General features: G+C 43.6%; 4 protein-coding genes and 1 pseudogene across 16 annotated transcripts; 1 reads left to right on the top strand and 4 right to left on the bottom strand.

Annotated features, from left to right (window-relative positions):
* Positions 1-42,459: 42,459 nt before the first annotated feature.
* CHCHD6 (coiled-coil-helix-coiled-coil-helix domain containing 6) lies at positions 42,460-386,078 on the bottom strand. 5 transcript variants are annotated; one of them, XR_008844998.1, is made up of 10 exons: positions 385,886-386,076; positions 378,806-378,935; positions 378,661-378,727; positions 377,964-378,108; positions 299,636-299,656; positions 279,358-279,441; positions 227,786-227,856; positions 160,894-161,029; positions 107,662-107,740; positions 42,460-43,865 (listed from the first exon to the last, which is right to left on the bottom strand). XR_008844998.1 is itself a non-coding variant. In XM_056524876.1 (9 exons), exons 1-9 carry the CDS (start codon positions 385,967-385,969, stop codon positions 43,842-43,844), a joined length of 762 nt encoding a protein of 253 aa, XP_056380851.1. In that variant the 5' UTR covers positions 385,970-386,074; the 3' UTR covers positions 42,460-43,841. The 5 variants fall into 5 exon arrangements, 4 of the variants coding, with proteins under 4 accessions (XP_056380851.1, XP_056380850.1, XP_056380848.1 ...); XM_056524876.1 differs by lacking the exon at positions 107,662-107,740 and having other exon boundaries at positions 385,886-386,074; XM_056524875.1 differs by lacking the exons at positions 42,460-43,865; positions 107,662-107,740 and adding an exon at positions 160,502-160,648 and having other exon boundaries at positions 378,661-378,706; positions 385,886-386,078.
* Positions 386,079-393,744: 7,666 nt separating this feature from the next.
* On the bottom strand, positions 393,745-396,986 carry LOC130276048 (protein spinster homolog 1-like). Its single transcript, XM_056524872.1, has 2 exons — positions 396,890-396,986; positions 393,745-395,337 (listed from the first exon to the last, which is right to left on the bottom strand). The coding sequence occupies exon 2, from the start codon at positions 395,310-395,312 to the stop codon at positions 393,798-393,800; it is 1,515 nt and encodes a 504-aa protein (XP_056380847.1). The 5' UTR covers positions 395,313-395,337; positions 396,890-396,986; the 3' UTR covers positions 393,745-393,797.
* A 20,207-nt stretch (positions 396,987-417,193) lies between these two features.
* On the bottom strand, positions 417,194-470,451 carry TPRA1 (transmembrane protein adipocyte associated 1). 8 transcript variants are annotated; one of them, XR_008844996.1, is made up of 13 exons: positions 458,428-458,559; positions 456,412-456,590; positions 451,508-451,714; positions 445,789-445,921; positions 436,935-437,021; positions 436,764-436,836; positions 435,778-435,857; positions 431,194-431,304; positions 430,128-430,188; positions 429,282-429,384; positions 426,107-426,187; positions 423,287-424,010; positions 417,194-417,631 (listed from the first exon to the last, which is right to left on the bottom strand). XR_008844996.1 is itself a non-coding variant. In XM_056524865.1 (12 exons), exons 1-12 carry the CDS (start codon positions 458,500-458,502, stop codon positions 423,779-423,781), a joined length of 1,422 nt encoding a protein of 473 aa, XP_056380840.1. In that variant the 5' UTR covers positions 458,503-458,559; the 3' UTR covers positions 422,988-423,778. The 8 variants fall into 8 exon arrangements, 7 of the variants coding, with proteins under 7 accessions (XP_056380840.1, XP_056380845.1, XP_056380843.1 ...); XM_056524865.1 differs by lacking the exon at positions 417,194-417,631 and having other exon boundaries at positions 422,988-424,010; XM_056524870.1 differs by lacking the exons at positions 417,194-417,631; positions 458,428-458,559 and adding an exon at positions 470,328-470,451 and having other exon boundaries at positions 422,990-424,010; positions 451,508-451,692.
* On the bottom strand, positions 453,641-453,800 carry LOC130277868 (U2 spliceosomal RNA; annotated as a pseudogene).
* MCM2 (minichromosome maintenance complex component 2) lies at positions 458,529-485,388 on the top strand. 2 transcript variants are annotated; one of them, XM_056524862.1, is made up of 16 exons: positions 458,529-458,762; positions 473,703-473,893; positions 473,996-474,165; positions 475,912-476,175; positions 476,382-476,601; positions 476,704-476,911; positions 477,009-477,143; positions 477,290-477,481; positions 477,572-477,665; positions 477,989-478,239; positions 478,385-478,511; positions 478,604-478,716; positions 478,961-479,203; positions 483,741-483,923; positions 484,082-484,237; positions 484,809-485,388. In XM_056524862.1, the coding sequence occupies exons 1-16, from the start codon at positions 458,610-458,612 to the stop codon at positions 484,917-484,919; spliced, it is 2,811 nt and encodes a 936-aa protein (XP_056380837.1). In that variant the 5' UTR covers positions 458,529-458,609; the 3' UTR covers positions 484,920-485,388. The 2 variants fall into 2 exon arrangements, with proteins under 2 accessions (XP_056380837.1, XP_056380838.1); XM_056524863.1 differs by lacking the exon at positions 458,529-458,762 and adding an exon at positions 470,350-470,483 and having other exon boundaries at positions 484,809-485,387.
* The last annotated feature ends 2,259 nt before the right edge of the window (positions 485,389-487,647 follow it).

Below are 487,647 nucleotides of genomic sequence, written 5' to 3'. Positions count from 1 at the left end.
AAAAGTGAACATTGGACTAATCTGGCACAATTTTTTTCATCCACTTCTATTAGAAAGTTGAAAGAACAAATATGTTGGGAGCTTGAAATTGTGAGTTGTTACTATGGCTGGAATTAAAATGCAGCCCTGGCCTAAGATGACCAGTTATACATTCCCCAATTCTTACACAGTTCTGTCCTGCTGACCAAACAAAAGTGAGTCAGATGACAGCATCTCCTGTTATACTGCACCACTGTCCAAACCAGGGAAACCGGCAGCTGTACGGTGTGTAGAGTGTATCCTGCCTTGTTCTAGAATAAAAAAAAAAAACACAATATAATGTGGCACTGGCCTGTACTAGTGACTACTTAGGTTTCTTGAATGAGAGGTAGTTCAGCAGAGTGCATTGTGAAATAAAATGCATGGGTCACGTGAGTGCAAGGGCTTCTTAGGGAACACCTACTGGTTCTCCAAGCATTTCTTAAGTGCACAAATTCTATATTGCTTTGTACGTTGCAGATTTTATGCTGTTCTCTAAAGCTTTTTATGGCCACTGCTATTTGGAATAGCGGCTAAAACAAGAAAAAAAATGTAATAAAAGATTTAACATTCAAGACAGAGACTTTTTGGCTTTGTGGAGTAAACAGGGGAAGAGATGCGTTACCTATTGACCACTAAAATGCGTCAAGCAGTAAGGTGCCAGGAAAAATTATGGTCAACTTTAACCCTTTATAAAACAGACAAAAATAAACCCTACACGTTCTCATTATAAGAAATTCACTTTGACTAATAAATTATATATATATATATATATATATATATATATATATATATATATATATAAACTTTTCGTAGTGTGTATTATAGTTGTGGCATCAGAATCACCCCCCTCCTTTATTCTACATATTTTGCTACTGGAAAATTAGATATATTAAGTATATATCTCCTTGAGCTACGGATGGGCTTATCATTGAGTCTTTATGCCAAATAATGTGGAGGAATAACCTGTAGTGCTATACACGATAAATGAGGTTTAGCCAGCTGCCCCCCATGGGACATGGTTCTATGGGCCTCTGTCCTGTTACTGGGTCACCTTGGGCTGTCCTCTTTAATCCCCTGCTGGGACCACGGCTGAGCCTGTTCTGCTCATGTGAGATGGATGAACTGTCTCTCCTTCGAGTCACCTGCAGCTGTAGAAGTGAACACTGTGTCCTTCCGCTCCTCATTGTGTCCTCCCACCATCTGGGACCATGAGACACAGTGTAACCCTGACAGTGTAATGTGCCTTAGAATGAAGGAAACTTCTACCATGTACCTCACATTAGACCAGAAGTAAAGAAAGATTTAACACTATCTTTTAAAAATTGCAACCTCTTAAGGATATAAATGTACATGAAATGTACGTCCTGGTACGTAACGTACTAGGTCATACCTTTAAATCCTGTACATGAACCGAGAGCTGGAGGTCTCCCTACCTGCCTATTGTCGCAGTCTTCTCCAAGATTTGCCTTCTGGCAGACAATAGAAGTAGACTGCAGATGCATTCTGCTTAACTCACCCCTGTGTCTTTAGCCAAGGCCAGGACCAGTGTGAACGACACCGAATAGGTACCAAAGAAGGAAGATGTCCAGCGCAGCAATTCTTGAAAACTGTGCTGATTTATTGTTTAAGCCTTATGGTATCACAGAGATGACTCACATAGACGGTAATGGGTTTCAGCCTGGAAGACTGGCCTTACTCATACTCATGAGTAAGTGGTCACACCCTCCTCGACCAGCTACTTATTCCTTATGCTGTGCATACCCTTAAGGGTACGTTCACACGTACGGGATCCTGCGCAGATTTGAAACAGAGAATTTCATGTGCAGGATTTTCTGCTGCAGATTTTAATGTAAACTAAATGACTGAGCACAGCTTCTAATCCGCAGTTACAAATCCTGCGCATCAAATCTGCACAGGATTCTGTACGTGTGAACGTACCCTTAAGGGGTTTTCATAGTATTGTATATAACTATGGTGACACGTATGTCTGCAGCAGAGCTGTATACAGAAAACTATGAGATTTTTACGCAAAACTGTTTGCAAAGTTGCTTATTTTTTTATTCATTTGAGCATTTCAGTCAGTACTTTTAGTCAAAACCATAAAAAAAACCTTAATGTAAAGGTTTGCACCTTTTTCTGCATTTTGGACTAGCTCCTGGTTTTGGCACAAAATCCTATCCAAATACAACATCCCACCTAAGACTCCCATTGTTCTTGAAAATAATTTACGGGTAGTGAATTTGTATTGCTCCATATTATTCTTCAAAAAAGAGAGCCCACCTATACATTAGGCTGTAGTTCTTTTATTGTCACTGAAAGAACTAAAAGAGACAACATGGATCCTTTGCCAGCAATACAAAAATTTCTAAGAAAAAAAGGAAATTAAAAATTACTGATGCTTGGGAGAATCTTTCGTTAGTTGCGCTCGAGTAAACTCCTCTCCCCTCATGTTGTTATTTTCCTTTGATTCTACTATATCCTTCCCTTAACAGATTTCACTCACCACTGATTCTCATAAATAGGAAAGTACACCGACCAGGTGACGATGATGATATCTTGCAGGGGCTGCAAACTTTCAACATTTCAAAGGGAAAATCTTTAAAAGAAGCAATAAAATCATGTAGAACTTTTTACATATTTTTTTTTAAATAGAAGGTTTGAGTTTAAAATATAAAAGTAAGACCCCAACATTTCTTAAACCATTTTTGATGTTGCTACCATGCCAGATTAAATCCAGACACATTCACAGTTGCAAGCATGAAATGGAGGGGGAGAGGATAGGGACACAAATTTAAAGAGAAATTCTGGTATTTAAAGGGAACCAATCATCAGATTTTACCCTATATAACGCTTGGCAAAGCGTTATATAAGGTAAAATCTTTATTTTCACCATTCCCGGGGGACACTCCTGCCCCCAGGGATGGTGAAGATATGAAGTTATCAACTAGTCACCGCCGCCGCCGTAAGTAGTCCCCTGGGCGAGGAGCTCTTCTCACCTACTCCCGTTCTTCGGCCGGGAGCAACGCCCCCTCTGCTTGATTGATGGGCCGCGTCATCGCTCTACTCCGTCTGTTCAGTGAGCGGAACAATGACGTGGCCCATCAATCAAGCGGAGGGGGCGTCGCTCCCGGCCGGAGAACGGGAGTAGGTGAGAAGAGCTCCCCGCCCAGGTGACTACTTACGGCGGCGGCGGTGACTAGTTTATAACTTCATATCTTCACCATCCCTGGGGGCAGGAGCGTCCCTCGGGAATGGTGAAAATAAACATTTTACCCTTTATAACGCTTTGCCAAGCGTTATATAGGGTAAAATCTGATGATTGGTTCCCTTTAACTTATCCTCTATCTACAGGATAGGGGATAAGTGTCTGAACGCAGGGGGGTCAAACTTCAGGGACCACCCACAATCTCCTGTCCGGCGCTCCGGCCCTACTCAAGTACACAGCAGGGTCGAACAGCACACAGAGCAGTGGTCAACAACTCCCAATCATGCATCTCTATGGGAAAGCCTGGGATACATGAGAGCAGTATCTCCGACTCTCCTATGCTCTGTGCAGTGGTCGACACTGCTCCCTGCTCCGTGCATGAGCGGAGCCGGACCCCGCCATGAGACACTTATCCCCTATCCAGTGGATAGCAGATAAGAAGTTAAATACCGGAGTTCCCCATTCATTTTTTATTATATTTATTATATATATATATATATATATATATATATACTGTGAGGCAGGTTTTAGGGCAATGAAAGGGTGTTTTCCCAAGACCTTTATTCTAGGTGAGCTAGCAGAGATGCTCATCAGGTGCCTAATTAATGAGGCCCGCTGAAAATTGGGAAGTCTGTATATAAAGAAAGGAAACATAATAGTCTGGGCTCACCCCAGAAGACAGCAAGGTGGCTGTAAAGGGGGAGGCAGGGGTTCTTGCGAGGAGAACACAGCCAGGCACTGTGAGTGACCCACACCAGTGAAGTGGACAGACAAGGGGTCTTAGTACACACAGCAAGAGGCTGCAAACGCTGTGTGTGAACAGTGAGTAAAGGTTGCAGGAAACTTGTGTTTTAAGTTTGTGGAGACTATCTTACCAGTGGATACAGAGGGAAGTTACTAATGTGTAGTTAGTGGCTGGACAGCCTAGGATTTTGTTTGTTCCTGTGTTAAGTTTTTGTTTATCCTGCAACCTATCTAATAAAGCCAGTGAGAAGCCAGACTTGCATATAGAACTGTTGTTCGCCTGCTGAATGAAGTAGAAACATGTCCTGTGGCTGTGTCAAGGATGAACGCAGAGCTAACCCCAGAGGGAAATCCCTACAATTGGTGGAGGATGCGGGCAGCGCGTTGCTAGGAGTAACCAGCAGTCGAGTTGCAGTGAAGTTGTTGCTGGGAGCAACCAACCAAATATGTTGCAAGTGGGACAAGGCCAGCTGTGGAGTACAAGAGCAGGACTGAGCACGTGGTGAAGGGGTTGCTAGGGGCAATGGATCACATCAAGTGAGTGGGTGCTCTTTCTCAAGTGAGGAGACAGGTGGAGAGGCCAACTGCAGAGTGCAAAGCAAGTCTTGAGACTGCGTATAAAGGTGTTGCTAGGGGCAATGGAAAATGTAGTTGGCAAGCAGCTGACATTTCGTCAAAGGAATGTGTTGTGTTTGCAAGGTTTGAAGTGCTGCAAGATGGACATCCTAATAAGTGCTTTGTTGCGGAGAGGCCTAAAAAGTTTATTGTGAACTGGATCCAAAGATCTTACGAAACAATGAGAAAATCAAGACAGAGATCCTGATTCGAGTGGGCGTAAGCCAAGCTGCAAGACTGCAGTGTGCACTGCGGCCTAACGGTGATGCTGGATATAAAGTTGCAGAGCTACTTGAAGAGCATGTGGTGCAATGTTCTGCAGTAGAGAAGCTGGAGAGAGGTGTCCAGCACCAGCCCTTAACTGACTGGATGGCAAGAGATTCTGGTAAGACTGTTCTGGGGTTATGGGGACAGTGTATAGAGACTATGAGACTGTACATAATAATTATGGGTCTGTGCATAAAAATGCTGTGGGGTTTACTGTGTGAACTCCCAAGGTGGCTCCAACCTATGTCCAGTTGAAAAATCATGTGAGGGTGGGGGGCCCCTCATGAAGTCTGATGAGACTGTTCACACTCTGCAGGTTGGCCAAAAAAAGTCTGGTGAACAGAAAATGTTGCATGCAGGACTGGTAGAAAAGTTTACAAAATACACTTTGCATGAGTTAGGTCATAGTGCTATGAACTGTAAGTTTTGAACATCTGCAATGTGATACAGTTTTTTGTGTTTTTGTGAAAAATGCATGCCTATGTTTTCTGAAGTAATGTGTACTGCCGCCAACTCAGACAGGACAAAAGAAAACCTGTGTGAGCTGACAGAAGAGACTAAAAATGTTGTTCCTTTGTTAGAGTTTAGGGCCACAAAGCAGAGTATGCATTGTGTGCCTAGTGGAGTTAGAAAGTAGTGTGAATGGGAAGACTGTTGGGTGACTAGAGCGGGTACACCTGATATTCCCACAACACCTGATAGGCCCACAACTCCTGACTTGCACCACACACTAGTTGAGAGTAACTCAGCACAGGCTGAGGACGGGGAGTGTCAGCAGTCACTAGATATATGTCAGATAGGGGTCTGCCAGACTGCTGGGAGAGCTGAAGAACAGACCACAAGTCAAGTCCAGGAGGATCCAGAGACTCAAGTGACAAGTGTGCCTCTGACTGAAAGAGTATTCCGTAAAACCAGAAACGGAACAGGTGCCGGAACATGGCTTCCATCCGCCAGATAAAGATGAGCCCAAAGGGAGGCTAAAATGTTACGGTGATCTGGAAGAGGTGATGTTGACCGAAAAGAAGCTACAGTGATGGCTGTAGATAATGCAGAAGTACTAGAGAGAGTATATGTGGGACCGCGTGCTGCGCTTACTGTCACAGACAGAGTCCTGAGTGAAGGAGATGTGACGTCTGGACCAGAGATGGAGCATGACAAAGATGGTCCAACCACTGAACCAGATGTTGTTGCAGACCCTCTACCGGGCAGTGGAGAGACGGTGGTGAAGTGAAAGAGAAGTCTGTGAGTAAGCAGAGAGACAGCGAGAAACTGCCGGGAACTACATTGAGGCCCAAGGGGCCAAGATCCTTGCAAAGGGTAAGGCAACTTCTAAAGGAGGAGAAAAGCCATATGGGAAGTCCTCTGAAGCGGAGACTGAGGTAAAACCATATGGGAAGTCCTCTGAAGCTGAGATTGAGGTGGAACCATATGAGAAGTCCTGTGATGCTGCGGAGATATTGACCTTTGATGGTGAAAATCCTGAGGCAGAGAAGTTCTCTGAGGCAGAAGCTAAATCAAAGATAACTGCAGAAGCTGCAAGTAAAGTCAGTAACACATCTAAAGGTGCGGTGAAGAGAGGCCTAAAGAAGCCAAGAGTTCTCAGCCTGCAGATGAGCTTGTGAAGGTTGGTAATGAGAAAGCAGAGTCCTTAAAAAGAGGTCACTGTGATAGAAGACAGGGTCATAGTAGAAACCCTGAGAGGCGATGGATTAGTTCCAGAAAACACCGGAAGAAAGTCTGCAGAAGTAGAATTAGGAGATAAGTCCAGCTCAAGGAGAAGATGGACAGGTGCATTAAAGGGAAGTCTCCTGAAATTGTGGAGAATGTCTTAGAAGTCCTATAAATGGGTGGTACAGGCTTGGTTGGCTGCCAGCAAAGTTTGGGTGATACCGTTGACAGAAGAAGACAAATGCCCGGAGGATCTGCCTTGTCTGTACTAAGTGTACAGAGCACTATGCAGACCAACATGGAAGATTTGACGCTAAACACGTGAGCCTTCTATAAAGCATTCATCAGAGATGACCGAGAGCCTTATTGTTGGTGGCTTGCAAAAGTGCGAATGAGAGAAGTGGGTGCCTGCAAAAAGATGTATAAAGAGTTGGCTGAAGAAGTAAGCCAAGAGTCCCGAAACCAGCTGGGAAGAGTTTGAGGAAAAGTTAAGGCAGTTGGACTCTGACTTTTGATTACAAGTGCTCATTTCCAGTGGTCTGAGCAGAGTGTGTGTGTGTGTGGGGGGGGGGGGGGGGGTGCATATGTGAATGGGTGTTTCCACAAGACCTTTATTCTAGGTGAGCTAGCAGAGATGCTAAACAGGTGCCTAATTAATGAGGCCAGCAGAAGTGTGGGAAGTCTGCATATAAGGAAAGGAAACATAATAGTCTGGGCTCTCCCCAGAACACCGCAAGGTGAAGTGGACAGACAAGGGGTCTTAGTACACACAGCAAGGGGCTGTGAGTGAACAGTGAGTAAAGGTTGCAGGAAACTTGTGTTTTAAGCTGGTAGAGACTTACCAGTGGATATAGAGGGAAGTTACTAATGTGTAGTTAGTGGCTGTATGGCCTAGGATTTAGTTTTTTCCTGTGTTATGCTTTTCTTTATCCTGCAACCTATCTAATGAAGCTGGCGAGGAGCCAAACTTGCATACAGAACTGTTGTTCGCCTGCTGATGAAGTAGAAAAATGTCCTGTGGCTGTGTCATGGACGATCCCAGAGCTAACCCCAGAGTCAAATCCCTACTATATATATATATATATATATATATATATATATATATATATATACACACTGCACAAAAAAATAAAGGGAACACTTAAACAACACAATGTAACTCCAAGTCATTCACACTTCTGTGAAATCACACTGTCCACTCAGGAAGCAACACGGATTGACAATCAATTTCACACGCTGTTGTGCAAATGGAACAGACAACAGGCGGAAATTATAGGCAATTAGCAAGACACCCCCAATAAAGGAGTGGTTCTGCAGGTGGTGACCACAGACAACTTCTCAGTTCCTATGTTTCCTGACTGATGTTTTGGTCACTTTTGAATGCTGGCGGTGCTTTCACTCTAGTGGTAGCATGAGACGGAGTCTACAACCCACCCACACAAGTAGCTCAGGTAGTGCAGCTCATCCAGGATGGCACATCAATGCGAGCTGTGGCAAGAAGGTTTGCTGTGTCTGTCAGCGTAGTGTCCAAAGCATGGAGGGGCTACCAGGAGACAGGCCAGTACATCAGGAGACGTGGAGGAGACCGTGGGAGGGCAACAACCCAGCAGCAGGACCGCTACCTCCGCCTTTGTGCAAGGAGGAGCAGGAGGAGTACTGCCAGAGTCCTGCAAAATGACCTCCAGCAGGCCACAAATGTGCATGTGTCCACTCAAACGGTCAGAAACAGACTCCATGAGGGTGGAATGAAGGCTTGGTGTCCACAGGTGGGGGTTGTGCTTACAGCCCAACACCATGCAGGACATTTGTCATTTGCCTGAGAACACCAAGATCAGCAAATTCGTCTTAAGAGATGAAAGTAGGTTCACACTGAGCACATGTGACAGGCGTGACAGAGTCTGAAGACGCCATGGAGAATGTTCTGCTGCCTGCAACATCTTCCAGCATGACATATTTGGTGGTGGGTCAGTAATGGTGTGGGGTGGCATTTCTTTGGGGGCCGCACAGCCCTTCATGTGCTTGCCAGAGGTAGCGTGACTGCCATTACGTACCGAGATGAGACCCTCAGACCCCTTTTGAGACCATATGCTGGTGCGGTTGGCCCTGGGTTCCTCCTAATGCAAGACAATGCTAGGCCTCATGTGGCTGGGGTGTGTTAAGGCATTGATGCTATGGACTGGCCCACCCTTTCCCCAGACCTGAATGCGATTGAGCACATCTGGGACATCATGTCTCGCTCCATCCACCAACGCCACATTGCACCACAGACTTCCAGGAGTTGGCGGATGCTTTAGTCCAGGTCTGCCACCTCATCAGGAGCATGCCCAGGCATTGTAGGGAGCTCATACAGGCACATGGAGGCCACACACACTACTGAGCCTCATTTTGACTTGTTTTAAGGACATTAAATCAAAGTTGGATAAGCCTGTAGTGTGGTTTTCCACTTTGATTTTGAATGTGACTCCATATCCAGACCTCCATGGGTTTATAAATTTAATTTCCATTGATAATTATTGTGTGATTTTGCTGTCAACACATTCAACTATGTAAAGACAAAAGTATTTCATACCATTAATTCATTCATTCAGATCTCAGATGTGTTATCTTAGTGTTCCCTTAATTTTTTTGAGCAGTGTGTATATATATATATATATATATATATATATATATATGTATGTATATATATATATATATATATATATATATATATATATATATATATATATATACATATATGCAATGCTGAAATAGAGACACCCCTATTTCCTCTTATTCATTTGTAAACAGGTTTTACAAACTGGGACAACCAGTGTATTCTGACGTTTTCATTTTTTTTATTTTATTTTTTTTATATTTTAGCACGTTTGTTGATAACTTTGGCCCATTATTAAGAGATGTTTGCCTGCTAACCATATATTCTGCTGTTTTAGCATGTTACTTTACACCATGTTCCTTGAGGTTTAATTTGAGCCAAAAATGTGTCACAGGAATTTGTAAATGAATCGGTTTTTACAATTTTGTCTGATCCACAACACTTTTTTTAGTGAACCCCCCTACAAAAACATAGAAAGCTTGTACAAGAGTCACAATTCCTGTTCCTCTACTTCATAAATGTTGGCATTTAAACATGCTCCATATATTGGCTCAACAGAGGACGAAACTTTGGTGCAGCAGCCTTGGCAAATCTAGGCTAAAGCACGCAAAGTTGCTAAACTGATTTGACCAATCCATCCTAATAACATAATTCAATACACGTGAAACGGGTTAGTCATTTCTAGTCTGGGAAATCTGCACTTTACTTTATAAATTATCAGGTAGCGTCAGGTTACTGTGTCCTTTTATATTATACTGAAGAACATAGAATTATTGGGTGTCTAGAATAGGCAGGGTGCTTGTCGAAGAGCCAGTAACTACAGGACATCTGTAAATCTGTGAAATGACCAAGGCAGATGGATACTTAGACAGATATAAAAGAAAGACATAGATATGAGAGATACATATGAGAGAGACATAGATCTGAAAGGTAAATCTGAAATAAATAGTTATGAAATACAGAGATATAAAGGATAGATATATTATAGATGGAGTGACAGATATATAGTTTGTGTTTGTCATGTTCAGGTCACCATAGATCGGTCATCCTTGTGTCCACACTCAGAACCTTCCTTATCTCTGTACAGCCGCTGTCTTCATATGTTTTTTCTTTTTTTTTTTTGCGTTTTATGAAATTGAATCCACAGAGCAGGTTCCCCTGCCAGGCGTCCCCAATTATAGCTGCCTCCTGCTATATCATTGAGCTTGTTAGCTGAGCAGGCCGGGGAAAGCTATTGAACACTGATTCACACTGGCTGGATGTGGAGCCTTGAATCTCTCGCTCAGGAACCGGCGTGGGTCTCGTTTGATGTATCAGAGAAGCGTACACAGAGAAAGAAGCTGTGTTCTACATATCAGCCGCTCTCACTACCGCCGTTAACCCCTCTGCTGCTAGGCGCTCCAACAGCCTTGTATCAAAAACATGTAAAGTGGCCTCCATCAAACTCCTGACAAGGTTATAAAGGTTATTCTATAGGTTATGAGACTTACAAATAAATACAGGTGTAGCAGTGGGCAGTTTGTCTATAGATACACCTGCTATCTACTAAAGCAGGGGCTACTTTTGGGAAACACCACTGCTTTGTGTGCGCAGTATAGTAAATAAGGCTTACAATGCCCAGTAATTTCCAGACCTTAGGGCTACGTTTGTCCGATGCAGCAAAGCTCAGCATGCAATTTGATATAAATCCCTGTTAAATCTCGTTTTACAAAGAACTGTAGGTAAAATGCCAACACTAATTTAGAAGGTTCTCAATGCCCACATGGTGAGGTTTAGGAGTTACGGGCAGGATTGCTCTGCATGGAACTATTATATTATCATTAGAGAGTGAGGATTTCCACACTAAGTTATGGTTAAAAGGACTTTTACTGTAATTCTATGCGTGCCCATAGGTGACAGCATTATGGCAATATTCTCATCCACAGGAGGCAGGTTTTTTTTAACTGCTCATAGGGGGCAGTAACATAGTAACATAGTTCATAAGGTTCAAAAAAGACCAGAGTCCATCAAGTTCAACCTATATCCCTAATGAGTCCCAACCGAATTGATCCAGAGGAAGGCAAAAAATCCTCACACTCGAGGTAAAAATTCCTTCCCGTCTCCAAATATGGCATCAGAATAAATCCCTGGATCAACCATCTGTTCCTATAGATCTAGAATACATAACCTGTAATGTTATTATTCTCCAAAAATGCATCCAGACCCCTTTTAAATTCTTTTACAGAGTTAACCATGACCACCTCCTCAGGCAGAGAATTCCACAGTCTCACTGCTCTTACAGTAAAGAACCCCCGTCTGTGCTGGTGTAGAAACCTTCTTTCCTCTAAACATAGAGGATGCCCCCTTGTTATTGTAATGGCTGGTGATGGAGAAGTGGATCCGCTGGACCTGTGTGGATGATGCCATCCGCCGTACCGGGGAGCAGAGTGTAAGGTGCCACTGCTTTTCACCAGAGCCTGCTGCAAAGCGGGATGGACTTGCTGCAGCAGGTGGCACCCAGGTCGCTACCCCTGATACGACTTGTCCACACAGGCTGCCGAGGTATAGTATGGAACAAGGAAAAGGCAAGCTCGTAGTTGGGACAGGCAATGGGTCAGGGCTTGTGTCACAGGAGCGTGGTCAGGGACGAAGCAAGGTGGTCAGAGGCTGGCGGCACAGGAGCAAGGTCAGGAATGTAGCAAGAAGGTACAGTACAGGTATATTCAGAACACACAGGAAAACGCTTTCTCTAGGTTCTAGGAGACACAAAGATCAGGCAGGGGTCAAGGAGAAGTCAGTCCGCTTTATAGGGTCAGCACCCAGGAATTACCAATTACTGGCGCGCTGGCCCTTTAAATCTTAGAGAGCCGGCGCGTGCACACTAGAGGGCGGGTGCGCGCGCACCGGCAACCAGAGAGCAACAGAGCGTGGAGAGGTGAGTAGGGGTCAGAGACAGGGGATGCGGACCGCAGCACCAGAGGGGGACAGAGGTGAGCGCCTACCGGTGGGACACCGGACCGCAGGCAGGCACATTACAGGAGGAGAGCGTCTGCGGCCAAGACACCAGCCCGCAGTAGTGGAACATACAGAAGACGAGCACCTGCATCCGGACCGCAGGAGCGCTCGTTATTGTTATAGATACAGTCCTGGGTATAAATAGATCATGCAAGAGATCTCTGTAAGGTCCCCTGATATATTTATACATAGTTATTAGGTCGCCCCTAAGCCTTCTTTTTTCTAAACTAAATAACCCTAATTCTGATAATCTTTCTGGGTACTGTAGTCTTCCCATTCCCCATATTACTCTGGTTGCCAGTCTTTGAACTATCTCCAGCTCCACTATATGTTTCTTGTACACTGGTGCCAAGTACTGTACACAGTATTCTATGTGTGGTCTGACTAATGATTTGTACAGCATTAGAATTATTTTCTTGTCGTGGGCAACTATGCCCCTATTGATGCAACCCATGATTTTATTTGCCTTGGCAGCAGCTGCCCGACACTGGTCACTACAGCTAAATTTACTGTTAACTAAGACTCGCGAGTCCTTTTCCACATCAGTCATCCAAAGTGTTCTCCCATTTAATACATAATCCCAACCCAGATTTTTCCTCCCCCTGTGCAGTACCTTACATTTATCAGTGTTGAACCTCATGTGTCACTTCCCAGCCCAAACCTCAAACCTATCCAGATCCATGTGTAACAGTGCACTGTCCTCTATAGTGTTTACCAATTTACAGAGTTTAGTATAATCTGCAAAGATTCTCCCCCAGCCCAATCCTCCTAATTTTATGCACCACCCTTTTATGTGGAACCGTAGCAAATGCTTTGGAAAAATCCACATATACGACATCCAGCGATTGCCCCTGGTCCAGTCTGGAGCTCACCTCCTCATAAAAGCTGATCAGGTTAGTTTGACAGGACCGATTCCTCATAAAGCAATATTGATATGGAGTCATACATTTATTTTTATCAAGATACTCCAAAATAGCATCCCTTAGAAAACCCTCAAACTATTTACATACAACGGAGGTTAAACTAAAAGGCCTATAATTCCTGGGGTCACCTTTTGACCCATTTCTAAATATTAGCACCACATTTGCCATGCACCAGTCCTGGGGAACAGTCCCTGTTACTATAGAGTCCCTGGATATTAAAAATAGGGGTCTGACTATTACATTATTTAATTCCATTAGAACACGGGGGTGACTGCCATCTGGACCTGTCGATTTGTCTATTTAGATTTTTTGCATGCAGCACTGTGGAGAAGAATTTGTTTAATATTTTTGCTTTTTCCTGATCTCCGTTTATAATTTCTTCTTCATCATTTTTTAAAGGGCCAACACTTTCATTTTTAACATGTTTACTATTTATATAGTTAAAGAACATTTTGGGGTTAGTTTTACTCTCTTTGACAATAAGTCTTTCTGTCTCTATTCTTGCAGCTTTTGTCTGTTTTTTTACATATTTTACATTTTTCTCTATAGCTTTTTATTGCTTCTTCACTGCCGTCCTGTTTTAGTAATTTAAATTCTTTATTTTTGTCATTTATTGCCCCCTTAATATTTTTATTTATCCATATTGGTTTTCTTTTATTTCGGACCCTTTTATTCCCATAAGGTATATACCGTATATATACCGTATAAGCCGACCCGAATATAAGCCGAGGCCCCTAATTTCACCCCAAAAACCCAGGAAACGTTATTGACTCGACTATAAGCCTAGGGTGGGAAATACATCATCCCCCCATGTCATCATCCCCCCGTCATCATCCAGACCCCTTTCATTAACACCCCCGTCATCATCACCCTGTCATCATCCCCCCCTTCATCATCACCGCCTGTCATCATCTCCCCCTTCATCATTACCGTCATCATCCTCCCCCTTCATCATCACCACCTGTCATCATCCCCCTGTCATCATCCCACATCCCCCCTTCATCATCACCGCCTGTCATCATCCCAGTCATCATCCCACCCCCCCTTCATCATCACCACCTGTCATCATCCCCCCCCTTCATCATCACCGCCTGTCAACCAGTGGTCTTCAACCTGCGGACCTCCAGATGTGGCAAAACTACAACTCCCAGCATGCCCGGACAGCCATCAGCTGTCCGGGCATGCTGGGAGTTGTAGTTTTGGTAGTTTTGAAACATCTGGAGGTCCGCAGGTTGAAGACCACTGCAGCCTTCGTCATCATCCAGACCCCCCCCCCCCCTTTAGTTTTCTACTCACCTCCGCTCTTTGGGAAGGAAGGGTGAGCTGTTCCGGGCCATCTATGCTGCAGGGACCGTCCGGTGGAGAGGGTTAGTTGTTCCGGGCTGTCCATCTTCACCGGGGGGGGGCCCTCTTCTCAGCTCCTGGCCAGCCCCGAACTAGTGACATTGCCTTGACGACGACGCACAGGGACGTCGTCCTTGCGCATGAACGTCCTTGTGCGTCGTCGTCAAGGCTACGTCACTAGTCCGGGCCGGAGCGGAGAAGAGGGCACCCCCGGTGAAGAGGGACAGCCCGGAATGACTAACCTTCCCCACCGGACGGTCCCTGCAGCATAGATGGCCCGAACCAGCTCACCATTCCTTCCCACCGAGGGGAGGTGAGTAGAAAACTAAAAGGGGGGGGGGGGTCTGGATGATGACAAAGGCTGAAGTTGGACCTCCAGATGTTTCAAAACTACCAAAACTACAACTCCCAGCATGCCCGGACAACTGATGGCTGTCAGGGCATGCTGGGAGTTGTAGTTTTGCAACATCTGGAGGTCCACAGGTTGAAGACCACTGAGAAGGGATTGACAGGCGGAGAGTTCACTCGCGTTTAAGCCGAGGGGGGTGTTTTCAGCACGAAAAATCGTGCTGAAAAACTCAGCTTATACTCGAGTATATACGGAACATCTTACAGTGAGAATTTAAGATATTTTTAAAAGTCTCCCATTTAGTGTCAGTATTCTTGTTTTTGAGGACATTATCCCATTTTATATTGTTAAGGGCTTCTCTGAGTTGATCAAACTTTGCCTTCCTAAAGTTCATTGTTTTTGTGGCCCCTCGAGAGATTCCCTTATTGAAGAATTATATTATGATCACTATTTCCTAGGTGTCCTTCTATTTGCACATTAGTTACTCTGTCAAGTCTGTTGGTTAATATTAACCCCTTAAGGACGGAGGGTTTTTCAGTTTTTGCATTTTCGTTTTTTCCTCATCACCTTCTAAAAATAATAACACTTTCAATTTTGCACCTAAAAATCCATATGATGGCTTGGATGCCGCAAGACTTCAGGTCCTCTCGAGCCCCTGGTCCGTCCTCTCGCGATTGCTGCGTGTGACGCGGTGGCCACGTCACGTGACCCCCTTCTTCAGGGCAGACGCCAGTGGACACCGTGAATATACTTGAGTCCCGAGTGCATGGGCATGTGATCCATGCGCCGGGTTATCTTATGGGGGCGTCTTGTATCATGCATACAATAGATTAGTAAAGTCTGAGCTCTTGCGCTATTTCCAATTATTAGGTACATACTTCTGCAGTTCTCGCGATCTCCTGCACTATGATGTACTTTTACATGGGGCACAATGATTGGTTGCCCTGGAAATAAAATGGAGGTCCACTTCCCCCTTTGATTACGCCCCGGAAGAAGCAAACTAAGTGAAACGTTGGGTGATGCTGGAGGTCCCACTGTGTTCCCACTAGGTGATACTTGTATATACCCTTATTGCTGTATTCTATGTATTAACTATAACTTAGCTACTTGAAGTATTGTAGGGCATATCCTTTATATGTGTTCTGGTGCATGTTTTGTTCAGCCCACACATTATGTGATATATATGTTTCATAGACCTCCTGTTCTGTATCAGATTAGTCTCTGTTTACAACTTACCTGACATTTTTTTGTGGTTTTTAAATGTTATGTCTCTGATGCATTTATGCTTAATAAAAGTCAATTGTTTGATCTATTGTGAAATACTTATACTGGTCATACTTTATGACACGGTCACCATTGGAGGAATAAATGAGTTACTTGAGTTAAGTAAAACAAATACATTTATTATAAGCTTATAGATATCATAGCAGGCAGAATAAAACAAGAAATAACAGTCCTTGCATAAGTGTTACAATAAGTAAAATAGGAAGTGTAGTCATGTCCTTAGAATTGTCTCACCAACAGGTTTGTGTGAGCTGGATCCATCTTGGGAGTTCTAAGGTAGACATCTTCAGCATCCTACATCAGCCTTGTACGGTCTGGTCAGGCTTGGTCCTGCCTTCCTTCCTCCTTGGTTAGCTTGGCTTCCTTCATTAGTCTTGCTTCCTTCATTAATGATGCTGCCCCCTTGTGTTCTTTACATATGTGGGCGTGTTTATCCTGAGTCTTCTATCCATAAATATACCTATATAGTATATATCTCCTCCTAGTGGGTTGGCTTGATTGTATCTTTAACTTATGGGTGTATACATTAGGTCATGGTTAACTTGTAATCTGATTGGACATTTCTCACGCTTCATATATGGTAGTCCTTTAAGTCCTCTACGTTACTATGTGACCATTCTCCAAATAGTATATACTGAAATACCTTTTGCCTCAGCGATTCTATCTATAGGTTCAGCTGTCCAAGGTTTAACTCTTCTAAATGTCAAGTCAGCCATCTTGGATTGTATAAACTTATTTCACAGAGTATACATTGTATATTAAAAAATACATATCCTAAGATTTCCTATCTTATAAGTTTTTACATCTATATACGCCTATTTTTCTCTTGTTGCTATAAATCAAGGATAGCCACATGTTTCCGACAATACACAGTCTATATATGGAGACCATATAGTGGCTGAATGATACAGCCTGGAGGTGGCTGAAGCATGAGGAGACAATAGGGCCTCACTATCTCTAACAATAAGAGATACATTTTGAAATTTCAATTGAAGATGTATGGTACCTAGTGCTACCATAAACATATATAGGTAATGTCCTAGGCCCAGCAGCATCACTAAACCATGTAGTTGCTATATGACACATACAGGAGCAGGCAGCAGCATGAGTGCACAAGAGGGGTTCACAACCCCTAACAATAAAAGGGGAATGTTGAAATCTCTATTGAAGATGCATGTTAGCTAGTGCTACCATCCAAAATTTAAGGCCCAAGCCCAGCAGCATCACTAAACCATGTAGTTGCTGAATGACACAGACAGGAGCAGTCAGCAGCAGGAGTACACAAAAGGGTTTCATAACCCCTAAGATTGAGAGATAAACGTTGAAATCTCAATGAAGCATGTATGTAAGCTAATGCTAACATCCAAAAATGTAAGGCCCAAGCCCAGCAGCATCAGTAAGCCAAGAAGATCCGGAAACACAGTCAGGAGCAGGCATCAGCAGTACACAAGAGGGTTTCATAACCAATAAGATTGAAAGATCAATGTTGAAATCTCTATCGAAGAGGTATGTTACCTCGTGCTATCATCAAAGAATTTAAAGCCCAAGCTCAGCAGCATCACTAAGCACAGTAGTTCCTGAAAAACACAGCCTGGAGCAGGCATCAGCATGAGTTTACAAGAGGGCTTCACAACCCCTAACATTACAATGTTAATGTTGAAATATGTATAGAAGATGCATGTTAGTTAGTGCTAACATCAAACATTTTTAGGCACAGGCCCAGCAGCATCACTAAACCATATAGTTGCTGAAACACACAGCCTGGATCAGGCAGCAACAGAAGTACACAAGGGGCCTAATAACCTGTAACATGAAAAGGTAAATATTGAAATCTGTATAGAAGATGTATGTTAGCTACTGCGAACATCAAAAAAATGTAGGCACAGGCCCAGCAGCATCAGTAAGCCAAGTAGTTCCTGAAACATACAGCCTGGATCATGCGGCAGGATGCGTACATAAGAGGGCTTCTCAACCCCTAACATTAAAAGATCAATGTTGAAATCTCTATTGAGCATGTATGTTTGCTAGTGCTATCATAAAAAGATTGTAGTTAATATCCAAGACAGTCCCAGCAGCATCAGAAAACAATATATTGGCTGAATAACACAGCCTGGAGGTGGGGAAAGCATAAGGAGCCCATATAGTGTCTGAACGGTACAGCCTGGAGGTGGCCGAAGCATGAGGAGACCATATAGTGGCTGAATGGCACAGCCTGGAGTTGGCTGAAGCATAAGGAGACAAAATAGTGGCTGAATGAAACAGCCTGGAAGTGGCAGCAGCAGGAGTCCTGAAAGTGACCCGGTGAGTGGTGCGGTGGGTGGCAATACCAGTACCCGGTGATGAAGGTGGCTGGAATGTTTGTAAATGGGGAGCAGTACCTTAAATCTGTTTGGCACTATCTATATTTGTGAAGTGTTGGTGTAGCACCATGGTCAATGTACTCTGATACATCTGGCATTGGTGGGTGGAAATCCTGGCTGATCCATGCCGGATTCATCTTCACAAAGGTTAGTCACTCCATATTTTTCTTGGACAGATGAGTTTCTGTAGACTCAGGCTGCTGCTGATGGAGCTGGTGCTGCTCCTGCCACCCCACCCCTCCCCAGCAGCCATGGCAGTGGAAGGTGAGCACAGAGGGCCCCCCGAGTAAGACCTACTAGTGGACGGACGATGGCGCCGTTAGGCATCAGCCAACTGACTACAAAGAATCTCTGTAGTAGGTCAGTTTGTCCTCCCTCTCAGTGGGTGTAAAAAAGGCCCCCATTTTGTGCCGGTAGCAAGGGTCTAATAAGGTGGAGAGCCAGAGGTCACCCCGCTGCCGAATGTTGACAATTCAACGGTCAAGATACAAGCAACTGAGCATGCATCATGCCATTTGTGCAAGTGACTCAGAGGACTCCCTGCCTCCATCTCCACTGCATACTGCCACGGTGTTATCTGGGTACTCTGTCTCGCCTTCCTCATAACCCTCTAGTTGATCCTGCTCCTCCTCTCCTGTCAGATGACTAGAAACACCGCCCATCTCATGAAACCTAAACTGTGCTTCACTGTGCCCCTCCTCCTCCAGCTCAGCCCCCACAGGGCTCATGTGGCCCTGAGATGTAGGCACAACGTCTCTATTGCCCTGACCTGCCAAGGTTTACAACACTTGTTGTAGCAAATAAAGCAGTGGAATGACGTTGTTCATCCAGTTATCCTGGCGACTTACTAATAATGTGGCTTCCTAAAAGGGCCTGAGCAATCGGCAGGTGTTACGTATGAGCTGCTACTGGTTGACATTGAAGTTACACAGGAGAGTACCCCCTATCCGCTTGGATCATCAAGAAATCGGTGATGGCTTTTCTCTGTTCGTACAGTCGGTCCAACATATGGAGATTGGAATTCCAACATGTGGCAACGTCACAAATCAGACCATGTTGGCTGATACCATTCTGACGCTGCAGTTCAAGGAGGGTGTGCTTTGTGGTGTACGAGTGGCTGAATTGCATACAAAGTTTTCTTTCCATTGCTAAGATGTTTGGCAAATGGGGGGGAACACTTCTGCAGCTGCTTGACAACCAGATTTAACACGTGTGCCATGCAGGCCGCATTTCTCACCCTTCATTGTCGCAGCACGGCCAAGATGTTCTTCCCATTGTCAGTCACCATTGTTACCATTTCCAGTTTTTGTGGAGTAAACCATGCTCTGATTTCTTTATGAATGACTTTTAGCAGTTCCTTCCCTGTGTGACTCTGTTCGCCAAGGCAAACCTTGTGAAGAGCAGTGTGACACCGCCGTGCCCTGCACACATGGTATGCTGAAGAGCCACTGACTTGTCTGGGCAGTGGAGGCTGAGGACACGGTGGAGGATGAGGAGGCAGAGTCGCACACTATCACAGGACCAACGGGCTGACAGCGTGGAGGAGGAAGCGGCGTGACCTGTCCAAGTTGAGGTTGTGGCTGTGCAGGAACCACATTCACCCAGTGAGCCGTAAAGGACATGTATTGTCCCTGACCGTAGTTACAGCTCCAGATATCGGTGCTGCCATGCACACCGACAGGCTCAAGGACTGGACCACTTTCTCTTCCACAAAATGGTGCAGGGCTGGTACTGCCTTCTTCGCAAAGAAATGACGGCTCGGTACTCTCCACCTCGGCTCGGCACAAGCCATCAGTTTTCTGAAAGGTACAGAGTCAACCACTTGAAAAGGGAGGGACTGAGAGCACCAGCAACTTAGACAGGAGCACATTCAGCTTTTGCACCGTTGGATGAGTGGGCGCATACTGTTGTCTCTTGGACATGGCTTCGCGGATGGATTGTTGGCAGAATGGCTGACTAAAAGTGGGAGGAGCAGGAGCATCTTGAGCGAAAGAAGGAGGGTATGACACAGCTCGTGCCACCGGGTGATGCAGCAGGCTGGACCACTACATTGGAGCCACGGTTCTCCCAGGCCGCTTTATGGTGGCGAAGCATATGTTGACGCAGGGCCGTGGTGCCAACATTGGGACCCTGGCCACGTTTCCTCTTCTGCCAACATATCTTGCATGTGGCTATGTGAACCTCCTCCGGATGCTCGATGAAAAACTGCCACACCGATGAGTAGCTGATTTTCCCACCAACAGTTTGCACTAATTGACTGCTACTGCCGCCGTCTCCAGGAACCCCTGTTTCACTACCTCCCGGGAAGGTAGGCTTCCGCGAAGCAGATGGTCTCCCCCGGGCACATTTGGCTCGAGAATTTCAACTTCTGCAACCACGCTGACTGCCAACCTTGCTACCGCCTTGCTGGCTCAGCTGCTGCCTCACGTGCAACCTGCAACTTTCTTCTCCTGATGATGATGAAGCCCCTTCAGCATCCGGCTCCCAATTGCGATCGGCTTCATCATCATCATCAAGTGTGTGCACGTCACTGATGTCCTCCTCAGGTTCCTCAACAGTGTCTGCTTCAGGAGCCTGAACGCTCACAACACCACCTCCCACGTCACTCTCCTCATCACTACTTGCTTGCCTAGCGGAGGAAGCGGCGGATGTCTCCTCCACTGCTTGGCTGGGCAGTAGTTGCTGACTGTCCTCTAGATCGTCCTCACTAAATAGTGGAGCTGAACCCACAGCATAAGATACTTCTGTAGGAGAGGGAACAGCATAGGACAGAGGAAATGGGAGGACAGGGACTGCTCCCGGGCCATGCCAACCTAGGGTTGTGTCTGAGGAACCTACCGACTGTTGACTGGGGGTGTCAGATGTCACTTTTGATGAAGTGGATGACCGTGTTAACCAATCGACGACGGCAGATGGGTTGCTGTTAGAGACACGACCGCAAGCTGATAACGGGAGCTCATGCCTCTCGCTGCGACTCCTGCTGCCACTCGTCCCTAGTCTGCTGCGACCTCTGCCTGAAGGATTTAGGCCACTCCTCTGTGCACGTCCTGGCACTTCTCTGCCTGACATACTTAGTGCGTATATGAGGGGAGTACAATACGGTTCACTACGCTTAAAATAGTATTTGTCTAGAACAGCAGCAGGTGTGCACTTTTGGCTGTCCTTTCACAGTACAATGAACTTAAGAATGAGCCTAAAAAATCTGTAATTTTTTTTAAAACAACAGCCGGTGATTACTTTTGGCTGTCCTTTCACAGTATATAGGCCCTTGACAGATTAACAGGTACAAAATAGTACACTACTTAGATGTAGGTTTGTAGTATGCACTGATTAGGGCAGAAAAATGCTCTACAGTACACTTAAAAAAGGATCTCAGTACAACACCAGCTGATGAGTAATTTTGCCTGGACTTTCACAGTATGTAGGAACTTGACAGATTAACAGGTACAAAATAGTACACTACTTAGATGTACGTATGCAGTATGCACTTATGCGAGCAGAAAAATGCTCTACAGTACCCTTAAAAAAATACATATTTTTGTAAAACACCAGCAGTACACAACAGTGCTGCAGCCAAAAAAAGCTGTGTACTAAACATGAAATTGCACTCTGTCAAAGACTATTAGGAATGGACTGCTGGGTATTATACCATCTACAGACTAGTTTAACCAGTAAATGATTTTTTGTGGAACAAAGACACTGAATTGCGCTGAAAAATTATTCCTGCGTCCTAAGGTTTATGAAGTTGAGGCAGCTTGTTGAAATGAAATGTGCAACACACAGCTATCTGCCCCTCTCTGTAATACTACGCTGAAGAAAGTGACTGGGAGGTTAATTCCTGCAGCTGCAGTAAAAATCCTTTTCAGTGAAAAAAACAATGCTCTCCGTCCACGAGAATGCTGATGTGACTAGGAGGATGTTAAACGCTGCTGGACTGCGCTTTTTTCTGCTGTGACACACACACACAGGCTGTCAGTCCTATCTCTGTGCAGTGTAATGAATGAAGTGGCTGGCCACAATATGGCTGCCGATTATATAGGGCTGTGACATCACAGGGGGGACTGGCTGCTGAAAGGCTGCATCCTGCATGTGATTCAGGATCATACCACCTACTTTCCTTCCCGCCTTCCCAGCATCTCTTGCCCCATGTACTGACATGTGGATCCACCATTTTAGATGCCCTGGAGCCTGGAATGCTGTAAAATGGAGTTTAATGAAGCGATTTTCCTGAAATTCATAACAAATTTGAGTTCGTCAGCTTCAACCGCTCACTCACTGACCGCTGGGGGTCCACCACTGTACACTGCATGCTGACTGATTGACTGACTATATACAGTCAGCCAATTAGTCAGAATGCAGCAGCGCTCCTCTGCCACACATACCTTAGGGGTCGGCGGCCACTGCCTCTTTAAATCTGCAGTGGCCGGTGGGAGGTCAAACTACCATACCCCCACCTCCCCTCCTTATCACCCGCCCACTTGCCGGTAAAAAAAAAAAAAAAAAAAAAAACCCAGTTCACACTGATCCTGCCCTGACTTCCTCCTGCCACCGGCACCGCTCTGAGCTGTATGCACACGCGTATACAGTTCAGAGCAGGCCATGACCTCTGCGTCTGCGGCGACACAGGTGCCAATGACGTCACTCATCGGCGCCTGCCCTGTGGAGAAGATAGGACGCGACCGGCTGTTGAAGATCACTGCATGGGACTTGGTGTGTATCTTTTTTTTGGTATTTTTCTGTACGCGGGGGTGGAGGGGGGGGGGGGTTGTATGGGAACCACACACATCATGTTACACCAGTGTGCCTCCAGCTGTTGCAAAGCTACAACTCCCAGCATGCCCTGACAGACTTTGGGCATGCTGGGAGTTGTAGTTTGGCAACAGCTGGAGGCACACTGGTTGGGAAACACTGTCCTAGCCTATTCAGCATACACATTATGTTACACCAGTGTTTCCCAACCAGTGTGCCTCCAGCTGTTGCAAAACTACAACTCCTAGCATGCCCTGACAGCCTTTGGGCATCCTATGAAGCCAGCGAAGTCGGCCCAGTTCTCCATGAACCCAAACCCCTCCTTCCTACACCAGCTTCTAAGCCACTTGTTTACCTCCCTGATCTCCCACTGCCTCTCTGGTGTGGCTCGTGGTACAGGTAATACTTCAGAAAATATTACCTTGGAGGTCCTTGCCTCATAGGGGGCAGTATTATAGTAGTTATATTTTTGTACATAAGGGGGCAGTATTATAGTAGTTATATTTTTGTACATAAGGAGGCAGTATTACAGTAGTTTTATTCTTGTACATAAGGGGCAGTATTATAAAAGTTATATTCTTGTGCATAGGGGCAGAATTATAGTAGTTATATTCTTGTGCATCGTGGCAGTGTTATTCTAGTTTAAATCTTGCTTATTAGGGCAGTATTATAATAGTTATATTCATACTGTATAAATACAGTGCCTTGCAGGAATATAGTTCGGGTGACGTGGACTCCAACGCTATATACCTTTTTATTTTCTAGCCCAAGTTCCCGAGATATAAAGGAAAATTTTATTATGTAAATATGTTGTTTAGACCACTCCGGGTGTTCCCAAAGCCCCAAGCTGCACTGTCCGGCCGGCCCGCTTCTGCCTTCATAACACCCTCTATGTCTTCTTTCCTGAAGCACATAGGCAGTACTTGCTGGAAGATTTCTTACATGCACACAGGCGGCTACAGTCTGGGCTGGAAGTCGGTAAAATCCTTCAGAATATATGGCCTGTGTGCTTATTCACCCTCATTGGAATTTCTAGATATTCTAGTCCACTAAGCTAGAACCATTCTGGTACGTGTGGATGTAGCAAGATGCTCACCTTAGTTTGTAAGAGCTCAACTACAGCTAAATCATTGTGCAAAGTGACAACCATGTTGGTGTGGCATAAATATGTTCAGAACTGTTATCACTTCCCTTCCCTTGCTCCTTATAGTTTATATATAGTATGTTATTGCAAACAAGAAAAACTGTTTTGCAACTGGTATTAGAGGGGATATACAAGTTTGTTTTCAGGAGCCGTAGGTAACAGAGGTAGAAGCTTGCAGGGTACTCTAGCATGGATCATGCAGTAGTAGGTAAAAAAAAAAAAATTGGAAAAGAAGAAAACAGTGTGGCACTCACCAGTCTGTGTGTGAACATAAAAAACGTTATATTCAAATATGTGAAGGGAAAAATCACCTGCTACTGTATATGGATCTCCAATAAAGATTGCCATCTCTACATGAAAACCAGGTGAGTGTCGCACGGTTTTCTTCTTTTACTTAAGTTTAGATTATGTCTTCATATAGAGGACATAATATGTATATCTTCATGACAATAGTATGGCTGAAGATGATGCCCATTTGTTCTATCCAATTTTGTACAGTGATTTGCCTGTTTTCTGGTACAGACCCCATTCAAGAATTTCTGCCTGCCAGACTCCGGCTGTTAAATGCATCTTGCTGATTGAATTCACAAGCATTTTAGTCCAGGCACACATGTGTTTAGTATAGGGGCTTCTAGTCATTGCGCTCGGTCACAGCAGGTCACAAAGGTACAAATTAATAAGAAAGTAGCATTCAGCAGGGTTTAATGTGTTCGGCCCTTCTTAAAATAATTGCATTGATCTCAGGGCCCATTGATGGAGTGGTCTGTGGGGATTTGATCCTGGGAAGAAATTGATTCCTAGTCGGAAGTTTTCAGTGAGTCACCGGTCTGAGAGCACAGTTTGGAAATACACAGCTCAGGGGCACATGGCAGTGGATAGATGGGATCTGGAGAGTAAATGATTGTCACTGGCCCACATAACAGGATGTCAATAACCTTCACATGTCCTGTCTAACTAGCCACAGACCTACATTTTATAGAAACCAAAGGATGAAGGATAAATCACGTGTCCACGATGGATGGGCACAGTTATTAGCAACCTTAGTGTAGGTACATCCCCAAATTACAATGAACAGCATTTTAATAATATAGTAGTGGTGTTCATTTAATATAGTAGATAATATATGAAGAATTTGAGTCTCAAAGCAATGACATAATGATACTAGGGGAGACAGGCCAATAACACCCTGACAAATGGTATGACAGGGCAACAACACATACAGCTCGGGAATAGAACAACCCGTTCGCATAAGGTTTTTGCATCCTGTTGAGTGGACAGACTGACAAATTTATCATTATAACAGGACACAAGAGGACATTTCCTTTTTCACCTTTCTATCAGAGAGAATCTGTTACCCGCACTAACTTGTTGGTACAGGAATATAGTTAGGGTGACGTGGATTCCAACGCTATATACCTTTTTATTTTCTAGCCCCAGTTCCCGAGATATTGAGGAAAATGTTAATTTTGTAAATATGTTGTTTAGAGCACTCCGGGTGTTCCCAAAGCCCCAAGCTGCACTGTCCGGCCGGCCCGCTTCTGCCTTCATAACACCCTCTATGTCTTCTGTCCCAAAGCACATAGGCAGTACGTGCTGGAAGATTTCTTACATGCACACAGGCGGCTACAGTCTGGGCGGGAAGTCAGTAAAATCCTTCAGAATATATGGCCTGTGTGCTTTAGGAGAAAAAGACATGAATGTTTATGAAGAAGGCATTACCAAGGTAGAAGCTGGCCATTGGCAGTGCACCTCGGAGCTTAGGAAAGTCCTGAGTGCTGCAAACAACTCAATTATATAATGAAATCTTCCCCAATATCTGGGGATTTGGGCACAGAAAAGAAAAAGGTAGACAGCATTGGAATCAGCACCATCCACACTATAAATCTGTACTAGCAGGTTAGCACAGGTGATGCTGGTGACATATTTCCTTTAAAAACAGGATCCAGATGGATTGCGTTTATAGTCAAACATAAGTCAATGGCACATGGGGTACAGGACAAAGACGCACTAACACTTGGGGTACAAGACAGTGACACACTAAGACACATGGGGTAGAGGACAGTGACACACTGACACATGGGATACAGGACAGTGACACACTGACACCTGGGATACAGGACAGTGACACACTGACACATGGGATACAGGACAGTGACACTGACACATGGATTGAGGACAGTGACACACTGACACTTGAGGTACAGGACAGTGACGCACTGACACTTGGGGTACAGGACAGTGACACACTGACACTTGGGGTACAGGAAAGTGATGCACTGACACTTGAGGTACAGGACAGTGACGCACTGACACATGGATTGAGGACAGTGACACACTGACACTTGGGGTACAGGACAGTGACGCACTGACACTTGGGGTACAGGACAGTGACGCACTGACACATGGATTGAGGACAGTGACACTGACACTTGAGGTACAGGACAGTGACGCACTGACACATGGATTGAGGACAGTGCGTTTATAGTCAAACATAAGTCAATGGCACATGGGGTATAGGACAAAGACGCACTAACACTTGGGGTACAAGACAGTGACACACTAAGACACATGGGGTAGAGGACAGTGACACACTGACACATGGGATACAGGACAGTGACACACTGACACCTGGGATACAGGACAGTGACACACTGACACATGGGATACAGGACAGTGACACTGACACATGGATTGAGGACAGTGACACACTGACACTTGAGGTACAGGACAGTGACGCACTGACACTTGGGGTACAGGACAGTGACACACTGACACTTGGGGTACAGGAAAGTGATGCACTGACACTTGAGGTACAGGACAGTGACGCACTGACACATGGATTGAGGACAGTGACACACTGACACTTGAGGTACAGGACAGTGACACACTGACACTTGGGGTACAGGACAGTGACGCACTGACACTTGGGGTACAGGACAGTGACGCACTGACACATGGATTGAGGACAGTGACACTGACACTTGAGGTACAGGACAGTGACGCACTGACACATGGATTGAGGACAGTGACAGACTGGCACTTGAGGTACAGGACAGTGACACACTGGCACTTGGGGTACAAGACAGTGACAGACTGACACTTGGGGTACAGGACAGTGACAGACTGACACTTAGGGTACAGGACAGTGACAGACAGGCATTGTCAAGTGAATAGATAACCCTATATTCAGCAGCCAATGGAAAATCTAAAGTCTCGACCATTCCCAAGGATAGACTTATGCAAATTGTTTCAATTTTTTTTTTTTTAAATCACTTTGTTATTTTGTTTGCTTTTTCCGTGTTATCTATGCATTTAGCACCCTGATGTTAGGTTAGAGTAAGGAGGTTAGAAATCAGAGAACATAAGTATTTGGAAGATCTAAGATATTACTGGTACCCCCTCCCTCCTAATCCAACCATCCAAAGTAAAGAGAGAAACTAAAAGAAAAGTGTTAGGACACCCAGTGTAAGGAGCCTTTTCCCTAGAAAAGGTCAGACATGGGGCTGAAGTTTTGGACATTCTCACACACCCTGAAGAAAGTCAACCCCAGGATGTGTCATAACTACAAGGGGAAAGCCTTCCAGAATCAATAGCCGCCCAGTCGCTGGGAAGTAGTCTCCCCTTTAATGAAGCACTGTCCTTATTTCCCCTGTGTGCTCTTGTAGCAGCTATTTGGAGGTGAAGATTAATGGCGGAGGTGCGAAACAGGATGAGCGCAACTCTGCTCTAATTACCAGCTGTCGTCTATGTCCTTATAAATACCGGTAAACCCTGGCAGACATATGAAGGGTTAAGGCCGCAATGCTTGCTCTGCACAGTGTACAGGACACATGGGCAGTTTTACAATACGAGGTATGAAGATTGATGTACTGGTGAGGCTTAATGCCAGAGATGGCACAGTACATGGCCAGACTACGGTCATAGACGTACAGATAATTCTTCCAGCCGATAAACAGCAGTTGTGTCGATAACCTGTGCATCAATATGACAGCATACTGCTTCTAATCAATGGAGATGGGTTATATTTTTTGTCAAGTGTATGGATTTTCCCACCTGGTAGAAATACAAGTGTTCTGTTCTAGCAAGTTCTACTAATGCAGCTTCCTATTTCCAGACCCACAGTTTCTCTGTCTGCTTTCCTGACCTATCTGCTTTATTCACCAAGAAATAACAGTTCTGGAACACTTTATTGTGCCATTCTTCTGCTACTGTTCCTGGAATCTGCCCTCTATGATGCAGTTTTAAAAGCATTTTTTTTTCACTTCTGATTTTTTCATTAGAAGTCATGTGCTTTTTGAATATGTGATTCAAGGTTTTCTACTGACGAATGTGAGTACAAAACTTTATAAAACAAGACACACACATACACCTGTGTTTTATTAAAGCTCTCCTGTCATCAAACCATATTTTCTAAACTAACTCAGATTATATTCCCTAACTACTCCTAACACCCCTCCTGCCCTTAAAAAAAATTCAGAGCTTTAAAAAGCTGTGTATCATACCTGTCCCCTTGCTCACATGGTGTGAGTTCCCGGCAGGAGAAAGTGGGCGTTCCCCAGCAGGCACAACGTCACTGAAGCCTGCGAGAGCTATGCCTCACAATGCCCCTCACGCAATTCCTGAGTTTGGTCTCCAGCCAGGCCGGGAGGAGACCAAACTAACTGTTTGTCTTGCGCAGGGAACAGAACAGAGCCACCTAGTGGCCATGTTTCAATCACATTAAAAACATATAAAAGGTAGAGAATTTTATCAGAAAGTAAATAGCAAAGTGTCTTATAATTCCAAAAGGAACAATATATTAAAAGTTTAGTTTAGTGACAAGTACTCTTTAGGCTTATTTTTTTGTATAAGGGCTCATTCACATGAGAAGATTTTCTTTCAAACTCACAGTTTGTTTCTTGCTGTGAGTTTGAAGGGGGGGGGGGGGGGACAACAAACTAGGAGAAAAAAAACACAATAGCTTTAGCATGATGCATTTGGGAAAAACTGCCAGACCCAAAAATGCTACTCAAGGGAGGAAAAAATGCCACAAAAACACAGCATTATAGGTTTGGTGTTTTCTATTACCCTGTCGACTCCCAGGTAACATGGAAAAGGACTTGGGAGTCTTGTTAACAGTAAATTAAGCTGTAGTGACCAGTGCCAGGCAGCTGCTGCCAAGGCAAATAAAATCATGGGGTACATCAATAGGGGCATAGATGCCCACGACAAGGAAATAATTCTACCACTGTAAAAATCACTAGTCAGACCACACATAGAATACTGTGTACAGTACTGGGCACCAGTGTACAAGAAAGATACAGTGGAGCTGGAGAGGGTTCAAAGACGGGCAACCAGAGTAATACAGGGAATGGGAGGACTACAGTACCCAGAAAGATTATCAGAATTAGGGTTATTTAGTTAGGGGAAACTTAGGGGAGACCTAATAACTATGTATAAATATATCAAGGGACAGTACAGAGATCTCTCCCATGATCTATTTATACCCAGGACTGTATCTATAACAAGGGGGCATCCTCTACATTTAGAGGATAGAAGGTTTCTACACCAGCACAGACTTACTGTAAGAGCAGTGAGACTGTGGAATTCTCTCCCAGAGGAGGTGGTCATGGGGAACTATGTAAAAGAGTTCAAAAGGGGTCTGGATGAATTTTTGGAGAATAATAACATGACAGGTTATGGATATTAGACTTATAGGGACAGAACGTTGATCCAGGGATTTATTCTGACTGCCATATTTGGAGTCGGGAAGAATTTTTACCTCTAGTATGAGGGTTTTTTGCCTTCCTCTGGATCAACTCAGTAGGGACTCATTAGGGTTATAGGTTGAACTTTATGGACTCTGGCCTTTTTTCAACCTTATGAACTATGTAACTATGTAATATCTGGCTGCATATTTTTTAGAATTAATTTTTTCAGATGTATGTGAAACCACCCTAAATTTAACAACTGGGTGTTACTATTCTACTATTCCCCTGGTCATCAGGGTGTGTCACTTCAGATTGTGTAGGGACATGCCATTCATACATTTCCAGGAGGAATTATAGGATCCATCAGGAGAGAGGGCAGGTCCTTGCTGATGTCCCATATAAAACGATAATTTAGGGAATGTTCCTCGCTTTACTTTTTTCAGATCGACTTTGGAGAAATGCAGGTCCCCATGGGGTCAGTTGGCTACCGTAAAGCAAATTCTGTGCACTTGTCCATTTGTCATTAATGAGGACCTGTAGCCAACCCCCCTTCAATGAATTGGATTTTGATCCATCATTAAAGGGGTATTCCAGGATCTTTTTTTTATTTGACTATGCTACAGGGGCTGTAAAGTTAGTGTAGTTCATAATAATATAGTGTCTGTACCTGTGTGTGATGGGGGTCTCACAATTCTTCTGTGATTATCGCCCCAATATTTATTTTTAACAGCATACAGCATTCATCACTGACATCACTAGTCATATGATCAGAGGGAGCCAGTCCTGCTTCAACTTTGCAACAGCTGTAGGCCCCCTTTTTAGAAAACACTGCTTCAATGGGTGGGGTGACTGATGTGTGGGAGGAAGGAAAGTGATCTCAAACCTTTAAGCATGGAACTGTGGGATATGTAGTTTAGAGAAAAAAAGGCAGCAGGAAATACCCAGTTCTGGCAAGTACTAAAATCACCTTATGGTGGATAACCCCTTTAAATAGCGTAGGTTGCCCTGATCACACACGTTTTTAAAGTTTCTTAATAGACCCTTCCGCTCCTGAGATAACTTGTCTGTTAATTCCGGGAATCAGTCACATGGGCGTGATCTTAATTTTAATACCTTAACCCCTTAAGGACCCAGCCAATTTTCACTGTAGGACCCGGCCATTTTTTTAACATCTGACCACTTTCACTTTAAGCATTAATAACTCTGGGATGCTTTTACCTTTCATTCTGATTCCGAGATAGTTTTTTCGTGACATATTCTACTTTATGTTAGTGGTAAAATTTTGTCGATACTTGCATAGTTTCTTGGTAAAAGATTCCCAAATTTAATAAAAAAATTTAAAATTTAGCTTTTTTTTTTACTTTGAAGCTCTCTGGTTATAAGGAAAATGTATATTCCAAATAAATTATATATTGATTTATATATACAACATGTCTACTTTATGTCTGCATCATGAAATTGACATGTTTTTACTTTTGGAAGACATCAGAGGGCTTCAAAGTATAGCAGCAATTTTCAAATTTTTCACAAAATTTTCAAAATTGAAATTTTTCAGGGACCAGTTCAGTTTTGAAGTGGATTTGAAGGGTCTTATTAGAAATGCCCCACAAATGACCCCATTATAAAAACTGCACCCCTCAAAGTATCCAAAATGACATTCAAAAGGTTTTTTAACCCTTTAGGTGTTTCACAGGAATAGCAGCAAATTGATGGAGAAAATTCAAAATCTTCATTTTTTACACTCGCATGTTCTTGTAAACCCAGTTTTTTAGTTTTTACAAGGGGTAAAAGGAGAGAAATCTTCCTAAAATGTGTAACCCAATTTCTCTCGAGTAAGGAAATACCTCATATGTGTATGTCAAGTGTTCGTCGGGCACAGTAGAGGGCTCAGAAGGGAAGGAGCGACAATGGGATTTTGGAGAGTGAGTTTTTCTGAAATGGTTTTTGGGGGGCATGTCACATTTAGGAAGCCCCTATGGTGCCAGAACAAAAAAAAAAAAAACACATGGCATACTATTTTGGAAACTACACCCCTCAAGGCACGTAACAAGGGGTCCAATGATTTTTTTTTTCCACTAAAATGCTAGTTTTCCCCAGAATCTTTGGAACAGTGGGCTGTGCAAATGAAAAATTTCCTTTTTCATTTTCACGGAACACTGTTCCAAAAATCTGTCAGACACCTGTGGGGGGTAAATGCTCACTGTACCCCTTATTACATTACGTGAGGGATGTAGTTTCCAAAATGGGGTCACATGTGGGGGGAGGGTCCATTGTTCTGGCTCTATGGGGGCTTTGTAAACACACGTGGCCTTCAATTCCGGACAAATTTTCTCTTCAAAATCCCAATGGCGCTCCTTCTCTTCTGAGCATTGTAGTGCGCCAGAGCACTTTACATCCACATATGGGGTATTTATATACTCAGTAGAAATGGGGTTACAAATTTTGGGGGGCTTTAGTCCTATTTTTCCTTGTGAAAATGAAAATTTTTGGCTAATACCAGCATTTTCCCATCCAACTTTAATGAAAATTCGTCAAACACCTGTGGGGTGTTAAGGCTCACTATACCCCTTGTTACATTTTGTGAGGGGTGTAGTTTCCAAAATGGGGTCACATGTGGGTATTTCTTTTTTTGCGTTTATGGCAGAACCGCTGTAAAATCAGCCACCCCTGTGCAAATCACCAATTTAGGCCTTAAATGTACATGGTGCGCTCTCACTCCTGAACCTTGTTTTGTGCCCACAGAGCATTTTAAGCCCACATCTGGGGTATTTCCGTACTCAGGAGAAATTGCGTTACAAATTTTGGGGGTCTTTTAACACTTGTGAAAATAAAAAGTATGGGGCAACACCAGCATGTCAGTGTAAATTTTTTTATTTTTTTACACTAACAGGCTGGTGTAGCCCCCAACTTTTCCTTTTCATAAGGGGTAAAAGGAGAAAAAGCCCCCCAAAATTTGTAGTGCAATTTCTTCCGAGTACGGAAATACCCCATATGTGGCCCTAAACTGTTTCCTTGAAATACAACAGGGCTCCGAAGTGAGAGAGCGCCATGCGCATTTAAGGACTAAATTAGGGATTGCATAGGGGTTGACATAGGGGTATTCTACGCCAGTGATTCCCAAACAGGGTGTCTCCAGCTGTTGCTAAACTCCCAGCATGCCTGGACAGTCAGTGGCTGTCCGGAAATGCTGGGAGTTGTTGTTTTGCAACAGCTGGAGGCTCCGTTTTGGAAACACTGTTGTACAATACGTTTTTCATTTTTATTGGGGGGGGGGGGGGGGCAGTGTAAGGGGGTGTTTTTGTAGTGTTTTACCCTTTATTATGTGTTATTGTAGTGTAGTGTAATGTTTTTAGGGTACATTCACACTGTCAGAGGTTTACAGTGAGCTTCCCGCTAGAAATTTGTGCTGCGGCGAAAAATTTGTCGCGGCTCATACTTGAAGCAGGAAACTTACTGTAAACCTGCCCGTGTGAATGTACCCTGTACGTTCACATGGGGGGCAAACCTCCAGCTGTTTCAAAACTACAACTCCCAGCATGTACTGACAGACCGTGCATGCTGGGAGTTGTAGTTTTGCAACAGCTGGAGGCACACTGGTGAAAACCTTCAGTTAGGTTCTGTTACCTAACTCAGTATTTTCCAACCAGTGTGCCTATAGCTGTTGCAAAACTACAACTCCCAGCATGTACTGATCACTGAAGGGCATGCTGGGAGATGTAGTTATGCAACAGCTAGAGGTACGCAACTACAACTCTCAGCATGCCGAGACAGCTGTTTCGGCATGGTGGGATTTGCAGTTTTGCAACATCTGGAGGGCCACAGTTAGAGACCACTGCACTGTGATCTCCAAACTGTGGACCTCCAGATGTTGCAAAACTACAAATCCCATGCTAGGAGTTGTAGGAGTTGTAGTTTTGCAAGTGTGCAGTGGTCTGTGCAGTGGTCTCTAAACTGTAGACCTTCAGCTGTTGCAAAACTGCAAATCCCAGCATGCCCAAACAGCTGTCTGGGCATGCTGGGAGTTGTAGTTTTGCAACATCTGGATGGCTACAGTCTAGAGACCACTATAGTGGTCTCAGACTGTAGCCCTCTAGATGTTGCTAGGCAACTTACCGGCTTCTGTCGGATCCAGGGAACCATCCTCTTCTGCCACACGACATCGCCGCCCACGCCGATCACCGCAGCCGATCGCATCCTGCAGCCTCCACCGACGGGTAAGTGGATCTTCGGCGTTCGGTCCCCTTCGGTTCCCCGTTCTGCCCCGCCTATTGTGGGTGGGCAAAACGGGGAAAACGAAAGTAAACCCCCTCGCCCCCGATCTGCTATTGGTGGTCGCGTCTAGACCACCAATAGCAGGGATAGGAGGGGTCGCGATCCCCCTTATATTCCGGGTCACCATAGACCCGTATGACCCACAATCGGCGCAAATCGCAAGTGTGAATTCACTTGCGATTTGCGCCGATCGCCGACATGGGGGGGGGGGTCCCCCTGGGCATTTGCACGTGATAGCTATCAGCAGTCACCCCAGTCCGGTCCACGCCCGGCGGGGACCGAAATTCCCACGGGCGTACAGGTACGCCCTGGGTCCTTAACCCCTTAAGGACTCAGGGTTTTTCTGTTTTTGCACTTTCGTTTTTTCCTCCTTACCTTTTAAAAATCATAACCCTTTCAATTTTCCACCTAAAAATCCATATTATGGCTTATTTTTTGCGTCGCCAATTCTACTTTGCAGTGACATTAGTCATTTTACCCAAAAATGCACGGCGAAACGGAAAAAAAAATCATTGTGCGACAAAATCGAAAAAAAAACGCCATTTTGTAACTTTTGGGGGCTTCCGTTTCTACGCAGTGCATATTTCGGTAAAAATTACACCTTATCATTATTCTCTAGGTCCATATGGTTAAAATGATCCCCTACTTATATAGGTTTGATTTTGTCGCACTTCTGGAAAAAATCATAACTACATGCAGGAAAATTTATATGTTTAAAAATGTCATCTTCTGACCCCTATAACTTTTTTATTTTTCCACGTACGGGGCGGTATGAGGACTCATTTTTTGCGCCGTGATCTGAAGTTTTTATTGGTATGATTTTTGTTTTGATCTGACTTTTTGATCACTTTTTATTCATTTTTTAATGTTATAAAAAGTTACCAAAATACGCTTTTTTGGACTTTGGAATTTTTTTTGCGCGTACGCCATTGACGGTACGGCTTAATTAATGATATATTTTAATAGTTCGGACATTTACGCACGCGGCGATACCACATATGTTTATTTTTATTTTTTTTTACACTGTTTTATTTTTTTTATGGGAAAAGGGGGGTGATTCAAACTTTTATTAGGGAAGGGGTTAAATGACCTTTATTAACACTTTTTTTTTACTTTTTTTTTGCAGTGTTATAGGTCCCATAGGGACCTATAACACTGCACACACTGATCTCCTATGCTGATCACTGGCGTGCATTAACACGCCTGTGATCAGCATTATCGGCGCTTGACTGCTCCTGCCTGGATCTCAGGCACGGAGCAGTCATTCGTCGATCGGACACCGAGGAGGCAGGTAAGAGCCCTCCCGGTGTCCGATCAGCTGTTCGGGACGCCGCGATTTCACCGCGGCGGTCCCGAACAGCCCGACTGAGCAGCCGGGATACTTTCAGTTTCACTTTAGAAGCGGCGGTCAGCTTTGACTGCCGCTTCTAAAGGGTTAATACCGCACATCGCCGCGATCGGCGATGTGTGGTATTAGCCGCGGGTCCCGGCCGTTGATTTGCGCCGGGACCCACACGATATGATGCGGGATCGCGGCGCGATCCCGCTTCATATCGCGGGAGCCGGCGCAGGACGTAAATATACGTCCTGCGTCGTTAAGGGGTTAAAGGGGTACTCCGGTGAAAACCTTTTTTCTTTTAAATCAACTGGTGGCAGAAAGTTAAACATATTTGTAAATTACTTCTATTAAAAAATCTTAATCCTTCCAGTACTTATTAGCTACTGAGTGCTATAAAGGAAATTCCTTTCTTTTTGGAACACTGATGACATCACGAGCACAGTGCTCTCTGCTGACATCTCTGTCCATTTTAGCAACCATGCATAGCAGATGTATGCTAAGGGCAGCATGGTGGCTCAGTGGTTAGCACTGCTGCCTTGCAGTGCTGGGGACTTGGGTTCAAAACCCACTAAGGACAACAAAAAATAAAGTGTTATTGTTATAATAACGTCAGCAGAGAGAACTGTGCTCGTGATGTCATTAGAGAGCATTCCAAAATGAAAAGAATTTCCTCTGTAGTATTCAGCAGCTAATAAGTACAGGAAGGATTAAGATTTTTTAATAGAAGTAATTTACAAATATGTTTAACTTTCTGCCACAAGTTGATTTAAAAGAAAAAAGGTTTTCACCGGAGTACCCCTTTAAGACCCAGGCACAGAAGGCGTATCCATACGCCCTAGGTCCTGTACGGGTACTGCAATGGTAAATTTTTTTGATTATATGGCATCTTCTTCGTAAGTTTAGTTTTTTTGCAATATACATGTGTTATATGTTTTGGCAGCATGTATGTGTTTTTCTTACCTGTTTGTTGGGCAGGAAGTTCTGTAGTTCAGAGGGTTTTCTTTCACGGTTGTCCACAGTTCTGAGTCTGTTGTGGACAAGATGTCATAGCTTTTTTTTTTTTTCTCTGTCTGCATGAGAGGAATAAGCCACGCCCCCTCATCTCATCCAGCTGAGTACACAGCTCCTCACCTCCCCTCCCCCCTGCTCTGTATTCTAAGGACGCAGGTCTGCACAGGAGAAGGACCTCACAGAGAAGATAAGTGTAATCTGAAGGGGAGGATGAGAAGGTGCAGGGGCTGGGGATGTGTTATCTGAAGGGGAGGATGACGGTGCACGGGCTGGGGATGTATGGACTGCCGGGGAATAAATCTCATACTGGGAATGATCTCTATGAGGGAGATTTATCAAAACCTGTGCAGAGGAAAACTTGCCCAATTGCCCATAGCAACCAATCCGATTGCTTCTTTCATTTTCACAGGCCTTCATAAAAATGAAAGAAGCAAGCTGATTGGTTGCCATGGGCAACTGGGCAAGTTTTCCTCTGCACAGGTTTTGATAAATCTCCCCCTATATGTGAAGGGGGAGGGGGGGACTCCTGAATGACACATATTGGGAGTTGTAGTCCCTGTTGTGTGTATGTATGCTAGTGTTTACAAACCAGTGTGCCTACAGCTGTTGCAAAACTACAACTCCCAGCATGCCCTGACAGACTTTGGGCATGCTGGGAGTTGTAGATTTGCAACAGCTGGAGGCACACTGGTTGGGAAACACTGTTCTAGCCTATTCAGCATACACATCATGTTACACCAGTGTTTCCCAACCAGTGTGCCTCTAGCTGTTGCAAAACTACAACTCCTAGCATTCCTAAAGGCTGTCAGGGCATGATGGGAGTTGTAGTTTTGCAACACCTGGAGGCACCCTGGTTGGGAAACACTGGTGTATGCCCTACAGAGGTGTGGTGAACTTCAACCCCCAGGAGACTACAGAAGCAGCATGCTGATGTTATACCACAGACTGAAGACTCCTGAATGACACATGCTGGGAGTTGTAGTCCCTTTTGTGTGTGTATGACACTGTATCCCAACCAAGGCTGATTATATTAGTGTGCTGTGTATAAGGGGGCTGACCCGGGAAAATAGTAGGATGGGTTAAGGGCAGAACAAACAAACAAACAAAAAGGAGCCGCCCCAAACCAGCAAGGCATGTGGCATGCTGGGATTTGTAGTTTTCAGCACAGCAAGAAACAGGAAATAGAAGCAAAGATAGGAAAACAAAGTGGGGGATAAAAAGACAACAAAGAACAGAAATAGAGTCGCCTAAACAACAAGAATAGAAATGAAACGAAACAAAACAAATAGGGTAAGTCAAAAACGGAAAAACACGTTGACCACCGGAGTACCCCTTTAAGGACTAAAGCCCTTTTGTTTTTTCCTCCTCGCCCTTTAATATCCATAACTCTTATTTTTCCATCTACACACCCATATAAGGGCTTATTTTTTGCGGGACTAATTGTACTTTGTAATATCTTCATTAATTTTTCCATAACCTATGCTCCAAAAACAAAAAATAAATTATCTGTGAGGTGAAATTGGTGAACCAATTTGTATAGTTTGCATCATGTTTTACTACCGTATTTATCGGCCTATAACACGCACCCTCATTTTACCAAGGATATTTGGGTAAAAAAAGTTTTTTACCCAAATATCCTTGGTAAAATGAGGGTGCGTGTGTGTGCATGCGTATACCCCGATACACCCCCAAGAAAGGCAGGGGGAGAGAGGCAGTCGCTGCCCGCTTCTCTCCCCCTGCCTTTCCTGGGGTCTAGAGCCCTGTTGCCGCCGCTTCTCTCCCGCTGGCTATCTGCGCCGCTGCCCGTTCTCTCCCCCTGACAATTGGTGCCGGCGCCGATAGCCAGGGGGAGAGAAGGGGCAGCGGCACCCATTGCCGGCGCCGCTGCCCCGTTGCCTCCCCCATCCCCGGTTGTATAATTACCTGTTGCCGGGGTCGGGTCCGTGCTGCTTCAGGCCTTCGGTGTGCGTCCCATGCGTCGTTGCTATGCACTGCACGGTGCGGCGCAATGACGAGTGACGTCATTGCGTCTCGCAGCGCATAGCAACTACGCAGGGGACGTACACCAGAGGCCTGAAGCAGCGCGGACCCGACCCCGGCAACAGGTAATTATACAACCGGGAATGGGGGATGCAACGGGGCAGCGGCGCCGGCAATGGGTGCCGCTGCCCCATTGCCGGCGCCGCATCTCTCCCCCTGGCTATCGGCGCCGGCAATGGGGCGCCAGCACCGATAGTCAGGGGGAAAGAACAGGCAGCGGCACAGATAGCCAGGGGGAGAGAAGGGCCGGCAGCAGGGCTCTAGACCCCAGGACAGGCGGGGGCAGAGAAGCCGGCAGCGGTGGCGGTCTCTGCACCTGCAAAGCCGCTGCAGTTCATTGATTTAAAGCGCCCGCTTTAAATCATTGAACTGCAGCGGCTTATCGGCGTATAACACGCAGGTAAGCTTTATGCTAAAAATTTTTGCCTAAAAAGTGCGTGTTATACGCCGATAAATACGGTAATTTAAAAAAAATAAAGTTAAACATTTTTTATTAAATTGCTGTATTCTGACCCCTATAACTTTTTTTACATTTTTTTTTTGGGTTTACCAGGCTCTAATAGGGCTAATTTTTGTGCTGTTTTTTGTAGTTTTTATTGGTTCTATTGTGGTATTTTTCTGGGGTATGATTTGATAATAAAAAACGCAATTCTGGAGTTTGTTATTTTTTATGTTTACACCGTTAACTATACAGCATAAATAATGTTATATTGCAATAGTTTGGACAATTACTTTATTTATTTATTATGTTTACATATTTTTCTATGGAATTTGGGAAAACGGGGGTGATTTTTAATATGGAATGGGTTAATGTAAGTGGGTTAAACCTTTATTTTACATTTTCTTATTTAAAATAATTAGATTCCTCATACAGATCAATGGGGTTCCATAGAACTATACTGATCTGTGTGCTCTGCACTCGATTAATAAAGCTTGGTCCAGCCAGGCTCTATCAATTACAGAACCAAGGACTGAACTGCAGGAGAGGTAAGCTACCTCAGGAGTGGATGTGCAGCCTTGTCTGTCTTTCTACAATTATGTCACACAGGGGGAGATTTATCAAAACCTGTCCATAGGAAAAGTTGCTGACTTGACCATAGTAACCAATCAGACCGCATCTTTAATTTTTCATTTAAAAATGAAAGAAGCGATTTGATTGGTTGCTATGGCCAAGTCAGCAACTTTTCCTCTGGACTGGTTTTGATAAATCTCTGCTACTGTATTTTCTATCCCCCTCATTTATTTTGTTTTAGCTGGCCAGCAATCTGCCCCACACACTCAGCCCAGGCCTATTTATTCAGCAGGAAACTGTTTTTTTTAGCAGTCTTCCAGTGAACTTTACCATCTGTTCATAGTGGTGTGGTGCTGTGCGGCAGCCATTGTTGCCATGGCACTGTGTTAGTAGGGTGACCAGGTTCAGGGCCAGTGGCTAAGTCAATGGGTCAGAATAGGGCTGCTTGGCCACTGGTGTTGCGGTGGTGGCTGCCCAGCGCTACACCATTTTAAGTTATGGACCCGCTCTACCCACTTTACGCCCATCTGACCGATTCCCTGAATTGTCAGGTAAACTATAAACCCTCATATCTAAGGAATGGAAAGACATATAAAGGAACTGTAAAAAGGTGGGGACCCTAAACTGGTTAATGATAATGGATTGGCCACAGGTCTTTTATGGGAGTTATGAATAGAACTCCCTGGTGTCATGTGGTAGACTCCGGCACCATATTTCTTATAATTCTACGATCCCCTCTATGTAAATTGTTTTTAATGTTGAAAGTCTTAGAAAATAACTTAAAAAAAGTATATGTCCTCTAGGATTGCTGCAAGAACACACACACATTAGATTATGTTATTATCACCTTTATTCAGCTTTGACAGGTCTACAAAAATGGCAAAGATGGTAAAAGGCATTGTATTGGCTTTCAGAGAAATATATGGCCCATAACATATATAAAAAAAAGCCCTCATCACCGTCATGCAGCTGGCAGCCATAATGTGGCCTAAGTCACTACTGATGAAACTGCGCGTAGGTAAAGAAAGCTTTATAAACAGACACTACTACAATCCTACATCTTTGGCACATGCAAAACCCATTAGAAATTGACTAAGCATCCTACACCTTATTCTACTGATCTGCATGGACAAGACTATGTGATACTATAGTAAATATAGGACGGCAGCATTAGCCTGATATGGCTGTGATATGTAGGTGTTATCTACAGTCTAGGACTACCAACAACACCAGGAAGCAAATGTAGGTACCAAGGTACTACCTACTGCATGAAGCAAGAACATAATAAGGCAATATTAATGGAGAAGGGGAGTAAAATAGTAAGTGGCCCCTTTAAAATTATTGGCATTACATTAATTCAGATGAACTGGCAGGGTCTGGTTTTTGCATTATACAGAAATATATGGATGGCAGACACATATGATACATGGCACTATTTCTGCAGCTATGGACGGTCAGTGTCGAACACAGATTGTGTAATTATAGGGCGAGAAGTTGGCAAATAATAATGGGACATGACAGAAGGTAGAGATTCCTGCATCTAATTCTGGGAAATGATAAGGGGTATGGGCTGCAGAAAGACAAAACCAAATCCACCTGCAAAGGATGGGCAAGGTCCGCAGCTAAGTTGGGAGTTTTTGGTCTAGTTCAGTGGTGTCCAAATGGTGGCAGTCCAGATGTTGCAAAACTACAACACCCAGCATGCCCGGACAGCCAACGGCTGTCCGGGCATGCTGGGTGTTGTAGTTTTGCAACATCTGGAGGGCCACAGTTTGGACATCACTGGTCTAGTTCCACTGAAGCCCCATGACCTGGGTTCTTTAGCACATAAAAAAAATGTCCCCCATTTCATACTCCCAGCCCTCTTCAGTTTACATTTTTAACATCCGTTCCTAGGAAAGATGGGTGACAACCAATAACGTTGCCACAAGGACTCCCACCCAGCTTTCCAAGAGTCTGATTACTGAGTAATATGGAATGTAAAATGACCTAGTTAGGCAGAACTGTCAATTCAGGACACTAGGAAAGCTAGGTGAAAATCAGGTACAAAAGTGGCCATACTGGTTGCCACTAGAAAAATGAAAAAACAGGATGACTACAGACTTAGGCGCCTTTCACCCTACCGTTATCCTGCTGTAAAAACCTCCGTCATAAACTCCCATCAGAAAGCCCATTAAACAGCCGACAAAAAATCCCATTCATGTCAATGGGATTTTTTGATCATCCTTTCTAGATCAGTTATTTTTGAGGGGGCAAATACCGGTGCAACGGACATTAAAATTTTAACATTGAAGTCTATGGGTGACGGACGTTCACAAATGACATCCATATATGTATGTTATTTTTATGTTCCGTTATTGCAACTGAGCATGCTCAGTACAGCATGACAACCAGGAAGTCACCTGGAAATAAAATAACGGATATAAAATAACAGACTTTAACGGATGGCACATGTCCGTTATTTTGACAGAATGTCCGTCAAAATTGGTCATCAGTTATCATCCGTTGTATTCAGTTATTTCGTCAATTTTTTCATGACCCGTTATTGCTGAATAATGAGTGTCAGAATGCAGGAACATACCGGTAGTGTGAAAGGGGCTATATATTTACTGGGGATAGTTTTAAAGGAATACTGTCAGCAAGTTCACCCACACTAAACCCAATACACTGGGTTATAGTGTGGGTGAACAGGAGTTCATACAGGGGTCACTTACTTTTTTTGGTCCATCAGCCGCCAAGTTATGCCCCTGTAAAATTCCTTCCTTCAGTGTATGATTAGCGCTTTCAAGGCGGGACCCCCGCCGGCCATCTGCTTCGGCCTCCCGCACTGAAGTTTCTATGCCTGCCCCCGTTATTTGAATAATCATTATCTTCAAATCCACGTCCTAGTGACGTGGGGTCACATATCCCCTGAGCGCAGCGCTCTGTTTGCAGAGCGCATGCGCATGATGCTGTGTGTACGTTGATACTGAAGTCTTGCTTCTCCCGACTTCCGAGTGTAGTGAGGGACCGGTGCATTCGCAGTGCCACTGCGCAGAGCGAGAGCAGTACGCAGAGTTCTCACATCATCAGGACGTGAGAGCTGGGTAAAATCTCTATGCGCATGCGCTCTGAAAACAGAGCGCTGCGTTCAGGACGTGGACTTGAAGATAATGAATATTCAAACAACGGGGTCAGGCATAGAAACTTCAGTGCGGGAGGCCGAAGCAGACAGCCGTCCGGGGTCCCGCCTTGAAAACGCTAATCATACACTGAAGAAAGGAATAACGGGCATAACTCGGCAGCTGATGGACCAAAAAAAGTAAGTGACCCCTGTATGAACTCCTGTTCACCCACACTATAACCCAGTGTAGTCTGTTTAGTGTGGGTGAACTTGCTGACAGTTTTCCTTTAAATTTCATAGAACACTCCAGGCAAAACTGGCACACTGTGTTATGCCTACTGTAGGGCCTGAGGGGATAATTCATGACACAATGTAAATCCTGGTTCTGACCCCTGAGGCCCTACACCAGGCATAACACTGTATCAATTTTGGATTTCGGTGTTGTGGCTCAATGCTCTTGAAATCTATATTGTAATATGTGGCAGCCATTTTTCAGGATAAATGAGTTTAAAGAGAACCTGTAAAAATTTGGTCTAATCCGCAGGGATAATTTTATAGAGCAAGAGGGGCTGAGCAGAATAATTTCAGGAAAAAATTATAAATTTCAGGATGACTTGACATTTATTTATATATAGCTGTGATCAAAATAAGTAGGCCCGCCCACATGACTACTTAGCCTAGAAAGAGCAGAGGTTTACATAATAATAAATATAAATGACAAGTTATTCTGGAATTTTTCGCGCAAACGTACATATCAACCTGCTCTATAACATAATGTCTGCAGATTAGATAGCATTTTCAGTGTGACAGGTTCCCTTTAAAGGAACATTCCAGATAAACCTAATACGATACACTGTACCTAGTGCAGGGTCTCTATTTGGTGTTCTGTGAATCCATGTGTCAGGTTCTGCCTCAGGTACCTTAGATTAAAGTTGGCTGAACCCACCAATATATATGTCTGATGGACGAGTCTTAGAATTCATATTCTGCAATAGAATCTTACTGTTTTACCATCTATAAAATCTACATTAACTCTTCATTTGCCTGTAGTCAGTCTTCAGCTCCTAAGATATAAGGACGGTCAGCTCCTTCCTTCCTTTGCACAATAGGCGAATTAGCCGTGATTGAAGAGCAGGTTCTGTAAGAGATGGCAGAGAGTTTAGTCAGACTCGTAACATTTCCACGTTAACAAGAGCGTAATTACCGCAGCAAAGTCATCTCTCCGAATCGCTAATTTAGAAACTTTTCTCGGATGCTGATATATATAATCAGTGCTGTGGATATACAGAGCAATTCACCAGAGAGCCGCATTCAGTGACTTCTTGACAGGAGCGAGTTTCTTACATTTGCCATGACAACTGGCCAGCCTGTTACTATATCGCTATCAGATCAGCTTTATCCAATGGACAAACACAACAATGAGTCCAAAAATACAATGAAGATACAAGGAACAGCAGCTTTACTGATAGAAAGACATTTAACCTGCCTGGCCTGCTCACAGGAAAGCAAAATACAGAAAAGAGCTGCACTGAGACTGTTTTTCCTATGCTGCCCAGTGTGGCTGGGTCCACAAAGTAACAGAAGCCACTTTTAGCATCTACAGGGTGTCCCTAAAGTCTGGACACATGGGCAAAATGCATATTTTCAATTCATTTTTCAACATTTTATATAATTTATTTCCACCGTTTGTGATGCAACATTCCATGAACTTTGCAAGATTTATGCCAAATTGATGCAGTAGCTCAGCATTTCTGTAAATTTAAAGGGGTACTCCGCCCCTAGACATTTTATCCCCTATCCAAAGGGGACCCCCGCGAACTCCCTGCTTCACCCGGTGTTCATTTAGAGCGTCAGGTGCAGCGCCGCAGACTCGTGATGTCATAGCTGCGCCCCACTTGTGACGTTACACAACCACGCCCCCTCAATACAAGTCCATTAAAGGGGGCATGAAGGCAGTCACGCCCCCTCCCATAGACTTGCATTGAGGGGGCATGGTCATGATCAGGGCATGACCGTGACGTTACAAGCCTCCAACCCGCATCGCCAGTCATCCGGCACGGAGCGAAGTTTGCTCTGTGCACTGGATGTCTGGTGTGCGATCAGACATCTTATCGCCTATCCTTTGGATAGGGGATAAGATGTCTAGGGGCGGAGTACCACTTTAAGCACAATCATTGATGATGCGTCCCTTCAGGTGATCAATAGCTGTGATTTTCATTGACTGCTCTTTCCTTTTGTGTTCCTTGCTCTCAGTATTGTTAGTAATATTTTCTATGTGTTCTGACTTTAGGGACACCCTGTAAGCACCCAGCTCTAGCTTCCTGTCGGTGGCAGATGGACATCAGTAGTATAAGAAGGAAGGGTGTGCCCTCCCATGTCCAGCCCCCCTACTTCCATTATTCCCAGAGCTGCCAGCTATCTGTAAATTCCGGGATATTCAATAAAAATAGGAAATTTCTATGAATTTTTGAGGCTGTTTGTACCTTAAAGGGATACTCCCGTGGAAACCTTTTTTTTTTTTAATCAACTGGTGCCAGAAAGTTAAACAGATTTGTAAATTACTTCTATTAAAAAATCTTAATCCTTCCAATACATTTTATGGGCTGTATACTACAGAGGAAATGCTTTACTTTTTGGATTTCTCTGACGTCAAGACCACAGTGTTCTCTGCTGACCTCTGCTGTCCATTTTAGGAACTGTCCAGATAGTTCTGCTATAGATAGTTCCAAAAATGGACAGCAGAGGTCAGCAGAGAACACTGTGGTCTTGACATCAGAAAAATAAAGAAAGAAAAGCATTTCTTCTGTAGTATATAGCCCATAAAAAGTACTGGAAGGATTAAGATTTTTAATAGAAGTAATTTACAAATCTGTTTAACTTTCCGGCACCAGTTGATTTAAAAAAAAACGTTTTCCACGGGAGTACCCCTTTAACCGATCATTGTGATTGGAATAACCATCATTTTACAGCTCAGAGTTAATGCTGATAATGTTTTATAGCAGTATATTGAGCTGTACACATGCATACCTTATAATTTCTATGATTCATTTTGGTTTTACAATTTGTCTATAAAAAACCTTGGATGTCTGTGATTTTTGAATAAACTGTCCAGAAAAAAAGATAAATTCAGAATGGAATTGTCATTGCACCATAAAGAAAACTCATCTTTGTAAAGTGGGTTAAACATTTAAACTATTTTTACTGATACCAGTTTTCACATAAGATACATTTTCCAGGAATGTCTTTATTTTTAGACAAATATAACAAATAAATATTATACATACAGTACATGTTTGCATTGTCCGACATATTGCACGTAAAAACCAGGGGAGACTCATTAAGAGTGCAGAGATAGAAGTCATACCTTGGCACCAGTGCCTTAAAGGGGTATTCCCATCTCATAAAGTTATATCCTAGCCACAGGATAGGGGATAACATGCTGACTGGTGGGGTGCCGACCATTGGGACCCCCACTTATCACAAGAACAGGGACAGAATTGTCCTCAGAATTATTGATGCAAACAGCACGTGCATGGCCACCAAACATTTTTCCGTGTTCAGCGATTGGCAATGGTCGGCGGTTCCATACAGAATGAATGGAGGCTGGCCATGCACACATGGTGCACACCATTCATTCTAGGGAATAAATATAGATAAGCCCCTGGATGTAGCCAAGGTAAGGACCGTTTAGACCTCTGGTTGCATTCCGAAAACATGAAAACCAGAAACAAGGTTTATGGTACAAAGCCACTTAATAGCCTTAGTGCAGAATGCCTGAACCATCCTGAGGTTCTGCCAGCTGTAGAGGAATTTGTAATATTAGAGGAATTTACAAATCTCTCCAAACAAATTACTGATTCGCTTCGTTCTACAACAAACAGATGAAGCGTTCCACATGGTGGCTCCGGCCTGTTCCACATCACCTGAGAGAGGCTGCTTTATCTGATGCAAGTCAGGAGACTGAACCCATGAATATTAATAAACTTCAGTCTAAAGACCCACCAATAGGGCATGTGCCAGACAACTAAGGATTTTCATACCCCTTTATAAACAAAAGCCAATAATATGAAGTTATTGTTTCCAGTATAATATAAGCAGTAGTCACCATCTGTGATGAAACTCCAACTCCCATTATGTCTGGACTGCTAAACATTTGGTTTTGAAATAGAATTAACAGGTATAAAGGTATGTTCTGTTATTAGTTACCTCTTGTCCAATTACATGTTATAGCTGTTTGACTGCAATAGGTCCTATTATATGGGCTTACTTTAGTTGGGAGTCTGTTACAGCTCGTTCACATTGCTGTTGGACTACGCTATTTAGAGTTTCGTGGGCAATCCCATCAGAACGACGGGAGATTAGCAGAGAAAAAAACTGTGCATGCATTATTTTGTTCTCCGCTAAATTTCGGTAAAATTACTGACAGACCCCATGCAAGTGAATGGGGCTGTTTGAACCCGGCAAAAGCTGTTTGCACCCAACCTGTTTAAGGGTCCATTTGGCTTGAAAAAAAAGAGCCGATCGGACCCTTAACAGGTTGGATGCAAATGGCAATGTGAACCTAGCCTTAGCTGTTCTATAACTACCCTATGGCGAAAAAAAATATCCCTGTATACATTACATACTGCACATTACCAGCTATTTATACCATGTACAGACTGCACATTACCGGCTATTTATACCATGTACAGACTGCACATTACAGGTTATGTATACCATGTACAGACCGCACATTACAGGCTATGTATACCATGTACAGAGCGCACATTACAGGCTATGTATACCATGTACAGACTGCACATTACAGGCTATGTATACCATGTACAGACTGCACATTACAGGCTATGTATACCATGTACAGACTGCACATTACAGGCTATGTATACCATGTACAGACTGCACATTACAGGCTATGTATACCATGTACAGACTGCACATTACAGGCTATGTATACCATGTACAGACCGCACATTACAGGCTATGTATACCATGTACAGACTGCACATTACAGGCTATGTATACCATGTACAGACTGCACATTACAGGCTATGTATACCATGTACAGACTGCACATTACAGGCTATATATACACACCATGTACAGACTGAACATTACAGGCTATATATACCATGTACAGACTGCACATTACAGGCTATATATACCATGTAAAGACTGCACATTACAGGCTATGTATACCATATACAGACTGCACATTACAGGCAATTTATGCCATGTACAGACTGCACATTACAGGCTATGTATACCATGTACAGACTGCACATTACAGGCTATGTATACCATGTACAGACTGCACATTACAGGCTATATATACCATGTACAGACTGCACATTACAGGCTATATATACCATGTACAGACTGCACATTACAGGCTATATACCATGTACAGACTGCACATTACAGGCTATTTATACCATGTACAGACAGCACATTACTGGCTATGTATACCATGTACAGACTGAACATTACAGGCTATGTATACCATGTACAGACTGAACATTACAGGCTATATATACCATGTACAGAACGCACATTACAGGCTATATATACCATGTACAGACTGCACATTACAGGCTATATATACCATGTACAGACTGCACATTACAGGCTATATATACCATGTACAGACTGCACATTACAGGCTATTTATACCATATACAGACTGCACATTACAGGCTATGTATACCATGTACAGACTGCACATTACAGGCTATGTATACCATGTACAGACAGCACATTACAGGCTATGTATACCATGTACAGACAGCACATTACAGGCTATATATACCATGTACAGACTGCACATTACAGGCTATTTATACCATGTACAGACAGCACATTACAGGCTATGTATACCATGTACAGACTGAACATTACAGGCTATATATACGATGTACAGACAGCACATTACAGGCTATATATACCATGTACAGACTGCACATTACAGGCTATATATACCATGTACAGAACGCACATTACAGACTATGTATATTATGTACAGACAGCACATTACAGGCTATATATACCATGTACAGACTGAACATTACAGGCTATATACCATGTACAGACTGCACATTACAGGCTATGTATACCATATACAGATTGCACATTACAGGCTATATATACCATGTACAGACTGAACATTACAGGCTATATATACCATGTACAGACTGCACATTACAGGCTATATACCATGTACAGACTGCACATTACAGGCTATATATACCATGTGCATTCTACTGCACATTACAGGCTATATACCATGTACAGACTGCACATTACAGGCTATATATACCATGTACAGAATGCACATTACAGGCTATATACACCATGTACAGACCACACATTACAGGCTATGTATACCATGTACAGACTGCACATTACAGGCTATATATACCATGTACAGACTGCACATTACAGGCTATATACCATGAACAGACCCCACATTACAGGCTATGTATACCATGTACAGAACGCACATTACAGGCTATGTATACTTTGTACAGACTGCACAGAGTTTGCTTCAGGTCTGTAACCATGGCAACTATACACACAAAACCCTAGATTATCATAAAGATTATTTGCAAAATGGTTCTAATTTTTATTTTCTACAGCTAAGAACAATAAAATGTGATTATAAATTCAATGTTATGCTAACATTCAACCACAGTCTTTATAGTGCACACTTCTTACTGTTATAAAGAGACGAAGATGTTCTAACAACTAAGGCCCCATTCACATCATGTCTTTAACCTTCTGTAAGAGGTATATGTCTGGAAGACTCCTGTTATACAAAAGGCTGCAAGGTACATTGTATAAGGATACCGAGGGATGGGTTGCCTGCGCCCAGAAGGTGACTGATAGTGTTCATAAATGTTAAGCAATATCATTGGAGCTTCTTGAGGTATCTGTTACACAGAAGTCTGTAATGGATGCTATAATTTTTCACCCACCATCCATATACTAGTATGGTGCCAACTTACTGGATACATTTCTTAAGTTCCTCAAAGCACCATGAAATAATGGCAGGTCATGAAAGCGTTAAGGATCAGGAGTAAAGCCCTCTCCACATGTGGCGTCTGCTTTTAGCAGCTGACAGCAGCGGTCACTGACTGTCTTTTTACTATCTAGCTGCCCCTGACAATGGTGACAATGGCATCTAGATGGATGGCAATCGTGCATCAGGCACTTCGGCCCACCCCGAGTGATACAATCAAATGACTGAACAGTGAAATATAAATAAAAAAATATGAATCCGCCATAATAAATTCTAATCAAGCTCCCTTTCAAATTGTTCAAATAAAAAAGAAAACTAAAAATGAGAGACATATGTGTAACATATTGTTGTGTACGGAACTATGTCCAGACTATTAAAATATAACGTTACTTCATCCTGCATGGTGAACGCTGTTAACCAAAAAAAAAAAAAAATTTAAAAAAACATTATATATATCTCCAATGCCAAAACTGCAGTTTTTTTGGTTGCCTTGCATGCCAGAAAACATGATATAAAGAGCGATCAAAAATTCTACCCTGAAATATTACCAATAAAAACTATAGATCATGTGGGGAAAAACCTCATTACATAGCCCAATAGATAAATCAAAAAGAGGTTACAATAAAATAATCCACAGCCATCAGTGTTGCGGAGCTCCATTACACATGTTGATAATGGGGCTAGATGGAGGGTGTGACACCCTTTAGGCGGAAAAAGATACCAGGGTATGGAATTGCATAGTCTACTACTCTATTCCATTGTGGTAGCCCTTGGGGGGTGTATGGTAGTGGTGGTAGGGTATCGGTATATGAGGGGTTAATGTTAACCCTATAGTTTGTGACGCCAGGCTGAGGGCTAGTATGCTGAGGTAATGCTCCAGCCTATCGCCCCCCCTTCCCAGTAACGATAGGTGCATGAAATGACTGAAGGTCCACAAGGAGATTGAACTTGAACAACTTTACTTAAGTGCTGGCGATACATCCAAGGCACAGTTACAGTCTCATACAAACAGTCCTTATATCGCTCAGTGACTAACAGTTGTTGCGGACCTTGAGCTATTTAGAAAGTCTCTGAATTTAGGGTAGATATTTGCAGATCCGTCCGGATTTAGGGGTTATATTAGGTCCGGTGATGCTGCAGAGTGTCTGGGGATTGATACACTCTCTATTCTGAATTACTCAGCCGTTGCCGCAAGGCTCGGGCCTAACTCACTGCGATAGTTGCTGCGCAGATCCTTCTCATTTGACAGCCCAGGAAAAAGAGAGAAAAAACATGGCCACCGCTCCCTTATATGGGCAGGGGCGGGGTGAATCCGATTGGTCAGAACATCTGTCATTCACCATTACACAGAGTAATGGGATTGCATACGTCACCGGGCCTCCAAAGGTCCTTAAGCAGAATACCATAGAGTTTACCTAGTCACGTGACCCGCAGGTCCTGCAACGCTATGGAACTGGTAACCAACCATTTATTTACATATATTACTATATTTACATCACCCTTACATAAATTACTAGGCTATTAGTTGGAATAGAGGCGACAAGGGGTAGGCTACACAACAGGGATCCCTACGTCCTAGGGACTCACACATACATAGGTACCGTATAAGATGCGGTACCGGGACACCACACCATAATCTATTTCTTGCAGTATACAAACATATACTTGTCAGGTCAATGATAAAATTATACCATTAGACAACAGACCCCTACAGACATGTTTATTGTGCATGTCAGGAGCTTTCCTGACATACAGGCTAGACATATGGGAAAAATTTTGTTATGTGTATGGTGCTTAAAGAGGATACGCCCTTCCGTTCCTGAGATATGAGAGTTTATATTTTCTGACAATTCAGGGAATCAGTCAGATGGCCGTGAAGTTAATGTGATGTCCCAGTACGGGATATAGTCCCGTACAGTACTTAGGCCGTGTCAGGTTGAGTCCCTCTGTGTCCTGGGGGCTCTCTTGTAGTGTCTCCCCCATAGTAATATATATTATGTATAGTGTTATATGTGTTATGGATAAAAGACCTTTGAGTTAGTCACATGATAATGTGTTCACATGATGTGTTTGTTACCCTGAGAGCACCAGCTAACCAGGTGACCTGCAGCTTGACCTATGGGCTTCTGGCTCAGCCCCCTTTTATAAGAGGGGCAGCCAGCCATTACAATCTTGCTCTTAGATCCTGAGGCACAGTAAATCCAGATGTCTCAGAGCTAGTGTCCAGCACATCTGGAGGCCTCAAGCCTAACCTACAGCCACATGCCAGTAAGTCAAGTCGTCTATGTCTGCTGTCACTACCTACAGTCAAGTCAAGTCTATTATAGTCAGCATGGCTGTCCTAAAGCCTGTCAAAGTAACTACAAGTCCCAGCAAGCTGCAAGGTCCTCTCTGTGTTACTGGCCACCTCTCTGGGATCCTGGCATAGCTGTAAAGACTATTTCCATCTGTCTACCTCAGTAAAGCGACCGTTAACCCTAACCTAGTCTTGGACTATTACCCTTCCTAACCCAGGGATAGCAGTGCTACCATTCGGGTGCTTACCGGGAAAAGCTCGCCCTGGCGTCACAAACACTTAGGGATTAATAACACCTGCCCCAGGGCTACAACATCTGCCCCATACACCTCATCGCACCCCCATGGTACACCACAATAATTTTAACAACATGAATGAATATTATATGATGGGCGGGATTATACAGTCAGGGGGTGTGACTGTTCTACACTGAGGGGTGTATATACATAATACACACCCCATGCCTGTATAATCCCACCATCACACTCCCATTATTAAAATAAAGTTCACATCCATCTTACTGATTTCCTGAATTGTCAGACAAACTATAAACGTTCTTATCTCAGAAATAGGAGGGTGTATCAAGAAACAGAGATTGTTTTCTAATGATAATGCAATCTTTTTTTTTTTTTTTAGTTCGCCACTGGTCCTCTTTTTAAGATGAGTGTATTTTAAAGCATATAATACAGGTTGCAGCCATGTTGCCTGCTGCTGTATTACTGTTGGTGAGCTGATCACTGGCTGCTCCTCTGTGTACCTAAGCTCCCAGGCCTTACTAGACTCTTACCTTTGTAAGGGAGGCTGCTGCACCACAGAAAAAAAACCTCAGCCTAGCGATAATTAAAAAAACAAAGTTTAAGCCGCGGAGGCAGGCAGTGATAAAGTCATTGGTCATAGGACTTGTCTAGTAAATTTTAAAGGGTTGCTATTGATCAGACCCAAACTACATAATAGACATCAGTAAGGATCGCTGTTTATTATGTGTGTTAAGAATACTAACACATGACCACTATAAGACCATAAGCCCTAAACTCCACTAAGGCTCAGTTCACATCTACATTGCGGCTCCATTGCAGAATCTGTTCCCTGCTGCAGGGTTTTCATACAATGTTCTGGTTTTACTAACTCCCTAGAGCACCCCTGACCCCAAATATCTTCAGGACGACTCGTAACATAGGTGGAAATTGCACCCCTAGCACATGTCACAAACATATACTGGCTGAATTACCGACTGTTCCTCTGCCAAGAAAAAAAAATATTAATAATAAATACATTTTAGAAAAGATTACATAAAAATATCAACGCTATGCTTGTGTCCTGGCCTAAAAAAACAAAAAACATTTCTAGTCTGAAGGACATAGTTTGCCTGTGGATATAGGAGTTATTGTTCTAACATGACAAGATGCCTAAATCATCCGGAATGTTTGTCACTTTTTTGTTATTTTTTGTCGGTTGTGAATGGATCAGTAGGAATCAGCTTGGCGTATTTCTCTTCCTTTAAATGCCCTTGTAATTGTTTTTTGTTCTGGTGTTATTAATACCTGCAGGTAGCTATTTACGTTTAAAAGCTGCGCCGCAAAACACACAACAGCTGCACACAAGGCCTTGGTTATGCTGCCGGCTAGCAGAGAAAATCATGCTTTGGAGTCCAGAATTAAACTGCTTATGCAGCAGATCTATCTAGTGCATTATATTAGTCAAGCCATGGGCATAGATTTACCAATCTGCCTGGAACGAAAACAGTCTAGTTTTGCCCATAAGAACCAATCACAGCCCAGCTTTTGTATCTTAAGAAGCTCTAATAAAATGAAAACAGAGCTGTGATTGGTTGTTGAGGGCAAAACCAAACAGTTTTATTCCAAGCAGATTCATAAATCTGGGCCAATGTGTGGAAAAGTATAAGGGGTACATTAGAGAGGTGGATATACAAAGTTCTCTAGTATAGAAGAATACCATGCTTACATATGACCAACAGAGGCAGAATAAGGGTATCTTCACATATATTTAAAAGGGTATTCCAGATATTAACATTTGAATTATTCCGAGGTGCATTGGCATAGTTAAGACGGGCCTGTATATGCTTTCTTGAGCAGAGGAACCTTGCGAACACTGCAGCTCTTCACAGCATAGTGTGTAACCAATCTTGTGCTTGGTGAATATGGTCCCGGCTGCCTTGAGATCATTGGCAAGATCCTCTGGTGTATTTCAGGACTTCTTATTCACCATGCTCATGATCATTTAAACTTCACAAGGTGAGATTGTGCATGCAGTCCCCCGACCCATGGAAGACTAGAAATGATTCTGAGTTTGAGTTGAGTTGCTTGGTAATGGTCTTGTAGCCCATTCCAGGCTGTTTAAGTCTACAATCTTGTTCCTGACATACTTGGACAGCTCTTTGGTTTTGACCATAGAGGAGAGATTGGAACCTGATTCTGTGGACAGGTGTCTTTTACACAGGTAACAAGCTGAGATTAGGAGCACTCTTTTTAAGGGTAAGGTCACACACAGCACATTTTCTAAAACTCACCCGTATGCACGGTGCAGCAGCATCCTATTAAATTTCCATGCCGCATTTCGCTTGGAAACTTTGTCATGTGAACATGGTTTAAGAGAATGCTCCTAATCTCAGCTTGTTACCTGTTTAAAAGGGGTTATCCAGGAAAAACCTTTTTTTTTTATAAATCAACTGGCTCCAGAAAGTTAAACAGATTTGTAAATTACTTCTATTAAAAAAATCTTAATCCTTTCAGTACCTATGAGCTGCTGAAGTTGAGTTGTTCTTTTCCTGTCTAAGTGCTCTCTGATGACACCTGTCTCGGGAGCTGTCCAGAGTAGAAGCAAATCCCCATAGCAAACCTCTCCTACTCTGTGCAGTTCCTGAGAAAAGCAGAGATGTCAGCAGAGAGCACTATTGCCAGACAGAAAAGGACAACTCAACTTCAGCATCTGATAATTATTGGAAGGATTAAGATTTTTTAATAGAAGTAATTTACAAATCTGTTTAAATTTCTGGAGCCAGTTGATATATATATATATATATATATATAAAGTTTTTTTCCTGGAATACCCCTTTTACCACCTGCCAAATTTTGATTTGTGGCTTATGTTTTCTTCCTCCTCCCCTTCTAAGATCCAGAAAGTTGTATTAGGGCTTATTTTTTGTGGAACAAGGTGTACTTTACATTGGTACACTTTATCATTTAATATATTACAAAGCAACCCAAATTATACGTTCGTTGAAATTGAAAATAATATAAAATTGCACCATTTGGGGGGGGGGGGGGGGGTAATAATATTTTTGAAGTTCACAACTTGGGTCAATACGATTCCAAAGATTCTAAACTTGGATAATTTATATTTTGTACTATGGTAAAAAAAAAAAAAAAAAAATCTATTCATTGCCATTTTCTGACTCCTTTCACTATTTTTCCACCTACAGAGCTGTGTTAGGATAAATTTTTCACACCATGAGCTGTAATTTTTAACTGTACCACTTTTGTGTAGTTCTGGCTTTGTTATCACTTTTTATTACCTGGGATGTAATGTGACAAAATCAGAAATTTTGACATACTGGAATTTTTTTTAGTCATCAGAGGATGGCTTAGATAGATCAATCTAATGCTATTGCATCACATTGATCTATGTTATCAGCGCTCTATTGCTAAAGCCTACCTAAGGCTAAAAGACACCTAGGCACAGGCAAGGCTTTGGGCATTCCCAGCAACCTATCGGCACCTTGCGATGTCCAATTGGACAACTAGACACCAGTGATGATCGGGATTTTATATTTAATTGCCACGTTTGCTATTAATCACAACGATCTCCAATGTCCGTCATTACCATCAGACATCAGCTGCTGATAGCAGCGGGTTATCTGCCGATGTGATAAAGTTTACTGCAAGATGGCAGTAAACTGCGAGACATGAGTTACGCATGCACGATGGAGTCCCTGTTATTGCTTTCTGCGGGATTCTATGCAGTTTTAGGCTATATCCTATAACATCTTGACATTATATCACAGTATATAAAAGCATACTGCATATAACTATATAAAAATACCGGTCATCCTATAGTACCAGCTGTGACTCAAGGGAACTATAAATCGCAGCATGTGCACTTTACATGCAGATGAACCAGAGAACTACGAAATGACTAGGATATTGCCAAAAACTTGGACAGCATCTCCAACGCGCACGTATAACTAGTGTCTCACAGTTTACTGCCATTTCATAGAAAATCTTATTACACTGGTTATGGCGTAGACCTAATTCCTAAGCCCATATTTCCTCACCCGTCCTATGATGTACAGGTATGCCATGGGTCGGAAAGACACCTGGGAGCCAGAAATCTTGCTGATTGATAAGGGATCAATTACTTATTTCATCACTCATTTGAAAAAAAAAATGTCTTTCTTTCTTTCCTTTCTTTTTTTTGTTGTTGTTGTTCTTTCACTGTTCAAATAAACCTACCATAAAAATGATAGACTGATCATTTATTATAATCAGCAGGGATCAAATAATATATTTTACTGTGTTATTTGGGGAGAGCATTGCTATAAAATTAATTGTAAAACACAGGTGTATATACACACCCTCATCAGAATTCTGTCCCTGACATTACTTTTTCAATGAAACGTGTACTTATAGATACATCAGCCCTGCCCCAAATAATTTGTATAACATACAAGGGCCAAATAAGCCCTCCACACCATTACCACAACTGCAGAATTCAAAAGGACCCTCATACAGTGACCATATAGTGGTTAAATCAAATGACCCACAGGTAACATCTATTCTGATCAGAGTCATTTCTTCCATTTTCATATTCCCTTTACAAAAATATGATTACTACAATATGGCCTTAATGCTCTTATACACAAGAATAATTCTAATACATCTAAAGACTTGACAAAGTGAATTGCCCAAAAGGCCATATGCACAGAGCTTATACAGAGGCACATGGAGCCCCCACAGTTTTTTATTATAAACCAGTTGGCAATCCATGAGCCTACATCATGAGAGAGAACCTCTGTAGACATGAAGTCATGAGCAAAAAGCTCCAGATGACTCTGGTGGTACTGTTTGGGTCCACAGATTTCTATTGTCATTGTGGTATGGGTGTACACTCCTGGCCTACTTCGGCCCTCATACAGCATAGAACTAGTATGACAGATTAGAGCTCCTGTACGAGTATCGATACAAGGAGAAAGACACATCTCTCTGGATTCATCTATAATAGCGGAATAAGTACCTGCAAGTGAAAAGCTCCCACAGTGTAAATAATAGTGAATGGCTGGCACCCAGCAGAGAGAACGGAGATGTAAGAAGTCGTGTTTATACTACAACAAAGGACATGCAAGCGGAGAGATTCTTCCTGCATTCTGAGCAGGGTCTCTTCCTTACGTGAGGGTTTATTAACAAGGTATTTAGACAAGGTCAGTGATTTAGGTACTCCGCAATGAGAAGAATACATTTACATTGAGGGCGATCAACTAGTTGGCAAATCAGACTGACCTCCTATTGAAGGCGGAATTGTAAATTTAACGCTGCTGGTAATTTAGAATAAAAAAAAAAAACTGGAACGGAACTTTCAAGCAACTGTGAGTCTGGCCTGATTTTCGCAATAGAAAGCTTTGAATAGGCAGCGAGAGGAACGCCTGGTGACATTTAATAAAAGAGGCTTTGTTCTTTAAGACGTGAGTACCGTACACTTAGCTTCTGCACAACAGGCTGCCATGTGTCACTCTCCGTGTAACAAGACGTTTTAAACTAAGAACACAAAAAAATTAGATTCGGACTCCATTGTCTTGCCGCCATACACCATGGTTTTCAGTAGGGGCCGAACTGCTGAGAGGCACAAAAAGTGGGGAAATGATTCAAAGAAGGAGAGCACTCTCGTCTATCCTCGGCAATGATTTAAGTGTTGTTACTCTTAATTGCCTGGCCCCTGCGCATGGGGGGGGGGGGGGGGGGGGAATAGACTCCGGAGACCCTGTTAATTCTTATTGAAGAGAAAAGCACTGACGTGGCAGCAGGAGGGATATTATAAACAGAAAGTAGCAAACGTGTAACTAAATCCATCAGCTATATGGAAGCAAAATCTTAAATACTCTAAAAAGACTCTGTTCTCATGAGATGCATAGGCCTATTGTGATCATTTTGTAATGTCGTCTTCTGTTTACTGGGCAGACAGCATATTGCTGGGATATAAAGGCAATAATGCTGCATGACTCTCTTAGAAACAAAAACTTTTTCCATAGAAAAATACTGTTATATACTATAAGACACTGAATTATAAAACGCATCCAAGCTCAGCTGGAAGAAAAAGGCCTGTCAACTCAATGATGCAACTTGTTTTGGCTCCAAATTTTTAGAATGGTAAGTTCTGGGGCTCATGTACACATTCATATACAGTTTCATACTAAGATATTTGTGGTATGGTCCATCATATGTCATAATGAGAGATTTTGTGTTGCCTGCATGAGTGCCTTAAAGTCCGAAAACTACAATATATGTGATATGGTGAATATTATTACTCACAATTAGAGCTGTAAATGTTCCTACAGCCATCAACCATAGAGACCAACCAATTCATACCTTAAAAAACTAATTTCCTTATGGTCATAGAAGGTTGACACTGGATAGTCCATCTTACATTGAGAGCCCCCACAGGTCATTTATGGGACCCCTACCACTACTAATGTTCCTGGCTCTGATAGACAAGTGGAAGCACATGCTGAAGCCACATATGTATTCTATAAAGCAGTTGTCTCATCTCAATGTCACAGAGAGGGGTCCCCAGGCCTTATGTTTCTTTTCATTCAGTCAGGCCCCATACTGATTTCTATTAATCCTCAAACTTCCTTGCATTCCTTATTCTTAGTTTTGACATTTCTCTCCAAGACTAGAATTACACATGCTGTTTTCATGGCAGTTTTTCATGCAGTTTTTTGTTCCAAAGCCAGGAATGAAAAGAAAGCTTTAAAGGAACGACTGATACTTCTGCTTTCTTTTGTATCCAGCCATGTGTTTGGCTTAAAATACACACTAAAAACTGCATGGTTTATTGAACAAAATAGTGGTAAATTGCCCTTAAAGGGAATCTGTCACCTGTGTTATGCTACCCAAACCAAGCAACATGAAACAGGTGCTTAGAGCAGGTCACGAAACATTATGATCTACTCTGAAAAATTCGGGCATTCAAGAGATATCATAGTTTAAAAATATAGCTGGGAGTGAGATAAGAAGTCACAGAGGGAAAGGGGACACCACGGCTGCTCTCCGCCTGGCTGGCCTTTAATAACACACCTATCCCTATCTGTGTTCAGGCAGCATAAAACAGTCGTTCACTTGTCCCTTGAAGGCTGCAACATTTATACAGCTTGGTAAACCTGGTAAACAGGGATGCCATCAGAAATTTCAGGGCCCCGCTATCTCCTGCATGGAGTTCGGCAGTCGGCTGGAAGGGGGGCATGCTGTACCCTGCACGGAGCGCCGGCCGACACGCCCCTCCATGTACATGGAGAGGGTGTGCCGGCCGCGGCTTCCTGCCGGGTAAAGACGTCAGCTTCCAGCAAATTCCTGGGGCCTGTGCAGGAGATCGCAGGGGGGTGTCCCAACGCTTGGACCCCCCCTGCGATCTAAAACGTATCCCCTATCCTTGGATAAGGGATACATTTTTTTTTAACCAGACTACTCCTTTAACAGAGGTGCCTACCCAAACTATATGGAAGCAACTATTAACAGAGGGGCCTACCCAAACTATATAGGGGGCTCCGTATAGTTTAGGTAGGCCCCTCTATTAATAGTTGCCCCCATAGTTGTGGTAGGCCCGTCTGTTAATAGTTGCCCCCATAGTTATGGTAGGCCTGGGCCCCTCTCAGTGAGGCCTACAACTATATGGGGGGAAAACTATTAGCAAAGGGGGGCCTACAACTATATTGGCCGGGGCACAACTTGCCACTTTCTGCTGCTAATTGTTGCCCCCAATGCTGTATCAATGCCATGCGGCTGTGGGCAGGGGTGTAGGTAGAAACTACAGGGCCCCGATGTAAAAAATTACCTCAGCCCCCCCCCCAGGGCCCGGTCATTTTATAATAAGCAGACCCTTTTTTTGGTGGGGTGGGGGCCCGACTGCTGAGACCCCCACCGATCACCTCGGTTGAAGTGGTTTTCCAGCTGTTGGAAGGCTAAAACTCTTATAATGTCTGGAGAGCCTCAGGCATTATGGGAGTTGTAGTTTTGTAACAGCTGGAGAGACACAGATTGGACACAGTTTTACTCATCATCATTTATTAGTGACTACATAAGTGACTACAGCTCTGATGGGACAGTCAGGAGAATACACAATGATATCAGTGACCTGAGTGACATCTTCTGACTTGAGTGATATCTTCTCTCAGAGAACAGGTCTTCCTCCAGCTCCTTCTCTGCAGACTCTGACATCCAGACATCATTGGCTCCTCACTTTGTCAGCAGATCCTCATCCTCTACATGAAGACAGTAATCATTATAACCTTGCCAGTGTACCCTAAATAAAATACTGCCCCACACTGTACCCTGAATATAATGCTGCCACACACTGTACCCACTAAATATAATCCTGCCCCACACTGTACCCTGAATATAATACTGCCACACACTGTACCCTGAATATAATACTGCCCCACACTGTACCCTGAATACTGCTATACACTGTACCCACTAAATATAATCCTGCCACACACTCACTGTACCCTGAATATAATGCTGCCCTACACTGTATCCACTGAATATAATCCTGCCACAAACTGTACACTGAATATAATATTGCCACACACTGTACCTACTGAATATAATCCTGCCACACACTTTACCCTGAATGTAATGCTGCCCCACACTGTATCTACTGAATATAATCTTGCCACACACTCTACCCTGAATATAATACTGCCACACATGCATACACATCATATATACATATACACCCCTCTTATCCTCTGTGTCCATATCACCCCCATAACCCCCCCCGCCAAACCTCTCCTCATCACTACTATAACCCCCCCACACCTCTCCTCATCACCTCCATAACCTCCCCTGCACCTCTCATCAGCTCCATCACCCCCCTGCACCTCTCATCAACCCCTCCTGCAACTCTCATCACCCCTATAACCCCCCCTGCACCTCTCATCACCTCCATAACCCCCTGCACCTCTTATCACCCCATAACCCCCCAGCACCTCTCATCACCCCCCCTGCACCTATCACCCCCATAACCTCTCATTACCCCCATATTCCCCCACACCTCCATACCCCCCCCCCCCCGCACCTCTTATTACCCCCATAACCCCCCCTGCACCTCTTATCACCCCCATAACCCCCCCTGAACCTCTTACCACCCCATAACCCCCCACACCTCTCATCACCTCCAACCCCCCCCGCACCTCTTATTATCTTTAAAAAAAAACAACACCTCTTATTACCCCCATAACCCCCACACCTCTTATGACTCGATAACACCCCACCGCACCTCTTATCACCGCTTAACACCCCCCGCACCACTTATCACCCCCAAAACACCCTCCCCCCACACCTCCATAACACCCCCCCTGTACCTCTCATCACCATTGTAGTCTCCTAACCACCAAACAACCCCCCCTCCCACGCAAATTCACCTACCCTGCCAGGGATCAGTGCAACAGTGTGAAGCAGCGGAGGCTGTTGCTGCTCCTGTCACTGCACAGGGAGGATAGTCTCTGCTGGAGATCACGCGGGGACGTAGGCAGGGACAGGTCAGGTGATTGGAGTAGACATGCTTGCCTGGGGCACGTCTCTACTCCCATCAGCCCCTGGCCTGTCCGGCCCTGCCATGATTCTTAAGGGGCCCACGCCCTAGAAAGAGGTAATTAAATAGAAATGTGCAGGCCCCCCCCGGACTATGAGGCCCGGTAATAGTCCGAGCGGGAACCCAGCGGTCAGTGAGTGACAGTCGCAGTCACTCACTCACAAGCCAATAAAAAGGGGGGGGGGGGGGAAAAAGGTCCAGGGACGTCCGGGCCCCCTGAAGCTGCCCTGATGGCGGCCCTGCAGACAACAGTACAAAGTAACCGTGGCATATGTTAGAAGGTATAGTTTTATCATTACAGTGTATGTGTTATGAGTCGTCTGTTAATCATACAATGTATATTGTCTAAAAGTAACGCGTCCTTCATGCTCGGCCTGCGTTACAATGTACTCGCTTGTGACACTCATTCTATATTTATAGATACAAGACACAGACAAAACAAACAGACAAACAAACCCGGTGATAACGTTTCAATTATGTATAAAACTGGAGCCTCTTGACCTCTCATAAGTGAAATGCGAGATAAGTTTCATTTAGAGGTCATTCTCTGCCTATTTGTCTTTCTGCCTGCACAGGGTGATTGAGGTCCGGAAGCTGCTTATGACTGATCCATAATGGAGGAACTTTCATTAGAAAAACCCTCTATACATCTCAGCTTAATGATATCTGTATCACCTTCTGCAGTGAGTAGGCTGAGATTATTCAGGTTATTTGCTATACATCTGTAAACTGGGACCACCAACTGTGGAAGTCATAAGGGCCATACTAGTGGTGGGGTAACCATTTCCAACTGGTATTGGTATTGTGGTACTACTTTCTATGCAAGCCCCAATCTACTAGATCAGCATTTGTTATGGAGGCCTGCTCAGCCCATGGAAAAGTACCCTTAATGCTCCTTCTAAATTATTTTGGTATTGGCACCTGCTCTGCCGTTCCAAAAGTATAGATTGTCTACCATTGAAATGCAAGTGGATTCTTCATATAATAATATAATATGGACATGTTCACTGTTATTATATAAAAAAGAAAACGCCAGCTTAAAGTAAAGTTGTACTGATCCTGTTGGCATACAGACATGGCCGTAAATGTTAGCACTCCTGAATTTTTTCAAGAAAATTAAGTATTTCTCACAGAAAAGGACTGCAGTAACAAGTTTCGCTATACACATGCTTATTCCCTTTTGTGTTTGTTGGAACTAAACCAAAAAAGGGAGGGAAAAAAAAAGCAAATTGGACATAATGTTATACCAAACTTTAAAAATGGGCTGGACAAAATTATTGGCACCCTTTCAAAATTGTGGAAAAATAAGATTGTTTCAAACATGTGATGCTCCTTTAAACTCACCTGGGGAATGTAACAGGTGTGGGCAATATAAAAATCACACCTGAAAGCGGATAAAAAGGAGAGAAGTTCACTTAGTCTTTGCATTGTGTGTCTGTGTGCCACAGTAAGCATGTGCAATAGAAAGAGGAGAAGAGAACTGTCTGAGGACTTGAAAACCCAAATTATGGAAAAAGATCAACAATCTCAAGGTTACAAAGATATTCAAGCTGTCCTGTTTTGGGGTTGTTTTGCTGCCTCTGGGTGCCTTGAATGTGTGCAAGGCATCATGAAATCTGAGGATTACCAACGGATTTTGGGTCGCACTGTACATCCCAGTGTCAGAAAGCTGGGTTTGCATCCAAGATCTTGGGTCTTCCAGCAGGACAATGACCTCATACACATCAAAAAGCACCCACAAATGGATGGCAACAAAGCGCTGGAGAGTTCTGAAGTGGCAGCAATGAGTCCAGATCTAAATCCCATTGGAAACCTGTGGAGAGATCTTAAAATTGCTGTTGGGTAAAGGCGCCCTTCCAATAAGAGAGACCTGGAGCAGTTTGCAAAGGAAGAGTGGTCCAACAGAGGTGTAAGAAGCTTATTGATGGTTATAGGAAGCGACTGATTTTAGTTATTTTTTGTAAAAGGGTGTGCCACCAAATATTAAGTTAAGGGTGCCAATAATTTTGTCCAGACCATTTTTGGAGTTTGGTCTGACATTATGTCCAATTTGCTTTTTTTCCTCCCTTTTTGGGTTTAGTTCCAATACACACAAAGGGAATAAACATGTGTATAGCAAAACATGTGTTACTGCAATCCTTTTCTGTGAGAAATACTTCATTTCTTGAACAATTTCAGGGGTGCCAACATTTACGGTCATGACTGTACACAGCACAGTGTGTCTTGGCCAAACTTGCTGTAACATCTCTGCCAGTGATCTGTGACTGATAGTGAGGGAGATGGAATATGAATGAGAAACTTTAAAGGTGACTAACAGATAGAAATGAAGAGATACACACCCGGCCTAAATGAAAAAGCCTTGCACGTTGCCAGGCAGCTTTATTCAATCCTATAAGTAAATGAGATTTACAGTTTCGAGAACAACAAGTCAGGCGGGGTGCTGTGCAAACATTAATTTTGAAGCCTTCTTGATAAACAGTCCAGTATGATCCATGGCTCTGACTGTCCCTAGATGGCTTACTTCACACCTTGGTACCCCAGCTGGCTTTGCTCAATCCAATTAAATGGGATTTTGTCACTAATAACCACATGTGAAGAGGTGCTACTTTCTGGCAGCATGGACACTTGATTGGCGATTGTGGAACTATTGATCATGGTGTACGCACCCAATAAGCCACAACAACATGTCAAAATTAAAGGACTGCTAACAAAATGTTGTATAAAAAGTTGTACAAACTGATTAATGAGTCATATACACAGAATGGAAAACATAATAGGTTTAGGGTTACATTGTTGGTTATGAACCTGTGGGAAAACTACAACTCCCAGTCTGTGGCTGCCAGTGCATTCTGAGAGTTGAAGTTTTGCCACAGGTGAAGAAGACCAATGGTCATGAATCCATCTCATGATGAAGATTAGAACAAAGATATATTAACATACTGCGGTTAGTTATGTAGTTCTAGAAACATTTGTATAGCAGATATATATTGATTTCTTCCAAAAGGTAAGAAGTTAGCTAATTCCTTCCTCATTAATATCACTAGAAAAACAACTTGCAATCCCTGGTAATGTTATATAGACTATAATAGATGGTGAAGTCTCCAGTCTGTCTGACACATACCTAATGGTCCAATAAACATACAGTATGGTTACTAATAAAAAGGATTTTTAAGGCTTTACAGGCTGAGATTCGGTGAAGTGCCTCTCTGTATAAAGAGAAGGATAGGAGGATGAAAGGCTCATTCATTTCCTAGGTTTCCTTGGTAGCCATATACAATAAAAAGAACCTCTGGGTGACTAGATAGAGATATGTACCTCTTGACAGCTAACGTCACTGACAATGGGAACTATCAGACAAGACACTTTATACTGCAGAAACTAAAGGTAGGAGAAGTCTGATGCACAAAGAGCTAAAGCTTCTCGGCAATTTAAGTATTGTCTAAATAGTAAGTTGCATGTATTATGCAATTCTGTCAAACCTATGGAATCCAATTGTAACTTGACAGATGTTAGGCCAGGAGCCGCAATACAAAAGTTATCTCTGACGTGTAGCATAAATGTGACACCGACTTATTAGTCCTGGTCTCTTTTTTTTACTTTTATTCGCTTTATCTTTGTGGCATTGAGAGAAACAGCACCTTAGCAGACTGCACTCTGCATATGACTGCGGTGCTTGCTGTTTCCATTAAATAATTATAAGCCATTATAAAAGGCTTCCAGGTTCAGTGATGTCATGCTGCAAATGGCTAAGGACTGTTATTTTTTCAGTACATGCGTAGAACCATTGGATGATGAGAACAAGTAGAGTTTATTACTTTTGGCAAAACAAATCTAATGACTCATTGTTTCCGAAAATGGCATATTACAGAAAAAAAGCAGTTACTTGGCACACACTTTCCAGTTCTGCAGTAAACAGATTTATATTTCCGGAAATAATAAAAAATAATGAGGATCAATCCCAGAGCAAATTATAATGCAGATTCTGATGTGTTTAATGAGGAAGCTTGTGGTACATAGTGACAGAAACACGCTCTCATGAACCCAATACCTGCACCTTAGATGAGGTCATTGCTGTACAAGAGAGTGGGGGCAACAGCAAACGCACACCTTTTGTCGGTATATTAACAATGAATTGTCCCAGTATGACTATATATATATATATATATATATACACACACACACACACACACATATATACCTAAGAGTGGAATGCTGCTGCAAAAGAAGGCCCCTGCTCTGGAGAACTCTGTGCCATCATGTATTATATAGAATGCCATACATGTAAATGGCTGGCATATAATACTACATTTTTCCTTTAGTTGTACATTTTCCCATGGCAGCCAATCCACAGAGCTTTCCTTATGGGTAAAAGCTTAACAATGTAGGTTCCAGCTACTGGACATGCTGCTGGAGACAAGTCATACCAATTGGTTGAACAACAGTTGAGCGAAGAATCATTTTGCCAAAGTAGCCAAACTGTTTAACCCCTTAAGGACCAGGCCATTTTACACCTTAAGGACCAGAGAGTTTTTTGCAATTCTGACCACTGTCACTTTAAACATTAATAACTCTGGAATGCTTTTAGTTATCATTCTGATTCTGAGATAGTTTTTTTCGTGACATATTCTACTTTAACGTAGTGGTAAAATTTTATGGTAACTTGCATCCTTTCTTGGTGAAAAATCCCAAAATTTGATGAAAAAAATGAAAATTTTGCATTTTTCTAACTTTGAAGCTATCTGCTTGTAAGGAAAATGGATATTCAAAATAAAACATTTTTGGGTTCACATATACAATATGTCTACTTTATGTTTGCATCATAAAATTTATGAGTTTTTACTTTTGGAAGACACCAGAGGGCTTCAAAGTTCTGCAGCAATTTGGAAATTTTTCACAAAATTTTCAAACTCGCTATTTTTCATGGACCAATTCAGGTTTGAAGTGGATTTGAAGGGTCTTCATATTAGAAATACCCCATAAATGACCCCATTATAAAAACTACACCCCCCCCAAAGTATTCAAAATGACATTCAATAAGTGTATTAACCCTTTAGGTGTTTCACAGGAATAGCAGAAAAGTGAAGGAGAAAATTCACAATCTTCATTTTTTACACTCTCATGTTCTTGTAGACCCAATTTTTGAATTTTTGCAATTGGTAGAAAGGAGAAAATTTTTGCTTGTATTTGAAACCCAATTTCTCTCGAGTAAGCACATACCTCATATGTCTATGTTAATTGTTCGGCGGGCGCAGTAGAGGGCTCAGAAGGGAAGGAGCGACAAATGGTTTTTGGGGGGCATGTCACTTTAGGAAGCCCCTATGGTGCCAGGACAGCAAAAAAAAAAACCACATGGCATACCATTTTGGAAACTAGACCCCTCGGGGAACGTAACAAGGGGTAAAGTGAACCTTAATACCCCACAGGTGATTCACGACTTTTGCATATGTAAAAAAACAAAAAAAAATGTTTTACCTAAAATGCTTGGTTTCCCAAAAATGTTACATTTTTAAAAAGGATAATAGCAGAAAATACCCCCCAAAATTTGAAGCCCAATTTCTCCCGATTCAGAAAACACCCCATATGGGGGTGAAAAGTGCTCTGCTGGCGCACTACAGGTCTCAGAAGAGAAGAAGTCACATTTGGCTTTTTGAAAGCAAATTTTGCTCTGGGGGCATGCCGCATTTAGGAAGCAAAAAAAAAAAAACCACATGGCATACTATTTTGGAAACTAGACACCTCGGGGAACGTAACAAGGGGTAATGTGAACCTTAATACGCCACAGGTGATTCACAACTTTTGCATATGTAAAAAAAAAATAATAATTTTTACCGAAAATGCTTGGTTTCCCAAAAATTTTACATTTTTAAAAAGGGTAATAGCAGAAAATACCCCCCATAATTTGTAACACAATTTCTCCCGAGTACGGCGATACCCCATATGTGGCCCTAAACTGTTGCCTTGAAATACGACAGGGCTCCAAAGTGAGAGCTCCATGCGCATTTGAGGCCTAAATTAGGGACTTGCATAGGGGTGGACATAGGGGTATTCTACGCCAGTGATTCCCAAACAGGGTGCCTCCAGCTGTTGTAAAAGTCCCAGCATGCCTGGACAGTCAGTTACTGTCTGGTAATACTGGGAGTAGTTGTTTTGCAACAGCTGGAGGCTCCGTTTTGGAAACAGTGGCGTACCAGACGCTTTTCATTTTTATTGGGGAGGGGGGCTGTGTAGGGGAATGTGTATATGTAGTGTTTTTTACTTTTTATTTTATTTAGTGGTAGTGTAGTGTAGTGTTTTTAGGGTACAGTCGCACGGGCTGGGGGTTCACAGTAGTTTCTCGCTGGCAGTTTGAGCTGCAGCAGAAAATTTGCCGCAGCTCAAACTTGCAGCCGGATACTTACTGTAATCCTCCGCCCATGTGAGTCTACCCTGTATGTTCATATTGGGGGGGGGGGGGGGGGGGGGGGACATCCAGCTGTTGCAAAACTACAACTCCCAGCATGTAGGGTCTATAAGTGCATGCTGGGAGTTGTAGTTTTGCAACAGCTGGAGGCACACTGGTTGTGAAACACCGAGTTTGGCAACAAACTCAGTGTTTTGCAACCAGTGTGCCTTCAGCTGTTGCAAAAGCTACAACCCCCAGCATGTACGGACAGCGGAAGGGCATGCTGGGTGTTGTAGTTATGCAACAGCGGGAGGCATACTACTTTGGCTGGGGATGCTGGGGATTGTAGTTATGCAACAGCTGGAGACACACTGGTTTGCTACTTAACTCAGTGTGCCTTCAGCTGTTGCAAAACTTCAACTCTCAGCAGTCACCGACAGCCAACGGGCATGCTGGGAGTTGTAGTTATGCAACCAGCAGATGCACCACTACAACTCCCAGCATGCACTTTAGCTGTTTGTGCAAGCTGGGAGTTGTAGTTACACAACAGCTGAAGGTACACTTTTCCATAGAAAGAATGTGCCTCCAGCTGTTGCAAAACCATAAGTCCCAGCATGCCCATAAGGGAATGCTGGGAGTTGTGGTGGTCTGCCTCCTCCTGTTGCATAACTACAGCTCCCAGCATGCCCTTTTTGCATGCTGGGAGCTGTTGCTAAGCAACAGCAGGAGGCTGTCACTCACCTCCTGCTGCTGCTTGATCGACGCTGCAGGTCAGTCCCACCGCCGTCGCTCCTGGGGCCCCGATCCCAACATTAACGCCGGGGATCAGGGTCCCCAGCACCAGGGGTGCACGTCCCGCACCCGCTCACGTCCTCCGGAAGAGGGGCGGAGCGGGTGCGGGAGTGACACCCGCAGCAGGCGCCCTGATTGGTCGGCTGGGAATCCGGCCGACGAATCAGGGCGATCGTGAGGTGGCACCAGTGCCACCTCATCCCTGCAGGCTCTGGCTGTTCGGGGCCGTCTCTGACGGCCCCGATCAGCCAGTAATTCCGGGTCACCGGTTCACTGGAGACCCGATTGACCCGGAATCGCCGCAGATCGCTGGACTGAATTATCCAGCGATCTGCGGCCATCGCCGACATGGGGGGGCATAATGACCCCCCTGGGCGATATGCCGTGATGCCTGCTGAACGATTTCAGCAGGCATGGGGCACCGGCTCCCCTCCGGCTAGCGGCGGGGGGCCGGGAATGGACAGGACGTACTCCTACGTCCTCGGTCCTTAAGGACTCGGAAACGGGGGCGTAGGAGTACGTCCATTGTCCTTAAGGGGTTAATACAGGTATTTAAACTGGCTACACATATCAATGATAACAGGTATAGGATAAATGGTCTTTTCATCCTGAGAACATTCTTAATTTTAACCCCTTAAGGACCAGGCCATTTTATACCTTAAGGACCGGAGCGTTTTTTGCAATTCTGACCACTGTCACTTTAAACATTAATAACTCTGGAATGCTTTTAGTTATCATTCTGATTCCGAGATTGTTTTTTCATGACATATTCTACTTTAACTTAGTGGTAAAATTTTATGGTAACTTGCATCCTTTCTTGGTGAAAAATCCCAAAATTTGATGAAAAAAATGAAAATTTGGCATTTTTCTAACTTTGAAGCTCTCTGCTTGTAAGGAAAATGGATATTCAAAATATATTTTTTTTGGGTTCAAATATACAATATGTCTACTTTATGTTTGCATCATAAAATGTATGAGTTTTTACATTTGGAAGACACCAGAGGGCTTCAAAGTTCAGCAGCAATTTTGAAATTTTTCACAAAATTTTCAAACTCACTATTTTTCAGGGACCAATTCAGTTTTGAAGTGGATTTGAAGGGTCTTCATATTAAAAAATACCCCATAAAAGACCCCATTATAAAAACTACACCCCCCAAAGTATTCAAAATGACATTCAGTAAGTGTATTAACCCTTTAGGTGTTTCACAGGAATAGCAGCAAAGCGAAGGAGAAAATTCACAATCTTCATTTTTTACACTCGCATGTTCTTGTAGACCCAATTTTTGAATTTTTGCAAGGGGTAAAAAGGAGAACATTTTTACTTGTATTTGAAACCCAATTTCTCTCGAGTAAGCACATACCTCATATGTCTATGTTAATTGTTCGGCGGGCACAGTAGAGGGCTCAGAAAGGAAGGAGCGACAAATGGTTTTTGGGGGGCATGCCGCATTTAGGAAGCCCCTATGGTGCCAGGACAGCAAAAAAAAACACATGGCAAACCATTTTGGAAACTAGACCCCTCAGGGAACGTAACAAGGGGTAAAGTGAACCTTAATACCCTACAGGTGATTCACGACTTTTGCATATGTAAAAAAAATATATATATTTTTTACCTAAAATGCTTGGTTGCCCAAAAATTTAACATTTTTAAAAAGGGTAATAGCAGAAAATACCCCCCAAAATTTGAAGCCCAATTTCTCCCGATTCAGAAAACACCCCATATGGGGGTGAAAAGTGCTCTGCTGGCGCACTACAGGTCTCAGAAGAGAAGGAGTCACATTTGGCTTTTTGAAAGCAAATTTTGCTCTGGGGGCATGCCGCATTTAGGAAGCCCCTATGGTGCCAGAACAGCAAAAAAAAACCACATTGCATACCATTTTGGAAACTAGACCCCTCGGGGAACGTAACAAGGGGTAACGTGAACCTTAATGCCCTACAGGTGTTTCACGACTTTTGCATATGTAAAAAAAAAATTTTTTTTTTACCTAAAATGCTTGTTTTCCCAAAATGTTTACATTTTTAAAAAGGGTAATAGCGTAAAATACCCCCCAAAATTTGAAGCCCAATTTCTTCCGATTCAGAAAACACCCCATATGGGGGTGAAAAGTGCTCTGCTGGCGCACTACATGTCTCAGAAGAGAAGGAGTAACATTTGGCTTTTTGAAAGCAAATTTTGCTCTGGGGGCATGCCGCATTTAGGAAGCCCCTATGGTGCCAGAACAGCAAAAAAAAAAAACACATGGCATACCATTTTGCAAACTAGACCCCTCGGGGAACGTAACAAGGGGTAATGTGAACCTTAATACCCTACAGGTGTTTCACGACTTTTGCATATGTAAAAAAAATATATATTTTTTTTACCTAAAATGCTTGGTTTCCCAAAATTTTTACAATTTTAAAAAGGGTAATAGCAGAAAATACTCCCCAAAATTTGAAGCCCAATTTCTCCCGATTCAGAAAACACCCCATATGGGGGTGAAAAGTGCTCTGCTGGCGCACTACAGGTCTCAGAAGAGAAGGAGTCACATTTGGCTTTTTGAAAGAGAATTTTGCTCTGGGGGCATGCCGCATTTAGGAAGCCCCTATGGTGCCAGGACAGCAAAAAAAAAAAAACACATGGCATACCATTTTGGAAACTAGACCCCTCGGGGAACGTAACAAGGGGTAAATTGAACCTTAATACCCTACAGGTGTTTCACGACTTTTGCATATGTAAAAAAATATATATTTTTTTTACCTAAAATGCTTGTTTTCCCAAAAATTTTACATTTTTTAAAAGGGTAATAGCAGAAAATACCCCCCAAAATTTTTAGGCAATTTCTCCCGAGTACGGCGATACCCCATATGTGGCCCTAAACTGTTGCCTTGAAATATGACAGGGCTCCAAAGTGAGAGAGCGCCATGCGCATTTGAGGCCTAAATTAGGGACTTGCATAGGGGTGGACATAGGGGTATTCTACACCAGTGATTCCCAAACAGGGTGCCTCCAGCTGTTGTAAAACTCCCAGCATGCCTAGACAGTCAACGGCTATCTGGCAATACTGGGAGTAGTTGTTTTGCAACAGCTGGAGGCTCCGTTTTGGAAACAGTGGCGTACCAGACGTTTTTCATTTTTATTGGGGAGGGGGGGTTGTATAGGGGTATGTGTATATGTAGTGTTTTTTACTTTTTATTTTATTTTGTGTTAGTGTAGTGTAGTGTAGTGTTTTTAGGGTACAGTCACATGGGCGGGGGTTCACAGTAGTTTCTCGCTGGCAGTTTGAGCTGCGGCAGAAAATTTGACGCAGCTCAAACTTGCAGCCGGATACTTACTGTAATCCTCCGCCCATGTGAGTGTACCCTGTACGTTCACATTGGGGGGGACATCCAGCTGTTGCAAAACTACAACTCCCAGCATGTACGGTCTATCAGTGCATGCTGGGAGTTGTAGTTTTGCAACCGCTGGAGGCTCCGTTTTGGAAACAGTGGCGTACCAGACGTTTTTCATTTTTATTGGGGAGGGGGGCTGTGTAGGGGTATGTGTATATGTAGTGTTTTTTACTTTTTATTTTATTTTGTGTTAGTGTAGTGTTTTTAGGGTACAGTCGCACGGGCGGGGGTTCACAGTAGTTTCTCGCTGGCAGTTTGAGCTGCAGCAGAAATTTTACCGCACCTCAAACTTGCAGCCGGATACTTACTGTAATCCTCCGCCCATGTGAGTGTACCCTGTACATTCACATTGGGGGGGGGGGGGGAACATCCAGCTGTTGCAAAACTACAACTCCCAGCATGTACGGTCTATCAGTGCATGTTGGGAATTGTAGTTTTGCAACAGCTGGAGGCACACTGGTTGTGAAACACCGAGTTTGGTAACAAACTCAGTGTTTTGCAACCAGTGTGCCTTCAGCTGTTGCAAAAGCTACAACCCCCAGCATGTACGGACAGCGGAAGGGCATGCTGGGTGTTGTAGTTATGCAACAGCTGGAGGCATACTACTTTGGCTGGGGATGCTGGGGATTGTAGTTATGCAACAGCTGGAGACACACTGGTTTGCTACTTAACTCAGTGTGCCTTCAGCTGTTGCAAAGCTACAACTCTCAGCAGTCACCGACAGCCAACGGGCATGCTGGGAGTTGACGTTATGCAACCACCAGATGCACCACTACAACTCCCAGCATGCACTTTAGCTGATTGTGCAAGCTGGGAGTTGTAGTTCTACAACAGCTGAAGGTACACTTTTCCATAGAAAGAATGTGCCTCCAGCTGTTGCAAAACTACAAGTCCCAGCATGCCCATAAGGGAATGCTGGGAGTTGTGGTGGTCTGCCTCCTGCTGTTGCATAACTACAGCTCCCAGCATGCCCTTTTTGCATGCTGGGAGCTGTTGCTAAGCAACAGCAGGAGGCTGTCACTCACCTCCAACGATCCAGCCGCACAGGTCAGTCCCTCGTCGTCGCCGCTGCTCCTGGGGCCCCGATCCCAACATTAATGCTGGGGATCGGGGTCCCCAGCACCTGGGGTGCACGTCCCGCACCCGCTCACGTCCTCCGGAAGAGGGGCGGAGCGGGTTGCGGGAGTGACACCCGCAGCAGGCTCCCTGATTGGTCGGCCGGTAATCCGGCCGACGAATCAGGGCGATCGTGAGGTGGCACCAGTGCCACCTCACCCCTGCTGGGTCTGGCTGTTCGGGCCGTCTCTGACTGCCCCGATCAGCCAATAATTCCGGGTCACCGCGTCACTGGAGACCCGATTGACCCGGAATCCGCCGCAGATCGCTGGACTGAATTGTCCAGCGATCTGCGGCCATCGCCGACATGGGGGGTCATAATGACCCCCCTGGGCGATATGCCCCGATGCCTGCTGAACGATTTCAGCAGGCATCGGGCACCGGCTCCGCTCCAGATGGTTGCGGGGGGCCGGTAAAACACATGACGTTCTCATACGTCATGTGTCCTTAAGGACTCGTAAATGGAGACGTATGAGAACGTCATGTGTCCTTAAGGGGTTAATCTGATGTGTATGGGCACCTTAACTCTCCACTACATTTAAAGGCAGCAGCACACTGCATAAACATTGCTGAATGCGCTATATTTGTTATGCATCTGGATACTAATAACCTGCAGGCATCATATGTCAAAGGACTAAGGCTATGTTTACACAACACAATTTCCGCACAGAGTTTCCACAGCAGAGTCCCATGCACGGAATGCATTTCCGTCTATTGAGATGTTGCAGTTTGCAGAATGTCCGCACAGAGAGTTTCTGTGCAGATATTCTGCCATGTGAACCCGGCCTTAGAGGGAGTAGAAGTGGGAGAGTCACTGGTAGAGAGGGATCTGGGTGTACTTCTAGATCATAGACCAGAGAACAGCGTACAATGTCAGGCAGCTGCTTCTAAGGCCAGAAGGATTTTGTCATGTATTAAAACAAGCATGGATTATAAAGCATTGGTGTGGCCTTACCGGGAATATGCTGTTCAGTTTTGGGCACCATTTGATAAAAATCATGTTTTGGAGCATGAAGAAAAAAAGGTTTAATCTCTAGTGAATATATGGAACAGTCTACCTCAAAATCTGGTCACAATAAAAACAGTTGTGGGCTTCAAAATAGGGTAAGACAAATTCTAAAAGCAAAATAACCTTAATGTATATGTATGTAATGTCCCAGTACAGGACATGGTCCTGCACTACACTCATGTCCTATCAGGTTGAGTCCCTCAGTGACCTGGGGGCTCTCCTGCAGGGTCTCCCCTGCTTTTACTTTAATGTTATTTATTGTACTATATGTATAGTCAGTATACTAACGTATAGACAGTATTAAGGACCTTTGGAGGACTAATGTAATTGTCTAAAGGACCTTTGAGATGTCACATGTTATGTTATCACATGTTTCCCAGAGGGCACAAGATTAACACATGACCTGCAGCTTGACCTATGGGCGTCCTTTATTAGGAAGGGAGGTGCTGCAATCTGCCTCTTTTGGCTCTTCCTACTGGGGTACAGTCAAGACCAGATGTCTCAGTGCTAGTGTCCAGCTACCTGGAAGGCCTCAAATCTACAGTCACTTCCAGTAAGTCAAGTCTATGTCTGCTGTCACTACCTATAGTGTAGTCAAGGCTAAAGTCAATGATCTTAAGTCCGTTACAAGTATAATTGGTCCCAGCAAGCTGCAAGGTCCTTCTGTGTTCCTGGCCACCTCTCTGGGATTCTGGCCGAGCTGTAGAGACTATAACAACTGTCTAACCTCAGTAAAGGTTCCGTTAAACCATAACCTGGTTGTGGACTTTTATTTCACTGCCTAGCCATTGGGATAGCGGTGATATCGTTTGGGTGGTTCCCGATACCCAAAAACCACTCTGGCGGCACAAACATTAGGGGTTAATAACACCTTGCCCCTGGGGTTAACTTCATGTGGCTCACCACATGTAGAAATAGAGAATCACATCCTTCTCTTCTTCCACCCATGCCCCTACCCTTTATTCATCTTCTCCCTACCTTGGTTGAACTTGATGGACACGTGTCTTTTTTCCAAGAATACTAACTATGAGGGGCATTTACTAATCTTTTACTATGTAGTCTGGTTTTTACCCTGTTTTTTTCTACTTCATTTTTGACTATGTGCGACAAATTTACTAAATTGTTGCACAGCGTTAATAAATTTGGCACACATAGGCAAAAGTGGGAAATTTACTTCATGGAGTAGAAAAAATAGTCTGTTCCTTTTTCCTGCTGTCTGAATAGGTTTGGCTGCAAGGTTTCCTTCTGGATCTTTTGTTTTTGATTTTTTTTTTTTTATAGGTTTTTTCACCACATCTAAATAATTCAATAACTAAATTGTAGTCATGGCTAAGAATAGTGGTAAACGGCGTTTAGTGTGAGTGTGTGTGTGTGTGTTTATTACATTTTTTTAACACAGTTTTTTCTCCCTAAATGTACTTACACTTTTTATTTTTTGTTACTTCTTCTACAGATCCGTGTATCCTGTGGACTCCTTAGGATTCGGTGGACTACTTCGACGACCAGCGTTTTTCTTTGCTTGATGTTAATAAAATGGTTAACGAGGGCTTGTGGGGGAGTGTTTTTTTGTAATAAATTTTTTTTTAAACCTGTTGTGTTTTTTTTTTTTTACTTTACTGGACAGGCTTAGTAGTGGAAGCTGTCTTACAGACAGAGTCCATTACTAAGCCGGGCTTAGAGTTAGCCACAAAAACAGCTAGCGCTAACCCCCAATTATTACTCCGGTACCCAACGCCACAGGGGTGCCGGGATGAGCCGATAACAACAGGCCCGGAGCGTCAAAAATGGCGCTCCTGGGCCTAGGCGGTAACAGGCTGGCATTATGGTCCTCGCCCACCCTGGTAACAATGGTCCTCGCCCACCCTGGTAACGTCAGGCTGTTACTGTTTGGTTGGTGTTTGGCTGAGAATAAAAAATAGGGGGGACCCTATGTGTTTTTTTTTTTTAAATATTTAATTATTTATTTTAAAAAAAAAAATGCATAGGGTCCCCCCTATTTTTATTCTCAGCCAAATACCAACCAAACAGTAACAGCCTGACGTTACCAGGGTGGGCGAGGACCATTGTTACTGGCCCTCCCCAGCCTAAATAACGCCAGCCTGTTACAGCCTAGGCCCAGGAGCGCCATTTTTGACGCTCCGAGCCTGTTGGTACCAGCTCTTCGCGGCACCCCTGTGGCGTTGGGTACCGGGGTAATAATTGGGGGTTAGCGCTAGCTGTTTTTGTGGCTAACGCTAAGCCCAGCTTAGTAATGGACTCCGTCTATAAGACAGCTTCCACTACTAAACCTGTCAAGTAAAGTAAGGAAAAAACACAACAGGTTTTAAAAAAATTTTATTACAAAAACACTCCCCCACAAGCCCTCGTTAACCATTTTATTAAAATCAAACAAAGAAAAATGCTGGTCATCGAAGTAGTCCACCGAATCCGAAGGAGTCCACAGGATACACGCATCTCCCGCCCCGCATGACTACAACTGCCAGCATGCCCTTACAGTAAGGACATGCTGGGAGTTGTAGTTGTGTGGTGCAGGAGATGTGTGGGCAAGTGACAAGCTTGTCCCCTGCCCCAAGCTGCAGGACTACAACTCCCAGCATGCCCTTACAGTAAGGTGGAGCAGAGGCCGGGCATAGTGTTTCCCAACCTGGGAGTTGTAGTTTTGCAACATCTGGAGGCACCCTGGTTGGGAAACACTGTTTTAGGGCTTGGGCAACTTACCGGCTTCCGTAGGATCCAGCGCCGCCCGACATTGCCGCGCGACAGTGCCGCCCGACGATCTCCGTCACCGATCATCGCTGGAGCCTCGGAAGGGTAAGTGAACGTCTTCGCCGGTCCCCTTCAGCTGTTTAGTTTAGCAACAGCTGGAGGACTACAGTTTACAGACCACAAACCAGTGGTCTGCAAACTGTGGCCCTCCAGCTGTTGCAAAACTACAACACCCAGCATGCCCTGACAGCCAAAGCCTTTGGCTGTCAGGGCAGGAGCCCGGGCTGACATTACAGTGCAGCTGCCCGGGCTCTTCATACTGCCTCCCCGGTACCCTCACTTATGGGGACATTGATATCCCCCCCCATGTGTCCCGCCCGCACCGCTCAGCTCCCGCTGCTACAAGACTACAACTCCCAGCGTGTCCTCACTGTAAGGGCATGCTGGGACTTGTAGTCTTGCAACAGTTAGCAGACAGATGGGAGTTGTGTGGTGCTGGCAGGTGAGAGGGGTGGGATGTAAATCACTGCAGTGTCCCTGTAGCGAATTGAGGGTAGCGGGGAGAAAGTATGTCGGAGCCCGGGCGGCAGCAGCTTTTCCTGCTCCATGTTGGAGCTGGAGTAAATTTAGTCAATTTTTACGGCCGTTGCGACAGTTTATTGCGCAGCTGCGACTGTCGCAGTTAATAAATACCTGACCACTGCAAGTCAAAAATGAAAACTAGCGTAAATCAAGCGGGAATTTTTTTTTTACTTTCCAGCTCTTGCAATTGCGACAATTTAGCGCCAAAAATAGTCAGAAAAAAATAACTAAACCCCTTAGTAAATGCCCCTCTATGTATTTTGGGCAAAAAACTGCTTGTGAACATAACCTAACAATGTGCCAGATTCATCAAAGTGGCTTGGATTTTGATAAATTTGGTACATGTTTAGAATTGCCTAGTCTAAGTTTTGACCAACCATTAGTGGTTTTAAAGGGGTTTTCTGAGCCAAAAAGGATTTATGGCCTATCCTTAGGATAGGCCATAAATTGCTGTTCGGCTGGATATTGACACCCAGCAGACCCTGAGGATTAGCTGTTTGACACAGCTGTGGTGCCCACATTACACAGTAAACAGGGCCAGAAGCCATTGACTCCATTCTTTGTGTAGTGGTACAACCATGGTACTTCATCTCAGCTGTCATTCACTTGAACTGGTGCTATGCTGCAGTAACCAGGCCTGGCCACTACTTCGTAAATGGAGCCAACTGCCTCCGGCTCTGTTCTCTGTGTAGTTCAAGCGTTACAGCTAAGCTTAACAGCTGATGGGGGGATTGTTGGCACCCTGATGATCCAGAGGCTACGCCATCAGTCTTTTCAGCCTGGAAACTGCCTCAGTGTGGGGCATCTTGGCACATGGAGTTGTATCATAACTCACAACCTTTACTCCAAAGCCATGTCCCTTTGTTGCACACAGCGTAAAAAAGGTCTAAAACACATGTAGTGCACAGTATGTGAGCTAGTTTTTTTTTTTGGCCCAAATTATGCCAGAACTCTGGTGCATTTCCAATAGTTAATCCGCCTTACTGTGCTATAAATAATTCAGGACATTGCATGACAAAAGTGATACCTAAGGGGATGGTGCATTACATAGGGATTCTCCGGTCATATCACCCCAAGCCCAGCACCATGCATAACATTGTATGTTTGTGTGGGGTGTTTCTTTAAGACTCATTAAGAAAAAAAGATTTGCAATCCTAAAACTGAGCAACATAGACGATCGTATCCAGAGCTGAAAGATCAAACCACACTGCTCAATTTTCAGAAACTCTGCTATTTTATGAACTGGTGCTTGGTGAACACTGATAAAGACACATCTGCTCTGCCTTCCTTCCACTGTCCACCGCGCTGCGGTGCTATAATGGATATGACGATGCCTTTGGGAGCATTTGTCATAAAACTGACAAATTCTGACATGACTTTGGCACTCGGATAGTTGCAGATTTATGCCAAGGAATGGAGAATACGCCATTCTTCAGCGGGCGATGGGTACATTTTTCAGCAGGGCGTCCCTAATTAAAGGAGGAAGAAAAAGACGTTCGCAGATTGATAGCTTTTGTGGGACGGCTTTTCACGCTCAATTTACGGGAGTATAAATCGTTCCTGGAACTTAAGAGAGGGAAGAAGAGAGAAGGATTTGGAATGTTGTCTAAAATGAGAAAAGACTTTGAAAGTTTTGCTCCCCTCAGCCGAGCTGTTTGGAACATCAAGGGCTCCAGTGTGATCACAGAACGGGTGTCAGTGGGAGCCATTCAACCATGAGATGAAGACACAAGCAGAATTCTAGGTTGAGCAGTCAAAGACGGAAACAGAGAGTCTGGCTTACAGAGAACCGAGACAGGATCTAGAGCACTACTGTCAAAAAGAATATAAAAGCCCAACAAAGCTGCCACTGTCCAAACTTTTACGGAAGTTTGAGAAAGAAAAAAGTAAACTCTCTCTATATATGAACTGACTGCAGACTAATACGGGCAAAGCCAGAGGTCAAAAAAGAAAGAGGCAGTGTAGAGATAATTCTGTGAATATTATGTCAAAACAAAATAATATTAAAGGGGCACTCCGCTGTAAACATCTTATCCCCTATCCAAAAGGATAGGGAATAAGATGTTAGATCGCAGGGGTCCCGCTGCTGGGGATCCTCGCAATCTCTGCTGCGGCACCCCAGTCAATCGGTGCACGGAGCGAACTCCGATGACTAGCAATGCCGGCCGCCACGTCTCCTCCATTCACCTGCAAGCTTCAGTGTTCCGCACGGGACGCTGCCGGCCCGGAGATCGCAGGGGTCCTTTGGGTAGGGGATAAGATGTTTACAGCGGAGTACCCCTTTAAAGTGCTTTACTCAGGATTGGAAAAACACTAGGCACAGAAGAATATGCAGATGGCACTACTGTTGCAAATAACAGAGATAAGGAGAAAATAGGCAAGAAACCACGTATAAGTAGGGCAACATGTATACACAGTTCAGCAAAGTTCACACAAAAAAATTCTTAGAAGAAAAATGGGCACTCCCCCTTTAAAACGTAGGCCTTATGTCTGCATCTAAAAATCACTCTCATGGCAAGGGAACAAAACAGATGCGGCAGCTGTTTTGTTTCCTTGCCATGAGAGCAATTTTTAGATGAAGAAATAAAGGCTACATTTTAAAGGGTGAGTGCCAATTTTTTCTACTAAGTATTTTTCAGGATTAGAAGAATCTCTGCTCTGTTTGAGAAACAGTGCCATGCTTGAACTCCGTTTGCATGTGTTACTGCAGCATAGATCCACTAAAATAAATGAAACTCAGTTGTCCTATCACATACAAGGACAGGTAGGTGCTGTTTTTAGAAGAAAGCTATGTTTTCCTAATGCTGAATACCACCCTAAAAGTGGAGCTCTGTTTAAAACAAAAAAAAAAAAATAGAATCTTGTGTGACTTCTGACCTATGTACCTATGATAAGTGAAGTTACTGCTGTCCCTTTATGTTTCTGAATGTTAAAATATCAGGCACAATGTGTCTGGGCTGTCGCATAGTATCAATTCAATAATGTACTGAGTGACAACCACTTTTCTTCTTAGCCCTGTGTATTCTGTTGCTGTCACTGAATATCGCCCAGACGGCTTCCTGTTCCCTGTAGACGATACTGTATAAGCCAACCAGTCATCTCAGCCAGCCCTGCAATGAGCTGGAGTTTGCACACTGCCCGTGACATGCTGCTGCACAGGGTGCTATCTGTAGCCTATCCTGACAAAGTAGGTGTTGCGAAACGTATGTTGAGGTGTCTGGCTGGGGTCCCCACCTGGATCACGGTAGGGTGGCCACTATAGGTAATTTACTGTGATCATGACTCTGCATCACTTAGTGCATTTCTATGTTTACAATATTGCACATGGATATTAGGGATCGACCTATATAGATTTTTTAGGGCCAATACTGATACTCTGTGGACTTTAAGGCCGATAGCCGATAACTTATACCGATATTCCGGTATAAGTTATCGGCTATTTCAGCACACCCCCCTGACCACACCTCTCCCGCCCGCCGCCGCCCGCTTCTCTCCCCCTGCCGATCTTTAGTCCAACCACCGCCCCGCGACCGCCACCACTGCCCCATTGCCTCCCCCCCATCCCCGGTTTTATAATTACCTGTTCCCGGGGTCCGTGCTACTTCTGGCTCCAGCGGCGTCCTGAGCTGTCACTGTGCGCACTGACGGTGACGTCGTGTTGACGACGTCACTCGTCATTACGCAGCGCACAGCATAAAGCAGGACGCAGCAGGGGACAGAAGTAGCGTGGACCCCGGGCCCTGGGAACAGGTAATTATAAAACCGGGGATGGGGGAGGGCGGGCGGTGTGGTGGAGGGGGGGGTAGATGCGGTGCTGTGGAGGGGGGGGGCGTGGCGGGGCGGTGCGGCAGGCAGGGCATTATCAGATTATGGGCAAGGTAATTGCAGATACCAATAACGTCCAAAATCGTGATTATCAGCTGATAATATCAGCCAAACCGATAATCAGTTGATCCCTAATAGATATACACTTGAAAGATGTATCACAGGTCAATGGGGATACAGGTACACAACATAGCAGTAGTGCAATGTATCATAGCTAGTAGGGTGTAATACAATTGCTAGGGATTGGTGGTTATGCAGATGATAATGTGGTCCTAACTTTTGTTCATGCACCGTACATTGTCTGGATAATTGTTTACACATGTGGAGGATCAATGCTTATTTTGGGGTTAGCATTTTTTAGGATTGTACTGTACTTGACTGTATTATATTGATGTTTAATAAATGACTATTTTTGGATAAAACTAATATATGGTGTCAACTGGTAACAATTTGTAGGTGTATAGTTTGATGCTGGTTTTTGTTACCTTAGGCTGCTTTCAGACTATGAGCATTCATCCGTTATTAAATGTCCGTTTTCTCTGTAAAAACGGACGTTTAATAACGGATGAAATAAAGGTGCTAACGGCTGAATAAATATTCATCCGTTACCCTTATCCCTCATGTATGGCCAAACACCTCTGCCTACAGACTCCCACAGCCGGGACTACTACTGCTCCCATCATGGAACAGACTTGTTTCCATGATGGGAGTAGTAATTCCCTGGCTGCAGGAGTCTGCAGACAGCTGGGGAGGCTACATTAGTGCTTGTACTACTACCCCCATCATGGAACAGACTCTGTTCCATGATGGGGGTTGTAGTACATGGGCTGAGGGATTGATCGCACCGGGTTTCACTTCTGAGACCCGATGGGATCAAAAGTTATTATGCAGGGGAGCAGGCGGCATGCTCCGCAACCCTGCGATGTATCAGTGTGTTTTAACTTTCATTTTTGAATCCCCCGCGGGAAGCCCTGAATGGCCGACCAGGGCTCTCAGCGAGAGATTGAAAAATGAACTTTGAGAGTAGCAGGGGCCAAAGAGCACTGTGGGGGGCAAGATATATAGCGCTGTAGGGGGGGGCAGACATATAGCACTGCAGAAGTCTGCTGATGTCACCTCTTCTGAGCATGCTCAGAAGTAATAACGGATATTATAAACTGTGTGCAAACGGATGACAAAGGCTCATCCGTTTGCCATAGACTTCAATGTTAAAAAATAACGGCCGTTAATTTACCCGTTTCTTGTGACGGAAGAAAAATTAGTGCATGTGCAGTTATTTCTTCCGTCACAACTAACGGCCGTTATTCATGACGGACTATAACGGGTCATAAAGGATAATCAAAAAATCCCATAGACTTTAATGGGATTCTTAAACGGCCGTTTACCAGGGCTTATCTAACGGACGTTTGTAACGGATGAATTTTTATAGTGTGAAAGCAGCCTTATTTGGGAATTTTTGGTCCAAAGAAACATTGTAGGTTATAACCCCTTGATAAAGCTGGGAGAAGCACATGGCTGTGCACTTCACTACCTGCTTTGCTGCTCGATCCCACTCATTGCAATCTATCCTGTCTCCTGCAATGAGGTGGATTGAGTGGGGAGCTTGTAGAGTGAAGTGTAATAAGTAGTGCTAAGCCCCCCACCAATTACTGGACATAGCTGGAAGAAGTTCATGGTTGTGCACTTCACTCCCTGGCTCACTGTTTGATCTGACTTATTGCAGGAGGCAGGCTCTCTAGACTTATAATAGTGCCAGTCTCCAGCAAAGACTTGGATAGAGTGATGAGAGAGTAAAGTGCACGGTCCTGTGCTTCACCCAGCTATATCTAGTGATTTGTGGGGGTCCCAGTAACTTTTGATATGTTTGTGTGACAGGTAAACAGTTTAAAAAAAATGAAAGTTATAATTTAAGATCTCGAGTCCATGATCACGTGTTCTGCATACATCCATATTACACCAATTATACAAATCTATAAACACATTAGCGATAAAAAATCAGATGCTGTATGTCATAATATGGACTTGTGGTCATGGCTCGAAAGGCCGAACGAGCAAGTATACGAAAAAGGAGAACAAGAGTACTTACCGTCCTGAGCCTTGGAACCCCGGTAGACCTAGTACAGAATTTAAGAAATACAAACAGCGGATGAGGTGTGCCCAATAACCGCGACCGAGGGCACGCCTATAGAGGGCATGCCCTATGTATGGATTATGATAGAAAAAAGGGAGGGTTGGGTGGGTGACGCCCACGAGTCATACGCCCCTACCTGAGGGAGAGGGGAGTTTATATACCCCACGCCACTCCCACAAATGCAGCCAATTAGGCTTTTTACTTGTGGTCATGGCTCGAAAGGCCGAACGAGCAAGTATACGAAAAAGGAGAACAAGAGTACTTACCGTCCTGAGCCTTGGAACCCCGGTAGACCTAGTACAGAATTTAAGAAATACAAACAGCGGATGAGGTGTGCCCAATAACCGCGACCGAGGGCACGCCTATAGAGGGCAAAGAGTCAAGAGTAGGGTGTAACTCTATTTTATTTGTATCACAACGCCAACACTTTAAACACATTAGCCATTTCGGTAGAGGGATCCGGAATGTACCGGTCAAAACAGCTGGAGTTCCAGCGGCCTAGCTTCTTAATGATGTGAGCTGGGACATCATGTTTGGAGGCTGCGGAGGCCGCTCCGATCCTGAATGAGTGTCCTGAGATGACAGCGGGATCATGACCTAGCATGGTGACTAGGGAGCGGACGTATCTGGTAAACTGGGAGGAAGACAGAGCATGCCCAGCCACCGGGAGGAGCGGACTGTCCGCTGCTTGCCCGGACAGCATTGAGAGGAGGTCGGTGAGAGACGAGACTGGGCACCACTGATGTGAGGTGGGGAAATATCTGATGGATGCTCCCCATCTGCAGGTTTTGGTGGACGGAAGGGTGAAAGTGAAACCTAGCCTGTTGGATGATAGCTGGCTCAGGGTCGGCCCGGGTGCTCGGCAGCCAGTGCGAGTGAACTCCCCCGGTCTAAGGAAGCCGTAAAAAGCAAGGTGTATGGCAGCTTTGATGACCGTGCTGAGGTGAAAGCCAAAAGGGTGCGTGTCCAGTAAGGAAGACATGGCCCGGAAAAGATCCCCCGTGACCGGAGCGCGAGAAAGAGATTTGGGGTGTGACAAGACTGAAATGCCCTTGAGTGCTGCTTTGATCGGATGAGCAGAGAGTAGAGAAGAGGCGTGAGGGTGCGAGAGTGACCTGTGGTGTTGAAGACCTGTTAAGTGAAGTTTGATGGTGTTCTGGGATAAGTGTAAAGAAGAATGGCAAAAACCAACAAAAGCTAGGGCAGAGTGTAAAGTGATTGTGGGGGAAAGCCCTAAGCCCTGCATGAAGGAGGAGAAAACCGCCAAAGCGGTATCATAAGCCCGGATCGTGCTGGGAGCTAAAGACTTCTTGATTAGAGTGTTGGCAATGGAGACGTATCTGGCTAGTCCGTTAGCAGTTGTTGGAACGGAGGCACCGGGACTCCGACCCGGTCTGCGTCTGGTTGTACCTGAAAAAACACACCGAATTTAGCCCGAGAGAGTGCATCAGCCGCCAAGTTCTTCCTACCTTCTATGTGCTCAATCAAAAAATGGAAATTGTGCTGGAGAGACAACAGAATGAACCTCCTGACAAAGCGCATTATGTGGGGGGACCTAGAGCGTCCTCTGTTGAGAATGTCGACCGTAGCGGAATTATCGCACAGAAATCGAACTGTGGAGTTAGCCCAGGAGTTTCCCCAGACAGCAGCGGCGGCTACGATGGGAAATGTTTCAAACAGGGCTGAAGTTACTGTGAAGTCAGGAATGTTGCGGATCTCAGCTGGCCAGGGGCCGGCTAACCATTTGTTCCCGAAAATGGCTGCGAAGCCAACCGATGAGGCATCGGACACTATAGTCGGGGACCCGTCTGATAAAGGGGGAACGAAGAAAGAGACACCGTTCCAGCTCTCCAAGAAGTGATCCCACATGAGTAGGTCAGCCATCGCCTCATTGTTGATGTGGATGACCTGCCTCTGACCCGATACTGAAGGGAGAAGGTCCAAAAGTCTGGATATGAAGGCTCTCCCCTGCGGGATGATCCTCATAGCGAAAGCCATCATGCCCAGGAGGCTCTGGAGTTCGACCCTGGTTACTGTGCGACTCCTGGATAGGTTGTGTATCATCTCCCGGGTTCTGACTAGTTTCTCCTGGGGAAGCCTAGCCTGCATGTTTACAGTGTCTAGGATGACGCCCAAGAACACCAGTTGCCTGACGGGGCCCTCCGTCTTGTGAGGTGCCACTGGGACCCCGATTTCCTTGAACAGAGACAGTAGTGAAGTGAGGTTGAGAGGAGCGAGACTAGGATGTTCGAGTAGTAAGAAGTCATCCAGGTAATGTATGACGTGCTGGCAGTCAGCCACGTTCTGGAGTGCCCAATGCAGTGCTGTGGCTAGTTGGTCAAAGAGCCAGGGGCTGCTCTTTGCCCCGAATGTGAGCTTAACTGCGAAATAATACTTGTCCAGCCACCTGACACCGTGCCATTGCCAGAGGTCTTGTCTGATCGGGAGTAGTTTGAAAGCGTCCGTTATGTCCGCTTTGGACAACCAAGTGTTTCTCCCTGACTGTAGGATGATCTGTATGGCTCGGTCAATAGTAGCATATTTCATGGAGAACTCGTCGGAGGGGATTAAAGCATTGATGCTGGGAATGATGGAGGAATAAGGCGCTGAGAGGTCATAGATTAATCTTCTTTTATTGGAAAATTTGCCTGTGGCAAGCCCCAGAGGGCTGACTCTCCAACATGGAAAAGGGGGCACATCAAAGGGACCTATCATGAAACCTTTTGCCAGTTCCTGCTGGATTAGCCCGGACACGATCTCTGGCTCAGAAAGGGCTGACGACAGGTTACCACATTCATGCGTGCTTTGCGGCAAAGCGACCAAACCTGTGTGGAACCCATCGCAGAAACCCGCCACCAGCCATCTCACCCAGTCGGGCTCAGGATGACCAGCTAGGACCTGGGCGAGGACCTGGACCTGTACCACGCCTAGTCATGCCTGAGGGCCCTTCTGGGAGCAGATAGAGCTGGGGTGAGCCCTGAAACAAATGAAACACACATGTAGTAGTCTGCAATTGCTGTACACGCAGGAGGAAAGATTGAAGTTATTGCAGATCTGGGTCTTGCCCAGGTACCTCACTGGTCTACCGAGCCTATCTAGGGCGGCCACGTTCCTTGGAGCTGGAGGGGTGAAGGCGTTCAGGCTCCTACTGGTGCTGGGTTCCCCTGGGTTGCTGACCTGCGGGCACCAGCTGGAGGAATGCGTGGTCACCCCGCATGCGGTGCAGGAGGGGGCTTTCAGACCCGCGAAATGTTCGCAGTATAGCTCCGTGTCTATGGACCCCCAGTTGGTGACGTAGCCGAACTGCGCGTATGCGGCTGCTGCTTTTGCTGAAAAAGACTTATGGTACTCGTAGAACGTGGTACCCCCGTACTTGTACGCCATCTGCACAACCCTGTGTAAGTACAGGTCCAACTCCTCCCTGCGGCCAGGGCTGACTGAACAGAGTAAGTCCCTGAATAGTCCAAATGCCAGCACAAACTCAGTGACACTCAACTTCCTGCTGAGCCTAGCGTCCTTGCTTTTGAACGTGACCGCCAGCTCCCCGCAGGCAACGGTTTTGGTATCATGTACGTCCGTGGTGGCAATTAGCAGAGAGGCGAGGTTGACCTCTTTTCCCTCAAGGATGTCCTTTTTTATGGCTGCCGGGATGAAATGTGCGGGCGTGATGATCGGTGGAGGATGTGGCATACCTGAAGGCGTGGCCTGAGAGGTAGAAGCCGTGGGCGACGCTGCGGTCGGGACTGCTACGTCGCTCCTGGAGAGTTCCATTAGGTCTAGCCTAGCCTTGAAACCTGACACCGTCGTAAGCACCTCAGTCATCATCGTGTGAAGCTGAGACAAGGAGGCGCTTGAAACTTGATCCTGGGCCGCAGCCTGGCTACCCCGGGGGGCTTGGTCAGCATTCAGCAAGTTGAATAACTCGCCCTTCCTAGCTGAGGCCGGAAAGGGGACACCCCTCCTTCTCAACTCTTCCATTAGCCTGGGGATGGTCCAGGACCTGTACGAGGGCAAGCTGCCTCGGTCCGAGGCCCTGGCAGGAGTCTCAGGAACCGAGAGTGCCTCCTCGATATCCGCTGGCTGAGACATGCTGCTGGCAACCTGTCCGGGCCATAGAAGGGTGCCGGCAAGAATAAGAGGAAAAGAGAACAATAAAAAATGACTAGTGAAAAAAGAAAATATATATATATATATATATACCCTCCCTATATATGTATATATACTCTCTGTACACAGGTTTTTTTTTTTTTTTTTTTCGTTCTCCTGGCTACAGGAGGGAACTGACCTGCTGAATTTCCTGAAAAGCTTCCAACACCGGGAGTACTGACCGCACGGTAATGGCTTCCGGCTGTGGATATTTTAAAGGAAAAGATTAATTACACATGAATGTGACCGACCGAAAAGGCGTGATGGAGGAAAGTGTGATACTGAAACTGAGGCTAAATGTATGCTGTTGCGCTGAAGAAGAGTCAGAACAGCATACGCAGAGGACCCCACTGAAGATGAGTCAGACGCAGGTGATCCTCTGCCTATGAGTGATGTCGAGTCGTTCTGAAGAAGAGTCAGAAATAACCATGTCGTCAAGCCCCAACTGAAATTGAGTCAGGCTGGGGCCGATTGACGTGAGTGTGGTGACGCACGTGGCTCTGAAGACGTGTCAGTAGCAGCGTCCTAACCGGTGGCGGGAGTGCTCGTGACTGCGTAAATGTACGGGATGAGTATGGAGTGATAGACGGGGGGAGAACATACGGTTCCCCTCTCTAATATTGATTCTGTAAGTACCTCAACTGAAAGCTGTATGAGATGTATACGGGAATACGGACACAATCCGACCACCTGGTACCCTGTGGAGCAAGCAAAACGTGATGAGGCAGGAAGCACCCTGACTGACCGTGACTGCCAACGTTGACGAGCCACCGGCCGTCAAGCTAAATATATGTATACAGTGACATCAAGCAAACAAGTTCCGTGCCGTAGTGGTGACAAGCAGCTCCCAACCCCGCTCCCTTGACACCCCCTCCCCCTGGCAACCAGGACCTGCTGGGCCTGGCGACTCCTGCCATGTGCCCACCTTGTATGTGAAAACGGGGGGGGGGGGGGGGGAGGGGGGGGTGCTGGAGCAGTGGTGGGAAAGAGTCGCTGCTCCCTGGAGAAATCCGGCGTGATTAGTAGGGCCTACGTGCCACTGGAGGGAAGCTGTGGCCTCCGTGCGTGGCTCTAACTGAAACCGAATCGACCCCCCCCCCCCCAGCCGAGCGGCGAAGGGGAGCGGGACTGTATTGCGGGTCCTGGGAAACCCCTCCCCTATGGCCGGGGCCGTTTGTGTGGAGGCCGTCAGCGGCAGCGTCCTACGGCTGAGCAGCGGCAGCGCCGCGGCGCCGGACGACGCCGTCACAGAACCCCGCCCCCCCCCGGGCCAGTAGCCCCGCCCAGCCAGCGCACGAGGCAGGAGATGGCGTGGAAGCGGGGCACCAGGCCCGGACGGAGCGGCCGGGCCGACGAGCGGCGGCGGCGCGGCTGAACCAGGGAGGTCCCCCACCCACACCCGGAAGCGCAACACCGGGGAGAACGCCGTAGTGCAGGGCCCAACAACCCGTTCCCCCCCCCCCGGCCAGCCGAGCGAGTGCTGACAGCCGGCAGGAGAGGACGGGCCGCGCGACCCGCAGGAGCAGCGCTCCCCCAGAGCGGCAGCGAGCAGGTGGCAGGCGGGTAACCGGTACAGGGGCCTGGGCCTGCGGCAGGAGTGATACTTACCGACCTGAAACACGAAACACGAAATAACTGCAACCCACTGCAAACAACTGACACCTCCGAGACGTACGCCCTAACACAGTATCCTGCAAGAGAAATACCGCCCACGAGTCATACGCCCCTACCTGAGGGAGAGGGGAGTTTATATACCCCACGCCACTCCCACAAATGCAGCCAATTAGGCTTTTTACATGTGCCACCCTACACTTCTCCAATAATAATATTCTGTAAGAAAGTTGCCATTCACGCAATTCTTTAAAAAACATTCTACAAAGTCAGTCCAAAGTAAAGCCACACTTTAATTAGATACGGAGGTAAATTTCTATCAGATCGATATTAGAGCATCATTGTTTTTATGGACAGCGGCAATTTTCAATGAGAGTTTCAGAGAAGGACTGTTTTATATTCAGTTTATGTTCATATTATGTTTAGATACATTTTAAATAAGACACATTGACACAAGCGGCTGTGCGCTAAAGCGGCAGCGTTCCTCTGCAGTTACCAGATAAGAATCATCATTAAGCTCCTTTTCTTAAGTAATAAAAACTGATAAATTGTTAATGTGCACAACAAAGCCAGAAAATATCAACTCATCTTTAAAGGTATTTAAACGGGTTTTATCATATTCATTCACTTTTTTCTTTTACCTGCTGCTAAACATCATGGGGGAGATTTATCAAAACCTGTGCAGAGGAAAAGTTGACCAGTTGCCCATAGCAACCAATCAGATAGCTTCTTTCATTTTTCACAGGCCTCTTTATAAATGAAAGAAGCAATCTAATTGGTTGCTATAGGCAACTGGTCAACTTTTTCTCTGCAGAGATTTTGATAAATTACCCTCCATGTCCTTACTTACAATGCGTGCAAGGAGAGAATGCAGAGCAGCCAAGCAAATGGGAGTAGTGACGCAGCAGGAGAGGAGTGTGTTGGTCTTGTGAGGGACAGTGACTTGTCTATTTATGGGGAGATGTTAGTTAGGACAGGATTGCAGGGACGTGCACAGACATTTTGGGGGGCAGGGGCTTAAGTAGAAAGGAAGGGCACTTCTAATTTAAAAATGTTCGTAAAAACTTAAAGGGGAACTCCGGTGGAAAAAAGTTTTCAAATCAACTGGCTCCAGAAAATTAAACAGATTTGCAAATTACTTCTATTTAAAAAGTACTTATGAGCTGCTGAAGTTGAGTTGTTCTTTTCTGACTAATGCTCTCTGATGACACCTGCCAGACAGAAAAGAACAACTCAACTGATAATTATTGGAAGGATTAAAGGGGTAGTCCAGTGGTGAAAAACTTATCCCCTATCCTAAGGATATGGGATAAGTTTGAGATCGCGGGGGGTCCGACCGATGGGGCCCCCTGCGATCTCTCTGTACGGGGCCCCGGCTCTCCGCCGAGATAGCGGGTGTCGACCCCCGCACGAGGCGGCGGCCGACATGCCCCCTCAATACATCTCTATGGCAGAGCCGGAGATTGCCGAAGGCAGCGCTTCGGCTCTGCCATAGAGTTGTATTGAGGGGGCGTGTCGGCCGCCGCCTCGTGCGGAGGTCGACACGCCCCCTTCCCGCGGGCTGTCGGGGCTCCGTACAGGAGATCGCAGGGGGCCCCAGCGGTCGGACCCCCCGCGATCTGCAACTTATCCCCTATCCTTAGGATAGGGGATAAGTTGCCCACCACTGAATCACCACTGGACTACTCCTTTAAGATTTTTTAATAGAAGTAATTTACAAAACTGTTTAACTTTCTGGAGCCACTTGATATAAAAAAAACAAAGTTTTTTCCTGGAATACCCCTTTAATGGCTGTGTAAACTACAGATATAAATTTGTGAAGTTCTTTCCAGTCTGACAACAGTGCTCTCTGCTGACACCTCTGTCCATGTCAGGAACCGTCCAAAGCAGGAAAGGTTTTCTATGGGGATTTGCTTCTAATCTGGACAGTTCCTGACATGGACAGAGGTGTCAGCAGAAAGCACTGTTGTCAGGCTTGAAAGAACTTCACAAATTTCTCTGTAGTATCCAGCAGCTGATAAGTAATGGAAGGCTTCAGATTTTTTAATAGAAGTAATTTACAAATCTGAAACAATCAAAGAACACGTAGGTGCACTCACCGCAAAGCAGAGACTGTCGGGTCAGGAAGTCTGATGGCGGGATGCCGGGTCAGGGAATAGGCGCTGGTGAAGTGTGACGGTTGGAGGCTATGCCGGCAGTTTCGCACATAAGTGCGTGCTTCTTCCGGCCTTTGAGGCCGGAAGAAGCACGCACTTACGTGAGAAACTGCCGGCGTAGCCTCACTTCACCACTTCACTCACTAAGCCACACTTCACCAGCGCCTATGCCGTGACCCGGCATCCCGCCATCGGACTTCCAGACCCGACAGTCTCTGCTTTGCGGTGAGTGCACCTACGTTTTCTTTGGTTGTTTCGTGTTTGATGCTTTACACTTGTGTACGTGCACCCCGCAGGAGGCTTCGATGACAGGTCACCGAGGACACTACTGCACGCTAGGGATGTAAGAAAAAATCGATTCTCGCGATAATCGCGATTTTTTCATTTGCCGATACTGAATCGATTCAAAATATTCTTGAATCGATTCTTTTAGGGATGTGGAATTTTTATCTCCTGATGCCCGGAACAGCATGTCCTGGGCATCAGGAGATAAAAGTTCCACATTTGTGGAGCCGGGCAGGCCGGATCTGACACGGCGTCGCTCTGGGTGTATGGAGCGGGCTCCGACTCGTGCCCGCTCCGTACTATGCAAAAATCAGCCGGGGGCCGCCGCTAATAGCCAGCATGCGGCGATCGCCGCGGCTGGCTATTAAAGGAGTACTCCGGTGCACACTTTTCTCATGTTATCCCGTCCGGGCTGCAAAATAAAAGAAAACGCACTTTATCTTACCTGCCAATGAGCCCCCGGAGCTCCGGTACAGGTGTTCGGTCCCCGGGCTGTACTCTTCTTACTTCCTGTTAGCCCGGCACTTCACACGGAGCTTCAGCCTATCACTGGCCGCAGCGATGTCCCGCCTCTGCTGGTGATAGGCTGAAGCTCCATGTGATGTGCCGGGCTAACAGGAAGTAAGAAGAATACAGCCCGGGGACCCAACACCTGTACCGGAGCTCCGGGGGCTCATTGGCAGGTAAGATAAAGTGCGTTTTCTTTTATTTTGCAGCCCGGACGGGATAACATGAGAAAAGTGAGCACCGGAGTACTAGATCGCCGCTGTCAAAGCTGACAGCGGCGTCTATTGGGATCTATGAATGCTCCCAGGTGGGCGATGTATCGGGATATATCGCGATGTATCGTCACCTAGACGGTATCGTGATATATCGGGATATATCGAATCGCCACACTGGTATCGCGATTCGAATCGAATCGCCAAATTCTTGGCGATTCACACCCCTACTGCACGCAGTATAAGGTGATATAGCCCATTGAGTGCTCTCCCCATTTTCTGCCTTGTTTTGTGGTAATTTACAAATCTGTTTTACTTTCTGTCACTTGTTGATTTGAAAACTTTTGTTTTCCACTTGTTTCCACTCGAGTTCCCCTTTAACATAAGTTAACACAACACAATTCCTGAGGTAAGTGACCTCCGGCAGTCAGGTCAGCTGAATGGGACCTGCATCACTCTACGGAGGTCCCAGCCAGTGTGGGCATTATAGAGCAGGGGCTCAATCCCCCTTTTAAATCTATGTGTGCACGTCCCTGCAGGACTGCATGTGACCGTGTGTAAATGTGAGGAGGGGAATATAGTACTGTATATAGTATAATAAGAGGGGGGCAGCAGCATAGCTGATCTTCAGAAGCATAGAGTATTTCACAAAATAACGGTATTGATCTTGTGGGGGACCTGTCCACTTGCGATAACATTAGCAGGGACAGGGCAGAATTGGATGAGCAATGACATACTGTAATGAGGGGGACATAAACATTACTAGAAGCACAGAGTATTTCAGGAATGTGCCTAATGAACTTCCCAAGCATATTAACATGTTTGTGAGGAGAGGTCAGTGTCATGATGTTAGAACTGCAGTGGAGACAAAAGGAAGGTCACATATTAAAGGGTACCTCTCATCAAATAAACTTTTGATATATTTTAGATTAATGAATGTTGAATAACTTTCCAATAGCATGTTAATGAAAAATATGCTTCTTTCTATTGTATTTTTCCCGATCAGTCCTGTCAGCAAGCATTTCTGACTCATGCTGGAGTCCTAAACACTCAGAGCTGCCAGCCTGCTTTGTTCACAGCCAAACAGGCTGTGAACAAAGCAGGCTGGCAGCTCTGAGTGTTCTCCTTTGTGAACGAAGCAGACTGGCAGCTCGTAGTGTTTAGGACTCCAGCATGAGTCTGAAATGCTTGCTGCCAGGACTGGTAGGGAGACCCCTAGTGGTCATTTCTTCAAAGTGGAAAATTAAATAGAAAGAAGCATATTTTTTAATAACATGCAATTGTAAAGTTATTCTGCATACATTAATCTATAATATATCAAAAGTTTTTTTGATGAGAGGTACCCTTTAAAGGAACGGGGGCTCCAGCAGTGCAGAGTATTTCAGAGGATATGCCCTGTCCACTCCCAAATCCATTAGTGGGGAAAGGGCTGCATGTAATAGGTCAGTGTAGTCAAGTGAGGTTATGAATGGAGAAAAAGTTACTGAGAGCAGCGTAGCGGATTGTGCAGGGTTATAAAGATACAAATCTCCTGTCAAACCGGTACGGAAAAGAATGTGTCAGATGAACCTCTACATTAAACAAGGTTAATACATTCAACTTGTTTTAGATCAGTTTACACAATTAAAAGGAAATTTCAGAAGAGTAACAGCCTATTTGTCATTAGAATGAAGATGTAGCTGTCAAATCACAAGCTGCAATTGTAATTCCCCAGGTCCAATACTGAACGCCTGCTGAGCTTGTAATATCTCTCAGGTCTGCTTTCCCGCAAATGAATCCTGTAAGAAGACAGTTTTGGCTAATCAGCTGAATTCTGAAACAAGAGTGATATGGAACCTTAAAGGGAAATGCCAGGCAAACAGATTCCGCCTAATGACAATTATTCCTCTCAACATTATGGAGAAACTTATTTGCATATACTCCAAAAAACTTAAAACGGAACATCTGCCTGGAAGTGACTGCTCGGTGCTAAGTAACGTACTGAACTGCTCATTAGTCTTCATTGCAACTGCAGAGATAACCAGTGATCCGGCTGTCTTGTGAGAGAATTAGGATCTGTCTTGGGCCATGTTTTCATTGACATTGTTCAAATCTGTTATGCAATGTCTGTTATTGACACATAACAAAGGTCACTCATAAAGGATATGAAATTGATGTTAACCAAAGTTAAAATGGTAAAAGATTTATTTTCTTTTAAACTGGCATATAAAACAACAGACTGTTAACATCCGTTTATCTCTGTTAACCCCTTAAGGACCAAGCCCATTTTGACCTTAAGCAACAGAGTGTTTTTTACATATCTGACCTCTGTCACTTTATGCATTAATAGCTCTGGGAAGCTTTAACTTATGAATTTGATTCCGAGATAGTTTTTTCGGGACACACCCTTTATGTTAGTGGTACATTTTCGTCGATACTTGCATCATTTCTTGGTGAAAAATTCAAACATTTCATGAAAAATTTGTAAATTTTGCATTTTTTGAAGCACTCTGCTTGTAAGGAAAATGGACATTGCAAATAAATGATACATTGATTCACATATGTTGACATGTTTTCATAAAGTTGACATGTTTTTACTTTTTGAAGACATTAGAGGGCTTTAAAATTTAGCAGCAATTTTCAAATTTTTCCCAAGAATTCCAAAATCAGAATGTAATAAGGGGTGCAGTGAGCATTTAACCCCCACTGGCATTTGACAGATCTTTGAGACAGTGGGCTGTGCAAATGAAAAATAAAATTTTTCATTTTCATGGACCAGTGTTTAAAAAATCTGTCAGACACCTGTGGGGTGTAAATGCTCACTTCACCCCTTGTTACATTCCGTGAGGGGTGTCTTTTCCAAAATGGGGGGGGGTCCACTGTTCTGGCAGCACGGGGGCTTTGTAAACACACATGGCTTTCAATTCCAAACAAATTCTCTCTCCAAAAGAGCATTGTAGTGCGCCCGCAGAGCACTTTACGTTCACATATGTGGTATTTCCTTACTCAGAAGAAATGGTGTTAGAAATTTTGGGGGGATTTTTTCCTATTTCCCCTTGTTAAAATGAAAATTTGGGGTAAAAGCAGCATTTTAGTGGAAAAAAAAACAAATTTTAAATTTTCATGTCCAAATTTAACAAAAATTTGTCAAACACCTGTGGGGTGTTAAGGCTCCCTATACCCCTTGTTACGTAAGGGGTGTAGATTCCAAAATGCAGCCACCCCTGTGCAAATCACCAATTTAGGCCTCAAATGGACATAGTGCGCGCTCACTCCTGAGCCCTGTTGTGCGCCCGCAGAGCATTTTACGTCCACATATAGGGTACTTCAATATTCAAGAGAAATTGCGTTACAAATATTGGGGTCTTTTTTTCCTTTTACCTCTTGTGAAAATGAAATGTATAGGGCAACACCAGCATGTTAGTGTAAAAAATAAAAAAAAATGTACACTAACATGGTGGTGTAGACCCAAACGTTTCCTTTTCATAAGGGGTAAAAGGAGAAAATGCTCTCCAAAATTTGTAATGCAATTGCTCCCGAATACGGAAATACCCCATATGTCACCCTAAACTGTTGCCTTGTAATACGACAGTGAGAGAGCGCATTTGAGGCCTAAATTAGGGATGTGCATAGGGGTGGACCCAGATGCAAGCACAGCATTTGCTTCCAGCACAAAAAATATCCAACAGCAGTGATTCCCAACCAGGGTGCCTCCACCTGTTGCTAAACTCCCAGCATGCCTGGACAGTCACTGACTGCGAGCTGTTCTTTTGCAACAGCTGGAGGCTCCATTTTGGAAACAGTGCCGTACGAGACATTTTTCATTTTTATTGGAGGGGGGGGGGGCAGTGTAAAGGTGAATATGTAGTGTTTTACCCTTTATTTTGTGTAGTGCTATGTTTTAAGGGTACATTCACACAGGAGGGGGTTAACAGTAAGTTTCCCGCTGGGAATTTGTGCTGCGGCGGAAAATTTGCTGCAGCTCAAACTTGCAGCTGGAAATTCACTGTACACTGTACCCTGTACATTCACATGGGGGGAAAACCTCCAGCTGTTGCAAAACTACAACCCTCAGCATGCACTGTCAGACCGTGCATGCTGGGAGTTGTACTTTTGCAACTGCTGGAGGCACACTGGTTGGAAAACCTTGAGTTATGTTCTGTTACCTAACTTAGTATTTTTCAACCAGTGTGCCTCCAGCTGTTGCAAAACTATATCTCCCAGCATGCACTGATAGCCAAAGGGCATGCTGGGAGTTGTAGTTATTCAAAAGCTGGAGGCATGCAACTACAACTCCCAGCATGCCCAGACAGCCGTTTGCTGTTCGTGCATGCTGGGAGTTGTAGTTTTGAAAGGCCACGGTTTAGAGACCACTGCACAGTGATCTCCAAACTGTGGCCCTCCAGCTGTTGCCAAACTACAAATCCCAGGCATTGGCACGTGATGCCTGTTGAACGATTTCAGCAGGCATCCCGTTCCGTTCACCGCCCAGTTACCGGAAGTGAACGGAAACGCTGAGGGCATACAGGTAAGCCCTTGATCCTCAAGTCCCAGGACGCGTTGGTGTGCCTGTATGCCCTCGGTCCTGGTGGGCAATCTGTAATCAGTGTCACCTACACTAATCTGTCACATACTGGTACAGACAGGTAGTGCAGGTGACACTGATGACAATGATACTTACCTGGTCTTGTTTAGTGCTGTGGTTCTTTCGCAATCTTCCTCCTTATCTTCCGTTCCGGGGCCAACTTGGAGCAAACAGCAGCAGTGATGTCACTAAGCTCCACCCATGCCCCAAGTCGGCCCCAGAACAGAAGATACGGAGGAAGACTGAGGGAGAACCGGAGCACGGATCGGGATCAGGTAAGTATTGTTGTCATCAGTGTCACCTGTTGTTGCAGTTGACACTGAAGACAGATTTCCTAATGTCCTTTCCTTAATGTCATTTTATATTTTTCTAGCAATAACGATATAAAAATAACGCAATGTCTAAAAAATGTTTTTGATTATCTCCCTTATAGGGGAGACTAGATGGATTAAAGATGCGCTAGAGTGGCTTGGGCTGTTTTAGGGTCTATTCACACGTACAGTATTTTGCGCAGATTTGATGCGCAGGATTTGAAGCTGTGTTCAGTCATTTAGTTTACATTGAAACTGGAACAGAAAATCCTGTGGATCAAATCTGCGCAGAATACTGTGTGTGTGAATAGACCATTAAGGATAATTTTATATTGGCTTAATTTTAAGTAAAAAAAAGTGCACCAAAAAGTTGAAGCCATACCTCCGTCTTTTAAGCCATGCCCCATAGTCAAGCCAATTACAAATCTCAATTCTTTTGTCTAAATTGTTTCAAAAGGCTGTCCAATAACCAATAAATATTGCCAAAATTCTGGAGCACCTACTATAAATTATCTCCCCCAATGTGTCTGAAATGACCTGTAAAACTACAACAAAGCAACTTATTCCTGAGTTTTAAGCCTATGATCTCAGGCACAATACGGTCTCGATCAGTTTTACAAAAATTTATAATTTTTATTTTATTTTTTAAACCATTATAACAACACAAAAAACGAATATTGGAGAAGTTTTTCTAGTTCCTCTGCTGGGATACGATTCTTTTCCTCATCAGGATCCCTGTATAATGCTCATGTAAATGAGACCTACGTTGAATTAATTAGCATTAAGAGTTTAATTAGGGGATTGTTACAGAAAGGTTAGACTTTAATTTATTGAATTATTTCATTATTACTGCTATTAGGCTGTAACCTTAGGGCTGCAAAGTAGGACTTCCCTGCTGATGTGTATAATGTTCACCTAAATGATATAAAAGAGGACCTGTCATTGATTTCTGAGTTATAATCAATGTTGGCTTATAATATGTACTCTTGGGGTAATTCATTTAAATGAGGTGTCTTACGGCTCTTTTAGACAGGCCTACTGGCTGCCAATAGTGAGCACCCATCTCCATTTGTTGAGCCTTCACAAGGCTTGATCAATACTGGATCATTCGTACAGCCATGACTATTGGCCACACATCAAGTGTTTACACAGGGTGTTTCAAGGAAAGTTCATTCACCCGATAATCGGCCTCTTTACTTTTTTGAGTTGTTTTCCAATATTGGGGTAAGTCCATAGGGGAAGCTTGCAGGCTTGTGCTGGGAGGCTTTTGGGCAGTCACATCTTCTTTTGTGAGACCACATGCTAAGCCAATCAGATTTAAGCACAGAAACAGATTAGCAATACGTATACTATGGGGTCCGGACAGGGGTAAAGCCCCCAATGAATATTAATTTGAATGATAACATAGCTCTTAGCTCTCTCCTCTGTTCCCCCATACACATGCACTCTCAGTTTAGATGAGTGTGCATATGTCCTAAATAAGGAGGAAGCACCTGCCAAGCTCCTCTGGAGTCTGGTTATCTCCATGAGAAGAAAAGGATCAGACAGCTGAAATCAAACATATCCAATTCTTTTTTCCCCCTGTTCTCCAAGAATAGTCAGAAGACCCCCTCACAATCCCCAGTTACATCAGATGTTGAGCTGGGTTAAACTGACATTAATCTAATACGTGTTGTTATCTTTAATCACTGTAGGCAAAATATATTAATAAAATATCTTGGTTTTACTATTTATCTATTTATGTTACTTATATAGTACAAACATATTTATGCTGGCATCACACACAGGCCTCTTTGGATAAACACTACAGTTTTTGCTTCAGAGAAAGGAAAGAGCTAATATCTCTTGTTCTGCTTTATTCACTTCAGGCACTGGGTCAAAAAAACTGCAACAAAAAGTGAAGTGGCCGATTTCCAAAAACATTGTGTTTGACACAAGCCTAATGGTATGTTCTACGTCAGTGATTCCCAACCGGGGTGCCGCGGCACACTGTTAAAATTTTTTTTTTTTTTTTTTTTTTAAACTTCCCGCCCCGGCAACGCAGGAGGGAAGTTTGTGTGCACTGTATGCGCTTTTCTGTGCGTGCGTGCATGTGTGCATCCCCCAGCATCCCCCTCCCCCTCCCCCTGCGGCCCAGTGAGTTAGTGCCCTACCAGAGAGGGGAAGAACGCAGAAGTTGCGCCATGCCGGTGTATTGACCCTTGCCCCAGGGTCCCCCTCCCCCTGCGGTGCAGTGAATGAGTGCCCTGCCGGAGCCCTGGTTCGGTGCCCTACCGGAGAAGGAAGGTCAAGGGAAGAAAATGGCTTGCTTAAGGCACTGTACCATGTCATGTCCACAGCCCCCCCCCCCCTTCACATCACTCATGTCTCATGTCCTCTACACCCCTGTCTCCCATGTACACTCCTCTACACCCCTCTGCCACCCAGGTACACTCTTCTATACCCACCTGTCACTCCTCTACACCCCTTTGTCACCCATGTACACCCCTCTGCCACCCATGTACACTCCTCTGTCAACCATGTACACCCCTCTGCCACTCCTCTACACCCCTTATGCCACCCATGTACACCACTCTGCCACCCATGTACTCTCCTACACCCCTCTGCCACCAATGTACACCCCTTTACACCCATCTGCCACCCATGTACACCCCTTTACACCCATCTGCCACCCATGTACACCCCTCTGCCACCCATGTACACTCTTCTACATCCATCTATCATCCATGTACACCCCTCTGTTAGCCATGTACACTCCTCTACACCCCTCTGCCACCCATGTACACTCCTCTACACCCCTCTGCCACCCATGTACACTCCTCTACACCCCTCTGCCACGAATGTACACTCCTCTACACCCCTCTGTCACCCATGCACACTTCTCTACACCCCTCTGCCACCCATGTACACTCCTCTACACCCCTCTGCCACCAATGTACACTCCTCTACACCCCTCTGTCACCCATGCACACTTCTCTACACCCCTCTGCCACCCATGTACACTCGTCTACACCCACCTGTCACCCATGTACACCCCTCTGCCACCAATGTACATCCCTCTGCCACTCATGTACACCCCTTTACACCTCTCTGCCACCCATGTACACTCCTTTACACCCCTCTGCCACTCATGTACACTCCTCTACATCCCTCTGCCACCCATGTACACTCCTCTACACCCCTGTGCCACCCATGTACACCCACCTGTCCCTCCTCTACCACCCATGTACACTTCTCTGTAACCCATGTACACTCCTCTGTCACCCGTGTACACCCATCTGCCACCCATGTACACGCCTCTACACCCCCTGCCACCAATGTACACCCCTTTACACCTCTCTGCTACCCATGTACACTCCTAAACCCCTCTGCCACCCATGTACACTCCTCTACACCCCTCTGCCACCCATGTACACTCCTCTACACCCCTCTGCCACCCAAAGACGGGCAACCAGAGTAATACGGGGAATGGGAGGATTACAGAAAGTACCCAGAAAGATCAGAATTAGGGTTATTTAGTTTAGAAAAAGAAGGCTTAGGGGCGACCTAATAACTATGTATAAATATATCAGGGGACCTTACAGAGATCTCTCCCATGATCTATTTATACCCAGGACTGTATCTATGACAAGGGGGCATCTTCTACGTTTAGAGGAAAGACGGTTTCTACACCAGCACAGACAGGGGTTCTTTACTGTAAGAGCAGTGAGACTGTGGAATTCTCTCCCAGAGGAGGTGGTCATGGTGAAAAATAATTTAAAAGGGGTCTGGGTGCACTTTTGGAGAGTAAGAACATTGCTGGTAATGTATATTAGATTTATAGGGATAGAACGTTGATCCAGGGATTTATTCTGACTGCCTTCCTCTGGATCAACTCAGTAGGGACTCATTAGGGTTATAGGTTGAACTTGATGGACTCTGGTATTTTTTCAACCTTATGAACTATGTTACTATGTACACCCCTTTACACCCATCTGCCATCCATGTACACGCCTCTACACCCCTCTGCCACCCATGTACACTCTTCTACACCCATCTGTCACTCCTCTACACCCCTCTGTCACCCATGTACACCCCTCTGTTACCCATGTACACTCCTCTACATCCCTCTGCCACCCATGTACACTACTCTGTCACCCCTGTACACCCCTCTGCCACCCATGTACACCCCTTTACACCCATCTGCCACCCATGTACACACTTCTACACCCCTCTGCCACCAATGTACTCTCTTCTACACCCATGTACACACCTCTGTTACCCATGTACACTTCTCTACACCCCTCTGCCACCTATGTACACTCCTCTACACCCCTCTGCCACCCATGTACACTCCTCTACACCCCTCTGCCACCCATGTACACCCCTTTACACCCATCTGCCATCTATGTACACGCCTCTACACCCCTCTGCCACCCATGTACACTCTTCTACACCCCTCTGTCACCCGTGTACACCCCTCTACCACCCCCTACAACCCTCTGTCACCCAATTACACCCATCTTTCACCCGTGTACACTCCTCTACACACCTGTCTCCCATGTACACCTTTCCGCACCCCTCTGTTACCCCTTTACACCTATACGCCCATATTCCTCTTCACTTGTAAAAGGGGAATCTGGAGGCTAATGTTGGTTAAGTGTGGAGCCTAATAGATTTGTTTTGCAGGTTTAAAGGTGAAGAGTTGTGGCTGGAAGAAATGGTCAGTACGGTCCGGACCAGACTGAGAAGAACAGGGAACAACGCTGACATCACTTGTGAGTTGCTGTATAAATTAGCACTTTAAACTACATACCACTGATAAATAGATATTGTATATTGTGCATTGTGGCCTTTTGCCTTTAACATTTTTTTAAATTAATTTTTTTTTTTTTTTTGCTCGTCAACTTTGGTAGGGGTGCCCCGCAATTTTTTTTTCGCGGGGTGCCCTGAGACGAAAAAGGTTGGGAAACACTGTTCTAAAGTCAGGAATGGATCTAAGATGAGAAGTCTCAGAGGGAGATTTATCAAAACCTGTCCAGATGAAAAGTTGCTGAGTTGCCCATTGCAACCAATCAGATTGCTTCTTTAATTTTTCAGAGGCCTTTTCAAAAATGAAAGAAGCAATCTGATTGGTTGCTATGGGCAACTCAGCAACTTTAGTCTGGATAGGTTTTGATAAATCTCCTCCTTCAGTCTCTCTTTTATACACAACCTTCATTTACCATTTGTACAGCATCAAAAAACCTGAACATGTGAACACACCCATGGTAGGCTTGCACTGCTGATTTGGGTGTAAATCTGTGTCGATTCCTGCACCAAAATTCGTTCTGCATGAAAAGACATTTCTCATAGACCTCAAAGGGAAATTAGCTAATTAGCATTAGCTGCCACGTATAGAAGTCAATGGGTAGCCAAAGCAGCTGTATATTTTGTTACTCCTTGACTTTAATGGGTGGGAAAATATGCAGCAACAAAAACACAGCAAAATATGGTACATGTGATCCTACTTAAAGAAACATTTGACAAGTCAAAAGTTTTGATTGGTTGGGGTCATAGTGCAGAGAACACCATGATCATTAGAACGAGAGGGGAGAAGCACTCGATAGAGTAAAAATTAAATGCCACACACAACTTTCTTGCTTTTCTCATTTGCTTTTAGTGAATATCTTGCATAAATTCACAATTTCTTAAGCCGGTATTGCAATAAAATGGACAATACAAAATATAACAGAATGAAAATGTATCACCCAAGGTGCACCTTCGCAGACACGCTAGACACTCTCCAAGCTGTTGAAAATATTCAGCCCATGCCCGAGCTCCCTTTAGCTTTCACGAAGGGGAACAGAGTGGAGCTTGCGCCGACACTTACGAAGTTTCGGAGACCACGCCTCCTTCTCCATACTTGAAAAAGGAGGCGTGGTCTCTGAAACATCGTAAGTGTCTGCGCAAGCTCCACTCTGTTATGCGTCGAGCTCACCTGTTTTCCTTGATCTCTGTTCAGTTGCACTAGATGGAATAATTGTAAATGTTTAGAGCCCTTCTAGTACAACTGCACAGAGACTGCAGAAAGCAGGGTAGTGAAGGGCACTGAGACCCAGACCGATCAAAATTTCGACATGTGTGGTATGGGGTGTGAGATGCAGGGCTGATGGAATTACCCTGGGGCAGATGGCATTAACCCCTTGTATTCGTGACGCCAGGGCGTGGTTTATCCTCAATACCACCTGAAGGTATACCGCTGGATCCAGAGCAAGGCACAGGGGCAATAATGACTCCAACGACAAGTTACGGACAACGGTAGCTTTACTGAGGTTAGACAGGTAGAAAAGTCTATACAGTTCAGCCAGGGCCCATGGAGGTGACCAGTGACTCAGAGACCTTAAGGGATTGCTGGGACTTGTAGTAGATGGGGTCAATTTAATGCAGGCCACGTTGACTTGACAATTGGTGACTGAGACTGACTGATGACTGACAATACTGAGACTGTGGCTTACTTGTAGCTGTTTGTGGCTGCAGACTGGACTTGAGGCCTCCTATGACTCTGGACACTCTCTATGACTCGACTTGACCTCAGCAAAGACTTGTATGGAAAGAGAGAGAGCTAGGTCCACCCAGGGCTTATATAAAGACTAGCAGGGAGCCCATAGGACATCACTTGGATCACCTGGTCACTGGTATCTCCTGGGCAACAATCACATGACAAGTCACATGGTAAACAGTCTTAAAATGACAACGCTTTCAGAACACATTACATGGTATAATACAGTAGAAACATATTTACATGGGGGGGGGGGGGAAAGCAAGGGGGCCCAGGGTACACTGTAGGGAGGCTGCCTAACAGGGCAGCAAGAGTACGGGGTGACTCCTCCCGTACTGGGCCACCACACATTTCTTTGACAAGTCAGATGTTTCTTTTAAATAACAGAGACACTATAAATCCGTGTCAAAATCCAAAAAATGGTTGAACTGCTTTTATTAGGATTATCAAGATGTACAGATAATTGTGTAAGTTAATTAAAGAAATTCTATATTATTCTATAAACCGTACTAGACTATCGAGCTAAGTGCCAAGTCTGCATGAGAGACATGATGTATAGCTAAGGCTGGCTAGTCGCCCCCGCATCACATGCCCAATACGGATGTAAATCTGAAGTAGCATTTCCGTCAGGTCTGATTCATATACAGATTGTTTACCACCACAATAGCTGAGACTTATCTGCTGCTGGTGAGTTACTGCCCATGACATCACCGCCTTAGAAAAGAATTTATAAAGTAACGTTCATAATAACTTAACTTCAAACGCCCAATCCAGTCAACGCTATGGCAACCAATATAGTCACATTGTTGTGAGGAGTATGCATTGAAATCAGGTTCAGGGGTGACATGAGTGGCGCAGACGAACCTGTGTGAAATATATGGCGCCATATAACAATAATGTTGTGCTATAAAGTTTAAACGTCTGAGAACCGGATCGTAATTTTCTACGGTGATTCCTTGAGCTGGAGGGTTAGTTGTGGTTAAAGTTGGATGATTTATGGAGGCAAATGGGCCGCTCACTCGTCTTCCAGTCAAATGTTTATTAATGCACGACCTGAAGGGACCCGTTAAAGCAAAATTTTCGGTATGTTGTGATCTGATATGTCGTGTGATCAGGAAGTTTCAGATACCATTCTCAGCCTTTCAAATGCAAATGAGGAGCACGTTTCAAAGGAAGTTCAGATTAATGAAGAGAATGAGATTAAATATTATGTCAGCTTTATTGTAGCCATAAATATAAAGTAGCTGTATTATAAGGGCACTATAGCTTCCATTAATAGTACTGGTGGGTAGTTATAGTATTTCCACTAAAATTCACTACTAACTCCTGGAAACTTCGGGGGAGATTTATCAAAACCTGTCTAGGGGAGAGTTGCTGAGTTGCCCATAGCAACCAATCAGATCGCTTCTTTAATTTTTCAGAGGCCTTTTCAAAAATTACAGAACCGATCTGATTAGTTGCTATGGGCAACTCAACAACTTTTCCTCTGTACAGGTTTTCATAAATCTCCACCTTCGTCTTTTGTCAAGTTATTACAATTTCTATTGAGATTTTTTTGGAGAAAGCTTGGAGACTAAATAGTGTACATTGTATAGAGAGACAACACAAACTGTACATAGATAATTAACAGGCAGAGAAAGGGAAGCAATCCTATCTGTACCTGCATCACTTATATGGAGAGGCAGTGACAGTACTATCTGTGCCTGTATCATTTACAGGAAGAGACAAAGAGAGAGTGCTATCTGTGGCTACATCATTTACAGAAGAGGCAGGAAGCAGTGCTACCTGCCTACTTCATTTACAGGAAGAGACAGAGAAAGGCAGTACTATCTGTACCTACATCATTTACAGATACAGACAGGAAGGCAGTAGGGATATCCCAATACATTTTCATGAGTACCTGCACTGGTACTCATGAAAGGTTTAACCTAATAGGGGGATTCCCTACTTAGCTATCTTTTGAGGGCTTCTACCCAAAAGGGGAGGATTCCCGACCTACCAGGGGCTTCTACCTAATAGGGGGGATTCTGTACCTACTGTAACTACTGGGGGCATATCTTAATTATAAGTGTCAGTGATGTCCTCATGTTTTACTTTCGCTCAAGCCTTCACAAAGTCTAGAGCCACCTCTGCTGTACCAGGACATAAAAAAAAGTATCCATAATTGATATCAATGAGTATCAGTATTCATACAAAAAAATTGTATTGGGACATTCCTAAAAGGCAGTATTATTCTTACTTATATACTTTTAAAGTAGAGACAGGGGGCAGTATAATTTGCACCTAGACAATTTAGGCCCCAATTCACACTATAAAAATTCATCCGTAATGAACGTCCGTCATAAAAATCTTGAAAATTTTGTGACGGGCGATAGTAACGGGAGAAATAGAGCATGCACAATTTCTCCCGTTTATTCGCCCATCACAAAATAACGGTCGTTATTAATAACGGGCGATAATGGGTTAAAACGGCTATTAGAAAAATCCCATAGACTATAATGGGATTTTCTAACGGCCGTTTAACGACCGATTTCCTGGGTTTTTAGAACGGCCGTTTATAACTGAGGTATTTTTATAGTGTGAAAGCAGCCTTACAGGATTAGGTAGGGAGGCGGTATGATCTATGACAATTGACTATGTGTTTATATTTGTCATGAATGATGATGATGTATTTGTAACCTTTATTTCAAAATGCAACTACACCTTTTTCAGAGTTTTCAACTTAAAGGGGTACTCACAATACAGGGGCCAGAGGATTGTGACGTCACGGCCCCGCCCCCTCAATGCAAGTCTATGGGAGGGGGAGTCCAGCCCCTGTATTGCCCATCATTAGGCACCGAGCAAACTGCACACCATGCAGCAGATGACTGGGGAGCTGCAGGAGAGACCACGGGAGTTCCCAGCTGTGTGACCCCTGCAATCAGACTTTGGATAGGGGAAAAGATGTCTAGGGGCAGTGTATCCCTTTAAGACTTCAGACAGAAGTAGTAAATTTTAGAATTGGGACAAAATTCTGGTACTGCAAATCATGTGAAATTGGGTCAAACACAAATCGGGATTTTACTACCAGGGTCTATGGATCCTCCTGGCAACAAAACATCAGACACACAGAAGACAGCAGGTATAGCACACAGTCTTTAATTATAGAACGATTACAGTGAGGCAAGTAATTGTGCTTAATATCAACTGTGATAAGCTGGCAGATAGTCTAACCAGCTTTCTATTATTATTTGTCTGAAGATCCCACTTCCGAAGCCCACAGAACCAGCTCTGACGTCCACAGAGCTCGCAATCTACATGCACTGTGTAATTTGTTGCTTGGCAGATGAAGACTATCAGCAAATAAATAAAATAAGATATTAATTAGATAAAGACTGTTAATGGTTCGCACCAGCGGATAGGAGATCGCAGATGGCTAAACATTTGGCTCAAGAAAACGACAGAAGATTATAGTTTCCGAACTTCTTAGACAGTGAAATAGCAAATGGTAATGCACGGCTGAATCTGTCTGATAAAAAATCTCAGAAGATCTGCAGAAGCCGAGTAGAGGTTGTTAATAAAGTTAAATGATACTTACTTTTCCTGACAAGATAGATTTAAATTTAACAAAAGGCTGGCTCCCATTTGCTCTCTGGCTGTTAATATACTGCAACTTCCTAAATGATGTACAGAAAGAAACGCTTGTTATTTTTGCCCTTAGAATGAATTGTTGTCTTATCTACAAAAAAAAAAAAAAAACTATCTGATGGCTGGCCATGTAAGGCTAGGTTCACACTGCACTTTTGTATTTATTTCTCCATATTTCTATATTTTCTATTTAATGTATCTGTAAAACGGACAGCAATACTGCATTGTAAACACACCCCAATACACGGTTGGGCTAGATTCACAATGAAAAAAGAGACCCTCTTTAGCTGTGGCTCCCCGCTTTGCCTCAGGAGAGGTACCATGTGTGGAAAGGGGCTGTCCTCAAGACAATATCACAAGGATGAAAGGATAATAATTAAGAGGTTTCTGGACAAAATGTCATGAATAGCCTATCCTCTAAAGAGGCCACCACTAGCTGACTGGTGGGGTGCCAAGAGAAGACTTCCCTGCTGCTCAGCACTGCCACAGCACATAGATGTCTACAACGTACAGAGTGGTAAGGCTAGGCTCCGTTCATTGTGTAGTGGCTGTGAAGTGTTACTGCAGCTAAGCTCCCATTGACATAAATGGGGGCTGAGTAATATGGCACAACCACTACACATTGTAGGATGTAGCTTTTAGCTCTGTACATTGTGGGCGCCACAGCTCATACTAACAGCTGATATGAGGGTGTGCCGGTATCCTTCCAATTTAGCTATCGGTAACCTATTCTGAGCAGCAGTCCAGCTTAGACAATTTACATCAATGATAAATGTATAAAAACATTCCCTCATGGCAATGCTTTAAAGCACAAGTCCAAAGTTTAGGGCATGTGCACCCTTCAGTTCCAGGGTGCGAAGACTCAGGTCAAGCTGGGAAGTACAGTTGCCAAGGCTACTGTACAGCGAAGTTCTGTGCATGAGTCAGGTTCAACAGAAAAATGCTCAGGTGCGGAACTTTGCTGAGGAGTGTACCAGTTGCCTTGACACCGGTACCTCCCCAACGTAGCACTGAAACTTAAGATGATCAGCTAAATGAATGATCAGCTAAATACATTTTCTTAGGAATGTTCACTCCCACTACTACCAGTGTAAAAGGGCCAGTGATTAGACGAGGAACGAGATAAATGCTTATTCGTCAGCTGATGATATTGTCTGTGCAGGCCATTAAAACCCTTGCTAGTCAGCTACATATGAGTGTAAATTGGGGATGTAGGGCAAACAATCATGTAAGTGAACGGTGGCACAAACAATCCAGCGTCCATTTGTGAGGTGCAACCCACACGATCCCTATGTATGTAAAAGGCTTCTTAAATTAGAACTGGTATACTACATTAGCGCTCATATCAGACAGAGCAAGCCCATCTAAAAGGACCCTTATTTATTGAGTTAAATCCCATATTATACTCCAAAGTACCAAAGTACTCCACATTGTATACAATTCTTTCTTAAAGCAAACGTGTCCGCATAAATAAGCATATAGCTAGAAAGGGCTTCTCAGAATGCTTTTCTATCTCCGTAATCCTTTTCAGTGCTGAGACATAAGCCTTCTTGTTTAGTTTTTTAATAAAATTAAGCTCTGCATTCCAGAGGGTTTTCTCCAGTATGACAAGAGCCCAGGCAAGTGCAGCCTACGTTCTCTTTATCACTGACCAATGACCCACTTGCATTCACCTACTGTGTTTGATTGACAGTACTTACCTGCAGATGCCTCCTAGGCGTCTGAGCCTTATTTGAATAAGAACAAAAAGGCTTACATATTGGCTGGAAAGGATTATGAAGATAAAAAATAAAGGTAAGCCTAGAATCCTGATAACTATCCCCGTATAGCCATATGCTTATTTTTACCCATGTTTTCCTGCTGACTGGTTCGCTTCAAAAATGGAAATCTATGGGTGACAGACGATATTGTGTGGCATTCATAAACAAAAGATGATGGGATGCCTGTGATAAATACCTCACGGTGGCATATGTCTCCTGCAAGCTATTAGGGCACCTGTTTCATGGATATGCCATGAAAAGAGCATATGTCACATCTGTTAACTCAATGCCATTATAACTCGTGAGTGATGTATGCCACTGTAATGCTGGGTTCACCCTGCGTCTGTGTTCACAGGTAACATATACATTTTATATTCTTGAAAAGGGATTAAGGGTAGGGTCACACGTGCTGTATTTTGCTGCATATTTGCTTTAGAGTATTTTCCTACCCATTAAAGTCAATGGGTAGCAAAATACTAGGGATGTCCCCATACTGATACTAGTATCGGGACCAATACTGGACATTTGCATGAGTACTTGCAGGTATCACAGAGGTGCGGTAGGCCTTTTGCATTCTCCGTGCGGATCAACTCCTAGAGGACACAGGGCGTAAATCTACGACCTGCACCCGCTCATGAGCTATAGAGCATAGCCAGAACCAGTGGCTAATGCTGTACATCAACGGTCTGGGTGATTTGCAGCATTAATCCTTTAGATGCCACGATCAAAGTTGATCGCAGCATCTAAAAGTCCTGAAAAAACTGCAGGTTAGCTCACGGATGCTGCTCAGGATCACCGCAGTGAAATTGCAACAGCAATACTGCATCCAATCAGCTGAGAGGACGGCCGGAGGGCCTTTACTGTGCTCCGTGCCGTCCGTTTGTCGTTCCTATACTGCCAGGCAGTAGTAAAGGAGTGCCAATAACACTGATCAATGCTGTAGAAAAGTAGTAAGAAATGTGATTTAACCCCTTCCCTAAAAAAAGTCTGAATCACCTTCTTTTACAAATAAAATAATGTAAACAAAAATAAACATATGTGGTATCGCTGTGTGCGTAAATGTCCAAACTATTAAACTATACCTTTAATTAAACTGCACAGTCAATGGGTTAAAACATTTAAAAAAATACCAAAAGTCCAGAATTGTGTATTTTTTGTCACTTCATGTACCATAAAATTAAAATAAATAATAAAAAGTAATCAAAAGTCCCATCAAAATAAAAATAGCACCGATAAAAACCACAGATGACGGCACAAAAAAATCAGCCCTCATATGTCCCCGTGTACGGAAAAAGAAAAAAAGTTAGAGGTCAAAAGGGGTCAGGAGCGGCACCCTTTCCTCTAATAGAAACTGAAAACACCCCCTCCCCCCCCCCCCCACCAAAAAAAACTGTCAAATGGCATTTTAAAAAAAAGTATCGGTCACTGGTATCGGGTGAGTACTTTAAAAAAGTATCAGTACTTGTACTCAGTCTACAAAAAATGGTATCAAGACATCCCTACAAAATACAGTGGGGATCAAAAGTTTGGGCACCCCAGGTAAAAAAATTTGTAATAATGTGCATAAAGAAGCCAAGGAAAGATGGAAAAATCTCCAAAAGGCATCAAATTACAGATTAGACATTCTTATATATCAACAAAAGTTAGATTTTATTTCCATCATTTACACTTTGAAAATAACAGAAAACAAAAAAATGGCGTCTGCAAAAGTTTGGGCACCCTGCAGAGTTAATATCTTGTACTGTCCCCTTTGGCAAGTATAACAGCTTGTAAACACTTTTTGGAGCCAGCCAAGAGTCATTCAATTCTTGTTTGAGGTATCTTTGCCCATTCTTCCTTACAAAAGTCTTCCAGTTCTTTGAGATTTCTGGGCTGTCTGTCACACACTGCTCTTTTAAGGTCTATCCAAAGATTTTCAATTATGTTGAGCTCAGGAGATTGTGAAGGTCATGGCAAAACCTTCAGTTTACGCCTCTTGATGTAATCCCCGTGGATTTCGAGGTGTGTTTAGGATCATTATCCATTTGTAGAAGCCATCCTCTCTTTAACTTCAGCTTTTTCACAGATGGCATCAAGTTAGCATCCAAAATTTGCTGAAATTTTATTGAATCAATTTTTCCTTCTACTCGTGAGATGTTCCCTGTGCCACTGGCTGCAATACAACCCCAAAGCATGATTGATCCACGCCCATGCTTAACAGTTGGACAGAGGTTCTTTTCATTAAATTCTGTTCCCCTTCTTCTCCAAACGTACCTTTGCTCATTCCGGCCAAAACGTTCAATTTTAACCTCATTGGTCCACAGAACTTGTTTCCAAATTGCATCAGGCTTGTCTATATGTTCATTTGCAAAGTTCAAGTGCTGATTTTTGTGGTGAGGATTTAGAAGAGGTTTTCTTCTGATGACTCTTCCATGAAAACCATATTTGTACAAGTATCTCTTTATAGTGGAATAGTGTATCACAACTACAGTGTCTGCCAGATCTTTCTGGAGGGATTGAGCAGTCAAACGTCGGTTTTGAATTGTTTTTCTCACAATCCTGCGAGCTGTTCTGTCTGATATTTTTCTTGGTCTTCCAGATCTTCTTTAACTTCTACTGTTCCTGATAACTGCCATTTCTTAATTACATTAAGAACAGAGGATAATGACATATGAAAATGTTTTGCTATCTTCTTATAGCCTTCTCCAGCTTTGTGAGCGTCAACTATTTTCAATTTCAGATTTCTAGACAACTGCTTAGAAGAACCCATGGTGCTGATTGTTGGGGCAAGGTCAGATGAGTCTGGGCATTTAAAACCTTTGAGATTGACATCACCTGGTCTTCCCAGATGATGATTGAGAACAATCCATGACACTGGCAGGTCTCAGCATTGCAAAGGGGGCAGTACAAGATATTAACTCTGCAGGGTGCCCAAACTTGCAGACACCAATTTTTGTTTTCTGTTACGGTACTTTTAAAGTGTAACTGATGGAAATAAAATCTAACTTTTGTTGACATATTATAAGAATGTCTAATCTGTAATTTGATGCCTTTTGGAGATCTTTCCATGTTTCCTTGGCTTCTTTATGCACTTTAATACAAATTTTTACCTGGGGTGCCCAAACTATACGCACCTGATTTTGCTACCCATTGACTTCAATGGGTAGAAAAATACACAGCAGCAAATATGCAGCAAATATTGCAAGCAAGACCCTACCCTACAACATATATGTGAATAGATACTTTATGGGTACTCTGGCGGAAAAACAATTTTATTTTTATTTTTTAAATCAACTGGTGCCAGAAAGTTAAACATATTTGTAAATTACTTGTATTAAAAAATCTTAATCCTTCCAGTACTTATTAGCTGCTGAATGCTACAGAGGAAATTCCTTTATTTTTGGAACACTGATGACATCACAACCACAGTGCTCTCTGCTGACATCTCTGTCCATTTTAGCAATCGTGCATAGCAGATGTATGCTAAGGGCAGCATGGTGGCTTAGTGGTTAGCACTGCTGCCTTGCAGTTCTGGGGCCTTGGGTTCAAATTCCACTAAGGACAACAATAAATAAAGAATTATTATTATTATTATAATAACGTCCGCAGAGAGCAGTGTGTTTGTGATGTCATCAGAGAGCATTCCAAAAAGAAAAGAATTTCCTCTGTAGTATTCAGCAGCTAATAAATACAGGAAGGATTAAGATTTTTTAATAGGAGTAATTTACAAATATGTTTAACTTTCTGGCAGCAATTGATTTAAAAAAATTGTTTTTCCACCGGAGTACCCCTTTAAAACTGACTATGCTGTATGCCATACAGCAGAATCTTTTTCTCAATGACTTACAGTATAAAAAAAAAAACATAACAGATTGTCTTTTTCTCTGTACTCAATAACAGTCAACTACAGCAAAATTAAATGTAGTTAAATGACAACCAGTGAAACAGAGACAGAAAACGCAGTGTGAACCTAGCCTTTATTCACACAGGCATGATTTGCACTTGTGCAGTGCTGCACCGTGGCTCTCTGAGCTATGGGAAGAACAGGGTGGGGGCCAGCTGGGAAGCTACCATTGACTTTAATGAGCAGAGTTTTTATGCGTCAGCAAAGGGAATTGTGGGAAAGCTTATGCAACATTGCATGACATACAGCATAACCACAGTTCAGAGAAACCAGTGATCATATTGTTAGAGTGATCTGTTTTTTCCTTAAAAATAGCAAATTTGTACATAGTGGGAAAACCCTTTAAGTATAAAGTCACACATAGTGCATCAGCAGCGTATTTCACACTGTTGTAAATACACTGTGAAGCGTGAAATATGCTGCAGATTCTGATATGAGCAGACATACAGGCCTACCCTGCCGCAGCCCTGTGTGTGCAGTAAAGTTTGGTGGTGGCCCGCCTCCAAACCTTACTGCACACAGAGGGCTGTGGTGGGGTAGCTGTGTATCTGCTCATAGCAGAATTTGCAACAGATTTCCTGCTGCGCAGCAGATTTCCCACAGCATCTAATATGCTACGGATGCACCACATGTGACCCTGGCCTTAAGGGTATGTTCACATGTACATATTCAGGTCAATGAGTAGGAAAATCGGCAGCAGAAATAAGCAGCAAAATTTGTTTGCATGTTTTCCACAGCAGATTTTGCTACCCACTAAAGTCAAAGGGTAGCAAAATAAGCTGTGAAATGCTGTGAACGTACCCTAAGGGTGCGTTCACATGCTATTTGTTTTTGCGGGTTTTCCGCTGCGTATTTGAAAGTGGGCGGGCTCTTCTCGGCTGTCCATAGCAGATTTTCCGCGGCGGATTTTTCGCAGCGTAAATTCCTCCATGGAAAATCTGCTGTGGACAGACGAGAAGAGCCCGCCCACTTTCAAATACGCAGCGGAAAACCCGCAAAAACAAATAGCGTGTGAACGCACCCTAATAGCGTTCTTTATGTTCTCATGGATGGCAGATGATGAATTGTAATTTACAAAAACTTTTGCCGACTCTATGATGATACATCTCACTGTCTCATAAAGAAACCAGACCAATGTAACTTCTCACAAAATTTTATGGAGAACTAGGCCCAATATTTTACCAAACTAAAATGGCTGCTCAGCAAAAAAAATAAAAATAAAAATAAAAATAAAAAAAGAAAGCTTCTTACAGAAATGATAAGGCAGTAGCTTTAAGATTATAGGTTGGACTTACAAAATCATTGCCGTACATAAAAGCAAAGCAAAAATAAGAAAATAAAAGAAAGCCAACGGCAGCAATTCCACATTTATTGCAGTGCACTACAATGTAGGAGAACGCCAACTACTTTTACCTCTCCTGGAGAATCCAATTTCTACAATTATTTTAGGTTGCTATTTTATTTTTCTTTACTGCATAAAAGAGCATTGTGTGCTCCCAGGGGCCGCGTGGTAAAGGTTGGTTGCGTCAGTATTAAGCACACAGTAAAAATGTGTAGTGAGCAGGGGGGAGCTGCTTCCTTCCTATGTGCTGGATAGATTAAAATAAAAAGTTATTTACAAACTTGACCCCCTGCAGATGATCGCAGCTACTATGCAAGTGCAGCTGCACAAATCATTCGGCTAGATGAGGACAATCAGTATTTTCAGAATAAGAACGGAGCAGAATAAAAAAAAAGTATTTATAATTTTTTTTTTCTTCTAGTCTTGAACAGTTTCTGATCAAAAACCCAGGGGGCTAGGTTTGAGGGGAAAAAAACAAAAACAAAAGAAAGAAAACTTCTAATCTTAACAGAATCTCCAGCCGTAAATGCAACTCTCCTGATGAGATCTGGAAAGAATAAAGAAATAAGCAGGTATACTCACAGCTGGAGCGGCCGCTCACATTCACTTATAACGTTCCCATAATATTAATCATTTCACTTTATGAAACACTAATAACCCACAAAGAGGTCTGCAAAAGAACAACACGCACAATGGAACGGTTAAAAAAAAGGTAAATGTCGTCTACAGGTGGAACCTAAGGACACTTAGTGACCTATATGTGTGGCCATGACGTTTAACCGTTTTCTTCCAAACACAGCATTACACCTATCCAAAGACTACTATGTCTACATTACAGTCATCCTAGTCTTCATGCAACATCAGACAATATCAGGGCTATGAACAAAAGAGGCACTGTCTATGGAAGTAGGCCATGTTTTTCCTATTTCGTTTAACGTCTGTGAAGATCTATCTTTCAGCTACAATCTATGAAAATGATGCAACCTCACTACAGACTATAGTACTGTTTATCCCGAGCGTCAAATCTCATGAATAGAATGCAAGACCTACAGACACTGAAACAGGTCATGCAGCATAGAGAACAATTGGGATGTACAGTCTGCCGATCGTGCACCCTGGAAATGGCAAATCCAAAGAGCATTGTAATGGCATTAGGTGTTGTCGCCCATCATTGGTGGTAGTCCTAAATAACTGATCCCTGGATTTAGGGATCATTATGAAAGGCCATATTAACCCTTGGTGAAATGATTTGTAAGTCATTTTGTCACTCGGTATACCATGTGTACGTTTCAGTTACAACTCAGAAGTGCTGACTACGGCTGCTCACTTCTCATGGGCCAGGAGCTGAGAGAGTGCCATTTGGCTTCTAAGTTTCCTTCCTCTTTTGGGTTCTGTCAAATTATCTACATTTGGAGCATCAGGTACCAAAGGTGCACAAAGCAATGCAGGCTATGGAACAAAGTGAACTGAACCTGGAGGGGCTGTTGTTTGATCACCTAAATGTGGTAATAAAACTAATAGTTTTCACTTGTCACAGATCAACGCTTTAAGTTGTTCAGAAGTCCCTAGGCAGCAGCCCACACCTCCCAACATCTGCCAAGCTATCGTAAGATATTAGACAAGACATCCATGATAATTACATAGGTGTCCTTAAAACACGCTCCTGATTCTAGCAGTGGTTATGAGGGAATACTAAGTTATTTAGGGAACACGGCTATTAATATATTGTAGTGCATCTATAACTGACAGTATGCCGCCTCCGTCATATGAAAGGCTTTGTGGTTACTTAATAGCTAAAGCTATAAAGTTGTATTGAAAGGCAACTCTGGTGACATGGCAAAATGTTCCACCTCTTCAAAGCCAAATTTTCATCCATAATGAGCAGTGTTATAAATTGTTAAATGTTATAATGTTCTATGTAAAAGGCAGTCATATGGTAGTTATAATCATGTACATAGGGGCAGTAGTACAGTTATAGTCTTCTACATACAGGACAGTATTATAGTAGATATATTCTTGTACATAGTATTATTGCAGTTAAATTGTTGTACATAGGAAGCAGTATTATAGTAGTTATATTCTTATACACTGAGGCAGTATTATACTTGTTATATTTATGCCCATAGAAAGCAGTATATATATATATATATATATATATATCTACAGGGCAATGTTATAATATTTATCTTCTTGTACATAAGGGTCATTATTATAGCAGTTATATTCCTATAATATAATAACTATTATTATAGAAGTTATCGTTTTGTCAGTGATTTCAGTATTATAGTTTGTACATGGGTCAGCTTTTCCATAAGAGGAAGCATAATCATTATTCAAATTCTTTTTTCCATAGACATTAGTATTACAGTAGTTATATTCTTTTATACAGAGACAGTATTATAGAAGTTATATTTCTTTAGGAGGGAAATGGATAGATCAGCTCACCAGCTAGACGTCCCGTCCACAGTGCTGCAGGTGTGTGGCAACACCGACATCCAAGGACAAAGAGTATTCCAGCGTGGAAATGGTCAAAGTCCCATTTATTGAGAATAAAATCAGAACAAAATGATGACGCATTTCAGGCGTGTAACGCCCTTAGTCTTGTATGGCTAAGGGCGTTACACGCCTGAAACGCGTCATCATTTTTATCACCTACCTGTGTTGCTGATTTTATTCTCAATAAATGGGACTTTGATAATTTCCACGCAGGCATACTTTCTCTATTTCTACATATATGAGAAGTATTACAGTAGTTATATTCTTGTACACAGGGACAGTAATATACGGTAGTTACATTTCTTCATATGAGGTCAAAATTACAGTAAGTGGAAAAAAAGTTAAATGTCCCAATTCCTTCTCTCGCTGCACTTGAAAGCTCATCCAAAGTTTATTACTCAGCAGGGGGGCAACAATGTGCAGGGGAGAAGGATCCACTCAGAGTAAACTGTATGCAATCCATGCTCCATCTGGAAGCTTACTGGGAGGGACATTTACAATATAAAAGTTATTTTCTGGATTCTGAAAAGTGCTGGTTTTTCTGCTCACATGCTGCAGATTGGTTATTATTCCCTTCATTTGCCCATCAGCCTATTCACTGTTTTCTGTGTTGTTCCCTGAGGACTCTTAACATTGTGAATTCAAAGTTTAACATATTTCTCTGGTACTAGACACTGCAAGTAGAGCAATGGGAGAACATGGGATTTCTTGTGGTTGTTTAAACTGTGCTTGATGCCCTTATAATCCTGGCAGGCTGCATCATGGACCAGATGGGGAGAGGTAATGGAAAGTGACAGCACGGCTCTGGGCAGGGAGCATGAAGGACACAAGCAGCAATGTTTTACCTAATGGCAAGTGGGGAGGAACAGGAAGTCACAGCGAACTCTGTGCACAATAACAAGACAAAAGGTAACAGCAATGAGTTGTAGTAGAACATTTGAAGAGTCAGAAAGTTGCTACTAGAGTAACAAGAAGCTACATCTCTATATTTACTGTAAAGGATATTTTCCTTCCTTATTACTTTCCCTAAAGTCAAAACTTAAAGGGGTACTCCGCCGCTAGACATCTTATCCACTATCCACAGTGCAGCGATCTTGGCTGCTGCACCCCAGACATCCAATGCACGGATCAAACTTCGCTCCATGCCGGATGACTGGCGATGTGGGGCGGAGGCTCGTGACGTCACGGCCATGCCCCCTCAATGCAAGTTTATAGGAGGGGGCGTGATGGGTTACACCACCTCCCATAAACTTGCATTGAGGGGGCACGGCCGTGACGTCACGAGAGGGGCATGGCCATGATATCACGAGCCTCCGCCACTGCACTCGACACTCTAAACGAATGCCGGGTGCAACAGGGAGACTGCTGGGGTCCCCAGCTGCGGGACCCCCATGATCAGACATCTTAACCCCTATCTTATGGATAGGGGATAAGATGTCTAGGGGCGGAGTACCCCTTTAATGTATCTTTTTTCCTTTCCTCCTTCTCCAGCCCTGGTTCTTTTTAATTCAGGTGTCACCAGCTTGTGGCTGTGTTGACACTATAGTCAGAAGATCCATTCAGAGCCTGCATAAGCAGTTCAGCCAAAGTTGGCCGGAAAATAGCACAGCAGGCTACGTCATCCTTCAAATGAAAATGGTAGAAATCGGGGTCCATCATAAGAAATCGGGGTCCAGATCTGGCATTGGCTTTATTGTTTTTATTGTAACAGAAACCATAATGGCGTTTTTTTGCTTATATAACGCAGCACACGCTGTTAGAGAATAACGTGAAAGTACTTGTGCACGCCTTCTGCTTACCTATTTTAGCTAATATGGTAGGTGTGGCATAAGCTCCATTTTGAAAGAAAATTCATCACTGAAATGGTTCTCCAATTGTGCTTAAATTTCGCATAAATCCTCTGGCTTAAGCAACAGCATATTCAGGGGGCACAGTGTGTGGCAGTATTATATTCAGAGAGGGGAGTCTGGCAGTACCATAATAAAGGGGAACACTGTGTGTAAGTATGTGGATCTTTTGTTACTAGTATGAGGATGTATGAGTATGAGCACAAAAAGGTCAGAGCATCAACTTCAAGCTACAAGATGCAAATTAAAGAAATCCTAGACTGGACCAGATTGAGAAGAAAAGGAACAACATATATAGATCAATATATATAGATCTGGGAGACAGGTCGCGTGATCCAAGTCTTGATTTCATATTTTAATTTGCTGCCATTTCTTAAAACGCGCATTATGTACCATACTTGTATGTGTATTATTTTATTTTATTTTTATTCATATGTTTTCTTTCCTTCTGTATGGAAAACTTTAGGAAATCTTAATAAATAGTTCTATAAAAAAGAAAAGGAACAACGATAGAGAAGATGGTCACCTGTGGGTCACTGATGTCACTGTCTAATTTGCCTGTCCATATCCACTGAGTGTTGTGTTCACTTGAAAGGTCTGTGCTGATGAGTGAGACAACAACTCCCAGCATATCCTTATCTATGCCCAGTCCATATTTGAAGCTTCAGTTTTACATGGTAAAACATCTATAGTGCAATAACCTGACTTGGCAATTGGTAGATTTGATTATAAGAGTAGAACTTATTTTCTGTGATCTGCTACACTGCGCACACCAAGGAGGGAACCGGTGGGTAAAAATGTAAACCCCACCCCTTTAAATGTTTCTTTACTGGATTATTTTATGCATTTTTACAATAAAACAAGTACAAAATTGAGCACTTAACTGAGCACTGTAATGGGTTACTATATAGACATCATATAGTGGTATGAAAGGGGTACTCCGTCCCTAGACATCTTATCCCCTATCCAAAGGATAGGGATTAAGATGTCTGATCACAGGGGTCCCGCTGCTGGAGACCCCCAACTATCTCCCTGCTGCAGACGGCATTTGTTTCAAGCATCGGGTGCAGCGTCGGAAGCCCGTGACGTCATGGCCATGCCCGCTCATGACATCATGGCCACGCCCTTTCAATGCAAGTCTATAGGAGGGGGCGTGATGGAAGTCACGCCCCTCCCATAGACTTGCATTGAGGGGGCGTGACCATGACGTCCTGAGTGGGGCATGGCCGTGACATCACAAGTCTCCGCCCCGCATCGGCAGTCATCCAGCATTGATGTCTGGAGTGCTGCAGTCGAGATCTTGGGGGACCCCCGCGTTCAGACATCTTATCCCTTATCCTTTGGATAGGGGATAAGATGTATAGGGACGGAGTACCCCTTTAACTAAAGGACAAATGTGTTTTTTATGCCTATTGTATTTATTGGTTACTAGCTGATCTCTGCATGAATTTGTACTAAAAGTCACTTTAGAGTATCAGCTGAGTACTTTTGCTTAAAAGGAAACTGACCGCGGGTTCTCCCATACTAAACCTAATACACATTAGTGTATAATACACATTAGGGTTATAGTGCAGGTGAACTGGATTAAAATCCTTACCCTGATCCTTGGTCCTGTTCCGGGGATACCGATTGTATTGGTGGCATTGCTAATCTGGAATTGTCCGGCTTCGCGCAATGAAGGTGCCTAAGGGGGCCCCAAAGCACATCTGCCCCATAAAAGACCAGTATTATAATTGGCATATGGGGCCCTGTTGCAGATTTTGCTACAAACATCCCCTGTGCACTGATATTCCCGTCCACCTGATCTATATTTATGGGGCCCTTCACCCATGTGAGCGCGAGGTGGGCATGCATATCAGTGCTGAGGGGATGGAGGCAGGGATGCTGGGTATGCCGGGCCATTTCCAAATTAGCAATACCGGACAATATAACAGGTATCTTGCATGACTTGATGTGTTTTAGACAAAAAAGGTTTACTAGAAAATGTGAGGCTTTGCTGAAAGGACATAACATTATGCGCCAAAAATACAGCAAAATTTAGGCACACAATTTCGGCATGAGTAAGCCAACTAATAGATGGTCAAAAGGAGGAGCAAGATATTGAAAAAGTATGATGACTGTCTAGTCTAACTTTACAAGGTCTAAAAATTAGACAGTTTATATTCATCTTTGGCAGACTAGAAGGGCCGAATGGTTCTTATCTGCTGACATATTCTATGTCTATGTTTCTATTTACCTTATTGTTCATGGCATATGACTGACTATAAATGCAGATCTTGTTGTAGATGTAGCATGGTGCATTTCATATTACTGTCTGTTCTGTAGCATTCACTTTCACTAACCCTGTCCATCCTGTGCTTCCTAGTTCATGAAAAGAATGGTAGAACTAACAGTTAAGACCAACACTTTCAACAGTCTTTTCTGTAAAAGGCAATGCTGTATACTTGTATAGAGCTGTATGCCCTTCAGGGTCTATGTTAAGTAGAGTACCAGCCCCCATGTGTTTCGGCAGTTACCAGGCACCTGTTACCCAGAACATTGTGGATCAGCTTAATAGAAAGTAAAGTGTTCATAACTGGATGGCTTATGGTCTTATGTTTGCAGGTAATGTTAGGAAATGTTAATGTTAGCAGGTAATAATTAGATTTTTTAGAAACTGCTCTTTACGAAGTATCGCTGCATCTATTTTAGCCTCCCTAAGGAAAAGGCGAGTGAAGCCCAGAATCCATGCGATTATGATTAGTAATGTAATGATGGATCAGCCTCATTGATCTGAGTCATTGCTGTAATTAGTATCTTCCTAGAATAATGTTTTCACATGCCTGATTATGAATAGCACATTGACCCGCTTATCTGAAGAGCCCATCCTTTCATCCCAGCGATTACCAGACCTGGCGTGGTCCATCATCCCCAAAGTGGCCTGCCTGCACAAATGAGAGGAAGATAAGGCTGAGATGACAGGGGTATACATGTCCTGTACATTGCTGACCTGATAAAAGGGAGATGCCCTTGCTGTAGAGACTATTACCTACTCTCCTAAAACCACTGAAAGCAGGAAAAGGACTCAACACTGATATTAAGTAATATATATATATATATATATATATATATATATATAGATATCTCAACTGGCTCCAGAAAGTTAAACAGATTTGTAAATTACCTCTATTGAAAAATCTTCATCCTTTCAGTACTTATGAGCTTCTGAAATTGAGTTCTTCTTTTCTGTCTACGTGCTCTCTGATGACACGTGTCTCGGGAACTGCCCAGTTTAGAAGCAAATCCTCATAGCAAACCTATTCTACTCTGTGCAGTTCCCAAGACAGACAGAGATGTCAGCAGAGAGCACTGTTGCCAGACAGAAAACAACAACTCAACTTCAGCAGCTGATAATTATTGGAAGGATTAAGATTTTTTAATAGAAGTAATTTACAAATCTGTTTAACTTTCTGGAACCAGTTGATATTAAAAAAAAGTTTTTACCTGGAATACCCCTTTAAAGTGTCCATACTCTGGTTTTCCAGTGTCTCTCATTTCCTTACATAGAAAAGAACTACAAATGCATGGCTAAGGCTTCTTTGGAAAAGAAGACCAGGCACATAACCACACCTATCCCACACAACCTGGCTCACCAGAGGTGCAACCACCTAGACCACCTCTTCCCAGAGGAAATGCAGCCATACATATACATATACTTACTCTCTTTTAAAATAAAAGGCCAATACACCATGATCTATTTTGGAAATAACCCAGATAGACAATGGGGGAGATTTATCAAAACCTTTCCAGAGGGTAACTTGCTGAGTTGCCCATAGCAACCAATCAGATCGCTTCTTTTATTTTTCAGAGACCTTTTCAAAAATGAAAGAAGCAATCTGATTGGTTGCTATAGTTTTTTCTCTGGGCAGGTTTTGATAAATCTCCCCCAATGTCTTTTGTTCTTGACTCTTAATTACCCTTTGCTCAGTGTGTAAGAGGCACACATCCCCATGTGGGCACGAGAGACACCCTATTGTCATTTTAATAAATTGATTTGGTCAGTGCATCAGTACCTGTGAAATTATCTTGCATTACAATGCAGTATAGACTTATGGGCATGAGTACAAGATAGTCAGCGCTTGGCACTTTCCTACCACACTTTATTTTCATCTAAAGTGACAACTGAGATGAAAGCAAACTGAAAATAATTAATCAGCTATGTAAATATCAGGAGTCTTCCTGCGCTTAGTCCCGTATGTTACACTTCTGCTTACAGTCACTCATGGCTGGCACGGTAATGGGCATGGGACCAAATTCCTCATCGCTTCTTGCTTCAAGCACTAGGTAAAAAATACATTGCTGGCTGCATTGGCGTCTGTGTCAGGTAGACAATGGCCAAGAGACATTATCTTGTGACAGCTTTTCAGAAGTGTGTGTGAAATGAGTTGGCACTTAGCATCCACTCTCTAAAACATAGGTGTTCCCATCAGGCCGGGTGCAGAAAAAAAAAATTATAAAAAAAAAATAAAAAAAAGTGGCAGCCATTGTCAGGGACTGCCAAACTAATTGGCAGTCTCAGCAGAGCGACAGAAAGGGAGCTGAAAAAACCCAGAGACTGCATTACCCTTTATCACCTAGTAAGCTTACGGCTGCCAGCTCCTCTCAATGCCGGTGCTTTGTGGGTAAGTGGAACACTTGAGACTTGCGATGTGGCAGGCAGGTAACGTACAAAAGCAGTTATTACTGGAAATGAGACACAGAGGAATTGCAGGAAACTAATGACAGAATGGGGGAGTGGGGTATTTGATAATAACAGGATCCTAATATACACTACACCTCAGGGACGGTTTTCATGCCACCAACACTACAAGTGGCAAGGTTGGGAATTTGGGCTCTGTGTTAGGAGACAGGCAAAGCAGCTGAAAAGAGTTGTGTCAGATTAGACACACATACCGACTCCTGTCTGTTGGTTGTGTTTGGTATTGCGGCTCAATTGGCAGACAAGATTAACTCTCAGGCCACATGATCTCACATGTCCCTGAAGCCCCTTCCGTTTTAACATCTGTACAGATCATGTTCTGTTGTGTTTCATTCAGCAAGATTTAAAGGCACATTTATAAAAAAAAAACACAAAAAAAAACAAAAAAACTTTTTTTTTAAGTTTTCAAAAACATTCTGTTGTTGGGGTTAAGCTTGTACAAGCTATGGGAAAACACTTTTTATTTTATTTTAATAGGGTTATCCACCATAAGGTGATTTTAGTACGTAACTGGCAGACAGTAATGGACATGCTTAGGAAGGATCTGCGCTGGTCTTGGGGCTAAATGGCTGTCATGAGATTACCATGATACTGTGGCTAGCTTTTTGTGAACTGGTATTTCCTGTTTGCGTTTCCTTCTTTGCCTACATCAGCCACCCCACCCATTGAAACATAAATGAGCTGCATCCATTCAAAAGCCCTGTGTTTTTTTATTCAGGGTGCCTACAGCTGTTGCAAAAATACAATTCGTTGCAGATTGATCTCTCCCACCAAGCGATCACTCCACCTAATGAAGCAGACAGGCTCCCTGTCATCAGCTGACTAGTGATGTCAGGTCTTGACCACATTACAACCTGGGAAAAATCTGTATGCTGTTAACCCCTTAAGGACGGACCTATTTTTTTTTTACCTTAAAGGAGAACTCCGGAATAGGAAAATTACTGTCCATACTGCCGGCAGTAAAAAAAAAAAATAAACCGGTTCATACCTTCCTTCGCTGCTCCGATGCCTCCGGTAACCGGCTCCGGCCTCCGCCGCGATCCTCTTCCTGGTTGCCGATGGTCGGCGAGTCATACAGCGCTCAGCCAATCACCTGCCGCAGCAAAGTCCCGAACGGCCGGCAATAGGCTGAGCGGAAGTGTGACGTTTACCGGAGGCATCGGGGGAGCGAAGGAAGGTATGTACCTGTTTATTTTTTTTTTACTGCCGGCAGTATGGATGATAATTTTCCTATTCCGGAGTTCGCCTTTAATGACCAGGCTCTTTCTTTTTTTTTTATTTGACTGGGTCTCTAAATGGTATTAACTTTTTTCTGGTATTAACGCTTTTTCTGAGCAGAGCGATTCTGAGAGTGTTTTTTCGTGACATATTGTACTTTATATAAGTGGTGCATTTTTGTTGACACATGCAGCATTATTTGTGAAAAACCCCAAAATATTGTGAAAAACTGGTACATTTCGGGCGTTTTTTAAAATAATTTTTTTATGGTGTTCACTGTGCGATAAAAGTGGTTATATTTATTATGTGGGTCAGTACGATTATGTAGCTTTCTATGTTCTTTTTCCTTTTCTGAGCAAAATTATTTTCCTGCCATTAATTTTCCAACAGCCGTAACTTTTTTTTATTTTTCGTCCGACGCCATTGAATGATGGCTTATTTTTTGCAGGATGAGCTGTACTTTTTATTGGTATAATTTTTGCTATACCTGCTACCTTTTGATCTTTTTTATTCCGCTATTTGTACCAAAATTGGCACACTTTGTGCTTTTTTGTTGTTGTTTTTTTTAACGGTGATCACCGTGCGGGATAATTTACATTATAGTTTTTTAGTACACGTCATTATGAACGAGGCAATACCTATTGTATATGATTTGTGTATGATATATGATTTGTGTTTTTGATCTTTTTTGATGACAATACAGGGTTTTATTGGGAAAGGGGCAATTTTTTTTTTACACTTTATACATGTATTGAACAACCTTTTATTATTTTATTTTTCACTTTTTACAGGTTATACTATGCTGCAATACATTTGCAATGCAGCACAGTATGATATACCTGATGAGCAGCACATTTTGGATGGATCTCACAGGCTTCCATAGCAGGTGGGAAGGGGTTAAAAATAAATATTGGGGTGAAAATCACATAAGAATTGTGAGAACACAGGTACAGACACTATATTATGAACTACACTAACTTTACAGACCCTGTAGCATAGTCAAATAAAAAAATAAAAAATCCTGGAATACCCCTTCAAGTATACCTTTTTAGATGCAGTTTTGAATGTTTCTGGAATATAAAACATGACATAATTCAACAGCATCATAATATAAGGCAAAATTTATGACAAGGGTACTGGCAGGACTACTGACTATTATAGAGAAGTCAAAAGGCATGAGAGCTCCTCTAAGCCCTAAGGCACAGGGCAAATAGCCGGATTCTACCTTTTTCTCTGCAGAACAAGTGGCCTACAGTGCACATCCTCATCTGTAGCTTTTTCAGCAAGCAAAAGAGCTGCTTGCGCCTGCTAAACAAAGTCATATAGTAAAACTACAGCTAAAAAGTTGGCATCGATGAGCTGAAAACAACCCCTCTGCCAGCTTATCGGGCCAGATGGAAAATGTGGGTGCAGTGGAGCCTACAGAGCAAAGCAGCTGCCAGATCTCTTCCTACATGGCCACCTATGAGTATGGTTGGATTTAACCCTATCAACAGTTGGTGAAAACTGATGTATAAACGAATATGTTTAGGTTTATAAACAGAAGCATTAAGAGCACTAAAGACAAATGGCCTGATTTACTAAGAGTGGAATGCAGTTTTCTGTGTGGGTTTTCATTCCCAACAGGTATTTTTCCACGATATTTACTACAGTTTACCTACGTTTTGCTCTGGGGTTTTCCAGAGCTCAAATCCATCACATTTCAATGGAAACATTAATAAATATGTTGAAAATTTTGAGGACACACCCTTTTCAGGGTTTCTAAGTACAATAGAGAGTTTGCAGAGATTCTTGAATTTTTTGGTCATACATTCTGGCGCAGATTCAATTTGTGGAACAATGCTTCAAATTCTGGCACACTGTGCCACATTTTAGCGCACAACCCGACAAAGCAGGTCAGGTTTACAATAGTAAATCAGTGCCAAAAGGTTGTCAATGCAGTCATTGCTCCATTTACAAACCGGAAGACCATTATTTTAAAGTAAAGGGTCACTTTCTGACTAACACTCCAATCACATGTAAATCTGCATCCAAAATTCTGTAGGCTAACCCAAATCCATTACCAATGTACCTGTAACAATTTAAAGTCTATGAACACATTAGCTCTGAATGTTTTTATTATTTGTAGCTTAATTAAGCAAGTTTCTGCTGTTTGCAGCAGCCAGGGGTGGTTGGGAACGCAGGGAAGTTCCACAATATGCGTAACACCTACTGACTTTAATAGGGGGTTATGCGAATGGCATAGCCCTGGGGGCTACTCTGTTTACTTAAAGCGTTAATGTCATTAGTAAGAAAATTATAGTTTATAGTTACATGCATTAAGACCTATATGCATAATAATATGCATGTGTTAATATGTATAATACCTTTTGATCTATGCATTCCTGTAATGACTCTGATTTCTCTGAGGCTGGGGGTGTTTCATCTGGAGTGTGATGATCTCCACTCCTTCCCCCTCCCCTGTCATGAGGTCTGCACAAACATGTTTGCATTTGCAAAGCATACTGCCTAAATGCATGCCCATATAACTCTAATGCATATAACTCTAATGAAGCTATGCATGCTCTATATAACTCTAATGCACCTTTGCATGTTCTATATTACTCTAATGCAGTTATGCATGCTCTATATAACTATAATGCAGCCATGTGAAACTATATGGTGCAATGACAGAAGAAAAATCTGCATTTTGAGCCAAAAAATAAAGATTTTTACATTTTCACAGCTTTGTAACCAAAGGGCATACTTTTTATAACCCTAAAGCAGCCATGTGAAACCTAAATGGTGCACATACACAAGAAATAAGTTCATAAAATGACCAAAGAGAAACCATTTTGCATATAAATAATAGTTTAGCACGGTGTATTGCTTGTAACTGTGCATGTAAATGCTTCTCTTCTTAAAGACTGCAGGCTGTCTGGATCTTGTCTGTGCTCTGAGGAACAGCATGGAGATAACTGCACCTCCTTCCCCCTAGCCTCAGATATTTTGGTCCTGAAAATGCTGCATTTTCTGGGTTTCTTTGCTAAATTAAAAAGACCGAGACCTCTAGTGGCCATTTTTTTTAAACCCTCTTTTCACATCTTTAGCAATCAGATTTTTTTTAATGAAGTATATCAGGAAAATGCTTCGTTTTTAAGGAAGTATTAAATGGAAAAAAGTTGTTTCTAACGACAGTAACGCTTTAACTTTGGGAGTTACATAGAGGACATCACATACGCTGTAGATAGGAAGAGTACCACATAAAAGGCAGGTCAAAGGGAAGAATAATATGGTCTGTGTAAAAGGAAAGCAGAGCAGCTACAGCAAACTCCTGAGCCACAGACCTCACATTCACCATGTATTACAGGGAATGCATATCTACATGGCTGCAAACTGCATACTACAGTACTGCATACTAGCGGAAGACCATCATAAACTTAAAGGGGTTATCCACCATAAGGTGATTTTAGTACGCACCTGGTAGACAGTAATGGACATGCTTAGGAAGGATCTGCGCTTGTCTTGGGGCTAAATGGTTATGCTGTGAGATTACAATAACACTGTGGCTAGCTTTTTGTTAACTGGTATTTCCTGTTTGACTTTTCTTTTTTTAGACTACAAATCCCACAATTCCATTTTTCTTCCTCCCACACATCATCCACCCCACCCATTGAAACATAAATGAGCTGCCTCCATCAAAAGCCTACAGCTGTTGCATTAGTTGCAGACTGATCCCTCCACCCATTGAAGCAGAAAGGCTCCCTGTCATCAGCTGACTAGTGAGTCAGGTCTCGGCCGCATTGCAACCTGGGAAAAATCTGAGACAACAGTCATTTTGTATGCTGTTAAAAATAAATATTGGAGTGAAAATCACATAGGAATTATGAGAAAACCATCACACACAGGTACAGACACTATATTATGAACTACACTAACTTTACAGCCCCTGTAGCATAGTCAAATAAAAAAGATTTCTGGAATACCCCTTTAAGTGCAGCTCTGGATGTGACCAGTGTAGGATGTAGCTATATGTTTCATTTCAGCCAGCCTCTTCCTAATCGGAAAAGAGTGGTAACAGAGCAAAAGATATCATTCAGCAGCAAAAATCAAAGGATGTCAACTTTAGTCTCTCTTTAAATATTATATCCCCAGCTTTCAAGTCCTAGCAGCAGTGTCTTCCATCTTGTCGTGTGCGCATCACAAAAGGTCTCCTAATTTATGAAGGATGGAGAAATGAAGACAAAAAAAAAAGAAGAGTAGCAAAGTCACAAATTTAAAGTAGTATAAAAGTATACAGCGCTGCTGGCAACGTTACAGTCAGCCGGGCTGAGTTACGAGCTGCTCCTTATAATATTCGCAACTCCAGACACCTTATAGATGCTCCATAAAAATACTTTACATGCAAATGCATCTGAAGCTTAAGTAACCAGAGGACACAATTAAGTTGGAAAATCCAGAGAAGGAGGGGAGAGGCAAATGTATTGTACAACAATGCAGACCATAGAAAATACAGAGCACTCACCCGGTTATTTGCTTGAATAACTTGATGCTTTATTTCTTATTTGGACACATTCATGCAGGGGAGCGGACAGGAGTGGTGGTGTGGGGGGTGAGTGGTCAGCATAGTGTATCGCGCGGCGTGGCACTTCGTCATGTGCCACACTGCGCGATACGGTCTGTTGCCCCCCACACCACACCACGGCTCCTGTCCACTCCCCTGCGCGAATGTATTTGAATAAGAAATAAAGCATCAAGTTATTCAAGCAAGTAACTGGGTGAGTGCTCCGTATTTTCTACTGTCTGCATTGTTGAAGATTAATTACCAAAAATGTGGGGCAGTCTGAGAGCGACTACACCTCTGGGTGGTCAACAAACCGTATTGCGCGACGTGGCACTTCTTTAGGCCCAAAGGGGCCTGACTAAGTGCCACGCCGCGCAATATGGTCCGTTGCCCCCCCACACCATGGCTCCTGTCCGCTACTCTGCACAAATGTATCCAAATAAGAAATAAAGCATCAAGATATTCAAGCAAGTAACCGGGTGAATGCTCCTTATTTTCTACTGTCTGCATTGTTGAAGATTACCTGCCTTTCAAGTGAGCACCCAATAAGGTTATGTAGTACTGGATGCGCAGCCAGATAGGACACTGTGGGTTCGAAAATCGTAGCTACAGCAGTGCCGAGGTATCTGTTTGGTCAAGTTCAAATGTATTGTAGTGTTAATGGTTCAGGATTGGACAGCTCAGACATACTGCACCCTCTCAGGTAGGGAAAAAGGGTCCATAACTTCTAATGTGCTCAATAGTATTAAACAGTAGTGTCTAGCATGAAACATACATGGACGGCAACGTCTCTCCTGGATATTGATGAGTTTCCGCTCTCTTGTATCTCTCGCTTGTTCATTTGCTTCTGTGTGCAGTGAAGATTTGTAGACTGTTTCAGCAGCTTCCCGTTTTGCTTAACTAACATGACATCTGTTATATATTAGCACGCCCCCTGGCGCCTTCCACACAAGATTAATTGCTCTCCGCACATAGAAGGTGAGGCAATACAGGTAATTGGAGCATTGCTGATAATGCTAGGGATCTAGGACACCCACAGGATATCTCTGCAGGGCCCATGCTCCACTCTCCAGGATTTCTGCAGCTGCAGATTGAAAGTCAAGCTGGTCACATCAGTGCCATTGACATTTTCATAAGCTCCGTCTGGACAAGGTGTTTTTTTTTCTCATTTTTTTAAGTAATTGTTTCTACATGAACAACCTTTGTCTTTCACGATTGAATGCAATAGCCATGCATAACTTTATGATAATTATTGTACAAGTCATTTAAATTATTCTTTATATTCTTTAAATTCAGTTTTTGTTTTATCAGTCCGTTAACATTCCATATACAGTTTCAAACACTCTCCTGTCACTTTTTATCAGCACAAATCTCTCCCTTTAGAGTTTGCTACAATGATTCATTCAGGTAAAATGTTGGTGTCCTGAATGTGTAGATGAGTGTTTCTCAATCTCAGCAAGAACAAAAAGTTCCAACAGTACCCCATAGGAAGCGGTGAGTTATAAAGGATGACAAAATATGGGTATGTTCACACTATAGTCACTTGCTCCGTTTGGAGGCTACGTGAACAGTTGCCGCATGCTGTGCCATTCTTTCTGTCAAAACGACAGATTCCTCTTCTTAATCTGATGGTTCCTATAACAAGTTATTGGGTCACACGGGAAACACCGCTGTCTGTTATGTGAAGGATCCCAGCACAGAATCATGGCTTCTGCAAGTTTTCTTTATGTTTGACCAGTTTATAATGGACATGTCCCAAGCTGATCCTCACAACAAAGTGACTGATCCATATAGGAGGTAGCGGATGAAGACATGCACATACAGCAGCAGGAAGGACAGGTGAAGCACAGTAGATAGAAGATTTCCTAAGCTAGTATGGCTGAGACATCGCTGCCTTAGAAACTAGCAATGAAACACTATTGTAACCTACAGCAGGCTTACATTAATCTTTCCCGGCCAGCGCACCCCACAGGTTTAGAACCAATGGTTTGGATCAATGTGGAGTGTCTAGACTTAATATAATTAAAGCAAACCATCAGCTGTGAGGGCCATCAGACCTACAGTCATGTATACAGATGCAAAAATGCATCCGTATTGTGCTGGTGTAAAACTGGCCTTATGCTGCTAATAAATTTAGCGCACTGAAAATTGTCTAGGTTACATGCAACTGTAGCAAAACCACAGCTGTGAGAACTAGAAGGTCTGCAAAAGTTTTTTAGACTGCGGAGAACGTTTCTACATACTGACATCAAACAGAGTTCTCGAAAAGGTTTATTATAAAGAGGAAGAAATCTATTAGCAAGAAATTACAAATCATCCCAAAATAGGAAAGACAAACATAACAAACAAACATATTAAAATGCTGGTCGGATCAGAAGCAGTTTAGGAAAATTTGAGGACGTCTGGTTGGTGGTCTCAGCTCACTTTGCCCTGCCGGCAATTTCTCCCAGGGTACCCCTGTGGGGTAACCCACATTTGGAGGTGGCTGGCTTTTGGACCTCACATGGAGTCAAATTTGCTATCCACCTGTTTGAGGAGGATTCATTTCCTTCCTTCTCTGTTATGCAAACTCGCTTCAGTCTCCCTCGGAGTGCCTATTTTAGGTATCTTCAATTGAGACATACGATACAGGCACAGTTTGGCTCCTTGGATGTGGCTCCTGACTTTTCTGATGTTGAGCTGTTGCTAGGTACTTCTGACCTTGCCAAACCACTTACGCAGGCGTATGCCTTGCTACAATCTGTGGAGCCGGATCTCTTTGCCTTGGCTTATCCAAAATGGGCAAAGGAAGAGCAGTGGAAGGAGGTTGTGCTGTCCTATTATCCTAGTGTTGTTAGTGCTCGTGATCTCATTATCCAGTTTAGTCTTATTCTTCGCTTGTATTATACGCCTGTCCGCTTGCTTCGTATTGGGGTTTAATATTCTGATATTTGTTTCCGGTGTAATGTTCATAGAGGTTCACGTTGGATGCTGTGTGGGACTGCCCATGTGTGGTTCCCTTCTAGAGGGAAGTGTTGCAATTTTTGACTGATCACCTGGAGTTTCCATAAGTTTATGCCCCAGAAGTGTGTCTCCTGGGTGTTATTAATGGGCTGGTGTCTAGTTCGCACTTTTTTTCTGTGCTCGTAAAGTGATAATTATCTCTCATGATCTCTCCTGCTGGGTGGCTTTGGTTAAAAAGTATGTTCGGGCCTTATATATATAAGTCGTGGTTGTCCAAACAAGTTTGATAAAGTTTGAATGCCCTGGTTTCTTTTGGAGACCTCAGCTGATCCCCCAGTGTGGTCCGGGTCACAGACTTAGCAGGCCTATTACCTACTGTTGTCATGGAGGGGTAGGTGGTGGGAGTCCCCAGTGTTGTGTGTCTGTGTGTTTGGTTGTGTGTATGTATTGTTGGACCTGTTTTAACATGGTAATCCAAAAGAAGCAAACAGACCGCACACTATATTAGAGAGCACACCAATAATTTATAAGAATTCCATAATTTTATTAAGTACAAAAAAGAGAAAAGCACACATAAATGTAATACATGTACAAAATAGTGGACAAAGCTCTAAAACCAATTAAAAATGCTCATTGGGAGCCACAACACAGTCCTAGCAAGGGGTAATGAACCCCCTAAACTAGTAAGCCACCGTCCTGTAATGTGGAGTAAATGTAAATAACATGTACCATCCGTGTCACAATGAGTTAACAACACTATATGCAGGTAGGAAGGTATGATGTAATTATACAGTCTAGCAAAATCAATTCATAAATAACGGCTAGATATATACACCAATACATAACCCTGACCATACATGCATCCTACCAGTATATACAACCTGTGTGTAAACATATGGAAGCGACCGGAATGGAAAAGATCAGACGAATGGAACAGGACGGTGCCACGGAGCCCCACGCGTTCTGTCGCTACAAGGCGACTTCCTCATGGAGGTGCACGGGTTGGGACTATTCATGAGACACATTGTATGAGTGTTATGGGACTGACCTGCGACAATCTATTATACTGTCCTTGTTTTTCTGTGTCCCTATTCACCTGTACCCTTCCCTTGTTTTTGCATTCTGGTAGCTCCTGTGGGGCTCCTAGTTGTATTGTTTTATTTTCTTGTGAAAATTGCATAAACAAAACTTTAAAAAATTTAAGAAAATTTGAGGATGACATTGGCAGCATGACAGCTTAAAGGGGTTATCCAACATAAGGTGACTTTAGTTTTTAAGTGTCATACAGTAATGGACATGCTTACCAAGGATCAGTGCTTGTGTTGGTGGCAAATGGCCATGTCCTGTGTCCCCCATCACGATGCTGCCCACACATCAGTAGCCCCTCCGATTGCAGCACAGCCACGCTCCCTTTGAACACATGACATGCCCGAAATCACTTGGCACACAAGCTGTAGATCTGTGTGATGATGCATGCATGCACATATGTGCCGGTAACATCATCAGGGGGCTGGCTTCACACACAACAGACGAAGCAGCCAAGCCCTGACTTGCGATGTATTATCTCGGGCCGCACAGCAAGCAAGCTTGGAAAAGTCTGAGACAACACTCTTGGGGAAGTTAGTGGAGAAAAAAAAAAAGTGCACGCACTATTTTATTTTCTCTGCTAAATTATTGCAAAACTACCAGATCACTGACAGACCCCATGCAAGTGAATAGGGTGCATCGGGACCCAGCAGTAGCCATTTGTAAGCACCCGTTTCTGGGTCCGTTTGGCTCGAGAAAAAAAAAAAAGGGAGCTGTTACAGAGTCAAATGCAATGTTAAGTCTATTAGTAACTATATGCAATACTACTAGACTAAAGACATCCAGCACTCGGACGACTCCGGTGGTTCAGGTCTGCTCAAAGTAGGAGCGTTAAGTCCTTTACTTTGCGGTGAGTGGAGGCTGTCTTTAGTCTAGCAGTACTGCATATCTTTGAAGTCTGTTTCATCTATACTTCCTACCCTCGCCGCTGGACTGCATGTTAGTGACGGCACCCCTACCTTGTGAAGCGTGAGTCCATATTTAATTGAAATCTCATTTGGGAGAGTGGGTAGTGCCATCCTGAATACCACTGTGGCCACATATCAATTAGTAACTAGAATAACATGCCCCTGTCTTATATTCAAATAACCAAAAATCCCGGAATACCCCTTTAATGGTTAGTACTCAGTGGCCCTGGTTTACTAAGAGTGGAAAGTAGTTTTCTTTGTGGGTTTTTCCAGAGTATTTGCTAATTTTTCCCTACTTTTTATTTAATTATTTTAAACAACTGCACTGAGCTGTCGGGTTTCCGAGAGAGCGAATCCACCACATTTTATGTGGGAACATTAGTAAATATGGTATTGGATTTTTCGCAACTGCCGAGGACCCACCCTTTTTTTTGTTTTCCATGCCCTTCACCTTGGAGGCCACACCCCCTTTCCACACACCCTTTTCAGGTTTTCTGAGTAAAATAGAGAGTTGGACAGTATTTTATTTTTTGGTCGTAATTTCTGGCGCAGACACAATTTGTGGCACAATGCCCCAAATTATGGCGCACAACCTGACAAAACAGGTCGGGTTCACAATAGTAAATCAGGGCCAGTGTGTGTGAAATGATATTGGGTGGATTATTTGTGCATAGATCATCACCAGCTAAATCAGTGTTTCGCAACAAGGGTGCCTCCAGCTGTTGCAAAACTACAACCCCCAGCATGCCCGGACAGCCGTCGGCTGTCCGGGCATGCTGGGAGTTGTAGTTTTGCAACAGCTGGAGTCACTCTAGTTGGGAAACATTAATCTAAATAAATGTATACTAAATAAATTGAATATTTATGAGGTCCAAAATAAAATTTCTCATTGTTCCAAAGTATCCAGGAGAAAACTGAGCAGATTTGCATCTGTGAGGCTGGTACAGTAAGCAGAGTTCCTGATAAATAGCGGCAATTAGTGTCATTATAAAGCAGCGCCTGTTCTCCGTTACACTAGAGGTGAGCCTCACAATGCAAACACAGAGTACCCGGGCTCTGCGCTGGGCCTGCATACTGAAAGCAATTTGTCTTGGGTAATCCCATTGTGGTACAGGGAGAGAGTAATAAAGATATATGGGTCAAGGGAAGATATACTGCTGCGAGAGCCACAATAACATTAAGAGACACAAAGTAAAGCCTGCTAATTGGCATTGGCAAGGTTCAGGTCGTCCTCAATCAGATCCCTCCACACTTTACAGGATCCATCATGGCCTTCAGATTTAACGCTTTGCTTGCTGGTAGGAGGAGGTTCAGCTCAGTTTAAAAAAAAAAATGGCAAATGTGTATTTTGAGATTAATAATACAGCACAGATGTAGGAAAGGTTCACTCACTTCATATCTCTAGTTATAAAAGGATGAGCTTGCTCTTTATTGTCTCTACGAATATATTTAGCAGGACATGTGGAAAAGGGGAGGGAAACGTAATAACTGAGCAAATTTTAAGCCCAATGTTTAAAAGTAATCTGAAAATCTGCACTATACAAGCTGGAAATAGTGTAATACTGCCCCCCCCCCCATCTACAACAAGAATCCCTGCTATTCTATTTCTGTACAAAACTATAACTACTAGGAAACTGCTTCCTATGTATAAGAATATACCTACTTTAATACTTCACAGCTATGTACAAAAATATATCTACTTATAATACTGCTCCCTATTTACAAAAATATAATTACAATTAAACTGCCCCTGTGTACAAGAATATAACTACTATAATACTCTCCGCTATGTTCAAAAAGATACCTGCTATAATACTACCTCTTATGTACAAGAATAGAACTACTATAATACTGCCTCCTATGTACAAGAATATAACTACTATAATACTGCCTCCTATGTGCAAGAATATAACTATTATAATACTACCTCATATGTACAAGAATATAACTACTATAATACTGCCTCCTATGTACAAGAATATATCTACTGTAATACTGCCTCATATGTACAGGAATATAACTACTATAATACTGCCTCCTATGTACAAGAATATATCTACTGTAATACTGCCTCATATGTACAAGAATATAACTACTATAATACTGCCCGCTATGTACAAGAATATAACTACTATAATACTATAACTACTATAATATTATATCTACTTATAATACTGCTCCCATTTACAAAAATATAATTACTATTAAACTGCCCCTGTGTACAAGAATATAACTACTATAATACTCTGCGCTATGTACAAAAAGATACCTACTATAATACTACCTCATATGTACAAGAATATAACTACTATAATACTCTCCGCTATGTACAAAAAGATACCTACTATAATACTACCTCTTATGTACAAGAATATAACTACTATAATACTGCCCGCTATGTACAAGAATATAACTACTATAATACTGCCCGCTATGTACAAGAATATAACTACTAAATTAAAGCGTACCTGACAGATCCCACAAAAAAAAAAAAATTGTTATGTTACGCGTATCTAATCCTGATCATGTGCGTGTACTTTTTATGCATCCATCACGGATATTTTACAAAAAAATAGCATTTTACAGCTGCTCAATGTCTTTTTAATCTTTCAAAATGTCCCTCTCTTGCCTAAACTGTGATGACTCCTCCCTTTGCCTCACTCTGCTGATTCACTGTTCTTGGGAGCCCGGCAGCCCTGCTCTGTAACCCTTTCCTCTCTGGATTTATGATATGCACACACACACACGCACAATGATTATTGAAGATTGCCTGTACTCTACCAAAGACAATATGGTGAGTGTATGACTTCGATCTTCCTAAATTAGTGCCAAGGTTTAGTGCTAAAAGTGAACAGAGTCCTGCGTCCAGCTCGCCCTCTACCGCCCTCTCATTTGGAGGGGGGATGTGTTGGCCATACCACTGTATGCGAGTTACATTAATAATAATCATTTCAACCTCAGTTACACGTTCCATTCTGATCCGCTTGTGGTAGCCTTTCTTGATTTAGAAATGAAAGGTGTTACAAATAGTGTCATTTCGGTGGCCACTTATTGGAAACCCATGTCAGGAAAACGATCTTACAGGCAAGCAGTAATCATCCCCCACATACAACCCGATCCATTCCGGTTGAAGAATTTACTCGTATCAGGAGAAATTGCAGTGACTCATGTGTCTATGAGACTCAAATACATGAGGCTTCATGCAGACTCATGGACAGAGGCTATTCGTCCCATGCATTGATTAAAGGGGTACTCCGCTGCTGAGCGTTTAAAACAAACAGTTCCGAATGCTGGAGTCGGCAACGGGAGCTAGTGATGTCACAGCCCCGCCCCTCAAGATGCCACGCCCTGCCCCTTCAATGCAAGTCTATGGGAGGGGTGTGCCAGCTGTCACGCCCCCTCCCATAGACTTTCAATGAGGGGGTGGGGCGTGACATCATGAGGGGGCAGGGCTATGAAGTCACAAGCTCCCGGCGTCGGCTCCAGTGTTCGTAACAGTTTGTTCCAAACACTGAGTACCCCTTCAAGGCCAAGAAGATCGTGGATAAAAAGAAACGGGGTGATTTGATCCCCCTCAAGCCTAAAACAACTAAAAAAAACTTTCACACATAAACCTGTAGTGGCCATCACATAATCACCTCAGTTCAATCACATCAAACAGATTATTTACAGACATCTTCATCTCCCATACGGCAAGACCATACTCTTTCCCAAATATTTGCAGGTGGTTGTCATAATGTCCCCAAAAAGGCAAAAACATTGGGGGACCTTTTGTCACCTTGTATGGTACTCTCTGAATAATGCAATAAGGACACCAATTGGTTATGTCACAAGGGCTCAGCAGAAGTGGCCAACATCATAAAAAACTAAAAGCTAGCATTTAGTTATTATAAAACAACCCAGAGCAATGAAGATAGGGAAATCTAAAAGACTAGGCAGAACGAGGCCAAGCAAGTTAGAAGAACTTTTAAAGCGCAGGCAGAAGAAAAACTTAATTAGTGATATCGCAAAAGGTCTCTATGGTAAGGTATGTCTTTTTGCTGATGACACAAAGATATGTAACAGGGTTGATGTTCCTGGAGGGATACGCCAAATGGAAAAGGATTCAGGCACACTAGAAGAATGGTCAGAACTCTAGCAACTGAAATTTTATGTGGATAAGTGCAAGATAATGCACCTTGGGGGGGGGGGGGTATCTGAGGAAAGGGATTTAGGAGTAATTATTTCAGAAGACTTAAAGGTAGGAAGACAATGTAATAGAGCAGTAGGAAACGCTAGCAGAATGCTTGGATGTATAGGGAGAGGTATAAGCAGTAGAAAGAGAGAAGTGCTCATTCCGCTGTACAGAACACTGGTGAGGCCTCACTTGGAGTATTGTGCACAGTACTGGAGGCCGTATCTCCAAAAGGATATAGATACTCTAGAGAGAGTTCGGAGAAGAGCAACTAAACTAGTACATGGATTGCAGGATAAAACTTACCAGGAAAGGTTAAAGGACCTTAAAGGGGTTCTCCCTTGTTTATACTGTTTTTTGTTATTATGTTTGTGTGTTATGTGTGTATAAGTATGTGTTTTTTTATGTGTGTTGTGATTATGTATATATGTATTTTCTTACCTTTTGTGAAGATCCGGAAGCTGGCCCCTTTTTCTTCCAGCGGCTTGCTGTGTAACCTCCGCCATGTTGTGTTCGGTAAGTGGGATGTCGGGGGGGTGTGTTCTTGCTTCTGTCCTTTCTATCGTCTGACGTCCGAGGCAAATCTTTTCTTCCCGTTTCTTCCATGGCTCAGCGACGAATCTGCGGCCTCTTCCGGCACATGCGCAGATAGTTTTTTTTTTTTTTTTTTTACCAATAAAGTTTTTTTTGTCTAATTGACAAACTGTCTGCGCATGCGCAAGTATGCAAGTGCTACGCTAACAGCGTAGCGAACGTTAGGTCTACGCTAATAGCGTAGCTTCGCGCAAGCGCAGACAGTTTGTCAATTAGACAAAAAAAAACTTTATTGGTAAAAAAAAAAAAACTACTTGCGCATGCGCCGGAAGAGGCCGCAGATTCGTCGCTGAGCCACGGAAGAAACAGGAAGAAAAGATTCGCCTCGGACGTCAGAAGATAGGAAGGACAGAAGCAAGAACACACCCCCCGACATCCCACTTACCGAACACAACATGGCGGAGGTTACACAGCAAGCCGCTGGAAGAAAAAGGGGCCAGCTTCCGGATCTTCACAAAAGGTAAGAAAATACATATATACATAATCACAACACACACAAAAAAATACATACTTATACACACATTACACACAAACATAATAACAAAAAACTGTATAAACAAGGGAGAACCCCTTTAACATGTATAGCTTGGAAGAAAGAAGAGACATAGGGGATATGACAGAGACTTTTTAAGGAGGAGAGCATATTTAAAAAAAGAAAAACGACCACAAGAGGACATAGTGTTAAATTAGAGAGGCAAAGGTTTAAAAGTAATATCAGGAAGTATTACTTTACTGAGAGAGTAGTGGATGCATGGAATAGCCTTCCTGCAGAAGTGGTCGCTGCAAATACAGTGAAGGAGTTTAAGCATGCATGGGATAAGCATAAGGCTATCCCTTATATAAGATAGGGCCAGGGACTATTGATAGGATTCAGATTATTGGGCAGACTAGAGGGGCCAAATGGTTCTTATCTGCCGACACATTCTATGTTTCTAAATGTGGCAGCACAATTTGCCGAACGTGTAATCATGTTAAAGTTTGTGACACCTTTTCCAATGCAACAGGCAATAAAAGTTAAAATATGAAGCAGTAAATGAATTGCAATTCTTGTAACCTGGGATATGTAATTGAGTGAATACAATGCCAGCTAAAGTATGTAGGGTGTACTTCCCGCAAAATGAAAGTTACATAGTTACATAGTTAGTACGGTTGAAAAAAGACATATGTCCATCAAGTTCAACCAGGGAATTAAGGGGTAGGGATGTGGCGCGATATTGGGGAAGGGATGAGATTTTATATTTCTTCATAAGCATTAATCTTATTTTGTTCCAGGAATGTATCTAATCCTGTTTTAAAGCTGTTAATTGTTCCTGCTGTGACCAGTTCCTGAGGTAGACCGTTCCATAAATTCACAGTCCTCACGGTAAAGAAGGCGTGTCGCCCCTTGAGACTAAACTTTTTCTTCTCCAGACGGAGGGAGTGCCCCCTCGTCCTTTGGGGGGGTTTAACCTGGAACAGTTTTTCTCCATATTTTTTGTATGGGCCATTAATATACTTATATACGTTTATCATATCCCCCCTTAAACGTCTCTTCTCAAGACTAAACAATTGTAACTCCTTTAATCGCTCCTCATAGCTAAGATGTTCCATGCCCCACATTAGTTTAGTCGCGCGTCTCTGCACCCTTTCCAACTCCGCAGTGTCCCTTTTATGGACAGGTGACCAAAACTGAACAGCATATTCCAGGTGAGGCCGTACCAATGCTTTATAAAGGGGGAGTATTATGTCCCTGTCCCTTGAGTCCATGCCTCTTTTGATACATGACAATATCCTGCCGGCTTTGGAAGCAGCAGCCTGACATTGCATGCTATTCTGTAGTCTGTGATCTACAAGTACACCCAGATCCTTCTCTACCAGTGACTCTGACAGTTTAATCCCCCCTAAGACATACGACGCATGCAGGTTATTAGTACCCAGATGCATAACTTTACATTTATCCACATTGAACCTCATTTGCCAAGTGGATGCCCAGACACTTAGTCTATCCAAGTCATCTTGTAACTTATACACATCCTCTATAGACTGTACCGTGCTACAAAGCTTGGTGTCATCTGCAAAGATAGAAACAGAGCTGTTAATACCATCCTCTATATCATTGATAAATAAATTAAACAACAGCGGTCCCAGTACTGAACCTTGGGGTACACCACTAATAACCGGGGACCAATCAGAGTACGAATCATTGACCACCACTCTCTGGGTACGATCCATGAGCCAGTGTTCAATCCAGTTACAAACTAAAATTTCCAAACCCAAAGACCTTAACTTACCTGTCAGACGTCTATGAGGGACAGTATCAAACGCTTTAGCAAAATCCAGAAACACTATATCCACAGCCATTCCTCTGTCAAGGCTTCTACTCACCTCTTCATAAAAGCAAATTAGATTGGTTTGACAACTTCTATCCTTAGTAAACCCATGCTGGCTATCACTTATAATACAATTATCCCCTATGTATTCCTGTATGTAATCCCTTATAAGTCCTTCAAACAATTTACCCACAATGCACGTTAAACTTACCGGTCTATAGTTTCCTGGGGAAGACCTAGAGCCCTTTTTGAAGATTGGCACCACATTCGCCTTGCGCCAGTCCCTTGGCACAATACCAGACACCAGAGAATCTCTAAATATCATGAACAGGGGTACAGATATTACTGAACTTACCTCTCTAAGAACTCTTGGGTGTAGTCCATCCGGTCCTGGGGATTTGCTTACATTTATATCACTTAACTTACCTTGTACCATCTCTACATTAAGCCAGTTCAGTACATTACATGATGTGTTACCAGCACTGACCTGGCCAATGTCAGCTCCTTTTTCCATAGTGTATACAGAACTAAAGAACCCATTCAGTAGCTCCGCCTTCTCTTGATCGCCTGTGACAACCTCCCCATTATCATTATTAAGGGGTCCTACATGCTCTGTCCTTGGTTTTTTTGCATTTATATATCTAAAAAAATATTTAGGATTAGTTTTGCTTTCTTTGGCCACCTGTCTCTCATTTAGAATTTTTGCTGTTTTTATTACATTTTTACAGATTTTATTAAGCTCCTTGTACTGTTTAAATGTTATAGCTGACCCATCAGATTTGTATTTTTTGAACGCAATTTTTTTGTTGTTTATTGCTCTTTTAACATCATGTGTCAGCCATGTAGGATTTAGTTTTAATCGTTTATATTTGTTCCCCTTTGGTATATATTTAGATGTATAGTTATTTAGAGTTGATTTAAAGATGTCCCACTTACCTTACCCACTTAAAGTTAGGGCATTAGAACATCTCAATGACATTACATGCAATGCTTTGCATAATAGGTCATCTGCTTATTTGCACTTCAGAAATGTGCATAATGGGAATACATCCTTTTTTCTTATTTATTGCATTGAGCAGGTAATTCTGGGACCACGGAAAGGTTGTTTGTGCAGAAAATTGTTAGAACGCAAAGCATGCTGGCAGTTCACACTAGGCACTCGTTCACCGCAAGGTTTGAACCTTAGGCACTTTTCCATTACTGGGTATAGTTATGCTCCCTGTTCCGACATTGCGGTTTTTCTGTACTTTACAATTCAGTTGTAGGTTGTAAATTTGATACATTTATTCTTAGCAGCTTGTTGGCTATGTATCTATTTATATTTGTATCATTGCAATGCATTACTATATTTTGTGTCACGAAAAAGAGGAAGAGGATCACTGTATAAAGTGCTCACCCAAAGGAAATAATGATAATCAATATGTCTTTATTGTACAAAAAACACACATAACATAAGTGCTGGGACAACTGAGGACATCAAAAAGCAATTAAAAGGCCCTTAAAAGAGCACAAGCACAAAATGGGGAGGGGCCATGAACCCCCTAACCCCAAGTCCTGTCCTGCAACAGTGAAAGATGATAATACAGAGAATGCTGCTACTCCAAAGTGCACAGTGCCTATATTTCACAAAGCAAAGGTGACCCAATACAAAAAATAATGATAAATAGACAAGTATAAATGATAAAGATAGCAAACCGCAGACGGAGGAGCAGCTGAATATAAAAGTGCAGGACAGGACAGCTGGACCCCACGCGTTCAGTCACTCCATGGTGACCCCTGTGGACCCGGCTGTCCTGTCCTGCACTTATATATTTAGTTGCTCATGGCCCCTCCCCATGTTGTGCTTGTGCTCTTTTATGGGCCTTTTAATTGCTTTAAGATGTCCTTAGTTGTCTCAGCACTTATGTGTGTTTTTTTTTTTTTTTTTACAATAAAGGCACATTGATTATCATTATTCCCTTTGGGTGTGCACTTTATACAGTCATACTCTTCCTCTTTTTCGTGACATGATATTTCTTTGCTGCCAATAGCACCCTGGTATTATTATTGGATAGGTTGAGACCCCCTCAATTCTCTTTTGTAGTTACTATATTTTGTATCACCGGTGTGTGTTTTATCACTATGTTTTAGCATTTGTACACTCAAACCTGTCCCAGGTGTTCAGCTTATAATCTGTAATTGATTGGTTGGGGAACTTTCTCCTCCCACTGTGCATACTATAGAGCAGAACGCCTGCCTTAGCATGGGCATCACTGACGAAGGGTGCGCATGCACCCAAAACGCATCTGATGATATGCTAACAGTCGCTGTACCTGTTTTTATTGTGGATCTTTGAATAAAGCTGAATGTCTTCTGACATTGCTGGCTCATTGCTTCTTCTTAGTGCTTAAAGTACAGTGTTTTTATGCATACATTTTCCTATGCATTACAAGTTTCTATGTCATTCAATTTATTATCCTCAGACAGTCCGTAATGCTGTAGAAGGACTTGTAGTTTTAAAATAGTTGGAGGTACAGTGTTTGGATAACTCTTTTTTGCAGCAGTCTTGCCTTCAGCTGTGTGTCTACAGCTTTTGCAATACTACAATTCCCAGCATGCCCAGACATCCATTGACTGTCCAGGCATGCTTGGAGTTGTAGTTTTCAGCAGCTGGAGGCACATGCTGTGTTACAGCAGTGTTGCTGCAGGCTGTGTTCCTCCTGCAGCCTTGTCGATCAGCCACCTCATGTCCATGACCCTTGGACACAGTCATGCTGCTGTGGGAGGCATCAGTGTCCCAGGAGGTATGGGGAGCCCTAGTGGTGGGACTTTCAAAGAAATATATTGGAAAAACTATTCTTTTTCCAAGATGTACAACATATAAAAAGTTTGTATATCTACAGTGCCCATTTAAAGACTGTTCCCCCAATTTACTTAATACTACTACTACCTATGTACAAGAATACATGCACAATAATATTGCTACTTATGTACAAGAATATAACTCCTATAATAATGCCTTATATGTACAAGAATATAACTACCATAATACTGCCTATGTACAAGAATATAACTACCATAATACTGCCTCCTATGTACAAGAATATAACTACCATAATACTGCTCCTATGTACAAGAATATAATTACTATAATACTGCCCACTATGTACAAGAATATAATTACTATAATACTGCCCCTATGTACAAGAATATAACTACCATAATACTGCCCCTATGTATAAGAATATAACTACTTTATTGCTGCTCCCTATGTACAACTGAACAAAAATAATCTTGTTCCCTATGAACACGAATATATGAACAAAAATACTGCCTCTAATGTACAAGAATATATGAACAATAATACTACTCCCTGTGGACAAGAATACTATGTTTTATTGTTATAGGAGACATAAGACACTTACCCCACCTTCCTTTCAAAACATGTGTATGGAGAGAAATGCTTTTGAACAACAACTACACTGCCCCAAAAACACTAAGAAAGAACACTAAGATAACACATCCTAGATCTGAATGAATGAACTAATCATATGAAATACTTTCGTCTTTACATTTGAATGTGCTGACAACAAAATCACACAAAAATGATCAATAGAAATCAAATTTATCAACCCATGGAGGTCTGAATATGGAGTCACACTCAAAATCAAAGTGGAAAACCACACTACAGGCTTATCCAACTTTATGTAATGTCCTTAAAACAAGTCAAAATGAGGCTCAGTAGTGTGTGTGCGTGTGTGTGTGTGTGTGTGTGTGTGTGTGTGTGTGTGTGTGGCCTCCACGTGCCTGTATGACCTCCCTACAATGCCTGAACATGCTCCTGATGAGGTGGCAGACCTGGACTAAAGCATCCGCCAACTCCTGGACAGTCTGTGATGCAACGTGGCATTGGTGGATGGAGCGAGACATGATGTCCCAGATGTGCTCAATCGGATTCAGGTCTGGGGAATGGGCAGACCAGTCCATAGCAGCAACTCCAGCCACATGAGTTCTAGCATTGTCATGCATTAGGAGGAACCCAGGGCCAACCGCACTAGCATATGGTCTCACAAGGGGTCTGAGGATCTCAGTACCTAATGGCATTCAGGCTCTCTCTGGCAAGCACGTGGAGGGCTGTGCGGCCCCCCAAAGAAACGCTACCCCACACCATTACTGACTTCTCGCCAAACTGGTCATGCTAGACAATGTTGCAGGCAGCAGAACATTCTCCACGGCGACTCCAGACTCTGTCACATCTGTCACATGCGCTCAGTGTGAACCTACTTTCATCTGCGAAGAGCACAGGGCGCCAGTGGCGAATTTGCTAATCTTGGTGTTCTCTGGCAAATGTCAAATGTCCTACATGGTGTTGTAAGCACAACCTCCATCTGTGGACGTCGGGCCTTCATGGAGTCTTTTTTTGACCGTTTCAGTGGAGGTCATTTTGCAGGGATTTGGCAGTGCTCCTCCTTGCACAAAGGCGGAGGTAGCAGTCTTGCTGCTGAATTGTTACCCTCCTACAGCCTCCTCCAAATCTCCTGGTGTACTGGCCTGTCTCCTGGTGGCATCTCCATGCTCTGGACAGTACGCTGACAAACCTACTTGCCACAGCTCGCATTGATGTGCCATCCTGGATGAGCTGCACTACCTGAGCCACTTGTGTGGGTTGTAGACTCCGTCTTGTACTACCAGTAGAGTGAAAGCACCGCCAGCTTTCAAAACGTGACCAAAACATCAGCCAGGAAGCATAGGAACTGAGAAGTGGTCTGTGGTCACCACCTGCAGAACCACTCCTTATTGTGGTGTCTTGCTAATTGCCTATAATTTCCACCTGTTGTCTGTTCCATTTGCACAACAGCATGTGGAATTGATTGTCAATAAGTGTTGCTTCCTGAGTGGACAGTGTGATTTCACAGAAGTGTGATTGCCTCGGAGTTACATTGTGTTGTTTAAGTGCTCCTTTTTTTTGTTGAGCAGTGTACAAATGTAGCTTGCTGCTAAAATCAGCATGGCAGCACAACATCTAGGTAACAGCACCTTTTGGCACAGGGCAGGTGCAATGTTGACAACAGTATATGTGCAGCGATGCATACATGCTATGCTGTTCACTAGACTGGATATTGAGGGACAAAGCACACAGTACTGCAGCCCAGAGGTAGCAGCAATGCTATTGGCCCAGCATATGTGTTTAGTGGCCCAGTGTTGAGTGGAGATGCTGTACGCATGGTCAGTCACTCACTGGATATACTGGGCCAGGCACTTGAATGCATATGAATTGCTGTGTACTCAGTACATGAGAACAGTACAGCAACTGTTATGTAGGCTTCATCAGTGTATAGGGAGACTGTCTTTTGACAGGAGTCCCTGCTCCTGTATCAGCTTGGCAGTGGCTACATGGGCATGGTGAGCATTATTCTGCCTTACAGCAAAGATTTGTCAGTAAATCAATACAGATTCTACGTGTAGCTTGTCCCTTAATAGACTATTTATTAAGTCTCTCATATACTAGAATTAGGACACTTTGCTCTGGACTGGATTTTGCTTATTGAGAAGGAATTTTCTGTAATAATCAAACCTGAATGATGCAAATGACACATTGAATAGAAATGAATATTTTTAATCAACACGTCTGCTCTGGAATACTTTCTGTGTGAATAAAGTTGTCCAACAACAGAAATATAAAAAAGCCCTCAAAATATGATAAAGTAACTTAATTACTGATGATCGCACATGCGGCAAAGATTACAGCTTCACGCATTTTTGGGACAAAATGCGTGAACTTTACATTTAGTATTGAAACATTTTGCAAGTTTTCCACAACTTGCTCAAAGTCTATCACTTTCACTGTTGCCAGGGAGGTGTACTTGTTGTTACATATTTCACAATTAGGGAGTTGTGAACCCAAATTCAGCAACCTTTGATGTCTTAAAGAGAAATAGTTATCTTTCCTAACATGTCTGTTATAATGAATACAATAATTCTCCATGAAATAACACTGCTGGGGCATCCTATTTTATTACCCTTCATTGTGCTGTTCCTCAGTAATTCCTCCTGGAAATTAGTGTATATATATTATCTTTGTCAAAGGGAGAAATCCCTACCTACCTCTTAAACGGCCCAATGAGCGCTGACGGTAGCAGACTGTATAGGGACACAACTTATTCACAAGAAGAATGGTAACGCCTAGCTGTCACTTTATTTATACATTTCCAGAAGATTAAAATCTGAGCAATGGCACAAAGAACAGATCTTAAGATTGTGACTTGATTGAAAATACAAGTGTTTATTATTAGACAAAGTAAACTGATCAAATTAAACTGTACTATTTGCAGCAGGTGTCCTGTTATACTTACTTTTACTAATAAGGGATCCCCTCGATCAGGATTCTAGTTTATTACCAACATGGAGAAAAGCAACAAACAGTGCTTCTCTTATTTAGAGAACTGACACATCCATGACTCTACACTGAGCGCACTTATGTACCATGCAATGCTACATTTCACCTGTGGTGGTGCTGCTGGCAAAAGTAATACTTGCTACCAGGTTTCCCAACAAACTACTGCCAATAGCTGGGGGTCTCCATCACCAAGGGAAGCCTTCCTGGGACTTGGGAAATCAAACTTTACCCCAGAAGATCTGGAAGGTCGCCATTTTCAACTGTGACTGTATCTCCAAGGTGCCAGGATTGTGCACCAGACAGCAGCAACCCTGCGCAGGTGGGGAGATGATATACTGTATCGCGTTACTTGAACTGGGGACTGAACTCCTACACCAGAGCAGGCCACATGACATGAGATTGCGATTGTTCTATGAGGGTGAACTATAAGTTAGGAGGGGGGCACCATTTATCTGCGAGGGAGTGCTGTTAGGAGGCACCATTTTTTTTTAGGAGGAAGCACTATTTTGCTATAAAGGGACAGTATTTTACAATGAAGGGGAACTATTTTCCTAAAAAGGGAAATTTTTGGTTTAAGGGGGCACTGTTTTGCTATTAGGGGCCCAAAGGTGGGCATTTTTATTGTGTGGAGGCACAAAGTTGGTAATGTTGAATGTTTTAGGGTTCACAAATGTTTTATTTTTTTATTTTAAATACCCCTTTTCTGATCCCCAAAACAGGAACTGAAATCCCTTCCATACAAGATGTGCATCCACACAATAAAGCTACCTTTATTATTTCATACAATATTACTTTGTGGGCACTATCTAGTGTGCCATTATAACAAACTATGGATATTTGGCTTCGGGAGAATCCGGCTTGCGGTGCTGATCGGCCAGACCAGTATATTGACTAAAAGAGGATTTATTGACCAGAATGCAATGCGTTTCGCTGCGCATGCACAGCTTCCTGATGCCTGAGGAAGCTTCGCATGCGCAGCGAAACGCGTTGCATTCTGGTCAATAAATCCTCTTTTAGTCAACCTACTGGTATGTTCGATCAGCGCCGCGAGACGGATTCTCCCGAAGCCAAATATCCATTGTCGCACATGTTCCGGAGGGCAGCAGACGACCTATTTCATACACCTTTTCCATTGTTGTGTATGTGACTACACAACCACCCAGGGTGAGTAGTTAATTTATATGCCAATCTCACTCTTTGGGTTTAAAACAATATTATTCTATGGAGCGCTTACTTCCTTATCTCTATTATAACAAACTGTCAGGACTCTAGAAAGATTTTCGCAATTTCTTTATGTCAAAAAGAACTAACTAGACCCGATACACCTTTAACAAAGACTCAGTGAGGAGTAATAGATAGGAGAGATCCAACAATAAAGAAGGCACAGTCCTGTGACATCCTTCTGTTTGTTAGGGCAAACCTGTTTTTTTTTAACCTCATATGTGGAACAATAAATCTTTCATATATTGAAGTTTAAGTATTATGAAGATCTGAGGTCAGGGACAGTTAAAATGCAATTGTCAGCAAAAATATGCTTGTGAAGCTCCACACCCCGTGCTCGGTTTCTTTATACTTACAAATTTTAGCTTTATAAGCCCTTGAGGGAGTCAGGCCGACAGTCAGAGCCCCAGGTCCGCTCTGCTCCGGGCAGCACCGCCTCTTTCTGCCTACGTCGGATAGTTGATTGACAGGCAGGGTGTGCGGTCAGCAGAGCTACACAGGGCCGCTGCAGCCCCGTAAGTCCTGCCTGTCTATCAATTACGCCACATGGGCAGAAAGAGGCGGTGCGGCCCGGAGCAAAGCGGACCCTGGATCCCCACGTTCCTGAACTGTCACTCGGCAGAAAAAGTCCCACCCACAAATCGCCCAGTGCAACAGAGCTCAATGCTTGAGAGTGAGCTACATTGCTATTTGGGAATACACCTTTAACACTTCAGCATTGTATGTAGATATATTTACAATATACAGTGGTCCCTCAAGTTACAATATTAATTGGTTCCAGGATGACCATTGTATGTTGAAACCATTGTATGTTGAGACCAGAACTCTATGGAAACCTGGTAATTGGTTCTAAAGGCACCAAAATGTCATCCAAAAATAGAAAAAAGTGAGGATTAAACAAAAATAAATAGATAACAAATACAGATAAAGCAAATCCTTACATATAAAAGTAAGAAAGATCTGCTGGGAGCTGTAATCACTGTCTAGGTCAGTGTTTCCCAAGCAGGGAGCCTCCAGCTGTTGCAAAACTACAACTCCCAGCATGCCCGGACAGCCAAAGGCTGTCCGGGCATGCTGGGAGTTGTAGTTTTGCAACAGCTGGGGGCACCCTGCTTGGAAAACACTTGTCTATGTAGAGGACAGGAGCTTCTTCAGGGTCCTGTACAGAACACGCAAGGTCCTAAAAAAGTAACATGGAGTCGCCCTCAACTGGTGTCCAAAGGAGCAGGTAACCCTGGTACAGGTAAAGTATGCAGAACATGTTGTACCTCCCTCTCCCTCTGTAGGGGGCACTACCAGACATCAGTCAGTGCATACGCTTCAGTAATACAGGTGTTTTACCAGTAAATTGCCGATTCTGATTGGTCGGTTCTTCCGGCCATTGACACGTTTCACAGATCTGGACTGTCTGTAGCATTTTATGTTGAGTCTGGTTTCAACTTACAATGGTCCAGAAAAGACCATTGTATGTTGAAACTATTGTATGTTGAGGCCATTGTAAGTTGAGGGATCACTGTACTGCATAGATCATTACTGTATGCCCCTAAGGTCTCCTATTAGATATAGCAGTTTGTTCCCAATATCTAAGTAGACAAATTTTTTGGTTAACATTTAACCTGTAATTGAAACTTCATTAATAAAATGTAAAACATCCTGCCAATAACTTTCCATAACACTTATATAAGGTCTGCGTGTCTCGAGCATTAATGCATATATATATATATATATATATATATATATATATATATATATATATATATTCTAGACTGTAGCCCCCAATAAATGTATTACAAACACCTTATACACAGGAACACATATTCTAGAAACCTTTTGTAATAACTTTTTAGCTTTGCACGCTCTCTACAGCTGATGATAATACAACCTGTCCACTTGACAAATTTTTTGTTCTTGTAAAAAGAAATAATTTTGCATTTTCAAGCTACTGATGACAAAAAAAGTTTTACTCTCTTGGTCATTTTCCAATAGGCATGTTGCCTACCAAAATCTGACGACTGCTCTAACCTTTTGTTATATTATAAAAGGTGAACTTTTTATAAATGCCCCTCATTCCATACATCCCCTTGGTTTTAGTCCATACTAACCCAATGCAGGAGTCTAAAAACGTCATATTTAGAAGGAGAAACATATAGAAAAGACTGTTTTGAGAATCTAGTATATTGAATTGCATTTCATTTCCACAGGACATCTTTATGATTCATAAATTTTACAATTTCCAAATAGTTAAAAAAGTTGGACTATCAGAACATATAACATTTTATTAGGGATACCTATGCTTCCCTGTCCTTCATATTTTAAAATTACCTAAGCTGCCATGCGCACATGAGGAGCAGCATATTTCTGCCAATAATATTTCTTGTTTATAAATTTTTTAGCAGATTTGTGCCGAAATCTGTAGGCTCCATCTATAATTTTCAGTTATTGCTGAGTGATTAGGTTGAGCTTAGCCACTACAATGTCAGCCATAAACTGTGCACACATAAGAGGTGACCATACTCTTGTATGACTAAGGCACAACCTAAGAAGCAGCAGCAGCAGCAGCAGCATGGAGGACATTATAGAATCTAAGCTTTGAATCCAGCCCTGGGGTAAGATCTAATAATTATAGTAAACTTTTGCAGTCTCTGTTTCTCTCTCTAAACTCACTCTCCCTCCCTTCCATTTCCCTTCTTACAACTGCTCCCCATAGACTTTTTGTTAGCAGTATGTGTACAGATTTTTAAGTGAGCTACTAGTCTGTCATGTAAACACAGAAATAAGTTTGTTTCTTTTAACTTTTTCAAAAAGGAATGAAGTTCAGTAAGAGAGGGAAATGAGGAGCTTGATAAGAGGATAAAGAAGGATTTTATTCTGGTATGATAATAAACAGTTTCTTACATTCACCTGATTTAAGAAAAGTTTGTTGAAATGACAGTGACCATTTAAAGAGTACCTTTCATCAATTTTTTTTATATGTCATAGATTATTCAATATTAAACTGGTTTCTAATTGATTTTGATTAAAAATTGTTGACTTTTTTATATGTATTTTGTGTTGGAAAATCTGACCACCAGGGGTCTCCCTAGGAGTCCCTGGTTGCAAGCATTCGGACTCACGCTGGCCTGGCATTGAGTCCAAAATCGCAGACCACTGTGCTCACTCGCATACCCTGCAGGGCTCTATACACTGAGGACAAGCGGCGCTCCGTACACTGAGGACAAGCGGCGCTCCGTACACTGAGGACAAGCGGCGCTCCGTACACTGAGGACAAGCGGCGCTCCGTACACTGAGGACAAGCGGCGCTCCGTACACTGAGGACAAGCGGCGCTCCGTACACTGAGGACAAGCGGCGCTCCGTACACTGAGGACAAGCGGCGCTCCGTACACTGAGGACAAGCGGCGCTCCGTACACTGAGGACAAGCGGCGCTCCGTACACTGAGGACAAGCGGCGCTCCGTACACTGAGGACAAGCGGCGCTCCGTACACTGAGGACAAGCGGCGCTCCGTACACTGAGGACAAGCGGCGCTCCGTACACTGAGGACAAGCGGCGCTCCGTACACTGAGGACAAGCGGCGCCCTGTACACTGAGGATAAGCGGGGCCCTGTACACTGAGGATAAGCGGGGCCCTGTACACTGAGGATAAGCGGGGCCCTGTACACTGAGGATAAGCGGGGCCCTGTACACTGAGGACAAGCGGCGCTCTGTACACTGAGGATAAGCGGGCCCTGTACACTGAGGATAAGCGGAGCTCTGTACACTGAGGACAAGCGGCGCGCTGTACACTGAGGATAAGCGGGGCCCTGTACACTGAGGATAAGCATGGCTCTGCAAATGCGGTCTCACTTGTTACCACCCCCCTCTGCTCTCCTCAGCGAAGTGAGTGTTAGTAGTAGTTAGGGAACAGAGCCTGAGTTCGTTTAGAAACGTTTACTTAGTGACAGGTACTCTTTAACCTATGAATTTCTTGTGTATCCTAACGGGGGAGTTTACCAATACATACAAACAATATGGTAATGTATTGAACGGAGTACATTATTTTAACTAAATCATCTATTTTAGGAACAATCAGAACTCCCAGAAAGTTAAATGTACCTTGTACCCAAATAACCAGGATTTGGGTATCAACCGTTGGTCACGACTCTTCTTTCTTAGAAGGGCATTTAAGAAGGGACTGTACCCCCATGTCAGGCCCCAGGGTAACAAAGAATCTTCTCCTGGTGGATTGACCCAGTCCATATAATATCCAATCAACTGAATGGCCAGCATGTCATAGTGCATAAAAATAAAATAGCGATGCCCACAGATTCCCCTAGAAATATCAACCGTCTGACAAGAAGTGTCAACAGCTGGAGCAGCAGCGATCAGCTGATCACTGGGCCAAAGTCTTGATGAGACATTACTTTTAAAACATATAAATTATCTGCCATAGGTAAGGAGGGACGAGTACAGTAAAATTCCCTGGGTAGGGACATGAACATTTTTGTTCCTCAATGTACCAGAGATGTATTTTATAAATGGATGTTACAGTCATCATAATTAAAAGACAACCAGTGACCTTCCCTGTAAACAGCAAATAGGAAGGGAAGAAAAGTAAGTTTCATTCCCACAGGGCGTCTGCGAGCTGCGCTGCCACTAACAGAAGCTGACAATTTTATCATCTCATTTTATCTGAGCTTCTGTGGGGAACGTTGCTGGCAGCTGGTCTCACACAAGACTTTAATCAGGAATACAGCTTCTCTGGACATGCTAATGGAAATGAGAGATCCTCTGCCTCAGACATCAGGCTCAATAAGCACAGATGACTTCTAGTACATGCTGGCAAGACCCCTCCAGGGACACGAAGCCCCATCCCTGCGGCATCACTACATGCTGTTTAACCATTTATGGGCCATCCGCTAGACTAACAGGCATCTTACACGTGGATTATGACGAGCAAGAAGCAACGCAATGTCAATTTGTCATCATTTACATTAAATTTCTCTTTTTTAAAGGTTATTTGTAGGATTGCAAGACATGGACAGGAAGAGATAAAGCGCCTTTGGCAGGTCAACCCCACTTTTCTTCCCCAAGTAGCCTCTGGTATTATATCTTTTTTTTAAAAAACTGTAATTTAGCGCTGGGTCTTGGGTTTTTGCAACTTCGTCTTTACACCAGCATCAATGTGTGACCCGATAGTCCAGCTACTATCAGACATTTATATAACAAAGTTATGTTTTTGTTCAGATTTCAGTCACTAATATATATATATCTAATATAATCTGAAAAACTCTATAAATGACCCATTATAAAAACTGCACCCCTCAAAGTATTCAAAATGACATACAGAAAGTTTGTTAACCCTTTAGGTGTTTCACAGGAATAGCAGCAAAGTGAAGGAGAAAATTCAAAATCTTCATTTTTTACACTTGCATGTTCTTGTAGAGCCATTTTTTTTTAATTTTTACAAGGGGCAAAAGGAGAGAAATCCCCCCCTTAAAATTTGTAACCCCATTTCTCTCGAGTAAGGAAATACCTCATACGTGGATGTAAATTGCTCCATGGGTGCACTAGAGGGCTCAGAAGGGAAGGAGCGACAATGGGATTTTTGAGTGAATTTTGATGAAATGTTTTTTGGGGGGCATGTCGCATTTAGGGAGCCCCTATGGTGCCAGAACAGCAAAAGAAAACAAACACATGGCATACTATTTTGGAAAGTACACCCCTAAAGGAACGTAACAAGGGGTACAGCAGTAAGCCTTAACACCCCACAGGTGTTTGACGACTTTTCGTAAAGTTGGATGTGTAAATGCAAAAAAAAATTTTTTTTCACTAAAATGCAGTTTTTCCCCCAAATGTTACATTTTTACAAGGGGTAATAGAGGAAATGGGGATACAAATTTTGGGAAGCATTTTCTCCTGAGTATGGAAATACCCCATGTGTGGACGTCAAGTGCTCTGCTGCCGCACTACAATGCTCAGAAGAGTAGGAGTGCCATTGGGCTTTTGGAGAGAGAATTTGGTTGGAATGGAAGTTGGGGGCCATGAGCCTTTACAAAGACCCAAAAGACAAAATAAAATTTTTCATTTTCACGGACCAACGTTCCAAAAATCTGTCAGACTCCTGTGGGGCGTAAATGCTTAATGGGGTCACATGGGGGGGGGGTCCATTGTTCTGGCACCATGGGGGCTTTGTAAACACACATAGCCTTCAATTCCAAAACAAATTTTCTCTAAAAGCCCACTGTCGCTCCTTCTCTTCTGAGCATTGTAGTTCACGCCCGCAGAGCACTTTACATCCACATATGGGGTATGTTCTTACTCAGAAGAAATGGGGCTGCAAATTTTGGGGGGCGTTTTCCTATTTTCTCTTGTGAAAATCAAAATTTAGGGTAACACAAGCATTTTAGTTAAAAAAAAAAAAATTCTTCATTTTTCCATCCAACTTTAACGAAAATTCGTCAAACACCTGTACCCTTTGTTATGTTCCGTGAGGGGTGTAATTTCAAAAATGGGGTCACACGAGGTATTTATTTTTTTGCGTTTATGTCAGAACCGCTGTAAAATCAGCCACCCCTGTGTAAATCACCAATTTAGGCATCAAATGTACATGAAAGACAAAAAGAATCCCAACTGACACAGGTAAAATTACCGGTATATATGGCATTCATAGCTACATGGTGTCTATATTGATCCTAAATAGTAGTGGAAAAACTCAAAAAAATTGGATATAATACACAAAGAAACAGAGTTCACAAAATATCGCTTAAAATGAGATATAAACTCTATTAAATTTAAATTCATAAAAAACATAAGGACAGCAGTCTCAAAATCTGGACAAAAATGAGGGCCACAGTGAATCGGCCGGGCAACCAAACAGAAAGCTTTGTATAGAATGAAATTATATCTGAGAGCACTTGTTAATGCACCTTTTATTTGGGGGGGGGGGGGGGGGAAGGACAGATTATGCACCTTATTAATAGGTTATTAATGAGGATTGGAACAAAGTGCTCAGTGCTTACCCATATTTGCTGCTCTGTAACCCAACGCCGTTTTGTAACCTTTTTCAAGGTGCTGTTGCTGTCTAAATGCCTCCAAAACACTCTTATTTAAATCCATGATCCGGAAATTGTAGCACTGTGTGCGCGGTCACTGCACGGCGCCGCTGTGACGTCCGTGCACGCTAACTCCTGCCCCACTTCCGGCTCCTTCGCCAGACTGCTAAGGACCAGCGAATTAAGTCACCGGGCATGCGCACCCGGTTCCAGATACAGGCGAGACAGGGAGCTAGGCAACAGACGCCACGCCGGCACACTGGAGCGCCCACACTATTGCTTGTAAATGGTAAGTGGGATCCTGTTATTGTGAACTATGCAGACATTTTAAATTGACAGTGCTCCCAACTAGTACAAGTTACAAGCGATTTATACATGATGATATGAATGTTACAAATATGTTCAAGAATATTTATCCAATGCCTAAATTTCTATACAAATCATGAATTCATATATGCATACATAAATAATAATTTTATAAACAAAAGCAAAAATTGTAATTCTATATTTTTTTGCTACACTGGTAAATACATGTATTTTGTTTATAAATTCCTTTTAATTTTTATTTATGTATGCATATATGAATTATATTCATGATTTGTATAGAAATTTAGGCATTGGATAAATATTCTTGAACATATTTGTAATGTTCATGTAATCATGTATAAACCGCTTGTAACTTGTACTATCTGGGAGCAACATCACTTTAAAATTTCTGCATAGTTCACAATAACAGGATCTCACTAACCATTTACAAGCAATAGTGTGGGCGCTCCAGTGCACCGGAGTGGCGTCCGTTGCCTAGCTTCCCGTCTCGCCCATATCTGGAACCGGGTGCGCATGTCCAGTGACATAATTAACCGGTCCTGCGCAGTCTGGCGAAGGAGCCGGTAGTGGGGCAGGAGTTCGTGGGCACGGACGGCACGGTGGCGCCATGCAGCGACCGCGCACGCAGTGCTACAATTTCCGGATCAGGGATATAAACAAGAGTATTATGGAGGCATTTAGACAGAAACAGCCCCTTGAAAAAGGTTACGAAACGGCGTATAGTAGTGTATAGTGGTCTCCAAACTGCAGCCCTCCAGATGTTGCTAGGCAACTCACCGGCTTCCATAGTCTGCAGCACGCCGCACTAGGGAGCCAGCCACACGTCATCGCCGCCTGCTGCCACCGATGGTAAGTGGACCTCCGGCGCCGGTCACCGTTGGTTCCCCCGTTCTGCCCGGACTACTGTGGGTAGGCAGAACGGGGAACCGAACTTTAACCCCCCCTCGGCCCACAATCTGCTATTGGTCGGTCGCTTCTGACCGACCAATAGGAGGGGTGGCACCTAACTTCTATCCCTTCAGGGGTACCGGAGACCCATATGACCCAAAATGACTGCAGATCGCCGGTCTGAATTGACTGGCGATTTGCGGCGATCGCCGACATGGGGGCTCTCAGGACCCCCCTGGGTGATGTGCCGGGATGCCTGCTGAATGATTTCAGCAGGCAACCCAGTTCAGTCCCCGACCGGCTAGCAGCGGAGACCGAAATTCCAAAGGCCTGCCGCAGGATACGCCTACCGTCCTTAAGGGGTTAAAGGAGCACCAAATGCTTGAAACAATCTTATTTTTCCACAATTTTGAAAGGGTGCCAATAATTTAGCCCACCCCATTTTTGGAGTTTGGTGTGACATTATGTCCAATTTGCTTTTTTTCCTCCCTTTTATGGTTTAGTTCCAATACACACAAAGGGAATAAACATGTGTATAGCAAAATGTGTTACTGCAATCCTTTTCTGTGAGAAACACTTCATTTTCTAGAAAAATGTCAGGAGTGCCAACAATTACGGCCATGACTGTGTGTATATATATATATATATATATATATATATATATATATATATATACACACACACACATACATATATTCTCATTTTTTTTTCTCTTCACTTTCCACTCTCCCACTTCATTTCTATTGGATTCAGTTTTTCTATTAATCAGTTAATTTACTAAAGAAAAAGCTAATTCGGCAGATTTTTCACGCACAAATCCTTTTTTATTTACGACAATGGTTGACAGATTGGACAACAGTCATCATCATTTTTTCAATATCTAACCATTAACTTTAATGGGTGCGAAAAAAAAACAGATCATGACTGATCATGATGGATCCATTCTTTCCCGACTGACATAAATGTATGGTGGTGCATTGATTTTATTTTTTTCCCAGTAAAAAAAAAAAAAAAAAAAAAGATGATTTAATAACTGATATAAAGGGATGTCATTCTGTCCCCCAATCCATTTTGATTAGTGATATAAAAAAAAAAACGTAAACTGTGTGATCCTGACATTACTGACCAATAATCAGTATTACCGCTTTTACTAGTTCTTTAAGGAGCAATGCCTTATTCAAGAATTCGAGAATCAACAAATTCTATTTGGATGCTTGAATTTCTGAAGTTTTTGATCCTCTGCACCATTCACGTTCACAGTATAAGATTCACCGTGCAGTGATTTTATATCTTTCAGAGCAAGTCTCTTTGAATAAGGGAAGCAGCATTGTAGTTGTCTGCTGTATAGAAAGGGCAGGAAAGGAGAAGAAAAATTATATTCACTCAATTGCACATGAAAACAACTCAAAACAGAGTGATGTCTCCAACCGATCCACTCAAGGTGGAATTGATCTGATGCTTATTGTATCTGAGGAACAAGTCAGCGACCAGAATAAGTCAGGTGACCTCTTCTCGTACGCAGGAAATGTTTGCAGTATAATCTTAGCGTTTATTTTGCTGCAGACTGTATACCGATACCGTAAAAGCAGTATCATCAGATGTAATGGTGAAAGAATGTATTTAAAGTGGACCTCCAGTCATTTCAGTAAATAATGGCTCTATAACCTGTGTTTTTCTTGTGCTTTTGTTCACAGCTGTTAGCTTTACTGCCTTTCGCAGAATCTATTCAATAGCAGATATCTTGGTACTGTCCTGCCCGGACCTTTCTCCTTAATGACATCCCACACCATAGAACACAATTGTCCTGCATTATTGCAGAGTAGTAGGGCTGGGCGGTATACCGGTTCATACCGAATACCGACATTTTTGGGCTGCACGACATGAATTTTTCCCATACCGCAATATCGGTTTGGGCCCTCCCCCTTGGGAATGAATTATCAGCGCAGCGCAGAGCTGTCCCCACATTGGGGAACTAATCATATGTGACCCGCCAGCGCTGTTCAACTCCCCCCACCAAATCATCTGACCCACCAGCGCTGTTCTGCTCCCCCCCAATTAATTATCAGCCCAGCGGGGTACTACTCACATATGTCACCCGCAAACACTGCTCCCCTCCTCTTTGTTGGGGGCCGCCGGAGCTGGAACTCACCGTACGCCAGTGATTTCCAACTTGCGGACCCCCAGATGTTACAAAACTACAACTCCCAGCATGCCCGGACAGCCGTTGGCAGTCCGGGCATGCTGGGAGTTGTAGTTTTGCAACAGCTGGAGGTCCGCAGGTTTGAGACCAATGCTGTACCCTGTATCCCTATGCCCGGGCTGCAAAAGATAAAGAAAATAAACTTTAACTTACCTACGTCGGCCTTACGCTGGGGACTGGAACGTCGGACAGCCGTCAACCTATCACCAGCCGGAGCAATGTCCCGCCCAGGCCAGTGATAGGCTGAGCCCACTGTCATGTAAGAAGCCGGCTCGTGAAATATCAGGTTTGGTCATAAATAGTTGTATTTACTAGACTTCCTTAAAATGTTTAAAATATAAATAATTCAGTAGTATAATACAATATGATACAAAACTAGTTTTGAAAATAATTTGACCTATGTTATTGTTTTTTGGATACATTCAAGAACAAAAAATCCAGACAGTTAAATTCCATCTGCTTACATGTAGCGTGTAGACTGGTTTTTCTCTAGATTTGGTGTAAAAAAAACGTTTTCTGAGGATGCGATGTTATGGATAAGGGATGACAAGCTGATTGGTAGGGGTCTGACCATCGAGACCCCACTAATCCTGAGAAAGGAGGCCAACTCTCCCCCAAACAAATAAAGTAGAGGTGTGCATGCACAGACAGCACTCCATTCATTCTCTATGGGGCTTTCTAACATTTCTAGATTAACTAGATAACTCTACATCTAGGGATAACCTATCTAACACTCCTTCATGAAGGTTTTGTAGCAAAAGAAGTGAATAAAAAAATATGTCTATGACTGCCAGCTAATCCGGCACAAGTTAAAAGCTATGGACAATTTAGTTCTTAATATTTCTTCATTATTTATTTGTTTACTAAATGAAAAATTGTGCACCTTTCTAAACAGTTTTAATTAAAGATTTCCCGTGAAAGTCATTCCTTTGGCTTTCTCTCAGAGAGACAAGGAAAATCTGCATGCTTCCTTCTGTTAGTTTCAGAGATAACAGCTGGGGGGGGAAGAAGTTGCACACTAACTGGAAGAGCATACATGAAGGTCTTCTCAGACTGTAGAGAGAAAGGAAAGCATACAAAAAGGCAGACGGCTTTTTGCCTTTGCACTACAATACTAATTCAAATTAGTCAAAAACATTTAGAAAAAATTTTTTTCCCCAATTTTAAGCTGTCCATAACCAGAAAAACTGTTAAAACGAAATTGTTACAGATTGAAATGTTCATATTGGAGTTGAGAAACACAACCTAATATCCCACTATGCAGACAGGAATACAATGACAATCTCCATAATCCTTACCTTCTGAGCCTCCCTCACGCAGGCACGATATTCTTTGGCAAGGTCGCTGCAGTTGAGAAGCTCTTGGCGGTTTGCTGTGTAACATTTGAGAATATTGGACTGAAGATTCATGCAAACCGGGTCATAACTTCTTTTCCTACAGAGAACAGGAAAAGACCTTAGCAAACAAACTAACAACATCGAAAGGTAGAAAGAAAACAAGATACAAAATTCATCAGCACCATGGACAGCTCCCTGAAATAATCCTATGTCTCTCTCTATTCCATGGCACGGTGCAATCTATTACAGGAAAATTGCAACAGATTGTCTAAGACTCTGGATTGAGACAGAAATGTAATGTGTAGGAAATAAATTATCAAAAAAGACATACAAACAATTATAACTATAACAATTGTAACAAAATGCAGTCACCAGGGAGTATACTTAATCTACACTAATCAAGACACTTAGACCTAGAACATTTTCTGTTAAATTATTCTAGAAAATGGATTAAGATGGGTTCAAAGTAGATTATGCCATTTATAACACACATTAATAATTGTTGAGCCTTGATGTTCCCTATTCCCCCCAAAAAAAATCAAAATAACACACACACACAAAAAAAAATCACAATCACATAAAACAGGCTTACTAAAATGCTCATTAACCTACGCAACTTTTATTCTGCTCTATTTACTACCTTTTTACCTCACTTTTCTTACTTCAGATTGCCCCTGACTTGCCCAAAGATGCTTACTGAATAGGTATATTACCCATCCCAGTCAACACTGTGGTTGCAAGATAATTTTTATTTGTCTTATGAGATCTTATATGTGCTAGGCTGTAATATGAAGGACAAATGATACTGAATAACTTATAAGAGCAATCAATATTACCCAATCACAACCCAGTCAATACAAAAAATATAATATACTATACTTACCCTCCTCCTTTTCCTGCTGCCACTATTATGAAACTCCATTCCCACTGCACATCACTTCCTTGTGTCAGCACAGGGACCTGCCTCCTGAGCCAATCATTGGCTGAGACAGGACACCTCTGCAGCCACTGATTGGCTAAGCAGACACTTGTGCGGACACTCACAAAAGGAAGTATTGTGCAGCAGGACAAGGCTCTGTGACAATAGCAGTAGAAAGGGAGAAAGGAAGGAAAGTATAGGGTTTTCTTCAATTAATAGCAGCCCCGGCCTAATCAACAATAAAAAATAACCACTACAATACACCTTTAGGGTCTGTTCACAAGGGGGGTGGGGAAGGGGTGTGGCCTCACTGTGCAGGTCTCTGCCCCCTCCCTCAGTATGCTGTCTTCTCACATCTCCCCAAGCATTAGCAAAACTACAACTCCCAGCTTGTCCTCACTGACAGTAGTGGGACACAAGCTAACAGTGGGAGGATTTTTCCTCCAGCTATGAGCCCTGCGTTCAGCTGTCAATCAATGAAGTGTGTCCATGACATAGGTGATGACGCATGGACACAGCAGGACTAGTATGTGTCCAAGCATCCGGGGGGGGGGCAGTTGTTTGACTGGCTTTTTCAGTATGAAATACTGAACATTTTTTAATGAAAGCAATTGCAAAACCTATTGGTTTTGCCTGCTTTACAACATATCAAAAGTTTTTGTATCTGACAGTACCCATTTAACCAAAAAAACTTACACAGCCCATGGGCAAAAGTGGTTAAGGTTCTAGAATAAAATTTGCCATGTTTTCTAATATTATGCAAACTTTAAAAGAAAAAGGGGATGGTTGTCACTTGTCATGTAGGATAAGGAGTCAGTCAACAGGTACAGAAAATATTTGGATGCAAATCCTGAAACAGATATGAGGTTCTATTGGATGAATATGTCATAAGGTAAAGGGCCTCAATAAGGAGAGTTTCTAGGGATTTACAATATGAATATCATTTATTTAAAGAAATGCATCTCAGATTAAAATTCGCTCTAAATGTAAGTCATGTTTTTCCTTCTCTAATTTCTCTTTAAAACTCTGCCACGCGAATAAATTGCTGGTTTTGTGTCTGTTTTAAACCTCATTTTCCTCACAATGTGTATTGCCAGCACACTGTGTAAATAAATCATGGTTCTCCTGCGGTTCTGTACTGCGAGAGAGAAATAGATTTGATTGTTCATTTATTTCCTTTCTCAATTTATCAGCCCAGACTCTGAGCTAAGTGCGAACTGGCAAACTGGGATCTGGAAGAATTTACAAGGGTTTCTTTTTCATTTACAGAAAGAAAAATAAGATAGATAAAATGCCGGAGAGTACGGATATTTGGGCCATAGCTTTGTTTCCATAGTCGAGCGCCTCTACCTTTTGAAGAAAGCCAGTTTACCACCGCAAAAATTACCTCTATCAATTTACTGCAAAAACAAATCCACACGGCTGAGGTGTTATATAGGCTTCAAGAGTATGCATGCTTGCCACTGAAAAACAATATTTTTTTTATATATTCTTTTTCTTTAGTGTCATAGTTCAGCGCACATGGGTGTGCATCCACAGTGCATTTCATGCTGTGGATGTGCTAACGACAGTCACAGAGGGACCGCAGAGCGATATGACAGTTTTTTTGTAGGAGTTTTTTTTTAGTAACACCATTTTGGGGTATGTTATTGATTAGCTTTTATTAAAGGAGTAGCATAGTGAAAGATAACTTATCCCCTATCCAAAGGATGCTGGAAGGGAGCGTGCAGTGCCCTGCATGGAGCGGTAGCAGACACGCCCCTTCCATGTATCCCATAGAGATACATGGAGGGGGGCGCGTCGGCCGCGGCTTCTTGTGGTGGTCAGACTGCAGCAGCCCATTCAGGAATTTGCAGCGGGTCCCAGCGGTCGGACCCGTGCAATCTTTAAACTTATCCCCTATTCTTTGGATAGGGGATAAGTTATCTTTCACTAAACTACTCCTTTAATAAAAGCTAATCAATAACATACCCCAGCATGTACCCCAAAATGGTGTCCGACCACTGGGACCCCCTGCCATCTATCACTATCCCCTTTGGATAGTGATAAGTTATAAGGGATAAGTTATTTTTCACTGCGCATCTCCTTTAATGTTTATTTGGGGTAAAAAGGCTAAAACAACTGTCATTCTGCAATTTTACTTTTTTCTGTTTATCATGTAGTAAAATAACTATTAATTATTTTTTTTTTTATATATAAATAAACAAATCAATAGTATATTTACATTGACAGTACAGAACTTTCCAGGCCCCCTGCTGCCACAGTAAAGCATCTCCCCTCCCCCCCATTCAAAAGATCATGTTAAGGGACACCAATGGACTGAGGGAGCCCGCTTCCCCTTAGGCTTCTTTCACACTGCCATTGTGACATGGCCTAACGGACAATTTCTGATGGGGCACAACGGCAGTGTGAAAGGGGCCTTAGAAGGTTGCATTTTCTGGGGGTGCATCTGAACAGGTCCTCATAATGGTGTAAAAGCACTGGATCTCAAAGGTATCACAAAAAGTGCAAATATTCTTGACTAACAATCTCTTACTGTTCTGTGTATATGGTTACTAAGCAGAGATCCATGTGTTTCCATGGTTCTGCACTACCAAAACAACCTGTGTAGCATTATCTTAGTCATGTGTTACTTAACTGCCTCCTCTTCTAGGTAACCTACAGACAAGTAGATAACCATATGAGATCACTATATAAATTCCTCAGCATTGAGTCTGAGAAGAGGTGGACTGCGTGTACAATCTCATCCAAACCGTTGGGGTCCCAGAGGTTAAACCATAATTGCTTAAAGGGATTCTCTGGAGAAAAAAAACCAATGTTTTTAAATCAACCGGTGCCATAAAATGATATAGATTTAAAATTTTATTTTAGATAAATTTAAAAATCTTAATCCTTTCAGTACTTATCAGCTGCTGTATACTACAGAGAAAGTTGTGTAGTTCTTTCCATCCCTGACCACAGTGCTCTCTGCTGACACCTCTGTCCAAGTCAGGAACTGTCCAGAGCATGAGCAAATCGCCATAGCAAACCTCTCCTGCTCTGGAAAGTTGTTGACACGGACAGAGGTGTTAGTAGAGAGCACTGTGGTCAGACTAAAAAGAACTACACAGCTTCCTTAGAGCATACAGCAGCTGATAAGTACCAGAAGGATTACGATTTTTACATATAAGTATTTTACAAATCTGTATCACTTTCTGGCACCAGTTGATTTGAAAAAATCCCTATGAAGTAACCCTTTAATGGAAAGGTAATAAATGCTATTCGTTCGAACACCTAATTTCACAGACACAGGCAAAGATTATAGCTAAATTATATCTTCCTGCAACCACCACTAGGGGAAGAGTATGAGCATACTGCTTTATTGTGGAGATCAATGGATAGACAGTATGCAGTAAGCTCCCTGCTTTGCACTCTCTGTAATATAGCAACACTTAAGGTGGAAGTCATCTTTAAGTGCTCACTGTTTATCGCTAGCTACTTACTGTAAGCTCTTAAAAGCCTCATTTTTTGTACTAAGACAGGTAAACTGAACTTTGACCCTCAAGCAATCTCAAGATTTTTCTCATTGTTTATCTTATTCAGTCGAGAAAATTTGCAGCAAAATCTTGAGGAGTTTCCAACAACACAGACCCAGCGAGACTCCAGTGAAGACACGTCCAGGAGCGCATCCTCTTCTAAATGAAATCTCATCAACATATCCTTCTCTTATTATTACAGTCAACATCAATCAGGTAATTCTGCCTTGGTGTGGAATGCCGGTGTTGTGTGTTCTCCTTAGAAGCGGCATCTGCAGCAGGGTGAATATGTGAGGCAAGCTTTTTATTACTGGAAGCAGAAAGCATGCTCTCAGTGAATTAGTCATTCATCTTAGTCAGAGCCAATCTTGGGATTCCAGGAAGATGTATCATTAACTCACAAGTGGCTGTTGAGCGCCAAGGAGAATGGAGGAAACAATGCAGACTCATAGAAGGATTTAGAGGCACGAACTATAGTGGGAATGTCAAAATGCTGCTAGGATGAGCTTGGGGAGCCACTCGGAGCTCTTACACGTTGATGTACAAAAGAGCAATGTTTATTGTAATTATTCCAATAAAGTATCTCTTATGGTGTAATCCGCCATGAATACAATCAAGTTAAAACACAAAATAAACAATGTGACTTTAAAATACATGTAATACTTTGAGTGTAAATCCAACTATGATCATTCCGCAGATCAAGTTGACATTACAGTTACATCACGACGGCTATTCACATCCATTCTGTTAGTATCCCTCTTTGAAGCTAGGATACTATAAGGAGGCGTATTGTTTACACATAAAGTAGTACAGTAATCTGCAATATGGGATCTGTACTTGATGGCAGATTTCCAGTTATTGCTTAGGGTTACAGAAAAATCCAAATTTATTCTGTGAGGGGTCATTGGAGGACCATTCCATGCGCTGTTAATTTTTTCCCCACTTTTACATAAAGAAAGCCTACTTTCAACTAAGGCTGCGTTCACAGCACGATTTCGCCATCCGATTTGAGTAAACGATTTTATAACTTAAAATCGTATGAAATTGTATATAAAGTCGGATCCATTGACCTCCATGAAAAAAATCGGATCCATTACACAAATCCGATTTGATCCGCATCAGATTTCACACGATTTTTGTTCAGGTCTGAAATAGTGGTCAAACTCGATTTCAGACCCGAACAAAAATCGTGTGAAATCAGATGCGGATCAAATCGGATGAGTGTAATTGATCCCATTTTTTAATGGAGGACAATGGATCCGACTTTATATACGATTTTATGTTAAAAAATCGTGTACTCAAGTCGGATGGAGAAATTGTGATGTGAACGCAGCCTTAGTAAAACTTTCTAATATACATTTTCAAGGTCTCTCCTTGCATTCAGTGCATACAACATTTTTTTGTTACAGTACTGATATAGTCCTGCTGAGGTTCATTCGTCTGCACTGCAGTGCTCCATTTTACCTGCACGGTTACATTTTAGGCTATGGATATACCTGTATCCATAGTCCTTCTGTCAGGGTGCTGTCAAGACTTCTGTTCCTTTTGACAGCAAAAATAAGAGATGCACATTTGCATTGTCCCGGTACCGTATCCTATCCGGTACCTGTGTATATAGGTCCCCTTAGCCAGAGTCCCTAGGATGTCGGAGTCCTTATTGTTTAGTTCACCCCTAGTCACCTCTCATCCAGATAGTAATTATCCAGTAACCATTTGGGATTTATATCTATAGGATTGTATAAATGTAAATAAATAGTTAATTACCTGTCCATAGCGTAGCAGGACCTGCGGGTCACTTGATCAGGTGAACTCTATGGTTTTGTGCTTCAGGACCTTTGGAGGCCCTGTGACGTATATCTCCCATCACTCCTTGTAACGGTGAGTGACAGTTAATTGGACCAGTAAAAGCGGCCCTGCCCCTGCCCATATAAGGGAGCGGCGGCCATTGATCTTCCTCTTTGCTCCTGCGCTCCTGACGAGAAAGGACCTGTACAGCTATCTCCCGCAGTGAGTTAGGCCTGAGCCTTGCGGCAAAGGCTGATCGATTCTAAATTGAGAGTGTGTCAATCCCTAAGCACTCTGCATGATCACCGGACCTTATCTATCCCCTAAATCCGGACGGATCTGCAAATATTACCCTAAATTCAGAGACTGTATCTAAAAGTCAAGGTCCACAACAACTGTCAGTCATTGCACTATATAGAGACTGTATTCCTGAGACTGTTATTGTGCATTGGATGTACCGCAAGCCTTTCAGTAAAGTTTGTTCAAGTTCAAGTACCTTGTGGATCTTCAGTCATTTTGTATATGCACCTATCGTTACTGGGAAGGGCGGCGATAGGCCGGAGAATTACCTCAGCATACTAGCCCTCATCCTGGCGTCACAAACTATAGGGTTAACATTAACCCCTCATTTAACGAAACACCACCCCAACTACCATACACCTCCAAGGGCTACCACACACACAGTGCTATTCTTGCCTTTAGACGGACATAAATGTTAGAGTGTGTTCACACAAATTTATTGTATTCCAAGACACAAATACATTGGCGCACAAAAGTCAAAATGGCACGTCAACAGAGGGGCACAACCCCATGCTTTCAATGCCCTAAATGTGGCCAGCTAGTGACTACAATAGCGTCCTTTTCGGAACGTATGGGAGTTTTGCCTCTGACTCAAAAATGCTGCAATCCACGCTTCTCAGTCAGAGGCCAAACTCTGAGGTCCTCAAAAATTACCGGAACGTAGCCATTAGTGGACAATGTCTGAGCCAATAAAATCAATAGTGCCCATGTCTCTTTGGGTACAGATATGTTGGCATACCATTTTGCCAATGTATCTGTGCTCAGGAAGGTAGAAACTTGATGTGAACACATCCTTAAACAAATAAAACACAGATCAAATAAAGTCAACAGGATGTAACAATTATTATTGGGGCCCATCATTCAGTGAATCATGGCTTCTGTTATAAGCCAAAGCATAGATGTAAACAAAGCAGACCAGGGAGAAATGTGTACAGTTTGTGTATTTCGTTCACAGAAAAGAACATTGTACCAAACCTGCAGCTATGAAAAATGAAAAGATCTGACAGCAAGCAGGGATCTTGAAACAGAAAACAGCTAAATAATGTCACAGAGACTACAGACCATGATATAACACATCTTTCTGACCATGAAACTTTGCAATAGGAAGCACTATGATTCAGCAATTACCTTTAGCCCTCGATTTATGTGCATGTTTGTTTGTTTTTTTGAGCCAAGAAATTAATCAAAAACTATTCTAAAATTTAATGGAATCTGCCTCCTAATAGTGCGTCTCTCTAGTATTTGTCTTCACTACTTATCTCCAGTAATGTCTCATTTACCATCTTATCTCCCCTGGCCACAGCCTATCTCTCCTTGTTAGCCTGTAATCAGTGAAGATATAGCATATCTCCTGCAGATTGATTCTTTAATTATTTAGATATTTAGCAAGGATCCTTCTTCTGCGGAGCGCGGCGGCTCATCGGCCACAACCTGTACCTTCCATTTTTCCTACAGTTCCCTCTACGGCTTATTTGCTTTGTTATAAATGGAAAAGTAGAAACTATATGTAAAATTCAGAAAAAAGAATAAACAGATAAGGGACTTGAATGAATAGTGACTCCATAATATGGAGAGCTATTATAGGGTCACTTTTGCTCCAAAAAATTTCAACTCTGGTGTGGTGCCTAATCGTGCCCACCCCTTACGGTAGGAAACGTGAACTCTCCAATGCACTTATATTGCTTTTTTCCATATTAGTAATATATAGGTTGATATAGTATCTGTTGTCTGAAAGCCCTACAGAACAATGATTATCATAAGCAAGTCATGTTACTCCTGCCTCTTCAGTGACCTACTGTAAATTCTTCTCCCAAATGTCAATGGATGAAATATGGTATTTATATGTTTCTTTAAAGGGGAAATGCCCTGTAAATAGACTCGAGAACCCATTTGTACTTGGCTCGACTGTGTATCAAACTGAACACCGGAGCAGGTAGATGTTTTGTCAAGTATAATCAGCTCTTAAATCCAAAAAGCTGAACCCGATACAGCTTCCAGAATTCAATGAGACACTATCTTGTCTGGATGTGGAAACAGGACTTTCATCTCATTAATCTTGTTACCGATTCAGGACAGTCCCCAGGGCAGAAGGAATCGAAGAGAGTTCTTCTCCTCTCAACCTGATTGTGTCACTTTTCACAAGAGAATGTGGGGAAGGGGGGTTACCCGCAGAAAACAGATGGCATGCTATAGCGGTGGTAAAGAGGAGTGTAGTAAAGCATCTCCGAGGACCACTGAGAAAATGATGCTGCTCTCCACAATCCTGAGTGTGCGAATGTCATTACACAGGAGCAGAGCACGGAGAGGAACAAATCAGTATATACAGGGATACATATATCAAGAGATCACAAAAACTGGGGTGGGGGCATTTTTAATGCTTAGATTTTGAAGCAAAAATATTGTAAAAGGGAAATAAAAAAGGAGCCAGAAAGAGGAGATAAAATGAGAAAACAAAGGGGCAAGGGGGGGGGGGGGAGTCAGAGAGGGGCAGAGAGATCTACATACACACACATACAAGGAAATAGTGCCTGAATAGGTGTTATATTACCAAATACAGACATTTAATACTTGCCCTGTTGACAGGCAAGAGGTACGGTCATCAAACTTGTATTACATGTCTGGTTAATAGGATGTAACAGTATTTTGTTGGAAAACCTATTTACCACACTATGGATTATAATGCTATTATGATTCACTGAAGAGTTCAAGAGAAATTCTAAGAAAAACAGACACACTGAGTGAATAAATAAAACTATAAAAACTAAACCTGTCGCTTGGCTCGCTGAGAATGAGTAGCACGGCGTAGGAGCTCCTGCAGGGCCGGCAGCTACTGAGGCATCTTACACTGCTATGGGAGGCAGAAAAAGCAACAAAGCCCGCAAGTCAGCTAGCCCTTCTCCTAAAGATCTGCCCAGAGGTATCGCGGCTTACTTTAATGCCTCATCAGACCTGATATCCGCAGCGCTGCACGTCCAGGGCACGGCAGCCATTAGACCCTGCACACCACCTCTCTTCCGGCCGCGGCCGACACCTCACAGCCACCGCTCTCAATGGAGGGAGCTCAGCTGTCGAAGCATGCTCCTGTTGAAGACCGGACTAGCCCGCCTGCCGCCTCCAATCCTCTCCCACAGAGGGAACCCCACAGCTTGTCTGACTCTGATCTCCTCACAGCACGCCACAGCTGTGTACAGGTATGAATCCTCCCTGCCTTTACCATCTCAGCACGGGAGTGGAGGCCCCTCTGCAGCTCAGGGGACTACTCTGGAGGTGTCCTCCTCTCCTGCTCCTCGCCTCTCCTGCACCTCGCCACCACCGCCTGCAGACCCACCACTTCATACTGGGGACTTGATGAGGGCTGCTGATTCTATGGCTCCCCCCACTCCTCCTCGAGCCAGCCACCTAAGCCCACTGTACCTGTCACTCTGCATGTCCCTCTCTCCTCACAGTCACTCCATATACAGCCCAAAAACGCAACTTCATATGCGGCTGCAGCAGCAACGCCGCTCTCTGAGAAGAGACCTAGTGAGACCTCTTCCCTTCACCATAACCCCTCTCTACCTGAATCTATAAACCAGCGTACAGCTACATATGCTTCTAATGTCACTTCTCTAGCTCCAGTCCAAGGCCCCCGGCCCAAGATTTGACCAACTACGCATACGCCATGCCTTGTCCAGCACTAGATTCCAGTTTGCCTACACCTAAGGCGGCTACAAATACTCTCAAAAGTTTTCCTGAACTCCAAGCCCTACTATCTACTAAATCAAATCTACAGACTCTTTTTTCAGACCTCCAGATGGCCTCGAGACAAGATCTTGAAGATGTGTTGCAACAAAAAAATCGGGTTCACGATCTGAAAGAATTTCGCACCTTAGTTGCTGCCCAACTCCTCTCTCTCAATGACAGTACAAAATCTCTCTCTATCCATCAATCCGCAATGGTGGACCAGCTAGACGACGGATAACAGAATATGCGGAACAATATTAGACTCAAAGAACTCCCCGAATCAATACCTCCTCGGGACCTTGCCAGTATCTTGCAAAAAAAATTTCAATTAAATCATTCAGAAGCCTCCTGACTCTCCTCTGGAATTGGAGAGGGTGCATCGGGCTCTGAAAGCAAAAAGCCCTGACCCGACTAAACCGCGAGATATCATCTGTAGAGTATATCACTTCTTAGTGAAATATGAAATTATGGGCAAAGCCAGAAACCTGAAACATTTTGCTTACAATGGATCCCCAACCTACCTTTACCCTGACCTCTCCCTGAGAACCCTCAAACTGAGAGTGGATCTCAAACCACTTCTCATGCTGCATAACACACAAATCAACTACAGATGGGGGTTTCCCCTTCTCCTTAACGGCGAGGCATGGCTGGACGACTGGGACCCTTAGACGCCCTGAGGACTTCCTGGCCTTCCTAGCAACGTTCAAACTCCCACAAGTTCCTCTCCCCAAATAGGATGGACTGTTCCTGCCTACAACCTGGCCATGGGCCATGCCATCTACCCGGCGCCCACAGCGCAGTGCCAAACCCAATTCTTCGACTCAAATTCCACAAACCTCGGTCCAGCACCACAAGACCTGACACTTGAATTTAGTACCTGCATACTCCTTATTTGTGACACATTCCTCTAGTCCTGCTGACGGGAGTGCTTTCCTCCACACTCCGAACCGGGACCATGTAAACTGCTGTATTCTTCTCTGGTGGTATATTATGATTAGTTCTTTACCATATCCTTCAGAATGTTTATTTTAGTCCGATAAATGCAGAAATAGCGTTCGGCACAGCACTGCTAATTGTGGCTTTTGGCAAGTTCATATGCACCTGTGTTGAGAGTGGCAACTGCAGTAAATCCGACCTGGGGTGCTCAATTTATTTGAAAACAGTCCATATGAATGCAGCAATGAAAGAAGGTAAATGGCACTCACCAGTGTCGTAGTAAAACAAACTTGTTTATTCCATAAAGTGCAGCATAATGACAGACAGGGCAAGGGAGGACTTGGACGCCGTCCACGTAGCGGTGATAGCTATTTCGTGTGCGAGGCACACTTCCTCAGGCCACTCCCCTACTACCGCCGGAACTCAGGTTAAATACCTGTGCTCCGGTGCAGGTGGGCGTATCTCTTAACTTACAACTGTGCAAAGGGACATAGAAAAAGAAACCCAAAGTGAAACACAGACAAGTTAAAAACAAATACACCTTTGCGGAGAACCAGAAGGGGATGCAGGTAAAACCTTTTAAATAAAAATTGCTAGGTCTACCTTATCGTTCAGCCCTAAAGTGCCTTGTGCCTTAGTGCGCAAAATCCATCTTGTTTCGCTCTGCAGTAATGTTTTTCTCCTATCACCGCCGTCTTTGGTGTTAACTCTTTCTATTCCGAAGAATTCCAATACTTTGGAATCCCCATTGTGTTCTTCTAATACATGATTAATTAATCTTGTAGAGCCCTTTTGCGTTTTTAAAGAATGGATGTGTTCTCGGAATTGTGTGTGCATGGGGCGCATGGTACATCCAATGTAAAAACGCCCACAAGAACACACGACTCCGTAAACTACATAATCTGTACGGCAGCAGATAAAATCCTTTACTTCAAAATCGCAGCCCCCTAAGGAAAAATTCCTCCCTTTTTTTAGGAAGCTACACCAATTACAACTTCCACAGCGGTGATTACCTACTAATGTGGATTTGTTTAACCAGTTGCGATTTTGTGAAACAAATCTGCTGTGTGTTAACATATCTCCAATATTTTTTGCTTTTTTAAAAGTGACAAATGGTTTTTCAATTGTAACATCTGATAAAAGGGGATCTTTTTGAACCAGAGGCCAATGACGAAAAATGGCTTTTTTAATGATGTTAGCTAGAGGGCTATACTTGAATACAAATGAGAAACATGTAGATTTTTTTGTAACATTAGATGCTGATTTTTTTCCAGTTTTTTCTACTGCTTTCTTTAACAGGGTATCTCTTTTCTGTATTGATGCTCTTTTTAGAGCTTTTTCCAAAACTTCCGGCGGATAACCCCTTTGCTGCAACCTATCAGATAATTCTGAGGCTTGTTTCAAAAAAGATTCTTCTGTACTGTTTATGCGGCGCAGTCTTAGGAATTGTCCGTAAGGTACTGCGGTTTTTACATGTTGTGGATGATAACTTTTATAATGCAGCAAGGAGTTACCCGCCGTTGGCTTCCGGAAACCCTCTGTAAGGAGGATTCTGCCCTCAGGAATTACAAGGACGTCAAGAAATTCAAGTTTTTCTTTACTGGTTTTCGACGTGAACTTTAAATTCATATTGTTTGAAGTATTAAGGAAAGTGACAAAATCTGCGAATTCTTCCTCTGTTCCCGACCATATAAGAAACACGTCGTCTACGAAACGACTGTAACTTTTAATTTTGCTTATGAATTTATTGGACGTGGAAAAAATATACTCTTTTTCGAAAATCGCTACAAACAGATTAGCGAGGGTGCACGCCACAGGGGTGCCCATGGCCACCCCGCTAATCTGTCTGTACCACGTCTCATTGAATTGAAAAGCATTATTGGTCAAAATGAACAGAAGAGAATCGCAGATAAAGTCAATGAAGGTTGGACTTTTATTGGACTTCCTTAACAGGTCTTTAATACATTGTACACTTAATGACTGGGGGATGTTAGTATACAAGCTCTCTATGTCGATAGAGGCCATTATATACCCATCCTCCCATGTCATTCCCTTTAGGTCGAGCAAGAACTCATTAGTATCTTTTACTAGAGTTGGTATTTCCTTCAATAATGGATGCAGAACCCAGTCGATATATTTTGACAAAGGCTCACTGACCGATCCCCTCCCGGAGACAATTGGTCGTCCGGGAGGGTTATCTGTGGTCTTGTGAACCTTTGGCAGGAAATACCAACAAGGAAACTTAACCTGCTCCGGTAATAATCTTTTTGCAATTTTTTTAGATAACACCCCTTTCTCTACGTAATTTCTTAGCAGGGATTGGAGTTTGGACAGATATTTGTGTGTCGGGTTTGTAGCAAGGCGTTCATAATTAGATGTATTATGCAACTGACGAGTGGCTTCCTCTATATAGTATTTTTCAGTAAGGAGGACAATGTTGCCCCCCTTATCTGATTTTTTAAAAACTATATTTTTCATAGATCTTAGTTTTTTCAGTGCATTGATTTCCTCTGTTGTTAAATTCGGGGGATCCTCTGGGTATTTTAAAGCTTTTACCTCTCTCAGCACTTCGTGCTGGAAGAGGTCCAGGCTGCTACCTGGGAGCAAGGGTGGACAAAAGGAGGATTTTATTCCTCCAGTGAAAACTGACTCTGATTCAGTGTCAGAATATAAAGAACTAGTGTCTCCGCCTAATAATTCTGTGAGAGTAATTAAACATTCTGTGTCTTCTCTATTCTCACTATCAAAAGGGCTGAAACCCAGGGATCCTATAGATACAGGCTTATCCCCTTCTACCTTGCTGTCACACACATATTTATTCTGTACGAAAAATCTTTTAACATTTAAATTACGTATGCATCTAAACAAATCAAGTTCGAATTCAACTTCATCAAATTTTTCCGGAAAACAGAAGTTTAAACCTCTAGCAAGAACGGTTTTCATAGCATCGTCCAGTACAATATCTGTCAAATTGATAATCATCCTGTCTTTCACAGGTGGAGGTAAATTATCTTCCTCCTTTATTGTCTCCAAGACACTTTCTTTCTTTTCCATCCTCCTTGCGTTTTGTTCCCTTTTTCTTGAATGTCCCCTCCTAGTTGATCTCCTCCTAAAGGGATGTTCCCCTGAGTTAATGTTCCTGTCGTAGATTTGTTAGGAATTATGACATGATGTTGTTCTTCTGAGCCGCTGGAGTCGGACTCCGTGGTCCAGAAGTCAGTTGATCGTTTAATAGTATTCTCATTTGTTACGTTTTGTTTCTGATTTTTTTGAGTTTTGCGTGGGTTCCTTTTTCCTGGATTCTTCCTCCGGTTGCTATTAATAGCCACAAAGGCTTTACCCGTTTCGAAGTCAATCTTATCTCTAAGATATTTATCTCGTTTTTGATCTTTTATGGTACTTTGTAATTTTAATAATTTTTGTTCTAATTTTTGTTGGAAAATTAATCTTTGTGCTTCTGGCATTCTGGTTCCAAGCTCTACTTTAGCTCTGCCCAAAGCTTCAGTTACTTGTGCATATTCTGTTTCATTCCGCTCCCGTATGAGTCTTAACATGTTAAGGGAGTAATTCAGATGTACTTCTTCCCATTTTTTTAAAAACACCATATCATCCAAAAACTGCGAGGGCTCTTTGAAATTTCTCAAACCTCTTGGAACTCTATTACATTCTTCATATGACTTTAAAGACCGCACGGTCCAAAAGAGCCGCATCTCTTTTTCGGCAAGTTGGCACACTTTATGTTCCAGATTTTTTGTGCTTAAAGTCTGTAAAACATCTCTGGTCTCGCAAAGGGTAAAAAACGTGCCGGCGTCCTCCCTCCCTGCCAGGACTGCACTTTCCGTAGGATAAGTATCCATACTGCTGGTTGCATTTAAGTCCATATTCACACCTGCGGTATTTCCACCGCTGCACAATCGGTGTGTGGGTTAAACAGGTGATTTCTTCACCACTGCAGGCGTGCTCAGAACAAAAGACAAGACAATCAATACGATAAATGCAGAAATAGCGTTCGGCACAGCACTGCTAATTGTGGCTTTTGGCAAGTTCATATGCACCTGTGTTGAGAGTGGCAACTGCAGTAAATCCGAACTGGGGTGCTCAATTTATTTGAAAACAGTCCATATGAATGCAGCAATGAAAGAAGGTAAATGGCACTCACCAGTGTCGTAGTAAAACAAACTTGTTTATTCCATAAAGTGCAGCATAATGACAGACAGGGCAAGGGAGGACTTGGACGCCGTCCACGTAGCGGTGATAGCTATTTCGTGTGCGAGGCACACTTCCTCAGACCACTCCCCTACTACCGCCGGAACTCAGGTTAAATACCTGTGCTCCGGTGCAGGTGGGCGTATCTCTTAACTTACAACTGTGCAAAGGGACATAGAAAAAGAAACCCAAAGTGAAACACAGACAAGTTAAAAACAAATACACCTTTGCGGAGAACCAGAAGGGGATGCAGGTAAAACCTTTTAAATAAAAATTGCTAGGACTACCTTATCGTTCAGCCCTAAAGTGCCTTGTGCCTTAGTGCGCAAAATCCATCTTGTTTCGCTCTGGAGTAATGTTTTTCTCCTATCACCGCCGTCTTTGGTGTTAACTCTTTCTATTCCGAAGAATTCCAATACTTTGGAATCCCCATTGTGTTCTTCTAATACATGATTAATTAATCTTGTAGAGCCCTTTTGCGTTTTTAAAGAATGGATGTGTTCTCGGAATCGTGTGTGCATGGGGCGCACGGTACATCCAATGTAAAAACGCCCACAAGAACACACGACTCCGTAAACTACATAATCTGTACGGCAGCAGATAAAATCCTTTACTTCAAAATCGCAGCCCCCTAAGGAAAAATTCCTCCCTTTTTTTAGGAAGCTACACCAATTACAACTTCCACAGCGGTGATTACCTACTAATGTGGATTTGTTTAACCAGTTGCGATTTTGTGAAACAAATCTGCTGTGTGTTAACATATCTCCAATATTTTTTGCTTTTTTAAAAGTGACAAATGGTTTTTCAATTGTAACATCTGATAAAAGGGGATCTTTTTGAACCAGAGGCCAATGACGAAAAATGGCTTTTTTAATGATGTTAGCTAGAGGGCTATACTTGAATACAAATGAGAAACATGTAGATTTTTTTGTAACATTAGATGCTGATTTTTTTCCAGTTTTTTCTACTGCTTTCTTTAACAGGGTATCTCTTTTCTGTATTGATGCTCTTTTTAGAGCTTTTTCCAAACTCAACTCACTGGTGTCTTTTAGAGATTCCCCTAATTGCTACACATCTGCATTATTGCCTTACAATCCTTTTGTTAATGCCTCCCACTTAGTTAACCCCTCGTGGACCGAGCCCATTTTGACCCTAAGGACCAGAGCATTTTTTTTGCAATTCTGACCACTGTCACGTTAAGTATTAATAGCTCTGGGATGCTTGTACTTACGAATTTAATTCAGAGATTGTTTTTTTTGTGACATATTCTACTTTATGTTAGTGGTAAATTTTCATAGATACTTGCATAATTTCTTAGTGAAAAATTCCAAAATGTCATGATTTGAAAATGTAGCTTTTTTATAACTTTGAATCTCTCTGCTTGTAAGGAAAATAGACATACCAAATAAATCATATATTGATTCACATATACAATATGTCTACTTTATGTTGACATCATAAAGTTGACATGTTTTTACTTCTTGAAGACATTAGAGGGCTTCAAAGTATAGCAGCAATTTCCCAATTTCTGAAGTAAATTTCAAAATCTGAATTTTTCAGGGACCAGTTCAGTTTTGAAGTGAATTTGAGTGTCTTTATGTTAGAAATACCCCATAATGTACCCCATTATGAAAACTGCACCCCTCAAAGTATTCAAAATTACATTAAGAAAGTTTGTTTACCCTTTAGGTGTTTCACAGGAATAGCAGCAAAGTGGAGGCGAAAATTCAAAATTTTCATTTTTTTACACTAACATGTTCTTGTAGACCCATATTTTTTTTATTTTTACAACGGGTAAAAGGAGAAAAAGCCCTCCAAAATATATAACCCAATTTCTCTTGAGTAAGGAAATATCTAATATGTGGATGTAAAGTGCTTTGTGGGCACACTAGAGGGCTCAGATTAGAAGGAGCGACAATGGTATTTAGGAGAGCGAATTTTGCTGAAATGGTTTTTGGGGGCATGTTGCATTTAGGAAGCCCCTATAGTGCCAGAATAGTGAAAAAAAACACCACAAGGTATACTATTTGGGAAACTACACCCCTCATGGAATGTAACAAGTGGTACAGTGAGCCTTAAAACCCCACACGTGTTTGACGACTTTGCGTTGAAGTTGGACGTGAAAATGAAAATTTTTATTTTATTTACTAAAATGCTGATGTTACCCCAAATTTTTTATTTTCACAAGGGGTAATAGGTGAAAATGTCCCCCAAAATTTGATACCCCATTTCTCTCGGGTAAGGAAATACCTCATATGTAGATGTAAAGTGATCTGCGGGTGCGCTAGAGGGCTAAAAAGGGAGGGAGCGACATTGTGCTTTTGGAAAGCGAATTTTGCTGAAATGGTTTTTGCGGGGCATGTCTCATTTAGGAGGCCCCCATGGTGCCAGAACAGCGAAAAACACCCCACATGGCACACTATTTGGGAAACTACACCCCTCAAGGTACATAACAAGGGGTACAGTGAGCCTTAACACCCTACTGGCGTTTGACAGATCTTTATAACAGTGGGCTGTGCAAATGAAAAATTAAATTTTTCCTTTTCACGGACCACTGTTTCAAAGTCACCTGTGGGGTGTTAACGCTCACTATATCCCTTGTTACATTCCGTGAGGGGTGCAATTTCCAAAATGGGGTCACATGTGGGCATTTATATTTTTTGCGTTTATGTCAGAACCGCTGTAACCAGCAGCCACCCCTGTGCAAATCACCAGTTTAGGCCTCAAATGTACATGGTGCGCTCTCACTCCTGAGCCCTGTTGTGCGCCCGCAGAGCATTTTACGCCCACATATGGGGTATTTCTGTACTTGGGAGAAACTGTGTTACAAATTTTGTGGGTCTTTATTTCCTTTTACCTCTTATGAAAATGAAAAGTATGGGGCAACATCAGCATGTTAGTGTGAAAAATTAAATTTTTTTTACACTAAAAGGCTGGTGTAGACCCTAACATTACTTTTTGATAAGAGGTAAAAGCCCCTCAAAATTTGTAGCGCAATTTCTCCTGAGTACGGAGAAAGCCCATATGTGGTCCTAAACTGTTTACTTGAAATAAGACAGGGCTCAGAAGTGAGAGAGCGCCATGCGCAGTTGAGGCCTAAATTAGGGATTTTTAAAGGGGTGTACCCGGATGCACACTGAGTTAGGAAACAGACAATGTTTCCCAACCAGTGTGTCTCCAGTTGTTGCAATACTACAACTCCCAGTATGCCCAGACAGCCGAAGGACATGTTGGGAGTTGTAGTTATGCAACAACTGGAGGAGAACAATTTGGAGACCACTGTGTAGTGGTCTCCAAACTGTAGCCCTCCAGATGTTGCAAGACTTAAACTCCAAGCATGCCCAGACTGCCCAGGCATTCTGGGAGTTTTAGTTTGGCAACATCTGAAGGGCCAGGTGTTGCCAAACTACAACTCCCAGTATGCCGGGACAGTCTCGGCATGCTTTGAATTGACATCTGGATCGCTACAGTTTGGACACCACTGTATAATGGTCTCCAAACAGTGCCCTTCCAGATGTTGCAAAACTACAGCTCCAAGAATGCTGAGACTGTCCAAGCATGCTGGGAGTTGTAGTTTTGCAGAATCTGGAAGGACAGTGGTCTCCAAACTGTGGCCCTCCAGATGTTGCAAAACTACAACTCCCGGCATGCTGGGAGTTGTAGGTTTTGAAACTCCTACATACAGCAGTGAAGATCACTTTACGGCAATCTACACTGCTGCATCTGGGAAACCGCCACCGCTGTCACCACTGTCACCACTTGCCTGCCGCTTCCAGCCAGCCACTGGTCCCTGGTCCTCTGTCCCCGCGTGAACCCAGGTAAGTGGCGCCAGCGGTCACCGCCGCATCCACTGTTCCCCCCCCCCCCCCCCGCACATCGCCGCCATCTTCCCCCGCTCTTCCCCAACATCCAGGGGCGGGCAGAGCAGGGGAAATGAATGTTCACCCCCACCCTGCGATTCGCCGATCAGTCCTGATTGTCCAATCACAGGGGATAGGAGGAGGTGGCAACCCTGCCACCTCACTCCTATTCTTTAGGATGATCGGGGTTGTCTTTGACAGCTCCGATCATTCCTGTTTTCCAGGCTATCGGGTTATCAGAGACCCGATCAGCTCGTAATCGCCGCGAATCGCCGATCTGAATTGATCAGCGATTTGCAGCGATCGTCGACATGGGGGGGGGGGGGGTCGGTCTCAGGACCCCCCCAGGCATTTGCTTGGGATTACTGCTCAATCATTTCAGCAGGCATCCCGTTCCGATCCCCTTCCGACTAGCGGCGGGGATCGAAATTCCCTCAGGTACGCCCTTGGTCCTTAAAGGACATCTGCAGCGCTCATACATAAAAAAAAAAGTGAGTTTACCTCATCTGATAGCTCTTTCAAAGACCTTTCCAACGATACCTCATTTGTCAAATTTGGCCCAGCCAATCTCTTGTAATTGCCACCTGTAGAAGTAAGCAGCCAGGTCATAAAGACTAGATTTCCCATGACTCCCTGCGCCAGCTTCCTGTTAGCTGCTGCTCTCTCCCCCTCCTCTCCCCCCCCCCCCCGAGGAAATTATAATAAATTATAATAAAGTGACGCCCACAGCTCCTTCCCTTGTGGTTATCTCCTCCCATCCTCCCCCTCCCAGCTCATCAGCCCTCTCCACCCTCACCACATGTACTGAAAGGCTGCGGCCCCTAGTGCTGGGCGGTATACCGGTATGAACCGGACACCGTTTTTTTTTCTCCCACGGTATGGATTTTTGCCCATACCGCTATACCGGTCGGGCCCCTCGCCCACCCTCCGGATGAATTGTAGAGCCCAGCGCGGCGCCCTCACTTATCCCGGTGTGCTTCTATGGCCCGATAGAAGCTAACCCATTTACTGTGTCCCCCCGCTGCACCTGTCAGCCAGTGTCCCCGCGAGCACGATCAATTCCCACCGCTAGCGGGATCCATGTGCCCACGAGCGGTGTCACAAGAATGCCTCCCGCGAGCCCGATCGCTACCATCACCGCTAGCGGGGACCCTGTGCCCACTAGCGGTGTCACAAGAATGCCGAGTGCGGCTCTGTTCCCCGTCCCTGTCAGCTCTCAGGGTACGGGAACAGATTTAAAAGCCTCACGCGCAGCACTATGCAAATAGCGTAGGGCTAACGTGGGCAGCACTAGGAGCCTAGCGTTAGCCCTACGCTATTTGCGTAGTACTGCGCATGCGAAGTACTACGTTAGCTGCGCGCGAGGCTTTTAAATCTGTTCCCGTACCCTGAGAGCAGACAGGGACGGGGAACAGAGCCGCACTCGGCATTCTTGTGACACCGCTAGTGGGCACAGGGACCCGCTAGTGGTGATGGTAGCGATCGCACTCGCGGGGGGCACATTTGACACCGCTAGTGGGCACAGGGACCCCGCTCGCGGGCCGGGGTATGGGGGGGCGACAGGCGGTAATACCGTGATAATAAAAAAAAAATACTGTGATATTCATTTTAGGCCATACCGCCCAGCACTAGCGGCCCCTACTGTGCGCTCAGCCAATCAGGGTTGAGCGCATAATAACATTATGAATATTTATAAGATGGGAGGAGAGGGGCCGGCACGACGAACGGCAGGGGGAGTGAAGCAATCCCCCAGCGCATTATGGGCATTTGTGGCGTAGCGTCGACCAAGATGGCGGCTCCATAGAGAATAATAGGTCGACGCTACGCGCGTTAGAGGACCAGGAGATGACTTCCGGTGGCGGCATAGCAGAGAAACGGGACCAGCCAGGTAATGGATCCCATTTAGAAACTTATATAACTTGTGATATTATTACATTTGGGCCCTAATTTGCTAGCGCTGCAGTTGTCCTTTAAGTACCAAGACACAAGGGCGTATCCATACACCCGTGGTCCCAAACAGGTTAAAGGGGTACTCCCCTAGAATTTTTTTTATTTTTTTCTTTTTTTTTTTTATCAATTGGTGCCAGAAAGTTAACAGATTTGTAAATTGCTTCTATTTAAAAATCTTAATCCTTCCAGTACTTATCAGCTTCTATTTGCTCCACAGGAAGTTATTTTCTTTTTGAATTTCCTTTTCAGTCTGACCACAGTGCTCTCTGCTGACGCCTCTGTCCATTTTAGGAACTATCTGGAGCAGGAGAGGTTTGCTATGGGGATTTGCTCCTACTCTAGACAGTTCCTAAAATGAACTAATGATATAATGCTACCACACCATAACATTCTGATTCAACTTGTGAGTCTTATTTTGAATTCTTGAAATTTTTTGAATAAACTTTGATTTGAAAAAAATAAATAAACCTGTCTGGTTTTGCCCAAAGCAACCAAACAGAGCTTATTAAGAAATGAAACCTGACCTGTGATTGGTTGTTTGGAGCAAAAGACAATTCTAGTTTTCACAGTTTTTATTTATCCCCCCATTATGCCATATCTAGCACAGGGCTGAGGTGGCAGGGCATGACATAGATTCAAAGAACAAAAAAACAGCATATACATTTTATCCAGAGTGTTTCATTTTTATTAATATTTTAAATGTATCCTTTATTTAAATATTGTAATTTACATCATAAATTGTGCTTTAATTGTCATACAAATAGCCCCAGGGTTGTTGGTACCTTTTTAACCCCAAATTAGAGAACTTAGCTATCATCCCCTCATATTTCCTAGTGTTTCCCTCCACTGAAATGATCAAAGCATGAACTTAATGTCACCAACTTGACATGGAAAAATAGTTTGATCAGGAGTTTATTTAATACCCCATATTCACCAGTCACCAAGAATGGCCAGTTTTGCTGTTACATTCAACTTGCACGCCAGTTTCTCCCTAATTTCAGTGAAGACTGTTTCCCATAATAATTGTACCTGTGGACATTCCCATATTGAATGCAAAAAATTGCAAACTATTTACCACACTTGGGACAATTAAAATTACAACATTTCATTCTCCACAGATTAACAGGACAATAATATACCGTATATACTCGAGTATTAGCCATTCCGAATACAAGCCGAGGCCCCTAAATTCACCCCAAAAACCCAGGAAAACCTATTGACTCGAGTATAAGCCTGGGGCGGGAAATACATGATCCCCCCCCCCCCCCCCCCCCGTCATCATTCCACCCCCCTGGTCATCATCCAGACCCCCCCATCCCTCCTGTCATCATCCAGACCCCCCCCTCATCATACAGATCCCCCTTGCCCCATATCATTATCCAGACCCCCCTAATCATACAGATCCCCCTTGCCCCCCATATCATTATCCAGATCTCCCTCTCTTGTTCTCTACTCACCTCCCCAGTTGCAGCTCTGTCGGTCCTTCCCTAGCAGCCGTCCAACGTCGCTGCAGGGACCGTCCAACTTCTAGTGGGGAGGGTTAGCCACTTTGGGCCATCCATCCTGACCGAGAGGCCCTCTTCTCAGCGGCGGGCTGGCCCCGGACTAGTGACGCTGCATTGACGCCACCGCGTAGGGACGCCCCTGACATCACGGACGTCTGCTGCGCACATACGTCCCTGCACGGCAGCATCAATGCAGCGACACTAGTCCAGGGCCGGCCCGGAGAGGAGAAGAGGACCTCCTGGTCAAGATGGACGGCCAGGACCGGCTCACCCTCCCCATTGGAAGTCGGACAGTCCCTGCCGCATAGATGGGCAATGATGGACAGCACGGCCCATCCCCTCGCCACCCCCACCGGTATGCCTGCGATTTTTTTTTTCATCACTCGAGTATAAGCCGAGGAGAAAGTTTTCGGCACAAAAAATGGTGCTGAAAAACTCTGCTTATACTCTAGTATATACAGTAAGTGGAATATTGAAATTCAGGGAATTTATTATAACAGAACTTGACGATATTCTCTCACACTCTGTTACACGATGCGTCACCTATGTCACCAATTTGTGAAATCCATTTATCCCTACATTTACCTTGATATCCAGTGGAGATCTGACCTATAAGGAATTTATAAATTGCACCTAGTGTTTTAGTCCCCTATCAATCAACCTTCATATAAGTGGTATGGGCCTACTCGCGCTTCTATGTGCATTGACCAACTGGATATACCAGAACTACTATTTATCTCCAAATTAAAATTTTACCACAAGGTAGAAAAGTTAACACTGCCTCGCAACACCCACATTTTTTTGTCTCGACACTTTTTTATATAAATTAAGAAAAGTGAATTTGAGTCTCCTTTTATCCAATTCAAATCCTGCAAGTAACTCGCACAGAAACCTCTTCTTGTTGGTAAAAAATAAAATCCAAGGACATTTTATACATGTATATTTTATGCTGACTTTTTTCCTGTCCCATATCAATCTACTTAGGCTGGCCTCCAGTCCTCTAAACCATTTGTTCTTGATCCAGATGGGAGATGTGTACGGAAAATACAGCACCTGGGGCAGTAAAATCATTATAATAATCGTTGCCCAATCCTCTATGGAGAGTGGCAATTTTTCCAGATGTCTATACTTTTTTCATACTGTTCATTATAGGTTTTAGATTTAGATTATAAAACTGTAGAGCTTTTGACCCCACAACAACCTCTAGATACGTCTTCCTTCCAAAAACTCTGACCAGAGCAAAATGCTGTGGATCCTCACCACCTTCCGGAAGAAGAGAGGACTTTTTCCAGTTTATTTTTCAACTGGATATTTTACCATAGTCTTCTACAATATTTTTGACCCAGGGTAACATGGCTACTGGATCCTACAAAAATTGTAACAAGTCACCGGCATAAAGCAGGATCTTATCTTAACCATGCATACCAAACCCTTTAAGGGTACCTTTCATCAAAAAACTTTTGATATATTATAGATTAATGTATGCAGAATAACTTTCCAATAGCATTTTATTAAAAAATATGCTTCTTTCTTTTTAATTTTCCACTTTGAAAAAATGACCACTAGGGGTCTCCCTACCAGTCCTTTTTTTTTTTATAGATTTCAGACTCATGCAGGAGTCCTAAATCTCAGACTGCAACCGGAACACAGACAAACTCACTACTGCTCATTGCCAGGGAGAGGTGTTGAGCTTGTCTGTGTCCCGGATGCAGTCTGAGATTTAGGACCGCATGAGTCTGAAATCTATAAAAAAGGACTAGTAGGGAGACCCCTAATGGTCATTTTTTCAAAGTGGAAAATTTAAAAGAAAGAAGCATATTTTTTATAACATGCTATTGGAAAGTTATTCTGCATACATTAATCTATAATATATCAAAAGTTTTTTTGATGAAAGGTACCCTTTAATGTTCTTTGCAAATGGCCCTAGCCAGTGGCTGGATATACAAGACAAAGAAGTGAGTACACTGGGCAGCCCTATTGATTTCCATTGATAACTATTCAGGCCATGGGATTGTCATACAACAACTTTATGCAGTCTATAATATTTCAAGTATTTAGTCGAAGTGCCACTGGAATCCCCAACTTCACCCTGTCAAATGCCTTCATGGTGTCCAGCGACAGGATGTTATGGAGAATCACGGAGCCGACATGGATGTCCAAAAAAAGAAAAACCTGGCCAAATTATAGTGAACTATTCTACAAGGCACAAATCCCAATCTATCGATATCAATGAGACTCCGGAACACCCCCACTAAGTGTCTCACCATCATTTGAGCCATAATCTTTGAGTGTTCCTTTAAGGTAACTTCTGGATTTGTAGTATTAGGAGCTGACTACTGTATCTCCCCACAATTGGCATTTAAATTACTTGAGTTTCTCTGACTTGTAATTCAATATCCTACCTTTCCAGAACTCGATAGTCCACATTCATGCCCGAATTATCAGCCTATTCTACTGTGGCTGTGAACAGGCCTTGAAGGGCATTATAATTAGTTTAATTACAATACTAATTATAAACCTGTACAGGCTACAATGGATGATTTCAGCGAGGCTGGGATACATTTTGGTCTGTGAAAGTTTCACAGAAAAGTAATTTTCCTTTTGTTTTGTTGCTTATTCAATGTACAACAGAGTGCACCTCCATAAAAAATAATATAAGCTGTAAGTAAAGATCAATACAAGATAAGTAATGTATGTACACAGTGATACCACCAGCAGAACAAAGAGTACACCTATGGAGTTTAATACAGGATATCGCTCAGGATCAATATAAGATAAGTCATGTAAAATATGTACACAGTGGGGGACATGTATCATTATTTGTGTATGGTAGAAGCAGTTTACCCCTTTTGCCGAATTCTAAAATATGCGCAGAAGCGCAAAATTTATCAATCAAGCGCAATGAGCTTCATAAATTGCGGAAAAATATAGTAATCTCCTCAATCCACTCTTTGAAAAATAGAATCGATGATTTAGAGCATCTTGCTACGTCAAGTCCAAGATGGCTTATATTTGCGTTCAAAAATAGGTTCTTGTGGAAAATTTTTGGGTGTAAAAGGAAAAGTGCACAGTTACTGAATATGTGCATACTATAGATGTCACTCCAAGGTACCGCGTATCGCGACATCAGGGGGAAATGCTCTATCAGAATGTATGCAAAAAAAGGACGCAAAAAAACAGTTTGCGCAAAATTTTGTGCAAGAATTTACACACAAAAACGGTGTCAATTCTTTGATACATGTCCCCCAGTGACTCCACCAGAATAGTGAATAGTGAGTGCAGCTCTGAAGCATAATACTTGATATAATTCAGGATAAGTAAATAATAAGTAATGTAAAAAAATATACACACAGTGACTCCAACAGCAGAATAGCGAGTGCTGCTCTATGTCAGGATCAGTACAAGATAAGTAATGTAACATAGGCACAGTGATTACACCAGCAGAATGTAGAGTACAGCTCTGGAGTATCATACAGGCTGTACTTCAGGATCAGTCAAGGATAGGTAATGTAATGTAGGTACATATTTACTCCCCCAGAGGAATAGTGAGTGCTGCTGTGGGGCATAATATAGATTGTAAGTCATGATCAGTACAAGATAAGTAGTGTAACACATGTACAGCGATTCCACCAGCAGAATACTGAGCGCAGCTCTGGAGTATAATGCAGGTTGCAACTCAGGATCAGTAACAGATTAGTAAAAAATGTCTTTAATCATTATATCTATATATATATATATATATATATATAAAACTCAATGTGTGTGTGTGTATGTATGTATGTATGTATGTATGTATGTGTGTGTGTGTGTGTGTGTGTGTGTGTGTATGTATGTTCCACAAAAACTTCCAAACGGCTAAAGATATTAACATGAAACTTGGCACACGTTACTTATATGTCAACAACAAACATAGGATAGGTGATTTAACCCTTACTCACCCCCATTTGCCAGGGGCGGGGTTTATGTTTAAAGTCCCATACAAGTCAATGGGAAATATATGTTACTGCATAACTTCCAAACGGCTTGAGATATTTCGTTAATACTTGGTCACATGTTACTTATATGTCCACTTAAAATATAGGAAAGTTAATTTAACCCTTAATTACCCCCATTTGCGAGTGTCAGGGTTTTTGTTTAAAGTCCCATGCAAATCAATGGGAAATGTATGTTCCCACATAACTTCCGTATGGCTGGAGATATTTCAATAACTGGTACACATATTACGGGTCGGGATATGAGGACGGGATGGGAGGACCGGGATAGGAGGACCGGGATAGGAGGACCGGGATAGGAGGACCGGGATAGGAGGACCGGGATAGGAGGACCGGGATAGGAGGACCGGGATAGGAGGACCGGGATAGGAGGACCGGGATAGGAGGACCGGGATAGGAGGACCGGGATAGGAGGACCGGGATAGGAGGACCGGGATAGGAGGACCGGGATAGGAGGACCGGGATAGGAGGACCGGGATAGGAGGACCGGGATAGGAGGACCGGGATAGGAGGACCGGGATAGGAGGACCGGGATAGGAGGACCGGGATAGGAGGACCGGGATAGGAGGACCGGGATAGGAGGACCGGGATAGGAGGACCGGGATAGGAGGACCGGGATAGGAGGACCGGGATAGGAGGACCGGGATAGGAGGACCGGGATAGGAGGACCGGGATAGGAGGACCGGGATAGGAGGACCGGGATAGGAGGACCGGGATAGGAGGACCGGGATAGGAGGACCGGGATAGGAGGACCGGGATAGGAGGACCGGGATAGGAGGACCGGGATAGGAGGACCGGGATAGGAGGACCGGGATAGGAGGACCGGGATAGGAGGACCGGGATAGGAGGACCGGGATAGGAGGACCGGGATAGGAGGACCGGGATAGGAGGACCGGGATAGGAGGTCGGGATAAGAGGTCGGGATATGACAACAATATATGAGGACGGTATATGAAGTCAAAAGCTTCCTCCTTTGTTTATTTTCCTCCCCAACCAGGATTAGGAAGGAAAAACCGGGCAAAGCCGGGTACTCAGCTAGTATATATATATAAACTCAACGTGTGTATGTGTATGTTCCAGCATCACTTTCAAATGGCTAATGATATTAACATGAAACTTGGCACACATGTTATTTATATGTCAACAACAAACATAAGATAGGTAATTTAACCCTTACCCACCCCCATTTGTGAGGGTCGGGGTTTTTGTCCCCTACAAGTCTATGGGAAATATATGTTACTGCATAACTTCCAAATGGCTGGAGATATTTCGAAAATACTCTGTCACATGTTACTTATATGTCCACAAAAAATATAGGATAGTTAAAGGGGTATTCTGGGCAAAAACATCTTATCCCCTATCGAAAGGATAGGGGGATAAGATGTCTGATCCTGCCGCTGGGACCCCCCGCGATCTCCCTGCAGCAGCCTGCATTCTATGCGTAGCTGCGTCTGCAGTTTCGGAAACCGCCGGGCTTCCGAGACGGGGACATGGCGTCACGTCACGCCCCCTCCATTCATTTCATGCATACTAATGACATAGGGGAGTTAAAAATCAACGAAAACATAGATACATAACATCACACATGTAGTATCCAAGTAAAATAGTTAGACTAAACCCGGAACCTATAGAAAAGCTGAAAATTAATTGTGCTCGTTTAGGCCAATAGCTGGGGGATCTACTCTTTCCAGACCTGCAAATTCCCCAGAAAGAGGAGGCGACAGACACTGCACTCTATTACAAATAAAAGCTTGATGGATAGCGCAGCTTAAGGAGACAGGTGCTATTGGCCTAAACGAGCACAAAGCATTTTTAGCTTTTCTATAGGTTCCGAGTTTAGTCAATCTATTTTACTTAGATACTACATGTGTGATGTTAAGTATCTATGTTTGCGCTGATTTTTAACTCACCTATGTCATTAGTATGGATGTACTACTTAAGGAGGCTCTACCTATGATGTGACGTCAATTCCGAGCCTGAAGAAATGCTTTTTAGGCGTGAAACGGCGCCATCACTGTGGACGGTGCTCCCTGCACATACTATCCTGCCGTAAGATCCGTTTGTTATATACCATCTGAGCCGATGTGCATGAAATAAAGAAAACAGCTACTAGTAGTAATGGTGAATGATCCGTGTTTCCTTGCTTCTCTCTAAATGTATCCATACAGTTCCTGTCACTTATACAGCGTGAGCACCACCACACATGTGCGGAATTTCACTAACACCAAGACCGTGCAAAAAGACGATTGAAACGCAGTGCCAGGTTGCTTCTTCTATTGAATTGATGAAACACTTATGTATAGTGTATAGCATGGGTGTCAAACATGCAGCCCACAATGAATATTTTTGCGGCCCGGCATCCCTGTGTCCCGAAAAATCTTTTTGGGAAACAAGGATGCCCCAGTTACCTCTCTGCGGCCCCGCGTTAACTTTAAAAACGCAGGGGTCACCGGGAAGTAGCGCACACAGGGACGTCGCTGATGTCCCGTCCGTGTGCCCATAGAAAAGCAGAACGGACCGGAGCAGTGAAGAGGATACTCGCGCACGATAAATCACCAGCAGCAAGTCATCTTCAGTGCTCCGACCACCGCTCCTCTCCAGTCCCGGGACCTACTGCTATGGCCCATAGGCCATAGTAGTAGATCGTGACCCCCGACCGGAGAAGTGGTGGTTGGAACACTGTGGGGAAGTAAACAGGAATACAGCCTCCAGCCATACACTGTATATGGCTGAAGGCTGTATGTCTGTGGGGGAACTGTACTGCACCTAATGTGGGGGAACTGTACTGCACCTAATGTGGGGGAACTGTACTGCACCTAATGTGGGGGAACCATACTGCACCTAATGTAGGGGAACCATACTGCACCTAATGTAGAGGAACTATACTGCACCTACTGTGGGGGAACTATACTGCACCTACTGTGGGGGAACTATACTGCACCTACTGTGGGGGAGCTATACTGCACCTACTGTGGGGGAGCTATACTACACCTACTGTGGGGGAGCTATACTACACCTACTGTGGGGGAGCTATACTACACCTACTGTGGGGGAGCTATACTACACCTAATGGGGGGGAACTATACTGCACCTAATGTGGGGGAACTATACTGCACAGTCTTGTGCAAAGGGGGGCATGGGGTCTTGTGCAAAGGGGGGCATGGGGTCTTGTGCAAAGGGGGGCATGGGGTCTTGTGCAAAGGGGGGCATAGGGTCTTGTGCAAAGGGGGCATGGGGTCTTGTGCAAAGGGGGGCATGGGGTCTTGTGCAAAGGGGGGCATGGGGTCTTGTGCAAAGGGGGGCATGGGGTCTTGTGCAAAGGGGGGCATAAAGTGTTGTACAAAAGGGGCATGGGGTCTTGTGAAGGGGGTTATGAGGTGTTGTGCAGGGGGGCATGGGGTCTTGTGCAAAGGGGGCATGGGATCTTGTTTAGTGGGGCATGGGGTCTTGTGCAGGGGGGCATGAGGTGTTGTGCAGGGGGGCATGGGGTCTTGTGCAAAGGGGGCATGGGATCTTGTTTAGTGGGGCATGGGGTCTTGTGCAGGGGGGCATGAGGTGTTGTGCAGGGGGGCATGAGGTGTTGTGCAGGGGGGCATGAGGTGTTGTGCAGGGGGCATGAGGTGTTGTGCAGGGGGGCATGAGGTGTTGTGCAGGGGGGCATGAGGTGTTGTGCAGGGGGGCATGAGGTGTTGTGCAGGGGGGCATGAGGTGTTGTGCAGGGGGGCATGAGGTGTTGTGCAGGGGGGCATGAGGTGTTGTGCAGGGGGGCATGAGGTGTTGTGCAGGGGGGCATGGGGTCTTGTGCAGGGGGGGCATGAGATGTTGTGCAGGGGCATGGGGTCTTGTGCAGGAGGGGCATGGGTTGTTGTGCAAAGGGGACATGGGGTGTTGTGCAGGGAGGGCATGTTTTTATTTTTATTCATTCATTTTTTTTTATGCGGCCCATGTTAGCCTTGAAGTTTTTTTAGACATATTACAAATTTGTTACTGAACCCGAGTTACAGTCTGCATTATACTCCAGAGCTGCACTCAGTATAGCCTGTAGACCCTTTTACAGTATGTGTATGCGCATATATATATATATATATATATATATATATATATAGACAGTGTTCCTTTCAAGAAAACAGCACCAATCACTGGGTCCGGATTAAATGCAGGTTAAGATTCTTTATTGCATTAGAGCATGGGATGCAACATTTCGGCGTACAAGCCTTTGTCAAGCATGACAAAGGCTTGTACGCCGAAACGTTGCATCCCTTGCTCTAATGCAATAAAGAATCTTAACCTGCATTTAATCCGGACCCAGTGATTGGTGCTGTTTTCTTGAAAGGAACACTGTCTGTATATCCAGCCTGGCATGCTGGGGAATACCTGCACCACACCGAGGGCCTCCCTGTGCTGAATCTTTTCTTCTACATATATATATATATATATATATATATATATATATATATATATATATATACCGTATATATATATATATATATATATATATATATACCGTATATATATATATATATATATATATATATATATATATGCATACACATACTATAAAAGGGTTTACCTTTGTAAAGGTACACTCAAAGCAAGGCTGGGCCTTATAGGCTAAGATTACGAGATATTATCATGATGTATGTTTCCTTGGATCAGCACTTGCCTTATTAATCTACAGTAATGCAATGTTCAGTTTTATACAAAATCTCCTCAACACCCATTCAATCATTTTCTATTTTTAGTTCAGCTATATTTTCTTTTCTGCAATTTAAGTCCCCTTTAAATATGTAAATGAGCGCTGCCTTTTGCAAAAGTTTACCACGGATAAAAAAAAAAAGGAAGAAATTAGATGGAGTTGGGTCGGATACTTTTCATTTTCCTGTTGCTTATTCAATGTACAAAACAGGAACAAAGGATTTAATGAGCCTGAATGCAATTGACTAATTGTTTTCCTCATTTTATATGCATAAAGGGAATGCGAAGTGAGGTTAATAATCAACTTCTAGTCCGTGGAGTGGGTGGTGCGCGCTTAATTAAGTGTCGTACGCTCCCAGTCCAATAAAACAACCTGATCGGAGCGAGCGTAAACATCATTCAGGAGCAAGTGTGACATGTATGGAGGAATTACAGTCACGTACGTACAAACCTCCCGACGCAGCATAACCACGGTGATAGGGGGTGTAGTTAATACAGGGCTCCTATGCCAGGAGGGTACAAGGAGAATGGATGCACTATAACTGGACAGGACAGTATACCAGTGTTTCCCAACCAGGGTGCCTCCTGCTGTTGCAAAACTACAACTCTCAGTGTTGGCTGTACGGGCATGCTGGGAATTGTAGTTTCGCAACAGCTGGAGGCACCCTGGTTGGGATACACTGCTGTGTACACATGGTTAGATAAAATTAAAAAAAATGCTTGAGCAACCGCTGTCCGGGCATCCTGGAAGTTGTAGCTTTGCATCAGCTGGAGGCACTCTGGTTGGGAAACACTGCTGTACACACATAGATATATAGCTCGAGCAACAGCTGTCCGGGAATACTGGGAGTTGTACTTTTGCAACAGCTGGAGGCACCCCTGATTGGAAAACACTGCTGTATACACATGGCTAGATATATCACTTGAGCAACGGATGTAAGGGCATGCTGGGAGTTGTAGTTTTGCAACAGCTGGAGGCATTCTGGTTGGGAAATGTTGCTTACACATAGTTAGATATATAGTTTGAGCAACGGCTGTCTGGGCATGATGGGAGTTTTAGTTTAGCAACAGCTGGATGCACCATGGTTGGGAAACACTGCTACATACACATGGTCAGATAGCGTGAGCAGATGTTCATACTGCGTAATTTGTGTGAAATGTCCGCAGGGAAAACACAGACATTAAGCACATTTAAAGAATCCAGTGGGTAGGAATTAGGACCGATCAGAAATGAGACATCTCAGGCAGCAATGCATTTCTGAGTGAAATCCGCAAAAAGGATAGACACGTCTATTCTTTTTGCGGAAGCTGAAATCAGAATTTCAGCGGCAGAAACATCCACTGTAAGAACAGTGCAGCAGAATCCCATTGAATTCTGCACGGACATTCTGCCATGTATACATACCCTTATAGTAATCGCTAATACAAAAAAACATAAATTACTCTTACTGGTAATTGTTTTTCGTTGAGCCCACGACGGCACCCATGGAGAGACCGCCCCCTCATCCGCGGGACAGAAAACAGGAACAACTAGCATATAAGGATGACATAGGCTTCTATTCACGCGGTTCTCAAGCAAGTATCAAGGAGTAACAACGAGAATCTTCGATAAGTAGCACACCAACTAGAATCTTCTATACTAAAATCTAAAATAAATTCTCTTTTATATTTTTATATATATATATATATATATATATATATATATATATATATATATATATATATATATATTTGTGGTCGTTGCTACATGACTGATATGCGTACAACCCTAGTACTAACCTAACAACCAACTGTAACCAATAACCTATCAACCTCAACTAAGCAGTCTGAAGTGTGCCATAACTGCGGCGTAAAGAATATGCCTGGAAAAGAGGGCAAAACCCGGATTTAAACAAACATTTGTTTATTGCAGATTACAACACAAGAGACTGGAATGCGCTAGCCATTTCTTTGCGAGGGTTAGGGATATTACTGCATGTAGCATCCGCATTTCCAACATCCTAATTTCATGATTACGTGGGCTGGGACCCCGTGCTTAGAAGCGGCTGTAGCTGCGCCAATACGGAAGGAGTGACCGGATAATGAAGTCGGGTCTCCTCCCAGCGACCTGACCAAAATGCTTAAATGTTTGATGAATTGAGAAGTAGTTAGCGGGTTGGATCTGAAATGGAGTAAAGGGTCGTCAGCTGATAGGATAACACAGGCATTCAACAATTCACGGAGGACTGTGACAGGACACCATTTGTGCGCGGTGGGGAAAACCGGACAATCACAGTTTGACCCGGAGACGAGGTCTTGGTCTGACTGAGGGACAGCTCGAAATGATCAGAGACATGTGACAGCTGACTGACCTTAAGAAAGGGCGCGTTGACAGTCCGAGCAGTACACTCACCCGGTCTGAGAAACCCATAATAGGCAAGGTACATGGCCGCTATCAATGTGAGGCTATCACGAATACCCAATGGTGCGAAGTCTAACAAGTCGGACAACTGCCTGAACATGTTGCCCGTGATTGGTTGTCTGACTGGGCTGCGAGGGACTTCCTTCTTAAGGATGCCCTTCAGAGCGGACTTCACCAAGCGAGAAGAGAGTATAGAGTAACTACGGGTATTGGTCAAGGATAAATGGTGTTGGATACCGGCTAGATAACTCTTAATAGTATTGTGGGATAAATGCAGTGTGGTATGGCAAAACCCGACATATGCTAATAGGAAGGGAACTGAAATCTTGACGCCTTCGGCGTGCTTGGATCTGAATTTGGAGAATGAGTTCCACGCCGTACCATAAATTTTTTGTGTATTTGCGGACAAGGAATCACTGACCAAACGTTTGGCTATCCGAAGGTGCTGGTTCAGTTCATGACTAGTGAATGGAATGGGGGAACTTGCGCCCCTATGGAATCGGCTTCTGGCATCACCTGAAAGAATTGTGACAGGTTGTTCCTAGATAAGGCATCTGCTGCAATATTCTGGACTGCTTCAATGTGAGCACATGTGAAAGTAAATGTATGTTGTAGGGACAGCCAAACTAACCATCTAGCCAAGCTCATTTATCTATAACATAGCTGACCGTCTAACACCAGGACAGAGAGAGAGTATCTGAAGACGTGTCGGATGAGAATTGTATACGTGACTGGACCTAGACAAGTACGAAATGTTATACAAGTACCTTAACAACCTAGAACACCCTGAAAAGCATCTTTAGGAATGAGACTACACAGAGAAAGGAGTGCATCGACAACGCAAGCAATCACAACCTGAAAACGTGTCAGGTTCATGAGGTGATTACTTGGAGAACAATGTACGACACTTTAAACCAGAACAGAGGGAAAGTATCCGAAGATGTGTCGGACAAGAATCGTATGCGTAACCGGGCCTAGACGAGTATGCGCCCGGTGACAAGTGCGAAGCGTTATACGAGTACCATATCAACCTAGAACACCATGAAGTACATTTTTGGGACATGACTACACAGAGAAAGGAGCGCATCGACAACGCAAGCAATCACAACCTGAAAGCGTGTCAGGTTCATGAGGTGATTACTTGGACAACAATAAACAACTCTTTAAACCAGGACAGAGGGAAAGTATCCGAAGGCGTGTCGGACGAGAATTGTATGCGTAATTGAGTCTAGATAAGTGTGTGCCCAGTGGTAAGTGCGAAAGTTCATACGAGTACCATGACAACCCAAAACATCGTGAATTCCGTTTTTTTGAGAACGTGACTATATCGTAAAAGAGGTGCACCGACAACACAAGTAAACACAACCTGAAGACGTGTCAGGTTCATGAGGTGATTACTTGGATAATAAAACAAATCTTATTACCTATGTGTGGCGTTATTGCTGTTCTGAAGGCGTGTCAGTAACAACCGTGCAACGTACCCCCTGCAGGCGTGGCAGGCATGATGGGTTTACATCACCTATGTGTGGCGTTATTGCTGTTCTGACTGCGTGTCAGTAACAACCGTGCAACGTACCCCCTGCAGGCGTGGCAGGCATGATGGGTATACATCACCTATGTGTGGTGTTATTGCTGTTCTGAAGGCGTGTCAGTAATAACAATTATGCGACGTACCCTTTCTGCAACATGACAGGCTTAACAGGTAAACACCACCTATGCGTAATGTCAGTGTCGTTCAGAAGGCATGTCAGTACCAACGATAATGAAACATACCCCGTCTGCAACGGTTTACTGGGTAAGCCCCGCCTGTGCGTCGTGTAATTGTCGTTCTGAATATGTGTCAGCAGCGACAACTGCTATGTATCACCCTGCCTATATAAAGATGCGTGCAGAACGACTACGTGTGAAACTGTCGTGAACCGCTATGCATGGCTGTACCACCAACTTGATGAACCTATACTCGGGCCAACCATATACGCGTATAGACCACCAGTGAACGCCTGAAGCTAACCACGACCGATGGAAGAGAATATGCCGGCAAGTAGTAACTATTGTGACCACATACCTGCGTACGGGGCCACACCCCATGTGCTGTATGAGCATGTGTGCTGCACAAAACTGCGGGCGTACGAACTTCACAAATAGCGCAAGCGCATGTACAGAACACATGCCACGAGTGCACACGCAGCCTGATTCCCACCTGCACCCGAGTAATATAACCCTACAAACATGCGTGATACAAGTCCTGCGAGCGGGTGTGCAGCACAATCCTTATGAGTGCATATTCAGTAGTAATCCTACGAGCGTGGGGGCCATGTAATACTATAAACGTGCGTACAGTGTGACTCGTATGAGCGTGTACATAGTATGATTCCTATGAGTGTGTACAACATGACTCCTACAAGAGCGTGTGTAGTATGAACCTTGCAAGCGAGTACAAGCGTGTATACCACGTAAACCTACGAGCAAGTGTACAGTATGAATGCTACATTGGTATGCACCGCATGAACTTTATGAATTATGCGAGCGAGTGTACCGTATAAATGCTACCGGCGAATGTACTGCATAATCCTAACGCGTGTAAAGTAAGAATCCAACAAGCGTGTGTACAGGATATCCTACCGGTGTGTACTGTGTACGGCATGAATCTTATAAGTATGTACGCAGCATAATGCTACAAATATGTACAAGCATGTGTATAGAGTAGATGCTACAAGCATGCACCCCACAAATATGCTCAAGCGTGAGTGCAGTATGAATGCTACAAGCAAGTGTACAGCATGAATCCTAAGGGCGAATGTACAATATAATCCTACAAGCGAGTGTACAGTATGAAACCTGTAGGCAAGTAAACGGCATAAACTCTACAAGTGTGTACTGTATGAATCTTACAAGCATGTGTGCAGTATAAACCTTACAAAGGGGGTGTACAGTATGACCCTAAAAGCGTGTGTACGGTATAAAACTACAAGCGCGTAGAGAACGAATGAACCCTATAAGCGTGTGTGGCGTATAAATGTTACCGGCATGAATCCTACCAACGTGCATGGGTACCAGGATGTGTACAGCATGAATCCTACGGCATGATTCCTATAAGTGAGAATCGTAGCTCCACAACAGCTGGAGGCACACCGCCCGGAAACACAGAAGTATAAATATAAAATAAATGAAAAGAAAACTGTGAGGAAGTTAGTTTAAGAGACAAAGGTTGGAAGTGAGCGCAGCTGTTGGTGTAGCGTGCCTTAGACTGACCAGATTGGCAGCTGTGGGGGTGAAGCATAAGCCCACAGGGTGGGGCGGAGCGTTGAGTCCGAATGAGTGTAAAGGTGTGCGAGTCTCAGTATACCGGAGACACATATAGATCCTCCCAGCAGCACAGAACTACAAAATGTGATAATGATATATATGTGCAGGAGGCTGTTCACATAGAGCGGTAATGTTATACATGTGCAGGAGACTGTTCACGTGGTGCGGAAATGATAAAATATGCAGGAGACTGTTCACATAGTGCGGTAATGATATGCATGTGCAAGAAGCCTAACACATAGTGCGGTAATGATATGCATGTGCAGGAGACTGTTCACATAGTGCAGTAATCATATACATGTGCAAGAAGCCTATCACATAGTGCGGTAATGATATGCATGTGCAGGAGACTGTTCACATAGTGCAGTAATCATATACATGTGCAAGAAGCCTATCACATAGTGCAGTAATCATATACATGTGCAAGAAGCCTATCACATAGAGCGGTAATGATATGCATGTGCAGGAGACTGTTCACATAGTGCGGTAATGATATGCATGTGCAGGAGACTGTTCACATAGTGCGGTAATCATATACATGCGCAAGAAGCCTATCACATAGTGCGGTAATGATATACATGTGCAGGAGACTGTTCACACAGTGCGGTAATCATATACATGCGCAGCAAGCCTATCACATAGTGCGGTAATGATATGCATGTGCAGGAGGCTGTTCACATATTGCAGTAATCATATACATGTGCAAGAAGCCTAACACATAGTGCGGTAATGATATGCATGTGCAGGAGGCTGCTCACATAGTGCGGTAATCATATACATGTGCAAGAAGCCTAACACATAGAGCGGTAATGATATGCATGTGCAGGAGGCTGTTCACATAGTGCGGTAATGATATGCATGTGCAGGAGGCTGTTCACACAGTGCAGTAATCATATACATGCGCAGCAAGCCGTTCACATAGTGCGGTAATGATATGCATGTGCAAGAAGCCGAATGCCGATATGTAAGACAATAACCTGGGGCCGGGCTGACCAATGGTTTCCCTGAACTCCGGCTCCCCTCCGGAGTCCGGGAACAGCCAGCGTTACCCCCGGTCAGCCACGGCCACTTACCACCACCATGCCGGCTGAAGCGACCTTCCAGTCAGCTGACTCGTGCAGTCAGCTGACCGGTGGGAACGTGACTCCACCTCCTGCCGACACCATGTGACAAACCCTCAACCGAAGAACCCACAGCGTCATTGAAGGGGGGAGAGCCGTGGGTTCTTATGGTCATCCCGCTCCTCCCACAATTACAGGCCAGCTGCGCAGGCCTTACCATATATATATATATATATTTATTTATTAAGCAAATTTTTCTTCTTTTTCTTCTTCAAATTATAACATGGGAGGGTATTAGTGGGTGCCGTCGTGGGTTCAACGAAAAACAATTACCTGTAAAAGTAATTTATGTTTTTCCTATCGCCCACGACGGCACCCATGGAGAGTGGAATAGACTATTTGGGGGGGGGGGGGGGGGGGACTACGGCCTGGAGTACTTTATGGCCAAATGAGAGCTCTTAATCTCTCATCAGATTCAATCTATAGTGCCTTTAAAAGGTATGAGGTTAACTCCAAGTGGCTGCTCTGCAAATTTGCTGTATGGAGGCCAGGATGAAGAAACTGATCTGGGAGAGTGAGCTGTGAACCCTGATGGGGGGGTCTAACCCTGCCGAAGAGTAAGCTAGTTACACAGACTGTTTTATCCACCTAGCCACAGAACTCTGGGCAGCTGCTCTATCCTTGTTTGCCCCCTGAAACTGAAGAAGCAATTGTGGTGATAGCTGCCATTCCTTGGACACTTTCAAATAATGAAGCAAGCACCTCGAACATCCAGACAGTGGAATTCTTAGGATTGTCACAGAATGAAGGTAAGGTAACAACTTGAGTCTTGTGGAAGTCAGAGACCACCTTAGGGAGGAAAGCCGAATCTGGAGACAAAACCACCCTATCCTCCAAGATAGACAGATAAGGCTCATTTATGGAAAAACTAGTAATTTCTCCAACCTGTCTAGTGGATGTGACTGCCAACAGGAACACAAGTTTAAGGGTAAGCATTTTCAAAGACAAATTTGCCAATGGCTCAAACAGGGCTTTAGCAAGACTAATAAGAATTATATTTAAATCCCATCGGGGAACAGATGGTTTTACTACTGGAGACATCCTGACCGCTGCTTTTAGAAACCTTTTTATCCATGGGTGATCAGCTAATTTATAATCAAAAAGGGCACTAAGGGCAGATACCTGAACCTTCAAATTGCTAGGCCTAAGATGTTTATCCATCCCTGCCTGCCGGAAATTTAATATGTTAGAGATATCAGAGGACCTAAGCACATCAATAGGGTATTGTACCAATCTACCATAGGCTTTCCATGTTTTGAGTAAATTTGAGAGGTTACCTTCTTCCTACTTGCTAGTAGAGTAGTGATAACCTGGTCTGAAAGACCCCTTTACGCTAGGATCCCCCTTTCAACAGCAATGCCATCAGATGAAGATTGGATGTCTCGGCATGCAATACTGGCCCCTGACGTAGAAGGCTCTGGGTTTCCCGGAAGGATCCAAGGGGTTGCAATGACATCTTTCTCAAGCATGTGAACCAAACCCTCTGGGGCCAGAATGGGGCAATTACTCTTACCTTCGCCCTGTCCTCTCTTATTTTACTCAAGATCCCCGGGAGCAACCTGACTGGAGGGAAGGCATACAGGAGTCCCTTGGGCCAACACTATCCCCCAAGGGATTGTCTGTCGGGGACAGGGAAAAGAACCTCTCTACTTTTCTGTTCACACTGGATGCCAACAAATCTATCCGTGGGGTCCCCCAACGCTGACAAATCTGGGAAAACACCAACTGGTCTAACTCTCACTCCCCCTCGTTCAGGCGATGTCTGCTTGGATAGTCTGCAATGCAGTTTTGGGATCCATTTAAATGGAGAGCAAATAAGGAACTTAGATGAATGTCTGCCAGTCTGAAGATATGGTGACAAGTTCTCATGAGAGAAAAGGAGACCTGGTTCCCCCTTGATGATTCATGTAAGCTACCACCATGGAATTGTCCGACAACATCTTCAGATCTTTTCCTGCAACCAGGGGAAGGGATTGAGAAATGGCGAACAGGACAGCCTTCAACTCCCTCAGATTCTGAGTCTCTCTGGACACCTCTAGACTCCACTGACCCTGTAGAACTAGAGACTCCCCGTGAGCCCCCTACCCCCAGGGGCTTGCATGCGTGGTCAGTATAAACTCGTTTTCCTTTATCCAGGGGATACCCTTTTTGCAGGTTCTTTTGATCTAACCTCAAGAGAAGGGATCTTTTTACTGGGTATGAGAGGGCTATCTGATTGTTTAAGGAACTCTGTCCCACTGCCTCAAAACTGCTCCTGCAACCTCCTCGAACGATACTGAGCCCAACAAACAGCCGGGATACAGGAGGTTAAAGGGGTTCTCCGGTGCTAAGACATCTTATCCCCTATCCAAAGGATAGGGGATAAGATGCCTGATCACAGGAGTCCTGCCGCTGGGGACCCCCGGGATCTTGCACGCGGCACCCCATTTGTAATCAGTCCCCGGAGCGTGTTCGCTCTGGGACTGATTACCGGCGACCACAGGGTGGGCGGCGTGTGACGTCACGCCCCCGCCCGATGCCACGCTCTGCCCCTCAATGCAAGCATACAGGAGGGGGCGTGAGAGCTATCACGTCCTTTGGATAGGGGATAAGATGTCTAAGCACCAGAGAACCCCTTTAACAGGCCCAGAACAGACATTGCTAATCTTACTGAAATCTCCATCAGTTCTAACAACTTGGAAACCCACTTTTGAAGCAGAGCTACTTTGGACCGGAGAAGAAAGGAGATTTGGCGGGTAAAATCTAGCCCTATACCCAGGAAGGAACATACTTGAGAAGGAACTAGCTGGGATTTCCCTAGGTTTACTTCTAGCCCTAGCTTTGGTAAGATCTCTTGCACTCTGTGGACCTGCTGAATAAGGAGCTCCCTGGAATATGACATAAGAGAAAATCACCCAGGTACGTTACTATGACAATGTCCTGTTCTCTCACTTGGGCCATCACCTCAGCCATGAGCTTTGTGAGCTTGGGACAGACCAAATGAAAGAACCAGAAATTGCAGGTGCACCAAGGATTTCCATAGGAAAACTGCCACCCTGAGATACTTTTGGTGACCCTGGAAAATCGGGACATGATAGTATGCATCCCTCAGATCCAGGGTGACCATGAAACAGTTCCGACTCAGGTTCAGAATGTCCGATTCTGAAATGGAAACGATTCAGTAGCTTCAGATGTATTATAGTGTGGAAGGAGCCATTTGGCAAGAGCTCCAGAACCAGAAGGTACATGGTCCAAAATGACCATGTCCCTTATGTCCACCGTCCCCAAGCAGGAGCACAAGGGACTAACAAGAAAATGGTCAATGCGAGACCAGGAACCGTGTGCACGTGAGAAGTGTGTGTACTCACGACCATCTGGGTGTAGATGTCGCTAGGAATCTAGCAGTCCTGTTTGCGTTAACAAGGGGGGGGGGGAACTCTGTTGCCGCCAGGGTTTGAAGATCCATGGGGAATGCAAAAGAGACCTCCGAGGTACCCACCAAGGGAGGGAGCTGCAGGGGTACTGGTGGTGCAGGGGCACCCTCCTCAGGGGTGAACAGTGGCTGACTGCTTGCAACATCCATGGCTACAGGTTGGGGCTGTGCGCCCTTAAGGGCCACTGAATTAGAAGCTGGAGCTGGTATAGATGCAGACACAGACATTCATCCAATACTTGAGAATCCTCCTCCAATTCTCCTTCCATCTCAAAACTATCTGTCTCATCGGAGATGGCAAGCAAGGGCAGGTGATTGGAAGCAACATTACCACTGGCACCTGGCTGTAGAGATGACCAAGTCGACATACATGCCCTAATCTCTTCTCTGACTACTTCTTGCATGCTTTTAGTAAAGGCCTGAGACACATCCTCCACATTCTTTTTCACACAGGATTCACAATGGGAGCTCATATATGCAGAATCCAGCTTCCTTCTACATAGCACACATTCCTTGCTCTTATACTTAGTTTTTTTAGGGGCTTTCTTAGCCTAAAACAGTAAATAGATTTAACATTAGAAAAAAAGAGAATAAACCATGTGGGATAGCATCCCCTTGCCCCACCATAAGGTAGTGCTGGGCGGTATACCGGTTCATACCGAATACCATTTCTTTTTTGTTCCACGATCTGATTTCATGTACTGCAATATCAGTCAGGAGGCTATGCCTGCGGGTCCCGCAAGTCCCGCAGCAGCCTCAGACAGTAGACTCAGTGTAATAAAAAAGTGTTAAAATTTTTTTAACTTCTTCCCATTTACCCCTTCCCTAATAAAAGCTTAAATCCCCCCTTTCCCATTTTTTAACTAAAATAACGTAAAAAAAAATAAAATAAAAAAGTACGGTATGTGTCTGAACTATTAAAAAATAATGTTAATTAAATTGCATGGATGATCAAATACAAGTAAAAAAAATATTAAAAGTCCAAAACTGCACAAAAATGGTACCAATAGAAAGCACAGCACAAAAAATTAGTCCTCATACAGCCCCATAGGGCAGGTATGTGCAGAGCATTGCATTGGTCAGTGACTTAGGGCCTTTGAGTCTGCACATTCACATCTGTACATACACTAGAGTGCAATGCTCTGCACATAACCCCCCCCCCCCCCCACATGTATAGGAATGTACTACACACACCCCTATACCTGGAGAGTATATACGGAGCATTGCACTCTAGTGTATGTACATTCCTATGTTAGTGGGCGAGATTGGACAATCATTTAAGCAGGAGTGGGCAGGATTGGTCAAAAAAGTCACCGGGAGCGGGATTGAAAAACCAGTCCCATGCAGGGCTCTACATAGTAGCCCCCGAGGAAGAAGTGAAAGCGCACTAGGGGTTCGGGACAATACCTACATGGTTATAGCATGGGTGAGTTACAGGACCTTTATGTATGAGCTGGTCCATACATGGCACTTTCTATTATTGGGAAGGAGTGGAGAAAAAAAACACCATTAAAATACTGTGAAACCGCCATAATTTGGAAAAATACCGCGATATCCATTTTTGGTCATACTGCACAGCACTACCATAAGGTACTGGCTCAGCTCGGTTACTTCAGGTGCTGTCCCCTCTCATTTCCCCCATGTTAGCTCTTCATACTGCATTTCCTCCTGTCCTCCAGTTAACCCTTTCCCTGTCCCTGTAATCCTGTTTTTATTATTTTTTTTATATCCGACTAATCGAACCAATAGTCGACCTACTAATCGATTTAACAAATAATCGTTAGTTACAGCCCTAATGAGCAGAAAGGGGAAGAAAAGAAAGGAGATGTCATCACCCTAACGTGTTTCAGCGCAGTCTTCATCCGGGGGTTGCATGCTGGTTAAACGTACACACTCCTGTCTCTTAAGTTGTTAAACTCTGTTAAGCCATTTATCATTACGTATCTGTTTCGAGAAGAGCTGAGTGACAGCTAATTTCACCGGCAACGCAACTCCCACAAGAATTGTTTCCTAGCTCCTGAACCACAAATCTACTCAGTCATGCATAGAAACATAAACAGGGAGACGTATCCCTGCACAGCTTTGCAGATTTGCTTTTTTAGGAGTCAAAAAGAGCTGTGTAGGAACCAGTATAGGAGCTGTAATGGCAGACTTTTTGATTGTCACCCAGCTTTCCAAGAAACAGATAGCATGAATAAGCAGATAAGAGCCTCAGAAGCCAAATATCAACCACTATGAGAGTTGCCAGTTTAGTGATATATATGATTTTATCAAACTTTTAAGAATCAGAATAAAAAGCCAAAAAATGAATTCCGAAGGGGTTACACTTTTATCAAATCCTCCATTGGGTACAAGGTTTTCCCAAAAATAGGCTCATCACAAATTCTATCACTGCCAGGACATGTAGCAGTCAGCTGTAATTTGAGTGGCAATCTAAAAGCAAGTATTCAAGCCCCATGCAGCGCCACTACAGGGTAAATGGAGAATTGCATAAGGACTACAGCTATGGTCAATTAATTTCCTTATCCCCCATTTTCCCAATCCCTTTCCGCTATCGCGGTCCCTTATGCCTTGTTGCTTGACAATATTGTTTTTGATAAATGTTTTTATGCAAGATAGTTAGTATAGCAGGTGGTACGATGTATAGCGTAGGAAACCTGTGTTGTATATTGTGCTGTCTTGCTATTTATGGTGAATGTATTATTTATTGTACATATGACTGACGTTTGATTGCTAATAAAGTTATTTTCAATCAATGAATTTCCAAATAGAATCCACTGATCATTGTTTCTGCTGAATCTGGATTCTGGATGTTGCTGCTGCGGAAATTCCGCTGTGGACACAGTGCAGCGGAATCCCATTAAAATCAATAGTACTCTGGTACATTGGAATTTCCAAGCAGGAATTCTGCTCACAGTCTGCTGTGTGAACATGGCCTCAATGAACAATTACCTGTTGCCCAAAGAAAAATCATGGCTGCTTTCCTCCATAACCTGTGCTATGGTTGAGTTAAGTGTTGCAGCTTGGCCCTGTGCACTACAGTGTAGTTAAAGGGGTACTCCACTGGAAAACATTTTTTTTTTTTTATCAACTTGTCCGAAAAAGTTAAACAGATTTGTCAATTACTTCTATTGAAAAAATCTTAATCCTTCCAGTACTTATCAGCTGCTGTATGATCCACAGGAATTCTTTTTGAATTTCCTTTCTGTCTGACCACAGTGCTCTCTGCTGACACCTCTGTCCATTTTAGGAACTCTCCAGAGCAGGATAGGTTTGCTATAGGGATCTGGCACCAGTTGATAAAAAATGTTTTCCAGTGCAGTACCCCTTTAATGCCCCTTTCACACTGCCGGTGCTCCTCATCAAGAACGGCCGTTAAAGTCTTTTTTTTGTGTGTGTGTGACTTTAACGACAGTTCTCATGAAGGGAAGCAAAGCGCAACAACGGGTCGCGAAGGCTCCCATTTACTATGATGGGGCTGTCGGCGCCATTGTTTTTTGACAGGACTAGCGGGAGAAAAAGACCAGTACATGCAGCAATTTTTCAGCCTCGACAGCAGTCACACTGACGTGTGCTAATGGCAGTGTGAAAGAAGCCTAAGCTGTGATAGCATCACGCCTGTCCACAGATTCAGCGTGCTATTTTTGGAAGAAAGCGGCCATGTTTTTCTGATCCCATATAACCTACGTGCCTGTAATGTTCACTGCTCCATACTGTGTGCAATGCATATAGCTAATGGAAAGTCTTGAACGTTCCCTGACTGCTCTGCAATTCTACCTTTACGAAACCAATGAAGGAATAAGTCGGCATATTACGACTGCATAAAGTTGGTTAAATCAGAGTGAAATCCAGCTAAGCTGCCATTAACCTGAAAAGCAGAAACAGGCGCTGAGCACTTTATGTCTTACATTTAAAGAAGGACCCATTTGAATCAGAGGTGTAATAAAGGGCTTATGGAAACTCCAATCTTCGGGATGGGCAATGAGAGCTTTAAGTTCACTCAAATACTGGAATCAGACGCACTTGTTGGAGCGACAAGACCGGGCTGGTTAATGAAACCTCTATTAACGTAAGAAGCTCTCCGCATTTAATCATCCGGCCGAGGCAACAGGGACTTGTAGAGCCAGACAGCCCATTAAAACAGGCTGATGGGAAGTGGAAATGTGCTGAAGGTTGGCTGCAGCACCAGATTTTCTTTGACACCATTGAGCATCTGCTCGATTACTGAACGATGACAGATACAAAAGGGAAGAAATGGCTGCTGTCCAGGGTTCTGGAGAAGTGCTATAGTCATAAGAAACAATGGGATACGGAGGGAGGGAAATAATAGGGAACAACATTATCGCTGATGTTCTGTGCAGTTATGGTGGCCTCACGATGTAACCAATGAGATAAAACATTATATATATATATATATATATATATATATATATATATATATATATACACACTGTACTTCAGGAAAGACACTTCTAACCATAAAGAATAATAAATATCATAGAAATGTAGTCAGCTCATTATCGGAGGTTGCTTGATGAGCTATGGGTAACCAGTACTTGCTAACAGAGCTCATAAGACATTGTTTTCCAAACAGCATGCTTCCAGCTGTTGCAAAACTACAAATCCTTGGCCTTCAGCTGTCCGGGCATGCTGGGAGTTGTAATTTTGCAACAGCTGGAGGCACACTGGTCGGGAAACACTGTCATAAAGAGTCATCAATCAGCACAGCCCAGAATGGCATATTAATCTGCAATACAAGACTAGATGATCTTCACTAATCTATATATCTTCGTGTCAGTATTCACTGGAGTTCTGGAATTTTACTCAGAAACTATACATTTTTTCTTTTTTTTTTTTAAGAAAATATTCTGCAAATATATGATCATTGTGCATCACAACTTACCTTTACATATATTATTAGTACAATAGCAAGTGCATCCAAGGTCACAGCACACAAGGAGGCTAGTGTCCAAACTGTGTTCCTTATTTATTTCCCATACACATGAAACATTTACCGAAACACTGCATGTGTATGGGAAAGAAATAAAGAACACAGAATAACACTATCCGAAGGATTGTTGTGTGCTGGGACCTTGCAACTGGACTGGCTGGTGGTCACCTGCACAGTGAATAAGGGGGGGTACTATCATCCAATTTTTACTTTCTTATTAGTACAGTAGTTCACTCAAATCAATATCACACACTAGAAGACTGCAATGGGATTGGGGTCCCGCAATACCCGATAAAAAACATGCGGGAGTGGGCAGTTTGGTCTTGAGAGGGCAGTCAACGAACATGCAGCAGGTCCCTGCAAACATGCAGCAAAATCCTGCAAACCTCTGAAATGCCACAGGGAACCTCTGAAATGGCACAAGGGGGTAACTAAATGGCACAAGGGAGGTCATTAAATGGCACGGGAGGGGGGGGAATGAAATGGCACAAGTGAGATTTAAAAAAAAAAAAAATAGTACAAGGACGTAATATAATGGCACAATGGGGTAATAAAAAAAAAAGCATGAGGGGGTAATGAAATGGCACGAGAGGGTAATGAAAGGGGTGTAATGAAATGGCACAAGGAGGTAATAAAATGGCATGAGTGGGTAATAAAAAAAGGCACAAGGTGGTAATGAAATGGCACAAGGGGTAATGAAAGGGGGGTAATGAAATGGCACAAGGGTGGGGTAATGACATGGCACAGGGAAGGTAATAAAATGGCACAAGGAAGGTAATGAAACGGCACAAAAAAAAAACAACAACCTATAAGTGTAAAACCAGAAGCGGTGCTACTAATACACTGGCAATTCAGTCTCTGGCTTGTTTGAGATTTGGGAGGTCAGTTATTTTATTAATTATCGTTTAGACAAGACAAATAAAAAGAACATCCATGGCCAACACCAGTGCTGTCCAAACTGTGATACAACTCCCAGTGTGGCCTAAAAGACGCACTTGCACAGGAGATTGAACTCTGCCTGCTCAGGCTCACCAGACTGGACCTGGGTCATGTAGCAATGGTACAGGTATGACACTTCCTCTTCTTTTACAATTGCAAAAGAGGAGATCAAAACTACCCCTTACATTTTTTTTTAAAGTCGCATAACAATTCATAAAGGCACAGTTCACATTCTCTATTTTTGTGCCAATTTATGAGAACAGATACAAAAATAGGGAAAAGGGTTCAGTAGAATTGCACAGCTTTCAATTACACTACCTTCAGGCTTCACTTCTGGTTTAAGCTTTTATAAAGTTAATACATTGCACTGTAAATTCACATTAGAACAGTGTCACATCTTATGCCAGGTCACTGCAATCTGCTGCACACGCTGAATAGGTATCACACTGTTTAGACCATGTCCTAGAAACCATTTCCAAATCATCACAACCAACCAGAGGAAGGAACCAGGAACAGGCGGCAATTATTATTCCAGGGAGAAGGACACAGCTGAATTAATGGCCTGATTGCTGGGAGAAGGACCCCGGCCTCGCCTGGGGCGGGTAATTACCAATCAGGTCACTGCAGTCCATTGTAAACAAGTGATTTCTCAAGTGCCGTTTCAGATGGAGCTGTCGTACAAGCCGTACAGACTGTTTTTCCTTCCACTCGGGTTCTGGGGCTTGTAGAGAAAAGCGCATCAGTGACTACTCTTCTGGCAGTGTCCTATATCTAGACAGACTGTCAAAAATACCAAGAGGACACGTTTGTGATTCAGCTCTGCTCTGCTATGATGGGCTACAGTGGGGGAAAAAAGTTTTTTCATTTACCTTTTTTATTTATTTATTTTACACTAGGCCAGAATATAGATGTTATGATTATTAATATTATTATTTTACCTAAAGGCTACAAACTCCTGTTGGGCATCAGGTCCCTGCCTGTGTGAAAGCAGCCTAAGTCTACATAAGACAAGATCCCCTTACCTCCCTCGTTCCTGTCCCCGCCAGGTTGTGTAGCTCCACCCCTAGTGATGATGTCATTATGGGCGGAGCTAAAGACGGGAGCCAGGCTGGTAAGTCTGAGGCTCTGTTCACATTATAACTAATAATCACCAACTGACCAACACCAGTGAATAGAGGTGGCTTAAAACATCACTTTTAATATATACTCAATAAAAGTAGAAAGTACAATCAGTGCCATTCCGTGCATGTACTCAATAATCTTTAATGCAAATTATAACTGCTAAAAGCAAATATAATCATATCCAAGCTAGGAGTGCTATGCTGTAATACAAGCACATCCAACCATGAAAAAAGTGTGCTACATCAAGGCACAATCTAGCTGATGTGACAAATCACTTGGGGTCACCCAGCAAATAGTTACTCCTTCAGTCATCCAATGATGGCGACTGAGGCTGGGCTGGATGTCAGCCGGCCTCTTCGCCACTGCGGGAGTGCGCGCCACCGGTAATTTTTCTTGAAGTCACACAATAGGCAGCCAATCGGAGGTGGTTAAGAAAGGCCTCTGTTGGTGCTGGACTTCAAGTAACATAATCATATGGTCCTTTTATTTAAAAAGAAAATCTTATTTTGATGTTTTATATATCTAAGTACCATAGCTAAGAGGCTGCCGCGTGTTGTGTATGGTTACATGCTGCAGCCCCTTGACTTAGTCCGGTCAGTTGGTACATACCCTGACGGTCTATTTTTTATTGACTCCTATGTCAATACCTCCACTGATGACACCGCCGTAACAGGCGATAGAAACGCGTTGGGAGACTCAGTCGCCATCATTGGATGACTGAAGGAGTAACTATTTGCTGGGTGACCCCAAGTGATTTGTCACATCAGCTAGATTGTGCCTTGATGTAGCACACTTTTTTCATGGTTGGATGTGCTTGTATTACAGCATAGCACTCCTAGCTTGGATATGATTATATTTGCTTTTAGCAGTTATAATTTGGATTAAAGATTATTGAGTACATGCACGGAATGGCACTGATTGTACTTTCTACTTTTATTGAGTATATATTAAAAGTGATGTTTTAAGCCACCTCTATTCACTGGTGTTGGTCAGTTGGTGATTATTAGTTACATTGATATTTGGCTAAGAGGTTTATTAAATCGGTCGTGTACAGGACCTTATTGGTGTGCAATTTATGTCGCTCTGTTCACATTGTCCGTTTTGTATAATGTGAACAGACCCTTCTGCCAGTGTCCCCCTAGACAGGGAGACTCCAGCTGTTGCTAAACAAAGGCTGTCTGGGCATGCTGGGAGTTGTAGTTTTGCACCAATTGGGGTCTCCCTGTTTGGGAAGTTATTGCATTATGGGCGCTCTCCCCTGCGGAGAGTGCCAAAAATGTCCTTACCCATTTTTTGTGTTTTTTTTTCTTCTCATTTCAGATCCGTCTATGCAGAGGATTACTGCGAATTCGATGGATTATGGCAGATTAACTGGATTTTTTTTCTTTTAATAAAATGGTTAACGAGGGCTGTGGGGGAGTGTTTTTTAAAATAAATAATTTTTCCAATGTGTTGTGTTTTTTTTTAATTGAATTTTCAGGCTTAGTAGTGGAGGCTGTCTTATTGACGGAATCCATTACATTAGCGTTAGCCCCAAAAACAGCTAGCGCTTGCCCCCAATTATTACCCCAGTAGCCACCGCCACAGGGGTGCCGGGAAGAGCTGGTACCAACAGGCCTGGAGAGTCAAAAATGAAGCTCCTGGGCCTAGTCGTTAACAGGCTGGCATTATTTAGGCTGGGGAGGGACAGTAACAAGGGTCCTAGCCAGCCCAGCTAACATCAGGCTGTTGCTGCTTGGTTGGTATCTGGCTGTGAATAAAAATATGCATTTATGCATTTTTATTTATTTATTTTTGGGAAAAAAAAACGCATAGGGTTCCCCGTATTTTTATTCACAGCCAGATCCCAACCAAGCAGCCACAGTCTGACGTTACCAGGGTGGGCTAGGACCATTGTTACTGGCCCTCCCCAGCCTAAATAACGCCAGCCTGTTACTGCCTAGGCCCAGGAGTGCCATCTTTGATGCTCCGGGCCTGTTGGTACCGGCTCTTCCCAGCACCCCTGTGGCAGTAATAATTGGGGGTTGGCGCTAGCTGTTTTGGGGCTAACTCTAAGCCCTGGCTCAGTAATGGATTCCGTCAATAAGATAGCCTCCACTACTAAGCCTGAAAATTCAATTTAAAAAAACACAACACATTGGAAAAATTATTTTATTTTAAAAAAACACTCCTCCCACAGCCCTTGTTAACCATTTTATTAAAAGAAAAAAATCCAGTTCATCCGCGATAACCCATTGAATCCGCCATAATCCTCTGCATACACGGATCTGAAATGAGAAGGAAAAAAAAAACACAAAAAATTGGTTAGGACATTTTTGGCACTCTCAGCAGGGGAGAGCGCCCATAATGCAATGTCTTCCCAAACAGGGAGCCTCCAATTTGTGAAAAACTACAACTCCCATCATGCCCAGACAGCCTTCGGCTGTCTGGGCATGCTGGGAGTTGTATTTTATCAACAGCTGAAGTCTCCTTTTCTGGGAAGACACTGCCAGAAGGGTCTGTTCACATTATACAAAATGGACAATGTGAACAGAGCCTCAGCCTGGCTCCAGTCTGAAGCTCCGCCTCCTAATGACGTCATCACTAGGGGGCAGAGTTTCACAGACCCAGCTCGGGACTGGAGGGAGGTAAGGGGACGACTTAATCTTCTGTATACAGTATTTAAGCTATCTATAGATAGTTGCATATAGTGTATACTGCCCAAAGGGTTAACCTACACTGTCCAGCAGTGTAAGTTAACTCTTTCCTTGCCGGGCTGGCATAGCGCACAGCTCAGCAAGGGGTTAAGTGAGCCAGCAATGTGTATACTGTATACACATTGCAGGCTCACTGTACGCTCTTGCTGAGCAGTAGATACGTATATCTACTGCTCAGCATCAGGTGTTCTCCCGGCTGAGTCCCAAAATTCACATCAGGAGGATCGCATCGGGTGTCAGGAGTGACACCTGCTGTGATCTTTCCTTAACTGTAGGTACTACTGCTCCCAACATGGAGCACACTCTGCTCGATGCTGGGAGCTGTAGTACCTGCATTAATAGACAGATCGTAGCGAGTGCAACTTCTGACACCTGTTGCGATCTGTCTATTAATGCAGGTACTACAGCTCCCAGCATGGAGCAGAGTATGCTCCATGTTGGGAGCTGTAGTAACTGCAGTTAAGGAAAGATCATAGCGGATGTCCCTCCTGACAACCCCTGTGTTCCTCCTGTATAACGTATAGATGCGGGCGGCTGGCCGCTCTTTTATGGTCCCCTGCACTGACGTGTATATACACCTATTCATATTTCCCACAGAGAGTTGTGATTGGCTGGAACCATCTGGCCAATCACAGCTCTCTGCAGGAAATATGAATAGGTGTATATATACGGTAGTGCAGGGGACCATAGATGAGCGGCCGACTGCATCTATAAATTATACAGAAGGATTGCAACAGACCTGGAGATCTGTCAATTAGTATAGGTACTACTACTACTCCCATCATGGAACAGAGTGTTCCATGCTGGGAGTAGTAGTACTACTACCTAAAAAATAAAAAAGCGAAAAAACACACACACTACATTTTTATTATAGTCTGCTACATTTTTAGTTCCCTACCCGCCCACATAAATTGATCCCTGTTTAAAAATTAATTAAAATTTTGTTATAAAAAGATTTCATTAAATACAATTTCTTACATCACTACTGTATCTTTTTTATTTTTATTTTTTAATGGTACCCTACTTTTTTTTTTTTTTATAAAAAAAAAAGGTATCACCATCACTTTTTTGGATCACAAAAGTCCAAAAAAGAATAAAAACCACCTGCGAAAACGCAAAAGTTAAAACCCACATGGCATTTTTCTTGGTGTGTGTTTTAACTCCCATAGACTTCTATGAAAGGAAAACGCCAAGATTTTCCCGAAAAAATGCCAAAGTCTCAACAAGAGGTCGTTTTTGAAAAACTGCCAAGGAGCCCAAAATAGCAGAAAAACTGCAAAACACCAAACTGAAAAACGCCAAGTGGATATGGCATTTTGCAGTTCCCTATTGACTTCCAGCAAACATCTGGCCACAGCATTTTTTCCCAAAAAAAATGCCATGCGGCAGAATGGGCATTTTTATTGGCGTTTTTGCCAACAACAAAAAAACAAGTGGAAACCTAGCCTAACACAGGGAATAAAGGCCATCAGAAACAGAAATTGTTCTGATGGATTTGTCTAGGTAAGACTTACACAGTTCTGTAGAAGCAAAATGGTGGGATGTTTAGATTTTTTTATTATTTTGCAACAGTAGGGACGGTAGGATCAGGGAAGCTGATGGGTGAAGGTGGTCTGGCTGCTGAAACTTTAGTGATCAACTATTACCCCAAAAGGATTATGCACTTCACATTTTGCCCACAGCAAAATGGTATATCACAACTTATTAGATCAATTGACTAATGTACTTGAGATCCCTGTTGCTGAAGGTTAGCTTTCCAGTCCAGTAGTGCCTAGAAGTTTACTTTGAAGCAAGGGCCCCTGCTAGGCTCTGCAGCTCGTCAATCTTCTGCCATGCCCCTATTCCACCCAAATCCCACACACAATAAACTAAAATTTATATATGTAAGAAACACTTTAACGTAGGTAAATTTCCATGACCAATAATACTGGTGTACAAGGAATAAATATATACCACCACACAATAACTGGATAATACCACCATACTGTACTGAATAAAACCACTATACTATAAAGGATCTGTATACAATATAAGTGATTATATACAGGACCATATGGCGATATATATCAGCTGTACACAGGATCTGTACATCATATAAGTGATTACTGTTACATTTTGGGACTCACAATTACGTCTTTTCTGATCAGTGTCGTCCTCTTTCCTTTTCTTCTCCGTCCGGATAAGACCGCCATGTGGATCTCTTAACATCTGCAGGACAAACATGTCAGACAAACATGTTTTTCCAGTGCCCTCCCCTCCTCTACACAATCTTTCCATCTATAGGCCCACAAACTGTAATAATGTCCTCCTTGGTGTCCTGCACAGTAAAAGGGTAGGTAGCCAGGTAAATAGGTAACTAGTTAGGTAGATCAGGAAGCCAGGTATTTAGTGGGTAGGTTACAAGCCAGGTATTTAGTTGGCTAGCTAGGTAGTTAGGCAGCCATGTATGTAGGCCAGGTATGTACATAGTTCGGTAGCTGGGTATGTAGGTAGTTAGATATCCTGGTAAGTAGTTAGGCATCCAGGTATAAAGTTTGTTAGCCCCCCCTTCCCCGTAGGTATAGACAGCAGAGTTAACCCCCCTTCCCTGCAGGTATAGGCAACAGAGTTAACCCCCCCCCCCCCTTCCCTGTAGGTATAGACAGCAGAGTCAACCCCCACTTTCCCAAAGGAATAGGCAGTAAAGTTAACCCCCCCCCCCTTCCCAATAGGTATAGGAACAGAGTTAACCCCCCTTTCTACTTAGGTATGGGAAGTAGAGTCCCCCCCCCCCCCCCCACTTCCCCGTAGGTATGGGCAGAGTTAAACCCCCCTATTCTCCATAGGTATAGGCAGAGATAAACCCCCTTTTCCCCATAGGTATAGGCAGAGTTACCCCCCCCCCCTTCCCCATTGGTATAGGCAGAGTTACCCCCCCCCCTTCTCTTCACCATTGGTATAGGCAGAGTTACCCCCCCTCCCTCTTTCCTCATAGGTATGGGAAGAGTCAACTCCCCTTTCCCCATAGGTATAGGCAGAGTTACCCCCCTCCCCTCTTCCCCATGGGTATAGGTAGAGTTACCCAACCCCCCTCTTCCCTATAGGTATAGGCAGAGTTACCCCCCCCCCCTCTTCCCCATAGGTATGGGCAGAGTTAACCCCCACTTTCCCCATAGGTATAGGCAGAGTTACCCCCCTCCCCTCTTCCCCATAGGTATAGGCAGAGTTACCTACCCCTACCCCTTCCCCATAGGTAGAGTTACCCCTCCCCCTTCCACATAGGTATAGGTAGAGTTACCCCCTCCCTTTCCTCCTCTTTCCCCCATAGGTATAGGCAGAGTTAAAGAATAAAAAAAAATTACGCTCACCTGATGTCCCACGCAGCGATCTCCTCAGCAGCAGTGGCCCGCGTCTTCTCCCCTCCACAGTACAGGCACCGATGAGTGATGTCATCGGCACCTGTACTGCGTGCTGCATGTGGGCGGAGGTCACGTTTCCTCTGTGTAAACTGCAGATGCGGCAAAGACAGAGGGGACGCCTTCTCCTGTATGTGCGTGTATCGCACATACCGGAGAAGGCAGCGCTGTCTGTTGGGGATCTGGGACAAGTGTCCCAGATCCTCAGTAGCAGCGGCGGCTGGCCCTTAACCAGGCTGGTCAGTACACCCCTGTTTGAAGCATAATTCAGATGATGGTTTGAATGCAGGATATCTGCTTAAATCTCTTGGAAACTTTGCAGCCCGAGACTAAAGAGATGAAGATATAGATTTGGCAGAAGTCCCTTGTAAGTCTATGGGACTCCTCTCAAATTCATATCCTGATTACTGGCCCAGTCTCTAGAAAGTTTTGGGCAACGAAGATTAAAGGGGTATTCCAGTGAAAAACTATTTTTTTTTTCATATTAATTGGCTCCAGAAAGTTAAACAGATTTGTAAATGACTTCTATTAAAAAATCTTAATCATTCCAGTAATTATCAGCTGCTGTATACTACAGAGGAAGTTGAGTTGTTCTTTTCTGTCTGACCACAGTGCTCTCTGCTGACACCTCTGTCTGTCTCAGGAACTGTCCAGAGTAGGAACAAATCCCCATAGTAAACCTCCCCTGCTTTGGACAGTTCCTGAGACAGACAGACAGGTGTCAGCAGAGAGCACTGTGGTCCGACAAAAATACCAACTCAACGCCAGCAGCTGATAAGTACTGGAAGGATTAAGATTTTTAAATAGAAGTAATTTACAAATCTGTTTAACTTTCTGGAGCCTGTTGAAATGAAAACAAAAAGTTTTCACCGGAATATCCCTTTAAACAGATATCCTGCTGCCGGACCAATATCGGCGTTAGGCTTTATGGGAATTTGTCACCCTAGCAAGAAGAACTGAGCAGATTGATACATTGGTTTAAAGATAAATGTTCGATATACCAAGTATAAGTATTTTATTTAAAGAGTTTCAGGGTAATCTGTTCTGCAAGTAGATGAGAAGAAGGACTTTTTTCTGGCCATTATTTCACTTGTATATTTTCACCAGAGTCCTGATCTACAAGCTTCATTTCTAGTTTTCAGTTGTCCGGGCTAATGGGTGTAGCTTATCCTGCACACTCAAAAAAGAAGAGATTCTCTTCTCTGCACACTCAAAAAAGATGCTCTTCTAACGCTTTACAGCAATCCTAAAAAGGCAACAGTATCATTAAGGATATTAAAAAGCAGTTCTGAGCAGTCTAAAGCGCTGGGGTGAGAACTTATAAGGTCTGCCTGAAATACAGTCCGCTTGTTGCATAGAAAAGACCTCTGGAGACCATGTGACTTAGGACATATTTGCTTACTGCCTCTCTTTAATTATTCCCCGTTTCTTTCAAACATCTCCATTGACTTAGCAGTAATAAAGAAAAAAAAACAGTACTATCCACACTGAGAAATGCTTTCTCTAAGTTAGCATATGACCATACAAGCTCTCCATAGACTTTATTGGCAGCACGTAACTTGATTTCTCAGTGAGCTAAGTCTTATATTTATTTAAACTATTGATTTAACTTAAAGTTTATGGAACCAACAGTGGCAATTCATTTTCCTGATATTTCAAGGTTTATCAGTCCAGAAGGCAGTCTCATTTCATGATTGACAGCTTTGACAATATAAGCAGGTATGCAGGGATAGCAGCCAATCACTGATCTGGAGCTCCCACTGGATTTTTTAAGACAGAACTATCAGGATTTAGTCGAGACCTTTAAACTTGTTTATATACATCTTGCTCCCTTTGTAATGCTTTATATCTATACGTCATAAGATGTTCTTTTTGTTTTCATATATTTGTTAAAATGCCAATAAAAATCTTATTGAAAAGAATTATCAGGATTTATATGACTAAAATTCTGAGATACTAAGATAACCTGGTAAAAAAAAAGTTATGCAGAATTTTTATACAAAAATATACATGAACTAGCATAACATCTCTGGCTCTTTATCTGCTGGCAGATCAGACTGCCCAATGTGACAGCTTCCCCTTATGCTGTAAACACAAAAATTGACCCACAAGAAAAAGAAATACATGCTAATATCATAGAATTTTGTTATGCAATCTACTCAGAGTCTGTGTAAGGCCTGCATCTCATTCATTTGAAAGAGCCAACCGGAGTCACTATCGTACAGGGCAAAAATATGCTGACCATAGTCACTATCTGAAGCCGGTCAGTTCATTCAAATAAATGAGATGCGGGCCGGGGCCGGGTCACCGTATGAAAGAAACATCTTATGAATGTACCCTTAGTTTTCACTTTGTTCTACTAGTGTCTCAGTGTAATATTTGGGATTCTACAGTAGCCACAAAACAGCTCAGAGCCTGGGATTGGACAGTTCTATCTGCCTTTCTCTCAGCAGGATTTCCCAGCATAATCTCACATACCAGTCATCTGTTTTAGTCTCAGTTCTACTTAACATCTCCGACATTAAACAAGCACTAACAAGAGTCTCATAAGGTGGCACTTACACTTCTGCCTAGAAAAGAAGTCTTAAATAAGAGAAGGTTCATAAAAAAAAAAAAAAAAAATGGCATTCACAATCGTAATGTTTTCAAGGATTTTTCTTTTTAATAGACTAAATAATTAGAAAAATAACCCCTTGACTCTCCATTAGTCTTTCATCACATATAAACCCATCATATTTTCCATATTAGTAAGAAAGCATTGTAGCAGACAGCCTTCACCCTACATTGAAAATGCCTCTATATGCTCTAGCTCTGCACACAATTATAAGGAAAAATAAATAAATTAGAAAGAAAAACACAACCTCTCGAAAGAAGACTCAGCCATCCATTCATAATGAGACGTGAGGATAGAAAAACATAATTTAGCTCTGAATAATTTTATCGCTTAACAACTTCTTAATCCTCTCTCTACAGCGCTTACCTTTTAAAAGTAATAATGAAAGCATGCATACTAACACGCACACGGTGAGCCACGCAAGCCCGGTGCAAGAAGAGGAGAAGATAAGGTGCAGAAGAAAAAAAAAATGGAGGGGGAGGGGGGGGGGACAGTGCACAGAGCACTTTAAGGGTAGTTTTTGTAGTGTCTGCAATAAGCTCCAACCTCTTCACTGATTTTATTTTACTGATTCAGCAGCAGTAATAAAGGTTTAATCCATGGCAAACTAATCTAAATGTAACACTCAAAAGGAGACAAAGGGGACGCAAAACATTTGGCCGGAGCCTTTTGGGAGCCATGCTTTATTCTCGGATCCAGCACATTAATAGAGCTGGAAATGAAATGGCATTTTATTCCCTGTGGCTGGGGGGGATTAAAGAACTGTCCTTTCTAAAGCAGAGACTGAGTCATGGATCCCTGAGCACTGAGAATAGGCAAAGTGCAGAGAGACTCAGTGAATCTGGGAAAAAGACTGTTTATTATCTAGATGGTTTTACAGAAGCCAGGGGCTACGTCCAAAAAGAGAGACACCAAAAAGGAATATATTAAGATGCATTAAAATGTATTGACTCCATGTTAGGGATTCACACACAAGTAAGGTTGACCTGTGAGTCATAACTAACATCAGTCATTGCTGGGGCTTTTAGTATTAAAAAGGTTTGTCCTTTTTAATAAAGTTTTTTTTACTTAAATGAGCACTGTCAGATTCAAAAACTTGGTATATGTTGTACATCTTGGCAAAACATTACCATTTCTAATATACTTCATAAAAAAATGTATTTCCTTTTTATACAAATCATAGCTTATTAAATCTTGGCTTTGTCCAAGCTGAAGCACAGGCATGCACAAAGTCCTGTAAGTGAGGATGGGCTAGCACTCCTCTGATAGGACAGGGGAGAGCACAGAGGAGTGCTATCAGACAGGAGAGAGCCCAGAGGAGTCCTATCAGACAGGAGAGAGCACAGAGGAGTCCTATCAGACAGGAGAGAGCACAGCGGAGTGCTATCAGACAGGAGAGAGCACATAGGAGTACTATCAGACCGGAGAGAGCACAGAGGAGTACCATCATACAGGAGAGAGCACAGAGGAGTACTATCAGACAGGAGAGAGCCCAGAGGAATCCTATCAGACAAGAGAGAGCACAGGGGAGTGCTATCAGACAGGGAAAAAGAACAGAGGAGTGCTATCAGACAGGAGAGAGCACAGAGGAGTGCTATCAGACAGGAGAGAGCACAGAGGAGTCCTATCCGACAGGAGAGAGCACAGAGGGGTCCTATCCGACAGGAGAGAGCACAGAGGAGTCCTATTAGACAGGAGAGAGCACAGAGGAGTCCTATCAGACAGGAGAGAGCACAGAGGAGTACTATCAGACAGGAGAGAGCACAGATGAGTACTATCAGACAGGAGAGAAGAGTTTGTCCATTCTGAAAATCTCATTGTGCTAAACTAAGGGTAAATCAAAAGATGAAAATGTACAGAAACTAAAAAATATTTTCATTGTAATACTGTATCCCTCATTTGCCATCACCCTTTACTTTCACAACCCCACCCAATTATGTGTATGCTGCTTGATTCTGAAAAAAAATGGTATCTCTGCTGTGACACTATGCAGGGAATATTTAATGTCCCATATAACACTTTATGGCACTATACCTTTGCTACTTTTTTCTGTTCTCAACAAATTTTCAAGGTATCATGAAAATTTTGAATATAGTACAAAAAGCAGCACAAATCTATGCTCGCTTATAGCAGAAGTAGATTTCCTTTTCCAGTTTAAAGACAATCCAAGAAGTGCTTCATAAATTTGGCATCACTTTCATGTTGCTTACCCAAATCAGGAGTCATCAGGGATGTCCTTTCCCTACCTGACTTTCATAGATGGATCTCTTTCTGTTTGGATATAGGGAGAGATCTATCAAAGAAGTCCAGAGGGTCAGGGTAGAAGCCACCAGGGACCACCCTCATGATTTTTTTTGGGGGGGAAAAGTGCATCTTTATGTAGTGTGCAAGTTTTAAAGAGGCTTGGCCTAAAATCTCATGTGCCCTAGGGCTCCAATGCCCTTGTGCTGTAATTCCCCACTCAGTGGATCACTGAACCCTATTCAAAGCCAGTGCCCCCGCCATTGATTCACATGGCGGGAGCAGTGAGTGTTCCCACTTCAGTATCTGCCTATACATAAGGTATGCACCGTATCTTTTTATTGCATACTACTTACTTGTGCCATTATCAATTGGTAATTGGCTCTGTTTCAGTCCTGCCCTGGATCAAAAAAACATTGCTCGCTGAAATGTTTAGTTTCTTGAGCACAGCAAGTATGGGGGGGGGGGGGGGGGGGTACTGGAGAAAACAGAGTCCAAGATATTTCCTGTAGATGCTGAAAAGTTTAGTTTTGACTGGAAAAATAATTATGGCCATTTGAGCCAGACAGAGAAAAAAGAAGAGAGGACAACTGCGATCAGAGAAGACGTCACCTGGAAATCACTGGATGTAATCACTTATTGTATACAGATCCTGTGTACAGCTGGTAGCTACCTCTATATGGCCCTGTATATATTCACACATGGCTTATACAGATCCTATGTACAGCTGGTGTTTACCTTTATATGGGCAATGTATGGTGGGGAGGCGGGATACTGGTGTGTGACGTTAATTTTTATCAGTAACAGTAGGGTGCCTTAGTCATTCAATGTATAATGTATAGTGTGTTCCTGGTGTATTATTTGGCCTTGGTATAATTTGTAAACTGGTAATATTGGTATTGTTGGTTTGCATATAGTGGTTATTACTCAGTGGTATATTTTTATTTTTTATAGAAATGCCCCCAAGTGCCAAAACTAAAAATTAACTATACTCTCCTGCCCTGATCCCATGTAGTTGCAATGTTAACATCACCTGATCCCTGGTGCTACCCACTTCTGATGACATGCCAAACCTGCAGGAACTGACCAATCAGCCAACCACTCACTAAAGCGGGTCACAGCTGCAGGCAGTGATTGGCTGAGCTGGAAGTTCCTGCAGGGTCTACAGTTAACTAGCTGAACACTCTAGGAAACACATATGCTAATAAAGATGCCCATATATTAGGATAGCTGTTGGCCAACAATTTGTTTTACCAAAATCTCTCTCTCCCGATTCCTCCATATACAACAATACACAATGAACATTTAGGATTTCTGTGTTCCGAATGGGGAGACACAATTTTAGCTTATCCCAGACTCCTTCAGTAGTGACTTATTCTTCTGAGATCAAATTGATTGGACGACTTAAATTCAGGATCAGTGGATTTTAACTTTTTATCTAATGTATATGAGAGCATTAAGTCTACACTTTGCACAGGAAGTTCAGGAGAACCTCTGCATGACCATTCTATTTCTCATAATGGTACAGACATAGCACATATCATAGGGTAACCTGAACTATCACTGCAGCTACAATCACTTAATCCTTTACTATATTTCATATTTGATTATCCCAATGACACTATTAGCTGCTACATTTGCAGCCCCACAGTGTGTCTGTATAATGTGACTTTTCTATTGAGCATCAAGAGCAGCTTATCTGTGTTTTAACCTTTCCTTCTAAGAAACGCTCTGCCCTTTATAGCTTGTGATGCGTCTGCTGCATTTACTTGGCCTTTTTGCTTATAATGTTAAGCACAAATTAACAGAACAAATGAAAATGGTGGTTTATAACTTGGATGTTAAATGTTTCCATCTTCATGCACACCTCCAGGTCAGAGTTTCTCAAACTTTTTCTAATCGTTCCTCACCAGTCAATCTGTGGTGATGCTGGGGCCAAACCAAAGAACTGATAATCTGCAACAAATTCAGCCATGCAGTATCCATATTACATTCCCAGCAGTGACAAGCAAATACCACAGTGCAGCACAAAAACAACTTCCCAGAAGCACTAAGCTGCCATTGTATAGTACAAAAGATGGACATCTGATGCAGTGTGTCACATCAACTATGTCAGGTCTCCAAATCTACCCATACTAACCCATTTTTAATTCACTAGTGACCTGTACACAGAAGCCAGATGGTAATCCAACATCTTTCAGACATTTATGGCATATCCTGTGTACATGCCACAAATGTGAAATAGGCATTCCCCTAATAAAGCTGTTCATGTGGAGGCGCTGGCCTCCTCATTTTCTTTTCCTCAGGCAATAGTGATCTGCCCAGGCCTCATCCAAGTCTCTGCAGACACCAGCACCTGTCATCGACAATGGTCTCTCCGGCCTCCACCATCTATCAGATCAGTCATCATTGGCCTGTTAACCCAGGATTCCACAAACTCAGAAAGGCATATAAATCAGCAATCAGTAATAGTAATAAAGAATTCTACCCTTGAATAACATTGTCTTTTTTTCTACTACAAACAGGTTGAACATTCTATGCTTATGAGGGGAGGAGGCTGAAAGAAAAGTAATCCAGTAAGAACTTAATCAGCATAGCACAGAAAATGTGATCTAAAAGTGACATCATGATAAAAGGTAAAGAATCACTTTAAGAAATGTTTAGGTTATTGCAGAGGTTCTGAGGATCATTACCAAAATCTCAGCAGCAGTCACTGAAAGTCACTGCAATTTCCGTCACAGACTGCTGCTTCTCTTCAGTGGCAATATGGGATCATGCATAGTGTAATTATGTGCTGATACCAGTCATAGTGGGCGGGCACAGGATGCCATACACCAGCACCTGCCCATCCAATTTATTCAGATCTTCGACAAGGAAGAGGGTTCCATGGGGGAATGAAGGACAGAAGGGTGCCATTGGTTTCATTTTAGTTATTTGTTTGTTTTTTACAAATTTTCATTTTTGTACATTTAGCCTACTTTGGTAGCAGGACATCTACAGATGCTTCTTTAAGTAGTGGGGAAATGGACAATACAGTGTACAACAAACACACTAAAAAACAATTCAGGCAGGTATACAGCATTGGATAAACTACAAATGACGTTTCTGTCCATGCAATTATTCAGTCTTAGAAGTGGGAAGAAAAATGAAAAGAAACCTCAGGAAGCAACCTAGCAACCAAACCCTCCTCCGAGCTGACCACTGGGAGATGAGGGCTCTAAACCAAGGTTCTTGATCTGTGAGACATATTCAACTCTTTCTTCCAATGAATTTCGAGCATCTCTTGTTGTGTGCTGCCGTACAGGGGTTAAGATACAATTAACCACTAGCGGGGCCGCAGTCCACAAACCACCTCTTCATTTGCTTCTATGACTATTGGTGTAACTTAGTTGCCTAGCAACCTTCTCTCCTGACGCTATTTTGTGCAAAGCAGTCGTACTGGGAGCATGGAGGGGTCGTAGACACTGGTGGGCGCAAGCCGGTCCCGTCTTATAAGTGAATGTCTCAAAAGGGAAATTGTTGTTAAGTTGAGGTGATCTGATCATTTATAAGCTACATTTACCTATGTATGGGCCTTTTTAAGATCAGGCATCTTGGCTGGGATAAAGGTTTTAAGGGGTACATTCAGCAGAGGGTCTGAAAGGTCCCCCGAAATAGAAATATAACAATCTACATTTCATAAATGCAGTAATGGCTCTTTTGTAAATGAGAAAAATAGAAAAAGTAAACAATAGGATTAATTATACATAATCCCATTACTTGTAGATACATTCTCCGTTGTGTATATTACAGTACTTTATAATACAGAGGTGTGGAATCCTGTACAAAGAGACATGTGATGCCACTACTGACCACAGAGTTGAGATGCAGTGGTCAATAGTAAGATATAAGGCATCTCTTGGCTGCAATGTATCCAAAAGCTCAATTTCTTTTGTCATGTGATGCCTTTCGTGTGTGTCGCACCATTCAGTCTGATGGGGTACACTGGGAGAACCGTGACATTCTCAAAGAACAAAAGTAGGCAGAAAAGTAAGACTCAAGAGGGCCGCTAAGCTGAGAGGTAGTTGCCGCATTTATTAATTATCATACTATTAAAGGGTTTTTTCCCATCATAAAAGGTGATGGGATATAGTTTGGACATGACAATTTTATGACTGGGGTCTGACCTGTGAGAGGAGAGTGAACTTCTGGTCATCCGGTTGTGCAGCCCAATTTACAGTTCCCTGCACAGCCAGGTAGCTAGGGGCTGCACCTTTACTGATCATAAAGCAATAGGACATCCCTTTACGATATGGGAATACCCTTTTTACACCATATTCTATGAACATACCTACAAGGCATGCAGAGGTGGCAGTCACATCCAAATTCTAGTACCTGAAGTAGCACGAAAGGAGCAAATAAGACACCAGTATTTCAAATGGTAAAAGGTGTCTGGAGGCTCAATAACAAGTTAACACCTCTGACTTCTTTATCCAGTACCAAGAGCACTGAATGTAATCCATGCTCACTAGCTTGACATGTCTTGTGTTATCAGGATAACCTTGTTTTAGAAGTTCTTTCAGTAAGAGCAGGAAAGGTCCCCGTTTGGCATACCCCACTCTTCGCATGCTGTAAACAGTGGCTCTTAATATGGAAGACTCAACCCTGTGAGGCTCATAGAAGCTCATCTTGGTGAACTGCTATTTCAGATGATCACCCGAAGGGTCTGTTGTAAAGCATGCCCTAGTGTCAGCCTGTCCATATAATGATTATTCCTCAAGGTTATGAATAAAAAGGAAATGAATAAGAAGCCTTTGAATGCATCACATTCCTAGACACCGGCCTCTACATTTATTACCTTTGATGGCTACTGCGGGAGAGTACCACAGGAGAGTAATTAAACGTGTTACTGCAAATATCCTTTCATTATTCTAACTACAGAACACCTGAAGTGCAGGAGAGCCACATCTAGAAAGTATCACGTACATCTATACCAGAGACAGGGGGAGCTGGGAGCCTTCAGATACCGCAGGTTATCACTGATTAAAGGGATGATGCATGTTTCTTAATCAAGGAAGCAGTCAATTATTACAGCATGTAATTATCTATGTGCAGAATTATTTTCCTAAGGAAACTATCCATTATGGTAGAATTTACCCATCTACTAGTATGGGCTTCTTTCAATAAGCAGTACAATAGGAATCTCAGCGATTGGACTCCAGAGAATCCTCAGATACCTGTCCAGGGTAACTGTGTTTCTTATTCACCATTTTAGCTCAGGTGGCACCATCCAAGATACCCCAAATTTTTTTGCCCAACTGGCAAGCTAATGCAGAGTTAGTTTGTCATTGCAAAACTATCCATTACAGAGTTGGCAAAGAAAAGCTCAGATCTTCACAGTTAATCATATTTACCAGTATACTGTTAAGATACTTAAAACGGTTTTCAGCTTCTGGACACATCCTTCTCACATTAAAGGACCCCTTGATGATAAGATAATATTCCTTATTTCGTTCATATAATTTAAAGGGGCACTCCACTGGAAAACATCATTTTTTTAAATCAACTGGTGCCAGGAAGTTAAACAGATTTGTAAATCACTTATATTAAAAAAACTCAATCCTTCCAGTACTTATCAGCTGTTGTTATGATCCACAGGAAGTTCTTTTCTTTTTTAATTTCCTTTCTGCCTGACCACAGTGTTCTCTGCTGACACCTCTGCCCATTTTAGGAACTGTCCAGAGTAGGAGAAAATCCCCATAGAAAACATATCCTGCTATGGACAGAGGTGTCAGCACTGTGGTCAGACAGAAAGGAAATTCAAAAAGAAAAGAAGTTCCTGTGGATCATAAAAGCAGCTGGAAGGATTAAGATTTTTTATATAAGTAATTAACAAATCTTCCTGGCACCAGTTGATTAAAAAATGTCTTTTTTCCAGTGAAGTACCTCTTTAAAGGGGATATCGGATCTGTACAATTCCATTTTGTTGGAGGAGTTCCTAGACAAAACAACGATCACTGGATGTCTTGCTGCTGGGAATTCCAGAAATTAGATAAGGAAACTTGTTGATTTGTGTTTATTTACCTACAGTGCCCCCCACATGAGAATTAAATAAGTGTTGAGGCCATATTCGAATTCGCAATATTTTGCGAATATATGGACGAATATTCGTCATATATTCGCTAAATTCGCATATTCGTAATATTCACGTTTATTTTCGCATATGCGAAAATTAGCATATGCGGAAATTATCATAAGCGAAAATTAGCATAAGAGAAAATTAGCATATGCGGATTTTCACATATGTGAAAATTCGTACGCCAGTCTCACACAGTAGTATTAGAGCCTTCTTTAGACCACACAAGCTGGAAGCAGAGAGGGATGATCACTGTGATGTGTACTGTGAAAAAAAAAAAAATGAATATTCGTAATTGCGAATATATAGTGCTATATTCGCAAATATTCGCAAATTCGCGAATATGCGATATTCGCGAATAAAATTTGCATTGCGAATATTCGCGAGCAACACTATTAAATAATCAAACAGTGTCCATTCAAATCAATGGGGCTTCCCAGAGAAAGGCTGCTCTTTCTACTGCTCTTAACTGTACTGCTTGCCCTCTGTGAATTCAGAGTTCTCTTAAATGGTATAGTATTTTTTTTTTTAGATGGACAACCCCTTTAATAAGACATATGGATATGGGATAATCACAGCGACAATTTGTCTCAAAGTCTGTAGGTTCTAATATATAAAAAATAGATCGAATGCCTATGGAAGCTTTATTACCAGCAGTAATTTCATTTTTACCCTTAAGTTACTCTCAAGTTTTCAACAAAAAATCAGCAAAAAGTGATGAAAAACGTATCGGGGGGTCCGACCGCTGGGGCCCCGTGATCTCTCTGTACGGGGCCCCAGCTCGCTGGCCAGATAGCGCGTGCTGACCACCGCACGAAGCGGCGGACGACACGCCCCCCAATACAACTCTATGGCAGAGTCGGAGATTGCCGAAGGCAGCGCTCCGGCTCTGCCATAGAGTTGTATTGAGGGGGCGTGTCAGCCGCCGCTCCGTGCGGTGGTCAACATGCCCCCTTCACGTGGGCTGTCGGGGCCCCGTACAGGAGATGCTAAGGATAGGTGATAAGTTTCAGATCGCGGGGGTCCGACCGCTGGGGCCCCCCGCGATCTGAAACTCATCCCCTATCCTTAGGATAGGGGATACGTTTTTCACCACTGGCCTACTCCTTTAAGGAAAAATCATGTTAAGGAATTTGAAGAAACATTCAACTTACTTTACTCGGTACTCTGCATTAGTCGCTGCAGTGTGGAATTGTTCAGCTGTCAACTTGTATATTTCCAGATTCTAGAAAAGAAAAATAAAATATTTATTTATTACTTTGCTTTAATTCAAAACATAAGTCCATGATCATAACATTATCCTTAGAAACACAGAAGCATAGAATGTGTCTGCCCAATATTCTAAATACTATGAATAGTCCCTGTCCCTATCTTATATGAAGGATAGCCTTATACATATCCAATACATGCCTAAACTCCTGTAAATCATCTGGTGCCAGAAAATTAAACAGATTTGTAAATCACTTCTATAAAAAAAAAAAAAGAAATGCATTTCCTCTGATGTCATGACCCCAGTGCTCTCTGCTGACCTCTGTTGTCCATTTTAGGAACTGTCCAGAGAAGCATATGTTTGCTATGGGGATTTTCTCCTGTTCTGGACAGTTCCTAAAATGGACAGCAGAGAGCACTGTGGTCATGACATCAGAGGAAATGTATTTCTTTTTTGGATTTCTCTTTAGTATACAGCCCCTAAAAACTACTGGAAGGATTAAGATTTTTTAATAGAATTGATTTACAAATCTGTTTAACTTTCTGGCACCAGTTGATTTAAAAAAAAAGTTTATCACGGGAGTACCCCTTTAACCCCTTAAGGACTCAGCCCATTTTGGCCTTAAGGACTCAGACAATTTAATTTTTACGTTTTCATTTTTTCCTCCTCGCCTTCTAAAAATCATAACTCTTTTATATTTTCATCCACAGACTAGTATGAGGGCTTGTTTTTTGCGCGACCAGTTGTCCTTTGTAATGACATCACTCATTATATCATAAAATGTATGGCGCAACCAAAAAACACTATTTTTGTGGGGAAATTAAAACGAAAAACACAATTTTGCTAATTTTGGAAGGTTTTGTTTTCACGCCGTACAATTTATGGTAAAAATGACGTGTGTTCTTTATTCTGAGGGTCAATACGATTAAAATGATACCCATTATTACATACTTTTATATTATTGTTGCGCTTAAAAAAAATCACAAACTTTTTAACCAAATTAGTACGTTTATAATCCCTTTATTTTGATGACCTCTAACTTTTTTATTTTTCCGTATAAGTGGCGGTATGGGGGCTCATTTTTTGCGCCATGATCTGTACTTTTTTTTGATACCACATTTGCATATAAAAACTTTTGATACATTTTTAATAATTTTTTTTTAAATAAAATGTATTAAAAAAGTAGGAATTTTGTACTTTTTTTTTTTTTTTTCGTTCACGCCGTTCACCGTACGGGATCATTAACATTTTATTTTAATAGTTCGGACATTTACGCACGCGGCGATACCAAATATGTCTATAAAAAAAAGTTTTTTACGCTTTTTGGGGGTAAAATAGGAAAAAACGGACGTTTTACTTTTTTATTGGGGGAGGGGATTTTTCACTTTTTTTTACTTTTACAATTTTTTTTACACTTGAATAGTCCCCATAGGGGACTAATCATAGCAATACCATGATTGCTAATACTGATCTGTTCTATATATAGGACATAGAACAGACCAGTATTATCGGTCATCTCCTGCTCTGGTCTGCTCGATCACAGACCAGAGCAGGAGACGCCGGGAGCCGGACGGAGGAAGGAGAGGGGATCGTTCATTTAAATCGCGAACTGCCGCAGATGCCGGGATCTGTATTGATCACGGCACCTGAGGGGTTAATGGCGGACGCCCGCGAGATCGCGGGCGTCAGCCATTGCCGGCGGGTCCCTGGCTGCGATCAGCAGCCGGGATCAGCCGCGCATGACACGGGCATCGCTCCGATGCCCGCGGTTATGCACAGGACGTAAATGTACGTCCTGGTGCGTTAAGTACCACCTCACCAGGACGTACATTTACGTCCTGCGTCCTTAAGGGGTTAATGTATTTGCAGCTACCACATCTACACGAAGGCCATTCCATACATCCACTACTGACAAAGCCGCTCACTAGTGCCAAGACACCACTGTGGCCAGTGATTGGCTGAGAGGGAATGGGAGTGTGTCTGCTTCTGCAGGCTAAAGGAAAGCAGGCTGTCAAGAAGGCCTGGTCAGAGACAGGGGTTTCTGATACTGGAGACTATAAGGGAGTGGAGGAAGGTTAGTTAAATGGGCACTTTTAGAATCAAAAATGTTTTCTATGTTGTACATCTTGGCAAAACATTAACCTTTCTAATATACTTCAAAAAAGAAAAAAGTTATCATGGCCATTAAAAAAGACCACTAGGGGTCCCCATTACCATCCAGAACATAATCCTGTCAGGCTGCTGCATCATCTTTGTCCCAGCTAAAGCATGGATTGGGACAAAGACCTGTCAGGCTGCAGCATGAAATCAGAGAGAAGGGGTTACAGAGCAGCCTGCAGTGATTGGATGAAGAGACCCAGACTCAGGGAGGAAGTGAATGCATGGTAAGTGAGGACGGGGTCAGTGCTTGCTTCAGACATTTGTGAGCCAAATACAGAAGCTAGATACATAAAAAGACATGTAAAAGAATCTGCATGACCTAGTGAGTACTATATATAAGCATTACTTTTTTTCTGTCATATGATAGATACGCTTTAAAGTTTTTATTGTTTTATTAGGCAGGCTAAGCACAGTAGGAAAATGAAAAATATCAACAGATAACCCCTTCACCATAAGGTGATTTTAGTAGGTACCTGGCAGACAGTAATGGACATGCTTAGGAAGGATCTGCGCTTGTCTTGGGGCTAAATAGCTATGTTGTGAGATTACCATAACACTGTGGCTAGCTGTTTGCGAACTGGTATTTCCTGTTTGATTTTTATTTTTTTGACTACAAATCCTACAATTCCATTTTCCTCCCTCCCACACATCAGCCACCCCACCCATTGAAACATAAATGAGCTGCATCCATTCAAATCAGTGTGGTTTTCAATCAGAATGCCTACAGCTGTTGCAGATTGATCTCTCTCCCACCAAGCGATCCCTCCACCCATTGAAGCAGACAGGCTCCCTGTCATCAGCTGACTAGTGAGTCAGGTCTTGGCCGCATTGCAAGCTGGGAAAAATCTGAGACAACACTCATTTTGTACGCTGGTAAAAATAAATATTGGAGTGAAAATCACAGAAGAATTGTGAGAAAACCGTCACACACAGGTACAGACACTATATTATGAACTACACTAACTTTACAGCCCCTGTAGCATAGTCAAATAAAAAAAAAACTGGAATACCCTTTTAAATATGCCCCACCATGAATGGAGCATGCCCCTGTGTCCCCGTGCTCCCTTTAAGAATCTCTCCATATAATGATCATTCCTCAAGGTTTTGAATAAAATGGTAGAGAACAAGAAGAGTTAGAAAGTGGTATGACCTGTTTTATGCTCCAGAGCTGTACTTACTATTCTGCTGTTATAGTCACTGGCCCTCATTTATTATTGCAAACCTGACATGCTTTTTCGGGTTGTGCGCCAGAAATTCTGTCTGCGCCAGTATTTGCGCCAGAATTGAAAAAAACCCAACTAACTCCATTTTGCTTGGAAAACCTGAAAAAGGGGCATGGCTGTCTGGGAAAAGGGGGCGTGGTTACCAGAAAGGGGCGTGTTCCTGACATTTTCACAAAAACCCAACATATTTACTAAGGTTTTCACAGAAAATGTGGTGTATTTCAGCTGAGGAAACCCCGACAGATCAGAGCATGTGTAAAAAAAAAGCAAAATGCAGGGAAAGTGAAAAACCTTAGAAAATACCGTGGAAAATAAATAGTAGGGAATTAAAACCCACAAAGAAACCTCCACTCCACTTTTAGTAAATAAGGGCCACTGTGTACACACGTTACATTAGTTATTGTGTACCCATCCTGAGTTACAACTTCAGAACTGAAATCATTCCAAGGTCTGTACAGTTTGATCTGACAATTTATATTTTTTCAAGTTTTCATTTCATTTTACAACAGCAATTTTGTTAATGTTTTACAACAAGGAACTCCAGAAACATAAACTCCCACTTATGAATCAGAACCGAGATTATCTTAGTTAGGTAGCAATAGAAACACATCTGGCACTGCTATCTCTGCAACCTTCGCCACTGTATGTAACGTTATCTGGCACAGTCACTGATATATGGACCATCTGGTGATGCTCAGCCATAAGGACATTTCTAATAAATTCCAACCCGTAGATAGGAGAAAGCGGCACTCACCAGTAATGTTTTTCATGCTGTTATTCCATAAATATTGCGTGTACAAACGTGCACTCCACAAAAAGGAGCGATGTACAATTTGTGAAAAGCATTTTTTCTCTGCTCATAACATAATACACAGCACTGCACACTGACATTATATGTCAACTCTATATTGTTTCTTAGTACCTGTGTACACTAAGAGGCAGTGCATGCGCAGAGCGAACCTGTCGCTACTGCACAGCAATTACAAACGTGTCCAAGTTACCGGGAGCAATTTGACACTCCCTAAAGAGAGAACTGCTCTGGCTGACTGTGGTATGTTAAAGATTTCTCTTTGATTCAAACTACAGTTTAATCCAGGACAGTAACCAATTGTAACACATAAGTGAAAGATGTGCATATTTAAATTATTAAAGGGGTTATCCGTATAAGGTGACTTTAGTACTTACCTTCAAGACAGTAATGGACATGCTTGGAAGGATTCATGCTTGTCTTGGGGCTATATGGCTGTGTTGTAAGTCCACTATAACACTGCCGCTTTCTTTTTGTGAAATGGCTCTTTCCTTTTGGAGTTTGACTCCCTCCAACTACAAGTCCCAGGATCCCTCGTTTGTAAGTGTGGGTCAATTTTTTCCCTCCCACACATCAGTCACCCTACCCTTTGCAGCACACCTAAGCTATGTCTGCTGTTCATTAAACTACAATTCCCTGCACCCCTGTGGAGAATGATCTCCTTCCCACCCAGCAGTCGCTCCACCCATTGAAGCAGACAGGCTCCCCTGAACACATGACTAGGGATGTAATGTCTAAGGTTGTACTACAACCTGGGAAAATCTGAAACACTAATTTTGTATGCTGTTAAAAATAAACATTTGGGCAAAGGTAACATAAGAATTGTGAGACCATCCATAACATCCAGTTACAAACACTGTTATATGAACTAGAAAAATTTTACAGCCTGGAATCCTTAAATATCCCTTTAAAACCCTAGAGCTAAACTACAGGGAAACATGTAATCTTGCCATTGAGGCCTAAAGGGCCCAATGCTTCAGTATACAAAATCTAAATTGCCTCTCCCTGTGATAATTTTCTTTGATGATCTCAAAGAATCCACACAATACTACGGGGGGAATCCACACAATACTACGATTTCTTTACAGAAGGTCACGGTTTTAGTCAATTGCCAAGGTGAAATGAATCAGATAAACCTTTAAAGTAAGGTTAGACTAATATTTTGTCTGTGTCGGTCCTAAATATGTGCAATACTGCCACCTAAAAGTATAGTCAGATGTAGGTCGCTGGTTGTAAACTCGTGTCTGTGGCTGGCTACTTGTAACAATGCTGCAGATAGAGCGCCTCTCCTAGCCTTGCCACACAGGAGATGGAGATTACAATGTGATGCCCCATTTCCTGGCCATTCCTGCACAGTGCGCGCTGTCAGCTGTCACTCAGTCACTGTCACCGCAGGGCACATGCAAAGTGAAGGAATGAAGCTAAGCTTTTTTTAACCTGTTCTTATCCAAGGGATAAGAACTAAACAAGGGATGAGCGAGGCAACAGGACCCCAATAGTGGCTTAAGATCAGGGACACATGAACTGGATGATTACAATGCTGGTGGTTTCCTCTCTCATTTCTACCTATAAAGTAGGGATATGGATAATGTAGCTGCAGCAAGGCCATGAAGGTCTGAAAGAGCCTGCTGGAAGAAGCAACAGGCGCTGATAGGCACCAGAGAAGAGGATCCGCCCGACCGGACTGGTAACTAGTATCTGAACTTATTCCCGTAGCTCATCTTTAGTATTAATGTGAGGAGTATTAGAGATAGATTTAGATTTCAGACTGTGCTTACTTTCATAGACTCTCAGAGGTGTGATGTTTACATGCTGCAGGATGTGCTTTATCCTCTTCTAGGTGTTACAACCATCTGGCCAGGCAGTGGTCTCACGGGCCGCCTTCCTACTGGTCTTGGGGGGTGACTGTAGGTCTGCATGGGTGGCCATCCTGATCAGGGGAGGAAACATTGCACTTGATTCCGTCCAGGAGCTTGTCTGTGGCAGACGGTTCCTGGGCGGGTGAACCCGTGTGGCTCATCAACGTGTATGCCTCCCCTGAGAAGAATGTCCGACTGGAGAGGTTCCACAGACCCTGCGGGCTCAGCTTGCCACACTAGGGCAGTAGTGTTGGGTGGTGACTTCAACTGCCCCATTGGACGGGCGCAATTCTGGCACATCCGCCAACCTTGACGTGACATCCCAGCTGCTGATTGAGATGATGACAGGGGCATCCTTGCAGGACATTGTTGGATCCATTGGGAACAGCTCCGTAAACTATATGTGGAGCTGCCCCGATGGCTCGCTCCGTTCTCTGATAGACTTCATCTTCACTTCAAGGGCAGTTAGAAAGGTGTCGTACTCTATGGTCCCCTGCTTCTTCTCTGACCACAGGGCCATTCAATTTCGGGGGACTCTGTGCCATGGATTTCCACCTGGCCCAGACTCCTGGAAGTTGAATTGTGCCCTGTTGGTGCAGAGGGAGGTCATGGAGGAACTTAGAAACAAGAAGAGACTGGAGCGCTTCCATGTGCAGAATCATCCCTATGTTAGTGGAAAGAAAAGGTGAGTATAATGCTCACCTTATATGGATGTGCAATTCCGAGGCACAACGCTCAGAGGGCAATATGTAGAAAGCGTGTGTTGCTTCAAGGCTGCTGCAGGCTTCCCACGCCAGAAAGCCGTGTAGTGGATCAAGGAGAAAAAACACAATAGGAAATTCAGGGAAGTGGTCCCCGCTGATATTTGCAGCACGGTGTTGGTGAACGGCTGGAAGACTCACCCCTTCCCAATTCTTTCAGGGGTCAGACAAGGCTGCCCTCTTTCCCCTCTCCTTTTTGTTTGTGTTATAGAGCTCTTAGCTGATTTTATCCGGCAGAATGGAGAGATCATAGGGATCACCGCACCAGGACCAGATCGCTACGCGGTCAAGTGCTCGCCCTACATGGACGACGTGACCGTCTTCTGCGCTGACCGGTGTTTGGTGACTGCACTCATCCAGACCTACGAGGACTTCTGGAGCAAAAGTCAACTGCGGGACAACTTCATCCAACTTCATCCAAATCTTGGGAGTCTGGTTCGGGAAAGAAAGAGAGGCAAAAGTGAACTCTAAGATCTGACTGTGGAGCTCCACAAAGCTCTCATTGGGGGGCAAAACACTGGTCTTGCGGAGTTAAGTTTTACCTGTGCTCCAATACAGCGCATAGGCCTGGCCTCCCCATACCACCGCTTGCAAGGCCATCATCAGGACCATGTTTCGCTTCATCTGGGGCAAAATGGACAGAGTCAAGCTGACTGTGATGTATAAGGAGCCCCGCAAGGGTGGGAAAGGAATCCCTGATATCCCCACTTTGCTTCAGGCTTCCTTTGCATGTGTCAGCGTGCAAAAGACTGGCTCAGCAGGCAGGTCCATGTCTGGCTTGTTTCTCTTGCCCCTCGGCTAAGGACTTGACAGCATCCGAGCTAAGTACTTGTTGGAGCTTGTTCCAGGCTCCCCCACGGCCATGGCAGAGACTGTCTGGACTAATGTGGCTTCAAAAGCGGCTTAATAATGGACATAAGGACCTGTCATGAATGGCCATTAAGGGAGGACTCTTAGGTCGTTCATGCATGCCCGCAACCTGTGCAGAACCCGATACTGCCGCCGATGCCCCTTTGGGGGGAAAACATCTTTGCATGTGTTTTGGCAGTGCCCCTTTGCGCAGGGGGTCTGTTGGATGCCCTGGAACACTACTGACGATCTACTGGGCGATCCACTACTGAGGTAGCCTGAGGGCATACCTCTCCTTCCATGTCGGCTCTGGCTCTCTGAATGATACAGCCTGGCAGGGCCAGGCTTTATCATTTGAGCGCAGAGCACACAGATGAATGGGATTGTATGTAATCCCATTGATCTGTATGAGGAATCAAATGATTCCTCCTAAAAGTCCCCTAAGGGGACTAAAAGTGTAAAAAGAAAAAGTTTTTAAAAAAAGTTTAAAAACACACACATTAACACCTTCCTTATTAAAGCTTTAAATCACCCCCCTTTTCCCAAATTCCATATAAAAAATATATAAACATAATAAAAATCAACATATATGATATCGCCGCGTGCGTAAAGTGTCCGAACTATAAAAATAAATCGTAAATTAAACCGCATGGTTGAGGGCATACGCGCGAAAAAGTTCCAAAGTCCAAAATAGCGTATTTCACCGATTAAAACTTCAGATCACTGCGCAAAAAATTAGCCCTCATACCACCCTGTACGTGGAAAAATAAAAAAGTTCTAGGGGTCAGAAGAGGACAATTTTAAATGTATTAATTTTCCTGCATGTGGTTATGATTTTTTCCAAAAGTACCAAGTACAAAAGCAAACCTATATAAGTAGGGTATCATTTTAATCGTATGGACCTACAGAATAAATATAAAGTTTCCTTTTTACTGAAAAATGTACGGCGTAGAAACAGAAGCCCCCAAAATTTACAAAATTGTGTTTTTTCTTCAATTTTGTTGCGCAATGATTTTTTTTTCCGTTTCGCCTTGGATTTTTGGGTAAAATGACTGATGTCATTACAAAGTAGAATTGGTGGCGCAAAAAAATAGCCCTCATATGGATTTTTAGGTGCAAAATTGAAAGGGTTATGATTTTTTTAAAGGTAAGGAGGAATAAACAAAAGTGCAAAAACAGAAAAACGCTTGGTCCTTAATAGGATAAGGATGCTTTGTGGCTTGCCAGGAACCGCCTCGGATCAACAGGAAGAACATGCCCGTCCAGGACTGTCGCAGGTTCATTCGGAGCCTACAGAAAGACAGCCCGGCCGTCGGTGAAGAAGAGGAGTGAAGACCCCTCTCCTTCCCCCATGTTCCCCTGAAGTTCTAGCCCAGTAGTTTGGCCCTGTGATCCGCCCTCTCCCTACCCCCACATAGTCGACCACTCCCCCATGCCCCCAGCCCTGCCCCATAGCCCATGCCCCTACCCCAGATTGTATTGTTTGGTTTTCTCGCTTTCTTGTGCTTTTCTATTACAGGATTGAGCAGAGTGTTAGAGTAGCATGCTGTGCGATGTATAGCTTAGGGAACCTTTGCTGTATTGTACTGTCAGGCTTTGTGTGATTGTAATTTATTGTATAATTTGTAATGACTGAACGATCAATAAGGCTCTTTCAATAATGGCTCCTCTATCAGGCAGTCAGGAGTGCAGCACCGTCATATCACATACACAGTAATTATTACTCTGCATGTGGTTGTGATGTGACAGTAGATCGAGGGCAAGCGCAGCGCCGCCTCTACATGCTCCTCTACAATTATCCAAGGCTCGAATCCTGCAAGACCAACCCTAGAATTGAGCCTATCCCTCTCCTTCCCCCCCCCCCCCCTCCCAACTGGCCAACTAGATGCTGAAGGAGCATGCATTTTGTCACCATCATGTGACCAGTTACCTGTTGGGGCGGGGCTCAGCCATGCAGGATAGCAGAGATGTGGTTAAAGGACCTTTGGTGATGCTGTGGAGGAGGCAGGACTGAGCTGAACTGGAGGTCACGCAATTCCTGCACAGCCACTGCTGTTGTGTTGTGTGGTGAAGAAATCTGCACCTTAGTTTCATCCCAGTAGAAAGGTAATTACATGAGGAGGAGGTTTGATACAGTGTGTCAACCCATTAGTTAGAAGAATACATGAGAAGGAGATTTGTTACAGTGTGTCACCCCAGTAGTAAGGAGATTACATGAGGAGGAGGTTTTTTACAGTGTGTCACCCCACTAGTAAGGGGATTACATGAGGAGGGTATGTGTTACAGTGTGTCACCCCAGTAGTAAGGAGATTACATGAGGAGGAGGTTTTTTACAGTGTGTCACCCCACTAGTAAGGGGATTACATGAGGAGGGTGTGTGTTATAGTGTGTCATTCTAGTAGTAAGGAGATTACTTAAGTAGGGGGTTTGTTACAGTGTGTCACTCCAGTAGTAAGGTAATTATATGTGGAGGAGTTTTGCTACAGTGTGTCACCCCATTAGTAAGGTGAGGCATGTCAAAGGGTGGAGTCAATGGGTGGGATTAAGAAGGCAGCAAAATTAGCTTTTGCCTAGGGTGACAAAAACCCTTGCACCAGCTCTGCACAGTTCATATTGCAGAAATTTCGCTATGGAAAATCCACTAAAGAGTTCATCAGAAAGAACAAATGTGTTCAATCTTTTGGCAAAATTTTGGCAAAATGTAGTGGCGGAATCCAATTTGTTCAATTGTATTTTTTTTCTCACCAATTACAGAGACTGTTGGATAGGTGTTAGGGCATAAAGCAATCTTGGCCCCCATCTACTTGACACTTGGATAGGAAACTGGAAACAGGAAAGCAAAGGTAGCTGTCAAGTTCCCTCATTGGAAACATTGGGGGGGGGGGGCTTGTTATATTATGTTCCAACTAAACATAAAGCCATCTACTCCCCAATTTCCTCCTAAGCTTCAGAGGATGCTCTCCAAGGGGCACAATGTTACATACTTGGAGGCCGTGCCAGACAGTAACAGATTTTTGGTCATGTGTGGTCTTCTTGATTTAGAATGTTACTGCAGTTAAAGGGGTACTCTGTTGCCGAACAACATATCCCTTATGCACAGGATAGGGGATAAGGGTCTGATATGGCTTTATGGGAGAGCTACATGGAAGGGCATGTCAGCCACTGCTTCCTTTGGTGGTCGACAGTAATCTGTGCACAGCACGGAGATCGCTCGTGCACAGTGAGAGACAGGGTGAGGGGCAGGTGATTGTGGGGGGTCCCAGCAGTTAACACCCCCCCCCCCTAGATCAAACACTATCCTGTGGATAGGGGATAAGATGTTCTGAAACGGAGTACTGCCTTAAATGTCAAAAGAGACCCTCCATATGACTTATCAGCCTTCTGTGACTCATACAGACCCTAAAGTATGACTGTCTCACACATACTCTGTGGCATGCTGGGAGTTGTAGTTTTGCAACAGCTGGAGGCACACTGGTTGGGAAGCACTGCTCTAAAGGGCCTACAGCTTGTATGAGACAGTCATACTCTAGAAGATCTAGGGTGTGTACGAGACAGTCACACTCTGGAGGGCCTATAGTTTGTATAAGACATACAGACCCAGGGCCGTCTCTAGTGTGACTCTCTCATACAGACCCTTTGAACTGTTAATTAAATTTGTCATTAAAAATTAAACGATCTGAATAAGTAGGTGTGAGAATTCTCGTCTCTGGGAGCTCCATAAATCAAATAGGTTTTTTTTTCTGTTGCTACCACAGGAATTTTCATCCTTTATACTGTCTGATTTCTCAAAGGACCTGAATTCAGAAGGAAGAAAAGACTAGGAGATAAGAATTAATTTATTTCCAAAAAATATTTTGCGTTGTTCTGCAAAAGTGCAAAAATATTTCATAGGAAACTGTAATTGTAGAGGTGCAAAACTGGCTTTATAAGGTCTGTTAACACAAAAGAACATTTTCAACTATTTAACTGTAGTAGGTTGGTACACTACTCTGACATCGGCCTTAAAAGTAAAGCAGAGCAAGCTGGGCTGCAGTGTAAAGCATGGTGTAAGTACAGAATAAGTTTGAGCCTTTGATGACACAGGCCCCATTACAGATACAGAGAATGTAAGTCCTAAGCCCCTCATCTGCAGAGTGGCCGTGACCAACTCTCCAATAGGGTAAGTTCTCACCTGATCCTGAAGGATTCGTACATAATAAAGCATGCATGCACCACTCCTTTTCTCCAAATGGACTGATAAGTGTATATAGAAATACTGTATACACCAGTGATCTCCAGCATGTGGTTGGCCCGCTGCTGTGCAGACTGTTTATTGAGCCATATTATACAGCTGAAAAAAGGACATATTTGTTTTTTTGTTTTGTAAACAGCCAGCGCTTAAATTTTATAGCCGTAAAGATGGCCATACACCTTTCAATAACAGTTGTCTTCCCTGACCACCCCACAGATATGAATGCTTGGCATGGCTGAATGGTAATATTTCTTTTATGGTGAGGGGCAGGGGAGTAAGTCAGAGGCGGACAGCTCTGGTGCTGGCTTAACCCTCCCAGAACAATATGGTTGAATGGTTAAAATCCATATTCCCAAACCCTTCTCTTCATTGAATCATCTGTAGAGGGAGAGTGCAGAGGCCACCATACACTTTAGGCTATGTTCATATGGTTGATTTCAAGCGGAATGTCTGCCTGGGAAACATAGGAGGACATTCCGCACATTTAAATGTTTCAGTGGGCGCCAGGACCACTCAAAAATACTCATAGACAGCAGTGCATTTCCGAGAGGAATCTGCAGAAAGAATAGACATGTCTATTCATTCTGCAGACACTGGAATCGAGATTTCCGCAGCAGAAACATCTGTTGCACAAATTCTGTGGTGTGCACAGTGCAGCAAAATCCTATTGATGGGACTCAACGGGACTCTGTTGCAGTAGATTTTCAGAGCGCAATATTCCCGTGGAATTCCGCTTGGGAATTCTGCCATGTAAACATATCCTTATGCAGTCGGCCGAACCCACTGAAGGTAGTAGGTTCAGACAACTTTAGTCTATGGTGTATAGGCACCTTAACAGATACAGCTGTAAAGAGAATTCGTGTGCATAATCAGACATTTTATCATTGAGGGCAACATACCACAATAGTATAAAATGGTCAGTTTTGGGACATTTTTGGGGACAAAAAAATTGCCCAAATTACCATGTGTATACAAAGCCTGATCCCCAACCTGTGGTTCTCCAACTTTTGAGAACTTTAGCAAGCGTTACCAGCCTGCAGCTTTCAGGTCAGACTGATAGCTATATAACAGCTGTTAAGCCGAGCCGAGAAGTTCGTGACGAATCGAATTTACTGTAAGTTCGCTTATCTCTACCCATAAGATAAAAACTATTTCTTTAATATTGTGTAGTTCCCTGTGTGCCATCAAAACAGCCCTGACCCATGAATAATCTCCATCATGAGCTCTGTAGGTGACTTGTAGTATCTGACGCCAAGATGTTGGTAGCAGATCCTTTCAGTTCTGTAAGTTGTCACATGGTTTCTATGGATCAGACTGAGCTATAGGAGAAATCAATACCATGAATTATTTAAAAAAAAATTATTTAGGAACATAACCATGTGTTAGGGCCCATTATCCTGCTGAAAGAGACCAGTACCATTAAAGGGGAACTCTGCCCCTAGACATCTTATCTAGGGATGAGCAAATCGAATCAGATGAATCCGAATTTATTATAAATTTCAGGAAAAATTTGATTCGCAACGAATGAGAATATCGCCGCGATTTGATCGCACAAACTCCATTTGGTGCTGTCCAGGCTCCAGGGCATCTAAAATGGTGGATCCACACGTGAGGACATGGGCTAAGGAACTCTGGGAAGGCAAGGTGGGAAGCCGGGATGACCTCGAATCACATGCGGCCTATCAGCAACCAGCCACCCCTGTGCTGTCACAGCCCTATACAATCGGCAGCCATCTTGCAGCAAGTCACATCAGCATTCTATTGCACAGAGGGGGACAGAAAGCAGGAAGTTGCACCTCAAGCCCAAATCCAGCCTAGAAGCACTGATAGTTGTGGGTGAATTACAGCAGCGATTCACCTCAAGCCCAAATCCAGCCTTGAAGCACTGATAGCTAATGGAGAGAGATTGAGAGAGAAAGTGCAATTGTGGGTGTATTACAAAGCGACTGTGTGCTGCAGCTGGTGTGCACAACAACTGAAAAGCTAATATTAGCCAGAAAGTTAGGGTGAGCAGAGCACTAAAAGCGTATTGTCCTCTATTAAGTGTAACCTGTGCGTACATCTAAGGGGTGTACCATTTTGTTCCGGTTATAGTCTCAAGGGCCTAGTTACTGTGAAAGGCCAGCCAAAAGTACACAGCTGCTGGTGTTGTAGACATATACTGTTTTAAGCGTAGTGGAGCGTATTGTCCTCCCCTCATATACGCACTAAGTATGTGAAGCAGAGACGTGCAAAGAGGAGTGGTAGAGGCCTAAATTAATTAGGCGCAGGAAGAGGTCGCAGCAGACTAGGGGCGAGTGGCAGCAGGAGTCGCAGCGAGAGGCCTGAGCTCATTCTTCCACTATATGGTCTCCTCATGCGTCCGCCACCTCCAGGCTGTGTCATTCAGCCACTATATGGTCTCATGCTTCCGCCACCTCCAGGCTGTGTCACTGTACCGCCATGTGGTCTTCCTCATGCTGCTGGCACATTAAATAAAACATTTTAGGTTCATGTATTTGAAATCTTCAATTTAAATGTTAAAAAATATATTTAATCTTTTCAATTGTGAGGCCCTATGGTCTCGTCAGGCTGTTGCCAACTCCAGGCTGGGCCATTCAGTTACTTTATGGTCTCCTCATGCTGCCGCCACCTCCACGCTGTGTCATTCAGGCACTATACGGTCTCCTTATGCTGCCGCCACCTCCAGGCTGTGTCACTCAGCCACTTTATGGACTCCTCATGCTGCTACCACCTCCACGTTGTGTCATTCAGCCACTATATGGTCTCTTCATGCTGATGCCACCTCCAGGCACTGTCATTGTGCCGCTCTGCGACAGTGATTCTAATAGTGACGCCTCTAATCTGCATGTCATACTGAATAACAGTATTATTTCACTAACCCAGCACACACCTTTTGCGTGTTACAGCAAGGCAAATGTTCTACACCCCTATTGAGGCTCTCTGTAGGACAGAAATAGCAGTTTTTAATAGAGATTCGCCATAAATAAATTCGGACTGAACCAAATTTTTGGGGAAAATCGGCAGCATCGATTTTTTCAAAAATTCTCTAATCTATTCAAATAAGATGTCTGATCGCGGGGGTCCCAGCAGCGTGATCTCCCTGCAGCACCGAGTATTTGTTTAGAAAGCCGACTTCGGCACCGGAGGCTCATGACGTCATGGCTACAGCTCCTCGTGACGTCACCGCCACACACCCTCAATGCAAGTCTATGGGAGGAGGCGTGGCGGCACAAGGGGGCATGCTCGTGACATCAGCGCCGCATCGTTAGTCATCAGACACAGAGGGAAGTTCGCTCCGTGCAACGGATGACTGCGCTGCCAAAGCAGAGATCACAGGGGGGGTCCCAGCGGCGGGCCCCTCATGATCAGACATCTTATCCCTATCCAAAGGATGTCTAGGGGCGGAGTACCCCTTTAAGGAATACTGAAGGGGTGTACTTTGTCTGTACAATGTTTAAGTAACTGGTACACGTGAAAGTACCATCCTCATGAATGCCAGGAACCAAGGTTTCCCAGCAGAACATTGCCCAGAGGACCTCCGCCAGCTTTCATATTGCATCCTAACATACTCTTTTCAGCAGGTGAGTAACACACATGCACAGTTGTCAACATGGTGTAAAATAAATTTAACTCTTTAGATCAGGCCACTTTCTTCCATTGCTCCATAGTGCAGTTTTGATGATCACATGCCCATTGTAAGCACTTTTAGCAGTGGCAGGGGTGTGTATAGACACACTGACTGGTCTACAATTTGCCATACAGCCCCATACACAGCAAGCTGTGATACACAGTATGGTCTGACACTTCTATGAGATCATAAAGCTACCTTCACTCCACATGTACATCACTGTACTTAAGTGCCTATAAAGCCATCACCATTTCACAACTTTACTTCCTTGGAACAATTTTGATAGATGCTTACCGATGCAGTGGCGCAGGAAGTGTGGGGGGAGGTCAAAGAGGTCTGGCCTTCTCAGATGCCCTGTGAACCACGTTCCTAGCAATAATAAATGGGTCAAAGGAGGCCTTTCTAGGCTCCCTGCTCAACGCCTTCTATGTGATGCAAGCATCATAGTTCCATAGGAGCCTGACCAGAAGTGAAGGTTGGATGGCAGTGTGGAAACGGTTGGGAGGTAAGAAGTATTTTTGATTTAATTTTTTTTAGAACAGGGCACCATATAAAATATGCCTTCCTTGACATTTGTGTCATTGTCCCATGATTAATAAGGTTTTGCCCTTCATCTGGCAGTGATGTTAATGCTATGGTATATTACTTAAGCATCCAGGACACAATACAAATGTTCAGGCAAGAACAGCCAAGTCTGAACTCCTCATCACAAGTTTGCATTTCCTGACTATGGGTGGTGGCTGTGAAGTGCGCTGTTGTGTGATCAATGCAGTGTGACAGGTACAGGTACACAGGCCTCCGCCAGGCTGACTGAGCACCAGGCCTCCCTGCAAACAGCTCTGGATAATTCAGAGCATCAGGATGTAGCCTGAGGGGCAGAGAGAAAACCTTTTCATTTTCTGACATTTCTTCTCTCTGGTTTATTTTATCTTCTGCTGAGAAACCCCAGGTCCAGGATTTACTGAAAAAAAAAACTCATTGTGAGAAGGACATTAACTACTTCATGACCGTAAGGGATTATGTCTTAGCATCTGTGCATGCAGACATAAAAGAAAAAAGCTAAATACCAGGGATGGCCCTCTTCTGCTAAGTTTTTGAGGACCTTATTTAGATCCTATTGTGTCTATCTGTATCTAGGAAAGTGGAGTGGAAACAAATCTGGCTGCTCTAACAGCGTCTATAAGCTTTGTCTGCCAAAATGGAAAGTGTGTTGGTAGTGATGCATTCCCTACTTAAATTCTCCAGCTCTACCCTGCGAACACCATCTGCAGAATACACAGGGAGCCATACTGTTTTCTAAGAGCCCTAAATGGTAAAATGTGCAAATATTGTTCTGCTCTTGTGTAACTAGGCAGGTCTGCAATTCAGAAGTCTAGAAAAGCTGAGTGATAAAATTTTGTGTGGCGTTATGTGTGCAACATTAATTGGTAACCATTACATTATGGTAGATACTGTAGATAGATGATAGATAGATTGATGATGATAGATAGATAGATGATATATATATGGATACTGGATGGATATCTTAAATCACTCATGTTTGCAAACAGTCCAACTAGTAAGCATGCCCACCTGAAAATAAGTTAATGTTCATGCAAAACAGTATATGCCCCAGGAATCTCCACTTTAGCAGCACTTCATACAACTGATGGCTGAGCACAGCTACCCTTATGCATAAAGTATAAATAGATATCTGCCCTCTACCAGGGGTCCACAAATGAGTTTGGATAGGTGCCAGCCACAGGTAAAGTTTTCCCCACCAAAGACCAAAGCAGATGGCTCAAGTCTGTGATCTGAGACAAACTTAGCAGTTCCAAAAGGGTACAGATATGGTGAGATGAAAAGATACTATACTAAAGTGTTAACAGTTGTGTTTGAGCAAACCAAGAGTTCAGGACACAGAGACAAGGGCTCTACCAAAAGTGAAGAATCAAGCCTAAAAAAAGGCCAAGTCCAAAAGTAATACAGAATGCAGGACCAAGATGGTGCCTCAGCCAGCAGAGGAATCATAATGAGGAGGAACCCAAAGAGAGAGACGTAGAAAAATATTTAAAACCAAAATAAAAAATATTTGAGAACCAAAATGGAGAAGAGCTAATAGTGAACATGGGTCATTTGGCCCTGAGAACATGACAGAACAGACAGAGAATGCCTCATTTGAACTCAATTAGGGAGTCGGGTTCAGATCCCTAAATCCGGAGCAGTGGAGGAAGACGCCAAGTGGGAAGGCGGGCATCCAGTGCTGCAAAGCGACAGAAAGGCCCCAGGGAAAGATCTATTTTCTTTGTGCAAGTGAGAGCACCCTGGAATGGGTTCGCCAACAGAGAGGCCTGAGTCTTGCATTGTATTTCAAGCAGCATATAAATCTTAAAAACTGGGGAAGGAGGAAAAAAAAAGGAAAATTCCTTACAGATGCTGTAGATATCACTTCGTCCAAAAAAGCAGAACACAATACAGTACTGAAGGAGGACAGACCTCCATTCTAGCTGCCATTATCATCTCGAACTGGACCATATCATCCTTTGGCGTGATGTAAATTAAACACCTGTAGCTGGATGCCTGCCTTATAGGCCAGTGTCGTTTAAGTGCCTTCTGATGTTTGTGTATACACTGTAGGACACCCAAGGCTTGGTATGTGATGTGCCATTTCACTTGTATTACAGAATAGATCACTATGCTCCATTCTAATCTGACAATCTGTCCATTAAGACTATCGCCTATGAGCACCTCTTGCTGTCATTTAGGTTTGTCATTAGTCTCCCAACCAATGGGACACACAATGCTGAACCATTGCTGACATCTTGGCCTACACCTGTAGTTATCTGCTGAAATAAGGTCTTAGTTGAAGGCATATACAAAACGGGAAAGCATAGATCAGCTCACCGAGTCTTCATGTTCCATCAGGCACTTGAACCATTTAGTCTGGAAGCACGGATGCAGGGAACCACTATTCCCCGATGAGAGTAGACATGTAGAAAAAAGGAAAAATCCAGCTCCCGGGAAAATCTAAAATGAAAACTTAACGTTTATTGATACATGTTAAAATGGCATTCCGATAACGTAAAGTGACATGTCACTCATAAAAATAGTGACATGTCACTTTTCATAATTGGAATGCCATCTTAACACTTATCAAGTAAACATTAAGTTTTCATTTTTGATTTTCCTGGGAGCTGGATTTTTCCTTTTTTCTACATGTCTACTCTTAGTTTAAGGATTCTTCCCATCTCAGTTTATGACAAGCGGCAATAACTAACAAGTCAACAAACAGAAGGCATCACATAGTTATACTTTCTGACTTGATCCTAGATTCGATTTTCTCATGGTTGAAAAAATGTGCTTTCAATCTGGCCTTTATACCATTGGATCCGCCCCCCCCCCCCCCCCTTAATGTAGAGCTGTTGTGAGAGGCATCTAAACTATTTTAACCCCTTAAGCACCTAGGATGGATACGCCCTGGCTTTCGGTTCCTGCCGCGCGCCGGGCGGGGACCGGACCGGAACCCCCCCCCCCCCCGTGTCGGCGATCGCGGCAGATCGTTAGTGAATTCACACTAACGATCTGCCTGGATTTGGGTCATACGTGTGACCGGATGTGTGACCCGATGAGCAGCTCTGTCCGTTAACTGAGTTCAGTCAGCGGGCAAAGCTGCTCCAAGGTGCCAGGGACCCCCCCTCTGTGCGATCAGAGCCCCCTCAGGGAAGAAGATCTGCAGGGACAGAGCAGGGAAAGAATACACTCCAGGGCAAGGTAGGAGTGAGTGTAAAAAAGTTTTAAAAAAATCCCCCCCCTGACCCCCTAATAGGTCCCCAATGGTCCACCACAAATTTTTCAGTGTGACCCGGGCCCTATTAGGGGTTCAGGGTGCTGCATTTGCCCCCCCCGCCATTTTTTTTTGTCCGCAATTTTTTTTCCTCCCTTATATAACGGAGTGTGATTTCTAATCACACACCGTTATATCTAATAGTTACACCAAGCACTCACTACATACATCCCCCCCCCCCCCCCCCGCCACCGTAGAAAAAGGCGATGGCTCGCCAGGCATTTTCAGCAGCAGAAGCATACGCTTTTCTTGCCTCCGACTCCGAATCTGTCAGTGAGGACGATGAAGATCCAACATTCCTGTGTTCTTCATCGTCCTCCTCATAATCTAGTACTGATGATGAGCCCCCTGCACGGCGGCAGAGACGCCGCCAGGCGAGGCCACGCACCCCCCATGAAAGTGGCCCAGTGGCCGGCACTAGTACGAGCGACAATGCCGCTCGTACTAGGAGTCCGACCCCCCAGGCGATTTTACCGGAGCCCCCTTCCAGTGAACCTGTCTGGAGACCCCCCAGAGGGTTATCAGCCACGGGTTCCGGAGTTTGTTGGCGACTCCGGAATCCGGATTGACACGGCTGGGTTCACTGAATTTGACTTTTTCAGTTATTTTTTCAGTGACAGCCTGGTCAATCTACTGGTGGAGTAGACGAATCTGTACGCCAGGCAGTTCATCGCCCACCACCCTAATCCTTTTTTGGCCAGGTCCAATGAATGGTACGCCGTCAGTGCAGCTGAAATGAGGACATTTTGGGGCCTCGTGCTGCACATGGGCCTGGACAAAATGCCAAGTGTCAGGCAGTACTGGAGCGGGGACATCCTATACCAGACCCCGCTGTACAGTATGGCCATGGCACGGAAGCGGTTTGAGGCCATTCAGAAATGCCTTCATTATGCAGATAATGAGGCATGTCCACCCCAAGGTGATCCCGCCTATGACCGGCTTTACAAAGTGAGGCCGGTCATCGATCACTTTGGGGCCAAATTTTTGGAGGCCTACGTACCGCTCAGGGACCTTTCTGTAGATGAGTCTCTCATCAGTTTTAAGGGGAGACTCATATTCCGCCAGTATATTCCCTCGAAGCGGGCGTGGTATGGCGTGAAGCTTTATAAACTTTGTGAGAGTACCTCCAGGTACACTTACAAGTTTAGGGTGTATGAGGGACGAGATTCCCGTATTGAACCCCCAGATTGTTCCCCCACTCTGGGTGTTAGCGGGAAAATCGTTTGGGACCTTATGTACCCATTGCTGGATAAGGGTTTCCACGTGTACGTGGACAACTTTTATACCAGCATCCCTCTCTTCACATCCCTTGCCGTCAGATCCACGTCCGCTTGTGGAACCGTGCGGAAGAATCAGAGAGGCCTCCCTCTAAATTTCCTGCAGACACCTATGCCCAAGGGTGAGTCCCGTGCCCTTGCCCATGAAAACCTGTTGCTGGTCAGGTATAAGGATAAGAGGGATGTCCTTACACTGACCACTATTCATGGCAACGGCAGCTCACCTGTCCCTGTGCGAGGTACCACAACAACGGTCCTCTAGCCCGATTGTATTCTGGACTACAATCGGTATATGGGGGGAGTTGATCTTTATGATCAAATCCTGAAGCCATATAACGCCATGCAGAAAACACGTGTATGGTACAAGAAAGTTGCGGTCTACTTGGTACAGGTTGCCATGTACAACTCTTCTGTACTGTACCAGAACGCTGGCAGCACAGGGACATTCCTCCAGTTCCAAGAAGAAGTCCTAAAGGCCCTGATCTTTGCTGACCGGGAAAGAGCAGGCCGGAGTTCAGAAGGAACTGAAGTAATAGGTGCCAGGATCATCCCAGGCCAACACTTTCCAGGTGAGATCCCCCACACTGGAAAGAAGGGACGAACCCAGAAAAAATGCAGAGTGTGTCACAGGAGGGGGATACGGAAAGGATACCACCTATCAATGTGACACTTGCCCCGATCATCCGGGCCTCTGCATTAAAAACTGCTTCAGGGAGTATCACACTTCCATGCAGTACTGAATTTTCCCTTTTCCATAATTTGACCCCAATGTACCAAGTCCAGAGTACATTCCAAATGTTAACTCCATAAAACCACTAAATTGCCCCAAAAAAATTTCAGCAAAGAATAAACAAACTGATAAGACCTCTGGGGGGTATTTTTTTTTTTAAAAACGGGTCATGGGTCACTGAGTCACTATCATCGGGGACTTTTTATGTTGCCTCAAATGCGCAGCGCTCTCTCTCCACCTGAGCGGGGTGCGCATTTGAGGCAACAGGTTAGGGACGGCCACACACATCACATTCCCAGAATGATGATTCAGAGCATAGGGTTTGGGGTGGGCATATTCTTTAGTTTTGGCTATGCTCTGGGGCATCATTCTGGGAACATAACCTGTTTTATAATTTTATGTCCCACTGTACCCCATTTTAGTAACTTACCCCATGTAACGTTTATAATTACCCCATGTAATGCCCCTTGAGGGGGGGTCCCACTACTCTGGCTCCACAGGCAGCGATTTCGAAGCTCAAGGCCCCTGACTGCACTCCTGTTCTTCTGTGACCGTTCCAGATATGAGGTATGTCCTTATTCCAAAGAAATTTATTTACAAATTTAATTTTTTTTTTTGCTGTTCTGGCACTAAATGCGACATGCCAACCCATTTCAGCAAAATTTGCAAATGTGACTCCTTCTCTTCTGAGCATTGTAGTGCGCCTGCAGTGCACTTGACGTCCACAGTGCACTTGACGTCCTTCCCTTCTGAGCCCTCTACTGCGCCCGCCTAACACTTGACATACACATATGAGGTATTTCCTTACTCGAGAGAAATTGGGTTACACATTTTAGGAAGATTTCTCTCCTTTTACCCCTTGTAAAAATTCAAAAACTGGGTTTTGAAGAACATGCGAATGTAAAAAATGAAGATTTTGAATTTTCTCCTTCACTTTGCTGCTATTCCTGTGAAACACCTAAAGGGTTAACACACTTACTGAATGTCATTTTGGATGCTTTGAGGGGTGCAGTTTTTATAATTGGGTCATTTGTGGGGTATTTCTAATATGAAGGCCCTTTAAATCCACTTCAAAACTGAACTGGTCCCTGAAAAATTCCGATTTTGAAAATTTTGTGAAAAATTGGAAAATTGCTGCTGAACTTTGAAGCCCTTTGATGTCTTCCAAAAGTAAAAACCTGTCAACGTTATGATGCAAACATTAAGTAGACATATTGTGTATGTGGATCAATGTATAATTTATTTGGGATGTCTATTTTCCTTATACGCAGAGAGCTTCAAAATAAAAAAGAATGCAAAATGTTTTCATCAAATTTTGGAATTTTTCACCAAGAAATGAAACAAGTATCGACAAAATTTTACCACTAACATAAAGTAGAATATGTCACGAAAAAACAATCTCTGAATCAGAATGAAAGGTAAAAGCATCCCAGAGTTATTAATGCTTGAAGTGACAGTGGTCAGATGTTCAAAAAATGGCCGGGTCCTTAAGGTATATTTGGGCTGGGTCCTTAAGGGGTTAAAATTTGCCCCATACACTAAGTTTATTTAAGGGGTATTCCCCCTTAGACATCTTATCCCCTATCCAAAGGAGCTTATCGCCAGCCAAGCAATGTCCCACCTCGGCCTGCGATACGCTGAGTGGCAGTGTGATGTAATGGGCCCAGGCCCAGCCTTCCTCCTGTTGCCCAGGCCTGTCACACTGCCGCTCAGTGTATCACTCACTGGCCAAGGAGGGACATTGCTGCGGATGGTGATAAATTCAGTGCAGTGTGATGTGTTGGTCTCCAGAATGTGAAAGAAGACCGGGGCCTGAGGACGGGAGACAGATAACGGTGCATTAGTAGAACAGTAAAAGGTATGTTAAGACTTGATATTTTTGTTGTTGCATCCCGGGCATATAGGATGAATAAAAAAAAAAAAGTAAGAATGCTGGATAACCCCTTTAGGGCTAGTTTGTGTAAGTTTGCAGAATGCGTAGAGAAATCTGATGCTTATGGCTTATGTACCCATAGGCCCATAAGGCCAAAGAGTGTCATTTTGGATGCTGAATGATTTGTTATTTTTCTTGTTGCAGCCTGGCTGTGCTGGATAATGCCTTTAATGTACAAATGTTCAGTCAATCCACAGATGAAATGTCCTTGTCATCTATAGCAAGAAACTATCTTGAAGAGTTAACACGAGCCCGAGATAGGGATATAAATGGCTGTTTCCTTCCACGCTGCTCTTCCTGCTGCCTTGGGCTCTAAGCTGAGGCAGGAACCCATGCCGCCTGCAGTTTGCTGGCTGCTGTTAATTAGGGTGCTTAAACTCCTCATATTGGTGAAGCGATAACTTTATGGGTAGGTTGTAAAAAGGAGCCATAAAGGAGATCGGGGGATGAGGGGGAAGACTCAAGAAACATATTTTACTCCAAGGACACAATTTAAAATAAAATAAAGAGGATATACCGAGAATAAAGAGGCAAATACTTAGTAGTTATTTGCATGCAAGCGCCATGTAATTTGATGTAATGTACTGTACATCAGTCAAGCAGGCACTTAGATGGGCATATACAGAGCAGAGTACCATCTGACATCTGCTACATTTTATTTATCCTAATAGAAATGTTTCTTGAGTTCATCGAATTACCAGCCATTTTCTCTGCTAATGCTTTGAAAGCAAATGTGCCGCTCGCTCTTCCCTCTTCCACTGAAGTTTATGGGATTCAGAAAATATTTGTTAATGGCAGAATTAGTGAGATGGCGCCCTAAGCTGGCTCCTTACTCCAACCAATCATCGCCGGACTATGTGCGGCTGCTGAGATGCTCAAAAATATCTAATGGAACAAAAATAAAAAAATTAAGGGAAAAAAAGGTCAAATGAATAGAAATGCCTTGAAAAAAAAAAAGTGAAAATATTTTAGAATGATTACAAATGCCAGAATATAAAGACAGATGAAGATGCTGCTTGTCAGCTAAGTGGTAAAAGCTAAGCTGTGTTAAAGGGCAAATGACAAAAAGAACACAAAAAAGGACAAATTTAGGTTGCTCACCCAATCTAAAAAATGTTACCATGATCGAGGCCTAAGAAAATCGACATGCATTTATTATCCTGGTCATGATCGTGAGGATAATGCTTCCTGTCTATAGCTTTTGTAAGGCTGGGTTCACATCATGTTTTTCCCAATACGGGACCACATACGGCTGGGGGGGGAGCTAAAACCGGGCGCTCCCGTATCCCTGGCGTATGCCACCCGTATGTAATGTATTTCAATGAGCCGACCGGAGTGAATTGGTCGGCTCATTTTTGCCTGTATGCGGTTTTCTACCGGACCTAAAACCGTGGTTGACTACGGTTTTAGGTCCAGTAGAAAATTGCATACGGGCAAAAATGAGTCGACCAGTTCACTCCGGTCGGCTCATTGAAATACATTACATACGGGCGGAATACGGCAGGGTTACGGGAGCACCCGGTTTTAGCTCCCCCCAGTCGTATGCGGACCCCTATTGGGAAAAACGTGATGTAAACCCAGCCTAAGTCAGGGCTGTCATAGGGAACTATGAATGGAAATCACAATTCACTACCAGTTTGTTACTAGCCTGCTGTACCCTATGAGGAATAGGAAAGAAAATGAACCCACTGGCATTACTCCATAGCTCATTCCCGTCAGTGTACAAGCATATACTGTTTAAAGCAGCCAGGGGAGCTAACGTGTTCTAAGAACGTTGTATCTAGTTAGAATACGAATAAAGGATGATGCCTTATAGATGGTGAGTGCCGTTGACATCACTTGGATTAGCTAAAAAGAGCTCAGCACATGAAGTGCAAATAACATAAGACGACCCAGTACTGGTCACAGAACAATGCAAGATGGTGACCTGATCTGATGAGTAACAACTTAATGTGGACAGTAGGTGTGTGCGCATTGCCTACATAGAGAAAAAATGGACCCAAGACGCACTATGGGAAGAAGGCAAGCTTGTGGAAGTGGTGTGATGCTCTGTACAAAGTTCTGGTGGGAAAAATTGGATTCTGGCATTCATGTGGGTATTACTGTGTCACGTACCACCTACCTAAACATTGTTGTAAACCAAAGTACCCCCTTTCATGGTAGTGGTACTTTTTCATCAACATAATGAGGAAGATTTATCAAGGGATTTAGAGGAGTTTTATTGCTTACAAAAGTAGCACGAAAAGTCGCATGTGCACCTAACCAATTATTTGTGCGTCTTTTTTGGGTAAGCATAAAGTACCAATCAGCCCTACCTAAGCAATTTTCAGTGTCCACTTTGCAGTGGTCAGGAATTTATCAAGTGCGAATGTCGCATGTGGGAAAAAGAAAGTTGCAAACCACCTTTAAAAAGTCACAAGTGTAAGCCAGGTCAGACCTGGCATACATACTTGCCTTTGACAGCATTTTTAAAAAGTCGCACAAAAAGTCGCAACTGTGATTTTTGTAAAGCTCTGCTCCCTGGCCACCCACCCATGTCTATCATCGGCCCGCTAGCTATTGCAGTACTACAACTCCCAGAATACCCTTACAGTGAGGACATGCTGGGAGTTATAGTCGTGCGGCGCAGGCGGTAGATGTGCAGGCTTCCCTTAGCAGTTCCTAAACTACAACTCCAATCATGGGAGTTGTAGTTTAGGAACAGCGAGCGTCCAGCTGTTGTTAAACTGGAGGCTTTCTGTTGCTAAATTACAACTGCCATCAATCCCAGACAACCAAAGACTGAATGGAAATTATGGGAATTGTAGTTTAGCAATAGCTGGAGGCTCCGTTTGTAAACGCTGCTTTATGGGCTTTCTCCCCAGGGGAGAGCGCCATAAATGTACTAACCTACTTTTCCATGTTTTTTTTCCTTCTCATTTCAGATCCGTGTATCCTGTGGACAACTTTGGATTCAGTGGACTACGTCAATGACCAGCGGTTTTCTTTTTGTTTAACTCCTAAAGGACGGAGCGTTTTTCAGTTTTTTCACTTTCGTTTTTTCTTCCTTACTTTTAAAAATCATAACCCTTTAAATTTTGCACCTAAAAATCCATATGATGGCTATTTTTTTGCACCACCAATTCTACTTTGTAATGACATCAGTCATTTTACCCAAAAATCTACAGCGAAACAGAAAAAAAATTATTGTGCGACACAATGGAAGAAAAAACTTCATTTTTATAACTTTTGGGGGCTTCCGTTTCTACGCAGTACATTTTTCAGTAAAAATGACCCCTTATCTTTATTCTGTAGGTCCATATGGTTAAAATGATACCCTTCTTGCATAGGTTTGATTTTGTCGTACTTACTGCAGGAAAATTTATAACTACATGCAGGAAAATTTATACGTTTAAAATTGTCCTCTTCTGACCCCTATAACTTTTTATTTTTTCACATAAAGGGCAGTATGAGGGCAAATTTTTTGTGCCGTGATCTGAAGTTTTTATCGGTACAATTTTTGTTTTGATCGGACTTATTGATCGCTTTTTATTCATTTTTTATGGTATAAAAAATTACCAAAAATACGCTATTTTGGACTTTGGAATTTTTTTGCACGTACGCCATTGGCCATGCGGTTTAATTAATGATATATTTTTTATAGTTCAGACATTTATGCATGTAGCGATACCACATATGTTTATTTTTATTTACACAGGTTTTTTTTGTGGGAAATGGGGGGTGATTCAAACTTTTATTAGGGAAGGGGTTAAATGATCTTTATAAACTTATTTATTTTTTTTTTTACTTTTTTTTGCAATGTTATAGCTCCCATAGGGGGCTATAACATGCAGTACATTGATCCAATACACTGATCCCTGCCATTGCATTCAATGTCAGGGATCAGTGTTACCGGCAGTTGATTGCTCAAGCCTGGATTTCAGGCTTGGAGCAATCAATGGACGAACGGACGCACAGGAGACAGGTGAGGGGACCTCCTGCTGCGTACTAGCTGATCGGAACAACGCGATTTTATCGCGATGGTCGTAATCAGCCCGACTGAGCAGTCAGGATGCTTTTACCTTCACTTTTAGACGCGGCGATCAACTTTGCAACTATGCGCTAAGGGGTTAATGTTAATAAAAGGGTTAATGAGGGCTTGTGGGGGTAGTGTTTTTTGTAACAAAAGTGTTTTAAACGTGTATTTTTTTTATTTTATTGAATTTACAGGCTTAGTAGTGGAAGCCCATTTCTAAGCCGGGGTCCATTACTAAGCCAGGGCTAAGCGTTAGTCCCAAAAACAACTAGTGTAACACCCAATTATGACTCCATTACCCACCGCCACAGGGTACCTGGGAAGAGCAGATACCAAGTGTAAGTAGTGTACGTATCTACGTAGCAGTTAGGCTGGAAGGGCTGGTAAAAAATGGTCCTCGCCCACTTTGGTAACGTCAGGCTGTTGCTGTTTGGTTGCTATCTGGCTGAGGATAAAAATAGGGGGAACCACACACATTTTTTTTATTATTATTATTATTATTATTATTTAACCTCTTGGGGTGCAAGGGCGTACCTGTACCTTGTCCCGCATCATAGCGGGTCGGCCCTGCCAGGACTCATGTCTAATGGCAGACATTACCGATAGCGTTGATGCCAGGCATTAACCCCTTAGACGCTGTGATCAAAGTTGATTGCGGCATCATAAAAAAAGGGTCCTGGCATCTCAGCGGAGCTGATGGGGACTAAAAAATTGGGTAAAATTGTTATTTTTTTAAAGTTAATGAATGTAAATTAACCCCTAATAAAAGTTTGAATTACCCCCCATTTCCCATATAACCTCTTGGGGACACAGGGCGTATGCATACGCCCTGATTCCCCGATCCTTAAGGACTCAGGGCGTACCTGTACACCCTGAGCATTTGCGGTCCCCACCACACACTGGGCGGGGACCGGAGCGGGATGCCTGCTGAAATCATTCAGCAGGCATCCCGTGACAATGCCTAGGGGGGTCCTGAGACAACCCCAACACCATGTCGGCGATAGCCGCATGTCAGATCACCGAAATTCAGATCAGCGATTTACGGCAATTACGAGTCAATCGGTCCCGGTGACCCAGAAAAAAAGGATGACAGGTGCCATCCGAGATGGCACCTATCATCGTTTAGCAGCAGCAGTGAGGTGGCACTGGTGCCACCTCGCGATTATCCTGATTCGTCAGCCGTTACTGAATCAGGACGCCTGCTGTGGGGGTGTCACTAACGGCACCCGCTCCGCCCCTATTGAGAGCGGGTGTCGGGAGCCCTAACCTGAGGCTGGGGCCCCCGATCCCCGGCGGCTGGATCGGGGCCCCAGCAGCGGAGGTGGCGATGGCAGGCGGATCATCACAGTGCAGCAGCAGGAAGTAAGGCCCTCCTGCTGATGCTAAGCAACAACTCCAAGCATGCACACAAGGGCATGCTGGGAGGAGTTGTTATGCAACAGCAGAAGGCACAACTACAACTCCCAACATGCCCTTTAGTAGTTTGTGCATGCTGGGGGTTGTAGTTATGCATCAGCTGGAGGCACATTTTTGCCAAAGGGAATGCTGGGAGTTGCAGTAGTGTGCCTTCAGCTGCTGCATAACTACAAGTCCCAGCATGCCCTTTGGCTGTGAGTGCATGCTGAGAGTTGTAGTTTTGCAACAGCTGGAGGCACACTGGTTGTGAAAGGCTGAGTTAAGTAAAAAAACTCCCAGTGTTTTGCAACTAGTGTGCCTCCAGTTTTTGCATAACTACAACCCCCATTATGCACAGAGAGCCAAAGCGAATGCTGGAAGTTGCAGTAGTGTGCCTCCAGCTGTTGCATAACTAAAAGTCCCAGCATGGCCTTCGGCTTTCCCTGCATGCTGAGAGTTGTAGCTTTTTGCAACAGCTGAAGGCACACTGGTTGAAAAAAACACTCAGTGTTTTGCAACCAGTGTCCCTCCAGCTGTTGCAAACTACAACTCCCAGCATGCACTGATAGACCGTACATGCTGGGAGTTATATAGTTTTGCAAAAGCTGGAGGCACACTGGTTGCGAAACACAGAGTTAAGTAACAAACTCTGTGTTTTGCAAGCAGTGTGCCTCCAGCTGTTGCATAACTACAACCCCCAGCATGCACGACAGCCAAAGAGCATGCTGGGAGTTGTAGTTCTGCAGGAGCTGGAGGTTTGCCCCCCCCCCCCATGTGAATGTATAGGGTACAGTCATACAGGTGGGTTTATAGTGAGTTTCTCGTTGCAAGTTTCAGATGCAGCAAATTTTCTTCTGCAGCTCAATCTCCCAGCGGGAAACTCTCTGTAAACCTCTGTCAGTGTGAATGTACCCTAAAAACACTACACTACACTACACCTACACAAAATAAAACACTACATATACCCCTGCACAGTTACACTCTTCCCCCCCCCACCAAAAAAAAAAAAAAGTAAAAACGTCTGGTGCGTCACAGTTTCCAAAACGGAGCCTCCAGCTGTTGCAAAACAACAACTCCCAGTATTGCAGGACAGCCATTGACTGTTCAGGCATGCTGGGGGTTTTGCAACAGCTGGAGGCATCCTGTTTGGGAAACACAGCCGTAGGGTAATTTTGGTATCTGAGGCAAGTGTAATTCTTGCATCTGGGTCCGTCCTTATGCAAATCCCTAATGTAGGCCTCAAATGCGCATGTGCTCTCTTTCTTCGGAGTCCTGTCGTATTTCAAGGCAACAAATTAGTGCCACATATGGGACATTTCCGTACTCGAGAGAAATTGCCTAACAAATTTTGGAGGCTTTTTATCCTTTTACCCCTTATGAAAATGTAAAGTTGGGGTCTACACCAGCATGTTCATGTAAACATTTTTTATTTTTTACACTGACATTCTGGTGTTGCCCCATACTTTACATTTTCAAAAGAGGTAAAAGGAAAAAAAAAAAAGACCCCCAAAATTTGTAACGCAATTTCTCCTGAGTAGGAAAATACTCCATATGTGGGCGCACAACAGGACTCAGAAGTGAGAGCGCACTATGTAAATTTGAGGCCTAAATTGGCGATTTGCACATGGGGTGGTTGATTTTACGGGGATGACCCCATTTTGGAAACTACACCACTCACAGAACTTAACAAGGGGTATAGTCAGGGCCGGCCTTTGGGGTGTGCGAGCTGTGCGGCCGCACAGGGTGCCATAGCAACAGGGGCGCCGGGCAGCCGACACAGCTCGCAGTTTAACAGGCCAGTGTAGTGAAGAAAACTGTGTCTTGAAGCGTTGTGGGTCCTGAACAGCTGATGAAAGTGCTGAGTCACTGTGCTGAGTCACTGTGATTGGTTGATGGGGGGGGGGTGCAGTCTCGCTCTGCTCTGCTCACAGCCTGAACACAGATTTCTTCAAACCCTACACTCTAATCTACTCCACTTTTCCTGATTTCCGCAAACCCTACACTCTCATGTACTCAGCTTTTCCTGATTTCTGCAAATCCCACACTCTAATCTACTCAGTTTTTCCAGATTTCTGACATATGGAAAAGCTGAGTAGATTAGAGTGTAGGGTCTGAGTCTGATTAAGGGGGACTGGTGAAGGGGGGAGGGTCTGATTAAGGGGTGAAGGGATGGAGATGGTCTGATTATGAGTGACAGGGGACTGAGTAATAAGAACAGTGGACTGGTGAAGGGGGGGTCTGAGTCTACTTAAGGGGGACTGGTGAAGGGAGAGGGCCCGATTCAGGGGGTCTGCATCTGATTAAGGGGGGCAGGGAACTGATTAAGGGTACAGGGGACTAATCAAGGGGGACGGGGGACTGATTAAGGGGGACAGGGGACTGATTAAGGGGGACAGGGACAAAAAAAAAATTTGTTCCAAAGATCTTTTTCCTCTTTGTGTATGTTTATGGAGTAATAGGGGGGGGGGCACAAGGTTAGCTTGCACAGGGCGCCTGAACACCTAAGGCCGGCCCTGGGTATAGTGAGCCTTTACAACCCAAAGGTGTTTGACAATTTTCGTTAAAGGGGTACTCCGGTTCTTAGACATCTTATCCCCCATCCACGCCTGCGCCCCGTGTGACGTCACGCTCTGCCCCTCAATGCAAGCCTATGGGAGGGGGCGTGATAGCTGTCATGCTCCCTCCCGTAGGCATGCATTGAGGGGCGGAGCGTGACGTCACACGGGGGCGCAGGCGTGACGTCACACGCCGCCCACCCTGTGGTCGCCCCTAATCGGACCGGGAGCTAACACGCTCCGGGGACTGATTACAAACGGGGTGCCGCGTGCAAGATCAAGGGGGTCCCCAGCGGCGGGACTCCCGCAGTCAGGCATCTTATCCCCTACTTATCCCCTATCCTTTGGATAGGGGAAAAGATGTCTAAGCACCGTAGTACCCCTTTAAAGTTGGATGGGAAAATGAAAAAATATTTTTTTTTTTCACTAAAATGCTGGTGTTACCCTAAATTTTTCATTTTCCCAAGGGAAAATAGGGAAAAAAGCCCCCCAAAATGTGTATATAAATACCCCATATGTGGATTTAAAGTGCTCTGTGGGCAAACTACAATGCTCAGAAAAGAAGGAGCACCATTGGGCTTTTGGAGAGAAAATTTGTCCGAAATTGAAGGCCACGTGTGTTTATAAAACCCCCATGGTGCCAGACTAATGGACCCCCCCCCACATGTGACCCCATTTTGGAAACTACACCCCTCATGAAATGTAATAAGGGGTGCAGTGAGCATTTAAACCCCAAAGGTGTCTGACAGATTTTTGGAACAGTGGTCCGTGAAAATGAAAAATTTAATTTTTCATTTGCACAGCCTACTGTTCCAAAGATCTGACAAACGCCAGTGGAGTGTAAATGCTCACTGCACTCCTTATTAAATTCTGTGAGGGGTGTAGTTTCTAAAATGGGGTAACATGTGGGGGGTCCACTGTTCTGGCCCCATGGGGGGCTTTGTACATGCACATGGCCCCCAACTTCCCTTCCAAACAAATTCTCTATCCAAAAGCTCAATGGTGCTCCTTCTCTTCTGAGCATTGTAGATCGCCTGCAGAGCACTTGACGTCCACACATGGGGTATTTCCATACTCAGAAGAGATGGGGTTACACATTTTGGGGAGCATTTTCTCCTATTACCCCTAGTAAAAATGTACAATTTGGGCAAAAAAACTGCATTTTAGTGAAAAAAAAATCAAAGTTGTCAAACACCTGTGGGGTGTTAAGGCTCACTGTATCCCATGTTACGTTCCTTGTGGGGTGTAGTTTCCAAAATAGTATGCCATGTGTTTTTTTTTGTTTGTTTTTTTGCTGTACGGGCACCATAGGGGCTTCCTAAATGCAACATGCCCCCAAAAACCATTTCAGCAAAATTTGCTTTCCAAAAGCCAAATATGACTCCTTCCCTTCTGAGCATTGTAGTGCACCAGCAGAGCACATGACATCTACATATGGGGTACCGTATATACTCGAGTATAGGCCGAGTTTTTCAGCACGATTTTTCGTGCTGAAAACACCCCCCTCGGCTTATACTCGAGTGAACTCCCCCACCCGCAGTGGTCTTCAACCTGCGGACCTCCAGAGGTTTCAAAACTACAACTCCCAGCAAGCCCGGGCAGCCATCGGCTGTCCGGGCTTGCTGGGAGTTGTAGTTTTGAAACCTCCGGAGGTCCGCAGGTTGAAGACCACTGCGGCCTTCAACATCATCCAGCCCCCTCTCACCCCCTTTAGTTCTGAGTACTCACCTCCGCTCGGCGCTGGTCCGGTGCTGCAGGGCTGTCCGGTGAGGAGGTGGTCCGGTGGGATACTGGTTCCGGGCTGCTATCTTCACCGGGGAGGCCTCTTCTAAGCGCTTCGGGCCCGGCCTCAGAATAGTCACGTTGCCGTGACAACGACGCAGAGGTGCGTTCATTGCCAACGTACTCCTGCGTCATTGTCAAGGCAACGCCTCTATTCCGGGCCGGAAGCGCGGAGAAGAGGCGCCCCCGGTGAAGATAGCAGCCCGGACCACCTCCCCACCGGACCACCTCCTCTCCGGACAGCCCTGCAGGACCGGACCAGCGCCGAGCGGAGGTGAGTACTCAGAACTAAAGGGGGCGAGAGGGGGCTGGATGATGTTGAAGGCCGCAGTGGTCTTCAACCTGGGGACCTCCGGAGGTTTCAAAACTACAACTCCCAGCAAGCCCGGACAGCCGATGGCTGCCCGGGCTTGCTGGGAGTTGTAGTTTTGAAACCTCTGGAGGTCCGCAGGTTGAAGACCACTGAGGGCGAATGATGAGAAGAGGATGATGAAGGGGGGGTGTGGGGATGATGAAGGGGGGTGGGGATGATGAAGGGGGGGGTGTGGGATGATAAGGGGATGATGAAGGGGGGATGTGTGGGATGATAAGGGGATGATGAAGGGGGGATGTGCGGGATGATAAGGGGATGATCAAGGGGGGATGTGTGGGATGATGACAAGGGGATGATGAAGGGGGGATGTGTGGGATGATAAGGGGATGATGAAGGGGGGATGTGCGGGATGATAAGGGGATGATGAAGGGGGGGATGTGTGGGATGATGACAAGGGGATGATGAAGGGGGGATGTGTGGGATGATAAGGGGATGATGAAGGGGGGATGTGTGGGATGATGACAAGGGGATGATGAAGGGGGGATGTGTGGGATGATAAGGGGATGATGAAGGGGGGATGTGTGGGATGATAAGGGGATGATGAAGGGGGGGATGTGTGGGATGATGACAAGGGGATGATGATGAGGATGTTAATGACGGGTCTGGATGATGACAGGGGGGGATGAGGTATTTCCCACCCTAGGCTTATACTCGAGTCAATAACTTTTCCTGGGATTTTGGGTTGAAATTAGGGGTCTCGGCTTATACTCGGGTCGGCTTATACTCGAGTATATACGGTATTTCCATACTCAGAAGAAATGGGGTTACAGATTTTGGGGGGAATTTTCTCCTATTACCCCTTGTAAAAAATGTAAAATTTTGGGGGGGAAAATGCATTTTTGTGAAAAAAAATATTTTCTTCATTTACACATCTGAAATGTCGTCAAAAACCTGTGGGGTGTTAAGGCTCACTGTACCCCTTGTTTCGTTCCTTGAGGGGTGTAGTTGCCTAAGTAGTATGCCATGTGGGTTGTTTGTTTTTTTTAGCTGTTATGGCACCTAAGGTGCTTCCTAAATGCGACATGCCTCCCCAAAACTATTTCAGCAAAATTCACTCTCCAAAATCCCATTGTCGCTCCTTTCCTTCTGAGCCCTCTAGTGCAACCACAGAGCACTTTACATCTACATATGAGGTATTTCCTTACTCGAGAGAAATTGGGTTGCAAATTTAGGGGGGGGGGATTTCTCTCCTTTTACCCCGTGTAAAAATTCAAAAAATGGCTCTACAAGAACATGAGAGTATAAAAAAAATTAAGATTTTGAATTTTCTCCTCCACTTTGATGCTATTCCTGTGAAACACCTAGAGGGTTAACAAACTTTCTGAATGTCATTTTGAATGCTTTGAGGGGTGCAGTTTATATAATGGGGTCATTTCTGGGGTATTTCTCACAGAAAAGCCCCTCAAATCCACTTTAAACTTAAAAGGGTACTCCGGTGGAAAACGTATTTTTTTTTATTTTTTTATTAACTGGTGCCGGAAAGTTAAAAAGATTTGTAAATTACTTCTATTAAAATTTTTTAATCCTTTTGGTACTTTTTATCAGCTGTTTGCTACAAAGGAAATTCTTTACTTTTTGAATTTCTTTTTTCTGTTGTCCATAGTGCTCTCTGCTGACACCTCTGTCCGTGTCAGAAACTGTCCACAGCAGCATAGGTTTGTTATGGGGATTTTCTCCTGTTCTGGACAGTTCCTGATATGGGCATCAGGTGTCAGCAGAGAGCACAGTGGACAACACAAAAAAGAATAAAAAAATTTTCTTCTGTAGCAAATAGCTGCTAAAAAGTACTGAAAGGATTAAGATTTTTTAATAGAAGTAATTTACAAATCTGTTTAACTTTCTGGCACCAGTTCATTTAAAAAAAAAAAAAAAAAAAAGTTTTCCACCAGAGTACCCCTTTAACTGGTCCCTGAAAAATTCAGATTTTGAATTTTTTCGTGAAAATTTTGAAAATTGCTGCTATACTTTGAAGCCCCCTAATGTCTTCAAAAAGTAAAAACATGTCAACTTTATGATGCCAACATAAAGTAGACATATTGTATTTGTTAATCAATATATCATTTATTTGCAATAACCATTTTCCTTACAAGCAGAAAGTTTCTAAATTAGAAAAATGCTAAATTTTCTAAATTTTCATAAAATTTTGGGACTTTTCACCAACAAAGGATGCAAGTAACAACAAAAATTAACCAGTATGTTAAAGTAGAATATATCACGAAAAAACAAACAATCAATCTCGGAATCAGAATAAAAGGTAAAAGCAAATCAGTTATTCCTCAGCTCACCTCTCCAGCCAGAAACCTGACGCACGGCACTGTGTGAACCAACACCAAGACAATGTAAGAAAGCAGGGGTCCAGCGCAGGATCTTGTGCAAATAAAAGCTGCTTCTTTATTCAAGCCACGAGACAGCAGGATACAAAGTAACGCGTTTCAGCCGGTGTTACCAGTAAGGCTGGTCACACCAGCTGAAACGCATTGCTTTGTATCCTGCTGTCTCGTGGCTTGAATAAAGAATCAGCTTTTATTTGCACAAGATCCTGTGCTGGGCTCCTGCTTTCTTAAAAGGTAAAAGCACCTTAGAGGTATTAATGCATAAAGTGAGAGTGATCAGAATTTCAAAAAAGTCACGACCACGGTGCTCTCTGCTGACCTCTGCTGTCCATAGCAGGAGAAAATCCCCATAGCAAACATATGCAGCTCTGGACAGTTCCTAAAATGGATAGCAGAGGTAAGCAGAGAGCACTGTGGTCGTGACATAAGAGAAATCCAAAAAGAAAAACATTTCCTCTGTAGTATACAGCCCCTAAAAAGTACTAGAAGGATTAAGATTTTTTTTAAAAGAAATAATTTACATTTGTTTAACTTTCTGGCACCAGTTGATTAAAAAAAAAAAAAAGTTTTCCACGGGGGTACCCCTTTAAGGTGAAAATGGGCTGAGTCCCTTAGGGGTTAAAAAATAAATAAAAAAATGTAAACAAAAATAAACATATGTGGTATCGCCATGTGCGTAAATGTCCGAACCATAAAAATGTAACGTTACTTCAACTGCACGGTCAATGGCGTATACGTTAAAAAAAAAATACCAAAGTCCAGAATTGCGTATTTTGACCACTCTGTATACCTAAAAAAAAAAATTTAAAAAAAGTGATCAAAAAGTCCCATCAAAACAAAAATTGTACCGATAAAAACTACAGATCCCGACACATGTAATACACATCGCCGTATACGTAAAAATAAAAATGTTATAGGGGTCAGAAGAGGACAATTTTTATCATGATCATTTTCGTTGGGGCTGGGAAGTGGCAGATGAGGTTCAACACTGATAAATGTAAGGTAATGCACATTGGGAATAAAAATCCGGGCTGGGATTATGTATTAAATGGGAGAACACTTGGGACAACTGAAATGGAAAAGGACTTGGGGTCTTAGTTAATAGTAAATTTAGCTGTAGTGACCAGTGCCAGGCAGCTGCTGCTAAGGCAAATAAAATCATGGGGTGCATCAATAGGGGCATAGATGCCCACGAAAAGGAAATACTGTGTACAGTACTGGGCACCAGTGCACAAGAAAGATATAGTGGAGCGGTGGAGAGGGTTCAAAGATGGGCAACCAGAGTAATACGGGGAATGGGAGGACTACAGTACCCAGAAAGATTATCAGAATTAGGGTTATTTAGTTTAGGGGGGAAAAAAAAAAAAGTCTTAGGGAGACCTAATAACTATGTATAAATATATCAGTGGGCAGTACAGAGATCTCTCCCATGATCTATTTATACCCAGGACTGTATCTATAACTAGGACCAGCCTTAGGTGTTCAGGCGCCCTGTGCAAGCTAACCTTGTGCCGCCCCCCCCCCCCCTCCCATTACCCCATAAACATATACAAAGAGGGGAAAAAATCTTTGTAACAAATATTTTTTCTTTTATATTTAATTATTCCCTTCCCCCTTAATCAGTCCCATGTCCCCCTTAATCAGATGCAGTATAGTTCCCCCACATTAGGTGCACTATAGCTCCCCACATTAGGTGCACTATAGCTCCCCACATTAGGTGCACTATAGCTCCCCACATTAGGTGCAGTATAGCTCCCCACATTAGGTGCAGTATAGCTCCCCACATTAGGTGCAGTATAGCTCCCCACATTAGGTGCAGTATAGCTCCCCACATTAGGTGCAGTATAGCTCCCCACATTAGGTGCAGTATAGCTCCCCACATTAGGTGCAGTATAGCTCCCCACATTAGGTGCAGTATAGCTCCCCACATTAGGTGCAGTATAGCTCCCCACGTTAGGTGCAGTATAGCTCCCCACGTTAGGTGCAGTATAGCTCCCCACGTTAGGTGCAGTATAGCTCCCCCACATTAGGTTGGCAGTATAGCTCCCCACATCAGGTGCAGTATAGCTCCCCACATTAGGTGCAGTATAGTTCCCCACATTAGGTGCAGTATAGTTCCCCACATTAGGTGCAGTATAGCTCCCCACATTAGGTGCAGTATAGCTCCCCACATTAGGTGCAGTATAGCTCCCCACATTAGGTGCAGTATAGCTCCCCACATTAGGTGCAGTATAGCTCCCCACATTAGGTGCAGTATAGCTCCCCACATTAGGTGCAGTATAGTTCCCAACATTAGGTGCAGTATAGCTCCCCACATTAGGTGCAGTATAGCTCCTCCACATTAGGTTGGCAGTATAGCTCCCCACATAAGGTGCAGTATAGCCCCACATTAGGAAGAAGCAGGTTCCCCACATTAGATGCAGTATAGCCCCACATTAGGAAGAAGCAGTTTTCCCACATTAGGTAGTAGCAGGTTCCCCAAATTCGGTAGCATTGTCATTCCCCCCTCCTCCCACCGACTCACACACACACACACACACACACACAGGCACACACACACAGGCACACACACACACACACACACACAGACAACCACACATGCGCACACACACAGACACCCACACATACACATATACAACCTTACCTGACCTGCGCTGCGCTTCTCTTCTCTCTGGCAGCGGCCTGACGAGTGATGTCACTGACGTCCTGTGCGGGTCTGCAGAGGTACATCACATGTGCGACGTCCCTCTTCAGACTCGGGCCGCCAGCCAACCGGAGACGCGGAGGAGGTCGGGGTAAGTGAAGCCTTCCGGTGTAATGAAGAAAACTGTGCCCTGAAGCGGAATGTGACCCTCCGCATAGGGACACAGTTGAGGGAGGGTAGTGGGAATGTAATGAGAGGGAGCGGCCTGCAAAGCAGAAAACGGTGTCCCTGTGCGGAGGGTCACATTCTGCTACAGGGCACAGTTTTCTTCATTACACCGGCATTTAGCGCAGCTTGCACGAAGCAGGGCTAAATCCCGGGCGTCAGGCAATACAAATTATATATACTTGGTGCGAGCTGTGTCGGCCTCCCGGCGCCCCTGTTGCTATGGCGCCCTGTGCAGCCGCACAGCTCGCACACCCCTATGGCCGGCCCTGTCTATAACAAGGAGGCATCCTCTACGTCTTGAGGAAAGAAAGTTTCTACATCAGCACAGACAGGGGTTCTTTACTGTAAGAGCAGTGAGACTATGGAACTCTCTGCCAGAGGAGGTGGACATGGTGAACTCTGTAAAATAGTTCAAAAAGGGGCTGGATGCATTTTTGGAGAATAACATCATCGCTGGTTATGTATACTAGATTTATAGGGACAGAACATTGATCCAGGGATTTATTCTGGCTGCCATATTTGGAGTCGGGAAGGAATTTTTACCTCTAGTATGAGGGTTTTTTGCCTTCCTCTGGATCAACTCAGTAGGGACTCATTAGGGTTATAGGTTGAACTTGATGAACTCGTCTTTTTTCAACCTTATGAACTATGTTACTAGCTGTTTTTCTAGCTAAAGCTAAGCCCCACAAACCCTCGTTAACCATTTCATTAACATTAAACAAAAAAAAACAAAAAAAGCTGGTCATCGTAGTCCACCGAATCCAAAGAAGTCTGCCTAAATCTGCATACACAGATCTGAAATGATAACAAAACAAATGGGTTTGTACATTTACTGGGGAAAAAAAAATCAAATAAACACACAAAAAAGGCATATATATATATTTATTTATTTATTTATTAGGGATCGACCGATTATCGGTTTGGGCGATAATCACGATTTTGGACATTATCGGTATCGGCAATTACTTTGCCGATATGCCGATAATGCCCCACCCCCGGCCAGAGACGAACGCCGCCGCTGCTGCCCATTGCCTCCCCCCATCCTCTGCCCACATACCGCCGCCGCTGCCCCATTGCCTCCCCCCATCCTCTGGCCACATACCGCTGCCGCCCCATCGCCTCCCCCCATCCCCGATGTTATAATTACCTGTTCCTGGGGTCCACAATACTTTTGGCTCCTGCGCTGTTGCTGTGCAATGACGAGTGACGTCCCCACCGCGAAGTCACCGACCGTCAGTGCACACAGTGACTCCGGGACCAGGTAATTATAACACCGGGGATGATGAGAGGCGATGGGGCGGTGGTGGTATGTGGGCAGAGGATGGGGGGGAGGCGATGGGGCAACTGTGGTGGTTACACTCAGGACCCCAGGACAGGGAGGGGGAGAGAAGCGGGCGGCGGTCTCTGGCCCAGCAAAAACCGCTGCAGATCATTGATTTAAAGCGCCCGCTTTAAATCATTGATCTGCAACGGCTTCTGCCCCGCCGGGGGTTGAAATAGCTGATAACTTATACCGGAATATCGGTATAAGTTATCGGCTATCGGCCTGAAAGGTGACAGATAATCGGTATCGGCCCTAAAAAATCGATATCGGTCGATCCCTAATAAATAATATAGCGCACATTTTTTTCCCCAGCTACGACTTAAGAGCAGAAAAGTCACAGAACAGTAGAGGTGGTGTTACAAAGTGGGGTTCTGAAGTCATTTATTGGTTTTTGCTTTTGTGTGCTATAAAAATGGTATTCTAAAGTGATTTATTGTTTTTTGCTTATGTGAGCCAAATTCATCAACCCTCTGTGATAGTATGATAAATATGTAATAAGCAAAACCAAAAAAAAAAAAAAATGACTGCAAAAATGGTTCAGGAATGGCTTGAGGAACATAAATAATTTCATGTTCTGACTTCAGGTCTGCAGATTCCCCAAATCTCAATATTATCAAAAATCTGTGGGATTTGCTGGAGAAACAAGTCTGATCCACGGAGGCTGCACCTCAGAACATATGGAGTCTATACTTCTAATTTTAGGGTTCTTTTGGTAGCATGAGGGGGACCTATAAAATATAAGGAAGGTTGTTTTGATGTTATGGCTGATCGATGTAGACCATATTAAGCCTTCTTTCTACTTTAAACAGACGTGAAGGGCGTACGCACCAGGGATCTATTAACAGTCGTATTCAGCAGAGGGTCTAGGGAGCACCACATGTATTTTCAATTAAGCATTTTCGATGACCAAAAGGCAAGTCTCTGTGTGAACCTCTTCTAGCAGGATAATGATATCTCAACAGGAGGGGAACAAACGTGAATCCTAATTTTACCCTCCTCCAGAGACAGGAAAAGAAATTATCATATCATTTCATCCCAAGGACAGGCCGCCAAGATGATTACCACTCGTATCCCTGAAGGAAACCTGCGAGGTCTACAATCGGTCTCTATTCCACACAAATGATGCACTAATACAAGAACCCGGCTCAGTCCTCTGCTCCAGAGTCATCACTTGTTATAAGAATCTAGTAATGGCTGCGGCCTCCAAAGGAATCAAGAGGAAATGAAGGCATTCTTTAATTTATTGAAATTTGACATCCATAGAGAGTTTTCAATTACGAGTCAGACTGTTCTGTATCATTTCCTGTAAGGAAACGGCTCGGGTCATTTCCTCTATAAATGTATATGCTGCAATCCACCATCTATAGAGTCCTTCAGGGAAATAAGAAAAGTTCTGAATGTTATTAATCCATGTGACTTGTCCCTTAAAGCAATGCAAAAACTTTTTTTAAAAATTATTTATATTAAACAATTTGATGTTGGATTAAGAAGAGAGTTACAAGATGAGTGAATCTGGTTCAATTCTTTCAAAAAAGTTTCACTGTATACTTTACAAAACTCTACTGCAACAGTTTGCAAATCCTTGTCAGGGTCTGTTAGACTTCCACGAGCTGTAAGTGCTGCAGAGAGAATGCAAATACTTGAATGCAAATTCTACCTACAGTTACGTAGCACTAAGGAAGGCTTAAACATGAGAAATCCCAAAATGGATCACAAGCAAATTAGGTGTGAACTTTCTTTTGAGACATGCTGAGAAAACTATCAATAATTCCAAAGATTTCACAAGGTCAAGCAATAACACAATATAGGGTTGTGTCTTAAAGGGGTACTCCACCCATAGACATCTTACGCCCTATTCAAAGGATAGGGGATAAGATGTCTGATCGCGGGGGACCCCCGCGATCAGACATCTTATCCCCTATCCTTTGGATAGGGGATAAGATGTCTAGGGGTGGAGTACCCCTTTAAAGCTTCATGACCCTTATGTTAAAGGGAATCTGTCATCGGTATTTACTGCTAAGAGCTGCAGACACCATTCCTACCTCTCTTTGACCTATGTAAAAGAGCCCTGTACATCAATCGAGGAGGGGCTGAGAAGTGGCACTTGAGCAGCTCATCCCAGCTTCCTTGACACTTGGCTTAGCAATTTGATAAATTAGTAACAACCATCAGCATTAGAAATGGTACATTTTGCTTTTTACTCAAACAGCTATCCAACGCGGTCTGCAGTTACTGGCAGCAGATACAGTTGACAATTCCCTTTGAGGGTCTATTCACATGTACAGTATTTTGCGCAGATTTTATGCGCAGGATTTCAAGCTGTGTTCAGTCATTCAGTTTACATTGAAATGTGCAGCAGAAAATTCTGCACGTCAAATCTGCGCAGAATACTGTACGTGTGAATAGACGCTAAATCTGTACCAGCACCTTACGGACCAACACATTTTTTATAGTACTGCTGTCCCCAAATAGGAACAAAGGGCTTTTGGCTCTCCAAAAGAACTGGTAAACTGGACATTAAAACACCCTATGGACCCCCAAAAGTTCTGCCACCGATTTTGCTTTGACAGTAACTAGGGCCCATTCTTCATCTTTCTGTCAAAAACATTAAATTATCTGACTTGCAGAGTAATTACAGTTCTTACAGAGAAAATTCTTTAGGAGGAGATATGAAGGGGAAAACGTCTGTCAGTCACAGCAGCACTGTGCAAAACATTGGATGAAGCCAAGCCGACTGTATGCTTGTGATGATAAGCACGGCGCTGTATTGTAGCCAATACCAACTGTCTAAAGAAGCAATTGTGCTTCTTAAATTGTTATAAATGCAGGAGACAAGTCCCCATCCCCCATAATACTTACTTTTATCATTTACAGTGTATTCATACTCTAACACTGTGCAAACAACCACTTAATTGGATAATTCCATTATTTGCTCAAAATTTTCTATTTTTACTTGTTTCTATTGTTAGAAGATGAGTAAATCAATACAGTTATGCTCATTTTGTTTTGCATATTAGTGACGTTGTGTCTTTTCTTGGAGTTGGTTTACACATCTCTAAAAGGAAAAGTCAGGATGCTGAAGGTTATGGGCACTGCCTACAAGATGATGTTCTCTCCTCAATCAGGAAGACCAGTTTTACATATTGTCAGAATCAACTTTTTGTTTTCGATGAGAAAAAAAACAAGATGTGTGCTCACTTCTCAGAAGGTCCTACGATAAGCAGAAATCGCACTACGATAAGCAGAAATTGCACTTACAATTTAGTGTTGGCCATCAGCAGAATGCTTGAACCATGGGCTTCTACTTTGTTTTCTTTATAGTATACAGTGGTCCCTCAACATACGATGGTAATCCGTTCCAAATGGACCATCGTTTGTTGAAACCATCATATGTTGAGGGATCAATGCAATGTAAAGTATAGGACAGTGGTCTACAACCTGCGGACCTCCAGATGTTGCAAAACTACAACACCCAGCATGCCCGGACAGCCAACGGCTGGTATTGGAGGTTATACTTACGTGTCCCCGCCACTCCGGACCGTCACCGCTACCCTGGATGTCGCCTTCCATCGCGGTTGCCGCGTCCCCGACGCTCAGGCAAGGCCTCTGCTTCCCCGGCATCCTCGCTCTCCGTCGCCACCATCATGTTGCTACGCACGCCGCTCCTATTGGATGACGGGACGGCGTGCGCAGCGACGCGATGACCACGATGGAGAGCGCCAACGATGCAGGGGATCATGAAGAGGACGCGCCAGAGCCCCGAGGACAGGTAAGTGATTGTCAGCGGACCACACGGGGCACCGTCAACGGCTATTCGGTGGCAGCTGAAGCAGTCTGCGCTGCTGGATAGCCATTTATGCAATGGCCCCGATATACAAAAGCATCGTATGTTGATGCTGCCTTCAACATGCGATGGCCTCTGAGAGTGATCGTATGCTGAAATTATATAATGTCAGGGCCATCGTAGGTCAGGGGGTCATTGTACTATATGTATAATATAAATTTGTAAAAGACCCGTTCATATAACCATAAAATGGCAAAAATATATATTTCTTAATATCATTATTGTAAAAGTGGAAGACTTCAATACCAAGAATGATTATAAAAAGTTTATTTAGTTTGGGGAAAAACAAAAAACAAATTAAAAAAAAGACAGCTGAGGGATGACCTAATAACTACCGGTATATAAAAATATATTAGATGTCACAGATCTCTCCTATGAGGACTGTATCTATAACAAGGGGGCACCCTCTACACCTAGAGAAAAAATGTCTACACAACAGCACAAAAGGGGATTCTTTACTGTAACGTAATGAGACTATGGAACGCTCTGCCAGAGGCAGTGGTTATGGTGAACTCAAAAGATCAAAAGGGGCCTGGACACATTTCTGGAGTATAATAATATTACAGGTCATAGTCATTAGATTCTGCAGGTAGGATGCTAATCCAGGGATTTATTTTGATTGTCAGGTTTCCAGTTGGGAAGGAATTTTCTCCCTAAATGAGGAAAATTGGCTTTATCCCCATGGTTTTCTTCCTTTCCCTGGATCAACAACTATAGGGCAATAGGCTGAACTGGATGGACCAATGTATTTTTTTTAACCTTACAAACTATGTAACTATATGTAAATTGAGATATCATTGCTTTAAAAAGTGTGTCCCCAAAGTAGCTGTGCTGTTTGCTCTGAGCTTATTGGATATATTTTAAAACAGCTGCTTCATCTTCCCTCTTATAGTACACAGTGTTGCATATACAATGAGGGAAAGATACTGCAGTTACAACTCTTCCCCTCAATGCCTTTCATTTACTGCTTTATGCAGGGCTCGGAACATTAACGATATGTTCACACTAAGGAATCTCTGCCTGGAGATATTCTGGATCGGTGGGGACTGCCAAAAGCCTTTAGCACTAGTACCATGTGGACCTGAGCCATCACCATTGACAACCATTGATTATTCCGGTGGGTGAATTTTCAACACTGGAATTCTGTAGTGTGAATGGGTCAACAGAAGACCTATTTAAACCAAAGCTAGATTAGTGCAGCGGAATCTGTTCATAGAGATCATGCAGGTAGATTGAGTGGAACTACAGACTGATTGAGTTGGAGGAAGAGGCCAATTTCCCCAAGGAAAATAAATTACTAATATTTACATTTACTACTGATTTATGCAAAAATAAAACAAATTCGCTTTTCACAGCTTTGCAGAGATCTTACGGTACTGCTCACTTTTGTAAAGCCAGCCATTGTTGAAAGTGTTTTTTCTGCAATTCCTTAATAATGGCTTGCCTGCAAGGTGAATTATTAGTTTCAGGAGTGATTTTATGGCTATTTTTTCTGCATTTAATATCCACAAATGGGCTACTGCTCTTTATTCCCTCTCTTGACAGGATAAAGAGCAGTAGCCCATTTCGGTTTGCACTTTCAGGACACCATGTCAATCTCTTTCTTTGCGATTTACATGCTGGTGACAGTAAAGAACGGCTGCCAGCTACTACAAAAGAACCAAAAGCTTAATTACACATTAAAGAAATAAACAAACAGAATAAACCATCTATACTTTTTGCTGTGCTACTGGACCAGAAAATGTTAAAAGCCTGTAATATCTCAACAAACTGTGTGGTTATTGATGTGATATTTCACTCAAAACTGAAAAAAAAACTACAGAACCAAAGAGAAACCTGGTAAAACAAAGGAGATCTCTACCCTCCAAATAATGATGGTATAGGGCAGTGGTCCCCACTTGGTGGCTAAGGGGCTACAAACCCCAGCTATGTGGCTTACCCAGGAGTCCTGAATTATAACCACATATACTGAACATTGGCTTGAGATTCACTGAATATCAACAATTTGGATGGTATATAAAGGGTACATTCACGTGTTAACAAATTGTACTAGATTTCTCACTGTGGGAAATCCGCTGCAAGTTCTGCAAAAATTTACTTCAATTGGTCCACAAAAAGTCTGCAATAGTGGCAGATTTGCGGAATACCGAAAGACCCATTTAAGTGAATGGCTGCAAAACTCACAGTGGAAAATCTGCTGCGAGCTATCAACTTGCGAACATACGTTAGTGGTCTCAAAATTTCAAACTGACCTATTTATCGGCAAATGACTGCAATTTCTTTATGTCTGGTTGAACATTATCCATGCTGGTCTTGCGGCTAAATGTTGTGAGTCCACCATAACGCTGCTTTCGTTTTGTGAACTGGCTATTTCCTGCTGGAGTTCCTTCCCTCCAACTACAAGTCCCAGGATCCCTTGTTTGTAAGTTTGAGATAATTTCTCTCCCTTTTTCACACATCAGCCACCCAGCCCATTGCAGTACAGCTGCAGCCCTGTGGAGAATGATTACAAAAAGTCCAAAATTGCTGCATTTTGTGACATCACATTCCAAAACTTTTTATAAAAAGCAAATAAAAAGTTACATATATGCAAAAGTGGTACAAAAAAAAAAAAAAGTACAGATCACGGTGCAAAAATTGAGCCCTCATACAGCCCATATACGGTTGTCAAAATAGAGTGATTTAAAACATACTAATTTTGTTTAAATGTTTAAACCCACAGAATAAAAAAAAAACATGTCATTTTTCCCATTTAGTGTAAACGCAACCTTCAAAATTTGCTAAATTGCTGTTTTCTTTTCAATTTTCCCACACAAATAATATTTTTTGCGTCATACATTTTATGGTAAATTGATTGATGTCATTATGAATAACAATAGGTCACACAAAAAACATGTTTTATTTGTGTATAAACAAGCTGCCACTAGGTGTCTCCCTACTTGTCCAGAACACATTTTCCCCCATCCTTTAAACAGACTTTGGACTCCTGCTGGCCTGGCAGGAGATCAAACACAGGAAATGCAGCACAGAGGGGGGGGGGGGTGCAGCTTTTTCCAATCATAGCTCATCTCATACTAAACTGCACACTGGCAGTTGGTAGCAGAGTGAGGGAGGAAGTTCTCCCCTGTATGGCTTCAGATGATGTCACACCTGCTAGGTAATGCCCGTCCTCAGTCGGTGAACCTTAACCAGAGGCTGAGCAGAAAATCCAGAGCAATATCAAGTTAGAAAACTAAAAAGTATTGAAAATAAAAGGGAAGGGGATGGTTTATCATGATGGGGGCAGTGAACTGGGAGAATTATAACATTTATCAAGTTAATGAGCGGTACTATTTAAGGCCAAAATTGGCTGTGTCCTTAAAGGGGTACTCCGGTGGAAAACATTTTTTTTTTTAAATCAAACGATGCCAAAAAGTTAAACAGATTTGTGAATTAATTCTATTTAAAAATCTTAATCCTTCCAGTACTTATCAACTGCTGTATGCTCCAGAGGAGGTTCTTTTCTATTTGAATTTCCTTTCTGTCTGACCACCATCTCAGGAACTGTCCAGAGCAGGACAGGTTTATTATGGGGATTTGCTCCTACTCTGCACAGTTTCTAAAATGGACAGAGGTGTCAGCAGAGAGGACTGTGGTAACATTCCTGTGGAGCATACAGAAGCTAAGTACTGGAAGGATTAAGATTTTTAAATAGAAGTAATTTATAAATCTGTAACTTTCTAGTACCAGTTGATTTAAAAAAAAAAAAAAATTTCCAGGGGAGTACCCTTTTAAGGGGTTAAAGCAACTTGTGTCAACCACAATTGCCTACAGAAATTTTTAGATGACAACAAATATGTCAGTCTCTTTTCCATTTTACATTCCTTTCCTTATACAAGTGTTGATCGGCAGATTTGGTCACAAGTGATCTCCACGCATGGTAGATAAAAGATCTAGAAAAAGGTAATAAACAAGGCTTCGTAGAATGCTAATAAGGCTGGTTTCCCACCACGTTTTTGCAATGCAGTTTTGTATCAGGTTTTTGATTTAAAAAAAACGGATTCCTCAAAACCTGACTAAACTGTATCAAAATGTGTGTACAAATTTTTATCTGTATACGGTTTGAAAAACGATGTCCGGTTGCATCCGTTTTTTAAGAAAAAAAACTTATAAGTTTTTAACTTTTCACTCCATTATGAATAAAGTTTTACTTGTTTGATTGAAATTCCAAGAAAAAAAACTTAGAAAAGTAAAAAAACGCATGGTGAAAACCTGATGAAACCGCATATACAGTTCTGTACGGTTCCCATTGACTCTCATGTTAAAAAATAAAAAATAAAACCTATACGGTTTTCTGTCCGGAAAAAAAAAAAAGTTAAAAACCGTATGGTTTGAAAAACAGACAACCGTATACATTATGGTGCATATGGTTTTCAATAGGAAGTCTATGGGCACGGTTTTCTGTACGGTTGCATATGTTTTTTTTTTTAATGCAAGTTACCTCCAATATGTAGAACATAAAGGCAAGCTCTGGCCCTTCTGAAGAAGAGCTACTTTTTGCATAACTTTTTCCCAGTAAACATTGCATAGCCTATATGACTCCCTAGGTCATCTTGGTGGTCTCGTCCTCAAGAAGACACAAAACCCCATCAGACTCACCCGCATCCATATTTTTTGGATGAGATTATAGCTGGTTATTAATCCCTTAACCCTTAAAATGTTTTACAGTTACCTATACTGCATATATCTTCTTCGCTAAATGGTTTCCACTCATGTTGATCCCGCTGATCCCGTTTGGCAGCCGAAATGTATTATACATTGCATTGCTATTGTTCTTTACGATTGTTCTAATGTTATTTACTTTAATAAAAACAGTTTTGTGGAAATGTTGTACAGGATAAGAAAGCACAACTGCTTTCCACAATAAACAGCGCCACACCTGGTGTAGGGTTGTATCTGGTATCTCAGAAAGCTGTATTTTAAGTAAATGAGGCCGAGATGCAATACCACACAGATCCTCTGGACAGTTGGGGCACTAAATTTGAAAGAATGGAGCCATGTTTTCAAACCATGTACAATCTATTTAAAATACGGTTTTAGTGCATTCAGAAAAGTGCCCAATAAGAAACCAATAATGGGAATGTGGCCCTAGCTACGTAATAATGATACTAAAGGTGAAAGAGGATACTAGATTCTTGGGAACATAAAATAATACAAAAAAAACTTAATTTAGTGGGATCTCTTTTATAAGACTTCCTGAATGCTGGATTTCTCTTTTCTATATATGAGCAAATCAACCATTACTAGTACGACCACATACTGGGAGAAAAAATATAACCAGACAGGTCCCCTTTAAATTCTACCTACCAAGAGGTTCTAAAAGCCTATTATGTCTTTCATCAAACTTTCTTTAAGTTTTTCCAAAGATGACAAATTGCTGAATAATTACCGGTAAAATGAACTAGACGCCATAAGGAAGAATATTTTTCAGAATATATATGAACCGATTTAATCCTTGAATGCCCTTTCAATCAACTGTACCTCATTCCTCCCACTGAGAAGAGTGAAAGAAGAAAATATAAATTAACATGCCAAAATGTATAGCATGACAGCAATACGCCAGAGCCCATCATTAATTACCAGCATGCCTAAGAAAATGTGGTTTTATTTTCCCTTAAAACAGCAAGTACTTGGGACCTAGAAGAGACTGGGTTATGTTTACCACTTCCAAGCAAAGTGCTTGAAAAAAAGGACAAGGACATGGCATGATGGTAGGGGGAGGGGTATGGAAGGAGAAAAGGGGGGGGGGGAAAGAATTACAATAAGTATTAGGAGAAGCTTTATGGCTGTGACTATAGAAACAGAAAATGTCAAGGTCTGTGTACATTCAGTAAATGAAAGTGAAATTATATAAAAGCAGTAGCTAATAAAAAAGAATGAGTGTACTGTGTCTACAGCTTTCATTTATAGGAATAAAAACCACAAAAAGAAAAAAGGTTGTTGTTTCCTTCGCTTTTTGACAGAATTAAGCTTTATTGTGGGATTATGAGAACCGCTGTCTGGATTTTTCATTTCCCGTTGCTGCCAAATGGGCCTTTTCTACGCTTTACAGACCTAATAAACTCACTTTTGGATTTCCTGCACTAAGAACAAAGTTTGCTGATAAACCATACAGTCTTAAACTTCAGGTTCGGAGGTTGCACACTACAAGTCACAAAATGGTTATAAAATAAGGAACACTGCTGAAGAGGGTAAAGGGGCATTAAAGGGCAATACCTGCTTGTTCTATTTTGACTACTAATACCACCCACATAAATCAGGAGAGTCAACGGAAAAAAGTTTGGTACAATATTTGGTTTGTTGGCCAGCTAAAAGAAAGTCTTACTGATCCAAATATGAGAAACAAAATATTGCCCTTGCAGTTTAGGATCCTTTTTAATGGTAAGAAAAGATATTACACACACATATTATATATATATATTTTAGGGATGGACCGATTATCGGTGTGGACGATATTATCGGACGATATTCACGATTTTGGACACTATCGGCAATTACCTTGTCGATATGCAGATAATGCCCCGCCTGCCCGGTCAGAGACCACCGCCGCCGCCCCATTGCCTCCCCTATCCCCGGTTTTATAATAGCCGATAACTTATACCGGTTTTATAATAGCCAATAACTTATACCGGAATATCGGTATAAGTTATCGGCCTGAAAGGTCACAGATTATCGTATCGGCCCAAAAAAAATCGATATCGGTCGATCCCTAATATATATATATATATATATATATATATATATATATATATATATATATATAATGAAGCAGTACTCCAAAAATGGTAAATGTGCAAAAAAAAATACTATAATACTGCCCTCTTCAATTATGTATATAACTATATAAGTACTGCCCCTACAGTTATTTAGAAACAAATAACATATCCACATCCCAATGAAAACACTTGCACCTTACAGAAATAAAAAGGAGTACATGTTTTGATCAGACTCTCTCAGTAGTGCAGGCTCAAACTTTGGGCCTGAAAATTTAAGTCATCGTACAGAATTAAGAAATATTTTAGCATTTTAATGTGCACTAAAAGGTCTTTTCCATTTTACAAAATATTATACTGGAAAAAAGAAATGTAAAAGATGCCATATTTAGTCACAGGTGCAAATTACTTACAAAGTGTAGTATAAAACATAAGCAGAGTAACAAGCTCCCAAGCTGTGCTATTGTGATCCCTAAACAGCAGCTCCAGTTATTCGATCCATTTCTTTGTTTACACAACACTACCATTAATCAGTCAAGTTCTGAAGTCATAACGGCATGTAGGTGTCACCGCTGCCGCTCAAATTTAATGCAATTTTTATCATGCAAGGAAAACATGGGGGCGAAAGTTAGTGCAGACTGCATGTGTTTATGAGCATCAAAAGCTCCATGTTACTATGTAACAGAGCGGCTACATATCCAGTCTGACCACTTATTTCACCTCTGAGACTCCCGAGTATGATTGCATTATTTTTACATCAGAGAGTTAAGTGGGTAACACTTTGCCAAGAAGGTCGAAAGGTGGTAGGGCCAATTCAAGATGCCCAAAATAAAAAAAGAGCCTATCATGCTGACAGATTCCCCTTAAATCTCAAAAGTTAGTTCAATGTTCTTTGTACACTTTTGAAAGTCTTTAATAATAATAATAATAATAATAATATTTAGGGTTTCTACATTCCTTCTCTACTCCGAGTGCTGAACACTTACCTTCTTCTCGATGCTTGCCAGTTGCTCCTTGTGAAAAGCATCCAGCTTTTTAAGCTCTTCCTCTTTACACTGAAGTTTCTTGGCCTAAAAAATTTAGAAAACCCAAAGTTAATCACATAATTTTTCTCTTTGTATTATTCATTAATTTATCATTTATCAGAATACAAACAAGTCAGCCAGCAAATTATGACACTGCACAACACTAAGGGTGTGCAGGCTCTTATCCGGATGAGTAAAGCCAGGAGTGAAGGTCATCAACGCACAAAGTCACATTGAAAAAAAAACAGCAAGTAAAAAAAAAATGGCCAAGAGGACAACAGGCCTAACAATCACAAGTCAAATCGTGATAAAAGGAGAGTAAGTGAAGGAAGGGCATTCAGCTACCCACCCCAGGCGACAAGGAGGGAGGACTTTGAGAAGGAAAAGAGGAAAAAATTGATAAATGAGTCCTAAAGTCAAAGGACAGGGCATTTACCAAATACTTCAGTAGTGTTCCACTCTCCATACCACAGCACCAATGGAGAGACAGCATATATCAAGGAATATAATTAGAGGGGAGAGGAGCTTATAACCCCTCTGTATCCAGATGTATGGCAGTATTGTTTTCAGAGGGTAAAATGTGTAGCAGTGTTATCCTCAGGGGTAGAGTGTTCTATTTAGTGTTCTATATAGGGGAACAGTGCCTGGTTTAATTCAGGGGATATAGGGGGACATTTATCATTGGCTTTACACCATGTCAACGTTCTAAATGTTCCTGAAAATTTTGCGCAACTGCATTATTTTTGCAAAATTTTTTTGCACAATTTTTGGTAGAACATCTTTCAAAGACGTCTACTGTTTGGTGCACTGTACACCACTATTTTGCAGTGGAGCTGTATTTATTATTTGCAAATTAAATTTAGAAGTGTTTTTTTTTTTCGCAAAGCCTACTTTTTTTGCACAAACCTACACCACCTAATAGTACACTTACAAAAAAGTGTCAGAAGCCAGAGCACAAGCTTACACCAATCTCTGCAGCCCACTGGTTTCTATAATTGTGCAAAATTCATCAAGTCCTGTGTGCCATTTTGGTAAATTTTGAGCAATTGTGCAAACAATACACCAAGCAAATGGGTAAAATCTATACTACCTTACACCAACATTGATAAATGTCCCCAGTGTGTGTCAGTGTTCTATTCAGTGGGGAAAGTGTGTAGCAGTATAATAATCAGGGGGCAGTGTCTGGCAGGGTAGTATTCAGGGGTACAGTGTGTGACAGGGTTGCATTCAGAGGTGCAGTGTGTGGAAAAGTTTAATTCAGGGGCACAGGTCTGGTAGTTTAATATTTATTTTATTCTGCCTTACAGTGTCCCATCAGTGCTGTAGTCACTGGTAAGTTATGCAGTTATGATTAGTGAAACAACAACTTCCAGCATACCCTTACCACTGCTTAGACCATACTCTGAGCTTTAATGTCACATAGTAAAAACGTATTTAGCACATTCCCCTTACTTGGCAATTGGTGAATTTGATTATTTTAGTCAAATGAATTTTCCACAATGCACTACAACATGTGTGTCCATCATGCCAAGTAGGAAACATGTTAAAAATGTGAATCCCACCACTGATTTTTTAAGCAACGTGCATTGGTAGATTGTGTAATTGACGGCAGGAAAGCAGAGACCATAGAGGGAGCTGTGAAAGCATTAAAATCCACAATGTTTAAATTCTTACGCATGTTGTACAGTATTCTATTCATTGTCTCCCACATGAACTGTAATAGCATTGGAGATAAGGAAGGACCTGGAGAACTGACCACTGCCCTTAGCAGATACTGTAGCGGTTGAATACAACAGCAACTCCAATGCGAAGCACACCATACGCAATGTACAAACAAAATCTCTCTCTCTTTAATTGATTACATTAATAAAAACGACACCCATGGACGCGTGTCACTGATAGCAAGTACACAGGATATAAAAAATATCTATGGACTAACAAATTAGTTCCCCCTTGACAAAGCTTTTAGCAAAATGACTTTGTGGTGTCAGGGATCACTGTGTGTAAGTACTGTGTTGGACATGGTGCAATATTACTTTGAATCAGTTTACCTCATGGGCTTTGTACCACTGAACATGTATTTATTTGCACTGTGTATGATGAATCTGTACTAGAGATGAGCGAATCGAAGCTGACGAATCCGAATTCATTACGAATTTCATGAAAAATTTGATTTACTACTAGGCTGTGCCATTCAGACACTAAATGTTCTACTCATGCTGCCGCCGAATCCATGCTGTGCCATTCAGCCACTATATGGTCTCCTCATGCTGCCACAAACTCCAGGCGGTCATTCAGCCCTATATGGTCTCCTTATACTGATGCCACCTCCAGGCTCTGTCATTGCGCCGCCATGTGACATCTTGTTAGATTTGGTCCTTTGTAACCACACGCAGAGGCCCAGGACATTACAAATTGGGAGTGTAATCTTAAATTTCTAAATTTTCAATTTCAATTTTAAAATTCATCTTTTAATCTTAGGGATTGTGAAGCCCAATTTCTATTCATGTTGCCGCCAGCTCCAGGCTGTGCCATTCAGCCACTATATAATTTACTGATTCTGCTGGGCCTGGGACATTACCTACAAACATTTTATGGTAGCACTAGCTACCATAAATCTTCAATTTAAATTTTAAAATTCATCTTTTAATCTTAGGGATTGTGAAGCCCAATTGTCTACTCATGCTGCCGCCAGCTCCAGGCTGTGTCATTGTGCCACCATACGGTCTCCTTATGCTGTTGGCACCTTAAATGACACTTAAGAAATTTTTATATACCTAAAATCTTCCTATTGGAGTTGCTATTGTTATACATTATAAGAGTACCTTAACACAGTATGATCACATCGGGGGGGGGGGGGGGGGGTCTATCAAAATTTGTGCAGAGGAAAAGTTGTCCAGTTTCCCATAGCAACCAGATTGCTTCTTTCATTTTTTACAGGCCCTCCTAAAGCAATCTGATTGGTTGCTATGGGCAACTGGGCAAGTTTTCCTCTCCACAGGTTTTGATAAATCTCCCCCATCAGGTTTCCTGCTTCTCTTCTTATAAAAGGACACCATATGTGCAAACTCCAACCAGTCAAACTAAAATGACAATTCTCTTCATGGGACATTAACCTCTTGGGGACGCAGGGCGTATGCATACGCCCTGCACCCCCGATCCTTAAAGGGGTATTCCGGGCAAAAACATCTATTCCCCTATCGAAAGGATAGGGCCTAAGATGTCTGATCGTGGGGGGCCCGCCGCTGGGACCCTCCGCGATCTCCCTGCAGCAGCCCGCATTCTATGCGTAGCTGCGTTTGCAGTTTCGGAAACCGCCGGGCTTCCGAGAAGGGGACATGACGTCGCCCCACGCCCCCTCCATTTCTATGGGAGGGGGCGTAACGGCCGCAACACCCCCCTCCATCACGACTTGACATCACGTCCTAGTCTCGGAAGCCCGGCGGTTTCCGAAACTGCAGACGCAGCTACATATAGAATGCGGGCTGCTGCAGGGAGATCGCGGGGGGTCCCAGCGGCGGGCCCCCCGCGATCAGACATCTTATCCCTATCCTTTCCATAGGGGATAAGAGGTTTTTGCCCGGAATACCCCTTTAAGGTCTGGTATAATGGGTTTAAACCGTTCTCACTGGCGGAGAATGGGTTAAACCCGGTGGGTCCCGGTTCCTACGGGCAGCCAAAACCCACGGCTGATCAGGCCGATGCCCGACATTAACCCTTTAGACGCCACGATCAAAAGTTGATTGCGGCATCTAAAATGAAATTAAAAGAATCCCGGCAGCTCAGCGGAGCTGATCGGGACTATCGGGACAAAATCGCGATGTCCTGATCAGCTTACCGGACAACGGCGATCTATTGCTCCATGTCTACGCAGTAGGCTAGAGCAGCAGATCGCCGGTGACACTGATCAGTGCTTTGCAATGGTATAGCACTGATCAGTGTATGCAATCAGAAGATGAACTTTAAATAAAAGTTCATTAACCCCTTTCCTATTAAAAGTTTAAATCACCCCCCTTTACCCATTTTTTTAATAAAATAATGTAATAAAGAATAAAAATAATCATATGTGGTACCGCTGCATGCGTAAATGTCCAAACTATTAAAATATTAGGTTAGCTAAACCACACGGTTGATGGCGTACACTTAAAAAAATACCAAAGTCCAAAATTGTGCATTTTTGGTCATTTCATATACCATAAAAATATTAATAAAAAGCAATCAAAAAGTCCCGTCAAAACAAAAATGGTACACATAAAAACTACAGATGATGGCGCAAAAAATTAGCCCTCATACCGCCATGTACACGGAAAAATAAAGTTATAAGAGTCATAAGATGCCAATTTTAAACTAACTAATTTTGGTGCATGTAGGTTATAATCTTTTTAAGTATTAAAATGAAATAAAAACTATATAAATTGGGTATCCTTGTAACCGTATGGACCTTTAGAATAAAGATAAGGTATAATTTTTACCAAATATTGCACTGCATAGAAACGGGAGCCACCAAAAATTACAAAATGGCGTTTTTGTTTTGTTTTTATTTCATCCCACAAATATTTTTCTAGTTTCGCTGCAGGTTATATTATAAAATAAGTGATGTCATTGTAAAGTACAATTGGTGACGCAAAAAAACAAGCCCTTATATGGGTCTGTAGGTGCAAAATTTTAAGTGTTATGATTCTTAGAAGGGAAGGAGGAAAAAGCGAAAATAGGCCGAGTCCCTAAGGGGTTAAAGGGGTATTCCAGGCAAAACCTTTTTTTATATATATATATCAACTGGCTCCAGAAAGTTAAACAGATTTGTAAATTACTTCTATTAAAAAAATCTTAATCCTTCCAATAGTTATTAGCTTCTTAAGTTTTCTGTCTAACTGCTCAATGATGAGGTCACGTCCCGGAAGCTGTGCATGATGGGAGATGGAAGCTGTGCTCCCGGGACGTGAGTCATCAGAGAGCAGATAGACAGAAAACAACAACTCAACTTCAGAAGCTCATAAGTACTGAAAGGATTAAGATTTTTTAATAGAAGTAATTTACAAATCTGTTTAACTTTCCGGAGCCAGTTGATATATAAAAAAAAAAAAAAAGTTTTGGCCTGGAATACTGCTTTAAAGGGGTACTACGGTGGAAAACCTTTTTTTTTTTTTTTTTTTTTTTTTAAATCAATTGATGCCAGAAAGTTAAAGAGATTTGTAAAATACTTTTATTTAAAAATCTTAATCCTTCCAGTACTTATTAGCGGCTGTATACTACAGAGGAAATTCTTTTCTTTTTGAATTTCTTTTCTGTCATGACCACAGTGCTCTCTGCTGACACCTCTGTCCATTTCAGGAACTATCCAGAGCAGGAAAAAATTCCCATAGCAAACATATGCTGCTCTGGACAGTTCCTAAAATTGACAGAGGTGTCAGCAGAGAGCACTGCTGACAGAAGAAATCCCAAAAGAAAAGAGTTTCCTCTGTAGTATAAAAAAGTACTGGAAGGATTAAGAATTTTTAATAGAAGTAATTTACAAATCAGTTTAACTTTCTGGCACAAGTTTTCTGCCGGAGTACCCCGTTAAACTTTACTATGTGTTTCTTATGCACTGGTGCCCATAACTGTTTTATTCCCACCAAGAATGCTTCTTTCATACCTTTTCCATCGCCCACCCCCATCTAGTGTTCTTTGTCTCATCTCTGGGGTTGTATTTGGCTAATTTCCTCTGCTGCACTAAATGTTTGTATGGACAAATTGCAGCGTTATTGTGAAAAACTTGTTTTGACTTCTTTGCTCTGTATTACTGTATACCGTATATACTCGAGTATAAGCCGACCCGAATATAAGCCGAGGCCCCTAATTTCACCCCAAAAACCCAGGAAAAGTTATTGACTCATTCCGGGCTTTCCATCTTCACCGGGAATAATGACGTTGCCTTGACGACGACGCACAGGGACGCAACGTCCCTGTACGTCGTCGTCAAGGCAACGTCATTATTCCGGGGCAGGGCGCGAAGTGCAGAGAAGAGGCCCACCTGGTGAAGATGGACAGCCCGGAACGACTATCCCTCCTCACCGGACGGTCCTGCAGCACAGATGGCCCGGACCAGCTCACCCGAACGTCCCGCCAAGCGGAGGCGAGTACAAAACTAAAGGGGGGAGGGGGGGGGCTGGATGATGACGAAGGCCCGGGCAGTGGTCTTCAACCTGCGGACCTCCAGATGTTTCAAAACTACAACTCCCAGCATGCCCGGACAGCCGATGGCTGTCCGGGCATGCTGGGAGTTGTAGTTTTGAAACATCTGGAGGTCCGTAGGTTGAAGACCACTGAGGGCGGAGAGTTCACTCGAGTATAAGCCGAGGGGGGTGTTTTCAGCACGAAAAATCGTGCTGAAAAACTCGGCTTATACTCGAGTATATACGGTAATATGATTACCATACTTGCCTTTGGTTTTTTTAAACTTAGGCCTCTTTGACACTATACATTCATCCGTTTTAAAGATCGGTTATAATGTTCCGTTATGAAAGGTCTGAAAATCGTCCGATAAGCGGCAGTTACAAAATCCCATACGGTCATTACAAAATCCCATTATAGTCTATGGGATTTTTACATTACCCGTTTTAACCAGTCATAGCCCGTTATTAATAATAGATGTTATTTTGTAACGGGAGAGGTAACGGGAGAAAGAGTGCATGCACCATTTCTCCCGTTACTTTCTCCCTTTACAAAATATCGTCCGTTATTAATAATGGGCTATGACGGGTTAAAAAAAAATAATGTAAAAATCCCATAGACTATAATGGGATTTTGTAACGGACGTTTAACAGGCAATTTTCAGGGTTTTCATAATGGAACATTATAAAGGATCTTTAAAACGGATGAATGTATAGTGTAAAAAAAAAATAAGTTCTTCTTCATGTCAGTTTTTGCCACTGCTTTTTCTCCATGTCAGTTTTTGCCACTACTACAGACTTATATAATAAACGTACATGCGGCAAGCTTTTAAAGCGGCCCCTAATGGTGCCTATTGGAGTTCTAGGGGATAAAGTGGGGCTTCAACCATTACAAAATGTATAAAGAAATTAACCTGCACATCATTTTAGATCTTAAAATGAAAGGATGTTAAAAGATCAAGACTAACATAAGTAATGTCCATTGTAGAAGTTACTTGGTAATATACTTGGTAATATTTCACACTGCAGTAAACGAGTGATTGTAAGGAAAGCTTATGTCTCCCCTTTAAAAAACTGCAGGTTTATCTCTCCTTATATTCACTGTCACAGTATAGTTTGCAGGTTGTCTTTTTCCATGGTAGCAAATATGTATCAGACGCCACCCTTTCCCTACATAAACTACAAAGAACAAGTGTACATAACTATGACAATGATGTTACATTAATGGCGCATGTCGGACTCCTGCATGTTATTGGAGTACTGGAGATTACTGCATTTCAAAGAGTGTTTAATGGGACGGCACGCAATATAACATTTCTGCACATTCTCATACTGATGCCCTCATAGAGATGGTTTATGGGTAAGCCCTATACAAGCTTGAACTTTTAAAAATGACAAAGGCGTTGGGGTGAAAATGACATTGTAAAGTGATAAAGCGGCCTGGTCACAAGTGATCCCCTGGGGTTGGGGAGCTGTCTTTGTCAGGCAGGCAGGGTTTGTTAGGAAGAAAGATTGTATCTAAAGGCTGACTGCTTACCATATTTTTCCCAAGAGCAGCATGCAATGGGTAAACTGGGACACTTCATGAAGTTTAGGCTGAGCGTATCTGGCAAGGAAAAAAGCCCTGTCTGGCTTGCCGTATTTTAAATGTCAGCTTCATCTGACGCTCAATGAGCCTGACAGGCTCCTGCAGAAGACCTGGAGGCAAGGCATGCTTCAGCGGGAAGGGACCCGAATAAAGATCATTTGGGCTCTGGAATGCCTTTTCTAATTCAGATCAGAATGCGGGGGGCCCAGAATAACACAAAATGGTGGGGTCTCAAGCGTGGGGCTAGAAAAGTTCAGATGCATGCAATCCCTTAGTGATAAGAGAAGTATGCAACATGAGATACTCCGCACACACAAAACTATTATTATGATGAAAACGGACTCTATACATCACTTCATCATTACTGTTAACAAAAATTATTCTTTCATTTTTTTATTCTCATGGCAGGTTCCTTGCTGAAGGCTGTCTAAGTCTGTACACATCACTCTTTTCCTGAAAGCTATTGAGCAGTTCCTCCGTTATTCCACCTGGAACCGTCCATACAAGGTGTGACAGTGTCCAGTGAACACTAACAAGGAAGGATTAATTCCGTAATGAAGAATTCACAGGCACGTCAGGAGAGTAGACAGATCATCTTTAATAAATTGTATGCTGTATATTAAAAGGAGTCCGTCAGTAGTATTGAACCATCAAAACTGATGACAGCCCTATATGGAGATTCAGAAGGAGACATCAACAATAAACCGTGTCTTGGTTGTGAAACTTTCATGACTAAAAAATATATTTTCTGGATGCCTTATGTAGAAATACGTCACTCTCAAAATGTGGTTGTGGGTGCAGGAGTAGGAATCCCAATCCTTAAAACGTTGTATAGACAAGACTTCGCACACCACTTTCAAAATTGAATCAAAGTAGCTTTTTATTTGCAATCCAAAATAAAGATGTTAATGACGTTTCAGTCCACACTGGACCTCCAGCGACTACAGGTCGCATCTCCTGACAGCTATTTTGCACAACTACCGGTATATGCCGTTTTCCATGCTTATACCTCTGCAGCAATCGGGTCTTATGATGGTCCAGTGTGGACTGAAACGTCACTAATATCTTTATTTTGGATTGCAAATAAAAAGCTGCTTTGATTCAATTTTCTTGACGCTAACATGTCAAGTGTCCAGGAGGCGGGCTTTTCTGGTTAGGTGGACAGAACTTCTTGTATTGAGGGTTTCCCGGCTTCTCCTTTCAGGCTAATTCTAGGGCACTTGCTATGGTGACAGCTGCAAGATTAAACATTGTCTTGCAACTTGCATGACCAAGATACTGGGAATCACTACAGACCCCTCCTCAATCTCTGTACCCCGACCATGAGCAGTCTTCCATTGTGACTTGTTTAAGTTGGCTCTTTCTTAGCTCTGTCAGTTTTTGGGAAAGCAAGACACTATTCTGTCAGCTAGCTTTATTAAACTGTTTTCTTAAGGCATATTACATCTCTTCCTCCACATCACTGCACATTTAGACAGATTTGCCCTTCACAATCTTGGAAAGCTGGGTGACAATCTATATTGGAGTCAAAATGGTGAACCATCATTTGTCAGCAGCTTATACGAGAAGGATAAACAGAAGCAATTATTCAGGAATATATAGTGACTTATTTTGAAATATCTCCGTTAAATAAATGATTAGATTTTAATAGGAAGAAATGGGTCATCCAAGTTGTAACCTCCATGCATTGTCATAAATAAGACTGGATAGATGGCAACCTACAATAAATTCCTTTTGATTGAAATACAGTCCCTCTGGCACATAAAGGGTTCAATCTAAATAGTTGGATTCCCTGCCAGTAATTAAATGGAATGTGTGCATCTGCATATGGTTATTCAGGGCGGCGCATGTTTATAAGGGGGGAGAGGGCGTAAATATTTCTCTCTGCTAATGATTAATAATAGGCACATGGGGCTTTCTTCTTTTTGTCTGAGCTCCCGTGTAATTTGTATGTGTATTTTTCCTTGTGCCAACAACAAATCTGCTGCAACAATGGGCGGAATTAATTAAATCCCCCTTAAACAAACAATGAAGGGTTGTGAATTGCGCTGTCCGTTAAGTGAGAAGTCCAGTTATGTAGCATGGTTAATGGATTTAGAGAGAAATAGACTGAGCTTACAGGGGGATTTGGGCTGTTTATGCGGCTGACCTGGCTGCTTACATACTCAGCGACAAAGGAAGCCAGACGGTGCTTAACCTTTCCTGCTACCACAAACCTTGATTGGGAAGAAAAGCAAGATTGCTGCCGGATTTAATGAAGATTATGTATGCAAAAACTCATTAGGGAAAGTGACCTATGATCTGCAGCCTGCAGACACCATCCAATAGGAAGGTTATTCTTGGTAATCACCAGCCAGTGCCAAAAAGATGGTGGAGGGTGTGAAGCCCGCACCGGCAATTAACAGCCCTGTATTTCTAAACGGCTGATGTCCCTTTCACTATTCTCTCTTCACCATTTAGCACATTCAGCCATGGGAAGGTTTAGTAAGTGGTCAGGATGGATTATATTCTGTGTATTTACATATACATGCCGCTCCCTACATATTGCACATATGGACACATACATGTTATTTTTCTGTACATGTTCAACATGGAGCCAGATGATTTAGAGCCACACACTGAAGGTGTTACAGCAACATCAATATCAACCATAAGATACAGTCACACAATAAATACTATCCATGGAGTCCTTGATGGAAGATGTGATGGCTGTATCATGCAACAATGCAATGCAAAAATGCAGGGCTCTGTGCCCCGAGGACGAGCAGGGCTCTGTGCCCCGAGGACTAGCAGGGCTCTGTGCCCCGAGGACTAGCAGGGCTCTGTGCCCCGAGGACTAGCAGGGCTCTGTGCCCCGAGGACTAGCAGGGCTCTGTGCCCCGAGGACTAGCAGGGCTCTGTGCCCCGAGGACTAGCAGGGCTCTGTGCCCCGAGGACTAGCAGGGCTCTGTGCCCCGAGGACTAGCAGGGCTCTGTGCCCCGAGGACTAGCAGGGCTCTGTGCCCCGAGGACTAGCAGGGCTCTGTGCCCCGAGGACTAGCAGGGCTCTGTGCCCCGAGGACTAGCAGGGCTCTGTGCCCCGAGGACTAGCAGGGCTCTGTGCCCCGAGGACTAGCAGGGCTCTGTGCCCCGAGGACTAGCAGGGCTCTGTGCCCCGAGGACTAGCAGGGCTCTGTGCCCCGAGGACTAGCAGGGCTCTGTGCCCCGAGGACTAGCAGGGCTCTGTGCCCCGAGGACTAGCAGGGCTCTGTGCCCCGAGGACTAGCAGGGCTCTGTGCCCCGAGGACTAGCAGGGCTCTGTGCCCCGAGGACTAGCAGGGCTCTGTGCCCCGAGGACTAGCAGGGCTCTGTGCCCCGAGGACTAGCAGGGCTCTGTGCCCCGAGGACTAGCAGGGCTCTGTGCCCCGAGGACTAGCAGGGCTCTGTGCCCCGAGGACTAGCAGGGCTCTGTGCCCCGAGGACTAGCAGGGCTCTGTGCCCCGAGGACTAGCAGGGCTCTGTGCCCCGAGGACTAGCAGGGCTCTGTGCCCCGAGGACTAGCAGGGCTCTGTGCCCCGAGGACTAGCAGGGCTCTGTGCCCCGAGGACTAGCAGGGCTCTGTGCCCCGAGGACTAGCAGGGCTCTGTGCCCGAGGACTAGCAGGGCTCTGTGCCCCGAGGACTAGCAGGGCTCTGTGCCCCGAGGACTAGCAGGGCTCTGTGCCCCGAGGACTAGCAGGGCTCTGTACCCCGAGGACGAGCAGGGCTCTGTACCCTGAGGACAATATATGGTACATTTGATAATATACATAATATAGGAAGGGCGGGAAAAGCAGGGCTCTGTGCCCTGAGGACGAGCAGGGTTCTGTGCCCTGAGGACAAGCAGGGCTCTGTGCCCTGAGGACAAGCAGGGCTCTGTGCCCTGAGGACAAGCAGGGCTCTGTGCCCTGAGGACAAGCAGGGCCCTGTGCCCTGAGGACAAGCAGGGCCCTGTTCCCTGAGGACAAGCAGGGCCCTGTTCCCTGAGGACAAGCAGGGCCCTGTTCCCTGAGGACAAGCAGGGCCCTGTTCCCTGAGGACAAGCAGGGCCCTGTTCCCTGAGGACAAGCAGGGCCCTGTGCCCTGAGGACAAGCAGGGCCCTGTGCCCTGATGACAAGCAGGGCCCTGTGCCCTGATGACAAGCAGGGCCCTGTGCCCTGAGGGCAAGCAGGGTTCTGTGCCCTTAGGGCAAGGAGGTTCTGTGCCCTGAGGGCAAGCAGGGCTCTGTGCCCTGAGGGCAAGCTCTGTGCCCTGAGGGCAAGCAGGGCTCTGTGCCCTGAGGACAAGCATGCCCCAGAGGATTCCACAGTCCCCAAAAAGGTAAATGAAGGCTTCTCATTCATTTCTGCAGATTTATGACTTAATGACCTATGGCTGATATGTACATGATCAGGATTAGGTACAGAGTAACATTAGGTACAGAGTAACATATCACAGTTGTTTTTTTTTTTTTTTGTGGGATCTGACAGGTACGCTTTAACCCCTTAAGGACCAAGCCCATTTTCACTTAAAGGACCAGAGCGTTTTTTGCACATCTGACCACTGTCACTTTAAGCATTAATAACTCTGGGATGCTTTCATTTTTCATTCTGAATCAGAGCTAGTTTTTTCGTGACATATTCTACTTTATGTTAGTGGTAAAATTTTGTCGATACTTGCATCATTTCTTGGTGGAAAATTGCAAACTTCGATGATAAAATTGAAAATTTTGCATTTTTCTAACTTTGAAGCTCTCTGCTTGTAAGGAAAATAGACATTCCAAATAAATTATATATTGATTCACATAAACAATATGTCTACTTTATATTTGCATCATAAAGTTGACATGTTTCTACTTTTGGAAGATATCAGAGGGCTTCAAAGTTCAGAAGCAATTTTCCAATGTTTCACAAAATTTTCAAAATCAAAATTTTTCAGGAACCAGTTCAGTTTAAGTGAATTTGAAGGGTCTTCATATTAGAAATACCCCACAAATGACCCCATTATAAAAACTGCACCCCTAAAAGTATTCAAAATGGCATTCAGTAAGTGTGTTAACCCTTTAGGTGTTTGACAGGAATAGCAGCAAAGTGAAGGAGAAAATTCGAAATCTTCATTTTTTACACTGGCATGTTCTTGTAGACACAGTTTTTGAATTTTTACAAGGGGTAATAGGAAAAAAAATCCCCCCAAAATTTATAACCCTATTTCTCTCGAGTAAGGAAATACCCCATATGTGTATGTCAAGTGTTCGGCGGGCGCAGTAGAGGGCACAGAAGGGAAGGAGCAACAATGGGATTTCGGAGAGTGAATTTTGCTGAAATGGTTTTTGGGGGGCATGTTGGATTTAGGAAGCCCCTATGGTGCCAGAACAGCAGAAAAAAACTCCACATGGCATACCATTTTAGTAAACTACACCCCTCAAGGCACGTAACGTAACACCCCACAGGTGTTTATCGACTTTTCGTTAAAGTTGGATGTGTAAATGAAAAAAAAAATTTCACTAAAGTACAGTTTTCCCGAAATCTACCATTTTTACAAAGGGTAATGGGAGAAAATGCCCCCCAAAATTTGTAACCCCATCTCTTTTGAGTATGGAAATATCCCATGTTAGGACGTAAAATGCTCTGTGGGTGAACTACAATGCTCAGAAGAGAAGGAGTCACATTTGGATTTTTGGAAAGCAAATTTAGCTGAAATGGTTTTTGGAGGAGATGTCGCATTTAGGAAGCCCCTAAACAGCAAAAAAACAAAAAAAAAAACATATGGCATACTATTTTGGAAACTACACCCCTCAAGGAACGTAACAAGGGGTACAGTGAGCCTTAACACCTCATAGGTGGGGCGGCGAGACATCACGAGGGGGCGGGCGAGACGTCGCGAGGGGCCGGGCAAGACGTCACGCCCGGCAGCTGCGAACACGGAAGCCCGCACACAGCGTTCGGAGTAATGAACTTCCAGACGCTGTGAGCAGAGCTCCGAAAGTCAGGGCAGCGCACAACCCCTTTAGATGCTCACTGTCCCCCTTATTACATTACATGAGGGGTGTAGTTTCCAAAATGGGGTCACAGGGGGGGGGGGGTCCATTGTTCTGGCCAGGGCTGTGGAGTCGGTAGGTAAATGCTCCGACTCCGGAGTTTTCTATACTTCCAACTCCAACTCCGACTCCGACTCCTCTGTATTAATATGCAAATGTATTTTATACATTCCTTGAAGGAAAGAAAGGCAACATACATGGCTTCCCAGCCAGTAGTCCTGTGGTAATAACAACAGTCTACTGTATTGAACAGTTTGTGTGCTGATCTGCTACTGAAGATAGGGCAGTGGGAGGATCCAGGAAGGGGCATTTATTATTAAACATGATTTCCCTAGAAGAATTACATAGCCATGTTTAAAGTTTAAAGGGGTACTTCGCCCCTAGACATCTTATCCCGGGTTTGCCGCTGCGGCACAGTGCTTTCATTACTACACAGACCGAGTTCGCTCTATGCGTAATGACGGGCGATACAGGGGACGGAGCAGCGTGCCATCATGGCTCCGCCCCTCGTGACATCACGACCCGCCCCCTCAATGCAAGTCTATGGCAGGGGGCGTGATGACCGCCACGCCCCTTCCCATAGACTTTTATTGAGGGGGCTGGCTGTTACATCACGAGGGGCAGAGCTGTGATGTAACGTTGCTCCAGCCCCTGTATCGCCTGTCATTAAGCACAGAGCGAACTCTCTCTGTGCAGTAATGATAGGTTGGTGCTGCAGCGGCAATCCCGGGGGTCCCCAGCAGTGGGACCACGGCGATCTGACATCTTATCCCCTATCCTTTGGATAGGGGATAAGATGTCTAAGGGCGGAGTACCCCTTTAAGCTAACAATCAAGTTTACAAGTTTTTATAGCCTTAGCTGAATGGCAGAAGTTTTTCCAATGGTTTACAGCTTCAGTCTTGAACTATTGACCCTCCATTCCCTTCACTTATACAAGTGTCTCTAGTCCTGCAAAAAACATATTTACTTAATCCCTTATCAGTGAGAGGCTAGGTTACCCATGGGTTCCCTGTAACAGCAGAACACAACACTATGGAAAGTATAAAGTAAAGCACATGAAAAGCATGCTTCTTCTCGGTCACTTAACGTGTCAGTTTTGCGGTTACATGAGGCACTGCATGCATTGGTCTTTATTCTTAAAGTAGAGAAGTCATTAATTATAACCTTTTGTCAATTGGGACATTTAAACTTGCTTATTTTTTTTTTTTTATTCCAATCAAAATTTAGTAGGAGTCGGAGTTGGTGCATTGTTTGCCGACTCCGACTCCAGGTACCCAAAATTTCGTCCGACTCCCCGACTCCGACTCCACAGCCCTGGTTCTGGCACTATGAGGACTTTGTAAACACACCTGGCCTTCAATTCCGGACAAATTTTCTCTTCAAAAGCTCAATGGCGCTCCTTCTCTTCTGAGCATTGTAGTGCGCCCACAGAGTACTTTACATCCACATATGGGGTATTTTCTAACTCAAAAGAAATTAGGTTACAAATTTTGGGGGGCTTTTTTGCTATTTTCCCTTGTGAAAATGAAAAATTTAGGGTAACACTCGCATTTTAGTTAGTGAAAAAAAAATTTTTTTTCATTTTCCCATCCAACTTTAACGAAATATGTCTTTCCTTTTACCGCTTGTGAAAATAAAAAGTATGGGGCAACACCAGCATGTTAGTGTACAAATGTTAATTTTTTTACACTAACAGGCTGGTGTAGACCTCAACTTTTCCTTTTCATAAGGGGTAAAAGGAGAAAAAGACCCCCAAAATTTATAGTGCAATTTTCTCCCGAGTACGGAAATACCCCATATATGGTCCTAAACTGTTTCCTTGAAATACGACAGGGCTCAGAAGTGAGAGGAGGACCACAGTTGAGACCACTGCACAGTGATCTCCAAACTGTGGCACTCCTGCTGTTGCAAAACTGCAAAACCCAGCATGCCCAAACAGCAAACAGCTGTCTCGGCATGCTGGGAGTTGTAGTTGCGTACCTCCAGCTGTTGCCTAACTACATCTGCCAGCATGCCCTTCGGCGATAAGTACATGCTGGGAGTTGTAGTTTAGCAACATCTGGAGGGCTACAGTTTAGAGACCACTGTAGAGTGGTCTCCAAACTGTAGCCCTCCAGATGTTGCTAGGCAACTCACCAGCTTCCGAAGGATCCAGGGAGCTGCATAGCAGTCCTCTGCCGCCGCCTATCACCGCCTGCTGCCGCCGCTGATCACCACCCGCTGCCTCTGGGTATTTGGACCTTCGGTGCCGTTCCCCGTCGGTTCCCCCGTTCTGGCCTGACAACAGTGAGTGGGCAGAGTGGGGAAACCGAACGTTAACCCCGCCCCTGATCTGCTATTGGTTGTCGCTTCTGAACGATGTCAGGGATAGGAGGGGTGGCACCCCTGCCACCTCCCTGCTATCCCTTCAGGGGGGATCGTGGGTGTTTTGAACTACCCCGTTCCCCCTTATTTTCCGGGGTCACCAGGTCATTGAAGACCCGTAATCGCAGCAAATAGCCGGTCTGAATTCAGCAGTGATTTGCAGTGATCGCCCACATGGGGGGGGGGTCTCAGGACCCCCCTGGGCATTTGCACGTGGTGCCTGCTGATAGATATCAGCAGTCACCATGGTGCGGTCCCTGACCGACCGAAATTCCCATGGTCCATAAGAACCAGGGAGCGAAGGCGCCCTTGGCCCCTAAGTGGTTAAAAGAAGAAGTTTCCACAGCAGCTCGAAAGTTCCAATTACTTTATTGCTCTAGTGCCATGTCCAATATTATAGAAAATTGTGTTAGAAATAATTGGCATATAATCACACAATGATCAAGATCCGGATTACGTCACCTCAGAGATTCCCATAGTTTCGCTTTGGAGAACAAAAAAATCTTAGAGACAAACTAGTGAGAGGCAAGTTATCAAAAAAACTGATTGCTTCTAACAAGGACTTCAAAAGGGTAAGGTAAACAATGTTAATTTTGTATGCATTTATATACTGCGATAACTACACAGATAGGAGTAATACAACACACGGACATACAATTCATTACATGTCGCTCTGTTTTTGTGGTTTATGCTCCTTTTTTTTTGTTCCTGCCACTGATGTTATATCAGAAAAACAATTAGACCTATGTTCCACAGATTTAGGTAACATATATACTAACTGTGTACAGGTAAAGAGAGCCCAAGATTGATCTAACACATAAGGGATTGTCATTTGCAGTTTACAAATAATCAGGAACAGATCGCCATACCAGATTGTGGCAAGCATAGGCCCAGTTGATCAATCACACGGGACCAGCAGGGTTAAAAGGCCAAAATGACTTGTCTTCTTTTCTATAAAAATGATTCTGTCAGTAATTAGATTTTAATTATATATACTGCTCAAAAAAATAAAGGGAACACTTCACACAATGTAACTCCAAGTCAAATCACACTGTCCACTCAGGAAGCAACACTGATTGACAATCAATTTCACATGCTGTTGTGCAAATGGAAAAGACAACTGGTGGAAATTACAGGCAATTAGCAAGACACACGCCCAATAAAAGGAGTGGTTCTGCAGGTGGTGACCACAGACCACTTCTCAGTTCCTATGCTCTCTGGCTGATGTTTCAGTCACTTTCAAATGCTGGTGGTGCTTTCTCTCTAGTGGTAGCATGAGTCTACAATCCACACAAGTGGCTCAGGTAGTGCAGCTCATCCAGGATGGCACATCAAATGCGAGCTGTTGTAAGAAGGTTTGCTGTGTCTGTCAACGTAGTGTCCAGAGCATGGAGGCGCTACCAGGAGACAGACCAGTACACCAGAAGACGTTTAGGAGGCCGTAGGAGGGCAACAACCTAGCAGCAGGACCGCTACCTCCGCCTTTGTGCAAGGAGGAGCAGGAGGAGCACTGCCAGAGCCCTTCAAAATGACCTCCAGCAGGCCACAAATGACCATGTGTCCACTCAAACGGTCAGAAACAGACTCCATGAGGGTGGTATGAGGGCCCGACGTCCACAGGTGGGGGTTGTGCTTACAACCCAACACTGGGCAGGACATTTGGCATTTGCCAGAGAACACCAAGATTGGCAAATTTGCCACTGGCGCCCTGTGCTCTTCACAGATGAAAGCAGGTTCACACTGAACACACGTGACAGACATGACAGTCAGTCACATGTGGAGAACGTTCTTGTCAGGCCCAAGGCCTGATTATTAAAATCCTATCTGTGTATTATAAATTATAACTGTGTGTGATGGATAACCTAAGACCTGGGGGTGAGAGGTCATTCAGACTGATTTGTGTATTGCATTTTATTGGGGGTCTGGCTGTCTGTTTACATCTCCTTTGAAGTCAGAGACTCTTTTTGAAGCAGCAGGAAGTCATGCACTCTGGTCCCATAATATAATCAACCAGATAAGAGGGCCAGAGACAGAGATGCCCCCCTGGTGGGATCAGAGGGGAGGGGGGAATGGAGTCTCCCTCCAAAAAGGCAGATATATAATATTTAACAATGCTAGACTCAAGGGGTGTTCAAGGCTGCCCATAAGCTGACAAGACCATCCTAAGAACAGCTGGAACTCACTCTCATGGACTGCTATATCATCATGCTATAAGAACTTCATCTTTTGTTTTCTGAACTTGCCTTGCCAAACTCTTTTATATATTTTTGTAACTGTATGTCATTTGTTTCTGTATTTTTATATAGTCAGCACTGTGATACCCTTTATCAGATTACATGTTTAATTAATCAGCTCTGGGCTTTGATCTCTAAATATATGAGCTCACCTTTCTGAAGGAGGCTCTGGTAAAACACGTTTATCTAAGGGTTAATTTGGTGACTTGCTGGTACTTGTAGTGGATACCCAGAGGTCTGGCGGCTTTAACCCTTGCACCATCACACTCTCTCTAGCGTCTTAGCTGGACCGATAGGGTGTGATCGTGACAGTTCTGCTGCCTGCAACATTCTCCAGCATGACCGGTGAGGGGTCAGTAATGGTGTGGGGTGGCATTTCTCTGGGGGGGGGGGGGGGGGCTGCACAGCCCTCCATGGTCTTGCCATTAGGTACAGAGATGAGATCCTCAGACCCCTTGTGAGACCATATGCTGGTGCGGTTGGCCCTGGGTTCCTCCTAATGCAAGACAATGCTAGACCTCATGTGGCTGGAGTGTGTCAGCAGTTCCTGCAAGAGGAAGGCATTGATACTATGGACTGTCCCGCCCATTCCCCAGACCTGAGTCCAATTGAGCACATCTGGGACATCATGTCTCGCTCCATCCACCAACGCCACATTGCACCACAGACTGTCCAGGAGTTGGCGGCCACCTCATCAGAAGCATGCCCAAGTGTTTTAGGGAGGTCATACGGGCACATGGAGGCCACACACACTACCGAGCCTCAGTTTGACTTGTTTTAAAGGACACTACATCAAAGTTGGATCAGCCTGTAGTGTGATTTTCCACTTTGATTTTGAGTGTGATTTCCATTGATAATTTTTGTGTGATTTTGTTGTCAGCACTTTCAACTAAGTAAAGACGAAAGTATTTCATATGATTAGTTCATTCATTCAGATCTAGGATGTGTTATCTTATATAAGGTTTTATGATACATGGCATATTACAGTGATGTTATGTTTGTGTTAGGGCTCATTCACATAACATTTTGGTGATAAAACAGCCGACGGGAGACTTTGAAAACCGTATTCCCGTGGCACACCCTATCCATTTGAATGAGCCGGATGGAGTCAGCTAGTGATTCCGGTTGGCTTATTTTTGGACCGTATCCGGTTTTGTTGCTGAACTGAAAAGCATAGCTGACTCCCTTCGGCTAATTCAAATTAATGGGGCGAGGTATGGGTCCGGCAGGAATACGACAGTGGAAGGTATTCTCCTGCTGGATTCGGCTGCCAGATCCCTAAAACATGATGTGAATGCACCCTTATATGTACACTATGTATTAGTTGACCTCTCATTGGTGACAAGTTACAGATTATGGGGGTTATAATTATGGGTGTGCGCAGCTACCGCCTTCTCACGCCCATCCTTGAGAAAGCATCATGCGATGTGAAACATTGGAATTGCGTCTCTTGTTTGTTTGTCATCAAGAGCAATAAAGTAATCGGAATTGTCAAGCTGCCATGGAAACTCCTTCTTATAACTAACTGCTTTAAGAATACTACTCTTTATCCACTGAGCACTGTGGTCCGTAAGGGTGGGTCAGAGTAAGCTGCTGCTAATCAACAAGGTACTGTTCACATGTAAAAGATTATATAAATGACTCTATCTCATCTGAATATCCAGAATTAGCTTCAGTGAAATGCCAAGGCCCAGTCTTTTAAAAGGCCACTCCAAAGATACATTTTATAAAACAAAAATGTCCAAAGTATATGGAGTGGGAGATCAGAATAGGAAAGTAAATAAACTACAATTTCTACAAACAATCCCCACACAGTGACAATATGACAAGTGAAATAAGAAGGAACACGAGCCAAACAGAGCTTACCCATTCATCCAAATCCGCAGGCTTTGCAAAATGAAAAGGGGAGAGGGAAAGAAGAAAAGGATGGGAAAGAGGAAGGAAAAAGGAAAAGTGTCAGTGATTTATTGAGTCCAAGTTTCTACAGCATAAATTGTTACATTTATCCAATGTAGAGAGAGCTTAAGAAAAAGAAAAGAGAATAGCACCAATTGTTCCATAAGGCTTCCTATACTGGCAACATGGCTGAAACACACATTTGTTACAATGGCTCAAAATGTGTCACCTGGGAAGCTGCGCTGCAGGTGCTGAATGAGGCCAAGCATAAACCCCTTACACACCTGAGGCCTGGATTTATTTCATTGTCACATTTTTATTTTAAGTTCCCCTTTATAAAGGAAGGATAAAAATACAAAATGCACAAAACTTTGAACTAGAAAGTTAAAAAAATTTTTTTTATCTTTTATGAAACATTTTTTTCAAATATAAAAAAGTAGGGAGGGGGTGTGAGAAGTAATGTATTCATAACCCGACCTAGAAAAGATAGAAAGGGCCAAAAATATCAGCCGGAGAAGAGCAGCAGTTAAGGCTTCTGACGGAGTTTGCTGTGGAAGATTTGTACAGTGGTTAGACCTTTCATATGAGGTTAGACATCTAGTTCTCCATGAGTGCGGCTGTCCAAAATTGCCAATTGAAGCGTAAGGAAGAGACTGGGGAGGGGGTATGCTGAAAAACGAATGAATAAACTAGGACATTGAGCAAAGTAGAAAAGCTGGACCAAGAAAGGACTGACAAAGAATTTGGTTCATTTTTGTTTTCCTTTATAGAAAGTGACTACCTTATCAATTTTAGGTCCAAAATTCTGTTCTAATTAATTTCTCAATGTATCCTTAAATGGGTTATCCAGGAATAGAAACACAGCTAATATCTTTAAAAAAAGGGGAAAAAAAAAGAAAAAAAAAGCTCCACGTCTGTCTCCAGGTTGGGTGGGGTTTTACAACTTGGCTCCATTCACTTCAATAGAACTGAGCTGCAGAACCACACCCAACCTGGAGACAGACTGGGAGCGTTTTTTGCAAGAAAGTAGCTCTGTTTTTCTATTCTGGATAACCCCTTTAAAGTCGTCAGAACTCCAATTTGTACTCCTAAAGAGACACAACTTTCAGTCTCAAAAAAAAAAAAAAAAAAAACAATGTACAGGCAGGAAGAATTTACTATAATCTTAAATATACAAGGTCTGTCTGGCAGGTATCCAGCCATGTAATATGAAGAATAGAGAAAATAGAAGATTCAACATACATTGTACATATAAAAGACGCCTCAGTCCCCTTCAAAGTAGGCACCTTGGTACCTCACACAGTTATCTAATACCAAATCATGTGTCAAAATCTCCAGATCATCTTCTTGCATTGTCAGTCGCAGATCGTACAACATTCAACATCGGTCCCGATATTTCATAATGTTTGAGAAAAAGTGGAGAGATTTTGCCCACAGCAGCCAATCACATATTTCAGGTATTCCAGAATTTTTTGTTCTTTAAATGCAAGACAGGGGCAGCAAACTTAGCCCAGTTACTAAAATAATTTGCTTACGTGTGATTGGTGTCTAGTATCAAATTTCTTTGTTTTTCTTTTCCCAGGGAAAGAAAAAATTTGTGTTGTTTCAGACCTTTTCCAACTTGCTGTGCGACCCGAGACAATGCATCACAAGTCAGGTGCTGAAAGGGGGCTTGGCTGCTTTGTCCCCTGATTATCATGACACAGATCCACAGCTTGTGTGCCAGGAGATGTTGGGCAAGTCATGGGATCATAGAGAGCGTGGCTGTGCTGCAATGGGAGGAAAGGCCGATATGTGGGAGGGAATAAGTCACTTTCCACTTTGAAACAAAAGATCCCTGGGGATTGTAGTCAGAGAGGCCACAGAAACAGGAAGTAGCCAGTTCCCCAAAACAAGCCAGTAGTTTGATGGAGGACACAGCCATTTACAACCAACACAAGCACAGATCCTTGGTAAGCATGCCCATTTCAGTATGACACTTAATTACGAAGCTCACCTTATAACCCCTTTAACCACCTAAGGACACAGCCCATTTTGGCCTTAAGGACACAGCCAATTTTATATTTGCGTTTTTTTCCTCTTTGCCTTCTAAAAATCATTTTTTTTTTTTTTTGCATGACCAATTGTACTTTGTAATGACATCACTCATTGTAACCTACAATGTATGGCAAACCCAAAAAATTCTTCTTTGTGTGAGGAAATTTAAAAGAAAATGAAAATTTTGCACATTTTGCGCTGTACACCTTATGGTAAAAATTACATGTTTTCTTTATTCTGTGGGTCAATATGATTAAAATGATACCCATGATTACATACTTTTCTATTATTGTACTGCATTTAACCTCTTAAGGACGCAGGGCGTATGGATACGCCCTGCATCCCGAGTCCTTAAGGACGCAGGGCGTATCCATACGCCCGTGGGAATTCCGGTCCCCACCGCTAGTCGGTTGGGGGCCGGAGCCGGATGCCTGCTGAAATCGTTCAACAGCAGGCATCCCGGCATATCGCCCAGGGGGGTCATTATGCCCCCCCCATGTCGGCGATCGCCGCAGATCGCTGGACAATTCAGTCCAGCGATCTGCGGCGATCCCGGGTCAATCGGGTCTCCAGTGACCCGGTGACCCGGAATTACTGGCTGTTCGGGGCCGTCTCTGACGGCCCCGAACATCCAGAGCCTGCAGGGGTGAGGTGGCACTGGTGCCACCTCACGATCGCCCTGATTCGTAGGCCGGATTACCGGCCGACCAATCAGGGCGCCTGCTGCGGGTGTCACTCCCGCACCCGCTCCGCCCCTCTTCCGAAGGGCGTGAGCGGGTGCGGGAAGACGACCCCGGGTGCTGGGGACCCCGATCTCCGGCGTCCATGTTGGGATCGGGGCCCCAGGAGCGACGGCGGCGGCGAGGGACAGCCTGCGATGGAGCAGCAGCAGGAGGTGAGTTACAGCCTCCTGCTGTTGCTTAGCAAAAGCTCCCAGCATGCAAAAAGGGCATGCTGGGAGCTGTAGTTATGCAACAGCAGGAGGCAGACCACCACAACTCCCAGCATACCCTTATGGGCATGCTGGGACTTATGGTTTTGCAACAGCTGGAGGCACATTTTTTCTATGGAAAAGTGTACCTTCAGCTGTTGTATAACTACAACTCCCAGCTTGCACAAACAGCTAAAGTGCATGCTGGGAGTTGTAGTGGTGCATCTGCTGGTTGCATAACTACAACTCCCAGCATGCCCGTTGGCTGTCGGTGACTGCTGAGAGTTGTAGTTTTGCAACAGCTGAAGGCACACTGGTTGTGAAACTTAGAGTTTTTTTTTTTACCTAACTCAGTGTTTCACGACCGGTGTGCCTCCAGCTGTTGCAAACTACAACTCCCAGCAGTCACCTTACACCATGCACCGTACATGCTGGGAGTTGTAGTTTTGCAACAGCTGGAGGCACACTGGTTTTGAAACACTGAGTAAGGTCACAAACTCCGTAATACATAACCAGTGTGCCTACAGCTGTTGCAAAACTAAAACTCTCAGCATGTACAGTCTGTCAGCGCATGCTGGGAGTTGTAGTTTTGCAACAGCTGGATGTCCCCCCCAATGTGAATGTACAGGGTACACTCACATGGGCGGAGGCTTACAGTAAGTATCGGGCTGCAAGTTTGAGCTGCAGCAAATTTTCTGCAACAGCTCAAACTGCCAGCGAGAAACTACTGTGAACCCCCGCCCGTGCGACTGTACCCTAAAAACACTACACTACACTAACACAAAAAATAAAATAAAAAGTAAAAAAACACTACATATACACTTACCCCTACACAGCCCCCCTCCCCTCCCCAATAAAAATGAAAAACGTCTGGTACGCCACGGTTTCCAAAACGGAGCCTCCAGCTGTTGCAAAACAACAACTCCCAGTATTGTCGGACAGCCGTTGACTGTCCAGGCATGCTGGGAGTTTTGCAACAGCTGGAGGCACCCTGTTTGGGAATCACTGGCTTGGAATACCCCTATGTCCACCCCTATGCAATCCCTAATTTAGGCCTCAAATGCGCATGGCGCTCTCACTTTGGAGCCCTGTCGTATTTCAAGGCAACAGTTAAGGGTCACATATGAGGTATCGCCGTACTCGGGAGAAATTGGGCTTCACATTTTGGGGGGTATTTTCTGCTTTTACCCTTTTTAAAAATGTAAAGTTTTTGGGAAAAGCATTTTAGGTAAAAATTTTTTTATTTTTTTTACATATGCAATAGTCGTGAAACGCCTGTGGGGTATTAAGGTTCACTTAACCCCTTGTTACATTCCCCGAGGGCTCTAGTTTCCAAAATGGTATGCCATGTGTTTTTTTTTTGCGGTCCTGGCACCATAGGGGCTTCCTAAATGCGGCATGCCCCCAGAACAAAATTTGCTTTCAAAAAGCCAAATGTGACTCCTTCTCTTCTGAGACCTGTAGTGCGCCAACAGAGCACTTTTCACCCCCATATGGGATGTTTTCTGAATCGGGAGAAATTGGGCTTCAAATTTTGGGGGGTATTTTCTGCTATTACCCTTTTTAAAAATGTAAAACTTTAGGGAAACCAAGCATTTTAGGTAAAAAATTTTTTATTTTTTTTACATATGCAAAAGTCGTGAATCACCTGTTGGGTATTAAGGTTCACATTACCCCTTGTTACGTTCCCCGAGGGGTCTAGTTTCCAAAATGGTATGCCATGTGTTTTTTTTTTGCTGTTCTGGCACCATAGGGGCTTCCTAAAAGTGACATGCCCCCCAAAAACCATTTGACGCTCCTTCCCTTCTGAGCCCTCTACTGCGCCCGCCGAACACTTTGCATAGACATATGAGGTATGTGCTTACTCGAGAGAAATTGGGTTTCAAATACAAGTAAAAATTTTCTCCTTTTTACCCCTTGCAAAAATTCAAAAATTGGGTCTACAAGAACATGCGAGTGTAAAAAATGAAGATTGTGAATTTTCTCCTTCACTTTGCTGCTATTCCTGTGAAACCCGTAAAGGGTTAAAACGCTTACTGAATGTCATTTTGAATACTTTCAGGGGTGCAGTTTTTATAATGGGGTCATTTATGGGGTATTTCTAATATGAAGACCCTTCAAATCCACTTCAAACCTGAACTGGTCCCTGAAAAAAAAGAGAGTTTAAAAATTTTGTGAAAAATTGGAAAATTGCTGCGGAACTTTGAAGCCCTCTGGTGTCTTCCAAAAGTAAAAACTCATAAATTTTATGATGCAAATATAAAGTGGACATATTGTATATGTGAATAAAAAAAAATTATTTGGAATATCCATTTTCCTTACAAGCAGAGAGCTTCAAAGTTAGAAAAATGCAAAATTTTCAAATTTTTCATCAAATTTTGTGATTTTTCACCAAGAAAGGATGCAAGTTACCAAAAAATTTTACCACTACGTTAAAGTAGAATATGTCACGAAAAAACAATCTCGGAATCAGAATGATAACTAAAAGCATTCCAGAGTTATTAATGTTTAAAGTGACAGTGGCCAGATTTGCAAAAAATGGCCGAGTCCTTAAGGTGAAAAAGGGCTCAGTCCTTAAGGGGTTAAAATTGCCCTATTTTGCCCACCTAAGGCTAAGTTTCCAATGCAGTTTTTGAGCCAAAGTCAGAAGTGGATCCATAAGGAAGGAGAAGTATAAGTCCTTCCATTATATGTCCTTTTCCTTTTGAATACACTTCTGGCTTTTGCTCATTTTTCCGTATATGGGTCTGTATGAGGGCTAATTTTTTGTGGCGTGATCTATAGTTTTTTTTGTTTTTTGTTTTTACCACTTTTGCATATATTTGAGTATTTGATCACATTTTATAATTTTGTTTTTGTTACGTGATATGACAAACACAGCAATTTTTTTTTTCTTTTAGGTTTACGCCGTCCACCGAACGGGATCATTAACATTATATTTTTATAGTTCAGAGTCCCCAATCATTAGAATGCCAATACTGTTCAGTGCTATGCATAGGCATAGCACTGACCAGTATTATTGGCGATCTACTTCTCTGGTCTGCTCAATGTCAGACCAGAGAAGGAGACGCCGGGGCACGGACGGAGGCAGGTGAGTAGACCTCTGTCCACCATCACGCTGATTTTCCCCATTAACCCCTCAGATGCCGTGGTCAATACACATCCTGCTATCTGAGGGGTTATTGGAGGACAACAGCGTGATCGCTGATGTCCGCCATTACTGGCAGGTCCCTGGCTGCTGATCGCAGTCGGGACCCACCATGCATGATGCGAACACCGCTGCGGTGCTCGTGACTTGTATAGGACGTAAAATGTATGTCCTGGTGCGTTAAGTACCAGCGCATCAGGACGTACATGTATGTCCTATGTCATTAAGGGGTTAAGATAGGAAAGCTGAGCTGTGATTGGTTGCTGTGGGCAAAAGCTCTGTAGTTTTTTTCATATGCAGTATGATAAATCAGGGTCATTGTCTGCTGTTCTGCTAGTTGTAGGCCTTCCAGAACATGGAATGCTTTTCAGCAAATTATCTACCATAGTTACATAGTTAGTATGGTTGAAAAAAGACATACGTCCATCAAGTCCAACCAGGGGATTGAAGGGAAGGATGTAAGGGGATAAGGGAAAGGGATGTAGTTTTATAATTCTGCATAAGCATTAATGTTATTTTGTTCCAGGAATGTATCTAACCCTGCTTTAAAGCTGTTAATTGTTCCTGCTGTGACCAGTTCCTGAGGTAGACCGTTCCATAAATTCACAGTCCTCACGGTAAAGAAGGCGTGCCGCCCCTTTAGACTAAACCTTTTCTTCTCCAGACGGAGGGAGTGCCCCCTCGTCCTTTGGGGGGGATTTAACCTGGAACAGTTTTTCTCCATATTTTTTGTATGGGCCATTTATATACTTATATACGTTTATCATATCCCCCCTTAAACGTCTCTTCTCAAGACTAAACAATTGTAACTCCTTTAATCGCTCCTCATAGCTAAGATGTTCCATGCCCCATATTAGTTTAGTCGCGCGTCTCTGCACCCTTTCCAACTCCGCAGTGTCCCTTTTATGAACAGGCGACCAAAACTGAACAGCATATTCCAGGTGAGGCCGTACCAATGCTTTATAAAGGGGGAGTATTATGTCCCTGCCCCTCGAGTCCATGCCTCTTTTTATACATGACAATATCCTGCCGGCTTTGGAAGCAGCAGCCTGACATTGCATGCTATTCTGTAGTCTGTGATCTACAAGTACACCCAGATCCTTCTCTACCAGTGACTCTGCCAGTTTAATCCCCCCTAAGACATACGACGCATGCAGGTTATTAGTACCCAGATGCATAACTTTACATTTATCCACATTGAACCTCATTTGCCAAGTGGATGCCCAGACACTTAGTCTATCCAAGTCATCTTGTAACTTATGCACATCCTCTATAGACTGTACCGTGCTACAAAGCTTGGTGTCATCTGCAAAGATAGAAACAGAGCTGTTAATACCATCCTCTATATCATTGAGAAATAAATTAAACAGCAGCGGGCCCAGTACTGAACCTTGGGGTACACCACTAATAACCGGGGACCAATCAGAGTACGAATCATTTACCACCACTCTCTGGGTACGATCCATGAGCCAGTGTTCAATCCAGTTACAAACTAAAGTTTCCAAGCCCAAGGACCTTAACTTACCTGTCAGATGTCTGTGAGGGACAGTATCAAATGCTTTGGCAAAATCCAGAAACACTATATCCACAGCCATTCCTCTGTCAAGGCTTCTACTCACCTCTTCATAAAAGCAAATTAGATTGGTTTGACATCTTCTATCCTTAGTAAACCCATGCTGGCTATCACTTATAATACTATTATCCCCCATGTATTCCTGTATGTAATCCCTTATAAGTCCTTCAAACAATTTACCCACAATGCACGTTAGACTTACCGGTCTATAATTGCCTGGCGAAGACCTAGAGCCCTTCTTGAAGATTGGTACCACATTAGCCTTGCGCCAGTCCCTTGGCACAATACCAGACACCAGAGAATCTCTAAATATCATGAACAAGGGTACAGATATTACTGAACTTACCTCTCTAAGAACTCTTGGGTGTAGTCCATCCGGCCCTGGAGATTTGCTAACATTTACTTTACTTAACTTACCTTGTACCATCTCTACATTAAGCCAGTTCAATATATTATATGATGTGTTACCAGCACTGACCTGACCAATGTCAGCTCCTTCTTCCATAGTATATACAGAACTAAAGAACCCATTCAGTAGCTCCGCCTTCTCTTGATCGCCCGTGACAACCTCCCCATTATCATTATTAAGGGGTCCTACATGCTCTGTCCTTGTTTTTTTTGTATTTATATATCTAAAAAAATATTTAGGATTAGTTTTGCTTTCTTCGGCCACCTGTCTCTCATTTTGAATTTTTGCTGTTTTTATTACATTTTTACAGATTTTATTAAGCTCCTTGTACTGTTTAAATGTTATAGCTGACCCATCAGATTTGTATTTTTTGAAGGCTAATTTTTTGTTGTTTATTGCTCTTTTAACCTCATTTGTCAGCCATGTAGGATTTAGTTTTAATCGTTTATATTTGTTCCCCTTTGGTATATATTTAGCTGTATAGTTATTTAGAGTTGATTTAAAGATGTCCCATTTACCTTCTGTATCAGTATTTGAGAACACCTCCCCCCAGTCTATGTCCTGTAGTGCAGCCCTCAGCCCAGGGAAATTTGCCTTTTTAAAGTTATATGTTTTTGCTTTCCCCGTCTGTCTTTGTTTTCTACATTTTAAGTCAAAAGTAACTATATTGTGGTCGCTATTACCAAGGTTTTCCCTCACAGTTACATTACCAACCAGCTCTGCGTTGTTGGAAATGATCAGATCCAACAAGGCATCACTTCTTGTTGGGTCCTCCACAAACTGGCCCATAAAATTATCCTGCAATAAATTTAGGAATTTTCTCCCCTTTGTAGTTTTAGCCAACCCCCGGCCCCAATCTATATCTGGATAGTTAAAATCTCCCATTATTACCACTGTACCTGCCCGGGCGGCCCTCTCTATTTGTTTATACAGCCGACCTTCTATCTCTTCAGTGATATTAGGGGGTCTGTAAATTACACCAAATATTATTTTTTCAGTATTTCCCTCCTTTTGTAATTCTACCCACAGTGATTCCACCTCCTCAGAATCATCACACACTATGGCATCGTTCACATTGACTTTCATACCACTTCTTACATACAGACAGACTCCACCACCTTTTCTGTTCATTCTATCCTTGCGAAACAATGTAAACCCCTGCAGATTAACAGCCCAGTCATGCGAGGAGTCCAGCCATGTCTCAGTGACCCCAACTATATCAATATGTTCCTCCAGTATCAAGGCCTCAAGCTCCCCCATTTTATTTGCTAGGCTTCTGGCATTTGTGAACATACACTTTACATTTCCATTAAGTTTTACACATATAGTCTCACTAATGGGATTTTCAGAGTTATTGGGGTTAATGTCATTTTTTGAGTTATAAGGGCTAATTGTACTATTTAAGTTATTGGGGCTAATGGGATTTTTTGAGTTATTGGGTCTAACGTTATTATTTAAGTTATTGGGGCTAATGGGATTTTTTGCGTTATTTCGTCTAACGTTGTTATTTAAGTTATTGGGGCTAATGGTATTTTTTGAGTTAATGGGGCTTATTGTAGTTATTGAGTTATTGGGGCTAATGGAATTTTTTGAATTATTGGGATTACAATTTTTCGGGCTACATTTATTTTTACAGCTGGTTTGTAACGCATGAATCTCCTTATCCACTGTTCTTAACCTCCCCCCACAGGACTCCTCTCCACCCGCCATTATGTCCTGACCCCTCTCTAACCTATCCATCCCACTGTCTGCTTTCTTTGCTTTATTATCCTCCCCCCACTCACCTAGTTTAAATACTCAGCCACCCCTTCCAGGATTCTCTCCCCCAGCACAGCAGACCCCCTTCCATTCAGGTGCAAATTATCCGTAGAATAGAGTTTGTACCCCAATGAAAAGTCAGCCCAGTGCTCTAAAAACCCAAACCCTTCCCCCTCACACCACGACTTAAGCCATGCATTTAACTCCCTAAGCTCCCGCTGTCTTTCCTGCGATGCGCATGGCACAGGAAGTATTCCAGAGAACACAACCTTAGAGGTCCTTCCCTTCAGCTTGGCACCTAGTTCCTTGTAATTATTCTTCAAGGACCTCCACCTACCATGTATTCTGTCGTTGGTTCCCACATGGACCACGACAGCTGGGTCATCCCCAGCCCCCCCTAGTAATTTGTCCACCCTTTCTACCACATGCCGAACCCTGGCACCAGGGAGACAGCAAACCATTCGGTTGAGGTGGTCTTGGCGACAAATTATTCTATCCGTCTTCCTGATTATAGAGTCCCCTACCACAACTAACTGTCTTGGCCTACCTGCGTTACCATCCCCCACACTACTAGTTGAGCTGTTCCCCCGGCTGTTAGGGAGACCAGTATCCACTAGGGTTGCCATCTCTGATACTGAGGCCCTCGCATCATCGCCCAACTTGGCAATTTTACTTGGGAGATCAGAAGCAGAAGTGACCTTCCTTTTCCTTGCCCCCTTTCCAGTCCCTCTAACTACATTAACCCAGCTCCCTACTTGGGCCTCCTGGCTAGTTTCTCCAACCTCCATTTCTGCCCCACTAACTGCTTGCTCTGTAAGATTGTCAATCGCCCTCAATGTTGCATTTTGCTCCTCTAGATCTCTAATACGAGCTTCCAGGTGGGCAACATGCTCACATTTGTCACAGCGGTATGCACCCTGAAGCTGCTGCTCCAGAGATGTATACATGTGGCACAATGTGCACTGAAGAAAACCTCCAATCCTGCTGTCCATATCCTTGGTGACAAACAGCTGTTATTAACTATTAAGAAAAACTACTTTTATCAAGGGAGTGTAATACGTACAGTTACAGTGGGTCCTGCTTACAACTCCTGCTTTCTAAACTTCTGCTTATAAAACTTCTCAAATGTAACACTTAATAATACAACACTTTAGAATACAGACCCAGCTTCAGCTAGACTCAGTCAGAGCAGGGCTCACAGAGTTTCCCAGTTAGTTTTATACACCTGAGAGCAGTTAATCAATTAACCCCTCCCCCAGGTGTGCTACAGACAGGAGGAAAAAAAAAAAAAAAAAAAAAATGTAAGGGCTATGCAACCGCTGGAGACACCCTGTTTGGAAAACAATGATCCACAGTATACTTAGCACATGAACTTCTGCTTATAAAACTTCTCAAATGTAACACTTAATAATACAACACTTTAGAATACAGACCCAGCTTCAGCTAGACTCAGTCAGAGCAGGGCTCACAGAGTTTCCCAGTTAGTTTTATACACCTGAGAGCAGTTAATCAATTAACCCCTCCCCCAGGTGTGCTACAGACAGGAGGAAAAAAAAAAAAAAAAAAAAAATGTAAGGGCTATGCAACCGCTGGAGACACCCTGTTTGGAAAACAATGATCCACAGTATACTTAGCACATGAACTTCTGCTTATAAAACTTCTCAAATGTAACACTTAATAATACAACACTTTAGAATACAGACCCAGCTTCAGCTAGACTCAGTCAGAGCAGGGCTCACAGAGTTTCCCAGTTAGTTTTATACACCTGAGAGCAGTTAATCAATTAACCCCTCCCCCAGGTGTGCTACAGACAGGAGGAAAAAAAAAAAAAAAAAAAAAATGTAAGGGCTATGCAACCGCTGGAGACACCCTGTTTGGAAAACAATGATCCACAGTATACTTAGCACATGAACTTCTGCTTATAAAACTTCTCAAATGTAACACTTAATAATACAACACTTTAGAATACAGACCCAGCTTCAGCTAGACTCAGTCATCTTTCAAGAATTTGCGCCATTTTTATTTGCGCTGCACTCATTTAATCCTTCTGAATCGTCAAAATAGTTTCCTTGGAGGAATATTTATGTTTAACGCTAAATTTGATGCAGATAAGTTGCTTCATTCATTCATTTTGAAATTGACAGCCACAGAGTACATATGCTCACTTAATACCATACAATGCCCCCACTGACTGAAGGTCTTTTGCACAGGAAAGATATTTCGTCCACGAGAATGTTCTCAGAATGTTTCCAAAAAGACTGTTTATTCTTTACCCTGTGTCACTGATCATATATGGTCAGTTTGAACAACAGTAATTTGCAGTTGCAGTTAAGAAAGGCTTCTGTATATCCAGAACGTGTGTTGCATTATGTCATGTGGTTTATGCTTTTAATAAACAGAAATATTTCTTCAATATCCTTGAGTGCCGGGATTCCTTTTACCTCCTTTGAACAACAGTAATGGCCACTAAAATGTATACAGCTGTGTCTGTAAAATGACAATTGGTCAGCCAATCCTGCATTCAATGGTTGTTTAACAATTAACCTCCTTTTATCTAACGTGTATGCCACCTTCTTCCGGGGCCGGAAGAAGTGTACCAAGCTGCGCAAAACCGTCGGCAGTCACCTCTGAGTTCCCAACGCTTACTTTGTCTGCCCGTCTGTCAAAGGTCCTGAAGAGGAGCCGGTTGACACATACTGTTGCGGTGAGTGCAGGATATCTTTTTTTGTTCTGCAACTATTGTTACCTATTGTTCCCATTTAACCTAACCATAAGAATGTGGTTTTATAAGTTCTCTTGTAGTCTGGAAGTTATGTTAAGCAATCTGTAAAGAGAAGAAGGCTCGGCGAAGGAAATGTCTAAATTCATGACTGCCTCATCAATACATCAGACATGGTTATTCTAACAATATATTGATCGAGTCATCATGACCTGTCTTATTTCTTAAGACAGTAGAAGATATGTATGAACAGTAAAACTTAAAACTTCTTTGAAAATAAATCACAGATTTAAGAAAATAAAACCAAATTTTTATTACCTTCATAAATCAGCACAAAAATATGTAACGGGAAGACTGACAGAGCATTACAACATTCTTCTGAAAAGTATGAGAAATAACGAAAATCTACATAAATTGTCTGTACCTGTCCGGGATTTACTAACCCAGTTAATCAATCCTCAAGTTAAAAGCTACATTTATCAGAATCTGCCAGACGCCGGGGAGGGGCAGGTGTTAAAGAAGAGAAATAGCTAAATTTTTTGTAATTACACAAATGGCATCCAGTGTGAGGTTCAGGACAAATTGCAGAACTGAAGTACATGATAATCCAAGAGCGTGTTAAATCATCACACTATGCTTGACTTGAGACAATAAATCATGCTACCAACTAATTGCCCCTCTAGGGATGTCCTGCAGAATGGGTGCAATACCATGGCTACCTATTTGCAGCACCTTTCCCAAATTACTTTAGCTGTTGCGTTCCGGGCCATCAAAATTCATAATCCTTCACACCTTTCCACTCCACCGAGACAATCTGCAGTGACAGAGAAGACTCCTAACCAACCACCCCCCCCCCCCCCCCAACAGACCGTCACTCCCTCGCTAATTCTCTGCTCAAGTCCATGAAGCGCAAAATTACAGACATTTCAAATTAAAGAAGGAGAAAAAGCAAAGGAACCTTATCAAATCAACATTAGCATCATCGGAGTCTTTAAAAGGAAATAAAGCAGTGAAATCGCACAAGCTAGCTTATGCAAAGAGATGTTGGATTAACCGAGAAGATGTCCAACTGCTGAAGCCCTGTACATCCTAATGGGTAGTCCAAGTCCATTTTAACTACAATTAGTCAATGCAGTGACCAAAATGGGCAGAAAACAGCCAATATAGGTTTTGGTTAAGCAACAAGATAAGCTTGAGAGTGCAGTTAGAAATCACCCACAAGGGTTTGTATCTAAGAATTCAAGGAAAAAACAATTTCTACTGTTCCGAGTATACAGCTCCTGTACAGGACTGTACGTGTTCACCTAAACCATCTATGAACAAATCATTTGTGCCCTGGGTTATTCTATTTATCTGAGGACCTGACAATGATAGTAAAAGAAGGAAAAGAGAAGACACTGCTATGTTAATTGGAACATTGATATTTAAAGTGGTATTCCGGCTTTATACATATTATCCCCTATCCAAAGGATAGGGGATAAGATGTATGATCGCAGGGGTCCCGCCACTCGGGACCCCCGCAATCTTGGTGCAGCACCCGACATTCTGTGCCAGGCTCTGCCTCCGAGACGGGGACGTGACATCACAGTCACGCCCCTAGTGATGCCACACCTCCTCCATTCATGTGTATGGGAAGGGGCGTGACACCTATCACGCCCCCTCCCGTAGACATGAATGAAGGGGCGGGAGCCCTGCAATCATACATCTTATCCCCTATCCTTTGGATAAAGACGGAATACCTGTTTAATGGGCAACATTTTTTCTTGATCATCTGTGATAAATGTAAATATTGACAGAAAAAGATAATATACACCAATCAACCGGCAAATGCTACCGGCCAAAGATTAGACTAACAATTATGGAATTGGGGGCCAAGTCAACCACAAACTTTGTTCTTATGTTCTGCACATTCCTGGGCATTTTTTGCAGTGTGACGGAGCAAATTATCCTGCTAAAAAGCAAATTCCTAAGGAAATATAATTTCCATAATGAGGTGTACCTAGTCTGCAACAATGTTGAGGTAGGGGATATGTTTCAAAGTGCCACCTAACCAGGACCATTCTGGCAGTAGTGATCTGGTATCTCCACTGTAGCAAAAGTCCAGCTTCTGCATTACAGAGCTGGATAAAGGGTGAAAACCAAGGGAGTACTTAGATTACGCTTCCAAGTTTGGCCCAAAGCCAAGCCAGTAGGTGGCACAGCAGGTCCACACCCATTGAGGAGTTACAAGAATCATGCAAAATGTAAAAAATATTTGCCTTAAATATTTTCTAACCAGGTGCAATGGCCACTAGGGTACAGTATCACAGGCTGAGAAATTATGTTGCACATATTACCTTATGATTTTACATCCAATAATCCCTCCCACCACCACCACCACCAAATTTACAGTATATTAGAGAGTCAAGTCAGAGACTGTTTATAAGTCATAAGCGCATACCATCTGCCAGTGAGCCATCTTGGGCACTAAGCCCTAAGTGTGCATATAGTCAGAAGCATCATCCTGGGATCTGTGACAGATACCACTGTCTATTTGTATATAAAGTATGCTGCATTTCAGTCTCTGGGAGGATATTCGGAAGGTGCAGCTCCCGCTAGCTCACCTCTTCGTAGATGCCCAACATTGAAAGTCTGGGACTGGCATGACAAAGGGTTAAATGTCAGTCTGATTTTAAGCTGAGTAGACTCGCAATGATCTATGTGTGTTGAGTCGATCTATCCTTTCATGTGACAGATACAGATGTACAGATAATAGCTGTTTATCTTCTCCCAATCATTATACATGGATGCTCTAAACTGTAATAGTCCTCGGTAATGAATGAGGCATTTCAGCAAATAGCTCACGGGGTCATTACAAAAGCTTTCCCTAGATTTCCACTGCAGATTTACACACTAGAGCAAACTGAATGATTACTAGTGAGGAGTCATTTTGAAATATTCTATTATTTCGACAATTGTTCCCCTTGATATCACTGCAGACATAATAGGGGCTGCATAGAAGACAACCAGTTTCCATGCATGACGGGCAGCTTTTGTACACTGCCTGATCTCTGCAATATAAATATGGTTCCTTTGCTTTATAACCCCCCCCCCCCCCCCCAACAGTGCCAAGGAAAATGCAAGGAACAGGGGGTCAGATAGCAAATAGTTATATATCTCGTTATATTGCGTCGATAATCTTTACCCTCACACCCATTTATATAGCATCAGTGTACACTCAAGAGAACATACTCGATTTGTCCTCGAAACCAGGATCACATTAGAAGAGGAGTCCGTAAGATCGGCACCTGAAATACTCAGTGCTGCTGCAAGAGTGTTTTCACTAGGTCTATACATCTGTGACGGCTTTACCCTTTTTTTTTTTTCTTCTCACGTCTAGACACGGTTTCTTTTGCATCCAACCCTGACATTACATAACTAGACAGTTCACTGCCTCCCACAAATCACTTTTTGTCTAGAAATAGTAAGTGCTGCTGTGGATGATGCTCCTTCCAGTACTTCTATCTGAAACCTTCTGTTTCTGTAACACTGGCCCATTACATGTAGCAAAGCCCTTAACCCATTGGGGACGGAGCCCATTATGACCCTAATGACGGGAGCATTTTTTTTTTCAAATCTGACCTCTATCATTTTAAAGGGGTATTCCAGGCCAAAACTTTTTTTTATATAACAACTGGCTCCAGAAAGTTAAACAGATTTGTAAATGACTTCTATTAAAAAACCTTAATCCTTCCAATAGTTATTAGCTTCTGAAGTTGAGTTGCTGTTTTCTGTTTAACTGCTTTCTGATGACTCCCGGGAGCTGTCCAGATCCTATGGGGATATTCTCCCATCATGCACAGCTCCCGGGACGTGACATCATCATTGAGCAGTTAGACAGAAAAATTCAGAAGCTAATAACTATTGGAAGGATTAAGATTTTTTTAATAGAAGTAATTTACAAATCTGTTTAACTTTCCGGAGCCAGTTGATATATAAAAAAAAAGTTTTTGCCTGGAGTACCCCTTAAAGCATTAATAGCTCTGGAATGCTACTTATAATTTACTTATAAATTTGATTCAGAGACTGTTTTTTCGTGACATATTCTACTTTATGTTAGTGGTAAATTTTCGTCGAAAATAGAAGTAATTTACAAATCTGTTTACATTTCTGGCACCAGTTGATTTAAAAAAAAAAAAATTCCACCCGAGTACCCCTTAAAAAACAATCATAAGTGTTTAACCTGTGGTTCTGGGGGCTTCTGATATTATCTGTCAGTCATTGACTTCCCACTTCTCTCAATTACTCCTGTCACACCTCTGTCCTTCCCATATGCTGAGACAGAAGGGGGTGCTATACTTGGGCTCCTGCTCTGGTATGGTCTGTGCCTCCATTAAATCGTAATCACAATTTTTTTATATTTTTTTTGGGGGGGGAGGGGGGGGGGAATTGCTGCTTTGTACATTATCCCTAAACTGCCCATCTATCCATGGGTGGCAAGTGTTCCCACATATGGACATGCAAGCTCGGTTGAAAGCAGAATGGAAAAATTCGATACATTCTATACGAGTGGTCTTAAAAGGTGTACGCCGGTGAAAAACCTATATATATTTATTTTTTTTTAAATCAACTAATAGCAGAAAGTTAAACAGATTTGTAAATAACTTCTATTTAAAAATCTTAATCCTTCCAGTACTTGTCAGCTGCTGTATACTAGAGAGGAAGTGATATTTTTTTCTGGAGTTCTTTCACACCTGACCATATTGCCCTCTGCTGACACCTCTGTCCATATCAGGAACTGTTAAGAGCAGGAGAGGTTTACTATGGTGATTTTCTTCTACTCTGGACAATTCCTGACATGGGGAGAGGTGTCAGCAGAGAGCACTGTGGTCAGACTTTAAAGAATTCCATAAAGAAATACAACTTTCTGTGGAACATCCAGCAGCTGGTAAGTACCAGAAGGATTAACATTTCTAAATAGAAGTAATTTACAAAGCATTTTATCTTTCTGGCACCAGTTGATTTAAAAAAAAATGGTTTTCCACTGGAGTACTCCTTTAAACTGTGAGCCTCCAGATGTTGCAAAACTTCAACTCCCAGCATGCCCAGACAGCCAATTGCTGTCCAGGCAAGCTGGGAGTTGAAGTTTTGTGACATCTGGAGGGCCACAACATTGTTGTATACAGAGAAACAGCCATTTCTGTCAAGGTCAGACACACCACATAAGACATCAGCACCAGGTATATCTGTTGGCTCCCCCACAGCATACAGGCGGTTAAACAAGGCATGGACGGTCGTACAGTGCAGAAGAAAGGAATACAAGGTGGGTGAACCCAGCGATAGAGTGCCTTATGATTAATCGCACCTTTTAAATTGCAATTATGTCATTCAACAGAACCTAGGAACATTCATTTACAATTTGCTGAGTGAATAATTGAATAATTACTGGCTCCCTGAATACAGTCCACATGCCGGATGTTACACAATAAAACAAAGAAAAATGGATAAAATTATCCTAAGGAAAAAATAAAAAATAAAAAAATTTAAAAAAAGGTGAAAATTTCTGCTGGTTCTGTCTGCCTCGTTGGGTACTGATCGTTCTGTGCACACAATTGCCCTGAAGTAGAAGAGATTGTGCGGCTCGACGAGAATTGAGCAACAATACAAGTCTTTGTAAAATAAACAAGATGCCAATATAAATGGCACCAGATTTCGGATATATTGGTCTAGATGTATTTTTTTTATATTTTTTTTTTTTTAAATGGTGGTGTTGCCCATAGCAGCCAATCCCAGCTCCGCTTTCAGTTCTTAGATTGCTCAGGTAAAATGAAAGCTGAGCTGTGATTGGCTTCTATGGCCAAGTAAGCCAGTGCAAATCTTGAGCTAAATGAGGCCAATGTGTAACCTTACAACATACAATTTGGCAGTTATGACACTACACCGAGGCCCTAATGATAAGACTTTTATAGAATGATCTATTAAATACATGTCCATGGGGCTCGGACCTATATAAATACCAATAGGCTACTTAAAGGGGTACTTTAATTAAGTAAATCTGTAAAGAAAAGCTCCAAAGCAATCACAATACCTGGATATGTTCACTGTAAAACATCCTGCCTGATATGCATGGCTTTGTGGCCCCTGTTGTCTTCTTTGGCTGCTTGATATTTTTTGCCATGCTTCTCTCCCTCCCTGCCTACATCTCCCAGCAATAATTGCAGCTCTGTTCTGCCAGCCCCCATCCTCCAGGTATGAGCTGCAGAGAAAGGTTCAGTGCCTGATTGGCTAAGGCTGCACACACCTCTCAGTTCTCAGCACAAAAGGGAGCATGACCCATCAGTGGAGGGCAGAAACTACACGGTCTGTCTCAGGAGGGTGGAGGCTGCTTTCAGAGAGGGATTTGGAAACAGACAGAGTGGATGGCTGGATGATGTCATTCCCTCACTTCATGCATGTTAAACCAAACAGGAGAAGAGCAGTGAGAGAGCATCATGCGCATTTGAGGACTAAATTAGGGATTGCATAGGGGTGGACATAGGGGTATTCTACGCCAGTGATTCCCAAACAGGGTGCCTCCAGCTGTTGCTTAACTCCCAGCATGCCTGGACAGTCAGTGGCTGTCCGGAAATGCTGAGAGTTGTTGTTTTGCAACAGCTGGAGGCTCCATTTTGGAAACACTGCCGTATGATACGTTTTTCATTGTTATTGGGGGGGGGGGGGGGGACAGTGTAAGGGGGAGTATATCTAGTGTTTTACCCTTTATTATGTGTTAGTGTAGTGTAGTGTTTTTAGGGTACATTCACACAGGCAGGGGTTTACGGTGAGTTTCCCACTAGGAGTTTGCGCTGCGGCAGAAAATTTGCTGCAGCTCAAACTTGAAGCAGGAATCTCACTGTAAACCCGCCCGTGTGAATGTACCCTGTACCTCCATCTGTTGCAAAACTACAACTCCCAGCATGCACTGACAGATCGTGCATGCTGGGAGTTGTACTTTTGCAACAGCTGGAGGCACACTGGTTGGAAAAACCTTCAGTTAGGTTCTGTTACCCAGCTCAGTATTTTCCAACCAGTGTGCCTCCAGCTGTTGCAAAACTACAACTCCCAGCATGTACTGATCGCCGAAGGGGCACTGTTTAGAAACCCCCGCACAGTGATCTCCAAGTTGTAGCCCACCAGCTGCAGCAAAACTACAAATCCCAGCATGCCCAAACAGCTGTCTGGGCATGCTGGGAGTTTTAGTTTTGCAACACCTGGAGGGCTACAGTTTAGAGACCACTGTATAGTGGTCTCCCAACTGTAGCCCTCTAGATGTTGCTAGGCAACAACTCACCAGCTTCCGTAGTCTGCAGCATGTGTGCAGCTCTGTACTGTACGCTGTATCCCTATGCCCGGGCTGCAAAAAGATAAACAAAATAAATTTTTAATAAACTGTCATGTAACCCAACCTATCACTGGCCGAGGCGGAACATCGCTGAGGCCGGTGATAGGCTGACTGCTCTCCGACGTTGCCGTCCCCAGGAAGCAGGTGAGGCCGGTACCAAAGGAGAGTTAAAGTTTAGTTTGTTTATCTCTTGCAGCCTGGGCATAGGGATACCGCGTACAGTACAGAGTTCCAGTGACGGCGAGGAGGGAAGCGCTTGCGGGTGACATGTGATTGTGGGGCCAGCGCAGAGCTGGGCTGATAATTAATTGGGGGGAGGGGGAGAAGTAGAACAGCACTCGCGGGTCACTTATGATTAGTTCTCCGATGTGGGGACAGCACAGCGCTTGCTTGATAATTCATTCCTGAGGAGGAGGGGCCCAACCGGTATTGCGGTATAGGAAAAATTAATTTCGTGCAGGACAAAAATTTTGATATTCGGTATTAACCGGTATACCGCCCAGCACTAGCGGGACCCCCTCGACCTAACATCTTATCCCCTATCCTTTGGATAGGGGATAAGATGCTTCCAACGGAGTACACCTTTAAACATCTTATTTTCTTAAAGTCTTATGTTAGTGAATATGAGTATAGCTGATGGGCCGGTAATGAAGTCAGCTTAGGCTCTTTTCACACTAGTGATTTTTCCGTTATTGAAGTTCCGTTGCATGTTCAGTCACGATTTTCGGCAAAAACCTGCCATTACAAAACCCCTGACGGCCGAGACTAAATCGCATTGCAGCCTATGGGATTTTGTAACTGCCTGTTTGCACCCGTATATGCCCGTAATTCATTACGGACGTTATACAGTGACGGGACATCGTGGCGGAAAAATTACTGCATGCAGTGACGGAACATGCAAATGAAATTCAATAAACGGAAAAATCACTAGTGTGAAAAGAGCCTTAGACAATCCTTTATGACCTAGCAGCTGCTATGTCCTCTCCTAGACTCTAGGCTGTTATCGCTTTAGCTGGCTATAAGATCGCTCATAACTATGTCTCACGATGTAGAGATCTAAAGCAGCACATTCAGGGTAAGTGTCCCCTTTATGTGATATGCTGCCTCGGAACACTCTCTTCACTACCATCGCCCACTCTTGAAATCCAAAGTGCCTGATCCTTTTTTTTCCCCACAAAGATCTGTCTTTGGGGTAGAGTTCATGAGCCGCCATATACATCAGATTGCTGGTTCAGCCAACACATGTACAGCCAGCAGTAACAACAGCCATATATTGTAACAAACCTTGTTGGGCATTGCCAAAGCTTTCACAAGAATGCCTTGAGGTCGGAAGAATCCCATCATTCTGTGCAAAACCACCGGCAGTCACCTCTGAGCGTCCCACACTTGACCTGCCTTCCCATCAACCGGAAGTTCTGAAGAGACGCTGTGAGACCTTTGCTTCGGCAGTGCAGGATTCTTTTGTTTCTTTTGCTAACATATTGCCTGAAATACTTTTGTGGGATTTATCCTAGCACCACCGCTGGTCTCGCTACCCTATTAACCTGCAGCGTATGCCCAGATCTCGTCTGCCGTTCTCTAGCTGGAGTAAAGGTTGCGGTGCCCTTTAATTCTACTGCTATTGTGTTAGTTCACAATGCCATTGTGCTCCGACCCATTCTGGATCCGCTTGGGTCCCAACAGATCCCCTTAACTTTAAAGGGATCCATCAGGATTTGGTATTTTACAGGAGATATGCGAGGGAAAAAAATAGGACATGTACTATATTTTTCTCCCCTCAACTCCCGTCCTTCCAACAAACTGGCCGACGGAGCTCCCTTTACCATAGCACATCGGCAATGTGAACAAGCCCTTAGTAACTACTGGCATTTCTTTATTTAAAAAAAAAATAAAAAATAGAGGAATTAATCCGCATCTATTCCTAGAAACGCATTGCCATTTTTTTTTCTCAACTGGATGGATCCCATCAGAGTCAGACACTATGTAATAAGTGCGTTGGAACACACCATACTTACAATAGGGAAAGGTAACACCCAGTTGGCAATTAATTCAAACATTTAGAGAAGTAATAATAAAGCAACAGCACAATTCCAGAAACTTGTATTCCCTGCAACTTGGAACATCTGGAGGTCTGCAGGTTTAAGACCACTGCCCTAAGGGATAACCTATTTATTAAAACAGGCATGTCAGTAAAGCCATTAGGTCTATTTTCATGAGCTGCGCTTCTGCAGAAGTAGCGTACAACACCATGTATACTCCACTGTAACACTTTATAGAGATCTAACTGGAGCTTGCTATGGTGACACATAGGAGAGCATGAACCTGATAAAGACATTTTACACTGAAGGGGATATTACTTAAAAGAGAATAAACTCTAAAAATGCACCACACGAGGAAGAAAAGTCAGAACAAAAAGGAGCAAGAAACAAAAATAAATCAAAAATTTCTATCCCTCTCCATTCTTGCAATGTAGCTGCAGATGACAATCATAAACAATACGATTAAATGACACATTAGAAGACTAATTATTACGAGTGTATTAAAGATCCTCCAGGGAGAGGCCAAGTGTGTTTTACACTTTTTACCTCGGGGATGGTGGATGTCTGTCAGCATATGCTGCATTACCAGGATGGTCTCAGAGGAGACACTTGGACTGCCTAAGGAATCATTAGCAGATCAGCCACCATTCAGCTATTAGGATGATGCCAGAGGGGAGCAATAAAAAAAATAAAGCCTGCAGAGTAAATTTTACATGCAACAGAAGAGCAAAAGGACACGCGGAGACATTGAACAAAACAAAATACAGTGACCCCTCGACCTACGATGGCCCCGACATACAATAATTTCAACATGTGATGGCCTCTCAGAGGCCATCGCATGTTGAAGGCCGCATCAACATACGATGCTTTTGTATGTCGGGGCCATCGCATAAACGGCTATCCGGCAGCGCTGACTGCTTCAGCTGCCACCGAATAGCCGTTTACGGTGCCCTGAATGCTCCGGTGATGGTCAATCACCTGTCCTCGGGGCTCCAGCGCGTCCTCTTCGGGATCCCCTGCATCATCGGCGCTCTCCATCGACGTCATCACGTTGCTGCGCACGCTGTCCCGTCATCCAATAGGAGCAGCGTGCGTAGCGACGTGATGGTGGCGATGGAGAGCGCGGGGCAGCAGAGGCCTTGCCGGAGCGTCGGGGACACGGCGACAGCGATGGACGGTGACATCCCGGGCAGCGGCGACGGTCCGGAGCGGCGGGGACAGGTGAGTACAACTTCCTATACCAGTGGTCTTCAACCTGCGGACCTCCAGATGTTGCAAAACTACAACACCCAGCATGCTGGGTGTTGTAATTTTGCAACATCTGGAGGTCCGCAGGTTGTAGACCACTGTCCTATACTTTACATTGCACGGATCCCTCAACATGCAATGGTTTCAACAAACGATGGTCCGTTTGGAACGGATTACCATCGTATGTTGAGGGACCACTGTAAAAACATTTTCCACAGAGTTTCTCAACTCCCTGCCTGACACAGTTCAGTGCATAAAGGCAGACTGAAATACGGGTTCACCCAACAATAAACCCAATACACAAGATTATAGTGCGGGTGAACCTGATTGAGACGAGGTATCTGTGGTCTAGTTTCGGAGATACCTGTTGTATCAGCCTCCATTGACTTGAATGTATTCACTCGCCTCTTGGACTTCTTGCCCATTTTTCTACTGTATAGTATGAAAGTTCAAAACACCTTTTATTGTCACACAAACAATAATGAGAACATAAAAGTGACATCTGTTGGATTCATAAGTACACTTAGTAGAATCACATTTCGCTGCAATTACAGCTAGAAGTCTTTTTGCAGTATAACTTCAAAAGGTATAGTGGCACTATTGTTATAAAGTCACTGGGCTACGGTACCTCTATCACAACAGGAGACCGAAGTTTTCAGTGTGCGGGTCTGGCGGTGCTGGGAACCAAAAAGGACTAAGTCACTAAATACGAATAGCATAGAAGAGACACAGTTACCCGCACTTGGCCACTTCAACTACTCACATGGACATCACCAGTTCCAGACCTGATGCAGGGCACTTATAGGCAACGGCCGGCAGTTTTGCACTGTGTGTGCTTCTTCCGGCCTCGAGGCCTCTGAGCGCTCTGCATCAGGGCTGGAATCGGTGATGTCCAACTGTGCGTAGTCTTTTGGAGTAGAATGTCTCTAACAATCGAGAGATGGAAACGTTTATGCATTCTTCTTGGCAGAAAATCTAAAGTTCTGTCAGATTGGACATAGACCGTCTGTGAACAGCAATTGTCAAGTCTTGCAATAGAGTCTCAATTGGATTCAGATTCTGGGCTTTGATTATTTTAGGGCATAAACATGAGTTGATCTAAACCTTTCCATTGTAGCTCTGGCTGTATGTTTAGGGTCATCGAGAAAGGGTTAACAAAATCTGTGTAGAGGAAAAGTTGACCAGCTGCCCATAGCAACCAATCAGATCACTTCTTTCATTTAAAATCCATTCAACCTTTCCATCAATTCTGACCAATTTCCCTGTAGCTGCTGAAGAGAAGCAGGGATTTTGGTCGCATCAGACAAGGGGACCATGTTCCAAATGTTTGCCGATGCCCTGTGAGAGGTTCAAAGCTTTGGATATCTTTTTTTTTTCTACCCAAACTCTGCTTTGTACTTCACAACTTTATCCCTGACCTGTTTGGTCTTAATTATGCTGTTTGTTCAGTAATGCTCTCTAACATATTCTGAGGCCTTCAAAGAACAGGTGTGTTTGTATGGAGATTAAATTGCAGACAAAAGGTCACTATTTACTAATTATGTGAAGGTACCCGATCATCGTTAAAGGGGTCCTCCAGAGGAAAAAAAATTTCAAATCAACTGGTGTTAGAAAGTTATATGTAGTTGTATACTACAGCGGAAGTTGTGTAGTTCTTTCAGGTCTGACGACCTTTGCCAGTGTCAGAAACTGTCCAGAGCATGAGAAAATCAAGATGGCAAACCTTTTTTTGCTTCAGACAGTTCCTGACATGGAGAGATGTGGCAGCAGAGAGCACTGCAGTTAGACAGGAAAGAGCGACACAACTTCCTCTGTAGTATACAGCAGTTGATAAGTACTGGAAGGATTAAGATTTTAAAAAGAAGTAACTAACAAATATGAATATGTTTCTAGCACCAATTGATTGAAAAAAAATTCTTCCAGAATAACCCTTTAATTTTTCACAATAATGAGGGTGAATACATATGAACACTTTTCAGATTTTTCTTTGTAAACTATTTTGAAATCCATGTAATGCTCCCACTTCCAAATGATGGACTATTTTGTGTTGGTTCATTACATAATATTGCAATTAAATAAATTTGAATCTGTGGTTATACCATAAAGTCCAAGTCTTTTACACAGGGGTAGCATTATAATAGTTATATTCTTCTAAGCCTAGCATTTACAACCCCTTTTTGAAGTAAAGTTATATATATAGTTACATTGTTTGGAAGGTTTAAAAAGAGACTAGAGTTAATTAAAGGGTACTCCCGTGGAAAACTTTTTTTTTTTTAAATCAACTGGTGCCAGAAAGTTAAACAGATTTATAAATTACTTCTATTAAAAAATCTTAATCTTTCCAGTACTTTTTAGGGTCTGTATACTTCAGAGGAAATGGTTTTCTTTTGGAACACAGAGCTCTCTGCTGACATCACGAGCACAGTGCTCTCTGTTGACATCTCTGTCCATTTTAGGAACTGTCCAGAGCAGCATATGTTTGTTATGGGGATTTTTTCCTACTTTGGTCAGTTCTTAAAATGGACTCAGCTGAGAGCACTGTGGTCATGATGTCAGCAGAGAGCACTGTGTTCCAAAAAGAAAACCATTTCCTCTGTAGTATTCAGCAGCTGATAAATACTGGAGGGATTAAGATTTTTTAATAGAAGTAATTTACAAATCTGTTTAACTTTCTGGCACCAGTTGTTTTAAAAAAAAATGTTCAACCTAAAACCCTACTGTGTTACCTACTAACAAAAGAGAACAACCGCTTGTAAATTTTTTATAATGCGCTATGTGCCAAATGTACCCCAATGAGAATAATTCTGTGACCTCTAGATCAAATCTTTATTGTTTTACCTAAAAAGGGATTAAAAATTTCCCCCAACGAATAATATTTTTTGGGTTTTGCTGTACATTTTATGGTAAAAAAAAGGTGTCATTACAAAGTGAAATTGGTCACAAAAAAGCAAACCCTTACATGTGTTTCATCAGGTCACACCTGAGCCATTAAAAGCCTATGAAATCACATTTTTGGGAGGTTGGCCACAGGTCCTCTTTAAACAATTGGATAAAGAGTATTTATTTTTTTTTTATTTTTTTTGGGACACCCTTGTAATATGAAAACTGGCAACATGAGATTCAAGGCTGAGATTCAAAGTAATTATTGCACATAAGAGTAAATGAAAAGTTCCAAATCTCTTGGTGGTCTCACAGAGTGGTAAGAAGGGGGTCATCTGGCACCCGCTCAGCTCCTGCTGATGTGGTCTTTTTTTTATCTCCACCGACAGCAAGCAATCTTTTAAAGTGAAGAAATAAAATTTGTATTTTTTTAATAGGTGAATGCCAATGACCATTTCTCTAAATTTTTGCTAATATAGTAGTTATATTCTTGTACAAAAGGAACGGTTATATAAGCAGTAGTATAGTGGTTGTATTCTTGCACATTAGTAGATTTGTTACATTTTTGTACATAAAAAGCTGAATCATAGTAGTAATAGGTATTTAAAACAGAAGAATTTAACACCTATCCATTTGACTCCGCTTTTGAATGGCGCAGCAGCGCACGTTTGGCCTCTGCCCTGCTATAATTGGAAGTACATCTTCCTGCTGCGGTGATCAATGTGGACCCGGCAATTGAACCTCCTCCAAACTAGCACCTATCCATTGGATATATGAAAATTACGTCTGGCTAAATATATCTTCATATTACTGAATATAGGGGGCAGTATTCTACAAAGGAAGCAATATTAAAGTGGTTAAATTCTTGTACATAGGGAGCAGTATAATATTCTTGGACACTGGAGAAGTAATACAGTGGTCCCTCAAGTTACAATATTAATTGGTTCCAGGACAACCATTGTATGTTGAGACCTTAACTCTATGGAAACCTGGTAATTGGTTCTGAAGCCACCAAAATTTCATCTAAAAATAGGAAAAAGTGAGGATTAAACAAAAATAAGTAGATCACTAATACAGATAAAGCAAATCCTTACATTTAAAGTAAGAAAGATCTGCTGGGAGCTGTTAATCACTGTCTATGTAGAGGACCGGAGCTTCTTCAGGGTCCTGTACAGTACACACAATAATGTCCTAAAAAAAGTAATGGAGCCGCCCTTATCTGGTTTCCAAAGGAGCAGTTAACTCTGGCACAGGTTAAGAGTAGTACAGAAAATGTAATACCTCCCTGTACTGTAGGAGGCGCTACTAGACAGGGATTCAGTGCATACACTTCAGTAATACAGGGTTTTACCAGTGAATGCCCATTCTGATTGGTCAGATCTTCCAGCCGTTGACATGTTTTGCAGATCTGGACTGTCTGTAGCATTGTATGTGGAGTCTGGTTTCAAGTTAAAATGGTCCATAAAAAACTATTGTATGTTGAAACCATTGTTGACGCCTCTGTAAGTTGAGGGACCACTGTATAGGAGTAATAGTCTTACTTATGGAACAGTATTAAAGGGGTTCTCCGGTGCTTAATCATCTTATCCCCTATCCAAAGGATAGGGGATAAGATGCCTGATCGCGGGAGTCCCGCCGCTGGGGACCCCCGGGATCATGCACGCGGCACCCCGTTTGTAATCAGTCCCCGGAGCGTGTTCGCTCCGGGACTGATTACCGGCGACTACAGGGCGGCGTGTGACGTCACACCTGCGCCGGCGTGTGACGTCATGCTCCGCCCCGCAATGCAAGCCTACGGGAGGGGGCGTGATAGCTATCACGTCCCCTTCCCGTAGGCTTGCATTGAGGGGCGGAGCGTGACGTCACACGCCGCCCGCCCTGTAGTCGCCGGTAATCAGTCCCGGAGCGAACACGCTGATTACCTGACTGATTACCAACGGGGTGCCGCGTGCATGATCCCGGGGGTCCTTAGCGGCAGGACTCCCTCGATCAGGCATCTTTTCCCCTATCCTTTGGATAGGGGATAAGATGTTTAAGCACCGGAGAACCCCTTTAAAGGTAGTTATATTATTATACATAGGGGACAGTATTATACACTTATCGTATTTTTGCACACCAGGGCATTAATATGGTAGTTATATTCTTTTACATAGTGTGCAGTATAATACTAGTCATATTCTTGTACATACAGCCATTGTTACAGCCACTGTATTCTTGTATATAGGGGACACAAGGTTTGTAGCAAACTGCTTGTAACTTAGGAACCAATGATAATATTAATTGTTGCCAAGGCTGCAGTGGAATGTCAGAGTGACCGAGCAATATGTTTTTACCTTCATCTCTTCACATCCTTTAAAAGTAATAATCAGGTAACAGCGTTTGTTTTAGCCACAGTGTGGCCCCGATACTCTCCATTCTCTATGCGGAACACTGGTCTTTGAAGTTGACATTCAGCTGTATTCACCTTAATCTTCCCACTGAGCTAATCAGCCAATTATTAGTTACTTCTCATGAATAAAAATACACTACTACTATTATGATGTGAGATTAATTACATTTTAAAACATCCCTAATGTGAGTGCAGGAGAATTCAGACAATATCTCCTTAATGAATAGGGACTGAAAACGACAGAAATATCCTGGCTTATCTGATACGCGGGGGGCGGGCACAGCGACAGCAATGATTAATTGGCAGGGGTGTTCATTCAAAGCCTTTTAGCAGGTGTTGATGCCACTTAGACACCTACATGCACCCTGGCACAGCCAGGAATCTATAGGAAAGTAGGCAGAGCTGTACATTTACGGAAATTTCCAGGCAGGATTCTGCCAAGTGCAAGTACCCATTTACAGAAAGAACAAGAATTAGTAACAGCTCAATAATTATCATGTTCTCTTAGGTAAAACACAATTACCGGGGGGGGGGGGGCACAGAATTCTTAAATGGAACCTATGAATTGTTTCATGCTGCCCGAACCAAGGGTGGCAGGAAAAAGGCACGGGCACCATCACTACAGGGCACTATGGTTTACCAAGAAACATTGAAGTGCTTAAGAGAAATCACAGGCTTAAAGAGAAGCTGGGAACAGTGTATTAAGTCAAGGAGGAAGCTCTCAGCTGGCTTCTCCTCACCCACCTAGTCTTGACTATCAAAGTCTATCTCATCCGGACAGGCCTGTCAATTAAGCTCAGTGAAAACGAAATGGAAGAGCGCTCCATAGCGTAAGAAAGCCTCTATAAGGTTCAAATTATAGGAGGCGGTTGTGTGAACTCACACACAACAATGGTCAGCGTGGGAAAGTGGATAAACCTGGTCTGCAGCCTCCCCGAGCTTGTGAGATATAGTAGGTACTGACTTCCACGGAGCAGTGGGTGAATTGCGGCGCTGACCAGGAAAAGGACACGGCCAGTGAGTAGGAAAGATTTACTCAAATGCAACGCGTTTCGCCGCGCTTGCGCGGCGAAACGTGTTGCATTTGAATAAATCTTTCCTACTCACTGGACGTGTCCTTTTCCTGGTAAGCGCCGCAAATTCACCCACCGCTCCGTGGAAGTCAGTAACTACTAAATCAAGCTCAGTGGGCAGGGCTTGACCGACAGGTCTCTCCCTATATACACTGCAACTTTCAAAGTAAATCATAGGGCACTGCAGTGAGGGTGCAACGCATTTTTCATCTTGACAGCGGTTTAAACAATTGAGAAGTTCCCTGTAAAAACAACAATAAAAAAAAACTTACATAAATGTATATAAACTAACATAATAATTCCTCACCCCCAAAATTACCATTAAGGTGCCAAATTCTTTCAATTACATACACACGCTAAGCAGTTATAACATTAACCCGCTAAAAATGTATTTTGCATTTTTATCTTCTCACCTTCGAATAGCCATAACCTCATGTGAGGGCTTGTTTTTCGTGCCACTTATTGTACTTTGTAATGACATCACTAATTTTACTACAAAATCTACAGTGAAACAAAAAAAACTTATTTGTGGCAAAATAAAAAAAAACAAAAAAAAAATGTAATTTAGCAACTTTTGCAGGCTTTTGTTTCTTTGCACTTTTCGTTAAAAATGACACATTATTTTTATTCTGTAGGCCCATACGACTACAATACCCAAATTATATAGCATTTGAATTATTTTACTACTTTTTATAATTATAATTTTATCACTAAAAAGGAGAATGCTTAAAACTGTCCTGTTCTGACCCCTACAACACTTATTTTTCCATATACGGGGCTGTATTAGAGCATGTTTTTGCACTGTAATCTGTAGTTATTATTGGTATCATTTTTGTTTTGATGGGACTTCTTGATCATTTTTTATTATTTTTTTCAGGTTTATGAAGTGACCAAAAATAAGAAATTCTGGTATTTATTAAGTTTAAGTCACTGACCGTGCCGTTTTGTTAAAGGGGTAAAGGGATAGGGGATAAGATATGTGATCGTGGGAGTCCCGCCACTGGGGACCCCCGCAATCTTTAATGCAGCACACCGCTATCATCGCTCTGAGTCTGATGAATCACGATCACGGGGCCAGAGTATTGTGACGTCACGGCTTGGATAGGGGATAAGAGGTCTTATGGCAGGAGTACCCCTTTAACATTATATTTTATTAGTTTGGACATTTTCACACACGATTTGAAAAATCTGATTTTACTCACATTTATTAACTTTTTATTATTAACATTTTACTCACTATTTAATATACCCCATAGGGAACTATGACATGCAATCTTTTGATTACAAACACTGATCAATGCTATGCCTTAGCACAGCATTGATCAACATAACCAGCACTCCATTAGTACAGGTTGCTGAGGCTTTCTGCTGTTGGAGTGCAGATTACATAGAAGGAAGCCAGGTAAGAGACCTCTGTCTGTGCTCTCAGCTGATTGAGATCCGGCGATTTTGTTGCTATAGTGCTGATCCCTAAGCTAACTGAAAAGCATTTTAAGCACTTTAATCAACTTTGACTGCAGCGTCTGAAGGGTTAAGGTCATTCATCGCCTCAATGGGTGATGTCTGACATTAGCCGTGATAGCAGCCAGGATTCACGGGTATGAAGCGAGCTTAGCTCCTGAACAAGTCTTATAGATCAGAATCGGACGAAGGGCCTACATGTACGCCCTGCGCCCTCTAATGGTTAAAACCACTGACAGTTGATGTGAATAACATGTATTCTCTCTAAAAAACTGCACCTGTCAAGGATTGGGACATATTAGGGAAGCAAGGAAACTGTAAACCCTTGACATTTGTGTTGGAAGCTAAAACCTTGGCACTCGCAATTTATGTGGTTGTTACTTTGAAGTGCATTATCTACCTCAACACTATGGTGAAGTAACCACTTCATGTCAATTGTGTCGCTTAATGGTAGGGATGTCCCGATACCATTTTTTTAAGACCGAGTACAAGCACCGATACTTTAATTCTAGTACTCGCCGATACCATGTACGAGTACTTTAATTTTAAAGGGAATCTGACACCAGGGTGACCCAGTTTCTGGCGCTGCTTACCGTGATGATAAGTGGGTTCTTGTTGTGTGCAATGGAGGCGGCTGATCTCTTTCTTCTCCATTGGACAGAACAAGGAATTTGCATTGGCGGCGAGACCAATGTCTCCGGAGCAATTGTGCTGACATTCACGTGGTGAGCAGCGGTAGAAATCGGGTCACCTGCACCATCTACATATAAATTCAAGTTAGTGCAGGTAACTCTGCTGTAAGATTGCCTTTAATAGTAGCCCCTTGTAGGTAGTATAGATAGTTGCAGACATTAGTAGCAGCCCCCCTGTAGATCGCAGCCCCCCTTGTAGACAGCACCCCCTCTTGTCCCCTTTGTAGACAGCGCCCCCCCCCCCGTGTCCCCCTTGTAGACAACAGGCCCCCCTTCCCTTGTAGACAATGCTCCCTCGTCCCCCTTACAGACAGCAGGCCCCGCCACTTTGTAGACAGCGCTCCCTCTTGTCCCCCTTGTAGAAAGCAGGCACCATCCCCTTGTGGGGAGCAGGCCCCATCCCCTTGTAGGGAGCAGGCCCCATCCCCTTGTAGACAGCAGGCCCCCCCTTGTAGACAGCCCCTCACTCCCCATTCCCCCTCCCTCCCTCCTCTTGTAGACAGCTCACCTGCGGCTGTCCTCGGGTGTTGCCGCTCCACTGTCCCGTTTTTCCGATCACATCATGGTGTCCTATGGAGGAGCATGTGACATACACGACAGCGGAGTGGGGCCACACAGCAGCAGGTATCGGACATGGTATCGGGGACATTAAACGAGTCCCCGATACCATGCAAATGCCGAGTATCGGCCCCAATACCAATACTAGTATCGGTATCGGGACATCACTACTTAATGGCAGCGACCTTATTTTGCATTAAACTGCAAAAATTGTTAAAGAACATTTTGAGAAACATAATAAAGAGTTTAAGGTTTGACTTGGCATCAAATTCTCCAAATCTAATTCAACATCTATGGAATGTGCTGAAAAAAAGTCTGATAAATGGAGACCCCCACCTCATTAATTACATGACATGAAGTGGCCTGTGACTGGCTAAATGGTTATATCCTATGTGTAAGGACAGATAACATGAAGGAGGAAGCAACAGCACCAACATGGGTGGGGAGTCAGCAGCTGGTGAATAGATGTGTATTTATCTACCCGCGCCCCCGCCCCCATTGAGCACATTTAGATAGAAAATGTTTTTCTGGAGAACCCCCTTAAATATCTGCTGCAAATTTCTTGGTTCGAGATACCACAGGACATCTTTGCACATCCTGTGGGGACCATGGGGGAGATTTATCAAAACCTCTCCAGAGGAAAAGTTGCCCAGTTGCTCATAGCATCCGATCAGATCGCTTCTTTCATTTTTAACAAGGCCTCTGCAAAATGAAAGAAGAAATCTGATTGGTCGCTATGGGCAACTGGGCAACTTTTCCTCTGGACAGGTTTTGATAAATCTCCCCCTATGTCTTCAATGTCCAAACGGTTAAGACAGCACAAACAAAACTAAAATTGCTTTCAATGTTGTGGTTAATCGGTGTACCTATGTAATAATACAAAACTGAACACAGTAGAGCACGAAGTAGAGTAATGACTAAAGTGACCACCACAGAAAAGCTGACTTTTCTTCCCAATGACAAATCACAGGAATTCACCTCAAGGGTCAGAATTGTAGGCAAGAATACTTCAGGTCAAAGTCACAGAGAACACTGCAGAAGCTACAAAAACCCTGGGGATACAATTCTTTAAAATATCCAATGCTCCAAAACAATATCAGTCAGTGTATTGTAGTTTCACTGTAATAAAAAAAAAAAAAAATAATCATACTTGAGTGATACTGAAAAGATGCCTTTAAAAGGGGTTGTCCAACAAAGCAAAGTAGGTAAAATTAGATGTGTACACATACATATGTAAAGCAGTGCACATGTCCTGTCTTTAAGTACCTTCCATCATTGGACTGTTATTCTCTCCCATGGATCTGATCCCTTCCTGGTCTCCTCTCTGAACTGTAACCTTGCTGTTGCCAGGCAACAGAGCACATGCTTTCCCACAATCCCCTATACTTCTGCCAATTCTTTCAGAAGACTGCAGTTGAACTGGGCATGTGTGACCACCTTAGGGTGCATTCACACCACATTTTGAGACTATGGGAACTGGACCCAGCCCGTATCTCATTCATTTCAATGAGCCGACCGGAGTCATATAGTGACTCCGGTCGGCTCATTTTTGCCCCATATCTGGACTTTGACCGGACCTAAAACCGCGGCATACCACGGTTTTAGGTCCAGTCAGAAAACTGGATAAGGGGCAAAAATGAGAAGACCGGAGTCACTATCTGACTCCGGTTGGCTCTCTGAAATGAATGAGATGCGGCCGGTTCCAGCTGGGATACGGAAGCGCCCGGTTTTCACTCCCGGTTCCCATAGTCTCCAAACGTAGTATGAACCCAGCCTTAGTGGATCGAAACAAGGGCAGCAGGTTATCAAAATAAGGGAAGCACCTGGAGGATTAAAAAGTCTATGAGGGACATTTATCATCTGGTCAGAAATCACTTCAGAACACCACTTTGTACATTTCCTCACCTCCACTGCAACTTTTACCCCTTTCTGAAAAAACGTGTGACTTTTACCCCTGTTGAGCAAAAAATAAAAATAAATAAATAAAAAAAGGGACTTTTTTTTTTAAATGCTCTCTAAGGGCACTTTTGTATGCCAGGTTAGGGATGATGTAGACTTGCGGTGTTTTTGATGCAGAAGTCGCATTTTACAGATTTGTTACCAATGCAAAGGAAAATTCCTAAATCCCTCAACATAGAGCATTTACACCTCAGGACCTCATGAATTGTTGCACAAATCAATGCTAAGGCATCCCTGCGACAATCAATGCGCCCAAGCTAAGCAAAAAAAGCTTTGCCTCCAATGATAAATGTCATCTGTTTTGACCTATTTTTGTTAATGGGACAACCCCTTCAAAAGACGCTGAACAAAGGTTATGGATAAGCTAGGACATAAAACAGCGCTCTATAATAGAGAAAGCCTCATTGCTCTGCTTTGCGCTAGCAACAATACTGTTATTTGAGCTGCAAGAAGAGACATCTCTGGGTACACATTCCCGTCACAGGTCTTTTCAGATTAGGGAAATGGCAGACATGAATTGGTCTGGAAGAGATCGTACTGTAGAATATTGCTGACTACTCTACACAATTTTTTAGCACCATGATGAGTGACCTGTGTTCCTGCGGCTGCTGGGAAACTACAACTCCCAACAAGCCTGGAACAATGGGAGCAGAGCTGCTGCCAGTGCATGTAACTGCACCAGATATACTATCACAGCAGTGGCTTTAGGTTACAGGGATGGTGACCATTTGGCCGGTACTATAAAGTGTCTGCTTTATGGCATATAGGAGTAAAGAGTTCTTTAAGGGGAAAAGTGACAGAGCAGTGTTCATGAAAGAGTTAAAGCAGAGGATGGATTGCTGGATTGCACTGTACTACCTGTGTTTGTGTGACAATACACATAAAATGCTCTTGGATAAAAAATAAATAAAATACGAATAGCGTAAATGTATATACTCTGTGGACCTCACTAACAGCCAAATGGTTAAGTGCCTCGCGGAACAAAGCAGCTGTTTGAAGCCTTTGAAGTCAGGCGTGTAAATAGCAGAAGCCAGAGTCAACATTTCTGGGTCTCTCCCAGTTATTACTCTCCTTGAAATTAAAGTAGAAATAGTCCGTCCAGCTGTGTCCTGTGGCTGCCATCTAGTGGCGACAGGAGAGAAGTGCACAAAGGAGCATCGGAATGTGTTATCTACCTGTCAATGCCACATTTTGAAAACTTGTAAAAGGTCACTGGTGTTGGAAGAAGGCGTCTTTGTAAGTCCCTAGAAGTGGCCTTGTTATTATCATACTGTTTACAACAGGAAGTCTCATGCGGGAAATCAAATGAATGCACTACATAAGCAAAAAGATTAATAGGACATATTGCAATCTGCCCCCAATAATTGTTCTGGGTAACGCTATGTTCACACAGCTGAATTCTCTAGCAGAATTTCGCAGGGAATTTTGCTGCAGCAGAATTCTATTAATTTCAATTGGATTCTGCTGCACTGTGCACACGGCAGAATTTCAACGGCATGTTTCTGCCGCGGAAATCTCGATTCCGGTGTCCGCAGAAACATTGAACTGTTCAATGTCCCTGTGGATTCCACTCAGAAGAGCGCTAACATCTATAAATATGGTGCAACTGGTGTGGTCAAAACAAGCAAATGTACGGAATGCCCACCCGTATTTTTCTGGCGGACATTCCCCACATTTTTGCCATGGGAACATGGCCTAAACGTCACCTAGTGCAGGGTTATGTGCAGCCCTGGGCCACTTTCCCTACCTACATGAGTATCTGTCCTAAGCAACAGATCCTCAACTGGATGGTGGTCCCTGTTCACAGTAAGTGCAGGGGCTGAACACAAAAAGGGTTAACAGGCAAAGCACATGGTACAAAACACAGGGAATAAACAGAGAAAGGGTAGTCAACAAGCCAGGTTCAAACAGAGATAGCAGCAAAACTACCAAATTACTAAGCAGTAGATAAATGGTAAAAAGCAGAGGTAAGAATACACAAGGTAGGCACCACTTGATTAAATTTTTTTTTTTGTTTTTTTTTGTTTACCTCTGGAGTACCCCTTTTAATATTTACCTGCCAGACAGGTCCCATAGGGACCTATTACACTGCACACACTGATCTTTTACATTGATCACTGGTTTCTCATAGGAAACCAGTGATCGATGATTCTGCCGCTTGACTGCTCATGCCTGGATCTCAGGCACTGAGCAGTCATTCGGCGATCGGACAGCGAGGAGGCAGGTAGGGACCCTCCTTCTGTCCTGTAAGCTATTCGTGATGCCGCGATTTCGTCGCGGCTATCCCGAACAGCCCACTGAGCTAACCGGCATGGTTTCACTTTCACTTTAGACGCAGCGTTCAACTTTGAACGCCGCGTCTAAAGGGTTAATAGCGCGCGCCACCGTGATCAATGCCACGCGCTATTAGCCACAGGTCCCGGCTGTTGTTAGAGGACGCCGTGGCCCCGCGTTATAGATCGGGAGCGGACACATGACGTTCCAGTACGTCATGTGTCCTTAAGGGGTTATCCACCATAAGGTGATTTTAGTACGTACCTGGCAGGCAGTAATGGACATGCTTAGGAAGGATCTACGCTTGTCTTGGGGCTAAATGGCTGCGTTGCGAGTCCACCTTAACTCTGTGGCTAGCTGTTTGTGAACTAATATTTCCTGTTTGACTTTTCTTTTTTTCGACTACAAATCCCACAATTCCATCTTCCTCCCTCCCACACATCAGCCACCCATTGAAACATAAATGAGCTGCATCCATTCAAATCAGTGTGGTTTTCAATCAGGGTGCCTACAGCTGTTGCAGATTGAGCTCTCTCCCACCAAGCGATCCCTCCACCCCTTGAAGCAGACAGGCTCCCTGTTATCAGCTGACTAGTGAGGTCAGTTCTCGGTCGCATTGCAAGCTGGGAAAAATCTGAGACAACAGTCCTTTTGTATGCTGTTAAAAATAAATATTGGAGTGAAAATCACAGAAGAATTGTGAGAAAACCGTCACACACAGGTACAGACACTATATGATGAACAACACTAACTTTACAGCATAGCATAGCAAAAAAATTCCTGGAATACCCCTTTAAGTCTGATTTCTGTAATGTGCTTACTTCCCTTCAGCATGGGGTACAGACAGACAAAGGCCTCTGCTCTGTTGCTCTGTCCTATCTTCTGGGCCAAGGTAGACAAAACTGTACCACCTACTGCAGATGTCTACTGCATAGAAATCCTACTCATTAGAAGGCTGTGGTCCATAATATCATGGCGGATGACCATTTGGATTCTGCCCTGAAATCTGCCTGGAATCCTCATGGAATCAATGCCCTATTGATGTCATCAGACAGTCCTGACAAGGATTATTTTCTGCTTCAAAAATTGAAATGTCCATTCTTGTAGCAGAAAATAATACTGGTTAGGACCTTCCATTGACATCTGCCTCAAAACAGTTTAGTGTCCATAGGTTTCTGCATGGAGAAGTAGAGAATTTCAGCTCTTCATCATTCTCCAAATGTTGAAAAGTCAAGGCTTTTGACAGCAAAATGAAAAGCCGAAATTTGTTACTAAACCTCATAAGAGGCAACTTATTGGTCATATCACAGAAATCACCGGCCAATCAATATCCACCATGCACCACAATATAACACTCTCATACAGGCCAGTCAATCACCTCTGGTGCTTTACGAAATGGTCAGAGTGTCAGAAGTCAACTACTTCCGTCTTGGAATAAACACTGAGTCAACACAAAATATTTATTGCTACTCACTGGCTGAGAAGTGATCTGAGTACGAGGCTCATATAACACATTGTGATATCTCTCATCTACTGGAAAGGAGCCTAAACCTTGGGGAGGGGGGCAGAACGCCATAGTCCCTTCTGTCTGTGAGTTACTATGTTGCTAGGAAACGCAAGTCCCCCAAGAGCTTACCACTTTAAGAGAATGGGGACTGATGAACAAGCTGCAAAATGAAAGGGCACAATTTATTGTTTTGGGTGGGGGGTGTTGTAGTTTAGATTAAATGCATTGCCAGAAATACACAGTGGTGGTCATTTGTCAAGTGTGACACCTGGGCAATTCTGATACAATTTATGAGAATCGCAGAGTTGACTGATACAATGTAACAAGAGACATATGGACTGTGGGACCGAGTCTGACGCTGGGATTGAAGACGGCATCAGGAGGATGATGAGAGCCATATAAATTATGATAAAATGTGTGGGATCAGATTTGATATTCACGTGTTATGAGGAAAGTCCATATAAATAATTCACCACGGAGGAACCCATTTAACGTGAATGGTGCTGAATTCCGAGAACAATTAGAATACATTTTTGGATTCCTATAATCAAAAAGAAGATAAACAGATTAAACATTCATGGCCTGAAAGAGGAAGCCTGACCGGACCACACCTACATTTATTTACCCTTTAATCCAGAAACAAATTGTTACCATCCATAGGTTTAATGGCAATAACTTTCAATGAACCACAATAGGTTATGTGAGAACTTTATAAACAGAGCACTTTCTCTGTGGGCTATTATTAAGGATATAGCATCTACTTCTCTTAGTACCTTCTGACCTCGTACACGCAGCTGGACAACATCGGTGATCAAGGGTTATCCAGTTTATCAAAAATTTCCATTCCTGGAGCTTGTGTAAAATACTTTTCACTGTGCACTCAATAACTATATCCCCAAACCAAGATGATCCACAGTGAATATGTATGCATTTTTTAGCAAAAATGCTCCATGTAAACCCAGCCTTGTAACAGCTCTATGAAAAAATGGCCCCTTCATCCTTTAAAGCTTCCCTGTGTGAAATATGTGAACTTATTCGATATATTAGATATGTGACCCCCACATAAGGAACAAAGTAAAGTGAACAAGATTTCTGTGGATCAGTTTCAGTGGCATTCCATATCAAAATGGGAAAATCAATTGACTTTGAGCGAGGTCTTGTCAATGGTGATAGACTACCTGGTACAAGGGCAGGATTTAATAAACTGCCATCTTTGTGGAACTCTCTTGTGCGACAATTCCAAGAGTGTTCCGGAGAATGGTATGATCGAGGAATAACATCCAGCGAAAATAAGATCCTGTGGATGTGAACAAGTAGTGGATGAAAGGGTCAGAGGAGGATGTCAAGAATCATTCTGATGAACAAGCACTGCACGGTCAAGAAAACTGCGGCCGGATACATGACTCCAACTAATGTGTCTGAATACACAACTTTTCCTTCCTTACTACAGAAAGTATAAAACAGCACACGGCTGAGGGGGGCGTGGTGAGACATTGTGGAAGATGGCGGCATAGTATGGGAGCTCCTGCGCCCCAAGACCCTCTGCCCGCTCTTAAATTCCCTGACCGCCGGCAAACTTATGGGGAAAACCTCCCGCAAGTCTCCTGGGAGAACCCACACTGCCAAACCTCCTCCCCTTGCACCCTGCGGCATTCAGAAGTACCTCTGCCCTTCTCCTGCTCCCGGTGCCGCCGGCCTGCATACAGCTTCTGGTCCCGCCTCTGGCCTGCGATCCTGCTCCGGCACCCCTTCCTCCAGCCAGATGCTTTCTGCTGTACCACTGTTTCCTCCAACTCTGGCGCTGCCAGGAACAGCTTATGCTGGCAACTCCTGCAACCCAGAGGGCTCCTCCTCTTCCCTCAACTCCTCTACCCCTACCTCATCTACCCTCCCCCCCCTCCCAGAGTTGTCCTGGACATTCCACCTGCCAGCCCCTTACATTCTATGTCCTGTGCTCCCAAGCCCCCGTGGGATATGTCTTCCGTCAGACCATCTCCAGGGACTTCTGGCCCTGCGCCTGTAAGGGACCCGTTCTTCCCTACAGCTGCCTCTGCTACCCTTGCACCGGCGGGTGGGGGTTCCTCGTGGGACACTCTGTCCGGGGTAGATCTGGATTGCTCCAGGATCCCCGCTCCAATGCCTACTTCCTTGGATCTGTGTCATCTCCTTTCACAAATTCCTACTAAAGAAGGTTTCCTCTCTTTGATCCTTGCGGTTAAGGATGCATGCCAGGCTGAAATCTCTTCTCTCCACCAGGACTAGCAATATGTCTGGGATAGAGTTGAGAACCTAGAGGAAACCCATGATTCCACCAGGGCCTGTGTTGCTCAGCTTCACTCTACCATAGCCTCACAGTCAGAGTTTCTCTGCGATTTTCATAACCATGTGGAGGCCTTCTTCATCCCCTTCTGGCTGTTCTCCGAACTCATCAAATTCCCCTTTGCCTTGCAAGCCCGTAAAGATGGACGCTATCCTGTGCTCACACTGTGATATCCTGTCATTCTGCTCAGCATTGAACGTCCCTGCACCTCAGGTAGTGGACTGGGGCAGTTTCTGGTTTGTGCCTCTTTGACCATGTGGTCATTGGTTTATTCCATGATTTGTTAGTTTCTATGTTTTTGTTGTTGTGTCTATGTTTTTTTTGTATGTCTTGCCTCCCCTGTTCTCCCTGTGTTACCCCCCACCCCGCCCCCTTTTCCTTCAGGCTTCCGGAGGTGACTGTCTCTCCCTTCGATTCCTTACTCTCTCGAGGGTGTTCCTGGCTGCTGGAGTTCATCCGCTGTTCGTGGGTGAGTGCATTCTCTCCTTTTGCTTCTTCTTCCCCTTTTTTCCTAGATCATGGCTAAGTGTGTTTTTCTGAATGTTAAAGGTCTCAACTCCCCCCTTAAACGGAGTCTTCTGCAACAGGAGTTGGTTACACAGAAGGCTGATGTAGTTTTTTTTCAGGAAACACACTTTGACCATTCCGGTTCCTTTCAATTTCTGACTCATCTCTACCCACTTGCTTTCTCAGCCTCTTCGGGTAGGAAGTCGGCTGGGGTAGAAATTCTGGTATCCCGATCCTGTCCCCTTCAGGTCTCCTCTACCTTTACTGATCCCCAGGGATGGTATGTCATAGTAGAGGGCTCACTTGGTGGTAAACCTCTGCTTCTCTGTAATCTCTACGCACCCAATACCTCCCAAATCCACTTTTTGCACCGGTCCTTGCTTTATTACATAATTCTCAAAAATGTTGGCAACCCACCTTGGTTGTTTCCTCCCTTCTCTCATCCATAAAGATCAGGTGGGATTCATTCCTTGCCATCAGGGGGGGTGACAACATGAGGAGGGTGATCGGCCTGATAGACCTGGTTAATTGGCGGACTCACAAGGCTGTAGTCCTTAGTTTGGATGCTGAAAAGGCCTTTGATAGGCTAGGTTGGCCCTTTCTTTTTGCCACGCTATGGAAATTTGGTATTACAGGTAACTTTCTCACTGCGTTGCGGGGTCTCTACTCTTTCCCTATGGCCTCTTCCTCTCCTTTTCCTTTGTCTAATGGTACACAACAGGGATGCCCGCTGTCCCCCCTGATTTTTGCTTTATGTATTGAACCTCTTGCTGCCATGATCCAGGGGGACGAGGACATTTCTGGAATCGCTCTCCACGATAGAGAGTTTAAGATTTGTCCCTTTTCTGACGATGTCCTTCTTATTCTTACAAAACCTTTGATTTCCCTTCCTAACCTCTATAGGGTTCTGCGTAATTATGGGGATGTTTCCGGCTACAATCTTAATCTTTCTAAAATGGAGGTCCTCCCTTTCCGCTCAGTTACAAGCTGCCTATTCTTTTCGCTGGTCTCCCTCTGCTATTGGCTATCTGGGTGTTCACCTCACCTCTCATTACTCCCCTCTCTATACTACTGCCCTCTTTTCCGACATTAGAAAAGTGGCGGTCCCAATATCTCTCTTTTAGCAGCGGTCAAAATGACGATCCTCCTCAAATTGCTTTACCTTTTTGAAACCTTGCCTGTCAGAGTACCATTGTCTGCCTTACGAACATTTCACTCTGCCATCTTCCAGTTCATTTGGGATGGTAAGAGACATAGTCTCCCGATGTCGGTCATGATGGCTGGTCGGCCTATGGGGGGGGGTTTGTCGGTCCCGGATGTCACTAGGTACTGTTGGGCTGCTCACCTACGCCACATGGCTGCTTGGACCACTTACCACGCTTATAGTCGCTGGATGGAGTTGGAGAAGCTGTGGTTGGCCCCGACTCACCCGAATACGTTCCTCTGGAATGTCACCTCCTCTGCCGTCCCTCAGGGCCCCTTGTTGGGACCCATGTCCTTTTCTCGCTTTGTGTGGGGGTATTGCTCTAAGAAATTTAGACTCCTTTCCTCTGTCTCTCCCCTTCAATCCTTTCTTTACCATCCTGCTTTCTCCCTGCAGATTTTGGCCCGCAGATGAAGGGCCTTCTCTCAGACATTTATTCTATTATTAACACTCCACTAAACAGGAGTCCCCCCTCCCATCATTACAAGAGCCGTTAGGAGGAGGTCTTGAGTACCACCATCACACTTCCCCAATGGCAGATCATATGGCAACAGGCCTCTAAGGCCTCCATTTGCACAGCCTATAAAGAAACACAATTTAAAATGCTAATGGACTGGTACCATACCCCAGAGTTGCTTAATAAATTGAACCCGAATATTCCCCCTCAGGGTTGGCGCTGTGGTGCGGGGCTGGGCACTAAAGTGCTGGATGTCGCGGTCCCCTTGGACCCACTAGTATACTTACTGCACCTCTCTAGTAGGGCCCTGCCCAAAAGGCCTTTCAAACTTTTTATGCAAATTGTTTTTGCAGCCAAAACTCTTATTGCTAAATACTGGAAGCAGCCCCTTCCTCCCTCTGAAATGGATCTTGTAGCGAGGATCCGGGAGATACGTACCCTAGAGTCCCTCACGGCCTCCCTTAATAACTCTTTACCCCTGTTCCTCTCTGTTTGGGAGCACTGTGATCGGTTTTCTGATAGACAACCCCCTTAGTCCTTTTACTCCCCCATGATACTGTCCCTCTTCCCACCCCAGCTTCTCCTACCCCCCCCCCCCTCCCCCATTATATTGTATATTTATATTGTAAGAGCTAACTGACCATTGCATACAATGTGTATGGTACTTTTGGAGCTATTGCTTGGGCATTTTACCTTGCTCTTAGTCATCTCTTGTATCTATTTGTGTTTCCCATTGACTTTTGTTTTATATTTACGCATATTGTTCATGGCATCATTTCTGTATGTGAAAACTTTAATAAAAATTTACAGTTGAAAAAAAAAAATTATATATAACAGCACACAGCTGGTTCCAGCGCCATTGCTGACTAATAGAATCAAAAACGCAAAAATTGGATCCTTAGGCAATGGAAAAACATTGCCTGGTCAGATGAATCATGGGAGGATCAGAAATTGGCATGAATATTAGTTGATGAACCAGGCGACAACAAGATGTGGAGACACCCTGGTTCCTAGGATACCTGTGGATGGATGTTTGGACAGTAGGGTTTATCTAAGCTTTATGGTGCACAAAGTTCAACCTACAGCAGAAGTACACTGAGTAGACCAATGCACCATGTGTTATATAGTGATGGACTGATTCCAGGAATACATCCCTGGCCTTCATAGTCCCCAGGCTTCATTCTCGTAGAGAATCCCCGGGACAAAGTAGAATTGATCTGTTGTCGATTTAATGTGCAGCAACTACGAGAAATGATCTTGTCTACTTTGGCCAATATTCCTGCAGAACAATTCCAACAGGCATCAGCTCAGAAACAGCTACAAATGGGCAGTTTATTTTTTATTTTAAGAAGCCCCCCAGCAACATATAAACATTTTTTAAATTCCGGAATACCCCTTAAAATATCAGCACAAAAAAATCATCAACAACAGATCCAGAATAAATTCACATGATTTGATGAAAATTGTGGAGATGCTGCAGATTTTCCACTGCTAAAAATCTACAGTATGTCTGTCCTGTGTGGCCTTACCTATAGAGCTCCTTTATACATACTTTTTTCACAGCATTTTTTTGACTTCATGATGCAGAGGGGGTTATTTGGCTTTCACTCCAAAATAGTGTGGTTTAGTACATGATCTCATTAGAAGAATTTTTACTGAAGCCACACAAAGAAGCATTCTTTAAGTTAAGATAGATATATATAATTTTTTTGACAATTGCCACTGACTGAAAAAGAATACCAAGAAATAAAGCATTGTAGGAATAGCGACTCTTGACTTCCAGCTAATATCCCACCACAGCATTTGTTGCTGCAGGATCAGTACATCAAAGGAAGGGAAGGGACCAGGAGTCATTGGAACAGCAACTGTAGGGGGTTAGGGCAGGTGAGTATGGGTTCTTTTTTATTTTTACAGTACCCAAACCTGGAATACCCCCCTTTAAATTCTGAGAACAACAGATGAATGTGGAGTCATAACTTTTGTGAACAAATAAATATGTTTCAAATCACATAACCACGTCAAATCACGTGACCACAACAATTACTGATTACTTAATGACACATGGTCCGCTGGGGCATCCAAGTCAAGGATTCCTGTGGCCTACATGTAAAGGAATCTTAATCCTTCCAGTAATTATCAGCTGCTGTATGCACCACAAGAAGTTCTTTTCTTTTTAAATTTCCACAGTGCTCTCTGCTGACACCTCTGTCCATTTTAGGAACTGTCCAGAGCAGGAGATGTTTGCTATGGGGATTTGCTTCTACTCTGGACAGTTCCTAAAATGGACAGTGTCAGCAAAGAGCATTGTGATCAGACAGAAAGGAAATTAAAAAGAAAATAACTTCCTGTGGAAAATACAGCAGCTGATAAGTACTGGAAGGATTGATATTTTTTAATAGAAGTAATTTTCAAACATGTGAATCCTGGTAGAAAAAACAGACATGGCCGCACATCCACAATTTTGTATTATGATCTAATTGCTTCTCAGCATAATTTCAAAAACTAACAGGTTGCTAGTATACGTTTTGATCAAAAGGTACAAAGCCCACTCGCTACGTCAAGGCCACCTATTCAGAGTGGGTCCCTAACGTCCCTAGCATAAAATGGCGTAGCACTGGGTAGCGCCCACCACCGCCGCGACACCAGTGCCCACAAGGGGAACGACCCACTGGCACCCAAACCAGTCTACGGGCCGGACCCCCCACAGACACGGCGCCGCGGCAGCAACGGACACCGCACAGCACACTTACCATGTGCTCCCAGTCAGACTGGGAGACTGCTAGAAAATGAAAGGACCATGTGTAGCTGCCTGCTACTTATATAGGGTTGGGCTGAGGGGGTGTTTACAAACATGTTTAACTTTCTGGCACCAGTTGATATAAAAAAAAAATTTCCAGCGGAGTACCCCTCTAAAGAGAAAAAGTAGACACACCATATATGTACCTATGTGTGACTGCTGCAAGATTAATGGCACGTGATTAATCTCACACTCATGCATTTCAGGTGAAAAGAAAGAAAGGACTAAAATCTCATAAATGTGGTTTTAATATCCTGGCCAAGTGAAATCTGTGAAAGTGATAAATCATTAAGGTTTTCACAATGAGATTAAATTGTGACATTGTGTGACTTTACATGATAATCATGCTTCAAGGAGATTAAATAGCTATTCTGTGTCAAATCCTATAGAAAACCATTTGTAGACACAGTTATACATGCCGGGTCTAAGCAGGAGCAGATTTGAGGTATTGTAGAAAGTTGGTTATGGTGCAGAATTTTAGTACACAGCATGTAAGATCAGAAAAAGAGCACAGGCATGGTCCACAACGCATCAGGCCAAGAGATTTGGTACATCCCAGCTCGCAACAAGACCAAACTCTGAGGGTACACTGAGGGCCCACATCTCATGTACATTAAGGGCTTTATTGGGCACAGACCTCATGTACATTGAAGGTTGGATTAGGTCCAGATCTCATATACACTGTAGGCTGGATAAAGCACAGATCTCATGTGTGTACACAAGTTTGGATAAGGCACAGATCATATGTATACTGTAGGTTGGATAAAGCACAGATCACATGTATACTGTAGGTTGGATAAGGCACAGATCACTTGTATACTGTAGGTTGGATAAAGCACAGATCACTTGTATACTGTAGGTTGGAAGGCGCAGATCACATGTATACTGTAGGTTGGATAAGGCGCAGATCACATGTATACTGTAGGTTGGATAAGGCACAGATCACTTGTATACTGTAGGTTGGATAAAGCACAGATCACATGTATACTGTAGGTTGGATAAGGCACAGATCACTTGTATACTGTAGGTTGGATAAAGCACAGATCACTTGTATACTGTAGGTTGGATAAAGCACAGATCACATGTATACTGTAGGTTGGAAGGCGCAGATCACATGTATACTGTAGGTTGGATAAGGCGCAGATCACATGTATAATGTAGGTTGGATAAAGCACAGATCATATGTATACTGTAGGTTGGATTAAGCACAGATCTCATGTACGTACACAAAGGTTGGAAAAGGCCCAGATCTTATATATACTGTAGGTTGGATATCTCAGTTATACTGTCAATGGATAAGGCCTACATTAAGTTACATTATGAACTGGATCAGGCCCAGGTGTCAGTTATATTTCAGGCTCAACTAGCTGCACAGCTGAGGCACAGAGCTCGGGCTCACGAGTCGGATCAGGCACAGAGCTCGGGCTCACAAGTCGGATCAGGCACAGAGCTCGGGCTCGCGAGTCGGATCAGGCACAGAGCTCGGGCTCGCGAGTCGGATCAGGCACAGAGCTCGGGCTCACGAGTCGGATCAGGCACAGCGCTCGGGCTCACGAGTCGGATCAGGCACAGAGCTCGGGCTCACGAGTCGGATCAGGCACAGAGCTCGGGCTCACCAGTCGGATCAGGCACAGAGCTCGGGCTCACGAGTCGGATCAGGCACAGAGCTCGGGCTCACGAGTCGGATCAGGCACAGAGCTCGTGCTCACCAGTCGGATCAGGCACAGAGCTCGGGCTCACGAGTCGGATCAGGCACAGAGCTCGTGCTCACGAGTCGGATCAGGCACAGAGCTCGAGCTCACGAGTCGGATCAGGCACAGAGCTCGGGCTCACGAGTCGGATCAGGCACAGAGCTCGTGCCCACGAGTCGGATCAGGCACAGAGCTCGGGCTCACGAGTCGGATCAGGCACAGAGCTCGGGCTCACCAGTCGGATCAGGCACAGAGCTCGGGCTCACCAGTCGGATCAGGCACAGAGCTCGGGCTCACCAGTCGGATCAGGCACAGAGCTCGGGCTCACCAGTCGGATCAGGCACAGAGCACGGGCTCACCAGTCGGATCAGGCACAGAGCTCGGGCTCACCAGTCGGATCAGGCACAGAGCTCGGGCTCACCAGTCGGATCAGGCACAGAGCTCGGGCTCACCAGTCGGATCAGGCACAGAGCTCGGGCTCACCAGTCGGATCAGGCACAGAGCTCGGGCTCACCAGTCGGATCAGGCACAGAGCTCGGGCTCACCAGTCGGATCAGGCACACAGCTCGGGCTCACCAGTCAGATCAGGCACAGAGCTCGGGCTCACCAGTCGGATCAGGCACAGAGCTCGGGCTCACCAGTCGGATCAGGCACAGAGCTCGGGCTTGAATTATCCTCTAAAATCTAGTGTATGTATTGTTGCCATAGATGAATAGGGAATAATCCCAATAATGTAAGCATCTTCTTTATAAAGAACAATTAATAGAGATATAATGGGGGATTACATACATTGCACATGAGAATGACTTGTTTGCTTCATAATATGAAGCTGTTCACATTTTAAAGGGTCTGTCCGATCCTTACAGCTGTAGTCTATTTTTCCATTTAATTATGTATACATTGTGAAAACCTCTTGACTGCTTCCACTTGACTTAGAAGAGATACATCATCGCTCTTCTGCTCTGACAGGAAACCTCTCTCAAGTGTTTTTAATTAGAACATATACAAAGCGGGTGTCAGGGCGCTATGATCATCTATCAGGAAGAATTCACAGACACATAACATTTATAGACATATTGCTATATCAGCAGTCACTCAGCAGGGAAGTGACATCTGGGGACACATGACAACTCCTCTGATGATGCCCACATCCATAGATGGGGACAATGAGCACCACACTTCTCCCAGGTAAAGTCACACAATAAGTCAACCAAGGGATTGGTAGTAACTATGGAATAAACAGAAGTTGGCTCCTCCAAAATACATGTCAAAATAATCTATAAAAGGATAAATCATAAATACAGGATACAATGATGGAAAAATCACTAGAATCTAGGGGATTAAAAAAAACTCAGTATGTTAAACATTACTTGAGATATTCCTGTCCATACATGGCAATTGTGTACTACCGTATATACTCGAGTATAAGCAGAGTTATTCAGCACGATTTTTACTCGAGTGAATAAAAACCCGTATCTGTCTTTAGCTGTGAGGGGATGGTCCCGGCCGTCCATCTCCGCCTGTCAATCCCTTCTCAGTGGTCTTCAACCTGCGGACCTCCAGATGAAGGAAGGGTGAGCTGGTCCGGGCCGTCCATATTCAACCACCAATGCTGCAGGGACCGTCCGGGATGTCCATCTTTACCGGGAGGCCCTTTTCTCCGCTCCGGGCTGCCCAAAACTAGTTACGCTGCATTGATGCCACCGCATAGGGATGTTCATGCGCAGGGACGTCACGCACGTCTGCAGCGCACGGACGTCCCTGCACGTCGTCAAGGCAACGTCACTAGTCTGGGGCCAGCCCGGAGCGGAGAAGAGGGCCTCCCTGTGAAGATGGACAGCCCGGAATGACTAAACCTCCCCACCGGACGGTCCCTGCAGCATAGGTGGTCGAATATGGACGGCCTGGACCAGCTCACCCTTCCTTTCCACCGAGGGGAGGCGAGTAGAAAACAAAAGGGGGTCTGGAAGATGACGAAGGCCGCAGTAGTATTCAACCTGCGGAACTCCAGATGTTTCAAAACTACAACATCCGGGCATGCTGGGAGTTGTAGTTTTGCAACATCTGGAGGTCCGCAGGTTGAAGACCACTGAGAAGGAATTGACAGGGGGTGATGATGAAGGGGGGGGGGATGATGACATGGGGGGGGGATGATGTATTTCCCACCCTAGGCTTATAGTCGAGTCAATAACTTTTCCTGGGTTTTTGAGGTGAAATTAGGGGCCTCGGCTTATATTCAGGACGGCTTATACTCGAGTATATATGTTAGTTATATTATTGTACAAAGTATGCGTTTTATGGTAGTTATATTATCATATATAGTGGACAATATTATACTAGCTGTACCCTTTTACAAATTAGATAGTAATATAGTAGTTCATTTCTTCTGTTGTACATAGGGCAGTGTTAAAGACGTTCTATTTTTGTACACAGGGGTAGTATTATAGAAATTATATTCTTGAACATAGAGGGCAGTATTATAATAGTTATATTTTTGTACATAGTAGGCAGTATTATAATAGTTATATTCTTGTGCAAAGGGGGCAGCATTATAGTAGTTATATACTTGTAAATAGAGAAAAGTATTATAGTAGTAATATACTTGTATAAAAGGGACAGTAATATACTGTAGTAGCTGTACCCTTGTACATAATGGGCAGTAAAGTTGTATATATGTACATCGTACTATATTTTTTACATTCTTGTACATAGAAGGCAGTATTTTAGTAGTAATAGGTATTTAAACCAGAAGAATTTATCACCTATCCATTGAGCTGAGCCGTTTTGAGCAGAGCATGTGTTTGACCTCTGCCCTGCTATAGGTCCTCTGTGGCTGAGGGAAGCAGAAGCACAAGGTATATTGTTATACATAGGGGACAGTAAGTCCTATTTTTGTACATATTTTTGGATTATATATATATTTTTTTATAACTATTTTTATTGATAAGGCTATTAGCTCTATTATCATACAATATTATTGTAGTTGTCTTTCTTGCAAATAATAGGCAGTAATATATAGTAATGATATAACAGTACTAGGGGCAACCCACTGGCAGAGCGGCCCCAATGCCACTCAAACCAGTCTATGGGTCGCAACCCCCCCCCCCCCCCCCCAGACACGGCGCCACGGCAGCAACGGACGCTGCACAGCACCACACCAGTGTGAATAGTTGTTATGTTATTCTACCCTGGGGACTGTATTATAGAAGTAACAGTATTATAGTTGTTTTATACTTTTACATAGTAAAAGTATTATAGTAGTTATATTCCTGTACATAGGGAGCAGTATTATAGTAGTTATATTCTTCTATGTAGTGGGCAGTTCTATAGTAGTTTTATATTTTTACATAGAGGGCAGTATTATAGCAGTTATATTCCTGTACATAGGGGGAAGTATTGTATTAGTTATATTCTTCTACATTAGGGAGAGTATTACAGTAGTTTTATATTTTTACATAGAGGGCAGAATTATAGTAGTTCTATTTCTGTTCATATGGGCATAACATCTTTGCAATATAAAATAATACATAATAATAAAGCAGTTGTAACTTGAGTTGCCCATCTATGATTAAAACAAACAAACAACTTGCCGGCTAAACTAAAACTAGACTTTGTCATCTAAACCACCAAAATACATAAACTAAGTGGTATTATAAAAAGCCCAGAACTAAAGACGGTGGCACCTACACAGTGAAGACAGCACTTGACTGATCCGGTCTGTGGGAGAAAGCATACAGGCACAGAGAACCTCATTGAGATTCTGCACACACCCAGGACACATGTTTTTCTATTAATGTCCAATGTGTGTCAGCCTTAAGATAAGGCTTCCTACATCATGTCCGAGCAGTCATCTAGAGAATGGGACTCTGTGTAAGCTATTGCCCAGTACTTAAATCCCAAGGAAGAAGTCAGTGAGCTGACACACGTGCAGGTGGCCCTAGATAAGGCGTGCGAAGAGAGGAACGAGGGGGAAGGGAGATGGGGACAGTGACAAAATTAATGATGTGATGGTTTTGGGAGAGGTAGAGGAGAGAGGCACAAATCAATGTCATAGCCGGGCGCCCTTACAAGCGGAAAGCGTGTGCTGTATGCCACGCAAACCGTGGTCAAAAAGGGCGCAAAACAGATGTCTGATAGTTCAGGTGTAATCTTCATATTAATCTATGTCATTGTGAACAGCCTGGGGAATAATCAAGGTACACAAAAGAACCGGCATGAATTAGGAAGAATATTGTTATTCAGGTCAAGCTCATTCTCCCTTTTTAGATGCATCATAGTCAGACTGGGTTATTAACCCTCTCAGGGGCATTAGGACTGGGACAGCATTATGATTATCTATTCTGTTAGGATCTTTTATTATTTTTTTACTTGTTTGAGGTCATGCAGGGAGAATTTACAAGAAGTAATAATGAGAGATGGAGCGGATTTGGATCTGGCTTTAAAAAGATCTCAAAAGCAGAGGTTCTCTCATAGCACTCCTCTGTGGCGGACTGCTGCAGTGACACGTTCTACTACAAATTGCTTTATAAACAAGTCACTGCTCTTCGGGTGGATTTGGTGAAAAGATCACACCTTATCACGTCGCCCCTAGACATCTTAGGCAATAAGATGTCTATTTGGGGGGGGGGGGGGGGTCCTTTCAGGGACCACCGTCACCTCAGGCGCAGCACCCAAGTCATCCGATGTACGGAGCGAAATCCGTTCCAAGCTGGATGACGGCAACCACAGCTATCAATCCCCCTCCACTCATGTCTATGGGAGGAGGTTTGACAGCTATGTACTAGCTGTTATGCCCCCTCCAATAGACATGAATGGAGGGGGCGTGGCCGCTCCAAGCCTCTGTGTCCAGAATGCCACGGCGAGGGCTCAGAGCCCATGGGGGAGTCCCAGCGGCCGGGCCCTCCGCGGTCAGGCATCTTATCCCCTACAATCTGCATAGAAGATAAGATGTCTAGGGGTGGAGTATGCCTTTAAGAACACAGGCTATTTTGGCCTTGAGTAGAGAGTCAATCTGGCATTTAAAGGGGTACTCTGCCCCTAGGCATCTTATCCCCTATCCAAAGGATAGGAGATAAGATGTCTGGACAGGGGATAAGATATCTAGGGGCGGAGTACCCCTTTAAGTCAGTGTTTTCTAAACAGTGGGGGGAGATTTATCAAAACCTGTGTAGAGGAAGAGTGGTGCAGTTGCTCATGGCAACCAATTAGATTGCTTCTTTAATTTTTCACAGGCCTTTTTTAAAATGAAAGAAGAAATCTGATTGGTCGCTGAGGGCAACTGCACCACACTTCCTCTACACAGGTTTTGATAAATCTCCCCCAGTGTGTCTCCAGCCTTTGGCTGTCCAGGCATGCTGGGAGTTTTGCTTTTGCAACAGTTGGAGACACACTGGGGGAGATTTAACAAAGGATTTAGACTGTTTTTTCCCATCTAAATTTGTCGCACAGAAAGTCGCAGTCTAAACATGTGCGACTTTTTCCCGAATTTTGCTTCAGAGGATTTGTAGAACATGATGCATTCTAGTCTATTTTAGATGGCGGGAAGGTGCATGCAGAATTCCGTTGGAATATTATGCACGGACATTCCACTGCAGCATAGTCTCATTGGTTTCAATAGGATTCTGCTGCACTGTGCAGACAGTGGAATTTCCGCAGCAGACTTGTCTATTCTTTCTGCAGATACTGCTGGAAAATGCATTGCCATCTATAAGACAATGCATTTCCAAGCAGTCCTAGGTCCTAGCGCTCGCCAAACTATTCCAATATGCGGAATGGCCACCTAAGCCTATGATTACACAGCGGAATTTCCATGTAGAATCCGCTAGAAAATTCTGCAAAATGTACTGTACATTAACTTCAATGGGGATTCCACGGTCGCATACACACTGCGGAATTTCCACAATATTTAAAGACATTTTGCGGAATTCAATTCAAAGCCCTATAAAGGTTAATGGGAATCTGAATTCCAGCCGGATCCGTGTTTTGAAAGCACTGAAATGTCTCCCGAATTCTGCTGGAATTCTGCAAAATCGCAAAAAATCCAAAGTCTGCTTTCCTGTGAGGAATTTGAACAGAATAGCAGAAATTCCTCCGTATCAACATAGCCTAAGAGCCATAACCCTTTTATTTTTTAATCCGCATACTCATACACTGGCTTGTCTTTGGGCAACAATTGTACTTTGTAATTACACCTTTCAATCTACCAAATAATGTAAACAAAAAAAACATATAATATTTTTGGTGAGGAAATTGGGGAGGGCGGGTGCAATTCTGGGTGGTTTTGTTTTTATTCAGTGCAATTTACAGTAAAACTGAAATGTTCTGTTTATTCTGTAGGTCAATATTATTAAAACGATACCCATCTATTGTTATAGATATTGTATCATTCTACTTAAAAAAATTAACTTTTTTTGACAAAATAAGTATGCTTAAAATTGCACTATTCTGACCTCGATAAGTTTTATTTTTCCATATACAGGGCTTTTTGAGGGCACATTTATTGCACTGTAATTTAAAGTTTTTATCTGCACCATTTTAGTTTAGATGGGACTTAAAGGGGTACTCCACTGCCCCATCATCTACTACGCCCCCCACCCATAGAGTTGCATTGAGGGGACGTGTCGGGACATCACAAGGGGCGTGGCCGTGACGTCATGACCTTAACAGCCCGCACCCAGCATTCGGAACTAAGTGTACTAGACATTGGGGCAGTGGAGTATCCCTTTAATAAACATTTTTTCTGGGGGACGTGGCTAGCCATGGACGTGTGAGTACGCTTGTTGCTGGAGCTCCGGTCCCTCACCCCTTACAGTGGCCTGATTCTGGCATTATTTCAAGGGGAGAATGCAGAAAAAGCACAAAGCCAAAGCCCATACCAGGCCCTCTTCACCATACCGGGATTTGGTTGCATATTTCCCCCGGTCACAGCCCCGCCGCAGCTCCTCTGTGCCACCGGGGCACAATGGCGGCCGACTCCACTCTAGTGCCCGCAGATGTGGATCAGCATGGGACCGACCAATGCTCTCTCCCAGCTCCTTTGCCTGCCCCAACTCACCCGGACTCGCCCACAGTGCCACCCTAAGTGGTGAAACAGCCACTGATCCCTCCATTGCAGCGGGTAGCCTCCCTGGCTCCAACAGCATGTAACGCTGCTCCTTGCCTGCCTCCTGCTCTTCGCCCCTGGCTGTCAGGCGACCGTCCAGTCCTCCAGCCCAGGTAGTAGACTCCTCAGCCTCTACCCCGGTCTCCCAGGCGGCAGAGTGCCCTGTCCTGGTTTCATCCTCCTCAATTAGTAACATACTCTGGTCGGACCACGCCCTGGTCTTTTGTTCCCTTCACCTTCTATTGATGCATAAGTCTGCCTGGTCGTGGAGGCTTAATGAATCCCTGCTCTTGGCTCCCCTGTGTATGGCTGACCTGACCAGAGATGTCTCCGATTTCGTGACCGATCATGTCATGGACTCCACTGCCCCTTTCTATCAGTGGGAAGCTCTTATGTGTGTCCTCAGGGGGTCCTAATCAGGCATGGTTATCGGTTGAAGCGGGAGAAGGCCCACGTGCTGTACCAGGCCCTAGCTAAATTCTATTTGCTTGAATTGGCTCACAAGCATTTGCTCTCACAGCCAGGACTGCGCACCCTGCTGCTGGCTAGATTGGAGGTGAAGTGCCTCTTGGAGTCGTTGGCTCCAGGTGGGTCAAAGTAAATTTTATGAATATGGCAACAAGAGCAGACGCATGCTTTCCAAGGCGTTACGGACTAGAACAGCTCAGACACATATTTCCTTACAATCTCTTACTTCAGAGGGAGGCCTGCTGGATACTCCAGTTGGGCGCTCTCGGTCCTATGGGTCTGAATGACCGTTATGATTTAAGTCCGTTCCTGTAAACCAATGCGTCTTATGTGCTATTGTTTTTAATGTTTTCACTTTTTTGTATTGGTTTTATCATAGTTGTTGATATGTTGCTATGACAACTTGCCCACGAGTGTATAAAAGCACTGGCGGGTGAGCGGAATTCAGCGTTGGCTGAGGAAGTGCGTCACTGCACGAAATGTTCCAGACACGCCCCCTGCCCATCGCCGATCCCCTGACCTGCATGACTCCATGATGAAGTGAATATAGCGTCCAGATTCCTGGTGAGTGCCGTCTACGTTTCCTTTCTTCATTTGGTTCCTTCATTACTAAACGTAGATTTCAAAATATATTCCAAATTGCTAGTTAACCGCTTAAACTCTATTCTCCCCGCCCTTATCAATTTGGACCAGGTGGGGTTTGTGCAGGGGAGAGAGGCCAGGGACAATACTATTAAGACTATGGATCTGGTGCATTATGCTCAGTCGCATAAGATCCCCACAATGATATTATCGCTAGCACTTACTTTCTGGTATTAGGGCAGACCCAAACATCCATGGTCTGGTAGATGGTGGTGCTGAATATAAATGCTCCGCCTTTGCAGACGATCTCCTGATTTACCTCACTGACCAGGTGTCATCTCTCCCGTGTTTGATGGAGTGCCTCCATGAGTATGGCGACTGATCCAATTTTAAAGTACATTGTGCAAAATCAGAGGCCTTGGGTGTCTCCTTGCAAGGGCATACAGTCCGTTCTCTACAAGCAGCCTTTCCCTTCACCCCTAAAGGAATCACATATTTAGGGACTGTGATCCCATCAGATCTTTCCCTGTTATTCTCCTTAAATTATGCCCCTCTGCTGGACTGTTTCTGAGCAGATCTGGCATCCTGGACTCGTAAAGACTTCTCTTGGTTTGGCCGGATCAACGTTTTGAAAATGACCCTGATGCCCCGTCTTTTGTATCTCCTACAGACTATCCCCATCCAGATACACTCACACTACTGGCATCAGTTACAGAAGTGTTTCGGGCTGTTTGTCTGGTCCTCCGCTCATCCCCGTCTGAACAGGATGCTGCTGACTCGACTGAAATTGTCGGGGGGAGTGGGCATTCCGGACTGCTGTTTATATCATCTAGCCTGTGTTCACACCTGTGTTCTGGATCTCTTCCACAATGCCCGTACCAAACTTTGGGTCCGCTTAGCGCAAGCTGTCTGTACCAAGGCCCTCTCCACCCTTCCATGGACCTGGTCCTTGTCCGCGCAGGGCGACTTAGTCACTTCCTTCTCCACAAGGCACACCTTGGCCTCCCTTCACTATGCCAGGGGCGCTGTCAATTTGATAGATAGTAAGGGCCCCCTTTTGCTCATTATTTCATAATCCTGACTTTCCACCCGGGGCTCCTCTGAAGGAGGGTTTCTTGGCGCCTTGCTCCGCTTCGTTTTGTCCATGTCCTTGCTGGGTGCTCTCTCAAACCCTTGGATGCTCTTTTAAATGACCGCCCCTCTTCGCCTCGTGTCTTCGCCATTCCATCTCCATCATCTATGGCCTGTGGATCTCCTCTAGTACGGAGTCTCTGACAGCTTTTTGCCGTGTTTCTCTCCTGAGCAGTGAGCCAAGTGTTTTTTTCCTCTCTCATAAAGCAGTCCTAGCCACAAAAGCCCAGGAAACAAGCTATAAAGTTCTTTCTAGGTGGTACAGAGTACCTGCAGTCCTCCATTAGTGGTACCCCTCGGTTTCAGATCAGTGCTGGAGATGTGATTTGGCAGTGGGTACGATGAGCCATATTTGGTGGAGCTGTCCTAGAATCGTTCCCTTCGGGCGCACGGTTCTACAGGCTGTTACTGAAATAACCGAGGTTAGGGTCTCCTCCACTCCCGAGTTGGCCCTGCTCTTAATGTTCCCTATGGCCCAATCGACATACAAAAAGTCCCTGGCACCTCATCTCCTTCAGGTGGCCAAAACTGTTATCCCAGGGAGGTGGAAGGATACTGCTTCTCCCTCCCTGGAGGAATGGTGGCTGAGATCTCCTGGGTCCAACAAATGGAGAAGCTCCTTGCTGTCCTCCCAGCAGATGTGGCTCATTATGGAGCCACCTGGTTTTTCTGGTCCCAGTTTTGCTCCTCTCCCCAATATAGAACACTCTGTTGCCTGGCCCCCGATGCCTGATCCTTATTAGCAGTTTATTAGGGTTTTCACCAGAATCTCACACTATGTCATGTCTTGCCCCAGGTCTCCTTTTTCCTCTCTTTTTCTTTGTTTCTTTTCTGGCTCTATCCCTTTTCCCTTTCTTTTGCTTCTTCCTCTTCTTAGTTTAGGTCAACCTGTTTGGCATACAGCAGCATATGGTGGACAGATGGCCTTTGTTTTTTGTGTGCTTTCTCATGGGGTGGATACCCTAACAGGCCTTTGAACAATTGGCACTTCACTTCTTTCCTCTTACTTACTATTCTGCTTAGTGCGCTCTTCAGGCCTCAGGGATGTTCCCCTTGGTTGCTCTCATGCCAACTTCTCTTGTACTATTTCATAGGATTCCACTATGTTTATTGCTGCTCAATGTTTCTTTATGCTTAGATATACTTATGTTTTATGTTATTTTACTGACCGGATTTATTTTCGGCCTCCTAAGACCATTGTGTATGTTGTAAATTTTACTCCTTATACCATTGTATTCCCAGTTTTACATAGAAAAAACTTCCCTTTGAATTTGAAAAAAAAAAAAATCAAAATGACTGCTCAGTAGTTGGGTCGATCTTGTCACATGAGGCTAGGGCTGCACGGCAAAGTGTAGTCATGTGACACACTGGATTACAATGTTGCGCTGCTGAAATTGCAGTTTATAATAGTTGATGTGAAATTTCAGCGCTTTAGATTGTAGCTCACTGTCATGTCAAGGCAATTTGCATGTCACAATGCAAGGACCTTCACTATAATTTGTTATTGCCGTTGTGATCTAATGTCATACAGCCACCAGTCACTATGTAGCCCTAGCCATAAGCTTATACCCACTATTCAGTTGTCTGACATTGAATTGGCTATTAAATTCAGAGTACTACTTAAAGGCCTGGTTCTTAGTCACAAAAGCTTTGCACGGTCCTGTTTTTACACATCTTTTTACCTATCTCTGTCTAGTTCCCAAGCCAGGCACTGTTCTGGTAATGACCTACATCTATCTTCCCACCCTACAAAATCTTTAAAACTTACTTTAGGACTTCTCCTGTGCTGCACCTGTACTCTGGATTGAGCTTTAGTGCTCAGAGTCTGATCTCTAACATTCGTTCTTCCACCACATCAAAGTTAATCACATTATAGTCCTGCTTATAAAACCTCTACACAGTGAAGTTTCTATCTATTTTATTAAGCTATGAATTATGGCAAGTGGTAGAATAATGATGTTCGATGAAGAAACTCTACAAACAATATTACACATTGGTCCAGTAGTGTGAAAAGCAATAAAGTAGCCCTATAAAAGAACCAATAATTCTGCCTGAATCAATAACAAGTGCTTGTACCAGTAACCAGCATCTCTATGGTGACAAAATAATCATTTTCAGCCAGTTAATTTAGCTCTTAGTCATTAAAAGTCTACAGTCTTTTTCTTGGTTATTTGTGGTCATTAGAACCATGTAAGAAGCCACAATTCCCTAATAATGGGTAGAGCTGGCATTCAATACTTCTATTTTCTGCTACAATAAGGTACGGATGATTTTCTAATTCAAGTGCGGATCACCTTAGCCTTGTCTGACGGTGGCTTAAAGTTGATAATTGACACCGTAGAGGTTGAAGAGTCACTCTCACCAGCTCAGTTCTGCTTACAGTAAAGATAGCTATATTATAATTTTATTCGATACAACTACGTTCAATGCTTCGGCTTTGAAAAATTGAGATCTAAGCAGACAGGACAAATTTCTGACTTCAAAAGAAATATAAAAGCTTTATTTTCACAGAAAGTGCAGGATGAAAAACAGTGAGCGCAACGGGAGGGGGAAGAGGGGGTACCGAAGCACAATAACTTTCAGAGTTTCACCAGCCATTAAAGTCACTGCAAGAACATCAGCCGCTGAAATCTGCACAAACCCTCCGAATGCAAATTAACCTTCAGAGCGACGAGATAACAGGCTGAACCAAGCAGGAACGGGTACAGCGAGATTGTTGTAAATGCATTGGACAAATCAACTGAACAGGCACAGAAGAGAAAACAGGGGGAGAAGAAAAAAAAACACAACTCTGCTGTCCCAAAGTTAGGCTCGGTTCACACTACTTTTTTGCAATACAGTTCCCGTATATGTTTTCAATGTGAAAACCGTATGGAACCGTATTGAAAACCATATGAATTGACTCTCCATTGAAAACTGTACGCTAAACAATGTGTCTGTTGTGTCTGTTTTGCATCCTGTACGGTTTTGTCAGGTTTTTTTCCCATACCCAAAACTGTAGCCTACCACAGTTTTTGATCCGGGTGAAAAACTGTAGGGAAACCGTACAAGTTTTTTTTTTTAACATGGGAGTCAATGGGAACCGTACAAAACCGTATGTGTGTACAGTTACATCCGGTTTTCACCAAATGGTTTTTGACACCGAAAGTTTTTTTCTTGGAATCAAACAAGTGACATTTATTCATAATGGATTGAAAAGTTAAAAACTTATACGATTTTTTTTCTTAAAATCGGATGCAACCGGACATTTTTTCAAACCTATAGGGTTTTGAGGAATCAGTTTTTCATAAAAAACCTGATACGGGAACTGTATTGCAAAAACGTGGTGTGAACCAAGCCTTACATTGGTTCAGCATAAGTAGCAAATACAATTCTAATACTTGTATAAACACTGAGAAAGTCCACTCTACTTGCATCATGGTTGCATCAACCTATTTGAACATCATGAGGGGGGGGATGATGCTGCAGCGAGGACCCTATCCTGCTCCAATGAACTCAACGCAGACATGTTTTATACTTTTGTCCATTAATGTAAATTTATGCCATGTTATATTATACTGACTGCACAGAGATTTCTTCTCACAGCTGGCCCTATGGTGTACGATAACTGATCACTTTCTGACAAGTTCTGCTACAGATCACAGATGATCACTGGGAAACCTAGAAAAAAAGAGGACCTGTGATCAACTTATCAATAGAGTCCTGGTAATAAAACGGGACTTTCCGCAGCAGAACATTTGAAATTCAGGTCCAGCAATCTGTACAGATAAATCTAGAATACAATGTATCTTTATAGGGAGAGGAGCTTGGTTTTTTCATTGGATCCCATCTGATTAAAGGGGTACTCCACCCCTAGACATCTTATCCCCTATCCAAAGAATAGGGGATAAGATGTCTGATCACAGGAGTCTCGCAGCTGGGACCCCCGGCGATCTCTGTGCAGCACCTGACGTTCGCTTAGAATGCTGGGTGCGGGGGTCATGATGTCACGGCCACGCCCTTTGTGATGTCACACCATGCCTCTCAATGCAAGTCTATGCGAGCGGGTGTGGCGGCTGCCACGCCCCCTCACATAAACTTGCATTGAAGGGGCGGGGAGTGATGTCATGAGGGGCGTGGCCGTGACGTCCCAACCTTTGCCACCCGCTCCAAGCGTTCCGAACATTGGGGCAGCGGTGTACCCCTTTAAGGAACTATTGGCCTCCGAGGTAATTCCCCAAATGTTCAAGCCACACCAAGATTTAGTCATCCAATAACAGCGCACAGTTCCTAAAAGCATTATATCTATCATTACATCTTGGATAAGAGATGAGGTAATCGAGTATATATTACTGAACACTTATCACATTCATCCTTGCTGGACTGTGAGGTGGCAGTAAACCAGCTCTTCATGCAAATCCGGAGCTTCTCCCTAAAAAAAAAATCGACCATATTTTTGGGGTCTGTCCATATAAATATATACTTTGAAGGCTGCTGGTGGTCAGATGTCAGGATTGGAAAGATTCATAAGAACCCTCTTTAAATCTGCCAAGTTCTGGCTGATACAGCCTCGTAAATGTATCAGTGCTGGACATTTCTTAGTCCACAGGATGCTCTCGCTTCACCTCCCGGCTAAAAGCAGAAAATCCGCCTCTTCAAACATCTCTTGTACTCAGCAGGATTTATAGCACAGGATTTAGTTTTACATCATTTTTTGTATTTTCATGGCTTTCTGCTGGCACCTGCGTGTACATTTATCGCCATCAGCTATTTCACACCCCACATAAAAGGACGGTCGGCTAGTGCTAATATACAAGCTGATAATTAGAGTTTGTAATAGTGAATATTAACAACACTCAGCAAGTATTTAGCAAAGCCAGTACACAAAAAGGACCAATAAAATCTGCAGGCCCATTGGCTGAAAGCATGCACTGAAAACTGATGAAAGAAAGAGTTACTTTCCGGGCTTTAAAGTCCTTTCACATCCAGCAGAAATGGCCATGGTGTAAAAAGAATCAGGTTTAATTGTATATTACAGCAGGTATCTTGAGCTTGTGGCTCACAAACTTCAGAAAAACTACAAGTCTCAGCATGCTATGAAACCTTCAAAATGTCAATTAACTTAGCTTTATAGTGGTTAAAGACTACCTGTCATGATCTTGTTAAAATTTTATAATCCTCCCCAGTTCACTGCCCCCATCATGATAAACCACCCCCTGTCTTTATTTTTATTATCTTTTAGTTCTCTACCTTGATATTGCTCTTTATTTTCTGCTCAGTCTCAGATTCACAAATTGGGAAGGGGCATTCCCCAGCAGGCGTGACATCATCTGAAGCCATACAGGGGAGAACTTCATCCCTCACTCTGCTACACCCAGACCAGAGCAGTTCAGTGTGAAATGAGCTATGATTGGATAAGACTGCACACACTCCCCTCAGTACCCCAGACTGCATTTCCTGATTTTGGACTTCTGCCAGGTCAGCAGGAGTCCAAAGTCTGTGCAAGAGATTAGGAGGGGGGGGGGGGGGCGGTGCTCTGGACAAGTAGGGAGACACCTAGTGTCAGCTTTTTTTTTAAACATAAAACACTTAATTTTTTTAAACAAAGTACATTAGAAAGATTTTTTATTTACCGTAAAAGGAGTGCAATAGCAAAAATTAGTTTTAATGACAGTGCCCACTTAGGTTCACACATTTTTCATGGGTATTTCCATGAGTCCCATTGTTTTTAATGAGAATGCATTCTCATACACAACAATGGATAAAAATGTATATCAAATTCTAGTAGCTTTGTTAGCACATTACTTCTACTGATCTTGACTTACAACCTGTATTATGCTCCAAAGCTGCACTGACTACTCTGCTGAAAGAGTCACTGTGTGCACACTTTACTGTACATCACATTACATATCATATATTGATCCTGAGTTACATACTGCATTATACTCCAGAGTTGCAATTGCTATTCTGCAGGAGGGGTCACTGTGTACATATATTATCTTGTACTGATCCAGAGTTACTTCCTGCATTACAGTTCAGAACTTCATTCTGTAACAATGCCAGCTGGTCACTAGAACTTGGCTTTACCTAGAGAAATCACCTTTCCTGGGCCTTTAGGTAAATGTATCAACTAGATTTTTATTTTACCTATAGGAGACACATACGGTAACATGTTCACTTTTTTTTTATCCGTTTCTATATTCCGATTGTATTTCCTTAATTTATTTTTTAGTACATTATTATGAAGGCAGCTGTCTTGCCTGAGCGGTTTGTAACAGAATTCAGAAATATGCTTAATAGTAAACCCCCTAGACAAAGACACACTAGACCAGAAGGGACCCTATTTACTAGAATGAGAGAGGTTTCTAGACATGTTCTGTGACCAGGGCAGAGGTCATTCTAAAGGGAGGGGGAGGCTGAGCTCTGGACATCAACTACTGTGAATGGTGGTGGATTGGGTGTTATCTACTGGGTTCACATTTCACTGTAACCCTTCATATAAAAATAAGAAGGAAAGTAATCTGTCTCTGCTTAATATTAGGCCTAGTTGCCAGAAAGAAATCTACAGTTTCATGACACTTATAATTGATGATGACACAAATGACAATCACAGCAATCAGGAATGAAACAAAAGACAACAAAGAGAAATAAAGGAGTGGGGATATTTAAGTCTACTCATGGCAAAAATGTTATAAAATGAGGCACCTTGCTTTCCTGAGGGTGAAAAAAATTGTTAACCTATACTAGGCATACCTACTATGAGAAAGCTAAAAAAATGCTACTGTGCTGGCAGGGTGTGTGGTGCAGGGCAGATGTTGTTACCCTAGGGGCAGATGGCATTAACCCCTTGTATTTGTGATGCCAGGGTGTAGTTTAGCCTTTAACCACCCGAAGTTTTACCGCTGGATCCTGGGCTAAGCAAGGGGACAATAAAGACTCCAACGCCAAGTTACGCACAACAGTAGCTTTACTGAGGGTAGACTGTTGGTAAAGTCTATACAGTTCAGCCAGGGCCCAAGGAGGTGACCAGTGATGCAGAGACCTTAAGGGCCTGCTGGGACTTGTAGTAGGTCTTGAATGCAGACCACACTGATTTGACAGATGACAGGGACTGACTTGACTTGACTCAAAGCTGTGACTTTAGCTTACTTGAATTGATGGTGGCTGCAGGACTTGACTTTGAGGTCTCCAACACACACACACACACACTAGGCACGACTGCACTGGACCTCAGCTTAGCAGAAGAGCAGAGCTCAAAGAGAGAGAAGCTAGCTCCACCCAGGGCTTATATGGGGGAGACTAGCAGGGAGCCCATAGGTCACTCCTGGGATCACCTGGTCACTGGTACCTTCTGGGTAACAATCACATGACATATCACATGGTATAACTCTTAAAGCAACATTACATTTTATAACACTTTACATTGTAAAACATATTTACAATGGGCAAAGAAGTGCAGGGGGCCTTGGGGACACTGAAGGAGGCTGCCTGACAGAACAGCAGGAGCACTGGGCAACACCTCCCGTACTGGGCCACCACACTACTATGTAGTTGGCCTCTCAGCTATGTAAGCATGTTGCCCCCTTTACTCCTTTTGGTTTGAAGCACTGGTCATCTGACCTATGATCCGTATAGCATAGCCGTTCTCTTTTCTAACTCCTATACAAAGTCATAGTCTTTACCCTGGGGTCCTATGCCTAATCCCTCAGAAGAGGCAGATTGCCTAAAACATTATATAGACTCTTGCCGGCTGCCATCTTTCTCTGCTGACAATATTGCCATTCTTAGCATGCCTATCTCCCTAAAAGAACTGACTGCATTCCTACTTTGCTTCCCAACTCAGAAACCAACCCAACACACTCACTATTCTGCTGGTGGCATCATTGCATACATACATTTATTCTGTTCTAATCCTGAATTTGAAATGCAAATAATAAAACATTATTGGACATATCCCCCTCTAGAAATACCTCACGATCAAAGTATCCAGTCTGGTATAGCCTTTCCCACAGAAGGAAGGTATGCAGCCTGTATTGTTGTAGCAATCGTTTCCCATCATGCATTTCACACCACAGAATTTGAAGCGCTCCTATCTTGCTGCCTCCCTGAGAAGCTAACATCCGCACTCGAATGAATCTTCAGGCTTCTTTTAATCTCCTCAACAATCGTATCATTCCTTAATCCCTGAAGTTTGACTTATTCATTAAAAAAAATGTAAAAAAATAAAAATAAATAAAAATAAAATGGTGTTTTTATTGAATTTTATTTATTTATTTTCAAAACGTAAATCTAAGAAAGCGTTTATCCGTTTCGGGATTAAACTCCTAGAGATAACCACCCAACGCTGGTCTACAATCCTATTAGCTCCTCGGCAAATCCCGCAGAAGGCCTCATCTCACAGAATTAATTTCATTGTTCTATTAGGTAGATACATTTCCGGATAAGATCTATCTTCAAAAGGGAAAGCACTGTCAGCTCAACCAGCTGGAAATACATTACTGAGCACGATTTCAAAAGGACCTAATCCTCTCTCTATACATCTCAGAACCTCCCTGATTAGACTTGCTCGCAGCTTCTTTTTAATCATGATGCACTTGAGGAGTGCGGTTACCGTCCACCGTGCAGGGACCGGCGGTAAGCAATTACTGCAATTAAAATACTGGGTTTTAAAACAACCGAACATTTGCGGGAAGTACATCCAAAATTGAAGGCAACATCAAAATCAAGGCTGCTGCGGTGCCAGCGCTTGATGTTGAAAGGAGTTTTGTTTTCTAAAAAGTATAATTGGGCGATGTGCGAGAATATTTTAAATCCCAGGAAATGTAAGTCCCTGAGTTGTCCTCCTTTATCGGGTCTTTAAAAGGGAGTAGGCCAGTTCTGTCAGACCCCCCGCTATCTGAAACTTAAAAGGGGTTATCCAGGAAAAACGTTTTAATATTCTATATTGGCTCCAGAAAGTTAAACAGATTTGTAAATTACTTCTATTAAAAAATCTTAATCCTTTCAGTACTTATGAGCTTCTGAAGTTAGGGTTGTTCTTTTCTGTCTAAGTGCTCTCTGATGACACGTGACTCGGGAACCGCCCAGTTTAGAAGAAGTTTGCTATGGGGATTTGCTTCTAAACTGGGCGTTTCCCGAGACAGGTGTCATCAGAGAGGACTTAGACAGAAAAGAACAAGCTTAACTTCAGAAGCTCATAAGTACTGAAAGGATTAAGATTTTTCAATAGAAGTAATTTACAAATCTGTTTAACTTTCTGGAGCCAGTTGATATATAAAAAATGTTTTTTCCTGGATATCCACTTTAACCCCTATCCTTAGGATAGGGGATACGTTATTGTGGACTGGACTACTCCTTTAAAACAAGGCTATGTTGTATTATATGCTTGTGGGAAAAGTCAGAAATATGGTCATTATAGCCCATAGATTCCTGAAATCAAACCTATTTAGTTATGGTGTGGAAAGTATGGTGGCATCAAGTCCACCAGAATGGCAGTCAGTCAATCTTTACAGCACATTTCTGCTTATTGTGGGGAAGGGGGATACCAATCAGGTGGACCGCCAGGATGTCCATATGTCATAACAAGTACTTAAAGGGACAGTCCAGATTAAATGTATTTAATTAAAAGAAAAAAGGTAATTAATAACTAGGTTATCCTGGGGCTTGTGTTGCCTTACCATTCCAATTTAGGCATGCTAGGTTTAGCTTGGAGCACCACAGGTTTCCAGTTAATAACTCATTTCTATCTTTATTTTATAAAATTAAGTAGGTAGACGATGGCGAAGGACATCACCTGCTGTCCCTGCTCTATTTACTCACACTGTACTAACATCATATTTAAAGGGGCAGTCTGACGAAAAATAACTTATTTTGTGAAGAATGTTTTTTCTTCTTTTCTAGTTCTTTTTTTATTTAAGTTTTCCATAAGAACATTAAAAAAAAAAAAAAAAAACTGCAACTCCTACACCAGGAGCTTAACACACAAAACAATCACAATAAACCACACACATACCCCCATCACACAAAATACAGTCATGGCCGTAAATGTTGGCAACCCTGAAATTTTTCAAGAAAATGAAGTATTTCTCACAAAAAAGGATTGCAGTGACACATGTTTTGCTATAGACATGTTTATTTCCTTTGTGTGTATTGGAACTAAACCAAATGGAGGGGAAAAAAGCAAATTGGACATAATGTCACACTCCAAAAAATGTGGAAAAATTATGGAAAAATAAGATTGCTTCAAGCATGTGATGAACCTTTAAACTCAGCAGGTGTAGGCAATATATAAATCACACCTGAAAGCAGATAAAAAGGAGAGAAGTTTATTTAGTCTTTGCATTGTGTGTCTGTGTGTGCCACATACTAAGCATGGACAACAGAAAGAGGAAGAAGAGAACTATCTGAGAACTTGAGAACCAAAATTGTGGAAAAATATCAACAATCTCAAGGTTACAAGTCCATCTCCAGAGATCTAGATTTGCCTTTGTCCACAGTGTGCAACATTATCAAGAAGTTTTCAACCCATGGCACTGTGGCTAATGTCCCTGGGCATGGACGGAAGAGAAAAAAGGTGTCAACGCAGAATAGTCTGGATGGTGGATAAGCAGCCCCAAACAAGTTACAAAGATATTCAAGCAGTCCGACAGGCTCGGAGAGCATCAGTGTCAGCGCGAACTATCCATTGAAATTTAAATGAAATGAAACACTATGGCAGGAGACCCAGGAGGACCCCACTGCTGACACAGAGACATAAAAAATCAAGACTACATTTTGCCAAAATGAACTTGAGTAAGCCAAAATCCTTCTGGGAAAACACCTTGTGGACAGATGAGACCAAGATAGAGCTTTTTTGGTAAAGCACATCATTCTACTGTTTACCGAAAACGGAATGAGGCCTTCAAAGAAAAGAAAACAGTACCTACAGTGAAATATGGTTGAGGTTCAATGATGTTTTGGGGTTGTTTTGCTGACTCTGGCACTGGGTGCCTTGAATGTGTGCAAGGCATCATTAAATCTGAGGATTACCAACGGATTTTGGGTCACACTGTACAGTGTCAGAAAGCTGGGTTTGCATCAGAGATCTTGGGTCTTCCAGCAGGACAATGACCCCAACATACGTCAAAAAGCACCCAGAAATGGATGGCAACCAACCAAGGCTTGGAGAGTTCTGAAGGGGCCAGCAATGAGTCCAGATCTAAATCCAATTGAACACCTGTGGAGAGATCTTAAAATTTCTGTTGGGAAAAGGTGCCCTTCCAATAAGGGAGACCTGGAGCATTTTGCAAAGGAAGAGTGGTCCAACATTTCGGCTGAGAGGTGTAAGAAGCTTATTGATAGTTATAGGAAGTGACACTTGTTTCCCAGCATTTTGATACTGGGTTCTGCTGTAATATGGGAATATTTTCTATCATTATTGCTTTTAATTCATAGATATGAAATCTTGCGAGACTAAGGTCTATAAATTGTGGTTATGGGTTACTCACATTAGGCTTAAGAAAGGGAGAGATCCTGAAATATCTCCAATCAAGCTCACATGTGGGTGAGCATCCAGACGCTGTCTTCAGAGTAAAGCAAGGTGTACAGCTAATATGGACACTCCAACACAGAGCTCCGGTGGGAGCAGAAGAAGTTGATCCTATGCTGTGACCTGTATCAGCGAACGAGCACTGGGTCATTATGTTGTGTTCTTTTACACTGTTCCCGTATTTAAAGTTTTTTGTATGAAGACATACGTTGGAAGTAAAGTTTTTAAGTTTGAACGGAAATTTTGTTGTACGAGTGCAATTTCTACTAAGCTGTGTTATACTGAGAAGTGTGGTAAGAGTGTAATACCACCTGTAAAGCAGCTTGCGAGAGGATTCAAAATGATTAACACATCTAGACATCTTCCTATGTATGTCAAATACAAACCTTCACTGCTCATCAGTAAATTTTTGACCTAGGTCAAAATAACTTATTTTGCATCCACAGGATTGGCTATAAGTGTCTGATTGCGGGGGGTTTGATCGCTAGGATGCGTTGCGATCTTCTCCCTAGTGCCCTGGCTCTCGGAGAGGAGCACAAGATACAAATGGCAAGTGCTCCATTCATTTCTATGGGAGCGCCAGAGATGGCAGAGTACAGCTCGGATCTCTCCAGCACTTCCATAGAAATGAATGGAGTGCATCAGATTCCTCACAATCAGACACTAATCCCATATCATGTGGATAGGGATAAGTTGTTTTCCTACAGGCTACACCTTAGTATCAACACAGTGTAGGGAATGTTACCACATCTTCCATGCATGTTGCCACTGTGGTGTAACAGTAGACAATATTAAAGAGGCATTTAGGATTAGAAAAAAACTAAGCCAATTTCTTTGAAAAACAGTGCCGCAGCGCCACATCTGTCCTCAGGTTGTATGTGGTATTGAAGTTGTATTTCATTGAAGTGAATGGAGCCATGTTGTAATACCACACACAACCTGGGGACAGTAATGGTGCTGTTTTTGGAAAAAAAAATTGTTCTGTTTTTAAATTCGTAGATAACCCCTTTAATTACCATGCTTGCTTTTGAGATACAGATTATGGGATGTCAGAGCTAACTATTGCTATGTCCCTGACATCATAAGTAAAGATCAGTAGACTGAATGAGGCGGCGCTATCCCTAGCTTACTTGTATATATGGGTGTGTGGATCTGGGTGGCTCAAACTCCTTACCACCAAACACAAAGTGATCCATTGGCTGTCTGGGCATACTGGGAGTTGTAGTTTTTCAACAGCTACAGACACGCAGTTTGGAAAACATTTATCTAATAATCTTTGCTGTCATTGCTGCTTCTGAATTTGAATGCTTGTAATCTGCTTTAAAGAATGCAGAAAACAATGCGCCTGTCGCATTATTAAGCTGCATGCCAAACACGATAGGATCTCTTTAAATAAAAAGGTGGCAATACATTTAAATAGCTTTTAGTACTTTTTTAATGTGAGTTTTGTACGCAGCAGCCTTCCCCCCCCCCCCCATGAATCATATTGCAGCTTATCCATATTGGTAGTTCTTATCCCAGTCAATGGATTGAATAATAAAACACGTTCCATTTTTGTATAGTTACATATGCGACATAAGAGATAAGAGAGAGGGTGACAGACCGAGAACAACAGATATATGAAAGTGAGAGAATTTTACAGTCTAAATGACATCAATGGTTAAAAAGAGAAATGGGAATTGACTAAACCTCACATGACATTATCCCTATTTCTACCTCTTGAAACGATGACGCAACCGAGCGCCGCTCAACCATGTAAATATTAATCATGTCAAAAGGAAAGGCGGAGGGAAAAAAAAAAAGTTGCATTGTTCAGCCAATTTCATCCAGCTGCTGCTACAATACGGGTCACTGAGACAAGACAGGGTGAGAAATATGTATTAACACAGCCAGTGCTGCCATCCGGGCATCCGACACTGTATAATTCCAGCCAGACGAGTAAGGGTAAGTGATAATTACATGTAAGCTAATAACATTTAAGAAAGGAATAAGATTATCTCTACCAGCGGCAATTAATTTTTCAGATCAAGGTTGGAGGGGGAGGGCTGCGCTGACAGGCAGGAAGCGCTGGATGTCCTTGGTGGAAGCAAAAACACTGGGTGTCCCCTTCCTGAAGGGTTACTAGTGATAACTTGTGTCAGGTGACATGAATAAATGATGGCACAGTCCTGTTAATATAAGAGCACCATACGCTGTCCTATCTGATGCTACTATAAATAAATGTACTTGCTTACTATGCAACATGGAGAAGAATATGCAATGGTACGTGTTCACAGACCAAAATAATGACTGAACTTGTGCATTTATCCGATCCAGAGGAGGCAGCTTAAAGGGGTATTCCACCCATAGACATCTTATTTATTCCCTATCCAAAGGATAGGGGATAAGATGTATGATCACGGAGGTCCCACCGCTGGGACCCCCCTGTGATCTCCATTCAGAACCCGATATTCTGTGCTGGGTGCTGCTCCAGTCTTGGAAACGCTGGTTTCCGGCACTGAAGACTTGACGCCCCCTTGTGACGTCATGCCACACCCCCTCTATTCATGTCTATGCTTGGTACTGCATAGAGATCACGGGGGGTCCCAGCAGCAGGACCCCCGCAATCAGACATCTTATCTAGGGGATAAGAGGTCTATGAGTGGAATAACCCTTTAAAAGGGGTTATCCAGGATTTGAAATACAGAGCTGATTTCTTCCAAAAACTGCATTACCAATGTCCTCAGGTCTGGTGTGGTATTGCAGCTCAGTTCCAGTGAAGTTAATAGAGCAAAGTTGTAATACCACACACAGCCTGAGGACAAGGACGGTGCTGTTTTTATAAGACATTAACTGTAATTCTGGATAACCCTTTTGAGTGTAGGATCAATGGGTAGCACAATCAGCTGCAGAATGTAGGCAGCAAAATATGGCACATGTGACCCTACCTTAATGTTGGATTAAAACATAACATTTTTTTTATATAAAAGCAAACCAATAGTAGCCAAAGTTGCCAAACGTATAAGATCCCCTTTTTATTTCTCAGCCAAGTGTCAAGGAGGCTGAGCCGAGTTGCTCAAGTGCCACAACCTGGCAGGCCTCCTTTCAGGCTGCCTTCACACCACAGTTGCAGCGCACGGCTGCCGGATCCGGCAGGGGGAGGGGAAAACCCTACACTCCTGTACCCCAGCTGAACCGTAGCCAAACTCCATTGACTTTAATGAGCCGACCGGAGTCAAATGGTGACTCCAGTCGGCTCATTTCTGACCCATATCCGGTTTTGTGATCGGACCTAAAACCAAAGTTTACTACGGTTTTACGTCCAGTCACAAAACCGGATAAGGGACATAAATGAGCCGACCGGAGTCACCGTTTGACTCCGGTCGGCTCATTAAAAGTACGGAAGCGCACGGTTTTCCCCTTCCCCAGCCGGATCCGGCAGCCATGCACTGCAACTGTGGTGTGAAGGCAGCCTAAGTTCCTCCTTGAATGATGTATAAGACTTGATACAAGCAAGGTCAAGGTGGGGCAAGTGAGGAGGCATGCCAGGCTATGGCACTTAAGCATCTCAGCCTGCCTACTTGACTTAAAAATAAAAAGGTGATTTTATAAGTTCTACTAGCTTTTCTGTGAATTCAATAAATAAGTTGGGTTGTGTGAACACATCCCTTTTCCAGCCGCCATGCCCATTTTCTGCCCAGCAACACCCTTTCTTTAGGATTGATAGGTTTGTAGGTTTATTTGGCTGCAATGTGCGCAGAAATCTGGTGCAGACACAATTTTTGGTGCAATGTGCCAAATTTAGGCGTGCAACCTAACAGAAGAAACTCGGGTTTACAATAGCAAATCAGGGTCATTATGGGGATACAAATATCATCCCATAATTCATCACTTTGACTATCACATTCCAACACCAGCAAAAATCCACGACATACCCTGGGATTTCTGGCATGGATTTTGCTGTGGTACTGGGTACCTCTTTAATGGGCAGGTGGCCCAAACCATCTGTGCCGCAAAGTGGTCTGTCACTTTTTGGGGATTTACCTATCCTTGTCATATAAACTATGGCACCAATTCCCACTGAAAACAATACTGGTAGAAAATTTCCTGAAAATATACATAAAAAAATAAAATAAAATAAAGTGTTAATAAAAATAAATAAATAACCCACCCCACCAAGCCCAGACATAAGGAGTTACTTGAGCACTGGAACAAGCCCACCCCACCTATGCAGATATTTATTACTGTAACGCAGAGCTCAGGCCATCGGGGATTGATCATGTCGTAATTCAGCTTGTCACTGCCCTGGCGTGTTTGTCTTTATAATAAATCCAAGGCACAGAGTAATGATGAAGAGACCCAATCAACAAGGGGAACACCGTGCTCGCATGTTAATATCTCCCAGGGCCCAAAGGCTGCTGCAATTACAAATCGGAATAAAATGAGGCATTTACAAGCACGGCGCTCATCCCCATCGTCGCTAAATCCTTGCAGAATATTTATGTCTTCTGGAGCAGAGACAGACATTGGCCCCAAACCAGAAAGCAAAGGAAGATGGAGATTTGTCACTGTAAATTCTGAAAGAAGAGCTTCAAGTTGAACTGGTGAATTTGTTACGGAATTTACAGGGAAAAAAAATAAAAATATAGAAACAAACATGATTTCGGTTCTTAATATATTACTAGTAAAAAAAGGGAAGAGAACATCAAACAACGCAATAGCCAAGAAAAATTATTAGAGACGTCATTTTTTAAACAGAGCCAGCAGATGTCACTGTTCTCAGCAGGGACTGTATAGTTAAGGTTTTTCCCAACCGGTGCGCCTCCAGCTGCTGCAAAACTACAACTCCCAGCATGCCCAGACAGCCGTTGGCTGTCCGGGCATGCTGGGAGTTGTAGTTTTGCAACAGCTGGAGGAGCACCGGTTGGGTAACACTGGTATAGCTAATGACACGCTTTTATGTTGATCGCGTGTGGATGACAGACAACAATGAATTACAATGTTTAGTGCGTAACTTGAGTCTGCAGTCCTTGGACTAACGTGCAGTCCTGATAGTCCTGGGATCATCACTAGCCTCATACACAGACTTAAAGGGGTTATCCAGGACAAAAAAAAAAATTTATAGATCAACTGGCTCCAGAAAGTTAAACAGATTTGTAAATTACTTCTATTAAAAAAATCTTAATCCTTTCAGTACTTATGAGCTTCTGAAGTTAAGGTTGTTGTTTTCTGTCTAAGTGCTCTCTGATGACATGTGTCTCAGGTACCACCCAGTTTAGAAGAGGTTTGCTATGGGGATTTGCTTCTAAACTGGGCGGTTCCCGAGACACGCGTCATCAGAGAGCAGTTAGACAGAAAAGAACAACCTTAACTTCAGAAGCTCATGTAATGTAAGGATTAAGATATTTTTAATAGAAGTAATTTACAAATCTGCTTAACTTTCTGGAGCCAGTTGATCTATAAAAAAAAGTTTTTTCCTAGATAACCCCTTTAAGGTTAGCAGCGTTACAGATAGAAGTATGGTATATTCATTCTTATTTTCGACAAAAGTTAAAGGGGTTTTTCCCACCCAAAGATTCCCCATTAGCACAGTGTGTCTTTAGAAGGCTCATACAGTTAAACGGAGGAGAGGTGCACATGGAACACAGGACCCCCTTTATAATAATAATAATTTCTTCTCACGATTAGCGTCGTCCTAGCGGTCAGTACTCCACTGATCAGATAGTCATGACCTATCCTGCAGATACATGGAGAGTGCTGTTGATGGGACAATCCTTTTATTTATTTATTTATTTATTTTTACTGTTAATTGTTTTATTTAAAAAACAGTATGTAAAACAATACAGTAGGAGGGCTTAGGTGAGTAATGCAGAACCCACATATCAAGAATACAAAGCACAGAGAAGCACAGATACAGTTATGGCCATAAATGTTGGCACCCCTGAAATCTTTCAAGAAAATGAAGTATTTCTCACAGAAAAGGATTGCAGTAACACATTTTGCTATACACATGTTTATTCCCTTTGTGTGTATTGGAACAAAACCAAAAAACGGGAGGATAAAAGCAAATTGGACATAATGTCACACCAAACTCCAAAAATGGGCTGGACAAAATTATTGGCACCCTTTCAAAATTGTGGAAAAATAAGATTGTTTCAAGCATGTGATGCTCCTTTAAACTCACCTGGGGCAAGTAACAGGTGTAGGCAATATAAAAAGAACACCTGAAAGCAGATAAAAAGGAGAGAAGTTCACTTAGTCTTTGCATTGTGTGTCTGTGTGTGTCACACTAAGCATGGACAACAGAAAGAGGAGAAGAGAACTGTCTGAGGACTTGAGAACCAAAATTGTGTAAAAATATCAACAATCTCAGGGTTACAAGTCCATCTCCAGAGATCTAGATTTGCCTTTGTCCACAGTGCGCAACATTATCAAGAAGTTTGCAACCCATGGTACTGTAGCTAATCTCCAAAATTGATGAAAGGTGTCAACACAGGATAGTCCGGATGGTGGATAAGCAGCACCAAACAAGTTCCAAAAATATTCAAGCTGTCCTGCAGGCTCAGGGAGCATCAGTGTCACTAAGAACTATCCGTCGACATTTAAATGAAACGAAACGCTATGACAGGAGACCCAGGAGGACCCCACTGATTACACAGAGACATGAAAAAGCAAGACTACATTTTGCCAAAATGAACTTGAGTAAGCCAAAATCCTTCTAGAAAAATGTCTTGTGGACAGATGAGACCAAGATAGAGCTTTTTGGTAAAGCACATCATTCTACTGTTTACTGAAAGTGGAATGAGGCCTACAAAGAAAAGAACGAGGGAGCAATAACTCCAGATCTAAATCCCATTGAACACCTGTGGAAAGAGAGGTCTTCCAATAAGAGAGACCTGGAGCAGTTTGCAAAGGAAGAGTGGTCCAGCATTCCGGCTGAGAGGTGTAAGAAGCTTATTGATGCTTATAGGAAGCGACTGATTTCAGCAATTTTTTTCAAAGAGTGTGCAACCAAATATTAAGTTAAGGGTGCCAATAATTTTGGCCAGCCCATTTTTGGAGTTTGGTGTGACATTATGTCCAATTTGCTTTTTTTTCCTCCCTTTTTTGGTTTAGTTCCAATACACACAAAGGGAATAAACATGTGTATAGCAAAACGTGTTACTGCAATCCTTTTCTGTGAGAAACACTTCATTTTCTTGAAAAATGTCAGGGGTGCCAACATTTACAGCCATGACTGTATGTAAATACTACAGCATGGCATGGTTAATTAATCCCATCCCCCCCAAACTGACAACATAGCGGGCACATGGACACATGCACTTACATTCCCGCACACATAGGGATTTTTCACAATCTGTTCAGGATAAAAGTTGCTGGGTTGCCCATAGCAACCAGATTGCTTCTTTTTATTTTTGAAAAGGCCTCTGAAAAATGAACGAAGAAATCTGATTGGTTGCTATGGGCAACTCAGTAACTTTAGCTCTCGACAGGCTTTAATATATCTCCTCTATTCTCTTTAGATCACCTACCCACCACTTTCAGGTAGAATGCCGAATTCTCTTCTTCCTACTTGACAAAGGCAGGCTGTGTATTCGTGGGCAAAACCACATTAACACGGGAACCAGTGGTCACACAATCCTGCCTCAACCTTGTATGGTCAATGTTCACTCCATGCGGCATGGTATCACCTGCAGATGACCTCCACAATATAGTTCCAGCCACGGTGACACAGCCGGGCCCATTTGAGCGGGGAGAAAAGTATGGGGATTTTTTTGCAATTTTGCCTGTTGACCGTTTCTTTTTACCTTTTTTTTTTCACTTTCGTTTTCGTGGACATGCACCAAATTTATCATTTGGTGCAAGTTGTTAGTAATTTTGGCTCAAATGTTGATATCAGCTGTTCACAGCGCCATTTACACAGAACTTACCACCACAGAGGAGGCGTATTTTACCCTGTAGAGCAGCCATTTCGGAGACCGTCCTGCAGGATATCAGCAAGCGACATGAGTTCTTTTCTTTTGTGGGGTTTATAGCCACCATGTGAAATGGATTTTTTTTTTTTTTTTTTTTTGGTTACTTTAGTGCTTAAAGGGGTATTCCAGGCAAAGCCTTTTTTTATATATATTAACTGGTTCCAGAAAGTTAAACAAATTTGTAAATGACTTCTATTAAAAAATCTTAATCCTTCCAATAGTTATTAGCTTCTGATGTTTTCTGTCTAACTGCTCAATGATGATGTCACGTCCCGGGAGCTGTGCATGATGGGAGAATATCCCCATAGGAACTGCACAGCTCCTGGGACGCGAGTCATCAGAGAGCAGTTAGCCAGAAAACAACAACTCAACTTCAGAAGCTAATAACTATTGGAAGGATTAAGATTTTTTAATAGAAGTACTTTACAAATCTGTTTAACTTTCCGGAGCCAGTTGATATATAAAAAAAAAAGTTTTGGCCTGGAATACCCCTTTAACTTTCCTGAACCTGTGTGGCCATGTCCAATGCTGGCCCAATGGAGGGTGAAGGTCGTTCAGAGACAACTATGTCACAGGATAGTCGCTGCTTTGACAAAAAAAAATTTTTATGTATTTTGACGCCTTTACATTTTCTGACATTGCTAAGTGTGTTTTCCATGTGCAAAATTTCTTGGCACTGAATTGCGCCAAAAAAAAAAAAAAAAAAAAAAAAAAAACCCTGAAGGCGCAAAATTGCGCCAAAGATGAATTACTGACTAAAGTTAAAATCACACACAGGACCGTGTGATTTTGAGAAAGTTGTAAAAATGACAGTGGAGAGAATGCACCAAACTTTGGCGCAAAAAGACACTGCGCCAAAGCTACGTGAAAAAAAACACATAAATCCTTTAATAAATACCCCCCTATATCACTACTCCCCAGAATTCGAGTGGAAGGGAGCATGGCTGTCCGGGCATGCTGGGAGTTGTAGTTTTGCAACATCTGGAGGTCCACAGATTGGAGACCATCCCCGGTTTTATAATTACCTGTTCCCGGGGTCCACTCTACATCTGGCTCCGGTGGCGTCCTTCTGAACTGTCACTGTGCGCACTGATGGTGACGTCACGTCGCGCACGTCATGTCACTCGTTACTGCGCACAGCGTAACGCAGGACGCAGCAGGAGCAGGAAGTAGCGTGGGCCCCGGGAACAGGTAATTATAAAACCGGGGATGGCGGTCGTGGTGCGGTGGGGGCGGTGCGGGGGGGGCGGGGCATTATAGGCTTATCGGCAAGGTAATTGCCGATACCGATAACGCCCAAAATCGTGATTATTGGCCGATAATATCAGCCATACCGATAATCGGTCGATCCCTACCCTAGACATCTTATGTCTCAGCATCAGGACCCCCGCAATCAGACATCTTATCCCCTATCCTTTGGAGGATAAGATGCCTAGGGGCAGAGTACCCCTTTAAGCTGTAGTGTGGCTGTAGCATTCGTGCAGCGTTGGGAGCTTGTGACATCATGGCCACGCCCCCTCAATGCGTTGGGAGCTCGTGACACGAGCAGGGCGTGACCGTGACATCACGAGCCTCCGGCACTGCACCAGACGCTCTAAACGAATGCCGGGTGCAGCAGAGAGATCGCGGGTCCCAAGCGGCAGATAAGGGATAAGATGTCTAGGGGCGGAGTACCCCTTTAATAAGACTAAAGGATCTTTTACATTACACAATTATTCCCTCATTATACCCCCACAGCCAGTGATCAGCCAATAAATGAGCAAATGCTTGTTCGTCGAGTGATCATACATTTCATGCAGCCATAAAAACCATTATGGGCTGCACATGTCCCTAGATAAATAGGGGATGTGCCAGTGACAAAAATGGAAGGGAAAGCTGGGGTGGTGATTTATCACCTGAAAAAAGCCCATTACTAAATGGTCCTTTCCACGAGTACAGATTGGAGCATGAATCGGGAAACTGTACGTCTGTCGAAAAGGACCTTTAATATTTAACTACAACAATTGTAATAACGCAATGTGAAGACTGTGCATTCCACCTCCCCATATAGCTCTAGACTTGTAATACACTTATATTGTATTGTGGTTCCTTTAAATAGTTGAATATTATATGTGCTCCCCTGTGCAGCTCTGTAGTGCAGAGAAAAGGTGATGAAAGTTATTTACATGCTGCTTTATGGATGAACACAAGAAAACAACCAGGCGTTCCCAGTAAATCCTGAGTCAATGAGACAGATTGAGGAATACAGCAGCATTTACCTACCAGGCAACAAGCCATAAGCATCTTCTGCAAAACTGACATCATTTGCTACAACTGCCTAAGCGGACTGTTCTGAAACTACAGCTCCCAGCATGCCTAAATTGCCATCTGGGCATGCTGGGAGCTGTAGTTCTGCAACACTAGTAGACAGACCGGCCATTCAGATACGATTTTCATAACACCATATTAAGTTTTGTTCTCAACCAGCCTCATAGCACATCTCCACCTATCTGGCTTCATGTGTTAATTTACAAATGTATAGCAGCAAATGGTCTGCTTAGCGACAGATACAATTCTCACTTACCAGCTGCTCGGTCCTCACGCGCTCCTGGTTTGTGTAGTTCTTCTCACGAAGAATGGCAGAGCTGTACAGCTCCTGAGCTGTCTCGCGCTCTCTCTTGGCAATGCGGGCCAGTTCCTCCTGGACAATGGCTTGTTCCTTCTCATATCTGTACAAATAGACACAAATTTTTATGATCACTCAAACACTTTTTCAGGTGATATAAGAACACTGAAAACTGCAAAATTGTGGGTGCAGCTCTGAATGTGACTGGTGTATAAAATGTGGCATAATTTAAAAGCAGTACAAGATATGTAAGATTTTAAAGGGGTACTGCACTGGCCAGCGTTTGGAAGTAAATGTTTCGAACGCTGTTTTCGTGCTCCGGGGGGGGTCGACCCCGCCCCTCGTGACATCACGGCCACGCCCCTCTATGCACGTTAACTTCCAAACGCTGGCCAGTGGAGTACTTCTGGCTATCGACACCACAGAGCAGCTTGCAGATGATTAATATTCAGAAGTCCCAGAGAATAAACAGAGCAGCGGTCAAGCATGTGCACTGCTGCTTTATTCACTACAATGGAGCTTGTGACTGGAGGGGGCTCCAGTGGTCGGACCCCACCATTGAGCTAGTTATCCATATCCTGTGAATATAGGATACCTTTTAATCTTGGAATAACCCCATTACGTAATATGTAGAGTTTCCGGTATACAGACTAACCTTCTGTATAGTTCATCCTCTGCATATGTTGGCTGCTTGCTTCCGCCTGTATTTGATCGGTGAGAGCCTGCAGAGAAGAAGCGACTCATTACCGGATGTATCAATCAGAAAACAGCAACAGGTTCAGGAAAAGGATATATCCTACCTATGTCTTCTGATGTAGACTGCCCCCTAGGAGGAAAAGTCTGAGCTGATGAGGTGGTCCTTGCCGCCTTGTCGTGCTTGTCTCTCTGCAGCGCAGACTCTTTCATACGATTTACAATATCATCAGAAAGCTGAAGGAAAGACAATGTAAGATCGTTTTCAGTAGCCATTTCCCATTCTTTACACTGCAGCAATGCAATTTCCACACACATATACATAGGAAAATATAAGCTTTCTTAAAGAGGTTATCAGGGCCTGAAAAAACAGAGCTAATTTATTCAAAAAAACAGCACCACACGTCCTCAGGTTGTGGACCTGTCTTTAAAGGGAACTAATCATCAGATTTTACCCTATATAATGCTTGGCAAAGTGTAAAATATGGTTAAAATCTTTATCCCCATCATCCCCGGGGGACATTCCTGCCCCCAGGGATGGTGAAGATATAAAGTTATAAACTAGTCCCCCGGGCGCGGAGCTTCTCTCTCCTATTCCCATTCTTCGATGCCCCCTCTGCTTGATTGACGAGCTGCATCATCGCTCTGCTCACTGAACAGATGGAGCAGAGCTATGAAGAGGGCCGTCAATCAAGCCGAGGGGGCGTTGCTGCCGGACGAAGAACGGGAGTAGGTAAGAGGAGCTCCCTGCCCAGAGGGCTACACGCGAGGCTGCCGGGAACTAGTTTATAACTTCATATCTTCACCATCCCTGGGGGCAAGAACGTCCCCAGAGGATGGTGAGGATAAAGATTTTACCCTATATCACGCTTTGCCAAGCGTTATATAGGGTAAAATCTGATGATTGGTTCACTTTAAGGGGGCATTTCCGGAATTTTTTTTGACTGTGCAACAGGGGCTGTAAAGTTAGTGCAGTTCATAATATAGTGTCTGTATCTGGGTTTAATGGCTGGACTCTTATGTGGTCTTTACCCCAATGTTTATTTTCAGCAACATACAAAATGAGTGTTGTCTCTAGCTTTTCCCAGGTTGCAATACGGCCCGAGACATTACATCACTAGTCAGGTGTTAAAAAGGGAGCCTGTCTGTGCTTCAATGGGTGGAGCAACCACTGGGTGGAAGGGAGATAATTCTGCACAGGGCTACAGGAAATTGTAGTTTCAAGTAGAGCCCTGCATTGGAATCCCGTGGGACCCAATGAAAAACATGCAGACGTGATCAGGAATGAGGCTGCTGCAGGTGGGAGTGGGTAGTCAGGCGCTATGCCTATGGGTCCCGCAAATCCTGCACATCCCAGTACCGCATACCCAGCTTCTATGACAGTCTGCCAAATTTGGTGCCGCCACTGATCTACAGTACACATGGTGCCAGAAGCCAGTTCAGGATCTGCAGCACGGGCAGCAGCCACTTTGAATCAAGGAGCAAAAGCAGGAGGACGTCACTCGTCAGTGCAGCGCAGAGGACGTCGGCCCCGTCAAGACCCTACACCTGAGCCTGCAGGAGCCCACTGGAGGACACAGGACAGGTAAGAAACAGCAAGGGGATCAGAGGTGGGTAGTGAGAAAAATTTAATGGCATGGGGGTGGGGGGGGGATTTTAGCGGGAGCGAGCGCCAGGGCGGGATTGGATACAAGTTAGCAGTAGCAGGTGGAATTGGACACATATGTTGCAGGAGTGGAGCACACACCTTGCAGGAGCAGCCGTAAATGGTCAAAAATGCAGCCGGAGTGGGATTAAAAAAAAAACAGTCCTGCATAGAGCTCTAGTTTCAAGCACAGCACTCATGGAAGGGAACCTTGCTATGCTGCAATGGGTGGAGTGATTGATGGCGGGGGGGAAGTGACCTTACACTTATGAACAAAGGATCCTGGGACTTGTAGTTGCAGGGAGGGAATTCCAACAGGAAATAAGCCATTTCACAAAAAAAAAAAACAGCAGCATTATGATGGACTCAAAACACAGCCATTTAGCCCCAAGTCAAGCACGGATTCTTTCTAAGCATGTCCATTACTGTCTGACAGTTAAGTACTAAAGTCACCTTAATGTAGGATAACCCCTTTTGCGGAATTCTGTAGTGGAATACAATTGAAGGCAATGGGGCTTTGAATTTATGCAGAATTCTGTGTTTTAAGAACACAGAATTCTGCCGCAATTCCGTTCAGCAAACTTTGCTGAATGGAATTTGTGCGGAATTCTGCCACGTAAACATAGCCTTTAGGGGTTGTCATGGATTAAAAAAAACATTGCTATTTTATTGTAAAAACAGCACCATTCCTGTCCACAAGTTGCGTGTGGTATGGCAGCTCAGCTCCGTTGAAGTGAATGGGACTGACTGGCAGTACTATGCAAAACCTGTGGACAGCGGAGTGGAGTGGTGCTGTTTATACAAGAAAGGATCACTGTTTTCTAACCCTGGACAAATCACACAGCAGAATTCTATGGAAATGTTCCACTGGGAAATTTCACTGCAGCAGAGTCATACTGATTTAAATATGATTCTGCTGCACCGCGCACACGGCTGAATTTCCGATTCGGAAACATCTGCTGTGGAAACCTTAGGATTCTGCTCGGAAATGCATTGCCATCTATGAAAGCGCATTTCTCAGTGGTCCTAGCACTGGCAGAGCATGCAGATTTGCCGAACGTCCACCGGCTAATTTTCCACTGTGTGAACATTACCTAAGGAAGATCTCGGAATAGACACAATGTGTAACCAAGATTTCTAGGACCCCTATATTGACGGGGGCTATAGTGTGATTGTGATCTAGTTTTCTTCTGCCACTTAGGTAAACGTTATCTTCCGCTGTAAGGAGTCATCTATTCTCTGTTACGTATTGCTGTTTCATTATCTAAGCATATTACTTTTTCTGGATGCTCCTAATGTTTTGCCTACTGTGTCCGTTCCTATACAAGTGCTGATGCATTGTTTCAGTTTTCTTTTTATGTTTCCCCATATTTGTAGGACTCTGTAATACAACTGATGCATCAGGAGGCAAAAAGGCAAAACTACAAAAAAAATACAATTACTTTACCCTGGGTCCACATACTGCTGGGCGGTATGACCAAAAATGGATATCACAGTATTTTTCCAAATTATGTCGGTTTCACGGTATAAATTTTTTTTTCTCCACCCATTCCCAACCAAACTTTTTTTTTACGTGTACACGATTGACCGTGCAATTTAATTAACATTATTTTTTAATAGTTCAGACATTAACGCGCAGCGATACCACATACTTTTTTTATCTTTTTTTTTTTTTTACATTATTTTATTTAAAAAATGGGAAAGTGCATAAGTAGTTTACGATCTGGCGTTCATTATTGTGCATGCTAGACAGGAGAAAGTAGAAAGATGCATTTCTTTGTCCAGCTCCCAAGCAGCGTGTTCAACCGCCCGGCGTCTCAAGTTGTGATCTGTCCCATTCAAATACATAAATCAATTCACCTCCAGTGCTTTTTCTACAACGCCAGAGGAAAACACCGCTGGATGATGCACATACGTGAAGGGGCCTTTGAGTTCAAATATTGTCTGTGAGCAGTTTCATGTGTCCTCGTACTGGTGTAATACAATACAGTTTATGACCACTAGAGGGAGCACAAGGACCCTTACAGTGATCTGGATATTAAAAACAAATAAAAATATAAAACACGTCATTTCCAGTATATTAATTCTCTACCTGTGAGTCCATGCTGCATTATTATCATTATATATAATTTTTCCCCCTTGTACTTTATTGGATTGCTGCTATTTAGCATGTGGATGTAACGTGTGCAGTTTGGATTAGGTAAACAAGGTAAATGTTATGAGGATATGATAAGCTCGTTATAAAATATTAAAATATCATTTATTATAATATGGCTGAGAAGGGTCACCACTGCGGCCAGTGACTAGCTGAGAGGGTAGATCCTGCACTAACATCATTGGGTAAATCTCCAGCAGCTCATTTCGGGGGCGGATTTGTAGAGTTTCTGCTGTGGATTCTGAGGGTCTACTCACACGGCAGAATTTCCGCTTGCGGAATTCCGCCTCAAATTAGAGAATTCGGCACTCCCATTCACACATCTGAATTTCCATTTGCGAAAATTCTGCCGTGTGAAAAGACCCTAAGTGAGAAGATGTCAATTACATTTAAAAAAAAATATCCAAAGATGCAGCTATGACATTTTATTGCACATTTGTTACATTTTAAATTCCCAAAGGAATTTAATAGAAAAAATATCAAGCCACGTCCATGACATAAAATGACACTTCAGTTTATAATCCATACCAATTTCTGCATAAATTGCCTGTGGATTTTTTCCACAGCTCGTGATACAGGTTCCTTAAAGGGGTACTCCACCCCGAGACATCTTATCCCCTATCCAAAGTATAGGGGATAAGATATCTGATGGCGGGGGTCCCGCTGCTGGGGACCCCAGAGATCTCCGCTGCTGCACCTGGTGTTCGTTAAATCCAGAGGCCCATGACGACGTGGCCACGCCCCCTCAATGCAAGTCCCCTGTCACGTCCCCTCCCATAGACTTGCATTGAGGGGGCGTGGATGACACCAGCGGGACATGACCATGACATCACACGCCTCGCATCGCCAGTCATCCGGCACAAGGCGAAGTTCGCTCCATGCACTGGATGTCTGGGGTGCCGCAGCCGAGATCATGGGGGTCCTCAGCGGCGGGACCCACGGGATAAGATGTCTAGGGGCAAAGTACCCCTTTAAAATGTTTCACATCAGTGGGACAGTGAAATGCTAAGGATTTTCCACATGCTGAAATTCCACTGCTGAAAATCTACAGCAAATCCAACCTATAAGAACGTTCCCTAAGAGGAGTTGTCTGACAAGGGATTGTTTCTAACAACTGGCTATACCATTTAAATCAGAATAGTGACGAAGTGAATAGTGGCGTCTGCACTGTAGAGAAAGTAGAACACGCCCAGTGGTAGTGCAGAGGAGATCGCTGCATGGGACTGGTCACTGTTTTTCTTATGTTTTTTAGTTTTTGGTGGGAGGTCTACCTTCCTACCTGGTTGCGTAATTGTGAGTCCCTGGATGTAACTGAAATCAGTTATATGGTATACAGATCCTGTGGGCAGCTGATATCTACCTCTATATGGTGAATGTATATAACCACTTCAGTATGGTGGTATTATCCAGTAATTGTGTGGTGGTATATATTATATATCCTACATGGACCCATTATCATCTTCCTTAACAAGCATGCGACTATAAACACACATATACATTGTAGATCACACACATACATATCTACTGTACATCACACATACTGTACATCAACTCACACGTATACATATATACACTGTACATCACAGATATATACTGCACACCACACACACATATATACTACACATCACACACATATATACACTGTACATCAGAGATATATATTGCGCATCACACACATATATACACTGTACATCACAGATATATACACTGCACATCCCACACACACATACTACACAAGCACACATATATACTACACACATACACATATATACTACACATCACACGTATATACTACACATCACACAAGCACACATATGCGTATATACTGCACATCACACAAGCACACATATGCATATATACTACACATCACCCAAGCACATATATATATATATATATATACACTGCACATCACACAAGCACACACATATATACGTAATGTACTGCACATTAGGAGTGTGAATCACCAAGAATTTGGCAATTTGGCAATACAATTCAAATCACGATACCAGTGTGGCAATTCGATATATCGCGATACCATCTAGGTGACGATACATCACGATATATCCCGATTCTGTCTAACAAACTATGTCTTTTACACTTTTATTAAAACTTTATTTTTTAATACATTTTATTAGTCTTTTAGGAATCATTAGATTCCTCAGACAGATGAATAGAGTTCTATTGAACTCCATTGATCTGTGATCCATTGATAGAGCCTGGTCCAGCCTGGCTCTATCAATGACAGAGCCACGGAGAGAAGGGAAGCAGAGGTAAGCCCTCCGGCTACCTCCACATTGGATCACCCGCCCGCGATCGTGCTGCGGGGGGAGGCGGGGTGATCCACCCCACTAGCCCACCAGGGAGCATTTACAGATCCCTTTAGACGCCGCTGTCAGCTTTGACAGCGGCAATCTAAAGGGTTAATGGCCAGCCGCGGCGATCGCCGCATGCTGGCTATTAGCGGTGGCCCCCGGCTACTGACAACAGCCGGGGGCTGCAGAGTATGGAGCGGGCACGAGTCCGGAGCCCGCTCCATACACAATGCAGAGCACCGCATGCTGGATATTAGCGGTGGTGATGCATCAGCGGCCCCCGGCTACTGAAATCAGCCGGGGGTCGCAGAGTACGGAGCGCGGGCACGAGTCGGAGCCCGCTCCGTACACCCACATCACACAAGCACACATATACGTATATACTGCACATCACACAAGCACACATATATACTGCACATCACACAAGCACACATACGTATATACTGCACATCACACAAGCACACATATATACTGCACATCACACAAGCACACATATATACTGCACATCACACATATATACTGCACATCACACAAGCACACATATATACTGCACATCACACAAGCACACATATATACTGCACATCACACATATATACTGCACATCACACAAGCACACATATATACTGCACATCACACAAGCACACATACGTATATACTGCACATCACACAAGCACACATATATACTGCACATCACACAAGCACACATATATACTGCACATCACACAAGCACACATATATACTGCACATCACACATATATACTGCACATCACACAAGCACACATATATACTGCACATCACACAAGCACACATACGTATATACTGCACATCACACAAGCACACATATATACTGCACATCACACAAGCACACATATATACTGCACATCACACATATGCGTATATACTACACATCACACATATATACGTATATACTGCACATACCACATATATATGTATATACTGCACATCACACAAGTACACACACACACATATATATATATATATATATATATATATATATATATATATATATATATATATACTGCACATCACACAAGCACGCTCTCTATGTCCTCACCCGGACTCCTCGCAGGACCCGCACCCTGTCCTCCTCATCCAGCCCGAAGGACACCCGTCGGCCGGTGCTCTCGCTTCCCCCCATTATTATCACCAGGGTAACCACCGCCAGCAGTACCCCAAACTGTCACACTTTCCGCAAGCGCAGAGAACATCCGACGACCATTGGAGTCCATGAAAGGACGTCAGCCAATCACAGCCATGCATATCTGCTCCTCCAATCACAGGCTAGCAGGGAGAAGCGATGCACGCCGGGAAGTGTAGTCTCTTAGAGCTGAGGCTGGGTGTGGGTCATTATAGCAGTGCAGTGGTTATAAACTGTCTTATGACTGGGATGTTTATATGTAACTATTGTCTGGTTGTGTTTTTATAATCCAGTTATTGCTCACATTACCCTGTAATGTATATTATTGTTGCAATAATGCACGTACTGATTTTGTACTGATCAAAACAGAAAGCCGGAGGGTCCATTGGTTGGTAACAGATACTGCGTTTGTCCTTGGTGTCTAAAAGTTACATTGAGTTTCCATAGTCTGCACTATTTGCCGATAAAAATAAAAAATCTCGATAGTCTTCAGCAGTTAGATTGCTTCCAAAATGGAGGACATGAAGAAGCTGAGGCCACTGCAGCTTGAGGGACCACTGTAGTGAGTGTAGGGTCTCAATTCACATGTCCATGCGAGTGGCGTTGCTAGGGTTGGTGTCACCTGGTGTGGTAGAAAATGGCGTGACTCTCTAACTCGCACCCACCCGCCCTGCTCTCCCTGGTAAATACATTTTTGTGTCTATTTGCCTGCTGTGACAGACGCCCACAGGGTAGCATGTTTGGGGAAATTATTTCAGGTATAATAATCAAATATACCAATTGTTGCCAAGTAAGTGGAAAGTGCTGAAGAAGTTTTTTTAATGTGAAACTACAGCAGCCAGTAAAACCTAAGCAGTGGTAAGGGGATTGTGGTGAGGGTGTGATGAGGGCAGATGGAATTACCCTAGGGGCAGATTACATTAACCCCTTGTGTTCGTTACACCAGGGTGTGGTTTATCCTCTACACCACCCAAAGGAATACCGCTGAATTCTATACAGCTTGGTTAGGCCCACAGAGGTGACCAGTGACTTCCGAGACCATAGGCTTGCTGGGACTTATAGTGGACTTGGACAATTTGATGCAGGACTAAGCTTGACTTGAGACAGGTTGACTTCGACTGGCTTGACTGAGACTGACTATACCCCATTTGGAGCTTACCAGGTTTTGACTTGGACCTGGGGGGTAGTGGACTTGTGTATCCATAGCTGCGTGGTAGACTTTAGGCCTCTTCTGGACTCCAGACACATACAAAGGACTTGACCTTACTGCACTCAGCTAAGCAGGAAGAGCATAAGAGACTGAGCTAGCTCCACCCAGGGCTTATTTGGGACAGACTCTCAGGGGCAGGGGCGGACATATCGCCTGTGCAGCCGGTTCAGCTGCACAGGGGCCCAGCGTGAGAAGGGGCCCGCTGCCCTCTCCAGGTCAGGCCCCAGAGGCGAGCATTAGGCCACATACCACCTCATACTCCCCGACCACAGCAAGTTTGACAGCACCCGGATGGACGCTGCGTTCAACCACCCCTGCAGCCAGTGGCGTCTCTGGGAGGGGGGGTGGGGTTAGGGGGGCCAGAGGGGGCAACTGCCCCCCCTACATCATGATTGCCCCCCCTAGCAGCAATAGGTCACTAGCAGCTCTCATGGACACCAGTAAGGGGCCCGAGCCCCCACTGCACCCGACGCCCCCCGGAGCCATCTACTCCGCCATCCTTTTTTAACCCCTTAAGGACCAAGGACGTACCGGTACGTCCTTGGTCCTGCTCTCCCGATATAACGCGGGGTTACACAGTAACCCCATGTCATATCACGGCGGGCCCGGCGTCATAGTGAAGCCGGGACCCGCCTCTAATAGCGCGCAGCGCCGATCGCGGCGCCGCACGCTATTAACCCTTTAGCCGCGCGCTCAGAGCTGAGCCACGCGGCTAAAAGAAAAAGTGAAAGTTGCCGGCTAGCTCAGTCGGGCTGTTCGGGATAGCCGCGGCTAATCACTGCATCCCGAACAGCTGACAGGACAGCGGGAGGGCCCCTACCTGCCTCCTCGCTGTCCGATCGCCGAATGACTGCTCAGTGCCTGAGATCCAGGCATGAGCAGTCATCCGGCAGAATCGTTGATCACTGGTTTCTTATGAGAAACCAGTGATCAGCATAGGAGTGTGTGCAGTGTTATAGGTCCCTATGGGACACTGCAAAAAAAAGTGGAAAAAAAAAGTGAATAAAGATCATTTAACTCCTCCCCTATTAAAAGTTTGAATCACCCCCCTTTTCCAATAAAAAAAAAACACAGTGTAAATAAAAATAAACATATATGGTATCACCGCGTGCGGAAATGTCCGAATTATAAAAATATATCATTAATTAAACCGCTCGGTCAATGGCGTGCGCGCAAAAAAATTCCAAAGTCCAAAATAGTGCATTTTTGGTCACTTTTTATATCATTTAAAAATGATCAATAAGTCCTATCAATACAAAAATGGTACCGTTAAAAACTTCAGATTACGGCGCAAAAAATGAGCACACATACCGCGCCATACACGGAAAAATAAAAAAGTTATAGGGGTCAGAAAATGACAATTTTAAACGTATTAATTTTCCTGCATGTAGTTATGATTTTTTCCAGAAGTCCGACAAAATCAAACCTATATAAGTAGGGTGTCATTTTAATTGTATGGACCTACAGAATAAAGATAAGGTGTCATTTTTACCGAAAAATGTACTACGTAGAAACGGAAGCCCCCAAAAGTTACAAAACGGCGTTTTTTTTTTTCAATTTTGTCGCACAATGATTTTTTTTTCCGTTTCACCGTAGATTTTTGGGCAAAATGACTGACGTCATTACAAAGTAGAATTGGTGGCGCAAAAAATAAGCCATCAAATGGATTTTTAGGTGCAAAATTGAAAGAGTTATGATTTTTTAAAGGCAAGGAGCAAAAAACTAAAATGCAAAAACGGAAAAAACCCCGGTCCTTAAGGGGTTAAAATAAATATTCAGCCTGCAGCTCTGTCACCACGCAGGGGCTGCGCTATGCAGACTGGGAAGAGCAGACAGGAAGCTCCTCCCCCTCTCTCACTCCCCTGTATGCTGCTGCTGGACCTTGCGGAGCAGGCCCGCTGTGTGTATACAGGCCCGGACACCACCAGTATGGAAGACTTACCTGCCCAGTGCCCACTGCTGATGCTGCCCTTTTAAAGTAAGTAACTTGCTTGGGGGAGAGGGGGAAAGTTGTAGGAGACAGTGGGAGGTAGTTCAGTGTTTCCCAACCAGGGGGCCTCCAGCTGTTGCAAAACTACAACTCCCAGCATTCCTTTGGCTTTATGAGCATACTGGGAGTTGTAGTTTTGCAACAGCTGGAGGCCCCCAGGTTGGGAAACACTGATCTATCTGTCTATCTATCTATCAATCTATTATATATCTATCTCCTATCTATCAATCTCATATCTATCCATCCATCCATCTATCTATATACATCTATTTATGCATCTATCTTTCTCATATCTATCTATCTATCCTCATATCTATCTCATATCTATCTATCTATCTCATATCTATCTATCTCATATCTATCTATCTCATATCTATCTATCTCATATCTATCTATCTCATATCTATCTAACTCAGATAGATGAGAGATAGATAGATAGATAAATAGATATGAGAGATAGATAGGTTGATGGATGATATATAGATAGATACATAAATATATATATATATATATATATATATATATATATATATATAGATATGAGATAGATAGAAAGATAGATAAATAGATGATATATAGATAGAGAGATGATATATAGAAAGATACATAAATAGGTGGATAGATAGATGATAGACAGATCGAAAGATAGATGATAGATACATAGATATGATATAGATAGATAGATGATAGATACATAGATATGATATAGATAGATAGATGATTGATAGATATGATATAGACAGATAGATAGATTAGATAGTTAGATAGATAGGAGATAGATGGATATGATATAGATGATACATTTATATGATATAGATAGATAGATCAGTTTCCCAACCAGGGGGCCTCCAGCTGTTGCAAAACTACAACTCCCAGCATTCCTTTGGCTTTATGAGCATACTGGGAGTTGTAGTTTTGCAACAGCTGGAGGCCCCCCTAGTTGGGAAACACTGATGTATATCAATCATCTATCTATTATCTATCTATCTATCTATCCAAAAAAAAAAAAAGCAAGAGACCAGCAGCACACAGAAAAATTAGTGCAAAAAAGGTGGAGATTTATTGCATTATCCCAGTGTACAAAAGAAGCGACATTTCAGCGACCTCTCGTCGCCGTTCTCAAGGAGCTTGAAGAGGTCGCTGAAACGTCGCTTCTTTTGTACACTGGGATAATGCAATAAATCTCCACCTTTTTTGCACTAATTTTTCTGTGTGCTGCTGGTCTCTTGCTTTTTTCTAGTACAAGTGAATCTCTCACCAAGGTCCACACCCAGCGTGCACCATTGCATTGGTTTTCTTAATTTTGTTGTGCTGCTCTTCTGGGGTTTTTTTTTTTTTTATCCATCTATCTCCTATCTATCTATCTATCTCATATCTATCTATCTATCTATCCATCTATCTATATCCATATATTTATGTATCTATCTATCTTTCTATTTATCTATCTATCTCGTATCTATCTAAGATAGATGAGAGATAGATGAAAGATAGATAGATATGAGAGATAGATAGAGGATATATAGATATATAGATAGATAGGAGATAGATAGAAAAATTAATAGATGATAGATAGATAGATAGATAGATATGATATAGATAGATAGATAGATAGATAGATAGATAGGAGATAGATGGATAGATAGATGATTGATTGATAGAGCAGTGTTTCCCAACCAGGGGGCCTCCAGCTGTTGCAAAACTACAACTCCCAGTATGTTCATATAGCCAAAGACATGCTCGGAGTTGTCGTTTTGGAATAGCTAGAGGCCCCCTGGTTGGGATACACTGATCTATCTATCTCATATCTATCTATCTATCTACAAAACTAAAGATCCAGCGGCACTCCCAGATAAGGTGCAAAAACAAAGTGTTTTATTCCCCCATGTATGTGTGACGTTTCGATAGCATCCGCCATCTTCATCATACGTACAGTTGTACATTCTGTAGTCTCTGTGACATCACTGTGCTTCATAATAAACTGTGACATCACTGTGCTTCATAATAAACTGTGACATCACTGTGCTTCATAATAAACTGTGACATCACTGTGCTTCATAATAAACTGTGACATCACTGTGCTTCATAATAAACTGTGACATCACTGTGCTTCATAATAAACTGTGACATCACTGTGCTTCATAATAAACTGTGACATCACTGTGCTTCATAATAAACTGTGACATCACTGTGCTTCATAATAAACTGTGACATCACTGTGCTTCATAATAAACTGTGACATCACTGTGCTTCATCCTGTAATTTGATGTATAACATCCCTGTAGTGACATCACAGTTTATTATTCTTGAATGCTGACTTCGCTGTGTATATTTTCCCGGTACAATGACATCACTGTATAGTTACCCTCTACTGTGACAACACTGCGTTATTAACCCTGTAGTGGCAAAACTGTTTATTGTCCCTGTACAGAGACATTACTGTTTATATTAACTCTGAACTGTGATGTCACTGTGCATATTTAGGGTATACAGGCTTAATATATACAGTGATGTCACAGTGCAGTGTAAGTATCAACAGTGATGTTGCAGTATAGAGATAACACACAGTGATGTTATAGTTCAGAGATAATATACACAGTGATGTCACAGTACAGGGATAATACACACAGTGATGTCACAGTACAGGGATAATACACACAGTGATGTCACAGTACAGGGATAATATACACAGTGATGTCACAGTACAGGGATAATACACAGTGATGTCACAGTACAGGGATAATACACAGTGATGTCACAGTACAGGGATAATATACACAGTGATGTCACAGTACAGGGATAATATACACAGTGATGTCACAGTACAGGGATAATACACAGTGATGTCACAGTACAGGGATAATACACAGTGATGTCACAGTACAGGGATAATACACACAGTGATGTCACAGTACAGGGATAATACACAGAGTGATGGCACAGTACAGGGATAATACACAGTGACGTCACAGTACAGGGATAATACACAGTGATGGCACAGTACAGAGTTAATACACAGTGATGTCACAGTACAGGGATAATACACAGAGTGATGGCACAGTACAGAGATAATACACAGTGATGTCACAGTACAGGGATAATACACACAGTGATGTCACAGTACAGGGATAATACACAGTGATGTCACAGTACAGGCATAATACACACAGTGATGTCACAGTACAGGGAAAATACACAAAGTTATGGCACAGTACAGAGATAATACACAGTGACGTCACAGTACAGGGATAATACACAGTGATGGCACAGTACAGAGTTAATACACAGTGATGTCACATTACAGGGATAATACACAGAGTGATGGCACAGTACAGAGATAATACACAGTGATGTCACAGTACAGGGATAATACACAGTGATGTCACAGTATAACCATCTCACAGCCGGACTACCATGTAATTTCAGCAGAAAATAAAGCAGGGCCTCATGTTCAAGTTTCGCCTAAGGCCTCACAAAGTCTAGAGCCGCCTCTGGTTGGCCCTACCATGGGACCCGGTGGGACCATAAGTCCCAGGTGGCACTTTTCAGGGGCGGCATTTTGCTGCCCCCTTTATTTTTTTGTGCCTAGTAGGTTCATGGTAGGGTTGGCGCCGCCGCTGCTCACTGTTCTAAAGCAGCTGCGGGGTATAATAGCGCAGCGGGCACTTTAGACAGTGAGTCTGCCTCCGGCCGACCGGGGTCTGACGAGGGACGTCGCACAAGTGACGTACTTCTGCAGACCCGCTCAGGAGGACGTCAGTGACGTCACTCGTCAGGCCGCTGCCAGAGAGGAGAAGCGCTGTGCAGGGCAGGTAAGTGTGTCTCTGTGTGTGTCTGTGTGTTTGGGGGGGCTATGGCTACCTAATGTGAGGAATCTATGCTACCTAATGTGGGGAAACTATGTTACCTAATGTGGGGAATCTGTGCTACCTAATGTGGGCAAACTATGCTACCTAATGTGGGGAAACTATGTTACCTAATGTGGGGAAACTATGTTACCTGATGTGGGGAATCTGTGCTACCTAATGTGGGGAAACTATGCTACCTAATGTGGGGAAACTATGTTACCTAATGTGGGGAATCTGTGCTACCTAATGTGGGGAAACTATGCTACTTAATGTGGGGAAACTATGTTACCTAATGTGGGCAATATGTGCTACCTATTGTGGGGAAACTATGCTACCTAATGTGGGGAAACTATGCTACTTAATGTGGGCAAACTATGCTACCTAATGTGGGGAAACTGCTACCTAATGTAGGGAATCTATGCTACCTAATGTGGGGAAACTATGCTACCTAATGTTGGGAATCTATGCTACCTAATGTGGGGGGCTTGAATGAGCTGCGGCATATGGGAGGCCTTAATAAATAAATATAAACTTATACAGCAAGTGATATATGGGGGTCCACCTGAGTAAGTGACACATGGAGGGGGGGTGCTGAACAATTGATGTTTTTTTTTTGGGGGGGGGGGGCACAGGCACATTCTTTGCACAAGGGCCCTCTGCTGTCTGTGTCCGCCCCTGGGTAGAGAATAAGGGGTAAAGTGGAACATAGAACAAATGCAGTTATTTTTTTCTTAATTTTTTTTTAATGAAGTAAACGAGATAAAGGTAAGCAATGACTTTTCCTCAGTCTGAAGCGCGGTCCTCATCGGCAGGAAGCAGTGAGGAGGAGGAGGATGACGGAGGTTCTGATTCCATCTCTGCTTCTTTTTCGTCTCTCTCTATATATAGGGCCGTGGCCATGAAGAAGGCCCCTCCGATGACTGCCATTATGGTGCAGGTCATGAGGGCATACTCCAGGCTGCGGTATTTCAGAAGAGGGGATTTGGCATATCCTCGTTCGTAGGTGTCAGATATCAGGCCGATGAGGTACGGGCTGCCGGCGTCACCTAGGAGGTGATAGATTGTCATCTGCACGGCCAGAGCTGAAGATCTCCTCCACGGAGTTACTACTTTTAGTATAATGTCAGATATGAGGGTGAAATTTACTGACAGAAGCGTCTCTCCGATGAAGATGAAGATGTTGGTGGCAACGAGGCTGATGTTGCCAAAAGTCAATGCCAACAGAAGAAAAGGGGCGGAGAGCATCATCGCGCATCCACACACAAGCGGGTCCGCCCGTGGGTTGGATTTGCGATATCTTTTACTTATCTCCGTCCCTGCTACAACTCCCAGAATGCCGGAAACGACTGTAACCACACCAAATATTAGGATGTCGTGATAGTCACACGGTTCAGCACGGCAAGGGTCCTTCTCTTGTAGGAGTGTTCGTGCGTGGGTCAGGTATGACGGACCCCATACACCTATGGCTCCCACTATGAAGGATACAGCCGTCGATCCCATGGTGGTTAACATGAAGCTTCGGTTTTTAAATAGTTTTTTCAGATCTGTCGCCCATTTGGCAAACTTCTGGGATTTGTTGTTCTTCTTCCCGTTTGTAGTCGTTCTTGGAAGCTCCTTTGTGACCAAAATCATCAAAGCCACAGCTATGAGGCCCAGGCCAGGGGTGACCCGAAATGCCCAGTGCCAATCGCCCCTTGCTGCATCAGTCACTTTGGGCCCGATGATGTATCCTAGTCCGCAGCCTACAGGTATGACGGAGTAAAACACGTTCAGCATGCGGGTCCGCTGGTCACTTGTAAAAAGGTCTGCAATGATGGAGGGGGCGATGGTGCAGAAAGTCGCCTCTCCGGCTCCAACCAGTCCACTCGTCAGCAGGAAGAGCAGGAAGTACCCGTCAGGGATGAATGACAGGGTAAGTGTCATGCTCAGCCAAACAATGACTCCTGCGCAAACAGTATATTTCTTATTACAGTGGTCGCCCAAATATCCGGCAATTGGTGCGACCAGCACGTAGCTTCCAATGAACAATGTATTCAATAAGCCGGACAGACTAGCATTGGTGTCATATGCTTTCTGTATATAAGGCAGCACCCCCGCCACGCTGGAGCGATTTGCATAGATGAGCAAATTAACAAAGGCGAGGATCACTACGGTGATGATGGAACGTGCGGTGGACATCGCGCTTAGAGATGGCAGGTTCTGCCTCTCAGGGATATCGCCCTTTTCTACATCCATATCACTATGGTCCTCCATTGCTTCTTCCTCCTCCTTCAGCAATGGGTCTTGTGGAGAGGCCATGGTCACAGGTCAGAGCCTGAAAACACTAGAGAGAGAGAGATAAGTGAACACATTAGACAACATGTCATCATTCCTGTCATTATACAATAGATCCTTCATACAGAGCAGAAATGTCCAGCACAGAACCACAAGATAACACTAAGACCATCGCAGCCTCAGAAGAAGACGCTTCTCTATAAGTGTTTTATATGGAGACGTCTTCCCTGAGGTTACCAATGTCTGATAACCCTGAACCTGTCCGGTCCTAGTAATATCTGATAACCCTGAACCTGTCCGGTCCTAGTAATATCTGATAACCCTGAACCTGTCCGGTCCTAGTAATATCTGATAACCCTGAACCTGTCCGGTCCTAGTAATATCTGACAACCCTGAGCCTGTCCGGTCCTAGTAATATCTGATAACCCTGAACCTGTCCTGTACTAGTAATATCTGATAACCCTGAACCTGTCCAGTCCTAGTAATATCTGATAACCGTAAACCTGTCCGGTCCTAGTAATATCTGATAACCCCGAACCTGTCCGGTCCTAGTAATATCTGATAACCCCGAACCTGTCCGGTCCTAGTAATATCTGATAACCCTGAACCTGTCCGTTCCTAGTAATATCTGATAACCCTGAACCTGTCCGGTCCTAGTAATATCTGATAACCCCGAACCTGTCCGGTCCTAGTAATATCTGACAACCCTGATTCTGTCCGGTCCTAGTAATGTCTGATAACCCTGAACCTGTCCGGTCCTAGTAATATCTGACAACCCTGATTCTGTCCAGTCCTAGTAATATTTGATAACCCTGAACTTGTCCGGTCCTAGTAATATCTGATAACCCTGAACCTGTCCGGTCCTAGTAATATCTGATAACCCTGAACCTGTCCGGTCCTAGTAATATCTGATAACCCTGAACCTGTCCGGTCCTAGTAATATCTGATAAACCTGAACCTCTCCGGTCCTAGTAATATCTGACAACCCTGACTCTGTCCTAGTAATGGCGGATTATAAGGGCTTGGCTGTATGGTCACTGGGCCATGTGAACTTCATACTGTAGATACAATTGGGCTATCCTGCTATATACATTTACTAATAATGAACCTACCCCACCTCATTGGGATCTATCCGTCCCCTATATGACTTTCTGCCACTAGTTGATTTGAAAATTTTCCCTTTCGTAGTACCCGGAGTATTTCTATTGTTAGTACACACAGAATTCTATTATATAATATTATATTTCTGCCCTAATCTTTCTGTCATTCTTTTACTACTCCACCAAATCTTTCTCATAGACTTATATCTTTTAGAACTTCATGAATTAGGACTCTTTTTCTTGGGGGCTTTTTTGGGCATAATTGCATTTTAGCAGTTTTGCAAGAAAAAGCTCTGGTCATGATACTATCTGTGCGTTTTATTATGTTTAATGCCTAAGCCAAGTATTGTCATAATGCTATGAGAAATATAACTTTTGTTATTTCTTTTGGAAATTAATTTCTTGTTTTTTTTTGCTAAAAAAAAAAGCAACAGCAATAAAAAAAAAAACTGTCAAACAAAAAGCCCTGTGTATGTATGAATAGAAGAGGCTGAGACTTACCTTGTGGTTCTCTCTTCAGACAAGGAACGGTCAAAATCTTGAATTCTCTATCGCAAATAGAAACTCTCTAACAAACACTTTGCACCACAGGTTGTGAATGCAAAACACACTGAAGAGACTGCAGCCGGCGCGCACCTCCTTGTACAGCTTACGGTGACATCATCACAAGCATGTGTGACATCACAGGGTTCTAAACCATCTTCAGGTATGTGTATATCTGTATAGTAAATGTGAGTAGCCATATTAGTCCAGTGATGCAGATTGTAATGCCTTTTTTATTGGACTAACAGAATTTTGTAGAGACAAACTTTCGGGATTCCTCCCTGATAATTTATAAAGTCCTTTTATCATTAGTCCTTGTCTATTGAACTTGATAAAGGGAGGAATCCTGAAAGTTTGTCTCTACAAAATTCTGTTAGTCCAATAAAAAAGGTATTACAAGAGACTGCAACATATTTTTTGATTTGTGTGTGTGTGTATATATATATACATATATATATATATATATATATATATAATATAGTTCCAAGCGTGAGTAGGTGCCTCCAGCTAGGGTCCGTGTCCAGGATCCTGCATACGTAGTTCCAAGGAAAATGTTGTGGCACTCAAGGTATGGTGAAAAAATGAAAACTATTTATTCATCCCAAATGTGCAAAGAGCAACGTTTCAATGGTCTCACACCATCATTATCAAGCCACTTGATAATGATGGTGTGAGACCATTGAAACGTTGCTCTTTGCACATTTGGGATGAATAAATAGTTTTCATTTTTTCACCATACCTTGAGTGCCACAGCATTTTCCTTGGAACTACGTATGCAGGATCCTGGACCCGGATCCTAGCTGGAGGCACCTACTCACGCTTTAGGAGTGCTGCTTTCTTCTTTGACATATATTAATATACACCTAGAAATACATCAAGTACATAAAAACATCTTTTAGAAAAATATTTCTCCAGACCTGCCGAGTATATCCCCGTACTTCACAGTGTCTTCTTAGTTTATATATTTTAATCTTTTGACCTTTTAACCCCAATAGGACCAAGGGCATCCTGGGACTTAAATGGGTATTCCAAAACTTTTTTTTTATATATCAACTGGCTCCAGAAAGTTAAACAGATTTGTAAATTACTTCTATTAAAAAATCTTAATCCTTTCAGTACTTATGACCTTCTGAAGTTAAGGTTGTTTTTTTCTAAGTCCTCTCTGATGACACCTGTCTCGGGCAATGCCCAGTTTAGAAGCAAATCCCCATAGCAAACCTCTTCTAAACTGGGCGTTTCCCGAGACAGGTGTCATCAGAGAGCACTTAGACAGAAAATAACAACCTTAACTTCAGAAGCTCATAAGTACTGAAAGGGTTAAGATTTTTTAATAGAAGTAATTTACAAATCTGTTTAACTTTCTGGAGCCAGTTGATATATATAAAAAAGTTTTTGCCTGGAATACCCCTTTAAGATTGAACCCATTATTATTGCTATATGTCATGAATGCATCAACGGTCAGATGGTCGGACGACCAAATGATGACCACATCGTCTACATACCTCCCATACCATGCGAGGCATGTGGAAAATGGATTAGTGTCAGAAAAAAATATACTGCTCCTCCTACCAAAAAACAAAAAGGTTAGCCCGAGCTGGTGATGACTTTGCTCCCATTGAAGCACCCGTGCGCTGCAAATAAAAATTGTTACCAAACATAAAATAATTGTATTTTAACACAAAATCTACCACCTCAATAATGTAATGTCTCAAATCCACAGAATATTTAGAAAATCTCATCAGTATATCTGAGATAGCTGATAATGCCAGGTTTTTCGGAATACTGGAATAGAGCGATTCAATGTCGCAAGTAAGCCACGACAGAGAATCGCTCCATGTGAATTTAGTTCTTCTGACCAGGAGTTTGCTGAAAATTCAGATTGTTCAGATACCACTGACACTAGCGGGGACTCAGAACCGCAATATGTGAACACTCACAAGAATCGCAATGCGAGAAGACAGTCAAAAAACGAGGAAGGTGCGGTGGCAGAAAACATAGGAAGAAGAGCTTCGGAGCGTAACAAGGACAAACGGAAAAAGTAATAAAAGAGGATTTTCAAGTCATTAACATTTCTGCACAAATCATTACAGATGAAGAAACCTCGGTCCTGTGGAAAGGACTGGGTTTCTCTCCTACACATCATTTTTGATGTTTATCGGACAATTTTGGATATAAATAAATTTGTGAGAACTTTAACAGTTAAAAAACATTTTTTTGTGGAAAATGCTGATGAACCATCGGACCCACCTCAACTTTCTATAAACCCTGATTTACCACTAATGCATACGTTAGCAGAACAAATTGCTTTTAGAGATCTCTGTCTCCTTGAAAATAGTGGGATATCAATTTGTGATGAAGTGAATACTGCACATACCTTCTCCACTAAAAACCAACATTTTTACCCCATAGAGACCAGACCAGCAATTTTTGATTGGTTCCAGGACCTTATCATGAAAGATTTGGTTAATCTACAATCAAAAGTAATGTCCAATACAACTCGTCCTAATTTGAATAAAAAGGAGGCTGCTGCCATAAAGAAATTAAAGAAAAACAAAAATTTGACGATCCGATCTGCCGATAAAGGCGGCTCGGTAGTATGTATGGACACGGGACTGTAAATCAATTTAAATGAAAATCTACTATCTGATGATAAAACTTACCTTAAACTTTGTGGGGATCCCACTGAACCTTTTAAAAAAGAACTCTTGACTCTGTTGGAAGAGGGGAAAGCCAGATCTATTTTGACCCAAAAAGAAGTGGATTATATTTTCGTGCCTGCTCCAATTATTCCTATCTTCCACTCGCTACCCAAGCTGCATAAGGACCGATTCCCGCCGCCGATGCGTCCGATCGTGGCGGGGATCGGATCCCTTAACGAGCTTCTATGCGAGTAGTTTGACTCAGTACTGCAACCTCTGGTTATGCAATGCCCAAGTTATATCAAGGACACTAAGCACTTGCTAAAAATCATTTATGAATTCACATGGAGCGATTCTCTGTCGTGGCTTACTTGCGACATTAAATCGCTCTATTCCAGTATTCCGCAAAACCTGGCATTATCAGCTATCTCGGATATACTGATGAGATTTTCTAAATATTCTGTGGATTTGAGACATTACATTATTGAGGTGGTAGATTTTGTGTTAAAACACAATAATTTTATGTTTGGTAACAATTTTTATTTGCAGCGCACGGGTGCTTCAATGGGAGCAAAGTCATCACCAGCTCGGGCAAAGCTTTTTGTTTTTTGGTGGGAGGAGCAGTTTATTTTTTCTGACACCAATCCATTTTCCACATGCCTCGCATGGTATGGGAGGTATGTATCCGATGTGTTCATCATTTGGTCGTCTGACCATCTGACCGTTGATGCATTCATGACATATATCAATAATAATCGGTTCAATCTTACGTTTACCCACACATGGTGTAAAAGTGAAACCCCCTTTTTGGATGTCATATTACGTGGCAACCCTGATACAAATAAAATTGAGATTGATCCTTACAGAAAAAAGATATCAGGCAATACCATCCTAAGGGCGAATTCATGCCATTCCAAACAAACAGTAAGAGCCATACCAGTAGGTGAACTTATACAAATTAAGCGGAACAGTTCTTCCGCCGAGGTGTACCGCAGGGAAGCTGATGCAGCATGCACACGCCTGGCGGCTCGAGGTTACCCTGGATGGCTCTTGAAAAAAGCTCGGTCAAGAGTGGATCCTATGGATCGAAAATCCCTTTTTACAAGTAAGCAACCAACTGAATCACAAGATTGTCCTACATTTGTCACCACGTACAGTCCAGAATTTAATGACATCAAACGCATTGTAATTAAACACTTACCTTTGCTATCAACAGATCCCATGGTAGGGGAGATTATAAAGTCAGGTGTGAGATTTGCAGCGAGGCGGGCACCTACTCTATCCAATCTCCTTGTTCCCAGTATGGTGGGCACGGCTAGTGTTACCACCCAGTGGATTAGCACCGAGGGCTTCCACAAGTGCGGTAAATCGCGGTGTGTGGTATGTCCCTTTGCCGAAAAATGCCAGAAAATAGAAGGTACGGTGGATGGCAAATGCCATGTCATTCACAACTTTATAAACTGTGATAGCACTTTTGTTTTATATAAAATCATGTGCACACAATGTCACTTAACATATGTGGGTTCCACCAAAAGGTCCCTTAAAAAACGCATGCAAGAGCACATTAGACATGCTGCTGGCCCTTTAAGCTCGAACATTTCTAACGTATCTTAACATTTTCTAATATGTCATAATTCAGACACCACTTCCCTCAGGTTCTCAGGCATTGAGAAGGTGAACCTAAATAAAAGGGGAGGTGACCATATTCGATCCCTCCACAATAGGGAAATCATGTGGATTTATCTTTTGAATTGCATTCAACCCCATGGTCTAAATAGCAAAACAGATTTAATATGACATTACTGATATGTCTCCGAATAATTTATCTGTGTTTGGTCCCATGTTTTTGTTTTAATCACGTGCACATGTGATGTGGACCTGTCCCTCCCCTTCCTGTGCGAATGGGGAATATGCCCTGGAGTATATAAGGGTGCCTCATTTGAGGATCTACAGGCTATGAGTAAGGATCGATAGATCAGAAACGCGTCAGCCATGCTTGGGACCCCCCTCTGTTTGTGCAATATTTCATATTTTTGATATGTTCACGGTTTGTCTTCCACCGTGAAGGCTTTTAAGGAAGAACCCTGAATAAAGACGGACGTTTTACTTCTACTTGCTGTCTTTTTTAGTATTTTATTTTAGTTTTATCCACTGTGCCAGGGATGAAAATTATTCCAAAAGAAACTAACTCAACTGTCTATGCTCCCCCGTTGCTCCAATATTGGTGTCCCGTTCTCTGTTCGCCACCTTCTGCTTTTCCTGCAGGTCAGTGAATCACGGTGCGCTCAGTGTCATCATTGTTTCAGCACCAGTTTTACAAATCAGTGTGCCTCCAGTGTTACACCAGTGTTTACAAATAAGTGTGCCTCCAGCTGTTGCAAAACTATAACTTCCAGCATGCCTTGACAGCTAGAGACTGTCCGGGAATGCTGGGAGTTGTAGTTTTGGACCACCTGGAGAGACACTGTTTTGAAAATACTGCCTTAGTCAGTATTTTCCAACCTGGGGACTTCCAGCTGTTGCAAAACTACAACTCCCAGCATTCCCCTGACAGTCTTTAGCTGTCCAGGCATGCTGGGAGTTATAGTTCTGCAACAGCTGGAGACACTCAGGTTTGGTAGGTAGGTTCTTAGTCCATTGTTTTCCAACCTGGGTGCGTCCAGCTGTTGAAAAACTCTAACTCCCAGCTTAAGACTGTCTGGGCATGCTGGGAGTTGTAGTTTTGCAACAGCTGGAGGCCCCCAGGTTGGGAAACACTAACTACGGCAGTGTTTTCGAAACATTGTCTCTCCATCTGTTGCAAAACTACAACTCCCAGCATGCTCGGACAGTCTTAACCCCTTAAGGACTCAGGGTTTTTCCGTTTTTGCACTTTCGTTTTTTCCTCCTTACCTTTTAAAAATCATAACCCTTTCAATTTTCCACCTAAAAATCCATATTATGGCTTATTTTTTGCGTCGCCAATTCTACTTTGCAGTGACAGTAGTCATTTTACCCAAAAATGCACGGTGAAACGGAAAAAAAAATCATTGTGCGACAAAATCGAAGAAAAAACGCCATTTTGTAACTTTTGGGGGCTTCCGTTTCTACGCAGTGCATATTTCGGTAAAAATGACACCTTATCTTTATTCTGTAGGTCCATACGGTTAAAATGATACCCTACTTATATAGGTTGGATTTTGTCGCACTTCTGGAAAAAATCATAACTACATGCAGGAAAATTTATACGTTTAAAAATGTCATCTTCTGACCCCTATAACTTTTTTATTTTTCCATGTACAGGGCGGTATGAGGACTCATTTTTTGCGCCGTGATCTGAAGTTTTTATCGGTATGATTTTTGTTTTGTTCAATTTTTGATCACTTTTTATTCATTTTTTTAATGGTATAAAAAGTGACCAAAAATTAGCTTTTTTTGACTTTGGATTTTTTTGCGCGTACGCCATTGACCGTGCGGTTTAACTAATGATATATTTTTATAGTTCGGACATTTACGCACGCGGCGATACCACATATGTTTATTTTATTTTTTTTACACTGTTTTATTTTTTTTATGGGAAAAGGGGGGTGATTCAAACTTTTATTAGGGAAGGGGTTAAATGTTAAATAACCTTTATTCCCATAGGGACCTATAACACTGCACACACTGATCTTTTACACAGATCACAGGCGTGTATTAACACGCCTGTGATCAGTGTTATTGGCGCTTGACTGCTCCTGCCTGGATCTCAGGCACGGAGCAGTCATTCGCCGATCGGACACCGAGGAGGCAGGTAGGGGCCCTCCCGGTGTCCTGCAAGCTGTTCGGGACGCCGCGGCGGTCCCGAACAGCCCGACTGAGCAGCCGGGTCACTTTCACTTTCACTTTAGAAGCGGCGGTCAGCTTTGACCGCCACTTCTAAAGGGTTAATACCGCACATCGCCGCGATCGGCGATGTGTGGTATTAGCCGCGGGTCCCGGCCGTTGATGAGCGCTGGGACCGACGCGATATGATGCGGGATTGTGGCGCGATCCCGCTTCATATCGCGGGAGCCGGCGCAGGACATAAATATACGTCCTGCGTCGTTAAGGGGTTAAGCTGGAAGTTAGAGTTTTGCACCAGAAGGTGGCATTTTGGTGGGTAGTTGGGCCCTTAGTCCAGTGTTTTCCAATCTGAGTGCCTCCAGCTGTTGCAAAACTACAACTCCCAGCATGCCCAAACAGCCAAAGCCTGTTTGGAAAACACTGGACTAAGGGCCTACCTGCCAAATGTAATGTGGCCACCCACCTACCAACCAAACATATTACCTACCTAGCAAATGCTTTTCCTGCCTACCTAACAAACGTATACCGTATATACTCGAGTATAAGCCGAGTTTTTCAGCACAATTTTTCGTGCTGAAAACACCCCCCTGGGCGCTGGTCCGGTGCTGCAGGACTGTCCGGTGAGGAGGTCGTACGGTGGGGATAGTGGTTCCGGGCTGCCATCTTCATCGGGGGGGCCTCTTCTCCGCGCTTCGGGCCCGGAATAGTCACGTTGCCTTGACGACGACGCAGAGGTACGTTCATTACCAACGTCCCTCTGCGTCATCGTCAAGGCAACGCCTCTATACCGGGCCCGAAGCGCGGAGAAGAGGCCCCCCGGTGAAGATGGCAGCCTGGAACCACTATCCCACCGGACAACTTCCCCACCGGAGAGTCCTGCAGCACCGGACCAGCGCCGAGCGGAGGTGAGTACAGAACTAAAGGGGGTGAGAGGGGGCTGGATGATGTTGAAGGCCGCAGTGGTCTTCAACCTGCGGACCTCCAGAGGTTTCAAAACTACAACTCCCAGCAAGCCCGGACAGCCGATGGCTGCCCGGGCTTGCTGGGAGTTGTAGTTTTGAAACATCTGGAGGTCCGCAGGTTGAAGACCACTGTATCAGACATTGACAAGCGGTGATGATGATGACATGTGATGATGACAAGGGGATGATGAAGGGGGGGGGGATTATGACAAGGGGATGATGACAAGAGGATGATGACAAGGGGATGATGAAGGGGGGGTGGGGATGATGACAAGGGGATGATGAAGGGGATGTGTGGGATGATGACAAGGGGATAATGAAGGGGGTGGGGATGATGACAAGGGGATGATGAAGGGGGGGTGTGGGATGATGAAGGGGGGATGATGACAGGCGGTGATGATGAAGGGGGGATGATGACAGGGTGATGATGACAGGGTGATGATGAAGGGGGGATGATGACAGGGTGATGATGATGAGGGTGTTAATGACGGGGGTCTGGATGATGACGGGGGGATGATGTATTTCCCACCCTAGGCTTATACTCGAGTCAATAACTTTTCCTGGGATTTTGGGGTGAAATTAGGGGCCTCGGCTTATATTCGGGTCGGCTTATACTCGAGTATATACGGTAACCTACCTACCTAGCGGCAAACCTTTTACTTGCCTTCCTACCAACTGAACTTACTACCTGCCTAAATAACTTGCAAACTTACTACTTGCCTACCTACTTAGAGAATGTTCTACTTACCTAATTTACTACTTGCAAACAAACTACCTGCTTACCTAGCAAACACGGTACACATGGTACACAATCTGGCAAAATACACAATAATATAATTACCCACAGGTGCCATCTTCTGTAGGCTTTCCTTATCTAATTCAACTGGTAAATAACGCCGTAACATCTTCCAGCTAAATCTTCTCTGTGTAGAACTTGACGTCTAGTTGGCATTGGCTCCATACTTTGTCAGTGGATTCTGATCATCTATATGAACTTGCTAGACACTGTGCCCTTGAACATAATCCTAACACACACTGTGCCCCCTGAATATAATACTGCCCACTGCCACACACTTCGCCCTCTGAATATAAAGCTACCATACACTGTACCCTCTGAATATAATACTGCCTCACACTGCACCCTCTGAATATAAAACTGACACACACTTCACCCTCTGTATATAATTCTGCCAGACACTGCGCACTCTGTATATGATTCTGCCATGCACCGTGCCCCATGAATATAATACTGCCACACACTGCATCATTTTATGTACTATGCCTTAGGTGAGCATCTTGGTCCTCCACCCCATCCCCATAACTGTTTGCCCTGTCTCATTTCAGCAACTCAAACACCCCTCCAGTACTGTGCCTCATGTCCGCATTATAAACCCCCCAACTTCCACATTACTGTGCCCCAAAATTACTGTGCTTCATGGCCCCCACATTACTGTACCTCATGCACCTCCATTGCTGGGCCTCATGCCTGCCCCCACCTTTACTGTGCCTTATCCCCCCCCCCCCTTCTCCATTACTGTGCCTCATGCCTGCCCCCTCCCTCCGTTACTGTGCCTCATGCATGTTACCCCCTCTATTACTGTGCCATATGCCTGTTGCGCCCCCCCCCCCATTACTTTGCTTCATGCCTGTTGTCCCCCACCCCCCCTCCATTACTATTGTTGTGTCTCGGTACAGAACGTGGTTCTGTACAGTTCCTAAAGTCCCCTCAGGTAGAGTCCCTCAAGTCCACAGGGCTCTCCTGCAGGGTCCCCCTAGATCATTATTATTATTTCTATTGTACATTAATTATGTATGTTTATTATAGGAATTGTACAGTGAATATAAGCTATGTGCAAAGGTTATTAGGATGTTTAAACTGTATAGGACCTTCCTAAGGCCATGTGACATGGTCATGTGATATGTGATCACCTGATACCCAGAGTTCCAGAGACACAGGTAACCACAGGCAACCAGCTACCAATGGGCTTTAGTCCAGCCCCCTGATATATAAAGGGCTGTGGTCTCCACACTAGTGTCTTGGTTCCGGCTCTCTCTTCTCTTCACTTACTGGACAGTAAAGCAAGCACAAGTCCTGTACAAGTTCAGTCCAGCACAGCTAGGCCAAAGCCTACAAGTCTGCAGTCACATCTAATCTGTAAGTCTCATCTATGTCTGCAAGTCAAGTCTCTACTGTCCCCACCAGTCATGACAGTAGTACAGTGGCCTGCATTATCATTATTACCACTACAAGTCCAAGCAAGCCTGAGAGGTTCCCTTTGTCCTGATCACCTCTGTGGAAGTTGCTGTAAGAAACGTTATACTGCCTTCTTCAGTAAAGTTCCAGTTGCATCAAAACCTGCTTTGGACTCTCATTTAATATATGCCTTTTCTGGGTTGGTTGTCAGCGGTGCCCTACACCATACAACCACATCCTGGCGTCACGAACACTACAAGGGATTATACTACCATCTGTCCCTGGGCTATTACCCCATGCCCCTACTACTACCTGCACTACACAACCCGGTACCACACTATGCCTGCCCCCCTCCCTATAAAAGTGCCTCATGCCTGTTGCCCCCCCCCTGTATTACTGTGCCTCATGCCTGGTGTCTATATCCTCTATTACTGTGCCTAATGCCTATTGTCCCCCTTCTCTATTACTGTGCCTCATACCCTTCCACCCCCCCTCTCCCTTTATTACTGTGTCTCACACCTGTCCAGCAACAGCGTCAACCTTATAGAATTCAAGGTAATAGCTTACTCAGGCCTTTTCCTTCAGGCCTTGCTGCTGCAGTGGCTGCTGGCGCTGCTTAGTCTTCCTTCCAGATGTCAATGCCAGCCTTAGCGCAGCTCCACTACACCCTGCCCACCGACATCACATACCAGTGACATTATTTAATTAACCTGGCATATTAACCTTCGGTCCTCCTAAGTTCAGCGTGTGCATGAGGTAGAATAGTAACATGATAGTCAGTCAGGGTGTCACCCGCGGCGGTCCGCATCCCCCTATCAATGTCCCTGGTGTATACAATATTTAATGTTTTCCTTTTTAATACATGTGCAAAAATTGGTGGTATTGGGGCAAATTTATCAAAACCTATCCAAAGGAAAAGCTGCTGACTTGCCCATAGCAACCAATCGGATTGCTACTTTCATTTTGAAAAGGCCTGTGAAAAATGAAAGAATCAATCTGATTGGTTACTATGGGCAACTTTTCCTCTGAACAGGTTTTTATAAATCTCCCCCATTGAGTGCAGACTGATGGGGTAAAATCTGAATTCTGTTAATTTTAGCACAAGGCCACTACATAGCAAAATGTAAAAAATGTGAAGGAGTCTGAAGACCTTTTCAATATACAGTGTGTACATGCAAGTTAGCAAAATGTGATGCTAATGGATAGGCGAGGGCCTTATGGTTTTTTAGTGGGCCGAATGTAGCCAGCTAGTGACTACAACTGGGTAATTTCCCACAGCACACTTTTTTGACTCAAAGTAATTGAAGATATATGTGCAGGATATAACACAAACAAGGGCTCTAGCTGAATATTTTGGGACCATATATATATATATATATATATATATATATATATATAGGGCCCGTGCTTCTATGCTTTTATATTGGCATTAAATACGCTGACCCAAAAAATAAAGTGAACACTTAAACAACACAATGTAACTCCAAGTCAATCCCACTTCTGTGAAATCACACTGTCCACTCAGGAAGCAACATTGATTGACAATCAATGTCACATGCTGTTGTGCAAATGGAACAGATAACAGGTGGAAATTATAGGCAATTAGCCAGACCCCCCCCCCCCCCCCAATAAATAGTGGTTTTGCAGGTGGTGACCACAGACCACTTCTCAGTTCCTATGCTTCCTGGCTGATTTGGTCACTTTTGAATGCTGGCGGTGCTTTCATTCTAGTGGTAGCATGAGACTGAGTCTACAACCCACACAAGTGGCTTAGGTAGTGCAGCTCATCCAGGATGGCACATCAATGCGAGCTGTGGCAAGAAGGTTTGCTGTGTCAGTCAGCGTAGTGTCCAGAGCATGGATGCGCTACCAGGAGACAGGCCAGTACATCAGGAGACATGGAGGAGGCCGTAGGAGGGCAACAACCCAGCATCAGGACTGCTACCTCCACTTTTGTGCAAGGAGAAGGAGCACTGCCAGAGCCCTGCAAAATGACCACCCGCAGGCCTCAAATGTGCATGTGTCCACTCAAACGGTCAGAAACAGACTCCATGAGGGTGGTATTAGGGCCCGACGTCCACAGATGGGGGTTGTGCTTACAGCCCAACACCGTGCAGGACGTTTGGCATTTGCCAGAGAACACCAAGATTGGCAAATTCGCCACTAGTGCCCTATGCTCTTCACAGATGAAAGCAGGTTCACACTGAGCACATGTGACAGAGTCTGGAGATGCCGTGGAGAACATTCTGCTGCATGTAACATCCTCCAGGATGACCGGTTTGGCAGTGGGTTAGTAATGGTGTTGGGTGGCATTTCTTTGGGGGACCGCACAGCCCTACATGTGATTGCCAGAGGTAGCCTGACTGCCATTAGGTTCTCCTAGTGCAAGACAATGCTAGACCTCATGTGGCTAGAGTGTGTGAGCAGTTCCTGCAAGAGGAAGGCATTGATGCTATGGACTGGCCCGCCCGTTCCCCAGACCTGAATCCAATTGAGCACATCTGGGACATAATGTCTTGCTCCATCCACCAACACCACGTTGCACCACAGACTGTCCAGGAGTTGGAGGATGCTTTAGTCCAGGTCTGGGAGGAAATCCCTCAGGAGACCATCCGCCACCTCATCAGGAGCATGCCCAGGCATGGCAGGGAGGTCATACGGGCACGTGGAGGCCACACACACACTACTGAGCCTCATTTTGACTTGTTTTAAGGACATTACATCAAAGTTGTAGTGTGGTTTTCCACTTTGATTTTGAGTGTGACTCCATATCCAGACCTCCATGGGTTAAGAAATTTGATTTCCATTGATAATTTTTGTGTGATCTTGTTGTCAGCACATTCCTTCAGATCTAAAACAAGAAACAGACAGCGCTCCGTAATGTGATACAGTTATCGCACGGGATAAAAGGTAGAAGTGGTGCTTACCACAAAAAGTTACACTCCGCCAAGTGTAACTATGGATAAAAGCAATAGTGTTAGGTGCCTGCAGCCGCTCCACGTCCAATTCGATATAAATACAAATGCCAGTGAAGCAGTCTTACTGTTAAACGCGTTGCATCATGGGTGAATGAACCTGAGATCCCTACAATTCTGTGTCCAGTGCCTTTGAATCCCGTTGTTAGGTTGAAGGTTTCTTATGTTTTCATTCAGATCTAGCATGTGTTATCTTAGTGGTCCCTTTATTTTTTTGAGCAGTGTATGTGCCACATACGGTAAAAAATATAGGGGGAGATTTGTCAAAACCTGTATAGAGGAAAAGTAGCTTAGTTGCCCATAGCAACCAATCAGATTGCTTTTTTTATTTTTAACAAGGCCTCTGCAAAATGAAAGAAGCTATCTGATTGGTTGCTATGGGCAACTCAGCAACTTTTCCTCTGGACAGGTTTTGATAAATCTCCCCCATACTGTGGATCTTGACAAGTATAAAGCCTGATGGGCTGTATTTGTGCGAGGGGCGGAAGTAATTATCGCTCCCTGCACTTCCAGGTGGGGCTTATTGGGAACAGGTGGGGGCGTGTGTATATAACTTCCCTCTCTCCTACAGGGGCGGAGCACGTGACGTTTGTGGAACCCTCCCTTATCTTATTCCTTCACTATAGTGCATGCCCTCTTTGCGCGGTTATGGCACAACTCAGACCGCTATGCTAGGGTAAGATCTTGTATAGGTATGTAGGCAATCTTTCCTGTCACTAGTACACGTATGGAGCCCCGAACACAAACACACTTCATGAATCCTGTAGATCATCTCTACTTCTCTTATAGCCAGTTGCAGGTATTCCAGAAACCATATGGACCATCCACATTCAGCACCTTGGCATTGAGCCACTCCATTTTGCTCCTCCTGTCAGGGATGTGACATAGCATTCCAGTGTCACAACATGTCAGGACCCAATGATTTTCCTGTTATGGTATATTTTCCTTAAAAAGTGCATTTTCTACACCACTACTACTACTGACTACTTTGCTTCCAATTCTTAGCACTTTATAAATAAGGAGTGCAGCTCCTCTTCTTCTGAACATTTCCCAATTTACATGAACCGATCTGCGGTCATTAATTATATGACAAGGTGTCGGCAGACGGCGGCAAGACGAGGGTTTTGATTTACGGATGTAGCAAAATGAACATCTGTTAAATATGACTGTGATCTCCCAATGGATTCTAACACAATCCATTTTATTAATGCAAAGGCCAAAAGACGAAGCAAATCCACAGATGGAGGCTCGATGCATCTCAGCCAGCATGGAAAAATCCTCTTTGATGCATGTGATGTAGAAACTGTGACAAATGTCTTTTCTCTTCTTCTCGGTCTTTGTTCGCCACTATAAAGCTTTGAAATGAGAAAGTCGCTAACTTCTGCTTATTATAGCAAGAAAATGTACAAGTAAACAGAAAAACACGTCTGCTTGTTAAAGGGGAGCTCCATTTTTCAATATCATTTGACAAATTAAAGAGGGTCTTCTGTAACTAGATCTAAATCATTGTATAACAAAATAGTTCGACAACTTTTTATTGTACTTTGGGGAGGAAATTATTGAACTGTGTACAAAAGTAGTACATTTTAGTACAAGCCTGCTTTGCAATATAATAGATGCCTTTTTCCTGTTTAACGCTACATTTCTGCAGCATAGGCAGGGCTTAGTGGCCGACTTGGCAACATAGGGTCCAATACATTTACAAATTGTCATACATTGTAGAAGTTTACAGAAATTTATACTAGATGCTAGCTGGTTTCCATTATTGTACAAGCAGGGCTCAGTACATTGAGGACAAGCAGGGCTCGGTGCACTGAGGACAAGCAGGGCCCGGTGCACTGAGGACAGGCAGGGCCCGGTGCACTGAGGACAGGCAGGGCCCGGTGCACTGAGGACAGGCAGGGCCCGGTGCACTGAGGACAGGCAGGGCCCGGTGCACTGAGGACAGGCAGGGCCCGGTGCACTGAGGACAGGCAGGGCCCGGTGCACTGAGGACAGGCAGGGCCCGGTGCACTGAGGACAGGCAGGGCCCGGTGCACTGAGGACAGGCAGGGCCCGGTGCACTGAGGACAGGCAGGGCCCGGTGCACTGAGGACAGGCAGGGCCCTGTGCACTGAGGACAGGCAGGGCCCGGTGCACTGAGGACAGGCATGGCCCGGTGCACTGAGGACAGGCAGGGCCCGGTGCACTGAGGACAGGCAGGGCCCGGTGCACTGAGGACAGGCAGGGCCCTGTGCACTGAGGACAGACAGGGCCCTGTGCACTGAGGACAAGCAGGGCCCTGTGCACTGAGGACAGACAGGGCCCTGTGCACTGAGGACAAGCAGGGCCCTGTGCACTGAGGACAAGCAGGGCCCTGTGCACTGAGGACAAGCAGGGCCCTGAGGACAAGCAGGGCCCTGTGCACTGAGGACAAGCAGGGCCCGGTGCACTGAGGACAAGCAGGGCCCTGTGCACTGAGGACAAGCAGGGCCCGGTGCACTGAGGACAAGCAGGGCCCTGTGCACTGAGGACAAGCAGGGCCCTGTACACTGAGGACAAGCAGGGCTCTGTGTACTGTGGCTTTATGACACGCCACTGGCTCACACAGCAGGATGATTGACCAGCCAGGAGCCTGCACTGAGGACAAGCAGGTCCTGGTGCACTGAGGACAAGCAGGTCCCGGTGCACTGAGGACAAGCAGGGCACTGTACACTGAGGACAAGCAGGGCTCTATGTACTGTGGCTTTATGACACACCACTGGCTCACAGCAGGATGATTGACCAGCCAGGAGCCTGCACTGAGGACAAGCAGGGCCCTGTGCACTGAGGACAAGCAGGTCCCGGTGCACTGAGGACAAGCAGGGCCCTGTGCACTGAGGACAAGCAGGGCCCTGTGCACTGAGGACAAGCAGGGCCCGGTGCACTGAGGACAAGCAGGGCCCTGTGCACTGAGGACAAGCAGGGCCCTGTACACTGAGGACAAGCAGGGCTCTGTGTACTGTGGCTTTATGACACGCCACTGGCTCACACAGCAGGATGATTGACCAGCCAGGAGCCTGCACTGAGGACAAGCAGGTCCTGGTGCACTGAGGACAAGCAGGTCCCGGTGCACTGAGGACAAGCAGGGCCCGGTGCACTGAGGACAAGCAGGGCCCTGTGCACTGAGGACAAGCAGGGCCCGGTGCACTGAGGACAAGCAGGGCCCTGTGCACTGAGGACAAGCAGGGCACTGTACACTGAGGACAAGCAGGGCTCTATGTACTGTGGCTTTATGACACACCACTGGCTCACAGCAGGATGATTGACCAGCCAGGAGCCTGCACTGAGGACAAGCAGGGCCCTGTGCACTGAGGACAAGCAGGTCCCGGTGCACTGAGGACAAGCAGGGCCCGGTGCACTGAGGACAAGCAGGGCCCTGTGCACTGAGGACAAGCAGGGCCCTGTGCACTGAGGACAAGCAGGGCCCTGTGCACTGAGGACAAGCAGGGCCCTGTACACTGAGGACAAGCAGGGCTCTGTGTACTGTGGCTTTATGACACGCCACTGGCTCACACAGCAGGATGATTGACCAGCCAGGAGCCTGCACTGAGGACAAGCAGGTCCTGGTGCACTGAGGACAAGCAGGTCCCGGTGCACTGAGGACAAGCAGGGCCCGGTGCACTGAGGACAAGCAGGGCCCTGTGCACTGAGGACAAGCAGGGCCCTGTACACTGAGGACAAGCAGGGCTCTGTGTACTGTGGCTTTATGACACGCCACTGGCTCACACAGCAGGATGATTGACCAGCCAGGAGCCTGCACTGAGGACAAGCAGGTCCCGGTGCACTGAGGACAAGCAGGGCCCCGTGCACTGAGGACAAGCAGGGCCCGGTGCACTGAGGACAAGCAGGGCCCTGTGCACTGAGGACAAGCAGGGCACTGTACACTGAGGACAAGCAGGGCTCTATGTACTGTGGCTTTATGACACACCACTGGCTCACAGCAGGATGATTGACCAGCCAGGAGCCTGCACTGAGGACAAGCAGGGCCCTGTGCACTGAGGACAAGCAGGGCCCGGTGCACTGAGGACAAGCAGGGCCCGGTGCACTGAGGACAAGCAGGGCCCGGTGCACTGAGGACAAGCAGGGCCCTGTGCACTGAGGACAAGCAGGGCCCTGTACACTGAGGACAAGCAGGGCTCTGTGTACTGTGGCTTTATGACACGCCACTGGCTCACACAGCAGGATGATTGACCAGCCAGGAGCCTGCACAGAGCCCCGCTTGTCCTGCCCACACTTCCTAGATTTATCAAAACCTGTGTAGAGGAAGAGTGGTGCAGTTGCCCATAGCAACCTATCAGATTTCTTCTTTCATTTTATACGGGGCTCCTTGAAAATGAAAGTTCCTGTGGGCAACTGCACCACTCTTTATCTACACAGGTTTTGATATCTCCCCCTTTGTCTCTGCAGGGAAAGCATTTTTTCACCCCAAAAATATACAAATTTGTTGACCAATATATATTACAAATAAACCTATAATAAACCTCTTGTTAGTGCGGGAGGAGTTTAGTGACAGTTTTCCTTTTAAGTGTTAGGTCTTCAGTCATTCTTCTCTTTCTCAAAACTGGTGCATAAGAATTCTGAGCACTGCTATTCAATGTGGCGCTCATCTCCACAGGATATGGAAACAGCAATTATTACCCCTCAACCATTACGCATGGACCTGTGGAAGAGAAGCTGAGGCTTCTCGAAACGCGTTGTCTATTAGTTTTATAAACTTTACCTTTAATTTTATCATACGTGGTCTGCAGTTGCTCCACTCCACGCACCAGTATAGCGCCTACAGCAAACCCATTTTTCATGGTGTCCAGTAGGGCTCCTATTTCTTCACCAGCCAGTACTGTATATGTCAATAAAACAGCTCGTATACATCCTTTTTTGTTTCACCAAAGCAGCTTTTATTTATTTTTTATTCTTTAACAACCATAAAAATATAATATTTACATTTTATAAAGTATCTTCATATATACACTCACATCAATAGATTCTCTGCAATATCTCTAATCAGCCGCGGGGGAAAAAAAAGAGAAGTGGCTGGTATATAAACACTAAAATGATTCCAGACACGATTTATATAAGGTTAAAAAACAAAATCTATATGCTGGATGAGAATTGCATCATTTATACCAAAAAAAATGTGATTGTCTGAGAATAGACACCAAACCCAAAATACAAGATGGCTGACCCTACGTCAGTGATTTCCATATCTGTAGGAAGGTGGTGACGAAAGGAACCAAACTCAGAGAGGCACATTTATAATAAGTTTCTCTGATGACAAATTTACAAAAAAAAAAAAAAAAGATATATATATATATATTAGGGATCGACCGAGTATCGGTTTGGCCGATATTATCGGCAGATATTCACGATTTTGGACATTATCGGTATCAGCAATTACCTTGCCGATAATGCCCCGCCCCCCATCAGAGACTACCGCCGCCGCCGCATTGCCTCCCCCATCCCTGGTTTTATAATTACCTGTTCCCGGGGTCCGCACTACTTCTAGCTCCTGCGGCGACCTGCGCTGTTGCTGTGCACTGCGCAATGACGAGTGACATCCTCAACGCGACGTCACCGTCATTGCGCACAGTGACAGCTCAGGACGCCGCTGGAGCCAGAAGTAGCGTGGACCCCGGGAACAGGTAATTATAGGGAACAGGTAATTATAAAACCGGGGATGGGGGAGGCAATGGGGCAGTGGTTGGACTAAGGACTGGCAGGGGGAGAGAAGCGGGTGGCGGCGGTGGTCTCTGGCCCCGCAAAAGCCGCTATAGTTCATTGATTTAAAGTGCCCGCTTTAAATCATTGATCTGCAGCGGCTTCTGCGGGGCCGGGGAGAAATAGCTGATAACTTATACCGGAATATCGGTATAAGTTATCGGCTATCGGCCTGAAAGGTCACAGATTATCGTATCGGTCCTAAAAAATCAATATCTGTCGATCCCTAATATATGTATTGCAAAATTTGTGTTGTGCAGCAAATGCTTCTGGCATTTTGAACTCCATATTCTCTCTGGAGAAATTATAGCTGGGTATATAACAAATATCTACTGCAGTGTTTTCTGCACAGCGCGCCTCCAACTGTTGCAAAACTACAACTCCCAGCATGCCTGGACAGCCTACGGCTGTCCAGGCATGCTGGGAGTTGTAGTTTTGCAACAGCTGGAGGCACTCGCTTGGAAAACAGTGATCTACTGTACAGGAACAACTGTATGTCTAATGCAGTTAATAACACTTTAGCATCCGTCATTATTGAAAAAATGAAGTATACCCACAAAAATATATTATTGGGGTGTACAAAAAAAAAAATCACCAGTAGATATGTTGTTACCTCATCGATATCAATTTATCATATCTGATTTTGGAAAAGCTGGGTAAAGATCAATATGGCCAACACTGATTCTTCCATTAAAATGTGAAGTGTTCATACGGGTTCAAAGAATAATAAAACAGCAAACTCTGCAGCATTTGTTTGCTGTATGCACTACCAAAGCTCCCAGTGTATACTGTAAGGCTGTAAGTGTATACTGTAAGGCTAGGTTCACACAATATGGAAATTTGGGAGGAATTTCAAAGGGAAATTTCACTCGGAAATTCTGATGCAGTAGAATCCCATTGCTCTTTCTTCAGGCGGAATTGGTCGGCACTGGCCATACTCGAAATCTCCACCCGGAAATTAACGTAGTGTGAACCTAGCCTAAATATATCCATGGGACCCCATTATCCAATGAAGGCCAAGAATGTCATTTTGGCCTATTGAGAATAGTTTACTAAGCAGTGACAGCAGCATATATGCTGAAAAGTTGCCGGTTCTGCGCAAAAATGTCCGCCTTTTGAGCATATATGCCACTTGGGAGGGAAAGAGGCAGATAGGGTGCTGGAAGGGGGAACGACTTCACATGAGACTTTAGGGCCAAAAAAATCATAACTGGAGCAGATTTCCGCGCTGGGCGCCACAGAGCCGCCTTGATCTAAGTGCAGCATTTCCATATGTAAGTAAATTTCCCTCAATATGTCTTCTAGAGGCAGCACTATTCTACACAGAGGAAACCAATTACAAAAAATAATAATAATTATATATATCACACAGCTTGCATTATAAGTTTTTTTTCTTTAAAACAATGAAGCCTATGGATAACAGAATCCATTATTTGGCATCTGTCAGCGGCATCCATAAAATATATTTTTCCAGCAAGTAACAAACATTGAACGTTAAATGAGATTTTGTCGCAACGTAGCAATATAACACACAAGGGATGTATCACTCCACAGCTAGGCAAGATCTGTAATTGCAGAGACTGGGAAAGCTGAGTGACAACCATTAAAGAGTTGTTAGGCTGCTTTCACACTATAAAATTCATCCGTTTTAAAGATCCGTCTGATGTTCCGTCATGAAAACCCTGCAAATTATCCGTTAGAAAATCCCATTATAGTCTATGGGATTTTTACATTATCTGTTTTAATCCGTTATAGTCTGTTATTAATAACGGCCGTTATTTTGTGACGGAAGATAGTAACGGGAGAAATAGTGCATGCACTATATCTTCCGTTCATTCTCCCGTCACAAAATAACGGGCGTTATTAATAATGGGCTATAACGGATAATGTAAAAATCCCATAGACTATAATGGGATTTTCTAACAGACGATTTGCAGGGTTTTCATGACGGAACATCAGACGGATCTTTAAAACGGATGAATTTTATAGTGTGAAAGCAGCCTTAGCTACCTCCCCAATGGCAAATCTAACTAGCTATGGAAAGATACTCTCATAAATGATGCAAAGTGATTCCACCCAGCTTTCCTAGAAAACATAACAGCTATGCAGAACTTTTATCTACTTTCTAGAAAGCGACAGTACAGCAAATGCAGGCGCTGTAAAAGCTCCAGTGGGGTTTGTCACCAAGCATTTCCAGGGACTGTAAAGAAATTATGGAACCAAATTTTTTTTACATGGCAAATAAAGGATTCAAACGCTTATAGAGTGGTATTTTTCATATCGATGATGCTCTTTAACATTATCTCATTTTGTTCTATCTTTAATACAGGGAGCTTCAACCTGTGGCTTCAATGTTTCCTAAATGCTTTAGAGCTGCCCGTTGCTGACTACTGCATAACAAAGAAATTATTACAGATTAACATATCGTCTGAGATTACACTTAGTGTCCTTACACAATAAAAATACAGCATTCCAAAAAATAGATTTTTCACATAAGTGCTTATGTTTTGGCCTCCAACATGGGGCCCCTCCAGCTCCTGCACAACTACAACTCCCAGCATTGTAGACAATTGAATACTACAGTGATTAATTATACACTAACATTGCCTTCAAATACTGTAATTTATAGTGTACCTGTCATTTTCAAAAACTTCAAATGGGTGAAAAATGCTGTCTCTGCAGCTATTGCCTGTGTGCCTCTGTGAGGAGTCCAAATACAGGAAGTGAGGGCGGGACAAGCAGGACTCTGTGCAGGCTCCTGCCTTGTCAATCATCCTGCTGTGTGAGGCGGGAGTATGTCATATAGCCTCGGTGTACAGAGCCCTGCTTGTCCTCGGTGTACAGAGCCCTGCTTGTCCTCGGTGTACAGAGCCCTGCTTGTCCTCGGTGTACAGAGCCCTGCTTGTCCTCGGTGTACAGAGCCCTGCTTGTCCTCGGTGTACAGAGCCCTGCTTGTCATCGGTGCACAGAGGCCTGCTTGTCCTCAGTGCACAGAGCCCTGCTTGTCCTCGGTGCACAGAGTCCTGCTTGTCCTCACTGCACAGAGCCCTGCTTGTCCTCACTGCACAGAGCCCTACTTGTCCTCAGTGTACAGAGCCCTGCTTGTCCACCCTCACTTCCTGTATTTTGTCCCAGCCAAGACAGACAGCCAATAGCTGCAGGCACAAGACAGCATTTTTCCAAAAGCATTTTTCCAAATAGTTTGCCGTATATGGGGCTTGGTGACAATTATATACCTGAGACCTTTTGTTGTAAGCAAAAAGGACAGTGATGCTGGGAGTTGTAGTTTTGCAACAGCTGGGGGCACCCCGGTTAGGGAAACAGTGCCCTAGAAAGAAGCTGTACAGCAGTGCTCCGATCACCCATCATGCAGAGGGTATACAGCACATCTGTATTCAAGTGAATCGGGCAGTGCTTCAGTTTTCTGCTCAGCCAGGTGGCGGGGGCGCTGTTGTGCAGGGAAAAAACAGATGAGGGGATGTAGCGCTATATAAGCACTGTGGCCCTATCAGGCTCATGGGGGTCCCAAAGGTCGAATGTCCACCATTAATAAAAATATGACACATTGTAAGCAATATGTCATCAGATTATAAAATGGAAAAATCATTCAAGAAAAAAATAAAAATAGAAATCAGCAGTACTGTCACTTGTCTAAAATAAAATAATCTGCCTCACTATTTAGAGACAATAATTTATTATAAGCTCAGACTCTAGGCCCAGATTTATCAAACTGAGAGAAAAAATAGAGGGACAGCAGCAGCCAATCACAGCTCAGCTTTCACTTTACCTCAGCTCGATAGCTGAGCTGTGATTGGTTGCTGAGGGAAAAAAAACTACATTTTTTCTTTCACACAGTTTGATAAGGGCCAGTAAGCTTACTGTAATAGAGATAGCAAATGGCCAAGCAGAGGTTTTTCCAAATCATAGATTACGAATACACATAACCTGGTGGTCGGCCATATTGTATGAGAACAATTTTACCTATATTCAGGGTAGAAACAACACTGGGACAAGAAGCATAAACAAGGCTAGTAATGGTGCCTCCAAGATGGAGAAACCTGAATGGCAGACGCGTTAGTAAGTGACTAGACATACCTGCCATTCAGGGTTTTCGACCAGCCAGATAACAAGTATTTCTGCCATGTAGGGTGAAGTAAACGATCTTACTTTAGAAGTCAACAATGCAAAGGGAATGTTCATTTTTAAAGGGGTACTCCGGTGGAAAACTATTTTTTTTAAATCAACTGATGCCAGAAAGTTAAACAGATTTGTAAATTACTTCTAGTGCTGGGCGGTATGACCAAAAATGTATATCACGGTATTTAAAAGTGTTTTTTTTTTTTCACTCATTCAAACCCCCCCCACCCGGGGAACTAATCATATATGACCCTCGGGCGCCGTTCTATCTGGAGAACAGAAGCTGTCACCTCCCCCTGCAAGCGCTGAAAGCCAGTGAGCCGCAGGCACTGCAGAGCTTCTGATCCCCGTCCCTTCGGATCAGAACAGAAGCCCTGCTGCAGCTAGCACAGGGCTTCTGTTCTGATCAGAAGGGAGAGGGATCAGAAGCTCTGCAGTGCCCGCAGCTCACTGGCTTTCAGCGCTTGCAGGGGGAGATGACCACTTCCGTTCTCCAAACAGAACAGAAATTCTGTGCCGGCGGCGCACAAATCATTCATTTCCCGACGTGGCGAGGATGTGCAGCGCTCACAGGAGGAGAAGCAGCGACTGCGGGTAACATATGATTAGTGGGGACAGAGCGCTGCGGCTGATAATTCATAAGGGGAGGCGGGGAAAAATTGATATCGTAAATGGAAAACACACCGGTATTCGGTATGAACGGGTATACCGCCCAGCACTACGATGCAATGCTCTGCACATACCTGGCCTAAGGGGATGTATGAGGGCTAATTTTCTGCGCTGTGGTCTGTACTTTTTATCGGTACCATTTTTGTTTTAATGGGACTTTTAGGTACAGGTAGGGGTATGTGCAGACTGCAGAGCATTGCACCCTAAGGTCTGTAGAAGACACTAGGGTGCAATGCTCTGTCTGCAGTCTTCTTTGCACATACCCCTCATGTGTGTAGCAGTGCAGACCAGACTGCAGACACAGATGGGAGGATCGCCGACCGCCGGGGCCGCAGCATAGCGCACAGTGAGTGTGTGCTCTAGAAGATTTTCATTTTTACCTTGTGAAAGGGGCCAGCAGCGGGTGGCGGTGCTGGCGGCTGACGATTGCAGTCCAGGGCAGGCTGAGCGGGGAAATGAATGGCAGTGTGAGGTGGAAATATTCGGTATGAACCGGTATACCGCCCAGCACTAATTACTTCTATAAAAAAAATCCCAATCCTTCCTGTACTTATCAGCTGCTGTATACTACAGAGGAGGTTCTTTTCTGTCTGACCACAGTGTTCTCTGCTGACACCTCTGTCCATTTTAGGAACTGTCCAGAGGAGGAGAAAATCCCTATAGCAAACATATTCATATTTTAATAGAAGTAATTTACAAATCTATATTACTTTCTGGCACCAGTTGATTTAAATAAAAAATAAAATGTTACCCCTTTAAAGTCTGACCAGTTTGTAATAAAACATTCTGCAACTTTCTAATACCCTTTGTGTTCCAATTACCGTATTTATCGGCGTATAACACGCACTTTTTAGGCTAAAATTTTTAGCCTAAAGTCTACCTGCGTGTTATACGCCGATAAGCCGCTGCAGTTCAATGATTTAAAGCGGGAGCTTTAAATCAATGAACTGCAGCGGCTTTGCAGGTGCAGAGACCTGCCGTCGCTGCCGGCTTCTCTGCCCCTGCCTGTCCTGGGGTCTAGAGCCCTGCTGCCGGCCCTTCTCTCCCCCTGGCTATCGGTGCTGCTGCCCGTTCTCTCCCCCTGACTATCGGTGCTGGCGCCCCATTGCCGGCGCCGATAGCCAAGGGGAGAGAAGCGGCGCCGACAGACAGGGGGAGAGAAGGGGCAGCGGCACCAATTGCCCGCGCCGCTGCCCTGTTGCCTCCCCCATCCCCGGTTGTATAATTACCTGTTGCCTCCCCCATCCCCGGTTGTATAATTACCTGTTGCCGGGGTCGGGTCCGCACTGCTTCAGGCCTCCGGTGTGCGTCCCCTGCGTCGTTGCTATGCGCTGCAAGAGGCAATGACGTCACTCGTCATTACGCCGTGCAGCGCATAGCAACGACGCATGGGACGCACACCGGAGGCCTGAAGCAGTGCGGACCCGACCCCGGCAACAGGTAATTATACAACCGGGGATGGGGGAGGCAACAGGTAATTATACAACCGGGGATGGGGGAGGCAACGGGGCAGCGGCGCCGGCAATGGGTGCCGTTGCCCCTTCTCTCCCCCTGGCTATCGGCGCCGCTGCCCCATTGCCGGCACCGGCACCGATAGTCAGGGGGAGAGAACGGGCAGCGGCGCAGATAGCCAGCGGGAGAGAAGAGGCGGCAGCAGGGCTCTAGACCCCAGGAAAGGCAGGGGGAGGGAAGCGGGCAGCGACGGCCTCTCTCCCCCTGCCTTTCCTGGGGGTGTATCGGAGTATACGCATGCACACACACGCACCCTCATTTTACCAAGACTATTTGGGTAAAAAACTTTTTTTACCCAAATATCCTTGGTAAAATGAGGGTGCGTATTATAGGCCGATGCGTGGTATACCCGATAAATACGGTACTCACCTTTTTTCAAGATCTCTGCTTGCTGTCACTAAATGAAAACATTATTTTTACACTCTATGGCTGAATAGCTATCCTGGTCATGTACACTTCAGACAGGTACAGGGTCTTTTACAAGATAGGGTCAGGGTGTTTGCTCTCCTATATAAAGTCAAGAATGTTTCCAATCATTAACAGCAAATGCATATATCAAAAATGGTGTGAAACTAAAACTTTTGTGACGTTTTGCCTCTCTGTCCCCTTTATGCCTACCAAAAATTGGCATTTGGTATGTCAGAAAGCTACTCCAGCTCCTAGCTAGCTGGTGTAGATTTTTAACTCTGGCAGACAGACAGTGCTATAAATGTGAGAAATGTATTAAAAGGCTTGTGACCTTAAGGGTGCAAGCACACCACGTTTTTGCAATACAGTTCCCGTATGAGGTTTTTGATGAAAAACTGATTCCTCAAAACCGGACTAAACTGTATCAAAACGTGTGTACAAATTTTAACCCATATACGGTTTGAAAAATGATGTCCGGTTGCATCAATTTTTAAAGAAAAAAAACGTATGTTTTTAACTTTTCACTCCATTTTGAATAAAGTTTCACTTGTTTGATTGAAATTCCAAGAGAAAAAAAAACTGTGCAAAGTAAAAAACCGCATGGTGAAAACCTGATGGAACCGTACGCACATACAGTTCTGTACGGTTCCCATTGACTCCCATGTTAAAAAATAAATAAATAAACGTATACGGTTTAATACAGTTTTTCACCGGGACCAAAAAACGTGGTAGACTACGGTTTTGGGAACGGGTAAAAAACCGGACAAAACTGTATAAAATGCAAAACGGACTAAACCGGATGATGCGTTTGACATATGGTTTACAATGTTAAGTCAATGCATACAGTTTTCTATACAGTTCCATACGGTTATTAACTTGAAATCGTATACGGGAACTGTATAGCAAAAACGTGGTGTGCATGCACCCTAAATCAGTGTTTCCCAACAAGGGTGCCTCCAGCTGTTGCGAAACTACAACTCCCAGCATGCCCGGACAGCCTTTGGCTGTCCGGGCATGCTGGGAGTTATAGTTTTGCAACAGCTGGAGGCACCCTTGTTGGGAAACACTGCTCTAAATAAATCTGAGGCATCTCCCGCCTGCAGACTTTGACTGAAGAACAGTGTCACAAATTGCCCCCAAGCTACATTGGAACGTTTACAATGGTAAATGCAATGATTTGTATTAACTAGCTATTCTTTGCTTTCACTATTCAAAAGGTAATAAGTAGGATATGGTTATCCAATGTGATGATCAAGTTATCCGCAGTGTCATCGGTTTAATTGTTCCTAAAGACGCCATTTCAATGCAATTGGTAATACCTGTTACAGCCTGGCACAGGTGAAGGTCCTATGCCACCTACAGCGATTGTGTGAACCATATGTGCATTCAGATCTTAGTACTGACAATGGAAAAAGCCAGGACACTCAGTGCAAGCAAAGATCCAGCTACTCAGAGAGTCCAGCACCTACTGAGGAGAGTCCAGTGAGACTGTATTGATGACGCATGGTGTCAGTCATTTTAACACGTGCCATGCCAGCCTCTTCCATCATCCCCAAGGCTGACGATGTTGCACCTTGATCCAAGATCAGCAATCTTTGTCCTCGCTTAGCAGCAATAGAAAAGGTATCTGGTATAATCAATTTCCATAGGAGATTTTACGAAAGAGCATGGCTCATAGAGGAGGGAAAAATATTTTTATAGAGATTTGCACTCTGAAGAACTTCTGCATCTTTTCCAATGTTTAGATATCCAGAGGTTAGTTAGGCAGAACCCCAGTGAGATGTTTTAGTGACTCAACCGAGAGCGGAGGCTTAAGCATTGATAGCTTTCCAGCGGTCACTGTCAATGCTGTTAATGCTCCCAACATGAGGCATAGAGGCCACGTCATCTAGATAAGCCGTTGTGTCGATCTGAGTGCTGGAGTAAAATCCAGAGTCTGTGCCTTCTTTCTTTGCCACTGCATAGGGATGCGGGAGGTGGACGTCTGTATCATCCGGCTCATCTACTTGGGATTTGTAAGAGAAAAGAATTTTGGGCTCAGACCTGGAATAAAGGTTAAATATATCAGTAATGGAGAAAAAAAGACCAGAATGGAATGAAAACTAAAATAATTTTACAATTTATGGCCACCTATGTCACTGTTTATATTAGGATTAAAGGGGTACTCCGGTGAAAATTTTTTTTTTTAAATCAACTGGTGCCAGAAAGTTAAACAGATTTGTAAATTACTTCTTTTAAAAAATCTTAATCCTTCCTGTATTTATTAACTGCTGAATACTACAGTGGAAATTCTTTTCTGTTTGAAACGCAGAGCTCTCTGCTGACATCATGAGCACAGTGCTCGCTGCTGACATCTCTGTCCATTTTAACAACTGTCCAGAGTAAAAAGGAAATCCCCATAGCAAACATATGCTGTTCTGGACAGTTCCTAAAATGGACAGAGATGTCAGCAGAGAGCACTGTGCTCGTGATGTCAGCAGACAGCTCTGTGTTTCAAACAGAAAATAATTTCTGCTGTAGTATTCTGCAGCTAATAAGTACAGGAAGGATTAAGATTTTTTAATAGAAGTAATTTACAAATCTGTTTAACTTTCTGGCACCAGTTGATTTAAAAAAAAAAAAAAAAAAAAAAAAAAATAAAAGTTTTGCACTGGAGTACTCGTTTTATCTACATAAACAGTCAATCAACTATCCTATGCTCAGGCCTCTATTATAGGCTGCTCCCTAGTGTAATCCTGGCATTCAAAATGACCATCCACACCAGCAGATAAATCTACTAACCTTCTAAGGTTTTTTATAGACACAACACACTTGAGGGTTTTTTCCCTTGCAGAGAGATCATTGTTAGCTGCAGTTACTTCCTAGAATGTGCAGGTAGTTGCACTGATCATACAGGAGTCAATAGTTATCCAGCACGTAAAATATCAGATCACATCAGTTATCAGAAAGTGATCCAGGACCTGATGGCACTGCGGGTATTTCAGTTACCGCAAAGTGTTGATTCTACCATGTATAATTCCTTATTTCTTTAATGCAATGCCATCCTGAAGAAGGCTCTTGAATAGAGCAGAAACATGTTGCATATAAGCAATAAATAATTATCCTTAAAGGGGTACTCCAACCCTAGACATCTTATCCCCTATGCAAAGGATAGGGGATAAGATGTCTGATCGCGGGGTTCCCACCGCTGGGGACCCCCACGATCTCGGCTACGGCACCCCGCCGTCAGAATGCCGCGGGGTTGCACCGAGATTGCGGGGAGTCTCAGGCAGAACACCACAATCAGACATCTTAAAGGGTACCTCTCATCAAATAAACTTTTGATATATTTTAGATTAATGAATGTTGAATAACTTTCCAATAGCATGTTAATGAAAAATATGCTTCTTTCTATTGTATTTTTCCCGATCAGTCCTGTCAGCAAGCATTTCAGACTCATGCTGGAGTCCTAAACACTCAGAGCTGCCAGCCTGCTTTGTTCACAGCCAAACAGGCTGTGAACAAAGCAGGCTGGCAGCTCTGAGTGTTCTCCTTTGTGAACAAAGCAGACTGGCAGCTCGTAGTGTTTAGGACTCCAGCATGAGTCTGAAATGCTTGCTGCCAGGACTGGTAGGGAGACCCCTAGTGGTCATTTCTTCAAAGTGGAAAATTAAATAGAAAAAAGCATATTTTTTAATAACATGCAATTGTAAAGTTATTCTGCATACATTAATCTATAATATATCAAAAGTTTTTTTCATGAGAGGTACCCTTTAAGGGATAAGATGTCTAGGGGCGGAGTACCCCTTTAAGCCATCACTACCTGTTATATACAATATGACCGCACTTCATGGTAACTGAGGTACCTGCAGCGCCCATGTAATCCTGAATAATCCTCTGCTGGCTGATGTCCCAGCCTTGCTGGATCAAAATCTAGATGCCAGTATTCATTCATAAATAATAATATCAATTATAAGTGCCCACACATATAAAGTGCCAGCAGACATACAGTATATGGGTCATACTGATGTTAATGTGAGTAGTATTAAAACATATGCAGTACGCTTCCATAAAGGCTGCCAGGAGCCAAATGGGAAATTTGATGGCTATGTCCTGTCACTAGCTGTGATTCGTGTCTATTGATTTTATGTTATACTCACCCAAAGAAGCCTTTCAGGAATGCGACATACATGAGAGGAGCAAACAGGCTAAAGTATAAAAATGTAGTAATGTCGACAAGGCTGTGAAATAAAGTAGGAAGTTAGAATTAATAATATAATAACATACAAATAAGTGATTTAAAAGGGGTTTTAATTGAAGCTATCTCTGGCGGCTGCATAGACAATGAACAGTGCTTGCTGACCGGCCACTACATTTAAAATAAAGGAGTCAGGGTGCCATTCTGGAGGTCGCAGAGTAGCCCAGCAGACAGACCCCCTGCGATCTCACACTCGTCCCCTATCCTGTGGATAGGTTCATTTAGGTCAGAATACCCCTTTAATTATCAGCAATCCTATCCTGTAATTGACTAAATGGGCAACCCATGATTGTATTCCATGCCTCATATGTACTATGCAAATTTTTGCAACATTTCTTTTATTGCTTCAAGACATCTGGAATAAAAATATTTAAACAACTTTACAAACAGTATTTATTAAAATCTACTGTTCTATGTATACATCTGACTTACCGTATTTTTCGCCGTATAAGACGCACTTTTTCTTCCCCAAAACTGGGGGGGGGGGGGGGAAAGTTGGTGCGTCTTATACCGCGAATGCACACCTATCGCGGCCGTCCCTGCGGCCATCAACGGCCGGGACCCGCGTCTAATACAGGACATCACCAATCGCGGTGATGCCCTGTATTAACCCTTCAGACGCGGCGATCAAAGCTGACTGTCACGTCTGAAGCGAAAATAACACTAAGCCGGCTGTTCAGTCGGGCTGTCCGGGACCGCCGCGGTGAAATCGTGGCGTCCCGAACAGCTTACAGGACACCGAGAGGGACCTTACCTGCCTCCTCGGTGTCTGCTCCGTGCCGGGATCCCCTGCATGGCCGGCGCTCTCCTTCGTCGTCATCACGTCTTTGCACACGCTGTCCCGTCATCCAATAGGAGCGGCGTGCGTAGCGACGTGATGAAGGAGATGGAGAGCGTGGATCCCGGGGAAGAAGACGTCCGGAGCATCGGGGACACCCAATGGACGCGGCGACAGCGATGGAGCAACATCCAGGGCAGCAGTGACGGGTCCGGAGCGGCGGGGACACGTGAGTATTACCTCCTATACCAGTGGTCTTCAACCTGCGGTCCTCCAGATGTTGCAAAACTACAACTCCCAGCATGCCCGGACAGCCAACGGCTGTCCGGGCATGCTAGGAGTTGTAGTTTTGCAACATCTGGAGGGCCGCAGGTTGAAGATCACTGTTGGGTTCAGAATCTTTTTTTCTAGATTTTGCACCTTTAAAATTGGGTGCGTCTCATATGCCGGTGCGTCCTATAGGGCGAAAAATACGATATGTGTCTCCTTAGATGCAGACCTCAAACAAACCTTGTGAAGTCTGATCATACAGTCATGTTACTTGACTCTCTGCTCCCCCTTGTTGTTTACCTATAGACAGCAGAAGAGCAGGCAGGTGAAAAAGAGTAACACATGACTGTAGCATTTGTCAGAGGTCTGTAACCAGAGACAAATAGGTATGCACATATTCTCACATTTGTAACAAAGACTATATCAGGGGTAGAAATATGGTTGTGAAAGTATACATCCCTTTGGCCTACAGCCATTCAGTCCCAATATTATATATTTCAGTTATTATCTACTGTCCGTATGTAATTCATTAGTGTATGTTCTGAAATTTAGAATACATTTTCTTTGAGGTTAGAGTTGCATTCATCATCAGCTTCTTTTTCCTCCCACAGTCTCTGTGGACAAGTAAAAGATGCCTGATGACAGTACTCAAGCACTGCTGGGCCAAACTAAAAAGAACATGAAATTAAAGGGGTATTCCGGCTTTATACATCTTATCCCCTATCCAAAGGTTAGGGGATAAGATGTATGGTAGCTGGGGTGCCGCCGGTAGGGACATGAATGTAGGGGCGTGGCGTGACGTCCATGCCGGGGTCTGCACAGAGATCACGGGAGTCCCTAGCGGCGGGACCCCTGCAACCATACATCTTATCCCCTAACCTTTGGATAGGGGATAAGATGTATAAAGCCGGAATACCACTTTAACCATTTGTCCTTATATAACATTTAAAACTAAATAACATAATAAACATGTAATGACCTTCACGCTCTAGTCACCATGTGATCTTGCTCTACTTTCCAGCTTTGATCATCACTACCATAATATAAAGGCATCTTCTCCAAGATCTGCACACTACTCCCCTGTAATACTCTGTGCCACTACTCTTTTCACTCTAACCATGATCTATAAAGATGAGCGAACTTACAGTAAATTCGATTCGTCACGAACTTCTCAGCTCGGCAGTTGCTGACTTTTCCTGCATAAATGAGTTCACATTCAGGTGCTCCCGTGGGCTGGAAAAGGTGGATACAGTCCTAAGAAAGAGTCTCCTAGGACTGTATCCACCTTTTCCAGCCCACGGGAGCACCTGAAAGCTGAACTAATTTATGCAGGAAAAGTCATCAACTGCCGAGCCGAGAAGTTCGTGACAAATCGAATTTACTGTAAGTTCGCTCATCTCTAATAATCTACAAGCCTCCATTCCACTCCTCACATCATGAAGCAGTCCCTGTCACATCATCACATTTCAGGCCACTGCCCCCAATATCACCACACTCCCCTCTATTGTTTTCATTGGTACCATGATCTGCTTAGTTGCAGATTGATTTCTCACCATCTTTAAAGCAGTGATCACATTCACAAGCACTAAAGCACTCTGTAACAAAAAACTTCTAAAAGGTGCCCATACACCTTAGGAAGTTGTGAGTCAAACGATTTTTCTCCAACAATTATATATATATGTGTGTGTGTATATAATAAATATATATATATATATATATATATATATATATATATATATATATATAAATATAAAAGAGTGCACATGGAAATAAGCTGCTTCCAGACACTTTTGGCAGTGGCATTTTTCCTATGAGAACCAAGGATCGGGTATGTTGAAATTTAACACACCACGTCCTTTTCTCAACAACTGCTGTCAGGGGAGAGTTTGGACAATCCACAATACTCATTGCGTGGTCAGATGTTTCTGCCAAAATAGTTGTTTTGGCTAACATTTGCCTAATGTGTATAAACTTTCTAAAACTCTGCAGTGTAGAAAGATAAAGTGACCCAATGTAGAACTGCACTTACCACAGCCCATTAATAATGTCCACACATAGCAGGGCACTTCCTACTCCTTGCACCAAATTCAGCACAGCCAGGATTATAGCATACACGTAAAAACTTTTTCTTGCTGTAAGAGACATTATCAAACACATAGACAGAAAGGTTAACGTGTGTTTCCTGCATTGTATCAGAGACAATGTGGTCATGTGATTTCTGGAAATGCTAGTCACATGTCCAATATTATCTAGAACTAGCAACAGCTAAACAACTACATGGAAAGGGCCCTGACAGCCTATAGCAGCGGTCTCCAACCTGCGGACCTCCAGATGTTGCAAAACTACAACTCCCAGCATGCCCGGACAGCCAACGGCTGTCCGGGCATGCTGGGAGTTGTAGTTTTGCAACATCTGGAGGTCCGCAGGTTGGAGACCACTGGCTAGAGATGAGCGAACTTACAGTAAATTTGATTCGTCACGAACTTCTCGGCTCAGCAGTTGATGTCTTATCCTGCGTAAATTAGTTCAGCCTTCAGGTGCTCCGGTGGGCTGGAAAAGGTGGATACATTCCTAGGAAGGAGTCTCCTAGGACTGTATACACCTTTTCCAGCCCACCGGAGCACCTGAAAGCTGAACTAATTTATGCAGGAAAAGTCATCAACTGCCGAGCCGAGAAGTTTGTGACGAATCGAATTTACTGTAAGTTCGCTCATCTCTACCACTGGCCTATAGAATGCAAGCTCATAAATGTGATCTCCGCTTATAGTACAAGCTATGAATGGATACCTTACTAGAGAAAGCTTAGACGAAGTATACAGCAAGTGTGATTTATCTCCACAAATACATTTAAGTCTGTACAGGATATATCACTCACATGGAAGAGAGATGCGGTCTTTCAGTGGCGTTTTGGGGAGTATAGAAACCAATGTATACACCTGCAGACAAGAAAGAACAAAGCGAGAATAATAAATATGAACAAATGATAGCAGCCAAATTGAAACATCATGAGGTTGACTTGAGGATACATATATTCGGCCATATTCCTTACTAAAATATCATAATATTTCTTCTCATCCAGCAGTAGGGTATGCTCATTTATCCTTATGACTATATAACACATTATTATCTACAAACCAGACAGTGAAACTGGTTCTGCCGCTCTAAACCCAATACACTGGGTTACAGTGTGGGTGAACAGCAATGAAATGAGGGGTCATTAACATAAACTGGTGCAGTGGTTTAAAGGTTCTTCTGCCTAGTATCCTTATTGCTACAGCGTTGCTGTGCTCAATGGAGGCAGGCAGCCGGCTTACCAAGCTCCCCTGCCTCCTCTATACACAGATTTAAGCCTTCTCATCTCATATACTAATCTCTTCACTGTCACATCTTAGTAAAGTGAGAGCCTGCGGGAACGTGAGAGTTCTGCTCTTGTGCCAGAGCGCAGGCACCACTCCCAGGTAGGCTGTCACGTCACTAGGATAAGAAAACAGAACTTCACGACTGCTGGGACCCCCTGTGATTATCAATTACCACTGGGGGAATATCTTGCCCAGCAAAATCATTGATGAGAACCTGTCATGACTTTCATGTTGTGCGTTATTGGGGTGGTGTCTGGCAGATTCACCCTATTCCACCAATCTTGATTGGTAGGTGTTTTCTTATACCCAAGCAGAAGACATCTATTAATGAAGACTGACTGGGAATGCAGAAGACATCTATTAATGAAGACTGACTTATAACCAAGCAGAAGCCACAGGGAAAAACCCTTGTTAACTCACGGTTCAATCAGCATGAAAGTAATGACAGGGTCCCTTTAACAGACAGATACCAGCAGACCTCCAGAAATCACTATGCTGTCTTAATGAGAAGAAGAGGGCAGCCAAAATAATAAAATCCTCTTAAAATAGGAGATGATACTGCATCATGGTGGTTCAGCTTACCAAGAAGAAAAAGCAAGAGCTGGCAAGCCAGAAGTGCCTGCCACCATGTCCATAGATATTAAAGTCCTCTGCTGACAGATGGGAGTCTGGGTACAGGATTTCCAGAGTACCCTAAATAAAGAAAAAAAAAAAAGTCTACTTATATACAAAAAAACAACAAAAACACATATATAAGTGCATATAGAAAACAATAGTGAATATGTCCCATATCAAATGCAACGTCTCAGTTCATCCATATAATGATTCTCAAGAATGCTTTAGAATGGTTTTCTGGATGAACTGAAACATAATATTTAATATGGAATGAATTCCCACTTTTTTTGGATCTACATTTGAAAGTGCTGCACCATTGTTTTCTATGACATGTGAACTCTCAAAGACTGGGACGCCAGGACCCTCTTCTCGAACACCTCAGTAGAGCTGCGTTTTTTTTTTTTTTGTATATATCTAAATATTAATTTGGGAACTGTTGAACATTGAAGCCATTTTTATTATCTGCTACATCCTGTTTGAGTGTATAGAAAAAGAAAGATTGTAGTTCTTGATGTACAATCTTTTAGGAAAAAAAAAATATATCATCATAAAACACTTAAAGTCGAAACACTTAAAGGGGTACTCCGGTGGAAAACTTTTTTTTTTTTTTGTCTTGTTCACAGTGCTCTCTGCCGACACCTCTGTCCGTGTCAGGAACTGTCCAGAGCAGGAGAGGTTTGCTATGGGGATTTTCTCCTGCTCTGGACAGTTCCTAATACGGGCAACAGGTGTCGACAGAGAGCACTGTGGACAAGACAAAAAAGAAATTCAAAAAGAATAGAATTTCCTCTGTAGCATACAGCTGCTAAAAAGTACTGGAAGGGTAAAGATTTTTTTAATAGAAGTAATTTACAAAATTTGTTTAACCTTTTGGCACCAGTTCATTTAAAAAAAAAAAAAAAAAAAGTTTTCCACCAGAGTACCCCTTTAACCCCTTAAGGACCCAGCCATTTTACACCTTAGGACCCGGCCATTTTTTGAACATCTGACCACTGTCACTTTAAACATTAATAACTCTGGAATGCTTTTACTTATCAATCTGATTCCGAGATTGTTTTTTCGTGACATATTCTACTTTAACATAGTGGTAAAATTTTGTGGTAACTTGCATCCTTTCTTGGTGAAAAATCCCAAAATTTGATGAAAAATTTGAAAATTTAGCATTTTTCTAACTTTGAAGCTCTCTGCTTGTAAGGAAAATGGATATTCCAAATATTTATTTTATTTTATTCACAAATACAATATGTCTACTTTATGTTTGCATCATAAAATTGACGTGTTTTTACTTTTGGAAGACACCAGAGGGCTTAAAAGTTCAGCAGCAATTTTCCAATTTTTCACAAAATTTTCAAACTCACTATTTTTCAGGGACCAGTTCAGGTTTGAAGTGGATTTGAAGGGTCTTCATATTAGAAATACCCCACAAATGACCCCATTATAAAAACCGCACCCCCCAAAGTATTCAAAATGACATTCAGTCAGAGTTTTAACCCTTTAGGTGTTTCACAGGAATAGCAGCAAAGTGAAGGAGAAAATTCACAATCTTCATTTTTTACACTTGCATTTTCTTGTAGACCCAATTTTTGAATTTTTACAAGGGGTAAAAGGAGAAAATGTATACTTTTATTTGTAGCCCAATTTCTCTCGAGTAAGCACATACCTCATATGTCTATGTAAAGTGTTCGGCGGGCGCAGTAGAGGGCTCAGAAGGGAAGGAGCGACAAGGGGATTTTGGAGAGTACGTTTTTCAGAAATGGTTTTTGGGGGGCATGTTGCATTTAGGAAGCCCCTATGGTGCCATAACAGCAAAAAAAAAAACACATGGCATACCATTTTGGAAACTAGACCCCATGAGGAACGTAACAAGGAATTAAGTGAGCCTTAATACCCCACAGGTGTTTCACGACTTTTGCATATGTAAAAAAATAAAAATAAATTTTCACTAAAATGTGTGTTTCCCCCCAAATTTCACATTTTTGCAAGGGTTAATAGCAGAAAATACCCCCCAAAATTTGTAACCCCATCTCTTCTGAGTATGGAGGTACCCCATAAGTTGGCATGAAGTGCATTACGGGCGAACTACAATGCTCAGAAGAGAAGGAGTCATATTTGGCTTTTTGAGAGCAAATTTTGCTCGGGGGCATGTCGCATTTAGGAAGCCCCTATGGTGCCAGGACAGCAAAATAACCCCCACATGGCACACCATTTTGGAAACTAGACCCCTTGAGGAATGTAACAAGGGGTACAGTGAGCATTTACCCCCCACTGGTGTCTGTCAGATCTTTGGAACAGTGGGCTGTACAAAATTTTTTATTTGCACAGCCCATTGTTCCAAAGATCTGTCAGACACCAGTGGGGTGTAAATTCTCACTGCACCCCTCATTACATTCCGTGAGGGGTGTAGTTTCCGAAATGGGGTCACATGTGGTTTTTTTTTCTTTTTTGCGTTTGTCAAAACCGCTGTAACAATCAGCCACCCCTGTGCAAATCACCTCAAATGTACATGGCGCACTCTCCCTTCTGAGCCTTGTTGTGCGCCCCCAGAGCACTTTGCGCCCACATATGGGGTATCTCCGTACTCGGGAGAAATTGCATTACAAATTTTGGGGGGCTTTTTTCCCCTTTACCTCTTGTCAAAATGAAAAGTATAGGGCAACACCAGCATGTTAGTGTAAAAAATATTTTTTTTTTACACCAACATGCTGGTGTAGACCCCAACTTCCCCTTTTCATAAGGGGTGAAAAGAGAAAAAGCCCCCCAAAATTTGTTAGGCAATTTCTCCCGAGTACGGCGATACCCCATATGTGACCCTAAACTGTTTCCTTGAAATACGACAGGGCTACGAAGTGAGAGAGCACCATGCGCATTTGAGGCCTGAATTAGGGATTTGCATAGGGGTGGACATAGGGGTATTCTACGCCAGTGATTCCCAAACAGGGTGCCTCCAGCTGTTGCAAAACTCCCAGCATGCTTGGACAGTCAACGGCTGTCCGGCAATACTGGGAGTTGTTGTTTTGCAACAGCTGGAGGCTCCATTTTGGAAACAGTGGCGTACCAGACGTTTTTCATTTTTATTGGGGAGGGGAGGGGGGCTGTGTAGGGGTATGTGTATATGTAGTGTTTTTTACTTTTTATTTTATTTTGTGTTAGTGTAGTGTAGTGTTTTTAGGAGACAGTCACGCGGGCGGGGGATTACAGCGAGTTTCCCGCTGCGAGTTTGAGCTGCCGCGCAAAATTTGCTGCATCGCAAACTTGCAGCCTGATACTCACTGTAAGCCCCTGCCCATGTGAATGTACCCTGTACATTCACAAGGGGGGGGACCTCCAGCTGTTGCAAAACTACAACTCCCAGCATGCACAGTCTATCAGTGCATGCTGGCAGTTATAGTTTTGCAACAGCTGGAGGCACAAGGGTTGGGAAACACTGAGTTAGGAAACAGACAATGTTTCCCAACCAGTGTGCCTCCAGTTGTTGCAAAACCACAACTCCCAGCATGCCCAGGCAGCCGAAGGGCATATTGGGAGTAGTGGTTACGTAACAGCTGGAGGAGAACAGTTTGGGGACCACTGTGTAGTGGTGTCCAAGCTGCAGCCCTCCAGATGTTGCAAAACTACAACTCCCAGTATGCCAAAACTGTCCAGGCATGCTGGGAGTTGTAGTTCTGCAACATCTGAAGGGCCAGATGTTACAGCACTACAACTCCCAGCATGCCTGGACAGTAAGGGCATGCTGAGGATGTGTAGTTTTGCAACATCTGGAAGGGCACAGTGGTCTCCAAACTGTGGACCTCCAGATGTTGCAAAACTGCAACTCCCAGCATGCCCAGACGCCAAGGGCTGTCTGGGCATGCTGGGAGTTGTAGTTTACAGGGTCCCATTACAGCAATGCATGTCGCTTTACGGCGACGTGCATTGCTGTAAAGGGCCCGACCGCGGCTGAAGATCTACTCACCTGTCGCCGCCGCCGCCTTCTTCCTCGCCGGGATCCGGGTCTTCAGGGACGAGGTAAGTACCGGGGCCGGGCCCCAGCACTCCCCCGTCCCTCGCCGCGTCCTGCGGTCTTCCTCCCGTCCTCTCCGGACATCCAGGGGCCGGGCAGGACGGGAGGAAGTAACCGCCCCCCCTCCTGCGATTGGTCGGTTAACTAACCGACAGATCGCAGGGTATAGGAGGAGGTGGCAGGTTTGCCACCTCGCTCCTATACGTTAGCATGGTCCTGGCTGTCTGTGACAGCCGGGATCATGCGAAATTACCGGGCGGTCGGGTCCCAGAGACCCGATCAGCCCGGTATCGCCGCAGATCGCAAGGGCGATTTCCCTTGCGATTTGCGGCGATCGCCGACATGGGGGGCCTACATGGCCCCCCTCGGCGTTTGCCCTGGATGCCTGCTGAAGCATTTCAGCAGGCATCCGCTTCCGATCTCTGCCCGGGGCGCGGCAGAGACCGGAGAAACACCAGGACGTACTAGTACGTCCTGGGTCCTTAAAGCCCAGGGTGCCAGGACGTTCTAGTACGTCCTGGGTCCTTAAGGGGTTAAGCATGATGATTTACCTGTGTTACAGAGTACCCAAGAGAAAGGACAGCCGTAATAGCAAGCACCCGCTTCACACTGGATTTACTTTCAAGATGACCTGCAAAACATAAAACATAGAAGCAGCATTATCACAATGAAGAAGCTTACATTTTTTGATGAGAATGTGTATATTTTATTGCACTTATGTGGTTCATTTTGACTATGTACTACTGGTGGGGTTCTTGATGTTTACTCCATATGTGTGTTCCCTACTAGTATTAAAGGGTACCTCTCATCAAAAAAACTTTTTATATTTTATAGATTAATGTATACAGAATAACTTTACAATTGCATGTTATTAAAAAATATATGCTTCTTTCTATTTAATTTTCCACTTTGAAGAAATGACCACTAGGGGTCTCCCTACCAGTCCTGGCAGCAAGCATTTCAGACTCATGCAGGAGTCCTAAACACTACAAGCTGCCAGTCTGCTTTGTTCACAAAGGAGAACACTCAGAGCTGCCAGCCTGCTTTGTTCACAGCCTGTTTGGCTGTGAACAAAGCAGGCTGGCAGCTCTGAGTGTTTAGGACTCCAGCAGGAGTCAGAAATGCTTGCTGACAGGACTGATCGGGAAAAATACAATAGAAAGAAGAATATTTTTCATTAACATGCTATTGAAAAGTTATTCAACATTCATTAATCTAAACTATATCAAAAGTTTATTTGATGAGAAGTACCCTTTAAAATAAACAATTAATATAAAAAAAAAAAAAGAAAAAGGTTACAGCACACCAACAATCATGTGAACTGCAATGCCCCTCCTGTCTGAAGCTAAAGACAGAGGTTAAAGCAGTGTTTCCCAACTAGTGTGCCTCCAGCTGTTGCAAAACTACAACTCCCAGCATGCCCGGACAGCCGTTGGCTGTCCGGGCATGCTGGGAGTTGTAGTTTTGCAACAGCTGAAGGCACACCGGTTGGGAAATACTGGGTTAAAGTGTTATAACAAACCAGGAAGTCACTTACCAAAAGCTAAACCCAGGATGATAACGCTCAGTTCTATGGCAAGAAGGAAGAACCTGGTGATTTCCCACAAAACCTAAGAAAAAAAAAATAGAGGCTAAAACGTGACTCTTGAGCCCTATACATGCAGAAATACATGTAGAAAGGCTTTGAGCAGATCCAGCAGACTCTTACCTTGTCTGTGACAGTGGCCACACTGGATGAACTGACCGTCATAGATACAATTGCTCGTGTGATTCCCACAAGGGCCACTACAAACACCTGCATCAAATATAACAACAAGCAAACTTTTTTTAGCTCCAAAATTCATTGAGAATTCGTTTTATTTTACATCATTACAGCTGTCAGACCTCAGTGTCGTTAGTACAGAGCTTTAGGCTTCCATGACATGTAAAAAGGGGTACTCCGCTGCCCTGCTTCGGAAGCTCCACTCCCCAGCGTCCGGAAGTTTATTGTTCCGAAGGCTGCGTGCGGGCTTCCATGTTCCGGGCAGCCCCCACGTGAGGTCACGCCCGCCCCCTCAACGAAAGTCTATGGGAAGGGGACGCGACGCCCGTCGCGCCCCCTTCCCATAGACTTTCGTTGAGGGGGCAGGCGTGACGTCACGAGGGGGCGGGGGTGAACACGGAAGCCCGCACGCAGAGTTCGGAACAATAAACTTCCGGACACTGGGGAGTGGAGCTTCCGAAGCAGGGCAGCGGAGTACCCTTTTGATGTCCTGTCTGCCTGCACACACCGCTAGAAGAAGTTTAATAAGGACAGAATTATTATTAAAGGGGAACTCTGGCCCAAAGACTTAAATTGAGGGGGTGGGGTGTGACGTCACTATACTCCGGCCCCATAGTCATGACCCTTCAGAAACCGAGCGATCATCGCTCTGTGCAGCTGCCACAGGTGAGTGTCTGCATGAGAGATTGCGGGGGGGCCCCAGCAGCGGGACCCCTGCGATCAGACATCTTATCCCCTATCCTTTGGATAGGGGATAAGATGTCTAAGGGCCGGAGTACCCCTTTAAGCCCATTGGAGGCTGCACAAGTAACTGCAGTGGGTTTCCCCTCTAGTGACTGCAGACAGTCTGATGAATAAAACAAAGGGATTTTCCAGGGTGTTCTGTGTTTTGTGCTTGATGTTATATGCCTCCTCCTACACACTTACAATGGGGAAGGAAAACATGCTACTATGCATGGACTTAGTCATTTATATTAGAGGGGTATTTCAGCATTCATTTTTTTCTTTAGCCTTTACTATGTAATATGCTTTTATTACCTCTGTGCACCACTTTAGCCCTTTTTTATGCACAAGACCCACACCAGGAAGTACTGTAGTCAAGTCTTTTTATTTTACAATCACATGACACACAGCAGGGACAGAAGGCGCTGAATGCGGTCTTCTCCTGGTTCGTTCTCCTCATCGGTAGAGGTCTGAACATTCAGAACCCAGGCAATTAAAGCTTTCACATGTCGCTAAGACAGGTCAAAAGTTTTTCCAAGTGACAGTGCCCATTAATCATTTAAAGGGGTATTCCAGGTTTTTTCTTTAGCCTTTAATGGGGTACACCTTTTTTTTTTAATCAAATGGTGCCAGAAAGTAAAACAGATTTTTAAATTACTTGTATAAAAAAAAAATCTTAATCCTTCCAGTACTTATTAGCTGCTGAATACTAAATTATTTTCTTTTTGGAACACAGAGCTCTCTGCTGACATCTCTGTCCATTTTAGGAACTGTCCAGAGCAACATATGTTTGCCATAGGGATTTTCTCCTACTCTGGACAGTCCTTAAAATGGACAGAGATGTCAGCAGAGAGCACAGTGCTTGTGATGTCAGCAGAGAGCTCTGTGTTCCAAAAAGAAAAGAATTTCCATGTAGTATTCAGCAGCTAAGAAGTACTGGAAGGATTAAGATTTTTTTTTTATAGAAGTAATTTACAAATCTGTTTAACTTTATGGCACCAGATTATTTAAAAAAATTTAATAAAAAAAATCAGTTTTCCCCCGGAATACTCCTTTAAGCCATAATGGCAATACGCTTTTATCGCATCTGCACCAATTTGTCCTGTTTTCATACATAGTAACATAGTTCATAAGGCTGAAAAAAGAACAGAGTCCATCAAGCTCAACCTATATCCCATACTAGAGTTAAAAATTCCTTCCCAACTCCAAATATGGCAGTCAGAATAAATCCCTGGATCAAGGTTCTGTCCCTATAAATCTAGAATCCATAATTTGTAATGTTATTATTCTCCAAAAATGCATCCAGACCCTTTTTGAACTCTTTTACAGAGTTCACCATAACCACCTCCTCAGGCAGAGAATTCCACAGTCTCACTGCTCTTACAGTAAAGAACCCCCGTCTGTGCTGGTGTAGAAACCTTCTTTCTTCAAGACAAAAAGGATGCCTCCTTGTTATAGATACAGTCCTAGTATAAAGATCATGGGAGAGATCTCTGTACGGCCTCCTGATATATTTATACATAGTTATTAGGTCGCCGCTAAGCCTTCTTTTTTCTAAACTAAATAACCCTAATTCTGATAATCTTTCTGGGTACTGTAGTCCTCCCATTCCCCGTATTACTCTGGTTGCCCGTCTTTGAACCCTCTCCAGCTCCACTATATCTTTCTTGTACACTGGTGCCCAGTACTGTACACAGTATTTCCTTGTCGTGGGCATCTATGCCCCTATTGATGCACCCCATGATTTTATTTGCCTTGGCAGCAGCTGCCCAACTCTGGTCACTACAGGTAAATTTACTGTTAGCTAAGACTCCCAAGTCCTTTTCCACATCAGTCCTCCCAAGTGTTCTCCCATTTAATACATAATCCCAGCCCGGATTTTTCCTCCCCATGTGCATTACCTTACATTTATCAGTGTTAAACCTCATATGCCACTTCTCAGCCCAAACCTCCAACCTATCCAGAGCCATTTGTAATAGTGCATTGTCCTCTATTGTGTTTACCGCTTTACAGAGTTTAGTATCATCTGCAAAGATTGCTATTTTACTATTCAACACCTCTACAAGGTCATTAATAAATATATTAAATAGAACAGGACCAAGACGGACCCCTGTGGTACCCCACTAATAACAGTCACCCAATCAGAATAAGTACCATTAATAACCACCCTGTTTCCTATCACTGAGCCAGTTACTTACCCACTTGCACACATTCTCCCCCAGCCCAATCCTTCTCATTTTATGTACCAACCTTTTATGTGGCACCGTATCAAATGCTTTGGAAAAATCCAGTTATGTGACATCCAGCGATTCCCCCTGGTCCAGTCTGGAGATCACCTCCTCATAAAAGTTGATCAGGTTAGTTTGACAGGACTGATCCCTCATAAAGCCATGCTGATATGGAGTCATACATTTATTTTTATCAAGATACTCCAAAATAGCATCTCTTAGAAAACCCTCAAACAATTTACATACAACAGAGGTTAAATTAAGAGGTCTATAATTCCCGGGGTCACCTTTTGACCCCTTTTTAAATATTGGAACCACATTTGCCATGCGCCAGTCCTGGGGAACAGCCCCTGTTGCTATAGAGTCCCTGAATATTAAAAATAGGGGTCTGTCTATTACATTACTTAATTCCTTTAGAACACGGGGGTGAATGCCATCTGGCGATTTGTCTAATTTGATTTTTTGTAGGCGGCACTGTACTTCTTCCTGGGTTAGACAGGTGACCTGTACTGGGGAGTTTACCCATCTCGCTGTATTTTACCTGGCATTTCATTTTCCTCGGTGAATACAGTGGAGAAGAATTTGTTTAATATATTTGCTTTTTCCTGATCCCCATCTATAATTTCTCCCTCATCATTTTTTGAAGGGCCAACACTTTCATTTTTAACCTTTTTGCTATATATATAGTTAAAGAACATTTTGGGGTTAGTTTTACTCTCTGTCTCTATTTTTTGCGGCTTTTATCTGTTTTTTACATATTTTACATTTTTCTCTATAGCTTTTTAATGCTTCTTTACTTTCGTCCTGTTTTAGTAGTTTAAATGCTTCATTTTTGTCATTTATTGCCCCCTTAACGTTCTTATTCATCCATATTGGTTTTGTTTTATTTCTGACCCTTTTATTCCCATAAGGTATATACATCTTACAGTGAGAATTTAAGATATTTTTTAAAAGTCTCCCATTTTGTGTCAGTATTCTTGTTTTTGAGGACATTATCCCAATTTATATTGTTAAGGGCTTCTCTGAGTTGATCAAACTTGTTCATTGTTTTTGTGGCCCCTCGAGAGATTCCCTTATTGAAGAACAAGTTATAATGTATTATATTATGATCACTATTTCCTAGGTGTCCTTCTACTTGCACATTAGTTACTCTGTCGGGTCTATTGGTTAATATTAAGTCTAGTAGGGCGCCCCCTCTGGTCGGGCCCTGCACCATTTGGGACAGATAATTGTCTTTAGCTATAGTGAGAAACCTGTTTCCTTTATGAGATTCACAGGTCTCAGTCTCCCAGTTTATATCAGGATAGTTAAAGTCCCCCTATTATCACCTCATTCTGATTTGCTGCCTGGTTTATTTGCCTCAGTAATTGATCTTCTGCCTCTTCCATTATGTTTGGTGGCTTATAGCAAATCCCTATCAGAATTTTTTTTTTTTTATCTTCATATATTTCTACCCATAATGACTCCACATTATCGTTTCCCTCCCATATATCCTCCTGCAGTGCGGCCTTCAGACTGGACTTTACATAAAGACAAACTCCTCCCCTTTCGTTTTGTCCGATCCTTCCTGAATAGACTATAACCCGGTATGCTGACAGCCCAGTCACAGCTATCGTCCAATCAACTCTCTGTTATACCCACTATGTCATAATCCTCCTCAGACATTTTCAACTCCAGTTCATCAATTTTATTGGTCAGACTTCTGCCATTAGTCAACATGCAATTCAATGGTGTATGTTTTTTTTTCTTCCTATGAAGCTTATCCCTATTAACTATTCTAAACAGTTTAAAGAATAAAGCGGATGCACTCACCCAGGAATTCTTGCCAGATGAAATCTTTATTCAATAATCCATAAAACGGTGTAGCGGGTAGATGCAGAGGAGCAGCCTTGCAGCGACAGACTGTTTCCTGCGCCCCAAGCGCACTTCCTCGGGCTGCCGATCTGCGCCGACGCTCACAGATGCGTATTAAATAGACAGTCATGGGAGTTGCCATGGTGTAGTCTAAACAAATACAAGCACCGGTGCAGAATACAATTAAAACCAAGTTACAAAAAGGAGCTCAGGTCGTTGCGATCGTTCAGACCGGTCGGCCCTTCCAGTCTGGGTATCCAACGTGCCTCACATTGGAGTAATATTTTGTGGCGATCGCCTCCCTTCCTAGGACATTACATTTTTTCCAGACCTCCAAATCTTAATACAGATCCGTTTCCTCCAACCTGCAGGACTAATTATGTGGTCTACATATTAACCTGCCCCTGTGGCTTTGTTTATGTGGGCAAAACTTTTAGGAGCCTGTTCATACGGGTGAGAGAGCACCTACGATCCATTCGTACTGGAAAAGGTGCTCCCAGCCTCATTGCACACATATTCGAAGCCCATGGAGGAAACGGATCTGTATTAAGATTTGGAGGTCTGGAAAAAAATTGAATGTCCTAGGAATGGAGGCGATCGCCACAAAATATTACTCCAATGTGAGGCACGTTGGATACTCAGACTGGAAGCCTTAGGGCCGACCGGTCTGAACGATCACAAAGACCCAAGCTCCTTTTTGTAACTTGGTTTAAATTGTATTCTGCACCATCGCTTGTATTTGTTTAGACTACACCATGGCAACTCCCATGACTGTCTATTTAAATACGCACCTGTGTGCGTCGGCGCAGATTGGCAGCCCGAAGAAGTGTGCTTGGGGCACAGGAAACAGTCTGTCGCTGCGAGGCTGCTCCTCTGCGTCTACCCGCTACATCGTTTTATGGATTATTGAATAAAGATTTCATCTGGCAAGAATTCCTGGGTGAGTGCATCCGCTTTATTCTTTGAACTGTTTGCTATTCTTTGCTTGGCTTGGAGTGCACCCTCAGATCAGCCCCACTGGTTTTGTTTGCTGGACTGGCTAATCCAGGAAGGGATCTATTGTGAATTGCAGTGCCGGATTCACTTTGTCTTGCCTATTAACTATTCTAACCCCTCCCTCCGCTCCACCCCCAGATATATTAATAAGTACCCCCACCCCTCTATCTACACTATCTTCCCCCTGTTTGTTGTAGTTTCCCTCCCCCATTCCCTAGTTTAAACACTCCTCCACCCTTCTAGCCATCTTCTCCCCAAGCACAGCTGCACCCTCCCCACTGAGGTGCAGCCCGTCCCTGCGGTAGAGCCGGTATCCGAAAGCGAAGTCGGCCCAGTTCTCCATGAACCCAAACCCCTCCTTCCTACACCAGCTTCTGAGCCACTTGTCTACCTCCCTAATCTCCCGCTGCCTCTCTGGTGTGGCTCGTGGTACAGGTAATATTTCAGAAAATATTACCTTGGAGGTCCCTGAAATCAATTATAAGGAGACTCCACCTACCTCTTACTTTGTCATTGGTGCCGATATGTACCATGACCGCTGGGTCTTCTCCAGCCCCACCCAGCAACTGTCAACCCGATCCACGATGTGCCAAACTCGAGCCCTACGAAGACCACACACTGTTCGGCGATCCCGGTCTTTGTGACAGATCGCCCTGTCTGTCCCCCTAATAATTGAGTCTCCCAATACCAATACCTGTCTGGCCTGCCCTGCACTCACCCCCTGGTGGTCAGAGGCAGAGTCCTGCTGCAGTACTGCTAGACTCCCTGACACTTTTCCCGCTACCCCGTTTTATAACTGTAACCCAGCTAACTGCCTGACTGTCCTGCACCTCTGTCCCACTATCCTCCCCCACCTCTACCCCAGAGAGCACTTGCTCCTCTCCAAGTTGTCAATGCGTCTCAGTGTTGCCAGTTTCTCCTCTAAATCCAGGATCTGGGCTTCCAAATGAACAATTCTTACACATCTCACACAACAAAATGCATCCTCAAACTGCTGTTCAAGGATTACATACATTGCACAAGATGTATAACGGACTGCATTTTCCAACATGGAAGCCATTTTAGATTTTGGGATTTCACAGATTAACAGCTAAAAACAGACAGTAAATATTACAATTAAATTCTCAGTAGACCTTGTGAGTTTAAAGTCCCCACAGTGTACGGTAAGTAACACTCACAGCGATCTAAAACTCCTGCTATCTAACTCCTGTTTTACAACTCTCTTTCAGCAGCCTCTCTTCCAAAGCAACGCTGAGACAGAGCAGGACCTACACCCGGAAGTGATGTAGTACAAGTCTTTTTATGTTACTGTTGTATCTGACCTTTCCCAGCATTCCATGCAGCCAGAGACAATGGCCCTGATTTACTAAGAGTGGAGTGTAGTTTTCTTTGTGTTTTTTTTCCCCCAACAAATATTTTTCCACAGCATCCACAGATATCAAAATGACTGAAATTATTTGCTTCCATTTATTGTATGCTTAAAGGGGTACTCCACTGCTCAGCACTTGGAACAAACTGTTCCGAACTCTGGAGCCGGCGCCGAGAGTTTGTGACGTCATAGCCCCGCCCCCTCATGATGTCATGCCCGTCCCCTCAATGCAAGTTTGTTCCAAATGCTGAGCAGCGGAGTACCCCTTTAAATGCTGTGGCTGCAGCATGCCGTCAGACCACGAACGCAAATGAATGTAGATATTACTGTATGTCATATGGTGAAGTATATCACCTCACAAGAAAAAAGCAACACTGTACTTAAGGTCTGAAATTAAACACAAAATCAAATTAATTATTTACCAGTCCATGTAAGTTATAATACACAATGTAGTAAGGTTTCCCTACATGTTGCACTTTTCCCTTTACGTTTTGCTTTTTTTCTTCTTCTTCTTTTAACACATGTTCTGATCTGTTGGGTTTTCCTCAGGTAAAATCCACCATATTTTCTGTGTAAACTTTAGTAAATATGTTGGGATTTTTCGAAAATGTCGGGGCTGCGCCCCTTTTGGGCGACCACGCTGACTTTTCCCAATGGCAACCCCCTTTTTCAGGTTCTCAGTAAAATAAAGAGTTGGTCGGGTTTTTTTCAATTCTGGTGCAATGCACCAGAATCTGGCACATAACCTGATAACACATGTCGGGTTTACAATAGTAAATCAGGGCCAATATGTCATAAGACACATGGTCCCCAGGGGGCGTGGCTATGCTGCCGTAGGTAGGCGGATAGAATTACTTTAGTAAATTCTCTCATCCGGCTTTCCACCTTCCCTCTGCAGCATAGCCACGATCCTGGAGACCATGTGACTTATAACATATTGTGAGAGATTTATCAAAACCTGTGCAAAGGAAAAGTTGATGAGTTGCTCATAGCAACCAATCAGATCGTTTCTTTCATTTATCACAGGCCTCTTTAAAAATGAAAGAAGCGATCTGATTGGTTGCTATGGGCAACTCAGTAACTTTTCCTCTGGTCAGGTTTGATAAATCTCCTCCATTGTCTCTGGATACATGGAATGCTGGGAAAGGTCAGAGACAACAGTAAAATAAAAAGACTTGTACTACAATACCGGGTGTAGGTCCTAGGTATGAAAACAGGACAAATTGGGGCACAGATGTCATAAAAGCATATTGCCATCATGGATTAAAGGCTAAAGAAGAAAAAAAAAACTGGAATACCCCTTTAAATGTTTAATGGGCACTGTCACTTTTGACCTGTCTTAGTCACATGTCAAAAGGTTTGATTGGCGGGGTTCTGAATTCACACCTCCACTGATGAGAAGAACGAACCAGGAGAAGACCGCTTTCAGCGTGTTCTCTCCCTGCCCTGTGTCACATGACTGAGACACACTCTCAATGTAAGTCTATGGAGAGTGTCTCGATCAGGTGACACAGAGCAGGGAAAGGAGTACACTGACTTCTCCTGGCTTGTTCTCATTAACATGTCAAAAGTTTTTTAAATGACAGATACTCTAAGAAAAACAAATGGAAAAATAAAAAGGCAGACTTACAAGAATGTAGAAGGTCGTGAAGATTGGACTTGAAGTGACTCGAATTTTTGCTCTGGCTGATGGCAACTTCCACAGCAGGAACACAAAGAAAAGGACATTGGGAATTAAGAGCAAGAGATCCCAATATCTCACCCTAAAAGGGAAAACACATTCTCCATGTTACACACATACGAATAGGATTTATAATATAGAGCTGGATGATAGATACAGTAAACAGAAATGTAAACAAAATTTATTGTGGAAAAAGTAAAGTGAAAGATTTTTGTACAGTTACAAAGTGTAGGTTCACATGTAAAGAAGACCTTTCAGCAGGAAAGCAGAGGCATGTAAATAAGCACATGACTAGATAGGGCTTGTCATCAGGATCCCTGGAATACCAAGATATAAGCTTTCTTACTAATATGTTAACAAGATTCAAAAGCCCAGGGAATGTTCATCAAATACGTAAAAAGTCCCTGTCCTCTTATTCATCACCTCTGTACCCGCTTACATCCCCTATTCAATTTGTCTGACAGTCACGTGATAAAGAGAAAATGGGCACTCGAGCCTCATTTACATAATAACAAATATAAAAGATATGCCCTGAATTATGATGACTAGGCCTAACTATCCATGTGCCAATTTATACAACTTTTATGCTGACAGGTCCACTTTACATTTTTTGGTTCAATCCTCTACTTACCTCCCGACGCTCCCCTGTTGCCTCCGGGATTGTTGCTCTGGCAAGAAGAACAGTGCTGGGACTTAATTTGTCACACTGTCACTCACTGGCCTAGGCAGGACATCACTGTGGCCAGCAATTACTTGGGGAGTGGAGAGGTGGAGCCCGGAGTGGAGAAGATGACCCCCGGAGAAGAAGGACAGCTCGGACCGGTTCACCCTCCACCCGGAATGCCGCCGGACACTACAGGAAGGATGGATGGATGGCCCGGACCACCCTGACAGGTAGGGGGAGAGAAGCGGGTGGTGGCGGCGGCCTATAGCACCGCAAAAGCCACTGCAGTGCATTGATTTAAAGCGCCCGCTTTAAATCAATGATCTGCAGCGGTGTCGCGGGGGGATAAATAGCCGATAACTTATACCGGAATATCGGTATAAGTTATCGGCTATCGGCCCTAACCTCCACCGATTATCGGTATCAGCCCTAAAAAACGATATCGGTCGATCCCTACACTATACCTTTATTATACATCTCATACCTTTATTCATTTTTTATTAATAATATGTGAACTAGGGCGAGCTCGGTGCACTGGGGGCATTATTTTCCCCCTAGGTACACCGATCCACTCGCACGTAAAGGTACAATGTTAATCACAGCCTAATTCATTTCCACTAACCCTAAAAGGCATTTCACAGATTCTGAAAGTAGAGTAATAGATTCATCTTAGCAAAGACACTACAAATAGCCTAAAGGGTCGTATTATAACACAGGTGGAAACATGAGCATCATCCAATACTCCCAGAACAAAGGGTCCTATGAACTCAATGTAGCAGATATAGATGGGAGTCATTGCTAGAGACTGAGAACATTACTTCTTCAGAGATCCCACTCATCTTTGATGGAAAGTAACATCAATGGTAGACCGTTCAGACCCTTCTGTTTGAGTAAATACTTGTATTCCACATTCAATATTTTGCTGGCTTTACATAACAAGTGTTGTGACATTTATATTATATAATGTGGAATCTATGCTCTCACTTTTTCCTGTAATGTTATTCTATTTAGTTGGAAAAACAATAAAAAAAAAAAAAAAAAAGTTATATATAAAAAAAATAAATAAATAATAATAATAATTCAAAGTAGTCAAATAAATGACTAAATAGCCAACTTCTAAAAAAGGATCTTCTTTAAATACCAATTTCCACTTAGAATGAATCAACATAAAGAATAAGTCACTATGCACCAACTTCACATCATTTATCCCAGCGTATTATATTTAAGAGCTGCAGTCACTATTCTGCTGGCAGAGCTGTTTTTATACTTCATGGTTGCATTTATTATTCTTCTGGTGTTGTCAATGCATACACACATTTCATTTTGTAGGCTAGTTTACCATTTCCATCAGTGGCTCCATATGGGGCCTCCATTGCACAATCTGTTCTAACAACCAGACAAAAAAATGCAGCAGTTATATCCAGTCAAATCAATGGACATGTACCGAAAACCTTAAAGATCCCATTAAAAACTATCATAAAAAAAACTTTTTATATTTTGTTAATCAATGTATTAGAAACAACTTTCTAATGCCATGTGATTAACAAAAATGTATATTTATATATTTTTTTTTATACTTTTAAAAACTAACCACTAGGGGTCTCCCTACATGTCCTGGCTCATTGATTTCGGACTCATGCCGGCCTGGCAGCAGGAGTCCGAACTCTCAGTGCAGCCGGGACACAGAAAAGCAGAGTGCAGCACAGCTCCCCGCCTGTCAATCAGTCAGGTGGGAGCAAAGCTGTGCACGAACAGTAGGCAGGCAGGACAGCTGCTGTGCCTGCCAGTTATACCAATAACCTCCCTGCAGCGCCGCAGGAATACAGCACCCGACACCATATCGCCCACACAAAGCCCCAACCACCCCGCCCCCGCCGAATACATGCAGGGTCGCAGTGCTGGATAACAGTGCTTAGGACAGGTAGGCCGGTCCACAGCGGAGGGTGAAGCCAGGGTTACCTCGGCAGACAAGGAGGTTATATAGGCAGTGATATTCCCCCCCCCCCCCACCCCCATTACCTGATTGAAGTGCCCGCAGAAAAAGGGCGGAAGTGAGCCCAGTCAGGCTTCAGCTGACGCCAGCCTGCTGGACCACTCCCCCCTTCCTCTCTCACAGAAGCAGCAAAACTGAGCAACTAACAAGGAATTTATAAAGGTAGGAAAAGGGGTTTTACAAAAAATAAAAGGTAGGATTAGCCCGATCTCGGTGGTGGGCCGTACTAATCTAGCCAAAATGGTCCTCATGCTTCAACTGTTGTACATACTGCAGAACTCTCCGGTTTGGATTGCGATGGCCCACTTTCAGAGGATTCAGCGACTTTTCAGACAATTAGTTTGGGGGGAGAGACTGCCAGGATTAAACTAGAGATGTTGCAGAGGGGTAAATCAGAGGGAGGACTTGCTCTACCAAATCCGTGGCTATACTATACTGCATCACAGTTGCATCAGGTGAGAGGGTGGGCTGCATTATCTACATTGGGTCCTACAGGTCGACTGTTTATGATTAAGCACGGAGGCAGAATACCACTGCACATCTTAGAGATTGGGGCCCTAACCAGACCTCCGGACTCCTCTCCTACGACTCGTTTATTGTGTAGGCTTTGGGGCCACGCGAAAAAAACTGTTCGGTATTACTGATTTTCTTACATTCACTCCGCTGTGGCATAACCCTGGCTTGCCTGTTTTTAATTCTTACGCTGATGCTGAGTTCTGGGAGAGGAGGGGACTCTGTGAACTGGGTCAATTGGCTGATCAGGGGGTAGTTCGGTCCTTTGAGGACTTACAAGAGGAGTTTGCCCTACCACGTTCCTCCTTTTATCGTTATTTGCAGATCCGCCATGCCTATGAGACACAGAATCGGATGAGCCTGCTAACTATACAGTCCAATGGGGTCTTGGAATCTATTGTACGGAAGCGAGAATCTGCTGGGGTGATCTCCAGGCTGTATGGGGAGCTGCTTTCCTTTTATCACGAGGGCTTCCCTCTGACGGTTAGGTCCAAATGGGAGAGGGACCTTGGGGTTCTGACTGATGAGGAGTGGAGTATTGTATTGGCACTTACCCCCTTTCTGTCGGTATCTGAATCTCACCAGTTGTCTCAACTGTTCTTTCTACATAGAGTATATAAAACTCCACTTTCCCTCCATAAGATAGGGGGTGAGGTCTGACTCTGCTTGCCCAAGGTGTGGCGAAGTGGAGGCACACCTGGTACATATGATGTGGTCCTGTCCTTGTTTGACTGCATATTGGACTGAAGTGTTGCAGCTTATTCGATCAGTGTATGGAGTAACTATACATAGGAATCCCAGGGAATGTTTGCTTGGATTGATAGGATGCAGTCGGGAGGCTTCTGTGGTGGAGGTGGGGATCCTGAGAATTTTATATCAGGCCAGAAAGATAATAGCGCAATTTTGGATCAGATCCTCTCCTCCAGGGGTGACTGATCTTATGACACGAGTAACATATGTGGTTAGGTTGGAAAAAAATTTGAAGGTATCTGGGGTCCCTGGGTATGGAAATTTCACCCCCCCTGTGAGTGCCACTTAAAAGGAGGTATCCCTCTGGCGTGTAGTTGTGTACTGAATGGACGACTTGTGTGCTATTGATGAGGTGACTAGTGGATATGCTTGCCTTCCTGATTTGTGTGTAGCTTGGAGTTTGTATGACCTGCTGTGAACCGGCTGTTGATGTTACTACGCCTGGGTTTGGGGGAGTGAGTTCTCCTTTTCACCTGTATTTTTATTATGGAATTGGGGGAGTTCGATTGTGCTTTCTTTCTACTATTGGTTGTGGAGCTTGTGTGGGGGTGGGGTGGGATGTTGTTGGGGATTGTATGTTGATGTTTTATTGTGTTTTAAGACAAAACCTTAATAAAAATGATCTGATTAAAAAAAAAAAGGTAGAATTAGAGTCAGGAACAAATGGGGGGGGGGGGGGATTAGGGACAGATGAGTTCATGATAGGTACTTTTTAAAGTCAATGGAGCTTATCTGGCTCCACTAGTGACCGGCATGCAGCAGACCGGTCGGCTCCATTTACTGCTGTGGAACAAAATCTGTAATGGAGCCTCCGATGGAGATATGAACCTAGCCTTATCCTGTGCTGATCAGAGCAGTACCCCTGTTCTGTGGTGGAGCCACTGTGCACATACATTACTTATCTTGAATATTGATCCTAAATAAAAGCCTTGTTAATACTGCAGAGCTGCACAAAGAGCATGCTGGATACGTATGAAAAATGTATGAACGCTATTTTACAATCTATTTATAGATTCAATCTACATAATTAGTTGAGTCACTTTGATAATACAGTACACTACTTATCTGGTGCTGAACCTGTATGTATGGGTGTGATTTACAGTTTATTATACTCCAAAGTTGTATTCACTGTGTGCATCAGTGTTTCCCAACCAGGGTGCCTCCAGCTGTTGTGAAACTACAACTACAACAAAGGATGTCCGGGCATGCTGGGAGTTGTAGTTTTGCAACAGCTGGAGGCACCCTGGTTGGGAAGCACTGGTGTGCATAATTTATATTATTTGTTTTATACTGAATCTTAGACACAGCCTGTATTATACTCCAGAGCTGCACCGTTTGCTACTGGAAACAGGGTAAGGGTATGTTGAGACTGAGGAATCTCCGCTTACGGAATTCCATCTGGTGGCCGCCACCGAATTCCTTCAGAGCAAGAACCGCGCAGACCTGCACTGTCACCATTGATGGCAATGCAGTGTGTGCATAATTCAGCCGAAAGAATAAACAGGTTAATTTCGCCAGATCAATTTCTCCGCTGCTGAAATTCTGCGGAAGACCCATTCACCCCTATGTTACGGTTCAATTCTGCAAACGGAAATTCTGTAGTGTGAACATACCCTAAGATGGCAGATCATCAGAGCGCAGATGCTGAACAAGGATAGAATACTGGTAATGCAATCTCTAAAGCATGCAGAACTCTAACTATAGCACTGCAGCATAGATTGTTTTAACATTGGATAGGAGTCTTGTACCTGGAGCTTCTTATGTCTTCATAAAGGATGACCAGACACACTGGCGGTACAGTAACATTGGCGCCATGGATTCCAGCGGCTGTTGTTGGCAGCACTGATGTCACATAGGATGAGGCAGTATAGGGCAAGGAGGTGACGTTGGTGTCTGAGTTGTTCTGGGTCTCCGAAAACATCCTGAGTGTGATCTGTGCAGGACAATAGTGTGAGCTGAGAGAGTAGGAGAATTACACTTCCTGAAAAGATAACCGCAAAAGTAACCACAGCATAAACCCCATGGCTGACACTGTGCCGAGCTACCTCCCCTTTACAAACCACCTCTTGCAAAACTACAACTCCCAGCATGCCCAGACAGCCGAAGGCTGTCTGGGCATGCTGGGAGTTGTAGTTTTGCAACAGCTGGAGGCACCCTGGTTGGGAAACACTGATATAATGGGATGTGACACCATCTCTGGTCAGTGGGGAGTATTAGTAAGCAGACTTCTCATGAACATGTGGGTCTGTCTGATGGGACCCCCAACTCTTACAAAGCATCAGATACTCTGTCCTTAAAGGGGTACTCCACCCCTTGACATCTTATCCCCTATCCAAAGGATACGGGATAAGATGTCTGATCGCGGGGGGTCCTGCTGCTGGGGACCCCCGCAATCTCAGCTCTGGCACACCAGACATCTGGAGCACGGAGCAGACTTCGCTCCGTGCCGGATGACTGGCGATGTGGGGGCGGAGGCTTGTGACGTCACGGTCTGCTCGTGACATCATGGCCACACCCCCTCAATGCAAGTCTATGGGAGGGTGTGTGGCCATGAGGTTACGAGCCTCCGATGCTGCACCACACTCTAAACGAACGCCGGATGCAGCAGGGAGACCGCAGGGGTAAGCTGTCTAGAGGTGAAGTACCCCTTTAACTGCACAGGCCACATAAGGTGTGATCTGCATCTAATCTGCCTTATACAGCGTTCATTCCCTGCCTCTATCAGAGCCCATGCACACTATGGATATTCCGCGCTTGCAGCAGAATCACATTGATCTCAATGGGATCCTGCTGCTCAGTGCACACTACGGCTGTAGCAGAACTTCCGACAGGGATCCAGATTCTGCCAAAAAATTTGACTTTGGCTAGGTTCACACTTAGGAATATCTGGGCAGAATTTCTGCCGGAGATCGATCCGGCGCCACTAGGACTGCGCAGACTACATTGCCGTCCCCATAGATGGCAATGCATTTCTGAGCAGATCTTCCAAAATATCCACCCAGAAATGCATTGCAGTCTATGGGGGCAGCAATGCAGTCTGCTCGGTCCTAGTGCCGCCGGCTTGATCTCCGGCAGAAATTCTGCAGTGTGAACCCAGCCTTGGACTTCCAAGGAAAAATTCTGCATGAAAAAAGAAATGCTGATTTTTTTTTTTTTTTTTTTTTTTTTTTTTTTTATCTAAAGCCGAGGAACGTGCTTTCGATTCACCCAAAGTGCAAGAAAAAGTGCAAACGTGTTACACTAAAAAAACGTGCACAAAGGATGCGGTCTATCGCAAGCCCTTCTCCGATAGGAGAGAGGCCCCCCAACAAACCTTACCCTTCGCCTCCGGACCAAAAGGTACCTGCGAGGTTCCAGGTTCGATGTCCCTTTTCGCCGAAGCTACTAGGGGACCACAAATGCTCCCGGCATCCCCCTTGGCGTTAGCCAAGGTATCTGCCCGCAGAGCCGATTACGGTAGGTACCCTGCCAAAGCAGGAGTACCCGGGGTGTTTGCAGGGAGGTGCGGAACCTAATGGCCACACACACCTCCCCTAGACCGCCAGGAGGGACACCCAGAAGGGCTACCGCATCCTGACAAATCCTGTGAACACACAACACGCAAAAAGTGACACAGTGAGACAAAAAAGAAATAAATAAGTGAATGTGTGCAGATATACTGCCCGGACATCCGGCCGGATCTATAAAAATTTCTCTGATCCTAGCCAGAAGGCCGGGAATCAAGAGGTGAGTGCCACAAGGTGAAGAGATTATGGTGCCCGTGCTTCAACCCAGTGAGTCTATTCTCCCAGTGAGTTTCGGCACCTCAGGGTCACCACTCCCCGAGGCACAAAAGTACCTCGGCTCTAGACCCTCTCAGCCTCATGGCGAGACCCGGAGGGAACAGGTCACATCGGGGCAGCCGTCGAGCTGATTCCTCAGAACCAGCCCCGGAAAGCCCTGGTACACCTGCATCCTCCATGCAGCACCCATCCCCACCAGCATGAAAACTGATAAGAACAGATACTACACTTGATCTTAGCCAAAAGGCCGAGAAGCGAAATGCTGATTCCTTGCTAAATTTCCGTAGTGTGCATGGGCCTGAAGGCTGTATGAGAGAGCTGGATGGCAACCCCAGTGGAAGGTGAAATACATATATTGTTGTCGCCCACACACCTGTATGCCAAACATACCTCAGTGTTATAATTCAGATTTGTCTTCCACCGCTCTAAGTGATTGGGGAACAGCCCCACATGAACTGGTCTGGCAACCATATTGGTTATCAGCTTTCTCACATAGACCGAGTTATGGCTTATTCATTGTAATATGCATTGTGGGGTTTTTTCTTTAATGGTTTTCAGAATCTCTAAATGCTCTCATTAAAGAGGACCTTTAACCACTCATAATTCATGTTCTGAAATGAATCTTATAACTTGGTGCTGTACCATTTCTCTGTTATTTCTTTAAATATTTATGAATAAATTGACAACTGGGTGTTTCCCTATATGTAAAGGGTGTATGCCTCCACAAAATGGCACTGCCAGCACTCACTGGAGGGTACCAGAGTATAGGGAGCTCACAGTGACCCCTAGCTGTCAATTTATTCACATATTTCTAAGAGGAATAACAGAGAAACGCAAAGTTTTAACAAGTGACATTCCAAAATTGGCCTATTGCCTGAACAATAAATAATGTACACAAATAGACAGGTCAGGCGTCCTCTAGACATGGGTTGGAATTGGGTTTAGTTAGTAAACAGGAATTGTATTCTTCCAGATATAGTGCCATGTCAGCAGATCCTATCCATATATATCTTAGTCAGCAGATCCTATCCATATATATCTTAGTCAGCAGATCCTATCCATATATATCTTAGTCAGCAGATCCTATCCATATATATCTTAGTCAGCAGATCCTATCCATATATATCTTAGTCAGCAGATCCTATCCATATATATCTTAGTCAGCAGATCCTATCCATATATATCTTAGTCAGCAGATCCTATCCATATATATCTTAGTCAGCAGATCCTATCCTATATATTTTAGTCAATAGGGCAGCGCTACAGTAACAGAAATAGCCTGTGGACAAGTGTGGGGCAGTTTCTTGAAACCCCCCTGTGCACCAGATGGAGGAGCACATACAGGGGAACAGCAATAATGAAACTGTGATAACACCCACAGGGCTTCTCGAGCTTCAGGAATGAGGAAATCAAACACTTTATATCCTGAAGTGTCTGGAATAGTGCTCAGGTAATTATGGGAAATTAACCTTTTGAATACCATTCTGCTTCCCTCCAGACCCTGACCCTGTCTGCTCTGTACCTTCTCCTCAGCCTCCCACTTCACTTCTGTCCTCCCCTTCCGCCTTGACCCCTCTATGCCCCCTCAGTCCTGACCCTACCTCCTTTGCGCCCCTGTCTCAGCCCTAACACCTGTGCCCCCTCCTCAGCCTCACACTTCTCCTGTGCCCCCTCCCCAGCCCTGACCCTACCTCCTCTGTCCTGACCACTCTAGCACCCACTCCTTGGCTCAGACTTCTCTCCTGTGCCATCTCCTCAGCCCTAACACCTGTGCCCCCTCCTCAGCCCTGAGTCCTCTGTACCCCCTCCTCAACCCTGAGCCCTCTGTACCCGCTCCTCGGCCTCACAACTCTCCTGTGCCCCCTCCCCAGCCCTGACCCTACCTCCTCTGTCCTGACCACTCTAGCACCCCTCCTCAGCCCTGACCCCTCTTCACCCACTCCTTAGCTCACACTTCTCTCCTGTGCCATCTCCTCAGTCCTAACACCTGTGCCCCTTCCTCAGTCCTGACCCCTCTGTGCCACCCGCTCCTCGGCCTCCCACTTCTCTCCTGTGCCCCCTCCTCAGCCCTGACCCCTCTGTGCCCCCTCCTCAGCCCTGATCCCTCTGTGCCCCCTCCTCAGCCCTGACCCCCTCTGTGCCACCTCCTCAGCCCTGACCCCCTCCTCACCCCTGACCCCTCTGTGCCCCCTCCTCACCCCTGACCTTTCTGTGCCCCCTCCTCACCCCTGACCCCTCTGTGCCCCCTCCTCACCCCTGACCCCTCCTCACCCCTGACCCCTCTGTGCCCCCTCCTCACCCCTGACCCCTCTGTGCCCCCTCCTCACCCCTGACCCCTCTGTCCCCCTCCTCACCCCTGATCCCTCTGTGCCCCCTCCTCAGCCCTGATTCCTCTGTGCCCCCTCCTCAGCCCTGATTCCTCTGTGCCCCCTCCTCAGCCCTGACCCCCTCTGTGCCCCCTCCTCACCCCTGACCCCCTCTGTGCCCCCTCCTCACCCCTGACCCCCTCTGTGCCCCCTCCTCATCCCTGACCCCCTCTGTGCCCCCTCCTCACCCCTGACCCCTCTGTGCCCCCTCCTCACCCCTGACCCCTCTGTGCCCCCTCCTCACCCCTGACCCCTCTGTGCCCCCTCCTCGGCCTCACACCTCTCCTGTGCCCCTTCCTAAATCAGCTTCCTCTTGGCCACTTTACCACCTTACCCCCTCAAGTGCCACCCCAGTGTCTATGCACTGTCCACCACTTATGCTGTAGCCGCATCCCCCCTCCATGCCCACTGAACCCCATCACACACGATCACAAGCCTCCTCTGTTTACATTCCCGCTCACGGCCCGATGCGCTCCCCATCCCGCACACGTTACCCATGGTTACCTCTCATGAACTTGACAGCTGATCACGGGTGTCTCTGTCTCCCTTCTCCGTCCACGGGAACCCTCCGATCTGGTCTCTACGTGATCGATGGCTCGGCGCTTGGCTGGGGCTCCTGTGGAATGCCGAGCGATGGATGCAGCCGCTTCCGGATGACAGATCCTGAAGGGGGGACACGTGACCTGTGAGTCGCAGAGAAGCCTGTCAGAGAGGAGAGGGTTTGGAGCAGTGTACAGCGTGCAACTCTGGAAGTATCCAGCAGAACAAGCACAGAGATGATCCGCTATAGGCACCATCAGTGCAATGTCTGCAATAAATAATATACCCCCAATGTTTTTATACAGTTGCTAAAATTGCCAACCCTATTATTTTTTTGGTCTTTTAAAGGGGTTATTACAGATCAATAGTGATCAGTTATCCACAGGGTAAATCAGTGTTTCCCAACCAGGGTGCCTCCAGCTGTTGCAAAACTACAACTCCCAGCATGCCCGGACAGCCTTTGGCTGTCCTGGCATGCTGGGAGTTGTAGATTTGCAACAGCTGGAGGCACCCTGGTTGGGAAACACTGGTGTAGAGCATCACCAGATGATACCAGGAGAATGGAGGTCCCTTGTCCCCCAAGTGTCTGGAACAATGGCTGAACATGTGCACTGCCCGGGACAAGGGATCTCCATTCTCCTGAGATCAGCTGGATATTCTGTGTATAGTTAAAGGGGTACTCCGGTGAAAACCTTTTTTCTTTTAAATCAACTGGTGGCAGAAAGTTAAACATATTTGTAAATTACTTCTATAAAAAAAATCGTAATCCTTCCAATAGTTATTAGCTTCTGAAGTTTTCTGTCTAACTGCTCAATGATGATGTCACGTCCTGTGCATGATGGGAAAATATCCCCATAGGAGCTGGGCAGCTCCCGGGATGTGAGTCATCAGAAAGCAGTTAGACAGAAAACAGCAACTCCACTTCAGAAGCTAATAACTATTGGAAGGATTAAGATTTTTTAATAGAAGTAATTTACAAATCTGTTTATCTTTCCGGAGCCAGTTGATATATATAAAACAAGTTTTTGCCTGGAATACCCCTTTAACTATTTCCTGCTTAGGAAACACTGTTATAAGTGAATGCTTTTTCATTTTGGGATAACCAGTTTATATAGGGCCTCTCAACACTCCACACATGTCCTCTTAAATAAATCCATGTATTTCCCGAAATATAAGAAATCTGGGTAATTCGTGCTGCTCCTCTATTGTTTCTTGGATTATTTATGAATAAATTGACAACTGGGTGTTACCATTCCCTTTGTCAAAGCAGTGTGTCCTATTACACCTTCAGGTTCTGTTCATACTGACGTATAATGTTCTGAGAGCAGTGGGTGCCATTCATTTCAATAGTCCGAATGGAGTCTGCTAGTGAAAGTATTTTAGTCAGTCCGGACAATGCAACTTAAAATTGCGCAAAAGTCCTGAACGGATATACTAGGTGACTCCATTCGGGACAATGAAATGAATGGCACCCACTGCCCTCCATTACAGTATACATCAGCATCCCGTTTTTGGTGAGATGCCGACTAATACATTTAACCCCTTGCCGCAAAACAAAGTTTATAAACGGCACAGCGGCATGGCAGGGGTATGAAGCAAGCGCAGGAGCTGAGCTCGCATCACACTAGCATGGTCCGGACTGCTATCAGCAGCCAGGACACGTGGCTAATGCCAGACCTCACCGATCAGGCCAATGCCTGGCACTAACCCTTTAGATCAAAGTTGATTACGGCATCTAGAAATGCGAAAATCTATTCCCAGCTACTCAGCGGAGCTGATTGGGACCATCACAGGGAGATCACAATGTCCTGATTGGCTGTAGGGAGGGAGGAAAGTCTCTTCCCTGCCGTCCGTGCCGTCCAATCGGTGCTCCTTTGCTGGGATCCATTTATTTAAAGGAAAACTGTCAGCATTCTCCCCCCATACTAACCAGCGTTACTTGCTGGTAGTGCTGGGGACGCTGATCAGTTTGATGTTTACCGTGCCCGGATCCGCCGCGCCGTTTTGCCGTAATCTTCTATTTTCGGGATATGCTAATGAGGTGCTAACTGGCATCGACCGGCTAACTGCCACTCTGACGTCAGTGCCGCCTGCCACAGCGCTGCCCAGCTCATCAATATTCCTCCCCTCCCTCCGCCTCTCCCTCTTCTCCCCGCTCTGTAATGAAGAGAGAGGGGAGGAATATTGATGACCTGGGCGGCGCTGCGGCCCTGACGTCAGAGTGCCAGTTAGCCCGGCCGGTGCCAGTTAGCACCTCATTAGCATATCCCGAAAATAGAAGATTAGGGCCGAACAGCGCGGCGGATCGGGACACGGTAAGCATCAAACTGATCAGCGTCCCCCCACACTACCTGCCAGTACTGCTGGTTAGTGCGGGGGGGGGGGGGGGGAAGAATGCTGACAGTTTTCCTTTAAGTTTCTCCTACTCCTTAACAGATCTGAGGAACGGAAATAAAGAACGCTGATGTGAACCCAGCCTTTTTAAATGTAGAAAAGGTTTGTGTTAAAGTGTTACTGTCATTTGAAAAAACCATTTGACATGTTGTCCATTAATGTCAAAAGTTTAGGTTGCACCAGGTCTCAGTCCTTAGTTATAAGCCAATGAAGTGCGTGGCGGCACCCTCTTCACTCTCTCCGGCTGTCAGTCAAATTTGACTCATTCACTGCTATAGTCTATGGAGTGAATGAGTCAGAAGCAGCCGCTGGCTGCAGAGTGAATTGAACTGCTGCGCACTTTACTAGGTACAAGACCAGGTACAATCTAAACTTTTGACATGTCTGGATGACTTGTCAAAATTCTTTTCAAATGACAGTGACACTCCGCTCCATGCCAGATGACTGGCGATGCAGGCCGCCACGCCCCCTCCATTCAAGTCTATGGGAAGAGGCTTGACGGCTCTGTACTAGACGTCACAAACTGCTGGCCTTCTGGATTGCGGGGGTCCCCAGCGGTGGAGTATCCTTTGGATAGGGGATAAGATGTATGCAGCGGAGTACCCCTTTAAGGACAAAGCCCATTTAACGTTTTCATTAAAAAATGTTTTGCTATTGCACTCCTTATGGTAAATAAAAAAATATTTCTAATATACTTTGTTTAAAACATATTACGTTTTCTATTTGTGCTTAAAAAAAGCTCAAGAGCACATTTTCCCCCATCTTATACACAGACTTAGGACCAAAGCCCAAACACAGGAAGTGCAGCCTGGAGTGCTGAGGAGAGTGTGTCCAACCAACAGCATATGGCAGTTAAGTGTGAGAGGAACTATGATTGGATGAGGCTGGACACACCCCTGTCAGCACTCTAGGCTGCACTTGCTGTGTTTGGACTTTGGTCCAAAGTCTGTACATAAGAAGGAGGAAAATGTGCTCTTGAGCTTTTTTAAGCACAAATAAAACATAGAAAACTTTATATTTTTTAAACAAAGTATATTAGAAATATTTTTTATTTTCCATACGGAGTGCAATAGCAAAAATTTGTTTAATGAGAGTGCCCATTTAACCCCTTAAGGACACAGCCCATTTTCACCTCTAGGACGCAGCCCTTTTTTGCACATCTGACCACTGTCACTTTAAACATTAATAACTCTGGAATGCTTTTACTTATCAATCTGATTCCGAGATTGTTTTTTCGTGACATATTCTACTTTAATATAGTGGTAAATTTTTGTGGTAACTTGCATCCTTTCTTGGTGAAAAATCCCAAAATTTTATGAAAAAATTGAAAATTTAGCATTTTTCTAACTTTGAAGCTCTCTGCTTGTAAGGAAAATGTATATTCCAAATATTTTTTTTTTTGGATTCACATATACAATATGTCCACTTTATATTTTCATCATAAAATTGACAAGTGTTTACTTTTGGAAGACACCAGAGGGCTTCAAAGTTCAGCAGCAATTTTACAATTTTTCACAAAATTTTCAAACTCGCTATTTTTCATGGACCAGTTCAGGTTTGAAGTGGATTTGAAGGGTCTTCATATTAGAAATACCCCATAAATGACCCCATTACAAAAACTGCACCCCCCAAAGTATTCAAAATGACATTCAGTAAGTGTTTTAACCCTTTAGGTGTTTCACAGGAAAAGCAGCAAAGTGAAGGAGAAAATTCAAAATCTTCATTTTTTACACTTGCATGTTCTTGTAGACCCAATTTTTGAATTTTTACAAGGGGTAAAAGGATAAAGGATAAAATACTTGAATTTGTAGCCCAATTTCTCTCGAGTAAGCACATACCTCATATGTCTATGTAAATTGTTTGGCGGGCGCAGTAGAGGGCTCAGAAGCGAAGGAGCGACAAGGGGATTTTGGAGAGTACATTTTTCTGAAATGGTTTTTTGGGGGCATGTTGCATTTAGGAAGCCCCTATGGTGCCAAAACAGCAAAAAAAAAAAACATGGCATACCATTTTGGAAACTAGACCCCTTGAGGAAAGTAACAAGGAATTAAGTGAGCCTTAATACCCCACAGGTGTTTCATGACTTTTGCATATGTAAAAAAAATAATAATAATTTCACTAAAATGTGTGTTTCCCCCCAAATTTCACATTTTTGCAAGGGTTAATAGCAGAAAATACCCCCCAAAATTTGTAACCCCATCTCTTCTGAGTATGGAGGTACCCCATAAGTTGACCTGAAGTGCATTACGGGCGAACTACAATGCTCAGAAGAGAAGGAGTCATATTTGGCTTTTTGAGAGCAAATTTTGCTCGGGGGGCATGTCGCATTTAGGAAGCCCCTATGGTGCCAGGACAGCAAAAAAAACGACATGGCATACCATTTTGGAAACAAGACTCCTTGAGGAACGTAACAAGGGATAAAGTGAACCTTAATACCCCACAGGTGTTTCACGACTTTTGCATATGTAAAAAAAATTATTTTTTTTACCAAAAATGCTTGGTTTAGCAAAAATTTTACATTTTAAAAAAAGGTAATAGCAGAAACTACCCCCCAAAATTTGAAGCCCAATTTCTCCCGATTTAGAAAACACCCAATATGAGGATGAAAAGTGCTCTGCTGGCGCACTACAGGTCTCAGAAGAGAAGGAGTCACATTTGGCATTTAGGAAGCACCTATGGTGCCAGGACAGAAAAAAAAAACACATGGCATACCATTTTGGAAACTAGACCCCTTGGGGAACGTAACAAGGGGTAAAGTGAACCTTAATACCCCACAGGTGTTTCACGACTTTTGCATATGTAAAAAAAAAAATTAGTTTTTTTACACTAAAATGTTTGTTTTCCCCCAAATTTTACATTTTTACAAGGGATAATAGCAGAAAATACCCCCCAAAATTTGTAACCCCATCTCTTCTGAGTATGGAAATACCCAATAAGTGGACGTGAAGTGCACTGGGGGCGAACTACAATGCTCAGAAGAGAAGGAGCATCAATGAGCTTTTGGAAAGAGAATTTGGCCGTGTGCATTTCCAAAGCCCCCCCGTGGTGCCAGAACAGTGGACCCCCCCACATGTGACCCCATTTTTAAAACTACACCCCTCACGGAAGGTAATAAGGGGTGCAGGGAGAATTTACACCCCACTGGCATTTGACGGATCTTTGGAACAGTGGGCTGTGCAAATTAAAAATTTTATTTTTCATTTTCACAGACCCCTGTTTCAAAGATCTGTCAGACACCTGTGGGGTGTAAATGCTCACTGTACTCCTTGTTACATTCCGTGAGGGGTGTAGTTTCCAAAATGGGGTCACATGTGGGTATTTATTGTTTTGCACTTATGTCAGAACCGCTGTAAAATCAGCCACCCCTGTGTAAATCACCAATTTAGACCTCAAATTTACATGGTGCACTCTCCCTTCTGAGCCTTGTTGTGCGTCCCCAGAACACTTTGCGCCCACATATGGGGTATCTCCGTCCTCAGGAGAAATTGTGCTACAAATTTTGGAGGCTTTTTTTCTTTTACCGCTTGTGAAATTTTAAAGTATGGGGCAACACCAGTATGTTAGTGTACAAAAATGTTTTTTTTTTACACTAACATGCTGGTGTAGACCCCAACTTTACCTTTTCATAAGGGGTAAAAGGAGAAAAAGCCCCCCAAAATTTGTTAGGCAATTTCTCCCGAGTACGGCAATACTCCATATGTGGCCCTAAACTGTTGCCTTGAAATACGACAGGGCTCCAAAGTGAGAGAGCGCCATGCGCATTTGAGGCCTAAATTAGGGATTTGCATAGGGGTGGACATAGGGGTATTCTACACCAGTGATTCTCAAACAGGGTGCCTCCAGCTGTTGCTAAACTCCCAGCATGCTTGGACAGTCAATGGCTGTCCGGAAATGCTGGGAGTTTTTGTTTTGCAACAGCTGGAGGCTCCGTTTTGGAAACACTGCTGTAGGATACGTTTTTCATTTTTATTGGGGGGGAAGGGGGGGGCAGTGTACGTGTGTATATGTAGTGTTTTACTCTTTATTTTATGTTAGTGTAGTGTTTTTAGGTTACATTCACACTGACGGCAGATTACACTGAGTCTCCCGCTAGGAGTTTGAGCTGCGGCTGCTGCAGCTCAAACTTGAAGCAGGGAACTCACTGTAATCCGCCGCCAGTATGAATGTAACCTGTACATTCACATGGGAGGGGGGGGGGGGCAAAACTGCAACTCCCAGCATGCACTGACAGAACGTGCATGCTGGGAGTTGTAGTTTTGCAACAGCTGGAGGCACACTGGTTGGAAAATGCTGAGTTAGGTAATAGAACCTATTACCTAACCCGGTATTTCCCAACCAGTGTGCCTCCAGCTGTTGCAGAACTACAACTCTCAGCATGTACTGATTGCCAAAGGGAATGCTGGGAGATGTAGTTATGCAACAGCTGGAGGCACGCAAGTACAACTCCCAGCATGCCGAGACAGCCATTTGCTGTTCCTGAATGCTGGGAGTTGTAGTTTTGCAAGATTTAGAGGGGTTCAGGCTGGAGATCACTGACAGTGGTCTCTAAACTGTGGCCCTCCAGATGTTGCAAAACTACAAATCTCAGCATGCTAAGACAGCAAACTGCTGTGTGGGCATGCTGGGAGTTGTAGTTTTGTAATATCTGGAGGGCTACAGTTTAGAAACCACTGTCAGTGATCTCCAGCCTGAACCCCTCTAAATCTTGCAAAACTACAACTCCCAGCATGCCAACACAGCAAACAGCTGTCAAGGCATGGTGGAAGTTGTAGTTTTGCAACATCTGGAGGGCGACAGTTTAGAGACCACTCTCTAAACTGTCGCCCTGCAGATGTTGCTAGGCAACAGACTCCCGGACACGCGGCGTCATACTCACCTCCACCGCCGCCGTGATCACAGCCGCTGCCGGGTAAGTGACCGCCGCTGCCGCCGCTACTACACGGTTCCCCCCGCTGTGCCCGGACACCGATGGGTGGGCATAGCGGAGGGGAACCGAACTTTAACCCCCCCGCCCCCAGTCTGCTATTGGTCGGTCGCTCGGCCGATCAATAGCAGGGATAGGAGGGGTGGCAACCCTGCCACCTCACTCCTATCTCTTCAAGGGGGATCGAGGGTGTCTTGGACACCCTCGATCCCCCTTATTTTATCGCGGAGCCGCCGTTGATGGGCAGGGGGAGAGCGCTCCCCCTGCAAACACCATAGATGCCGTGATCAGAACTGATCACGGCATCTATGGGGTTAATGCTGCCGGGACCGGCGCGATCGCGGCCCCGGCAGCTGCGGTGGGACTCCGGCTGTGATTGACAGCTGAGTCCCACCCGCGATCTCCTGCGCTGCCCGCGGCAGAGCAGGAGATCGCTTGGACGTATGCATACGTCCATTTGCGCAAACGTGTAATTCGCCTGGACGTATGCATACGTCCAATAGCGGGAAGGGGTTAAGGACCAGAGCATTTTTTTCAAATCTGACCACTGTCACTTTATGCATTAATAAAGTTTTTACTTATGAATTTGATTCCGAGATAGTTTTTTCGTGATAAATTCTACTTTTAGATAGTGGTAAATTGTCATCGATACTTACATAATTTCTTGGTGAAAAATTCTAAAATTTCAGGAAAAATTAGAAAATTTAGCATTTTCTAAGTTTGAAACTCTTTGCTTGGAAAATAGACTTGCCAAATAAATTGTATATTGATTCACATATACAATATGTTTACTTTATATTGGCATCATAACATTGACATGTTTTTACTTTTTGAAGACATTAGAGGGCTTCAAAGTATAGCAGAAATTTTCTAATTTTTCACAAAAATTTCAAAATCTGAATTTTTCAGTGACCGGTTAAATTTTAAAGTAAATTTGAGGGTCTTTATGTTAGAAATCCCCCATAAGGGACCGCATTATAAAAACTGCCCCCCCCCCTTAAAGAGTTCCTGTCTCCAAACTAAACTTTTAATATATTGTTCCTTATGTTATTATAAGATGCTTTGCTATTTACTTGCTGTTAAAATTCTCATCCTTTATGAAGGAGATTTATCAAGCTCAACATTTCTCAAATCTGCTCACGTAGTAATTTTTATTTATTTTTTTTACTTTGCAGTCATGTATTTGTCAAATGCGATAGTCGCTAATTATGAAGAAAAAAAGTTGCATCTCCATTTAACCAGTTAAGGACCCAGGGTGTACAGGTACGCCCTGACACCCTGGTACTTAAGGTACAAGGGCGTACCTGTACGGACCGGGGTGACTGCTGATATCGATCAGCAGGCACCCCACGCAAATGCCCAGGGGGGTCATCAGACCCCCCATGTCGGTAATCGCCGGTGAATTCACAACGGCGATTTGCGGCGATTACTGTTCATACGCGTCTCCGGTGACCCGGAAAATGAGGGGGATCGGGGTTGTCCAAGACACCCACGATCCCCCTGAAGGGATAGGAGTGAGGTGGTAGGGGTCGTCGCTTCTTAATGACCAATAGCAGATTGGGGACGGGGGGGTTAACTTTTGGTTCCCCCGTTCTGCCCACCCACAGTAGGCTGGGCAGAACGGGGAAACCGACGGGGATGGCGCCGAAGTCCACTCACCCATCGGCGGCGGCGATCAGCGGCGGTGATCGGCGGCAGCAGAGGACAGTGATCCTACGGAAGCCAGTGAGTTACCTAGCAACATCTGGAGGGCTACAGTTTGGAGTCCACTATACAGTGGTCTCTAAACTGTAGCCCTCCAGATGTTGCAAAACTACAACTCCCAGCATTCCCAGACAGCTGTTTGCTGTTTGGGCATGCTGGGATTTGCAGTTTTGCAACAGCTGGAGGGCTACAGTTTTGAGATCACTGTACAGTGGTCTCTAAACTGTGGCCCTCTAGATCTTGCAACACTACAACTCCTAGCATACCCACACAGCAGTTTGTTGTCTGGGCATGCTGGGAGTTGTAGTTTTGCAACATCTGGAGGGCCACAGTTTGGAGATCACTGTGCAGTGGTCTCTAAACTGTAGCCCTCTAAATGTAGCAAAACTTCAAATCCCAGCATGCCCAAACAGCAAACAGCTGTCTCAGGATGCTGGGAGTTGTAGTTACACCCCCTTACACTGTCCACCCCTCCAATAAAAATGAAAAACGTATCGTACAACAGTGTTTCCAAAATGGAGCCTCCAGCTGTTGCAAAACAACAACTCCCAGCATTTCTGGACAGCTACTGACTGTCCAGGCATGCTGGGAGTTTAGCAACAGCTGGAGGCACCCTGTTTGGGAATCACTAGCATAGAATACCCCTATGTCCCCCCTGTGCAATCCCTAATTTAGTCCTCATATGCTCATGGCACTCTCTCACTTCAGAGCCCTCTCGTATTTCAAGGAAACAGTTTAGGGCCACATATGGGGTATTTTCGTACTTGGGAGAAATTGTACTACAAATCTTGGGGGGCTTTTTCTCCTTTAACCCCTTATGAAAAGTAAAAGTTGGGGCTACACCAGCCTGTTAGTGTAAAAAAAAAATGTCACTAACATGCTGGTGTTGCCCCATACTTTTTATTTTCAAAAGCGGTAAAAGGAAAAAAGACCCCCAAAATTTGTAACGCAATTTCTCCTGAGTACGGAAATACTCCATATGTGGGCGTAAAAGGCTCTGCGGGTGCACAACAAGGCTCAGGAGTGAGAGTGTACTATGTACATTTGAGGCCTAAATTGGTGATTTGCACAGGGTTGGCTGATTTTACAGCAGTTCTGACAGAAACGCAAAAAAAAAAAAAACACATGTGACCCCATTTTGGAAACTACACCCCTCAAGGAATGTATCAAGGGGTATAGTGAGCCTTAACACCCCACAGGTGTTTGAGGAATTTTCATTAAAGTTGGATGGGAAAATGAAAAAAAAAATGTTTCACTAAAATGCTGGTGTTACCCTAAATTTTTCATTTTCACAAGGGAAAATAGGAAAAAAGACCCCCAAAATTTGTAACCCCATTTCTTCTGAGTAAGAACATACCCCATATGTGGATGTAAAGTGCTCTGCTGGCGAACTACAATGCTAAGAAGAGAAGGCGCACTATTGGGCTTTTGAAGAGAAAAAATTTTGGAATTGAAGGCCACGTGTGTTTACAAATCCTCCATAGTGCCAGAACAATGGACCCCCCCCCCACATGTGACCCCATTTTGGAAACTACACCCCTCACAGAATGTAATAAGGGGTACAGTGAGCATTTACGCCCCACAGGTGTCTGACAGGTGTCTTTTTGGAACAGTGGTCTGTGAAAATGAAAAATTAAATTTTTCATTTTCACAGCCCACTGTTCCAAAGATCTGTCAAACGCCAGTGGGGTGTAAATACTCACTGCACCCCTTATTACATTCTATGAGGGGTGTAGTTTCCAAAATGGGTACACATGTGGGGGGGTCCACGGTTCTGGCACCATGAGGGGCTTTGTAAACGCACATGGCCCCTGACTTCCATTCCAAACAAATTCTCTCTCCAAAAGCGCACTGGCGCTCCTCCTCTTCTGAGCATTGTAGTGCGCCAGCAGAGCACTTGACGTCCACACATGGGGTATTTCCATGCTCAAAAGAAATGGGGTTACAAATTTTGGGGGTCATTTTCTCCTATTAGCCTTTGTAAAAATTTTAAATTTGGGGGAAAACCAGCATTTTAGTGAATTTTTTTTTTTTCATTTACACTTCCAGCTTTAAAGGAGATGTCCGGTGCTTACTTTTCTTATTGTATCCGTTCCGGGATGCAAAATAAAAGAAAACAAACTTTCTCTTACCAGCCTATGCTCCCCCGGTACTCCGGTACAGGTGTTCGGTCCCCGGGCTGTATTCTTCTTTACTTCCTGTTAGCCCGGCACGTCACACGGAGCTTCAGCCTATCACCGGCCGCAGCGATGTCCCGCCTCGGCCAGTGATAGGCTGAAGCTTCGTGTGATGTGCCGGGCTAACAGGAAGTAAGAAGAATACAGCCTGGGGACCAAATGCCTGTACCGGAGCACCGGGGGAGCGTAGGCAGGCAAGAGAAAGCTTATTTACTTTTTTTTTTTGCAGTGCACCCTGGAACGGATACAATAAGAAAAGTGAGCACCGGACATGTCCTTTAACAAAAAGTCGTCAAACACCTGTGAGGTGTTAAGGCTCACTGTACCCCTTGTTACGTTCCTTGAGGGGTGTAGTTTCCAAAATAGTATGCCATGTGTTTTCTTTTTTTTTTTTTTTTTGCTGTTCTGGCACCATGGAGGCTTCCTAAATGCGACATGCCCCCCAAAAACCATTTCAGCTAAATTTGCTTTCCAAAAAATGTGACTCCTTCTCTTCTGAGCATTGTAGTGCTCCAGCAGAGCAATTGACATCCACACATGGGGTATTTCCATACTCAGAAGAAATGGGGTTACAAATTTTGGGGGGCATTTTCTCCTATTACCCCTTGTAAAAATGTTAAATTTGGGGGAAAACTAGCATTTTAGTGAAAAAAAAAAAATCATTTACACATCCAACTTTAACGAAAAGTCGTCAAACACCTGTGGGGTGTTAAGGCTCACTGTACCCCTTGTTATGTTCCTTGAGGGGTGTCGTTTCCAAAATAGTGGCGCTCTCTCACTTCAGAGCCCTGTTGTATTTCAAGGAAACAGTTTAGGGCCACATATGGGGTATTTCCGTACTCGGGAGAAATTGTACTACAAATCTTGGGGGGCTTTTTCTCCTTTAACCACTTATGAAAAGTAAAAGTTGGGGCTACACCAGCCTGTTAGTGTAAAAAAAATAAAAAATAAATCACTAACATGCTGGTGTTGCCCCATACTTTTTATTTTCAAAAGCGGTTAAAGGAAAAAAGGACCCCCAAAATTTGTAACATATGTGGAAATACCCCATATGTGGGCGTAAAATGCTCTGCGGGCGCACAACAAGGCTCAGGAGTGAGAGCGCACTATGTACATTTAAGGCCTAAATTGGTGATTTGCACAGGGGTGGCTGATTTTACAGCGGTTCTGACATGAACGCAAAAAAATAACAGTTAATGGCTATCCGGCAATGCTGGGAGTTTTGTAAGAGCTGGAGGCTCCATTTTGGAAACAGTGCCGTACAAGATGTTTTTCATTTTTATTCGGGGTGTGTGTAACAGTGTAAGGTGTGTATATATGTAGTGATTTACCCTTTATTTCATGTAGGTGTAGTGTAGTGTTTTTAGGGTAGATTCACACGGGCGTGGGTTCACAGCGAGTTTTTCCGCTGGGAGTTTGAGCTGTGTTGGAAAATTTGCCACAGTTTAAACTTGCAGCGGGAAACTCGCTATAAACCCTTGCCCCTGTGAATCTACCCTGTACATGGGGGGGAAACCTCCAATTATTATAATACTACAACTCCAAACGTGCACTGACAGACCGCGCATGCTGGGAGTTGTAGTTATGCAGCAGCTGGAGGCACACTGGTTGGGAAACACTGAATTAGCTAACAGACTAACTCAGTGTTTCCGCACCAGTGTCCCCTCAGCTGTTGCATAACTACAGCTCCCAGCATGCACGATTTGTCAGTGCATTCTGGGAGTTGTAGTTTTGCAACAGCTGAAGGAACTCTGGTGCAGAAACACTGAGTTAGGCTAGGTTCACATTACGTTTTATGCAATACGGGACCGCATACGGCTGGGGGGAGATAACACCGGGCACTCCCGTATTCCTGCCGTATGTAATGCATTTCAATGAGCCGACTGGAGTGAAGCGCTGACTCCGGTTGGCTCAATTTTGTCCCGTATGCGGTTTTCCCACCGGACCTAAAACCGAGAGGGGGTTCTCAGGGGCCCCCCAGGCATTGGCATGGGATGCCTGCTGAACGATTTCCTCCTGGTTGCTGGCAGGGAATGGAAACACTGAGGGCATACAAGTACTCCTTCAGTCCTGGTGGGGTTAAAATATTTACTTTTTTTTTTTATATCATTTTATTCGTATTGACCCACAGAATAAAGAGAACCTGTCAGTTTTACCATAAAGTGTACAGCATAAAACAAAACACTCCAAAAGTTGCAAATTTGCAGTTTTCTTTTCCATTTTTTTTTTGTTTCGCCATATATTTAATAATGTTAAAATGAAAGATGTTGTTACAAAGTACAATTGGTCAAGCAAAAAACAAGCCTCATGTGGGTCTGTGGTTGAAAAAAATAAAAGAGTTATGGGGGGGGGGAGTTTTCAAAACCTGTGTAAAGGAAGAGTGGAGCAGTTGCCCATAGCAACCAATCAGATTGCTTCTTTCAAGTATATATATAAAAAAAAAATCTGTGAAATATGAAAGAAGCGATCTGATTGGCAGTTTTGGGCAACCGCACCACACTTCTTTTACACAGGTTTTGCCAAAAAGAAATGGTCTGTGTACTTAAGGGGTTAATACGGAGAAGAAAACAGCGAGGACTTCCTGCTCGTTGAGCTGCCCTTAGTAATAACCGAAGACTATAAGACTCCGCCCACAACCATAGCTTCCACTAATTACATTATCCCTCTTCCACACCGCCTACTTTTATCCATATTAGTATTGCAGTGGGCGGGGTTTATGCAAACGAACAGAATTTCGCGGGCTTGAGTCAGTCACGTGGTATTTTCGCGCCAAACCGCTGGAAGGAGAAAGACATTACTGCGTGTTTGGAGTCTCCGGCTGTAGCATCGTCATGGCGGTGAGCAGGGGGTTAACTGGTAGTCTTCTGTGTGGTGTGAGAGACGGGGCTGGAAGTGAGGCAAAAGTATAAGATATATGTTTTAGTCTGTACATTACTATTAAGTGGAGTAAAGATAGGAGTCCTAATTCAGTACTACTACTCCCATCATACTTGTCGGTGCCTTCTGTCCTGTTGTACTATATGGAAGCAGCTGTTCTAATGGTGAAGCCTCGTGTACTGTTAGTCATAATGGGTTTCCCTGGTATATCTAGGGCAGTGTTTCTCAACCAGGGTGCCTCCAGCTGTTGTAAAACTACAACTCCCAGCATGCCTGGACAGGCAAAGGCTGTCCGGGCATGCTGGGAGTTGTAGTTTTACAACAGCTGGAAGCATGCTGGCTAGAAAACACTGATCTACGCCTTGGTCTGAACACTTATTCTGTAGCTGTTGTAGAACTATAACTCCCAGCACACTTGGGGGGAGATTTATCAAAGCCTGTGTAGAGGAAGAATGGTGCAGTTGCCCATAGCAACCAATCAGCTTGCTTTTTCAGAAGCCTTTTTAAAAATTAAAGAAGCTATCTGGTTGCTATGGGCAACTGCACCACTCTTCCTCTACACAGGCTTTGATAAATCTCCCCCTTGGAGTGTATTTGCTGCATTTGAGTCTTACAGATTTTAGGGGTCATCAGGCTCTGATCTACACATTATTATATCAGTATGACTGTCATCTATGTGGACCTGCACTGATTTTGCTGTAATACTACTGTGAAAAGTCACAAAACAAGAAGACACCCCTGGCAGAGCAAGATCTTTGTTAATAAAAAAAAATAAAAAAGCTAGTCGAACTGCCCCCAGTCAAAATAGGGTGTTTTTATTTTTTTGTGGTATAAAAGTATCTAGCCATGGGGTATCATTTGAATTGTATTGACCCACAGAATAAAGAACACACCTCATTTTTACCGTAAAGTGTACGGTGTGAAAACAAAACCCTCCAGAATGTGCAAAATTGTGGTTTTCATTAAAATTTCATCCCTAAAAAAAATTTGTGGGGGGGGGTTTGCCGAACATTTTATGGTAAAATGAGAGGTTTCATTGCAAAAAACAAGCCCTTATATAGGTCTGTAGATGGAAATATAGGAGTTATGGATTTTAGAAGACGAGGAGGAAAAAACGAAAACGCAAAAATAAAATTGTCCTGGTCCTTAAGGTGAAAATGGTCTTGGGCCTTAAGGGGTTAAGGACCAAGCCCATTTTCACCTTATGACAAATTTATTAGCGGTTTCGTTTTTTTTTTCCTCCTCGCCTTCTAAAATCCATAACTTTTTTATATTTCCATCTACAGACCCATATAAGGGCTTGTTTTTTGCCTGACCAATTGTACTTTGTAATGAAACCTTTCATTTTACCATAAAATGTACGGTGAACCCAAAAATATATTTTTTTAAGGGATGAAATTTAAATGAAAACCACTATTTTGCTCATTTTGGAGGGTTTGGTTTTCACACTGTAAACTTTCTGGTAGAAATGAATGTTCTTTATTCTGTGGGTCAATATGATTAAAATGATACCCATGGCTAGATACTTTTATATTTTTATACCGCAGAAAAAAATGTAAAACTTTTTGTACCAAATCAGTAATCTAAAATTGCCCTATTTTGACAACCTATAACTTTTTCATTTTTCGGTATATAGGGCGGTATGAGGGCTAATTTTTTGCGCCGTCATCGGTACTTTTTTTTGATGCCACATTTGCATATATAAAACTTTTAGATAATTTTTTAATTTTTTGGGAATAAAATGTGACAAAAAAAGCTGCATTTTTGGACTTTTTTATTTTTTACATTTACGTCGTTCACCATACGGGGATCATTAACATTATATTTTGATAGATCGGACATTTAGGTTTTGATAAATCTCCCTAAGTGTGCACAATTACCGTATAATAATTTTTTCCCCCCTAATGTATATATTTATAAATGATTCCCCTGCTGCCTGGTCATATTATAGCGCTATCACTGCCACAGTGGGGACATGTCAGTCCATTTCCCGCTGCTCATCTCCGTACCTGACAGATGAGCAGCGGAGAATGGAGGGACCTGTCCCCCTTGTGCGCTCTGATTGCGCTTGGAGCAGGGCAGCAGCGGGAACATGTCGGGAACTGGCGGTGGTGAATGAAGCGCAATAACAGCGCACAAGGGGACAGGTCTCTTTATTCCCTGCTGCTTATGTCCGGTACGGCGATGAGCAGCGGGAAATGGACTGATATGTCCCCACTGTGATAGCGTTATAAGATGACCTGGCAGCAGGGGAATCCTTTTAACAAATATACATGGGGGGAATATGATTATATGGTAATTATGCACACTATAAGTTTAAAAACCCTGCCGGAGTGGCCCCTCGGTAGTAGTAGTACAAACTAATGTAGCCTCCCCAGCCTACAGGGGAACTACTACTCCCAACATGGAAACAAGTCTGTTCCATGATGGGAGTAGTAGTAGTCCCTTAGCACTGCAGGAGTCTGCTGATGTCACTTCTGGGCATGCTCAGAAGTAATAACAGTTCAAAAACGGATATTACGAACCGGGTGCAAACGAATGATATTAAAGGCTCATCCATAGACTTCAAAATTTAAAATATCCGTTTCTATTACGTTATTATTTGATGGGAGAAAAAGTACTGCATGCAATGTCTTTTCCCCGTCAAAAAAACAAACAAACAAAAAAAACAGAACAGTAAGCAAATGGGTGATAAAGGATTGTAATTTTTTTTTTTTTACAGCTGTTTGCAACCCAGCGATTTGAAGGAGGAGATGGTATTATTGTTTATTAGATAAGGCAGCAGTGAGCCTGTTTTGACAAACTACTTAAACAACTTATTGCTGCCTTATCTAATGGGTCATAAATGTAATTAGCAGCAAAACTAGCAGTCCCCTTCACATCACTTCTCTTGTCCCCTATTCCCTGTGCTGGCATGAGGTGGTGGTGTGGTGTGGGGGGGGGGGGGGGGGAAATCAAATGGCTTCTGTCTGTTCCTTTTAGCTATTGATGTCTCATTGCTTCCACCACTGCAGCTACCAATAGGTACACTATAACATCCCCATGATGTACGTAATGCAGTAATAAGGGCTGGTGAATCATGGAATGACGAGTGATGTCTTAAAATTTAGTATTTAGCTTCAGTCTCTCGTGAAGGGGAAGTTATTCAAAAATTATAAAAGTTAATCACTGTATTGCAGGATTCCTCTGAATCATTCACTATTGCCACAAGCCCCCGAACTGGGTCCAGACGTGGAGATGCCCTCACATCCAGTCCTGGGCGAGATCTTCCTCCCTTTGAAGATGAGTCTGAAGGCATACTGGGGGATGAGGGTCTTCCCGTGGATGAGGAGGAAGATGGGGAGGAGCTGATTGGAGATGCCATGGAAAGGTACTGCATTCAAGCAACTATTAAAGTGACCTTCTGAGTTGTCGATGTGACTAGCTGTCAGATGAATTCAGTGTGATCAATGTAATCTTCTATGGGTTTCAGGGATTATCGTCCAATTTCTGAGCTGGATGTGTATGAGGCTGAGGGCTTGGATGATGAAGACGTTGAAGAGCTCACTGCCAGTCAGAGAGATGCAGCTGAACAGGCCATGAGAATGAGAGACCGAGATATGGGCCGGGATATGGGTCGTATGCGACGAGGTCTACTTTATGGTAGGTTTAGGCCACCTTTTGAGGGTTTTGCTGAAAAATGCGTTGTATTCTGTATCGTTATATTTGCAGTCAGTTGTTAATGGTCTTGGCAACTAAGTCTATAGTGAAATAGAAAACAGGGCATTCGGATTGCGCCTATTTTAGCATCACATAGTTGGGACACCTATCTTTTGTGTTGCAACAAACCCAGAAATAATGTACAAATGGAAGCACACCAAGGATTGTCAATTAATGCTAAATATAACAATCTTTATTAGGAGCACAGGATTGACAAGCAGAAAAAACAAAAATAACAGACACAGAAAAATGAATTAAAACCACTTAAAAAGGCCCATATCGGGCCACACCACACAGATGAGACATGGTGTATGTCTCATCCAGACCAGGGCTAAAAAAAAATGTGTGGCTCACCTACCAAAATTGGAATGATTGCAGTGCACTATGCCCCCGTCTGACCTATATCACACAAGCTCATCGTAAAGTGACATGTGCAAAATACACAGGATAGACCTGTATACAGAGGTGTCACAGTAAATATTAGAGAATGACATGCGGTATATCTGGTAATAAGGTGCCAAGCAGTCAATAAATATGAAAAATAAATAAACTAGAGATACCAGCAAGAAATGAATAATTGAGGTCAGAAAAGAGGCAAGGCCTGCACAAAGTGGGAGCAAATGTCACCCATATGCCTGGTCCGAAGAACCTCTACGCGTTCCGTCACTGAGTGACACTCCTGAGGAAGCCACTCAGTGACGGAACGCGTGGAGGTTCTTCGGACCAGGCATATGGGTGACATTTGCTCCCACTTTGTGCAGGCCTTGCCTCTTATCTGACCTCAATTATTCATTTCTTGCTGGTATCTCTAGTTTATTTATTTTTTCATATTTATTGACTGCTTGGAACCTTATTACCAGATATACTGCATGTCATTCTCTAATATTTACTGTGACACCTCTGTATACAGGTCTATCCTGTGCATTTTGCACATGTCACTTTACGGTGAGCTTGTGTGATATAGGTCAGACGGGGGCATAGTGCACTGCGATCATTCCAATTTTGGTAGGTGAGCCACACATTTTTTTTTTAGCCCTGGTCCGGATGAGACATACACCATGTCTCATCTGTGTGGTGTGGCCCGATATGGGCCTTTTTAAGTGGTTTTAATTAATTTTTCTGTTATTTTTGTTTTTTCTGCTATGTCAATCATGTGCTCCTAATAAAGATTGTTATATTTAGCATTAATTGACAATCCTTGGTGTGCTTCCAATTGTACATTATTTCTGGGTTTGTTGCAGTGTTGGTTCTATATAATGTTGGTTAAGCACCTAGGTTCATTATGATTTTTTCCTAGCTTTGTATTAAAGGAGTACCCCGGTGCACACTTTTTTCGTGTTATCCCGTCCGGGCTGCAAAATAAAAGAAAACACACTTTATCTTACCTGCCAACGAGCCCCCGGAGCTCCGGGGGCTCGTTGGCAGGTAAGATAAAGTGTGTTTTCTTTTATTTTGCAGCCCGGACGGGATAACATGAAAAAAGTGTGCACCGGAGTACTCTAAGTGTAATAACCTGAACATGTGAACACAACCTTACGGCATTTGTGGGGGTTCCTACTCTGACCAACAAATGTTGATTTCTAACCTAGTTGAAGACTAATCTTAGACATTGGAATTTTCTAATTAAAATGCTACCTACGTGTCAAATGTGTTGCCAGTTAACCATTTTTTTTTCTGCTCTGTAATTAGATAGTGATGAAGAGGATGAAGATCGCCCTGCACGTAAACGTAGACTGGCTGAGCGTGCTGCAGAAGGAGCCCCAGATGAAGATGAAGAGATGATTGAAAGCATTGAGAACTTAGAAGATATGAAGGGTCACTCAGTAAGAGAGTGGGTGTCAATGGCTGCAACACGCCTGGAGATCTACCATCGGTTCAAAAACTTTCTGAGGACCCATGTTGATGAGCATGGGCACAATGTCTTCAAAGAAAAGATTAGCGATATGTGCAAAGGTAGTTAATTGTGCTAAATATTTCAGAGGTCTCTTGGGCTGAACTTTGTCATGTCTAATAGAGGGGGTCTGGAGTGTGTGAAGAGATCCACTTTATGATGTCTGTGTAGCCGAATGGTGGTTGACCAACACAATTTTTTAATTATCATATTAGAAGTGTTTTTAAAATGTAACCTTCTAGTGATCTATGTAATTTTGTCCTTTTAGACAACAAGGAGAGTTTGGTGGTGAACTATGAAGACCTGGCTGCCCGGGAGCATGTTTTGGCATACTTTTTGCCAGAAGCCCCTGCAGAGATGTTAAAAATTTTCGATGAGGCTGCTAAAGAGGTTGTTTTGGTTATGTACCCAAAGTATGATCGCATTGCCCATGAAATCCATGTCCGCATCTCTCACCTACCACTAGTAGAAGAGCTTCGATCTCTTAGGTAAGTCGTGTTTAAAGTGCTTCTTTTGGGTTAGGAAATAACATGGTGTTCTAAGTTTGTGAATGCAAATGTTAATTTTTTTTTTTTTTTAATTCCTTCTAGGCAGCTACATCTGAATCAGCTGATCCGTACCAGTGGTGTGGTGACCTGCTGTACAGGGGTCCTGCCGCAGCTCAGTATGGTGAAATACAACTGTAACAAATGCAACTTTGTCTTGGGGCCTTTCTTTCAGTCTCAGAACCAAGAGGTTAAGCCAGGATCCTGTCCCGAGTGTCAGTCGCTGGGACCATTTGAAATCAACATGGAAGAGGTATGACTTTTTTGGTGACACTGTCTCATCACAGCTGTGCACATATTGCACAAATATGGATGGTTCCTGTCGCTTCACTTTTCACCTCTTCTTACAGACTGTGTACCAGAACTACCAGCGTATCACAATTCAGGAGAGTCCAGGAAAAGTGGCAGCTGGAAGGCTTCCTCGCTCCAAAGAGGCTATCCTTCTTGCGGATTTGGTGGACAGCTGTAAACCAGGGGATGAAATTGTGAGTTTATTGGCATCTTATAAAATTATGGCAGTGTTATATGCTGTCATCTTGTGGCACCTCCATGAAATCGAAGAATAAGGTGATGTCACTGTTAACTATTTGCAGTTGCGTTTGAGAAATGATAATTTTTTTTTTTTTTAAAGGAGCTCACTGGTGTCTATCACAACAACTATGATGGCTCCCTCAACACTGCCAATGGTTTCCCAGTTTTTGCCACAGTTATTCTTGCCAATCACATCACTAAGAAAGATGACAAAGTTGCTGTAGGAGAATTGACTGATGAGGATGTTAAAGCCATTGTGGCACTTTCCAAAGATGAGCGAATTGGAGAAAAGGTGACTGATAAATAGTTAGTTAAAAGTAAAAAGAAACAGATCTTCTGGAACAGATTGATAACATCTGAATTGTAATTTTTTTTTTTTTAGATTTTTGCTAGCATTGCTCCATCTATTTATGGACATGAGGACATCAAGAGAGGCCTTGCTCTTGCTTTGTTTGGAGGAGAGCCGAAAAACCCAGGTGTGTACATGAAAAAGGGCCAGTATCGGTGGAATCTACCAATTGTTAGTCTGTTTGAGGGCAAGTCTGTGTAGTTATTCCTTGGTAATGGCTATTAAAGGGCCATACTTCAGGTCCCTTATAGGCATATGTGTGCACTAGGTTTAAATGGGACTTAGTGGGGCCCAACACTGGAACTTAGAAGCAGCATTTGAAATCCAGTAAATTAACATTGTGGGAAGGAAAATAATTTTCCCTGTTCATACCCCACCCTGTCCTTGTAGATATGCATGCTGAAACTGATTTCTGCAGTCATCATGATGTTTGATTTATTTTGTTTTAAGGCGGTAAGCACAAAGTCCGTGGGGATATCAATGTCTTGCTATGTGGTGACCCAGGGACAGCTAAATCTCAGTTTCTTAAGTACGTAGAAAAAGTTTCAAGCAGAGCTGTGTTCACAACTGGCCAAGGTGCATCAGCTGTGGGTTTGACAGCCTATGTCCAGCGCCATCCAGTGACCAGGGAATGGACGCTAGAAGCAGGAGCTCTTGTCTTGGCTGACAGAGGAGTATGTCTGATTGATGAGTTTGATAAGGTCAGTAGCTTCTGCGCATAATCGCCAATTTCATCACTTAAATGGTATAATGAGTAGTTTATGGTTTAGTGTTTGGCTTTTACCTATTCCTTAGGAATTTGGGTGTATTTCAGGTTGCTCTATTTTGTAATTGTTTCATTTGCAGATGAATGACCAAGACAGAACAAGTATCCATGAAGCCATGGAGCAGCAGAGTATTTCGATATCTAAGGCCGGCATTGTCACATCTTTACAGGCTCGCTGCACGATCATTGCTGCTGCTAACCCAATTGGTAAAAACCCTTGTTTAAATCTATTGTTCTTAAAACACTGCACCAAATGTTCCTTGAATTATATTTATATTTTAATTTTTTTCTTTATGTAGGAGGACGTTATGACCCGTCATTAACATTTTCTGAGAATGTGGATCTGACTGAGCCCATTGTGTCTCGATTTGATATTCTGTGTGTGGTGAGAGACACAGTCGACCCTGTTCAGGTAAAACTGTATATTTGATCTCTAAAGCCATTAAATGGGATGATTTTTGAACAATATAAGAGAATTCATATTCACATCATGTTATAGTGCAGTTCCTTCTTGTGGCCTCTATCAATTAAAGCCTGTGGGTAAATCTTATGTACTGGGAGCATTTGTCCATGCTAAATGTGCTTGAGAAGGCTACATCAAAACTGCACTCTTGTCTAAGTTTATGAAATGTTAACACTGGTTCTCTGTCTTTCAGGATGAAATGCTGGCAAGGTTTGTGGTCGGTAGCCATATTAAGCATCATCCAAGCAACAAAGATGTTGTTAATGGAGATTTGGAGCAAATCATTCTGCCCAATACATTTGGTGTGGATCCATTGCCTCAAGAAGTGCTAAAGAAATACATCATATATGCCAAAGAAAAGGTCCACCCAAAGCTGAATCAGATGGATCAGGATAAAGTGGCAAAGATGTATAGTGATCTTAGGAAAGAGTCCATGGTAAGCCCCTTGTCTTTTATAGCTTTTTCTCAATCTGCTCCATTGGGGGACACAGAAACCGTGGGTATATGCTGCTGCCACTAGGAGGCTTGACACTAGGCGACAAGAAAATCGTCCCCTCCCACAGGCACCTGAGCTAATCCGTTTTAGCTTAGTGTCAGTAGGAGGCAGGCAGACACATGTCTGGACCTCTCCAGACCTGGTCTTTTTTTTATTTTATAGTTAGGGCCTGTTTTATGTTCTCTTCTCCTCTTGGTGAGGGTTCAGGAGCATGGCGTTCTACCTGTCCCCCCATATGTGGCTAAGGGTCACAGGGCATAAAGTATGCCTGCCCCCCAGCGCCTGGGGTTGCACCTTGGGTCCAGATCCCCCCCCCCCCCTCCCCCCCTATCTTCCCTGCTCGTCCTGCTGTCTCAGCCTGAGGTGATGCAGGTGACTATAGCTGGCTGAAGACATCTTAGGTGAGTGTGGCTTGGTCCTTGCTTGCAGAGCCCCTTATCCTTGGGGCCTCCTGGGAGGGAATTTTCACCTCTTATCTGGATTCTCAACATCTGTAGCCACTCCCCTGTTTTGGGCCCGCTGCTCTTTATTCATTCTGCGGGCAGTTCCTGCTCTACCCTTCTGATGGAGGGGACATAATCAGTGGTGTAGGCTTTGTTTCACATTATTCAGGGGCATTTTTACAGCCCTACTGGTCCGGTGCTGCGCTATGTGCATGTGACCAGCATTATTCTTTTGCTTCGACCACCTCCATGCGTGAGGTGACTGGAGCACCAGGGATTCCGTTAGCTGTCGGCTGCGCTGCCTGCGCACGGGGGCGTCAGCTTTTTCTCTCCCCTGGCTGCACTTCAGTTGAAGTTGCCGAAGCACAGGGGTCTTTCATAATGGCCGCGGTCCTCTCATGTCACATAGCTCTGCCCACTCCTGGCCGTCATTTCGGCGGGGATCCTTGCACTATGGCTTCTCAGCGTGCGCGGTGGGGGGGCTGGTCACTGTCTTCCTATCAGTGTGTTGCGTGTTCTGCGGAACCCACTAGTCCTGCCTGCACCACTGCGCACCCCAGAAGTTACCTTTCACAGCTCCGGGCCCTCTCCTAAGGTTTTCAGCTCTCCTGCTGAATTAGACACCTTACCGGAAACAGCATGGAAGCTTCCTGACAATCACTTTCAAGGGACTAAGAAGGTTCAGGCACAGTTTCCTTTTGCCCAGGGCCTCATTGCAAAATGGAAATCTCCACCAACCGTGGATCCTCTGGTTTTCCCGCCTGTCAAAGGTGACTACTCTGCCTTTGACAGATGCAGCGTCCTTTAAGGACCCTGCAGACAAGAGGATTGAAGCAGCAGGTTCATCTTTACTTCCTACCTTTGCTTCTGTTTGGATGTCAAAAGCCCTTTCTGTCTGGGCTGCTCAAGGCCTGGGGACGCTGATGCTGCTTCCAAGAAATCTCTCACGGAGCTTCCTTTTACTGGGTCTCTACTTTTTGGGAAACGCCTGGATGAGATTATCTCAGAGGCTTACTGGAGGTAAGAGCTCCTTATTACCACAGAATAAGTCTTGCCATACAGACTCCCGAAGGAAGTCCTACCTCCTTCCCGTCCTATGGCTCGAGTAGGGCGACCAGACCGGCACCCGCACAGGATAAGAAGGCTCCTTCTTTCAAGACCTGTCCTTCCTGGATATCGGATAACCATTTCTGGCCATTTCGCGGCCTAGTCGGGCATCCGTAAACCTCCCTCTGCCTGAAGGGACGCCCCCACCTGAAGATTCTTCTTGGGTGGGAGGGTGTTTGTCCCTTTTCGGGGACATTTGGTTCGCATTAGACCAAGAGTCTCTCTCACTCTTCAGACCTTGTCCCATTTGACCACCCAGCAGAATCGGGACAAGTCTGACCGGACTACCACCCAGTCTCTAATCTTTCTAACACTCCACTTCGACATGGCGACCGCCCGGATTTTGCTTCCGCTGGACAAGCGCCTTGCTCTATTATCAAGAGTTCGGATTCTCTGGCGTCCTGTTCCGGTTTCCATTTGGTTCTGCATGGAAGTCCTGGGTCGGATGGTGGCGGCCATGAAAGCCGTTCCTATCGCCCTCTTCAAATTTCTCCTGTCCCGGTGGGACAAGTCTCCACTATTCCTCGATCACATGATAATTCTTCGTTCCAGGACTCACCAGTCCCTCCTGTGGTGGCTTCGGGCCCCTCTTCTTCATCAGGGGTGATCCTTTCTGCCCCTCCACTGGCAGGTCATCTTGACGGTTGCCATTCTCAGCGGTTGGGTAGGAGTCAAGGACCAGATGGTCCAAGGCATTTGGTCCTCCCGGGAAGCTCTTCTCCCCATCAACATCCTGGAACTCGGAACAATTTACCATTGCCTCCACCATTGGGAGCGTCTTCTCCAAGACTGTCCTGTTAAGTGTCCAGTCAGACAACTCCACAGCTGTGGCGCATGTCAATCAACAGGGCAGCACACTCAGCTCAGCGGCATTGGCAGAGGTCTCCAAGCTTACCGCTGCAAGGGGGAGACTCCTCCTCCTTTCAGGGTCTCAGCTCATTCCACTCGTTCTGTCGGCCTCCTGGGCTCTCCACAACAGGGCTTCGGCCTTGCAAATTTGTAAGGCGGCCACCTGGTTGTCCTTACACACGTTTACAAAGTTTTACCAGGTACATACCTTTGCATCCTAAGTTGCTTAAATTTTATTTATTTATTTTTTTTGCCCATCCCAGGGACTGCTTTGGTACGTCCCACAGTTTGTGTCCCCCAATGGAGCCGATCGAGAAAAGTAGATTTTTATGCTTGCTGTATAATCTTTCTCAGAGGATCCATTGGGGCACACAGCACCCACCCATTTGTTCTGGTGTGGTTACCTGTCCGAGGGTGGTTTCAATTTTTATCCTGTGGTTTCCTTGGACAGTTACTGTTTTTTCTTTATTGGTCCGGTCCTCTCCTGTTCTGGGACTAAAACGGATTAGCTCAGGTGCCTGTGGGTGGGTATATGCTGCTGGGAGGGGCCGACTTTTCTTGTTACCTAGTGTCAAGCCTCCTAGTGGCAGCATCATGTACCCACAGCTTGTGTTCTCCCCCCCCCCCCCCCCAATGGATCCTCAGATTTTACGGTAACCATAAAAATCTACTTTTTGTTGTACCATTGTGACTATTAACCCCTTAAGGACCGGAGGTTTTTCCGTTTTTGCATTTTCGTTTTTTGCTCCTTGCCTTTAAAAAATCATAACTCTTTCAAATTTACACCTAAAAATCCATATGATGGCTTATTTTTTGCGCCACCAATTCTACTTTGTAATGACGTCAGTCATTTTGCCCAAAAATCTATGGTGAAGCGGGAAAAAAAATCATTGTGCGACAAAATTGAAAAAAAAACGCTGTTTTGTAACTTTTGGGGGCTTCCGTTTCTACGTAGTACATTTTTCGGTAAAAATGACACCTGATATGTATTCTGTAGGTCCATACGATTAAAATGATACCCTACTTATATAGGTTTGATTTTGTCGGACTTTTGGAAAAAATCATAACTACATGCAGGAAAATTAATACGTTTAAAATTGTCATCTTCTGACCCCTATAACTTTTTTATTTTTCCGTGTATGGGGCGGTATGAGGGCTCATTTTTTGCGCCGTGATCTGAAGTTTTTAACGGTACCATTTTTGCATTGATAGGACTTATTGATCACTTTTTATTCATTTTTAAATGATATAAAAAGTGACCAAAAATGCACTATTTTGGACTTTGGAATTTTTTTGCGCGCACGCCATTGACCGAGCGGTTTAATTAATGATATATTTTTATAATTCGGACATTTCCGCACGCGGTGATACCACATATGTTTGTTTTTATTTTTATTTACACTGTTTTTTTTTTTTATTGGAAAAGGGGGGTGATTCAAACTTTTAATAGGGGAGGAGTTAAATGATCTTTATTCACTTTTTTTTTTCACTTTTTTTTTTGCAGTGTTATAGGTCCCATAGGGACCTATAACACTGCACACACTGATCTTCTATGTTGATCACTGGTTTCTCATAAGAAACCAGTGATCAACGATTCTGCCGCATGACTGCTCATGCCTGGATCTCAGGCACTGAGCAGTCATTCGGCGATCGGACAGCGAGGAGGCAGGAAGGGGCCCTCCCGCTGTCCTGTCAGCTGTTCGGGATGCCGCGATTAGCCGCGGCTATCCCGAACAGCCCGACTGAGCTAGCCGGGAACTTTCACTTTTAGCCGCGCGGCTCAGCTTTGAGCGCGCGGCTAAAGGGTTAATAGTGCGCGGCGCCGCGATCGGCGCTGCGCGCTATTAGAGGCGGGTCCCGGCTTCACTATGACGCCGGGCCCGCCATGATATGACGCGGGGTTACTGTGTAACCCCGCGTTATATCAGAAGAGCAGGACCAATGACGTACCGGTACGTCATTGGTCCTTAAGGGGTTAAATATCACTTGGCTGAGATTTTAACTCTGTATTCTATTTCTCCCCTAGGTGGAACTGTGGTAATACATTTGTTCTCTTATTTAACCTTTCTCTCTTGTAGGCAACTGGCAGTATACCAATTACAGTACGCCACATTGAATCAATGATCCGTATGGCAGAGGCACATGCACGAATGCATTTAAGGGATTATGTGGTTGAAGATGATGTAAATATGGCCATAAGAGTGATGCTGGAAAGTTTCATTGACACACAAAAATTCAGTGTTATGAGAAGCATGAGAAAGGTATGTTTACAATCTTCATAACTAAGCACCTGTAGATAAGTATAAATCATCCACTAGGCCGCCTTTTTGTCTGTAGCTAAAGAAATTGGTTTGGTTGACTTATTACACTGAATTATTATAGATATTCAGAACTGTAACATGGATTAATGCACTTGCAGACATTTGCCAGATACCTGGCGTTCAGAAGAGACAATAATGAGCTTCTGCTCTTCATATTGAAACAATTGGTGGCGGAACAAGTGACCTACCAGAGGAACAGATATGGTGCACAGCAAGACACAATAGAGGTGTCTGAGAAAGATCTTGTAGACAAGGTAAGCCTCTCTAAAATTGCACAAGATGCTGTGCCTGTAAATGATAGGGATTCCTTTTATACATATGTTGGTGATTCAGAGTGGTACAGATGCCCATAGCAACCAATCTAATAGCTTTCATTTTTCAGGTCTTTAAAAAAAAAAAGAGCAATCTGGTTGCTATGGGCAACTGCACCACTTTTTCTACACAGGTGTTGATAGATCTCCCCCATTTTCTGTGTTGTCAGTCTCTGGTGTGGTTTACTATTGTGCATTTTTTCTGGCTTATGTATTCTTAATTAGACACCTTATCACACACACATGGGTTTTCCAATCTAATTATCCACTGAATAAATAAAAATGTTTACAAAACATGTTTTTGGATAAACAAACAAGCTGCCCATTTAATTCTGCTTCCTCTGTTGAACAGCATGAGTTCAGCAGAAATTTGACTGCTTGTTGTGGATACAGTACTTGTAGAGAAGGTAACTGGACACAGCTCGAACGTATCTTAAAGGGGCTTAAACTTTAAATGAAGCAACGTGTGATCTTGTTACTTTATCCCCATTTTAAATATCTCTCTTCATTTTAGGCTCGACAGATCAATATCCACAACCTGTCAGCATTTTACGACAGCGAGTTATTCAAGTTGAACAGATTCTCACATGATGTGAAGAAGAAACTCATTATACAGCAATTCTGAGCTTCATGCTCTTCATGATATGACGCGGGACGCATTGACCTTTTGTCAGCACATGAGGGAAAATCTTTTGCCGTGATTTTGGGCCAAATTGACTAAGTGCAGTACATAGGGCGTGAAGTCAGGTTCTGGGTTCTGTAATGAAGTGACTGAAATTCCAGTGCCATGGTAATATTGCATCCTAAAGTCCACTGTCAAACATGGCACCAAGTTTTTACTACTAGCCTTAATTGTGGCTTGGCTTTATTGCTGTGTATAGAGTCTGGAGCAGTGTAGAATATTACACCATCTGTTCAGTGTGGTTCCCCTTCAAGTGCACAGCCTTAACCATCTCTGATTTGAAGTTGCTTCTTGGACATCAAGCAGTTTGTATGTTGAGAAGGTTACTTCTACGAGAGTACTTTGTATATTTGAAACCAATGCAACTTGTAAAAAAAAAAAATTTTTTTTGTAGTAAAAGCTAATTGTTTTCTTTGCTAATTGTCTGCTTATTTTAATGGTCTGCATTGTGTGTGAGTACTCACCAGTAATGGAATTACAACAGTTTTAGGGCTCATGTACATAGCTTTATTACTATTCCACTGTGATCTGCTCTGGCCTATGCTAGTGCACATGCCACTGATTTTATAAACAATGCATGCATACATTCTAGCATGAGGCGACGTAGATCATCAGCGGGATGTGGCTGTCAATCACAAACGGGATGCAGCTGCTGAGACCGGTATCGTACCATTCTTGAAAGCAATGACCCCATAGATCCTGTTGGTTGCCATGGCAGCAGGAGGCCAGCTGATGGTTTCCGGTCTACCTAGTATGGCAGCCAGTAAGTTCCAGCCATAGGCTGTGGGGTAATCCTGACAGTTATGGCGTGCTGCAGTACAGATGTGAAAGGTGAAAATTTTTATTTTTTTGTTTGTGAGGAGAAAAAACCCTATACATAATATTGCCTTGTACATGCTTGGTTAATGTAGTGCAAATTTTTATTTTTTTTTGGCAACCAGGGACCTGCTGCTAATGGGGGACATAAGCAATCGTGCCGATGTCTGCCATTAACCCAAATTCAATGCCGATCATGGCATCTGAGAACAATGGGACTTTTCTGCAAGCAGAATTCTGCCTACGAATTTCCAGTGTTGATGAGCCCTAAAACAGACTAAGCAGATAAAGGGAACCTTTTAGGTCATGCCAGCCAGCCCTCAGCTGATTCTTGTAGCTGAGGGCTGGCGTTAATAGCCGACATGCGGCGATCGCCTTGGCCGGCTATTAACCCTTTAGATCACTGCTGTCAAAGTTGTAAACGCTCCCTGTGTGTGTTGGGGGGGCGATCCATTGTGGAGGTAGCCAGAGGGCTTACCTCTCCTTCTGTGCAGGTCCCGACTCTCGCATTGATAAAAGCCTGGCAGGATTAGGCTTTATCAATCGAGTGCAGATCAGTGTGGTTCTATGGAACCACATTGATCTGTATGAGGAATCTAATGATTCCTCCTAAAAGTCCCTTAAGGGGACTAATAAAAGTTTAATAAAAGCAAAAAACACATTAACCCCCCTTCCTTATTAAAAGTTTAACCCCTTAAGGACGCAGCCCTTTTTCGCTATTCTGACCACAGTCACTTTACGCATTATTAACTCTAAAACTCTTTTACCGACTATTCTGATTGAGTTTTTTCGTGACATATTCTACTTTTATTTTGGTGGTAAATTTTCGTCGTTACTTGCATCCCTTTTTTTGGTGCAAAAATGTAGCATTTTTCGAACTTTGAAGCTCTCTGCTTGTAAGGAAAATGGATATTCCCAAAAAATTTTATTCAAATACAATATGTCCACTTCATGTTGGCATCAGAAAATGGACATATTTTTACTTTTTGAAAAAATTAGAGGGCTTCAAAGTAGAGCAGCAATTTTCGAAAATTTCATGAAAATTGTAAAATCTGAAGGGACAGATGTTACAGAACTACAACTCCCAGCATGCCTGAGTTGTAGTTTGGCAACATCTGGAGGGCCACAGTTTGGGTACCACTGTAACAATGGTCTCCAAACTGACCCTCCAGATGTTACACAACTACAACTCCCAGCATGCCCATGCTGGGAGTTGCAGTTTGGCACCCACTAGGAAGGGCAGCAGTAAATATCGCTAGGTTTGCGTCTGAGATCTTGGGTCTTCCAGCAGGACAGTATCCCCAAACATACATTAAAAAGCTCCCAGAAATGGATGGCAACAAAGCGCTGGAGAGTTTTGAAGCGGCCAGCAAGGAGTCCAGATATAAATCCCAATGGACACCTGTGGAGAGATCTTAAAATTGCTGTTGGGAAAAGGCACCCTTCCAATAAGAGAGACCTGGAGCAGTTTGCAAAGGAAGAGTGGTCCAGCATTCTGGCTGAGAGGTGCAAGAAGCTTATTGATGGTTATAGGAAGCGACTGATTTTAGTTATATTTTCCATAGGGTGTGCCATCAAATATTAAGTTAAGGGTGCCAATAATTTTGTCCAGACCATTTTTGGAGTTTGGTATGACGTTATGTCTTAGTAGCTTTTTTTTTCCTCCCCTTTTTTGGTTTAGTGCCAATACGCACAAAGGAAATAAACATGTGTATAGCAAAATGTGTTAGGGCTGGTTCACATCACGTTTTCTCCCATACGGGAGCGCATACGGCAGGGGGAGCTAAAACCTCGCGCTCCCGTATGCCTTTCTATAAGTAATTCATTTCTATGAGCCGGCCGGAGTGAAATGTTC

Source organism: Hyla sarda, chromosome 6, assembly GCF_029499605.1.
Source record: "Hyla sarda isolate aHylSar1 chromosome 6, aHylSar1.hap1, whole genome shotgun sequence".
In the NCBI taxonomy this organism is placed as follows: domain Eukaryota; kingdom Metazoa; phylum Chordata; class Amphibia; order Anura; family Hylidae; genus Hyla; species Hyla sarda.
This window is presented reverse-complemented; position numbering and strand designations above follow the sequence as displayed.

What these genes read in the sequence shown, in the direction of transcription:
- MCM2 (XM_056524862.1), top strand. Translation starts at nt 458,610, where the DNA reads ATGAAGAGAGAGGGGAGGAATATTGATGACCTGGGCGGCGCTGCGGCC. An exon ending in ATTGGAGATGCCATGGAAAG is followed by an intron (nt 473,894 to 473,995) that starts GTACTGCATTCA and finishes TATGGGTTTCAG; the next exon opens with GGATTATCGTCCAATTTCTG. An exon ending in ACACAGTCGACCCTGTTCAG is followed by an intron (nt 478,717 to 478,960) that starts GTAAAACTGTAT and finishes TCTGTCTTTCAG; the next exon opens with GATGAAATGCTGGCAAGGTT.
- CHCHD6 (XM_056524873.1), bottom strand. Translation starts at nt 385,969, where the DNA reads ATGGGGGGAAGCGAGAGCACCGGCCGACGGGTGTCCTTCGGGCTGGAT. An exon ending in GAGGATGAACTATACAGAAG is followed by an intron (nt 378,109 to 378,660) that starts GTTAGTCTGTAT and finishes CTATTTGTACAG; the next exon opens with ATATGAGAAGGAACAAGCCA. An exon ending in GCGTGAGGGAGGCTCAGAAG is followed by an intron (nt 160,649 to 160,893) that starts GTAAGGATTATG and finishes TTCTCTCTACAG; the next exon opens with TCTGAGAAGACCTTCATGTA.
- TPRA1 (XM_056524865.1), bottom strand. Translation starts at nt 458,502, where the DNA reads ATGCCAGTTAGCACCTCATTAGCATATCCCGAAAATAGAAGATTACGG. An exon ending in TTGGGTACTCTGTAACACAG is followed by an intron (nt 431,305 to 435,777) that starts GTAAATCATCAT and finishes TTCTTTATTTAG; the next exon opens with GGTACTCTGGAAATCCTGTA. An exon ending in GACATTATTAATGGGCTGTG is followed by an intron (nt 426,188 to 429,281) that starts GTAAGTGCAGTT and finishes TTTATTTCACAG; the next exon opens with CCTTGTCGACATTACTACAT.
- LOC130276048 (XM_056524872.1), bottom strand. Translation starts at nt 395,312, where the DNA reads ATGGCCTCTCCACAAGACCCATTGCTGAAGGAGGAGGAAGAAGCAATG.